Raw genomic sequence first — 576,716 nt, 5'->3', positions numbered from 1 at the left:
TGGCATCCGCCAGTACGGCGATGTTGAGACGCAGTACACCGAGCACCGTTGTTCCGTGTCGTGCCGTACACAACAACGAAATATAGGGTGTTCCAAGTAACCAGGCTCGATATAAAATGGACTGCAAAAATTGACGCCTGCACGTAGCAATCAAAACTTTCCGTCAAAGGTGTATTTCACAGGTCGTTTTTCTCTTGTAAAATTACAAATTGTAGCTCCCTTTCTTAAAAAAAATGGGGCCAAGAAGCTTGCCAGGGCCAACCGCGGCCGGCGACGCAGACGACCAAGTCGAATGGCGGGGCGCGTTTTGCGCTCGTATTGATAGATGGCGCTACCTCCTTAACGAGATGGCTCGCGACCATCGTGGTTTATTAAAATGAACATAATATTACTGTAATGTACCTTTGGGTAAAAAATAAATGCGGACATTAAAAGCAAAACTTAAAGAAAAAAAACGCGTCGGCATAAAGATGGCGCTTCTACTGTCAACGGATTTCGTCTGCTTGTCGTCTGCTTCCTTTCACTAGTCGGCTGCACATTTCGACGTAAAGACCCTAGATAAGAGCTTCCTGCATGCGGCGACATTCTTTGAAGCGCCGACTGCTTTACGGCGCAGGTTTTAGGAAGCGAATGGCGGCGCACAGCAGAGGTCTGAACTGAATGATGCCATTTTGTTACAACAGAATTTTCTTTGTCATTTGTATTGGTTGTGGTTACCTGTAGAAAAATTATAACGGGACTTTATTCCGACGCTGCTCCCAACGCCATCTATCAATTCGCGCGCCAAACACTCCCGACAACTCGACTCGGTCATCTGCGTCGCCGACCGCCCTTGACCCTGAAAAGTTTTGGTCCTATTTTTTTTCTTTTTTTTTACAAAAACAAAGCTACGCTTTATTTTTCACGAGAAAACAAACCGACCTGTGAAATACACATTTGACAAAACGTTTTGATTGCTACGTGCAGGCGTCGATCTTTAAGGTCCATTTTAGATTGAGCCTGGGCACTTGGGACACCTTATATAATGTGAAGAAGGACGGTCTGAATTAGAGCATTGCAGGGAATGATCGACGGCAGCTCCATCGGGCTTGCAGATGTTTATAAAAATTTTAATTGATGATCCCGTGTCGACGAATGTTGTCCTTTGTCTAAAACTAAAAAAACGAAGTCGAGATCGGCCCATTGCCAGAGCGAGTCGATCAACGTTTCAAAAATTTGAAATAGATGCGTGATTACAGCAATAAAGATTTGAGTTTTCTTTCCAACTACGTAGTGTACTAATTTGCAAAAGAAGGAGAACCCAATCGCATTGGGACGGTCACGTAAGTTCACGGCTCTCTGACATCGCGCAGGAAATCTAGATTAAGAAAAACTGATAGAACTAACGCTTCGATAAATATCAGTCCTATTCGGTGGCGGAAATGAGCCTTGTGCTAAGTGTTGCAGATGATAATATCAAATCAATGTCCCCACTGCAATATATCAGCATTACCATAAATTAAGCTACGAAAAGTTACAAGCTGAAACAGTGATTTTCGCAAGAAAATTTGCAACCACCATACGAACGTAGCATGTGTCCATCGATGATAAAGCGGTAGGTTCAGTGTGCGCTTCAAGGGCCGTTCACACACTTGCAACCGAGTACGACCGAGAGAGACGAGACCTGTTGAAACCTCTTAAAATTTCTTAGGACGAGAGAACACACTGGCACGCTGGCGCCATCTATGCGGTGGCCCTGGAACTGCATTTCACAAGAGCGAACATTTTGCGGGCTTTCCGAGGTCAAATGTGCGCAATACCTACGAGAAAAGCTCTTTTATAACGTTGACAAAAGTTCTTCGAGCCAAAAAAAGAAAGGATGATGCGCGAGAGAAATAGAAAATATGAAGGACCGCCAAGTTTACACTGCTACCCAATAGATGGCGCCAGTGTGTCCCCTCGTCGTAAGAGATATTAAGAGGTTCCAAGGCACTCTGTTCTAAGAGGTCGCAAGTGTGTGAACGGGCCTTTATTCGCGGAATGTTCCGAGCACACACGAGAGGATGGCGTCGGAGAAAAGTCTTTTCCGTTCACGGACGCAACCCACTGCTGCCGGAGGTTTCGTTCATTCGGAAAGCGACGCAGTTTGAAGAAATCGTAGCCGCTGTTGCCTTATCGGATTCCATGCGCAATACAGACGTTCTCCGGTAATAGACTGCGCTTTCTTTTATTCTGCAGCCTATTACCGAACAAGTGTGTTCCGATGCCCAGGAGATTGTCGCCATTGAAGGCGCTAGCTCTAATTAAATCTGGAAGTAATGGAATAGAAAACAAAACACGAAGAAAACAAGCGAACTTGCAGCAACACACGCGTCCACGGCGTTCATCCGGGTCTTCCCCACGTTCCTAACACACCAGCAAGAAGGAAAGCGCCGATAGCTCTTTCTCCTTTTTTCTCTTGCCATCTGTCAGTACTACGGTCTATACAGGCAATACAAGCCAAGCCGGAGAGCGATCATGAAGCAACAAATAAATACAAAGCTCACGAGTGACACCTCAATATTAGTGTCTATACGCAAAACGCACACAACGCTCTAACTGGTTTGCTTTAGAGCTATTCGATACCGGTGTGTTGTGGTTTTATCAACCACTTGAATAGCGGAAAATAGAAGGAAGTATCCTTAAAGTAATTTGTCGATGTCTCCCTTTGTATGAACTGTTCGAATTTTATACGGGCCGAAAGCCGAATGGAGTAGAAAAACAGCTAGAGGTTAAAAGGACGCGTCTAGAGCTGATGTAAACATTTTTGCCGCTGTGCTAGAAGGCGATAAAACTCGGTGTCTGTAATTCCCCAATTGCGTTACTTTCGCAAAAGCGGTATTGTATACTCTTGAAGGCGGAATACAAAGCTACATTTTAATTGTAATACAAATTGAACTTTATCAATTTAAGGGTTTGAGCCGCCACCGTAAGTGCTACAATTCAATTTCAGTATTGCTTAGGCGACCTGCGGCTAGATTATCTCAAGCTATACCTTATAACGAGGAAATAAAGAACTTCGAGGAATTCGTTTACTGCACCATTTATACAGACTTACACGCGCTATGTTGTTGTATTAGAGTGGCACACTTTTCGTTGAGAAAATGGGCTGCACAACTGCAGTTAACGACATTTAAGCTCTACTTAGGCTAAAAAAAAAGAACACAAAAAGGTGGATTACAGAAAGGGAGTCATACATTCTTCGCTTACTGCATCAACCCAGCTTAGCTGGGTAAACTAAGAAAACATGTTCCCTTCAGAGACTTCGCCCTGCACCGTACGACACCTTGTTACATAACTCGGCATCAAAAAAGCCACAACAAGAGCGCGTGGAACCGAGCACCAACAATCAAAAGCCATGCTTGTTCCACCCCCCTCCCCACTCTCAGACGTGTTCCTCTAAGGAGGAGAGCGGCAAACGGGTGAAAGGGGGAACCGTGTTCCAGGGGTTCGTTTCTCTTCTGGGTTAGCACGCCGGGTCCGAAGTTCCGCTTCGCCGCAGTGCCAACTCCTGTCGCGCGAAAGAGTTAATGGCCGGCGCTAAGTTAGGGTTATGGTATCTAGCTCTCGCACCTGGATGGCTCTGCGAGAGAGCGCGGGGCTCTCGCGTCCTGGATTTATTCGGAGCGCGTTGGGCGAACCTCCTATGTCGTCCTAACGGCAATGAGTCTTGGCACAGGGAGTGCCTCGCCCGATCCCTGCGCGGTGACCCCAGCCGCGACACATAACAGGCGTGGGAGGAAAATGCTCTCGTAAATAAAAGCGGAACCGTGGAAGTTTTGGGTCGGTACGAACGAGTCAACATTTCGACGAGAAAGAACGAAGAACGTGTTTTTGTTTTGATTGCAGGTTTCGAAAGCCTTTCTTGGGAGTTAACGATGTGGCTTATTATTTATCGAATCTTACAATGGTTAGCGTTATTCGTGGAACTTGAGCTGTTCGCGCGGTTTAAGGAATGTGGCATTTGATGTTTGTTACCTTAAACCTCCTTCTTCGGCCGTGGATATACGCCACCGCGATGGGCAGTATAAAATATGTTATATACAGAGAGCGGATACCTCTTTCTTCTGAGCTTCTGACAGCGTACGGGAAGCGACAACTATAATACGAATACTAAAACAGGAACAAGAATAGAAACAAGGACTATACGAATATAAAATTTTAAACTCTCGTTGAATTTGAATCGGATAGGATCAAATAGTGGCCAAAGAGTGGAATGCCGAATCAAATACGAATACTAAAATGTATTCGCAATGTTCACAAGACTAAACCGGGCCTATGTGTTTGCGGTGTTTCGGTGACGACTACGTTGAAAAGCGAGAGTACTGCTTTTCATCTAGGAAGGCTAATTTCTTCTGATTAATTTCAGACACCGATCAGATTGGCGTTTGATTGGTGGAGGCAATGGCCTACATCAATCAGACGTCGACACGTCCCTTCCGTGACCCTTAATACAGTAGATGTAAACGTACAACTTACGTGCCCCGTGGTGTACTCATGGTAAACGATCAAAATTTCTCCATATTGGGGGGTTACGGCACCGATAGTTTCGCCCGACAAACAGCGTGTCAGGTAATGTGGGACTCGTAGATCTCAAATATGACCACGTGCTGCAAGTCCAGTATGAATCATTCACACAACGTCTTCAATAAATACCGTTCACTAACCTGGATGGCCCAGTTCACTGCTTGAATGACGAGCCTTGCGACCTCATTGCTCGACAATAAACGTTTTCGCGAATAGAAGCGCTCTTGGGGGCATGGTGGCACGAAATGAATTCTGGTTTCCAGATGGCCAATTAGTTTTGGTTTCGGTTCACCATACTCAGGGAGTGACAGTGTTCGGGCGTGTTGTGCAACGCTGCCGACGTCACCGTGGCATCGGTAGCGCCACAAACTCACACCACAAGAAAAAAAATTGATTAGCAAGCTTAATTAATTTTTCTTCCGGTTCATATGTTGAGACCCTATTTAGAGAGTAAACTAGCGGGGAGTGTTAATTACTCTTGCCTGCGCTGTCGCGCCGCCATATAGCCCGCTCTTTCTCTTAGAACGCTACGAAACGGCGAATGTAGTGTTTTTCGCGTTATTCTTGATTCAACGCACGAGCAGAGTATAAGCAGAAGATTTGAAAAGAAAACGGTTAAACGTAGAAAACTATGGAGATGAAGATCAAAGAATAAATAACGGAGAAATAGGAAAGAAAATGTTATAAAATTTTAATAAGCCTTAGTCAACATTCCTTATATTTAATCATCTTATTTTCCTCTTTCAACACAATTTCTTAGCGAGATGAGACCTCCGGGCTCATCTTGTAATAGGTTGAGCTCGTCGGGCACGGCGATATAACGCTTAAGTGAAGAAATCTCGCCTGGATGTGCCGGCGTGGCAACAAGCAGCCATTAAAACAAGCATGATTTATTAACGCAAACGGAATATATATACTACAATACTTGAGCGAACCAAGAAAAAAAAAAGAAATAATTGCTCGTAAAAATTTATTTTCTTCCGGAATCTCGATTACATCGTCACTTTCCGCAATAACCTGGACGTTTACTTAGTTTGATGAAATGAGTCTCGAAAACAGCGCGGACGTGACAAAGAATTTGTTGCCGGAACGCGTTGGACAGTACTATTGACGCAGAGAGGCATTCAACCAATGTCACATTCGGTGACGCTCCTGCGTCTTAAAGTAGAATACTCCGAGTTCAAATAATAATTATAATATTGCCAAAAGCGTGTACTTTTGGAGATATTGGTAGTTTTTTATCAATACTTCTGCCAATAATAATTACTAAAGGGGAAATCTTAGCACATTGTATTTGCATAACTTTGTTTGAATCGGACCTCTCGCTGCCACTTAGAAGTATGCTTTAGAAAGAGCACCCGGAGCTTCATCACTCAATGAAAAACAATTTGCTGAAACTCTCTACTAATAATTTATAAATAACCATAGCAAAACGTAAGGCAATTCTTCTTTACTCAAGCAGTTCTTGTCACAACTTGGAACAGTATTACGTTGCCGTGTTTTTTGTACCACGACAAACAAAAATTTTAGATATGGCATTTTTTCCACATTTGAGTGCAACGAAATAAGTCTTCCGGAGTTATAGTTTGCATTTACAGCTTAAATAAGTCCTCGTCACGAGGAAAGTTCAACACCTGCACCCTACAGTTCGTTCTGTTGCAACCATGTTTCCGGGCAGGCGCACACATTCGCGAGCAGACGTTGTTTTCCAGGCATATTGTTTGTAATTCTCAGTCAATTTCACTCACATATCCAATGTCCAAACTACAAGAACTGGCCTAAATAAGCACACACACGCGGCAAAACCTCCCATCCAACATTAAGTGCGTTCGCAAATTCCGTGGCGCGAGATGTACCAGCTTGAAAAACTACTCGCGTGCCTTATTTTCGCGTCACTTTTAGTGAAATCTCTCCTCGAAAACCCATAAAGACAAGCAAATACAAAAAAAAACAAAAAAAAAAAAACATTGGAATGTTTACGGTACGCAATTTAACGTCTGTTAACAAATCACGGCGCAGTAAAGCACAACTTCCCGGGTGATCCAGGTCTTCGTTTTTACTTTGCAATCACGTTATTTCAAAGGGGGGACTTTATGTAATCGAGGTGGTCTTGCCTTCACCTGGTCACCAGATGCGACACGCTACGCGAAAAAGTAGTTCCTTATGAACGCGCACAAAGACAAAATCAGTTGGCGCCACTGCTCGCGAAAGTCGGTGAGCGGGCGAATGGATGAAACGGCGTTCCGGAAAGGGGGTGGCGCTATACTTTACCGCTGAAAGCACGCACCTTTAAAGCCGCCGGCACGCCTCCAAAATATTGTGCGAAACGCGGTCTACAGATACTGCTTAAAGCGTGTTTCTTTTTTTGCACCATGGTACTTTCACATTGCTCATACTAAAACTTTCTGTAGACATCTGAAAAGCGTACATTTCTATCAAGCAAACACGCTGCGAATGTTGTCATTACGTTGGCAGCGATGATTCTCTCACCCTGTAGGCAGCAAAGGCATCCTAGTCTTTTGTATGGTCTACGGACAGTGTGTCTGCAGCTTTCATTCCCACAGAAAGAAAAACGCCTTTCTCGGGAGAACCAAAGTGTGGGACTTTAGTAACTCTTCAAGATCAGAAGCCGCCTCCGTATCGAAGTTAAGAGAATCCTCACTACGTGAGCCGTTAATTAAGTAATTCCGTCTGCGCGGAACGCTTTCAACAGAAGACCACGAATCCAGCCTGCTCTTTAAGAACAATAGCTTCTACGTCTATACGGGCACGTATACTACCTGCAGCGATCAAGAAACCCCGCGTCCATAGTCTAGAAGGCGCGCGTCGGTCGATTGTAGCGCGTGTTAGAGCCTTTATCTGTCCAATTACCAGCGTTTGCGTTCGTGTCTATGCTTTCCCTGGATTGGAAGCAGAGCTCGCTATTGCGGCTTCGGGCACGTTTCCGCGCGGATAATTGTTTGGGACGGACGAGGTATTGACGGCATCCGCCATGCCCATTACAGCGCAGGGAACCTTCCTACTCGGCGATGTTTGCCGCGGGCTGTCCGCTTTCATTGGGGGAGCCCGCAACGGCTTCCCGATATTTATGGCTTCCACGCGCTTCCACGACTGCGTTGTAGGAGTACCTGGTACGCTCGGTAATGGTCCCGTTACGCTAGGACGGTTTGCGAGTATCTCTGCAGGCGTGTGTTCGACGGGGAGGATGAGCCGAAGGGAAGAAAAAGTGCAAATGTGTATTTCGGTCGAATACTCCTTGCATGCGTGCGACTTGTAGAGTTATGATGTTGCAACTGCAGGAATAAAAAAAACGCTAAAAAACGCTGATTCTAGGTCAAGGTAAAGGAGATGGGAACAGAAATACAGACGTCTCGCCACCCATGCAGGTGGCATGTGGACTATAAACGAACGCAAATGAGACAAGCACCCGTAAGACACTGCTTATCCCGAATGTCTTCGTAAAGGTCCGCGGCGGTTGGCGTTGCACACCGATGAGTTACGCCGGACAGACCACGACTCCATTAGGGGTGTCCTGTCCTCCAACATTGTACAAGTGACGCCTTCATGCGCGTAGCGCGAATGGGTAGATGGATAGCTAAATGCTAACGGCTGTACCCTTTATAACGGGCGGTACCTTGCGCCACCTAGTGTATAGACCAGAAATATTATTTGTCCTATCCGCCAATTTTGTTTCGCTTTCTCATTTTGTAGCTATTACCAGGAGGTGCGCAATATCGCGCGGGTAACCTAAGGACTTCGCCACGTTTTTTTTTTGTTCCTAAGTCTGGCAACCCTGTTTTTACTTCTGTTACCAATGCATGTCGCGTCGCAATCCCTGCACTGCATTTTATAGACTACACCACACTGGAAGTCCTCAGGGGTCTAGGCTTTCGGCTTCGCGATAGTCTTTCCAAAGACTGATGCTGTTTAAAGATTGTCTTTAGTGTTGAGAATAAGAAATAATAACGTTGGATCTTTCTGATGGGCATCCAAAGTCCCGGTCAAAACTTTCTAGAGGCAGTTTATGGGTGGTGTCGGAATGCCCCACTTGGCTTCGTTTCCCTTCTCCTCCCCCTATCGCTCCCAAGCGCGGATTATGTGTCACTTCACGAGTGCTTCATCGCACAGAGGGCAGCGTAATAAGCAGTTGTCCCAGGGGATAAGTGCGTGTAGCAGTTGGCCCCACCCTACAATAACAGTGAGGCGCTTTCTGTAACTGCTCAAAACATCTTCACAAAGCCTAGCAAGAAAAAAAATACAAAAAAACTAAAGGGAACATTGCTGAACAAATATGGCGGCGCATTGGGGCTCGGCCTGTTTTGTCGTGCCAATAAGAATTAGGAAAGAAGAGAGCAGCGTTTGGCCTTTGAATGATGCCTGGCATAAAGCGCCGCCATGACGTCTCTACATCTTCGGAAAATAAAGAAGTAAGATAAAAAATAAGTAAGATAACAAATAATATCCAGCAAAAGCCAAGCTTCTTGCTGGATAAAAATGTGCGGAAATTTAATGCGTAATCACCCCAAAATAGGGTTCGTCTAAATTTAGTGAGCAAACTTGCCATTCACTGAAGACAAGGAATGCTATGGTCTTTCGACGTAGCCCGCAACGACGTACTGCCTAATTCTTTTTTTTTATGCCCTTCAGCTCTAACGTGATTTCGCTCAAGCATGAATGGTTACGCGCCATGATAACAGTAAAAATAAGTGTCTAGTCTAAGAGCTATGGAACATTCATTTACCATACCAAAAAGAACGTCATCCGAACTAGACGAAAACTTTGCTGCTAGCCAGCCTGGTGCCAGCTTCATTAAAATGGGATGCTATGAAGCCCTTACAAAAACAGCTGAAGATGACTTAAAGAGACGCCAAAAATGTTTTAAGGACTAGATAAGCAGCACATACAATGGTAAGACGTGATTTACGAAAATTCACGCATTTCTCAAGAAACCGCCTGGTAAAATCAAGATCAGCCGTGCCTTCTGAAGTGAACGAATACTATGTAGTCTCAAATGCTAAAGGTAGACGGCATCGCCGACAAAGCAGCCGGTGTCTATCGGTTATACCGTGTTTCTAAGTTGTTAAGAAATACCATCTAATAAATCATTTTTATCCAGATAAAATCCAAGTACATTGAAGCTTTCTTTAAGAGTCGATTTGGACAGAATATTTATCGGATTTTTTTGAAGTGAGTCTGTTCGAATTAAAGGCAAATACCCTGTAGATTATGGATATACTAAACTGTAATGTGACTAAGTATTTTGTTTTTTGTTTTTATTTGTTTGGCTTTTATATCGCTAGTTGCATTGTTTTCGGGAATGATTCGAAGATCAGACAAGAATTTTAATGTATGTATTTAGTGTATCATATTTGTATGCGTCAATTGATAATAAATTTCATGTAGTGTTACTAGACTTTTTTCCTGCATGTTTTAACGTTCACGTGTAAAACATGATTTATGTATTAAGTGCTATTTTCTGCTTTATTTTTTTCTAAAATTGACAGTGCTTTTAAATAAATAAATGAATAGAACTAAGCTTATATTAATGCAGTTGTATTATTAGTACGAACCACTTCCATTGTAATGTCCTTGAATCTAAAACTTGGAAATTTGTAAATTACAGTGCTTAGGTCGCGTGCTTTGTTCGGTTTCTAAACCAAAAAAATCTCGTCTTTCTAGAGCTAAACATGTGCGGCGTAAAATTTGAAGTTTCTTAGGCATACCCAATAAGCTTGAACAATCAATAATAAAAAGTGAAGAGCTTGATGCACCGCGGTACAATATGTGAGGCGCTCACCCTTCGTCATTGAGTGTCCTCGAAAAACAAAGCAGGTTGCTAAGCAACACTCTGGACGTTTGTCTTCGACAACACTGTGCACATCTCGTAAGATTAATGAAAACAGCTGTCGTAATCATGGCAGCAAAGTTCAAACGCACGAACTGAAAATGTTACAGCTAAGCGAAAATATATAAAGAGACGTACTCACCTGTTCAACGAAACAATGAGGCAAACGGCGACCAAAGCGCGAAGTTAGAAAATCTAGCAGAAAGCGATTATTTTTGTTTTCTTTAAAAGCGTGAACTTTAAATGCTGGAGATAGGTTATCATTAGCCGAGTAAACAAAAAAAAACAAAGAAAAAAACATTCATCCTTCAATTCTTATAGATTTAGTTTGCTCCCGAAACAGCTAGAAACATCGGCCACGTGTGTACCCGAGTATTCGCAAAATGAACTAGACGTAATTAAATCACCGTAGACGACACTATAAGAAAGATCATAAAAGACAAAACAAGCTTACAATGATGTAGTGCAAAGGCTTAAACAATAAATAGGTTATTTTAGGTCTTTTTTTTATCGACCTTTGTGGTCGGCGAATGCACTAATACGAAGGCATTGCTTCACGGTTGCTAAATCTGGACAATTTATTAACCGCATATTTGTTTTCCTGATTTGGCGTTTCGGTTTGAGCGAGCGTTTTTATTGCAGTCTATTTAAAGCATTAGACACGCGTTCCTATTCGGAGTTGGATAAGACATAGGTCTACATATTTTACTGATAACTACTAATAATGTCGAATATCTAGCATACAAAGATTTCAAGAGTGCCTTTATAGCATTTTTATATGAAATATATCTTCCTCTCTTATCCACGATGTACTGTAGGTGTTCTCCGGTGACGCACAAAAAGACTCGCTGACGGGATATTTTAGTTTTTTGTCAATATTTTATTTCTGTTTTTCTACGTCGTCGTTTAACGTGACTAACTGTCCGTTCATTTATACAGTCGTAAAACATGCAATCGAAAGGTCGTACTAAAACGTTGCCCAACTCCGCACTAAATCATTCATAACCAAGCGCAAGGTTGTCGAAACCAAATCTGAGTGACCATTAGTTTTGTCTGTTTCCCGCGTAGCGACGAATGGCTTTACTAAAATGTTAATCACATTCATGGCAAGTCATTTATCACGAAGGGCAAGGTAGTAGAAAGCAAATCTGAGTTCAGCTTAGTTTTGTTTTCTTCCCGTGCAGTGGCAAACGGCAATAATCGCAACAGAAGTTTAATGGCAGGGTAATCTCAACGTAATTGGCGCAAGTTGATCGAGCGACATGGGATTATCTTGAGCACTGTTGCCACATGTTCTCAGGTTACAGAAAAATTAACGATTATCGAAATATAACCGCGTATTTTTTATAGAACGCCAGTCGTCTGCGGCTGGTGTTATAGCATCTAAACAGAGTTTTTATTGGCTATTGAAGCACGAAGGTAAGGTGAGCGCATTAAAATTAAAGTCGCAAATTTCTAAGGTTTTTTTCTTACGACTCATATAACTTTACTTGTGTGCGCGACTAGTCAATTTAAATACTAATATGATGGGTAATAGGTTTCGTTATTTACACGTGTTTTACCGGATAGCAAGCGAACTGCTTTCTATCGTTAGTGTAAACGAGGTTAAACAATTGTTCAGTTTTTTCGATTTCTAAGTTTCAATATCTAAATAAAACAAAAGAAAGTAGTTCATTGCTTTTCAATTGTTACAATTATTTTTTCTCTCTCAAATACTGGCAGTTTTAGGCTAAATTGTGGCAGCGTCTTGACCCTGGGTCTACTTCGGAAAAAGAGACACGTCCTTTGTGTCCACCTAAACTGGGATTTCACTCCTTAATTTAGTAACGCTTTTTGTTTTTCTTATATGGTTGGTAGGCTGGAGGTATAAACGCGTTAATGAACAATTTTGAAAGTGTCAAGCTCATGGTTTTTTGTTTTTTTTACATGATACATATACACTTAGAAAGGCCGGTGTTCAAACACAATATAGAATATACCATAAGGCAGAAAGTCCATTGACCAACATGGGAAGTTCCTAATTATTTAATTTCACCGTTACTTTAGGTAGCTGCTTGCTACGATTTTAAGCGCAAACTGCCGAAGCTGATTATTTAGTAGGGCTGCAAGCGATATATTTTGTTCCCGTAAAATTTACTGTGCCCAAGTCTTTCAAGCGTTAAGAAACGGAAGTCATGGCGGGTACCAAGCATCCAATTACATTGCTCCAGAGCCTATGAGGTAGCTGCATACATCTATAAGAATGTCAAAGATTGAATCACGGCGTGAGAATAATAAACCCGGTCCTGCATTTTGTAAGCTGGCGGTACCTATACACATCCCTAGAATCCGTAGACCTGTTTTCCACCCTCGCAGCTACCGTGAATGTCCTATAGCTGCAGGAAAACCCAAACTAAAAAAGAAATTTGAACAAAAAGTTTTTGCGTGCTTTTTAGAAACATGTATTAAGAGGAGCAAACCAATAACCTAAACAAAATAAAGCTCTAAATTTTGATACTTCACCAAAATGCGTGAGGTAAGAAAAAAAAAAAACAGAAGAGCAAACCAATAACCTAAACAAAATAAAACTCTAAATTTTGATACCTCACCAAAATGCGTGAGGTGAGAAAAAAAAGAAGAAAACCCACCGAGCAGGAGCGCAAACCCAACAGCCTAGTCGTTGCCTTATACACTTCACCGACAATTTAAAACGCAAGCACGAAACTGAGGGGGTCAAGAACCTCCCGGCGATGCGTAATTCGGGGTATGGACTTTCCCCGAGAAATCTTGCAGTCACGCAACAAAAGCGTCAAAAAGAGAGAGAGAGGGGGAGAAAAAAAGACACGGTTAAGGAAGAAAAACACAACATTCAAATGGCTAGCCTAGCGCATTTTCGAGACCATTTCCCTGTGACTGATAGGGATGATGCATGCAATGGGACGATTTGCCACTCCCACAACGTGCTTTCATTTTTGCCCGATTTCTATTCTTTTTCTGTGAGTTTATATTTCTACGCTTCTGTCTTAAGGCAGTTCCGGGCTGTGAAAATACAGGTGTGTATTGAGCGTCTTTTTCTCATCGAGTGAAGCTATTCCTGTAAATATTCATGGCGGCGGCATTTTCTTTCTTTTCAGTAGACATGTGTGATAGTCACGTTGGTGACAAGTCGAAGAATATTCTAATAAAGGCAAACGTCTCTTTTAACGTAAATTGCTTTTTATACGGGCGACCTCTCGATCACCAAAGCTTCGAGTTATTCAATTTGTGCCAAGATGTGAAAGTTATTTTACATTTCGGTGGCTAAGAGTAAACGAAAAAAAAACGTAACTTAAAAAAAAACACAAAAAACGCATGTTTTTTTATTTAATATATATTGAAACATATGGTAAAGAAAAAAAAAACACTTCCGAGGACAGTTAATTGTTGTATTTATATTTAAGAGCAAAGTTACCCGGCATCCAGTTTGCCGTGAGCTTATCACCCCAAGGACAGTATTCACTGTATTTTAAGAGCGGTCCCTATAAAAACGATAACAAAAAACATATATCGTAAAAAAAAACAAAAAAAAAACGCATACGCTGAGAAACCGAGGGAGAGGATCTGAGACGAGAGCAGGCGGGGGCGTTGGAGTGTCAAGGCCTGGTTGAAATGATTGTTGGGTAGAAGTAAAATTACCTGCCATTATCTCCACTGCTGCAGGTGTCAGATGAACTAAACGTGCCGTTACTCCACAAGTTAACGTGAATTATTTCTACAGGGTTGTTCACCAAAACTTCTTTCCGTGCTAGACGTTCAAATGCTGATTGAAGGGTTGACGGAATTGGAAAGTCCAGCGTGTACAATTCTTCACTCACATCTGGTGTTTATTTTTCTTATTTTAAAGTTAATAAAGTTTTGATGTAACACGGGGATGTAGACAAGCTACACGATAAAGGATCACCCACAACTGAAGTTTATGGAAAAACTCATATCAGATTACATAATGCATCAAGAAATACCTTTCTATCGTTCTGTCGCAGCAATTCTTGCCTCAAAGAGATATTTTGCTACGTACACACTTAACTTTTTTACACCCTTTAAGGGTGCTACAGCACCCTTTAGGGGTGCTGCAGGGGTGCTGCAGGGGGTTTGCACCCTTCACTTAGCCGTCTAGCACCCTTTTTCTTGCAGGGTTAGCACCCCTCACGACGAGCGCGAGGGTGCTTTTGCGCGAGCACCCTTCCGATTCATTGCGAGGGGTGCTGAGACCTGGAAGGGTGTTGGAACGGTGCTCAGTTATTGGGTCAAGGGTGTTCTTTATTTTTAACAGCATAATTTAGAAAAAAAAAAGGAAGCGATAGATATCTGTATGTCGTCTTCAGTTTATATAACTAGGCTCAGCGTACATTAAATGAATTGATGAACCACAGTATATTTTTTTATTCATTTTATTTTTATTTATGGCTAATCAACCAAAATCTGTATACTCCGAATATCCGATCGGCATCTATTTCAATTTACGACCAGCAAAAATAAAGCTCAATCAATCAATCAACTAGTATTTACTGCAGACTTAAGGAAGAATCACTGGATTTCACGCTGGCATAGTTCAATAATAACAATAAAAATAAAATCATTTATTGTTTTTTGCAGTGCCCAGGGACATTCAATAGACCGATCCCACAGCTAGTTTGAGTACGCCACCGCTGCCGACATGCATCGTGGGAGCTGTAGTCTTTCTGCACACGCGACAACCCTGCTAGAGGTCTGCGCGAGCAGAGCACGAGGCGGCATGAGCTATCTCGTGAATTGGCATCTGCCTCCTACAAACTACAGCTATGGCGGCGTCACGCATGCGTGGAACGCTTGGTGAGATCGGTCTATTGGCCTTCTTGCTAGCGTAGTTCAATAGAATGCATAAACAGATATGCTTGCGCGCGCGCACACACACATACACGCGCGCACGCGCGTACGCAAGCATGTACACGCGCAAACGCACGCAGACGCAGACGCACGCACAAACAACCACGCGGACGTATCCACACGCGCACACGAGCACGGGAGCATGCACGCACACACGCACGCACGCACGGAAATGAATACGACACACGAAACGTGCTTGAGCTATAGTTTCGGTTTCGTGTTTAAAAAGAAAACCTAAAACTTAGATAAAACCTAAGATAGGCTAAATTTTTGTTAACTTTCTACAACATTATAGTGACACTATTAATAGTAATATAATACTAATTTGCTTAGTTTCGTTTTCAAAAAAAAAAAAAAAAAGAGCCTTTTGAAGACTGCGCAAGGCCCATCGCTATTGCACTCAGCTACCGTTGGCAGCCGTTGGAAGTTAGGCAGGCTTCGAGGATCGCTTCCTTTTTACGTTTTAGCCCATATTTTAGATATCTTCCTTACGAATAACGTGTTCAAGCGTAGCAAGGGATGACTGAGAGCTGGGAGACGCTGCGTCTTACCGATGCAAGTTGCGGACACTCCATCAACACTGCTGCAAACGCCGGTGAGCACTTCTTTTTTTGCGAACTGCGTCGCTGTTTTGAAACTTTGTCGTGTACCATGTGCTTGCTAAGCTATGCTTGATTCTAACGATGCTTCTGGCCGGTGTTATTTCGTTAATTAAAAAGAGCGTACGTTGTTCAAAACCTATGGCTTGCTCCGCAGGGTGAGAAAGATTCGTGTGCGCCGGAGCCGAGAGGCTGTTCTGGGCGCCGTTCTACGACGTTCGTCCGATGACGCATTTTGCGGAGCGTTCAAGTGCAGTCTGACGGCAGTTCAAGCAATCACAGGTCATGCTTGTTCTGCCGTGTGGTCTCAACAGCCGCTCGCCACCGATTCGTTTCGTAAAACGGGAGCGAGAAAAAACGTTACAAGAGCGAGCAGCATGATTTCTGCTTATAATGCCTGTGCCGCAGAAACGCGCGGTCATTTCGCGTATGCCGAAGCGGCACGCTTTTGAAGTATACGATTGTGCGATGTAAATAAAGAGAGTGTGAATGTCGCGTTTTTCCGGGGCAGCGAAAGCCGCTTCAAAAGCGGAGCAGCTAGAAAAAGCAAAAGTATGAAAAAATGCGAAAAGATCCTGAATATTCGATGGTGTTGAAAGACTACCAACGTACCGACTCGCCCAGTTATTCTTTCTGTCAAAAAATAATAACCAATAGTAATAAATGAAAAAATACCCACTTTTAATTGGTTATAAATCTTTTGTAATTCATGCAATACAGCCTTCCCTGCTCTGTTGCTTTCGTGAGATCAGGTAATGTGTAAATATGTAGGATAGTTCACAGGAACAATTTATGTCCGACCCATGATATTGTATGCTTTCGCCAAATGCTTCAAGTTATATAAAAAAATGCTCATCATAAATTAAGCCACACCATTGAATGTACACTAGTGTGTGGTGTTATGTATGTTCCCAGCAAAAGAAAAAGATGCATTGAAAAAGGGCTAAATATTGCGTTTCCTCTCTGTTGAAGCTTTTTCAGGTATACTCAAAACGTGGGTGTCTACGTCTAAAAGAGTGGAATTGACATTTCCCGCAGGGCTGGCTGGCCTGACTCAGTTTGGCTGGCAGCTTGCAACCTATGGGAACCTGGAGAACTGCTCCACAAGAGTGAGAGTGACGCCCACCCTGCACTTCCTCTACGATGGCACCATAAGGAAGAGGGAGCTGCCCCCAAAGTGAATGCAATGGCAGGTGGGTCGTTACAGTGAACCCCCATACAGATGACACCAAACAGAAAATCATTAAAAATGAATTATTATCAGAAACAAAGAATGGGAGTCGCACAGACAAGGAGGAGGAGATGAACACAGTGCTGTGTCATGTCCGTATGCTCTGTTCCCATATTCTTCACAATTTATTTTTAATAATTGTCTACCAACTGGTCCAATCATCAGCACTAGCCAACAAGAGTATGCTGCTATCTTTTACTCTGCATTAACACTGTGCTTACAGTTAAATCCTACAGTAATGAACAAACAAAAAAATGGGTGCAAGCCAGGCACGTAGCCAAAATCTTGATTCCGCGGCGCCCGTGACAAAATGCTGTATGAGGGGATGGGGGACAAGAGGCCTCAGCAAAATGGAAGACTTTGGGGAGGGGGGGGAGCGGAGAGGGGGATGGGCTTTCGTTATCTTTTGAGTAGGACAGGCGCTGGCAATGCCTCTGTGGCACTGGGAAAGCTGAGGTTGATATCCTTCAATTTAATTGGATCTAAAAAGCTATAATATGTATTAGCGGCTGAGAAACTGCCCTGGGGAATGCAGGCAGGGGATAACAAAATTGAATGCACACACGACAGAACAATAATACAGAAAAACAAGACAGACAGAATAATCCACTACCGATGGAGTTGCCATGCAGTTGCTTTCATTTTGTGCGTTGTAATGTCGTTGGGCTCCCTGAAGCAATTAGCTAGACATGTCAGTTTGTACTGGGCGAAAGACGATGAAGGAGCATTTTTTTTTTGTTGCATTTTATGACCTTCCATTTCAGCTTCTTCAAATAAAAGGAATCCTTACAATCCCTGTATTGGTGGTTTGGGCAACCTAGGCAATAAGGAGAGAATTGTGTTACTAGCGCATTATGTTTTAATTGAACAAGGCAGAACCAGCTTGTGCTGCAGTGGCGTCACATAATGTCGAATGCACGTGACTTGCGACGCATTGGCGATGCCTCATGAAGCAACTATGATGGGTCAGACCCGCCGCTTTGTCTTTTTTAAAGCAAAATGAATATTATAATCAGGGAGCTGCACCAGTTATTTATTAAGGTACTTTTTATTTAATATTGCAGATAAACAAGTTATAATTATAAAGTATGGAATCATTAAGCAACGAAAACATCAAATCATCAACACACCCGCCATGAAGCGGTGGAACAGGGGGCGCACCGCAGTAGCTCTCAGCAGTAAAGGCACACTTAGCAGTTGTCACAGCTGTGCAGTGGCTGCAATTACACCTGTGTGATTGCAGTAAACTTTGCTTAGAACCAAGCTCCTTAATTTTGTGCAACAGGTGGTTGTGGGACTAATGCAACAAATGCTCGCCAATTTGTGCTTTCGTCTCGCCGGGCGCTGTAAGCAGGCATGCTCGGAACATTAGCATGGTCTTGGTCGTCTTCTGCTGCCCCTGATACCGGCAGGAGCCAAGAGTCTTCGCCAGTGCGCTTTAGACGCTTACAAGAAGTATGCTTGTACAGCACTACATCCAGCTCCACACTCCTTTTAGTACCCGAAGCTCCAACTTCGATGGACCTTGCAAATCATGTAGGCAAGCGCCGTGGAAGGCGAGCCCTTCACGGCGCCAAGGGCATGAAAACTGTAAAGAATTTCTACTAACCTTATACTGGAACTGTGCTACTATTTTTCAGACATCTTGGCAGTAGCGGCTACGATGATCGTGGTTTACAATGTCAAGGAAACCATGGCACTGTCACATCTGTTTGTTGGAGAGGAGGTAAGCTCTCAACTATCTTTTCTAGCATAGGTTGCAAATTGTAACCTAGCGCTTTTATGAACTCTCTTGCGCACAATCTTTCTAAGCAAATGTTTAGGCAACATTGGGGCACATATGCAATTGTGAATGTATTCATCTTATTAAAGTATTCCATTTTTTTTTTAATGGCAGCCAAGCATGCGGTACATTACAAACTAGCACCTTTCTTGCACAACAGATAGAGCCATGTTCCATGCTTGTATATAGTTTAGCCTTCATCTAGATCAGAGTTTAGCAAAGTTATGCAGTTGGAGGTGATGTTTAGGAGTCGCATGGTCTCAGGGGAGCCAATACGATGCTGATGGCACTGCTTCACATGTTTGACTACAACTTCGTCAAACAAGCTTTCTAATCACTGCACGGCACACTCTTCTAGAAAGGTACAAAGGATCCAGTGGCTGTCTTTCCTGACACACTGATGGTTGGAAATATCATGGCCAAAGGCAGTTTCCACAAAATTTCTAACCATCTAAAGCAAAATATTTTGGCCCAAATGTACATGGGAGGTGAAGTAATTGCAGATCAGGAGATCACACAAGGAGAATGTGGACTCCTGTTGACTGATTCTGGCTTTTTTGCAATGAGCAAGCCAAAGCAACGTTTACGTCTCTATGTGGAACCAGACTTCTGGCTAGCATTGCCGAAATTTTACTAATCGCAGAGATAATGCAGGTGGGTGATTCCACGTCAATTCATGCAATGATGGTCCGGGTCATATTTTAGATATTTTTGTTAAAAATATATATGAAAGCCATGTTTCTGGGAGGAACATTCAGCTAGATATGAACGCCGTAACAATTTTTTTCGCTGAGATATAAAATAGAGAAGCTTGAGGCGTGGAAATTGAGAAGATTTCACAATGCTACTTTGCACAGTCGTCATTTCCTTATCGAACCTTTCATGGCACCATAACTTTTTAATAGGTTTTACAAAGGTTATACAACACATACATAAAAAATTAAAAATATACATAACATATTTCAATGCAAACAAAAATATCAAACATGGCACAAAAACGCGTTTTAGAGACATATTCACAATTCTTTTGCAAATAAACCATATTTCATAATACTTCACAAAACATATCAAAATGCGCGTATTTAAATATTCTTCACGAATATATAAAGATAATATGCCCACCCTTAAACATATTTTTGTTATCAACGCGGAAATTCGGCTGATTTCTCAAAATGTGGCAAGATTGGGCGTCGATATTTAAAACACTCCATCTTTTATTTTCTTTAAACTCCCCTTGGCACTTTGCAGTGACTTGAGCTAACCTGTGATGGCAAAAGATTGAGTAACATATGACCTCGAAGCGGGAAAAGCTACGACAAACCTTCACTCGGAGCGAGCAGACGTCTTCGTCATAGCGGCTTTGCCGCACAGCACCAGACGTTTTGAGCGTTATTTATGGCATGTATTTTATATTATTAAAATTCTTTTTTTCATAAGGGATGAGTATTTGTGACGCGAAAATGAACTTTGAGCTGGAATACCATTAATTAGCTTACAATTCACAGGAACAAAACGGCTCCACTGTGCGAATTCGCTAACTATGCATAGATAAGCTTAAAACTCTCAGTTATGCGAGTGGCCATGTATACATCCGGCCTCTCGGCATATGATGACTTCCACAGATGAGAAGCCTGGATTTTTCTCACAGGTTTTATGGTGGTCCACTCTGCTTGCTTTACCGCACGAAACTCTCGAACCCGTTCCATAGACAGGTGGAACATGCAGACATTTGTTACTTTCTAACGTAGCACTTCCACAAAGTCTTTAGCGGTGGCAATCGTTGAGTTGAGCGAAGATCTCAACTTGGTGAGCGTTGGTTCTTCCACCTACTTCATCACAAGCGCTTTCTCCGTGTCCAGTGGCTGAAAAGATCCATCTTGCCGAAGAGTGCGGCTTCCGAGACAATTCGTGGAATTGGAAGCGATTCTTGAAATGCGCCGCCGCTCCGTCTGATACAAAAATTATTTAAAAAAAGACTGGGAAATAAACATTAACATACTCTTCTATGGCCTTTGTGGCTAGAAGAGCGTGAGCTGTGTGATGTGTCGTGTACCACCGGTGACAACGGCAAAGCTTTGCGTGCCTTGCGTGGACGTAACCACACTTGTGAAGAGAGACACTTGAGTTTTTTTTTCAATGAAAACTCTGCACTTCGGTTGGAAAGAGTACTGTCCATTTTTCAGCAACATCGAAGTGGAACATCACTGCTTGGGTGGTAAGGCGGTTCTTGTGTCATGTATCAGGCTTCGTTCAAGGTCAAGGATGTAAGAATGCCTCATATACTTTTCGCTCTCCTATTGCCGCAGGAAGGCAGAAGTGTCCATAACCTTTTTGACGAGTTCGCCAGCGTCCCATAACGCGAAACAGATCTCTTCGTCTTCGTCGAGATGAAGCGACTGCAGCGAGATGCTCTGCGTGTTTGGGCACTTTTCGCAACGGCGCAGAAAGCAATCGTTCTGTGGAGCGCAGAAGAGGTAGATGCGCTTGAGGTCGTCTTCAGTAAATGTCTTCTTTGGGGCATTTGTTATTGCCGTTGAAAGCAACTGAAACTTGACGCAATATATGCATGCGCACACCTCGTGCTCGGGACTTTTTTTTTTACCCTTTTTGGTCGTAGAAAATAAAATTTGGAGATGCCTAGTTCGGGTTGGGGATGGTCCTTCCTAAACAGCTAGTAAGCTTCCTTAATAGAGCGGGTCATAAACCTTTTTACGACTTTGAACATGTCGTTGATCATGGCTTTGACGACGTCCTTTTTGTCGGGGCTTTGAACAGAGCATGCGAGGTCGTCGCGTGTGTAGTACTCAATTGCAACCCCCACGTCTTCGGCATTCGCCTTTTTCCCCATGTAGGGATCAGGGGTTGTTCAAACACCACCTTTGCGCTTCAGTTTTCATGTTTGATCAATCATGTAGGCAGTCGCACCCGACACCAGACGCAATATTGTTTTCTTCAGGATGATTGGTGGCAGAAGCACGTACAATCGCTTGCGTTCCTGGTGGGAACTACATGCCTTCAGCACTTCGCAAAACGTGTCAAACCACTCTGCGCAGTGCTCACAACTGTCTTCGAGTTCGAGAGTTTTGTGCGGTGAAGCAAGCAAAGTGGACCACCGTAAAACCTGTCAAAGGAATCCAGGAAACTCATCTGTGAAAGTCATCATATGCCGAGAGGCCAGATGTATACATGGCCATTCGCGCAACTGAGAGTTTTAAGCTTATGTATGATGCATAGGTAGCGAATTTGCAGAGTGGGGCCGTTTTATTCCTGTGAATTGTAAGCTAATTAATGGTATTCCAGTTCAAAGTTCCTTTTCACGTCACTAATACTCGCCGCGTATAAAAAAAGAATTTTAATAATATAAAATACATGCCGTAACTAACACCCAAACGTTTGGTGCTGTGCGGCAAAGCCGCTATGACGAAGACGTCGGCTCGCTCTAAGTGAAGGTTTGTCGTAGCTTTTCCCTCTTGGAGGTCATATGTTACTCAGTATTTTGCCATCACAGGTTAGTTCAAGTCACTGCAAAGTGCCAAGGGGAGTTTAAAGAAAATAAAAGATGGAGGTTTTTAAATATCGACGCCCAATCTTGCCACATTTTGAGAAATCAGCCGAATTTCCGCGTTGATAACAAAAATATGTTTAAGGGTGGGCATATTATCTTTATATATTCGTAAAGAATATTTAAATACGCGCATTTTGATATGTTTTGTGAAGTATTATAAAAAATGGTTTATTTGCAAAAAAATTGTGAATATGTCTCTAAAACGCGTTTTTGTGCCATCTTTGATATTTTTGTTTGCATTGAAATATTTTATGTATATTTTTAATTTTTTATGTATGTGTTGTATAACCTTTGTAAAACCTATTAAAAAAGTTATGGTGCCGTGAAAGGTTCTATAAGAAAATGACGACTGTGCAAAGTAGCATTGTGAAATCTTCTCAATTTCCACGCCTCAAGCTTCTCTATTTTATATCTCAGCGAAAAAAATTGTTACGGCGTTCATATCTAGCTGAATGTTCCTCCCAAGAACATGGCTTTCATATATATTTTTAACAAAAATATCTAAATTATGACCCGGACCATCATTGCATGAACTGACGTGGAATCACCCAGGTGTCCCTGTCACACTGATGATCTTGCATATTTTTCAGTGCTGGGAAAGCATGATTTACTGCCACTTGTCTAAGTTGCATTCTGTTCAAGTGTAATCAGGCCTGCAGAGGGTGGGGGTATTACTTATTTAACATAGATCAAGTGACTATAGCAAATAACACTGGACCAGCTCGCTGGAAGATAGTGATATACTAACTGTGATGATTTAGAGAAGACTATCATGCATGGTTTTTGCCTTACATTGCATTGATTTTGTTTGCTAACACAGGAGCAAGACATCCCGGCAATGCCGTGCATCGTGTACTCTGGCAATGACGCCGAGGGGGCTGACTTTTTGTACCTCGCTGTCGATAGGCAGCGGTTTTTGTCCATGAAGAATGCAGAGGACGACATCGCTGCCATCATGGTGGCTTACTGGCTTTTTAATATACATACTCGAAAAAGGCAGCAAACACAGTTGCTGTACTAGAATGGTTGTTTGTCGGCCTCAGCAGCACTACTCCGAGGCCAGTTCTGATGAAATTCCTGAACAAGGTCGCAAGAGCGTGGAATCAATGAGGCCGACAAACAACCGTTCTAGTACCAAAGGGATGCTGAACCGAGATTTGGATGCACGAAACCAGGGCGAAGCACTAGGTGGGATGCTGCAAACCTTAGAACATAACTCATATGACGGTATCTTGTACGGATGGCAGTACTTTTTGGAAAATATGAGCATGATTAACAAAGCTTGCGACATTTGTATTCTCTTCTTCCCTTTTTCGAAAATATGCCCATCCAGTTGAGATACTGCAGCATGAGTGATGTTTTGGGGTCTGTAGCATCTCTCTGTGTGCTTCTGGTGCCTTGTTTTGTGAAGTCAAAATTCAGTACAGCACCCATTTAACCTTCTAACTCGAAACTAAAATAAATGTACTATACTTTCCAGACTATAGTGCACAAACGATACATGTCTAAAAGTTGATATTTTACACCGTACAGTCTATCTACAGGTGTGGACTCTACTATTTTTGTTTCAAGATTGTTCATTATTACAAAACTGGTTAGGCCAGATTGCCGTGTTTGGGATATTTTACGCTGGGATAAAGTAATCAAGACAACCTCTTACCGTCAGTCTGTTTCCCAGGCTTTCGATACCTCGCATCTGACATGTTGTTTGCTTGGGAGCCCGCAAGCAACCAACTTAGGTCAAGCTTAATCTTGAGGAACTCTGCGATTGGCTGACGAGCAGATTACACAAAGCCCCCTGACATTCATCCGCAGATATCTCTTTTGTGGAGTTCTCCAGCCTGAAGTTTTCCCCGAGGACTATACACCGAGTGCGGACTATCTAAGAAAATACTTTTTCTTTTTAGCCGAAACTTACCCTTGCGCATTATACAGCTGATTGTGAAGTATAGTCTGGAAAATATGGTAGCTTGTTTTAATGTTTTAAGCCCTAAACTAAAAAAAGTGTAGCTTGATTTTTATGCAACTTTAGGGTCCTAAATGAAAGTCTCATGTGCAAGGGAACAAAAAGTATACACTCGAAACGGAAGGTGTCTAAATTGATCTTCTGTTGTAGTCATTTTATCAAGAACCATTGTGATATACTGAGGTAATCTGTATTGATTTTTGTTCTTTTTTTATTATTTTTGCTAGCATCTTAGGCCTGCACTGTGATATTTAAAGAAAATATATTTGGTTATTTGTATGGAGGACATAGCTGGTTATTTTGTTGTGCTCACATAATAGTTCAATAAAAGATTATTCATTTAGTTTGGCTTTTATTGACTCAAACCCCTTAATTTTGTCTCGATTTTTACTAGCATCTAGGCCTATATATGCTGTGATATTTGATAGAATGCCTCAAGTATTGTATTTGGATATGTGTGTGGAGGACATACCTCATTATTTTTTTTGTGGTCACATAATAGCTCAATAAATAGTTATTAATTTAGTTTTCTTTTAGTTTTTTTACTCATTTTATAACAAATTGTATTTACTTGTAGCTCAATCACATGCTGTTTGTATGCAGTTGATGCCACTCGCCATGCCTTGGGCGAAAGTGTAAAGGTACTACGGCATGCCAAGTATGACAACTCGTAACCACCTCATATGCCAGGGAAATGACCGACGAGCCAGAGCAGGATGCAAGGACCAAGTATCGGAATTGAACAAGCTAAGCTCCTTGTTTATGTTTTTACCATACACTTTCTCACATTGCTTAGCTTGCATGAGCAAGTGCTGATTATGCATGTGATGCATATCACACTTCACTGTTGACAGTTTGACAATTGGACACTTGATGACACATTGAGATTGGTGGCAGACTCCTTCTTTAAAATGATGTTTGAGAATGTCTCCCACTGATCTATTCTAATATACGAGTATTAAGACCATCGAGCAATTAATAAATTCAGAAGCTTTAGGCATGGAACAAATTCTGTGATATTTTCTTATTTTCCTTTCAAATTTTGTCGGAAGTAAAACTTAAATTACTCAAGATTTTCCTTTAACTTCCGTTTGCACATAAGCTTCACATTGAAATATTACCTTTTCTGCCATGCACATCTTGCCTTCATTATCTGACAGTGCATCTATGCACGGCTGCTTCAAGTAGCATATGTGCCGATGCATTGCACAGATCAAATCAGGAATCCAGTTTCTCTAACAAGGTCCTGTGCTGGCACTGCACTTTTGCATCTCCTTATTTCTTCACTTATCTGGTCTGCATACTTCGTGGTTTTCTGGTTGCCATGCTTGGCATACTGAACCCTGTTTGACAGGTGCTGAGATACAGGGTGATTCATTCTCATCGGAACAGATTCTTGTAAAATAAAACTTTTGTTTTATGCAAATTATCTTTTTACAGTTGAGTTATAGTTGTCCTGGCAGACACTTTATACACTCAAGATGACAGTTAAAAGTGGACTTATTGCATAAAATTCATGAATTAGCTTTTTAGTTACTGGTTCGATAGCACCAGCACATATTGTGAAAATGGGGGCAGTCACCTTCTCAGACCAGCTTATTTTTCGTGAAATGAGCACAGACCTCAGAAAAAAACGATTGTGAAAGATTGTTGCACACAAAACGGGTTGTGGGATACAATACTTTCTGGACCGCTACAATACCGCTGCCGTTGGTGAAATTATATTTTCTCTTTTTTGGTCTATGTGCTCATTTCAGAATTTATAAAAAAATTACTGATTTAAGGAAGTGATTGTCTTCAATTTCGTAACAGCTGTCGAACCAGTAATTGGAAAAGTTAATCAACTAATTTTAGATAATAGTCCACTTTTAGTGCCAGCCTGCCTGTACAAAGTGTCGGCTTGGCTAAGTGCTCATCTGTAACGAGATCATCTGTGTAAATGAGAAAAGTTTTGTTTTACAAAAGTTTATTTCGATTAGAATGAATCATCCTCGAGCACCCATTAAAATCAGCATCAGCACCCTTGGATTGGGGTGCATTGCACCTTGCACCCTATACTACTCACACCCCTATAGGGTGCTTTGGCAGAGGGGTGCTCGTTTGCACCCTCAAAGGGTGCTCGTCCTGGGACAAGTGCTTTACACCCCTAAGGGGTGTAAAAAAGTTTAGTGTGTAGTTGGAGTCAAAACGATCGCAACATGTATTCGACTAGGAAGGAAAAAAAAGATCTTTGTTTTTATTTCACGCATCCTCAAATGTTTATTTGTGTGGATTTTGCGATGTTCAAGATACGTGTATCGATAAATGTGTGACTCCCGACTCGTCTAACATGTGTGAATTCGTGAGTCAAAACGCCGGACGCTGGCGTTTTTTTTTGTTTCAACGAGTTCAATAAGTGTATACTCTGTTTCATTCTTAGCGTGCAACGCTGTCAAAGCTACTGGTGCGAGCAGTGGGCTTGATCTCGTTCATCATTTGGACGCGTTCTCGCGCAAAGAAAACCCTACATGAAGCCACGCGCTCGCCCCAGTAGCTTTGACAGCGTGGCACGCTAAGTGTGAAACAGAGTATAGTGGAGACAAAGGTAGCTAGCACTAGGTCTACCCTCTAATCATTCAAACCACAGCTCGGCGTTCGGACCTCTCCGCGCTCCTTCGTCTCCTGCTCTGTCTTGGCTTTTCGGCGCATCCCTTTATTACATGTAACTGCCATACTCTCATGAATTCATTTCACCATATAGTCACTCAAAAGGAGAGAACGGTAGGGCGTATCTTGCGAATGCCCGGCCACCAGAACGCGCTCCTTGCTTACGCAGTGAATTCCTTCTGTTCGCGGTTCAACAGGAAGTACAAGAAAAAGTTAAAAGACGTTTACAATCCCCTGTAACGCCGAATTGGAGCGCAGCTCTTGAGGAGGAGGGGGAAGGTACGGAGAGAAGGGTATACCCCTCTTCCTCGTCCGCACCCTCCTCTCCTGCTCGCCACCCATTTAGGGGAACACGTTCCCGCTACATATAGCGGGGGAAAATGTTAAGCTAAATTTAGCGGGGAAATTTACCGATAATGCAACCCGCGGTGACGTCATCTATGACGTCACTGGTGAACGTTGTGACGTCACACGTGATTTCACGTGTGACGTAAGCATAAGAAACGTCCCCATAATGCACTGCGCGATTACGCCGACGTTGACGGCGACGCCGACGCCACTCAAGCTGGAAACGGGCGCCAAAGAGCTGCACTCTAAAAAAAAGAGCAGTTATTCGCGCCTACTAATCATTCCAATCAGACCTCGGTGTTCGGGGAAAAAACAATTGGGTGGGGGTATGTTTATATGGTCTCGAAGTTAGTCTTCCCTCAACGAGCGACTTTTATCTCTCAGCTGCAGATGAGTGATTTAGCCTGTGCAGTACAACCGCTAGCGCGGGACCTTTAAAGGGGCGATGCAACGAGTTTTGTATTTTGCAGAAATACCGTTTAGAGCGGATTCCTGACGTTAATGACCTCTGAAATACCCATTCGTTTTTCACCACACGCAATCGAAGTCGCAGGAAAAAATAAAGAAAAACAAGCAGAGTTCACCCCCTCAACTTGCAGCCAGAACAAGTGACCACGTGATCTGGAGCCGAATATATGCCGCCAATGTTGATCATAGCCATGCGCTGGGGTTGGCAAGGCACAGGACACGCACTGCGTTCCAGACATTGTTGTGGTTCGGCTGTTGTCGTCATTGCAGCGATTGGACACAGGACACTTCCCGAAGGCTTCTCGAGCTATAGATTATCACGAGCCCAAATCGAGTGCCGACGCAATGCTCGGTTCCAATCTATGAGCCGCATTCAAATATCGTCACTGGGCGGTACTGCTACCGCCCAGCTACGTCATCAGGTTTTGCGAAGGAGAGATTGAATGAAAACGCTCGGTTTTGTCCTCGAAATTACAGTGCAACAAAGGAGTTTCTTGGTCAGTGGCATTGCGTGCGAGTATCCTTGAGTCCCACTAGTGCCAGTAAGCTCGTGTAAAGTGAAAAACGTTCCAATTGAATATTGTTGCACCGCCCCTTTAAGATGCACCACCCACGCATTAGTGATACACGAAAGCACGCCGGTATACGATGCTCATCCAGATCGAAACGGGAAGGGGGTTGGGATTGAACCCATCGGCGCTCGAACTTCCCCGCACGCTCTCATTTCATCCGCTCCCTCAATGTTTTATTCGTATAGACGTTATTCGTTTAATTTCGTTCTCAGTCACGTGGGTTCCGCTTCGGTATGCGGGACGAAAAAATGATAAAACATTGCGGCCTGGGGCACAACAAGATTGTGTGACAATCAGCCCTTTTTCGTCAACACCTTCCAGCAGCGTAGAGACGTCAAAATGATGTTTTAACGCATACCACAAGTGACGACAGTCAAGATGGCTGCGCCCTTGTGGAAAAGGTGTATAGGCGATTGCACGCAGCGCACCTGGCCGCCGATACGTCTCTGCACGTGCGGCCAAGCACACGGAGTCACAAGCCTGTCAAGGCCTATGGGGGTGCCCCGAGGCAACCAGTCGGGCCGCTAGGCTTGCAATTGTCTACAGGTGGTGTCCATGATTGCATTAGCTCACACTAGTGACGGTCACGTGCCGTGTGCACAATCATCGTAATTACTTTCCGTGGGTCCATCCGCGCCGCTAAAATGTTCTTCTTTTTTTTCTGTTCTTCAAGTAAAAGGCTAAACCGATGAGTTTTATTTTATTGATAGTTTTTTTAGGTTATTTCGGGTGAATAAATGGCTGTGACTATTCCCGCTGCTGTGGACGACGCAGCTGGAGCGAGAGCCGTGTTTATACACGATGCAAAAGCTTGGGATTTACGAAGTCCTATTGAGCAGATCGACCGAGACGCGAAGTCAACTTCGTAGCTGGCTAAATTAGATGCTAAATATAAGCTAAGTGCTAAGTTTGTGGCGAATGAAAATTAAATCTTGTTTGGTACTAATCCATAATTTTATTTGCTAGACCGTAGCTTCCTCTATATTCGCAAGACCTAGCAGCTCGACGAGGGTGACATTGAGTGCCCGGTCGCAAATTTGGAGCGCGAGGGTCTGGTAGCACAGAGCATCAAAGAGCCATTCACGGGGAACCTGGACGTCAGCGCGCAGCTTTTGCAGCGGCGAGGACCCGAAACACACGTGTTCGCTCGTGAGAAGTGAGTTTCGGCGTCTCGCCGCACCGGGGCGCCAGTCACGTGGCTCCCCTCTCATGTGTTGACTGCCCCTCCACCTTTTTCATTTCGGCGGCCGCTTTTCGTAACGATCTGCCAGGCTTTGTCAGTATATATGAGACTATGGTTAAACGTACGCTATTAGTATACTTTCGTTGTACATAGATTCTCTCGTTGATATATGGAGTATTCACTGGCGGCCATAGCTGTGTGCGCGGCTTCTGAGCGCGTGCTAACGCCGAACTTCCACAGTCCTTTTGCGACGTGCATTCCGCACCATCAAGATTGCCGGCCTTAGCAGCCTATTAATGAAAGCCTGCTCTGAGCATGCGTTCTTAACAGCACCCACAAATATGGCGTCCAGTGAATACTCCCTATACACTCTAAAAAAAGCCTGTGCGTCTACTTTCCCGCATAACACTCCGAGAGTCAATCACCGCAACTTACTGAGGCAGCTCAGCGAATGACGATGTCGAAACATATGTTTAGACCGAAAAACCCAGCCTGAGTTGTGGCATTAAGCAATGCAAGCGTGATGTTTGGAATTGCTTAAATGTCACAACTCAGACTGCGTTTTTTGGTCTAAACAAATGTTTCCGCATTGTCATTCGCTGAGCTACCTCCGTAAGTTGCGGTGATTGGCTCTCGGAGTGTTGTGCGGGAAAGTAGACGCACGGGCTTTTTTTTTAAATGTAGTCGCCTCCGTTACCGCCCCCCCCCCCCCTCCCCCAGAAATATGGTTCATAATGCTGGTTGGCCATAATAAGAATACAGAACAATATTCTGCCTCAGACATTGTATTGAGCGAAATGAGGGTGCAATAACATTTAATGGGAGTTTTAACGAATATCACTTCTTTTCAAAACGTAGGGGAGGTATTTTCTCTCTAAATTTATCGGAGAAATTCTGACGTCCGGTTCGCATGACAATGCGACGTAAATCAACATCATGAAACCGCAAGACACAATGGCCTGCCTGCGATACCACGAAGTCACGTGACATTTTTTTACGTCATGCTGTTAGACCAATAAAAACAAAGACAAAACTCTCTGAACGTTATCGCATAATTTAATCACTTAAAAATGCACGTATTTGCGCAGCTCGTCCCCGAAAATTCAAAATGGTTCACGATATATTGGTATTTAAATTATGCGAAGTCCGTATTAACGAAATATTATTATGATCATCATCATTGTCAATCTAATTTATGTTCCCATGCACAGCGAAATCGCCACGATTCTGAAGCTTAAAAATAACTATGCATTCCGAGATGTTGATGCGAAAGTAGCTATGAGGGTGCAATTCCCATGGACAGTTTCAATAAAACTCAAAAGCAGATAACAATGTAAAATCAAACAACTAACATAAAGCTCCCGGCAAATATCTTGTTTAGGATACACAATAAATAGTTTTATATTGGTCAGAGAAGAACCAATACATTTTTATGCCTGAGTCGAAGATGTCAATACTTGTTTTTCCGATGGTGTTATAAAATGGAATATCAATACATAGGTGTATCAATATATAAAAAAATTATACTTTTACAAACCTTTGTAAAGCGAAATTAAAGCGCAACTCATGAGGAGGAGGTGAGGAGGGTACGAAGGGGAGGGCATGCCCCTTCTCCTCCCTTCCTCTTTCCCTCATCCTTTCCCCTCCTCCTCCTTCCCTTCTCCCTCTTTCCTCCTCCGTAGCTTTCCCTCCTCCTCTTCCATACCCTCCCCTCCTTCCACTGCTTCCCCTTAACATTTAGCTGGAAAATTGACGCCACGTGACCTCAAGAGCAATTCACTTCCCCGCTAAGTTTAGAGTGTAATTGAATTGCTGTTGAGGTCACGCGACGTCAATTTTCCCGCTAAATTTAGCGGCGATTTGAATTGCTGTTGAGGACGCGTGACGTCAGTTTCCCCGCTAAATTTAACGGAAAAACTGAATTTATTTATAGGTGACGACACCAAGACATATGACGTCATTTTCCCCCTAAATTTGGCGAGGTATTCAATTGGTGTTGCGGTCACGCGACGTCAATTTCACCGCTATATTTAGCGCTGTTACGCCGACGCGACGGCGACCGCGACGCCGCGAAGCTCGCAAACGGGCGCCTAAGACTTGCGCTCTGAAAAAGAGCTCGTGGCAAGCGACGGAGTCGCTCCATACATTAGCCAACCATATAATAACGCCCACTTTTTTTTATTATTATTATCAGTTCCTAATTGCAACGGCGGCTTCCGGCAATCCACAAAGCACCGCGGAGAATCGCGGTGGGGAAAGGCGGTCGTCACTGCAGCGAGGAGCGTTTTTCCGTCATGCAGGCAGCCCGCCTGGCAAACGACGTAATGCAGGCGCGAGCGCCTAAGCAGCGTGAAGCGGGCCGCAAGTTGATCAAAGCGATACTGCCGCCACATACCGAGGCACTCCATGCGGGACCAATCAAGTCGTGGCTGCGCAGTTCACCGGAACTTTCCAATCAAGGAGGCGGCCGTAGCCCGGCCGTCATCGCCGACCTAGTCTCCGCTCTCGAGTTCCTTCTTACTTTCTCTTTTTTTTTTTCTGTCGACATCCCATTAAGCTGAGGGATTAGCGAATTTGCGGCGCGCAATTTGGCTGCGTCTGTCGGCTCTAGCGCGCGCGCACAAACACACGCACGCACGCCGCGAGGAGCGTCTTAATATGTCGCCGCTATTCAAAAAGCAACCCGCCTTTTAACCCGCGCCGAAAAAATCATGGCCACAAGTCATCGGAGAGATTCGAATCGCGGGCGTCTACGTCATACGTACGCATTCCATCAAAACTTGTATACGATTCGCGTAACGACTGTTTTATATTGTCGCTCTTATAAACCCCTTTCGAAATACTGCCCTCTGCTTGCAGCTGCGGATTCCCTGCACAATGGCGGAACAACACCGCACCGCCAAGGCACGCTTTCTGAGTTCGGTTGGATTAAACGTAGAAAAAAAACACACACACACACAGAAACAGGTGATGAGCGCAATGACGTTGCACTTTCGAAGCTGTTTTGATTGACTCCTCGACTCAGAGTCAGCCTTGGGTAATAACGCGTTACTAGTAACGCGTTACTGTAACTTCGCTACTCTTTTGGTAACTTGTACCTGTAACGAGTTACTTTTTAAAATGTAACTTGTAACTGTAGTTCTATTACGTTTTTCTAAGGTAACGATGAAGTAACGATGTTACATTTGTCGTTACTTTCCAGTGTTTTATGAATAATATATCACTGAACCAGGGTGCAATTCAGCCATTCCCCTTGCACTTTCCAAATCGTCTATTCCAACATTTCGAGTGTCAAGTTGGCCGTGCACAAAGTTGTGAATACGTTTTTTCTCGCGAGTCACTACCCGAATATAGCCACGTGTAGATTTTATGAAAACATTTCTAGTTATCTTTACGCACGCGCTTGTACTTTGTGACTGAACACTTACATCTTAGTGTCCTGAAGCACAATCTATGTTGTGGTTTTTCTTTTTTCTGTGCAAACACTTTTTAATCGGGTGAATCAACCGTGAAACAACAATACACGTAGGGCACTGCGCATGTCTCGTATTTTGATTAGCGCCACTACTCCGCACTGCGCATGTTTCGTATTTTGATTTGCACCACAACTCTGGCGTGAAAACTTTCAAACACTAACTTCGAGAAGCAACTGCTGCTAAGTTACAATATAAAATAAAAATCGTACTTTTAAATTTTTTTGTGTTATATAAAAGTAACTGAAAAGTAACGTCGTTACTTTTTAAAAGTAACTGTAACTGTAACGAGTTACTCTTTTGTTGCGGTAACTGTAACGGTAACTTCGCTACTTTTTTCTGAAAGTAGCTGTCACTGTAACGAATTACTTTTTAAAAGTAACTTACCCAAGACTGCTCAGAGTTGCTCGCGCTCCGACGTTCGCTATCTGATGAAATGACTGGGACGTTCGATGTCAGTTGTTCCGCGGTGGTTCCAACCTTCTAATAATCGACGCGTGACTTTCAAAAAGGGGTTGTCTATTCGCGACTCCAGCAAAACGGACGCCGCCAAGCGGGAAAACCGGGAACCAGCCGGTCCAGGTCGCTCCGCGCTCCTCCGCGTCTCTGGTGGCTTTGGCGGAGACGGCGCGGTGGCGAACAATGTAATTTGACGGAGGTCCGAATATTTCTTAAGATTGCCTGAGTGATCGTTAGTGTGGTGAAGTCTCAGTAGTTTGTTTTCTTCTATTACGTGTTTGAAAGCCCGTTTACTCCACAGCACACGGTCGCGTGCATTCGATTTCTTGGATGGGGAGGAATCACGGAAAAACTTTTTGATTTCTTGTCTGTCTCGAATCACATTCAAAGTGACGACTGCTTGGTAACTGATACTGGAGGGAGCATCAATGTTTCAGTCAAGTGAATGGGAATGTTCGATAGCTGCTTTTCTTGAGTTTGGTTGTGTTCGGTTAGCTTCAAGTTTGAGCCACCCACGCCGGTCGGTGCGTTGGCTATTCATCTTGGCTGCTTTTCGCCGAAAAAGCCTCTGGACCACACTGAAGGAGTTAGGCTGATTTAGCAATTACTTGATTCAGGAAAACTTGCTCGCTGCATCTGATGAATGAGGGAAATTATCTGTTTTCAAAAGGTGGGAGACAAGACATGCTGTCACGGCATTTTGACCTATCGCACCTCCAATATTTATATTACGAGGACGTCGAAGCCAGCAGCAATAAATGTCTACATTGCCCAGGTTGACCGGTCACAAAAAATACTAATTTTCTCCGTTCAGGATTCGAAACAAAGTTCAATGCAGAGAGGTTCTGCGTGGATCTTCAATGAAGACTCTCTTCAGTTTCTCTCCGTGCTGCCGGCTATAGAACCATTTGGCTAAGTTTAAGTAGTATGTCTCCGTCTGTCAAATATACTTTTATTCAGCAGCTCACCTAATAGCTAGTCAACTAAGCTTATATTTCAACCCGAAGGATATACTAATATCACTTTAGTGGGACCATAGTACGTAATATAATACATAACCCGCTCGTCAAAATGACTTCTCGATTGCTACTAAAACATGAATTGAGATACGAGTATCAGCTGCTTAGTGGGGCGCCGGCGGGTTAACATGGTCCTTGACTCAAGAAGCGGTTGCTTAATTTTCGTAATTTTCCTGAGGCCTGTGTTGTTGGCCGAGCAGACGACTGGAGCTGTTTCGTAAACGCGGATACGCACAAAAGCTCGATTTCGCGGACAGAAAAGTCGCATGGTCGAGGCATGCGAGCTAGCTGAAAAGTTACTCTCTGTGGAACAATTCTATAGTCATCGCCGCTTTCCTTAGATGATCAAAACCGTCTTTCCGGAGCCCATAGTTTCGGTTTTGAACGAAATCTCCGAAACGAAAGTTTGACACGAAAAGAACAAAAAAAAACACCGGCAAAACAAAACTATGCTTTGCAAGTTTATCTGCACCGGCTACACTCAACCGTCTCAGTTCAAATACCTATAAAATGGGGCATTAAACAAAAGAAAATCTGTTAAATTGAACGCGCCACCTGTTCAGGCGGCCCGGCTAGCCCGGCCGAGCCGCCGCGCCCTGGACTCAGCCGCCATGTTTGTTTGGCGGTGGCGCCCCCTATAGGTCGCTGGAGTCGCGAATAGACCAACGCTCGGTGTTAACGTCACGCGTGCGCGGTGGCGCCGTTGTCAGTACGCCGCCTACGCAGTGCTCGGTTCCCACTTAACAATACTCGATGAATTCCTTTCGAGAGGCTTCCGAACGGAGAAGTGAAGCTATAGACGTACCGTTACCGAACAGACAAAAGCTCGGTCACGGTCGCTCTGCGAGAAGACGTCGTCTCAGAATTTGAATAACGAACGCACCCCTTCAAAGTTCGTTGGCGATTCGGTAACGAGTGGACCAAGGTTTGATGTAAAGGTGGAACCATTTGTATTATACGGATCCATTTGGGTCAATCGTCTCTACATTATTCTGAGTTTCAAAAGAAAACAAAAAAAAAAAAAAACATATCAAGCGGTTCTTTCTCTTCGAGTAACTCTGAACGGAGGATTGCAAATCGGCCCGTGGAGCCGCGCGCAGTCGAAGAGCGGATCCGAATGGAAATTTTTCTTTGAGCGCATGTACAGTTCGCCGAAATAAAGTCTGTCGCAAGGACCTCGTTCAAAGAGGCTCTTCAAAAGTTCGTCTATGGAGTTCGGTCCGTGGAAGCTTAAGTTTGTTTTGTGTGTATTTTTTATTTGAAAGCGAACAACCTCGCGTTCGTTTGCCCCGTCTCTGCTGAGAGCGATTAATGAGTTGTAAGCGCGGTGTTTAATGAGAGGGCAAATGGCCTTTCCATCTATCGAATTTTTTTGAGTGCCTGGGCAAGTGCTGGCTTACGCAAATACTTTAGTAATCTTTAACTTGAAATATGCGAAAGGAGCTGCTGAATAACTATCGTCTTCTGCGTTTCCGCTTCTGTTACCACAACAATTTTGACGTCTAATTTATACATATCCAATAATTCATTGTTCTTTTTTATTGTTTCTCTATTGTCATTTGTTAAGTTTTTTTTCCACGTGGTTGTAGAACGTGAGACATTTTCTAATTGCCTCATAATCTTACAAAAAAGTACGCAAGAGGCAAGTGTAAAAGTAAAAATCATAAAAAAGCATATTTACGGAATCACAGAAAAATAAGTGAGTGAAATGTTAAATTAACGTTATTTCTATTTTTTTTTTCTTTTGGTAGCACGAGTGTGTATTTTTTACATTGTAAATATTCTGCTGAATACACTCGGCCTTCTACTATTTTAGATTTTAGTGAAAAATAGTGATATTTATTATCTTTTTGAAACTCGATATTCTACAGTTACTTGACACAAGGACAATTCCTAAAGCTGGAAGCTTTCGCTAAGACAACGCAAAGCGAAGATATTACCATAGCTGCCAGCTCGCATAAAATACTGTTCGCCGAAAAGCTACCAAAAAGGAAGAGTTGAATGAATTGTAAATTATTCACGAAGAAACAAAAACATATTTTCGAGTCTACTTTACAATCCAAGGCAGTAGACCAGCAAGTAAATGTGGGAAAACATGAACCCCCAAAATGTTTTATGCACCTTAAATACGCGGAAGTACTTCTATTCCTTCAATATTCCCGCACCTTCAAGATTCACAGGGTCAATTTAAAACCATAAAGGGCCTTCAAATGCGGTGCCCTTATTACAAAGTACGCGTCTTATATCCGCACTGTGATTAATCTTATCCGCCTTTTCTTTCAAGTCCAAATTAATGGCAGCTCAACGCTTACAATAAAACTGCGTTTGACCATGTAAAATCCCAAGACGATGAGATGGCTTTTTTACTCTAAACTATATAGTAGTCAATAATAAAAAAGCAAACGTCATCTTTACATGCTACCATAACAAAGCCAGCTTTGTAACGAATGAAAGTTTCATTAGCTGCACCATCACAAAAGCCTCTCTTTGATCACACTTTACATCTACGGAGCAAAATACCTTTAAGAAAAACTAGAAATGATCTTGAAGAAACAATTATAAAGTTAGAGGTGAATTCTAAAGTATTTAATACCGTGAATCTAAATATCACGTTCACTTTTCCCGAAGATGTAAGCGAATTCTAGAAAACCCAAAAAACTCCCGACCGGTTGTTTCGTCATGCCCCAGATCATCCGGTTGCCAAGCACGTGTCGCTCGTGTGGACAGCGCGTGTAATTGGAAGCTTGCCGATGTATGTTCCCCCGCACTGACTTGACGTCAGTAGTGACGTCTTTATATGGCTTTTTTAGAAAATTGCAAGAGTGCGCGTGCATTGCTTTGATATATTCCGTTTCACCTTATGTTGCACCGCAGCGAAGGCTAGAAGCGCAAGCTCATAGCGTTGGCAGCTGCCCTTGGTGCACGAGAGCTTGTGCCGCCGAGGTGTGCCATAGAGCAAGGAGCTCACGCTTGTAGCCTTTCCTGCGGCACAACACAAGGTGAAACAGAGTATAGTCGCTGAACATAAGCGAGAGCGGAGATTCCGAAAAATCTTTAGATGATGTCACGCTCCGAAAACGAGGGGCTTCAAAACTGCTTAAAATATTTTCTTCAGCCTCCATGCACAAAATTTAAAAACAAAGACATTATTGATTTTTGCAATCCTGGAGACCAAATATACGTGGTTTCCTCAAACACTCAACCGCTTCAGTTTCCCTTTAAAGGAGCCAAGACCCAAGTTCTTTACTCTCGCTAAATGCTACTTAGATTCACTCCATAACATTAAAAGCTGAATAAATTTGACTTTTTTTTCTTTCTAGGCAATAGCAGCAGAGGCCAAAAATTGGCTCCCGACACCACTATTGTTAGTGGTGTACGAATTGCGATGGCATTTGTCATGTTTACCTCCTTCAGTTGTTACGAAGCCATGGTCGACGTCAAGGATGGCGCCTAAGATGACGTCTAGGACAACGTCCTAGTCGACGGACGAGTTCAAAGACCACAACTGGAATGACCTCTAAGACGACCTCTTGGGCGACGTGAAGGACGACCTCTAGGACGACATCTAGTAAGGCATCAAGGACGACGTTGACGATGATGTCCTAGACGATGACGTCAAAGATGACCTCTAGCACAAACTCTAGGATAACACCCGGGAAGTCCTCGACGTCGTCCTAGGAGACGACGTCTTGGAGGACCTCTAGGACGACGTCGAAGACCACGTCAAGGTCGTCAAATCCTTCGAAGAGGGTCCGAGGGTGAAGGAACACGTACTCCTGTTCCGCATACGCGGGGCTCAATGGGATACAAGAACAGTGAGCTGAAATAGTCTGCTGTGCATAACTACGCATTAGGAGGCCGAAAAGTTCCGAGAAATCGGGGGGGGGGGGGGGGGGGGAGTAGCTAAAGAATGATATCGCTCGAAAAATTAGAAAAATATTAATCATCGTTCATCCCCCAAACTCGGATCCAGAACAAGCGGCCACGTGGCGTGGTGCCTATCCCATGCCGCCAAAGTTAATCATAGCCACGCGCTGGGGTTGGCAAAGTAGAAAACACGTGCCGGAGCTCCGGGCATTGTTAGAGTTCGGCTATATCTCAATACCGCAGTGGCTGGACACGGGCCACTACCGGAGTGTCCGCCGAGGCATCGATCGTTACGAGCCCCAGTCAAGTGCTCTCGCAGCTCTCGTGTTCACTCCACGAGCCGCGCTCGACTATCGTCAGGCGGGTGGTTTCGATCACACAAATACGTCCTCAAGCTTTGCAAAAGGCAAGACTTAAAAAAATAGTTCCACTTTATGCACGTAATTTTACCGTGACAAAGAAAGCGTCTGAATCAGTGACGGTCTGAGCGAGCATACTTGGGCAAGACTGGGACCAGTACGCCTCTGCAAAGTCGTAGACATTTCATCCAGATATTGCTTAATGACTCCTTTAATTGAATGCGCCGGCGGATGAGAACGCAAAGAAACATGACGAACGTCGTGACTTTGCGGGCTTTCAATGCTGCTTGATTGGCATCATCGGGTCCTCACGTCGACTACGCTATACATACCCGAAATAAAACAAAATACAGCGTGTCTAAAAGAAAGAAAATGCCGTGTTTTTGCTACGAAAGTAAACCACGCATCGCCGAATGCACATTCTCCCTCCAAGTGCAGATCTAGCGGCCCGAACTAGATGCCGAAATTTCAGAATTAAGCAAAAGTTCTGATTTTTTTAAATTACTTTTTGAATCGGTATGCTTGCGCTACATTTGGATGGACAACGAGCGTTCAGCGTTTAGTTCTTTTTTGTGCGGTAAAGAAAACAAAAAAAGACGTGAAGTTTGTTTTTTTCTTTTTTTTTGGGGGGGGGGGGGAATTAAGTATAACTAATTTTGCCGTTGAGTAAACACCATCTTTACTAGAAGCATGAAGGAGTAGGGTTGATCAGTCTTGTAATTTGACTAGTCACTTCGGCCAGATCTGACATATTTTTTTTTGTTTTTTATCTGCTTCACCAGGATATGTTAATGTTCAGTCGGTGCTTATCGATAAAAGATTGAGAAATGCTTCGGTAAGAGTTATCTCATCAGACGACGAAGACACTGACCGCGACAGGGACGCTTAACGGGACGCTTCCTCGCATCCATCATGAAGCTTGCAGATAAGGCACTACAACGACGCGGTTATTTGTGGCTCCTGTCTCTTGTACTCCGTGTGCCTTTGTTTGCTAGTTTCGCAATAATCAATCGGAATTATTTCTTAACGCTAGTCCCGGATGGACAGAATGCTTTGTGACGAAGACGTGAACTTATGCAACAACATCCCACATGACAAGTCGATGCTATGAACGCCTGAGAGTACGTTGCCCTTTCGTTCAGGATCGAACAAATAATGCTGTCGCATGAATTTTTTTTTTTTTTTACAAAACCGCGAAAAGAGAAAGTAGCTAGATTAGATAAAATACGTATGCAGTAGGCGGGTATTTGAGGGAAAGCCACGCTGTGGATAGTTGTTTGCAGCACCTGGTCAGAACTGAATTCCCTTTTTGTCTGCCTTGATCAACGATCCTGACTGAACGATATGAACGTTAAAATGATATTACCGTGCACTACTTCAAATATTAGGTAAATATAGTTTTGTTAAATATATGTGGAATCTAGTATTGATACTGCGTTGGCAAAAATGACAAACAATGTTGCGTTGAGTTAAAGGGGCGATGTAACGATTTTCGTACTTCGCGCAAATACCGCTTACAGCGAATACTTGACGTTAATGACCTGTGAAGCACCCATTCGTTTTTCTCCACACGCGATCGAAGTCGCAGAAAAAATTAAAGAAAAACGAGCAGCGTTCCGAGTCTATGCCGCCAATGTTGATCATAGCCACTAGCTGGGGTTGGGAGGGCACAGGCCACGGGCTAAGTTCCAGACAATGTTATGGTTCGGCTATTTTCGTCATTGCAGCGACTGGACACGGGTGACGCGGGCCACTACCCGAATGCTTCTCGAGCTATCGATAATCACGAGCACAAATCGAGTGCCCACGCAATGCTCGGGTATAATCTATGAGCCGCGTTCAGATATCGTCACTGGTCGGTACTTCGACCGTCAAGCTACGTCATGAGGTTTGTGGAGGAGAGATTGAAAGAAACCGCTCGCTTTTGTCCTTGAATTTACACCGCAGCAAAGGAGTTTCTTGCCCAGTGGCGTTGCGTGCAAGTATCCTTGAGTCCCACTAGTGCCAGTAAGCTCGTGTAAAGTGGGAAACACTCCAACTGAATATAATTCCACTACCCCTTTAATAACCTATATACTATGTAGATCATCTGAGAGGCCCGGAGCAATGCTTAATGACATCACAAACTAAGTAGTTTTTTTTTTTATGCAAAGTCAACTGGCTGCTGTAAATAGGTGCACTCTTCTCACTAATTAACTGTTTGAATGTGACATATGTATATGTTTTCTTTAAACAGATCGTACAACGGTGTTACGACTAGGGCAGAGCAGTATTCCAATAGAAATGTGTCACGATAGGATAAAAATATATATATATCTCTGTGTCGAGATACATTTGGAAAACATATTTGTATATTAGTAGTGAGATACACCTATAATGTATCAGATGTATCCCAATAGTCTCCCGGGTTTCATTTGTTGTCTGATAGTAGCAGCAACAAAAATATCAGAATAAGCTGCGTCCACAAAACCCTTCACTCTTTCCAATTGAGAGGAGGGACCACTGGAAAAGAGGCGAGTAGAATGGAGGAAATCAGCAAACATGAATCTTTCAAGGGGATTCAACCGCTATTTATTTGTAGCCTCCTCCTCAAAAACAGAGCAGAATTTTTCCGGAACAAACGAGTTCCATGCTCGCAGCTGCGCATGCAGTTCGGGCGCTGGGGGTGGGCTCGGGCCACGGGCTGTTCGCCGCCGATCTCGAGCTAGATCTTCGTCGCCCTGAGTTCGCCGCTGCCGGAAGCGGCCGACGGGTGGAGCGAGATGCGAGCCAATCAAGACGTACGTTATGGTGACTTACATAACGTAAAACAAGCTTTGATTTCCAACCGGAATTGAAGTTTCTACCAAGTTCGAAATTATCGAAAATATAGTGTGCGGCGGTGTGTTCCTAAAGAGCAGCACATTTGGCACGCTTCACGATATTCGAGCTCAAAACGTATGCGTACCTTAAACTGGGCACGGGAACGTCGGTTTGTAAAAAGAAAATATGTATATTTCTTAAAGCTCAAATTAAAGGTAGCGAAAAAAAAAAGAACTAAAATGGAAGTTTGACTTTTCCGATGTCTTATGGACTACTTTTCGTCTGCATACAGGCTTGCAACTTACTCCCTGGAGGTGTGGAGAACGCAAGAACCCAAAAAACGCCCAGAACGCCATAGGAGAAACTGGCAACGAGCAAGGTAACTGCGATAAATAATGATATTAGCGAAATAAATGAACGGCGATACGGTTTCAGTCCGCATTTAGAAACAAACTAACTTATCTATTAGATAAAAAAACAAGTCTGTATATATATATATAACAGACGATTTTTTTTCATATTTTTGTCTTTTATACGTTCGAGTGTTTCTGTTGTTCACAAAGGACGCATAGGATGTACCTAAAAGTGTTAAACAAATACAAAGTGTCCCCCCCCCCCCCAAACAAAAAAGTTACGAAGTTTTTTTTTTTTACCGCAAAAATGAACTATGCATCGCCGAACGCTGATTCTACACCCAAATGTGGAGCTAAAGGTCCAAACCAAGCGCAAAAGTTTCAGCACTAACCCTTATCTTATTAAAAAGGTTATAAGCAATTTTCTGAAATTTTATTTGGAAAACTGACGGCAGACCGAGCTCTCGACTACATAGAGATCGATCCCAGGCGGCACACAATATTGGGCCAACATTGGAATTGGTGGGACAAAGAATGGCCCAACAATGGCCCATCTGAGCCATGTGTTTACCAATATTGGAATTACCTGGGCCAATAATGGACTATCATAGCCAATGCTTTTCCAATATTGGTGATGCACTGGAATAAGCTGTCCAATATTGGACTGTGAAAGCCAATGGCTTGCCAATATTGGATAAATGCTGGCATAACCTGTCCAATATTGGACTGTCAAAGCCAATGGTTTTCTAATACTGGATATATGCTGGCATAAGTTATCCAATATTGGACTGCCAAAGCCAATGGCTTTCCAATATTGGATATATACTGGCATAACCTGTCCAATATTGGACTGTCAAAGTCAATGGTTTTCCAATATTGGATATATGCCGGCATAAGTTATCCAATATTGGACTGTCAAAGCCGATAGGTTTCCGATATTGGATATATGCTGGCATAAACTGTACAATATTGGACTGTCAGAGTCAATGGCTTTCCAATATTGGATACATGCCAGCATTAGCTGTCCAATATTGGACTGTTAGAGCCAATGGCTTTCCAATATCGGATGCATGCTGGCGTAAGCTGGTCAATATTCAACTGTCAAAGCCAACAGCTTTCCAAGATCAACTCATGCTGGCATAAGCTGGTCCAATAGTGGACTGTAAAAGCCAATTTGGATTTCCAATTTTGGAAGTATGCTGACTTGTGCTGGTCATATTGCACTGCCAAGGCCAAGGGCTTTCTAATATTGAATGTATGCTGTCATATGCTGTTCAATATTGGAGTGTTAAAGCCACAATTTCCAGTATTGGAAATACAGGGATGAAACTGGGCAAAGCAGCTTTGGAGAAATTTTGGGAGCAGAAAAAAACTATTTTCATGCAGGCTAGCAGCAAAAACGAGGTCTTGGAGCAAGTTGGGACCAGCATTCGTCAGTTTTAAGAATTAAAATAGAGGCTAAATGTCACCTGGTTTTCAAAACTCAATGAAATATGGCATATAGATAACTTAATCAATGGGAACTCAACAGTGGTTTAATTCACCTTTTATTTGAAACATTTTTCACAAACTTACATGAAAATTAGACAAATCATATAAAGCAAAACTGCACGACAGTGCGACACGTGATGGAATCAACTTGCAAAGTGGTAAAAGTAAGCAAACAGATACATATATACTGCGCCTCGATCTGGCCGGCCGCGCTCGCTCTGCGGAAATGTGAGCGTAAGACTCTCGAGCCCCGTTAGCTTACTGATGCTGCAAGACGCTACTTTCTTGTCGCGAATCATTTGCCCTTCGAACGGTCGCGAAGCCGTTGCGCCCGGGGTACCCTACGCAGCATATTTCAGAAACCGTTCGCGCAGCACCGCAACCTTCTTACAGCGAGCGTCGGTGATTCATCGTGTGTTGAAAGTCGGACGATGTGCTGTTCGATGTGTCTATTATGTGCAACTCTTTCGTAAAAAAATTTGAAGTTCAAAAACGCGAACCTAACAGTGTACAAACAGTTTTAAATTTATTGATAAAAATATATTTATATATTTATAGATATATTTGTGTACATCGTGCGCAAAAAGTAGTCGCGCTTAGTTCTTCATTCTAAATTATAATGTAAGTTATACGACGCAAAACATACTGTCGTCACACTTGCCCCGTTTAGAACCACTTTTGGACTGGACAGTTTCTTTAGAAGTTCGAAAGCTGACCTTCAAAGAGCTGTCCTGTTAAATCGGTATTGACAGCAGGGTAGACGCTATGCGTGTTTAAGGCCAATCGTGTCTCCGGTTAGGGTCACGTGACTACTGTCTCAAAGCTGGCGATAAGGCAGAGCACGGAACCTGCCTAAAGCATAAGGTCACGCATAACTTCTACTGCACTATCAACCTTGGGTAGAAGTGACAAATTCTCTCGCTCCGTTCATTGTTGAGATGCCCCTGAAGATAAGCCTTTGTAAGCGCACCCCACCCCCGTTCTGGCCTGCTTGCTTTGTACTCCTTCTCTCTTTTTTCTCTCTCTCCCTAAGCTGAAGGCGCGGTTGCTGTGCGTACTCGCCGGACTTGAATCCGCTCTCTGTGCGCGAGTAACGGCAGAAGTGTGATCATGTGGTTTGACGGATGACACATTGCCCGTTGACAAACTCGGAATGCCTGCGTCGCAAGGACCGGACCTAGTTTCACGCGTGATGCGGCCTGCGGGGTGCAGGCCCGCTGTGGATTTCGCTTCTGTGGTAAATGGTATCTCGTTCGAAAAGTCCTACCCGTGTCGATTTCTTCAGAGAGGCCCGAGACATTCTTGTGAACAGTTTAGTGTCCGGTTCGGCAAATGGCAGCGTGTGCTACATTGTGTTGAATCTTCACGGATCACTTCCTTGTAGTTTTTGTGTTTGAGTGGTCGTTCTGCAGTGCCCGTGTTGACATATAAGTCGGATTAAATCTTTCAAGTCCAGTATTTTCAACGTAAGTGTGCTGCAACCTACTTGATGATCATTGTCCGTTCTTGTATGGGCAATCTTCCATATAACCTATAGAATTGGGCATTGCCTATCTCCTGGCAGCTGGGAGAATAATTTTCCCGCAATCTTACCGACAGTCGCCTGCCATTATCTGTCTGAAATAATGTCACAGCCGCAGGTAGAATACTGACTTTTTTTATTCTACCTGCGTTTCGCAAAAACACGTTTCGTTGCCACCTTTCTGGTCGACATTTACGTTTCATCGACATTCGTTACGCGAATTGCGCGCTGTAGGGGCATTTCGTCGCGCGTGTATTCCTGAGGCGCGTGCTCACCGAACCAGCCCACCCTTTCACGCCGCTTCATGCTAATCTGAAGCGGTTCATTGCAACAAAAAAAGAAGAAAAGAAAACATATTTTGAGTTTTTTTATGAAACATCGCGTGTTGATGAAACGATCTGTCTATGAAATGTAGTTCGATGAACTGATTGCACCGCCAATGAGGGGCGACTAGTGGTAGAATTTTGGCGAAACAATTCTGTCAGCTGCCGGAAGACTGGACACTACCCAAGAATTACCCCGGTTGTTGCTTGCTTTGCAGTCTTTTTAATTGTATCACAGCTGAGTAGTACCTCTTCACAGATTACGAATTGCTGAGATTGTGCTTGTCTACAGAATAAGCTGTGTGTAATAAACTGTTAGGAGATTTCAAAACAATCCCTTGTGTCTGTTTACCTTCCTTTTTGCAAACAACTTGGCGAGGGCACTTGCAAAGAGCTGGGCGAGTGCAACGATGGCCAAAAATCAGCATGACGGCCAACATTGGATCGGGTCGCGCTGCCAGTGTTCTCCAATATTACGCCGGTCTTCGCCAATGTGGGAGCACCTTGGCTGGAACCAAGGTTTAGCGATGGCCCAACATTGGCACCAATGATGGGGCCGACATCGGCTGGATCGATGGCTGAACATTGGCCCAACATTGGCACCGATCACTGGGCCAACATTGGAAAGGGTAGCGCTTCCAATATTGTCCAATATTTTGGCCGGTCTTTGCCAATGTTAGGCCAATGTCGGACCGACATTGGTGTGCTGCCTGGGATCACGCCAGTTACCAAACAGGCGAAAATGGGCTCTATGCTCTCATTGAAAGTTTCGAAAATAATATAACTTTTGCATAAGGTAACGGTTAGTGCTGAATGTTTGGCATTTTGTTTGGGCCTCTAGCGCTACATTTGGGCGAAGAATGAGCGTTCGGCGATGAATAGTTTAGTTTTGCGGTTAAAAACAAAAAGCAATGTATTTGTTTTTTCTCTCGGACACGCTTTAGCTCATGGGAGACGAGGGTGGAAGAAGACGGGGCGGAGGGCCGTGACAGGCGGTCGGCTGAGAAAACACGAGCTGGCGCCAGACAGAGCGTGCTCCGCGAGGCTGGGGCCGGGCAGGAACGATGGAGCCGTTCTGGCCGGTCTGGTCTATGGCGATCCACGGAGCGGTCCACCAGCGAGGTTCTGACTAGGACCAGAGCGAACGGCGAGCCCTGGCCATACCGGCCTGTGCCATCGGGATCCCAGAGGGGTTCCGCAGCGAGATTTGGGCTGAGATAGCCCGGGACAGCTAGCCTACGCAGCGCTGGTGTGCGCAGGACGATCCGCAGGCCTGGAGACGGACTTCGACTGCGTGCTCCGAACGACGGGCGACAACCAGGGTCGGCGGGCCCGGTCTGCCGGCTCTCGACGACGGGCAACTGCGAAGTACAGTAAACCCATTCGCTGTCTTCTCGTTGCAATGTGTGACTCCTTGGGAGACGAGCGAAGCACATACCGATTGGTCGGCGATTAATATTAGAGCGAGAATACCACAAAGAATACCACAAATGGCTCATCCAACGTGAACCCGGCCGGTATGCCTCTGCTTCTCTTCGTCTCCAGGGAGTCCCGGATTCGGTGAACGGGTTGCTCACTAACGCTAGCGATGCCGGTGGACACAAAATCTGTTGAAATTTTGGTGACTTGTCTCACAGCAGAGCTCAGCAGGTGTCCTTTTGAATTGAGTACCGAAAGGACTCGAAAGACGAGGTTGCAGACGCGCTCTCTCGTGTAACCCAGTGTAGTACTTAGGAGGAGGTGATGCAACTGGGAGAATGACGAGGAGCTCGGGTAAGATGTAAGAAAGTCGACTTCTGAGGTGAACGAGAGGCACCGCATGTTCGTTGGAAGGCAGGATAACGACTTCCAGGAGGGGAAACAGCAGGACGTTGCAGCTTCAGGATCTGTCTTTATTAGGATTTAGGATTTAAGAATTAAGGCGAGACGAAAGATTTAGGATTTAGGCTTGGGGTGATGCGGTGAGCCAGTAAGCGCTAGTGGAGGCATAGGATGCAGATTGGTTTCTGTAAGCGGGTGTCCAAAAATTACATGAACAGCAGTTGACACCGGGAACGCTGGCGGACGAATTTGTTAGGGGGTGTCGGAAAAATTTCTGGGATAGCAGTTGACACCCGGAACATTAACAGGCGAGTTAGTGAGCACTACGATTCGTATCTGCCGCGCCAAGAAGTTGCGTGTTGCTTCCCGCCATCTCAACAATCGTCGAAGGGCAAAGGAACGATTCTTTTTTCAGGGGCATCGTTCCTAGAAAGCTACGGAGACTATTTATAGGATGCTTTATTGACTTCGCTTTGGCCGGTCGTGGCAGTGACAGCAAGGCATTTAATAAGTTATGTTGCGTCACGACCTGGTCGGGGATAAGGCGGTAGACATATAGGTGGGCTTGTAGCTGTCCAGCTTTCTTAGAGGCGCGAACGGTTCAAGTAGGCTTGCTCGCTGAGCTACCGCCTTCTCCGAAAACCGATGAGTCCCTGGAGCCCCTATGCACGTGGACGAAACTGTACGCTGACTCCTACTTCAATTCGCAGACGGTATAGGCTGCCGTTGCGGAACGCGGGTATGGTATATGGCCATCCCGCCGCGGGTTTCAGATTCCTTCGCTTGCTCAACAGATGGACTAGGTTTACATCATCGTTACCTGTCCTGAAGGAAACTCACGCTTGGAGCAACGCAGCTAGTGGCTTTGCCGCATCGCTTGCTTCGATGTGAGAGGGGCACCCGAGGTAAAGACGCGAGTCTTGTGTCTTATTTGTAGGTTTACTCGGCGAGATACAAACGATGAGTCTGGCCCGGTTCACATCGCTGACTTGAAGGGATGCTACCGTCGCGATGGGAAATATGACTGACATGAGGTTGCGATAGGACACAGGAAATCTCGTTTCTAGCGACCTAGTAGCGAGCTTCGGAATGCGGACTTGCCGAGTTAGCCGCACGGTACACGATCCCGTCAACAAGAAGTTTGGCGGTGGAGGCTATGGCCACTGCCATAATCTGCGGCAGAGTATTTGTTCGTTGCGGGTTGTTTTAACACTTTGTTCTCCGCAGAATGTCTTCTTTTAAAGACTGCCATAGACGGCGTCAACCAGGAAGTCCATCGGGAGGAAACACGAACACATCCGTTTTCTCATGTGGCTGACACTTATTCGGCCTGAAGAACGGTTCAAGAGGGCAGTTCTACGCCCGCGGCGACCTCCAAGCGGAACAGGTGAGGTTCGTCCGCGTTGGGGGGACCAGCTTTGAGCAGGCCCCCAGCTGCATCGTCGTGAGTGGGAGAGCGAGCGACGGGCAGATCGACATTGTCTGCCGACTTCGCTCAAAGAGGCAGCTGAGGCTGGCAACAAGAAAGACCTACGCCGAGGGTCCCACCACCACCTACGCCGCTTTCGAACGCTGCAACGTGGCCAATCCGGCAACGAAAACAGCAGCCGCCTCTCCGACACCTCACACGGCCCATAACAGGGCATCCACCTGTCTCTCCAGTCCATCGACGTGGAAGAGCTTTTCCCTGAGCCCCATGAAATCCCGAGTACTGGAAGTCCTTCGAAGTCCGGGCCTTGAGGGGCGGCGGGGACGGGCGGGGGGGGGGGGGGGGGGGGGGGGGGAGACGAGGGTGCAAGCAGACGGGGCAGAGGGCACGTAACAGGCGGTCGGCCGAGAAGACGCGAGCTGACGCCAGACAGAGCGTGCTGCGCGAGGCTGGGGCAAGGCAGGAATGATGGAGCCGTTCTGGCTGGTCTGGCCCATGGCGATCCACAGAGCGGTCCACAAGCGAGGTTCTGAACAGGACCGGAGGGAACGGCGAGACATGGCCATACCGGCCTGGGTCATGGCGATTCCGGACTGGTCCCGCAGCGAGAATTGGGCTGTGATAGCCCGGGACAGCTAGCCTACGCAGCGCTGGCGTGAGACGGGCGATCCGCAGGCCTGAACACGAACTCCGACTGCAAGCTCTGAACGACGGACGGCAACCAGTGTCGGCGGGCCCAGAGCCGTGTATGTAGAGAGTTTGGTCAATGGGAGGCGCGGGCAGAGCCAGGGCGTGCGGCAGACTCGGAAAGAGGGCTTGGCATGCTCTCTTGACCAACCAGAAGCCGAAAAGAATCCCCTAGCGGTGGTAGCGAGAAACAGTTCTGAGCCGATCGATCATCGAAGGTATCTGTTCGTATATGATCTTAATAAGTGCGTAAGAGTGAAGAGTAGTAACTCTTTGTGGTTGAAAATAGGGTGCACGTCTTGTTTCATCATGATCATGCAGAAAGATGTAAGAAACGAATGCGCCGCTCAATTCTGTTTTGCGCGGACAGAGTGTGACCGCTCTGACGGCAGATTCCCGGCGCTCGGCGTTTGGCGTAAGGATTATGTCGATCTTTCCGCTAGTCGCACTCTTCCACCATCATTTTAGATGAGTGTGATTGAAACATCACGTGTACCATATTTTCAGCCATCGAGAGTTACTCCAATGCAGTTATCAGGTTTGTTTCTCGCGACCACCGCCAGGGTATTATTTCCGGCTTCTGGTTGGTCACATTCGAATTTCTGAAGACGCCCTGGAACACGCCCAGCCCGCTTTCGGCCAATGGCGCCGCTTCATTTGTCTCCTATACTTCCCAACGAATGGCCAAACTCTCTACATATACGGCTCTGGGCGGGCCCGGACTGCCGGCTCTCGACGACGGGCAGCCGCGAAGTACAGTAAACCCATTTGCTGTCTTCTTGTTGCAGTGTATGACTCCTTGGGAGACGAGAAAAGCACATACCGATCGGGTGGCGATTATTAATAGAGCGAGAATACCACAAAGAATGCCACAAGCTTTTGAAAAAAGAGAACAGTGTTTTTTTAGGCCGGGTAAGTAAACTATGCTTCGCAGAAAGCTCAAACACCGTGAGAACGTGATAGCAATTGGGAAAGAACGCAGAAGTTTGAGAACATGTTGTTACCTGGATCAAAAGATAATTGAGAAAGGTAAAAATTTATCTGAGCCGACGTCCACCTAAGCCTAACATTGCCAAACCATGAACTAATCCTGTGTGCTCCTGTAGCACATATATCAGTAAACAAAAAGAGCTTGTCAGCAAGAAAGGCAACAATATTATATTTCTTGCTGACAGGTGTTTTTTTTTTTTTACTTATTTAAGTCTCACAAGCGTTCACAATGCCAATTCTTGTTTTGCCGATATTAAATTTAGGTAAACGTACACTAAAAAAAAGTCTGTCTCAATTGTTTTTTTTTTCTTATAATACAGGTAACGCTACATTTTTAATATTTCGCGTGTATCTATTTCAGTCGCTAGTGTAACATTCTCATGGAGTTTGAGCTTTTTTCGATGCATAATTTATTTGCCCTGCCCGAAAATCACGGTTCTCTTTTTCTTGGAAACTCCCCTATTCTTCCCTCTAGTGTCACTGTTCTAAACTTGGGTGCTACATGCCTATACTCCGGTTTTATAAGTTGCACATTCACTATATCCTGAAGAAATTGCGCCAAGATCGTGAGCAGTTTTTCCTTGGCTTCTCCATTCTTGGTAAGGTGATTCATAATCGGGGTGACCGGTTCTTTAAAAAGATATCTCTTTTATACCGAGATTTCGTTATTCACACACCAGCTTAACAACGATGCATCTTGGCAGCTCTACCACATAGAACGTCATTGGTTGGCGGCTCTGAAAATAGTTTTCCTGCCTTAAAAAGCAATATTATCATAAGATATCTGTGCAGATAAGAATGATTGATAAATTGCTTGCATACGCAGTGCCAAATGGTCTTATATTGGCGAGGAACGCTTCCACTACGATGACGCTCCATAGCGAGCTTGACGCGTCTGCTTCAGATCAAACCTTTCGAAACTTCGAGAAGAATGAAGAAAAATAGAAATGGCGATTGCTATGGCAACAGGAACCAATCAGTCCTGTCTTTTGTATGTCAGTATGTATTTGTGTCCTGCAATTAGCAATCTGCAATTAGCAATATATGTCCTGCAAATAGGCAAGGGCGCTATTCTACCAGGATCCAACGCCGAGACGTTTCTGTGGCGCCCTGTTAAGGCGTTGGTCCCACAGCCCCAACCATAATACTGGTGGCAGCTGTGCTAACGCTCCTGTTTGCTGTGCAAATGTCGCGTCAGTGCGTATGCCACGTATTTCATTTTTGTTTTCAAATAAATTGCTACTTTATTACCACTCTCGTCGTGCAGAATGTGATATGCATTTTTTTTTTTCGAAACATAACGCACAAGACGAAAACAAGTAGTGCAAGATTTTATCATTTCGAAGACATACATCTGTGCATTCTAAGTTTCTAGACTTGTAATGCATCCAAGACGCGCCCTTATTTTTTTTATTTAATAGCTGAAGGACTTGCCTGGTTACGTGTATGCGTGTTTTGTTTAATTATCACATTCAAATGATTTAATATTTATTTAGAAAGAGCCTTTTGTGTGCGATTTTGAAGTGTCGTAACTAGGTTTCATATAATAACGCAGCAACGACACTTAAGAACATGCTCCTGGTAAGCACAAGAACTCACAATAAAAATATAAGAAGTGCGACGCCAGCAGTTCTCTTGTAAACACCACTTGATTTTGATAAAATTTCCCAAAATCTCTTCACGCGTTCTTGGTTTTTCAGATAGCGTTCCGGCATCTTGTCTCATTTTTTTAATTGTATGCTAGAGTAACTGGGCTGGTTTACTTTAAGTCTGATTTTGTTGTATTCATAATCAGATTTGCATAATATATTATGAAACGATGGGACTATTTTGAAGCTCGACTCTGTACGCAAGAAATAGGTTTCAGAAAAGAGGACAGCTCTTTAGACAAAGATTCTTTAATGCGAGCTTTTCTCGTTCTAATTAAAATCACTTTCTACGATTATAATTGTTTTAAAACATATAAATAGTCCTAAATATTAAAAAAAAGACTTATGTTGTAGCAAATTACGCGCTTTTGCGCCATCTTCTGAAAGGTGGCTAAAATTCGAGGTTGAGAAGTTCAAGAAAAGTTGCGCTGATTTTGTCCCTGACGCAGAGGATTCTTGTTTAAAATATTTCCTCGCGCGTCTTCCTCGTTCTTGGGGTAAATCAAAATTAATCTTGTAAAAAAAAAAACAAAAAAAAAAAAACACAAGAAGCGTTTTACAAGGGCCTCGAGCAAGTTCTCGAAAACCCCTAGTGCCTATTAGGCAGGAGGTCGAACTATAGGGGACGCTTTATTGAGCTTGCTAAAGCCCCTTCGTGTTTCAAAAGTATATACGCAAGGTTCGCCGATGCAAGAGGCACGTGCAACGTGCAGCCCTTGGGAAGATCATGGCGGCACAGCGCAGCACTGAGCTAGATTTCAGACGTGTTCTTCCCAGAAGTGGCACGGGACACGTGTCTCGAGCATTTCCACAACAATGAATGGAGCCACCTTTCCCAGACTATAGACGATTGCAAGCTGGGCGACTGGCCGCCGCCATGTCTCTGCTCGAGCAGGCACGCCCCTGCGATTACGAGCTTGCCAAAGCTACGTTCACCCGCGCGTTGCACGCGCTTCCACGCATGGGGCACCACTTGTGGCGCCATGCTTGCAATTGTCTATACTCCGTTTCACCTTATGTTGTACCGCAGCGAAGGCTAGAAGTGCGAGCTCATAGCGTTGGCAGCTGCCCTTGGTGCACGACAGCTTGTGCCGCCGAGATTTGTTCTAGAGCAAGGAGCTCGCGCTTGTAGCCTTTCCTGCGGTACAACACAAGGTGAAACAGAGCATAGAGGGGCTTTACGTGTTGTCTCCACAGCCCGGACGCAGAGTAACAAAGAAATTGTGCTACGCCTAGCACGGTGTGAGCACGAGCACTTCGCTCTGACCAGTGCTTTGGTCGCACGAAGAGCGGCCTTTAAATCGTAATCTTCGATTTTCTCATCAATAACAAACAAAAAAATACGGTTCTTTGTCCCCATTATAGAGTTAATACAGTATCGTAGTGACTCTATGGTCCCCACAGCTGAAGCCCACAGCTAGAGGCGTGACGGTTCGATCTCTTCCCCACTAAATAAGCTAGCTACTCGATGCTGCCCAACATTTTCCGACACCACAAAAGGTGCAAATAATGAACTACATATGATAGCTACGACGAAGGGGAATTTATATATCTTTGCTCCAAGATAAACAGACATATATTTTTTTAGGATTACAGCTTTCGAACGGCGCTAGTTTTTTTATAATTCGTCATCGTACAGGGATTTAAGATTTTCATTTTAACGTTACTCTACACGTAGACAACTAACGGAAAGTGTTATGTCCAAACCGCAGTGATTCGGCCTAATGGTAAGGCAACAAACAGTCAGTCATCGTGGCTCAAATCTGAGGCTCAGGAAAAGAATTTTCAGGAAATCACTTATAACTTTTGATTAAAGTATCGGATCGGGCTGAAACTTTGGCATCTGGTTGTGACCTCTAGCGCTACCTTTGGGCGGAGATTGAGAGTTCGTCGATGCCTAGTTTATTTTTGCGGTACAAAAGACCGTGCAAATTTTCGTTTGTAACACCCTGTACTTCCCGTGCAAAGGCCGTAAGATATCGCACCTGTTCACTCTAGCCCGGTCATTGTTCTCCCAATGGCTGAAGGAGGCAAGCGCATGTTCATTAGCACGTTTGGCTTCAAACCTAGACACGTCAGGAGAATAACACGGAGGAAAAACTTGCGCTGCAGAACATAGAAATCATCGACTCGAACCACGCCGCTCGTTTCTATCCGGATGAGCATCGTACCGGCGTGCTAAATTTCTCACCCACGTTGCAGACGCTAGGCGCCTCTTAGATAGCTTAACTTTCCACTGCCTAAAAATCTAACAACAAATTACTTACGGTGTATTTGTGCAAATGTTTTCTGTACAGAAATAATCAGACATTATCGGGTCTGCTTTTTTTGGGCATAATCAAGTACGGGAATAAGCAGACATTCCTCACGAATGCTTGCTAGTTCCCGTACTACGTCAATTCGCCAAGAGCTGGGAATTGTTCGACGGCGAGAAAAAAATATGCCGTCGAAAGAAATTCGATGTTGTGTGTAAAAAAAAATGGTGTCAGTTCAACGTTTTCGCCTTTTTGCACCAACAGTGACAAGGTTGACAGTCTGCTTATCGGTTGATTTTTCTTTTTGCCAACTTTGACGTTGTTTGTTGAGAATGCAGTGACTTCAAGCATGCACCATGCTTTTCACAAACATCAACTCACTAATCGAACGCATCCTTCGAGACCATCTTCATTTACATGCCGCGGCCATGTTTCGGAACGTGCTGCCGCCATGTTCCCAAACCACGAAAGGTGCAAACCATGAACTACATATGATAGCGACGATGAAGTGAAATTTACTTCCTTTCACTCCAAAATTAATAAACAGGCTTTTTTTAAGGTTAGCTTTTTAATTCCACAGGTTCTGTTCTGTCCGTCATCGCGAAGGTATTCTTCAGCTTTCAACTTTACTCTACTCGTAGACAACTCGAGGAGAGTGTTATGTGTAAAACGCAGTGACCGGGAGTCGCGATGAGGCGAAAAAAGCCAGTCATCGTGGCTCATATCTGGCACTCTGTAAAAAAACATAATAAACCGCTTTCCTGGGACGTGCGCTAAAGATATATAGCCGAGCTCATTATGCCGTTTTCCTTCTTATTAACTTTTGTTTCTTTGATTTAAATAACAACAGTATCGAACAGTAAACGTTTACAGTATTAGCTTGAGAAAGAGTATTTTTGTGATAAGGTTTTTTTCCTTTCCTTTTTTAACCAATTATAGTGTCATCAAAAGACTAAAGCCTGAAACATCTGAGGAAAAATCACGTCGCACCGCGCCGCCAAGCAGCGTAAAGCCTAGTTCACATGCAGCGGTTTTGGCCCTAGAGCGGCGCGATTTCTGCCGCGGCGCTCTGGCCAGCACCAGCAATTCAGTGGCACGAGCGCCGCGACGGCAGAAATCGCGCCGCTTTAGGGCCAAAATCGCTGCATGTGAAACAGGCTTGACCCTAGCGAAATTCGCGCGAGACGGCATGTCATTGAGTCACGTCATAGCGTCGGTGCGATGCGATGCGATTCTTGCTCACATGTGCTTCACGCTTTAATAATTGAAACCATGATTTAACTCACTTCTACGAGGACCTCGCGTTTGTTACAGGTGGTGTGTAAAAGAGCACATGATCCTAAAGGTCCATTCACACAGGGGCGTTTGCTTACGTTTTCCTAAGTTACGTTATAACTAGGCGTGGAAGCTTGATCTTCTAGCCTGCGGATGAATGAATTAATGCTTTAATCTCAATCTGCACTTTTAACCAGTTAATCTGTTAAATATTGACAAAAAAAGTAAAAATTTAACGCTTTCACCACGCAGATGTGTACGAGTAAGCCTGAATAAAGGGAAGCTTTAGGTGAAAGTTTAACCTAAAGTAAACCCTAGGGGCGAAATATGTAACTCGAAACAAGTGGAGAAGGTTATATGTGATCTAAAGCCACTGGATCCTGGGAAACTAGCGCCATCGCCTTCCCTGCCTGCTAGCCGAACACAAACAAATACTAACATACAGACGACCAAATCCTCGCATGGCGGTTGGCTCTCCATTGCCACTGATATCGCCATTTCGGCCCCTTCCAATCTTCCAAGCTTCAAGAGGGTCGTTTTAATCCAGTCGCACCAAGGTAACCACGGAGCATCATCGTACTAAAGGCGTTTTGTGCCAGTATAAGCGTCCTTAGCACTGCGTAGGCAATCAACTTATCAATCATGCCCATCTCCCCGGATCTCTTTCAATTATATTGTTCTTCTTGCGGATTACAAAACAGTTAACTTCTTTTTCAGTGCCTCCAGGCACCGATACAGCATGTAGTTAGTGGTGGTACGAAGATGTATAGGGGGTATTCAGTGGCCGCCATATTTGAGATCACTGTTTAGAGCGCATGCTCAGAACGAGCTCGCATTAATAGGCTGCCAAGACCGGCAATCTTGATGGTGCGGGGTGCACGTTGCAAAATAACTGTGGAAGCTCGTCATCAGCACGTGCTCAGCATTAGCGCACACAGATATGGCCGCCAGAGAATACACCCTATACGCTGGTTTCGTCGGTGTGTGGTTAGCAAAATGTCGGTATGCAAGAAACGTGTCTATCAAACTACCCGTCACCAGATAATTTAGATCGGCTCCTCAAAAATGTAGAGGTCAAGAAGAAATTTTTCATTTTGAGGGTCGAATTGGCTACCACACGAGGAGCTTGGCGCTACTTTCCCACGATCCAGTTACTTTAATGTGCCCCAGCCACGTCAATACCATGCGATGGCCCGTTTAGCGCAGCTGGGAGTATTGTGAAAAATCAAAGGAGTTCCCTATTGCTGCAAAATATTAACGAACCTGTTTCGTTCTGGGGCTGAAGTAATAATCTCTGATTGAGGGTGTCCTTCGACTGTTCTGAAATACATACACATCACAGTTGACATAAAATCTGAAATTGTATACATTTTGCCATTTATCACAAATTCAACGACAGCAAAAAATGTAAGTTTGACTTTTTTTTAATTTAAACTATAATACGTGTGAATGTACGAAACCTGATAATTGATTATTAATTGGATAAAATTGGACGCCCAGCCCTATTTAAACCTTAGTTCCAGCGTACATGATGTTGTAAAAATACAAATAGATACTACTACAAATGTGATTTGTTTTTAAAAATTTAAACTATAATACGTGTGAATGTACGAAACTTGATAATTGATTATTAATTGGATAAAATTGGACGCCCAGCCCTAGTTAAACCTTGGTTCCAGCGTACATGTTGTAAAAATACAAATAAATACTACAACAAATGTGATTTGTTTTTAAAAATTTAAACTATAATACGTGTGAATGTACGAAACCTGATAATTGATTATTAATTGGATAAAATTGGACGCCCAGCCCTAGTTAAACCTTAGTTCCAGCGTACATGATGTTGTAAAAATACAAATAGATACTACAACAAATGTGATTTGTTTTTAAAAATTTTAACTATAATACGTGTGAATGTACGCAACTTGATAATTGATTATTAATTGGATAAAGTTGGACGCCCAGCCCTAGTTAAACCTTGGTTCCAGCGTACATGTTGTAAAAATACAAATAAATACTACAACAGATGTGATTTGTTTTTAAAAATTTAAACTATAATACGTGTGAATGTACGAAACCTGATAATTGATTATTAATTGGATAAAATTGGACGCCCAGCCCTAGTTAAACCTTAGTTCCAGCGTACATGATGTTGTAAAAATACAAATAGATACTACAACAAATGTGATTTGTTTTTAAAAAATTTAACTATAATACGTGTGAATGTACGAAACTTGATAATTGATTATTAATTGGATAAAATTGGACGCCCAGCCCTAGTTAAACCTTGGTTCCAGCGTACATGTTGTAAAAATACAAACAAATACTACAACAAATGTGATTTGTTTTTAAAAATTTAAACTATAATACGTGTGAATCTACGAAACCTGATAATTGATTATTAATTGGATAAAATTGGACGCCCAGCCCTAGTTAAACCTTAGTTCCAGCGTACATGATGTTGTAAAAATACAAATAAATACTACAACAAATGTGATTTGTTTTTAAAAATTTAAACTATAATACGTGTGAATGTACGAAACTTGATAATTGATTATTAATTGGATAAAATTGGACGCCCAGCCCTAGTTAAACCTTGGTTCCAGCGTACATGTTGTAAAAATACAAATAAATACTACAACAAATGTGATTTGTTTTTAAAAATTTAAACTATAATACGTGTGAATGTACGAAACTTGATAATTGATTATTAATTGGATAAAATTGGACGCCCAGCCCTAGTTAAACCTTGGTTCCAGCGTACATGTTGTAAAAATACAAATAAATACTACAACAAATGTGATTTGTTTTTAAAAATTTAAACTATAATACGTGTGAATGTACGAAACCTGATAATTGATTATTAATTGGATAAAATTGGACGCCCAGCCCTAGTTAAACCTTGGTTCCAGCGTACATGTTGTAAAAATACAAATGAATACTACAACAAATGTGATTTGTTTTTAAAAATTTAAACTATAATACGTGTGAATGTACGAAACCTGATAATTGATTATTAATTGGATAAAATTGTACGCCCAGCCCTAGTTAAACCTTAGTTCCAGCGTACATGATGTTGTAAAAATGCAAATAGATACTTCAACAAATGTGATTTGTTTTTAAAAATTTAAACTATAATACGTGTGAATGTACGAAACTTGATAATTGATTATTAATTGGATAAAATTGGACGCCCAGCCCTAGTTAAACCTTGGTTCCAGCGTACATGTTGTAAAAATACAAATAAATACTACAACAAATGTGCGTGAGGTAAAAATAATATTAGTCTATATTTCCAGTCAGATATGTGTCTGAGGGGCTGCGGCAAAAGAAGACACGAAACAAAAATGCGGCACAGACACGTAAGATTGCTTACGTGTAGCAAACCGAAAGCATTGAAACCCCTATGGTGAAATGTTTTCGGTATGCACTAAGTTCTTTCCACTGATTCGGTGTGTGACGCAAGGCGGGATGCAGCGCGATCATTTTATACACTTATGACGTGGCGCCACCTCCTCCCCATCGGCTGCGCTGTCACGTGCCCAATGACGCACGTGCTAGGCCACACGTTTAGTCAGCCAGAACCGAGGAGTCGCCTTGGCGTTGGGGAAGAGTGCTCGTCTCGCACCCCGGAGGCCGAGTTTCGATTCCAACCCAGACCGAAATAGACCAAATTTACTTTTCAAAGCCATTAATTTACTTTGTTTATAGGGACCCCCACGAGATATGTGACGTCAATCCGAGCATTTTTCACGAGTTTTTAGTTTTTGCACCGTCGGCTATTTTTGGTGCCGTCCCTCGATCAGGCCGCCGAAGACGCCGGATTTTCACGTAATATGGCAAATCATTTTTTCGTATAAAAAATCTAACGAGGCAGTGATCTCCTTTTTTACGGCAGTCAACGGTGTGCAGGACCAGTTAGAGTATAAAAAGATGTAATACAAAAAAACTAATAAAATTCATATTAGCTGAGCATCGTAATCACAATCATTAATATCAACATCCTCAAAAGTTTCAAATAGAAATAATTAAAATCGGCATCATTGAGATCACATTCATTAACACACAATGTCAGCGTTAATAAAAATTAACGATTTCGGTTGCACTGAAACAGAAAATATGCATAAAGATACACGAAAGACATTGGTATATATTTTTCCACATCAAATTATCAATTACTTAATTATAATTTAAAAAAAAAATATTAAGATCACTACAAAAAGAAAAAAAAACACCTTTGAAATCTGTTACCCCTTCGCGAAACAATTTTTAAGTTTAGGTTACTGGGGCTAAAAAATACGCTCTTACTCTTTTCTTGAACATGCGGATTCTTTGACTTTGGCGTACTATTTGAACAATATTGGGATGGTTATTTATAACTTATAAAGTCAGACAATTGGTAACCAAGTCTAATCAAACTATCAACAAAACTATGAGTTTCATAGAGCACCCCTCTGAACACCCGTCTTGAAAAAAAGAGTCTGCTATTGCTTGTTTTGTCATAAATCAAAATGCAGTCAAGGACTGCAAGATACACAAGCACAAACACGCATACTAAACGCGCAAGGCCATGGTGCATGGTTTGAGCTTGATTGCTTTAACCCGTGACAACAAACACACTAAAAAACGTCGAGCTCCGTGACCTAGTGTTTTATGGCTCTGCGTGATTGGCCTCATCGACCTGTTAGGTCGGCAGCGCTCTGACTTACAGCAAAAATGAATTTAAATGTTTTTGTCGTGCAAATGTTCTTTCATTCACGAAATGCTGACAAGGCATATCTTACAGGCATATTTTACAGGAGAAGGCATATCTTACAGCGTTCTGCCAATCGTGGAACGCCGATCACAGCGACGCTTTAGATCTCGCACATCGCCAATAACACGCAAAATGGCATCGGGTAAAATCCCTTTTATGAAATGGTCAAGAGAAAGAAAAAAAGTTTCAAAATGTCTATGTTTGCTATCAACGTCCACAGTGGCTACCAAATGAAAAAGTGACATAACCGATTTCAGATCTACTCCTACAAAAAGGACGTTGTCTTCCAACCATTCCTCGCAGTGAGAGAGAGATGGACGTATCAACCAACACCAGCTAGGTATATCATAACAAGCTTCCGCTGGGCTTTCCCCGCCGGAGGCCGGCACTGGGCACAGATTGGACACCAGAGCAGCGTGCCGCTGGGACCCCTCACCAATTGAAATCATCCGAACGCTGAAGCAGCCATCGTGTCGTTGCCCTGACCTCATGCGCTGGACTGCGCTAGGTAACAAGAATGCGACCTTGATATCCCTTAGGTCTTGTAAAATCCTTGTTCTTTGTAATGCATGATTTATTGTTGTTACTGCTTGTCAAGTTCGGTTTGTGAGTACGGTGCCATGAAGCATCAATATTTTGTTCCAGTAAAAATGCCTTAATGATTTTTTTTGTGATACAATTTTACACTGCATTCTTAGCTCTATCAGTTGGCAAGTTCTACAGAAGAGCATCGTTCGAAAACGGCTCTTCCCTGTCGCCTGTTCGCGAGCAAGTACAGTCTCCGGCGATATGAAAGACCCACTGGGAGCGCGTGGCCGAGGCGGTGGCTGGCGGGGGCGCTGCGAGCGCTCCCGGCAGTTCCATTCTGCTTCGAGGGGAGGAAGCTCACTCAGGACTCAGCACAAACTGATAAGCGCGTTTCGCTTTATCTGAGCCCGAGTGAGCGTCCTCCCTGTCCTCCCCTCGAAGCAGAAAGGAATTGCCTGGAGCGCTCGCAGCGCCCCCGCCAGCCACCGCCTCGGCCACGCGCTCCCAGTGGGTCTTTCATATTGCCGGAGAGTGTACAAGCACGTAACGATCCCAGCGAAACCGCTCGTAGGGCGACGGAAAAGCATCGTTTTCGAACGACGCTATTTTTGTGCATCTTATGCGCCAATGCACGAGGCCCGTGCTCTGTGCAGCCCTCGGAAGCCAAGCTCGGCAGCGCTGAATTATGCGACATTCGGCTGTAAACCACAGTGGAGCGCTCGCTCGTGGCAACTGTCTTGGACGACTGAGCACCAATGGCTTGCAGTAGTTCTAAGGAACGCCAAACGGGATGTTTGTCAAGGGGCGTGAGTAGGGTGACCACCTTCCTGCCGGTGGAATGCGGGACACCCTGACCGGGGGGGGGGGGGGGGGGGGCGTAGTAAGGGAGGGCGGTATTTTCACGTCTCAAGAAATAAGTATTAAGGGAAATTCACCAACGCGCACACCCCGAAATCCTGTGCTGTCCGAAAGCGTATTATACACCTGAAAATCGTACGCGGCAATTAAACTAAGATAAGTTTCGCTCACAGTGATCTACTTTTGTTTATTTGTAATAGTAAATATTTTATTAAATGTTTCTAAGTTCAAAACATAAAGATCGACAGCACCAGATTCCAATGCATCAAAAGGAAATTTAAAAAAATGGTAAATATTTTCGGCTTATTATTTCCTGTCGATACTTACTCTTATATCAACATGCTCCTACACAAAATGAAAACCTTATTTTATTGTTTTTTACCGTTGTGAGTTGCAGGTTTTTTGCCCTCTGAGGCCGTCTTCACTAAAAAAAAAAAAAAAGAGCTTTTCACAACAACCCTTTCGCATGATACAGTATGATTTGTAACTAATCACAATAGTTTATTTTTCAGCTTTTGGCGAGCAATTTTCGCTCGCAATATTTTGCCATTAAGAAGAGAGGGACAACGGCGCATGTGCGTCAGTCTCCTGCAAGAACGACGGATGCTTCCCGCAGTGCTTGGCAAGAAAATGACATACCATCGAGATTCACACATTTATCAGTGACCTCCGCGGTTCCCCGTTGCCCGTTGTTAGGAAGCGCCATGATTTGCGCAGTGAATGTTACGACAATGTGAAATGCGGGACATTTGGAAGATTTTGGAATTTCTTGCGGGACGCGGGACACGAGTCCTCAATGCGGGACAGTCCCGCGAGTCGCGGGACGGGTGGTCACCCTAGGCGTGAGGCTCATAGCCTCGTGAACACCACCGAGCGGACGTGTCATGAAATGCGCCAGGCGTTCCTAGTAGTATTCTTGTCAAATGAATATATATATATATATATATATATATATATATATATGTATATATATATATATATATATATATATAATGTGTGTGTGTGTGTTTGTGTGTGTGTGTGTGTGTGTGTGTGTGCATATGTATATGTGTATGTGTGTGTGTATATATATCTGACCGTGAGTTTATACAAAACGTCACTTTAAAACCTCTGACATCCTTTTTTTCTTTCTGTGTTGTTCCAAAATCGTCACTCGCGACACGTTTTAGACTATATTAATACCAGGTTTTGTTTTCCGCCAGCACTGAGTGATAATCATTTTACCTCATTCCTTCATACTGGCTACTGCAGGTCAGGAGTATCGGTGGTTTTGATAGAAGTGAGTTAGATTTACATCTCAAAATTCTAGCCTATCGGTCATCTGATGGTATAGATATCAGTAACTGAAAGTGTGGGTGTATTAAATTATGTTTGTAGAATGTCCCTTCCAATCTCTAATGTTAACCATGTACCGTTATTGTCGTTTTCAGCCTTTTTGCCTATAGACCCTGTGGAAGCTGTTGCTGGCATTATTAATAATATTGCCTCTTTGCAATTTGCCTCTTTGCTGACAATTGTGTAATATACAGGGAAATAACCGACATATCTGACACTATTCTGCTACAATCTGACCTTAATCGTATATCATTGTGGTGTAACCAGTGGCTAATATAAATAAACAATGAGAAATGTAAATCGATAAGAGTGTCACGTGCTCAATTGGTGTGTCATACTTAACGTTTTAAGGGCAATCCTCTCGCTTTAGTGTCTGTTTACAACTATATTGGTGTTCACATAACGTGTAACTTTCTTGGAAGATTCATTTTCAATACCTAACTAACCATGCTAACCGTATGTTAGGATATTTAAAACAAAGTTTCTCGTTTCGTCTTTTTAGAACCATGTGCAAACCCCGGTTCTGTCCAAAATTATAGTATGCTGCTGCTGTGTGGGGGGCCTGCTTACAGGTAGCTAATTGTTCTTATTGAATCCATTAAAAGCCACTCAGCTTGCATCAAACTGACGAACTATCATAGCACTGCCAGCGTTTGTACAATGAAAAATACTTTAGGTCTGCCGATACTGATTCACCACCGAAAAAAGTTATCGTTTGTGTTTTTTCATAAAATATTTCAGCGAAATACTACCCTTCGTAATAAACTAATTACTCCACCGTTGTACAAACCTGCTCGCATTGATCATATTTAAGGTTGGTATTCCGAACTTTAGAATTTTATTATTTCAATTTTTTTATGCCACAAACATCTGCCGACTGGAACCACCTTTCCGCGTCGATTGCTAAGATCACTTATATTGTTTGTTTAAACATGGTATTATTAATCTGTTGACTTTATAGTTAATCTTTTACAGATCTCTCCCCTTTTTGATGCACTTACCTTGAGGATACTTAAAATAAATAAATAAATTTGCTCTGAAGGTGACACGTACTGAATACACGTAGATATTGTAGAAGTGTGACAGATTTAGAAATATGTTTTTTATTATCAGCTCGACCACTGATTCCAACTAAGTATTCTTAATCCCAAAGTTAGATTGAACTGAAATGTAATATAAAATGAACCACTCGCTGACGGTAACTCGGTCAAAGAGCCAAAATATTTCAAGATCTGTCCTTGAGAAAAACTAATATTGTTATTTTTCTATTAATATCGGTTATTATCGGTTAATATCGGTTATCATAAAATATTTTACGGCTATGGTTACGGTTTTCGTAAATTTCAAATAACGGCGCCGTTCCGGTTACGCTTACTGAAAAAAATTCGTTCCTAAATAATTTTCAGTTTCGGTTACGGTTACGGTTTGAGTCCCTGATGCTAAGAGCTCATGCCAGGAGAGGCTTTATCACGCGCTTCTGAGTAAAAAATAGTTAAAACAAAACAGGTTTTATTCATTTGGCCGGCCACGAACTCGAGAAAATAGCCCGTACAGTACTTATTAGTACCGCACTTATATGTGAATCAACTTGGGGCAGTTCTCTTTACGACACCAACCTGCAAAAAAAAACAAAAAAAACACTATCATTCAAATGAAATGTCCTGCCAGAAACTGAAAATGTAATATTACTATTATGATGATTATATTTATTAGTATAATAATCATCATCATCATTATTATCATAATCATCGTCAACATCATTATCATTATTATTATTATTATTTGCATATTTGTGAGTAAATTGAAAATACATTGAACTCTTTTTTTGTTTTGTCTTAATAACAATACAAATAAAAAATCCGATACACCTTAATAATAAGAAACACTTGGAAAAACGATGATTATACAAATATACACTGGCCATCGAGAATCGGTAGAGAGGGGGTTGTAATATAGCCATTACTCAAATTTCATGTGTTATATTTCACCCTACATCCTTAACTAAAAGGGTTAGGTACATGCAAGTACACATAATAATTGCCACTCTCTTTGTGTGTGTGCCGAGTTTTGCAGTTTAGAGATGGGTAGATATGTCAATCTTTTTTATATACTCCCCTTGGAGCCGAATGCGCTTGCACTACAGGTTTGGCAGATTTCTAATGTCCTGCTGGTGCCCCTTTTAAGTTGTGCTTCACATTCACGCCAGGACAGCTTCTTCCAGCTCATCAATGCCAGCCAAATGGCGTGCCTGCAGGGTTTTCTTATAGTACCGAAAAGGTGGTAATCACTGGGGGCCAAGTCGGATCGTACCCAAACAGGACCAGACGCTCGGTGGGTCGCGGGACGCGTCGGACAAATGGCATAACCCCGTCGGCCCCTGGCGAATCACGACTTTTATTCATTTACTTGGTAATACTGCCAGCCACTTACAAGGTGGCCAATGCAAGGGCGAGCACTGCTTGAGCAAAATACGAGAAAAACAAGACAGAAAAAAATCACGGTGTCGAGTGCGCTCACATGAACGCACTCGACACCGTGATCAGCCGATGCCGGATTCAATTCGACAATCTTTCCAACACTCCATTTTGAAGTCATTGATAAGTTTAAAGCAGCTGCCCAGGCATGGGTATATGCACTAATAAAAAGTGGTACCGGTAGGCCACTAAGAACTACCGATGGTGCAAGTGCATTCAGCTACCTACCTCTGTGTAGGTAGGTAGCCGAATGCACTAGGATAAGTCCTAAGCAGATGCAAAACCTGAGCCCGCCAGTTCGTTTGGTGGCCAGGCACCGGCCAGCACATTCAAAATTATGAATCAAGATGTGCAACGTGCATAGAGCGGCAAAAAAAAGGCGCAGTGCCCCGGCTACACACGTTACTCCCGAACCCTCCATGGGAAGTTGTTTGAATGGACCTCTTGTATGAAAACGAAGAGAGGCACCTCGTAGTAGTAGACTATTTTTCAAGGTTCTTCTCACTTCCGAAACTCAAGATGGACAATCCAAAACATCGCTAAACACCCAGTTCAATGTTTGCTAACTTCAGAGCACATGCTCCCTCCTATCCGGTCAGACAATGGGACTATTCTCTTCTGCCGGATTCACGTCGTTTGAGATTGAGTGGGGATCGCACCATGTAACAAGTATCCCATACCATCCAAAGATTAATGGTACTGCGGAAGAAACCGTATAGACTGCGAAGCTTTGTTTAGTCTTTGTTGTTGGAAACATATAGCTGACCCCGGATCGGATAATAGTACCGATGAGACTTGGGTAAACACAAAACATCCCTTCTTACAAATCGTCACGGCGATTTGATGATTCTTTTACATCTCGGTAATTTTCTAGTAGCGCAAGCATGTATACGGACACTTTGCTTCAAAAGCCCGTCATTATTTAGAAGTTCGTCTGAGCTTGCGCACAGGAACGGGTTCCTGTTGACAGCAATGAGGCCACAAGATCTGAGCTCCACACCGGGGTTGAAACTCGGATACTTTCTTATAGCGTTAGGTTTGTGAATGACTCTCTATTCTATGGCTGGTGTGTGCAGTTTTTTCGGATACTGTTTCTCCTTAACGAGGTTGGAGAACTTGAAGCCTGCCTTATGCTTTCTGCAGACATCGCAGAAAACGTTTGAGGAAAGCCTCTTCCTCCGTTCTTGATGCCACTCCTCATAGTCTTTTTGGGCTCTCGTGATTACCTCAAGATTCTCTTTTTCCTTTTTTAATAATATGAAAGAATTCGCGAACTCTTGACGTTCGGCAGTGTATATCGCCAGATCGATGTCTGGTCTTGGCGCGTGTGATCCCTAGTCCTTGTCTGTGCTGCACGGGAGCCTTGACCCAACTGCTGGCGCTTTGAACAAGGCGTCAATCGTCTTGCGAATATGCTTCACCGTCTTCTGTTTTCTTTTTTATTCGAAAGCTTCATTATGGGTGATTTTGAATTCCGTGACAACTTATTGTAATATTCAGCTGATCCTAGTAGGGCTCCTCTGTTGTTGTACGCAAAGGCTGGGACATGGCATCCATGTTCGTATCCGCGTCCTTTTGCAAACCTCTCCTAGTTTTTGCCACAAAACTCATATATGCTCCAGCAGCATTACTAGTCACGTCGAGGATTAAGGTGTACGCTTTATCAGCAACGATGTCAACTGCCTTTTGGAGTCCGATCTAAAGTCCCGAGCTGATGAGCAACCTGCCCTTCTTGTTTTCTCCGTGTTGTCTGTTTTATATCCTGTTTGAATCGGACATAGATCGGCTGGACAGCTGTTGTGAACTCCAAACACGTTATACGGACCGTTCTTCAGTTGACTAAAAACGACGCTTATGGCGCCCGTAGTGGCAGCTGTCTGGCTTCTGCATGGCGTCAAATGGTTCATTTGGCAAGATTTTTTGAGGCCTTGATGTTAGACGTCGTAAGCAGGCACGAGTTGGGGCAGGCAGTATCCTAGTCCAAGGAAAATATAAATAGATTGTGATGCATGTAAATTACGTTCGGAGCATGACTATTTTCTTCGAAGTTACTATAGACAGGACCCAGAATTCGGTCAACTCCATTTCTATCTTTATCAACACTACGATGCCAAGGTTTCATTATTAAAAAAAAACCTAAGACTGGGACAAAAAAAAAAAAAAAAAGCGGACGGCACGTTTTAGGTTTTCTTTCAATGATGTTTCCTAAACAGGTCGCCTGCGTACTTTCCCTCTTTGCCGTGGGTTTCATTATATGTCTTCTTATGCTAATGTATACGTGTATCAGTTAACGTTCATTCTTAAGTAATCCGTTTAGTCGATCAGTTCTTATGTGTTATATATGTAGAATATTTTCTTTTTTCTTACCAACAGTGAAGCCCCTCAAAATGCTCATGCTCCTTAGTTTTCACACCTTCTCTGCCGTTAGGCTGCCCACTACTTAAGCGCATTTGTCTGAAATGCACTGAGGAAATTCACTAAAATGTGTGTGTGCGCTGCCTACTTGTTTCATCCTTTCTCTGTTTTTTTTTTTTCCTTTTTTTAAAGATCTTAGAAGGTGCATTAGCTTTCCTGCGTACTCTCTGTTAATTCTAGAGAACCGTGCTTCGTTTTATTATTTGCATGCCGTAGCGTAAATTATCGATAGGCAGAAGTAGAGCCACCGCATGAGCTCCGCTCCGGAGTAGCGACACTTAAGTCATATTAGTGATTATAGAACCTTCCAGCGCTTATCATCCAGGCGTATAATACTAAATTCCCGGGCTGGGGACGTATGCGCAACGTCTCATCTTTCGTTGAATAGAGCTATCGCGCATGCTTATAACGCCTTCCACATCCCTGGAGACAAATATGGCAGCACCCAGAGTGCAACTATTGAAACGTCTATAATCATAATTGTCGGTCATCGAAAGTTTTCTTTGAAATCAAAGAAAATGCTGTTCTGTCCTCCCGTAACCTAAAAAAGAGAGCGCAACTAAGCAAGAGAAGTATAGCTGGGGCTTTGTGACATTGTGTGTGGTGCTCAGAAAGTCGCATTTTCAAATCATGACTCTACATTAGGACACGGTATGGCGAAGACCACAAGACAGTCGAAGGATGGAGTCTGGTTGCTCGAAGCGTAGCTCATGCTCTATACAGAAATATGGCTTGTCATTAATAGGCACGTTTGCCGTCGAGTGCGCCCGTAATGTACAAGAAAAAAGACGAAGTAGACGTTGTTGAGTCCATACCTCCCGACGAGTACGTCAAATTCCTAATACAATTGAAAAAAAAATTTCAAGTGTAATGCTCGATCATATGGCGAGAAGCCAAAATCACCAACTGTGGCGATATATAAAAAATAACAACAAAGTTTTAGAACATCCAGTTGCTCTGAAGGTTTCCAAAAGATGCCTTGCCCACAAAAGAAGAAATTTCTTTAAACGTAACGCGCTGCTTCTAGAGCTGGTATGCGAGTTTATCTTAAGTAAACCTATATTTGTGTGATAAGCACAAATATACGTCTACTCATCGTACCGTCTACGACATACGATGAATAACTAGTCGTATATAAAATACAATAGACTACTCCAGTTTCGGAAGGTCCCAATTGTGTTGTATTCTAAAGTTAAAACAACAACAGAAAAGATACCGCGAAACCACTATAGTACGTGAATGCACCACTCGTGGTATCAAGTACATATAAAATGCCAGTCTCAGTCACGAACTTTTGTACCTTTCATATAGTCCCGAAGCCCACATCTCGCAAGTCCTGCGAAATATCTACACCGCAAAAATAAAGTCGTCCACCATACAGCATTCAAAATATGGTGGACGCAAAAGTATCAATTTCAGATTCTATTTTATTATCCTTGCCAATATTGAGTGAAAAGTTTGAATTCGAAATGGAGCCTAAAGCGAGAATGTATTCGAGTTGGTTTCAGGTAGGCCTAGAAATCCAGGAGCCGGGAGCGGAAAGGGGGGGACAAACAGCGACACAAAACTCCATAATTTTCCGTCGTCCGTTCCTTTCCCCTGCTCCTTGTTGAATTGGACTATTTGAAAATGCGCTAGATTACGATTTTTTATGTGCTCCTTGTTCGTCTTAAACTAGAGCAAATGACGCCGCCGGGTAGTTTTGCTGTCGCCGTAACTACTGATACAGAAGTTTCCTGCATTTGGGTAATGGTACCACAAACTTTTTTTTAGTTTAGAAGAGGGAGGCTCAGACGTCGTAGGAGTTTCCGATTCCACCACCATCATCTTCTTTACTGTCTGCCCTTCCAACTTTCAGTACATCCGCCAACGTCCTCAAAATGATCTCGAAATGCAAAACTGCCGCAATAATCTAGAATGTTAGCGCTTGCGAGAAAATAAGACCGATATTACGAAAGGAGTGATGAAAGGGGAGAAAAAAAAACACTTCTAGCGGATAAGTTTTTGATCTACCCCTACATTTGCTTAAGATACTTTTCATTCCCTTGGACCGCAAGAGTTTCGCAAGAACTTAGCCGTGAATTAACTGGGAGCAAACATCAACTCATACAACGAAAAGGTTGGCAAAACAGGCTGACCTCGGGTCCGACTCTTAGCCAATCAGAGCACGGGCTCTTCTATGAGGGCAAAAGGAGACGTTAGGACTCAAACGATGGGCGGAGCTATGCCTTTGCCTTCTTCATCTGAAGTCGCGCGTTACATTAGTTTCTGTAAAAGGGCTCATCGGTTTATTGCCACAAACATCTTAAGAAAATGAATGTGTCGCTTATTATGTCCAGTGTTCTTACTTCAAAATTCGTGCTCATTTATTTATTTCTTTATTTCTTTATTTAATTATTTATTTGTTCAGCTTATCTCGCAGTGCGTAAAAGGCATTATTGCGAGAAAGGGATACGTTAAGAAAATTACAATTATTAGTTGATTGAGTATGCGAAGGTTTCAGTTAACGCTAATAAAAAGGGTTGGAAAAAAGAGCGCAGATTCAAACATTAGTAATAACCTGATGACTAAAAAACAGTGCTATAGAGGTGATGGACAGGATCTCAATTCGGGTTTGCTATTTGTGAATTATACAACCTTATCATGAGATTATCAACACGCCCTACGTTTCTTAAAGTGTCGGCATGGTCACCGGCAGCCATCTTACTTTATGATTTGTTTTTTGGCGCTCTTATAAACTAATGTCGCAATCTTATTCGCAATGAAGCGATAATACAACCAGAGATGGCATAATTAGTTTCAAGAAGTAATTAAATTACATTACTAATTGCTTCTTGCGAAACTGCAAAACCGTAATAACTTGCGTTATAAATTACCACAGGCTGAAAGTAATGACCTCACATTAGAATTACTCTCCAAAAGTAATGAAATTACTTTGAAATTACATATCGATACTTTCAGGGAGGAATTCGTGATTATTTTATTGGCAGAATATCTACTAAAACTAGCATCTTCCTGCTGTCACCGAAAAAAGCCTCATGCGCCTCAAAGTCCACTACACTGAACAGCTGTTCCGCTGGCTCACAGGATTCAAGTGTTAAACACGATGAGTAGCTTCTTTAGATGTGACTCAAAGACTCCAATCGACTCAACTCACCGATTTCGCCCTTCCTTGAACAGTGAAGGTCCCTATTCAAAGGGTGATATGATTCCGTCTTCCTGATCTTGAAGAAGTTATAGCCCGTGTCAGAAACTTTAGTCGGGCCATGGGAGCTCGTTCTTATGAGAAGTCGTCATGTGAAACGTTTCCATTCCGGCTCGAAAGCAGCCTAATCATTTTCTCCCACGAGCACTAGTTGACGCAGATTTGCGCATCCTCTCGAGGAGTATCGTTCCAAGACGCCCTAAGAATTACAGTCCTTGCGTGTTGTCACACAAGAGGACTGGATGTTTCCTGGGCAGAAACGTCGCCAGTTGTGGGAAGGGGTGGCGCGAGCTTCCTACAATGCGTACTTTTCGAACAAAAAAAAAGGTGGATATATTTCCTCGTCTGCTTATTCCCGACTGAACTCCTCAAGGAAAGGCAGAGGGGCATTTCAAGAGCGGCACCAACTTTGCTCCCTTCCCATGTTTTTCGACCAAAAGGATCCTTACTTACCAAGGACAAGGCTACACACAAAACGTTTTGGGGCCGTGACACGGCATTCGGGATAAACGATTTATTCCGGTCGTTTTTTGTTCACGACAGTTGAAGCTTACGGTTTGACTTTCCTTGACAAAAGAGAAGTGGCAGGGGATCTGCGTGCTGTCCTCTCAGATCTTAAAATGTGTTGGCTTCACTTGTGATGTGCCCTTCGGAATGTAGCCTATAAGCCATTCATCCCTGAGCTGACAGTACGGTGGAAGGTGCTCGCTCGTTGCACCAGTCACACGTCTAGAATTCGCCGTGTAAAAACGCTCTCGTTTATAACCACGCGCAGAGAACGGGTCAGGGGATGAGATGAAGGTGGTCGATTGGTTCCGGTGAGCTCGTAGATCTCCCCGCACTTTCAGCTTAGGGGTGAATGAAGTATAGTAACGCCGTGATGACGTGGCCGCGGATCTGTCTGTCTCAAGTTTGTAAGTGGCCTTCCAGCGATGTCTTAGCACGTAAGCTTTTCTCCATCTCCGTCGCGTCTCGAGCCCGTCTTTGTGCGTCTGAGAGGAGAGCCTCGTAAGAGGCTCTCCTTTCAGACGACCCTCGTTTATTTGCTCTGCTGTCTGTTTCACGGCATTTTGACATGCGAAATAATTTTTCTATTTTTGTAAAGTTTGCAAACGAACTGTTTCATTTAGAGCAAAAGTATCTTTGATAAGCAATGAGTACTTTTTTTTTAATTTCTGCCAGAAAATAATTACTTACAGTACTAAAATACCAACCTAAAAAGTAATTCAGTACATTACCCATTATCACAAAAAGTAACTTAATTACTGTAATTTCATTACAGTAATATCATTTCTGCCATCTCTGAATAAAACGAATGGGACTTAGCCAACCTGGCGCTTGATAAGCTGACTGCAGTCCAAGTTCGTCGCCTGCACAGGTATGTTTCGTAATACGTAATGAACTACAGCAGTGGTCTCAAACTCATGCTGTGAAGCGGGCCGTATAGACAAAATTTAATACCCAGAGGGCCGGGACTGGCAGGACGCGGGGGGGGGGGGGGGGGGGGAACGTTCCGCGAAGGTCACTCGCGTGAAACGTGTTAGAACTAGCAATGCGCCATAACATAGAAACAAGAAATAGGTTTTTTCATGCCAAACACAAGAAATGAAAGCATAAAGTTCTAAATACGCTGACTTGACAAATGACACCGCTTTGCTGCAACAAGAAAAGAAACGTCCGCCTTAGACTCTTGCGCGTAGACGATCCTCATGGTCGATCGGAAATGTTCGTTTGTGATTCTAGACCTCAGTGTTTACTTGATCAGCTTCAACAAGGAGAAAAAGTGCTCGCACAGGTAGGTGCCCCCAAACATGGCCATGATACTCGCTGGTCGTTCACGTAGAGTCGAAAGCATGCTTGGTCTAGAAACTTGTAAAACTGTGGCACACACACGTCCTGAAACTTTTGTCTCAGTGTGGTGGTAGCCTGCAACTCTACAAGTTTTATCTGGAGCTCCGGATCCAAATCGTCTGCCTGCACCGAGAAGGGCAAAGAGAAATCTTGGATAGGCTGCTTACGTCTTGAATTCACTCTGCAAATTATTTTAGGAGACTACGGAGAAGTTAAGAAAAGACACAAAAAGAGTCTTGTTCCATGCGCCCCATCGACTTCAGCGTAGGAAAGTGACCAAGCTTTTTTTGTCCCATCTGCCGCTTTCAGAGCTGCAGCTTGCCTTGAATTGCCTGAATGTCGTTTTATATCGTGGTGATACTTTTCTGCTTCCCCTGAAATTTAACGACGAGGCAGATGAGGTGGTAAGTTATGTCAGTGAGGAATGCAAGGGAGAGAAGCCATTTCGCGCCAGACAGTTCAGTGATGACCTTGTTCTTGCTCTTAAAAAAAACGTCAATCTCTTCTCGCATATAAAAAAAAAATAACGTTGAAGTACAGTTTGCGGCCTAACAATCGTACCTCAGTGTGATACATAAGCTCACCATGCACGCTACCAGCCGCCTTCAAGGGAAAGACGAACTGGCGTTGGCTTAATGCTCTTAAACGAAAAAAGTTGAGTGCTCCGAATACAATATCCATGACGCTCTTCATTTGCATCGACTTGCTGCACAGTTCCTTTTGATGAATAATGCAGTGAACCGCTCCAAACTGCTTAGCGATACTAAGTTCCCCGAGTTTCTTCCTCAGTCGTCCGACAAGCCCGGTCGTGCTTCCCACCATTGATGGCGCACCGTCGGTTGCAAGACACACCAACGTCTCCCACGGCAATCCGTCACGCTCAGCAACTTTTCGATGACGAAAAGGTGTTGGCTCCTGAGGTCGTTTCCGTCATCGGCACAAGATTCAAGACTTCCTCCGTAACGATTAAATTTGTGTCTACACCCCTGACGACAATGGCGCACTGAGCGTTGTCCGTGACATCAGTGCTCTCGCTGAGCGCGTTTGAAAATATGTCAAATGCATGTTAGAGGGTTATCAAGGATTTTTTAATTTTGCCACTGATTTCCTTAATCCTTTCAGCCACAGTGCATGGCGAAAGGCTTATTTCTCGAAGGTGCTCATGGTTGGACATAAAGCGTCAGAAACTTCTAGCAGGCACTCTTAAGTAAAGAAGCCATCGCTCAACGGTATTTAGGGTTTGGTAATAAACTCAGAGACAATAAACATCGCTCTTACCCTTTCGTCGTTTGTCTGGCCGGCTTTTTGAAAAGGGTTTTACTGCTTTCCCACCGATGTCTTAAGTTGAAAGACCGTGTCCTCAGGGATTTTTTTTCAGCGGGCGCATTATACTTCACGCCATGGCATGACTTGAAGTTTCGTCGGACGTTATACTCCTTGGGCACTGAAATTGTCTGTTGGCCAATCAAATACAACACTCCATCCCGCGATTTCCCGAAGAAGTAGGCGAGTTTCCACCGCTCTTGAAACAGTCGCTCCTCGTCTTCAATTCTGCACCTCGTAGATGGCTCTGCCAACGACATTGCAACATCTACCACAGAACTTCGTTGTTTCCGTGAGAGCTGCCGTAGCAAAACTATAGCAACACTGAAACACGTTGTAAGAGAGCGCGGACCGAAAAAGACCCAGAAACTTTTCTGAACTAGTGTTTTGAGAGTATCTGAACCAATTCTTTGGTTGCAGCGACGCCACTATGTCTTGTTCGCACATTATGTGACTGGGACCCAGATAGAGTTCCTCCCTGACCAGAAAAGGAGGACAAAACCACAGACGCAGCTTGTGTCTCCCTGTGGCTTTCTTTTTTTTTAAATTTGATACAAATATTAAAGAAATTGATACGGTTGAGGAAAGAGAGAGAGGAAAGGGAGAGTAAAGGAGGCCGCGTGTTTGAAAACCCAGAACTAGAGAAATATTGAAACCTCGTCAATATCCTCAGGACTGCCTTTCTCTTCCAATAATTTAAAGCATTGGCCATGTTTTTCTCACATAATAAAATAGCGTTATTAATTTTTGAGTGGGACAGGGGAGATGAACTGAAGGTTGTAAAATCTGAGATCAAAATGTATTCGCGAAAGAGGCGTGCATCATCTGCCATTGTTCGTCGTTCAATATGTTCCTATAAAATACCGGGACGGTCATGATTGCGTCGTCCTATGTTTACCTCAAGTATTTGGTTTGCACAGAAGAGACGGAAGTTTGTGCGAAGTTGGCAGGAAGTAGATGTTCCGAATCCTTCATTTTCAACTTCACGTCGTCTTTCGATGTAGAGTTTGACGATTCTGACGGCGAATGAAAAAATCTGGACGGTAACAGATCTGAAAGACAAAAAAAAAACAAAAAAAAACAGCAGTCAATTATTTTTTTAAGAAAAAACCGTTTGTATCCGTAACTTTAAATCTCAAAAACAGCACGCTCTTCCGCAATAATGTATTCTAGAACTTGTGTTGTGGCCGTGTCAATTGTCTCGTCTCCATATAAAATTCAAAAGTAAAATAAATACAAACATGTGGAAAGACTTGTTTCTTTTATTTATTTTTTTGGCACTGTTATACTGCGCGGGCGGCGTTTTAATACGCACGTTCGTGTCTCGAGTCCGCTGTTCCGTCTGGCCGGCGGCGACGGCGCGTAGTGACAGGGCAAACACGCAAAAACACCCCTACCGACACTCCCAAGTAGTCGCAGCTCACGCTAGCCCGTGCATCGGCACTCTCCCAAACGCCTGCTGCTACTGTTTATGCAATCGATTTGGGGGCATTTTTTTGCTCCAGCTGGCAAATTTCCAGCGGCTCTCCCCAACCCCTACGCTTCCCTCACCTCGTTTCCTGCTCTCCCGCGCGTGCACCCCGTTTCAGCTTGAGGTGGACCGGAAAGAATGGTGCGAGACATCGAAGCCGTTCCACTGCCTATAGAATGTGTCATGTGACCTTCGAGAAGAGGAGCAGCTTCCTCTCGAAGGATGTGCGCAGAGCTGGATTGGCTGAGATGGCTCGCAGCGTCTGCTGCGGTCCATCCTAGGATGACACGTGGTAGAGGGCGCGCAGGGAGCAGCCCTCTCCCATTATAATTGGTGGGACGAACGCCTTGCAGGCAGGCGTAAACATCTACCTTATCATGTTAATATTGTGTGTTCATTAATGTTTAATACACCTTTAAAGAGAAAACGTTAGGGATCTAGACTCCGAGAGTGGTTTATTATAAACTTGTTCGAGCGTGACAATAGGGCAGGTAATTTTCTGCTGGTCTGGTTTGATCGGCCGCAGTTCAAGCCCTGTCAAGGTGTGCGCGCCCCTGGTTGCCAGACTATAATGCGGAATGTCTTCATACTTACCACTAACACACCAGCTTTAGATCGCGTGACTTGCGAACGCAAATATCCACGCGTGTCGCCTAGCAAGCGCATGTGTGACCGAGTGGTTAGAGTGCTTGGCATATTATACACACAGGGTGAAAATCCCCGTATATATATGTCCAGGCTCTTTCACGAGAGGTGGACAAATTAGATATTAAGAAAACTACGGATCGAATAAAAAAAAGGCTTCTGTCATTTTGGTCCTAGGTCAGGGAACTATTTAGGAAAATGATCAAAGTTCGGGATAATTATGTTGCTAATCATTTTCGCGTAATTTTTTTTTTAATATTGAAGTTGAGGGCATGGTTTCGAATAGAATTTTGCTGAGCATCATCGAAAAACACAAAATAAAACTGGTGGAATGCAAAAAAAAGGCACGCGCTGTATTTTACAGCTTTCTGAAAAAACCGCACCCCTTCGATGGGTTTTTGAGTTTTGGTTTGGAATCGAAGCTCTTCTCGGCACCGACGGCACCGCGCCCCGTGGAGTAATAGTGCAACCTGCCTCTGCTGCGTTGCGCGAGGACAGCGAGGCAGATGTAGGGTTCCATTATATTTTTTCTTTCATTTTTGCTGATTTATCGCAAAGATTAGCAACCTACATAATGTCCCCCTGGCCGTATAACTCACCTGCACAAACCGCATAAGTGTAACTTTTATTGGTTTTTTAATCAAATCGGTAAAGTTTCAAAAAACACCATATATATATATATATATATATATATACATATATATATATATACAGGATGGTTTTCTAAGCTTTAGAGGTTTGTTTTAAAAAAAGTTATGAAAGCTACGGTTTTAAAGTTTGTGGAGGTGAGTTATGCGGGCTGGAGAACAGAAAAGGGGGCTAATCGTAAAAGTCAGTTGCCTAATTAATTGAAGTTTGTTAATGAACTTCTTAATTAATGAAAATACAATATTGTTCAAATTAGAAACTTGCTGACAGTCATCGAAAACCACTAAATATGTAACTTTCAGAAAGACTTTGAGTGCGTGAGAAGCGGCGTAAAGCACTGAAGTTACCACTCATTTAGCAGCTACAAGGCTAGCAGTTTCGGTAAGTCACCCGCGCGATTTTTCCTTCTCTTAAGAGAGCCCCAGCCTTGTACCTGTTCCACGAGTGTGAACTGTAGCGCACTACTGAGTTTCGCATGAGCTAAGTCTTTCTAGAAAGTACTGATTTATGGGTTTTTGACGACGCGCAGCAAGTTTCTAATCAAAGCCATATGACTATTTGCACTCATTAAAAAGGTAATTACCAAGTATTATTTATTTGTCGACTGATCGTTACGATTAGTCACCTATCCTAAATCCCCCTGACGGTATAACTCCCCTGCACCAAACAGATAATTGGAGCTTTCACAGCTTTCTTTAACAACTCTGAGTATATATAAATACTCAGGCCGAAACGTCGAACAGTATGTAAAACTCTACTACACGCTTCGAAGTATGTTTACTTTGTTATATATATATATATATATATATATATATATATATATATATATATATATATATATATACGTTGACTTGGCAACAGAAAGAAAAAAACACTCTCTGGACAAGGGGCAACGTACATTTCTTTCAAGTGGCAACAACATGAATGAGGCCACAAACACTCCCCGCAATTAAGAACCGCCAAGAAAAAAAAAGAGAGAAAGGGTGTGAAGGAAGTATGTGCGTGTTCGCGGAACGATTTACCGTGATCCCATACACGCAAAATTCATCGCACCGTTTGAGGGCTCTTGCATCCAGCTTCAACACAAATGCAGTTTTTTTCTTGTAGAATGCGGCTTAAGCAGCTCTGTCAACGAGTCAACAATCAGGAAAAACCGCGGGGGTGCAATGTTAAGGACGTTGACAAGTTCGTCCCGTGCGAGGAAGGAAAAGTTTATTACATTCCTTTGCTTTGCAGGAGACGGTATATGGGGCAGACAGCATGATGCATTAACCACAGACTCAGAGAGCATAATTTAGAGGTTTCCCGTTCGTCAGCTGATTCCTTTCACTCCATAGTCGCTCATGCCCGCACATGCACTGACTGCGTTCCCTGTTTCAGGTTTTCAGGTGACCCCAGCCCCCATTCTGGTGCGCCCCTCGCTGCTCTTCGCACCGACAATTATTTATTCCAACCACGTCAGACGGCTCTTGCTGCTGCACTGGTCATGGCAAACCCAGTTGCTGTTTTTTGGGCCTGAAAGAGCTTACCCATACCTGTTCAGAAAAAAAAAAGAAACGAATCGTCATTCCTTATATACTCGCCACGTTCATAGAGGACAGATTTCACATTTGAATAACGAATATATCGACGCAGCTCCAGATGTTTCCCCAAGGTAACCGCGTCGCCACTCTTCAGGTGCATCGGAAGACGACTTTGCTGCACTTGGCCCCGCCACTTTCAATACCAAAGCATTGATTGGAAAAAATTCTAGCGATGCAGTACAGAAGATGAGTGGTTCAGAACTCATCAAAACAGAGCATCACCAGATACTCTTTCTTCTGGCTTCCTACAGAGATGTTTTTGATTTTGGAGGCCAAGTGTTAACCCATACCGCGATGGTCGGGCATCGCATCGATACTGGCGACTCACCTCCACTCCGAAGCAGATCACACCGAATATATGCTCTAGAACGTAGAGTGATTCAAGATCACATCACCGACATACTAGAAAAAAGAGTGACCGAACCTTCATCTAGTCCGTGGTCTTCCCCGGTGATGCTTGTCAAAAAGAAAGACGGCACGTGGCGCTTCTGTGTGGACTATCGCCACCTCAGCAGAGTGACACAAAAAGACGTCTACCCACCGCCTTGAATAGATGATACCCTCAACACGCTACGGGGGTCGCCTTGCTTTTAATCCGTGGATCTTAAAAGCAGGTATTGGCAAGTTCCTCTTGCGTCTTCTGACAGGCCTAGAACAGCGTCTATGACGCCTGATGGCCTTTACAACTTCACCGTCATGCCGCTTGGCCTTTGAAACGCGCCTGCGACATTTCAGCGCATGATGGACGCCCTCCTCCGTGGCCTTACCTGGAGCATTTGCCTTGGTTACCTCGAAGATATTAGGGAGTTTTAGAATAGCGCACGCTAAAGCTTTGCGTGCGCAAAGAATAGCGTCGTCGCTACTGCGCATGCTCCGAACGCAAACCAGATTTTGCGCTTTGCGTGCGCAATTTTAGCGCGCGCTATTTCTCGGAAATAGCGTGCGTACGCAAAGAGTCTTTGCGCTTGTCCAAGGAGGATTCGTGATGAGAAGTTGGCTAAAGCCAAGACGAGCAGAGTTGAAAAACGATGGCGGTTTCCTGGATTATGTCAGCGGCTGCTTTGGCGGCGTCGTGAGTGCGACGTCGGCGGCAACCTCGCGACTGCGATTTTCAATACAAGGCGACATTGAACTCGGTTTGGCAACGATCACCGACAGCTTTATACTTGTGACGCGCGAACATTTCTCGGCGAAGGTACGATGTGCGAAGGTCAGTACACGAGACCTCTCTTGCCGAGGCGACGCAAGCGGACACAACCGATCAACCGCTCGCGTCGCATTCTTCTGTTTAAACAAATCTAAAATTATACTCTGGACCAAAAAACTTCTTTTTCTTAAGTTACAGCATTTCGTGTGTGAAATAAAAAATGTGACTGTATCTTGGTGGCGTCGCAAGCGCGAGATGCTTGGGCTTTTGCGTCGCGACGGAGAAACGCTATTCTAAAACTCTCTCGCGTCGCGTGCGCTAATACAAGCACTAAATTTAGCGTTAGCGTGCGCTAAAATTGTGTACGTTATTCTAAAACTCCCTATTGTTGTCTTCTCTTCTATTTTTGACGAATAGTTATCTCGGCTTCGTAGAACCCTTGAGTGCATGCGTACCGCTGCAGCATGCTATTAAACTCTAAATATGTATTTATATGTATTTTTGGTGCCCAGAAAATCAAAGTCCTCGGCCACTTGGTCACCGCAGACATATACCACCGGACTCACACAAGCTGCGGGTGGTGGCGCCAATTCCCTGCCCCACAACACATCAAGAACTTACAGACATTGTTAGGATTATGAGCCTACTTCCCAAAATTTATTTCTGGATTTTCCGATATCGCTGAGCCCATCAATTACCTGCTACGGAATGGCATCTCTTTTGCATGAGGCCCAAACCAACAAACCGCCTTTGAACGCCTCAGGACGGCTTTGAACTTGGCACCCGTTTTTGGCCACTTCGACGGAGGTCACGACCCTCGCATTCGAACTGACGCCACTGGCCATGGGATATGCGCTGTTTTCGGCCAAACTCATAACGGTCAGCAGCGTGTCATTGCATACGCCAGCCGAACCCTAACCAAATCTGAACGCAACTTTTCCACCACAAAGAAAGAATGCTCAGCCGTCAACTGGGCTGTATACAAGTTTCGCTCTTACTTATATGGGTCCCCATTATTCCGTATTGCAGCTGCCCACAACACCCTTTGTTGGTTGCTTAGTTTGAAATACCCCTCGGGACACATCGGCCGCTGGTCATTAAAGCTTCAGGACTACACCTTCACGGTCGTCTACAAATCAGAGAAGCAGCATATTGACGCCAACAGCTTATCTCGATGTCTGATTCCAAACGACGCACCTCGTCTTCCACATGTACAACGGCCAGGTAACACAGCAACTCTGGATAACATCTATACTGCTTCAGCGCCACTTTCTGACGATTCTTTTCAACCACTGGTTTATTATTTGCAAAGCCAGCCAGCGTATTTCACTAAACGCACTAAGCTACGCGCCTATTTATTCCCTAACTGTAATGACTTCCTTTATAGACGGAACTCCAAGTCCCAAGGATGACCATGGCTCATTGGGGTTCTTCAACACCTAGAAAAAGAAGTAGTAGCAAGTCACGATTACCCCACAGCCAACACCTTGAACTCTCTCAAATCTATTTCAGAATCTGTGCAAATTATTCTGGACCGGCATGAACCGTACTAATAATAAATATGTGCGCTCATGTCATTTCTGCCAAGCAAAGAAACGACCCAGAACTACGCCTCCTGGACCCCTCCGTCCACTTTCTCCACCGAGCCGCCAATTTCAACGCATTGGACTCGACTTCCTCGGTCCATTCCCCCAGTCACAAGAAAAGAGTCAATGTATAATTGTAGCTATCCAGTACCTAACCCGATTCACCGAAACACAAGCGCTCCCCACCACCACATCTCTTTATGCAGCCCTTTTTTATTATTCATTCTGTCCTCCCCCGACCGGGCGCCACCCAATCCATCATCACAGACCGGAAAACACCGTTTGTATCAAGCCTTATTCGAGAAGTCCGCCGCCTTGCACGCGCAATTCATCCCGTAACCACTGCGTATCACCCGCAAACAAATAGCTTGGCAGAGCGGTTCAACAAAACTCTGGCGGACATGATCTCCATGTATATCATTGATGACCCGGACGACTGGGATTTAATTTTACCATACGTTACATACGCCCATAATACCAGCCGTCGAGCCACCGCAGGTTATTCTCAGCATCACCTATTGTATGCACGGAAGCCGTTATCTACCATCGACATTCTTCTGCTATGCATAAACGTCTTTTCTCTGAATGCTTACGCCCGAGCCGTCCTCTAGCGCTCGAAAGAAGTTCAAACTCTTTTCCGCATTCGAACATTAGAATCAGAGCAGCAACGAATTATTCGGCAACGCTGAGCACCACACTACGGTTTCCTGCAACACTGGTGACGAGGTACTTCAATGGACACCCTCTCACAAGACCGGAAGATGCGACGGAGTGACTTCCGTCGTTCTGCCACGAGACAACCGCTTTAAAGCTACTGATGTCGTCCACATCGTCCGACTGTAACCCTACCACCTTCAAGTTCCTTAGCTGAATGGTCGGTGGGCAGGCCCTTTTTCAACAGGGAAATAGCTCTTAAAAGAAAAAGAAGTAAGGTTCAGGCTCAGCCAAAAGGTTCGTGCATCTTGTGCAGCGGCGGGAATGCTCGAGTTATGCTCGGATGTTTGCCCCAACTATCGGGCTGGCTACACCATCATAGTCAATCTCTCTTCATTGCATTAAACCCATCTGTTCACCATAAGCGTGACAATATATATATATATATATATATTAATACAAGTGTCAACAATAACACTATAGCGGAAAGAGAAACTTTCTTGAGCAGCAAATACGTCTTCAGAATACATTATTAATAAGAAGTAATCGCAAATATAAAGGTGAATGAACCGTACTGGTCGAACGAAATAAAAGTAGTTGCGTGTCAGTGATGGATACGACGAATGGGTGCATTGCGCCAGCCACAGTTGCGAAAGTCAGAGTACAGGGGCCTTAAGCTGGACGCTTGGCGAAAACGACGGCGAGAAATCTGGCGGCCGCGATTGGCCAACGACACTCTTGACCTTGGCGCCGGCCAATCATCGCCGCCGAATTTCTCGCCGACTTTTCCGCCAAGTGTCCAGATTAGGGCCCCAGGTTGTGGTTAGCTGTGACCGCAAGGTGGTGCTGGCTGCGGCTAGGCAGAATACTGGTTAAGTAGCGCAAGTCAACGCCCGATTCAAGAGTTACAGTCGTATTCATCTATCATTTTATCGGGGGGTAAGTCAGAGCAACCGAAAGAACTGGAAGGTTCCAGGATTGGTTATTTACGGCGTCAAAACAAAAAGGTTAGTAACCGAATTCCACACGCCAGGAGTGAAGCTGGTTTGGATCCATGTCATTCGAAGAGAGCGGCAACGATATCCTCGTGATTAACTTAGACTGCCATCATCTTCAGGCCCCCATGTGTGACTAATACGGACGCACTTTTTAATTCGTGTCTTTCAGTGTTTCGGAAAGCTCTGCACTCCATAGTGTCGCAAGTTCGTAAAGCGTACAATATAACACGCGCTGAGGAGGGCACGGAACCCGCTATACTAGAAGCTACAATGAAAAAGGATAAAAAGAGCATGTCGATGTTTTTTTCCACCTGTCCTCGGCCCCTTGAGAGCTTTTTAATTTTCTACCCTTAGGAACTAACTAGCTCGAAACAAATTTGTTGTTTTGTATTGAAAAAAATTACATATACTATACCGATTTACGTTGACCCAGCACACTATATATATATTGTGAACCCGCACACATCATTCCGAATATATATCTTGGCCGTACGACAAAACGCTGTGCGATAATACGTTTTTGACGCACCTCCCTTCGGATCGAAACAGAGTATAACGCTCCTCAAACCTGCTTTCTTCCAAGCGCGCCTGCAAGCTCTCTCCGCACGGTCACGCAAGGACTTCTCGCTTGTTTCCCGCACAGGAGACGGGGGCACAAGTGTGGTTGTTCGTCCAGAGAGAAATATGTAAGCTGGTGATGACACGCTCGTGTTCTCCCGGCACTCTTGTCTGACCGGGAGAACCGCGCCGGTGGACTGTGCTGGGTCCCCCCCCCCCCCTCCCCCCCCCCCCCCCCTTGGAAATTGCTCAAACTGTCAGCCGCAGGACTTTGGGTCGCCGATTTTTTATATCATGTATATGTATATATATATATAGAAAAACACCAACATACTCCGAGAGGAAAAGAATAGTGTAACAAAAAAATGTTGCAACAATCGCCGAGTTTTTTTTTTTTTTTTCTTTCTTTCTTGAGGAATTGTGTAGGTCCTACTGATGTGGTGCCTGGACACTTATTTATTTATTTACTTATTTATTTATTACTGTTTTGCTCGCAAACACTCACACGCAAATTTTATAGTTCTTTTTGTTTTCTTTTTTGTGAATTTGTTTTCGTGTGCGCAGCTCGTCGCGTCATTCTGTAATAGAGAGATTTAGGGAACTGTTTTCGCACGTCCGAAACGGTATGACGGGATCTCCGGTACGAATTTCGCATGTGCACGTTTTCTGTGGTAGAGCGCATGCGCAGTTCGTACCGGAGGGCCCATCATACAGTATCGGATGCGCAAAAGCGGTTCCCTAGAACTGTCTTGTGTGCCTAGGCGTGAACTCGTGTTGGAGTATGTTATAGCACTGACTTGGTTATAATATAGCCTAGCCTCCTCTATACTCACAAACCCTGGCAGTTTGACGACGGAGCCATAGAGTGCCCGGTCGCAGATTTGGAGCGCGAGGATGCATTGGGCATTTCTCGCGGAACCTGGACGCCAGCGCACAGCTTTTGCAACGGCGAGGACCCGCAACATGGTTTTCAAGCCCAACGAGAAAAGAAGCGGTAGCGCGAAAAACGCGAGAAGCGCGAGCGGACATTCCATCCATCAGGAGAAGTGTGTTTCGGCGTCTCGACGCAGCGGGGCGCCCGTCACCTGACACTCCTCAAGAAATAGCGCAAAAATGACAAGAAATAGCGCAAAAAGAAAACAGACAGCTCTGGCTGGCATTTCTGGATATCAAGGGTGCCTATGACAAAGTGAACCAAAGAAACCTGTGGGACATAATGGAGAACTTAAACCTAGATGAAGGACTAACAGCACTATTAAGGAACATTTACAAAGATAACAAGGTGATTATAACATGGGAAGGAAAGGCGACAGGGAAAATAGAGATAAGACGAGGCCTAAGGCAGGGGTGCCCGTTATCGCCTTTGCTGTTTATGTTGTATCTGCGAGGATTGGAGGATAGACTAGAGAAGAGTGGGCTTGGGTTCAACCTTTCTTACAGTAAGCTAGGCCAAAAAATTCAGCAATCCTTACCGGGATTGATGTATGCGGATGATATTGTACTAATGGCTAACAACAGGACAGAGTTGCAGGAATTAATGAGCATCTGTGGTAGGGAAGGAGAGGAATTAGGTTTAGAATTCAGTAGCGAAAAATCGGCAGTCATGATTTTTAACGAGGATGAAGTTGAGAGGCTGAAGATACAGAATATTACAGTTGAGAGAGCTAGTAAATACAAGTATCTAGGAGTATGGATATGTGATGGTGCAGAATATCTCAGAGACCATGAAAAGTATATAATAGGTAAGGGAAACAGAAATGCAGCTGTAATGAAAAATAGAGCACTTTGAAATTACAACAGGTATGAGGTGGTGAGAGAGATTTGGAAAGGGGTCATGGTGCCTGGCTTGACTTTTGGAAACGCAGTGCTATGCATGAAATCCGAAGTGCATGCGAGACTAGAAATAAAACAGCGCGGAGTAGGTAGACTGGATTTGGGGGCACATTGCAAAACGCCAAACCAGGGAGTACAAGGAGACATGGGATGGGCATCATTTGAGAGAAGGGAAGCGGTGAGCAAGGTAGAATTTGAGGATAGGTTGAGGCAAATGGACGGGGAGCAATGGGCACGAAAGGTTTTCAGCTATTTATACATGAGGAGTGTAGACACAAAGTGGAGACAGCGCACTAGGAAATTAAGAGGAAAGTTTTTGGGCTATAGCGAAGATACGGAAGAGCAAGTCTCAGTTAAGAAGAAAGTTAAGGCCACAGAAAGAGATTGGTGGCTAGAGGGAATGCAGACAAAGACGGCTCTGGAAAGCTATAGATTAAACAAAAGAGTTATTGCCAAAGAAAGCATTTATGACAATTCTGGGGGGAAGCTCATTGCTGTTTGAGGCAAGAACGGGTGTTCTGCGAACCAGAACATACAGAGTGAAGTACCAGGAAATTGATACAGTGTGCACTGCTTGTGGAGAGGAGGACGAGACGGCTGAGCACTTGATACTCTACTGTAAAGGGTTTCACCCTATGCCTACCGAAGACAACATAGATTTAATAAAGTCATTGGGTTTTAGAGACAGCGAAGGGAGAGTGGATTTCAAGACTGTAGAAATTACCAAGCAAAGATTAAGTGAATGGTGGCAGAAATCGAGAGAAAACTAGGTATTTTCTTATCCACTGATGGCAAGGGGGTTTCATAGCCTCACTTTCTTTGCACTGCGGAGTGAATATAGATTTCACATTTAAATATTCTAAGCTTAAATGGTAAAACAAAATGGCTAGGTGGCGTAAGCTACCGCCCGATCCAAAGGGCTCAGCCGTATTCATCCATCCATCCATCCATCCTCACATCCGTTGTCCGCCGCTCTAACTTTTCCATTTCGGCGGCCGCTTCTCGAGGCGATCTGCCAGGCTTTGTAGGTATAGAGGAGGCTATGGTTATAGTCATTGCCAAGATGAGAATGGCGTCTCTTTCCAACACCTACATCACGAGTTCCTTGTTTTTCGCCGGGATTTGGTTGCGCGTGCATGCTCCATACTCACGAGACCCTGACACTTTATCGAAGGTGGGAGGCAGGCGCTGGGGTAGGCATAAATAAAGCTTCTTCCACTGATCTTTAATGTGGTATGCTCGATCGGGCATCGAGGCTTGTCTTCCTGGTATCGAGCGGCACCACGGGCAGACATCTCCTGACGCCCACTAATGCATGGGACTCTACGGCACAAACGGAGAAAATTGCAATTTTTTTATCTTAGTAGGTTGCCCTCAACAATGGAATAGTATTGTGTTTTAGAGCGCAGCTCTTAGGGGCCCGTTTCCAGCCTGAGCGGCGTCGGCGTCGGCGTCGGCGTAACCGGGGGGAGGCCACGTGACCCCCCGAAATCACGTGACCCCCCCCCCCCCCGAGGTCACGTGACCCCCCCCCCGAGATTACGTGACCCCCCCCCCCGAGGTGACGTCACCCCCCCCCCCTGAGGTTACGTGACCCCCCCCAGAGGTCAGGTGACCCCCCCCCGAGATCACGTGACCCCCCCGAAGTGACGTGCCCCCCCCCCCCCCCGAGGTCACGTGACTACCCGCAGGTGACGTGACCCCCCTCAGTACCCTTCCCTACTCCTCCTCAAGAGCTGCGATCCAATTCGGCGTTACAGGGATTTGTAAACGGCTTTCATTTTTTGGGGGGACTGACATATAATATTCTGGGCACAAACACAAAAAGGGTTATAATCCAATCTTTTTTTTTTATTGCGTTAGCATTAGACTGCTCGTTTCAATAAAAACCCGGCTGTGCCTTTCGTTTGTCAGCTACAGGTAGTGAAGGAGAAGGAAGGGGAGAGGATGACGCGTACGACGCTTCCATTGGTTTGAAGCGCCGGCATCCAACCACGCTCCAACCTCTCCTACTCCTGCTTACTCACTCTCTCTCTCTCTGTATGTGACAAACGAAAGACACCGCCGGGTTTTCGTCAAAACGAGCACTGGATTTTGTCGAAGTCACGCGCACAACTGGCGCGAAGCCAGAGAGGAGGAGGCGCCGTGCAACACCCCCTTGATAACAAAGCCTTAGTGATGAATCATATCGCGTCGTCAGAGGAGGTCACCACTGGACACAGATGGGAAACGAGTGCCGCGTCAACGCTCGGTTTCAAGTCAATTTTGAAGTTTGAGCCGAATGTTGACGTGATCGTCGTGTCCAATCTGGGCCCAGCGTTGGCCTTCTCTGATGACGCCACCTCATTCAGCCCTACGGCTACGGCTTTGTTATCTAGAAGGTGTTGCTTCGCGGCGCGGTGGAATGCGGGGGTAGTGGCGTCACCAGGGTAAGCGGTACCCTGGGCGGTAGCCCGCTGCGGCCCCCCCCCCCCGCCCCCCCCAGCTCTCGTGGCCTCCGCGACACTCCCCCCATCCCCTACCCCTTTTCGCTGCCCAGCTGTACCCCTATGAGCGCTGCATCCGGGGTGGTTCACCCCCCTCTCCCCCCCCCCCCCCCCCCCCCGTCCCCGCCCCGTCCCTGTGACGCCACCATGCGCGCGTTCGCAGTTGTCGTTCTACCATCGCCGGTTGTTCTTCGCTCTGTGTTCCCTTAGTCGCGGTGCGAGGGCTGTAATGTGCGTGTGTAGTTACAACGATGGATGTGGTTCCCTCCACGTGTAATATTTATTTATTTATTTATTTATTTACAATACCTTCAAGGCCGTGAGGCGTTAGAGAGGGGAGTGGGTATTACAATATTGTTGAATCACTTCGCGAAATGCGGCGGAATCCTTGATGGCTGCGATGTCACCGGGAAGGCCATTCCAGTCCACAATTGCGTCGGGGAGAAGGGCGTTTTAAATCTGCTGTGAATAAACATCGTGGCCGGGCTATTTTTTTAGGATGATCTAGTCTAGAGGACGAATAGGTTGGCGGAGTGAGAAGAGTCCGATGTAGTAGAGGGGAATAATAGACTTTATGCAATAGGCACAGACGAAACATTTTCCGTCGGGTAGCAAGTAAGGGAAGAGAAAAGTCAGATTTCATTCGAGTAACACTAGAAAAACGTGAGTAGTCAGATGCAATGAACCGGGCAGCACGGTTTTGGACAGCTTCAATACTGTGTGTTAGTGAAGAAAGGTGAGAGTGCCAAACGGAGGATGCATACTCTAATTTTGATCGTACTAAGGAAAAGTAAAGGAGTCGCTTTAGGTTACTCGGGACAGATCTGAAGTTGCGACGGAGGTAACCTAGGCTTCGGTTAGCAGCAGACACCACTGAATTGATATGGCTGTCCCAAGAGAGGTTTTTTGTTAGAACACCAATATACTTGTACGTGCCAGTTTGTTGTAGAGGAACATCATTAAGAGTAAGAGTAGAGGAAGTTTGGAAGGTGGAACGAGAGAAGCGCATGTGTTTACATTTGTTAACGTTGATGGTCATTTGAGAATTACTACACCATTTATTAATAGAGTTAAGGTCATCTTGTAGCGCTGCAGAATAAGAGGGAGATGCTATTTTACGATAAACGACACAGTCATCTGCAAACAAACACATTGATGCGGACACCTGGAGTGGAAGGTCGTTGATGTAAATAAGGAAAAATAAGGGGACCAGGGACTGTTCCTTGGGGCACATCGGATGTTACAGGGGCCAAGGCAGATGAAGAGTCGTTAGCATAAACAAACTGGTTGCGTTGCGAGAGGAAAGATTTAATCCATGATAGTACGTTGGTGTCAAGGTTTAACGATGAAAGTTTTAGTAGCAGTTGGTTATGTGGTACTTTGTCAAAAGCTTTAGCAAAATCAAGAAATACAGCATCGGTTGGTAAACCGGAGGCGAGGTTAGAAAAAAGGTTATGGGTTAAGCAAAGAAGCTGTGTTTCACAAGAGAAATTTCTACGGAAGCCGTGCTGTGCCTTGTTAAAAAAGGAAATGGCATCGAGGTGAATGGATAGATTCTTATAGATTATGTGCTCCAGTATTTTTGAAGATACAGAAGTAAGAGAGATAGGCCTATAGTTTAAGGGAGATGATTTATTACCGCTCTTGTGGACCGGAATGACCTTTCCGATCCTCCAATTGTCAGGAACTGCCGCTGTATTCAAGGACTGCTGGAAAATTTTTGTTAAAAAAAGACTCGACGAACACACTGTGCCCTGCAGTATTTTAGAGTTAATGTTGTCGACGCCACAGGATGAAGACACTTTCATAGATTTAATAATTTTTACAATACCGTCAAAATCAACATGTATTGGATCCATATAAGGGAGGTTGTTAGCAATGGTTGGTAACAATGCTAAAGGACGTGGGATGGTGAACTGAGCAGAGAACATGTTTTTTAAAACTGAGGCACATTGACTCGCCTCTATTTTGTTTATTAAATTCATCTTCCAGGTTAAGTGGATGCGGTTCCTTCCATGATTGGTATAGATGTGGTCCTTTTCACGAGTGATATGGATGACCGTTTTCAAGAGCGTCGACGTGCACTGGCTGGCAGAGATTAAAAAAAAGGGGTGAAAAAAAATGAAAGCCGTTTACAACTCCCCGTAACGCCGAATTAGAGCGCAGCTCTTGAGGAGGAGGAGGGAAGGGTACTGGGGGAGTCAGTTGACCTCGGAAGGGGGGGGGGGGGTCACGTGACCTGGGGGTCGCGTGACGATGACGTCATCAGTCATGATGACGATAACGATGCGGATGCCGGTGACGTCATCGGAATCCGCATCGGCATCGTCATCATCACTGATGACGTCATCAGTGGCGTCACTGATGACGTCATCGGCATCCGCATCGTCATCGGCATCATCACTGATGACGTCACTGATGATGTCATCGTTACGTGACCCCCCAGGTCACGTGACCCCCCCCCAGGTCCTCCCGAAAAAACCCGAGGTCCTCCCGAGGTCCTCCCGAAGGAGCCCGAGGTCCTCCCGAGGGCCTCCCGAAGGAACCCGAGGTCCTCCCGAGGTCCTCCCGGAGGAACCCGAGGTCCTTCCGAGGTCCTGCCGAAAAAACCCGAGGTCCTCCCGAGGTCCTACCGAAGAAACCCGAGGTCCTCCCGAGGTCCTCCCGAAGGAACCCGAGGTCCTCCCGAGGTCCTCCCGAAGGAACCCGAGGTCCTTCGGGAAGACCTCGGGTTTCTTCGGGAAAATTTACCCATAATGCACTGCGCGGTTACGCCGACGGCGACGGCGACGGCGACGCCGACGCCGCTCAAGCCCGAAACGGGCGCCTAAGAGCTGCGCTCTAAGAATTACAGGAAGATTATTTGGTGGATTCTTAGGAAATCCGTTTGCATGACCCTTAGGAAACGCCACACACGTCCTCCTTTGGGAAGCGCTAACGTTGACCCAGTAACGAGGCCAAAAAGAGACAGCGGAAATAGACGAAATAAAAGAGAAAGCTAAAACAAAAAACTTTTAGCCTTTCCACTCAGGTGAAGAAGGAAGACCGGCGAAGCTGGATTATGGTGGGAATAAAGTATTTAGCAATGCAAGATTAAGGTCTGATTGGGTAATTGGTTATTTGAACGATTAAAGAGTCATACATATATATATAATGATCCGGGGTTGTTATTTATGCGCTCGCCTCGTGTGCTTCTTTTTCGTCCTCGTCTGTTTTTCGCGCTGTTTCCTACGATGAATTCCCACAAACTCGCCCAACTATTCATTCTTCTATGATAGCTGCAGAGTCGTATATCGGGAGAGTTTGGACAGTCTATGATCTCGCCGCCGGAACGCCCCCCTCCCGAGTGACCTAATCAGCCCGCGGCGCAGAGCGAGAGGCGTGAGCGCATGCTCGTGAACTCTCGACTGTTCCAGCTGAGCGGGCAGAGCCGCCATTTTCATTCATTCGCCCGGCGAAATGCACAGAATTGACTCCCAAATTTCGGTTCTTTCTCATTTATTTGGCAGATTCTGGCATGAAAATGATTGAGTGTTATTCCTCGGTGGCTTAAAAAGCCAACGAATTAAGTTTCTCCACGTTTGAACGGAAACTTTGATTCAGTCGAAAAAGAAATAAGCCCGTAGCAGACGACGCGTAGCCTCAACAGTGTTATGTGCCCACAGCGTTGCGTTATAATGGCGATCGTCTCCTCCTTGCTCCATTCTGTTTCTGTCACTCCTTCGGCGCTCTTCTCCCTTTCCTTCACTTTTTCCTCTCCGGCGCCTTCGTCGCCACACTTACTGGCCAAACTTTCCGAATATACGGTCCTGAATAGCTGGACAGGTTGCCGCCATCTATGAGTGACGGCGACAACCAGACTGGTTGTCTGGTTGCCGCCATCGCTGATCGATGGCGGTAGCTGTCCAGAGTTTCGTGTAGTTTTGTGTCGACATCTGTTTAGTACCGGACACGGCCCTTAACAGCTCCGCTGTAAAAATTCAACTGGTCAGCGTAAGTGTTTCCCGAATGGAAAAGTGCTCTACGTTTCCAACGGTCATGCTAATGCATTCCATAAGAATTCACCAACAGATCTTTCTGTACATTCTTTTTTAATCAATGTTTTGTGATTGAAAGTCGATGATTACGCCCTTGTTCGGTGCAAATTATGATGCAATTTTTTGAGATACGGGTTGTCGAGAGTTAATCTGGAGTCGTTAGTGATCCCGTAGTCATCCGCGCTTTTGCAGACGATAATTGAATGGACCTTTCCTGGGGAAATTACAATCGCTTCAAGCGCTTTTATAATGCAGTTCTGGTGCAAGCTTTTGCTTTTAACTACAGTGACGGCTTCTGTGACAAACCGAAACTTGGAGCGTGTCGTTCAGTTGTTGAACGTGTCATTTAATTAGCAACTGAAGCGAGCAACGTTCGAACTTTTGAGCAATGCGGAGCGCAAGCTCGTCTGCTTCTTTTGCAGGGGTTGTGGTGACGTCAGAACGCCGAGTACTGATTAAAGGATAGTGAATAGACCGTAAAGCAAGCTTCCTTGAGTTGCAACCAATATCCTTCCATTAGAGCCAATTAGAGTTTATGAAGTGCTGCGATATAATGATCGCAGCACGTCATAAAACTCTCGCCTTCGAGCACCACGCACAAGCTTCAATATTCCCATTTTTCCGTGTTTCTCCCAAAGACTGGCGTGTATCGCCTGGTGTGGAAGAAGCAACGGCCGCCGGTGGTGCCATCGACGGGCTCCCTATCAACGACCCAGCCTACTACAATAGAGATCAGTGACTCTCTCCGGCCTGCCCTGTCAGTTAGTATGCAGATGAGTACTGAGGGAGATGGAGGAAATGAAAGAGCGTGGGCACGTCGGAGAGCGCTCGGAATGATTAGTGGGTGGAGGCTATGGCCGAGCTAATCTCTTCCCACTAATTATTCCGACCAAAGCTCGGCGTTGCAACGTCCCTACGCGCTATCATCTCCTCTTCTTCCTCAGCTTCTATTCGTATATAGCGCGCTGCAGCTCGGATCACGTGGAGTGAGAGAGCTCGCGCTGCGCAACCCGGGCATAATTCCTGGCAACGGCATGTACGCACCTCACTCTTCCATGACCCGCGCATGCGCATGCAGCAAGAGAGGACGACGGCACGTGTATGTACTTAGCTCACCCACGCAGCCGCGTGTTTTGTTTCGTTGGGATGACCGCATTGTTGCGATATGTGGTAGGGGAAGTAAAGAAAGGCGCAGGTATAATGACGAGCACCAATGTTGCTCGACGAGTTTTAGAAATAGAGTCTATTACGGCGTTAAGTCGGAGCACTCGACGGCGTTACACCGGAGTGCACGCCTGGGAGGCGCTCCCATCTCCCTTACAAAAATATGTATCGATTTTTTAAAGAAATGCTATAGAAAATTGTGTATATTCTATAGAAAATATACCTCCTTTTTTGTCCACTGTTTATAGCTTTTTGGTCGCTTTTTAGTTTAGGCTTTTTTATAGAACATACTGTATAGAAATTTTATAGAAAATGTATAGAAAACAAATATGCATCGTATCCATTTTTTTACCTATTTTTGTTAGCAATAGGTCATTTACTTAGCGATAAAGAATTCCATGGAAACGTGTACTCGTCGCGTGCCGTGTGCACATACGCAAGCATCACAAATACAGGCGCCACGCATCACTCATAACATTAAAAATTCTGTGGTCGCCACTGCTCTACCACCTCGTACGCCCTACACTTGAAGGGACCTCCCCCCCCCCCCCCCCCCCCCCGCCTTCCCCCATAAGTGTAAACGATTACAAGTATGTAGCTTTTTTCTAGACAATAATTTATAGTAAATCTAGTTTCTAAGTGTCAGTGACCTGTACCTTCAACTACAAAACATTTCAAGAAGTGGTAATCACTTGACAAAGTCGGAAAAGCAGCATCAGCAAGGAAGTTCCAACTGTGTATGATGCCGGTTTTTCACACTGCATTGTATGATACTATTACATCTTGTCTATAGGTATTCTATAAAGCTATGGCGACAAAAGTATGTTGAGACGTGATGATAAAAATGTAGAGCATTTCTATTGTCTGGACCCAATAAAGTTCAGTTGAACGAAAGTCGGGAGAAAATTTGATAAAAACTGTGAATACGAAATGATTGGATCAAAAGTTGGAAGAGGCGTTAAAATGTGGATAGGATTTTTATAAACCCTCGGAAATATTTTGTAGGGGTTGGTTTGTTCCAACGCTCCTATTGGCTCAGTATGTCAGTACCTTTCGCCGCTTGTTAGTCTATACTGAGTCATAAAACATATCCGGTGCAAACTGGTCACACATTTGGGGTTTTGATTTGGCGAAGAAAATATTGCATGTTAAAGGGATGTCAAAAAGACGTTATCTGCTTGGGGTTTACCAGTCATTTTCTAATACGTTTCTGTTCTGAAACACGCCACATATTTTAAATGAACAGGTTCATGTGTGTGAGACTAAATAGAAGATTGACGTTAAGGCATTTAGGTACCAGATTAATCTCTTGCGTTGCATGCGAGCGAATAGTGACAATAAATATAATAAATATAACAAATTTTTTATAGGCATAACAATAACGCTAAAGGAATGGTCAAAAAAAGTGTGAACGCTATTTGAACGCTACCCGTGTCTTGGGGACAAAAACAACCCCAAAAAAAGAGCATATTAAGCCTTTTTCTTTCACTGCGTATATGCGTGTCCGAAGCACCAATTTACACGCTTTACATTTTTCTCATATAACTTCGACCGAGTAATTTCTCGTAAGATTGGCTCAAAATATTCAGTCATTCCCATAATGAGGCGGGAAACATTCGCATTTCATCCGGATTCACTGCATATCATAAAACTGATGCTCGCAATTCCACTCGCGAACTGCTTATGAGTAAAAAATAGAAAGTAACTGCCCTTAAAAAGCTCCGCGTAGTAATTCCAATACACGTCTTTGAGTTTTTTTTTCCTCTTGTGTGTATGAGTTCCTATGGATACTGTATGGGAGGGTGGTAAATTGAATTGCCGCCCAGAAGGATCATTTCGGCCAATTGCGAACTGTTATTCCCTTCTTACGACCGAACTGCCCTCTCTTCCCAGTCGTGCCATAACTCTAGCAAATCGAATCACCGACAGAGAGCAAATGTTTGCGGAATGTCGCCCGTTCATCGCGGTCGAGTGCGACCTTCTTCGACTAACGCTCGAGTTACTTCCTTTTTGGGGTAACTGAGGCACAAAGTAGAACGCAGAGGCATCGGGACAGGAATAGTCCTTCTTTTCAAATGTGTGCACCATCTACTAGCTGCTGCGCCCATTATCCGTGTCGGCCATTGTTTGGGCAATTACTCTGAGCGTTTATTGGACAACAGCGCTGCGTTAGTGTTCGGCGAGGACTCGGATCCAACCTCAAAGTTGATGAATGGATGATCTTGGCCATGCCCTTTGTAACGGGAGTGTAGAGGTGGTCGCCTTTATTTATTACTTTTTTTCGACCGACACGACGGCATACCCCGCTCTGTTTTGTTTAGCCGCCTGACGGCGCTTCGGTCGGAAATGGGGAGGCGCTTTGGGAGTCGGGTGTCGCGTTTCAGGGGGTCCCGTGCCGTTACAAGTTGGAACTCTGCTTGTTTATGAGATTTTCCCGGTATCGGGGAAATGGCCGTGGGCATGTCACCCTCTTCGTTGCATTTCATGCGGAACCCCGGTTTTCGAACCCACGTGAAAACACTTAACTTGCCGACAAGAGGCTGCTGTCTCGGAGCCGCGTGCGTCTACCCATTGACCCTCAGACGCGAAGCCAGACGTAAAGGTTTGCCGGGGAACCCACGGCCGAGACATTAACACGTCACCGGTCGCCAGGTCGTTTGCTGGGAGACAAAGTGCTTCGGAGCTCTCGGAGTCGTGTATCGGAACTCTTCCGTGACGTCCGGGGACCAGGCGCTTCCTATATATTCTGCATATGCCTGGCGTGTCTTTCTTTTTACTTTGTTGCCAACGGCCTTTAGCGGTGGCATTGACGCGCCCCAGCCGACATGTCTCGATGGTTCTTGCCGTTCGCGAATGTGTATCTTCTGTGGCCAGATAGGAAAGCCATAAGTCTTATTTTATCCTCGGCTTCTGAGAACCAAGGCTCGGCTTATGGTTCACTCCAGGAGCAATGACCTCTCACCCGATTGGTCGAAAGTGCGCTGTGTGTAGGCGTTGTAGTTTGGTTCCTCTAGCCAATGGGACCAGGGTCGAACCCTGATTGGCCTACGCAGGTTCGAGCACGCTGTTTTAGACCCTGGTCGGACAGGGGAATCTTTGAGTTTTGGAACGGGCTCGTGAGCGACCCAACTGACGTTCAGCTCCCGCGGTGCGCCGCGTTACCTGTCGTGCGCGACAGCGTCTTCGTCTTCGCGGCTACAAGGTAGTCGCCGTCCTTACCGTGCGCGGTAGGGCCATCCGACGCCGAGGCGTCTGTGCAGTCTGTAAGCCGTGCGCGGCAGTTTATTACAGTTCGCACTTGTATTTTATGTAACTGTTTGATTCCTTTTTTTTAAACGAAGTAAAGTTTCGTTCATCTCGTTAACCCTCCGAGTTGTCGGTCGCCTCTGCATCACCACCAACGCATCCAGCCCTCCAGCAACTAGCTTCATCCACGATCCCCCGGTCCTCGACGGCAACTTCAAGGTGGTCCATCGAGGTCGGGGAAAACAACCTACCTCAACATCTACTGGCGCAGTCGACAGGATCGTGGACGTCGTCGGCACCTTCAAGCATCATCAGGTGCCAGCAAGAAGACGACGCCGGCAGTTGCTGCGGGGGAACCCATGGTGACGTCCCCATCGACGGGCGGCGACGACACTCCGAGAGCGGCTACTAAGTTCAGGTAGGTGGTCTCTCCTCTCTGTCAGTGTTTTGGGGGACACCGTCTGAGGAAGGCATAATGCCCGAGACGAGAAGCGGAACCTCCACTGTTCCGCCTAGTGCTGCGGACAGCAGTGACATGGAGGCGAATAGGGGAGCGGGTTCGTCGTCGAACTCCCAAGTAGAGGGGACGGATGTGAACCTAGAACTTGAGAGGGAAAGAATTATCCTTCGGCAGATGGAAATTCAGTTGAAGTTGGCCGAGCTGAACGCTCGCAGTGGGGCGAGAGCAGTGCGTAGCGAGCGGGATCCTGAGATCGAAAGGGGGGAGGCGCTTAAACACTATTCGAAAATGCTCCACGGAGCAATTCCAAAATTTCCCCATGACGCCGAAGTGCCGGTATGGTTTGAAACCGTAGAGTGCCTTTTTCAGAGGTATGCCGTACCGGTCGAGGTTCAGGCGCATCTCATCTACCCTTTGATCGCCACTCGCCTAGCTTACCTCTGCGCGAGCATGAAAGACGGCGAGTTTACGTTCGGACACCTGAGGTCCGTGGTGCTCGCCGAACTGCGACTTTCGGCGGAGGAGTATCGAAAAAGGTTTACAGCTGCGTCAAAAAGACGTGACGAGACGTGGAAGCAGTTTGCTACCAGGGTCTCTAGCTACCTGCAGTATTACCTGGAGGCTAAAGGGGTGACCGAATTCCCTCAGCTATTGTCATTGTTGGTTGCAGACCACATGAAGGACACAATGGGGGAGGGTGCGCGGGAGTACGTTACCCTCCGAGAGGGCAAGGATTGGCTTGAGCCCGCGGGCATTGCCGACCTTTTGGCGGTGTACGACATTGCGAGGGGCCTTTCCCGGGGCCAGGGAGCGGGAGAAAAGAAAAGGTCGTGGGGCGAAAACCATTCCCAGGAGACAGGGAGGGGCGACAGAACACGGCTGACAGGAGACGGGAAATCGGCAAAGCCACACCACGCGCCGCCGCGAGGCTGTCATGTGTGCGGTAGCCCCACACACAGGGTGGCCGAATGTCCGCGCGCCCGGGAAACAAGGCAATCAGCATCAGACGCCGGAGTGCACAACGTTGCTCTATGTCAGCCGGGGCCAGACCCGCTTACAGTGAAGGTGACCAACGTATGCGAGCAGCACCCGGCGCCGTCCGCATTGACGTATGTCGAGCTAATGTGTGGTGAGCGGGCGATTAGAGCACTCGTGGACTCCGGAACTGAAATTACAGTTGTTAGAGAGAGCGTCGTGCCGATCGAGATGAGGGAGCCCAGCGGCTCCGCGACGCTCGTGTCCGCGTTCGGGCAGAAAGTGAACGCGAAGCTCGTCACTCTTCCCCTGCGTCTGCTAACCGAACTGGACGCTCCGGCGTTCGCTGAGGTGCGCGAAGTGGTGTCCGTCATGTGTGCCCTGACGGATGACCTCGCCCCGCACACCGACTGCTTACTTGCGTTGGACGCGTGGCACGCGCTGTCCACCGGCTCGCGTTGCGAAGTGTCTCGGCAGTGCACCGTTGCTTCCGAGAAAGCCCGACCGGAAAGAGGCGAGCCTGCGGCTCCGGTGTCAGCGGGCGTGAACGTCGCGGCAGACGCTGCCGAGCCTCCCACGGTTCAGAGCGATACGAGCCAGGCACACACCTCTCGTGACGAGCCTCAAGTTTTAGGAGGCGAAACGACCGTCAGTAGAACGGGACGGCGGTTAGAGTTAGCAAAAGCTCAAAGGGACGATCCTACATTGGCGAAGGCCTTCCGCGACGCCGGAATCGCTAGGGGCGGCATGTTCGTCGAAGACGACCTGTTGTACCACCGAGACCGCATCTCGGGGAACGGGGTGACGCAGCTCGTGCTGCCGCAAAAGCGTAGGGGGGACGTTCTACTCCTCGCGCACGAGTCCCCGTGGGGTGGCCACCTTGGCACCCGAAAGACCATGGCTCGCATAAAACATAGCTTTTATTGGCCCGCCATGGAGGCCGACGTAAAGCAACACTGCGGGTCCTGCTCTGCTTGCCAGTGTAGAGCGGATAGACGGACGAGGGATCGAGTTCCAATCTCGCCTCTCACGCGGCCAGAGTGGCCCTTCCAGTGCGTAAATATGGACGTCGTCGGTCCGATCAATCCCCCGTCCGCACGGGGTCATAAATACGCTCTGTGCATCGTGGACCTCCATACCCGTTGGCCTGAGGTTGTCTGCCTCAGGTCGCTAACTGCCAAGGCCACCTGCGAGGCACTGCTAGAGGTGTTTAGTCGCACCGGTGTACCCGAACGAATCTGCTGCGACCAGGGCACGAACTTTACCGCAGGTCTTACACGCGAATTCCTCGCGCGCCTCGGGTGCTCCCCGAGGTTCTCGACGCCGGAGCACCCGGAGAGCAACGGTTCGGTGGAAAGATGGAACCGAGTATTTAAGAACATGCTCCATCATGTCATCCGAGAGCAGGCGGGCCAGTGGGACAAGTTCGTCCCTTACGTCCTTTGGGCATATCGCGAGGTGCCCCACGAGACGACAGGCGCGTCTCCCTTCGAGTTGCTTTATGGCCGAACGCCGACCGGGCCCCTCTCTATCCTCCGAGACTCCTGGACGGGGCAGGTTGAGGTACCCGACACACTGCGTGAGGCTCCCGCGGCCTACCTGCACCGTCTCAGAGAAAAGATGGAGAGGGCGGCCGTCGAGGCGAGACTAACTGCGGACCGTCAGCAGCAGAGCTACACTTCCTACTACAACAGGAGGGCAAAGGCAAAACAGTTCGAAGTGGGTGATCAGGTGATCGTTTTTGTTTCAGACCCCGCAACCAAGCTGCATGCAAAATGGAGCGGTCCACACACGGTGGTAGCTAAAACTCGCGACAACTCTTACGTTGTCGAGACAGCCGAGGGTAACCGCACCACAGTGCATGCTAACAAAATGAGGACGTACCAAGCCAGGGTCGCTCAGGTCGGGGTCATTTTCCACGAGGATGACGATTTCGGGGAGGTAGGTTACACTCCACGCATGCCGATCGGGGAAGAGTGGTGTGACGGTGGGGTCTCAGAGGTGTCACTGAAACATCTGAATCCGGTAGAGGCGGAAGGCGCGGTGACTCTCCTCAATGAGTTCGCCGACTTATTCCGAGAGCAGCCGCGAGTCGCGAACGTGGGGGCGCATTCGATTGTCTTGAATGACGGCTCCAGCCGGAAGGCCCCGCACCGTTATCGAATCCCGGAGGCGCTCAAGGGTGAAGTCACCAAGCAGGTGGGCGAGCTACTCGATATGGGCCTCATCTACCCGATCGAAAGTGAGTTCGCTCACCCCGTGGTTTGTGTTTCAAAAAAGGATGGCAGCATCCGCATGTGCGTGGATTTTCGCAATCTAAACGACGTCACCAGGAGTGACGCTTTCCCGATGTCGCTACCCCAGGAGCTTGTCCTTCGGGTAGGTCGCGCAAATTACATAACGCTGATTGACCTCAAACGAGGTTACTGGCAGGTCCCCATGGCTCCGGAGAGTGAGCAGTACACGGCATTCGTGACTCACGAGGGTCAGTACGCGTGGCGTGTTATGCCGTTCGGTTTAAAAAATGCGGCTGCTACGTTCCAGCGCATCATGAACACACTCCTGTCGTGCCACCGGGAATACGCGTGCGCGTACTTGGATGACGTGGCCATCTTCTCGGAGTCATGGGAAGAACACCTCCGTCACTTACGCGCCATTTTCCTCGCCTTAAGGAAGGCCGGCCTTACCATTGCGTCCAATAAGTGCCAGGTAGCTCTGCCATCGATCTCGTATTTGGGACACGTGATAGGGTCTGGCAAACACGCACCAGACCCTGCCAAAATCGAGGCAATTCGGGGGCTGAAACGCCCCGTGACGAAGCGAGAGGTGCGGAGCGCCCTGGGACTTTGTGGCTACTACCGCGACTACGTCCCGAATTACGCAGAAATCGCGCGCCCCTTGACCGAATTGACCGGCAAGCGCGTCTCTAACACGGTCCCATGGGACCAAAAGGCGGAGCATGCCTTCGAGACGCTCAAACAGGCATTGGGTGGGGTCGCGGCACTATCTACCCCCGACATGGGAAAACCATACTGGCTGGTCACGGACGCGTCCGACTTCGCTGTTGGGGCCTGCTTAGCGCAGGAATCTGACGACGGGACAGAAATACCGATCTCGTTCGCCAGCTGCAAGTTCTCACCTACACAGGTGCGCTGGGCCACCATAGAGAAAGAGGCTTTCGCCGTGGTTTGGGCCCTCAAGCGATTCGACAACTGGCTCTTTGGGGCTGAGGTGAAGGTAGTTTCGGACCACAACCCGCTCTCCTACCTAACTAGCGGCACTCCCAACAGTGCGAAGCTCATTCGCTGGGCCCTCGCGCTGCAGAGATATAATCTTACTATAACACACCGCAAGGGTAAGGCCCATGGAAACGCCGACGCGCTTTCCAGGCTTCCAAACGAATGTTGGGGGGGCGGCGAGATAGAGGGGGAATGCCCCACAGCGTAGACATACGGTGTCCCCTGCGGTGACAGACAGGCGAGGTCACCTCTAGTGACCTTGACCGGGACAGTCTGGTGTGTGTGTGTGTGTGTGTGTCGAAACTCTGGTGATCTTCCGCGTGATCACTGCATTGCGACTTTATTGTGTTTATCACCGCGCGCAATGACTGTTGTAGTATTGCCTATTTTTTTTTGTATGTGTTTTGTCGTGCACTTTGAGTATTTTTATTGTTTTAGTGAGTGTTTTGTGAACAAATCTAGCGTCTATATTTGCGCGTAGGTGGCACAGTTAACCTCGTTCTCCGATGGCCACACGTATTTTCTTTTCATTACTCATGTGGTTATATTTTCTTGGTAGCTTTTATACCATATTATCTTTTGGATTTTGCCGGAAAGCCCCTGTAATTTGTTTTTCCAAGTGTGTTTGCATAAGTTGTATTTGTGTCTTGGGTTTTGCCGACCACTCTTATTTGTTTTAACTGCTGACCAGTCCAAGAAGTCCTGGCGCAGTCTTAGGAGGGACGTGTAGAGGTGGTCGCCTTTATTTATTACTTTTTTTCGACCGACACGACGGCATACCCCGCTCTGTTTTGTTTAGCCGCCTGACGGCGCTTCGGTCGGAAATGGGGAGGCGCTTTGGGAGTCGGGTGTCGCGTTTCAGGGGGTCCCGTGCCGTTACAAGTTGGAACTCTGCTTGTTTATGAGATTTTCCCGGTATCGGGGAAATGGCCGCGGGCATGTCACCCTCTTCGTTGCATTTCATGCGGAACCCCGGTTTTCGAACCCACGTGAAAACACTTAACTTGCCGACAAGAGGCTGCTGTCTCGGAGCCGCGTGCGTCTACCCATTGACCCTCAGACGCGAAGCCAGACGTAAAGGTTTGCCGGGGAACCCACGGCCGAGACATTAACACGTCACCGGTCGCCAGGTCGTTTGCTGGGAGACAAAGTGCTTCGGAGCTCTCGGAGTCGTGTATCGGAACTCTTCCGTGACGTCCGGGGACCAGGCGCTTCCTATATATTCTGCATATGCCTGGCGTGTCTTTCTTTTTACTTTGTTGCCAACGGCCTTTAGCGGTGGCATTGACGCGCCCCAGCCGACATGTCTCGATGGTTCTTGCCGTTCGCGAATGTGTATCTTCTGTGGCCAGATAGGAAAGCCATAAGTCTTATTTTATCCTCGGCTTCTGAGAACCAAGGCTCGGCTTATGGTTCACTCCAGGAGCAATGACCTCTCACCCGATTGGTCGAAAGTGCGCTGTGTGTAGGCGTTGTAGTTTGGTTCCTCTAGCCAATGGGACCAGGGTCGAACCCTGATTGGCCTACGCAGGTTCGAGCACGCTGTTTTAGACCCTGGTCGGACAGGGGAATCTTTGAGTTTTGGAACGGGCTCGTGAGCGACCCAACTGACGTTCAGCTCCCGCGGTGCGCCGCGTTACCTGTCGTGCGCGACAGCGTCTTCGTCTTCGCGGCTACGAGGTAGTCGCCGTCCTTACCGTGCGCGGTAGGGCCATCCGACGCCGAGGCGTCTGTGCAGTCTGTAAGCCGTGCGCGGCAGTTTATTACAGTTCGCACTTGTATTTTATGTAACTGTTTGATTCCTTTTTTTTAAACGAAGTAAAGTTTCGTTCATCTCGTTAACCCTCCGAGTTGTCGGTCGCCTCTGCATCACCACCAACGCATCCAGCCCTCCAGCAACTAGCTTCATCCACGATCCCCCGGTCCTCGACGGCAACTTCAAGGTGGTCCATCGAGGTCGGGGAAAACAACCTACCTCAACATCTACTGGGAGGTAGCTTGCGCCACCTAGTCACATTCTCGGTCTCCAACAAATGGAGACGGGCAGTGTTGCCAGATGTGCTTTCGAAAAGGGTATTTATTTGTTACTTTCGTTTAAAGCGGCACGTAGTAGTACGTGAGATTATGTTTATTCACGAAAAGACACGAGCATGATTGCAGAATTTGCGAGGCATTCGTGTTTTTAACCAGCTTGCATATGTATTCATATATACCGTATTTTATAAGCTGGGACGTGTGTTTGTATGCACGTGGTTTTCGCATGCACGAACACGGGCACATATAAATTACGGCGCGGAGAAAGCAAAGCCTGACATCGGATACGCGTTTGTTACCTTCTTTCTTAAGAGCAAAGATTTCGAAGACTCTATTTTCAGTTTCACGTAACAATGAACCGCTGCAGACGGTACACAACCCTATCTGTGCGCTGTAAAAATATCACGCTCCTAGCGCGCCGCTCCATTTCTCCCGAAGGTGTTGCGGTTCCGATGGCCCCAAGCGTCGACTTGTCCTCCATTTTAAGGTGAAACGAAGTATAGGCACGTGTCCAAAATCCTAGCCCCCAGAGATAAAAATGGAAAATAATATTCTCAAACGCAGGCACTCGCGAAGAGAAGGGCTGCGCATAAACCGAGAGTTTGTTTTGCTTTTCATAGCGCTTTTGATATCGGTGTTGTTCTTGGAGCTTCGTGAGTACGCATTTCTGGCGTTCTTGCACTACGACATGCGCAAAGGCTTCTTAAAAAGGAAACAAGTTTTGCAAAGGGCGCCGCGCCCGTGCTTCGTCGCGGCGTCAGCATAGACAAACACGGCGACTTCCATGGAACAGAGCAGGCACTGGTCTATAGAGAAGGATACGGTTGCCTGCAGAGGAACTAATACAAACCGGCACCGCTTCCGCGCGAGATTTTTGCATCGGTGCACAGGCAGAAAAACACAGTCCGGACAAATATGCAAATTGTTGTAGACGCCAGAACATCTTGGAAAAAAAAAAGGTGGATTAAGTAGGTGTTGGAACGCGCCATGCGTTAAGAGCAAATAGAGTTCTTCCCAAAAAATTTTTTTGTGTGTTTTTCAATAAACATACATACACATGCAGAGGGTTCTCTCGGAATATATTTTTGTTGGTGGTAATTTTGTCGGTAATGTTTTCTTCTTTTTTTTTTTTTCTCGACTTGCCGCGCATCTAGCCAAAACCTCCTTTTCTTGAAAGCAGTAAACCTCTAAAGCTGATAAAAAACACGCTTAGAAAAAAAAAAAGAAAAGCAAGGTAAGAATCCAGTTTAAAACATATGACACCAACAACAGTCCGAAATATTGAAAAGTTCATATTCTTTTTTTTGTTTGTGGTGGTACAAAGTTGTCGCTTACGGCCAAGCACGCTTAGCGCAAACACGACATTGACACCTTATTTTCTCAACATTTTCTCGATAACTCTTTGATTTCGGTGGCAAAGTGAATACGGCCAGAATAGATACCTCATATGGGAAATTTTTGAAACACAAGTAGATATTCTTACAACATTCTTTCAACTCTTTTAAGGTACTGTGTGTTATTTCTACAAAAACAACTAAACATGACACACAGCACGACCCACTTTGAGCAAATACGCTATTACTCATAAATTATTAATTTCTCAGATAGAGCAATAAAGGATAGTGTCGGGATAGAAAATGATTGCGGTCTGTAGATAAATATTAACTACAATTGTCACCGTTCTTTCAACGAAATAATTCTTAGATTGTGCACTTTTTGTTGTGGGCTAAGGATTGATCGTGCTCATTGTGCTGCGTTTTACTCGCGTAAAATGAAGCGTGCTCCAACACGTGGGTTCAAAGCCGCGTGTTGGTGCATATAGCCCGGAAGAAGAAAACCTGGCGTGATTTGAGGTTAGCTAGTTGAAGTTCGCAATTTGTTCCCCAGCTCGCCACTTTCTAAACGCGTATTTATTGTGAATACTTTTTTTTTCTGAAACGAACTACAGTATTCATTAAATTGTTGGACTACTGCTTTTACGAATTAAAAGCCCACGCCTTAATAATCGTGCGCAAAGGCCCGATCACGAATAAACCGAGATTAGCGTAAATGCTGAAAATACTTCACTTAACAATGCCTATATTTAGTGCTGTGTGAGTGCTTCATGCCGGTTGTGGGGCTTTGTTTGGAGCGCAATTTCGTCTTCTTCTTCCTCAGAAGTTACGGTGACGTCAGAACAAAGTCGAGCTCCAATTGGCTACGAATGGAAGGAGAGTGGGCAGACCTCAAAGCAGCTGGCCTTCTAGCTAGAATTGAGGTCTACCCACTATCTTCCCAATAGGAGCCAATCAAAGATCGGCGTTATGACGTCACCGCAACCCCTGTGCATGAAGCAGACGAACTTGCGCTTCGCATAGAAGCTAACAAACTAAGAAACGCAAGTCACGTCCCTGGCATCTAATTACTGGTTGGCAGCCAATGAGACTGCAGCATTAACCGATTAAGTCAATATCAGCTGTACCGTGGCTGTTATTCGAGCGTTGAATGCAGGTGATAAACCTAGTCGGGATGATTGAGTAACAGAGAATAATAAGAAGTAAACTCTGCAAAAATCTTCTCTGAACGCGATTATAAATACCGCAATCAGACCAAGGAGTCAACTACTCCAGGCAGCACGTATAAGAAATCAGCTATTGGATCTTCAACTGATAATAGAGTAACTGCATCGCAACAAGAGTCTCGAATATTCGCGACAAACAGCTAGACCGAAAGCACGGTCTAAGAACATTTGAAGGAAACACTCTTGAAGACTTTCTGATCGTCGCTTTGCTCGTACGCCAAATTTGTTTTCGCAATCACATCGGCAACATTTAGCTTCAAATTCCCCTCTGTCGTCTAATTATAGAAAATTAGCTTTCGCACAAATACTCGTGCCAGACGTTTGGTACTAATATATATATATATCTTTTTTTTTTTGTTTAGTGCACTTTGTTTACATAGGAGGAGGAATATATGAAGCCGAAAATAACCGTCCCCGCAAATAAAAAATAAAATGAGTGTTGTTTGGAAGTCATTCCGAATATTTTTTTGCGATTATTGACTGTTATTTTAATGGACCTTGGCGGCCAAGCGACGTTTTCTTGGCTAATTGTACGCGACGCCACGTTTAGCAATTACACGACTTCTTCAGCCTTGAACAGGCTTCAAAGGATAACGATTGAGTCGGTGTTTTCAGACTTTTGCTTCTTCTCCAAGTGGGTTAATATAGGATGCTATTTTAAACATCCCAAGTTGAAACTGCATCTAGAACGTTTTGTGCGCGTTAACTGATAGGTAAACTGTAACTAACAAAAAGGAGGAGTGAGTACAAGTCATCGTGGCTCAAAATAGACGCTTCACGTAAATATGCGCGGGTGGGTGACGGTTGACAACAAGATCTTGACGTTCTGATTCAAGATCTTAACTGTTTGATTTAAGATATTCACGTTTTCATTCAAGATATTGTTTTGTTGAATGAGAATATTGACGTTTTGATTCAAGATATTGATGTTAATACTCATTATCTTGACTTTTTGATTGAGGAACTTGACGTTTTTATGCTGATCTTGTGTTTTGATAATGGTACCATTTTATTTTTGGAAAAGATACATTTTGGGGTTTGCTTGTTTTCCTACCGCCTACTCTCTCTTCGTTAGTAAAAAAACGGCTTCAAATGTTTTATTACTTTGCACGACCATGACGGGCACATTTCACAAAACACTTACACGTGAAAGAAGCTGCTACACAGATTATCATTTTTAGAACTTAATATTTTGGCAGTAGGCCTGATCATTACGCAGCAGGAATCTATGTTTAAGAATTGCATAAGAAGAAAAATTCAATGATTCATCTCAGCAGTACGCCATGATTCCAGAAGCTTCACCCAGGAATACAATAAAACTTGCACGACCAACGATGCTATCTATGCATCTTCACAATCGTTCAGAGTATCATTTTTTTTCGGCGCTTATTTGGTATTGGGGTGCTTCTTGAGTAAGTACTGTGTCTAAGCAGAACTCTACCTTCGTTTTGTTGATGCTAATATGCTAGTTATTCTCTACCTTGGTATGTTCTTTTCGGTACATGTTTCGTATGTGTAAGGACATAATCTCTAGTATATATCTGGTTCCCTTTTTTCATTTTGATATTGTTTTTTAATGTTTTATTGATTTGCCCTTCTGTGTCTAAATCTTTTTGCTTTCTCATGTTTGTTTTTTCTTTCTGATTTGAAAGCCGGGCCTTAAGATGCATTTTATAAGGAGACAGTAGCATCTGAAAATACTTAATTAAATTAAATGTCACGTGACGTGACGTCTTAGTGTCACGTGACACCGTCATGCTACCTGAGGTTGCATGACCTGGTCACGTAATGTTACGTCACGGTGTGACCAACATGAGCAAACAATGACATTACAGGGTTTCAGTAGAATGCTATCGCATCAAAGTTGGAAGCACGAAGTTAAAGATGTCTTTGTATTTCAAGAACAGCGTACCAAAGGCCGGAAGATCGATACACGCGCTCAACCTAAACACGTTTTATGAAGGTCATTGCAGCTGCTAAATAAGGAAAACACTACTTCGCTTCCCCCCCCCCCCCCCTTTCCCGCCGCTGGACCTCTATCCACGTGCCTCAGAAACATCGATGAGGACGTTCAAACATGCCCTCGAGTCCTTCCAATATCTCATTAGTCTCCTTGCTGCGCCTTTACACCTGGTGTTTTCGTAACAATTTACAGACTTTTTTTTTAAGTGGGAGAATTACATTCATGTGGCATGTGCAGGTGAGTTAAACGACCAGGGGGACATATTAGAGAGAAATAATCGTCATAGTTTGTCCTTTAATTAACTAAAAGTAGTTAATTAACCTTTTTAAATAATGAAGATAAAGATAAGATGACATTCCGAAACTTGCTCAGCGTCATTAAAAACCACTTAGTAAGTAACTTTTTTTATTAATATTTGGGACGCGTTAAAGAGCGGTATTGCGCTAAAGTGGCGCAAAGAGCCTGCGGGTTTTCCGTCTCTATCTCAGACCAGTATTGCGCCTGGTGAATTAGCAGCATTTTTAACATAAAACCGCGCTTTACATGGCCCCCAATTATTCCTTCTATCAAATTATGTAGTTAAATTTAAAGGGGCTCCAAAAGTTTCTAGTTGAAGCCATACGTCTTTAATTTTCCTAATTAAAAAGTTAACAAAGACCCTTTACTTGATTTTTCCACTTAACGTGACGACTAGCCACACGCTATATTATGACCCTCTGGCCGTATAACTCACCTGGACAAACCCCATCAGTATAGATTTCACGTATCTTTAAAAAACAAACTTTAAAATATAACACTCTGCACAACCCGGCTCAGTCAAAAATATCTTACCGCGATGGGGAACACAACCATTAGGAATGCCGGCCCCTACATCGACATAAACCAGCATCTAGGCTCAATATCAGTTTTGGTGATCGACCATAGGTTGTTTGGATGTCATTTACCATAGTGCAATCTCATCAGAGGCTAAACAGAGATAACGTACAAGCCGTTTTTTCGATGGCGAGCCAAATCATTCCTACGAAAAGTACCCGTCGCACAAAAAAAGAAGGCTGATGTTGCATTGGTGTTTACCAAATGGCCTACTGGGGAAAATTAATAACGTTCGGAATAATTAGTGTCTGATACATTTGACTAATTAGCGTTTGCTAACATTTAGTATATACCTTAAACGGGAAACCTTCTGGGCATGATCGAAAACCATTCAATCAACTAATTTTAGAAGTATATAAGATTCGTGCAGGGCATTCTGCGGCGTTTCAAAATGTCAATCAAATTCAACGCGTTTCAAGGTTTCGGTTTTCCACAGGAGCCATCTTTGCGCCTGCAGTTCTACGCCCCCACGGTTACAAATCCGAGTTCAACCTTGTCAGGAATACGTGTTTACTTACAGCAACAATACCAAAAAAAAAAAAAAAGATTTATTGGCACTTTCTCTTCCGACTAATCGACCGGTACTTTCGAAGGACGGTAGGAAAGGTTATAAATGACATTCCGTGTTTTCGGTGCTCATTTCTGGGGGAATTCGCAGGGTGTTTTTCGGAGTCCATTTTTCGCTCCGAATTTGGAATTCATCGAAAATTACTTTTGTTCGATTCCCATTTTTTTTTTTAAATTCGAAATTTAATTTTACTTTGTTTTCATTTTTCTTTTAATTCAGTAGTTTGAGATTTTAAAGGAAACTAAAGTGGCCTATTTTGAAGATAACTGGCCTTATGTTCTTATCAGATCTATATGTAGAACACCGCATCTTTTGCTTTTGCGTTTCCATCGTGAACTCGTAATTTTTAGCCTGTCTAATAAATCCGATTTGAAAAAATAAAAATATTGGCTAGTATTTTCCGGATTTTATTCGGATTTAACTGAAAACAGCAACATTAGTTGTAAACACTCAACAGAATGCCAAAGGTGCCGACGGGCATTAACATAATTTTTTCTTTTTGTGGGGGAGGGGGGGATAATGTTCTTGAAAGTGGATGCTTAATAATTTTAATCCCTCTTTCTGGTGTAATTAAAAATTTATCCTTGTGAACAAAATGCCGCAGTGAGGCTTTTTTTTTAATTTTAGTGCGGGTCCCTTGTAGAGTTGTTATGTTGTAAAAGATTAAAGCCAAAAATATCATGGCTTCATCTAGATTCAGCGTCTCCAAACTTTTTGACTAAGAGCTGATTTAGGCAACTGTCGTAGTCTAGATGGCCCGCAAGAAAAAGAGTACTTATAAACGAGGAAAAACTAAATGAATAGGCATAGGCAAGGATTTAAACACAAATATAAATGTTAGAGTAGTAAAAAAAAGAACGATGCTGGATGAATACATGTATTTCAATTAAAAGATTTAAATTTAGCTAATTACGACGTTACACAGCAATTGTGGCCACGAAAACTCACCAAGCATAAATCAAAGCGCGCGGACACTTCGGCACATTCGCGCTGTGCAAATGACAAATAAGAATGGTTAATAAAAGCAATGCTCGCACAATGTACATGAGAACGCCCAAATAATTTTAACATAATTACACACATCAAACGAGTGCACTTATCGTGAGGCTGGTGATGAGAATGTCCAGTCAAGGTGAAAGAAGCCTGTTACAATGCAGTTTCTCTCGTTCGTTCTGGTATCTTCTTATGCACATCTGGAGCGCGTCGCGTCGCCGTTTTCTTAAGGCGCACATCTTTTTTTTTTTTTTTTTTTTTTTTTTTGCGCCGGTTGCAATGGGTCTGCTACAAGCGGGCCGGTCTTCTATCGAAGAACCGTAGCCAGCCGCGATCCGATCCGAGAGTTTTCGCTGGCGGGATCTAGCCCGCGGGCCGAATTTTGGAGACCCCAGGTCTAGTGAAAAGGCAAGCACGCTAACACTCTTGCGTATAGGTTTTCCTACCGAACCAACACTTCTGCTCTGAACTATTTTTTCATCAATTTGCCTTTATTTTATTTACAAGTGCCGTTCCCCCCCCCCCCCCCCCCCCCCCCCCCAAACCAAAAAAGAATTTTTTTTCCGCAAAGATAAGTTACGATTTGCCCAACGCTCAATTTTCGGTCACATGTACTGTGAGTGATACAATCCAGATCTGAAAGTGTGAACACTAAGCGCTATCTCATTCAAAAGCAGGAAATGATTTCTAAAACTTTCAGTGGGAAAAAGGGGCACGTTTCCGCCCGTTTTTTTATGACTGGCGCCATTCAGCTCCATGCATTCGAGATCGAGAGCTCCATCGGGCACCATTTTCCGATTGAAAATTTTAGGAAATCGCTAATAACATTTGAATAAGATAACTGTTAGTACTGAAACATTAACACCTGGTACGGACCGCTAGAGTCTCTAGGGAATTACGAAAAGCACGCAAAACTCTTTCCCGTAATCTAGTAAATATCATTGTTTATATATATATATATATATATATACCCTTTAATGCCCAACAAAAACGTAAACACGCTTTCTCGATAAAGATTCCGGGGTGACCTAAAGTAAACTCTGTCCTTAACTGGGCCATGCCAGTCGACTTCTACTGGTTTCGTCCGTCAACTCCCAGATTACAATTTCCCCGCTGCATTTTCGTTCTTCCGTTTTCAAAGCACCTTGAGGGAAAAAACCTTTCCCGCGGCCCAAGCGTCGCTTTAAAACTACACGGCCGACAGAACGGATCCAGCCCCAAGTAGTGGCCGCCACAGCCCTCACCCCCCAAACTCCCGCTCTCCCCCGACCAGCCTCATTGGATCGGACTCTGTCACGTGGGCGAACCCTACGTCACAGCGAGTTGTCAGAGGACGCCGCGACGCGGCGCGAGTGTCGGACATTTGTCGATCGCTCGTAGGTCGGCTCTGCCGCACGGCTCCGACTCCGGGGGTTTTCTGGAAGCGACGGGTCAGAGGGCCCCGCTTTATTTTTCTTGCTGGTGCGTCTCCTTGCTGCGGGAAAAAATCTTGGCTCAAGATTGATATCGACGGTTGCCGCTGGTGTGGGTGCCAAGAGTGTGAAAGAATCTGGTCTCCCCGTTCTCAGCGGCTCCACTTCGTCGCCGAGAAACGCGGAGGGAAACTAGGTTTGGTTGGGGTTTGTGACGGTGCGAGTGCTTTTCTGATCGCCTTGGATTTCAGCGAATGCCGGTAGGCTTGATCGAGACGGCGGTGCTAGTGCGGCGGAAGTTATGCGCTTTAGTCCGGGCTAGTCGTGAGGGCTGTGAGTGGTGAGAACAACGCCGACCAGCCGACGCCGAGGGTTTTCGCGACCAGACTCATGGATTCTCGTCGCTCGGCGCACCCCGTGGGGTCGACAGACTGCGCTCGCAGGACCCCGGCCCGGATTTCGATGCTCTTCTTCCTCCTCGGGACGTTCGCCGGAATTTTCCTTCTAGCGTCACAAGGTGAGGAAGACAGCGTTTGAGACAACTCTATTTAGAGCGCCGACCAACACTTCGCGTATCGTTGCATTCCCCTCAAAGAGAAAAACAAAACAAAGGTGTTTGCTTTCAACGTTGACGACGACAGTTGCTGTTTCCGCTCGTAAAACACAAAATAATCGCCGATTTTGATTTTATACTTTCTAAGACAAAGATGTCAGATCACAAAAATCGAAACTAGACTTCTTATGAACATTCGCTAGCTTTGCGGTACGCGCGTATGTCATTAACCTTAGTAGGTTCATTGTTACACGCTAACTAGAATAGGTTAAGCGCAATTCCGAGCTGAGTTTAGCTTTCATTATGGAGTTCGCTGTTGCCGGTGTCCTATGCGCAAAGTAGGAAGGCCAAAAAACGGCGCGTAAAAATAAAGTTTCCTAAGTTGATCTCGAACTAATGATGCGCCAGCACAACCAGTTCGCTTCTCACTTCAAACACACCTGAGCAAAGGTGGATAGAAAGTTCATAACTTTTTCGGGATACATTACATTTTATAATTCTATTAGAACACTCAAAAAGAACCTATATAATGAAAGCAACTTAGCAACGCGTTTTTTGTTGTTGTTTTAAGAAATAATCCGAGAATGACGCAAGTGGGAGATGAAATGTGAATTTTTCAGTAATGTCTGACTCAAACAAAGTTAATCTTTCAACCTCATGCCTAACAAGATGCGGTATACACTTTGTTACGCTTCTTCCGCAATAGTACCTTCGAGAAGAAAAGAGTGCAGTCGAGCTGGTTAGAAAACGACATACTTGTAAACCCTAAAAAAGGAAGCTTAAAACAAAAAAAAAGGTCAGAAGCTCTGTTGTTTTGTTCGCGTTTTTTTTTTCTTCCACCGTTTCAGGGTTTACAAGTATAACATGGCGTCCTATATCTAATCTTCTTTAGAACGTTTATTATATCTCAACGTTTCACAAAGAACATTAAAACGCAAATTGCTTAGAACAGACTGCTCATTTTTGAGATAAGCGAAAGAAAAAATTCGAGTGAAGAGCGGCCGAGCGGCCAAGCAAAGCCTACACATAACAGTGAAGAGCTCCGCTCCTCGTGAAGGCGAAATTACTATTTAATAAAACGTAAAGCTACAATACATATCAGTACAAGAAAAGTAAATACAGACCTTAGAAGCGCTCACAATTCCAGTGGTTTCCAAATTTTGCTCTTGCCCTTGTACCGTAATTCTATGCGGGACGAGACAATTCGTTTTTCTGTGCTCTTTCGCGGGACGTGGCATGACTGGATAACGTGGTTAGAACTATAGTGAATTAAATGTAACCATAAATAAAAATCACAAAACTCGTACGTTTTTTGTGTTCATTATCACAGCACTGTTGCCGGATCAGTAAGGAATGTTATATAAGTGTGTCCCGCACGCCTTTATTATTATTCAAAGTGGTTAAGCATAGGAGGGGAGGATTAAAGCATCAAGCAATTACAGTAATGTTAAAAAAGCCAACAGACGTAGTGCTAAAAATTATTACTCGAAAATCTCTTCTGTTTTACTTGTTTTCTTTAATATATAGCTCAATAACAATGTTCATGTGATACAGTGTAGGCGTTGTGACAATTCATTTTTCTGATGCTAAATAATTATAATATTTCGCTTTAAAAGATGTAGATATGTTGGAATGTTAAAAGACGCTAATCCGTCTTGTAAAAAAGTCACCCTGCGTATAGGTAATTCTCTTTTCAGAGAATTCGAAATTTACTCTATTCGTTGCTGATAGTTTGAAAGGGTGAATATCTGGTAAAAAAACGTATGTTATGCGAAACAAGTTGTTTTGCTATCAAACGGAATTTCAGTAGGGCTCTTAGTTGTGTCTGGCTTCACCACTGCTGCGAAAATAATCTAGTAAACCTGCAAACAATATTTTTTTTCCGCTTGTCTTTGGGTGTTTTTATTATATTTAATTGTTCAATGTCTTACTAGAGTTTCTACTAGTATATGAATGAGTGAGGATGTTGTATGTAGCATCGCATTATTATAGATTGTTTGTTTACAAAGCGCCAGCATATTGGTTACCAATTGACGGGTTCGAATCTGGACCAATGAGCACACAATTCGACGTAGCCTTATTTGCCGAAAAAAGGCCACGTGACCCATATTTTAGTTTCATATCGAAGGAGCGTGGAAATTTAATTTAATACCCATTAATTTGCTAGGGCGTGCTGGATATTCTTTATTGACTTGGAACGTAAACTCTCCAATGTGCCCTTGGATTTCATATCCAGTTGTTTTACATTCGACAACACTGCGTTACCACATAAGTACCCTAAGCACTTTAAATCTTTTAGCTGAATCGTTTCTGAGATCAACAAATTGAAATTTAGTAACGTATAACAAAAACCTGGAAGCCTTTTCTTACAGCAGAGTACTACGTTAAATCTCACCTGAGCCAAGGGAAATGACCGTGACATTGCAGGCGCGCTGGCGTACACCCTAAAACAATGAGGTCGTAGAAGAACTCTTATGGGTTCTTCGACTCTTTCATATTTTGCACCCTGAATGATCCTTTAAAGCACCAAGAGGGTTATTTGTAATAAAATCTATAAGTGGTTCGTTTAATTCTTTTTTTTTTATAAACCGAGTTCTTCATTGCTTAGTTGCCTTTCTATTGCGCCGGAGGCAATGGTGCTTTAGGCGGACCATTCTTCACGACCTGAAAGAGTTCTTGGGGCGTCAAAAAACCTTCAAGGACGGATTTTATTTAGACTGTATATTTACCATTTTGTTGAAAAACCCGAGACTGGGGCGAGAAATCTAGAAAACATCAAGCCGCGGAAGACAAAGGAAAAGGTGAGAGGTTGTCGAAGTCTCAACTCAAGTGTCATCTTTTTCTTCCTTTTCCGCAGTTGTAGTCTTTCCTGGGTTTCTCGCCCCAGTTTCGGATAATCATCAATGAGCCTAAAAAATCCGCCTTTTTAAAAAAAAAAAATACACGTTCACTAGGTTTGCAAGTTGAGTTAGTGGCTACATGTCACACAATATACACAGCTCAAAGTTTTGTAAAATGACTTGTACGTTTAGGCACCGCGTTCAAAGCGAACACAGAAATCACTCGCGGTAAAGCGCAAAGGTTAGTCGCGAAAGGAACTTTAGAGAAATTGGTGCGACGAGAGGCATCTTACTCTATTTATTTAAATGAACTGTTAAGAGTTCCGTGTCAGATATTATTGATACGAGGCAACGTCTATGCATGCATGAAGCAGCGGTGTGTCAATATTTCGAGTTCGAAAATGTACCCTCGAGCGCTGTGTTTTCCGCGGCGTAGGGACGCTCAGTCGTTGGCTGCACCAATCCTGGATGTGCTTGGATAATAAAAAAAAAAAAAAAAAAAAAAAAAAACGAATATCACCTATCACAAACGTGATGAAAATTGGCAGAAGATAGTTAGTTTCGTATTAATCGACGCGAATTGCAGGGCAAGACCTTTACCTCTCCCTTGATTGAGCCACAAGAAAAACAAAGCATATTGATTTTTGCATCCCATCGATTGCCCATGAAAAGACATTGGCTGTACGTGGGGTGTTTCTTCTAAATGTAAGCTTGTTTTGTTTGGTGTATATCGTTTTTATTACACTACTAAACTCTATTGTTCATATTTTCTTGTGTGACACATATTTGAATTTGCCTGTTTTTGTTCTTCCACTCATGTGCTCGAGTTCAAACCAAGAAACAAAACAAAAAATGTAAATGCTTTTTCAATTTCTTTTTTACAACAGGGGAGTTTTAAAGTAACAGAAACCTCTGGTCATAGGAAGTGTCTTTATCTCACGTCAAAAAACTTTAAAATGGCTAAGAGATACAAGCATTGCTCGCTTTGACTATTCATATTTGTAGCAGTAAATTCTGGTGTCAATTTTTTCTTCACGAATATTTATCGCACCCTTGATCATAGAGTTCTGAGGTCATCTAGTGTGCCAGTATTCTTCAAAATTGCATTAAATAGCTTACCTTTATTACTACGTATTTCTGTTGTCTAAGATAGACAATTCATTCTGCGATGATGTTTCTGCATCACCTGTGTCTTCCCACGCTCAGCGCTCGCCTCCATGATAACATTAATCTAAGCAGGTCTACTCGTGGCGCTTTTGTTTTATAGATGTATGGATATCTTTTTTTTTTTCTTTTTTTCTTTTAAGTAAGGACAAGTTTCTGAGAAGAGAATTAGTTCAGTTACAGTTAGGATTCCGCGACTATTCAGGGTTTATCTTGTCCCACATATTCAGTGTTTCTCGGAGTCCATTTTTAGAATGGAACAAAAAATATCAGTGTTTATTGAAGCTTATGTCTAGGCCCTGGACGTTTTTGGTGCTTATAATTTTAAGTTGTGAAGAATATCGGTGGCAGTTTTTCAGCATATTGTTGTATTTCAGTGATTTATTTTCGGACGGTCGATAAAAACATTGTTTGTGGGGAAAAACACTCTAATGAGAAACTAAAAAAAGAAAGTCTAATTGGGAATGGTTTTGTGAAAACAAAAACAGTCTTAGCTGTAGCAAAAACTTCCAGAAATCTTTGTTTTTATGTTTCTTTTTACCGATTTGCCATTTTTTGACACCAACGATTACTTATACGTCTTCTTTGGTTTTAACTGATCTTTCTTTTGACGCCCTCGGACGTTGACTCGTGCTCTTTGGTCAATACCGTAGAGTCTACGACCTACTTATCTTGAAGCAAGCAAAACACGGGCTTGTGATTCCCTCCCAAAAAAGGGTACCAGCTTGATTTTTCTTATTAAAATTTTATTTGCAGTGTGCAGAGAGTATTAGAACACCCCCTCGGCCGCCGATACTTGACAAACGTTCTCGTACCGAGAGGGAATGAGACAGGCGTGCTTCTCAAGAAACAAAAGTTCAGTGTGGGCTGTGTTCCGAAGCGAAACAAAATAAAACTAGAAATAAAAAATAAACCTTGTACATTTTTGTTTTTAAAAGAAAAACTTCAATATAAATTATTTTTTTCTTTCTCCAATTAAAAAAAAAACGGTTCGGGTGTTGATTCTCGGGGGTTATCTCTATTTGCCAAAACATAAAACCTAATTCCAATTTTGATGGCGAGAAAAGGGTACGGAAAGAGAAGGTTCTAGAATGCGGCGTCATGAATAGCTACGGAGGACATATAACCCGCCGATAAATTGCAGCCGCGGCGCCCCGACCTCTGTTCACTTATTAACGACCTCGTGTCGCTGGAGCCCTAAGCTACGGTCTTGGCTAATGGAAGCTTTCGGTCGCTGTCGCGAGAGGGCACTTGTGTCAAGTTCGTCTATTATGTATGCAAGTACTCGGCTATTTTTCGCGAGCTTGCACTGCACCACGTTGGTAACTCAGCAGCCGCGTTCTGCGGATAAGCGGCAAAACGTGGAGAAAGAATCTGGAAGAACTCAGGGTAGGCGACCATGCTTCATTTTAGCGGCGCGATCGAGAAGCCACTCGCCACAAGCGCCTATCTATTATTCAAATTAAAATCAAAGTCAGGTCTTTTCGAAGCGCCCCTATTGTTTCTCTTAGATTGCTTTACAGAGAATTTGATGTGTCGGCATACGGGTGCGACCAAAGGGAGAGGAAAAAAACGTTCAACACAAAGCATCTCGTATTTGTTTTGGGGTCAATGATTTTGAACTTCAAAGTTTCTAAATGATTACTGGGTGTTCTTTTGTAGCGCATTGATGCCCTTCTCATTACTGTGTGCAACCATGGTTAAATAGGTTGTCAACTGCTCTGTCCGCAGTACGAGTTGTGGTGAAAATGTCACAACTGCATAGCGGGAGCAGGTTTATCACCGTTCTTACCGTTCGTTCTGAGATTGAAGGATTGTCATAAAGCTGATGGTGTAGTGCAAAGTGATTATTTGGGGTTCTGATGTAAGTGATAAAACATGACGCGAGCCTATATTCCTTCGAAGTAAAATGCCCCAAAATTGCCGATGTCGTCTTTGCTCTACTGTTTTGCATAAAGTACACAGTGTAATCGACTTTATTTTCGCAGGCTTATTATTTTGTGAATTATGCTAAGTGTTGTTTTGAGAAAAATGTTGGCGTTAAAAGATTTTGCATTGTGTAGTGATATGGTGTGCATTATTTTTTCAAGTGGTGATATATACGCGTGATACATTTTCCCAGTTCTTTTTTAAGTTGTGAACCGATGAAAATTATGTTCTAGTAAGAATTAAATTGCTTACATCATATGCCTTCTTCGCCCTATTTTTTTCTGGTCGCACATCAATAGTCCCCTTGATTTAATTGATTTACCACTACAAGAAAAAGTGTAGGCCACAATACAATAAAACAAACAACCAGAATTGCGAGATATATTTATAATTGAAAGATATCGCCTCACTACTCAGTGCTTACAAATGTTAAACATGGGTAGTCTGTATATTAATTTAGAGAACGCGGAATAATTATTCAAGCCCAATTATTCGGGTGATGAAAAATCGCTTTGTTTATGTTGGCATTGTGGTTAAACTTCGTGGCCTTGCTTGCAGTGGTGTCTTCGCACGATCGTGCACCAATGATGTGAGTGCTACTTCGTGTGGAACGTTAAGTGTGTTTTGTCAGCCGTACTTCAGTGAACCCGAGTCCTCAGAGAATGCGAAAGTATGAGCATTTTGTTAGTTTTAAGAGCAAAACCTTAAGATATTTCCCGAATGACTCTGTTAGGCTGAAGTACTCCTGCTGCCTGGTTTAAGATGTACTTAAACTTCCTCAAAACGTTGTAGTATATTTTTACTTTTTATTGCCTTTAAAAGTATGATTCTTTCTGCGATTCATTGCTGGGCAGTGTTTGCCAAACAATGAATCGCTAAAATTATCATATTTTGTTTTGCAGTCCCGAATACGCAGGTTCTTTATGAGAAGCATATAAAGGTGTATGCACGTATCAACGCTTCAAAGGCTAGTCTTGAGAGCTTGGATGAAATGCGTTTTGTTTGGGCGCCAGTCTGACAACAGTGGGCACACCTTACGAAGGCTTGACTATCAGACGGTCTTGCCCTGCCAGCAGCAAGATAATGGCGCCCAGAGTTTGTACTTGCAAACATGAATTAGTCCCAAGATATTTCAGTGGCTCACCCATATGATTACCTTTGTGACGTCACTACAAGTATTTTCCTCACCGTGACGACCCGGGTTGTGATCTAGGCTACTGACTGTCACTTTCGAACGACAATATCAATGGTGTGTGCAATAAGCACAATGTAGGCCTGTGATCAACGCATTCTTATACTAAAAAAGTGAGCTACAGTCTGACATTAATCTTATCTCCGGTGGTGAAATCAAAATTAATTACTCTTAACATGTTAAAGTGAGTGTTGGGCCAATCTTGGAAAGCTAAACACCGCGACGCTTTTCGTCGCGCAGGTTGCTAATAACATCGTGGGTATGCTTTTTTAGCACTTCAAGTTAATAGGTGTCTTTTCTCGGCGATTCTGGCTCAGTGACAGTGAGAAGAAGAATACTAAAGGCGGGGTCACATTGCTCATAAATTGTAAAAACAAATACAGTCTGCAAACACCAGTCACTGCAATATCCGTGGTTCGAGTTCCGCGTGCTAATTTTCTTCTTCAACTTATTGCCATGCGGTATTCGAAACACAGATCTCGTGATGACTTGCGTTCGAATCTGTACACAGACTGTGTTTTGTATGATGTATAAGCATCTGACCCCGGCTTATGACATCAAATGAGACGGTGATAATGTATATGTTTGCTGATAAACAGCAGGTTAGATTCTAGATTGCAGCTAGAAATTGACTTCAGAAACATCGTGTATTTTTTTGAAAAAAAAAGGAAAAGACGTGGGTGCCATGAACGTAGTTTGAGGGTCATCAGCGTTATGCTAATGACCTTGCTGGAGGACGGTACAAACTTGATACTACAATGCAATTTTTGTTTTCTGATTATGGTTTGTGACTCCTTTTTCGTTTGAGTTATAGGTCTGACATCTTGTCTCTGTCAAGTTTCAAAATGCCACAGTGCTTTTGGGTCTGTCTTAGTGCTGTATAAAGGTCCAAAATTGTGATAACGCAACACCACATAATTACGTAAGTGATTCCAAATAATGCGAATTATCGATTTTTATAACTTTTTATCATTATACAAGTTTCATTGTATCAACAAAACTACTATTGTTCAACGAGCGCTCAGCGCACAAGCACACCTTATTTGCGTTTATGCGCACCTAAACCGCACATACCCAAGCGCTCTTTACAAGCCTAGAAGGCACCTACTGATAAAGAACTACCAAGAGCGCCTCACACTCTTACGCTGGCCACCGATGCTTAAAGGGACACTGACAGGGCATTTATGCTCGCTGAGGTTTTTAGTTGTACGTGACATATGAGAGCTCAACTACCCAGAACAGAATTTGCGGCTCGAAATTCGGTTTCTTTCCGCCCGAAAACCGCCGATCAAGAACAGGCCGGTTCGGGTCTCGCTCACTCTCTTTTTCGCGGTCACGGGCCGTTTTCTAAGGTATCGATGCGACCACCAAATTTAATCAAAGTCGCGGGTCACTGAAGGCACACACTCAATATTAAAAATAGAAAAAAATATGAAACCCATTTTTTGTGGCTTCTAAAAAGCTGTAAATACGTTGATTGAAAAAAAAAAAGTTCCACAGACAACCGGAAGCATTCTGTGCGTTCGTCGTTTCGCGTATCGTGGGACTCGCGGGGACGGCGATGGCAGCGGACGACGGGCGTGGGACCTCTATTTCAGAACTGTCGTTCGCGGTACCGGCGAATTCTGTCTACCGTTAAAAGAGAAATTTGGGACTGATCAAAAGAATTGGTATTCATCCCGTACGACACGCCCGGCCACCAAGCCGATTTGCACGAAGACGTCGCCGAGCCGTCGCTCCCTTCTCGTGGCTGAAGACATCGCTCGCGCAAACGTCAAGCACGACGTGTCTACTTCGAGTTCAATATGCACGCGTACGATTTCTTTACTAGGTGCAAATGTCCCCAAAGCGTGGTGCTTCTCGACTTCGATCCAGGAGTGCTTTTGCTGGAGAAAAATCGACAGCAAACTTTCCAACTTACAGTTTACCGGCTGAATTGTTACTACGGAAAGAGATCCAACAGAGAAGCTATGCCCCAGTAGCTCAGTGGGGAAGACGTCCGGTTCCCACTCGGTAGGACCGGGTTCGATCCCCCGTGAAACTTTATTTTTTTTCTTCAAACATTTTCCGATGTTTACATATAATTTTTTTTTACAATCATCACTGAAGAAACAAACAAAAAACTAACAAACTAATGTTGTGGACGATACTTCGCTGATTTAAATGGTATGGGATTTTCGTTTTGACACCTGCGAGCTCAATGTAATCACTTTCCACAAAATGCAAGGAGCATATAAATCAGGTAACGTCCGCTTTCCGAGGTGCCCGTATATGCTCTACAGGAATTGCAGCCAGCCGTTGGTCCCGATCCCGTTGATCTTTCGGAAACTCTGTCGCACAATGCCACTTTTTTTCGGATTCAGGAAATGTGAGCCAGCTCTTCACGCAACATCTTGGGTGTATTCTTTTCGGAGCCGATCATGGAAATTCACCACGGGCACTCACTACTCATCTCCAACTCCTCAATGTACAAAACAACTCATCTTGGAGTACAGAACAACGAGCGGAACAAACATAACTGCAAAAAAAACGCACGGCGAGCAGTTCCCGCACGCCCCATCGCACGCCGCATGTCCTGTCGTCTGCTACCAAAGAGGAGAAAAAAAAAAAAAAAAAACGCACGGTAGGGTGTAGCCACGTGACTTCCGCCACTCACTCTCTTCTCTCCACTTCTCCGACCTCCGTCGGGTTTCGGTTTCGGTTTCGAGGAGTTGCGTCTTTTGGCTTTATTAAAAAAATACGCTACTCTGTTGCAAAATATTTATTGGGTAGTCCTCCGACACCATAATAAAGCGCCTGGCAAAAAGTAAAAAAAATTTTTTGGGGGGTGTCAGTGTCCCTTTAAGCCCAATACTTTCGATATTTTGTTTCCCCTCAAGTCAGGACCCAGAAGACGCTACGAGATAATGGGACCAATAAAACATCTTCAAAAACCACGCCACTTACCGTCTCTTGTACATCCCTGGTTCGGCAATGTAAGAACACGCACATCAACATGATGAACACTATGTCGTTGCACTTTGACGCTGTTTGATTTGTCTCATAGGCTGGTACACAGCGCCGTGAGAAAAAAACAAAGTAGTTATAGCATTACGACGCGTTGATGAGTTATGAACTTATGGTCGAGTACAATAAAGCTGAGAAATTCGTGGTATGCTTGAAAGAAACCTATGAAAGGGGCGAATCTAACAATTAATTAACTTAGCTTGGTGAGGGGCTCTGAAGAGATATAACTCAGCATTTTTACGCCACATTTTTTTTCTTTTTTTGGTGAGGGGCTGTGATTGGATATGACTCAGTATATTTTTGCAACATTTAACACATACAAATACGCACAAAATACAAGTGAGTAACCAAACCGAAGGAAGTGATATTTTTACTTATAAAGTGCCGCAATGTCATCTCAGGGGATCTGCGAGTAACATATAACCCGCGAGCAAAGAAAAAAAAAAAACTGAAAATGAGACATTGCATAAAAAGCAAAAAAAAAGCAATCAGTTTGTTTACCCAGACGGAACAGATCCAGACGTCTGCCATGGCCGCCTCCGCCGCCACCATTTTTAACAGTTCATCTCCGAACTGCGTCCCTAGCAAAATGCTTCGAGAATATTATCCGGTTACAAAAACCAACAACCTACAGGTCACAAAGATTTAAAAAAAAAATGGAGCACAGTAACTTGCTCGGGATCCGCGAAAAACAGTTCTTCAGTAAGTAAATATTAAACTTTTAAGTCCGCTTTATATTTTATTTTGCTATTCTTTTCCATGTAGTTGCCGTTGCTTGCTTATGTTTACGTTTTCTGCGGCGGGGCCGAACCCCCAGACGCTGCCCAATAACGTATACTGCGGAATGCACGCGCTTTTGACTGCTTTCTGCTGGACCGTACGTCGTCTGCGTTCGATTGGAATGTCCGGGAGTAGAGTGCCTAGATTGAAAAGAGAGTCCATCTCGAACCGCATGGAGGGCGTTTGAAATTTAATGGCCGACGCATCCTTCGAATATGAGTCGCAATTGCGCGTGCGCCGCGGTCTCTCGCGTGGCGAAGAGGAAAGCAGGTGTAAAGACAGTGACGATTGCAGCCAGACGATGTACGCTTTTCACACCTCCTTGCAGCTTGTATTGCAAACGCGTCCCATTTAAACCACGTGACCCCAATCGGGCGGTTCGCAATACTCTGTAATCTGGGCTCCGCAGTCCGGGGCCAGCGTTGTTGGCCCTCCGAGTGGCGCTGTTTATTCTCGGTCGTATTTTAACGCGTAAACGCTTCGGGGAGAAAACCCGTTCGAAGGAACGTAGATTATTATTCCCTAGGCCGGGAGGTGTATTTCGAGGTGCAGTTTATGCGAGGTGATCGCCCATCCTGGGCCGGTGGCCTGGGGTGCGTGTGGCCATTTAATAGCCTTCTTTTGTGAATACACCCCGCCCAAAAAGACTTGGACGGGATCTGGGAGGTTAACAAACAACAGCAACAGCAATCCAATTTAAACGGTTCAACTAAATAAATGCTGACGTGAGTTTCAAACCATATTCCTCGCGACGGTGGCTTACAAGTATCATGAAGGCCTCTTTTGGGGACCCATATTTGAGATCGCCTTTATAGAAAACGCAAGTGATTTAGGCTTTTAAAATAGAACACCCACGAACAATCTTAACTTTTATTGTTATTTTCATAACAACTAGTAGCCAATTCCGTCTTCATACGGAGCTCAGGTACATTGTGAATGCGATCCTTACGTTGTGAAATGTAATTCGGATATTTGAAATCAGCACAGAGGTATCACATTTATGCCAAAATTAGCCTAAGAAGGTTAAGAGTTGCATTCATTTATATACACATTGTGCATTTTGCATTGTCCAAATCTTCTTGGTAAGATAACCGCAGAGATCAAATGAGCACAATAATATGGTGAACCAGAAATAAAATTTGCTGAACTTAATGTATTAGTGTTATTGACCCACGCAGCTGAGTCACCTACTGATTTGGAGCACGTGTAATAATATGTTAATCGATGAATTTGTATCCTAATATTATTTGACGCAGCCGAGAGCATAGTTTTATAGGTAACATTTAAAGACATAAGTTGTACGAGAAAGATTTTTTTTCGGGATTTACTCCTAAACCTTTGTCGTTTGGCCGCCGTATTCACCCCAATTATCGGCTGCGTTCACCGCTGCTGATATTACAGGAAAAAAAGATTCATACTTAAGTTTTGAATTGACCAACGTAAAGAAGGTTAGAGCGCAAGATTTGCGTAGTGTAGTCAGTAATGACCGAGACAATGTTGACGGCCAGAAGTGAGTGGCCAGATGACTTCCGACTTAATTATTACAATATAACCGATCTTATATTTAGAGATATAAGTATGTGTATAACGGTAAGAATACAATAATTAACGTTTATCGAAAGTTGGTCATTCACAACCAGGACGATAAATGAAAACTGCGAAATTGTTCTGCAGTAATTTTCTTTTTTCTACAAGAGTATGTATCAACTAACGTTTCATGTGTCCTCAAAGTTTCTAGACAGCCTGAATCAGGAGTTCACTCGGACTATCGTTTTATATAGTAGAGCCGACTCACTTCCATGTAACTTGCTCTTCCTCCCTTTGGTGGCACAGACTTATGTGCTCTGGCCATGTCTTTGCTGTTCTTTCCAAAACACACAGACGCGACTGTGGTTATCTTTTGACCTCTCCATTTCATTTTCTTCGTTGTGCTTACTGCCCTATATGTTCTACCGCTACGCCCACCAGTCGTCGCAGAAAAACAAAATACACCACAGGACGACCATCTGTCGCTTGTCAGCAGCCTTTCTTCGCCATCACTTCACCGCTTGGATTTAGAAGTAACGGAAGTTCTCTCAGCCTCGATGTCGTGGAGCGCACAACACATTTGACCTCAAAACCTGGTCAAACGACTCCTTTTATTTTATTTTTTACTTCTGCTATATTGTTACAAAGTTTCGCTTTAGAAGCATTCTCGTTTGTCCTGTGACGTTTTCAAGGCGTGATGACACGTCGTAGGTCGTTTGGTACGACGTTTCCCGTTTATAGTTTATTCCTTTGGTTGGGTCGAAAATGCGCGGGCTTAGACAACCGTGCTATGGGCCAATTTAGTTTTTTTTTTTTTTTTTTTTTTTTTTTTTTACACGAGTGACCAGTGTTGAGAAGTATATGAACGGTCGGCCAGCGTGTCCTTTCAATCATCTCGACCCCTGCTGCTATCGGAGGCCGTACATTTTGAAGGCTCCCCTTATCTCAGTGATAGACGCCCGTCGCTCGAGGCGGATCATGAACATCCCCGCCTACACTGAAACTAGAAACGCGCTTTTTTGTTGTTGTTTTTCGCACCAGCAAGACGTATTCTCTTGCTTAAATTTGTTCTTGCGGAGAGCGAAGAGCACTTGCTTCTGATCCCCGGATAAATGGCTCGTATACATACTCAACCTTTATACGTGTTCTATTTTAACGTTTTACAAGAAGAAAACAAAGCGACATGTTTGGTTTCTTTTTCTTTTTTTAGCTAAACATAAAAAAGCGCGTCTTGCTTTTTGTTAATCTTAACAAGACATACATCCAAGTCTTGGAAGAAATACTTAAAAAAGTATTCGGGAATACAAATACCGAGATACATGTATTCTAAGACCCGAAATACGAATACTGAGTTACATTTGTCTATTAAGCAAGATACCTGAGATACTCCAGCAAACACAGCAAAAAATTATTTCAGAATACAGATACAGAGCCTTACAAAAATACATTTGTTCCCGGAAGATGCTACGTTGGGAGGGTGTAATCCGTGTCGAACAGAAAGGGCAATTCATGCTTGTGCTCCTCATTTTGTGTCATCTTATGGGCTTTTCCTTACCTCGAACCATTTATTTATCATTAATGCCGCTAAAAATAAACGTCCCCCCTGCCAAACCAAATAGTTACTGAACCGTAAAGACTGCGTGCCGCGTTCGACAAAAGACGTCTGCGCGAACTGAGCCGTGTTTCGCCGAAAGGGCGGATTTCCAAGTGTCGTCTTCTAAGTTTCTATGTCGCCCTCAGTGCGGGGGATTGGACAACAGAGCCGTACCTGTTTTCCACTCAGCACCTTTACAGCATTCGCTCTGCTAAATTGGAAAGAGTGGAGGGCTTTGTGAAAAGTGGTTATTATGTTTTTCTTGCAAGCAACCTTCTTTAAACCCATTCTTGCTTTCATTTTCTTGTTGGTGACAGTGATGGATCTTGTTATAGGGCGGGTTCCCCCCCCCCCCCCCCCCCATATCAATTCTGAAGCACCTTGTTCCGAACAGATGTTTTTATCTTTTAGGTTTATCGTAAGAACGACAAACAAGTGTAACGATATACCTAAGTCTGACAAAGTATCGCGATACATTAGAGATGTATTTCATTACACGAACACAAATACAGTTTTTCAAATAGATCACTATACAGAGATAGAGAATCGAAAGCATCTCTAAAATGCAATCGCGACACATTCGTATCGCAATTCTGCCCAGCCCTGTCTATACCTAAGTGAAAAGTTGTGTTACTGGTACCCATAGTATGTTGGAAGCCAGGAAAGGCAAGATGGGCCCCTTCCGCAAAACTCTCTACTCGCCATGAGTAGTGGTTTTGTCACCTCCACGCCCCTTCTGTCCAGCGTTCGTTCTGCAAAAGCAATATAAAGCAATATTAGTGGTGACTTTTATGGGAGGAGATTGTCCTGCTATTCTAACTTTCCAATACGCAATTGCAAGAAAGGCTCCCATGTGCTGCCATTTTGAGCGATGCTGGCGCCGCGTGACGCTTCTTCCATCCTGGGCTGCACTAGGGGCACGTCCTTGGGGTGCGCGAAGACAAGATGGCGGCGTCTGCTGGCAGCGCCGACGGCCAGCGTTAGCGACGCATTTACTGTTTCAGAACGCCAGTGGGAGGTATCCACATATAATGATAGCATCAAATGTTGTAGAAGGAGGCATTTTTAAAGATCGGAGCTGACTTTCTAACGATAACAGCCTCTGTTCCAGCACGTCGTGGAACCCAGAGCTGCCGCGAGCGCAGCGATCGTTGATGCAACGGCCATGCGGCTTCGGGCGCATTCTGATAAGCGCTTGGGGATTTTAGATAGTTTCTAATTTTGCGATTGTCTACTGGTTTAGGTACTTCATCTAATTGTGTGTGCTCTTTCCCAGTCGACGACAGCACTTGTAGCTCTTAGATAGAGTATTGTTGTCTCGTTGTGCGGTCAGTGATGTATGCGTCAGCAAGAGACGCTTGGAAACATTGTAAGACAAGCAGCACACGTCCTGGCTGTAGAGCAGGTCCGCCTCACGAGGTCAAGCCGGGATTCGACTTCCAAAAGTGGAAGATTAAGCCGGGATTCGACTTGCAAAGGTGTACCGACTATAATTATTCCTACTTTGTTGTTTCTTTGATCAAGAAAACAAAATCTTGGAAACCTTTGAAGTTTTCCTAAACGCTCGTGTGTTTTGTGCTGAATCTGTACATTTTTACTTAAAAATGCCTAAAATTCAGGAGGCAAGGCTACTGTATTACTTTTCGCTTGTCGTTTGTATATACGAGCACTGAACGTTGCAGTCGAAGATGAGGGGAATTGTTGCAAGTGATGCCTGAATGTTCAGTTTTACCAAGTTAACTACACCGGAATTGCTAGCGTTTTGGTATTTATTGATGAAGAACAATACTCGCATATCAAAAAGTCAATTTGAATGCCGTAACACAACCTTTTCAAGAAACGCCGAAGAAAAGACGCCCAGAACAAAAAGCGATTGTCACTATCTCTCTATAATCCCGTTGCTAATTGAGATTACGGATGCACTGCATTATTCATATGCTGCAACGATCATATTTAGCACAATAAATAATCTCATCTTCCAGTCTTTGTAGATTGATTTCCTACGTTGTAAGCCGTTCATATTCAATGCTACCTAAACATCTGTCTAGAATTTTATTACTGGATCGACATTGCAAGAACAGGTTTCGAAAATATTCAGCAGAAAATATAGCTCGATAAAGTTACTACCTACGTTGGGGGGAAAAAGAAGAGTGACCGCATTTTCGCTGAGCGAGCATTGACGTTGTAATTATTATTATTATTTTATCTCTCAACTCAATGTTGATAAAGCAGTCTTTTTTGTAGGGTTTGGTTAACATCAATTACGTCCATTCTTTTTCAGGCCGCCGACATCGATAATGATTGGCATAATGTTAGCCGCTGTCGACAGAACCATCCCCGAACGATCACGTCGTTAGATGAACTCAAAGATTGCCTTTAGCATCAAAAAAAGACGTTGAACTGACACCCCAATTACAGGGTGTTTCTATACTGCACCGAAGGTTGGTCTACCTTTTTTTACATCACCCATCGCCCAGTGCGCTGTTCCTTTATTCTAAACAAGTAAACACCGCATTTAATTCACAAAAAAAAAAAAAAAACATCTTTAAGGTTTTTTTTTTCACTTTCAGGACTAACGTGCTTGTAAAATTATTCGCGGCGCTTCAAATTACAAAAAAAAAAAGAAAACAGACAAAAATTAAGCGTCTATGTCGAGTTCTAGAGGTGCAAATCATGTTGCGTTAAGCCTGTTGTACGCGCAATGAGAGTCAATTTTCTAGACTGTGTTAGAGAGAAGAAACATTACTTGGGATAAAACTATTCGTAAGGCACCGTAACAGAAGGTTCCTTTGTACAATACCGTAAGGTGACTGTGAAGGCTCATCCAGTTATCCCAGAGACCTCTTGCACCAGCTCAAGATTAGTTTTGAGGCAACACAATTCAGTGGTAATGATAATCGTGAGCGGAGAAGATCCAGTCGCTGTAAACATTTGAACAAAGCATTTATTAAAAAAAAAATACGTTATTGAACATAAATTTAATCGCTTTCTGAACATTCTAAGAAAAACAGATTACAAGTGCCTAGTCCTTGCAAGTGTTTGCTCCGTTCTCAATTCCTATCTCGAAAGAAAGAATACAGTAAAAAGATAGTTTAATTACATTTGTAGTGAAATGTGTCGTTTATTGAAGCCCCGACCCTCCCTGCTCCTCAAACTTGGGGAAACCGACTGCGGGCGTCGTTTGTTTACATTCGTAAATTGAAAATTGCCACAGCCCGTAGGGTCACCAGAACCAGACGGCATTTTTCAGGGCTTCCTGAGTGAGCTCTCCAAAGCGCCTAAGCGGCAATCCCACCGCCGTAGCAACCTACAAGCCCTCTCGAAGTACACGAACACAAAAACAATCCAACGACAAAAAAGAAACACCTTGTATGACAAGGGTGCACAAGTACATAAATGCACATTCAGCAACAACAAGAAAAAAAAAAAAAGAAAACCTCGAAGCGAAGTGAAAATCGAATATGGTTTTCGACGCCGAACGGACAGCAAAGTGCGCTTGCTCATCCCCAACCCCTGTCTCGTCCTTCGAGTTCCACTTTTTCCCTAACACCGTCCTCCTCGCCCAAAACGAGAGAGTAGCGGTTCCACTTTAGGGAAAGGGCAATGTGCCTTTCATTCCACTCTAACATCTCAACATTTTTTTCTATATGTTTCAATTCATGCGGCGCCATCTTCTTTCTGTCGATGTCACAGCCCAAACCCCAACACCGGGATGGATATTCCTCCTTTCCCGAACCATCGCTCCCTAAATAACCTCCTTTCCCAGTGCCGGCGTGGTGTCGCGTCGGAGCACTTACCCCGTCTTGTGCCGAGTTGTCGCTCTTTTCTTGATGCTTATCGCATCGGGACACCGGGGAATTACGGACACCGACGTGGCGGTGTTTCTTTTTGGTCCTGGGGTTGACGCCTGCCAGCGTCAAAAATCCTTAATTCAGTGATCACGCACAACGAACCGATATGTGTAGATTGCTGTCGTTGGGAAAGATTATTGTGTGTGTGTTTGCAGCAACACGCTGTGAGAGGACAAATTGGCTGCTTAGTTTTAGTTGACGGAAAAAAGGTATGAGACGGATAAACATTAAGCTCTTCATCTGTAATAAGAAGAGATTCGTCCAGAGGGCAAATACGTAAACAGGAGAAGGTTACATGCATACAGCAACAGCCAACTTAAATTCCGGTTGTCGCGTATGACCCCTGGCGGGCACTCAATTCTAATTATATTTCTTCACATCCACTCAGTAACGATTCTTAAAAAAAAAAATCGTTAAACACCGGCCTACCTTTGTTACTCGATGTTTTCCATTCAAGCCCTGTCGTGCGAACTCCGCCCTTTTAAAGATGGCGTTGCACTTGTCTGCGAAAGAGAATAATCAGTACACGAATATTTGGTCAAAGTTATTTTCAAGGGTATATATTCTTATATTTTAAACTCCTTGTAATCTGTTCGCACAAATACTTCGGTCGGAAACGGCTAACAAAATTTTCACATGTCAATAAATATATAACCAGTATTTTTGAACGAGCCAGAAGACTCGAAGGACTTTGCATTTTTACGAACTTTTACAACAGTACAATATAATTTCACAAACTGAAGTATAATTTTAACACACGTTTAATATATTTCTTGTTTTAGTAATTCTACTTGCGCCCTACAAGTCCGTCTACAAAGGAGCACACATTCAAACAATATTTTAACACGCCACTATATATTCAACAAAATTATAATTTACTAATACTTTCCGAAGTATCAAGTTGTGTTCAGCAAACCTGCAAGATAAGTATACTTAAGACATCGGATTTTAACGGTAGTTTAAACGAGAAAATTGCATTCCGTGCATTAAGTGTTTTTTTTTTTTTGTCTCTAAAACATAATTTATTGTACATACCTTTCTGAAAAAATGTACGGTGAGATTTCACTAGAAATCGGGGGCCTTTTTTTCTCAACTTTCCGCAGAGTCGCTTCGGCGAAAGCTCCCATGACGTATAAGTGAAACTTTTTCTGCTTTTTTTTATTTCTATCCCCTGAAAGAACACGGCTGGCAGCAAAAAAAAAAAAAAAAAAGATGGGGGGGGGGGGGGGGGAGGGGGGAGCGGGAAATATGTCGTTCCTGTGACGCAACTTTGAGCGCGGAAAGACGCCTAAGAGGCTCCGGTGTTTTTGGAAGGCGAACGCTAGGATCCAGAAACATTTCGGAGGAGGGTAGCCTTCAAAATGACTTTGCGGTGCAGGCCGCCGGGATGGATACCATTACGCTAAATTGGGAGGCCGAGGAGGTTGCATGGCCTTACAATGGCGAATGGCTGGTCGTACGTAAAAACGGTAATGGTTCCCCCTCCTTGTTTTTTTCTCTGTATCATATTGCTTTTTTTTGTTTTTATGTTTTTGTATTTGTACGTTGATAAAACGTGGCCTGTAACTTTGATTTTATATCGCGTTTATATGTTTCTTTGTTGCTGTTGTTGTTTTATACGAGGAAAGTAGAGTAAGTATTCGCTTTCGCTGAAGGCAAATTTGTTTCGTGCTTTTTTTTTCTTTTATATATATATATATATATATATATATATATATATTGCGCTTTGCATTATGCGAGCTTTTTGCACCTGCAGGTTGCGAGTGTCCCACAACGCACTTTTCTGGGCGTTAACCTCTGGCCTCACTTTGCCCGCTTTGTTTATGTCCGGCGTTAGTGTCGGCGTTGGAGGAGACTGTGGCCATGCATTTTACTTTACACGCTCGCTGAACTTTATTTTGCTGGCATGATTTGTTTACATCTTTCGATTGAAGCGTTCAACGTCGCACAAAAGGCGCGTGTTTTGAACAGGAGTCAGCGCCGACGTAGACTGGAACAGCAGGGAAATATTTATTGGACACCTCTTTCTTGGTCTCGTGCCACGCGAGTAGCGGGCCACTGCCAATAGATATGTCTTTCTCTAAAATAGCAAGACATTTATCTAAACAATTTTTTTAAATACACAGAGGAATCCACATCCACATGAACACACAATCACATAGGAGCTATCGCATCTGTCAAAAGTCTTCATCACAAGGAAGTCGCATTCCTCTTTTCTCGTTCTTTCAGACCTACAAAGTGTGACTCCAGGAGGTTCATTTGGGTTGTGTCCAAACTCTAAGTGAGGCTGAATGTACTGGTTCGTCCTCCATTGCCGGATCATGAACTTTCAGCTCTGTGTCCTCAAGTTTGTGACTTCGCTGAAATTCTTCAAGAATCATCCTCGTCTGCTGCCGGTTACGACGTAACACTGGCTTGTTTCGTAAGTGTCCTCTAGGACCGGGGTGCTACGGTTTCCTGAACCTGTGCTGGGTTGCTCGACACGTTGTTGGTTTGTATTCGCACCACATCTCCCCGCTGCAAAGGTTGCAGCTCGTGGCAGAGCTTCCTGGTCTGGACATGCTTTCGCACCTCTAAGAAAACGGGACACACTCAAGTCTGGAATTAGGATCCTCGACCTCCCTTCCATTAGGCGCACCGATTGACAGCTCCCATCTTTTAAAGGGCGGTTTGGTAGTATTGAAGTCTGATCCGAAAGTCCTGGCTTGCGTTCTTGGCTTTCTTCAACGATCTTTTGAAAACCTGCACGCCCTTTTCTGACGAGAAATGACATGTCTTAATTCATATCCTCTGAGAAACACGCTGAGCACATGGAACGTAAATTGCAGGTCGGCGTTTGTGCATATTACAAGTGCTATAACATGACTAGCAAACATACTAGACATATTTTCTATAAATGTTCTGCTGGGAGTAGTTGGCAGCTGCTCAACCTATGGATAATTCTGGTTTGCATCGTGCCCCACGGTGTAACCTTTGCCTGCCTGTTCAGAGAGATCTACACCCACGCCGGGGGCAGGTTTTCCGAGGTGTGTTTCTATTTAATAAAGGCTCAGAGGGTTGTATGTAAGCCAATTGACGGCATTATCCACACTTCTCAACCATCGTCTTAATATGTGCTCGCACCAGGCCAATATTTTAGCAGTTTAGGTCGTACTTTGCCCTTATTTAATTCTAAATGTTCTTCGTAAAAGCGCTGCAGCATATATTCTTTTTTATAATACTTTCGGGATCAAAACTGCCTCATTTGTTCCAAGTTCTCTTTGAAGGGCAAGCGGCACCTCGACCTGCGAAGTTACAGAAGCTAGCCTTGACATCATGGTATCGCTTATGTGCGACGTACTTTTTTATTATAACGTTCTCAGCTTAGCGCCAGCTAGCAGTTGCAACGACAGTAATGAGACTTGCATATTAAAAATTATGCTCTTTTTTCTGATGGTTAGCTTGTAGATAGCTTCATCGGTACAGCCCTACGCTAATGTGGCAAGGGCCCCACGACATTTCCTGGGTTAGACCTTTTTTTCTTTTTTCAGTGGCCACCAGTCAACTAGGAAGCGTGAGTTGCGCCATATTCAGGTCGAAGTCAATTTATTACCGAGTAAGGTTCCTCTCCCTTGGCAACTTCCTCTAATTCATTATACTCGTGTTCAAACAAACCAAAATATTAATGAAATCTAATAATAAACAAACCAAAATATCTCCTCCTTACATTTTGTATTAAAAAGTGGAAAAGAACTGCTATGCATTACAGCTCCATACTCAAGAAAGTTTTCTGCATTAAAAGCAATTTGCAAGGGCAGAATGTTAGTACCATATAGAGACGCTGAAATGTGTAATCACCAAAAAGCGTGAACGGGTACGTCCGGGATTAAGTGTTTCTCAGCGCAGTCAGCAGGGCTCGGTAACGTAATCCTCCAAGATGGACATCGAATTGACGCGGTTCTAAAGCCCCGATAGGAAAGAATAAAGAAAAATTAAGCGAGAATCGGCGAACATCCCACGACTCCTCAAATCGGCCTTCATCCCCAGAGAAACGAATTTCCTGCGTCGCAAAGCTGGCCCCAATTGCGGCGTAATGTTTCGGCGAGCGTAAGCCGACGACAAAATCGGAGAAAAAAAGAAAAGCAAAACTGTCACGTCCCCCTCCCCACACCGACAAAAAAGCACAAACGCAGACGCACAAATAACTTTCGGGTCGGAAACAGATGACCGCCATTCGTCAGCAATCGGTGAGGAATGGCTCCCGGTCACCTTTTCCTCCCCACTCTTTCGCCAACCCTCTACCGTGCCTCCTTCATTCCCAGTCCTTTTTTTTTCTATCTAGCGAATGGGAAAGGAAGGGAGGAGTGACCTCGGGAAGGGAAAAGGCCTATCGAGAGATGGCCGTCCGCACGGGGGGGCCCGATATCCGACACGTGGCTGCAGGGGGTAAATTGGGATCGCTGCCTCGCTCCACCGCGTCAATTTGAAACCCCTCTCCCTATGTCCCCATCTCGTCCCTCTATTTTCCCCTTCACGTAGTTGAAACCTCCTTCCCTCAACTACCTTCAGCGTCTGCCCCGTATAGTAGTAACTTTCCCTAAAATCCCGATTTTACCGTACCCTACGTTTCTTCCCTACGTTTACTCCTAGTCCCTCTCCTCCTTCGTAATTCCCCCAGATGACCCTCTCCCTTTTCTTTCTGCTCTAACGAAGGTTCCTTGCGATGGACCGCAGAGTACGCTACGAGCCCCGGATGTAATGTCGTGTTTGTGACACGTGACCTTCTGGGGGGAAGCAGTGACGCGCGGTTTCGCGTAGTCACGTGTTATGGTCACAGCGCTGCGTTGGCTGGATGGGTCGTAACGCTCGATGTGGGCCATCGTATGGTAAAACGGAGTTTAGAATATGTCTTCTCGCTACGAAGGCTGCCAGCTTGCCTCTAATATCTTGTTGGATGGGTTTTTCCTTTACTTTCTCCCCCATATGGCGAATTGGGGAAGGGAGGGGAGAATGGGGGGGGGGGGGGGGTGCGCTAACGAAACCGAGAATCTGAGTTCGACGCAGTGTTCCTGCACTTGACCGGTGTTTCCCCGCGGAAAGAAATATCGGTAATTGGTTTAGCGTCAGGACGACCGACCGACGGTGATGAATGGATCTGTACCGCCTGCCGACAAGGACAGCGGCGCTGATCGAGGCCTTATTTATTTTGTTTTTTTGCACATACGTGACTCCCGTCGAATTAGGATTCCGATTATTTGGTGAAGTTCTTTTTTTTTCTCTCGTCTCATTACTATCAAAACGTGTTTTTCCACTTTTTTTTTATGAGTCACGGACAAATTTAGAACATTATAAAGTTTTAGAAACGTAGGAACCAACGGTCTCTAGCCGTTCGGTGAAACGCTCACGTGTCGGCCGCAAAAAACATTCGTCTCGTCAAAAAAAAACAAACAAAAAAAAAAAAAAAAAAACTTGCGGTATGAATTTGAAAAAGAAAAAAAAAAAGGAAACGCATCAATCAATTTCTAGGAATCAGGCGCGCATTTAGACTGAGGAAATAACGCAAGCGGGAACGCCTGCGAGATGAGCGATTGCGGCGAGAACTAGTGGAGGACATGCGCGGAGTGATGCACAGAGACACGTTCGCAAAATGAACGGGGGAAAAAATAAAGAAGATAGAAACCAACCCCCCGGAAAATAGGAGCTCTTTTTTATATTCAAAGTTCTATATAACGCAGGGTATACAATATTTAAAGGGAGGTCGCTTAGATTTGTTCAGACGCCTTTAAACAGTCGTTTCGCGCGGGGGAGAGGAACCTACTGTTTATTCATTCCACCGATAAGGTCACCAAAACATCTCCGCTTGGTATTAAAATTTAAAATGAATTGAAAAATGAAAAATGAAATGGCGGCAACCATTTCAAGGAGACTAATCGGCCCGCGACATTGTACACACGAATGTTTCGGTGACTTATTCAAAATGTAGAAATCGTGAGAAAAACTTTGTTGTGTGAACCATTTGCGGTGTTCCGTTAAAAATCTTTCCGTGCCTTAAAAGCACTAGTTTTAAGGCCGGTGAATGAATGCCCTCTAAGATGAAAACTGTGATCACCCATAAATAACCAAGTTCGGCTACCTCTCGGATAATATAAGGAATGGACGCGGCTGGGTCGATTGGAAAGGTCAGTTTTCTGGGTAGTTGCGAAACATCGCAGGCGCCCCGTGACGTACACTCGGGGGATAGGCAACAGTTATTGATTTGCTCTATCTCTTCGCGTCTCGCATGATTGCCTTGCGCTCTTCGTCTCTCATCACGGAGGCTGTAAGACCGGCCAGGGCTGTCGACCTTCCTGGTGCACGTGGTGGTGGTCTCTGCTAGCCCGCACTTATTCTGATTACGAACACGTCGAAAGCATCTGAGCGTTCATTGGTTCAGTTGGGACACGGAGTTTTCCCCGCTGCTTGTTATGCGTTTGTCCAATGCGGATTTTTGTTGTTTTTCTTCCAACTTGCGACACTTTTATGTTGAATTGCCAGGTTCTTTAGGCTGTTCAAATTGTTTTATTGTCATAGCACGCGTAAGTTCCAATGCAAACATTCTAACATTCAGACATATAATGACGTAATATTTTTTTTTAATTCAAAACATCACTATCTTTCTGTGGTAGTTATATATCGCGCTTATCGGGCTAACATTAGAAAGTTGGAGTTAAATGTTTTTATTGATATCCGCGCTAGCGTTTATGCACCGAGTTCGAAGAATCCTGGTAACTTGACCGACACGGATGTTTGCACATTTTCTACGATCCTACAGTGAGTTTTAGAATAGCGTACGCAGAAGTTTTGCGTACAAAAATGAAATAGCGTCGTCGCCATTGCGCTAGGGTGGTGCTGAAACTGCCTCTCGGATTGGCTCATGGCGACGCATCGCATACGCAGTATGTAGCACGCAACGTCAACGCAAACATACAGCGCTTTCGTACGCTCCTATACGCAATACTAAAACTCTAATAATAACAAAAACGTGACTGGGGAAAACGAATGTAAAACCTGTCATAATATCTCTAAGATATGACATCGAAATATCCGCTAGTTCACAAAGCAGGAATACCGTACACAATTCTACAGCTTGCAATTGTATACCGCGCTTGAGTTCATTGATTTCAGCGAAAGCTGAGCCATTTTCCAATTTAGTATAAGCTCGTAATGTCTGTGCGAAGAACCCGCATTCTCTTCGGGTTCTTTACAATCTGCACTATTACGATTTAAAAAAAAATAAGAACGGCCTAGAAATTCACAAAAGTGAGCCATATTGTATAACCCTTTTTCATAACGAAATTGGAAGATAGAAACCCTAAATACGAAGAGCTGCCGATTCTTGAGCACCCATAGTACGAAACACTCTTGTGGATTAAATTGAAAGCCAGCAGCTGGCTTCATCCAAATAAAAATTATTTTATTAATCTTCGAGAACTCACCTGCGTACAATTCATCATTCAATGAGGTTGGAACCGCGACGTTTTTGTGTTGTTTTTTTTCTTGAAGCATTGTATACTATCCTATTCTTTATAACCAGGGCAAAAGCAGCAACTTCACTGATCTGTAGACGCACGCGCTGCGTCACATATTCCGAAGAAGAGTGTTACTGGGCAGTCTGAGAACGCGTGTTTCGACAAAACAAACAAAGATGGCAGAGTGCAGAAAGCTACAATTGGAATGGCCTACGGAACTCGTCTCTCAACCAAACATAAAAAAAAGAAAAAAAAAATTCAGATGTTTTTGCAGTTAGGGACTCTATTCCAGCATCGAGCCTCGTCCTCACCACACCTTCTCGATACTTCGGCAAAGATTCGGAGCTTCCCGAAAGCGACCTGCGCTTAAGCACCGCACGGTTTTTCATTTGCTTCTTTTCGCTAAACGACGAGCCTTTCCCCACTGGCGTTTTGGGGGGCGCAAGCATATGCCTTGGAGCGCAAAAGCGAGCGCGCTCGCCAAGATAATCCATTCCACCTCCAGATGGACCGCAACGAACGCCACGAGCCATCCGAGCCAATCCTACGCCGCGAGAGTATCACGTGACCATCTGAAAAAGCGTAAACAGACACGCGAAGGTGTTTAGACCACGTGGCACGTTCGCATCGCCGCATTGGCCCCGGCACGGCCCGTGGTCCATCACAAAGTGGGAGGGAATATCCGAGTCGCCAGCCACTTTGTTTACCCTCGGCGGTAAGGGCGCGGCGCATCTGGCAGGCTCGTGTGTTGCCACCGTAATAACTGCTAGAATCGCCACAGACACACACACACGCACACACTAATACGAAGAAAAAAAAAGATAGAAATGTTTTAAAAGAGAAAAGTGTTGGAGAAGAATAGTTTCGGTTAATCAGTTTCCCACCTTCTTATCTCCTTCTCCTCCCTTTTCGGAGTTACGATCCCGAGTTAATAATTAACGCTGACTGGAGTCCCCGCCGCAGGTCCAAAACAAAATGGCGCACGAGGTAGCGTCGTCTGCTTTTTCTTGTCTTGTGACGCTACGAGTTGCAAGCGCGGCCTAAGAGCAGTGCTCCTTTTTAGGTATCGTCTTCTCTCGGCGTGTGCTTGGGTTTAATATTATATACTCATCGTTTTATGTTACTGCGGTTCTTTCCTCCGATAGTTCCTGTTGTTGATTCTTTTTGTTTGTTTTTTACTTTTCCTTTAAAGCGCGACGAAGATTGCTAGTGCAGCGCCGAGTATACGTTCCCCAATTTCCATAATAAAGCGATCTGCGCGTTCCAATCGTTACCGCTAATGGTTCTGTTCGAAGGCTACGTCGCCACTGTCGCCAAAAGTAACAATCCAAAATGAAAGGAAAGAAAAAAAAATGGATATTCTCAAGCCCACACCGGAAGTCGGGTTGTGGTTCGAGTGGTGGAAGAAGATAGAAAGGCACCGGGCGGAAGTGACGTAGAGGAATCGCGATTGGCGACGACAAATCGACGTTGCCCACTTGCCGTAGTTCCTAGGATTATTTTTGTTTTTTGTGACCCAAATTCTGAGGTAGACTAACGATGTTACCTGCAGTCTGTATTCAAGAAGGGGAATAAAATATTAATGTAGAAAAACGCACTTCAAAACACAGTATTTTTGTTGTTTCTTGGGGGAGGGGGTTGGGGTAGGGGAAGGGTAATACATTATGAAGCACCTTGAAGGTGCCCTGCGGATGTTTCTGGGATGGCCTAAATATGGCAAGAACTAACTGTGCGGGCTCTAAGCACCCTAAAATTCCATAAATCATAACGATGCGCGATTATGATTTCCCTATTAGGGAAATCATAACGATGTCCTTATTAAAAAAGCAATCAAAGATCGAAGTCATCTCTGGCGATGGGTGGAGCATTCTGCAGGCAGCCAGGACGGCATTTGACCAGGAAAACGCGACATTTCGTTGAGATCGCAAACACTGTTATTACAATAAGTGTGTGCTTTTGTAGATGATAGAAGGAAGTAAGAGTAGTACAACAATGTTAATTCATTGCGGAGAGGGAACATAATACGGCTATGATCGTCTCAAAAACAGCAAATAATGTTGTTTTCTTGTTGTTGTTGTTTTTTGTCTCCCACGAGAGTGATGTATCCGGTCGTGAGCTCCCAAGCAATCGAGCGCGCGCTCGCTGGGTTGAATCGTAGTCCAGGCTGTATGAGCAACGCGACGCGCGCATTCGAGATATCACTTCGCGATTCTACCAATCGGAGTCGGGGGCAGTGATATCCCTACACACCTCCTAAGGCGGGTGTACACGCCTCCCCCCCCCCCCCCCCCCCCCCCTTGTTTATCTGAAGGCATCCTCTTAATTCGCAACGACTTCTCTGTTCTCAATGCCCCCCCTCAACCCCTCCCCCCCGCCCCCCTCCCGTCCCTAAAAAATGTAGACGCACTCTTTAATTTGAATTCCTGGGGAAACCCCTCGGTGGGAGGAAACTTTGCTTGCTACTGACTGACAGTGTTCATGTTATCCAAACATGCTCCTTCCATCGCCGCCGCGTATAACCTCGATGTGTTGCGATATTTGATCGCTTTTTGAATGGGGAAATCGGCAACATCATCATGATTTCGGGATATTTAATAGGTTAGAGCCATAAGAGTGAGTTATCGACGTATTTAGGCGATCTCAGAAACCTCCTGAGGGAACCTTTAAAGGAGACAGCTTCTTCCATGTACGATTTAGAGCAGTGTCCTTTTGGTTTTGAATAACCCAAATTAGAATTAGTTTGGTTGGGCGATTTCACCTTTAATGTCAGACAATGGAATTTCAAAATTTAACCAAACTCTCCTTCTAATACTGTCCTCGGGGCTCTTTAAAAACACGAACCGCCTCGTTGGCTTTTTTGTATCTTAACCTCACGTGGTTCACATCGAAGTAGACGTAATTTTCATGCTCAATTATTTTGATGCGTGCACGACACTGTTCGTGCAATCAAGCATACGTGGGATTTTACTATTTTTTTCGCTCTAAAAACAAAAAGCTGTCACCAAAGTAACAAGTACAATGGAAAGTGTTCAACTGTGGCCATAGCCTAAATGGTACTCTTCAATTCCCGGAAATAACGTTTTCATGAAAAGAATGCGAAAAAAGTATCGATGAAGCGTTCGCGCTAAGAGTGTGGCGCAGTGTTCAACGCCCTTTTTGAAACCTGACCACTTGGGCGTCGTATCTCGCCATCGGCTGCTTCGTCTATCGATCTTCAGCCACGAAAGGGCACTTTCACTCTAACCGCACATTTAATGATTTCCTTCTGCCTTCGAACAAATCTGAATAAAACCGTCTGGATAGTCTACGAGCAAGAGTACATCATTTTCTGCTCTAACAGAAACCAGGCTAAACAAATATTCGTCCACAACGGTTTAATCTCCCGCCAAACCACTTTATGCACCCCGCAAAAAGAAAAAAAAACGCGTACGACAAGGGACATTATCGACAAGATAAGATACGACATGTCGGCCCGGCATTACAGAAATCTACCAAGTCTACTCAGAAATGCATGGAAACAACTAGATGCATCTCCGAGAATCTTTGCGCAGAGCTAACCCGCAGGTAAGCAGGGTACTTGAAATACGACCCGTGCGTCAATTATGCAGCACTGATGCGATCCGATGCCCGATGGCGCGCGCGGAAGGGAAGGTACATACATTTGTCATTACCCACGTTTTGCGTTCTTCCGCGTTGCCTAATGCGCCTGCTGCGTAGGGTTGATGGTCAAGCCGATCGACATACTGCACGTTTTATTTTTTTTTCAAACGACTCGTGGCGTGGTGCACTGAAAAGAGTGTGATGTGATTGATGCACTGGTTGCAAAGAAGACCCATTTTGATCATTTATTTTTCTTCTTCTTGCGATTGCACATACGCGGGAAGAAAATTTGAATAAAAAAAGATGCATGCGGGAGATTGCGAAAACCGAGACGACCCAAACCATTTGAACGCACGTATAGATGTGCTGTGCATCCCAAAATCACGCAAAAAAAATAAAGCCTCGGTGCGAATATATTACAACATCTCTTTACGTGAATATTAAAAAAGAGAGCTAAAAGTGTTCTTACAAAACAAAAACGAGTTAAAAGTAAGTTTTGGCGTATCTTTGTTTTGTGTATTTGAATATCCCAAGCATTTCAGCCGACCGTTTCAATGGACGCGGGGAAAACCGATAACCCAATCGCTGGGTGTGCGGTGTCACACCCAGAGGTTTCAGCTGCCTGGCCTGTGGTGCTTGTGAAAGAATGCCTGCGGCACTTTTCACTGCTCGAATAAGGCTTGCAGAAAGCTTTAAAAATCGGAGATCTCTGTGTATTACGTCATATGATTCTCTCACCGAACCTAACGCGAGGGAAAGGAGGGCTTCAGTTCTGTTTTAAAAGCGATGTTGTGGCTACTTGGCTCATCATTCTGAAATATAATTTTAATATTCGTAATTCTTGAGGCAAAAAAATATATAAATATGTTTTTTTTTAAATTACAGAACCACTTCAGTTCACCTTGAAAAAAAAAAGTAGTTTCCTCTTTACCTTAGAACAAGAGTAATTCCGTTGTAAGGACACCGTCGGAAGATCGTCGTGGAGTTCTCTTCGGAAAATGCGACGGATAGCATCGTACGTGCGTCTACACAAGACCATTTCTCGAAGAGCTGAATCATAAATATATTCGAAAACTATCGTTTTATTCCACCTCAAAAACCTTGACTGCGTTGCCAAGGAATATTCAATCAACAGTTGTTGATAAGGATCACATAGGAAAATATTATCTAGCCATGTTGGTTCCTACATTTGAACTGACCCTATTGATTGCCGTGCCGATTTCTCAAGGCAAGGCACATTCAGGTTGCAACTCAATGTTAAAATGAAGAAGCATTTCGTGTATAATATAAAAATAAATTGTATATTGATACCAGATAAAGCGTAACCAATCGCTGCGCAAGGTTCTCAACCTTCTATCAGACATGTATATGTTACCCAACAAAGTAACTACCTATCATTACTCGTTACTCGCTTAAAAAGTATCTAATTACGTTACTCGTTACAGATTCTAAAGAAAAAACGCGTTACTTTACCAAAAATATAACGAGTTACTTTTCTCGTTACATTGACGACGAAATACGCAACTGCTTTTGTTTCATGCTTTATTGTCTTCTTTTCAGCAGTCATTGCACTTAAGCAGTAGCTGCTTCACCAGGATTTTTTTCGGTTTTGTTTCCCTGCTTCCTTGAGAATAAATCTCCGGCGATGCTGAAGAGTATACTGACACGCTCGAAGGAACGGCAGTGATGCGCTTTAGAAAGAGCTGGGGAATCAGGGATTCCCCTTTCTCTTTTGTACTCTCTGTTTGTAAAGTTCGAAGTTGACAATGTGTAACGTGCCTTCCCGTGTTGGCAAGCTCCGGGTTTACATTCGGTTCTTTGTAATGAGTTTATTTGGACATCAAGGGAGTGTACGATAATGTGAGCCAGGGAAAACTCTTGTGTCAGCTGAAGGAGTATAACTTAGATGCAACCTTGGTTATGTTCCTTCCGCAGGTGTACACAGATAATAAGGTAGATATAACGCGGGAAGCGGAAACTAAACAACCCGCGGCAATAAAAAGAGGGCTCAGGTAGGGCTGTCCCACTGTCACCTCTACTCTTCATGTTATATCTCAAAGAAAGAAAAAAATTAATTAGAGGGGAGCAACTTAGGTTTTGATGTAGGTTATATGGAAGGAGGGAGAAATGTAGTAAACATAATACCAGGACTGATATAGGTGGACGGCATAGTACTCATGGCGGATAACCAAGATACGTTACAGGAATCAGCTGTAGTATGTGGAAAGAAAGGGGACACCATGGGCATGAGTTTTATTAGTGACAAGTCTGGAGTCATGGTATTTAACGACGGAAAGAGGGAACCCCTGAGGATACAAGACATTGTAATATACCATTTAGAAAAATACAAATATCTGGGGGTCTGGCTCAATCAGTGAATGAAATATCTAGAGGAACATGAGGAGAATATAGTTATGAAATGGAAAATAAATTCATTTATTATGAAGATCAGGGCACAGCAGAGCTATAATAGATATGAAGTGGTGAGAGGTATATGAAAATGAATAATGGTCCCAGGATTGTTTTTGGGGATGGGGCGATGGCGCATGAAATCAAAGGTTCAATCAGGTTTAGAAATTCGACAAAGAAGCGTAGGCAGATTGGCACTGGGAGCACATGGAAATAAACCAAATGCGGGAGTACAGAGGGACATGGGTTTGTTGTCTTTTGATAGTAGGGAGGCAATTAGTAAATTGAAATTTGAACAAAGTTTCACCGAAATGAATGCTACGCGGTGGGCACAGAAGGCACTCAAGTATTCATACACAAAAAGTTCAAACACAAAATGGGCAAACCGAACTCGAAAGCTTACATTTACATTTACCTACGCAGTAGTAATGAGGCTGACCAGACTGCTTGAGTGGTAAATGAAGTAAAGAGGCAGAAAGAAAAATGTAGGTGGTTAGAATGCAGGAAAAATCCGCTCTAACAACGTAGAGTGCGCAAATAGAGGACATAAGAAAAGAAAATGTGTGTTGACAATTCACTGGGAAGTTCTTTACTGTTTGAGGTGAGAACGGCAGTTTTGAGGATGAGGACGTATAGGGTTAAATTTCAGTAGACAGACACATTATGTGCTGCCTGCCATAATGACAGTACTTGGTTTTGAAGTGCACGGGGCTTCGCCCCCCCCCCCCTTCCCCTCCTTTCCCGAAGGGGTAGCGGATTTGGCCGGGGCCCTGGGTTTTGCTGGCGACGATGAAAGGACGGAAGAGAAAAGGATTACAGTCACAATGGGGTGATTAGAAGATTGGTGGAAATTACCTAGGGAAAATTGAATGATGCACAACTACCTAGCACAGTTGGGAACAGGCGGGACAGAGAATAATTGGGACTCCCTCCCGTGTGGCTTCGGCCCAAGGTCTCAACCCTGTGCCCCAGTGAGCCCCGGGCTGGGGTAACACCAACAAGGTTTGACCAGAAGGAAAATCGGCGACTCCATTGCCGAATGGAAGAAGAAGGGGTGATGTTTTTAGTTTTTTTTTTGCCTGATCCCCCAAAGGTTATCCTGGTGATATCCCACGCTGCCTGGTGGTACTTAAGGGAAGAAAATTGACTTAAAAGGGCGGGAGGAATCATATGTTTTTTTGTTTTTTTTAGAGAGGATAGGTGGCGCAAGCTACCGCCCACCTCAGAGGGTATGGCAATTAACACCCATCCATTCATTCATTGATTCATCCTGTACACGATACTAGATGGTTAGATGAACGAATCTTATTGAGTTCACTTGGTGAAGAACATTCGCAGCTGCAGGGTTCGACTGACGAGTTGAACAATAAACGTTGCTATTTGTCATATTGTTTAGTTGTTATTCGGGTTGCCCATCTGCCTTTGTCGCAATAGACGCATACTCAGCTTAAAATGAAAACCAGACGGTTTAAACGATGTTGTTTGCGCTAGTTCTAAGAATCAACAGATACTTTTATTGCATGGCATTAAAAGTAACAAAGTACGTAACTCGTCACGGAAAAGGTAACTGGGTAGAAGTAACTCCATACTAGTAACGCGTTGCGTGCATGTCTGCCCAGTATGCATTACATGCCGGTTACACAATTTGTTTTAATATCACACTAAACGATAATCGAACCCAAATGTCAAAAAGACGCAAGAGCGCAGGAGCTTCAAAAATATTCGGACCTAAATAAATGACACCTGCACTGAGACGTCGAATCTGCGGCGCGGTCCAGCACGTATTGCGTACTTTGATCGTGAGTGGATTTTCGTTTATTTTATTGGATTGACACCCTCGTGAAATCCAAGACGCACCAGCATCTTGTTAATTAAGGCCAACTTGCTGGGACATTCCGTGGAGAAAACGATTTCAATAAAATATCAAACTTCTAATTGATTTGCGTTCTATGACGCCTACGCAATTACTGTCCTCGGGAACCTTCCGATCTTGTGTCAAGAAAAGCAGAAAATGATCATTTTGTGAATCTAACCTACGCGGAGCGGAAGTTCGTCTGCTTCCTGCACACTTGAGGCGATGATGTCAACACGCCGAGCTTTTATTGGATGATTAAAAGAATATAGTGGGGTAGACCCCAAGGCATCTAACATCGAGGTCTACACACTATCCTTCCAACCAAAGCCAAACAGAACTTGGCGTCGTTCTAACGTCACCGCAACTCCTGCGCAAAAAGCAGACGACTTGCCCTCCCCATAGGATTCAATAGGAAAAAAAAAAAAATAAGTGGCGTGGAACAAAAACTATACGCGTCCAAAAGTCTAATTACTTCTTATTGGTATTTTATGACCGTCATCTAAGATATTATTACCGGGGAACATTGCAATGATTGCTGGTGTTGAGTTTAAATGCAGATTTTAGTGTACGCAACGAAGCCTTAATGTGAAAGGAAGTTTTTTTTTATATTCTTGTGTTTCGTTTTCTGTTTTTTTTTTTTTTTTGTGAACACAGACGCGCCTCAAGCGTTACCGGAATCTTCGGGTTATAATATGTGCGATACTTACTTTTAACTCATGACCATATGATATCCCTCTTTGGCTAGTCTTGAGAGCACTGAGCGATTTCTATAGTTGTAGCCAGTGAACGACTGACGGGGCTTAGGGCAGGGGTTTACCGCCAAGCGGAGATACACGACTTCAAGGGTGACAATCTGCGACAATCCGAACACTAAACGATTAGCCTAAAATGTATGAAAAAATGGCTCGCTAGCTGTGTTTTGCTGCCTATAGTCCTTTGCAGCTCAAGAAAGCAGGGAGAGGGAAAGGAAGGCCCGGCAAAAGGAAGCAGACGGAACGCTGGAGAGGGGAGGGGGAAGCCTCTTCCACTCTCCAGCATTCCGCCTTCTTCCTCCTCCTCGTCCTTTCCCTCGCACTACGTTCTTGAGTTGCGACAGAATATAAAAATACTGATGTGTTTTTCTTTTGTTATTTAAAGACCGAAGATCACTTGGCGCTTTCCACTTTTCCTCGTTTCCTCCTCTCCGCCCTTCTACACTCTCCACCGTTGCCTGCTTCCTCCTCCCCCAAGGTGAGGAGGATCTTCTGCCTTGCAGAATCTCGAGTCTGGTCGTCGGCCTTTAAGTCAAAATTTTAAGAGTAAATTTAACGTACGCTCGTCGTTTACTTGCGCTTTAAATAACAAAACAACGGTACCTCACGTATGATGAATCAATACAATTTTGCTTTGTATTCTCTTCGCACCCATGATACACACGTCATTCAAACAAAGTGCGCCAGTTTGGAGATGGAGCTATTTTCTTGTGTGCGCTTTATACCTGGTTCAATCTCAGACGGGTTGTGAAATTGTGTTTGCCATAGTAGAAATGTGTTTGAATGTGAGGGTTGGAGTGGAATGAATCTTTGTGAAACGTTTGAACCTCCGAGACCGGTTCATGAACCGAAACCGAGATTTGTGTGAGGGAATCTCTTGTGAGGAGGCTAGAAATATTGATTTGATCAGAGGTCTGATCAAATCGATATTCCAAGAGCAAACAATATCGGCGTTGAGAAACGCGGACTCCAATGAGCTTTCCGATGGCGGACCAGATAGGGATTAATAAGAAAAAAATAAAGCGATCGAAGCGATCAATGCGTGGGTAAAGTTCACGGGTTATTCGCCGCATTATGTGACGGGGTCATTTTTTCATAGCCGGTGATGCAAATGAAAGTTGCTATAGTATTGTTATAGAAAAGTTGGGAACAAAAGTCCGGAATGCATTTTTGTGGTACCGCCAATCATAGTGAAAAAAACGAACTAAAATCAGTTGGCACGACAACGAACAACGTTTTTTTTTTCTTTTTTCTTTTACGATTTAAGATATTAAGAAATTTTATCGCATTAAGAAAATATAAAAAAAGCTGTCGCATATAAATTTATTTTGTAAAACTGTATCAAAGAACAATACTTTCCCCATCCGCGGCAGAAAGGTGGATAAAAAACGCTATCTTCTAATTAAAATTAAAATTATGTATTTTTATTGAGATGGCAATTTGGGCCAGTTGGTTCATGATCGAAGATAGGCGCCGAAAAAACAAGGACAGAGACGTAAACACTGGCGCACTCGCAACTAACATTTATTGAAAACAACAAATCCCCTATATAGCTGTGAAAAAAAAAAAATCTTTGTCACGACTAGGCACTGTATAGACCCGTTTCTAAAAAAACAAATTCCTTTGTCGATAAGGTCATTGACGTGTCACTTGTGCACATCTTGCCCTTTGGTTTGATTGCAAAAGCTTCGTAGAGCTCCCTGGATATCTTATCTGCGTATCTGGCCAGAAGCCTTATCTATTTGTAGAAAAATTAAAAGAATGGCAAATTTTAGCGGTGACACCAAAGGCATGTGCCGCTTGAAGGTGCAACAAGAATATAACGCTTCCCAAATCGTACTTCTTTCGTCATGAGCCTGACAATATTAGTTGCCAATTAGTGGACGCGACAGTTGACCCCAACTTGCATAATAAACTATTATTGATGACGATGCACAGTCAATCGTACCACTCTTCCGGCGTTGCGCCGGCGTCAAAATATACTCGTAAAAAATTTAAAAATGCCTTTAATACGAGATAACGAATGAAAAAGACTTATTATTGTCACCCCCGATTAACCAAAGGTTTGTGTAAAAGTAACTGCACTAGGTATCAGCATATTTAAATGATTCGATGTGTGCAGTTCAACAGTTGAGTTGTTCAAGTTAACAAAACGTCTTTATTTATTAAAGAGCAACTCTGCAGATTCTCAATTGCCTCTCATACCTCTGTAAATTTTATACAGCGATTCGATATTTCTTCATAGCTTGCGTGCGTTCCGGAGTATTGTTTGAAAAGTGCACACTTACTTCTCGCAGAATTATTGATAATTATTAATTAAGCTTCGCCGTTAACGTAGTTCCAGCAGGCGAGTAACTTTTGGAAACGCAGGTAAATATTTTCTGTCCCACGCCTTCGAAGCCACGGCCGGGCGGCAGTGACGTCAAAGCTGTGGGCACTCACGCACAGGCTTGTCCTTGAACGCAATTGAAAGACATGCGCGAAGCCCCCACTCCAATAACCTGCTCCAAACTGTCTCCCAAAATTCTGAAACACGTAAAAAAAAAGTGTTTTATTTGTTAACAAGATGTTAGTTAATTACACTTCTTCAGACAAAGGTTCCAAAGTTTTCAAAGAAAACAGTTGAAGGGACCCCTAGAGGTCTGTTGGAGGGGTCCTTGTCGACAAATAACATATTATATTTCATCGCCAGAGAAACCTGGAGTAAAAATATAAAACCACCGATGAACTTTAGTTTCCCGTTTCGACATCGCACTAATAATCCATTTTTTAATTGGCTCGGGCGAGTTTGAGGACAGCACGTCGCGTTCTAAAATTAAGAAACCAGAATCTTTTATTATTATTATTATACATAATAAATGCATCTGAGCAGGTAACTCAACAAATTATGCACAAACTCAACGGTGCCACGTTCAGTGTCTTGCGGTCTGCTTTATACGAAGAAACGTTGAGCACACGGTGAAGGCTAAAATAAAACAAGCGAGGTGAGGCGAATGACGTCAGTTCATATTCTTCTTTTGTGCCTGGTTAGTGCTCGCTTTGATTAGGCGGTGCTACGATCTCGCTGGCTTGCCAGAAAGGAGCGAATAATCAAAGTTTTCTACACCCTGATGTCATCGAGCTACCATTAATAATATTGCTTTAGAAGTGCTCATACATACTCATACAATCATTTGACTAAAATCCGGCGACACCTTATTGTCTGATATCTGACCAAAATAATGCATTGCCTTCAATTATTCACCTACGAAAATTGATGTGGTCTTAACGCAGATTTCGCTCACTGCTTTTTACACATTATCCGGTTCACGTTCACGGAATAAATCCAAATGCGCCGCATCTCCACAAGGGTACGGCTCCCGAAATTCTTGATTCAAGATAGTGCAATCACTGTATGCTACTTTCAATATAAGTTTTCTCTTTTTTTTTATCGGACTGTTGGGAGTTTTTTTACAAATAAAATTGTTCGTCGTCGTCTCTTTATTATGCATTCTTTCTCAACTTGTGAAATCCCCGTGTAAATGATTTGTTTCTTTTTTTTTTTCTTTTTGTTCCAAATAGAATTCTTTTGGGATCGGGCGTGAGCTGGATACAAAGTCTGCGGCTCGGCATCGCAATTAAGATAATAGAAGATTACGAAATTCGATACGCCACGTGTAAACGCGGCTTTGGTCCGCTTCGAACAAAAACAAGAATAATAAAAGATAGAAAGAAACGGGATCAACTCAGTGAGCTCGCAGAGATACAAGTAAAGACGCGAACAAAAGAACAAAAAGAAACAAATCAAAGAAAGGGAGAAGTATTGATTGGTGTGGCAAACATTTCTTGAATTTCCCGGGTAAGAGGGCGAAAGCCAACCAAAGACAAAAGTCGTAAGCGAGCGAGGACAAAACCGGGGTTCGTGGAAACTAAAGTCGTACAAATTCGTGCGCCGAGGAAACTGGGGCGGCATCGGATTTCGAGTCCAGGGAAGGAATTCGCGTGTCTCAAATCTTTGCTGGTCGGCTTCCGCCTCTGAGCTACTCTTTATGTTCGTTTGGAGACTCTGTTTATTATATTTCTCTAATATGGTAAATTCAAAGTTGGCTTCTGCGTTCTTCCTCAAAGGCGCGACTGATTAGTGAGCATGACTCTGTACATCATATTCCAGCTAAGGTCCATGCTCATGAGCACGTAACGTAAACAGATAATTATGATGATGATGATAATATAGTGAGCGGTAAAAAGTTTATATATGTCGAATGGAGCATCACAAACATGACAAAAAGAAAATGTGGAAATACGGAGCTCGCTTTATAGAAAGAGGAAAAAAAAATAGCATTCCCAAATCCCACGTTACAAGACGAACAAAAAAAAATGCATTGACCTTAATCGCTTCCTTCGTTCTGGTATACTTCCAGCGGAATTGCTCGTAACCAAGCGCGTCAACTTTATTCCGTTCCGAGTTCTGATTAGCATTTGCGATGCAGGTCCAAATTGCGTGTTGCGCTTATCGGTGCGTTTACAAAAGCAGTTTTGCAATTCACGCGCACGCTCTTCTCTCGACATGCGTAAACAACACATCGCGTCCGATTTTGTCCGCAATCTGCGAAATTTACCCAGAACAAAGCTTTGCACCGTCAGCCCAAGACAGAGCTGTCCGAATGCGGACCCGTCTTGCGATGAGCCTCCCCATCTTTTCGGAACAACGCGGGGCGGGGTCCCCAGAGAATTGTCCTTTTCGTTGGCAACAATCTCGACGCTGACTTCTTCGTCGAAAGACGTCGCAGAGCTCGTGAGGTCGGCTGTCAGAAACCTGTCTCCCTTCTGTCGGCGGCATTTTGTGTCTTCTTATTTTTCGCGCACGTTTTTCCCGAATCTATATGTATACATGTATTTCTTTTTTTTTGGCGCGAACCTTCTATTTGCGCCATTTATCACGCGCGCTAACCGGGAAGCACCAGCGGCAGCAGCAGCAGCCGCGTCATAAGCGTTTCCCGCGAAAACTTGGTGTAGCACCGCGAGCGTCGCTGTTGTCTCCTTCGCCCAAATGTTTCCCTAATTCTGTTTGGCGACGACAGACAACCTTGGCATCGCGCCAAGAGTGACGTCAGCAGTTCCTCCCCACCTCCCCTTCTCGAAATGTTGTTGGGCCGTGGTTCCTTTTGTTGAATAGCTTTTATTCGTTGATGGTCGCGTCGTCGCCTCTTTCTGATATGCAAACAACGAACGCCATAAATCATATTCGCGCGCGCTTGACGACGGCGACGACCCTGCAAAAGATTCTGCGCGAAAGAATGGTCCCGATTTAAACTGTGTATAAACTAACAAAAGATAGGGTAAAAAAAATGTTATTATCAGAAAGTAGATTTTCCGACAGGCGAACAAGAGCACAAAGGAAAACAACGTCGGTATTCAAGTAATCGGGCGAGCCGTTGTGTAAAAATTGTTTAGTTTTATCGCATGCGAGTGATCTTTAGTCTCCAAACATTCTCTGATTGTTTGCACAAAAAAAACGTAAGAGAAAACTTGATTTACTTACAAAGCGAATTGAACCACAGATTTGTTTTATTATTTGAATCAGCACACTCTTCTTCTGTGGGTGATAAGAATTGGTCAACTGAATTTGGTGTAGCTTCATTCGGAATCGGTAATTGACGTTAGTAGCTTTCAGAATCTTTCTGGTCTACTGCGGCTAAAATTAAAATGAGGCGTATATTTCTAGAACAGTAGGTTTTGCATATGCCCTCGAATAGCTTTTGTTTTGTCAGAAATCTACATTGGAGTTATCAATATTCTTGTATCTAAGTAAATTTAAGCAGTTTAAAAGGGAACAGTACTTGTTCGCAGGAATGTGGACAATATTCTGGGGTGTTTTTTTAAATTAATCTTTTGGGTGAAATTATAAACAAAAGTTGTGTTTACAATCGGCCCTTTTTTTTACTCTTTCAACAGAAGAAGCATTTGTTCACACTGACTTGTTCTCAGTTGTTCTTGTCAGTATCACCGAACAATCTACCATCATTTTGTTGCGGAGTCTGGTGTGGTGGTTGATGTGTACTATCTTTGGATACGTGTATCCTGGTTGGGTATGCGTGAAGACATCGTTGTCATCCTTGTCTGGTTTTGATCTGCTCGGTAGTTTTGTCTTGGTTGTCTATTTAAGGTTGTCTTTCGCGAAATAGACCTCAGCTGTCTCTGGAGATTCGTGATCTCCTGTCTCTCTGTTTCCCTCAACCTCCGATTTAGAAACGTGATTTCTTAACCGGCCCTCCTGCACCCTTGCATGAACTTATTTTGTTATTTTTTCGGTAATATTCGACAACTAATGCGACGACATACATAAGTCTGAATGAGTATCGCGATACATTGGATACATCGCAATTGTATTTATTTACTGACATGCAAATATAATTTCCAAATGCATATCGATACAACAAAGATAAATATACTTAAATGTATCTCTATATATCGCCGCAATACATTTGCGTCGCAATACTGCCTAGGGTTTGCCGCAGTCCAAATTGTCTTTTATATATATAAAAAAAAAAACTGCATATGCTTTTAGTTTTTAGGAGCTTACCACTTTTTTACAATAAAGTACATAAAACAAACCTCCTTCGGAGATGCGTTGTACAAACTTTCTACTCCGACAGCCAAATAAAAGTAACATCAAATAGCCGAAAAAACGGAGAAAAAAATTATCTTTGCTAACTGTATCTCAGCTGATGATTACCTATGTGTGGCTCGACTTTTAATGTGGAACAACAATAATGCCAATCAGTCGGTGTCTGCTATAAGGTTCTTGCACAGGACCATGATGCACCACTACTTCCAGTTCAGAAGCCTCGCCCGAACCCGCCAGAATCCATGTTGGAGGCATTCGTCGCTTTTATCCAATGTTTTCTTGCTTTGGGGCCGTGTTCGCGCTGTAGTTTGTCCGCTCACTCGAAGTTTAAAATGGTAATTTTTTCAGTAATAATTGTTCTAGCTGTAAAAGTCGGCCACAAAATAAAGCTACGGCCACCTGTTTTTTTTTTTTTTTTTTGGCAATTATTAGAAACCAGGACAAGGCGACGCTCGAGTAATCGATTCGCTAGCGTCCTGAATGGCTCCGACGGATACGCCGGCACAATCTCGACAGAAAGGCTTCGTGCTAACTCAGTGTTTGTGGACTGTACTTCGTGCAAAGTGGCGAACCTCCTCGCTATTGTCTGGAACAAGTAAAGCGGGCGAAATTACTAATGTGAGAGCTTCAGTCTTCATCTGTGTAGCCAGCCAAAAAATTGGAAGACCGGCTACAGTGCTGGCAAGTTCCACACAATGTCCCCCAATAATTCACCGCACAGGTAGCGGCACTAATTTTGTTGCCAGTCACCGCAAATTATTAACAGACAAAGCTTTTTTTTATTTTATTTTAACGACATTTTTTTGACGCGTTCAGGTGTCGAGCGACGGCACTCCACGCACACATTCAAGTGCCGTCGGAGGATGTTCTAAACAGAAATGGCGCTTATTCTGATCCGTGTTCCAGCGGCTGCTCGCCACCAATTTATTTCTTTATTAAACGCGAGTGAGGCAAACGCAAGGTATACCTATGCCACTATAGTGCTGCCGCAATAAGATGCAGAATGCCTCAAACTTGGCGCTCAAAGGCACTGATGGCAGACGACAATGTTGGTTGCGATCGACGTCGGTTTCGATTTCGAGACTAACCGAGAGTGAAGTCACGCGCAAGAAGCCAATAGTCATTTACATTTTAGGAAACTTGGGGCGTGTCAATACCCAAGCACCTCATTATCTCTCCTCAGCCAATGAGGTGGCGGTATTAGAGGGTAAGAATGCAAAACAGCCAATCGGCACGCAGAAAAGCACGGACATGACAAACCACGTCCTACACTAAACTATCATTGGCCACACACGACTTCGAGATTGCCGAGAATGACGAAAACAAAATAGACGATTCACTTTAAAGGAAAATGCCGCAGGACATTAAGTAAACACTATGGCCGAAATGGCTGTGAAGCACGATGTTAGCTGGAGTATAAAAAACCTCTAAGAACAGAATTCCCGGTTACAAACGTCGTCCATCGTGTTCGCGAGCACGTATGCATGAAGACAGCGTGATTGGGGGAGGGGGGGGGGGGGGGCAGATAGGTTCCTCCTGCCGGGTGCTCCGATCACAGATGGCCTGATGGTAGCACCCGACCTTAATCTCTGTTAGCGACATGACGACGAGTTGTATAGTGGGTTGATTTAATCAGAAGTCTTTGGTAACATCAGTGCAAAAACGAGTCCGGTTCTCCAGTCCGTCCGTCCTCGTCTCCTCCGGTTCCAAAAACAACCCCTCGGGAATTCTCGCTGTCCTCCTTTCCCTCGGTGCTGTCGCCTTCCCATTCGTCCCTCGCGCTGCAGGTCCAACCACCACACTCTCCCCTGGTCGTCCCGTTCGCAGCTGCACGTTGCATACAGCACCGAGGGCGCACCAGCCCCGAGGCGCCGCAGCATCCCCAGGCGTCATGTTGCCGCAGAGGTCGCATTCCTCGTTCTCGAACACTCGGCTTGCCGGAGTCAAACACGCACACAGAACACAAACCCACATCGGCAAAAGGAGGGTTCTCGCTTCGGTGTAATTGCCCACGCCTTCCGGTCCCTGGTGTCCTGCCTGGAGAGGACACGGCCGCGTCTGTTTTCTTTGCCGATGACAGGCACGGCACTTGAAAAAGCCACAAATCACGTTCCGCGGAGTCCTCCCCGGCAGAGTGTTCGGGGGTACCCAGGCCATGGGGAGAACAATCGCCTTCCCCACCCCACGGCGGCGTCGCGAGACGGTCCGTTTGAACTTTCGCCCTGCCGGTGTCCAAGAACGCCCGACACCTCCATTCCCACTGTGTTGCATATACGTTTCGTGATGCACCACATATAACAGTATATCAGTTCAAACGACGTATTCGCGCACCACACACCGCACCTCTGCAGTCGGCGTCATCCCACCGCGAACCCAGACGCACCATGACGTATACCCATGCCTCAACCGGCAACAAGCTACCCTTCCCCATTAACCGAAGGGGAGGTTGGTGCAACCAATCGAGACAACGCGTCGGCGTTAGAGTGCAAACTTCCTTTCCTGTGTACCACTGTTACACTAAATTTCTGCAGCGCCAGTGCCCACCGAGTCAGACGGGCGCTCTGTGGCGAGGTCGAGGTCAGGAATTTCAGTGGGTTATGATCAGTCACGACCCTAATGTCTGCCCCAAACAACCACGTCTCCAAGCGCTGCAGTGCCCAAATGATCGCGTAGGCCTCTCTCTCAATTGTCGCCCATCGGGTCTGCGCGGGGCTTAACTTTTTGCTCAGGAAAGCGATCGGGTGCTCTCGGCCATCCGCGCCCAACTGTGAGAGGCATGCTCCGACCGCCACCTCCGACGCATCCGTGGCAAGCAAGTACTCCCTACTCGGGTCCGGCGCGTACAGCGAGGGTGCCTGCAATAGGCACCGCTTGATTTCCCGAAAGGCGTCCTCTGCCTCTTGACTCCAAGGCAACCGTTGCGGTGTGCGTCGGCTAGTCAACTCGGTCAGCGGAAGGATCACGGATGAGTACCCAGGGACATAGTCTCGGTAATAGTTAACTAGGCCTAGAAAGCTACGAAGATCCCTCTTGCCCTCCGGTCTCGGAATCTCTCTCAGTGCCGCGACCCGCTCCGGGTCCGGCGCGTGCCTCCCGGACCCAATAACATGTCCCAGATAGTGGACCTCCCGCTGTGCGAACTTGCATTTAGACACATTTACGGTCAACCCTGCCTCCGCGATTGCCCGCAAAACTTGCGCCACGTGAGCAACGTGTTCCCCCCAACTACAGGAAAACACCGCCACATCGTCGATGTATGCGCATGAGTACGCCTGATGCGGCGCGAGAATTTGATTCATGACTCGCTGAAACGTCGCCGCCGAGTTACGAAGCCCATACGGCATGACCCTCCATGAATACTGCCCCTGATGTGTGACAAAGGCCGTGCAGTTCTGGGCTCCTTCGTCAAGAGGTATCTGCCAATATCCACGCAACATGTCGATCACCGTAATGTAGTTGGCGGCTGCTACCTGATAAAGTAACTCGCTGGCCCTTCCCATCGGGAAGGCGTCGGGCTCAGTGATGGCGTTCAACCGCCGATAATCCACACACAGACGCATCCCCCCATCCTTTTTTGCCACGCATACAACCGGGTGCGCATGCTCACTTTCTGTGGGATAGATCAAGCCCCAGCGTTCTAACTCTAGAACCTGCCGTTCCACCTCGGCACGAAACGTTATCGGAATCCGATAAGCGTACGTGCGCTTCACCTCGCACCCTTCCTTTAACTTTATTTTGTGTGCGCCCACATTGCACAATCCCGGTGTGTCCGAGAACACCTCGCGTCTTTGATCTAGTAGCGACGAAATCTCCTGTTTCTGAGTGGGCGTCAAGTGATCCGGGTTTACTGCCGGCATCTTCTCGTGTTCCCGCCGCAACACGGGGATCGTTTGAATATCCCCGAACTCCTCGTCCTGTTCAAAGATCACACCGACTGCATTCACCTGTACGCGATATGGTCGCAGCTTATCGGCATGCACACTCCGCTGGCCTCCGTTGCTAGTTTCCACTAGGTAGCTGTAAGGACGCTCACGTCTAACTATCGTTACCGGACCTGTCCATTTCGGAGCCAACTTTCCTACCCCACTGGGCTCCTGCAGGAGCACCTTCTCACCTTGATCGAACTGCTTTTCCCTTGCCCTGAGGTTATAACGATTCGCATATTGCTCTTGGTTGGTGTCGGCGGCCCTTTCTGCTCTCTGGTTCGCTACCGCCAGCTTCTCTCTCAAGTCATGCAAGTATTTCTCTGCAGACGTGGCCAGTCCATCCGGCACCGCCCAATCTCCTGACCATGTTTTCTGAAGAATACTGAGTGGGCCTATCGGCACCCTTCCATACATAAGCTCAAAGGGACTCTCCCCTGTGGTCGCGTTTGGAACTTCTCGATATGCCCAGAGAAAGAAGGGTACATGCCGATCCCAGTTTCGTCCTTCTGTTTGTATGACATGATAAAGCATACTCTTGAACGTTCCGTTCCAGCGTTCCACTAGACCATTACTTTGGGGATGATCCGGCGTGGAAAATCGAGGGGTGGCTCCCATTTTTGCCAGGAACTCCTGTGTAAGCTGCGCTGTGAAATTTGACCCGTTGTCCGAACAAATCATTTCGGGCACCCCTACCCGAGCAAAGATCTCCAAAAGGGCATCACAAGCGGCCTTTGCGGTTAGTGTCCGTAGGCATACAACCTCCGGCCATCTCGTGCACAGATCGACCACACAAAGGGCATATCGATGCCCTCTAGCTGAAGGGGGATCAATTGGACCTATACAGTCCATGTTCACTACCTGAAACGGCACCCTTGGCCTTGTGATCGGGGTGATTGGGACTCGATCGAGCATCTTAGCTGGAGACCTCACTTGGCATCCATGACAACCCTGACAGTACCGCTTCACCTCAGCCGATACCCCCGGCCAAAAGAATGCACTCTTGATTCGCTGCAATGTTTTTTTTTCGCCTCGGTGCCCAGCCCAGGCCGCATCGTGTGCTAGGCGCATTACGTCGGCGCGACGTGATTCTGGTAGCATAAGTTGGGTGCAGGACCTTCCCCTAACAGGTTCTCGGTGATACAGGAGACCATCCACCACAATCATTCCATGGGTGTTTGCCCGCGCCTGTTCCCATCCTTCCTTCAATGTTGGGTCCTTCATCTGGCTGTCTCGGAAGCGCGCACGTTCGCCAACATCAGGAGCATCTCCCGTCCACTCACACTGTACTGCGCTTGCAGTCGCCTCTGCTATCACCTCATCCATCTTAAAACGAGCTTGCCCATCCTCGCCTTCCTGAGGTTTAAGCACTTCTACACTGGTATCAAGTTCAGGCACCTGGGAAGTCCGCTCCAATAACTGCTCATACGCGTCAGGTGTCAGCAGAACGTCAATCCCACTAGCCAGCTTATCTGTTACTGCGCAAAGGATTCCAACCTCGTCTGGACCATACGTAACGTAGGGCGGCTCATCTCGCAGTCTCAGTGGTACATAGGCCAGGTCAGCAGTGACCTGTTGTCCAAAGGCGCCTGTCATCCTGATCCTAGAGCCTGACGGCTGGTAATCGGGCAAGAGAGATCTTCTGACTACACTGATTTCCGCTCCTGAATCAACGTTCCCTGTAAACATTCGGTGGCCACTCGCCAGGCCCACGATCTGTGGTTTCTGAAGCTCGTGTGTCTTAATCGCGATGGCCGGCCGCATGGAGCTTTCAATATCCAGTCCCGCGCCTTCAACGCGAGCAACCAGGATATCGTCTACCCCTTCCACCTGCACTTGATTTGCCTGCCCAGCACCCGCACTCGGACAGTTTCGAGCCATGTGGGCCGGAGACCGACAGAGAAAGCACCTTTTTACGCTATCAGGAACCCTTTGATTTGCCTCTGCACCCCGCTGTCTCAGTGTCTCCCCTGAACTTCCGTACGCCCTTGCTGGTGTTCCTGTCCCTCTACTTGATTTTTCTCGAATGCTCTCCTCAAAACTCTCTGCGAGATCCGCCATCTCATGAGGGGTTAGCGCCTCCCCAGCCTTTTCGTTCTGGATGATAAACGTACGGGCGTCGTGACCCAAGCTTTCCCGTAGTCTGTCCGCGACCACCAATTCTCTGAACCTTTCGATTGTTGTTACTTTACAACTTTGCATGTAATAAATCAGGTAGTTTTCCAATCGCGTGGTAAATTGCGCCCATGTCTCATCGCTCCTTCTTTTTGATTGTGCGAAGAGACGGCGGTACTCTGCCGCCGAGAGTCTAAGCCCTTTCAGGACGGCACCCTTTAGTTCCCCATAGCTCTTACGTTGTTCTGCAGATAGCCGAGTTAACAGACCCCGTGCCTTTTCACTCAAGCGTGGTAAAACCAGCCCCGCCCTCCACTCATGGGGAACTTCATACGAATCCAGAGTGGCCTCCACATCTTCAAACCACCCAGGCACAAGCGGCTCCTGAGACGGCATAGGAATTAACACGCCTTTCAACATGGCGGTGTATCTTAGCCTCCGATCCTCGTCCCCACCTGCCAGATCACCGTCAACCCGCATGGTAGATCTCGCACCACTTTGACTTCTCAATCTCTCTCTTTCCAATTCGACTTCTGCTATCTTTAGTTGCATCTGCAACATCGCCAACTGGTCAGGGCCCGACATTGATGACCTCCTACTGTCGCTCGTCTCATTGACCGCAACCAAGCCCACCTCCACTGTGTTGTCAGTTGGTTCTCCCCGACTGCCCCCGCCGCTACGCAACTCATACCGTTCAGTCATGGTGCGCCGCGAGTCCGCAATCAAGAGACACCAACCTGCACGTCCTTGTGCTCACAGCTTGGAGTTGTGGTTCCGCTTGTCCTGTTGCTTGAAACTTCACAGTTCCAGGTCCTTGTCCACCCTTCCACCAGGTTGGCCACGTCCTCAGCGCCCAACAGTAGATTGCTGTCGACTGCGCCAGATAGGTTCCTCCTGCCCGGTGCTCCGATCACAGATGGCCTGATGGTAGCACCCGACCTTAATCTCTGTTAGCGACATGACGACGAGTTGTATAGTGGGTTGATTTAATCAGAAGTCTTGGGTAACATCAGTGCAAAAACGAGTCCGGTTCTCCAGTCCGTCCGTCCTCGTCTCCTCCGGTTCCAAAAACAACCCCTCGGGAATTCTCGCTGTCCTCCTTTCCCTCGGTGCTGTCGCCTTCCCATTCGTCCCTCGCGCTGCAGGTCCAACCACCACACTCTCCCCTGGTCGTCCCGTTCGCAGCTGCACGTTGCATACAGCACCGAGGGCGCACCAGCCCCGAGGCGCCGCAGCATCCCCAGGCGTCATGTTGCCGCAGAGGTCGCATTCCTCGTTCTCGAACACTCGGCTTGCCGGAGTCAAACACGCACACAGAACACAAACCCACATCGGCAAAAGGAGGGTTCTCGCTTCGGTGTAATTGCCCACGCCTTCCGGTCCCTGGTGTCCTGCCTGGAGAGGACACGGCCGCGTCTGTTTTCTTTGCCGATGACAGGCACGGCACTTCAAAAAGCCACAAATCACGTTCCGCGGGGTCCTCCCCGGCAGAGTGTTCGGGGGTACCCAGGCCATGGGGAGAACAATCGCCTTCCCCACCCCACGGCGGCGTCGCGAGACGGTCCGTTTGAACTTTCGCCCTGCCGGTGTCCAAGAACGCCCGACAGGGGCAACTAATTCCGTGCGAAAACAATGGGTCACTTGCTCGTGTTCTCGTGTTTACCAAACAATCCACGGAATTCCGCGCAGCACTCGACGCTGCGGACACATGCCGCAGAAAGCCTGCAGCACATCAGCGCAACAAACACGTGCGCCAACGCAACGCGTCTTTGTAGTGTCCGACCTTACATAAATGTTGCGTTTTGCAGATAGTATAGTGCGCACTTTAATAATTAAAGGGAAACGTAAGTCTTGTAAGAAAGAGCGCTGCGAACGAATAGGAATGTTGCATAACACAAAAATCAAATTGTTCTATAATTCCAAGCCCACCAATTCGTAGTATTTGTAAGTTTCCATGAGATTCCTATAACATTTTTTTTATATATTGCGCTAGAATTTATATTTTAATTAAGCATCACACAAGAGGCATCTTCACCTGGGCCCGTTCGCTCGAAGCGCTAACCGCGGCTAAAGATAGCCGCAGTACCTAGGAGAGGAATTTTTTTAAATCACGTGACTGGCTCGGTAGGGATGCGGGGAAACATGGCGGTGCCCCAGTGAGTGAGCGCTGCTCGCTTTATAAATAATATGTCGTTGTAGCTGCAATATCGGGCGCGTTAGTCAGCAACGAATGGTGCAGGAGGCTTTCGCTTTGCTTTACCTCACTTAAACCGCAAAGCATGGGCAATGACATCGCCGCATTTTTTAGATAGTCTTTCGATTCTGGGCATTCCTAAGCCTAAATGAATGCGATAATTGTCGGCATGACAACGTCTTCGGAAAGCGGATTGTTGATAGCACCCAAAAGCAGACAGCGTCCCAACATACCTTTTTTCTAAATTATCCAAGCACCGAGGTGCATGCTACGACTGTAGTTGCACGCGTCGCACGTGCTGGCGTCTGCAGTAGTAACCGTTCTAAAGCAAAAAGTATAAAACAAATTTTGCCTTGCACGCGCGTTCGTTAAAGCCTTATTATGATTTTTTGCTTCGAATCTTTTATAAGAGGAAGGCCAGCGCGCGTGGACCGTAGAATTACACTTCCAGCGTTCTCCTCGCGATGCTTCGATAATTTAGAAGAAAATCTGTCGGGACGCTGTCTGCTTTTGTGTGCTATCAATACCCGGCCGATTGAGTCAAGGCAATCCGCTTTCCAAAGACGTTGCCATGCCGACAATTATCGCGTTTATTTAGGCTTAGGAATGCCCAGAATCGAAACACTACCTAAAAAATGCGCCGATGTCATTGCCCATGGTTTGCGGTTTAATTGAGGTTAGGCAAAGCGAAAGCCCCCTGCACCATTCGTTGCTGACTAACGCGCTCGATATTGCAGCTACAACGACATATTATTTCCAAAGCGAGCGGCTCTCACTCGCTGGGACGCCGCCATGTTTCCCCGCATCCCTACCGAGCCAGTCACGTGATTTCAAAATCCCTCTCCTAGGTACTGCGGCTAACTTTAGCCGCGGTTAGTGCTTCGAGCAAACGGGCCCTGTTGCCCACTCTATTGACGCTTGTTTGTAAAAATCTGGAGGGTGCAATGAAAGGGGGGGGGGGGGGGGCAGCAGTTGGCCGCCCCCTGCCTCCCCCTTCCCTCCCATGGAGGTCCTTGGGATATAGGGCCCAGCCCTATGCCCTACACTTCCTGGGTTGTACCAATTTTAAAAGAAAAAGGGGTGGCTCCATCCACCGAAGAATAGAAATAAAATACGTTTTATGGACGCCCATAAGGTTTCTTCCACCTTTCAGCTTCCACATCACACATGTGGTTTTCTCAATGCTTGCAATCAACATCATCATCATCACGTGTTTATTTTTTGTCTGTTTTCTAGATAGCAATTGCAAAACTTCGTGCATGGTGCCACGCGGGTTTATTTATACCCGTCCTTCATTTTTTTCTGAGTCATCCAATGCAGCTGCTTGCCTGCAAGCCCTCGACATTATTGAATTCGCGTGTGTCTTCAGACGGGCAGTGCACCCGTGTCTCCGTATGGTCAACACAGGCCGGCTTTTCCACTCACATAAACAACACCAGGGACCATAACTCTCGGAGGAAAGCAAATGTGCACAGGAAAAAGGCACATCGACAAACTGAGTGCGGTCACGCTGAAGCCATTGCTCAGGTCGGTGTTATGCAAGCCGCAGCGATTGCCACCAGACAGCCAACCTAAACCAAATACAAAAATAAAAAAAAAAAAACTCAGGGAGAGAGAGAGAGAGAGAGAACGTGAGTTTGTGAGAGAGGGAGGGAACTCTGTTACGTAACCCAAAACGGAATAGTTGTACGTATGTCACGTTAACTCCCACCCAATACACGATTCGCCGTTCTGTGGGCGAAGAGCGAACGGAACCACAAAATCCAAGCTCTCCAGCGCGTTCTGAGCAAACAAACAAAAACAAAAATAATATAAGCCCTGGAGAAAGCTCGAACGAAACCGAGCCTGGATTTATCTGTCCTTGCCAGGGAAAACAGAACGATGGTCTCCCCCGCTTTCTTTTTTTTTTTTTTTCTACTTTATTTTGTTTTTGTCTTCCTCGGCTAGCGTCCTCTTGTGGCTATTTTCTTAGGTTGCAAAGAGATCACGTTTAGTGTCCCGTTGAGAGTTGGGGGTTCTAACCCGCAGAGGTCGCTTGCTGTCGGTTTACTTGCCGTGTCATTGAACAGCTTCGTTTCGTCCTCAGCCCTCCTCACTTTTTTTTAAAATTTTATTTATGTCTTTTTATTATTATTTTAGGTATCACAGTCTCCCTTAAAAAAGAAAAAATACAGGTCGTCCTTAAGGACTTGTCTTTGAAACGAAGCGGTGTACGTTCACGATAGGGGGAAATACGAAAACTATAATTTGTTGTCGATATTTCTTTTTAGTTTTTAGGTGTTTCTTTATAGGCGCCAGACGTTGTTGTCGGTTGTAGTTGCCCGTTTCGTTCGGTGCTCCAATTTTGATCGGCTGGTTCGGAGAACGCTTCCGTTTATACCTCTTAGAAAATGGCGACCGAACGGCTATGTCATACTGTACGTCATATTGATGGTCGCCGTTGAAGTGCGGCGGTTGGAAATGGGTATTCTTTTAAAGGGCACCAGCTACCGAGAAACAGGACGTAATATTGATTGGATTCTTAACGGCCTTTTTCTTTGTTTTTGTTGAAAAAAAAAAAAAAACGGAGTTTACCTCAAAACAAATTGGTGACTTTGAACTGTCCGGACATGTGAATTGGGGCGCAGTTATACTAATACAATATATACTCTTCGCCCTCGCGAATTAAATCTTCGCCGGAGTACATTCTAGTCCGCTAAATAGGGCTTTGGAAATATATCTGCGTCGGCTTCCCCTCGTCAGAAAGTGTCCGAATAAATAAAGGAATTTATAAAGGAGTAAGACTGTTGACATTTTGATTCTAAGCTGCTCTGTGTTTACAACAAAGTACATTCAGTTGTGCCTCATTTCTTATTTTCTTTTCTACATGCATATATCGAAATGCACAATTTCAAATATTTAACGACATAGATAAGCATGTAATGATTTTCTATAATGCTAGAACTAAAATCGCTCGACTATTTACATTAAAAAAACATCGATTGTTTACTTGGTGGCGAAGTTTATCTTACAGCACGGTAAATATTTAAGTCTCGTGGAAGTTGTTTTCAGCAAAGTTCTTTCCTAAATTCTTGTTTGCTCGCAGTGTATTTACAACAGAAACAGGAGCGCTTATATTCACGAGGAGTGTTCAAATCCCACAATTATTTCGCAATACAATGCCAAATCACCGTAGAAAGCTGTAACCCTGTAGACTTAATTGTATTTTATGTTTGTTTAGACAGCAGGAAGGCAGCCACCTCTAAAAGACGTCAAGTGCGTCTACGCCGTAGATGCGAAATTTAGCCAGGGCAGTACAGCTGCTAGCATGGGGTCTCTAACGTGCATCACGCAGTAGTGGTACACGACAGCACGTCGGTGTGATGCTAGTCCCGATTGAAACAAACATGGGTTAAAGAATGGAACCCATGATTTCTGAGTCCTACGGCACGTGCTTTCGCCGTATATCTTCAGAGCTGCAGTGCGTTGACAGATTTGGTTACCGAATCCCTCCCCAGCCCCCCTCCTTTTAACGGTGTCGAACAAGTTAAAAATAACACGAGAAATGTAGCATCGTGTTTTTATAAATATATATCTACAATTTACTCAGTGTATAAGGATACGTATGTGCGTACGACAGAGAGAGTAATATAATAAGAAGCTTAAACAACTATAACATGCATTTGTTTTCAAGAAATATTTAGAGATACGAGAAACCAGACGTTAAAGTAGCGGACAGCAAACTTGGAACTATAATGCTGTTTGGTGCAACGGCTACAAAACTATCGCGAGCCCGGCGACCACAAAAGGCCACAAAAAGAAGCAGCAGGTGAACACAGCTCTGTAGTGGTTTGGCTTTACTTTCGACGCCTGGTTCAGCTTGAGTTCAATGTAATGTATAAATATATTTTTTTCTTTTTCTAAGATCGCTGACCGTCCACGCGAAAGACAAACAATCAGGGACAACGGGGAAAACGGCGCTTCACAAGAATGGCCGTTTTTGAAGTAGTGGTCCGTACCAAAAACAAACAAATAAAAAAAAAACATACGCAACTTTCGTCAGAGAGCTTTTGCTTTCTTTTTTTTTCTTTTTCCGCGGCGTACAGACGAAGGAAACTCAATCGCGCAGAGCAAGCGAGGCCTCGCGATAGACGAGGACGTCGGTCGGAAACCGGGGGCCGTCTGCACTCCCCCAAGCGAAACTCTAGTGTCGAATTTCTGGGGAGAAGGGCCTTCGGTCGCGTATCGATTGGCCCGAGAAAGACGGGTCACGTGACACTGTCCCGGCAATCACGTGCGTCTTCTCTGCTGCATCCCCCTCCCAAGAAGGTCGTGCAACGCTCGTTAGGCAGCGATGCCCGCGCTGCTGCTGCCTTCTTGCCCCCGCTGGGCGGCACGGCTGCACACGCGACGATGGACCGCGGCAAAGGCTATAAAAGCTATCTCAACCAATCCGGTACCCCCGCGTTTCGCCCCCGCTCTTGTACACACTACTCCAAAAACGAAAATAAAAAAAAAAAAAGAAAACTGGTCGAGAACAATTACTGTTTGTTAAAAATCTGTTTTATGAGATTGTTTGATCACATGATAGGAAAATAATTGACAACTATTTGAGGAAACGTAATTCTTACTTTTTAGATTACTTCAACTGTTTACAGACGGCAATACCTTTCCGGCGATTTGGAGAGTGGCGTTTCGTACTTTCGGTTTGTTAAATTGTAATTATCGGATCAAATATTAGTCATTTTCTAAAACCACCGCTTCTGGAAGACGGAAGCCCCTTTCGATATCTTGTTTCGAGGACTTTTTGGTAGAAATTTTGTTCAAATAAAGGGCGGCGTTAGGAAGACGAGGGGAAAATACTAGCGGTTACAAATAATTAAATTACTTTTCAAAGTAATCAGAAGAAACGTTGTGATTACTACCTTAATAAAAAAAGTTATGATTTCAATAGTACTTCAAAAAGCATTCGGTAGCGAATAATTTATTCACTTGAAATGAGTACCTTACAGGCATAGCCGCTCTGCCCAAACCCGAAGGTCAAACGACCATCTCCGAGATCTGGATTGGCTTTGGATGGATCGTAGCATCCGCTTCGGTCCAACTGTAGGAGGAACGAAGTCTAGGTTCGTGGCGCTCTGCCAACGAGCAATCGGCCGCATCTGTTCGCGAAATGGCGCTCTATTAGTTTATGGTTTGGAGCCGCGGGTGTAAAAGCAGACGCGTTTGTGAAAGTTACAGACACTCCAACGCAAAACTGGGGCGCGAGCGATCGCACACAAACACGGGCTGCACACGCACAAACGCACGCACGCAGAAATGGTTACTCGCAAACTCTTCTCACAGACGCTTATTCCCGGTTCCCACGAGAGCGACAAACAGAGACGACCGACGCCCACAGGCGTCGGAGCGCGAGCACCGTACAAGCGAAGGTAAAGTCGGCAGCAATAAAAGTTCGAAATGACTCGCTGCGCCTTCTGACTGCACGTCATAGCTTTCGGGACTCACGCTTGGCACGTTCGCTTCATTGCGCGTTAATACTCACGTTTGTTTTTTGATTGCTTTCGTTTGATGCGCACGAGATAACACGGACTGGCGCAAAGTGCCGCGAAATGTTATCTGGAACACACGAGCTCCGTCACCCATCGCGGTGTCTGAGGGAGACGCGCGGCATGACGGCTGACAAGGCGGCACTCTGCGCCGGTCCGTATTATGTCGGGCGTGTCGGACGTAAGCGAGTAAAAGACGGAATGACTGCGAGCACGAAAGGAAGCGAATTCTGAAAGCGTGAGTCTTGAGAGAGGCCACGCGCCGTCAGAACGCGCAGCAAGCTATTTCGGCTTGGTGCTCCTGTGTCCCGCAAACTTATGCTGCCGACTGTACCTTTGGTGCGCTTGCAATCACTCGGGCTTACTTCACGCGCACCGAGAAATCGCACGCCCGCCAAAAAGGTATGCCGTCGCGTGCATGATGTACGTGCTCAAGGCTCGTCGATGTCTTGTTTCGGTTTCTCGCTCTAGAGAGATTCAATCGGACTCAAGCATTACAAGCAAGAAATCACACACGTAAAGACACTGACCGACAAGCTTTAACATACACAGGTCCATACCGACCCATTAACGCGTGTGTGCCTGCACGAACAATGACTTAAACGCTGATTTTTGCCTTTGAAATGAAAACAGTAGGATAAAAAAATAACGTTAAAGAAAAAAATGATGTTAGCTGGTGTCGACTGACCTTTGGTGGGTGACATGAAAGCTCCATCACTAGGCTCTTTTTATCTAGGGGCACTTCTTCGACATCTCTCGATGACCGCAGCAAAAGGGTGGCAACCTCATCCGTCTTTCCATGTGCCACTATTACTGCGTCCTCCTGTTTATTTCTTAGTTAGGACCAGGACGGCAGTGGACGGCATAAATTCGCCGCTTTACGCTTCTCACAAAGCCAAATTTAATTTCCTGAAATAGGTTAATTTATACCTCACATTTCGAAGACTGCATTTATACTTTCGTCTGGAACTTGCCAGCAAAGACGATTTTTTTTAAACGGTTTCGCAAATGTTTGGATCCACCGACGAGGAAACTGCTCCCGAGAAATCGATTCGGATATGAAGTTGCACTTTCTTCTAAAAGTTCGCACCAATGAAAAACAAACACCCCGTAGCCCAAATATATTTACACGAGTGATTTCACGCAACAAGATTTGACCCAAGGGAACACGTATACCCAAGCATGCTAACGCAACGCACTAAGCACCGTAAAGTGAACGCGACAAGCCGAAAGATACAGTGAGACATTCGCGTGCAGGCCAACATTCACATGGGACCACACGTGTAAAGACATGTGCACGAGCAGACACACACAAAGCAACAAAAAAAAAGCCGCAGTTTCGCAAAACCAGCTCAACGCAAGACTGTGTTGTAAGTAGAGAGCGCTCGTAAAACCAGTCCCGGCATAAAGTCCGGCTTGCCGGCGCTGGGCTTCTGTACGTGTTATGATAAAGCCGATTGTTACAACTTGTATACTTTATTGTACTCGGACGAGTCTTTTCGGGAAATAATAGAACGTAGCCGGTGCCGCAATAGCTACACTAATGCAGCTAGGGCGTTTTATTTATTTTATCTGGAGAGTCGACAGGGAAATAAAAGGAAATTGGCGTGGTGTGCCGATTCATTGTGCGTGAATACTGTTGCCAGGACTTTTTCATTATCCGTGGGTATTGTTGCCAGCACTCCATGCGCACGCGTGGTCTGGTGTTTATTTATGGAGCCGGGATCAATAGCAGTAAAATTGTGAAGCAAGCAGCTTTTTCTGTTGCGTGTCGCTACACGCACGAATGCAGATTCGATGTCGAAAGCTCGCTTTGAATGAGTAATGTGATGTTCGTGGAATAAAACCAGGTAGAAAATATTTAAGAACAGTAATCATAATTACTTGAATTTTAAATCATAAATATTAAACATCCGGGAACCTTTGTACAATGCGTATAATTATACTGGGTCCGAGCAGTAGAAAAGAACAACAACAACAAAAAAAAACAAAAAAACACGGCGTTGAAGGCTAAATTTAAGGAAGGAAAAAAGTAGCAGAAATCAATGTTGAACATACTGTATCTAGAACAACATTTCAGTGACCATGAACTATGGCAGCAAAATATTGTTCTTCGGGGTATGTGGTGAAAATAAACATTTAGTGATTAAAATGCTGCCCTGACGTCAAGTTGGCGCGCGCAGTTAGAGCTACTGAGAAATGTAATTGCATTCATAAAAGTATCTTTAAAAAAAAGAACAACAGTATTGCAACAGCAATTACCTCCATTTTATTCAATAAAAACTTTAGAGATAGTTAACTTCGAGACATAAACTTTATAAAAAAAAAATATTTCAAACATTTTTACTTCTTTGTTTTTCTTTTTCTATACAACGCCCTAAAAGGCACCTTCGATGCGTCAACTAAAATGAATAAATATATTACTAATGATCTTTCGACGGACTCTTTAATGTACCGAAACCACCAAGCGGGAACGGAGAATTGTAAAAGGACAGTTTTTTAAAGAAACCTTAACATCGTGACAGGCATTATTATCAGATCATTTATTAATGACTGCACCAATACTGCAATCATCAGATTTCTTCTTGGGAACGCTGCGCTAATTTAACTTAAGCACGAACATCATTAAATGGTCAACGAACTTAGCCGAGCTCTAGTCAGACGTCGCAATAAATTATCCTTTTCATAAGTTTGTCACGTTGCGTAACAATATAAAAAAATATACACGATACAAAACCTTAAACGGGCAAATCAAAACGCAACAAAGGCTAAGTGCAGCGAGTTTAAAAAGCGCAAAAATAAAGAATGTACCAGTATATAGCTAGTATAACGAAACAAAAATCGATTCCTTTAAACGCCACCACGGCGGCCTTACTTCTCTTTTTTTATGTTTGATTACATTTTTCTACAAACCACGAGGTTTGGATAAACAATGTTAGGGAGGATAGAAGCGAGAGTATGGGAGGCGTCTTGGTCCTGAATATTTAACTCGCCTGCACGCATAATGCCTCGATCAAAATTAGGCGCAAGTCGAAGCAAAAAAAAAAAAAAAGTATTGGAACATTACTGAAATAGAAATAAGAGCAGCCGCGAGTAAAGCTTGACGTCGATGCGTACCTCTAATCACGTTTGCCGTTGCGTAAGTGCTTAGCTTCTTCTTTCAGCAGCACCGACTGAAACCGGCCTTCGCCGAGAGCGGCGTAATCATAAAAAAAAGGGAATTTGTTCAACCGAGGGTTCCGTGTTTCCCTTCACGTAGACAACCAATCACAGCGGTCTGTATAAAGAGTATATAAAATATCAAATTGCTGCAAATAAAAGGAAAAAAAAAAGTTTGATATTCGATCGCTCTTTTTGCGAGAAAACTGAACGCACGGGAAGTCATGTTAAGAGCCCGAGAGCGCAGATACAAACCTGCTCTATTTAAGCGCTAGAAGTACGACAGTTGAGCTTCTTGTTACGAAAGAGACAGGGGGGGGCCTTTAGCAAACCGCTGCCGCGTTCCGAATACCGCACTACTGGAGCCTTTGAAGCATGCTTTTAGGCGCGTGCCCCGCGGTCACGGTATCATCCGGGCGCGCGCTTATAAGCATGATTCAATGGCTCCGGTACTGCGGTACTCTAAACGCGGCATCGGTTTGATAAAAGTCCCTAGTAAAACGGGCAGAAAACGTTGGCAAAGGAACGCATTGCAAGCGTAGTAAAGCGACTGTGCAACGATATTCAAATGATATGTTTTTCACTTCACACGAGCTTACTGGCACTAATGGGACTCAAGGATACTCGCACAGAACGCCACCGGCCAACAAACTCCTTTGTTGCGGAGTAATTTCAAGGACAAAAGCGAGCGTTTTCCCTTCAATCTCTCCTATGCAAAACTTGATGACGTAGCTGGGTGGTCGCAGTACTGCCCAGTGACGATATCTGAACACGGTTCATGGATTGGATCTGATCATTGCGTGGGTCTTCGATTTGGGATCGGGTTAATCGATAGCTCGAGAAGCATTCGGGTGGTGGCCCGTGTCCAATCGCTACAATTACGACAATAGCCGCACCATAACAATGTCTGGAACTCGGGGCGTGTCCTTTGCCTTGCCAACCCCAGCGCGTGGCTATGATCAACACTGCAGCGCCCTATAATCGGCTCCAGATCACGTGGCCGCTCGTTCTTGCCGTGAGTTGAAACGGTGATCGCTGCTCGTTTTTCTTTAATTTTTTCTGCAACTTCGATTGCGTGGGGTGAAAAACGGACGGGTGCTTCACAGGTCATTAACGTCAGAGATTCGTTCTAAGCGGTATTTGCGCAAAGTGCAAAAATCGTTGCATCGCCCCTTTAAGATATAATCTGTGTTAGCAATTGGACTGTTGAGGGGGGAATGACCACGAGCGCGTGGCATTAGACAGTCCGTTGCTTTAGCAGTTTGAATTCTAAAAACAACTATGGCATAGTTTGAACACGGCCAAGAAATTTTACATTGAAGTGTACACGCTAAGGTAGATATTGAAATAAACAAATAGGTAGAGTTTAGATAATTAATCTGATGAGAGCCGGCTTACACACTTTCCACCTAAAGCCATACAAGACCAGTTACGTTATTAAGAAAGATATCATTGTTGTAACGAAAAGAAAATTTTTTTTTAAGTCTTTTTAGTTGTTGACGAAACATCCTGTACATTGTTCTCTCGTCCGTAATGCTTTTGTGTATTCGTCTCTGGTCTCATTTTTGCATTTTACGGTTTTCACCGGTTACCCTCCCCGAAGCCGTTTTCTACGTTTAAATGACTCACTCATTGCCGACCCGAAGACTTTCTCTAAGCATGTTCACGTTTGACAGCCGATTTCTAAGCGCTTCGTAGGTTTGTCTTCTTTTTGCGCACCTGGTACGTTTGTCTATCCCCCAAACGCTCCACCTGCCCACCGGCAATTTCTTTCTGGTCCCCGACTTGATTAAAGACTTCCTAAACACACCAACGAACATCGCTGAAACAGATTTCCAAATATTAGATTAATATGTTTTTGGCGAAGTCATTTAATATACAGTTTTTTTTTTTCTTCAAACTGAAAGTTTCTACTGGCAGCAACGAAAAAGTGACGCCAGTGGAAGGCATGGGTTTAATCTATGGACTGTAGATTTCGTTTACCATTTATTGAAACAGTTTCATGGGGTCAACTGAATGGCACGAAAGGTCTCTCCGATGCCCGCGCACCAGCACGGAACAAATGCTTAGCACGGTCTATATTATTTATTTTTTAGACTGCTCGCTCGACTGGCAACCCTGCCTTCCACCAGCGTCACGGCACTGAAAAGTGCGGTTATATTTGATTGTCGCTTTTTGCAACATTTTTCATTTTCCAATTTTCTGGTGAGTGTTAAACATTTGACGACATTTAATAGCATAGATGAAAGGGTAAACGCTAGGGATTCAGATAGTTAAGTTAGTTGGTGTAGCTAAAAAAATCGACAAAGTACTCTTTCAACAAATGGCGGTGCACGCTTGGCTGCCTCAAAATTGCGCGTTCACCGCGCGTTTTTTTTAACGCGAATACATTAAACGTCTCATGGAGTGAAGCCTGCGAAAAACGGCACCTAAATACCCATTGGCTGAGCGAAACGGTACCCAAATTCCCATTCCCAATAAAACACAAAGAAAAGCAGAGCAACACAGATGGTTCGTCGTGGAAGCTATCGTGAAGCCTGCGGGGTTCACCGCGCATGCGCAGAGGGGGATCATGATGTCACCGCCGGAGCGCCGTGTGCGTAAGAAAGACGTGGCGCGCTACTTGTAGGAATGCGCTACGTGTAGGAATGTTTTTGTATGCCTAAGCGTAAGCAGTCTTACGTGTCTTCTTGAATTTGTTTCTCTTTTTTTATGTTGCTCTTTGATTGGCTTGTGTCTTCTTCCGTACCAATGCACCGAAAACGCATTTTGAAACACTAGCTTTCCATTGTTCGCAATCGGAGTGTTCGGCGCCTTCAGTGAGAGATCGAAGCGAGCTAGAGCCCGGGTTAAACACGTCGCAAAAGCAAACTGGAGCCCGGCGTTCGAACCCCGCCACGTCTCACCAACCGCCAGTCCAGTGGCATGCACGAACCTCGCCACGGACGTGTCCTGGCCTCTTGCCGCTGCTTCCGTCGCTGGATGGAAAACGGCGCGCTCCACACACGGCTGTCGGTCGGCGGCCCCTGGCAGAATTTTCATTAGGGCGACTTTAGAAGCGGGCCACGTCGACGGACGTGATGGCAGGACAGCTTTGCTGGAAAGTAACAGGCGCGGCCGAAGATGGACAGAATAAAAAAAAAGGAACACAGGCGGAGGTGCTTTCGTATATCGATCTGGGAGCTGGACGAAAAGAAGCAGCCGCTCGCGACAAATTTAGTCGTTTTGCCGTGGTAACGAACACGGTAGCTACTCCTCTGAATTGAACTCAAAGTTCAGCATAAGCAAAAATGATGAAAGTGGAGGCGAGCTGGTGCGTATATTAATCCTTACGTTTGAGCCTTGAGACTGGGAAGGAAACTTGCAAACATATTACGAGGAACATAAAAAAATGGGACAGTCAAGCTTGTCGGTTCAGAGGCTTGTCTGCAACTTTTATTCTGTTTCTTGTAATATATTATTAAGTGTCCTTCAAGGGCTGAGGGTTCGATCATCACGATTAAACGTCAGCACCCGTTCATATATCTTTTTTTCTTACATTTTTTTAACGATAGCAGCCAAAAAAGATGTTTTGCAGTGAAGTATGTATGTGTACGTATCCGACATGGCTCGAAAATATTTTGAGTCAAACCTTTTTCAGACGTATATATCGGAGAATTTCGAAGCTAAATTTAGCCGAAATCCCGTGTCCCCTGACGTCATAAAGCCCCGTGACGTCAAAGCGTCGTGTGAAAACCGTCCGCCATAGTTCGCAGAACTTAGTGTCACGTGGCCGTCAACGTGCCAAGAGACGTTACTGTGTCGGTCACGGGAAGTCAAAGTGACGCCATGAACACCGCTTTCTACATTTAGCAGAAACACTGCGTCACGTGACATCATTGTGCCACGTGACGTCACGCTTTAACTTGATGTTGTGTGGTCACGGGACGTCATGGTTTTTCTGCACGAACATTGCGGGACGTACGTACGCTGTCTTTAAACACGCCAAAGTTTGCAGCATTGTGCAGCAGTGTGCAGCGCCTCTGCTGTCGCTGCAGTTCACTTCCGAGTCATGCGAAAGAAACGGGGAATTTTCGTTTCTTTTTAATAAATCAACGAGAGTACCCTCGAATATGACGGAGGAACTGTTGTAAATCTGACTAATCCCACGAGCGAAGGATATGTACAGTCAAAGACAGCATGAAATGGATGGGCTTGTGTTTTGGTCTAGAAGTTTTGGTGCCATAATTACAAGTTTGGGAGGACGGAGGGATACACGATGAAAGTAAATTCTCAAGACGTACTGTGATGGGACACATTGAAAGGCAGTAGAGATTAAGAGCCAGAACGGTGCATGTACTTGACAGATTGCGGCATGTATAGTGGTTCAAATGCTACCGATTAAAAATGATTGAGTGGAATACTTTCTTTTACACCAAAAGAGGTTAAGCGAATAATTTAAAAATGAGGTTTCAGTTTGTTTGTTTGTCTTTTTTGCATAATTTTGCCATTTTGTTGGGTCATCGTATATTTTTTTGTGATTTCTACGCACTCTCGAGAGGTGTGACGTCACATTGCGTGTAGCATCGCCAAAGCATTCCTACGCGCAGCGCATTTCTACAAGCAGCGCGCCACTTCTTCCTTTTTCACATGGTGCTCCAGTGGTGACCTCACGCTCACCCAGTGCGCAGGCGCGGCGAACCTCACCGGCTTCACGACGGCGTCCGTGACGAAGCATCTGCGTTGCTGTGCTTTTCTTTGTGCTTTATTTTTTTAGGCACGTCCGCTTTGACCTTGAGCGCCTCCGCCGGCTTTTTGGGGCGAGGCATCTACGTTGCTGTGTTTTTCTCTTCCTTTTATTTCTGAAGCGCGTCTGCTTTGCAGCCACTGGGAATTTATATGCCGGTTCGCTCAGTCAATGGGAATTCACGTGCCGTTTCGCTTAGTCAACGGGCATTTAGGTGCCGTTTCGCTCTGCCAATGGGTATTTAGGCGCCGTTTTACGCTGCTACAGACATCCTATAACGTTGGCTTCGCTCCATGGGACCCCCCCCCCCCCCCCCCCAGTTAATGCTTTCTCATTAAAACAAACGTGGTGCATGACACCAGTGCGATTATCATTTTCCGATCACCAGACCAATATTTAAAGATGGCCATTAGCTTCGTCGTTCAGGTATAATGCCTAGTTCCACCTCCAGACACTATCCCCTACACCGCTGCTGATGGCGTAATAAAGAACAGCATAAACAATGCGCAATAAAGACGTTTCTCGCCTCAATTTTCTCATTTCTACAGGCCAACTCGTAGTTCACAAAACAAGCCCCCACGAACTGTGAGAAAACGCGCAGTTCCTGTACGAGGTATGGACGCTCCGCTCGCGCAGGAACCAGATCCGCATGAAGTGGAACCTCTGGGCACGCGCCCTGCCTATAGCAGCGCCAGTGCGGCGACTTTAGGTCAGGGCCGCGTCTTGGTGTATGCGGAGAGCGAGTCGTCTGCTTCTTGTGCAGGAGTGGCGGTGACGTCAGAAAAATGACGAGCTCTGATTGGTTCAAATCGAAGGATGGCGGGTAAACCTCGAAACAAGTTGCCTTGCGGTCTAATTGCTGACCTTCATTCAGAACCAATCAGAGATCGGCGTTCTGACGTCACCACAACCCTTGCAAAAGAAGCAGACGAACTTGCGCTCTGCATAGATTGTTTCTGTTTCCTGTCATTTCCTGTCACGGGGGTTTTGTATCTTGTATGTGGGACTAAAAAATAATAAAACATTCCAAGCTGGAATACGCGAGAAAATATAAGTGAGGCAAAAACAAGAATGTGTCACATACACGCGATCTTTTCTAAACACCTTCCAGCGGCCCGCAGAGAGATCAAAACAATGTTTCACCGAATACCAGAAGTGACGACATTCAAGACGGCTGCGGCCTTGTGGAAAAGCATTCCCTTAACGACGCCTTCTAAACCTAAAACAACGCCTGAAAGAAATCACGCAAAAAGAAACTAAAAGCCTGTTGCCATTGCAGCTCATAGACCGTAACGATTTATAAACTGTTGTGAGGAATTAACCCGGCACAGCGTTCTAATTTAGGCCCACGCGAAATGTACGGAAAGCACTAAGCCTCCTGACAGGGTTGAGCGGTCCCAACCCTCGCACTTTTTTTTTTTCTCGCAACGACTGACGACCTGAGCCAAACTAGACCTACGCGACGCGTGTCAGGATGGAAGCTTCTGCGGCGGCTGTTTTAATCGAAGCGAGTGCCCATCGCGACGGGTGGTTATGAAGCACGACACACTCTAGGCCGAACTGTTAAACGCCCAAGTTTACTACTCACCACCCCGCCTCAACTTACGACGAAACTCCATATAAACCCTACGAGCCAGCGGAGCCAGTTCGAATCCGCGCAATCGCCACGTGACCATCGGGAGGGGTGCCTCAAAGGCGCACGGCATGGAGTCACGTGACACGTCATCAGCGCACGATTTGGCTGGGGTGGTAAGCAGCGCCTGCTGCGGTCCATCGCATACCGAAACGCTGTGTATGGCGTCCTTCTGAAGCGTCGCTAAGCAAGCTTTTTGGAGCCTCTTCTCTTTTGACCGGTCTAATTAATGGAGACACCTTGGGGTGTCTTGTGTCGCGCGCGGGAGCTTGGCAGGCGCCAACAAATGTCCGCTAATAGATCTTGCGCGTCGCAGCGCGAGCGGGTCTTTGTTTATGGCGGCAGTTTGTAAAAGAACGCGTTCTTGCGGTGACGGGATAGGGGCGTGACAGTGAGCTGTCTTCTTCGTTGCGACGCTGTAGTTAACACTTCTCTCGTGGTCGCCAGCGCGAGGGCATTGGTGATGTTTCCTGCCTTCCGTCGGAGAGGCACGTGTTCGCTTCTTGTATGTGTCTGCGTGTGTTCTCTCTCTGTATGCCCGTGTGCATTTGTGCGTGTGCCTGTGTGTGGGTTTGTGCGTGCATGCTTGGGTGTACTCGTGCGCATGTGTGCGCATGTGTGTGCGTAATTCTGCGTGTACGTGGGCGTGTACAATTGTAAGTATTTTTTTTGTGCACGCCTGTTCGCAGGTGCGGATGCGATTCTCTGTTCTTGTACACACAAGAACAATGCCGCTTTCTTGGGCCAGCAATATCGGTGGCATTGCGGTTATTCGAAATAATGCAGGGTGTCGTATGTGTTGTATTGAAGACGGTCTTTTATAGAGGGAAAGTATGTTATATGTAGAAGCAGAGGGGCACGGAGGAGGGGCAAGCCTCATTAATTTATGAGTGCTTCTTGATGTCCTATAATTAAATACGAAACAAATAAAGATCGTATTGTAGTGAATCGCATCGCACTTTATTGCAACTATTTCGTGATAGTAATAGGGCGCCAATATAACCAAGACTTGACAAGAACAACTCTTGCAGCCCTTCAGGAAAGGGGGGGGGGGGGAGGGGGAGGGGCTCGGAACGGAAGTTTATACGGACATTTTTGTATAAGCTCCCTGCCATTATTTTCTTGACAACTCCAATTCTTTTTGTATCGTTGGAAATCCAGCGTCACTCAAATCCGCTGAGAAAAAAATTAGTGTAGGTGTCGGCTTATATAGACTGCAGTGTTTATGATGTTACGTAGAGGATTGTTGTGCGGTTCGGCGGCTGAGGCTGAATTTGGTCTGCGAGGCCTGAATGCGATCTGCAAGGTTGTACCTTGCAGAAAAACGAGAAGTGCTCGAGACACATGGCAACCTTTCTGCGTTCCACGTTTAAAGACAGTAGATTCATGGGCTGTGGACACTTGATCTGCCATCGTCCAGATGGAAATGGTAAGCTCGCTTCGAGTGGTATTCTTCTGGGGATAGCTTCATGATACGTGATCTGGGTCTTCAACTCCGTCTCGTCATGCCTGCAGACGAAACAGTTGGCTTGTCCATGTCACCGAGACGATAAAAAGTACAATAAGTCTCTTTTGGGTACCCGAACACCAGCCAGCACCACTTAGACCGATCAAAGCTCGAGCGCATAACATTTCGACGTCATCGTAATGAGATGGATCGCAGACAGAGATTGGAATCGAGTGCTTCGTCGGATTTCGACCGGGCCTCGCGTCCTGAAAATGTGTCGAAGGACGGTGGGCGTCGAAGCTCGGGTCCAATCGCTGAGTTTGCACCATCAGAGTGTGATAAAGCGCTACGTTGAGGTACATTCTTAAAAAAAATAGTAGTATTTACTGGGTAAAAGTTAGTAACTGGTTGTCGCATATGTTACTAGGTATCTAGTAACCGTAGCTAGTAACTGTCAATCTAGTAACAGTTACTAGGTCAAGAAGCTAGTAACGGTTAGTAAACAACCTAGTATATTTCACAGCATTTTGATAGGATCTGGCACTAACTCTCATAAGACCGAGCTGGCGCTAGTCAACGCCAAATTCAAAATTACCAGAACAATTATAATCGCTATGATAGATTTTTTTTTCACGCTGCATGCATGCAGATTTGCACACGTTTTATACATTCGACACAGACAAGAAATGATATCACAGATGACAAACACGTACAACAAACGCGACGACACGTTAACCCAATCGCTGCCGCAATGGACACCCAAGCGTCTTTTATTCAGATAATTTGAAAGAAGTCGATTGCTCGGTGACCACCTCGCCCTTTGCCAATATGTTACAATAGGGTGCTGCTTTCGCACCATTATTGTCCTCCAGTATTGTTGCCAAACGTTCCAGGGAATATATCGCTTACTAAAAAGTAACGGTACAGGGAGTAATTATTTGCGACAGTCTATAAAACAGTGGTTCTATAGGTTTAAAGCAGACATGTTCTGTCTTCCACGCTTCCACGAATCCAAATTTGGATTTCGGAAAAAAAGGCCGCAGAAGCTTTGAAAGGGACGCAGTGAACTCCAAAACATCACTCACACATAGATCTCTTCAACTGATGGCCGTATTTTGGAAAAAAAAAAGGGCGCGATCAAGCGAGTGCTATGACGTCACGATCCTCCTGGAACAGTTGAGAATGAGGGGAAGCGGCCTCGCTTCTCTCCTCCTCGCTTCGGTTAACAAGCCCGACGTGGGACGTAGTGAGGGAGGGACCGAATGAAAATCGTGACGTCACTTGTCGCGTCGGCCTCGTTGACCGTGTTCAATCGCGCACTTCTTTTCCGAAAATACGGCGATCCGTTAGAGACAACGCTGCACGAATGATGTTTTCTGGGGTTTTGCAGCGTCCTGCCTATCCGTCCAGCCTTGTTTTGTGAGCTTGAAATTTCGGTTCAGCATCCCTTTAACAGCTGCAGCTACGACCTGTCATGCTTTTGAGGTAGCAAATCGCTAGCAAAAAGCTAGTAACGGTCAGAAAAAGGTAGTAACTGCTGCATTTACTAGCGTGTTACAAACTTTTTTTTTTTTTTTTAAGAGTGTAAAGAATGTTGTTTAGGGGCTTCGGTTGTTCTAGGTTGTGTTGCCCCAGCACGTGGCCATTGCCACCCGTCATAATTTGGCTCAGGGTGCATGCTCGAAGTTCTCGAGACGCCGTTATCAAAGGAAGAGAGCTGGCACTCAAAACGACTAAAAGAAACCACATGCCTTTTTCATCGTGTCAGGAGGCTGTCACCACAGAGCGTTTTGCGGGCTACCGTGGCCACAGAATAGCGCCCAGCGGACGCTGAAGAGCATGCTTCAAAGTCACAGCGGGAGCTCACGGTACCAACGATATCCTCAAACTGCCTAGTGACTACAGTTTCGCTAAAACGTTGCGAGTCTTTTTGCAATGGCGTGGCAAACACGCAGTCGTCGCGGGTGGAGGGTTCCATCTTGTCCAGTGAATTCGACGCGAGGAACTGGAATGAAACCGCATAAACGGCCGTCGAGAAGTCTGAATGGCGTCGCTTAATGTTCCAGGAACGCGTCGTGAAAGCGACGCAGCCGGTACGGGTCTCTTGAGGGGTCTTGGTGGCTGCGGTCAGGGTATCTGTCCGCGCCTCTCCAACGAAACCAAATGGACTGGCATCCGCCAAAATACGTTTTTACGTTCACGACTAGCGAGGTTATGGTTGCCTGTTGGGGCCTTTTCCGGTCTAAATAATGGAGCTCCGTCGGCGTCCGCGATGCTATGCAGCTCGCAACGCGAGACAGCCAGAATTACACATACCAGAATCCGGAATGTTGGGGTTGTATTTGAGCGCCAGGAGAATAGCTAAACTTTCCGCTGCCCTACACGAGGCCTCAAGCTACTGAGAAATTGTCTGTTGACAACGAGTGCTGCCGTAGTGCACGCTGCCAATTTTCTAGTTTTATGATTTACCCATAAAATGTTTTAAGTGTATAACGCTCACGAATGAATTGTCAACAACTGGGTGTAAATGTCCTTTTTTCAGAATAGATAACAAACTGAACCTGTTGTGTGGGGAGAGAAAAGAATCACTAGTGTTAAGGCCCCTCGACGTGTTTGTGTGTATTTCATCAAGGGACTTTAAACAGTGTCTGATTTTTTCTTTCTTCTATACTCCGTTTCACCTGAAGTGCAGACGCAGACGATGCTACAAGCACGAACTCCGGGTCTTCAGCGTTCCTGCAGTGCAAGCGCCGTTCAGGGCCACATGCTCGCGCTTGTAGCACCGGCTGCGTCTGGATTTAAACTAAAAACTAAGTATATAGGAATCCATTGCACGCCGACCGTTCCTATTAACTGTTAATTAGAGTTTTTCGGAGTTGCTGTTAGGGTTAAGCTAGCATAGGCTGCAACAGTACAAAACAATACATTTTAACACGAATTATGTGCCCGAAAGAGGCATCATGGCGCAAAAGCAAAAAATAGTAAAAGGCTGTTATGATAATGCATTCGAATTATGGAGGCGAAGGAAAGCCTAACTCGCGGGCAATTTCTCTGAACGCACGGGCACAATTCAACAACTTCGAAAAACGCTCACGCTGACTCGCGCTAGAATAGCTGCCTTTATAAGAATGACTAAACTGTGTTGCAACAGCGGAGATCATGCTGGTGTTCACATAAAAAAAAAAAAAAAAAAATTTTAGACATTATGTGCTTCTCAATTTTTGGAGTATGCATATTTGTGAAGAAAAGTTCGACAAATCTCGTGAAGGATTTAACAAAAAAATAACTTATCGCGATCGAAGAACACGCCTATTTCAATAGATGTGTACCTTTTTGTGGCTTTGAGGATTAGTTTCATCTTTTTATTATCCTATAAGACATAAACAATGGTTATTACTAAAGGAAACAAAATAAGTATGTAAAAGATTTCGGATGAAGTTGGAGAAAAGTGTAAGTCAGTACGTACCAAAAGCTTAATCGTGGGTTACGATTCTATTTCTTTTTTTTTAGTTCATTTTATTTTATCAAAACAGATTCTGACATTATATTTATTATTTTTAAATACCTTGTTTTTCTCCGGAGGAGTTCGATTAATGCGAGGCTTTTCATTTCATTTTGATTTTAATTGCACTCAAGTCAAAAACCCCTTAATAATAGTCGCAATTCCCATTAGTAGTCTCCAGCAGAAGAAACGATCGCTTTAACACACATACCCACATAGAAACAAATCTTCTTCCATTTGTTCCTTACTGACTGCTTCGTCTAAATGTGTCGTTTCGTTTCGAATAAAAGATCAAAAGCGACTCTCCGCCCGAGGGTGAACGAAGCTCAAGTCTCTTAAGACCAAACGCCATCTGTCGGATTTTTTTCGAAGTTCCCCCGAGGCGCCATTGTGCGCGACGCAGTTAATGCTAGCAACTCATTAGCACGGCTCATTAGCTTCGCCGTTGGCGTTCTTTCATTGGACGAATCGCAATACAATTGAAGCAGACGCTACTGATCTTTTTATTAGCATTCGTAGCTTTCATTTCTGTAGTAAAAACAAGCCCACATTCGTGTTCTGCATAAGCAGAACACACACACACACACACACACACACAAAAAAAAATGAATGCACGTTGAATATTTGTAGCGAACATCAGAAGAGTCAACACTCCATCCCTTTCAACTGTCGTGTTCCCAAGAATTATTCTCATTTGCTGCGTTTGCAGTCTTCTATCACTACCAAAAGACTGACGAGAGTGGTAATGAATACACACAAAAAAACTTGTAAACTCAATCAGCGAGTCCACTGCATGCACCCGCCGTGTCTCTGCTCGAGCGAACAATCGCATGCGGTTTTAATTCCGTCAAAACTTCCTTCACGCGAATACTGCGCGTGATTCATAAGAATTCACAACAAAAATGCACATTTGAGAAACTATCGCTTAAAGGTCTCAGCGTTCTTTTTTCTTTATATTTTCATTACTACTATACTGATTTTACCACCTTACCAAGAATATGTCACGTTGATTGATTTAATTAGCGAGCCTTGATTTAACGCTCGTATAGCACTTTCTTCAACAAATGCTACAATGTCGCACCCTACTTTCTTCATTGACTGACCTAAAAATGAATATTCGAATATACTACAATACTGAAGTGAGTTCGCTTACGCGAATGTTGCGATGGCACAGCTACGTGAACATTAAAGATTCAAGACGCCAGCTTGGGTACTTTCTCGGACAGCATATATTGTCGTAACAGCCCGAATATTATATGTGGTAAAAATTTGCGTGTACAACTTACATTTCATGTAACGTACACCACCTCCTTAAACTAAAGGGGTTTGCGTGGACTCTATATATACGGCAAGATAAACACACACACATTTTATAATGTAGGTTTCGTGCCCTGCTATGCTGTCGAGTACACTCATAAGCGTTTGGACAGAATTGAGTCGATAGCAATAAAAGAAAAAAATAAAACTAACCTGATTAAATTTATATTCACCAAACATTAAAAGACAAAAAAATTTGTAAAGCCTTCTTTGTATATTTTTATTTTTATTGTTTTGATTTGCACAATCTCGAGCGCAATATAAAAGTTGATCACAAGCCCGCCTGTATTTTCTTGTTTGGTTTTAAAGCAACGGGATGATTGGAAGCTTTTTCATCACGCTCTGCACGTCTACCTGGAAGATATTCGAGTTTGTCTGGGCTACTGATTAGTTTCCCTAGCACACAAATAATAGAATATCATATTAACCTAAGTGAGGCAGAGTGCGTGGGCGTGGGTTATCTTTAGTCATTGTTATAGTAATCATTTCTTTCTGCCAACGGGCCTACCTCATTTTCGTTCATCATGAAACGCAAACATTAAAAGAACCTCGCATCAATAACGGTTCACATTTTACTCACGGTATACTGTGCAGTAGCACACAAGGGAACTAGCATAATTAAACGGAAAGCCGAAAACGTTATAAATTTTTTTGTTTAAGTCAAAAATATTTTTTTCGGCTTTTTGTTTATTAGACAGGAGGATACGTCCGGGGTCGACATGCTGTGGGTAATACTTCTTCTGAAGAAGAATATTCGGTTTTGGGGTCCTGGCCACCTTACCCTTAATTTACGAGAGAAAGTACTCTACTCAATAAAAACGCTCTTTTATCCCTTCCCTTTCGATAAATGCTTAAGTGCCAGTAGCGGTCGCACTAAGTATTCCCCACTTGAAACATACTTTCAACTAATTAAATCCTACATTTTCCCGTCGTCAGAGTATACTGCACACTAAGAAACGAGCAGCTGAATAACCGCATTTGTTTAGTTGAAACTTAACGCTGTTTTTTTCAAGATTGTTTCAGATCTATGGTTATTAGAAAGTGCCTTGGAGGACGAGTTTACCAGATGAGGGCCACTGACGTACCAGCCCTCTTTTGTGTAAGAAACTACTTTATTTCTGGAGGGGTAGGGCTGTGGGCGGAGAAAGGGAGGGGGGTCGCAAATTTTATGTTGCAACATGAATGGAACATTGTAGTAACAAACGCGCAGAACCTTAGACAACCAATGTTTCGACACAATCGCCGCGTTTTCTATAGTCTAAGGTAAGGTAGAGCAAAACGCAGCTTTGCTTTTGAATTCAGTTCACCTGCATCAAACCCCCAATTCAACAATAGCCGTCCCGCATTTGGTAAATTCGGTCTAATCAAATGACTGCGGCCCCTTTCCTTCAAAACGCTCGGGAGTGTAAATGCCGCAAACTACAGACGGAGCTCGGCAAAAAGAGAGGCGGGAATTATGTTTAGACCTAAATGAAACCGGTGAGTTGTTACCCTGAGCGCGATAAAACTTCATGTCCAGTGCCACAACGCAAACGTTTTTGTTGTTGTTTCTTTTTTTGTTTGTTTGTAGTTTAAGACTTATCTACATTTAACCTTGTCATTCGCCATGCTCCATCCGTAGGTCTCGGTGCCTTGGCTTCCCAAGTGCTTGGCGGGAAAATGGACCCACCGAATTTCTTAAAAGTGAATTTACATATCGTTTGATATTCCAGGTAATACAATTCTTCAAGCCGAAATGTTTTTTTTTCTTCCTTTTCTATTCATCGTTCGGAAATTTAGAGTTTCAAAATACCCAAAAAACCAAGGGAAAGCCAGACTCTGACCTTCTTTCGTAAGAGTTTGGGTATCTTGTCCCTAATTCGCCAAAAGGGCACCAAAGTAGGGCTTAACTGCTGTTAAATTACGCTGTAATCTAGCATCTTTCGGCCTATAACTTGCCAAACAGAGTGCCAGAGTTAGGCTTAACTTCTGACTGTATTGTTTTCACGTGGCAACATTGGGCCTAAATTGCTAAACAGGTGCCGGATTTAGGCTCTGCTGCTAGTCTTTTGGTTCACACGCGGCAGCTTTGGCTCCTGGCACTTCGGCAACTGTGTAGCAAGCAAAAAACAAAAAAAAACAACAATAGAATCGCAAAAAAAAAAAAAAAAAACTACTCTGACATTAACTTAACGACTTGGAGCAGATCAATAGTAAACTCATGTTAGGCCCCTAGGACTGCCAAACTAGCACCAAGTTCGGTGTTTCTTTTGCGTACTAACTGGAATAATATATCAATACCTGCGTTCAGTAAAATGGTACCATTCCCCAGTTTTACTGGTACCTAAAATACTTTCAGGGCGAACTTCTACAAGGAATTGGCAAATCAGGTCGCGATCTGCGCTCTGCTTGCGCCCATTAATGTGCGCTGGTTCGCACAACTTTTGCAGGTGCTCTCCCTGAAGACATTTCTCCCTGAAACAGGGCTGTTAATTAAAAAGTTCGCCATGGGAAGGTAATGCCGAACCGCTGTTTCTGGATGGTCCTGTTGGATCCTGATCGCTTTCTCCAGTTCCGGTCTTGATATCTCGAGCAACGACCGACTTCCTGCCTAAGCCAGAGTTGGTCTTATCTCAGAACGTGCGGCTGTTTCGAGGACTTCGCGCGTCGGAAACGATGGAAGTAAAACCTGGCAATAACAATAAGGATCCCGTTACCGGCGCCATACTTGCGGATCAGATTGAAAGGAACTCATTTTTATGAGTTTTGTTTTCGGCCAGACGCAAACAACGGACGACTAAACCGATAACCAATGTTGTGTTCTTTTGCACATACAAGACGTTTTTAGTTGTGCGCTATCCACGAAAAGTTACAGCTTATTGTGCAGATAAAACAGATGGGCGAAGTAATTTCGCTATGACTCTTATCTAATTTACTTCTTTTTGTTTTCAGAGACCATTTGTGATTCATCGAACAGTGCTGCCGAAACGACTACATAAATACTTTCAGCCCATCCCATCAGTGATACATTATTATATAACCTAAGGCCAACCAACTCTCGGTCCGAAAGGCAAAAGGGCCCACGCAGTAGGCCAACCTCAGAAAAGCCAGTAGAAAAAAAATAAAATAAAAAAAGGAAAAAAAAATAGAGTGCAGAGTGATGATTAGGATAGGATACCTGGAGGCTTGGGTAACTTCTTCGGCCGATATCGATCCCATCAGCCGCCTCCCGAGTCTAGTCTTTTTGTTGCAGAAAAAAGAAAAAAAAGCCGCGGCGTGGATTTTTTCTTTTATGTTTTTTTCGTTCTGTTTTTCTTTTCTGTGGGTGGAGGGGTGCTTTGCTTTATTTATTTTGTATTGTATTCCTTTTTTTTTTTTTTTTTGTAGCGAGAATTTTCAGAAATTGACGAACGGGCCCTTTTTCAGCTTGGACTGGCCGTGGCTGCTAGATTGCTCGTTAGGGAACGCGGCAAGCTCCCGCGAGAGTTATTGTGCAGCCCCCTACGCCATATTCGCTCACCCAAGAAAAACGGCATCTTCGAATCCGAGTAGTTTCCTTCTCATACGTCTATTGCGAAGTGTGCAACCCTTATAGCTCTCTGAAGACACGCGATATTTTTAACGCTACGGGAGTCTGTATGAGGCAGGTTTCGTTTAAAATAAGCGCGGTGTTTGCCCTTATCGATTTCCCTCGAAATATGCGTCATTTATATCATCTTCAGATATGGAAAAGCAACGATGCCTTTGTGGTTTCTGAGGGACTATATATCTCTTATAGGGTTTATTTGTGTGATTACTTTAATAGAGATGAAACTAGTTCGCTGGGAGTATTAGTTCTTATCATGAGAACGCACTCTAAATAAAAAATGCATTTATAAGTTTATTAGATCGTCTTAGTATTGCAATAAAGCCGAGTTTCGTAAGAGCGAGCAGTTATTTTAATAAAAACTATTTTTAGCTCGAACTTGATTCGCCATAAAACGTATACTTTTCTAAAAAAACTGTTCAAAAAAAAAAAAAATCGGTATCTGCATTAAATTCTTGTTCTTTTCCTTTAGCCATGTTGAATTAACCTGAGACTGAGTAGAGAAGAAATATCAAAACGTAGAAGGGAAAGAAAATAGAGAGAACGACGTCTCAAACTCAGCTCTCTTAGACAAATATACGTTATCTGTCTATTTTCTTTCCCTTCTACGTTTTGATGTTTCTTCTCTACCTCAGTCTCATGTTAATTCAACATGGTTAATATTCACCAGCTCGCCTGCACCCTTACGATTTTTTCCCTTTCCTTTAGCCTTTTCCTTTTGTTTTCTTTGACTTCGGGAAGGGTGGAAATACAAAATACGAGCTAAATGTGGCAGCGGTAGCCCTGTAAGTTCCTCTTATAATCCGTTGCAACTCAAGAAGGTAGGGCGATGGTAAAACGGGCCGGGGAGGTGGTAGCAGACGGAACGCTGAAGAGAGAAGGAGGTTTCCCCTTCTCTTCTCCAGCGTTCCGTCTGCTTCCTCCTCCCCGGCCCGTCTTACCCTCGCCCTACCTTCTTGGGTTGCAACGGACTATACACCAACTCATGTTTACAAACAAACCGGAGCGCCCCTAGCGGACGCCACTGGCGCCGCGCATGCGCGATGGGGGTGTGGGCAAGAAGCTCGCCGTCGCCCATAAACAAACTATTGAAATGCGATGTTGTCGGCGTCGGTGTGAGTCCCCCTGCTTTTTTTCGCGTTCGAATTGTTGATTCTACGTCTTCCTGTCGATGTCTGACTACTTGAGCGGCGTCAGCGAAATTACCGAGGCTCGTTACACCGCGAAACTTCGCGTGAATAATGTGACATGTGGCGATTCATTCCGAGTGGACGCCGCAGTATGTACGCTAAAACCTGATTCGCGTGATGAGATTTCACTCGCAATTTTCAGTCGCGACGCCACTCGGGCTGCAAAAGCGTGAACCGTAGCTGAGATAGTCGACGTCGGTACTGAAAATCGCTAGTAAAATCGGACCAAGTCAATTAGGCATAGCAAGTCAGTGATGGTCACTCGTAACAATGATCAACATCTGCTTGTATTTACTGTTTACATCGAGCCTAGTTACCAACCTTCAAACTTAGTCTTTTGAGACCTGCGCTTACTTCGTATAGCAAGTACCGGGCCAACGTTTAATCTACGGGCCGGCGTCGTCTAAGAGAGCAGACGACAGGCAGAAACGTTTGAAAGAGCAGACGACAGTTCGAACGATCAGGCGGCCGTTTGAATTTGAAGACGCACTGAACGTAGTCCGCAGGTGGTCCGCACAACTTGATGGTTTTCTGGCGTTCATGTTGGAATAAAACAAATAAATCTAATGACCACAAGTATCCGTGAATTTAACTCAAAGCGCTTCCCGCCCAAGCAATCATTGTCCGACGGCGTCTGCTTTTCCCTTTTCACGGCACATATCCAGATTTTCGGACGAACCGAGCACGTGAAAACTGACCTTCAAACCTTTCTCGTTTCTTTTGGTACGGCCCCAGTCCCGGCATTTTGACGAGAAGGCAGGTTTTTGTCTGGTTCCCTTCAAAACAACGCAGGAATACACGTCTGGCATGGTGACTTCTGCCCACAGCCCCAGACCGGAAGTGCGACCGACGCGCCACCACCGCGCCGTGACGCCACAGAGATGAGTTGGTGTATAGACCTTTTCTGTGTACTCTCGTCCTCAGCCACCTAATAGGCGTATCCGGTATGGGCGACGAAAAAATAATCCGACGTTTCAACGTGCAAATAGTAAAAAAAATAAAGGGGAGGCAAAACGAGAAAGTGTGACGGTTACGCTTATATCCTTAATGCCTTCCATTGGCGTGGCAAAGGCAAAACAATGTTTGCGCCCATACTGGAAGTGAAGTAAATTCAAGATGGCGGCACTTGCAGAAAAGGTCTATAGAGTCGCTAATCTAGCTACGGCTAGAGCACCGGCACTCTATTCCCAGGCATTCTTCTGAGCGCCACCATTTCGGCTCTTAGCGCAGAGCGGGCGCACTTGGAGACCATTAGCATTTGAAAATCCGACTTCCTGAGCCTAGCACACGGTGTCATGTTCCTGGGGCGATATTGTTTTTATCTGTGACGAACTGTTTTTCACAATTGTGGAGAACGAAAGATCATTACCTTGCGATTTCAGATGAAGTTTGAGATATTCGACAACAATGAATTTCAGCACCAAGAAGGCCGAAGTGCCGCTACTTTGAAGCGTAGCCTACATAGTGGCTCTAGTTATTCCAGTGAACGCGCTGGCGGTCTCCACTTTCAAAAGTACCAATCCAAACTCGAATTTGTTTCTGCCTCGCGTTTCTAACAAGATAAACAGAATTCATTATCTTCTATGTCAAGCAAAAGCTACGCAAACTAAACGAATGTTTAGAACAGTGAGCGCACGGCATGTCTCAAAGTATGCCGACACTAGTTGATTCTTTAGATAACCGATTTATCGAGTGTGGTCTGAACTGCGAACCTCATGTCTTTAACGTGAATCACATGGTCGGGATTAAAATACCGCACGCCGGTGACTCGCTCAATCGGTCCCAAGCGGGGAATAAAAGTGATAGAACCCAGCAATTATCTTCGTCATTCGTAGCTGCATCCTGCCGATCCTCCTTTATGCAGTTGCGTTGCACACTAAGCTAGATGCGTGCGAAAAAGGTGTGCAGGCCTCCAGTCTCCAATTAGGAAGGGCCATATGGAAAATTTGTGGTTTCGTCTGAACGCACTTGCGTGCGGGAACGACAAACCTGCAATTAAAACAGCAAAGAGGTGGACACGGATGTAACAGATTGCCGCTGTAATTGAAACCGTAGGTGCTTGAATTCGAATAACGCTAAATGTTAAACACACACACAAAGAAAACACGCCCTCGGCAATTAGGTGGCATCCCCACACTTTCCCATATTTGGACTGACTTGTTGAACCTCACAGTTCGACTGAGCGTTCAAGGAGCTTTCTTGTGCAATACATGCGTCGGGTTTGCGCAACCCGTACGAATTCGTGAACTGCACGATGGGAAAGTTTGGACATCAGGATAGGTCGGTCATCTCACAAGAAATATGGCGACCCTGGTTCTTCAGTGCGAAGGATATATTTATTCACTTCACTACAACTGCTAAATCAAAGCCCTTAACCATACGTCACGCAGTAGTGACTACAACGCCAATTGCTGGTACGATACTAATTCCCACGAAACGGAATCTTTAGGGGCCTGGACCAAGGAACTCTGGGTTTCGCCGTTGTACAGAGCTGAGGCGCATTAACACACTGGACTCGTTAGAAACACAATTGCAATGGAGGCATTGCGTATGGCAGCGGCGGTACTCGAATTAAAACTATTTTATGTTTTTTGTCACTCTACGCGTCTCGTACATGAAAAGAAAACAATGAGACACGTTGCATACGTGTGTTCTACAGGAATGCATAAATATTTAAAATATCTTCAGACATGCCGCTGCAAGAGCAAGTACTAGCTGTGTGACAGTTTACACGCCTATTTTAAACAGCTGACTCGGAACGCCTAACTTTATTTAGAAGGCCATGGAATAGCCTATGACTCCAAATTCGTTGTAATAAAAGACAATACTATGAAGGTATCAAAATGTTTTGCGCCTGCAAGGCTAAAAACAACGTTACCTTATATTTAATGCATATTTCAAACTTTGATAGTACTACCATTAAAAATATTTTTCTCCGCAGATTACAAATGAGACGAGTTTTGCCAAAACCAAAAGTTAACGTAGAAATTATCGAAATATTCTTGCAAATACTGCAGCTGAATTGCGGTATAGTCCACATATACAATAATATACGGTAATGTTCTACAAAATGACCAGTTAGTGCACACTGAATTGAATTAATTTTGCCAAGGTATGTTATAAAAGCAAGCCATTCTTTTACTGTCACCCTTTATCTAAAAAAATGTAAATAAACAAAAAAACGTTTCTTTGTTTGGCAACAAAACAGCACCATAAATGGCAACTCTGCAAGGTATTTTTTTCCATAATGCTAAACAAATTATTATTTTTTTGTTTGTTACATTTTTTTCAACTTGTATGTAGTATGAAAGTTAAGTCGCCTAGGATTTTTGTTCACAACCTCATCAATTCTTTGTGAGTAGTCAGCATCAAAACGTTCACCTCACCCGTAAATAAAGACCCGCCCAAATGAGCAGCCTTGTATAAAAAAAAATTTAAAAATCCGTTCTTACATCTCAGGCTTGATTATTGCAAACAAAATAATAGAAATGTCCTTTCTAAGATCTCAACTCCGTCTTGTGTCGGAAGATCCCCTGACCTCCGACTCCAGGAGATTACTGTCTTTGTTCAAAAAGAGGGCACGTGCCACTACTTTCCCTTCCTTCCAGCACTTGAACAGCTACAAAAAATCAAATTTAGATAACGTCCCTATTATACTTTCACTTCGTTCTTGTTTCTTAAAAAAAAAAAATAATAATAATAAAATGAAGCTCTGCGCGGGACAAAAATATTCAAAATCCCGGAGAACGGGACTTCCAAGATTAACAAAGTACAACTGCTAAAAAACATATAGAGAAATAAAATTTTCCATTGGGTTTTCGTTTTTTTTCCTGGCATATTTGAATTAATCTTTTCTCGGAGTCCGGCGAGCGTTCTTTTTATTTTTAATCACCCTCGCGCCGTGTGGGCATGGCACTTTTGCTTCCTTGAAGGTATTATATTAAAAGAGGGCAAAATAAACCGTACAATCTAGAAATATTCGGTACACAAGTCATGGAAACATTAATTTTGCGCAGTTGTCAGGTGATTTAGTTTGTTTCAGTTTTCCCTTTTCTGTGCTAATAGGTACAAAAAGGCATTGGGAAAATAGATACAAAAAGGCAAATCAATGCGTTCGCATTTCGGTACGACGTAGCTACAGCCTTGTAGGTTGAAATGCAATTACAGTATTCTTCTCTTCTGTTAAAGCCACTATTGCCATCCTAATAAATTTCAGAGCCTATATAGCATTGTTAAAGCTGCCTCAGTGCGAAGGGCATGGAATTTGTTTTAGGTCAAATACTGAAGGGGTCAAGCGTTTACAAAATTTACCTAGCTTTTTGCGGTATACCATAATAGAAATAATATCTGTTCATAAACGCAAATTTTTAAAAAAAGATCGGTGAATAATCGAATGTTTGTTTGAAACAAAATACCTCAGGGTCTCATATAATACCTGTGTACCTTAAAGTTCACTGTAATTAAAACGGAACTATAATGTACTACATTTCTCCCCCCCCCCCCCCCCCCCGCTTTAAATAATAGAACTCGAAGTTTATGTGTGTCATGTATGTCATACAAGCGCTAATATTATATATATTCCACACTTGAGAGAAGCGTGTGTTTAAAACACACAAAAAAGTAGGCCAGTTACAACTCTCTTCGGAGTTTCTTGAAATTTCAAAAGAACGTAGCATTTGAGTTGGAAACACGAAACAAATAGGGCAAAAACCCAAGGCCCTGAATTCAAACCATCTGCGTGAGTGGTCCCAACCCTGCATTAAACTAAATACAAGAAATATCTCAATTTTTCTACCTTCAACAAAAATGTCCTCGATAAATAAGAAGTTTCCTTCAAACTTGGTCACGAGAAAAACTCGTCGAATTCAAGCCGCAATCGCCCAGTTGCTCCCAAATATATTATGCACGTCTCATATATTTTTTTTTATAAGTGCATGCAGCAGACAACTGGATAACACTTATTGTCAAATAATGAAGGCATAGCCACGCAGCCAGGCGGAGGGTTCCCCTCCCGATCAATACCACTCTAAGCCCCCGAAAATGAAGACAAAGTGAATGATAGCGAACCCCGCTGTCTCGTTTAACTTTGGCTCTTCGTTGCAGGCGTCTCATCGAAGCCTCTTCGAAGATGGAGAGAAAAAACTTTAATACATTCGCCCGCCAAAAAAACCTAGACTAATTTCTCTTTTATGTCAACACGTATTGTTTTTATGGGCGTATCTTTATTCGAAAAGCGTCACGCTCGAATGAAAAGAAAAGCTTTCGAGAAACTGGGTCAAGGAAACATGAAGCATTCGTAGCTCATAAAAGACAATGCAATCATACAAAACCTATCAAAGCGTGGGCCTATTCCTAATTAATTATAGTCAGCGAAATTTACCAAGCAGCGCATCGCCAACCAAACCCCGGACCGTTATTCGCAACCCGGCGCCTTCCCTCGCCGCCGCTAGGAGGAAGTTTGCGGAAAAGCACCCGGACGGACTAATAGGGAGTTCGTTTCACACGGACTGGCACCGTTCGAGTTCTGTCCCAGAATGCATCGCACTTGCAGAGTGTTGCACGGAGAACTGGACTCAAACGAACTCGCCAAATGCACCGAGTGCAGAACACTGATGCTGCCGCCATCTATGTTGTAGAAAAGGTACCGACCTCAAACGAAACTAGCGCCTTTCTGTTCCGAGTGATGCGTGGGGACGCGAGAATGCAGTCGCTACCAACGTTTATCTACAAGCGTTGGTCGCTGCAACCCGTAGTTTATATTTGCGATGAGTTCAAGCAACGCGGCCGTCGTAGATATCTAGTTGCAGACGGCGTAAATTTCTGCAACCAGCTGTCTACAAAGCAGATGGTTGCGATCTTTCAATTCTTATACCTGTTTACACTGAATCTGAAGCGGATCGAGCTGAAGCTTGATCTGTTTGAGCACGGTATGATGCGTGAACCACTGAAAGGGTACGGCTTAAAACTAGTCTGTTGGAATATCCAGCAAAACTTTTCGTGGGTCGACTTTCAATTTCGATCGTAATTACAGCTGGATCAGACATTAGCCTTGGTGAGGGCGTCGAGAAAGAGAACTTTCTCAAACAAAATACGATGGGCCATGTTAGCTGACGTAGGTAAATGTTAAACATCATTATGTTGCCCAAGTCTCGGGTAAAGTCACTATGTTAAACTTTCTCTGATGCTTATAGGGCAGTCATACGTTTCTGCTGGGGGAGTTTTGTCAACAAATGTTCAATTTTTCACACGCACACGGATGGGGATAAACATCTCGGGGGCTGCTGAAACGTTTGTTCTGAGCATTTCTTTGCACACTGGTATATTTCAGCGTCTGTACGGCAACAGAGAAACTTAAAAACTGCAAATAAAGCGCGGTTTGTCTATTGCTTCCTAATGAAATAGAAGACGCTAACAATTCAAGCTCACCTTTGATTCTGTTGCCCGCAGGACTACTTTTTCTAATTTTTTTTACTTTTTTTCCTTTCGGTTCCGCGACACATCGTAGCAGACGAACCCTCGTCGTCTGCTCTCGCTTCTCGAAGGAGCGAGGCATGACGGGATTGCATTTTGGTGTCCTCTCGATTTTCTCGGTGCAGCGAGTGCATGCACGTGTGGGGTGCCAGCGATGAAACAACTCGAAGAGCGCAACCACTCGTGGAGTGCCGGCCGAAACAAACCCGCTCCACGAAGCAAGTGGTCACGCGTGGGCATGAGTGCCATGAAACGAACTCGCTATAAGTATGAACATAGCAAAACCTGGCAGATCACCACGAAGAGCGGCCGTCGAAATGGAAAAGGTGCAGCGGCAGACAACGGATGAAAGGAGAGCCACGTGACTGACGCCCCGCTGCGGCGAGACGTGGAAACACAGTTCTCCCAAGAAGAACAAGTGTGGTTTGGGTCCTCTACGCTGCAAAAGCTCTGCGCTGACATCCACGTTCCCCAATAAATGGCTCTTTCATGCTGTCTGCTACCAAACCCTCGCGTTCCAGATCTGCGACCGGGCACTCTATGGCTCTGTCTTCGAGCTGTCAGGCTTTGTGAGTATAGAGGAGGTTATGATATGTCTCGAGATATTCTGCGGTAATAGGTGACTATCCGCGCACTTTGCTGGCATCCGAATTACAAAGCGTATATATATCTCCTTACGTGATCTCAAGACCTAGTTAAGTTCAAAATTGGCCGAGTTGCTTCAGCATTTTGAAATTGAAAACTGTGCCTAAACGGACAAAAGACGTGTAGGTGCAGTGCTCTGGCTGTATGCATCTACTCGTCCTTTGTCCATCTTTGAGCTCACGCCGGCACAGGTTCTGAATAAATTTTAACGTATCTCAATCATTCTAATATACTCTAACAAACCACCCACATCATTCCGTAATCATAAATAATCAAAATGTGTCGTGCACGCGTAATGTGTGCACAACCCATTCTGCACTATCCACGTTTATCATCATAAAAAAAACGAAGTAAACAATGACATTCATTGATGCGTCTTTTCCCAGAAAACACAATCCCACACGCGTACACAAAGTATAGATTTGCGCGCACAAATTTATCCCTAATAAAACAGAAACCATGTGACCCGCAAGGATGATAAAAATGATGTTATAAGGTGCTGAGACGCGCATTCAGTATAAAACTCAAATGAGAGCTGGAAAGCCGTCATTACGTTCCTGTAAGCAGTTTCAAGTAAATACAAGTTCCCCTTTAAGGCAACATTTGTGAGAATACGCTTAACAGAGCTAAAATTCCGACATTACTCAGCCTTTCATTGTGTGGATGTCTTGTAACATTGGGAAGAGGTTTCGTTGACAAGTTATGTGAGACCAGAAAACAAAGAGCGTTTTCCACAGAGTTTCGAGCAAGTAAAGTTTCGGTATTCGCGTGAAAATCGCGTCTGCGCATGCGCAGAACCGACAGTAGCGCCACCGCAGCTACATGACGTCAGATATGCGAGTTGGTGTATACGGAGCGCAAGTTCGTCTGCCTCTTATGCGGGGGTTGTAGTGACGTCACAAAGAGGCCAAGCACTGATTGGCTCTGACTGAGCCAATCAGAGCTCGGCGTTCTGACGTCACCGCAACCCCCCCCCCCCCCCCCCCCCCCCCCCCAAAAAGAAGCAGACGAACTTGCTCTCCCCATACTGTCAGTGGCGGCTGACTTCTGCTCACCTCTGCCGAGGAATTTATGAAGACGATCCAGCCTCCCATAAACCCTAGGCGTTCTCATCCATGCATATGACTTCCGTTTCGAATTTAATACTTCGCCGTGAGCTGCGCATTACGTACGAGCCGACGATGCTGCCCGAACCAAACCTGAACGGGCACGCGCAGTTTGGGCCCTAATCTGGGGATTCGAAAATGAAGCCGTCCGTGGTAATGAACGCAAACCGTTATTAGGACTCTTATTAAAGGTCGCCGTGGGAGCCGCGAAACATTGGGCTGGCGTCGGCGAAATCGAAATGTCTCATTAACGGTGAGGGTCATTTGGCGGAGTTCATTTGCCGGGCGACCCCCGCAGTGCCTCGCGTTGCCACAACGCGCCGACGATGATTCTGTCAGCTCTGGGGAACTGAAACAGATCAAAGCGCCTACGCTGCTTCGCCATCTACAAAAAAAAAAAAAAAAAAAAAAAAGGCAAGGCAAGAATTGTCGTTTGCGGTGCATCGTTCGCCAGTCGTGTATAGCTACGTTTCCTATTATTTAGATTGCCCTCGAAGTGCGATGAGCGTTCTGAATTCCAGCTTGTGCGTTTTTGCCCAGTTCGCGGTTTTAGGATAACACACTATAAGTTATTTTTCGTATTATTGTGCTGAGTCGTAAGACACCGTATATCGGAATTAACATATTTGCCAAATCACTATCGAAGCTGCATATGAAAAGATTAGGGAAGTTGTTTTGACGTGACAATGGTTTACCGGACGGAGTGCGTCTGTAGAAACTCGTGCAACGGAAATAGCCCTCGCTAAGGGGCGGTTTCACTTGATGCAGTTCCGGCTCGGAATTTCGAACCCTCTCTGAAGGAGCAACCAGTGGATCGCGGTGAATTGCCATCGCACTGACAGTATTTCTCGTTAATGTAAGCCTGTTCGGCTACGAGTCCCACAAATGTCTTTTTCTGCAACGATCGTTAAAACAATATAATTTTCAATCATTTTTTATTTTGTCGTAATATGTCAACGTCGCAGTTGTCAACTGTAAATAGCCGATCCCGGAGGCAGTGCAATACCCGTCGGTCCACGTCAGGTGAAGACGGAAGCAGAACGTGGCAAATCCTGGGTACTGACATCGATGGTTCCGAGAAAAAGTACGACAAAGAGAGCGAGAGAAGAGCAGAAAAAGAAAGCAGAAGAAAGGTTAGGCGTGTTCGTTTTGTCGTGACAAGTTGAAGTTGCTCGACCGCTTGTCAACTTTATTTTTGTTTATATATATCAGTGGTTCTCAAAAGGGGGTCCGCGGACCATTTGGGCTCCGCGAAGGCGTTCTAGGGGTCCGCGAAGCCAAGCCTCATTAGTCAAGCCCGGAAATAAGAGTTGTCTTTTCTCAGGTTGAGAAGAAACGTTCCGATTTTCGGGTGCGTTTTCTCGTGTATCTGTCAATACCAGAAGTTTACTTCACACTATAGCCCTTAGTTATATCCACTTATTAAATCACAATAATAATTAACCTCTACTTCTTCTTCCCCTCACCACGAGCGGGATCCTCCATCATCTCTCCCGATCCACAAGGTGTCCACGAAACATCAATGGCGTAGAACCACTGATATATATAATGCGCGATTCCGGTGTTTTTTCTGCGGAGTAAGCTAGACAAGAGCTAGGTGCAAACCTAACAGGTCACGTTTTCCTGTTTTTTTTTCATATTAGGGTATTGCCAGCGATGTGAGCCTATCGGGACCACCAAATGGAACCAACGATGCTTGCGTTTATGTCCCGCCATTCCGAAGCGGCCCCGAATGCATGGTACCTTTCTGTCTAGATTACTATATTAACTCTATGGTTGGCGCTCGGCGAGGCGTCTTCCCTCGCAGGGTGGTGAACTGTATAGCCGATCCTGGAGGTTGTGCAATAACTGTCGGTCGGCGCTCAGGAAGGCGGTCGATCCCGGAGGCAGTGCAGTACTCCGCTATCGGCGCTCGGAGAGGCGCGAAGCGACATTGCCTCTGAAAGGCTACGATGCATTTCGTATTTCTCCTACCATCGTCCTATAATCAATCGAATGCGTCCATCGATGAGCTTCGTCTCCGACTATCAAAAGTGACCCGAGTTTTGATCTGCATTCGTTTCGATTGCCTGTGTGACTTTTGATTGAATAGGCTTGTGTTGTGTCTTAACATTTGTTTCGCCCGGTTTCTTTTGTATCGTTCAGCAGTATAAGTTTATCCCATGGTTAAATATAGAGTTTTTTTTTTTTATTCTTACAGATTTGTTTAAAACATCCGTGAAAGCTACACTTATTTGGTTTGTGCAGGTGGATTATACGGTCAGGCGGACATTATGGGGGTGGCAATTCCTTGTGATGAGCCAGCTAATTAATTAAAATTCGTTAATTAACTTTTTAATTTGTGAAAATAGACACATTTTTTCAATTAGAAACTTGTAGAGCATCGTCGAAAACCACTAAATCAACTATTTTTAGAAGGATATAACGCCGGGGCAGCAGTTTACGGCGTTCTGTAATAACGCTCCATTTGGACGCGCTTCTAGATTTCGATTTCTCATCAGAGCGCATCTCCGCGCCCGCGGTCCTGCTCCCCAGTGGCTGAGACGCGCAACACAGGTGCGCCCTACTTCCCTCCATGCTACGAGAGAAACGAGGGGGTGGCTTCGCGCCGCGACCACCGGGGAGCAGGACCGCGGGCGCAAAGATGCGCTCCGATAAGAAACCGAAATCTAGAAACGCGTCCGAATGGAGAGTTTTTACAGAACGCCGGAAAATGCTGCCCCGGCGTTATATCCTTCTAAAAATAGTTGATTTAGTGGTTTGTGATAATGCTCTACAAGTTTCTGATTGTAAGAACATGTCTATTTTCACTAATTAAAAAGTAAATTAACAAATTTTAATTAATTAGCCGACTTATCGCAAAGATTATCTACCCACATAATGTCTGCCTGGCCGCATAATCCATCTGCACAAACCGCATAAGTGTAGCTTTCACGGCTTTTTTTAAACAAATCTATAAGAATTTAAAAAAAAGAAGAAACACCCTGTATATTTATTTCAATTCATTATGTGAATAACAAGTAAGTGTGTGTTATATTTCATACTTCTGTTTTATCCATTAATAGCGTTAGATCAAATTAAATCTGCTACATTCGATACATGCGTTTCATTTCACTAGACTCGGCACGTAGACGTCGTCACGCTTCAAAATGGGTACGCCTTGCGGTATACACAGCCTACCCTTTTTTTTTAATATTTATTCATCGGGTTTACTTTCGAAGACTGCTCTGTCAGTTGAGGTCAAGACAGAAGTGATAATAAAAAAAATGACACTCTTTTCACAAACACAAAGAAAACCAATAACATTTTGGTCGCATCTTCTTATCTTACAAAACATTTTATTGCACAGGACCACAGCATGTTAATGAGAAATGAGTTACTAGGATTATTTTAGCCCATTGGTCATCATTATTATAATGAAAAAAAAAAAACGCCAAAAGTTTCTCCCTATGTATGGTGGAAAACTATCATCTATGGCTCAATCCATATAAAGGTTTTGTCGATATACGAGCAATCTAGGACGGAATACGTGCATATATCCGCACTGAGCAAGCGCGTGTTGAGCCTAGTCATGAGTGAACACAAAGACTTAATTTTTTGCTTTTCCTTTAGCCGCATGAAGTCTTGTTCGTGCAATGTTTACATGCATCTAAAGTCAGCAGACATTAGCAGACGGCATCTGAAAAATGGTGCCGGCTGTTGCCAGCTTCAAACGCTGCGTTCCCGTGTGTGTTTATTCAGATCATGTTTCGTGGCTGTGGTTATGGTGACCATAGCAAAGAAAGTTTATCGTGTGGGAAAAACGGCGTTTTCACGAGACCAGATGCGTGCCTCGGCTCTTTCGCGGTGTTTTTCAATGAGCGGAACATGAACAAAAATAATTTGAACTAAGGACCCCGCCCAGGTGGCTGATTTTCTCAGCGCCTAAGGTTTCAATGAGCCCTGCACGAAACGCTTGTTTATTAATCAAGTATTACCTTCTTTTTTCTTTTTTTTTACGGCGACGTGAGGTTTTATATTAATATGCCGGGGACATATTGGTTTATTCTATATTTTATGCGAACTGTAATGAATGAATAAAAATGCAGAAGGGGAGGCAGATTGGTTCGGTTATCTCTTGCTGTTCTCGTCGAAATTCAGCGTCCCTCTTAGAATGAGAAAAAAAAAAAGTACTGCTTGTTCAAATGGTGAAGCAGCCTGATTTCATCAGGCAATTTGGACAATGGTATACTCAAGACGTCAGGGACGCCGTATCGAAGCACCCAAGACGCGTCCATTCTACCGAAAAGCAATCCTAAAGATAACCACGCAATTGACTCAAAACTGCGTATATTTCGGCGCACACCGAAAACGCCAGGCAATCCTACCCTTTCAATACAGCTCCAGTTCGCTAAAAACACACACACAAACAAACACACACACACACACACACGCGCGCGCACACACAAAATTGCGGCGGTTTACTTGTGCATACAACTTCGCGGAGAAGAGAAATCGATTTTACGAGGCACGTTAAGGAAGAAAATAAAAGAAAAAAAAACAAAACAAGGACACACAAAGATAAAATTGAACGCAAATTTAATAACTCGGACCGCTGGCGAAATTAATCTCGCTTTGCTTTGTCTGCTTGGAACGGTGTTTTAGCCTCATATATACATATATATATATATTTTTTTTTTTTTTTTGTGAGTTGCCGAAATTATTTTGCTAAGGTCTAGCGTTGTGTTCCGAGTCTCTGGCGGCTTTTCTACTAGTGCGAGAGCTATGTTGTTCGTTAGATGATGGCATTGTAAGCGCCAATTCAATCAAAGGGTGCATGTTCCAAAGACTCGTCGAGGGGACCAGAAACAAACACGTCGATGTCGGAAGATGTTGCGTCGATAACGGCGCAAGGTGGATTGTGGAACGCACGCAGTCGTACCCGTGTAGTTATGGCGTAACGTTTATTGATCGGCAATTGTCTGGAACAACTCAGTTGAAATGCAGATTACGGATGTACGGCTGTTTCTCGATGTGTGGAAATCGGAATTGGGAACAGTACGCCACTGAGAGTTCCGCGAATTCTGACTGAGGTAAAGGTATGGGAAAAACAGAGGCGACTTTTTTTCCGCACGCGTTTTCCAAATGTAGATGTACTAAACTGTAAGACTAATGTGTATGACCGTGTTAATCGCTTTAAATATATCAATATTACAAAAGTCAATGCTCAAATTGATTTTCTCTCGCGGGTGCGGTCGGCGAAACAACAACCATTCGACAACAACTCTTGTGGTAGACATCTGCTGGTTCAAAAATGTAGTCACCGAAGGTTCGTTCTTGCCGTTAGGATGTGATTAAGTGAAGAAGTAAATGGCGTCCCCCAAAAAACATATATAGTGTTGTTGTTTTTTACCGCATAAAATCAACTACGAAGCGTTGAACGAACTGTCTCTACCCAAGTGTTAAGCTCCTGGTCCGGACCAGACATCAATGTTTCAGAGTTTGCCTCCATCTGAGTCAAAATAGATAAACCGACATCAAGAATTTTTTATCGCAAAATGGCGGCGGACAAAACCTACAAGTACGTGTAGATGATGGCGTTACTAACCGGTAACGGGACCCATTTTTCCTTTCAACTTAAAATTATGCCGAGCAAACAACGTCAATAGTTCACTTGTGTGCCGGTGTGCGCTGATTAGTGCAAGGTTATAATGCAGAAAATGCCATGTGTAGTGGCGAGCGGCATCCCTCCTTTTCTATTGTCTACTCCAGGGTAGGTGAGGTCACCCAACAGAAAAGGCGTAAAGTAGAGAAATGGGGAAGTAACACTTATTTATGGGTGCCGAAAAAACTGGCGCCGCGTGGTGGTCAAAATGGGAAACAAATGAAAAAGTATTAGAGGCACGAAGTTGGCGTTGCGCATGTGATCCCGAACGCGGTATTGGCGACATATCTCTTATCTAAATGCAATCTAGTTGAACACTCTAGCTACACTCGCACCAAGAACCTAGTGCTCTGAAAACTAAAGTAAAGGCAGTGCGAGGACCTATATCGTTCAATTTTTGCTTTTTTAAAAAAAGTAAAGCAGTCATTTCTTTTTTTGGTGATACCAGTCGCGCCAGAGCATTTACGTTTCAGCAACGAAGCAAATGTACAATCGCTTTGGATTTTGAGAGAACTTTGCCCACTTATTTTGATGTCTTCTGATAACGGGTATTTGCCGTCCTCTACATCCTAGACGCCAGCGGCGTCCCGAGACGAAGTTATCTTTCGACTGCATGATCGAATGGAGCGCCCTAGGTCATTCGCTTGCAATTGACCGTTTATTCGTTGTGTTAGAAGTGTCGAGACGACGGGTTTCCTTTTTTTTTATGATGTTGCTAGGTCGGCAGTGATGTACGGAAGGCTTTCATGACACGGCCGGTTGCTAAAGAACTGCAAGCCTATAATGGGTGTTTGAAACGGGATGCAATAGTGACACTAAAGTGCGTCTGTCTTTAAGCCTCCTTAAACTACAAAAAAAGGAATATCTTTCTAGAGGTCTCACATTTCCTGTTGTTTTTCACTGAAAAACTTAAAATGGTTAGCGGAATGTGGATTGTGAGTATAAAGCTTCTATGACATTTTATTTTCTTATCTAATTTTGAGTACATAGGGCGGACCTGAAAGTCAGTACATATAGCTCGCTTCGTAAAATTTAAGTTTCTAAACAGGCATACATCAAATTGGGCATGCAAACGTCGGTTTGCACAGGATTTTATGTGTATGTATTGAGCTCCACTAAGAGGTGGTAAAATATTAAAACAGAGCAAAAACGGCAGCCGTTCTTTAATTATGTTCCATTCCGCCTTGTTCGCCGTCTGCTAGTTCTCAAGCTGACTCCCAGGTTGCGCGCTGTACGGAAAACATTAAAAACTCCATTGGAGAGTCTGATGATGACCAGGGTAATCTCTCTAAACAGTGACTTAACGAACTTTAACAGTGGCGGCACGCGAACGGATATGACACGACAAAGTAAAACAGTAATTCCTGTACATGAACACCAGTTCCTTTGCAAACACTTAATTTTATGAATAATTCCTTTACACTGAGCCGCCCAGCAGCCAAAGAGAAAGCCAGGCCGCAAACGAGCTTGTCGAGATTGGTAGAGACTTCGTGTGTGTGTGTCGTTTTTGCTTCCTGGAGTCTCAGGCTTGAGTTACGTACAGCCACAAACATTTATAGACGTAACGGTCACAGGCTACAGGTGACCTTCTTTTTTATATTGAAAAGTTTATTAACAGGTTGTGACTTTAGCAAGTACGACGCTGAGTATTTTTAATGCAACCAGATAAATATTCTAGTACTATCAGTAAACAGATGTGACAGATAAATCTAGTCTCGAATACTGACGCTATAATTTACCCAACACTGTACATATTACACAAAATACTGCTGCAAAATACAGGGACAATAATAACTAGCCCTCCAGTTCATTTTGATTCAGTGTGCATTTTTTTCTCTTATGCTCCCTGTATCCTAAAGAAAAAAAAATTACTTTGATGCAAACATAGATGCGAAAGTTAAAGCGCAGACAAGAATATATACTTCGTTACTAAAGATAACTAAACTGTCATAACATACGTAATCATATCTGCACTTCTTCAAGCAGGACGTCAGATAAATGCAATGCATGCACCACACGCCCACAGCCGCGAAAGCAACCAAGGAACGAGGGATTTTCTAAATAAAGTTAGCAAAACATGTACTGCTCGCTGATGCTCAGCTTTATAGGTATTTTGTGTGATATTTTTTCTCATTCAATAAGATTAACGTATTCATTAATGTCTGGACGTAACGACGCACTCAATATATGGCAACCCCCAATTTCCATCCGCCGTTTACTCATAAGGTGAATAAACTGACGTAATCCGAAACCTTTCGAAGGCTTTTTCTAGACCCATATTTCCGCTCCTTTAGGGGCGATGCGCATAAATATCCAATGGCCTCTCAATTCGCCTATCACTCGGGGGGCGAATCTAGCCTTTAAAAGACGTTCCCGGGAAACGAAACTTTGCTTCGGTAAAGGCCATAAGTTTATCGAGATGAAGTAGGGAAGAAGGAGCAAAAGGCTCAAATTTACTCCACTGCCAGCTGTCAAGCGAGTTATCGAGGAACCTTGCGGTGCAGTACTTGAAAAAGAGGACCCCGGAGACCCTCTGCGGGCGTCGTAAAATGGCCTCCCTCTCCTTTCTCTTCTCTAGCAATCTAGCAGTCTAGTATAGAGGCTGCTGCGGCGGCGGTGGCGCTGCAGGCGGTCGTCTTAACCACGCTTTTCATTCGTGGCCGGCTAGCTCGCCGAAAACCGCCCACTCGATGTTGTGGCTCGGCCCCCAAAAGTTAATATCGCAATAGAGGAGTCCCAGCAGACCTCATTAAATCGATTGGCAAGTCTAATAACAAAATAAGAGAAAAGAAAACAAGAGGCAGAGTTGGAAGAACGAAAGCGCGAATGGAATACTTTTCTGCTCGAGCTCGAAAGAATGCGTCGACTTTTCGAAACTTGCGGAGGCAAGTTCACGAACGTACGCGTGCTCGGCACAAAGAATGAGTCGTTCGTTTTTTTATGTTATCGCTCGTCGATTTGCGTGTGAAACGTTTTAGGACACTTTGGGGAATTCTGATGCTTTATTTCGACGCCGTTGTTGCATCAGAAAGTGTGACGCAACGCGACAGAGGCGGTGGCGGAGGATATGAGATATGAATGTAGACAATTATGCGGACATTAGGAATAGGGCTATCCGCTTTACATCGCTGTAGGAAAGATTGTAATCTAATGCGCTAATTAGCGGTGCGCCTATTGGGAAACGCAGCCTTCGGGTGTTAAAATTCGTCTATGAACTGCCTTAAGCGAAATGGTGCTTTTTGTGCCTCTATCGCCTCGACCGTTGCGTCATTTGTGCACTTAACAAATGTGAGCAAAGGAAAGAGACCCTTCGATCGATGAGGTTAGAGACCTTTAAGAGCCACCCCAGAAAGGTTTATTAGCGCCTTGAGGGCAAAAATGTATGGATTGTTCACTGAACTGACTGAAATAACTGGCACATTTGCTTTACTTACTTCCTCGCGCACAACATTTTCGGTGTATTTTGTAATGTTTGACATGTCGTTTAAATACTATAAATTATCGATTAAATTGTAACTTTAACGCCTACAATCAAGGTATCACATAATAAAAAATGTTAGAAAAAAATTTACATTTTTTTTTCTGGTGAAGTGAAAACCTATTTCACTTGCACTTTTTTAAAGATGAGTGTAAATTTGGAGTTCTGCATTTTAAGACTGGCTTTTCGGCCATATCAAGCGAGCGTTTGTTTTATCAGGTCATAGGAAAAGATGTCTATAAAATAGTAATTTTATTTCAGTACATTTGCTTAACCGTTTTGTGAAAAATATAATGCAGTGACATTATATTTTTGGTTAGAATTATTTGAAAGGGTTCAACATATATTTGCGCTAATGAACTTGACGCACGGGGGGCGTTCATAAAGCTCGTCTTATTACAACGAAGCGAAAAAGGTGCGATCATAAGCTTCGGTGCTAATGTCAAGTTCATCTTCCCATTCGCATTGCATAGGGCGACAAACTTCGACCACTGACTGATGAACTGGCAGATACCCTGATTGCAAAACTCATTACTTTGTCTCATGAGGAGGTGTTTAACCTCTATAATGCCATCGTCATGGTAACGCTTCTCACGCAGTGGCAATGGAAGAGAGCACTAAGTTCACCTATGTATCGAGGGAGATCCAGAATTTCACTGCCCAAAGCACTCCTATGAGTCACCTTCTGCTGCTACAAATGAGCGTTGTGGTTGAGCTAACGCACTCCCTCAGTCAGCTTCCCGTGATGCCTGATGACCTTCCTTAAAAGGATAGTACAGAAACCAACTTCTGTAGCTCATTTCTTTGCTTCAACTTGATCTAGGTAGAAGGATCTCACAAACATCAGTATGCCTTTAGAAAATGCGAGAAAACAGATTTTAAAATTAATTAAGCGATAAGCATAAACTATCTGGTGTTGGTAGTGAAGTTTCAATGGAATGTCGAGAAGGAAAGGGCTTTCGACCGCTGCTTCACCCTACGGGAAGTATGTACACATCGCGACACTGTTAGCGCGAACACGACATCGGCGCATTTTCGCATTTTACTTCTATATAGTATTAGCGAGCACGAAATTTCATCGCTTAAATTATAGAACTAAATGAGCTCTTTCCGTAGCAATAATAACTTCGATGACATATCTTGGTTTCAAAGAGAAGAACTGGAAAAACCGGCTGTCCCTTGCTCGCGCTAACAGTGTCGCGCTCTGTACGTTCACTAGTACAGATTACTTAGGCCAGAACGCAATACCGAAGGTTCGGCGAAGAAAGCCACAGCACAGTGGACCACCTCGGATTCATTCCGCCAGCCAATTGCTTCCACTCATTATTTGACGTCACTGTCGTCCGGGGCTGACGAACTATATTTTTCAACGTGAAGAGCTCTGCATTGAATATCGTTTTCGCCGAGGGTCGCCGACCTCTCTAAGTGACGCGGGTTTACGTCACGGAGGTGTGCGGTATACGCTCGTTTGTGCGCGGTATAGTTTCTGTGCGACGATGTGAGAATTCAGTGATCATCTCGACGCCTAGCTTAGTCGCCGTCGGCGTGTTAAGTGTTCTCTCCTGGACGATAGCGTAAGCCTCACCGGCGAAAGCGCTGCCGATTGCATCTTTTTTTTTTTCGTTTAGTGTTTGCCATTGAGACAAGTCGCGTTACGAAATCGTGGTGATGCGCGCGCTTTTTTGTGGTGGCTTTTTGTGTGACGATGTGAGAATTGTACACTCGTGTTCTCTGTGCTCTGAGCCTTCGCTTGGAAAATCGCGTCCCATCGAGACCAATGCGAACTTCCTTGACGCTGATGCCTTCCTTTCGTCCGTTTAGTTTTCGCCGTTGCGACGAGGAATGTCACGAAATCGTCGTGGTGTACGCTTTTCTTTCCGGTGGCGGGACAATGCTGCGGTCACACCACTATCGATGTGATACGCTGCGTGAAATTCTCGGCCTGCTTCCCTGCTTGCGTTAATGAATGAAGGATGCCAACTGTTATTGCGCCTTCAAAGCGATATTTATTTATCGCTGAAGCTGGCGCCGTCGCCGAGTTGGGTCGTTGAGATCGGACGGTGGTACATCAGATAAGCAGCAAGTCTTGTCCTACCCCTGTTACACATGATCCTGCCGTCACACTAGACAACATGAGGTAGGAAATCTACCAGCATCTCGCCTCCTGCGAGAGAACAGAGGTACAGTTGGCAGCTAAAGTTCCTGAGGCACGAAGGTGCCAGCCGAAATGACTGGCTGCGCCTCCTGATGGTGCGTTGCCGCTTTCAATAGTCACGATTTGCTCAATCGCTTCCAATCGTGTTCGCAGACATTTTTTTAGAGCGCAGCTCTTAGGCGTCCGTTTCCAGCTTGAGCGGCGTCGGCGTCGCCGTCACCGTCGGCGTAACCGTGAGGTCACGTGACCCCCCCGCCCGAGGTCACGTGACCCACTGAGGTCACGTGACACCCCGAGATCACGTGACCACCCAAGGTCACGTGACCCCTCCCCCAGGTCACGTGACCCCCCCCCTCCCCCCGCGAGAACACGTGACCCTCTGTACCCTTCCCTCCTCCTCCTCAAGAGCTGCGCTCTAATTCGGCGTTACAGGGAGTTGTAAACGGCTTTCTTTTTTTTTTCTAGCTCGCTTCCGTTGCTTTCCTCTAACGCGCACGAGATAACAGGGATTGGAGCAAGGTGCCGTAAAATCTTATCTGAAACATCCGAGCACCGTCGCCCATCACGGCGGCTGAGGCGGACGCGCTGCAGTATAACTAACAAAGCAGCACTTTGCGCTGGTGTCGGTTATTTTGTGCACGTAGTACGAAAGCGAATGAAATGGACAAGACTTCGAACACAAAAGTAAGCACATTCTCGAAGTGCCAGGTTTGAGAGCGCCCGCACGCCGTCAGAAGTCACAGCCATTCATTTCGGCTGGCGCTCCCGTGCCCCGCAAACTTTTGTTGCCCACTGTACCTCAGTCGCCTCGCGACGATGTCGTCCCGTTCAAGGAGCAGGATGCTCGCGTCCGAAACCGACTTTGCCGACGTCGCTATATCGGTCAAGTCGCGCAGCAGACGATACACTACGTGTGGAAAATGCGCGCACGACTCCATCGGCTCCGCAATCTACCGGTGACACGTTACAGCCCGGGGGCACTCCGACTAAGCGAAGTAGTAAAGCGTTGACGCCACCAAGTGTGAAGGCTCACAACTACGGTACGCTTGGCCCTAGGGAGGCCGATGACGTCGTGGGCAAGTCGCGGGCGTGACGGATATCCGAGAGGCACCGCGCACTTTGATCTCTGATTTTGAATCGCTTGTCAGAATAGAACTTTTAAAACCAAAAATACAGACACCCGTTTGAAATGCAAGTGTGCGGTTTTATTAGCAGATAAAGTTTATCATGTGTAAAATGATTTATAACATGAGAGGTATGTTTCAATTTTCGGTTAAGTACCCCTTTACCTTAGTCAGGAGGTACCGGTAATCTCTGTGGCTGTATCAACACCCTCCCCGATGAACGCTTCGCTTTTTCCGTGTTTTGGCGGTGCTGAATTCGCATGCTCCCACTGTTCGCTTTGTTTCTTATCCTTAGGTTGTAATAGCGCTCCAAACACTCGTCCATGGTGGTAGGCGATCAAAGAAATCTTGAGGATCGGCTTGAGAAAGCTTTAACTTTTAAGTCGCAGATTCTTAGAGTGCTGTTTTTGCACGGGACTGAGCAGTCCCGGAACTTAGCGGGCGGAGACCAGAGGTCGGTATTTTAGGTCACCCTCATTCGTCCTCACCCTCACAGCTACACTCACCCTCATTCCCTCACTAAACCTCCTTGAATCTCACGCTCCTCACGCCCCCTACGCACTCACGGCCTTGACGCCCCTCACGCCCCTCACGTCCCTCACGCACTCATACCTTTCACGGCCCTCAAAGCCCTCAAAGCCTTCACAGCCCTTACAGCTCTCAAAGCCCTCACAGCCCTCACGGCCCTCGTGGACCTCCTAGACCTCATGCCCTCACATTTCTCACGACCTCACGGTCCTCCCTTACCCTCACACTCATGAATTTTAGGGAATAAGAAACTCAATCACCCTTCCTTCAACTGTAAAGATGAGGGTGAGTGAGGGTCCTCATGTTTACCGAGGTAGGGGGGGGGGGGGGCCGTCTTTATGTGGAAATCTCTAAGCATCCACAAATAATTGGGCATGTACAAATCATTGGGCATTTAGAGCTAAACATTGTAAACGCGGCGAGCCTACAAGGACGTTGACTGGCCCCGCAGCGCAAATTTTTGTCATATTATATTTTTCTGCTGCCAATAATATGAACGTTTTGAACGCCCCTCGTATAGTGTGCCAAATGTTTTCAGATATATCCCGCGCGGTGTTGGAATCGACAACAGTTTTTCTAAGACTGACTGCCAAATACGCATTTTTTTAAGGCCACTGAAGGCAAATACAAAGAAAACTTTCTAGGTAACTTGTTTTGAGCTTTTCTGTTTGCAAAGATAACTTTTTAAATATTATCATGAAAAAGCACCTGGACTTATTTCACAGTATTTCTTTCGAAATCTCGCTTACTTTACAACTCTAGCGATAGAGTAAATCGCCTTAGTTTAATGTACAATTGCAGTATCGGTAATAAACTTTATTTATTAAAGATTACATTTCTATTCAGTGCGCCACTTTTGCACTAGTTTGCGGAATACTCATAGAAAATTCTTATCAGTCACCCAGCGTAACCAGGTTAAATTTTCGAGTGCTTCCCTATTGTCATTATCTGAGGCGCATTGGCATATGTGAATATTCTTCAACTAATATTTGTTTTTGTTTTTATCTTTCCAGGTGAGTCTGGTCAACCCAGATTTTTTTTTTGGCGCCTTGTGACCAGAAGTGGGTGAGGCAACATCCTTTTATAGTTCGAGGGTATAGTTGCCGTTTTACCACGTTTCTAATGACCATGCTCTAACATTAAATTAGAGCATTATATTTACCTTCCGTTAAAGGGATACTTCAACGAAATTTGAAATATACCCGTCGGTTTCAAAAATAGGTTGATTATGATCCACAATATCCCTAAATGACAATCCCACATTTATATTTTGAGCCTGGTGGCTGTATTTTTGTTATAAACGGCCCACTCTGGGCAAGCGCTCGGAGAACAGCCAGCAGAGAGCACGTGACATCCAACGCAATCATGACGTAGTTCGTCTCGGGACGAGCAAAGCTTCGGCGAGGCTGACGTCGAGAGAATGGCCTAGTCGCTCAAGCCACCGAAGCGGCTGCTTTTGTACGAATTTTGAGTGACGGGTTAATCTTCTATAATCTTGTAGAGAGACAATAGCGACTTCTGGGACGCACAAAAGGGATTCTTAAAAAGAGGGGAGTTCCTCCTTCCCCTCTTTTATCGTCATGGCCGGAGGCGAGACAGTTACTGTCACTACCTCTGAAGGTTCCTAGACGGGCATTACAAACGAGGCGTTAGCGGCATCAACCAGGTGCTCTTTGCTAATCGTTTAATTCGTTTTAATATTCCTTTTCGTGACTTTTTTAAGAAGATATTGGTGTGTTCGATCATATACTGTTCCTTTGAACTTTAAACACATTTAGACCAAAAAATAAGCGCCCAAATTTCGTTGTAGTATCCCTTTAAGATAAACGAAACAATTAATTCCCGTGCAAATATGTAACAATAAATTCATACAAGACAACGTATTGTTTAATGGGACGCAGTGACAGTTGTGTCAAGTTCTGCGGCTACTATTAAACTCTGCGTAGGTTCACCTATTTCACAAAATTTCATGATCGATTTAAAATATTTTCAAACTATGGCCAGATATGGCATTTAAGTGTCATTAACTTAGACGACATAAATTATCTGTCTGAAAGTAGCTAACAAAGAAATTAAATTTGTTCGTTGAAGTCTACTCCACACTAGACTCAAGCTAGTAAATTGTAGTCCTGGCAAAGTACTATATAAATAACGGTCACTAGTATCTTAATTACACAACATCAAATGAACCCTTTGTAGATCAGAAACAACATGTTTGCAGATCTGCAAATATTGGGGCCCAGACGACAAGGTGCACCAATTCCACGGAATTGCATATTCAACCATCAACATTTCTAAACAATTGTCGGCACGGTTGGTAAATACCATTCACCTCGAAAAAAACTCTTATCTGCGTAAAACTACTTAACGCAAAATTTTGAATACTTAATATCAATTTACAGAGCAGTTCAGAGTAGAAATTAATTACTTAATAGTTGTTCGCTTAACCTGCAAAGTCACTAGTACCTTAGTCGCAATGCATTAGACAAATCGAATGCACGATTGCGGAAAAACGATTGTCGAATATAAAAATTCATGGAGCACTGGAAAAAAAAAGCGAAAATGCGATATTTCTTACTTACTAATCTATAATATTAACTTGCACATATAAGTTAAATTCATAATTCAACAGCTGTTAACCCACAAATTCACTAGTATCTTAGTAACACTACATGATACGGAACTACCGCACGTCTGTGTAAACACGTTTGTTAACTATGTAAATTCCTGGGGCTCTACAAAACATGGGGGCGATAATTCGATTTCCGGCACAATTATGAAGCTAACGTTCTGTCAACGGTACACGGATGTTTTTCTGCAACACTGTATGTAACTAACATCGTATTAATTAAGCGTGCTCCCATACATTGCAAACCCAATACGAAACACGGAAAGAAATTAGAACACATGGCAGCATTAGGTTACAAGCACAATTTCATCCGCCGTTCGGCTTCCTTTCCACGCCAGTTTTCGATCAATGTCGGAAATAGGACTTCTCTAACGGGTTCGATACTTACTTCGTGTGTTGTATTAGACAAACAATAACATGCCTGGCACCATGGTACTAATGAGAAAGTTGCATGTTGCTCTATCGTACTCGCATATTTATTCCGATTACTTACTTTAGCAGAACTACTCAATGTTTTTAAAGATAAACCCGAGCTTAAAAAGGACTCAGCATCTATTTAACGGGCGTTGAAATAAAATATTCTTCGAACAAAACCCTATTTTGTATTTAAAATTCGCGACGAAACGTACGCAATAAGCCAAGTCCCAGAGAAGGGTCTGAGAGTTGGTTTACCTAAAACACGATAGAGCCAAATCACGAAGAACGATTGAAGGGTCCCAGGTAATTGCGAAGCTCAGAATGCAATTAGCACGAAAATGAAATGATATGCGTATGATATGCGTAGTTGCATTGTAAGCGCACAAACAATGTTAACCTGCTGCTTTTGCCATGCCCACATGTTCTTCTTGGTACTATTTGTGATTGCCTTTATGTTGTGAAACTGTTGCTTTTGGGGGGTGATATCGAACAGAATCCAGGCCCACCTAAGGAGGACCCCAGCAAAAGCTCTAACGATTTAGTGTCGATGCTGAGGGCACTACATTGCAAAATGGACAAAAACCACGCTGAGGTCTTGTCTCAAATAAATGAAGTGAAAGAAATTCAGCAGAATCTTGAGAGACAAATGACCAGCATAAACGATCGGCTTACTGTCGTAGAAGTGAAAAAATTGCTGCCTCGGACAACTCCGCGGACCTTTATGTGGCTAGTGCGGTGTCTGACGCCGTTCGGAACGAAACTGTCGCTCTAAGTCGTCGTTTAGATGACTATGAAGACAGATCTCGGCGTGAAAACTTTATTTTCCACGGCTTTCCTGACAAACAATCAGAATCGTGGGCTGAGTCAGAAAAACAAATAATTGAAGTGGTTTCGTCTGCTTTGAACTTGCAACTATCTGATCAAGCGATCTCTCGCGCTCATAGGTTGGGCAAGTTCTTTCCCAATAAACGCCGTCCGGTAATTGCAAAGTTTTCAAATTCAAAGGAAAGGGATTCTATTTTGGCAGCCAGGGCAAAGTTGAAGTCGTTTGGTTTTAGTGTTGGTGAGGACTTCTGCATTTCCACTCGAACCTCGCGCAAGAAACTGCTCGAATATGGGAAAGCTAGTAATCAGCAGTTTTCGATTCGCTACAATCAGTTGTACATTAACAGAAAATGCTTCATCTATTGTCCCTCACCAGACAGTGTCTGTGAGTTATACGCCAACAAAGAATCACCTGCTCACGCAAGTCAAAATTCGAGCAATGTCGTAGACAATGAAGTACCATTATCGTAACTATCACGTAACACCGTAATTCCCGTTAGTAAAATTCCTTTTCTTTTTTCAAATATCCGCAGTGTCGTTAACAAACGAGAGGAACTGTCAGCATTAATCGACACGTGTAGCGCCGATGTAATAATACTAACTGAAACGTGGTTGTCTGCCAAAATTGATAACAAAGAAGTTTTTGAGTGTGAGAAGACCTTTAATATTTATCGGTCTGATCGCGTCAATAGATTGGGAGGAGGTGTATTAATAGCCGTCGCAGAAAATCTGCACTCTTATCATATCTCTCATGCATCATGCTTGGAAATGGTATGCGTGTGTGTACGCATTAATCACCGTGACATGATCTTTTGTGCCTGTTATCGGCCACCAAACGCTTCCTTGACTTTCTGTGCACAACTTCATGACGTTTTAGACAGCCTTGTTGTCAGATTTCCGCACTCGCCAGTTTTTTTATTAGGTGATTTTAACTTTCCGAAAATATTATGGTCTGGTATGTGCCCAGTTCCGTCTGACCTTTCCGGTGAAACATCTGAGTTCATAAATTTGTGCACAGATTTTAATTTCTCTCAGTTAATAACTCAACCTACCAGGGTCACCGCGTCAAGTTCGAACATATTGGATCTCGTTCTCACAACTACTCCTGACCTCGTTCATTCTCTAAGTTTTTTACCAGGCCTGAGTGACCACTGCTTTGTTCACTTCACGCTTGAAGGCAATTCTCATCGCCTTAAGAGTATGCCTAAACGTATACGCGATTACAGCAAAGCTAACTACCCTGCCATCAATGATGAATTGGCGCAATTTCTGGACAAATATATGCAGAATTTTTCTAATCGCACTATAGAATCCAATTGGTCTATTTTTAAAGTCAAAGTTAATTATCTTGTAAACAAATACGTACCCCTACAAATTATACCGTACAAGAACAGGTCCCCTTGGTTTACTGTTTCTTTAAATCACCTGCGAAATAAAAAGAAATGACTGTTCCGCAAAGCAAAGCAGTTCAATAAACCGGACTTGTTGTGTGCATATCAGAATGTTGCAACCCTCTTTCAGAATGAAGTGGTAAAAGCCAAAAACATATTTTTTAATGATACCCTACCATCCTTATTGACAAATGACACTAAGAAATTTTGGAATATAATTGGTGGACAAAAAGAGAGTGTGATATCGCTAATCAACGATAATGGAGTCTCAGTTCCAAGGTCGGAATGTTCATATTTACTAAATGATGTGTTTTCTCAGTCTTTCATGCCACAGTCTTTTGTTTCTTGCCCTGAATATAATCTTGCAGCCTTTCCACTTATGAATCCTGTTATAATTGATTGCATTGGTGTGCTTAGCATAATAAAAAATTTAAAAGTTTCTCCTTCATCTGGAACTGACGGGATTAATTCTAAATTTCTGAAGAACACTGAAATGCTCTCTTCTGTAATACTGTCTAAACTTTTCTCGCAGTCCCTAGATCTTTGTTTGTTGCCCAGCGATTGGAAGGTGGGTAAGGTTGTACCTTTGTTTAAATCAGGTGATGCTCACTCTCCTCTTAATTACAGGCCTATATCTTTAACTAGTGTCCCATGTAAAATGTTGGAGCATATCATCTATTCTAACCTAGTTAACTTTCTTGAATCCAACTTATTTTTCACATATCGTCAGCATGGTTTTCGTAAATCATTCTCATGTGAAACGCAACTGGTTTGTTTCACGAACGATGTTCTCTCTGCGCTAGACAATAACCTTTCAATCGACTGCATATTTCTTGATTTTTCGAAAGCCTTTGATTTAGTCCCTCACCAACTGCTCTGCTTAAAATTAAAAAAACTAAACATTGACTCTAACATTCTTGCTTGGATCGAAAATTTTCTCTCTAACAGAACACAGTTTGTAACTGCAAACGACTCAGACTCTCTTCCCTGTCCTGTTACTTCGGGTGTGCCGCAAGGTTCCGTCCTCGGCCCCCTTCTTTTCCTCATATACATAAATGACCTCGTTAACAATGTCCAGTCATCCATAAGGTTGTTTGCAGATGATTGTGTCATTTATCGTGTAATCTATTCTGATACTGATACGTCTTTTCTTCAGACTGACCTAAATTCCATTACTAACTGGTGTGACGTCTGGAAAATGCGCCTTAATGCCAGTAAATGTAATGAGAATTTCACGGAAAGCTGCCTGTACTAACTTTCCTCAATACAACATTGGTTCTGTTCTTGAGCAGGTGACATCGTACAAGTACCTAGGTGTCCATATAACATCTGACCTCTCCTGGCAAACTCACATTCATTTTATTGCTAACAACGCTAATCGCATGCTAGGTTACTTACGCCGCAACTTCTCAAGGGCTCCTTCATCATTAAAACTACTACTGTACAAGACCCTCGTTAGATCCAAGCTTGAGTATGCGAGTTCGGTGTGGGACCCAGGCCATGAATTTCTAATTAATCAAATTGAATCCGTACAAAATCGTGGCGCACGTTTTATATTGTCTAAATTCTCGCGTTTTTCCAGTGTATCATCCATGAAACTAACTTTACATCTTCCGAATCTTTCATTGCGTAGAAAATTATCTCGTTTGTCCTTATTTCACAAAATTTATCATCACAACCAGCATCTAAGTGAAGAGCTTTTTTTCTGAACCATCGTATGTATCCCATCGAAATGATCATCACCATAAAGTCAACGTTCCTTTCAGTCGCACGAAGCTCTTTTTTGATTCTTTTATCCCAACAACTACTAATGACTGGAACCACCTGCCCACCTCCATCGCCACAATCACAGACGCTCCTGCATTCAAGTCTGCCATTGAAAACTATTATGTTAACTAATATGTGTTGAATTCTATGTTTTGTACTTTTGTTTTTCCCCCACTCCCTTCTGTAACGCCGTGTGGCCTTGAAGGTATTCAAATAAATAAATAAATAAATAAATAAAGAATTATCGTGACCTTCCAATTCCTCAATTTTCCTGCGCACATTATATATTTTTTACATCTGAATGAATTCCGAGATTCGTCACACGCTGGAATCACACTATCTTTCGTCGTGATTGGTTTTTCTTGAGTTCTTCAAGAAATCGACCTCAAAGATTTCTCTTGGAGGTTACCACACGTCAGGTGTATTCATTCGAAATCGTTTAGGTTGACCACTACTGCGTGGTGAACGTTAAAGTCTCCAGGCTGGCGTTTGTACTGCACCGCCTAAATTGCTCATGTACAGCTGGGACACAAGTCCCCTGTTGAAGCAGATTAAGGTCTAGGCTGTATCACACATCACATTTTTTTCGTCTCCCCCTGCCGCTTTCCGGAACCGTACGCGCACTTGATTTTTAGAGTGTAGTGACGAGCTCGCACGCAATATCTAATTATATTAGAGTCACTGACACCTCTCAGAGAAAATGTCTCGGTAATCGTATGTCGGCGTTCATATCGGCTAATTTCTCAGTCTCGAGGAACAAAAAAACGGGTTGGTGAAAATACAAGAATCAAAGAAAGAATAGAAACGCTTGAAGGGACCATGATATGATTTAAGACTTAATATTACTGGTTTTTATATCGTTCATGCGGTTAATAAAAAAATAGCACACAAGATTAGGAAGGCGAACTCAAAATTTTTGGCATGAACTATTTGGGAAATAATATCGGAATATATCTCACACTGTCTCTCTCGAGCGCTCGCGACGAATCAGAGTGTATGCATGGGCGGATTAATAAATGGGAAGTGGCGAAACTTTCTGTAATGGGCGGTAGATCGCGCCACCTTATCAAAGTTATTGCAACATCTACAGTGTCTTAGTCCCCCCCCCCCCCCCTTTTTTTAAGGCACGTCAGTTAAATTTAGCTTCCGTATTTGATAGGAGTAGTGTGTCACTCGAACTGTACTCCAAAACGATGAAATTGTCGATGAATAGCCTCGACGGAAATGACCAAGTTTAATATCCGGCTGCATAAGTCCAAGCGTCAACGAGGGAACGAGATTTCTTCTTTTTTTTTTTTTCTGCGAAGAAATTTTATTAGAATTTCTATTACTTTGTATCTAGCGTTTTGAGTTTGCAGCCGAAATGTGAACCTACCATTCTGTACCGATTAATCGCCACTCCTCCGCGGCTGGTTCCGCCGCCGAACTGCTACAGCTTTTGTTGGGCGAGTTCTCGTCTTGCCACGTGGTCGTCACGGCGTGCGATACAAAGTCCATAATTCTACCGTGCCGAAACATTTTAAGCTCCAATTCACTCGAGTGTGTCGTATGCATGGACACGGCGTTGTTCGCACAAACGTCGCGAACAAACGAATCTTACGAAGCAATGGGCGTTCATGGAAACATCAGTAGGTGACGCCGTTTCGAAATCCTTGCGTTAAAACGTCGACGCGAAAATGTCGTTTCGACGCAACGCGATGCTTGACTGATAGCGAGTTCGTTTCACACGCACTGGCACCGTTCAAGTTCTCTCCCAGAATGCATCGCACTCACAGAGTGTTGCACGGAAAACTGGACTGAAACGAACTCGCCAAACGCACCGAGTGCAGAAGACTGATGCTGCCGCCATCCATGTTCTAGAAGAGGTACCGACTTCAAACCGAAACTAGCGCCTCTCTGTTCCGAGTGATGCGTGGGGACGCGAGAATGCAGTCGCTACCAACGTTTATCTACAAACGTTGGCAACTGCAGCCTGTAGTTTATAGTTGCGATGTCTTCAAGCAGCTCGGCTGCCGTAGAGATAGTTACAGACGGCGTAAATTTCCGCAACCAGCTGTCTACAAAGCAGCTGGTTGCGATCTTTCAATCCTTATAACCGTTTACACTGAAGAAAAGTGATGATGGTGTCCGAGCAGAAGCTTGATCCCTTTGAGCATGGTATTATGCGTGAACCACTGAAAGGGTACGGCTTAAAACTAGCGTGTTGGAATATCCAGCAAAACTGGGACTTTCGATTTGGATCGTCATTATAGGTGCATTAGATATTAGCCTTGGTGAGGGCGTCGAGAATGAGAGCTTTCTCAAACAAAATACGACAAGGCAAGTTAGCTGTGTAGGTAAACGTTAAACATGATGATGTTGCCGAATCCTCGGGTAAAGTCACCATCTTTAGCTTTCTCTGATGCTTATTGGGCACTCAGAGGCTTCTGCTGGGGGAGTTTTATCGACAAATGTTAAATTTTTCACCCGCACACGGATGGTGATCGACATCTCGGGGGCCACTGTTGCGTTTGTTCTGAGCATTTCTTTACACACTGGTATATTTCAGCGTTGTGCAGCAACAGAGCGATTTAAAACCTGCAAATAAATCAGGGGTTGCCAATTGCTTCCTCCGTGAAATAGCAGACGCTCACAATTCAAGCTCGCGTTTGATTTTGTTTCCCGCAGGACGGAATTTCTATAAAAAAATCTACTTTTTTTTTCCGCTCGGTTCCGCGACACATCGTAGCAGACGAACCCTCGTCGTCTGCTCCCGCTCCTCGCCGGCCCCACCGGAGCGAGGCATGACGGGATTGCATTTTGGCGCACTCCCGATTTTCTCGGTGCAGCGAGTGCATGCACGCGTGGGGTGTCAGCGCTGAAACGATCACGGAAAGTGCAACCACTCGTGGAGTGCCGGCCGAAATGAACCCGTTCCACGCTGCGAGTGGGCAAGCGCGAGCACGAGTGCCGTGAAACGAACTCGCTATGACACAGTTCCGTCGCTCGGCTGGGAGAACTTCCGTTTCCGGTGGAAAGGCATGCCTTACGTCACGGCCACGTGATTTCTCATGTTGGAGGCTGAGTCCGGTCTAGTCGTGTCGACGAGGAAAGCAGGCGTGAGTTTTCATCTTTTTTTTTTTGTGTGTGAAAAACTGGAAGTTATGAAACAAAAACAAATTCCTGCTCCGGGTTTCATGAACATTGAAAATTAATTGGGAACTTCACTTGGAAACAAATGTTGGAAAATCATTTTATGGTCCCTTTAAGGGACAAAGAGAGGCAGCACAGTTCTTTCAACTAGCAACGAACATTTACCGATGTCTCCCTCAATGCCTACATTCTCCCTACCAATTTTTTGAGCTGAACAACAAGACAGATGAAAAGGAAACTCGCGGAAAAAAAAAAGAAATCTGTGAAAGACAAAAATGAGAAAATAAATAAGAAAATAAAAAAGGAAAGAAGAAAGGAGAGAAAGAAAAACAAACATTAACAAATTTATCTCTGGCTTTAGATAGTTTCGCCCATTGAATCATTCAGCTCTGACTTCAGGTAGTTGATCTCAGCCTTGGACAACAACTCAATCTCGCTGGCTGTGCAGCGCAAAAGCGTTGCTCAAAACTTGACAAACCCGGCGTTTTTTTTTTTTTAAACTATATTTGTGATTATAATTTATTGAATGTCCCTGGCAGCTTAAAGGAATACTGCAGCAAAATTCTAGCGCCTATTTTATTATTTAAGTGTCAACCATGGAAAAACCAATTTTCAGCCTGAAGAGACACTAAACCACAATTTAGATAGGAGTACACCGAATTTCGTTACTTTGCTCCGCACTTGCAAGCAGCACCGCTCCGCGGAGGTACAGCGGCAAGCTGCGTGCGCGCGCTTACTGTCGAACTGGATTTCCCTTCCCTCCCGGCCTATTCAAATCCTGCGGGGAGCGGCGAGGAGCAACTGAAAAACAATTTGGCTGACACTTAAGATTGCTTACGTGCAGGAATGCGAAAAAATTCCTACACGCAGTGCATTCCTATAAGCAACGCGCCACGACTTCCCTTTTCACACGGCACACCGGTGGTTACATCACGCTCGCCCGCTGCGCAGGCGCTGCGCACCCGCCGGCTCCACGGCTTTTGTGACGATGCATCTGCTTTGCTGTTGTTTTCTTTGTGTTTTATCTCTAAGGGGCGTCCACTTCTGTGACGAAGCATCTGACACGAGGCGTTGCAGCCAATGGGAATTTAGGTGCCGTTTTCGCTGGACAGACAACGCCGGCTTCGCTCCAGGGAACAGTCAATGCTTTCGCATTAAAACGGACAGGCTGCAATGCGTTGACGATGCCAAGTGGCGGAGCAGATAACCACACCAGCCCCCACTCAGCTTTGCCCGTGCTGGTCCAATTGACGTCACGTCCCCCGGAGGGTATCGGGCTTCCGATGGCTGACCTTCGAGCGCTCGCTGGAAAAGGTCTTTTGGAACGAAAAATATAGCCATTCGTTCGAAATACAAGCGTGCAAATGTCATAAGCAATTAGGGTTGATCATATTTAACTTATTTCTGAGCGGGAGAGGTATACTTTGTTTAAATCCAGAATCCCTTTAAAAAGACGCTGACACCGCCATTAATGTTTCTTCTTTTTTTTTCGCCAGGTGATTTAATATGGTGTCAGAACACTACCGAATCAATATTTCTCAGCACAGCCCTTATAATTTCAATAAAGCGAAAAAACACTCAACTGCTTGTTGCAGTTGAGTTTTTTTTTATAGTTTTCAGTTTCAGAGAGAAAAAAAAACCGAAACGAATCAAGAGCACGGAAACTCATGGCCGGAAGTCCCGTGGCTTCACCCGACCGCATTTTTTACTCAGCTTCTTTGCCGTCTTAAGCAGACGATCACAACGACGAAGTTGCGTGCAACGTTTGTCGTGCCCGATTGTTTCGCACTTAATTCCTTTCGCACGATGTTCTGCGCTTGAAGATCGATTGGCCGGTACCACGAAAGACAGTTCCCAAGTAGCCGCCTTACGTCCGTCATAACGTTGGTTCGTCGTCCGCAGCCATCGCGTCGTCCAGACCACGGTACGTCGCCATATTGAGAACAACATGTACATGCATTTCCTGTAATTTGTGGAACTTTTTTTTTTTTCGAACAACGCATTTGCAGCTTTTTAGAGGCCAGAAGAATAGGTTTAATAATCTTTTATATCTTTAAAATGGAATGTGTACGTTAGATGATCCACACCTTCGAATGTAATTGGTACGCATAGTTTGAACGCCATCGGACCATGGGAACGACAGCGAGCGCGACTGAAACCGGTCAAATTTTGATCGGCTGCTCTTTGGCGGAAAGAAAACGAATTTCGAGCTGCAAATTGTGTTCTGGCCAGTTGGGCTCTTTTAGGTCATGTTCAAACAAAAACCTCGGCGAGCATAAATACCCTGACACTGTCCCCTTAAGATACGCAAGGCGGCGCCCTCCAGCTCTCGTTTCTTACGCTGTGCTATTCTTCGGCGTTCTTGTTGGCTGAAGTCCCTTTCAAACATGATAGTTAAACAATCATGAGGCGATACGACTCCGACGCTAATCGTGCGGCGGTCTCCTTTCGTCCATCTATTTTGTCTGGGGAAAAGTTATCTCCTTCAAATTTCGCCCATGTCTTCCATGTGGGCCTCAAGCATGCCCATCACGTGGGTCCTGACAGCCACTCACAAGCTCCATTAGCTGTCGGTCAATCGCTGAAGGCTTTCGCTGCCTTTCAGGTCCCGACAGCGTGAAAGGGAAGGACTGTGTTCAAAATCTCACAGAAATGGATCTGAGCTATTCCGGCGGGTCGTGTCACGTGAAAACACAGATAGAGTGACACTGCACACGGGTAGGTTTTCGAACGCAAAGGTACAAAACCCTTACCCTGAAGTAAGATCGATTCGATTTTGGAACACGGCCAAGGTTACAAGGGCCCGGCAGAACAGATGGACAGCATTGGCAGGTGGCGTGTGACGTCAAGTGTCACCGAAAAGCGGCAGAAGCGAGGAGGAAAATCGTGACGTTTGCGTGGGAGGTGTCCAAACAGCATCTGACTGCCAAACGCTTCAACTTTCACGATTTTTGAAAGAGTCGTGTCGCCTTGCGATTTTTGAAGTGTCCTGTTTTGACAGTCCTTGAAGCCGCAATCTTATTGGGAGCAAGGCAATATAAAGATGCTCCAGACTTATGAGGCCCTCAGTTTCTTAAAGCTGGCAGCAACGATAGCGCATCTAACGTCTATTACACGAAATAAGCATCGACCATAGCAATTAACCGCGAATGTTACGCGTAGCCCCAGCCTGAGAGGCCTTTTAGGGCCAAACTTAGGGATCCCGTGATGGTTACAGGACGCCCAGCCGAGTTTAATAAACGTTACACAACACAACGCCCTTCCGAACCTTAGGGCGGTGGAGCTGGCGCCTACCTTGCGTAAGCTCTGCGCCTGCCTCTGGCCGGTCTGCGAGCGCCGCAACCTTTTGCAACGTGATGCCTCAGTCATTGATCCATTAGCATCCTTCCGCGTGTTTTTCCGGGGCTGTGATTGGAGGACGCATGAGCTCCGTCCTGGAGATGCAGACGACTGCACTCTAGCGTAATTGCGACTCTGCGCAACATCAGTTCCGGCAAGTTTTCGGGAGCATGTGGAGTGATATTGTATGTGCTACGAGAGAGATGACGTATGCGAAAGTCGAACCACGGACGCTACCTTCTACCCTTTAGTTTGCTCACTTGGGTAGATGATGAAAGGTGTTTTTCTAATTCGTTATCAGTATGTTAGATTTTAAAGTTATTGGTGATCATGCGATCAATATATAATTTGCTCGGTGATACTTCGCTTTTTGAAGCGCGTGATTTGGGTAGCAGGACATAGCAAGCGCAAAAAAACCGATGAGCGCCGTGACGATGCATCTTTTGTAGCCGATTTATTGACTCCGTCGGGTCGTAGCATCGGATGCACTCGGACTTCCCATAAAACGTAGTACAGACGTGTTTTTTGTCTTTATAAACAAAACAGAAATTGAGTATTTAAAATTATTCTGACAATGATCCTTGTTCCCTCTCCACTTCTGCCACATATGGTGGTACACAGGTTAGGGGACACTGTGTTTAGCCATTATTAAATTAGGATGCCTTCTTGATTTTTAGAGTGTTACCCAATACTAGCTTGTATGTCTTTTACACTTGACCGTAAATTATACAATATTGTTATAACCTCAGAAAAAAAGGTTACTTGTACCGATTTCCTTTTGAAAATGGTATTTCTAACAGTCAAGATAAACCTAATTAATTAAAAAAAAAATATTTAAATCGATCATGGCTGTAATAATAATGCGCATTTAGCATTTAAAGGGAAGATGGGGCACTTCTACATTTGAGAAAAAACGTTTGAATTGCGTTCATCTGGCCTTTAGAATAACAGATATCACAATTATATTTCAATGCGATGCGCCGGAGAGCCATAAGAGCAATTTGAAAATAGGGCTGAAGCCGCGCCTCCCTAGCCTTGGCAAGCCAAAAGATCCGTCGATGACGTCACAGATGCCGACTGTCTTTCGCGTTTTTCTCGCGTTTAACAATACTTGCGCGGAAAATGGTTTTGGTATTCGGGTTTACGAGGTAAAAATACACTAGAATTCACTTCTAACTCATTTTTTTCAAGAAGGTAGCTTCCCTTTAATTTGACTCTTGGAAGCTTGGATGGGGGATGCAAAAGGGGATAAAATGTTAGCCTGCGAGGAACCACCATTTCTTTTATATATTCGGCAGTTAAAGCAAACAAGAACACAAATAACAAAGGCATACAAACCTACTCAATCGATATGGCACTGGGACAATACCGCGCAGCCCAATAAACACTTCATATACATAAATGGTCCATCCGTGAAAATAAGAAAACCAAAATACAAGGGTACCTGCGGTCACAATGGATTGCACAAAACTAAACAAACAAAAAAAGAAAACACGACCAGATAGGCAGACTGACTACACTATTGATATTCTTAATAGAAGGTGGCACAGTAACAAACGCATAAACTGACGGAGGGGAAAAATCTACAACGCAAATGTTTGGACACATATCCCGGTGCATTCTAATTTTGGGACCAGCCCCGAGACTACGTCGAAAAGCCGCCGCTTTCGGGAGAGGAGAGCTCGAATATTTTATAGGTGTGGGTAACCCAGGCTTGATTACGAGCCCTCGGCCGCAATAATCGATCGCGTCGCTTATTAAGTGCAGGGACAAGCGTGACCCAGCGTACGCGAACCGGCGCACGGACGTGGACATCCGAATCGAAGCGAACACCGAGGGGTGGGGCGGAGGACCGAATCGCACAATGCCCCATACCACAATGCCGGCTGGCGTTACACTCTAACACACACGCACACACATACATGGGCACACAGATGTGCGCACGTATCAGTTCTTCGCGTGTCTTGTTGTGTTGATGCTGCTGCTTCCGCCGCGGTGCGCTTTGTTTCCACGTCCAATGGCAGCTAAAGAAATATAAGTGCGTGTCAGTGGCACATGACATGCGGGTTATGGATGAAAGGGATGTTTGTGCAAGCGCGCCCCGAGAACGCGGCACAGTTTCGGTGGCGGAAAACTAATCGAACTTTGCGTGAGTTCCCTCTTTTTTTCCGGAACGTGTTTTGGGCCGTGCCAGATTTCATACGGGAGGCTCGTTTTTTCGGAGGGTTGTACGCAAGAATTGTTCCGACTTTTCAGTTTTGTTTGCATTTCTTGTCGGTTTGAAAACGTGTACGAGTGAATGCTGTGTTTCTCATATAGCACACGATAAAAATTGAACTGCAGTATAGGTCGGAACACGTTGTTGAGCGTGAAAAATAACTAGGATCGAGAGTGCGTGGAAGGGTAGGCGTTTCATTCTTGATTCTGTTGTGGAGCGTGCTTATGAAAAACATTCTTGCGGCAATCAAATATTAGGTGACATTAGGTTTCTGTATGTTGACAGAATTTTTATACCTGACAGCAGTATAAATTTCGTAGTCATATTTGCAAACAGTAAATAGAGTGATATAGTCGTTTTTCCGATTATAGTATAGCTGTATAAAGACTCCGAAGAGCGGATCTGTGTTTAAAATATATCTAAAGTAAAATAAAAGAATATATTGCATTTCGTTAACGTAAGAGAAGGAAATTAAAAAAAAAAACTTCAATGCAGTGATCTTTATTTCTGGAAGAAATTAGTTTCTTGTATAAAAAAGGTAGCGAAGCGTCATAATAAAAATTTCTCAACTCATTTGGGCGTGAGAATTCAAGTTCAACATGGTGTGCACTTTTTGTTTTTACTGCCACGAGACACTTTTCTGTGTTCCAAAAACATCTCAAACATTGCGGCACAAGTTCGTGTCAAAACATTGTACCCTTCAAACATAACCTGTCCGCTTAGATTCGTTTTTTTTATCAAAATTATTTCGTGCTTGGTTATTGTTTCAAGGTATGGACAATTAAATATTGTGTTTTCTTATCCCTTCCTGTTGCTTAGTTCGGCCTCAAGAGGCATACAATTGTAGGCGAAACCCGAATGTATTTCGCGTTAACCTATTGAAAGAACCTATTTGTGTATTCCCAGGAAATCTTAATCCTAAAGACAAAAAACCCCAAGTCACCTGTCAAACCATTCATATGATAGCAGACACATCAAAAGCAGATTAATATTTTCATACGAGACTAGTTATAACATAAATGACAAGTAACACACTAATAAAACAATTATTATTAAAAAAAAACAGCGCTGATTGCTTGACGAGTTGATGCTAAATTTGAAAATACACGGTCGCTCGAACACAAGGACAAAAAAAAAAAAGAAATACCCTACAGTGATTCCCAATTTTTTTCTCTTTTCTTCGAGCGCTTGTTTGCATCCTGAAATTAGAGAAAGGGTTTGCAAGTTTGATAACCAATTCTAGTTTGTATCTGAAATTAGAGAAAGGGTTCGCAAGCTTGATAACCAGTCTTGAAGGACATGTATCTGAGATCATGTATACAAAAATATAAAATCTACCATTTTGGTAGAATAAACTGAGCTTTAGTCTGTTCGCTTTTGAGGAGATTTGTTGTATCTAACTATTCCCCACAATAAAAAGGTGCAGTACTCAGTTGTTTTGTAACTTTTTTGATGAGCAAAAGAAAAATGAAAACATACTTATCAAATTGTACCCTTACGATTCGCTATTGGTTTGCTCTTTTTGCTGAAAACAAAATAGATGCCGTTGAACCCGCGACAAGTGCAACTTTTTGCTCCCATTGAACGAAAAGTGTTAGGCGGGTCATAACGCGCTCCGTCGATAAATGTGTCGCAAATTCTTTTAAAGTGTCGAACAGAGGGAATCCATCCTTCAAACTCCTCACACCGGTCCCGCGAGACCACTCGCTCTATTAGCGAACGCGTCACATTTCGCTTCCCAAACAAAAACTGACGCACAAACCCCCCCCCCCCCCTCCACTACCAAAAAACAAAAACAAAACAAAAAGCACTTTTGTTAGTTTTTTAAGCCGCGCCCCTTAAACTATTCTCCAACTTCAACAAACTTTGCCTCGGTCAAAGTTTCGTCGCATCACTCTGATGACACCATATTTCGGGCCCATCAACCCGGTGTCGCCGAGAAGACAAGGCCCGCTCATGACGTCATCCTTTGTGGATCTCCAAACCACCCCTCAAGCGGCAGACAAGTCCCTCTTGGCGTCGCTGCGTGCAACCGTCGCGATCGGCGTCACACGCAGCGGGGGGCCTTGTCTTTTACGTGGTCTTGGCCAACACGGCCGTCTCGAGTCTCGGAACGTGTCGAAGACGAGGATTGACACGTGGGGACTACCGGGGGAACGTACCCTAGGTCGGCGGGCCCCCCCCGGGGGTGGCACGGGGCCCGGAGCCGGCAGAAAAGAGCCGCTAAGCTCGGCCCTGTCACGTCTCGACACCGGCATCGTTTATCAATCCGTTCTCTCGATGCCGCGTTTTGTGTGTGACGTTTTCCCGATCGGCCTGCCACAAGGGCCGGCGCCCGTGGACGATGAGGGATCGATGCAGCCTCGCCTATTGCCGCACCCGATGGAAGGGACTTGGACGTGTTCGGTGACAAACACGAAACGGTGCTTTTCACTCGTGAGAGATCCACGAGGTCATCGACAAGGACGTTCGCACTGTTCTAATGGGAAGTTTTATACGCCGTTTCGCTAAAGTCCCTCCGAAGTCGACGCTGCGGCGCAAAACTGTTGGTGCTTAGAGTATGTTTTCTTTACACACTGGCAGAAAGGTGTCATTAAAAGTTTTTGTAGAAGAAATTGACTGAATTCGCATAACTTTTTTTTTGTGAGTAAAGCGATTGCGTACACTTACATTGGGAACAGACTAAAGCCAACTAGTTTTAAGTAGAAAAGCGGTTAAGTCAATGATTACTCAATTAAAGGATTGAAGCTGTGTCGCTCTAGATCGCAGAGCACTTCTTATTGAACCTCAAAAGCACATCGTTACCTCATCACCCGCCGTTCTATTTTTTTTTTTTGTAAATGGTATTGATTGGTTTATTTTGTGCTCTGTCAGAAAATCTACGAACGGTCTTTGTTCATAAAATGCTACCATCTTTTTGAATGAAGTACCCCACTTCATTGAGGTATTAAGACGTGAAATGAGTGGGTCTATTCAAATAAAAATATACCATTTAAAATTTTCACATACCATGAAAAGGTTTAGATGGCCTAATTTTCTCGTATATTGTTCGGGCTTCATATAACCTAATTATGAATACGATTTAAACCACTGTTTTCACGCCAATTTTTACAGCCTGCCACTACAGTGCAAGCGATTATTAAAAATGATCTTCGCAGCCCGAAAAAAATTAATGTCCTCTAAATTATCCCGGCATTAACCATATTCTGCGACTTGCGCGTCTGTGGAGAGCAGACGCGCAATCGCTTCTCTTTTCTTTCTTTTTCATTTGTTATTTTCAAGCAATGAGCTCCTAGACGGAGATTTAAATATTCAATTAGCTAAAGCCACACATAAAAACAACTACATTAGAATTCATAATGTTTTTTTGTAGCCGAACTACCACTACTGATTTCTTTGATGCTCAGTTTTGTTTAGCCCCTTAACACCATGGTGTTACGGGTCTTACGGGTTACAGGTCTATTCAAAGCGTAGTGCACTACGCTTCCAATATGCACTTCGTACAAGAAAAGAATAAATAAATTAACATCATGTAATAAAAAACAACTATACTTTGGATACAAAAAACAAAGCAAGTAAACTAAGAAGGCCAAAACACGTAACCTGCTATATTCAATAACTTAATTTGGCGCCACGAAACTTTGCAATATATGTCAGAAAAGGGGAAAGCACTCAGAATAAAAGTAATAAAAAAGACACGAAATTCCACATACGCAGGGCACACACAACCCACGCTCCGTTTTATTATATACGCAGGGTCGGTATTTCAATTCTACTTTAATGTTTTTTTGTTTTTTCTTTGTTTTTTATCTTCCGCGCTCACCCATCTCTCGCGCATTCATGATCTGGAGCGACAAATCACGCGTAAAATTTGTCAGCCGGATTCTGGCCAGTTCCCCCGCTTGATAATGTCAGGACCGTTTGGTTGACAAATCGCGTCTCGCCATTTCTCTCTCCTTCACCCTGCTTCTTTCTTCTTTTTTTTCTTATTTTTTTTTTTGCTTGAGTCGAGCTGGTGTATCCCGTATTTTAAAATATCCGCCTGTCGCTCTAGTGGTCACCGGACAAACTCTCTCTCCACTACGAATCTCAGTGTGGACCAAAACTATCATTCTGCTTCCCGTTTGTATCTTATTTTAACGATATTTTGTAATATGTTTTTATACATAATGCAACGATTCCATTGAAGTGTCACGCTTGAATAAGCACCGCTCCTTTCTCCTTCTCTCTCCTCTCCACCCCCCCCCCCCCTCTTCCATTTTTGTAGAGTCAGCAACAGAACCCTCCGACGAATGTTTGGGTTGGCTAGAGCAAAAACAAAAAAATGAGTGTGGATACTTATTTCTTGTTGTTGCTGTGCTTGTACCACTTATGCCTCTTAAACGTGTCTGTGAGCACGTGATGCTTCAGTGAGCCAGCTCCGCCCCCCGCCCTCCTCTCCCCCCTTCCCCCTCCATTTTAAGCCGGCATTGAAGCGAACTTAAATCGCTTCGAGTCACGGTCGAGATACGCGTCCTCCATTCGTTCTTTTATATGGGGCAAATGTTTGCTTACTACATCTCTCGTTTCAGTTTTATTTGGCGCATGTGTTAAGGTATGCGTTTCACAGACTTTTCTTTTTTTCCATGTAAGTTTAGCTGCATCGCACTGACGTCAACTTTCGAAGTCCGGGCCTACAAGCTGTTCTCCCCTTCACGTTGCGAGGTGGAGCAACAGAATAACTTTATGAGTTTCTCGTATTATGCGACCCATTTATCGCGGCCAGAATTTGAGTGCCATCAAAACGCGATCGGTGAATATGGAATGTTGTTGGCCTATTTTATGAATGCTCCAATATTTATGCACCGGTCCCGAAACGTACACGGTGTTGCCGCACCCATATGTAAGCGGACACGAATCGCGTCGTCAGATTACCAAAACACTGAAACGGAATATAAATGTATACTTAAAACACTAGAATGCAGTACGAGAGTAGGAAGTACATATTGCTGATACATTTGCATTCAAACAAATAGGCGAAAATTATAGATAGAAGCGATTCATAATGTGCGTAATACCACCGTTCTCGCTCTTTTCTCTCTTTCTCATTGACCTATTTGTGATTGTAAACGAAGAATTTCCTTGCCCCTGAACGCTGGCTCGAGCGCTCTTTTAATAAACCGGCACGCTTATTCTTTTTTTTTTTTTAATTATCACACACTATATGTCAGCAGCTTCCTATTATTGTTCACATATCAGATTCATTCTTCGTGAACTTCTCATTTCATGGAAACGAAGATCCTCTCTGCGTTCGTATAGCTGGTTTCCCAACACTCACCTTGCCAGAAAGCCAGCTTCCCAGGGTTACCGAACCACTCGAGAAACGGAAACATTATCAATCTGGCTCCGCTTCAAAAGCTCTGCTTAGTCGGGATGAATATATGACGACCGTAAGAGCGTCTTCCTTTCAGAATCTATCGTAAAACGACTTCACGTACCCGAACCGGCCATAACGGTGCATTGCACCCAGCTATAGCCGGAGTCAATTTAAGAGTTTAAGGAAAGCTCCTTCCACCTTTGTCCACTTCAGCGAAGCGAACACCAGAGAAGAGGCGACTTCATCTACAGCGTTACTTCTGATAAAGGGGAAAGTTGTGGGAGGCGCTTCCCCTGAACTCTTATCTTGCCATCGACTCTATCAAGGCAGATAATCGGGGAGTCACAGATCTCTCAATATATGCTTTTTCGACACTATAAGATAAAAACAAGTGTGTGTAGGTCCCTTAAAACGGACCAAAACCAATTGTTTTATTTTTTTTTTAATTGAACGCGTGTTGCGCGCTCTTTGATTCCAACCCTCTTGCAAAATATGTTTGTAAGGTAAGACCTGCTGCGACACAACTTTGGCTATGTAAATCGAGATGACTTATATAATGTTAACGTGTTTCTCAATCAATTTCAGCATCTGGTGTACTTTTTATCGCCTAGCTTGTGTCTATCTCCCCGCGTTACATCGCCACTTTTTCAAGCCTAAAAAAAAAAAATAAAAAAAAACTGTTGTGCCTCAACAATGGCTGTTTTATTAAACTAAGAGCAGCCTTTCTTGCGCTCGCATCTGCACAGTAGCATCGCATCTCCAGTTCCACCCCCCGGGACGACTGACCACACTACAACCCAGCTCCAACTGACACTGAAAAAGTAAGGGCTCCTACACCCACCACTTTCCTCGTCCTTTACGCTCACTGGAGGCTGACGTCACCGTTCTCGCTCCCGTCCACAATCCTGCCCCGAGCCTCCACTCCCCGATCCCTAAACAACGACTCATTCACGCGGTGTGGCGCAGTCGTCCTGCGAGGAACCCTAATCCCCTGCAGTCATGTTCCCCGCACCCCCGGTTTCCTCCTTTCCCGCGGGGGGTGGGCCGCAGTCGGTCCGTCCTCGCGTTAGGTTACGCCGTCGCGGTCCCCTCAATTTACCCCCTAATCGGATTGGTCCCCCAGCCATGGCAATATTGCTCGCTCCGTTCCCCACTAAAGCGCGACCCTCAACCCTGTGCAGCGAAAAGATTCGTCCGAAGGGGAGCGTCTGCTCCGGGCGTCAACTGCTGAAGCGCAACGTTGCCAGACGGCCTGGTTGGTCGCGTTTGTTGTACGCCAAGTCTGGACGCCCCTATGACTCTATTCCTCGTTGTTGATCTTGTTGTTTTGGTGTTTGATGCTGCGAAATATTATTGTTACATCGTTAGTACAGTATCGAGCATACACACACACACACACACACACACACACACACACACACACACACATATATATATATATATATATATATATATATATATATATATATAAAGAGAAAGTGAAAAGAGAAAGGCATTTTTGGGGCTCGTTACTGCTTCACCGCTCATTTGAGCGGTGCTTTGAACTTTGTTTAATTTTGAGTTCCAATGACAGACTTTAATGGTGTCATGTGATTTTGAAGCATAAGAAGCGTGTAGTAGTGACGCGAGATGTCAGCGTAGTAAACACCCACCAATCAGGCTCGCCGTTCATTTGCGCATGCTACTGCCAACCTCGTGCGGCGCCAGTGTGAGGCTAATGCACGATCTGTGTCGCGTGCACAAACATTGCTTGTTCCTATGAGTGTGCTGCAAACGCAGTGCGTGCCACCATGAAAAGCACAGATGAAGGAAAACAAACTTTATAACGAGTTTGCACGAGAACTTGGGCCGAGAAAGAAGTTATATGAAGCGCCCCCGAGGGACTGTGTTCTTCGCCACCTAACGAGCGCTACACATAGCCCACGATGACGCACATGCATCATCAAAATGTCGATAAACAAGTCTGTAGTTTCGCCATAAATGCGCCCGTTACGTGCGAAAAAATTAGAGTAAAAACAAAATGCTCGCCGAATGCTCATTTTTTCTGCGCTAAGAAACACACAACCGCCGACTTTATTGAGTGACGTAAAGCTCATTCGTTCATGCACAAGCAATCCTGTATTTTTGGTACTCTAGGTTTCGAAACCGACACTTATTGGCCGTCTAAGTAAACGCCGATTTTTGACGACAAAATTAATATTTTTAATTTACATTACACAACATTATAATTTTATCCTGTATATTCTAACAATTTAAAATACAGTGTTGGTGGAGACGTTGGGGGGAAAAAAGCCGTTAAAAGCAACTTCACGAGTCCCAAGCCCCAAAAGATACTGCAGCGGAAAAAAGAAGACATAAATAAAACATAAATATCACCGTTTACAACCAAAAAATAAATTTACGCACTATGATACACTATCCAAAGGCGAGACGCTGGTCCTCAAGCCTACAAATTAGTTTTTAGCAAGATGCCGGGGGCGTTTATGAAAACAATGCTTAATGTTAATTTGCGAGTTGTGATCGTGTAAAGTGCCAAGTTCACAACGAGACAAGGTTTCATCGCTCCCTCAAGCGAGAAAGCGAACTACTCCTATCTGCCAGTGTGACCTCAAACTTTCTATGGCCAGGATATTCCAAAACTCCTACAGAAAGCTATTAGGGATGACAGATTTCGTTCAATGGATCTGAGTCGATTGTTGAAAGGTTTCAGAGCACTACTCTGCCATTACTTGCAGAGGGGCTTACCGATACAAAGGTCTGTCAAACATTCCACAGACTATCCAAGATGTCGAACACGACTGAATCTAACGAGAGGCTGCCTTATACGTATTGTCGAATTAAGTGACGGAGGCTGGAAGCGAACGCACATGATATTTTCGAGATTGGGCTAAAACTAAGAGGTTTGATGTCGTGCTAAATTTTTTTCACTTATAAAACTTACTTTTGTCAAGTTGAAAGTCGTAGAAATAATAAAAAAAAGTCGACAATTTGTTTATACTACAAATACAAACTGTCACCCTTTGTTTGTTGGTCCCACTCACTCCAAAGACACTGAAAACCTCTTACGAGTTCCAGACTGAGACAGCTCTTCGTGCTCCAAAACTGCTTCGTACTATTTTGTTTATTTCTTGTTTTCTGCATCAGATGCTTTTGTGAAACGTGCCAAGTTCGACAGAACACGTACCCCTAACGCGCCACGACTTTAAACGGACAGCTCGAAACTGCCCAAAACTTCTTTTGGTAGTTTGCTGCTTGTCAATCATTCTACGTGCACCAACAGAAAATAACTAGCAACTTTAGCCATACACTTCAAAGCTCGAAGCTTCTTACCCAGATTTCTTTTTTTCTCATTTTTTCTTTTTTACCCTTGTCATTTTGATGCCGATCACAGGGCCGGAACATCTTTGTTGTTAAGGAGCGTTCGAGAGGATTCGAAGGGTCTGAAGAGAAGGCTTAGGAGAAACACTATACGTTGCAGAAGTAAGCGTTACATAGGTAGACCTTAAAGAAATATGTAAAATTATTCTAGACAAAACCTAGAGACTAAGGTTTCGTGTTTCCGAAGAAAAATGTTTGCTTGTTGAGACGTGAAAGATTTTGATTTTTTTCTCGGTGGAGCGCATCGGAGAATTGTATGCAATATGCGATTTCACGCTTTGCTATTCAAATGTTTCTGTAACTATATATTTCATAAACTTATAGACAGTTGATTAAGCTACAAGTACAGTATATAGATTATTAAAAAAGTGAATTATTTGTTTTCCAAGATTTACCGGGAAGGTTAGTATGAAGCGTGAGATATATATCGAAGCAGCCGATTTTCGGTGATCGTACTTGTTGCAATTAGTCTATATTATGTGATATATCCCCATTTCCACAATACAGGTAAAGGCGAAAACAACAAACTAGGACAGTGAAGCCTGCAGGAAGGAGTGTCGAGCGTATTTCGCCCTTGAATGCCTTTCAATAGATGTACACCGTGACACGGAAAAGAGGTACACTGAATGCAGTCATGGCGTGTGGGCGGCACGTGAACGCCAGAGTTGTACTGTCTCGGCTTATGTGACGCTTCACATACCCCAGACACACGGGCACACTTAACTGCAGTTGCGATTAACCACAGTTACCACATGCACTACATACACTCTTGAACAACTTTTTCTGGCAATGCAGTCGGTGCTATATACAGGCCCACGGACGCTTGCGCACCTTTAGTGTCAATCAAAGCTATGCACAGGTACTCTTCGCTCCTTCTAACATAGTCGTCAGAGAGTAAAGTGTGGGTAACTGTGTTTAAGCGTAACTACACTTAAGGGTGGCTTAACTCCGGTTAAGTGAGCCTGTCTAACTAGGGCATTATGCGGCGGAGTATGAAGGAAACAATACGATAATGCGTTTCGTCTCCCAACACCCAACGACGAGACAAGGAAGAGACAAAAGAAAGAGGTTGGGAAAATAAGAGCACTCCATCGATTTTCCAGGAAGGAGAAATACCGACAACACACACAACAGAGAACAGGCGTCAAAAACAAAAAGAAAAGGAACACACTAACGCCACTACGACAAAATACCGGCGAGAAACAATACACGGCATGAAACGCCAACAGCGAGCCATTTTGTCCTCTTTCGAGGTCTTGGTTGGTGGGCACGTGTATGTGAGTGTATCTTTTGTGATCTCCACTTATGTGTGTTTGTGTGTGCGCGTGTGCATGTGCGTGCGTGTGTGTGCGTGTGTTAGTGCGTGTGTGTGTGTGTGTAAGGGCAGTATTCGTAATAGAAACCCCAAGTCCAGCATAATCCGTGCCACCTTTTCCACAAAAACACAATAAAAAAAAAAAAAGAAATGAAGCTTTTTTTTTTTCTGTTGCTACCGCGGGAAGATTTGTGGCGTGCACGTTGCTGAGGACTTTGTCGCGTGAGATTGTGTTTCTACGCGATCAGGCGTTCTGTTCGTCGCCCCCTTCTCTTATTTGTTTGCCTGGCGGGCGTGCCCGTCCTCCAAGAAATGGGGTTTAGATAGACTGTTTTCGAGTAACGCTTACAAAAATAGGCATCCCGTTTTTACTGAATTTTTATAATAAATAGTGTATGTTGGCTATGAATAATTTAAAGAAATATATTCATTTTGCTATTCTCAAGCTATAACTTCTCTTCTTTATTTTTTTGTAATTTTTCTAAGGATTATTGTGCATAAAAATTGTTTAAAACACACATTAAGTTTCTAGTTTACGTTTCTATCGCCTTCCTATTGACAAGGGGGCAGTTTTTCGCAAAACATGAAATAAATCCTGAAAAAAAATTTTAGGTGTGTCGCAATGTCTCATTGTTAAAAGATGCATGATGATACAATCTTTTTTGCTTTTTCGATAAAGGTTTTGATGAGTTCACCTCAGAATCACGAACGATTTGTTCTTAGTAGCTTGGTGCTTCCAAAGTCTGGTCCGCACCTAAAGCCCTCCTTTGCATGAACAGTGATGGGATGTGTACGATGATCGGCTTTTGGTGTTGCCTCGTTTTCGTACTCTCGTTGACGATCGTTTATACAACGGCTTGTTTTGCCCGACCTATTTCAGCTTGTTAAATTTGCACTTAGTACATCGGTCTCATCCGAGGTACCCAGCGCCTCTCAAGTGAAAACAAGCTGAACAGGTTATGTGACCACCGGGTGAGGCGAGGAGGAGCTGGGTTACCTGAGCGCACTGAGGAAGACGAGCTTGAGAGTATGGAAGGCCCTGGAAGATCGCCTGGTTCATCATCCCTGCATTTGGGAAACTTGAAGTACCGCTAAACGTTTCTGATGATAGAAAATTTGACGGATGCAACACAATTGCCTAACAATTGGCCATGAACTGTAATCTTTCTAAGTATAAAGGGGATTATATCGCATATGAACACTGTTCCTAAATAAACTCGCATTTCCGTCGGCATTACTATGACTTGATGTATCCAATTATTCGAAAACTCGACTACTCGAAATCAAAAAAGTCGAATCGAATTACTTTGGCAGTCCCTATTCGATTCGAAATGGAAACTCAAATATACGCATGCCCCTAATTTTAACATGCCTCACAAAACTCAGAGAGAAAAAAACACAAAAACGTTTTGCGGGATTTTTTGTTTTTCATATAAATGTATTTTTAATTGTCGATAGCACAGAGGACATTCGCTGATCAAAATAAAATATACTTATGGTAGACGAAAATGACAAGTCTATATTTGAATGCTTTTGAATATATCTCTACGACAGTGTGTATTGACGACTAAACAGGTCTTCAAATAAATCTTTTTTCGATATGGCGATAATTTTTAATATGATTTAAAATATGTTGATTTTCCTAAATATGTGTGAGTTTCTGATGCAAATAATCAATAACGAACTGCTTCTAATCGCTTCATGAAACATATTTTCCTCGATCATCATAAAACATATAGAAGTATCGGTTAAACATTTATCAGTCTTGCTTCCTTTCTTGCATATTTCTCTTGCGATCGAAGATCGGCGCACGATATTTTATCATGCTTATTTGACCGGTTTGATTATTTTATGGCATGCCTTTTGAATAATCTTTATTATTTTATGCAGAGATTTTAGTAGAGGATGGTTCTTTGTAAGTTGTAAGCTTTCCATAAAGAATGAAGCTATTCTAAAAAATAAATTTCTTTATTTTTGAAATATCATTGTTTTAACATGGACCTTGTTCGTATTTTAGCCTCTTCATTTTATTGTGCAGGTTCGCGCGTGAAGTTTCGAGGAATGTAAGCTGCAGTCAAGAACAACGTGCCCATGCAGTTTGAAGAGCCGCGAGTGTGTGCGTGCTCGTTCACATTGAGAGAAATCGTGCACATTCCAAACAAAAGGTGTTTACAAGAATTTTTGTAGTTTCATTACCGGATTTTATTAAGAAAAATTGTTTTTCCCTTTCTTTTTACCCACTTTGCTCTGCAGCACATATTTTATTAGCTATCACTACTAACGAAAATCATTTCCGTTTTTCTCTGCTATTATTTTTTATGTTCGTGCACAACTTGTATTTGCTCCTGCTAATTATAATTTTATAAAAGAAGTGGATTTCCATGTTACCATAAAAAAATACGTTTCTTTCAACTTGGGTTCGCATCTGCAACAAAATACAAATGACGCGCTCCCACAAAACTGTAATTTAATCAAAACCTATACTCCCTCCTCTCCTCAAAAAAAGAAAAAATACTTGAAGTTGTTTGAATAGCAGACAACGTTTACAGAGAACAAGTTCTTCCTGAGAGGCTGAATAAGTTTGCTAGCTTCTAGAATTGGCGGTAATATTATTTTTAGCTTTACGTTTTCCATTTTTAATATAAAGAAATATTCGGTGTAAGAAGAATACCCAGCAAAACAATTAAGCTCTTTTAAAACTTTTAAATTGTCGTATTTGTTAATTGTTAAGTAAAAAAAAGCAAAACAAAACTGACGCGGTGTTAGAATACATCTTCTGTAAAATATTCGCAACCCTCTAGAGGCTTCTGCTTTTTTGTAGTGACCCCTATATTTAAAAAAAGTGCGGGCATGAGAGGAAACAATACACGCAAGCTTGATCATCCTGACAATGACCGGACACACTCTCGCACAGCGCGTTCGTCCAATGAGGTACAATTCCACAAAATGTGACGGGAAGCCTCCTGATAGATGTAGATCTTATCTCCCGATATGGCGTAAAACTTGCCCTCTCACACAGCCGCGCGCCTTGCAGTTGCTCCTCATGCCCCCGTTCTTTCCGCGGTTGGTCTCTGAACCCCTGCGACTCCCAACTATGTCATGCGGCTAACAATCACTTGACAGTGGGTTTGATCCGAGTCGGGGTGCCCTTCTTACGTGCCCCTTAGATGAGCGTTATGGGCATATGTGGAACGCAAGTTTACCTGCTTCCTTCACAGCGGTGGCGATAACATGAGAGCGCCGAGATCTTATTGGCTGATTTAAAAAATGTGATAATAGACCTTATCGCATTGAGCATTCCGATCAGAGCCTATCAAAACTCGGCGTCGTTTTAACGTCGCCGCAAGCCGCAGGCGACTTGCTCTCCGAATAATCTTTTATATATGACTTTAAACTTCGTGTAGCGCTAGATTGTAATAAATAAACATGTTTATGTTTTTGTTTTTTTAGTTTTTGTTTTACGAAGTTCGTCTGATACATCAGATTCGGTGTTAAAAGAGCTCAACACCGAGATTGACGGAACTATTCATGACGCTGTGGTAAACGCTACAAACACGTAACCGAAGTCCCAACGACGCACGCGTTTTTTTTTTTTTTGTTTTGTTTTGTTTCTTTCGAACACAAACGCAAAGCGTTGCTGTGGTTAGCGCGTCCGCAGCGCCCGGTTTGACGGAAACCTTTTACGCATCCCAGCGTCGCTCGCGGCGTGACGTCGCGCTGTGTTTTCACGTCGCACGTATCCCCAAAACGCCACCACGCCCGAGTAATTTCTTCGATATCCGCTCTCCCGCGCGGTCCGACCTTATAATTATCCTTCTGTCCTCTTTTGTCTCCCTTTATTTTTTTTTTCCGCCGAGCTGCGAAATTCGAAGCCGGCGCACTAGCGCAGGTAATTAATGCTCCCCGTCCAGTCCTGATCCTTTTCTGTCGGAGCCAGCCAACGCCTGTACTCCGAGTGTTCGACGTCGCCCAGGCCAGTACGCCGCGGTGTCCGTGCCTTCTCGTTGACACTTCATTTATCAACGTCGGAGACACCGTAATGTCCAACAAAAAATAAATTAAAAAAGGAGGATTGCCTTTTAATTAATTTTACGATGTTTTTTTATTTTTTTCTTACGAGACGGTAACCTATTTCTGAGTTAGGTATGCAAATGGGTTACGTCGTTTTGGGGAAGAATAATGGGCACGGTCGGGATAACGATCTTGTGTGCGCTCGGCGAAATGAGCAAAAAGGTGCAGGCGTTAACGATGTTTGTTGTCTTCCTCCACTACATCTCAAAGCTGGAAGTTTGCTTGCTCTGGCGTTTGAGATACGTTTATCTTTTTATAAAAAAAAATAGAAAAAAACAAAAAACCTTTTAATTTTGTGGTTCAAGAACATAGTACAGATGTTAGGAGCTCGAATTCTCTATATATTTCTACAAAGTGACAGCGAACACAGCTTTAAAAAACGATCTAAGACCAAACACTTGGCATTTCGTCGCCGCAGATATGTGAAATACCGCCGCGGCTGTCAGAAATATAAAATGTCGCTTCGAGGTTCTAAGAAAAGATTCTAGAAGTCACTATAAATTAAATAGTTCACGACGTAAGAAATTTGTTTTTGTCATTTTGTGCGCTGGGACTGTTCGCTTAAACGTAGACAAATCGAGAAACAAATTACAAAATGGTGGATGCGACAAAAAAACTTCCAATTTTCCGTTCTTTACTATTTTATATTATATAAAAAATAATACAAATTATTTAGACAACGCGGCTCAGAATCACCAGCAATTATGGCTATTAAATGCAACGTCGTCAAATAAGTTTTCTTTTTTTTTTTTAAGAAATGCTTTAACTAAAAATGCTGCCTATAATAAGATTCAGCGCGACGTCAAGGACTCCTCACATTCGTGAGAATAAACTTTTTTCCTAATGTTTTCGGGCAACGCTTTACATTCTGTTTTCCCTTTCAGTGTTCCAATAAGAGGACTTCGATGGCTGTTTTTGGACACTACCAAAATTTAATTTAGTTTTATTATTATCATTATTAATATTATCATCATTATAATTATCATCAGCATCATCGAAGTCGTCATCATAAGCATCATCATCATCCTCATCATCACCACCATCATCATCATCATCATCATCAATATCATTATTGTGGTTGTTGCAGTTGTTATTAATATTAATATTATTGTTATTGTTATTATTATTGCTATTATTATTATTATTATGAAACACCGACACCTAAATTTCGTCTTGCTCGTGCTGTGTGCATCACGTGTCATGCTGTGAAACGGGTGGAGTATTGCCAATCCCTATTTAGGTAGCAAAGCGTTGTCGATTTCGTCTACAAGATAGCGCCACGGGAGTATTGGCGTCATTACTGGCGTTACAGGTACGAGCCCCTATTTTGCGCTTTAATGAAGCGCTTCAAACTGAACGTATTCTGCTCGACACAGTTCGCGCTAAAACAACATATGCGTCTTTTTGTTTTGTTTTATTCAGACACGATGCTGAGAAGCAACTAATTTTAGCTCTTAGGGCGGTACCCCCCAATGTATACTTTTTACCAAGCTAATACACCGTTTTCTTTCTTTTTCTTAACATAAAAACCGCTTTCTGTTTGGGAGATAAATAATACAATTGCTTATTTTCCCCACTTGTGTCGTGGTAGTTTGAACGATTTCAAGATATGCTTAAGAGAGCCGCTCGAGATTTAGACCATAATCTCGCAATACCATTCAATGCAAAATATTAATAACATAGTCATATCGACAGTAATATTGATTCGAGAAAAATGACCTTCTTGGTTTTACATTCCATAATATATTTCGTAATACACGAATCTATGACCGCAATGCACTAGTTCTTCACACAACTCGGACGGAATCTGTGCAATTAAGAGCGATTCAAAAGGCAATATACTTCGCGCCGACTTATCTCTACCGAAACGCTTTCGAAATCGATTATCCTTGATATCAAGAGAAAAGAACGCGCCTTTTCAAACACTATGATACAATCAAGCGGAAGACTACTTTATTATCTCATTTTTACTATTCATCATCCCATTCAAGTATGCATCGTAATCATCATTCGTTTTCGTTATCTCGACTTGCGTGGATGAAAAATCTTCCAGAATAATCGAATACTACGGAACTCTTGCTTCAAACTATATATATATATATATATATATATATATATATATATATATATATATATATATATATATATATATATATATATATATATATATATATATATATATATATATATTTAAATTAGGTTTATATTTTATATTTTGTATCATTTCAATAAAGTGAACCACTTCTCGACGAGAGTTGTAACGGGATTGTTCTCCGCCTGTCAAGCCGGCTAATCTATTTTTAAGTGGAGTGAATGAACTCATTTTAATCTTCGCGACTTTGTTATTCCTGAAATATACGTATATACGAATGTATGCAGTGCATGGTGCCTTTTTGAAATGCACTCGACAGCAATCAGCGGGGTTAGATAATGTCGCCTATTTTAACCGATATTTCTATGACTTGAAATGCATTTGCACGCAAGTGCATCTTTAAAAGTAGTAGCAACATAACTGAATAACACTGTAAAAGCAGGATAAAGTGGCGGGTGACAGCTATATCTAACACCCTCTACCCATTTAGAAAAAAGTGATTGACAAGAGATACTTTTAGATGGTTTTGAACTTCCTTTCATATCCGCGCAGATATGCTCTCGACTTTTTGTATGGCCAGCAGATGACTAGCACTGCTCCGTTGATTAAGACTAGTGACAACATTATGGGGCACCTTTCAATCCGATTACTTCTCAGAAACGTGGCCTATTGTCTCAAAAAGAAAATACTTATAAGTGTACTTGCTGTATTAAAGCCGTCCTCTTCGACTCACATTAAACCGTATTTCTACAATGCCTCCTACACGCATAAAATATTTTTATACAACAAATATGTGACCAGTTCTCTTAACGTCAACGAACAACACATTGTCGCGAACTTATGTGACCAACATTTCCTCACATTGAAGCACGAAATAATAAAAATTAAAAATAAACACACCAAAATTGTATAATTAAACCTCCCGATGCACGAAATCAAGTAACGAACAAGCAATATTTTATTCCTCCGCGTTTCAAATATATATTCCTAACCAGCTCGCGTGCCTGCGTATTTTCACTCCGTGCAACGCCCAGACAGCTGTTTATCACATCAACATTTATTTTATCGAGCAGCAGAAAGCGTATGTTCAATGCAGCTACAAAAGTGAAGTCGCCGTGAACAAACGCCGAGTCACCATTCAGCAGCATCACAAACGGGAACGATGAAGCCCCATTCCAAGTTGGCTTAGCAAGGATAACGACGCCAGAGAGGGCAAACTGAAAAGCGTTATCGCGTTCCTCGCAGGCCGCTCGGGGTCGACACTTTAGTTACACGACTCAACTCATCAGGCAGAAATGGATCATCACTTCACCTCAGTGACCCCCCCCCCCCCCCCCCCCCCCGGCATATACAATCAAAATACCGCCAAGATCCTGCCACGTTTGCCATCCCTCCGTTTGCATTTACGATTTGTTAGCGTGTAAACGCTCTGAACATGTTTTCTTCTCTTTGTACTTGACATAGACTTAAAGGCGATGGTAGAAATAAACGCAACGTTAGAAAAAGAACGGAGCTAGTAGAATTCATCTTTTATCCCTTAGCGCTGTCCATGTGCGACTCGACTTAGATGAGAGGTATCCCTTACCCAACTCTGCCTATCGCCAAATTTCATTTACAGCCCTGACTAAACAGCCAATGTTTGCTTGTGTTGTTTTCTTTCTGAAGACACCAGGGTAGTCGGAATGACTCATATGCTGCGTTCACCCACGCGGTTTTAAACACGCCGCGGTGACGTCATTAAAAATGAAGAAAATGTATTCCTAAAAAAAAAAAAAAATTTACAGTACTCTTTAAGCAAACATAATGTTCAACCGGTACTAGCAGCTTGTGTCGTTTTACACCAAACGCAAGCAAAGATTGGTGTATCTTTTTTTTTTTTTTTTTTCAGAAACAAAAGGGTAATGCTAATATTGATTATTCTAATCCCACATTTGTTTAGTTAGTTTTACATCTTGTTTTGTGTCTCTAAAATAAATTTAAGTAAATCTGCCACAAAAAGCACCACGGTCCTTCAGATGACTAAGCATATTCTACAAGAAAATGCGCACCGACTGAGTTAAAAGTAAAAAAAAAAAGTAAATTTTCGGATTAAAATCTGCGTCTCTCAACGTCAAAGCGTAATACTCTGAGACCCAACTGAATGCACCTTCTGTTTTTCTTTTTTCTTCTAGGCGTTGCCTCCCCCAACAAAACCATAACTGAAAGTATAAAAACACACAAGAAAACCCAGAACGTGAAGATACAAAAAATAAAAAGAATCACGAAATTTAGGATTCAGCAATGCTTTGTCATCAATCATTCAAAGGCGCGAGATGAAGACTGGAGTGGAGGCAGCCTTCGCGACTGGGTGGGACCAGGAAATGATATTAGATTGGTCACGCAGGGTGACTCGCACCCGCTCCGCTTTTCCGTTCGGATGGGCGCTCTCGGAGTGCCCCTCCCTGCCCACACGGCTGAAGTCAAGGTGACACAGATGACTGAACCAAGGGTGTTTTCTCAAGTTGGAAACGCCAAAATTTGCTTTTAAACTTTTTAAGGTTTTGTTTTTAAAACGTTGCATTCGAATAAATAAATTAAATTTTAAAACGTAAATATAACGCCAATATATTATTACCTAAAGAGTTGGCAGAGGAAATATCGCGAGAAAGGGGTATTTTTATATTTTTGTTTTAGGTTACAGAGAGAACATTTCAAATTTGAATCACATTGTGCCGTTAGTTTTATTTATCTCGCAATAAAATTACGAGCCTAAAATGGACACACTTTCAAGCTTGCATGAGTGGTCTCGAATGCATTTAAAACTAACAAAGAAAAAGAATTTGCAATTTACATGTTTTTGTTTAACATTTAAATTATGCTGATTGCACGCTATACGAACATGTTGCGAAACACTTATGATACAGGGTGTAGCATATGTTAGCTCTCACAAACAAACGCAATTTTTTTTTCTTATAAGTCTCCCGGGAGACATAAAACGGACAATTAATTCCAACTGGAAAATCCTTTTTGTAATAAAGGAACAGCATCAATGAGAATCTTGCGATGCGTAAGCCACTGGATCCCGCACTTTACTTTCGCATTTTCATAGTAGCAGACGGAAACTGTGCTTTGCAAATTTGCATTTTATTCAGAGCAAGAAGAACCAGGCGCTTCCGAAGAAAGTCTGAAAAACATAATGAAGCAATAGTCGTCACTTCGGGGGCAGTGAAGCGGCGGTAAAAATGTCACTTTTCGAAAGTAAAGCGTAATATTCCCGTCTTCAAAAGGGAAATATGCCATCAGCTTGCCACCATGTACCGAAGCTTAGGAAAAGCCTCCCCCTCCTCCCCCCCCCCCCTCTCCTTCTCTCCGACCATCCACATTTCACTCTCACCTGCCTATTTTCGAGCACGCCCGGACATTATTAAATTCATTCGCGCCTGAGCTCGAAAGAACAAAATAAAATGCAAACAAAAGATTAATATGGCAGGAGGAACGAACTTTAGAACCCCGAAGGTGACTGCGGGTAGTGAAAAAGCTCGTGCGCATCGCGGAAGGGCCCATTCGCATTCCGGTGAATAAAGTTGAATAAGTTTTTTTCTAAAAATAAAAACAAGAGAGGAAAAAAAAAAGAGTTACATTTCGGTGCGTCTAGTACACCCGGAACAAATATAATCAAGATAAAATACTGCTACACTGAGTACACCCGGTAACCAGGTGCGTACAATAAAGTGCGGCTTGACACCGACTTATATAGTACATCTTAAAACTGATATATATATATATATATATATATATAAAGGGAATCTGGCAGCTAGTTTTAATTAAGCGCAATGTAATGTCAGTGCGTCTGCTCCAAAGCCATACGGACGTAGAAATGGAAGGGGCACGAAGGTAGGTCGCTGTGAACATTTAATTACTTATGCCCTTCAAACTGCCTTAATATATGGATAATCAAATATTATGTACAGTCCGTAGGCCGGCGAGTTGAGTTTATTATCACAGTGCGAGTATGAGGACATAGGTTTAGAAAATAAAAACTGTTGGAAGTACTATGTGGCACCACACTCTAACTTCAATATTTCGAGTGTGTAATTCCGCATTTTATGAGACCGATGGCCTTAAACTAAAACTAAACAATCAACTTCTGTTAAACTTATTCGTCAAAACAAATATTTTCCCACTAGTTTATATTTATAAAAATGTAATTTGGGAGCAGATTATATGCATATATATATATATATATATATATATATATATATCTGCGTATATCGACCTGCTAACATTTCATTGTACATTTCGTGACACTGCTAGAGCGAATACGGAGTGGTCGCATTTTTGAATTTTACAGTTCAAGGGTATTAGAAAGCACAATATACTATCACGTAAGTTGATGCTCTAGATTATCACTTTCCACCATACTAATCGTTAGATGACAGCACTTTGGCTCTGAGAAAGAAACCGCAAGAAAAAAAAGAAAAAGAAAAACATCGATTGCTCGTTGGCGCTAAATCTCGTGTTCTGTATAGCAATGCATAAGTATTCATATAAAATTAATAAATCACATTGCGGGACATTTAATTGAATATCAATAAAACGTAATGCCACGTTTCTGGATAATAAACAATGTATCTTTCAAAGTTATGATAATATATTATTTCGTTAAATATGCAGAAACATTTTTTTTTTGTAATCGCATCGTATGATGAGGCAATAGGATCACGAAACTTCCGACAGGCACCTAAATCAGAATAATTCTAAACGCAAAATGGTAGAATCTTTACCGAAAAAAAATCGATAGAACTGTACTTTTCTTTTTCCGACATTAGTTTTTCGACACCCCTTCCAAATTTCGCCGCACATTACCCTCATTTCTTTCTCCGCGAATCTCAAGATCCTCGCGTCAGACGTGACCAACCTTGACATCTTGTTCCTTCGCCTTCCATTCAAACTCTCAGCGGAGAACTTTGGCTGCGCGAACCCCGCGTAAATTGCTTCTCCGCTCGGGTGTTTCGAAATCTGTCTGAATCGGAGGAAAAGCACTCGGGCAGGAAAAAGAGAGGAAGAGGGGAACACTCGAGGAGTTGTGCGAGGAGTAATTCATCTGAGGACATCGGGTCCCGACTCAAGTGTAAGGGGTCCACCCATCGAGACGCGAAGACAGCGCCAGACGGCGGCCGCGGAAACTAAGAATAGGGGGACGGCTACGAGAACGTAATGACCCGGCCGAAATAACGTGCCAGAACCCTTCTCCTGTTTCGGACGAGTCCGAGCCCCTTCACTCAGCGGAAGTGAACCGTCCGACTCTCGCTATTCATTAATTCCAGGGCAGCGGAGCCGGGGCAGCGGCCGTCCTTGCAACCCCGTCCCTTCTGTTCTCCCTCTCCTCTATATCCTTGCTTTATCTGGCTTCTCTTTATTCACTCACTCTTTGTCTCCCGGTTACACAAGCCTTGTCCTCTTCGTTCACGTAACCCCACTCCGTCTTGTAGCCCGTTAACATTTCCCGCCTCCTCTTTCTTTTTAATCTTTCCCTCGTCCCCTTCCCCACCCCGCAATTTTTCCCTCTTTCCCTATTCATTTTCCATGGGCCAATCAGAAGTTGGCATTCCTTCATGACTAGATTTGAACCTCCGACTTTCCTTTGGTAACTGACTTTCTCCATTAGGTTTATCGTTCAGGGTATATAATGTGCCGCCTCTTGAGACTGTCCCTATTCCCCAGAGCGCGGTGGCGAGGTATTGGGAGAGTTTAGTCGTGTGTTAAACTCGAGCCCCATTTTACAACAATCTCTTTCTTTTCTGATCTTTCGACTTGCGAAGTCGGATTAAAGTTTGGTAAAGGCTGAGAGAGGGGTCAACAAAAATTTAGATTTCGAACCAGTGAAAACATTGTTGGGCTCAATTTTATTACTTATTTAAATGTTTCATTTGGCGAGGTATGTATTTCGTTTTAGTTTGTTTAAATTTTAAGGTGCAGAAATTATTTTGGTGCGTGTGTGTGTGTGCGTGTGAGTTGTGTGTGTGTGTGGGGGGGGGGGGGCGACTGTTAAACTGGGCAGTATAAAGGAACATTTTACATAAATGTTTTTTTTTTTTTTAAAGTAGCAGGTAGCAGGCGTAATTAAATTATATTGTTTCTTTTGCTTCATGAAGTAATCGTTTTGAAAATCAAAGCCTATATTACACGTTCGGACACATCTTTGTTTAATAGTAAATGTAATGAACCTATGACAAAACTGCGCTCGCTCGTGTAAAAGTGTGTAGCCATGATTTGCTAAAGACTTAGAAGTTGTTAATACATTAAGTGTTTTGTCAAAAATTGCCTGTGCAATTATTTTACCCCCATAAAACGCAATGCGGGTTAGAAGAAAAAAACAACAACAGGCAGAGCTACATATTTAGAAAATCTTTAAAGAACTGCTGATTGTTTGTTTGTTTATTGATATTGTTAGCCAAGAAGGGCCGATAAAGCGCGAAGTAATTGCAGTCAATAAGATAAAAACAACTGTATACATATTGAGTCAATGTTTTCGTCACATGCACCAGATTTTAAACACAACCCAGAATATTGTTTAAAAATGGCTTATTATACAATTAAGCAAGCATGACCACACTGCTCACAAGTCGAAATTTAATTATGAAAAAGTTCAATACGCTCAAACATGTAAAAGAGAAAAAAATATAAATACAGTATCGAGTCTACCTTGCACTATAAGTAGTGTTCCGTGTTTTCGGAGTTACTTTTTCGTCAAATTCAGAGGGTGTTTTTGGAGTTTATTTTTTTTTCAAAGATTCGGAGTTTATCGGAGTTTATATTTCTTATCCCCGATTCTCCGAAGTTCGCAGATTAATTTCGCTGTGTTTACTATTAAAAATAAATAAATAAATCATAACCCGATCTAAACGTATGCCAGATAAAAAAAAAAAACGTGATTGTATGAACTGAAATATCTTCAGTTGAATTTAGAATTGGTGCCATTGCCGTTGGCAATACTAATTTATCCACGACAAAAGTCCACACAAGTGGCGCTCCGATAAACACCGATACCTTTAAATCAATAAACTCCCGGAGGTCGTCGCTAGGAAGCTCGCAGTCATCCCATCCTATTCCATCAATAAAGTCCGCGGCCGCGCGAGGTAGAGTGGTTAAGGTGGTGATAGAGAGTTTGAACTGCCCTTCTTACCAATTTTATACAATCCCTATGGTCCATAGCTTTCACTGTTACTAAAAAATACCCTTTCCTTTCTCTAAACCACAACTCGCATGGAAACTAAAAGAGTGGCTTTTTCGTGACCCGAATGTACAGCGAACGACCTGTTGCCCTGAACCAAGCTTGAATGGACAAGCGGCAAGACTTTTTTTTGACAACGGTCTGAGATTTTAAAGATAATTATGGTGAAATTCTCTCAGGACCATTCGCTCTTTGCTGATCAAACTGTGAAAAAGAAAGATGTGTTTTACTTTTCTTTCTTTTGCAGGGGGGGGGGGGGGGGGGGGCGACCAAAATGTTTTCGGCGGATGTTTTTGCGGAGGTTTTTGAGTTTATAAGACACTATACAGGCGAGCACATTATTTTCAAATTGATTTAGAGAGTCCATTCGAACTGTATCACAGGGAAGTGAGTTCACTTACGCTATGGTTAGTTAAAAATTGAATATTTAAATGTGTATATGCGTGTCATTAAGAGTGTGATTTGATCTGGATGGCTACTTCCAACTGGACGAGATATTCGTAGTTTTATGTAACGTTGAGGCGTCATATTTGAAAAGATTTCGATGCATTGAATAAATAAATTTTAACCTATCTATTTTTCATTATGTTCAACATGTGGCAAGTTGAAGTATTTTAGCATTTAACTAACAGACCCTGTTCTTCTGTACTTTGACAAAACAAACCTTGCTGCTCTTCTTCGAGCCCGCTTGATACCGTCAGTTTGGTACCATGTAAATCGGTCCCACATACTACACTTGCGTACTCCAATATGGGACTTACTAGGGTTAAATATGCAGTTAATTTAACTTCCGAGAGAGCAAGCTTTAGTTTCCGTCTTAGTGGCCATAATCTTCTTTCAGCTGAATAGCAGAGATTATTTAAATGCATTTGTCATTTGAGTGACTTACGCGCGTCAACAGTGCACTGTCAAATTTATAACATGTTTTTCTTGAAGTTGATTTTTTATTTCACATCGCGCGCACCAGTTGCTAATAACGTTTAATGCTCCATTGAATCTGCCCTTCTCCCCTTGATTTGATATTCTTGAATAAATTAAACAATCGTCGGCTAACAGGCAAACTGCAAGGTTAGTGTCGAGCTTATCTGCGATATCATTCATATAGCTTAGGAATAAACCGGGATCCAAGACTGACCCTTGAGGGACACCTTATGACACGTCTAGAATTCCAGCCTTCGCGCCATTTACGTTTACAAACTGTGTTATGTTGCTAAGGTAAAACTGGATTAATCTTACAATATTCAAATTAACGACAATATTAGGTAATTTCGTAAGACGTTTTGCGTGCGGGACATGGTTGAACGCTTTCGATAGATCCAGGCATATTGCATCTACATGTCCTTTTTAATTTCGGATTTGTACAAAGTCATTGTCTGATTCCAGAAGCTGAGTAAGCGTCCACAGCTAACAACTGAAACCATGCTGATTTGTATTTAAAATATTTGAATTCTTGAAAAAGTAAACGAGCTTTTTTTATATATATTACGTGCTCTAGTATCTTACAGCAAGTGCAGGTAGCCGAAATGGGTTTCTAAATTTACATAGCTGGCTATCCGCAGACTTTTGGATAGGCACTACATTTGCCATGAGCCAATTTAAGGCAAAACTGTGCAGATCCAGCGACACATTCAAAATTATCAGCAAATAGTTTGATCATGTCGTATTACACCTGAGACTGCGGTGGAAGAAATCGGAAGAACTTTCAGTAGAAGGAACAGACACAGAGAACGTCTCTTATATTATATATTGAATATTGAGACGTTCTCTGTGTCTGTTCCTTCTACTGAAAGTTCTTCCGATTTCTTCCACCGCAGTCTCAGGTGTAATACGACATGATTAGCTACCACCAGCTCGCCTGCACTCTCACCGTCTTTTCACAAATAGTTTGATATCCATTCTGCGTATCGCTTAAGAAATTCATAATAAATAGCATTGGGGTCGGTTGTCTTTCTTTGTTTAAATGTTTCGTCGGAGTAAAAAAAGGCCTTGTTTTGATAAAATAATATTTTCTATGGCTGATGGCTACGGACTACTAACCTGAGTTGGGAGAGAGAGAGAAGACTCCGAGGGAACAAACGCAGAGTGGAAGATCTTGTTATACCACCCAGCAACGTGTGCATGGTCGGTACTATTTTTGTTTATCAACAACATATTTAATACTTTCGCGTGATAGAGCAATATCGCTCCAAAACCGCTTGATTGTGTCCGTCATAAATTGAGTTAGTGTCATAATTTTCCCGAGCGGCGTCCAATTTATTCTTAGGGGTCAGGGAAAGGCGTGATGTCTCAGTTTTGTTTCTTTCTTCGTTCTTTTTTCTAGATTTTTTTTTAGTGTGATTATTTGTCTATTTATCCACGGATTTGTCATTTTTACTGCTTTGACTCACTTCGCAAAAACAAGTTTGGAGGCAAAATTTAACTATGTTTTTTAATTGGCTGCACTATATATCGAGGCTCATTGCTCCATCGAACGAATACAGACATTTCTAGATGATCTAGAGCATTCACATCATTTTACCTGCAAATATATTTGAGTTTAAGAGTCGGTCTTTTCGCCATTTTGTTGGCAAAGATTTTGATATACAAAGTAAAGCGAATTTGTGGTCTGATATGCGATCATGAATAGTAGCATCATACTCAGTTATTTTGCTATCAATAAACACCAGGTCTAGCCATGACTGCGTAGATATTCTATTTATAGTTAGTTCAGTAAGAATTTGTGTTAGGTCATTACTATCGGCACTATCTAACAGAGTTTTACGGTGCCTTTTGCATAGATGACCCATCTTTTAATTTTTTTAGAGGATAGAATGATAGAGGAAGTGACCACGAAGCTTAAAGCTTTAAATTCGTAAAGTTTACTGAAGAAGAAAACCCTAATGTAAAATGGGTAAGCAAGCAGAAGAATACCAATAGTCTGGACTTCCGCACTTCAGGAAAGTATACCGAAAGATCTGTTCTCGTCCTCGGAATGGGAAGAGTGCCTCTTAGGCACGACAGCACCCCTGAGAGACAACTAAACGGCAGATCTATCCCCAGTTCCGCTGATTGGGATCACCCCATCGGGGCACGTCCGCAAATAACGTTCTCCGTTTAGTGTACGCATCTCAGGGGCTATTCGCGGGAGTGAAAGAAGCTGCTCAGTACCTCAGCTAAAAAAAGACAAAAGAACAAAGACCACTTTCATTTGAACTGGTACACTTTTTACCTATGGTTATAAACCCGGTGTTATTCACGGTCTCCCTTAATTTGTTTAAGTAAACTCATTCTTAAACAATCAGGAACAACAAAAGGAATATTAAGCTAATATTTATTCAAAAGTTCCCTTTTATGAATTGTAATCTTTAGTACTACCTCAAGATCTGAAGTTCGAATGGTATGCTTAGAGAAGCTATTTGGAAGGTTTAATAATTATTAAAAGATGTGCAGAACGATACTGCTCAGGGTAAACTAGGAGAGGGGGAACACGGGACGAGCAAACAGAAAGCTCCAAACACAGCTTTCCCTCCTCTTCCTGATTACCACGGCAGTAATAAACCAGCTGGCATGCTCACTTACTTAGTTTCAACGATGCTGCGTTGGAATATTTCTCACTTTACACAATCATGCAAGCACTACACTCTCACCTAGAGAACTCGCAAACAACGTCACTGAACCGTACTTGTTCTGTTGAGGACAAAAATTGGCTACTTCTTTCAGTACATCCTTCACAAGTCTTGAGGACGTAGTTGCGGGGATTATACCTTGGTGACGACAGTCGAATGCAACTCACGGCTTGGAAACAAGCACTGCGTGATGAGTCGATCGGCTTGGACTTCGCGAACGTCAATGTCTTGACGAACATTCGAATAGTGGCTTGTATCTGATCACTCGAATGACTAGAAGAGTCAAAATTTAACAACATCTGGAGCTCAACACGTGACCTGAGTTTCGTCAAGCTTGCGCGCGGCTATTGCTTTTTTTTTATCCAGATCTTATTACGTGCCAAATTGTTTTCTAAACTTTTCTTTTTTTTCTGCAGCTAGTTTTGCGTCCAGGAAAGAAACAAAAAAAAAAAAAAAACTAATGAGTGTTTTGTCACCTATGAGCGTGAAGGGTTGATCCTGCGCGGTATTCATGAACGTACAAAAAAGTTTTTCAAGGTTCCTTTGATTGCTTTAATTAGCTTAGAAAATTCGAGTTTGTTTTTGGTTTTAAATTAAAGGTTTGAAGGTTTTGGCAACTAATATGCGGCACGCTAATTGTAAATGATAAGATACGAACTAGGGCAGTGCCTTTAATAGACCGATTTAATAGCCAGTTCTATTACGCCACCTTTGCGACCATGCATCTTGGGAACTGTATTCCTTCAGCATGAGCGGTAACCTCGCTGAAGGTCTGTGCGAGCGGAACACGAAGCCGCATGGCATGTCTCGAAAACTGGCACGTGCCTCCTATAAGCTACATGCATGACGGCGTCACGCATGCGTGAAACGCCAAGCGAGATCGGTCTATAGACCATTTGCTATATCCCCAAAACGCCCCGGCCTGCACGAAAAGAATCATGGCAACGGTGTTCCGTCAGCTCCTTAGTGATCAGTAATTTCGACCCTTTCCTTGGTTACACAGCTTTTGAGCGAAATTCGGAGTCACTCTGAACAAGCGCCTAATATACCCCAATGACCTGTCATATCGCTTTTTAAATTTCTCCTCAATGTCAGCGTTTTTGATACTGTGTTTTTGATATCCTCCAGCTTGGATGTGCTGCAGAAATCTCAGATTGTTATTATTCTCGTACAGCTTCAAAGACACTGATATTAAGTTAGAAACGCTAAAAATGCTATAAACAGCCCCGCGGGCTCCGAGCTAAATCCTGGTTTTTGTTGTGAATTCTCGGCTTTTTAAGCAATTCCTGGTAAAACAACAATCACGAGAATGATAAAAGTGTCAGAGATTTCTGCAGCTCAGCCAGGTTGAAAGGTGGATAGCATGTATAGTATCAAAAATGCTGACATTGAGAATAAATTTTAAAAGAGATATGACAGGTCCTTGGGGTATATCAGACGCTTGTTCAAGGTGACTCCGAATTACGCTCAAAATCCGTGTAACCATGGAATCGGGCAACATTAGCGAGTACTAAGGAACACCGTTCCCATGATTTCTCGAGGGTGGGCAGGGGCGCTTGGGAAAATTTCAAATGGTCTATTGAGTTAGGGGGTTAAGTGTAAGGACGAAACAAGATGGCGCGCAAGCATAAACCATACTACACACAATCAGTTGAACCTAATTTAGCATTTTTTTCTCATCACTTTTTTTTTCAAATGTTTTTATTAATTTAACGCCGCAGGGAACTCGACTATCGATTTGTTCGTTGCGTCGAGGTTGGGCTAGCTCGTCGACCCAACACGGCAGTCATTGTTTTCCGCCCGCGGCACGTTTTGGACGGATCCCCCATTTGTTGGTTTGATCGCGACCGCCAAAGCCCTCGAGCACGCACCGCTCGACCTCGGTCACGGAGCGCACGTGTTGGCGACGTCTGCGGCCCACTGTGACGGCACGCTCGGAAAAGCACCCGCTTCCGGGGCTTGCCTCTTGGCGCTGCGCCCGTGGGTCGAGTATGTCATGCGGGGGGGTGGCGAGAGTTGGGATTTCCTGCTCTGTGCCGTCAACACCGCCTATACTCAATTTCGCACTACGTCCGAGGGCAGCCGATATTACGATCGAACAGAACCAATCAGGCAGCCGCAGAATGGCATTGTTTCAGAGCCCGCCGTTTTGTCGCTTTTGTCGTCGCCGACGAAACTAATCAAGCACAGTGACACCGCGACCCTGCGCTCTTCTAATGCGTTACCATTAGAACGCTCGTTTTTGCGAAAACCCCGCCAGTGTCAGTCCCCACGTTCGTTTGTCTGCGCCGTGTTGAGAGTTCGTCGTCAGACATCGTCAGAGTTCGGCCGAGACTCGTGTCCAATCAGGGAGGACCCGAGAATCGGCCGAACGATGACGCAGGAGTCGTATCGAATCTCTTCCCAGCGTCTGCCTCTTTCGGAGACGTTGGAAATCAGCCCTCCTAGGCCTTGTTAGGTTGGGAGGCGTTGCAGTTGTGTTTCTCTGTAAAGCGAGAAAGAGAAAGAAAGAAAGAAAGAGGAAAAAAAAGAAAACAAAAAGTGAATGCCGGGTGTTGGATAAGGCCCTTGCCCTTCATTACGACCACTCACGTGTCCGTCGTCCTTCTGAAAAGGGCGAGCGCTGTGTTTGATGTAGAGTACCGCATTCCGGAGTTGCCAAGTGCTCTCGTGAAGAGAGTTGTCCTAACTCTGCTTGCTGCTTGTTGTTGTTTGGTGTTGCGAACGTGAGGTTGAGATTGTTTGGTTTAGTGGGAAAGCGTGTGCGCTCAAGTGTTGTGGCCCGTGTTTGAGTGTTGCGATGATGAAAGCCGCGCGAGTTCGTACAATAACAATATTTGAAGGCATTTGTGCCTTGCACCTCTTGCCTAGATTATGCTTACGAAAAATAACTTTTTTTACCTGATTTAGGAATGAAAATTAAAAGCGCTCTTTATCATTATCTGTTTTTAAAATTATTACGGTCCGTTGTTATGTAATACAAGGAAGTATTGATTTAGTCTAATCCCACGCTTGTAATTCAACTCGATTGCTACCACGAAGCGGAAATATCAAATTGCAACTACAAATAGGGAAAAAAAAAAACGATTCCTCTCACATATTCTAGAACATTAAAAGCCCGATACTTAACAATATCATCACGTCTTTTATTATTATTGTTGAAATTCAAAACCGTTTTTGTTTTTACTTTTTCAATGAAAAGAAAACTTAGGATTACGCATATTAAGAAAATTGTAGACTTGATCTGGAAGCCCTCGAAAGGCAATTGCTTCTAGCTCTTTAGAAACAGTTTGTCACTTCTTATTTTGTCGAGTTTTCTTTATAATGATAAAAAAAATACTTCCTCAGCCGTTACGTAGCAACCCTTTCGGTATTATACAAGGAAGGGTACCTTGCGCTTTATTGGTTGTGGCGTTCCTGAGCTCGCTCCAAGTTCAAAAAGCGATATTTTATACTTTTGTTGTTGTATTACGAAAAATAATTTCTGCGACGTCAGGTGAAGTTTGCCTCTCGCACGAACCCGGAAGGATTATAACACCTTCGGAACGCAGTCGGCAGAAAGCGATTTATGGAATCCAGTTATCAGATTATGCGATTATGTACGATCTCCGGTAATAATTAAGCGGATATTGATCCAATGGCGGACACAGTTCGAGACAATAAAAATGAAGTTCTTGAATGCGTACTCGACTATCAACTTCCGTTCTCTCAGTTAGCAAAAGGCTACCGCAACGCAAAAGATACAGCGATTAAGGGTGGCTTAAAGCGGTGCCTGCTGACTCAAACTGGAGGCAACCTTCCTCCTAGGACGTGGTATTCTGCGGGTTAATTTACGTGACACCAGTTGTTTTATTACTTCTCGCGTGGACGTTCACTAGAAGTACTTCCCATACTAACCATTCGTTTCGTTTATTTTTGTTTTGTTTTATCGAGGTACGCGTATTAGATCGGCTAAGCCGTCTAGACTGCGAGGATATGGTAGGCTTTAGCAAAGTTTCATATTCTAGCAACAACGGCTCCAAAGTCCAGCAACGATGCGATTTAGGTTAAGTATTCATAAGCATACTACCCACGTGTATGTGCCTTTGACACTAAACTGGGCTCTGATGAGCCTTTAAAGATAACATCAAACTTTGAACGCCAGTTAGCGCATTCACAAAAACGTGATGGTTTAATGACAGACGTCCAATGCATCTGGCAGACCAGTACAGTCGAGGACGATATGGAAAACATCAAGCGAGCACTTGGCGCCGGGAGCCTTTATACTTAGTTTCAGCTAAAGCCCGGATACAACCGGCGCTACGAGCAGGGTGTCGAACCGGTCATTATTTCGGTTTTTGTTCGGGTTCGGGTTCAGTAGCACTGTATTTTGTTCCGGTTCGGTTCTGGTTTAGGGTAGCGCACATATCACTCCGGTTACTGGCTTTAATAAGCGTGAACCGGTTCGAACGACTTCCTAACTCGACCTTTGAATATTGACCGAGCGCTTCCCGCAGCCTCTTGTGAGCACGAGATTCTTGCAATAGACCCATCCCAAAACTACTCCCTTTCAGGCAGATCTGAAAACTCTGTGTAGTGAAGTGCGCAAAATACACAATTAGTGTGGCAAGGCTATTACTTGTATAATACTGTTCTTAAGTGAACTATATAAAAGCGACCGGCTTTTTATTTTTATAATGTCTTTTACACACGCCGCTGTGCAGTATTGCAAACTCTGCCAGAAAAGGACACCATTTTCGGGTGGGTTTATTGACCTTTCCAAAAAAAGAGCTTGTGGCCGGTGTCATTTTGAGTGTTCGTGCGCATGGCGCGCGCTTTGCTGGGTTTCCGAAGCGACGAACACACAAGTACTGGAATGCGAAGATCGCTGGCTGAGCTGTGATTTTGTAAACCGCATTAAGGTCTCTAGCTGGATTGCTTGCCCTCTATATGTTTTTATTTGTTTCGCTCTGCACAAACTTGTATTTTAGACATGCTACCTGTTTTCGGCGCCCAGTAAAATGTCGCAGCTATGCCCCAGAGTGGCTGACAGAGGAACGAGAGGAAACAAATGTGCCATAAAACACAGAGACAGGTACGTCGAGTGCACAGTTGGCGTAATTTATCGAATCCCGCGTTAAGCTGTGGTTGTGTATACATCGGCCTGACTGGCCGATGTGTCAATGACCGGGAACGTGAGCATGCGCGTATAATGAAATGTGACTACATCTTGACTGCGCTTCAGGTCCCGGCGGAAAAACGCTGTTTTGAAGATCTCGTGGCGATGTTTTGTCCTGTCACTTTGACTTTTTATCGCAAACAACGCTCTATGCAAATGACCAGTTCTGAGGGACTGAGAACCGTTTACATAGCATGAATTGTTAACGTTTAGTCCGTGATCATCTTTAACAGTACTGACATTTGAAACTGTTAGCCACCGAACAAAGTTTCGGTAATGCCGCCACAGCGAACAAAGTTTCTCGAATGTTCAGTTGAAGACAATGAAAGAGGACTTCAAAACAAAACTTACCATGTACAATTGAACAGGCCACATGCTGGCCCCTGGCTAGTCTGACAAACCTACAAAAAAAGAATATACAAAAAAAAATTTTCTTCTCCCCGTTTTTCTCCCGGCCTCGAATAATCGCCGAGCAACGTTGCCTCCCGCAACCCATGTTTTTTTTTTTTTTTTTTTTTTTTTTGTATTGAGCGTTTTGAACACGCTGAAGAAAAGCTTGCTTTCCATTGAAATGAACCACAGGTGTCCGCACTATTTATACTGCCAATGCAGCGCGGTCTCACCTTCCTTCAGCGTGTTGCTGTACTCAAGCGGAAGGTCACGTGGTGCCCTCTCGGTGCTAGATTGGCTAAATGGCTCATCGACCACAAATGCGGTCCATATTGAGGTCAAACATTCGCGGACGCGTAGGCCATCCTGCCTAGAGTGGCGCAATCCGCTCCGACACTTAGACATTTTGTAGCCAAGCGGCCTAGAGGTGCTTTGAAATCGCCGCCGCCGCTACCGCGCCCCCAGGATCAATCCAAGAAACAAAGTAAAGTTGAAGCTCTCGATATGCCTAAGAAGAGGCGGGAATTGAGCAAGCTCGCTGACCACGTGGTCTCTTTGTGTCTGCTTTTGACGATGATGTATTTTTTATTACGTATGCAATAAAAACGAAATGTAAAAATATCTGACATCGTGTAGAATTAGTCTTCGCAATATAAGACAAAAATACGCACACAACCTTTCCCATTAAAAACACTTAATGACACAATTGGCCCTGAACCGCTTTCGTGAAACCGGCAACCGCCACATCAGTTTATGGTTTCGTTCCGGTTCGGGTTCAATATAAAACGTTCGATTTCGGTTTCGGGTTTGTACCGGTTCGGTCAAAAATAACGGTTTTGATCCGGTTTTCGGTTCGGGTTCGGGTTCGGTTCGACACCCTGGCTACGAGGTAATGTGACCAATGAAGCAGCGTCAGAAACTCGATCAAGTCACTGTGCCTTTTTTTGTTTATGATTGGTCCAGCGATGATAGAACACGTACAAAAACGGGACGAACACCATCATGGTGCCCTTTTGACGCTGTCTGATTGGTCCCATGAGCTCGTAGTGTCGGCTCCTTCTGGACTTGAGATAAAACGAAGTAAAGCGCTATTTGCACGAATGGTCACAACCGCGTATCACACTTCACCGAGCCGTGGTGCCATATTTAGATCGACAAACGTAGCTGGTTGTAAGGTACGTTTTGGAAAGATCATTAGCATAAAATTTCCGACAAGCTGAATCAATTTGTCCTCCCTAATGGACACGTTTCAAAACATCATCAAACAACATTGGCGATCGCTAATTTTGCACGTAGACTAGGTGGCGCAAGCTAGCGCCCGTTACAAAGGGTAACGCGATTAACATCCATCCCTCCATCCATTCGTCCTTTAATCGCAGGATGCATGCGACTGAATACGAGTCCTCGCCGAGCGCTCCCGCCGCTCTCGTTTTCAATGCGAGTCGAGCGGAGATCACACCGAAAAACTTACACAACATCGTGTCTAATATATGCTCAGATTATACGTGCAAAAAACAATGAAATATTAGGGAAATTGACGCAGCAGCTATTAGGTTGCAGACTCTTTTGAAATAGGTTTATTTCTTATATAAATTAATCATTCTTAAACTTCTTATGTCTGCACGTTTTAAACATTGTCGAGAATGTTTGGAAGATTAGATACCTCCCTCACAGATCACCCATGAGCACTTCACCCATTTACACCTTGAAAAGGCTGAATCCTTTGAATCGGGCGGTGACCAGCGCCACCTAACTAGTGCTTAGTTTGAATCCTTGCTTGAGAAACGCCTGTAAATAAAAAAAAAAGATTTTTCAGGGACCCGGTTTGGTTAATTGGAGCGATACTGGGATTCCATCACTACAGCTGTTAATTTGAATTACACAATCTTTCTTACCAGTAACCCTTTTGTTGCACAACCGCGCAAAAAAAAAACGGTGTTTGGTCAAACGTATACAACGTAGCAAATGCTGTTAAAGGAAGAAGTATTTTCCGTTTGGGGATAAAGCAGGAGTAGAAAAAACAAACAAGTATAACCCGGAAGAGCCGAATGTCTGGGCAGAATCTCTAGCACGCTAGAAAGAGAAGAATGTCTATAAGGAAGAATGTTTACAAGAAATGAGAAAGAGGAGAATGTCTGAGCACTCTAATCCGACTATTGGGACAGTGCTGCTGTTGTTATCGCTGGGTTGTTTGACTTCCGTCTGGCGGCCAGGTTAGCTAATCAGCAGCCACTATGTACTCTCAAAGTAGCATGTACTATTGAATTTCAATCTCCGGGACCCCTTAGAAAGTAAAAAACTCAACTTCCAACTCCCGTTTTCCTTTTTTTTTTTTTATTCGATAAGCAAAGAACTGTCATAACACTAAGGCCAGAGTGAATAAGGGTCGCTCAACATAACTTTTTTTACTCAAACTGAAGACAACTTACCATATATGACGTTGTATTCTGCAGTTTTGTGAAGGACAGATCAGATTTTATTTGTTCTTAGTAGAAGTAAACTGAAAGTACCTCCCATGCTAATCATTCGTTACGTATTTTGTTTTGTTTTTCGTCAAGGTAGACGCGTTAGACAGGCTAAGCCGTTAAAGTCTGTAGTCATTGGAGCGAGCTTTCACGGCGAAATTCACACGGTAAAAATCTACGACGAAGTGCTGTCGCGTCCTCGTTCACCACCGAACTCCATGAAACGAACAAGCTGCAAACACCGCCGACGCGAACAGCGCGGCTCTCAGTGTTGCCAAGAGGGAAAGTGAATATCCACTAAAACCAGCCACCTATATATCTTTGTTTAAACAGGTTATATTCGTAAAAAGCGCCAAACGAATTCAAAGAAACGATCACGGAATCTATAATAATGCTAGCCTTGTTGAATTGTTCTGTGACTAGGGTAGAGAAGAAGCATCAAAACGTAGAAGAGACAGAAAATAGACAGGACGATGCCTCAAACTAAGACGTCGTCCTCGCTATTTTTTTGTCCCTTCTAGGTTTTGGTGTTGTTTCTCTACCCCAGTCTCAGGTTAATTCAACATGGTTAATATTCACCAACTCGCCTGCACCCTCACGATTATTTCTATCAATAATGTACTCTTGAGTCTTAATAAGCCTTCAAATGATTGTTGGAAGAGTGATTCTCCAAATGCGGTGGGCAGTGTGCTTGTTCTGTAACACTGTGCATCGGAGCCAGCCGGAAGCCCAAACAGCGTACTACGTCCTGATGGGACCAGGTCCTTCGCCTCCCGTCGGCCGCTTCTGGTAGCGGCGTTCGCTGAGCGAACAATATCTGGCGCCGCTAGATATGCAACGAACAGGCAGTTTTTTTGTGTATTTTTTTTTTGTCACCGAAGCAAGAGCGAACGCCGCCTGGCGACGTTCGCCCTTTATTCGCGTCATATTCGTTTCATGCAGTTGAGCTTCTAGGCCGGGATGATATGGTAGGCTTTAACAAAGTTTGACGTTCCAGCAACGGCGCCCCAAGAGCTCGGCAATGATGCAATTTAAGTTCCGCCTCCATAAGTAAACTGTCTGCACGCATGTGCCTTTCATACTAAACAAAGCTGTCAGGATACTGTTAAGGTAACAACAAACATTGAACGCCAGTTAGCTCAATTAAAAAAAAAAAAAAAAAAAACGATGGTTCAGGAAAGACGTCTAATTCACCTGGAAGACTCGTACAACGACCGACGATCCAAGTAACCCCAAGCGAGCGCGTGGCCCCGAAGACCTTTCGTGCTGTTTTTCTGAAGATGGTCGAGTTATCATCGAGGCTATTGTGTGAGCGAGTGGTCTTTCCGACATGCCTCTCGTTCACACAATATCCCCGATGATAACTCAGCTGTCTTCTGTTAGATTGCTTTAAATGTCTCCGGAGTCGAGCACTCACTTGGGCTTCGTTGTAACGTCCGCAACTGCACGTTCTAGAAAAAAGAAAAAGTAAAGAAGCGAAAGGGTGAGGCCGGGGGATCCGGGGCCTGTGGCAAAGTTTCTTAACGAATATTAGCTCGACACAACACTTGGGTAAGGATTGGGCTTTCACATCAGGACATCATCGTGAGCTGTAGTAAAAGAAATGCATGCTGTGTCGAAAGTCATTCATCTTGAGTCTGGAAGGTGAGGGATTGTTAACTCCCCGTTAGCAATCGTAATGTCAGTCCCGCAGTGCTCCCATTCAGTGAAAGAGGAAGTTTCTTGTCGAGTAAGACAGACTTCGGGCTTCACAAATCACGAATGCAACTCTTTTTTTACTTAAATGTCGGTTTTCACCCTGCTTCCTGGAATCTCCACAACACGATAAAAGCGCATCTCCAGAACAGTCGCGATCTCAACGCGAAGCCAGCATCGCTGCCCACAATACCCAGAGTGCATCCTACGCGAGTTTCAGCTCTCGGAGGAGCGCCGATAAAGCGACCCGACAAAAGAAGAAGAGGGGGAGACAGGCACGATATAGGAGGAAACGAGGAGTCTCGGGCGAAAGAGTAGTGGTTCGCATCGCGCCGATGATTCTCCCAGAAGAGGGCAGGCGGGCTGGCTGGCCCCCAAAGCACACAGTCAGCGGAAGCAGCTTCTATCTCGCCGCCCGAAGCTACCGTTGCATTGCGTCCCCCCCCCCCCCCCCCCCCCCGCCCCCTTTCCTCATCATCCTTCTCCTCTTCCTCCTCAACCGGCCGGTTCATCCGAGCATGAAAACGATACCGCCTCTAATAACCTCGGCTCCCGCTGGTAGAGTGGCTCTGTTCTTGCTGCCGCCTTGGCGTGCCTAGATTTTAGAGTCTCTCTAACTGTTCGATCAGGGTCACGTGGTTTAAGGGCTCGGTTGGTAATGCGAGCTGCTAAGGATATGAGGGGACCAAATCAGAAATTTGTGTCCCAAAACGAGCCGGTGAGTCTTGACCATAATTGGCTAAAACCGCGAAACTAGGGTGAGAGACGGACGACACTAAGCAGGAGTTTAAAACACAAACTCTAACATTGCTTAAGCCGTGTTTGAAGCTTCTACGTTGCGTAACTCTTGGTTCTTGTAAGTCTCGGGGCGTTGGTCTGTTAGGGACAAAAGCGTTGGCCACACGCAAGCGTCTCTGCCTTTCTGCCCACTTTCCTTCACTCCACGCGACAATGCGGCGCATGCGTACAAGCGACTGATTCGCCCAGGAGACCTCCGCCATAAAATTGCAAAAGCCACAGATGTTCTTGGTTGCTCCTTCTCTTACATCTGGGCTCTCTATGCCGCTTCGTCGATGGCCGCGTCGCCGTTCGTCCGATCCCAGACTTGCCCGGGGGGTGCTTCAGCCAAACGCACGCTATTCTATCCTTTGGCGCGCTTGAGCCGAACCGCTTTTCAGCGCCGCCTGTTTTTTCTTGGCTCATATTTAGAAGTGACGACGCCCCTAAGGAAGGATGTCGTGCTTGACTGACGAAGACGGGATGCGACGTAATTTAGGTGAAGTTAAGCATACCAGCCGATAAATCTGTTGCAAAACCGAAAGGAAAGGTTGGCCAATTCGATGCTCCTGTATGCGGGGAAAAGTGACGCTAACATCCTTTCCACAGGCAGCTTTCCGCCGACAAACGTGGCCGTGCATCATAACAAGGCCAACACGAGGCCGCGGTGCTGAATCATCGACGTCACATAAAGAGGCGATCGCGGATCACGCACCGAACAGGAGTAGTGAGTTAGCGTTTGGCGGTGTTTCGCCTTCAATCATTGACGTCATCACGGGCCTTGGTTGGACGCTGACGCAGAACTCATCGATCTCGTGCGGGCGTGATCGAAAATGGCGACGTCTGCCGGGAAAGTAAAGAGAAGTACATGAGGGTAAGGGTGTTGGCAAGAAGGAAAGACGAGAAAAAGGCTCGTGTTACTTTCAGTACAAAGAGGCTTCAGGTAGTTTGCGTGCCCAGGAAGTAAAATGTAATACAAACTACCTCCAACCTATATTAAAACATAGGTTCGGATTCCTACACAGCACTAGAGGTAAGTGTTTAGAACGCCAGTCGTGTCGTCGATGATGCGAAAAATAAAGTGTTTTGTGTGAGCCGATGTGTCGCACACATTTATGTATAGCATACTATTTTCGCTTTCAGTAGAGTCACTTGGAAAGGAACGCACCTAATCGCAATCGCCGTTGTTAATTTTATCGCATTAGTTGGACAATTTCGTTTTCGCGGCTTTCTTGTTTTGGTGTCGCACAATCCACTGATACGTCTACTGAATGCCACTTCGCTGAAGAACGAATCATGCGGGGCAGCAAATTTTGTCATGTCTGCTCCGCATTTCACTAGTCTGGTTGGAATCTGTAAGAAGTGCGATGATATGCAAGTTCTGCCCCACTTTCAAAAGTCAAAATCCGACTAAGAGGAGTTACACAATGAGAAAAATACAAATGTATGCTTTCGATTTCGATGCACATCTGAACATCGTGAGAACTGTACTTCGGTAATATGATATGAATTATATAATTAACATTTTACAGTTGGGTAATAAGGACGAGTTTACAGTTGGTTTGGTAATTATATCCACCACTTACTTCCTAAACTTCCTAATTTAAGAGAGCAAGAAAAAAAAAAAGACGTCAGTGTGTGTACCGTCGTTTCCAAGGCAACGTCAGTATTATAGGGCTAAGTAAGTAAAGAAAATATATTCTCGGGGTATTATTACTTATACGGAGGAAGAGTTTAGTATCGTTCATTTATTTGAATACGAAATATGTCACTACAATACGAACCATTCGTTTTATCAGATGTTGGGTCAGATTCAATGCACCTTCCTTTTTTTCGACATTAAATTACCGAAAGCCGAAAGAAATTTAATTACCTGTAGGAACCAGCTAGAGAAAATATTACTCAAAAATTATTTTGCATGAATGAATTCTTTCAAGTTCTCTTACCGTAAAGACACAAATACTGAGGGATGTTTATTTTTTCTCCCGGGCTGAATTTGAGCTTTAAAAGAACGAAAGTTTCTTTCACGATATGCAAAGTCCAGGGAGTGTGCATCGTGCAATTTTAATCATAGGGTAGAAAGCAGTCATCAGAGGAGCTGGCTGATAACTTGTTTGTTCATTTTGGTTTGAAGAGGTTGATATAGCTGAATCCGTCTACATTAGGGTCGAGTCTCGTAAAAACGTGCAGGATAAATAGGAACCTTTGATGTCGCAGAAAATGCAACTTGTACTTCGTTTGGCAAAAAATGAAAAAACGAGCGTCTTGCGGTAGTGAAAGCCCATTTGATGTTTGAAGAATACTGAGAACAAAAATTCGATACAAAAAGTTGTAAACCGCACGACGAAGTCGTAAATTGTGCAACAAGAACTGTTTGCGGTTAAAGAAAAAATCCGCAAATTGATGCAAAATTTTTAGATGCCACATGAGTGTATCTGAACCGTAAACTGAAAGGTCTAAACCAAATACGACTGCCTCTCTTATAAATCTTACAGCGTATAAAGCCTTGTCTACTCTTAGTTTTAAATGAAACCAAGCCTAAACAAATATCTTCCAAAGCTCTGTGCAATAACGTATTTTGTAGAGAGGAATGAATATCAATCTCAGTTTTGTTTTCGTCGGGAAATTATGCATTTGCAATGTGATAACACTTTTATTTTTATACGTCATTCAGAGATTTTGTGTTTTTACGAATAGAATGAAGATTCGTATTCACTAAATAAGTTGCAGTATCGTTTTCATAACAGATTTTTATGACAAAATATGAACGGTTCGGTTAATCAATTTATTCGAATTTTTTATATTTAATTAGAAGTTATGGAACCCGTACATTTCGCTAACTTAGTGCTCTCGCGCTCTTCCTCTAATTACCAAATATTAAATACACAAACTGTTTCCCCAAGTAGTGTATACGAAAATATGAAAAACACAATTTGAATACATAATAATCGCGAGAAATATTCCTGCGTCGCTATCACACGCCGCAAAATGCAAATCACGAGCAATAATAATGGTCGAACAATTAACAGCCCAATTCACACAAACGTTCACTACAACTCCTCGAAACAAAACAATAAAAAAAACAATACACCAGAGTAAATTCAAACCCAAATGGTTCCAAAAACCGCACAAGAAAGAAGTGCTTATTTCGCTCACGGAGAAGTCCCACTAAAAAAAAAAAAAAAGTAAAAAGAGAAATAAGCAGCCCTTCCCTTCCCAGAGGGACAAATTATTGAGGCTTGTAGTGCCGTGTTCATATTTGGCAGCTCTTGCTTCGCGAACGAGCATCTATGTGTCTGAGTCGCGCGCCCCGCACAGCAGCTCGAAGCAGCAGCAGCAGCAACGCTCTCGCGAGGATGCAAATTACAATTGCCAGCCCTTCCCATGTCTGCCGCTCGCCCGGGCGCTGCCCGGAACACTAATGTTCCACGCGTAATTGCAACGAGCAGACGTTACATTTGGAATTCATAACCGGCTGCACGTCTGGCTGTAAAAAGCGGCGAGGCGACACACACCAGTGGCAAGATACCGGGCCAGGGGGGGGGAGGGGGGGGTTGGGGGGGGGGGGGGAGAGAGAGAGTTAGACGGCGCAGCCCAATCAAGCTCAAACAGAGAGAGCCATTATAGAGAGGTCCAAACGGTGCACCATTCCAGGGAAGCGCAAACAATTAAGGCTCCTTTCCAAACGGGCCGTGCGGAGGTGATAAAGTAAATTCTAGCTACAGACAGCCCCCCCGTCGGAGGAAAAGATGCGCGCGCGGTGGAGTTGTGGCGACGACCCAAGTACAACGAAGATTGATGTTTGATTTCATGTTATTGCCGGAAATGTGCGTGTGCTATACGGAGGCAACTTGCAATTACGGGGCATTTTTGAATCGAAAAAAAAACAAAAACACGGAGGGTTAACCGCAAGCTTGCTATGTCCACCTTGTCACGTTAAGAGATAGTTTTACCCGAGGAATATCTTTAACAAGCACAACAAAATGAAGCGTATTTACTTCGGTTTACATTATCGTTATTCTTATATAAGAAAGGTCTAACCTTTTTTTTAACGAGAGAAGGTCTAGTGCTTAAAAAAACTGTTTCTTTTCGTGTGTGTGTGTTTTTTTTGTTTTTCAGATTTGTCTAGGATGGAAGCAGAAACCGAGCTGATTCCAAGTTGTCTTACAATCTCCCATTTAGAAACCTCGCATCTTTGTAAGAAATTTATTATGAGCTATAAATATGTGAAACGATTTTTTTTTTTTGCGTGATTTGTCTGTTGAAGGTTTCTTCTACAAAACGTGTCTGCCTTGTCCGTTCTTCATGTACCTTGCGCCTACACAACGAGTTTCTCATACGTCATTTGTTTTTCAAGATATCTCTTAAGTGTCACGTGTCTGTCAAGGGGAAACTGTCACGTGCCGTGCGCCTCTCAAACTTATGTTTATGTGCCATTTTTGTGACGAAAATGTCTTAATATATTTTATATCTGTTTTCAGAATCTTGTGTTCTATATATCTGTCTAAGGACTGCACCTATATCTTGTGCATGCCCTTTAAATATAACGGATTAAGTAAAATGTACAGACTTCTGTACAGATAGTCCACATATGCCTACCAAGTTTTGCCGATTTGAGCAGATTATTGAAAATCCTATCAAATGCGTTTTCAAGTCGTCGAATTTCGTTAATAGACGATAACCGGGAAATGGGTTTTTATATTGCCAGTTAGCGAACACAGCATGTGAGATGAGATTAATCCGTAACAAAAAAGTGGTAATCGGTGCAGCTGGATATGAAGTTTATGTACAAGGGTATTCCGAATAAAAATAATTCACGACGAAAGCTCTGTTCACACACTGTTGAGAACAAAATAATTTGTGAGGAATAGTTATGAATATGAGTGTAAGTTATTAAAAATATATGACGTCTAATTACCCAATTACAATCTAGCGGCTATAGATAAACTATTTATATTATACTAATATTTTCCAAATTAATAATTATGCCTCTATATGATCAGTTCAAAATATCCCTTTTAAGGACACACCGGCCGAGCTTTAAACGAGGCAGAGATATGTCTTCGGAAGAGAAAAGCTCTTACCACCGCGACTCAAGTCATGAGTCATGTCCCCCTGACGTTGCGTCGTGAATTTCGGCGCCACAAGGCGAAGCCAAGACGGTTGTTTGCAGCCTACGCCATAACGACTTCCACCCCAGATGAGACCGCACCGTGCTCGGGAAGTCGGGAGAACGCCACCACGGCCAACGCCAGAGCTCCCTAATTGGCCTCCTTTGTGCGGAGGAGACGCACGCGCGCAAAACTTGAAGTTCCCCCTGCTCTCCACCCCCCCCCCCCCCTCCTCCTTTGACGCCGTCTGGGACAAGTGTCGCCCCTTCGCTCTCCCCCAGGAGTGTGAAGCCCGTCAGAAGTTCGTCACGGGGAAAATCCTCACTAGAGAAAAGCACACACCCACTGGGACTCCAATTTGCCAGCCTCTCCCCGGACCAAAAACAACAACAACGTCCTTCCACGCTTCCCGGCTGTCTCTCTTTCCTGAATCACATCTCCCTTGCTCTTAACGTACCCAGGAGTCCCTTTTCATCCTTCTCGCCCCTTTTTCCCGCCGCATCCCGCTCAATTCATCCCCCTCTCCTCAAATGTCGTGGTTGCTCTGGCGCCTCCCTCCTTTCCCTAGAGCCTTCACTTCCCAGAACGTGTCCGGCCTCTTTTCGTCCCCTTTTTCCCCGTATGAACCTCCCCCCCCCCCCCCCCCCTTTTCCTTGGCAGTCAGTTTGATTCTGCAGTCCAGCTTAATTGATGCACTCTTCCCTATTCCTCCGTACCCTCGTCGGCTTTCGCTTCTCAAGTTCGAGACGTCCCGGCATTCATCAACCTGAAGCTTTCTGTATATTCAGATATTAAATATGTATAAAAAAGCAGTTAAAGAAACAAAAACAAGAGTGTAATATTTTAAAAGCGATAGCATTTCTATCTTGATATAGAATACTTCAAACTTCAGGGAACATCTGCGTTACCCGAATAATTCGAAAACGTCCAGGCACCGATAAGAGAAGGAAATAAGATAAAAGGTGTAATTCCCGCAAAACAAAGAACAAAAAAAAAATATCCTAGTGTACAGTTCGGTACGGGTTCCCATCCGAGTCAACACGGCATAAAGTTGTAGCGCAAAACCTTTTCCCCCAAAAAAAACTAGTTTTTTTTTTAATTTATAGGCAGCCCTATTTCGGGATTTTCGGCTTTTCCCCGATTGTAATAAAACAGACATGGGTGGATACGTTTCGGTATTTATCGGTATATACCGAAAACATGTAACCCTACACGTTATTCGCAATGCTTTCTCTCGCGCTGACACACGTTCTGATGGCAGAAAACAACTTAAGAGAAATCTTTTACAGAAAAGCTTGCGCGGCTCTTTGAGGGAAAGGAAGTCCTCGGATACAATCAGACTTTCACATCATTTTATCGAAATAAAGACGATAGTGCATGTTTTGCGAAGCCGTGTCTTAAAGAAGCATTTTTTTTTTTGACGCCGGAGTTGTGTCTGTAGATTTGTTTTCCTCAAAAAAATCTAGAAGAAAAAAAAACTTAGTTAAAGAAGTAGAATCTTTTCTGCACTGTGCCGTAATCACCAGGACAAAGAACGGAACCGTCATTGTCTCCGGAATGTTATTACTTCCGTTTTCAGCCTCTTTCCTGCAAGAGCCACACAAGCGAGAAACAATGAAATACTAGGTCATTTTGTGAAGACGTTTATCGCCGTTCTGTTCGTCTTTTTATTATTCTTTTGTTCCCGAGATTACTAGGATGTCATTCACCCGCTCGCCTGCGTTTTTCCTCCATCTTCATAAGGCCGTTTAATTATATTTTCTTTTCCAGAAACGCAAGCGGGATGTATAAATAAAAAGACATGACTTAAAGTTACTGCTGCGTTTTATTTATTGTTATGATAATCAAAAACAATGCACCGCTGATTTATGGAAAAAAAACAACAACAAAAAAAAAGAAATGAGAGAATATAACAAAAGTAAATAGAATCACTCAATGCACGTGCTGAGTTAATGAGCGTCGTGATGTTAAAAGAGAAATATGTGGAACGTTCATTATTTCACTTAAACGTAGGCCTGGGATTTAGATTATTGAAATAGATTATCTAGAAATCGGTCATTCTCTTCTACAAAACAAAACTAATGGTGTGATTGTTTAAGTAGGCCCGGCAAAACTGGCATACAGCCGTCATAATACGGAAAAAGAAAATGGTGTAACACGGCGTGGCGTCTACAATTGTCAAAATATTGGGACGTTGGTTTCTGTCGTGATTTTACTTAGGTTCCTATAGGTTTATTTATCCACTCTCAGATGTTTTAAGCGAATGGTAAACGTAACACTAGTTCGCGTAAGCCATCACTGTTACATAAAAAAAACAAAAAAAAAAACAAAAAAAATACAGCCGGTTTCAAAATAGCACAAATACTCCCGACGCGAGCACACTACATCGTACTCAAGGCGTGTCGACTCCGAAACGCAAGCGTCCTATTTCGTCACTCGTACGAAAAAAAAAAAAAGCACAAAAAACAAGAAAGAAAAACAAGATTACCGTTAGGACGAAGGCCCAAGCCACGACTCGACGCAGGAAGACACGAACTCCGCAGAACAAGACGCGATGCCTTTTCCCGAAATGGGGGACAAAACACCTTCCGGACCGAGCCCCGACGAAGACGTTTCGGATCGTTGGCATCGATTTTCGATCAGGGCCTCTTCCCACACGGGCAAGGGAGACGAGCGCTGGAAGACTTGCCTTGGCTGGGTAGCTCATGCGAAATGTCTCCGACGCGCGATGCTGGGTTTCGGATGTGTGTGCCCAGGGCTCTGCATGACGGAGTCCCCCCCGGTGGTGCAACTCGCCGCTCCCCATCAGCGATTCAATGTTCTCGGCAACGATGCAATGTCGATCTTCGAAGCTCTCTTCGATCTTCTCTTACTTTCGTGTCGTCCAGTTTACATTCGTGATTTGCGCCCGAGAGGAAGTAGAAGGAGAATATTATCGTCAGTCGATTTCTCTTTTGTTTTTTTTCTCTGTCTGTTTGTTTTGCATGCTTTTCGAAAACAATGAACGGACCAATCAACTTGTTATGGGACTCATTTGTTCTTCACTAATTTGTTTGGTGTATCAACAATATACCTCGGGTTTTGTTTGTTGTAACTGTATGAGTAAGTTGGAAGACGGTAAATTAGACGATAACAATACAGCCCCTTAAATCCTTTCACACATACCCATTTTTTTAATGGCACATAATTATTCCGTCTTAAGTTTTATTTATTATGAGGTTAGGAATTAGAATAGATATTGGTTTGGACCTAAAAGGGAAAAAGAAATTACGCAAATGTAACATCTATCGGAGATTGATTATGCTTGTGCATGTTCCATTCTTAATGAACAACCATAATGATCACTCTTTCTTTCATGCAGTGTTTTTAATAAGTAAATATGAAATGAGTACACATAGAAACAAGCACTATACTGCATGTTTTAAGATAAACATTGTAGCAGGACACAAAAAAATTGTGTGTGTCCTATTGTTACTCAATTAGTCGTTCAAGTGACTATATATTTCTTAAGGAATAAAGTACAACTATCCCAAACAACAGTAGTTTGTTTTATTTTGTGCGGAGGTTACATTGATTAGAGTGAACTGGTAAAGCACACAGTGGACTGTTTCAAGACTTGTTAATTTATTAGGATCCGAGAAAATCTCCAATCAGTAATTTTTCTTTATTGTTATAATGACAGTTTTCAATAATGGAGGATCTCCAATCAGTAGTTTTTCTTTATTGTTATAATGATAGTTTTCAATAATGGAAGTTTATACCTTAATGGAAGTTTATAAATGAGATTATAGGTAATTATTTGGCATCAAGTATACTTTTATCAAATAAATCTCAAATCGTTATGGCGTCTGCAAAGGCTTATATATCAGCCGTCTATTTCCTTTATTTATTTATTTTTTGCAATTGTAAAGATCCGATTGCAGTGAGGTTCATGCGGGCTTATTGGTTATTGGATACGTTTGAGTTTGAAGCGATGGGAGCGTCGATATGTAACCAAAAAAGTGCAGTAGGAGATACATGTATTAGCAGTTTTAAGAAGTTTCAGACACGCAAAAAAGCCTACGAAAACAAACATGAGAGACAGAGAGAAAGCGAGAGAGAGAGAGAGAGAGGGAGAATAAAAACTTGATTGAACGAATCAATTGCGAGCCAAGAGGAAGTTTGAAAGGCGGAAATGGCGCTCTGTAAAGGATGCACCTCCTTTGGCTCCTGTGCAAACGGAGAAGCCAACATCAGGACGCATCCTGCTTTACGGGCTTTAATTTGCAGACTTCGTTCAGGAAAATTTATACAACAAATGGATAACGTAATTAACGACATTCTATTCATAATCACTTTCACCATCATCCCGTAATCCTCTAGCTTTGTTTACTAAAAAGGTATTTGTAGATTTTTCTATCGTTCCCAATCCCGGTATGTAGTAGTATCGCACGATGAAAAAACACGGTAAAAAAAGCAAACACATTCGAGTAATAGATGTTAAACAATATCACCCTTGATGATTTCGGTCTTCTGTGGAGACTACGAACACTGATATGCTGTTCAGTTTTAATATCTATTTCACGTGACTGTTCACGTAAAAAAAAAGAAAGATATTATAGCACTAATCAAAATACTTTCTCTACCACGAATAAATACTATTTCTATTATAATGACATTATATCTTAAAACATACATAAACTGTGTATGTTCTATTTTTAAATACACGACAAACATCTCCGACAGTTTCCTTGACAATTAAAGATAATAAGCATGTTCATCTGAATATTCGCAATAATTAACTGTGAGTGAAAAAAATTATTTTTTCATGCAAGTTAAAGTATATTTATTGAGACTGGGAGTTACAACACATCACCTTCTTAGAATAAATAGTTTCAGCTCTATGTCTAAGAAACACATCTCAGATCGCCATTTATTGGTAGGTTATACAGGGGCTAGTGGAAGATAGAGGATATAAGGTCTCCACTTCAAACTATGCACGAAATGATTGAATTCGACAAAGGTTATGAATCAAATGTACCGGAAGTTAGTAGCATTTTGCAAAGATTTCATTCAAATTGTTTTTTTTTTAATATATTGTGTTGTCCGTCACAGCCTGCAGTTTCTGTAAAACATCTTTATGTAAAAATTATAGTATCAGATAAAATGCATTTTATCTAGGGCTATACAGTAAATAACTTAAGCGTAACTTGACACGTAAACTCAATAAATCACTAAATATTCTGAAAAAAATAACGAATCTCAGAACAGAGAAAAATAAAATAACTACCCCTCTTGAGTGGTTTTCTGGACGCTTGCTTTTGTTTTCATAAGTTTGGGAAAATGTTGAAATTGCAGGTTTTTATGATATAACTTCCAAGGGCCGAACCACACGTACTAGGTTTTGATATAAAGCGAACTGCAGCAATTCTTCCGGCAATCTCACCAAACACTTCACAAACAAACCGCAAAAGATCACCTCTAGGCTCTATCCTGAAAATGAACAATATCCACAGACCACGGCAGGACGACTAAAAAAGTAAGGCCCCAGGAATGTAGAACAGACAAGGCCAGCAAATTCAAGAAAGCGACTTTGAGAGAAATAAAAGTTCTCCCCCAACCCCTAATAATAAAATAATAATAAAAAAATAACTTAAAAGAACAAAAGAAGTAGGCGAAAAGCCACTCGGGTGAGTGTCTGGTGCAATCTCTTCCTTCGAAAATTTGGGAAGCAGGAAGCATAGAAACGCGGAAGACACTTCGAGCTTTCAAGCTGCTCGAAGCTCTACCACTCTGCCGTGGGTATACTCAAGTCGGGTTTGCCTTTTCTTCTTCGCTTCTTTTGTTTTCTTTGCCTCCTATTTGTATGCGTATTCCACGCAAAGACCGCCTCGCCACCGCATCTAGTTGGCTTCCCCGGGGACCCAGATTCAATCTTTGAAGTCCTCATTTTATTCTTCTCGTTTCATTGAAACCGATGTCTATGTTTGATATTGCCTTGCCATCCTCTGAAACTCCATTTTGGGCTGCGGCAAGTTCCACACTAAAGCTACACTTTTTTATCTTTACATACGGCATGTAAATGTGTATGAGCATGTGCAGGCTCTGTGAGCAAGTCTTAAAAGCTCAGATTCAAGTGTTGTCTTTTTCTTTTTTAACCTTACTATAACTCTTTTTTGCCGACATGAATAGAAGCATATATTCAAGTCGGAGGCAAATCATGGCGAAAGAGAGTTCTTGCGAGACAATTCTTTATTCACAATTCTACAATCGTCTTTTGGGCGCTATTCACATACCTGCGAAACTAGCTCGCCTTCGAGTGGTACTAAATGCTAGCTATGAAATGCGGTGTGAAGATAATACTAGTATGACGTCTATATAAATCAATCGATATTTGCACATGTCGTCTGTGCACATGACGGCTGTGCATAATGCATAAAAATACTTCTTTCCTTCCTTCTGTCAATTTTTATTGTCACCGCGGTCTCGTGTAATTCTACAATTATAAACTTTGACCAGCTCACTTGCACCCTCATGACTTTTAATCTAATTAGATTTTTTTTTAAATTTTGTATGAAAGCATACATATTATCACTCTTGCAAATAAAACATAAAAAACTGTAAATTTGACTAAAAAGATCAGACATGCATTTGTTCGATTTTATATAAGTGAATTAAATCGTAAAATAACTCTGGTTTAAACAAAGTAATTATTATGATTACGGTTGAGACAGCGTTTCCTTCAAGCGTAAATATAAGTACACACAAAACGAGAGCACGGCTCATACAAGAAAAATCAAATTAAAAAAAAACGTATTTAAAAAACTTTACAATCCTGATTTATTCATAAGAGGTGTCAAAAATAGTCATCCTTCAAAAACTGTCGTTATTTTGGTTCTTTCAGTACCATTCGGAAATGTTAGATGAAAATGAAAAGAAACAATACAACGGACAGAAAAATTCGGAGTCACAAAGGGCCGTAATTTATTTCCTGGGGCGCTATTCTCTTTGAACATTTTAATGAGGACATTCCTATCTCTGCGAAGGAGACGGCAAACAAAAGCAGCTTCCGAAAAAGGACGGACAGTTCCACGGGCGCTTGGCATTGAAAGGCGCGAGATCGGAGGTGTCAGCCGGCAAAAAGAACGGAAGACGGGCACCTCATTGTTCTCCGAACAAAGAACACACTGCTGACACTTTTTTTTTTATTTCTTTAATTTGTATCTTTCGTTCCGTTGTGATTTTTTTTTTTTCATTTTCTTTTATTTGCGTTTTTGGACCTCTATTGTTCGTGTCCGGCATCGCACCATGGACGAGCGCCTGCACGACTTCAAACGGCGGCTTCGTTTGTCCGTCCTCCCTCCGTGTTTGCGAAAGCGGAGAAAATGATTCCACTTAGACAACCTATATTTTCCCTCGCGCTTTTCTAGAACGAGAATAGTGATATGCGGGAAGCGGCATAACCATATCTCGAAATGGCGCACAGAGCAACGACGGCGACGTACCTTTGAAAGTAGCCTTCGCCAGCACTTGCAGGTCGCAGAGAAAGTTGCAGCGAAGCATGAAAAGAACGTGCAGCGTTTACTGTCCCTCGGTGTACTTGAGAGAGCCGACAACTGTCATCTACATAAAGGAGTCGGCGAGCGACGACGCCGAAGACATGACTGATCCTATACTTTGTATAGGATAAGGCTTGTTTTTATGATAAGGAGCAGACGAACTAAGTTCGTCTGCTCCTAATTCAACCTATGGTGATTTTGTTTTCCGCCGTCCTGAACCAATGTGGAACTCCACTTTGTCTGCTTGTTAGCAAGGATTGCGATGATGCCGGAACGCCCAGCTCTTATTGGCTGATTAAAAAAGAAAAATAGTGGGTAGACCTCAAGGCGTCGAGCATTGAGGTCTACACACTATCCTCTCAATCTAAGCCAATGGGTGCTCGGTGTCCTTCTGATGTTACCGCAACTTCTGTGCTAGATGCAAACGAGTTTCTTTCCGCATAACGGCGCTCTCTCGGCTGCCTCGTCGTCGTGCGTTTCTTGCACGACCTCTATGTTGCATTTTTGATTGGCACGCTTTTTGTTTTGCGTTCGAATACTCCAAAAACGAATTTTTGAAACACTTTCTCGCCACTTAGTCGGAAACAATTTAAGCGTATAGTGGAAGTTCCTCCCACCTCTTTCCAGTTTAGCAGATCGAATGCTGGGGTGTGGATAGCCTCCTTTCCAGCGTTCGCTTTTCTAAAGAGCCAAGAGGTGGGAGGAGCTTCCAACTCTTAACGTGTCACCGACTGTCGTCAAATATGTTGCCTCGAAGTGATTGAAGCTGTTCGGTGCCCCGAGGAATCGTGCTTGTGCACCCAATTCGGGAGAATTAAAACAGGCACGGCAAAAACGACTAACAAACTAGTAGCTTTCGGGCTTTTGGAAAACGAATAATTCGCCCACACAATGCGCAGAAGATAAGGCGGTAACCCTTAGCCGCTTTTTTTGGGGAATGCTAGAGGTCCCGAAGAACACCACGAATACGTCATAGGAGTAACTACAAGCCAAAGATAAACCCACGACACTAAAAGCTTGGCTTCACACAAAAGGTGATTCTGGATAAGCTGGTTGAGTTCACAGGGAAGTCCATGACTCCTTCATTCATCTAACAGCGTCATGATCACCTACTCTACCTTATTAACACTACATACAGCCCTCCCCTCGCTACAAAGCACAACCACCCAGAGACGAGGATCCACGTTGTCAGGCAAAAAACATGTATTTTCAATCAATCAATCACAACCTCGCATACAGAGTCTACTAAACGTTAAATGTCCTACAATCTGTGGTGTGGCAATAAAGTTTTTCTAATACCGATGGGCTGGATGTTTCATCGTCATAGGCACTGCTTAAGATACACAGGGGATGACTTATTACAAGCATCTCACTATCGCTTTTCAGCCGGTCAGCTTTCAGTATCGGCTAAAAAGAACGAAAAGGAACGAACCGCAAAGCAAGAAGCATGAACATAATAGGCCATGCCTTCCTTTTAAAAACTATCACGACTATTCTTTTTATGGGGTTTCGTCAATGACAGCTTTGCAAAAACGCTGTTCAAACTTCTAGCTTTGTGATGGGCTCTTCAGCGTTCGTATCAGCTAAAGGCGGACTCTTATTTGGCGCACGAGCGATAATAAAACGCAAACGAGGCTGCGATTCTTCGCTGTCGGTGACAATTAGCGACGTGGGTGAGAAATGACGTCACTGTGGTCAAAATACGCGATTGGCCAAACCATATACTTCTTATATACTCACTATTCCGACCGAATCGCCGGTTTACGGCGAGCCGAATCCTGCCAATTACGGCGAGGCAGGGGCAAATACTCCCTATCACGATAGGGAAAATCCTTGCAGTGACGTCCCGAAGGAAAAATCGTGAGTGAGCTTCACCGAAACATCCCGGCACTAATGGCACAGAACCCTTCTGAAACCATCAGTCACGTCCCTGTAACCTGGTTCGAAGGAAGCGCGAACACGACACAAAGCCAACTGAGCTACGCCAATGTGGCTGACGCGAGAGAATATAAAAAAAAGGGATGTTAATACGAATGTCTAACAGTAGGAAGATAAGTCATTCGGTTTAAGCGTGTACTTCTTTTTTCCTTTGATACTGTCGCACAAATTTTTGTCACACAGTCACGTAAAATGAGCACTGTCCCAGTTTCGGGAAAGAGAAAGACAAATTATCAACAACAACGAAAAAAAACTACCGAAATTAGCGCGGAATTAAAAAAAAGCCCGTGTTATATTTGAAAGTAGATAATTGAGATAACAGACCTTTAAGATTTAAAAACACAAATGAAGTCTTACGTTGTTGTCGTTATCTGGATTCCGGAAGAGGGGTTTCGAAATTAGAGAAAAGTTGTTATTTCTTCTTCCGATTCTTCCAGAGCGTGTTTTGTGCATTGCACTTAAGCAGATTTTTATGTTGTTTTTTTTTCTTAACGCAGACGCCCACGCTTTGGCGGATCCGTGTGTTCTAATTAGAAAGGCGGAGCGGAAATCCGGTCTCATTCCCGTTGTTTAGCGTTTTCTTTTATATCTCTGTTGGTACGCCCATGCGGAGTTTTCCCTCCTATTCCCCCTCATTTGCTGTGTCACTGTTTGGACTGCCGGTGAATCCAATCAGGCCCCACTCACTCGTCTTTTTTGCCCTTCCATAGTCACGACCCCATTTTGTTTTTAGCTCTCAGTTGTTTATTTGTGTCAAAAGCACGCACCGATGGGCATCCCCGTGCGGATTCTGCGGTACTGTGTTATGCGGCAACCACAGTCCGCAGTGTAGTAAAGACAACAGCATACTTGGGACGTACTTTCTAGGTTACAGGCAGCGCTAGCGATATTGATGACTTTTGGTTTGTCCAAGATGTACGTACCGTAAGAAAACACATTGCCTGATAAGGATTAAACACAAATTATTGGTGCTTTCGATAGTATTGATATAAGTATGGCATGTATTTGTATCCGAGACCACGAAATATTTCCCTATTGCTCATGAAATACCTTTACAAAGCCATCAAGTATTCCTACTTAGCTAACCAAACGAATTCTTAGAGTAATATTTAGTATGTAACTTGCATTAAAGTTGGAGAACCGATTTTCTTCCTATTTTTTCCTTCCTTCTAATCATTTCGATCGTCGATAATATCTCATTTTGCTCGCGTGTGCCCAACTAATTTTCATTAGGTTTCTTGGGGATCATGTTCAAAACTGCAAGTGCCTCATAATCCTAATATTGTCAAAAAAAAAAAAGAAAGATCTGCAGCGTAAGAAGAAAAACGTCGCGCCGTAGGGTTGCTTTTATTTCTTTCACTGAGTCATTCCATCTTTTTTTTTTTTTGCGAGATTAATATTTACAGGGAAGCGTCTGCACGCTATGTCTAGCGGGAAAATGAAAAGAAGTGTTCATGCTTTATTCGTTTTTATTAAATTTAGCTGTTAATTTAAGTGTTACACTTTTGTCATACACCTTTGGGATATATAACTCGTGCGCTGAACACATTGTGTGTAAAAGGTTTAATTGATTTTGTTAGATTGGTTAGGTCAGACTTGAGTTATTTTATGATAGGCGTAGAGTAGCTTGATCCGCAAGCCCCCGTTTTAAGCCGGTTTCCCGTCAAAGGTAGTTGGCAATTCTTGAAAGTAGTTAGCAGCAATAATGCACATGTCAGACATTTAAATGCAACACGTTTCTAGACTAAACTTAGACAAAATAATGAAATTATGGTACTAGAATTATCTAGTCATTGCATTAGAAGGCCACAAAATTGCCCTCTAATTCCATAACTAGATTATTTGAATGTTGTGGTTCGAGTATTGAAGGTTTTTTAACGGAACCCCCAATCCCAGAACTTAGTCAGTCCCTCCCTCCGTCCGTCCGTCTTTGGATTTGCCGCTAAATTTAGCGGGGAATCTAAATGGGTGTATATTTCACGTGAATTCACTTTTCCTGCTAGCCTCACTGGGCGAATTACATCGATGTGTCACATGTCGTCACGTCACCTCACGTAAAGTATCCCCCTAGGTTTAGCGGGGAAGCGGAAGGTGTTTTTCGCGTGACATTGATTTTCCCACTAAATTTATCGGGGTAACTGAATTTCTGTAGAGGTAACGGGACGTCAAGTCACGTGACGTCAATTGTCCCGCTAACTTTAGCAGAGAAACTGGATCGGTGTACATGTCGAGTGATGCCAGGTCACGTGGCGTCAATTTCCCTGCCGACTTTGGCGGGGAAACTTAATTTGCGTATAGATCATGTGACGTGAAGTCTGGTGCCATCAATTGACGTCTCGGGGCCTAAACACCAGTTTAGTTTCCCCGCTAAATTTTCCGCCAAATAAGACGGACCGACAGACACAATTTTAGGTTATCGATTAAATTTAACAATCGAGTGATGACATTCTGATAATCTAGTTACGTTAATAAACAAAATTTTCGTGGCCATCGACCTCCGGCTGAAGACTCCCCTTATTCTAAATTAAACGCCTGTTTGCCGTGTTTCGTCAAGATAACAACATAGTTCCCGTAAGTTTCCGCCGTAGAAAGTACTTCATGTGTGCCAATTACGCCCCATCCTTTTTTACACTACCCCTGCCGAGGAAGCGGACATCTTAAAAGAATACCAGTCCCCGGGTTTACTTTCGTCAGAAAATTCGCCGTTTTGAACCAAGCGCTGATAGGCAGAATATTGAGACCGACGGTAATTCAAGCTCGACAAACTACAGTGTGCGGCTAGTAGACCAGAAAAAGAACAAGGAAACGATCTGGCGAGAAGAAGAAAAGAACGAGGTGATCGGTTTTGGGGCGACGGGACAGGAGGCCGACATGTTGCAATATTCATCTCGATTTAGATGTTAGGGCGGTTGGAGCCCGTTCGCTAACAAGTGTACGAACATGGAGAAGGTCTAACCGAAATTCGACCTTTTCAACCGAAAAGGTCGAATATAAACCCGGTAATTTATATCAATCTACGATGTAAAAATAGCGAACAATTGCACTTCCTTTGCCCAGCCAAGCTGACAATTGCCTTGACCGAGAGTTCGCATGTGTTACTAGACTAAACAAAAAATTAAAAAAAGAAGAAAGAAAACGCGAAGAATTCTATACTAGCAATTTTGGCCCCGAAATTTATGCCATTAACGAGTGCAGTGTAGACAAGTGTAGTCATTTACGTGCATCATCATTCCAATTGCCGGTTCTCCCGTAGTAGTTAACGGCACATGAAACAGAAGGTCTGCTAAGATACGAGCATTTCACAAACGCCCCAATGAGGCAGATGCCGACGAGCAAAACGAAGAACAAATTACAAAGCAAGGGACCTATAAGCTCCTTTCTGCCTTTCGGAAGCTGTCAGTGATGCCGGTCATTTCAGCGAAGGCTTCCAAAAATTCCTAAAGTTAGGGTGGTTGAAAAGGAATGAACTCTTTCCGGAGACAAACAGTCAAACCAGCCAAATTGGGCAACAATGATTGTAAAAAACAACAAAAAAAAGTACAAATAAATATTAAATAATTAACAAAAAATGACTACTTAAGTTTTGAATGAGTGGAAATAAACATATTGTTAAAATGAGAAACATGCTAAACATTTTACGGCATTCTAAAAAACAAACAAAAAAAAACGCTCAAGTTGATTGTGTTTCTAGGTTTCGATTTCTTATCGGATCGCATGTTTGCGTCAGCGGTCCTACTGCCCGGTGAAGGCGTCAAGTCACGTCCTCGCCTCCCTCGTAGGATGCGGGGGGGGGGGGGGGGGGGGGGAAGGGGGAGGTGGAGTATGGCGCACGTGCGTTGCGCGTTTCATTCGCTAGGGAGGAGGACCGCTGTGGCAAAGATCCCCTCCGAGAGAAAACGGGAAAGTAAAAAACCTTCCTTTAGCGTTTTTTTTTTCTTTTCTTTTTGTGGTAGTGCTGATATATACCACAAGGAAATATACCTTGTGGTATAGTTCTAAAACAAGTTTTCGAAAGTACTTCGCAATATTCTCATTGGAACCATATGTTTATTTTTACTACTTAAAAAGTTATTTAGTAAATTTTGGGTAAATATTTATCTAACTTATATGTTTTTGCACACCCTGACTTCTGCCGCGGCTGGCAGTTTATGCCCGGGAAAGGTTTTCAGTTTTTTCAGACGAACCTATTTCTAGCTGTACTTGAGAACCATCGTTTAAATTTTTTGTTTATAGTAATTTACCAAGCTCTCGAAAGTCATCTAAACCGCAAATAACATACGCCCAAGAAGTATGCAGCTCAATCTAGTCCTATACACAGATTGCAAGTGTACAAAGCCACCCAGGGGGCGGGGGGTTCACCTCGCTCGAACCGAAACCGCCACACAAACAATCAAATCAAGCCACCGCAAACCCTAGTCTCCGTGACCACTCGCAGTCTCCAGCAACCTTATTAAGCTTCACCCCCGCTCACCCTGCCCAAACAGAACCGAACCGGGAAACAAAACTACCGAGTTGGACGGGTAGGGAGGGACTAGGGAAGGTCTCTGCCGCCAACTTGGGGTCCGGAGCACAATGAAGTTGCTTCCAGAATCGACAAACCTCCCCAAAACCGAGTTTCATTCTGCATTCGGAGCACGCTCGACTCGACGGTTTTCAGCGAAAGCAGAAGGGAGCGATGGACGATAAGGAAAAAGGAGGCCTAGCCATCCACCCGCCGAGGATAAGGGAGACCTCGGCCGGGGAGCACAACAAAAAACGGAACCAAAAAAAAATCACGCGATCCAAAAACTAGCAGCCATCGGTAACAAACAGCTAACAGACTGTAAATCAGGCGAGAACGGACCTGGACGACCCGTCCGTTGGCATACCATTGAAATGCCCTCCGCGAAACCCAACGCACACGAATGTGTGGTTTCTCAAACAGAGCAGGAGTCCGTCTCCAAATCCTACTCGTCTTTTTTTTTTTTATTATTAATGATTTTGTTTTGGTACGCGTTGTGCTACGTTACCCATCTTCTCTCAAGTTGCTTTCTTTTTTTTATACGTGTTCGGCCGCGGCTCGTGCTTTGTCTTCGACTTTATCTTGGGGGGAGGTTGCCCGCTCCCGCTCCGGATTCGACATTGTCTTCCCCACTGCTAAGGTTTGCGGTGGTTCGTTTCGTTTTTTCCGAGTTCTCTCTTGTACACCCCTTGTTTTTCGCTTATATCCCGATAGGCCCTGATCAATACGACCGGTGTTTTTTTTTTTTTCTTGTTCCCTCGTATTCTCCTTACTTCGCTTGTTTTTTTTTTTTTTTTTTCCTTGTTTTTATGCAGGGTGTTTCGAACGAGCAGAATAAACCCCCGCGGCATTCAGTACACCTGCGATGCAACGCACGTTTTGAATAGGGCCGCCTATTTATTCCCGCCGGCCGATTGGGGGCCCGTTTGTTTTCGGAGGTCCTTTGCCCGTTCGAAAGGGGGAGTCCTGGCTCCCAGGGGTCGTTTGGGCCGATGGCCTTTGACCGACCGCCGGCTTTGACGGCGAGCCGTTGGCCGACCGACCGAGGCTCCCTCTATCGGCAATTTGCTCCGGAACCCCGCTATTGCTCACACCGCGAGCAATTCGCGTTCGGCGAGTTTCGTCAATCCGAATGCCGTTTTCTCGGCCGTTGAATGGCTTTGCATCGAGGGCTTCGGGGTCGGCCAACGTAATGGATTCGGTTGGCTTTAAGACTGGCTTCGGTGATGCGTTGCCGTTTCCGGCGACGTTTTTGTTTGCCTGCATTCCAAAATTGAGTTTCGTTGTTGTTGTTTTGTGTGCTATTTGATGGACATGGGTTGGAGGTAGTACGATGTTGTCTCAGACGTGTTTTGAATTTGAAAATCTGATAGGAACAGTTTCCGGTTTGTTTTCGGTCGCGAAAATTGTTCGCAGCGGAATCGAATCATGCCAATGCGTTCAAGCTGTGTTTATGTTCAATTTTACGCTGCGGCAACTGGGTGTTCGTGATACACGCGGAGACAAAAAGACCATTTTATTATAAATGTATCCCGAATTTGTGTTATAATTTGATCTAAATAATTTAAATATGATGTACGTTACATTACAATCTTTCATTTTGAACTTGGTTATCGAGGTTTTTAAGGAAATACAAATATAAGGGTAGGTGATTGCCATATGTTACTTCATTCTATCTCCTTGGCAGTTCGTCGAGCATCGAAAGTTTCAAACCAAAGCGGCAGTAAAAACGGCTGTTACAGATGTGAGTTACTTTTAAAGTTATTTTGGATATTTGCTGCCAAGCGCTCGCATCATTAAGTTGCATTTTTCGTCTTTAAAGTGTTCCATCAATTCGCCTTCCTTCTGCCTATCCTGGAGTGCAAGGTCATCGTTCCGGACCCCTGCACGTGGCGCACAACTCCCTGTCAGTCGACGTGCTCGGCATCAACTGAGGGATGCCTACCGACGAAATCAAGCTTCCTGCATCGCTTAAAAGGACTCTCGTCGTGGCCGAACGTGGGATTTGCGGCCAAGCGCTTACAACATCAAGTTGTATTTTTGGTCTTTACAGCGTTTCTTCACTTCGACTTCATTTTGCCTCGCTTGGATTGCAAGATCATCGTTGCGGATCCCAGCATCGTGCGCACAACTCCATGTCTATCGACGTGTTCGGCATCAGCTGTGGGACGCCTACCAACGAAGTCAAGCTTCCTGCATCGCTTAATAAGATTCTTGTCGACGTTGGACGTGGGATTTGCGGCCAAGTGCTCACACCACTAGGATGTATGTTTCGTTTTTAAAGGTGAATTTTATATAAAAATGTGTTAAATCCTTGTTAATGTGCCGTTTCTTCAGCTGCAAATTTCTGAAGAGTTTTGTCCAACCATGGGTGTCGACTCGTGAACCTCTCGAAGTCGTGATGGCCGGATGTGTTTTCGTGGAAAGCGGCGAGTGCATAAATTATGTTGCGCATCATTATTATTGTTAATGTCTAGAAGCCCCAGCGCAAAAATTATGTTGTTGTCAATACGTATCGCGCAACTTTTACTTTGTCCTGGAGATGTTGATTTAAACTCGTGTCTTGATAAACGTCTGGACAAGATACTATCGACTCTTGAAGGTGTGATAACGTTCACCACAATATACCAAACGCAAACTTTGGCCGAGATTGAACAAATTAACTCCGGAATTATTGATATCTCAACGGATGGAAATTTTTTAAAGCGAGTTCTTCGTCTGTGAGAGGAAGTGAAGTATTTAGGACGGAGGGTAAACAACCTGAAGATTGATACGAATTAATTTTCAGAGAAGCAGAGCGTAACTAAAAGTTTGGTTGATGGGATTGGACGGCTTGAACAATCGCCTCCGCGTGGCTAAAGAGATGCCTGAGCAAGAGCCTGAGACTTGAGATGACACGGAGAGAATAGTTCAAGCGTTTTTTTGCTTTTGTTTCCCTCACCTAAGCGTAACCCTTGGTGAAATTGAATGGACTCATTCACTCCGATCGCGTGAACCAGGTTTTAACAAGCCTATAATTATTAAATTTATTAACTACCAAATAAAAAGTGAAAAAATAGTAAAACCCACAAATAAAACGAAATTCTAGCCTTACCAAAAGATTGGGTTGAGGACGTGGTCTCCCCCAAAATGCCTTTCGTCTTTAAACAGTTGACGGACTGCGCGCGAGCAAATAGGTGCCAAAGTCGATATTTTAGCTTTTGTACGATAAACGGTTTCTAAACGAACACGTCTACAAGTATGACGCTACAGGCGGCCAAGTCTTAACTTCCTGCCAAAAGAATTCATCTTCAAACAGAGCTAATCTTCAGCCATTTCAGAGTGAGACCCTCTTTGAACGAATTGGTCAGCTATCTCTTCTTGTCGCCAACTTCCGTGGATTAATATCAAAACAAGATTTGTTATTTTTTCCATTCACACTTGTTCTCCTAACATCGTTCTGGGAACCAGGACATGGCTTGGCTCACACATAAAAATTCTAAATTGATGCTTTTAGATTGTTTTTTAATGTATATGAAATGTCGGTCTTGCTTTAGGTTGGTGTTATGATAGCTGTCAGGAACTGTATCCTGTCATCTTCCATTCCAGTCAATTCAGTGCTTAATTCTGTGGGTCACAATTGGAATAGGTTTTCAAAAATGTTTAGTTCACGTATGTTATGGGCCACCGGACTTATAGGCAGAGCTTATTGAACATCTTAGGGAAACTAAAGATAATTTACAATTAAAGTTTCCTAATATGGCTAAATCATTAGCGTGAGATTTCAATTGCTTAGCTATAAAATGAGCAGCAAATGAAGTGTTTAGCAGCTGCACAAATAAAAGTGAATGTTTAAAGTTTCTTGAAATGACTAGTTATTTTCAATTTTGTCAAATTGTCATAACTCCAACACGTCATGACGCACTTTTAGATTCACTTTTGGCAAGTCTCCCTAAGTACACTTCGGCAAATGTTATTGACAAAATAATTTATCACTGGTTCTGCACTGTACCCTTTGGTTTCTTGTTAAAAAGCGTAAATTTTAGGAAAACAAATCTTTGATTATATGAGGGCAGATGTGGAGTCTCTGAAGTCCACGTTGTCCGTCTTTTTTATATCATGTTTGAGTCATTTCGATGAGTTTTCTGTGAATGATAATTGTGTACTGCTTCTGGACACACTATACGAATCCCAAACAGCATACATCACCGTGGTAAATATTGCACCTTGTCTACGTTCACCATGGTTTACAACTAAATTAAAACTAAGCGTCCGGAAAAAGACGCGTTTTACTAGATGTGCAAACAACAGATATAATGAAGATCACTATGACTCCTAACATTCGGATGCTTTAGTTTGCAAAAAATACAAAATTAAGAAACCAATCAGATTTTTTTTTTAACGTTGATGTTTTAACTCTGTTGCCGACAGATACGAAAAAGTTTTGGAGGGTAGTAAACCCTCAAGCTGCTAATGTACTTCCGTACTTAGGTAACGATGGTATTTTGAACAAATGATTCCAATCTGGCTACTCAGTTTGGAAAGTTTTTTGCAGTGTATATACCAAGGAGAATGATCTTTGAGATGCAACTGTACTACAAATGTCAGTGGAGACCAAAATGATTTATAGAGTCCTTTCTACGCATGAAGTTATATGTGCCACTGACCACCTGCTTACTAACTCGAACCCCGGTCCAGATGGAATTTTTACCAAGTTAATAAATCGCTTTCCAACAATCGCTTTGCAGAGATGAATTACGGATGTTTTCGAAAATGCAAGAGTTGTTCTCATTTTCAAAGCAGAGAATAAAAACATATTGAACAATAACAGACCAATTTCATTCACCTGTGTTACATGTAAGGTTTTAGAACACATTCTATTGTCTCAAATCATGGCCTTATTATTATCCCATCACCTTCTTTTTACTAACCGGCACGGTTTTTAACCTGGCCGTTCGTGCGAGACCCAGTTCTTCGAGGTAGTCAATGATATCTAAATTTGTGTTCACTTGTCCAAGCCCGCTCACTTCTCCGCGAAAGCCTTTGATCGCGTCCCTCATCAGAGGCTCATACATAAACTGAATGAATAGAACTTATCCAACTTTGTCGTTAAATGAATAACGAACTTCTTAAGCAACAGACGCCAGTCTGTCATAATTGGTCAAGATGCATTCCTCCTCCCTTTCTGTGACGACCGGTACCCCGCAGGAATTGGTACTTGGTCGCGTGTTCTTTCGGATATATGTCAATGATCTCCATTAAAACACTCAATATTGCACTCGTCTGTTCACAGACAATTAAGTTATTTATCGTCCAATTACGGGTAGTCTGTATCTTCAAATTTTAAAGGATGACTTGTATATAATCTCCAACTGGTGCGCCACGTGATTGATGAAAATAAACACAAACAGAACGAAAGATATAGCATTCACCACAAAACGTCGTTCCACCCCACACGTATAGATAATCAAAAAAGATCATATCAAAAATGTATCTTCATTTAAATACCTTGGTGATCATAATTCATCTAATCTTACCTGAAACACTCACATAAAACATATTACTAACAAAGCGTCAAAAACTTTTGGCTTCCTCAGAAGAACTCTCTTCTAGTCAAACACAGAAAGAAAACTCGTTGTCCCAACTGGAGTATGTATTCCATCATTTGGCAACGTCACGAATCATATCTGGGAGAGAATATAGAATCATTACAAAACACAGCCGCTTGTTTCATCGTTCGTGACTGGTCCTGCCTAACTAGTGTAACCGTTCTAAAATATCGACTTAAGTTATCACCGTTTTAAACCAGATGGCGCCTTGCGCGCCTGTCATTTATTCACAAACTCTATCATAGCTCTTCAGCTTTTAAAGATGTTCCCTTACGGTCAGCTTACCATATATTGCCCCGTTTAGATCACCTTTTTAAAATGCAACCCACATATGCTCTAACTAACATGTTCAAAAATTCGCCTCATCTCCTTGCCAGTTTGGATTGAAATAGTCTTCCAAGGAAAATTGTCTCGACCAGTGATCATGAGTCTTTTGTTGCAATCGTAATCATTATCGTAGTGAACTGTACATAATACACTAGCGAAACCAAGTAAACAACACTGTGAAAAGAAAAAATAGAACAGGGAGTAGGGGCAGCAAGACAAGAAGGAGGAAGGAAGAAGTGGTGTGGAAGATCAAGGTGGAGACAAGAGCAAATTTAAACCTTCTTGGAGCCGTCATCCAATCTGGGGAGACTCGGCGAAATCCCGAGACGCGAGGGCGGTCCGTAATCGGCGAACCCTTGGCACCTCAGAGCAGAAGGCGGCTGCCACGGGCAAGGAGGGACCTGTGTGCTCTGCGATCAGCGACTGCGCATTCCGGCCATCGCTGACCACGCCAAACACTAACTGGTGAAGTGCCTTTCGCTGCCCTACTCCGCTTGTACGCGAACTATGAGTGTGATTTAATTGATCCGCGGGTCTTGTAATACCGTCAGAAGTATCTATTCTTTCTACATATTTTCATTTGTTTAAGTTCTTTTTTTCTTTCTTGTTGTTCTAATTTGGTTTAAACCGCATAACTAAAAGGTATATCAGAAATCTTCTGTCTTGTCCTTCTTGCGAGGGCAAACAGTTCTTACACAAGAACTTTCCCAGAGTTATGCTGCTTGAGCCGGCAAACTTGTATTGACATTTTCGTCATCTGTTTTTTGCTCACCTATTCTTATTGTACCTTTTTTATGTATATATTTCAAAGACTGCAGGTAGTGCAGGAATGGGTCGAAGTGTTTTTTTTTTTTTGGTTTGCATGTATTTTTTTTTTTTTTCATTTTTGTTTGTTTCACTGCTTGGGTTTTGTTCTTCAAATTACTGTACTGTTGCTCCCCCCTATGTACTGTTGCTCCCCTCCGCCCGTGAGGAGGTTTAGAGTACATAACTAAATAAATAAATGCATTTAATGTATTTTTATGGTTTTGTGTGTTCCAATATAAACAGCTACGCCAAAGTTGTTATAACACATTTGTTCATCGAATGTTCGATGTTCATCACCTTACCGAGAACACACGCATTATCGCCCGATGTTTGTAAAGACTTTTCTTTGGTCTTTCTGTATAATATTTCAATGGGTTCTAGTAGCAACGTTCGTCAATATTTGTTTTGTTATATAAAACGCGGAACTATGCGCACAACAAATAAATGAATAAATAAACAAAAAAAGAAGCACTCATCCACATCCTTTAAGTTTAACCGACAGTAATTGTTTTGCTTTGCCTTCCCGAATTGTTACAAAACAAATAAGAACATCCGAGGTTGCAAGAGAGGCAAAAAAAAAAAAAAAATCCCAAGCCTTAACTGGTAAATATAATTAAACTCAAAGAAGCCCGTCGCCCACCCTCTCTGCCAAGATTATGTACAGCGTTCGGCATGCACGCTTCCAAAAGTCAAGACTGCTAACGAACTAGCCCGTCAAGCAGACACCAATTCAAGAACGAAAACTAAAACTTCCAAACACGAATAGGAGGTTGATAGAGCTCGGTATACGGCAAAATACACTCCACACCGCAAAAGACACAACGCGAAAGACATTCATCACTCTCGCATTAGTCGTCAATACTCGTCCTGTTTCACATGCCTCCCCCCTCCTCCCTCAACTGCACAAGTGCGTAAACAAGAATTTCGAAACATGCGCAAACAAAGACGCGCACAAGTACGCGCACACGCAAGAACACACAGAAAGAGAAAGAACTTACCAAAACTATAAAGACTTATAAAAGACAACAATGAGATCAACTATAACGCCGGTAGAGGCAAGAAAAAGAAAAAAAAAGGAGATTCTTGGAGAAGGAATCGTCGGAACTCAGTTTCGACGCAGCGGCAGCCATTTTGTCTTCCATTCTTCTTTTCTTTTGGGGGGGGAACGAAGGCAGCTCGGCTCTCGGAGGCGCTTCATTCGTCCCGATGTGCGCCGTTCCTCATTACGCGCAGTAGCGCGTCGCTAATCCGAGGTAAACACTTTGCCGTCTCCAGTCGGCGAGGCTCTCGCTCCGCTGTTTCAAACGAACCTGTCAATACGGGGAAGGAAGTCCGCACCGCCAGGGGGAGCCCCGAGCGACGAAAATGGTCAGAGAGCCTAGATTAGAGAGAGGGGGCAACTCTAACAACGCGGAGCGTTTGCAATTTAATGGCGGACGCCTTATGTGGGAGACTGGTCGCACGGTCGCAAGTATGCGCGCGTTGCGTTCTCGCGTGGCACCGAGGAAAGCAGTTCGGAAGGTGCAGACGTTTACGAATGATCGACGTTTGTTCCTCCTCCTCCTCGGTAAACGTAATGCAAACGCGGTTCACAAACCATGAAACCCCGATTGAGCAGTTGGAAACCCTCTGGAGTGTAGGCACTCTAGAATGGCGTGCTCGGTCCGAATTTTCTTCGCCGTCGACGATGCGTGCGACTGCTTCTCCGAGACACCCGTCCCCCCAAGTCGGCAAGAAAACGATCGCAACGTTGCCTTCTAGACAGCGCTCCCGCATCAAACTTTTGTATTGTGCGACGTCTTGTTCTTTCTCTTGGCTTACGTAAATGCTGATTAAAAAAAAAAAAGCAGATAAATATTTTGTTTAAATGCTGTGTCAGCTAGATTTTTGGCTCTCGTTCATTCTTTTGTTAATAACATCGTAAAGTGTATGAGGTTTCGAGAAAAAAAAAACTGGTTTAATTTCGTTGCGCGCAGATGGTTGGCTATGTTCAGTTTTTTGAGTGAGGGAGACGGTACTTTGTGTATTTGTTGGAGCGGATGATTCTATTTTATTATCTTTTTTATTTACTATTGCAGCGTTAAATATTTTGTATTCATATTTCGCTAGTTTAGCCTTCTCGTAAATAGATTGGAAATCCATTGGGGCGAATCAACGGCACGATTCAAAAGGACGAGATAACTTTATTAAACGTCCGACGAACATCCGACTTTGCGATTTCACAGCGTTCCCATAAAAATATATACATAGCTGGAACCGTAAATACTTTTAAAATAAAGCAAACGTGTGCAATATTAATTGCAATGCTTTTTATGGTTCCATTTTCTAAGAGATATACAAAACATCGCACAGTTCTTCCTAGAACTTGTGCTTTTCTAATTGTTTGACTTACAACTTAAGGCTCGTAATCAATTACAAAAAAAAATCAGTTCATGGCGTTATCACGAAATGGGGATAATTCTTTTAATTGCAGCCAAACTGTGAGAGAGCGTAGCCGTGTCCCAGGTAATGTTGCGCCTAGTCCATAAAATAATAATAATAGTAAATAATTTTTCTGGGCCCACAAACAAATTTACACTCTATAATGTGGTACACACAAACCACACTACAACACAGCATTATATCAAACATTAGGAAACAGGTTACATGAAAAATATAAACGATATATAACATAAACTGAAAAAAAAACTACACAAAATCCGCCTTACGGTAGGTAGTTCTAAGACGTTCACCTTCGCACATGAAACAAAAACTCGAAAGAACAAATAAAAATGTCAACATGTGCCTTAATGGAGGGTAATTGAAGTCTCAATAAAGGAGACACAGGAGACAACAAGATTGTTACAAATTTAGCATAATTGTGCTGACATCAGACGGAACACAAAAGTCCAAACAACGCAACAAATTAATTGAATTCACTTCCCCGTGTACAACTTTGTGGAGAAATATAAAATATCTGTATTGCCTCCGGACTGCAAGCTTGTGCGACGCAAATCGAACAAGTAACGTTTCATAATCGTAAAAATATTTTCTTCCAATAACGGTCGTAAATAATTCAAATCATTCGTTTTTGTATATTTTTGATTGCAACAGGCCTGTGATAAAGTTAATGAATTCCAAATGATTGATCCAAATTCCTATCTTGACCTCACTAATAAGCAGTAAGCAACGGGCGTAGGAACTGGCGGCATAATCGTGAAATCGTTTCCAATACTCTAAGTGCTGCATTATTGATTAAAAATACGTGATTAATAAATGACAGCGAAGTATCGATGGAAACACCGAAATCCTTGATAAAAAAAGGAACTCGAGGAATCGGGGCCCCTCCCAGATTATATAAAAAATAAAGTACATCGCACTTTTTGGAAAGCACAATGGATTTAGTTTTTTCGGGGTTAAATGACAAACGGGTTTTTGCGCACTATTCAGAAACACGTTTTATGTCACTCTAGAGAAGGGAGCAATCGGACAATCAGTGCACACGTATTAACACTTTAAGATCATCTGCAAACAACATATTTTTACATCGGTAATACAGAAAGGAGGATCGTTTATAAACAAAAGGAACAAGAGTGGCCCAGGATAGATTTCTGTGGCACACCAGAACACCAGTTAAACTCGTTGGAAGAGCTGCTAGAACTGCGAACAGAGTTAGGACGACCGATTAGATAAGTGGAAAAAAAGGAGCCAGGATGCGGGCTGAAGCCATGCAATGGAAGCTTATCTAGCAGAAAATTATGACATACACGATCGAACGCTTTCCAAATGTCGAAATAGATCGCATTTACTTGTCCCCTCCTCGATACCCCTGGTGCAGAATAACTTAAAAACGAGCATAAATTTGACTCAACTTACCTCCCCTTTAAGGAAACGGTGTTGAGATTCGAAAACCATTGGGCAAAGGTCAAAGTAAACACGCCTATATATTCGTTTTTTTTTTTTTAACATTTACCAAACTACATAATAATAACACAGGATTTTAGTAATGAAGCAATATCGAATCACCGTTCTACAAAGAATTTCCAAAGCTACAGAGACTTTCCAAATCTTGGGTAAACGTCCTTGAGCAAGGGAGAAGTTAAAAATGTGCATCAAAACCGGTACAAGTAAAGAACAGCAGCCTTTTATAATAAACAAAGGTATGTCTTCAACACCGCTCAATATTTTGGGTTTCAGTTCCTTTTATGGCCTCTACAATTTCTTCTTCACCATCAGTAAACCAAGTCAAAAAAAGCGGTGCACTCAACATTAGTAGCACCAAAAGAAGTACGCGTCTCTAGGACTGGTAAAACACGAAATAAAAATATTCGGCAAAGCTAATTACTATTCTGGCCGGCAAACAATGGTGGCCATTATTATGTCGAAGAAAAATACGTTCCTTATTTCAACGCAAGTGCTGCTTAGCAAAGCGCCAAACTTCTTTTGGATGTTTTCCCAGACTTTGCTCAGCGCTATATAAGTGCAAACGATTTTTTTATACAGTTTCTTAACGAGACAGCGATTACTACTAAACTTTTGATAACATAAACTTTGCGCTGTCTTTTTGTATAAGCGATGATACTGCAGTTTCTTACGTAATGCGTCTTTTTTTTAATTACTTGAGAACCAACTAGGATAACGGGAGTTGAGCGTCAACCGTTTAGGAACGAAAGCTTCCACGGCTTTCTAAACTATCGTTGTCAAGTTTTCCGTAGCTGAGCCTGTTATACCATCGCTAAAGACAACTGACCAATCATAGTCCTCTAGAAATTTATGCAAACCGAGATGATCTTCTTGAGAACAAGGATACCCAACAGAACTTCTTTTCACGCGTGGCCTGTGTACTGAGCAGAATTTTGTATTGAATGGGGGACGATAAACATCAGCGGTTACGAGTGGGTTTCAAGTTGATACAGCCGGCTCAAGCGGTGCCTTAGATATTCACATATTTATAATGTGTCCACAAGACCTTTGAATTGCATTGTATTGATAGACCAAATTATAAACTGATGTAGTTAGTTGGCTTTTCTGGAGGTCACGCCAGTTTCGCAAGAATTAAGGCCAGTGCCCCAGTCATTTCCAGGAGAGTTAAAATCACCTAGGATCTGGAAACGAAACTTAGAAAAGTCGACCTTGCCTGTAGTGCTTCAAAATGTTGGATGAATTGTAGATCGCTAAAAAGAGTTCGGAAACAGTAATTTTTGATTAAATAGTTAAAACCATTACTGGCAGGTAGTTCAACTCAGACGCATTCAACATAGGATTTGAGATCGTTCTTTTGGTGGCACGGAACTAGGTTACAGCGATCAGCACTCCACCCCCGGATTTCAAACCCGTGTTAACAATTAGTCTCTGCCTTGGCGAAATAGCGCAACAGTTGGAGAAAAATAGCTACTTACAGAAATAACGGAACAAATTCATGTCTCAGTCAAACATATTGTCTCCAATGGCCTTTACAAAATATTAGACATAAACTCAATGGCCTTACAATGGAGGTCTCGAGTGTTTCGAAAAACATTTTATGTGCTGTAGGAATTAACAGATGGTGACAATTCGGCCCCATACAATTTTGAGTTGTCTAATTTGCCGCAAAACTGGTGAAAGTTGAAACTTTGAGACCACACTTCTGCTTTGTTTAAAATGTCGAAAATTGAATAGTCCCCTGCGAGATGAATCGAAGAATATGAATCGAACTTCGGCTACAACTTGGTGACACTAGCAATCTTGCTCTCTAGGAAATGGGATACGAGGTTCTCAGTGTCAGCATCTGATTTCCACGGATGCTTGTAATTAAACAAGGATCGTCTTATTGGGTATATATTAAAAGAATACGTAAAATATAGCCTAATATTTTGTCTCCGATGTATAGGCACGCTTCCAATACTTTTTTATCTTTCTATAAAGTAGAACATTTTTCGCCTTATTAGGGAAGCCACCATCAATAATGCTGGATATCGTTTTGCGCATATCATTGTTTCCATCTAAACTCGAGAAATGAGTATCTGCGTCATTATCATTCTTCTTAAGTTTTTATTTCTATATCTAGTACAAGCAACAGGCATGAAGTATAATTTGAGAAATATTACGAGTACTAGGAACAATACATTTTTTTTTTAGTCAGCAAAGAAGTGATGTTCTTTCTACTATCGGACTTTCAAGACAAGCCCAAGTTTATGCAAATTTAGAAGTGGATGTAAACAATATATTAGCGCTCCGCAAGGAGGCAGAGTTTTACACAAAAAGTCAATGGCTTCTAACGGACTTAGAGCACAGCTCTAGGCTTCTAGGCAATTGGTGCGCGGCTCAATACTTTTACGTACAAAGTATTTTATTAAAAATAAAACTTAACCGAGGCAGTATAAGGCAATATTTTGTTTATTTCTTTTGTTATAATTTTTTTTTATATTGATAACCAACGAACCGGCCGCGTGTCTGAATATTACTGTGCAATTAATACGTCCGGCGGTCTAGTAATTGTTGCAAACGTCCAGAACACTAGTGCCAAAATTAATATAAAAAATGCTCAAACAATGTGACACTCATTTAAATGCTATTGCGTTAAACTTCAGCGTGGCACTATATCGGAATTTCGATATAGGGGCACATGCTCATGATGTCGACAAAACACTTTTATGGTCTACTCCGTTTCACCTTATGATAGACCACAGCGGAGGCTGTCTGCCATCGGAGCCAGTCCAATAAGGATTCATCCTTATTAATATTCTTAATAATATTATTATTAATGCAGCGTGAGTGTCATGCAAATTTGGGAGGCGTGGAGCGAGTGGTGCGAGGCGCAAAGTCGCGTGGTATATTCAAAGCGCTACGTAGGCTACAGCTCCGTAGACTCTCGATTCAATATCTGCCCTTCTCCGCCATCCTTCTCCTCCCTTTTTTTTTTTTTGTTCATCCAAAAAAGCTTTTTTTTTTTTTTTCTTTCCAGGGATGACGGCTTGTTGAGGCTTCCAAGACTATGAGTGCGCGCATTGAACATTCGAAATGAATCAGTGTTTATGTCTGTGGCACCGATGAACGAAACACTAGTTCGTCTCACCCTACGATGGACTAAAGGAAAAAGCTACGAACCGCCAGATCCTATCACAAGCCAATTAGACATTGCGTGGTATTTCGCTTCGATGCACGTATTAGTGCCCGCGTCTGGGATCACTGATAGGAGTGGGCGGAGAGTGGTTCGGATCGAGCAATGAGGGATTCAACAATTTTACATTGCGAAAACAACCACGACGTACAGGCTGTTTGCAGTGTCGAAGCTGTAAAAATGACGCAGCGTTTTTGGATTCGGAGCATTATTTGTCCAAGCCTAATCAATGCTAAGTGTGTCATAGTTTAGCGTGGAACGTAATTGCACTTAGCGGCCCGTGGCTTTGGCTTTTAGTCAATCGTAGGATGAGACGACATTTCCGTTTATACCTCTCTTGTCTAATGTCTACCGTCTAATGGCGGAGAGACAATCGGTCTTTTTTATCGCTCAGCTTTTGAAAGAGCGTACCTCCCAATCGTTCTCACGTCTTCCGCGGGTCGAAGGTTGATGATCGGTTTTCGATTGAATCTTTCAACGGAAAACGAAGCCAAAATTATTTCAATGATTATGTACTCAGCACAAGGTCAATCTGTCTTCCAGATGTTACGATACGTCTTCAATGCTGTAGGCGTAATTACAGGACTATGAGTACACGACAGCATAAAAAGGTATCGTGTCTGTCTTGATAAAAACCTCCAGTCGCTGGAACTCACCCTTTCCCCGAAATCAAACAATCTCTCCCGGAAAGAGCATATTTCAATGTAGTGACTGGGATAATATGAGCTAAAATAGCCCTCGCAAATTTCTGGCGTACTTGTCCTTTTTTTTTTAAAGCTGTGACCAGACTTGATTGAGGAATGCGAAGTAGATGCCAAATACTTTCTGACTATATAACAAATTGAAGAAGAAAAAACTAGTAGGCCGTAGGGAGACTGCAAAAATAGAAAAAGGCCGGATCGGGTTTTTCATCTCATATTTCCCGTGGGGTCACGCTCAGGCTGACTTGAACACTCTGCACATCCTGGAGGCGGCGCGATCCTTCCTCTCTTACCACTGTAAAATCAGTGCCCCAAAAAAGAAGAAAATCAATATCTAACTGATAACAAAACCGACACTTATACCATGTATTTTTTTTTTCCTTTCACCTTCTTTGCGCTCAAATATCTGCAAATGCTAAATCAACAGCGACCGCTTGTTCTATTTTTAGGTACTCCTTACCCCGCCGCCGTACATCGTATTCAAGTAATGAGTCGAGTTGACTGTAAGGGGGGGGGGGGGTGCATTTTTTAATGGTTTATGTATTGAACTTGAAACGCGTAGATTCTGCGGCTTGAGCCTGTTCTCCATCATATCCGTGCTGCAGTGCGAAACTTCGCTCCGCGGTCACTATTAGTTTTGTAGTTTTATCGCTATGGCCATTTTGTATCTACTAATTCCCCGGCCATGTAAGTTTTTTTGTTTAGTTAGGAAGGACTACAACAATGTTAGCATACGATGTCTATATAAGATTGATGTAAACATTTCTATATAGAGAAGGAATGCTTCCAACGGTTATGCGGTTCAGTAACCGCAAAAGAACTCTTCTGGATGTTGAATGCTGTACGCGTTCATATCTAATAAACACAAACGCCTTTCAGAAGGCTGGGTTACCAGCTTGAAACAACCTTTTTGATCTAAAAATGTGAAATTTGATAAACATTAAAGAGCCTCAAAACTAAAACGTCACAGTCATTCACTCCAACATACTTAATTATTACATTTCGATGTATATTGTTTTTGCTATTACTTCACAATATTTTGCAGAGCCTAGAATTTCCACAAACTCAATTTTTGTTGAAGAAAGAGTTAAAAACACATATCACTTCTAACAATGAAAGAGGAAATTGCTAAAAACAATATATTTCTTTCAAATTTAAAAAAAAATTTCTATGAAAGAAGAAACCTTTCCGAAAGTCGATTTCAGGCTTTTCCGACTAAACAAAGAAATATCCAAATGCCGACGCTGAAAGCATGTCAGTCTAAGTGTGTCGCAACGCTTCACTTCCGCGCACGTTTGTCGAGAAAAAAAATAAAAAAAACGACAGCTTGTTTACATTCGCAGAACTCATTACCGGAACGTCCGTATCAAAACTGACGCTGTGCGTTAGCTGTCACTTCCATTCTCCTGCCCTTCGATTCAACGTTGTCGGTGTTGTTGATACTTGCGAGGGAGAACAATCTCATCAGTTCCGTCCTCGCAAGCTCTCTTGCGTGTCGCCTCGTTTCGGTATTGATTCAGACCAGAAAAAAAGGCGAGAAAGGCACTTACAAGCTTGAAACTCTTCCGTGGGTTCAATCGCCGGTTCTGATTGGTGCACGCCGGTCGACACGACATTAAAGGAACTGATACCTACAGCTGATTGGTCCTTCGAGCATGACGTAGCACAGTCGAGGCACTTATGAGTGGCTACGCTGACAGAGGGACGCAGACGTGCGCCATGGGAGAGGCAGGTCCACGCGTGAAACGGGGCCCTGCTGCGGGATGCTTCTCTAAAGCTTCGGGAAAACGTACGACCTTTCCTAACGCTTTTCGAGCAGAGCTATATTCACTGAAAAGAGTTAGAACGGCAGAGAAGAGGTACAGGTTGTCCCGCCTCCACCGCGAGTTCCCTGCCTTCGATGGCTCCACGATGCCTTGGAAGGCTGCAGCGCGCATGCGCAGCCAGAGCACGACGAAAAAAAAAACACCTTGCTGTTTACTTTTTTTTTTAATGTGATAGCGTTTAGGAGCTCGTGTCTCAAAAAATCCGGCGTCGGCGTCGGCGTCGGCGTCGGTGGGACAGAAAAAATCCCGGGGTGCACCTGGTGACGTCACACGCAACGTCGCGTTTGACGTCACGGGGGTTAATTATTTCCGCTAAATTTGGCGAGAAATCTTTTCGTTTAGTTTGGCGAGAACATTTTTTGATAAATTGGGCGAGAAAATTGTCCGCTAAATTGGGCGGGAACGTTTTCTACTAAATTTAGAGGGTCTATAATCTCTATATGGTCACGACGTCACAGCAACGTCTGGCATCGCGCCACATGACCTCGCGCGAATTCAGACGTGAATAAGCAACGCCCTTGCTTTGAACGAAAGGCATGATGCTTTGCTAGTATAAAGCAAACAGGAAACGATTCGTAAGTTAGCACACACTTTCATGAGATGCGAATTCCATAAAAGGTCGGGATCAGAATATATTCCGAGATATTTGACAGTGTCGGAATATGGTAGTTCATTACAATAACATATGGGGATCAGTGGTACGCTTGAAGGTAAAGAGGAATATTTAAAGACGTGGCTTTTAGAGGATTGTAAAAGTGAACGAGCTTTGTTTGAGTCATATTTATAGCATTCAGATTCTGGTTAAACCAGTCCATCAGTTTGTTATGACAGCGCGGTAGTATCTCCAGTGCTTTTGGGTAGAAAAACTGGCGTGTCAGCAAAAGAGTGTCGTCAGCGTATTGGTAGAGATTACAATCGGAAAGATCAGTAGACCGATGATTAACGTAGTTGTTGAAAAGAAGTGGCGAGGAAATATAACCTTGAGGAACGCCAGCTTGTAAAGACACTTTGGTACGATGTACGTCATTGGTTGCCGTTAGCTGAGTACGGTCAAGTAAGCAATTATTTAACAGTGACAGAAATGGGCCGCGGAAGCCAATAGCGGAAAGCTTTTGTAGTGGAATGAAATGACTAACTGTATCAAATGTTATCGAAACCTCTTGGAAACGGACACAAATAAACAAGTTATTAGAAAAATCAAAGTTCATGTCGTTGGACAGTGCGTCAAGACATGGCTGCTTGCTTCGACCAGCAGTAAATTCATATTGATTCGGGGACATAATGTATTTTTTGGCAATAAGCGAACACATTGCATTACATAACAAGTTCTTTAATATCTGGACAAGGCATGGCGAAATGGATAATGGGGGACAGTTTTCGACAATACTTCGGTGGTTTGCTTTGAACAGAAGTTTTACAACAGCGAGTTTTAACTTGTTAGATATAATACTAGATTCTATTATAGTATTTCACAGAAGCAGAAGTGTGTTTTGAATATAACTGAAGTTTCTACGAGTGTCATTCAGTCGTATGCCGTCATATCCTGCGTAATTGTCGGGTTTGAAGCTCATTACTATAAATTCTAGATCATCTATAGTAATCGAACGAAGCAAAACTGAAGCCGAGTTGGTGTAAGGAAAAGGGAATGAATTGGGGCTGTTTCTTGCTTTACCTGAGATGTACGCAAAATATTGATTGAAGAGGTTGGCAGTTGCGAGCGAATTGTGTCTGAAGACAGTTATATAAGCGGCCATGTGAACGCGGAGAAACGCCTCTCTTGTCATTAATCAATGCCCAAGTTTTGGCTCAGTTCCTCCGATATTCGAAGAACTGTTTTTGAAAATAAATTCGCTTCGCCGATCAAATAAGCGCATTTACTTTGTTGGGGATGGCCATAAAATTTCTCTGTAAGATTTGGTTTCGTTTTGAGCGGCGGCAACGCTTCCAAGCTGACTTTATAAATTTATTGGCAGACAATATATCGTTATTCAACCAACGTAGGTTTGTTTTCCTCCGCTTTAGGGATATATATTTTTTTTGAGCCGTTAGAAAACTGGTTTTGGAGTTGAACAAGAAAATGATAGAGTTGGAAAAGAAATTTGGACACTTCAAAATTGGCACAGTCGTAATTGGCTCTGTAATTGCCGAAACTACGTTGGCCAACTATCTTAATACGGCGGATGTTAATACTAGTGTCAGCAGATTTTGAGCAGTAAATTCTAACTGTCATTTCACAAAGTAATATTCTGATATTATTTAGGTTATAATTGCCGAGCTATTTGTTGCTTTAAGTTTATGTGGTCAATTGATGAACTTACAAGTTTGTTGTTTAGGAATTCTTCCCTTGTAGTAGTGAGAATGGTGACTTCGACTCTGTAATCTGATAGCAAAGTAAGGTACTCACAGACAAGTGATTTTAAGGGCTTCATTCAGTCAATGTTTGTGTCATCTGTCAAACAATGGGTTGCATTTAACGGAAGAGACTGCAAACAATTTCGTAACTCGCTGGGAAAATCCTGAAGGCTTTCTGCAGGTGAGCGATGAATAGACAGTAAGTAGATGTCATATACTGAGTTAACCATACGCAGTGCTAATGACTCATTATTAGTGAATGAAACCGTTATCTTGGAGTGAAATAATTAAGTTTTAAAGAATACCGCAGTACCACCTCCACGTTTATTATCACGACTGTAGATTGAGTTGCTAGACCCGGGTAATCAAAAAACACCAACCTCGTTGTTGTAAATACTAAATACATCTGCTATTGGAAGCACACAATCTACCACTAATCTCAGTTTGTACTTGTTTCCGGAGGTTTCTTATATTGATATGAAATAAACTAAATGCCGTATCCTAGTTTGGAAGCTTTGGGAGTTTGAGTGATAGTCGTTAAACTGAGAACAACTGACCATCTAAGCCAATACAATTTGTTCCAATGCAGCAGCGTTGGTAATGCAGTATGAAGTATATTGTGGTAATGTAATTACAACGATATACTTCATATCGTGGTAAAAAAAGAAACAAACTGCACAAGCACCATTTTTATGTGGTGGTGTTTATTTTTCGTCAAAGGGTAAGTAGGAAGGACACCAAGAAAAGAAGCTGCGACATAGAGCTTGACGCGTCCTCGGCGCCCCTTCTTACATTGGTAGATCGAACTTGATCTGTCAATGCCAAGACCACTCAAACATGGAACCGAAGAATTACATCTGAAATTACTGCATATAAATTGTGCAGGAAGTTTTTTTCAAAATTATTTAGTTTATTTACTCATACGGTTGCACGCGGATAGCATACAGTATTCGCGTACTCTCAAATGACCACCAGAATGAACGGATGAAACGTCATGCCCATTGACCCTGCGCACATGATATGTTGCCAGTATAATGGTATTATGAGCTCAGTTAAGCGCTGGGATCTTTCTGTTGCTACTCGTAATTGGGTGTCTCCATGTTCTGTAGGAAAGTGAACTCATAGACTAATTTGAGAGGGAGTAGTCAACAAGCATTTTGCAACGCAAATTTTCTTTAAGCAACACCCTTCAGGGGACGGCTTTCCTTTTTGTAGACACGGGTGATTGAGATGCATGTACAGATATTCATTGACCTGTAATCAAGTTATAATAATTTTTTTTTTCTTTCTAGGGTTGAACGCAATGACATAAACCTTAGTGCAACGCAAGTCATCATGGAATGCGCGTGTTATGAGATGATTATAATCACCATTGTGTCGCAGGAAGGGCGCGCTAGTGACAAGAATAGGCATGGCATTAAAATATATGTATAAATTACAAACAATTCAGTTAATGGAGACAAGTAATACCATACGTGTATTGAAGGTAAACAATACAGGTATAGCCGGGCGTAGAAAAATGCGAGTCAAAATGAAATGCCTTTGTGATCCTGCAACCTTCAGGGCCTATCTAACACGGCCAACGAATTAATCCTACTTTGCGGATGATGCTATTGCAGTTAAAGGCCCGGACGTAAATATACTCCTGCAAATATTTAAACAAAAATTGTAGTTTTTTTGTTTTAACGCGTAATCATGAAAAAATAAAGAAGCGTCTACCAAAACGCTTTGTTTTTTTTATGTATCTCAGAATCAACGCAAAGGCAGATCTTGTACGAGATACTTTCTGTCGCGGCACCTCATTTTGTGTTTTTAACTAGATTTGATGTCTTCCTCAAATTTCTTTTCTAGTAATATTTTGTTTCCTTAAAAGTAACTGGGAATCAATCTTGGTAGGTTATCTAAAATAAATGTTAGTGTCTAAATATTGCAGTACACGCAACCCGGCTTGATTCGTCCAATCTATAGAGGATTTTATCAAGATGGCTTAATTTTAAAGGACAACATACGACTCTTGTCGGGAAATAATTCCAGTAGTCACATTTTTTCTGCAGGACATGAAAAAATCAGGAGCAATTTCTTCCGTGACAAGCTTCATCTTTGTTAGCCTCTAAGACCGTAAATCAAGATGCAGTTAAATAAGAGGGTTGCAACCTAGTTTTTTTATATATTTTTAACTTTATAAAATAATAATTCATAATTCGTTTATATTTTTTTACGTTAGAAACAGAAATCGACTGTAATATTTAGTGACAAAGATCAAGGAGTGAAACATTCAATGACAAATCCTATCTTGGTGAGCTCCTGTAACCATGAATCAAAATGAAGCAAATAGAAAAATACTGCGATATATAGTTATTTTTACGTGATTTATTATTTTTCATGTTGGCCATGTACAAAAAAGCGCTTGGTTTGTACAAACAAACAAAGTATTTTTGTTTTTGCAATAGTATGATGGCTACAAGAAGACGGAAAATAAATCGCTGTTGAAAAATTAAACGATTCTTATAATTGTGTCTGCTTCGCTTGTAAGAAGTACATTATTGAACATTTTCCATGGAGTGATTTGTAACGTAAACGTGGCGCGTCAAAATTCAAACGACTTTTTTTAACTAGCATGGATCCTGAGTCGTGAATAGTGACCTCAGCTCAAATTTTCTGGTCGTCGGCATTCTTATCACAGAAAAACATGAAACGTACATCTAGGTGTGTTACGCATAAGCCTAAAAAACTGAATGCGATAAAACAACAGGGTAGTGCAGAATTCTTGCTACAGCCGCAGATAACCCGGTCAATTATTTCATGTCTTCGTGTTTTTCACAAAAAAAAAAGAACAAGAAAAAATCTAATTAGGAAATAACGCGACCGCCGTCGAAATCAAATATTACAACACATCCGCCTCCAACCGACGAAACGGGTTAAATGCATAAACAAAAAAAAAAAATCATCTCGGCACAATCGCCATCTTTGTTGAAAATAGGTCGCCGGGTCGAAGCGGGGCGGCAACGATGGGATGTTCCTCGATTTCGCTACCGGCCGTCCGTTAGTCCTTCGCCGCTCGTGTCCGATTGTCCAGATTGTCCGGAGACCAAGTCCTGGCGGCACTAATGGTGTGCCCGCACGGATTTCGGCACGCCAACGACGGGACCGTTCTTCCGTCGACAGCTCGTTCTCTTCACGCCCTTCACGTCGGCATTGCTTCGGTGCGCGGTCCTCTGGAATTGCATGGTTCACGTTTGTCGGTTCCTTTCAATGAGTGTACTGGTCACCAGGGATAAATAAAATGTCCTTTTTTGGATTAAGTTTCTTTCATAAACTCTACTGTTTTTGTTTTTATTAACACAAACTGCGCTTTATCAGCCGTGCAGGTTCGATTGTAATGTCTGACTCTAACCAAACTTAAACACTGAAAAAACGTCACTTCCAGAGAGCATAACCCCTATAGAAAACCAAAAAAAAAAAAAAAAACTTGGAAGGACAAAGTATTCGGTAAAATTTAAATTTGAAACACGCCATCTCAAGGTTGTGAGCAAAGTGCTTTTCCGACTAAACTATAGGAGGCAAGCTGTTTGCTCTCTATCTGACAACAAACTGTGGTTCGGCGTGTATAATCTCCCGGTGGGGCGCAGTCTATAGTTGGGACCCGGCGCACAGGCGCGGTGGAGCGCCGCGCTCGCTCGGAATATTGACGGTTGCCGATTTTCATAAAATCTTTCACAATACACGTTATATCCACCCCGATTATGTCCACCAGATATTTAATCAAAACAGTCGGGTTTTTGAGAAAACAAAATTTTGAGTTTACGGGGACACTAGCCGCTCTACTGGCAACAACGAGCAGGAGCGCTTGTGACGTCAAAGTACGTGTCGGAACGCAAACAACGCTCCGTCCCTTGCAGCGTTGTGCGTTGTAGCGAAAGTGAGCGTCTGCGGTTCTCGCGGATTATGTGCTGTCTTGACTATTCACGGCATGGGACCGAAGACGGGGAGAATCGGTGTTGTACTGCGGGTTGCAATTACACGGGGAAGAAATGCAGCAGAGTGACCTCTTATCGGTTTCCGACCGAGATGTCTCTGTGACGGAAGTGTGTCCGAGCACTCCGAGGCGAACGCTTGCTCCTATAGCGTTCACGTCGTGCTGGAAAACAGTTCTCATTCTTTAGCAGACAAAACTCTCCGGACCATTCTGCATCTAAAACGTAGCATGGTTTCATGCATCGGCGGATCGCGAATGCAGCCGCCACAGGTGGCATACTGGAGGCGATGCGGGCCGATGAAATGCGAACGGGAAATCGTCTGAACTCTCGTGATGTAAATCCTAAAACATTTGTTGGTCATTGCTCGACTCACACAAGCGTAATAAATTGTTGTTAATTTTGTTTTTCTTTTTTTACCACGTACGATCGCGTTTTTTGACTGCGTTTGACACTCGGGCGAAACAGGCTGAATCTGCCCATGTGCGGATGTTTGTGCAACATCTGACGACACAACTGCAGGGAAAACCATTAAAGTTGCAGGTTAGTTTCGGTTTCGGTTTTATTATATTTAGCGATAAAACATCGAACATTTCTTGGGAAACTTTAATTGCTGCTCTAGGCTAAGTTTCTTGCGCTCTTATAAAAAATATGTTTAGTTGGAAACGTAGAAATTAGCTCCGGAGCTCCCTTTTTACAAACGTGAGCGCGAATAAAAACAGGTCTTCGAGCTCCTGTCATGCTGCGCCATCTGGCGGCGTTTGTCGAAAATGGGAGAGAATCCTCGGACACACTCGTTCTGTGGCGAAGCGGCACCGTTCAGACAGCTTACTCTTCTTCCACCTTGGCGATGGCTGATATAAAGCAGACGGCTGCAGAGCCTATACGAGGTTATTAGGAACGTAAAAGAAACGCCAGAAGCAGCAAGAAAAGCCTTTACCAGGCGCCCCGCAGACAAATGCCGATCGGTGTAAGGCCTATCACACACTCTGTGCTCATCAGTTTTTATAAGCACGATCAGCTTGCATGAAGATTTTTTTTTAAATTTTCTTCCCACCCAAGATTCAGTGTATTTAGGTGACGATTTTTTTATGCCGGACAAAAAAGATCGGCGTTTAGCGGGTATGGTGTTCGATATGAATTTTCAACGCGGATTCGGGGTTTTTAGGTGACCCTTTTTGTTCGACGAAATCGGCGTTCATCGGGGTTCAGGTTAACAAAAAACAGGACATGGGTAGAAGATTCCCAAAACCTCCAGAGAACATTCACGTGATAAGAATACCTAAGAAATATAAAATAACAAGATAAAGAAAGGAAGTAAGTGTTTTCCCCATGAAAGAAGCAGCTACACGGACAGCTTGATGCGTTCACTGTTCTGGCTTATGACGAATAAAAGTCCTCTACAAAAATCTTCTCTTGAGAGGAGCGTGCTTGCTCTGGTGCGGAACGAGATCATCAGTAAAATACAAAGAAATATTTAAAAAAAAAATTGAACGCCGTCGTAATGCAGGTTAAAAATTAAAATCCAAGAGCGTGAGCTTAGAAACGACAATTAACGCGTTTCAAAGTCTAAAAAAAATAAGAAAAAGCGTCACGACGCCAGATATTCTGACGTCGTCCCCCTAAAGACGTGTACCTTATACTCCGTTCACCCTGAAGCTGAGAATGGAAGCTCCGCCTTTAGCGCGAGATCGAGAGCTTCCGCAGTGCTTTAGTTAAGCTTGCCTGCGCGTTCACACTTGCGTAAGCAAGGTCAGAATGAAGAGCTTCTAGTCTCAGCTTAATGATGAGAGGAGTGCAAGGGTTATGGCACGACTATCGCACTTTCGATCGTTTTACGGCGTTGAACCTAGCTGGATTTCGGATGTTGAATGCTGTTGGTTTGTTCTTCAGCACTACAAAGAAGAATAAAAAAATACTCAGCGAGGGCGTTACAAGTGCAAGGAGTATAAGGCCCAATGAGGTTAGCTTGTACTACCCAAAGAGCGAGGGCGCCCCAGTGAGTTCAAAGCTTCACTGCGTGGTGCACGTTCAGGACCCCAGGCTATCGTTTTGTACTGCACCGGCCAAATTGTTCATCTACAGCTGAGAGAAAAGTGGCCCGTTTAAGCAGACTATCTTCAGGCTGCATAAACGTACACACAACAAAAATTTGCTTTCCTAAAGCTCGAGCGTAGTAGGCGTAATACAGGAACTCGCCCCGAAGCAAGTCAGTGAACTAAAACTGCTGCATTCAATTGCATCGGATGCCACAACAAAAGCAACGCTCGTGTTTTTAATGCAATTATCTGCACCGCGGCGATTCGCAGAACAGCGCGGTGGTCCCTGTGAGGTATTCCTTTTTCAACATTTCTGCTACATTCCGACGAACGTATCAAATAGGACGCAACACATACTAGTCAAACATATACTTCAAGAGCCGTAGCCCAAAGGAACAAAGATTTTAAACGCTTAATTCACAATAAAATATTGCTCAAAAGTTTATATCTCGCAACTGAATGTTTGCTTGAAGAATAAGTTTCTTCAAACTTAAGTTTCTCAGTATTGAAGAAACAATAACTGCTATGCACACAAAATAAATTCCCAATGCTTGTGGGTCAAGTGCCGAATAGTGAACATGATACAAAAATTTATTTAAAAAAAAACTTCTGTAAAATTCGACTTTTAAATACAGTGCGATCTATTTAGTTATGGTAACAAACAAATCCGAAAATTCATTTGTCATAACCGATTAATGTTGTATCTGAACTAGAAACAGCGTTTCTGGTTTAGAAACTTTAGAAACCGATTGTTATAAACACCGTTATACGCGGCATCGTGATAAGTGGACTGCATTGTAGCCAAAAGTATGTTCGTTATAGAACAGACTTGTAATTTTTTTTACCAATTCAACATTTCTAAAGGCATTTCGAAAACGTGAATTCACGCTGAAACATCAATATAACTCAGTTGTCCGTTTAGCCCTTGTGCACAGTGAGTCACGACGTTTCAAAAATTAAGTCTGCTAATTGGCGGCTAAGGAAAACGCGCTTGCGGCTCCATGAAGCAAACAAATACCAATCCAATCTGTACGGCTTCAGTGGGAGCAAACAAATACTTTCTTCAAATACCCTGGGAACGTCGCCCCCTTCCACACTGTCCTGCATGCATGTCGAGGCACGTCTTACGGTTCATGATTAGCAAGGTCTGATTAGCAAGTCTAATGAGTCCTTTCAGTTGAGCGTTAATGATTGTTTGCAAGCATTCGCGGCTCCCTCTTTGAGGAGGGCTCCGATTAAATGCCTGATAAGTTCTCATCTTCTTGTTTGAAAGCCCCGTGTGCTTAGTTCCGGGAATTTTCACCTGAAAAAGCGAGTTTTTAGCGAACATTGCAAACCGGCTTTCCTGCATTGCTTTAGGCTGTAACATAATGTTTGTGCTTTTATTTGTGCCTGAAGCAAACGCTCCCCAATTGCAATTCAGTGCTCACAGAAATGTTGACTTTCTGTAATGCGTCTGATGTTTTGATTTGTTGCTTTATTGCATGAAAGGCGAGTAACCATCTGTGCTTTTGTTTGTTAACTGTCTGATAAATTCCTTCGTAAAAAAAAAAGATTGAATTCTGAGTTTGTCCACCACTGGCGAATGTGTTTCCCCCTATTCCAAAGTTCAAGATAAACTGTCGAAACATCTAATTTGTGTTATTAAATGACACTTAACAAGCTGAAATATGCCCTGAGGAGGTTTTTGAGATCGCCTAAGTATGGCCATGACTCACTCTGCTGGTTCTAAGCATCCTAGAAATTTTGAAATCATGACGACACGCGGCTGTTTTTTTCTATTAATAAAGCAATCAAAGATCGCAAAACACCCAGTTCATCTCCGGGGATGGGAGTAAGCATGTTCTGAAACCGGGACGACTGTCAGCCAATAGCAAGCGTACGATCCTGGCGCTCCTGACCGGTGGAACCACGGAGTGATATCTGGAATACACACGGCTTGTTGTCCATTCAACCCGAACAATGATTCAACCCAGCGGGCACGCGCTCGAGATCTGACGACCGGACAACATCACTCCAATAAAAAAAAACAAAAAAAAAAACAGTGAGTTGGTTATGAGACGAATTTTACAGTATTATGTTAGCTCTCCGAAGAAAATTTTTTGACTACTCTTTTTTGCTCTTATCATCTACAGAAGGACACACGTTATGTAATAATAGCGTTTGCGATTTCAACAAAATTTAGCGTTTTCATTGGGTATATGTCGTCCTTGCTGCCTGAGATGACCTCGATATGTTCGATTTCTTATTGTTTTTTTTAATAGGGAAATCCGTTGGGAATCGTTATGATTTATGCATTTCTAAGATACCTAAAACCCGCAGAGTGAGTTATCAACATATTTGGGCGATCTTAGAAACCTCCTCCGTGCACCTTTAGGAGAAAATTAAACCAGTGACCCTCTAAAGTCCAATGTTTTGTTATTGCCTCTTCAGAAGCTTCTTGAGAGTAAAACAATGTTGCAGAAGAAAACAAAAAAAAAAGTTTGGTTTGTTGGCAGTGGAACAGTGAAATTGTTTTTGCGAACCCGGCACATATATTTAGAGGAAACAATATAAAATAGATGATTTAATAAAACTGTATATCTATTAGTCAGACTTCAAGTAATTCTACTCTTATGATTCATGTAGGTTAAAATTTTTTTTTTCTGTAAACCACGTAGTGTGAACTTTACGGCCGCCATTTTTTTGTCAACGGTTTCATCGCTTTGTATGCAAGTGCACCCCATCTCTGACCAAAGCACCGGCCCATGCATAAAGTTTTGTAAAATTTACGACAGACGCTGGCGTTTCACTCATGTTCAATACATGACTTCATGACATGAGTTCAATACATAAGTTCTGCTTGCCATGAGTTTATGACTAACAGAACGCAACCTCAAATAATTGCTGCAGAAGCTACCGACTGCCTTTGTTGCATAAAACCGCTTTGAACAGATTTTTGTTCTAACTGAACCCTTTTGTGATATGCGTTAGAAAACAATTAGTGCTTGTTTCAATAACCATACAGAAAACTATTTATAGAATTAATGTATTCTTTAGTGATAAATCTGTTTGATTCACCAGTCTGGCACGGTTTTATAATGTTATTCAATGGCAGCCAAGAAATAAGTTCGTCACGATAAAGCGTATGTACGCGAAATCATAGACGAGGGCATGCTCTATACCTTTTGACATTTATTTCAGAATGTTGAAAGATTGTTTGAACTTAAATTACATTTGAAAATATTTAGTGAGAGTTTTATAGGCAACTTTTCTTTAACATAGCTAGGCAACAAAAGGGTCAAAGAGACAATTTGAAGCAAGATATTTTGCCGATCAGTGAAATGAAAATAGTAAAACTCCGATCAACCGTTTAGTGCCTGCTTTTTTTCATTCCGAATATATGCTATGGAAGCACGTAATTTCCTAAATTAAGCAAAACACAAGTTCAGCTGACGTTTCATTCCTCGGTAGATGTTTACCCAGAAATGCTTAAAGTGTAACAAAAAAACCACGAATCTATGTATTACGTGCGACTTTAGATAGGATATGCTTCAATTGCTTGTATTGTTAGAGGCGCCGGGCCTGCCAATAACCAGATCGCAGATCCAAAGACGAAAAGAAAGAGGACCCGGCCAGTGTATCCAAAGCGTCATCTATGCGGGGCATGGGATAGACGTCTTTTTTCGTAATTTTGTTTAAACGTCGATAATCTACACAAAAGCGTAAGCTTCCGTCTTTCTTTTTGACTAGGACGACAGGTGATGACCAATCACTGGAAGATGGTCGAATAACACCTTGTGACAGCATTTCTGCAACATGTGTTTCAATGGTCTTCCGTTCCGATAAGGAAACTCGATATGGTCTATGGCGAATAATATTTTCTGTGTCTGTGGAAATGCGATGTTCGGTTTGGGAGCACTGTCCAAATGTTGTAGGGGAGATATCGAAAACATTGCGGAAACTGCACAGCATAACGAAAAGCCGTTCCTGTTGGTTTGGCTCCAGCGTGGAGGACATGGTCTCTACTAGCAACGAGTCTGATGAAGTAGTGGGTCTTTCCGCAGGTTGCGGAGGTGAAGGTTGTGCGTTATGAGGTATGGCTGGTAAACACACTTTCTCTGCTAATCCGAGTGTGTGTCCTTTTGGAAGAATTACGACGTGTGGGTTGGTATTATCAACAGCTACCCAACCGGCTCCATTTTCGATAGTGGCTACGGCGTGAGGAAGAAGTAACCCCTTTTGCAGTAGGGGTAAACGTTTGGCCTCAAAAAGGACATCTCCAGCTATATGTGTTGACGGAAATACTTCAACGAGGGATGTCGCATTTGGGAGTAGTTCGACATCAGAAGTTAGACATAATTTAGCTGTATGATTAGTGTTTGGAGCCTCAAAAAATTCGCTCGAAAGGTGTAGTTCAGAAAGACCACAATCAATTAAGGCTTCGCTAGGCTGAAGAAAATCGCACCCAAGTATTATCTGAGCTATGCACTTCGATAAAACGACAAACTGAACGTGATAGAGGACGTCTGCGATAGAAACCCGAGCAGTACACACCGAAGAACTGTGGATGATGTCGGTGTCCGCTCCACGAAGTAGGCCCTGGGCTGGTGTGCGCACTTTACGGAGTTGTTTGCAGACGTCTTCTCTCATAACGGAGACAGATGCACCTGTGTCAATGAGGGCGAAAAATGGATGATCGTCGATGAGAACGTTAATGTAGTTCCGTGCAACTGGAGGATTGTTTCGATGATCGACTACGGCAGTGTCACCTCCGGGAACTGCGTAATTTAGTTTTCCGTTTGTAGCCGCATTGGAAGGGAGGATGCAGGAAGCATCGGTGATGATGAACGGCGACGATACGGCGACAGAGATTGTCGTCGGTTGTAGCGGGGTTCCGCAGCTCTGTCGTATCCGGGAGGCTGATCCGTGCGGCGATTCGGGGTATTGGAATAACGGCGTGGGGGCTCGTCATAGTTGTATCTTGATGCTCGGAACCACTGTCGTTCCTCGTCGTTGCGACGTCGTCGGCAGTAACGTGCGATGTGTCCTAGCACACCACAGTAATAGCAGGTCGGTGGTGCGTTGCGCCACGAGTTGTTTTGCGGTTGACCGAAACGTGAGTCAACGATGGGTGCAACAGGCGCGGGTGTAGTCGTGGGCGGCAGTACAGTTGCAGGTGTGCAAACAACTGGTGCTGGGGCTCTGGAAAGGACCTCCGCGTATGAGGGTCTGGGTGTTGACTGCTCAGAGAATGCTGGTGAGGGAATGCCCATGAGTTGTAAGAGTTCATTCCGAATTACGTGCTGAATCGGCGCTTGGGACGTTGGGGAAGCCGATGGTTGTGCTAGAAGTTGGTTCAATTCCTCTCGCACTATCTCGCGAATTAGAGATCGCAGTCCGTCTTGAGTTGTTGGTTGAATGGCAGGGGAGGGTAGGTGCTGTGGGACAGGAGGGAGGTGTCCCGGCACACTTACTGCCGCTCCAAGAGACAGGACGCGGTGTTGGCGGGCCTCCGCGAGACGAGTGCAGCCGCTGACGACGGCGTTGACATCGGGAGGCGGCTGATTGAGGAACATCGCGAAAGCTTCCTCGGATATTCCCTTCAAGAGGTGGCGGACGCGCTCACCTTCTTGCATTTGTTCATTCGCTCGGCGACATAGACGGAGTACGTCCTCGATGTAGGCTGTGTAGCTCTCGCCTTGCTGCTGCACACGAAAGTTAAGGCGACGTTCTGCTGTGGCGCGGCGATTTTCAGGCCTACCGAATATTTCCTTTGCACGGGTTGTGAAGGCTTCCCATGTGTGCCACTCTGTCTCGTGATTTAGATACCAGGTTTTGGCCACATCGGTGAAGTAGAATATGATGTTGGCCAATTTATTGGCGTTATCCCAGCGGTTGTAGGTGGAAATCCGCTCATAGATGTCTAGCCACTCCTCGATTTCTTCGTCTCCTAGACCGGAGAATACCTTGGGATCCCGCTGGCGCGAGGATGGATGCCAGACGGGCCAGGGCTGTGGAGGCTGAATTGAATTGGAACCTACAGCTGTGGGTGTGGTGAGGACGGGTGAGGGAGGTCGAGAGGTGCCGGCGGGTGGTGGCTGCGCGGCCGAGGTGCTGGGCTGAGATAGGGTGCCACTGCGAAGCTCCATAATCGTACCTGAGGACGAGGAAGGGTGTTGTACCCCGCACCTCCACCAAGATGTCAGCACGTTTATTGCGGTCCTCACGGGGCGAGCTGACGGGGCGAGCTGACGGGGCGACCGTTGGGGTGCTTGCTCTGGCGGAGTATCCCAGGCTAGCTCTGCCTGGCGCGAGTCTCCTGCGCTCGTGCCGCGTGCTGCATCGACCAGCTCGCGCAGCCCGGCGCCTCTAACAGTATTAATTGTTCCCTATATTTTCCTGAGTAATTAGCTTAAATCTTCAAGTAAATTAAATTTTATTTTGTGCGCTTCAGAGGGATTATTTAGAAAAGCATGAAAATATCTGCTCATAGGCAATTAAAACAAAAAAAAATTATGTTTAAAAAAATTCCTCATAATGATGATATACTTGACTTGTTTTAAAAATAGTAAAAAAAGAGTCAAAAAGAAAATCCCTCATTGGGGCTCATTAATTCCGTGACGAAAATCGGATACCTAGCATTTTGGCATTGCATTGTAAATTCTCAATGGCACGCCAACATATAGGCACATAACCGATGGGTCATGGTTGCTTTTATTCTTTCTTATTTTTATTTCTGTCTGTTATTCACTGCACGTATTGAAGGTTGCGGTTTATCAAGTAAAAAAAAATCTAAAAGCAAGCGAAGGAGAGTCTGGAAATATAACTGTCCCTAAAGTATGCAAGAAAAGGAACCTGATACATAAGATATAAAGCACGCACAGCTTCGCATGAATATTTCCGCGACAATGAATGTATATTAAATGCAACCCTATACTTATTGCACTTGCTTTGGAGAAGCGATCAAAAATCTTTTAAGACCACGGTGGTTGACTTCGTTAACGAAATGTTCTCTACGTAGAGTTTGATGCGTTCGTCCTGAATAATAATAATCAAACCAGGGTAATGAATGCATAACTTGTTTATAGTTTATGTTCTACTTACCGAAGAGTCGACATCTCCTTATACTTGATGAACGCATGTAAACGCGTGTAAAAATATTCTAAAAAAACGAAAACATTGTAAGCGTCTGTTTCGCATGTAGCGGATTGTACCAAAACGTAACACCTATAATAAATCACTCTATGGTTCCTCTGCTGCAACTATCAGGTTATGGGAGCACTATATTCTAGATCCATTGCATTTAAAGATAAAATATATTGAAAGTGTTGGTACCTTAAATTATATATTTTGCAGGCATGTTAAAACTTGTTTCCTTGTCTCACAAAGATCACAAAAAACAACAGCAGGAATACTAAGACTACAAATACGAATGAAGGTATCTTTGCGAAATCACGATAAGCTCATTAGTACAAAAGATGGTCGTAATTAATTACATCACAACAAAGTGCTTTTACGAACCGCTTTCTTGATAGGACGTTTTAGACTTGTGCAAACAAGGAACGTCGTCTTCGCCACAAGGTACGCGTCGAATCCTAACTCCAGCTGGCGCTTCCCGTGCTCTATTTGAGCGTACGCTATTTTTTTTTTTTTAATTGCGAGTGTACGCAAAGAGCTTTTCGCTCTGCCAAGGAGGATTCGTGATGCGCGAGAAGTTGGCTAAAGCCAAGACGAGCACGGTTAGAAAATGGTGGTTCCCAAAAACGCGGCTACGGCCTCCTTGTCGGTCGTGCGAAGCGCGATGGCGGTGCCATCCTCGCCACTACGAATTTCAATACAGGACGTCATTGCACTAATATGGGAGGTGAACGTCACAAACGGTTTGGAAGACCCGGCTAGGTGAGCTGCGATCGCCGGTAACTTTCTGCTGGCGTCGCGCGAATATTTCTCGGCGAAGGTACGCAGGGTACGGTGTGCGAAGGTCAGTGCGCGAGACCCTCCTTAAAGAGGCGACGCAAGCGGACACGACCGACCGACCGCTCCTTCGAATTTTCATATTTGAACGAATCTAAAATGTTAGCCCGCACCAAGAAAGGAGTATTTTTTGAAAAATTAAAGTGTTGTCATGTCGCTTTTCTTTACCCCCGTAACTTATATTTTCTCAAGTTACATCATCGCCTACGTAAAACTTATTACTGTATCTCGGTGGCATTGCAAGTGCGAGACGCTTGGGTTTTTGCGTCGCGGCGGAGAAACGCTATTCAAAAACACTCTTTTATACGCGTGCGCCGACGGAATCACCAAATTTAGTTCTAGTGCGCGCTAAAATTGCTTGCGTTATTCTAAACCTCTCTATTGAACTCATATATATGCTCATAATAATAGATTGTTTATGTCATAAAAGCATGCGATAACAGTATATTTACAAACAGAAAATGCCGGCCTCTATATATGGCGTTTTAACACCGCGTCAGCTAGAGGGAGCCATGTTGCAATTGTAATTTAGTGCGAATAAAATTGGGTTTTTTAGTTCATAGACAATTATAGATTTCACCCATTCGTGTTAAAGTATTTCCATGTCTATGATACTTGTATAGCCATACTATCAAGCATTCGCGGATTACTGTTACACTAATATGTTCGCAGTAAAAAATATGAAGGCGGGCTAGTTGGATATGCATTTTAGAAATAAATAGCGCGATAGCGCGAAGCTTGAGTACACACTGATGGAACAAGCGCTAACTTACAACTGTCGTTTTATTATTAACACAGAAGACGAGAAAGAAGTGTCGTTTCTCTATCGTCTTTTTTTTTCGGCATGAACAAATTACCAAAATGAAATTGTCTTGATGGGAAGAGGGAGTTACGTTAAAGAAACTGAAAAACAACATAAAAAAGAAACAAGATAACCGTTATCTTAAAAACAAAACAAAAAAAATCGAAAAATACCAGAAAGAAAGAAAGAAGAAATTGCTGACAGTAAACAAATGAAATAACCTCAAGTAGGATAGTGAAAGTATTCTTCGTCACTTAATGCCACTGATGGTGCACTGAAACACGAGTACTCCTTTTGTTTGATGGTCATTGCCTCGTATAGTTCCCTTGATTTCTTCTCACACAACCTTCGAATGACCCTTGTCGCTGTAAATATCGGCGTGCAGTGACAGTCTCTTACGTGCACTGCAAGATGCTCCGATGTAGTTGATTTGAGTGGCGAAACATGTTCACGTAACCTGGTGTTCACACAGCGGCCAGACTGACCAACATACACTTTGCCACAAATTAAAGGTATTTTATATATAACCTGGCTTTGGCAAGGACTATACGTTTGTTTGTTTCTGGTCGCATTCATTGCTCCGTTTCTGTGGGGAGTTTATCATAGGTCAAAGCTCTTGTGCTGAAAATATAACATCGATCTCATCATACCTGGAAGCCACTTTTTTCATGTTGTGTGATACCCCGTTAAATGTAGGGCATTACAGCCGGGCGTCGTCCTTTGTACGTGGCTTTTCTTTCTGACTATATCACTTCTTCTACAGCATCGCACAAGGTAGTGCTTGAATATCCAGAGGTCTTCAGTTTGTGTATTTGTGTCTCAAAGCTCTGTCCCGCCTTGTGGTCACATGACTTCTTGAGGGCTGTGCTAACAGAATTTGTGATAATTACCATTTTAATCAGTTTTAATGCGAAGAATCATATTGGAGTAAATGTTTTCTTGATCGCGGCATGTATACTCACGGCTATTTCTCCGGTATTTTTAGCGTAACATTTTCCTTTTTCATTTTTATGTAATTTCTCAGTTTCTTTAACGTAACTTCCTCTTCCCATCAAGGCCATTTCATTTGGGAAATTTTTGGAAAAGAAAGACAAGAGTGAGACTACATTTTTCTCGTCTTCTGTGTGATTATTTAAACGAGATTTATCAGTTAGAGCTTGTTCAGTCAGTGCGTACTTGACCTTTGAGCTATTAATTTCCAAAAAACGTTTACAGTGACTATTAGATTTGTGAAAATTTGGTAAACCCGCTATTCCGGTTTGCAAGCTACGAATTATACTAAAAGAGAGTTTTATGCATGAATCATTTAGGATATCTTGATAGGAGCTTTTTGTATATATGCAATTGTTTTTAATCAATACAAATATTCTGCCCAAAGGAAGGTGAATATTGCGAAGACACTTGCCGAGTGTCTATCGGGCTCATCCGACATTAAATGGAGGTTACCCTGCGCGATTAAACAAAACTAGCAGCGCGCAGAAGGATAATGTTGGAGCAGTCTTGTGTATTCGGATTGTTTCTCGTCGCAAAGTGTGTAAACAAAAACAGCTATCCAAACAAACGTGAGCAAAAACAAAGGAGACCCAAATGTTCCTTTCAAGTCTTTCTTGAACAATTTCCTCAGCCGTGTGTTTTTGCAAAAGACGTGAGCGGACTACGGCCCTCGTTCTTTTGATTCCGTTTAATATTTACGACGTTTCCGTGCCTCCGCTGTTATGTTCTCTCGTTTTTTTGTGTTTTTTTTTACCCCGCGCTTTATTGTTTTTATTCGACACACGCAATTGGCTTAGATTCGGGGCGCACAATGTCCGACTGCAGAAGTCACTATTTGTTTTTCTTCTCCTATTTTTTTACACTTCCGCAGCTCCTGCTGCAATCGAGTTAATTGTGTTTCCGTGCATCTCTTCCATACATTTCCCTTCTGTGCTCGCTAAAATGATTGCGTGTACCTCTGGGAAGCCCTATCCGCCTTTTTTGCTAATACAGAGATACATTTTTTTGTTATGTCACATATCTAATTATGATATAAAGAGTGGGTATTGTTGGTATGTCTTACATATTTATGAGGATTTTGTATTGACTGGGGGAGCAATCGTTTGGCGGTTGACTTCTTTGTTATGCTGCATTCCAGATTTCGGCGTTTTGAGCCACCATTGAAACATGTATCGTGCGTCGTGAATTGAATTTCTAATGTTCGGAGTATTACCTATATCTACAATACGCTTCTGTGGGATCGTTTGGCATTCAAACATGAAAACAGATTTATTTGATTGCGTGTGCTTTAGAAATGTTTTTTTTTAAATATTTCTCGAGGGAAAATGGAAACTGATATGTTTGCCAAATATTAACTTCGCCGATGTACTGCGTCCCCGGCATTTTTTGTCAAGACTAGTTTGAAAGGAAATTCCATGCGCCGGTTTTATAATAGTCTTGTTTATTGCTTCAAAATCATATTAAATTTAAGCTAACATTAAACTATCCCAGAAATTTCAGAAGAATCACGACCGAAGGCGGTTTAGGTTATCATTTTATATGTTCTGACAGTCTTACAGCCATAACTCTTAGCTTCGTGGAGATGTGGTTTGTCAAGTTTAATATAAAACTGTTTACTAACACAATGCTTCTTTGTTGTTTCAGGTGAGTTTCTTCGAAACAAGGTGATGGCTGCCAATGTCGTAAGCGAATGTCTCATTTTGTTCAACTAGATTGATATAGTGCCCAACAACTACAAAACGAACAGGAAACTTTGTATTACATCTGCAGCTGAAATTCGAGTGTGTTCCGAAGCTCTCAGCGAAACGCCACTACGTTGCTCAGAGCCAAAAAACAAGGTGACGAGTAGTGACGTCAGGTAATTTGAACTACACAAATTTTGTACCACAGACGGAAAGTTCAACTTCAAGCTGTGCTATACACAGCGTCGTTCTTAAAATACCCAGAAAAAGGTTTTATAGCTTGATAAAGTATAAATCTGGATATTAAAGATCAGAGTTACAAACACACTGATAAGTAAGGTAAGGCAAGAAATTAAGCTGGTAAAGTGTGCTTTATTATCACTCTAAAGTAAACACGAAAATCTTTAGGCATCATCGCTGGCCGGCTCAAGCTGAAGCCTTGACTGCGGTATTAATTTTATTTATGGTAAATAAGTTGCCATGATAACAACAAACAAAAATAAGTTTTTAACTTACAAAATTTTGACATTTTCATTAAATAAAACAGACGTAGTTAAATATCTGGTGGTTGTAATATCACGGGCCTAAAATTTGACACACATGTCAATTATATCTGCACACGGCTCGCCGAAAAAAAAATTTCCGAGGAAAAATTTCATACACACGGCGATAAAATGTAAATCAGCTGCTCACAAGACCCCTATTCGACCTTCATTAGAATATGCAAGCCTCGTGTGGGACCTTCACCAAGTATACTTTCCAAAAACAATCGGATAAATCTAAAATTTGGGCTCGGTATTATTTTTTTTTCAAAAATAGAGACGGATTAACCCCAAAATATAAACGCATTTTCTCAAAATAAAAAATCGGAATGGCAAACATTGGAAATAAAACGATAAACAGCCCGATTGAAGTTTTTGCATCTGTTATGCCACGGTTAGCTGAAAATAAATTCGTATCAATATTTATAAAAATACCATACAGCCACAGATATCAAACTAATCACAGTAAAATTAAAAGACCGTGTCACAGCAACATCGACGCGTTTAAAACTTAATATATCTGTCAAACCATAGAAAATTAGAATTCGCTGCCGGAAGAATTGTTCCAAATCACCAAATCGCAGTTATTCCATCATAGACTGACTAAGAATTTTCACGATCTAAACTCATTTTCCAGTGCAGTGCCAACATAAGCAATATTTTTTGGAGCGAGTGGCGTGACATCGCATTGCTGGGGTGTTTCATGACCTTTTATTGAATATTTTTCGCCAATTATCTTTTATTGCATACGGTGCCGTTATATATTTTATATGTTGAATTTGTGCTGTGTGTGCAGTGCAGTATTGTTTTCTTATATTGCTTGTACACTGCCTGAGCCTACAAAGAGGCTTGTAGTGAGTGTAACCCTAAAAAAGGCCCCAAAAGCTGTTTGGGAAACACAATAAAGCTCTTTGATTGATTGATCTCGAATAAATGAATAAATAAATAAAATATAGCAACATCTCCAAATTTTGTACCTCTACACAAATGCTATCATTGTCTCATTGTAGCGGTCGATCTTTTGTTGTCTGAGAAAAAATGGAGACCCTAATTGATTTTGAATCCACCGACATCATAGCATTAGCGCACCTCTTCAAAACATTCACGTTGTTGCTTACGCACAAAGTAAATAGCCTACTTGACGCGGTTATACACGTTGTCTATTGCGATATAGAAATAATATAAGAATAATAATGCTTTACTTTATTCGTGCCACAGAAAAACCGACAGGTTAGGTTCCGCGAAACGTATATAAAATCTCTATATATAAAGTTCAATATATTAACGCAAACTTGACAAACCAAATTGGTCGTGTTTTTATATAGTTTTTGTAGGTCTAATAGACGGTAATCTTTCGGTTATTTTGTTGCTTCTTGCTTTATATGGTATACTTTAAGTGCATTTGTATATTTCATAAGAACTTATTTCCCATACCGGTCCGAACCCCTGTTAGGGGGTGAAAAGTATCAATAAAACAAAATAAAATACATTCAAGTTAAGTAGCTTCGGTGAACAAAACACTTGAAGTCTAGTGTCTTGATATTTTTTTTCCGGAGAGCAGGATGGCGTCTTAGTAAATGACAGCGTCCAAAATCTGACCCAACCCTTTTTCTACACATAAAAAAAAAAAAAAACTAACTCTTCACTAGGTCAAGTTTTAAGGTCACGGCTTGCTTATATAAGAAAGAGGTTTTTTTTTAATAATAAACATTCATAAAATGACAGGACAAAAAAAACATAAATGCCAAAAGAGAAGTATAAGACACAGTGCAGTAGAGCGAGGCGCTGTATCATAATCCTGTCATTTTAGACATCTCAGATTGTAGGTTCTTTCAGGAACCAACATTGGCTCTCATAGTCAAATTCCACAGTATTATATTTAATCCATATTTTGCCGGCTAGGTCATTCAGCGCAACCGAGACTGCTCGTTGCGAAAGTCTTATAAGCCGTCCGAAGCAGATGCCTCATTGCTCTTTGGGCCTGCAGACACACAACGCTGAAATTTTGTTGATTTTGGCGTGAAAGAGAATGACGTTTACTTCATCAAGCTCTCCTCTTGAACCCGCATGCCCCTTTTTACTTCGTTTATGAGTGGATTAACGACGCAATTTACTCATTCTTGCACAAACTTTACTTTATTTGCTGTTTTTTTTTTTGCTTTGGGAAGAATTTAAGCTGAAATCTGCTTGTCCTCGCACAGGGTCAGCCAACATTGCCATTGACAAGAAACTGACAAATATACATTAAATACTACGTTAAAACTGCAGATATACTATATTCAATGTACTGTATATTGTACTATGCATTAATAAAACAGAAATTATAATAAAATATAATATTGAAACTAGTTTCTAGTTAAGGAGGGACACTATCCTCTCCGTTAAAACAAATAGACTAAAAATCCATAGCGCTTATGGGTTGCGTTTTCTAGCCGGCGTATTAAGTTTCTCCACCCTTACACGGAAAATGTTTCAGAAGTGACTTACTTTGTAACTCAACATATATGCATATGGAAGAGACTTCTCCCGACCGACTCTGTTGCAACAAAATCCGACACTCGAATTTCTTTTCCTGAATTTTTACGGCGGCAGTCGCGTGTAACGACGAATGTGGGCGACGCGAACACGAGCTCGCTTTTTTCCCCATCTTCGGCGAACTTAATTAGGCTGCAGCTCCGTGTGCTTGTACACAGTCGAAGCTTTTCGCCACCGAACTTCCGTACGGATTCAACGCGCCAAACCGCGCGTAGCTCCGTCGCAAAAGTATGCATCATCCAAAGTACCAAATGACTCGGCCTAAGCAAAAGCTGTGTCGGAACGCCGAACAGACCGACTACAAACCAAAGCAAAGTCATGCACTAACCAAACTCCGCCTAAAGCATGAACACGGAAGAAGAAAGAAGGAACAAGAAAACAAAACGCGCGAAAAAAGACGTTCTTTTCGGAAAAATCCGGGTTCCAACTTCTGATTATAGGTGGCGCGAAATAAATGGTGCGTCTGCTCATTTTGCATTCATGTATGCACTTCGGAAGCGAAACGCCGTCTAGCGCCGTGGATGCTTGTACCGAGGTGCAGGAGAGTTCGGCCCGACACTTCGAACCACGCTAGGACCTGCCAGTTTTTGGGCACGGATACGTAAAGCAGGGAAGGTGAGGCAAAAAATAAAACGAAATACTGAAACGTTTGATATTATGCCCGGCATTTTACTACATCTGTCTGATTTGCTGCGTTTCAGTTGGGTCTGTTTTCCTGCGTGTGTTTGTTTTTCTTGAGGTTGTCTTGCTTGTTGGAAGCTTGACGGAAGAAGAAGCCAGCTCTACGTGCAAGAAAAAAAAACAAAAAAAAAACAAGGCGGCGCGCCATCTTTTGACGTCTCTTTCAGAATTGTGCCTTGACGTGCTTTGTTCGCGCGCTCTCGGAGAAGGGGGCGGAGTTTTCCATATCCCCTTGTATCCTTCTTTTTTTATCTGTTTTTTTTTGTTTTTTTTTACGTTCGCAAATATTAGTTCTTGCTGTTTTTCCCGTCAGAGTTGAAAACGTGTGACTTTTTTCATTCTTTTCTTTTTCTTTTTTTATACTGTGCGTGTAGACACTACGCGCTTGCTGGCGCAGTTTAACCCGGAAGCGAAACAAATAGAAAAAGCCCTTCGTGCGTGTTTTGAGGCGGTTACCTTGATGATCGACGAGGAGCTCGCGGGTGAGTTTTTTAGTTATTAAAGTAGCCGCCTCGGTAGTGAAAGTTGTCTTCCCGTAAATGCGTGCAAATAACGTCATACTTCGAAAGCATATCTGGTGTTTGTGCAACCTTTCGTCTCATACTACAAGACCGAAACCAAGCCTACGGGCCGGCATATTAAATGACGGGGCAGTATATAGAAACCAACTGGTATACACCCTTTCGACGCGGGCGCAGCCATCTTGAATGTCGTCACTTCTGGCATGCGTTTAAATACTGTTTCATTTCTCTACGCCACTAGAATGTGTTCACAGAAATGCTTGTCGAAAATTCTTGTTTTGCCTCACATATATTTTTCGGATATTCCAGATTGAAATGTTTTATCATTTTTTTTTCGTCCCGCATACCAGATGCATAACCCACTTGACTGAGAAAGAAAGGAAACGAAAAACGTCTATAGTTCTCCGACATTCCCGTCAGAGAAGCATTGTTCACGGGTTTCCTAACGCGCCTCTCAGTGAACCTGGTCATCATAGCCTTAGATTCTATAGTTCATTGAACAGCGAAATAGATTACAGTCGGGTATATTACTTGACCACTGAACCTGTTGTTCTATATTAAGCTAAGACCGCACAGCGTACGAGATATCCGCCTATGCAGCGAGAAATAAGTAACATAAATTTAAACCATTTGTCGGTGACGAAAATGTTCTCCTTGCGGTAGGTGGAACATACTGCAAGACCTCAAATTGCGTGAAGCCTGTTGCAAATGCCTTTTTTTTTTTTTTGAATCAGAGTTTACCAGGCAATTGTCTGCCCCCATACTCTCAAGCTTCAACGCCGAATTATAATCCACTCTTTTCGTTCTGACGAATTTCAACAGATTTAACTTTTTCGCCTATTTATTTTGCACCAAAACTAAAAGCGCTGCAATGAGAGTAAGCATGAGCGAAATGCCAATAAAAATTACTCACAAATATGCCGTATGAACGCTGCTCCACTAAAATAGCAATAGGTAAAAAAAAAAAAAAACTACACTTTTCTCACTTTGCGTACTTGCTCGTCTGGATCCAAGGTAAGGTGCGCTTCAAAATATCTGACGCAATTAAAGCAACTTGACCCTATCACAATGAAGGCGCAATGTAACTAAAATTAGGCTTGTCCACTAGCGATCTCCTGGCAGCTTAATTTCTTCATCGGGCATTTTCTTCTGTGTCCTTGTGTCAGTTGTGGAAGACCGCGATGGCCGAGTATGTTGACACGCCCCAACTCAGAGCACGTGCAGCTAAACCTAGCGCTCAAGAACCCAGAGATTTTGGGTTAACTTTTCCGACCCCGCTTCTTTTGATCTGCCTGAGCGTCGCACCGGCGATCGGTTGTGTATAACTACTGTATGGTGCACGTTAAAGACAGCAGAGTAGTTGTAGTACTGGAGCGGAAATTTGGACACATGGCAAAAACATCGGCGAGTAATACGGCCGCTGCGATTGGCCAGCTCCAAGGGAGAAGCGCGGCGCCGGCCAATGATGGCCACCGGATTCCTTGCCGACTTTCTCGCCAAGTGTCCAGATTAGAGTCCCTGTACTGACTATGTTTATTCTACTCCTGTCAGACGGGCTAATTTAGCGCAATTTAACCCAGTGTACTTCGCCTTTAGTGTAATTTTCGTAGTGTGCCACACGACTTCTGCCTGAGAAACACACTTGGGTTCGAGTGAGTTTGACGAACTCATTCCATTCGATCGAGTGCGTGGCATCAATAGGAGTGTTTCAATAGTAAAACATAACAACACAGAAAGCAGAAACGTGGCGTAAATCTTATTTTATAAAAAAAATAAGAAATTATTCAAAGAAAAGGCATGTAAGAGTGGCATTGCAAAAAAAAAAAAATATTGTGGGGTGGACGTTGAGTTTGGGCTGATCTGAAACAAGATTAGTGCCGCGGTGAATTGACAAAAAACGACGACAAAGTCAGTCATTCCAGGGATATATTATTTGGTTAGCAGATAAAACCAGCCTACTTTTGTTTCAGCATGTAACTATTCGAGACAACACGATAATTATTATCTAATTAGGCAGTGTCAGGGCCTCCTCGTAGATTTCCATAGGACGAAGCAGAACGCCAAAGTTGGATAGGCTTTTTTTTTTTTATCTTGGCTTGCGTTGATCGATCAGAATCATCCACTTTGCGTTAAAATCGTTCATTAATGCAACGTCGTTTTGGAGAGCAGAACCTAGACAGCCGTTTCTGGGTTGAGCGGCGTCGGCGTCGGCGTAACCGGGCGTTGCATTATGGGATGTTTCCCAAAATAATGTTACCCGTGATGTCATGTCTGACGTCACGACGGTAAAATTTTCCCGCTAAATTTGGCAGTAAAAATGTTTCGCTAAGTTTGGCGGAAAACGTTTACGCTAAAATTAGTGGGAAACTTTTATCCGTGTGACGTCACGTGACGTTACACTTAAATTTTACGTGACGTGTCATGTGACGTCACATCTCAATTCAGCGGGAAATTTCTCCGCTAAATTTAGCGGGAAATTCAGCAAAAATTTTTTCCGTTAAGTGGGATGGGAGCAGGAGAGGAGGATGGGAGGGTACGGAAGGGGAGCAGCCGCATACCCTCCCCGCCGAACCCCCCCCCCTCCTCCTCCTCAAGAGCTGCGCTCCAATTTGGCATAACAGAGAGTTGTAAACGTCTAATTTTTTTAACGTGTCTTTATTAAGGGGTATCGGTGGCAGAGTAGGCTAGTGCACACCAGATCGGAGTACGTGGAGAGAAAGCTCGCGCTGCGGAACCTGGTGATCCTGAGCTCAATTCTTAGCCCTTCCCGAAGAACACACTTCCGATGAAGTGGGTTCAGAAAGCACACTACGCTCGCTCTGGTAGACCGAGTGTGTAATATCGATAGCAGTGTTCAAGGAGTAAAAAACATTAGAAGAAACTAAGTCTGCGTAAAATTAGTCTTATTTCGATAGGAGTAATTTTAGTTGCGCTCTTGTTTTTTGTCGGCAAGAAAGTAGTGCATTGTAGAAAAACAAGCGGCTAATCTAGTTCCCTGCCTTGGCCCCTTCGCGACGGCCAGCGACGACCCGGAGGCACCTGCAGGACTCCACCAGGAATCTGAAGGTGGCAGGAGAGACGCGAAAGGTTTGCTTGAAAGGGAACTCCCCCAAACGGGGCGAGGTGCCTTCGAATTACCGCTCGTTGCTCTGGAAACTCCACCGTTCTCGACTGATCGCGGGTAGGCTGTCGATCTTGAGAGCGGCTATGGTGAAGGCATTGGCCTGCAGCTGCTGATCAAAGTCACTCGAAATTCCTCTCTGTGCGTCGGCATATCGACTTGTTGCTCTGGGGCAAGAGGCGCAAGCGCATCCGCAAGACGCGAACATGTTATGATGGCTGAACCATCCAGGTGGCTCTGTAACGTTCGATTTTGCACGTGCCACGTTCGAATGCAAGCATCTGAAGATGCACGATAACAAAACTTCTAAAAAAAATAAACATTAAAAAAAATTATGCAGCTCGCGGCAGCAGCGTCCCATTAAACATTCCTTTCATCTTTGCTTTCTTTCATAGTTTCCGCGAGCACGTATGTTCCCTTTACGTGATAGCGAAGGCGAAGCTATTCGCAATAGCACGTCCTCCTGAAAGATGCTCGCACTGCACTAGAGCGCGTGCTCTACAGGAACGCTGAAAGCTCGCAGCTCGCTCTTATAACCTCTGCTACGCTGGCACTTAGAATGGAATGGAGTAGAAAAAAACTCTAGTGGGGAAGCGTATTGACGCATGTTCTAAACCCGAGCCAAATATTCTATTTTGCTCGCCTGGAGCGCTGCTCAAAACTTGAGAGCTACGGGCCTATCAAGTGCCCCCAACACGCGCTTCCAGTGTCCAAGATTGCAGATATCGCTCTCCAGCTCGCCCTCCACACACTCCATGATGTTTCGTTGTGGCGAGTGGCAAGTGGCCGAGTGGGCTCGCGGCGCCTCGCGCACACCAGCTCGGAGCACGCGGAGCGAAAGCTGGCACTGCAGAAACCAGGGATCCTTGGTTCAATCCCCACCCTGCCCGTTTCGATCTGGATGAGCATCCTACCGGCTTGCGGACGTGTATCACTGGCTTGTAATGGCTGATAATAATTATAAAACTGGATTTAAATTTAAATTAAAGCTCGTGACTTGGCGCGACAATGTGTGGTAACGTGTTTTTAATAAGACGGCGAAGTTATTTATGGAAATATGCGTATGCACTTTAATATTTTGCGTGTCCATTACTTTACCCATCCTCATTGCCATCATTTTGGAGTGACACTGAGTTTTTCCGTGTAGCACCAACACATTTAGAGTGTGTTTCGACCGGTTGAAGTGCACTCGCTTGTAGTGGCACTAAACTAGCCCGTCTGACAGGGGTATTATTTACAGCGAAGACACCACGAAACGCCCGCTTGAGGGCTGACTGACTCCATGCTGACTCTAAACAAAACAAACAAAAACATTAACTTGGCGCCATTTGCCGCGTCCACGTCAAAACTTCACTTACGCGTGTCTGTGCTGGAAAAGCTTTCCAATTATCTGATCACAAAAATTAAATATGTGGTTCTATGTGTCGATAAAACACTATATGCATATTTTTTTACCTTCTTCAGTAGGGATAAAAACACCTATTAAACTTGTTTGTCTTGCTGTAAATTTGACAAGAACTAGCGCTTCTTTTCAGCCGGCCGGCCACAAACCGAGACATTTTCCAGAAAAAAAAAACACAAATAAAGACGAGAATAGTTTCGAACGAATAAAGCCACTTCTTCCACGACGTCGCGTGCTAAACTGGGCGTGACCTGTTCGTGCCTGTGTGACTCAATATGGCCGACCTCCATTCTCGCTTCTCTTCTGTCGAGATTCCTAAAACAAAAAAAGCCTCTACTTGCCCAAAGAACAGCGCATTAAGTTTGAAGCGTCTCCAGCCCCCCCCCCCCCCCCCCCCCCCCCGCCTTCCGTCACGTTTCGAGTGGAGACCGTGCTATGTGCGTGTGCTTGGAGGGGCGCGTACGTGAGGTGAAGGAACCGAGCTCCTTGTTTTTGGCTGGTAGATTTATGAGTCTCGTAGCGGCGTCAACAACCTGCGACGTTTTGCACGGAGTCGCCTTAAAAGAAGATTCATGGCATTCCGTAAGAGTCGAGCTGTCCGCGTTTTGGTCGTTCCAGCTACGCGTTTTCCTGTAAATTGGTCGGCTGAGACAGCTTCGTTCTTTGAAGGATGAAGGCAAGCACGGATTTGCTTTGAGCTATCTCAAAGACAGAGCTTAAGGTGGAGAATGGATGAAAAATGAACAAAGCAGAAATTACAAAAAAAAAAGAGTTCGGGAAAGAAAAGAAAAACAACCATGCTAAAGGCGTGAAGTAGTTGTGCTTCACATATGTTTAAACAGCGGAATGCTTGTCACGAATCCTCGTGTGACTCTGCTTGTAGATCATAAATTTAGCCAATACAGTTTGATATCCTGGGATTCCTTTACACGTGTATCACGCAGTAGGAAGATATTGCACGATCGCACTCCGCTACCATGCGTCTTCAGATTGGACCGGGAAAACGCGGGGATTGAACACGGGATCTTTGGGTTTGTCAACACGGTTCCTGGAAGAGGAAGGGCGAGTAGCTTCGCCTCGGCGGCTTGTTGGCAGCGCCACGTACGGCGGCCCGAGTGTTGCGATGCGTGCGGACGCGCCATCTGCTTCTTCACTTTCCAACGTGATCTACGCGTCTGTGTTCCTAGATCTCAGGCCGGAATAAAAGTATAGTACTTTTATATTGCGAAGCCTACGTGCGTCCGGTGCAGCTGTTTTTGAGTTCTCCGGTGATTTGACCGGCACGACTGGTTCGAAGTACGGATTCAATTGTTCCATCACAGTACAACCGGCTACAATGGTTACTTAGCATATTTGATTGATGTTACGCCTCTTGTTTCCATCCCCGGCTTTCTTGTCCATTATCACCGGGCCCCCTCTCTCACGTGCTATCAGTAAAATGTTGCAAAGGATTACTTCCAGTTGAAAAACTGCAAATATCGTAATAATCCCCAGGATACTAATAGACAGCAATAATACAAAAATAATTCCGGAACTAACTCGCCCCAATCAAAGGAGGTGCCAACATGTTCCGGCCTTTCTGCTACCCTCAGCACTTAGCACTACTACAGAAATAATCAATATTAATTTAAATCATAAGGACGTGTACTTTTTGATCCTTCGCCAGATAATTTCTCTATTTTTTTTATTGAGTTTTATGAACTTATTTTGCAAAAGCTTGACTGTCTTCCCACCACAATGAGAATAAGCAATGCTCCCAGGAAATACAAATAAAAAAGACTTACAGCATGCATCAAAATGAATATTTTACTCTTATCATTGATACGTTTTGCTCCTCATGACCTTTTTCTGCGTTAGCTCCTGTAAGGTTAGTTTTTCGGCGCATACACGGCAGTCGCGTTCCTGATAGCCAAGTAGAGATTTTCACAATATAACGATATTTATGTCCACAAATGTCCACAGAGTCGACATGTCCACAGATTCGACATGAGCACTGCGTGAGCACTCGATTTAGGCTTGTGAAAATCGATGCCTCGGTGGACATTCAAGTAGTGGGATGCGTTCAATCGCTGCAACGACGGAAATTGCCGAATCCTAACAATATGTAGATCTCAGCACGTGCGCTGTGCTTTACCAACCACAGAGTTGGGCACCGTGGCGGGGCTCTGATGTACATTGGCAGCATATAATCGGCACCAGATTGTTTTCCCGCTTGTTTTGGATCCGAGTTGATTGTGTGAAGCCTGTTCGTGTTTCAAGCATTTTAATGCGAAAGCATGAACTGTACAATGGGCGAAGCCGGCGTTTTCTGTAACCGTCTGTAGCAGAAAAACGGCACCTAAATTCTCATTCCTAACAAAAACACAAAGAAAGACACAGCAAGGATGATGCTTCGTCACGGAGGCCGGCGGGTACGCTCAAGGTCAAAGCGGGCGCGCTTCAGAAATAAAACACAAAGAAAAGCGCAGCGAAGCAATGCTTCGTCACGGAAGCAGTCGTGAAACCGGCAGGGTCTGCTCCGCGTGCGCAGTGGGAGAACGTGATGTCCCCGCCGGTGCGCAGTGGGCGAAAGGAAGACGGGGCACGCTGCTCGTAGGAATGCGGTGCGTATAAGAATGCTTTCGCATTCCTACACGCAAGCAGTCTTAAATGTCTCTGCTGAATCTTTTCTTTCTTTTTTTTTTGGCGACATTGGTTTTGTGGAGACAGAAAGATATCTAATGCGTGCTTTGCACGTTATGAACCTTAGAGATTAATTAAAGGAGTGATAGCAAAGCACAGGCGCGGAGGCATTAGAGATAATGTGAGAGTGTTTGATTGTTTGATGCGCACCAGCATTTCGAAGTTCGCGCTGCTCGAAGAACGAAAGTGGCAGACAACACTGGTATGCCGACAGCGCTCCGAGATGTCCGAACGCAACTTCGGCGATCGTCGGCAATGTTCGGTTTGGTTGGTTGCTATGGGAACCGAGTCAGGTCGGCTCGTTGCTATGGTGATGAGGTGACCGATCGAGGCGAGAGGCTGCACGGGGAATAGCGTGGTGGTACTCTGGCAGCTAAAGCTGCGATAAACACTAGCGCTGTAGTCGGGATCGATGGTGATGCTGACGCTGGAAATCTACGCTTTTCACATCTAGCTTTCCTTCCCTGTTTTTGTTTTGGTTGGTACACCACGTGTGGAGAAAATCTGGAAGTGAACCGGAGTGGGCACCAAAGCTGCTGTTAACCTTAAGGAGCACTTATTTCTTCCCCCTCATCACATCTTTCTCACACATGATCATCCTCACAAAATTCGCTTATCAAATTGTCCCTCTAACCAATTTCGCAACTCGGCACCATTACAGCTTGCCATCACAGAATGGACCTCATTGCCGCACCACGTTGTAGATATAACAGATAAAAATGAATTCAAATCTACATGTAAACGTGTGTTCCTCTTTTCTCGGGAATAAGTCATAGGATGGTGCCCTTTTTGTTTTTCATGCACCAATATAGTTTAATTTTTTTCCTGTAGCCTGGTTGGCACGGTGCTTCCTGGTTGTGTAGGAGTGTACATGTTTTGAGGTGGTATATTGCATTATTTTTGTTTGTGTACATGTGTAATTTTTTTGAGGGGGTATATTTGCATTGTTTCTTGTCTTTAAGCAAATTTGTACGAATTTTTTTGCGTCAATAATTTTGTCAAAAACGTGTACTCCTCCCTCATACAATGCCCGAGAGGGCGCTTTATGGTATATTAAACAAATTAATAAAGACTTGTCGTAATTTTATATGATGTCCTAAAAACAAAAAGTCCCCGTGAATGGAGTAACAAATTTATATCCTATCTTTTGTTTTATACACTTGTCCTCATTGTTCCAAAACACGCTAATACTACAACGCAAGCTGACAGAAATTAGTCACACACAACACTTTGCATTTTACTCGCGGCATGATAGATTTGGCCATGCTTTTAGAAAAACGGGGAGAAAACGTAGACGCGCCAAATAGAGAAAGAAAGAGTTGCCCGTTCCCATGCACTCCAGGCAACTTTCATTCTCGCACACACAGTTGGCGCCTTGCGTCGAGATCCCGTCAAACCTACGTGTTCCGCTTTCAGCCCTTCTGAGTGAACGCAGAGGCAGAGCAGCAAATCATTCACGCACAGGGGTTAGGAGATTGAGGCTTCACACGCAACATGACGTGACGAAAATGTTCCGTTCTGGCTCGGGTCAGCAGGGCCATTCACCAGAGAGCTGACAGTGCGGTGGGATCCACGCACTCGCTGTGCCAATGAAAAGCGTCCCTCTTATCCCCTCCGTGCGCGTGGGTATGGACCGAAGCATGATGACGTCGAGAAAACAGCGTGCGTCTGATTCAACGACCATGTATCTCCCACCGAGCTGTTAGATAAGCATTAAAAGGGGTATCGTACAAACCGTTTGCACACTTCCGTCAGAAGGGCCTTTTCAAAAGCACTGGCAGCTTTGGTTTTTTCGCTCTTAATAGCCTGTTTCAATCATCATCTGCAAGCCGGTTTTTCGCATCGTCGCCTGATTTGAGTTTGTTTATGGAGTAAGTGAAGTGGGTTATTGGTGTATGTAAGTTAGTTATCGGATCAGAGTGGCTCGATAAAACGACTGACCGAGCGGAATTTGACGTTGAAAAGTGTAAAAACTACATGGCATTAAAATGGCAGTGTGCCCATTAATCACGACTTGTTCTAATTCTAAGATGTTGTCACACCAAACGATTTACAGGGAAATTTGCATTACGCGGATATCCCGTTTTTGTTAAAGTGTCACTGAAAGCGAAAATGTTTTTCGAAGAAAATCGTTTATGGCACATGAAAACTTGAGACAAAACTCAATTACCTTTCCCCACATTAAGAAGATGGCTCGGAGAGATCGTTTCTGAGAATCGTTATTCTGCAAGAGGATAGTTTTTGTGCCTTCAATTAACTGCTCGAATTATTAACTTGACTCGTGCATATATCGCAGCCCTCAAGGGATCACGAAGGGTGCCTCGGTGTATGCTTCTTTGGAGGGAATGATTCTCCAGTGTTGAAATGTTAAAATGGCGGAACTTCTCATGTATGCCGACTTAATATTCGGCACAACGCAGCTGGATGTTCCCCTCACCACGAACAAAAGATACGGGCATACTTGAAAAAAGATTTATAGTTTGGTGGATTAGTGCTGCGCATAAACATGTCTTGAATCTTTGCTTGTTTTTATGAATTGAACGTCGGAACGCGATACAACAACAGAGGGAGAAGTAAAGACAAGAATAAAAGTACATTGTGATGATTGCAAGCATTAATGAATATAAGTAAAGAACGACTTGCTACTAACTCTTCTTTAAACTGAAGCCGCAAGAAACTTGACAAATCTAATAGCTTTCTTGGCGATCCGACGCATTTATGCGTCGGATCGCCGCCGAAATCCTCAGCTGCCGCGTTGTCGGATGCAGACTTGCGCAGGAAGACATAAGTTACCTTAACCCACAATTATACTCGCTGTTGTGGCTATAGATTAGACGGTGGAACAAGGCAGCGTCGTTGCAGGTTTATTTCTCCAAATGTGAGGCCGCACCAACTGTGCATTTTCCTGGCTCCTGAATTATAGGCAACCACAAAAGGCGAACGTTCGTGTGCTACTACTGCGCAGGCGTCTTAGAAACAGCCATTCTTGCCGAAGTGGCATGCTGTGGCATGTTTAGTGCTATAAGTACGCTGTCACACAGACTTCTCATCGTTGTGGGCTGCAGATCGGTAATCCCGAAAGGCGACCACCCGTTCGTGCTACTACGCGTGCGCGTTGGAAACCCCACATGTTGCCAGAGCACATGTCGCGGCATTTTTATTGATCAGTATCTCCGAGCACACTGATTTCGCATTGTTTTTTGGCTGCTGATCTAGAAAAAAAAAACAAAAAAAAACGAAAGGCGGCCAGCCGTCTGATGCTACAGCATAATGCAAACGTCATTGTTGACAATGTAAAAGCGACTCTTACAACAACAAAACAATATGGACGTTGTCTTCTGATGTGCCATTTACAAAACAAGAATATGCTCATATTGATCTGAACTGTATAGTACGAACCATAAAAAACAAAAAATACCAGAACAACAATCGCTAATATCCTTACCTCAAATGGTCATTACTTTAATTATGATATTTTGGAAGCAAAAAAAAAAAAAAAAAAAAAAACGTTCCTACATTCTTAATACGCCGTGTCTCATTTCACGTGGGACATATAATTCAAAGTAGCTCGCGTCTCATTTGCAAAAACGCCTTGAAGGATCTAGACTCCTGGGAAAATTCTAGTACGTCTTTGTCGATCCCGAGTAGCGCATGAATTGTTAGGCCGATCACGTGTATAGCATTTTGTAAATTTACTTCACCCGACGGGCGTAAGTCCCCAGAGCGGCATTTGTAACCTAGGTCCAGAAATTGCGATCCCGTGCTAATGACCACCCTCCGTAAATTCATCGTTTGTCTCTAAGAACACCACTTGTGTTTTGTGTATTTCCGACACGAGAATAATTGTGTGTGTGTGTGTGTGTGTGTGTGCGGTGCAGAAATCGACACAAGGAAACAATTCCAAGCCTGTAGAAGTTGTATTTTGTCCATGGGTATGTATTAGGTATTTGTTATACAAAATTGTATTTCTTATAAAAAAAAAAAAAAAAAAACTATCGTTGCTCGAAAGAAGGAAGAAATCATTACTTTTTTTTCTTTCAGGTTACCGATGAAAGTAGAATTTGCATAAGCCTACAGCAACACATAAGGTCTTGTAATGAGCAAGCGACAGTCCTAGATAAGCAAGAAATGCTAAAACACACTTTGTTTTAACGTCCACCAGGTCGAGCAATTTCAATTTTTTTGCGATGTTCCAAATTGATTACTTTATTTGAGAATTATTAGGCAACTTAAATATTAATTTGTGCGCAACGCCTCTAAATTCCAAATTTAGAGAGCGTGTTGAGAAGCATCAAATCATCTAGCTTACATTAAGGTAGCGTCCTTGTGTCTAACTTGTCAAGCTTTATAAAAAAGCGTGTGAGATTTCTTTCTTTCTTTTAAACCCCACCTGTCTAAGGGCATGAACAGCGCAGTTCCCTAGCGAGGAGTGACGTGGGATTATTTCTTACTGCCTCGAATTAAGATAACAACCAGCGGAGTTATTATGTCCGTACAAACTCCCTTGTCAGATAATCAGCGCCGCGAGCTGTAGAGTTTGCGGATATCGAAAAAGAGCGAACAGTTATCGCGAGAGTGGTGTACACAGGTTTTCTTCTTAAGATAGGCTGCACTCAAGACAATGGGCACACTCCAGATGCGTGCGAAACACTATCAATGCAAATGCAGCGTGCCTATCGCGTGGGCCTGTCCTGTGCACGCGTCCTGTTTGCTTTGTCTACCAGAACGCTTTTACCGAAATTGGCCCGCGTTGTTTGCTTGCCTGCGGCAGCGATGGCCCCCCAGAGATCTCCGCCTAAAAGCGCTATCAACTCAAAGATCGTACCGTCGCCATTAAGGTTCGCCGGCGACTTGGAAATCGCCGGCAAACATCTTTGAAGCCCAGAAGCTTTCTTCGAAATGATTTTCACCGAGGCTCACCCGGAGTTACACACCGTCGTCGCTGTTAGGCAAATGGTACAATATCGATTAGGTAAGCCATGCCGAGTTGCTAAAATAAAAACGGTGATAGCGACTAAATATATAGTCTATATATTTAAAGATTTTAAATAATATTGTTTAAAAAAAGTGATACGGCTGGGGGGACATAATATAGGGCGCTAATCGTCGTGAAAAGTCTAATAAATAATCAGGATTTTTTTTTTAAATTCACATTTATAATTAGGGAAACTAGATATAATGTTTCAGTTAGAGACTTGCCTATAGTCGGTGACAACTCAAGAAGGTTGGGCGAGGGAAAGAAAGGTGGAAGAGGAGGAAATTGACGCAACCTGCCGAGGGGAAAAGGAAAATCCCCCCCCCCCCTCCTCGCCAACGTTGCGTCCGCTTCCTCCTGTCCCCCCTTCCTTTCCCCCGCTCTACCTTCTTAACCTGCAACGTACCATAGTGTCGTGGAAAATAACAAAATAGGTAATTTTTAGAAAGAGTTTGAGAGCGTAGGAAGCGCAGTAGTGCGCTTGCATTACCACCCGTGCAGCAGGCACAAGGCTGGGGAGAGAAAACCCGGTTGATAAGAGACGGAAGAACATCGCAGGCGGGTTATCGTATCGGTAGCCTTGCTCCGGCTGCACGAGGGATGCAGTTAGCTCTTCGCGGTGCATTCCACCTGCTCCAAGTCTTTATAATATTGACTCAAGTAATTGTCTCCGATAACGCTCAGCAAGTTTCTAATTAGAACTCTATGTTTATTTTCAATACTTAAAAAGTTAATATTTATATTTCGGTTAATTAACCATAATATGTTTACAACTCGCCCGTTATATTACGTCCTCCTGGTCGTATAACTCAGCTGCACAAACCGCCTTAGAGTAGTTTCCGCGGCTTTATGCGAACACGTTTGTTATGCTCATCCTTCAAGAAACACAAACCCACGTGGTTGAAATGAACTTTTTCCCCAAAATTGTATATAGATTACAAAGGAAGGATACATTTTAAAGAAATATTCAATAATGTGCGAAAATAGCAAGCAAATATAATTTTATACATCGAGAAATCTCTAATAAAACCTTTTAAATGCCTCATATAAACAAGATACCTTTTTTTTCAAATTGACTTAGCATCTTTATGTACCTAATTATGCCCCACTCTCGCGCGAAACTGAGGTCATTGCCGTCTGATTTGTTCTTTGGCGCTCTTAAGAGCCGCAATATCATTTGCGCTGGGTTATAACAACATAGTCGGAACTCAGCACGCCCTGGGATGCTCGAGTTGTCCGCGACTTAAAAAGTACCTTTAGTCCCTCGCATGCGCAGCGCAGACACCCGCAACGCTAATCTAAACGCACAGCGCTTGCTCCTATTTTCAACGCAAAAAGCATCTCTAACTGACAGCTTAAAAAACACAGAGCACGTGTTCGTGATGTTCGCACTTCCTCTCACTTAGCGATTTCTTCTTCTGCTTTATTCCGCAATATCGCCACCTCCGAAGCGATAGTAGAGGGTTAGCATTGCGTATATAGGGGCATGCGCTGTGCGCATTTGGGGCTGGGAATGCGTGCTCCACGCTGGACATGTGCGCCGTCGCCATGTACCGATTCAACACAACGGAGTTTGGACTCTGCGCAGCACGCGCGCTGTGAAACGCGCAACGCTAGCGCAAACGCACAGCGTTCCTGCTCGCTCGTATATATGCGATACCATAGCCTATATACTCACAAAGCCTGGCAGTTCGACGACTGAGCCATCGAGTGCCCGGTCGCACATTTGGAGCGCGAGGATCTGGTAGCACAGAGCGTTAAGAAGCCATTTCTCGGGGAACCTGGACATCAGCGCGCAGCTTTTGCAGCGGCGAGGACCCGAAACACACTTGCTTGCTCGTTTTTTACTTGCTTCGTTTTTTACGCTCGAAGTGACTCTCTTATCTCGTTACATGCTTTCAACTGCTTCCAAGCTCGTGCTCAAACATTTGCCGCCTGCCCTAAAGCTACATGCGTTCCACATCGAGATGCTTCCGATAATTCGAAGCGCGCTGGAGAGAGAGGGAGAGAGTATTAATGATTACAGATAAGCGTGGTTTGTTTTGAGGAGGGGGAACGACACGAGGAGCGTAACTCGAAAATGCGTGACCCGCCGAACCAATTAAGTCCGAGGACCGCTTCGAAAACGCGAGCTTCGAGCGAGACGCTCTCGCGTCTTTCTCGGACCGTATCGATGATCGAATCGATAGCTCGCTCCACGCATGCGTAAACAGTAGCCGCACACACAGGAGGCGACATTGGATCCCGCGTACGGCAGTGGCATTATCGGTCGTAAGAGTGTCGCTTTTTTCGACAAAGAGTTCGCTCCAAGACGGTTTTTATTTCATTCCGCGCCACTAAATTGTAATGGGAAGTGCCCCCCCCCCCCCCCCCCCCGTCCCCCGCCGTCTTGGAGACCGGATTTTTCCGACAGTCAATTCCGTCGTACACCGTTTTGTGTGCGAAACATGTTAGGCTTCGCGAGGAAGATGATCGAGTATACCTACTTTCCCAAGACCTCCCTGCTTCGGACTTCAGAAGCAGCTATTGGGCAATGGATTGAGCGAGGCAAAGCAGGACTAGGAGGGGTTGTTACCCGTGCAGATTTGGGCCAGCGCTCGCCTACAGTCGAGATCCATTCGAAGAGGAACGCGCATTCGCGTTTGTCGTGGTGGTTGCGTCACGGAGCGACGGCTAGCTGTGGCTGCGTTCGCACTTCGCAAACCAAGCGAGGCAAGGCGGCCGATAATTGAGGTCATTAAAGTCGGGCTGGTTGAAGCCACACATAATTGCAAACCGGAGACGACGCGCTAAAACAATGGGCGAAACGCGCCACACGTCGTAATACTAAATCACGTTATGCGTTGCATTTATTTTATTTATTTTTGTTTGTGTCCGTCGTCTCCGGCTTTAATTATGCGAGTGATAAGGAGAACAGTCCCCTTAGACTGCCGTTTTATAAAGCTGTTGTCACGGACTGGGTGAAAATCGTGTGTTCAGTCTTACGAGAATCCCGAGTGTGAGTCAGACACCAAATGTCGGGTGGTTAGGATTAGAATCTCATCACTACGAGGCCTCTCAAAACAATGTTATGTACATTTAGCAGTGTTATATTCTAAACGGTGGCCCAGATAACCAATCAATACAAAAACATACGTTTCCGATGAGAATATATGTTTCCGATATCATTATGTTTGTGGTATCCGGATATCTCGTTTCTGACATCGATCCTATCTATTCGGATATCTAATTGGCTAACTGATCGCGCGCAGCTATGTCTGCCGTTCGAGCGCGCGACCAATTAGCCAATCCTATCCTATTCTAACCTATTCAGATATCAGAAATAGATGTTTCTGATATCTGACAGTCTCCATAATCATGAATTTGACACCATGCATTGTATTAGGTTTCTGTTGCTTCCGCTCTTCGCTTTGAAGCAATCTGTTTACGAGGTGACAAACTCTAGCGCGTGTTAAGCGGGAATTTGACACCAGGGGGTCAGTTGCTTCCGAGTTTATGGCTATAATAAGCCGGTGCGAGGAAACTGGCGGGTCGTCTTATCGGGTATTTTAGTAAGGAAAGTGGTAAATCTATCCGGCGTATATATAAACGGGTAGATACAATGCCTTTCATATTTTCAACCGAGACGTCATGACGCTCGTTCTCGATAAATTTCAAATTTGAGGCTCTCGCGTCTGCCACAACGATTGGTTCTTTGAAATCAGGCAAAAGCACGTCTATTCATAAATTGCTGCACTATAGAAAGGAAATGTTTGATAAGAAGTTGGACGTCATTTTCTACGTGTACATTCACGAGCAACCAGTTTTTTTTTAAAGATCACCCGGACGTGGTGTTCACTAAGGATATTACACAAAATTTGGATGCCGAAACCAACTTGCTGATTATTTTCCACAATTTTTTCTCGAATAGGAAAAGAACTGAAGAAGATATGCGAGTATTTTATATGTGCTGCTCACCACTATAACGCCTCCGTCATTTTCATTACCCAAAGCAGTTTCACCAAGATTCATACTTTCAAACAATCAGCTTCAATTCTACGGCTCTAATGATATTCCGGTCGGTGAGGATTGTTGATCGACTTCAAGTACTATCTAGACAGCTTTTTCGAGGAAATAAAGGGCGTGTCCTTCAGCGTATATATTCGAACGCATGTGACACACCCTTCAGCTACATCCTGATCGACCTGTCGCAAACTTGTCCCAATAATTTCCGCGTGAGAACAAGGATCTTGCCGGACTTGAGTTGAAAACGTGTCTACGACACGTCCTCATGAATGTTTTGAAGGGGCCTGCACGGTTTTCGCACCTCTTGTCCAAAACTAAATCGTCAAGACAAAGAGAAGTCCTTCTTCGTGACGTCAAATAGGGACATCAAAACATCATTCGCAATATTCGCTTAAACCTTTGCACAGGAAATGTTCCTCTCACACCAATTATTAAAAAGAAGGTAAAGAGGCTTGTACCCCTCATGAGATGACTGGGAAACCGAAAGAAAACTAACGAGAATATAAAAAAGGGTATTTATACAGAAAAGAAGATTTTTACCTTTGATCCTTCCGGCTCTCTTGGGTCTGTTATCGATGCCCGGAGGAGGAGCTGTCGCCAAGGCCATCGGAGTGTCAAAATTAGAAATATCATCTCGTACCTTACAAAGAAGAGCATATTTCTGATATTTTAAGACAAGATAGGGAAACGCATGACGTCAAATTGAAAAAAAAAATCATTCAGACGCTTCATGAAAGTTTACGTCCGTACAATCCGGATATTAACAACGTCACGCATTACGAATCAATTCCCTTTAAAAGAAAACAAATGTCGCAGACTAACAATGTCTCTGAAGACAGCGACATCCATGCAGACATCAATATTTGGAGCAAAACTTCTAAAGAAGAAGGTCGATAGCTTCTAATTTTTTTTTAAAAACCGGCGATTACATAGGACCCTGACACGTTAGAGATTATAACTGACGAGAAGCCTCTCCAAGAGTCAAATTTCATTGATATGGTATCCTTATCTAATTTCGCGAGCGAAAGAGATGCCAGTTCCCATTTATTTCGAACGTGCCGCGACGTTATTGGTCAGACAAAATCCGCCAAAGAGCACCGTAAACTACGATCGCTTTAAAGGAAGAGCCGTCAAAGCAGGATCGACCAGTCAACAAAGATCGTCCTCTCCGACCATTTCACCGAAGCGTTCCTCGGTGCAGCAAGAATCACCGCCATCGACGCACTGACCGTCGAACTTCGCTGTTGCTGCTGCAGGGGCTTATACTCTCATAAAAAAGGGTATATTCCTACACCCCTTGTCAAAAATATACGACACCCCAAAACTTCAGTTCGATGTACAGCGCGCTCACGTCGAACAGGCGGCCTCAACTTTTACGAGGTGCTTGAGAACGGTGAGATATACCTCGTTACACAGCTAAAGTAGGTATAAAAAAACTACATAAAAAAATCACTGAGGTTTTGTAGTAATGCCAAGAAAACCCCGATCACTTTCTTTGTAATCAATAACGCGTACATTAGCTAGTTTAATAAGTTTTACTACGCGGCTGTCAAGCCGCCTTTAAAAGTTGGAGCGCGTTGTACGTCGAACTGAAGTTTTGGGGTGTCGTATATGGGACAAGGCGTGTAAGAATATACCCTTTTTTTCTAAGAGTGTATGCTGATGCTGATCGGTAGAGGTCTGAACGAACGATTGGTCGAGGAGGCGTGAACTATACTTTAGACGAAGATTACTTCAATGACGAGATAATTTTTTCCACGTTTTCTCCACGTCAAAGAAAAAAGTTTCAGGGGCTCTCGAAGAGCATTTCGTCGGTAATTGCCTACACCCTCGATGGAAAGTTGGTTGTTCATGGAAAGAGGATTGAGGAATCCAACATAATTGATCTACTACGCCACGAGCTCAACAATTGACAACTTTCCTGGGTGAAAGGTGCAGTTTTCGCCGTAACTAGCAACTTCCAAGACCTGTCAGCCTTTCGCGGTCATTTTTACCGACGGAAGACGACATGCCGTCATCAGAGAAGAAAAACAAAGCGGTCTATTACAGAGCTGCCCATCCCGCATCCCTAGGTGGAGTCAACAGACTTGACAGCCATACGGGTAGAAGAACGGAGGAAATATTTTTAGGGGGATCCGACGCTTACACCTTGTTTAGGGAAACCAAACGCCCTCGTCTATACCGGAAAACGTTGTCCCTGGGACTTCGAGACGCCTACCAGGCGGACCTAGTGGAAATTCAAAAAATTCCCAAATTTAATGACGGAAAAAAATACACTTTGTTTGTGATCGATACTTTCTTTCAATTTCTCTCCACCGTTCCGATCGCTCTAAAGACGGGAGAAGAGGTCGTGAGATCGCTTAAAATCGTCTTTCGTAGGATGACGATTTTACAGTTAGATATGTATGGAATATTGAATTGGTGCAGAATTGGGGAGTTAGGCTTGAATGTGGATAAAGTGTGTGCAAGTCATTTTGGGGAGGAAACGTAACCCTGTCCCATCATGTTATTTTATTGATCATCATAAATTAAGTAATAACACTGATGTTAAATATTTCGGGAATACCTTGTCAAGCCTACATTTTTTAATGTTCACGTCACTGAAACTGCTAGAAAGGCTACCCAAACTTTGAATTTTCGTATTAGAATTTTTCACTGTGCTGATCAGAAACAAAGGGAGACAGCCTGCTGCTGTGTGGTTAGACGAACACTGGAGTACCTATGTGTTTTGTCGGATCCGCACCAAAAGTACCTTGCAGAGAAATTAGAGAAATTTCAAAACCGTGCGGTGAGATTTGTAAAAGGATATTATAGTACAAAAAATAGCGTTACAGAAATTAAAAATGTACTTGGTTCGTAAACTTTATTAAGACGCAAAGATTTTCGATTAAGAATCCTGCTCGCAATTTTTACAATGTAACAGGTATTGATAAAAGCAAATACATAAGATTACCTATCTATATTTCAAATTGTGAGAATGATTCCAGAAAAATTAAGAAATTGCGCTGTAGAACAAATTATAAATTATTTTTTTTTCACACACCATCGCTCAGTCGAACTTGTTACCCGAGTCTTTTTTATTAATGACGACGTGGAGCCATTTACCCAAGAAATGGTCTTGATTTTTAATGTTGTTATTTATTTTTATCTTTTATGATTCTCCTTGACAGCCAAGACAGTATATTCAAGTGTTTTGTTCCTTAGTTTTTTATTGGACTTATTTATTCATGGGCTGTACCTGCTATAATGCAGAAGTTTCGGCGTTGCAGGTTTTCTTTTGTAAATAAACAAATAAAAGGAAAGTTGACTTTTATGCACGAACCATGGCCGTGAAGTTTACGGGAAATTACTTGGTTCATATCTGAATAAAAATGGAGTTAAATTGTATTCTGTGTTTTCAAAGCAAAAGGCTTCCATAGTAGAACGCGCGCAAAGAACCCTCTCGTATGAGTCGGATCTACAAATATTTTGAGCATGGAAGAACGAGTCGGTTAATAGAGGACCTTCCCAAAATTGTAAACTCCTACAACTCCAGCTACCACAGGATGTTGGGTGCTCAAACCATCGACGTCACCGAGGAGAATCAGACCGATTTATTTCTTTGTCTTTTCCTTCTTCCGTCGGGAGCACACAAGAAACCGTAACTTCGTTTCGGGGATCATGTGCGCATGTCTAAAGAACGACATATTCTGTAAAAGAACTTGTTGTTGGGCTAGTTGGTGTTGACTGTATTGAACCATGGTTAAAAGCGCTAAAAACGACCTACACGAGATAGAAGACATCCGCACATGCGTGGGTGTTTGTCTTCTATCGTGTGTACGTCTTTTTATAGCGCTTTTAATAATGGTTCAATACAACGACATATTCATATAAAAAAAACTACAAACAGTCCTTCACAGATAAGGTATTTATCGTTTACAGAATCCGACTAGGTATTCCCACAAAATCTTACCTCGTCGACATTGTGAGAAAACAGCTCGTTCTCGGTTCCTTCGAAGCTGAGTTGTAACGTGTTTTCAATCCCGAAAACAAGGCCTGGACCATCGACAAGAATTTGAGAAAACGATGTGTGCCTGATCTCCACTACCTTGTGAAATGGAAAGGCTACAATTCCTTTCAGAATAGTTGGGTTAGGGCAAGTGATTTTGAAAACTAAACAAATATTAAAAAATGTATGCGATGATGTTTTTTAGACTGCATTTAGGTTTTTCCAATTGACTTTGAAGATGTCTATGAGACACAGACAAAAAACACGTAACGTCTTTCATAGCTCTTTAGTAAAAATGTCCAAGGGGCGCAAAGTTGCCTCTTGATCTAAATGTATTTCATAAGTCAAGGGTTTAACTCCGACACATAGTCTACTTTGATACACATTAAATGGACACCGACAGAGATACATCGACTTACTTATATTTAGGGTGTGCATTTTCCGGTTTTAACCGAAAAACACCGATAAACATCCGTCGGTGACGAAAATATAAAATCGGTTAAAACCGAAAAACACCGGTGGTTGGATATTTTCGCCCTGGTTCAAACCGAAAAACACCGGTCGTTGCTAGTTTCCGACCTAGCGAAACCCTTTCCCCGTAGAGGTTCGTCAAACGTGTTATTTCGTGGTTCCTGCATTCTTCCAGTGTTTATACATGGCTTGCAGGTGGCGTCAGTCCGCCCTCCTTTCTGGGGGTCAAAAGCGTCTAGTGAACGCAGTGGACGCGAAGCTCTTATACGCCTTTCCCCTATTGTGTCTCCCATGGCCCCCTTTTGTGGAAAAATTAACACAGTGGAGGGTAGGCTCTCACGTGCCTTTTCCTCATTGCGTCTGGCCAAGTGATGTCGGTGCAAGCCATGTATACAGAGGTTGCTGTGGTTCCTGGAGGACACTGCCAACGTCCGTGTCGTACAGGAGCGTGCGTTTTCATAACTGCGGGTTGCGAACCACAAGGAACGTGGTGCCATGAAGGCAGCACGTTCCTTGCGTGTAGATGCAAGCATAAAAGTATGCTTGCATCTACTATAATAACCAAGTGTTAGAAATAGTTGCTTTCTAGAGAAGAAGTGTATGAACTATGAGAATAAAATTGGAACTCTCTTTCTGTGATCAATCGCTTTTTTTCACCGATATTCACCGATTTTAGCCTCGTCGTGAGACGTTCCACCGAAATACACCGGTGTTTTGAAAATAAATAAACACCGAAAAACAACCGCCGATTTTTCTCACAAATAAACACCGGAAAGTACACATCCTACTTATATTGCAAGTGTCTTTGCACTATAGGTCTTCTTTCCGCAAGACATGAACGTCTGCCTCGTTAAGACATTATTTTAGGTTGCGAGTCTACATTTTGTCCAAGTTTAAGCCGATTTTCTCAATAAAGTACACTTTCATCCATGCACGTGTTGCCAAAACAATGTCTGAACATCGATGAACTTTGATGTCTTCTGTCAAGCTTGCCTCGAGTGTGCAGTGTCCGTACGGGTTTGGTTGAGACGAGGCCAGTCCGAAGACAATTATGGAGATGATTGGAAGGGAAAGCACGATGGCAGCTATTTGATGCCTGACAATCGGTCGTGTCACTTCCACAGCTAATGTGCAGGGTCTTTACAGAGTAGATATATATAGAGAGAGAAATGACAGGCTGATTGGTGTGGCGGCGCCCTCAGGCGCCACCTTGTAGAAGTTTCATCAACTATATTCTGAACTTGACATAGCGTAACAGAGCGGCGAGTCTTCGCATTTCCCAGATTGCACACGACATCTAAGCACGAAAGAGGCACTTGCATCCGTGGCGGAGAGGTACGGCGTCGGGCTACTTAACGAAAGGTGTTCGAAACCGGCCGATGGACGAGAGCTAATAGTCTTTTTGAAAGAACTAAAATTTGGAGATGTCACTAGACTTGATGTCACGTAACATGACATCACAGACATTGTCGACTAACAATGGATCTATCCATTGAGCGATGATCGACTGTCGGCTGATGATTCACTATCGTCCGACGATCGATCATCAGGCGATGATAAATTTATTGATCGTTTATCGATCCAGATATTAGACACATTTTTTTCTGGCATCTGAATAGGTTAAGATAGGATTGGATAACTGGTCACGCGCTCCTACGTCAGACCTAGCTGCGCGCGATCACTTAGCCAATGAGATATCCGAGATAGGAACGATGTCAGAAAGTAAATACCAGGGTATCGGAAATCTGTAGATAACAGAAACACATGTTCTCATCGGAGACACATGTTTTAGTACTGATTGGTTATCCGTTCCATCGTGTAGCATAAATCACAACTACATCAACTTAAAAAAAATTCTTAAAAAATTGCGCGGCCTAGCCCACTAAGTCACCTCCTCCCCTGATGTCCTAGCGAGCGGTGTTATTTCGGGCTTATCACAGAGTGAGCACAATCGGCGATAGTTACGATTAAGAAAACCAGCGTCTTACGTTTTTGATAGGCTGTCATAAACCTCAAGCAATATCAATTCGCTGTCTTGCGGATGGTTTCACCGTTTCTAGACGACAGAAAATCGTTTTTTTTTTAGATTCAGATAAAACTACATATGACTGGCAATAATAATTCCAGGCGCCAAGATGGATCAAGCGTCGTTACTTTGAAACATAGCTTATTCAGTGGATCTGGACCTACCGACAAGGAAGCACTCCGCCAATCCTTTCGTCAAACCTGCGCCCCATAGCAAAATTAAAAAAAAAAAAAATTAAAACTCGTCCTTGTCAGCGCATACTAAGCGACACAGGAGGAGAGGAAAAAATGAGAACAAGCGGGGACGTCGGAGAACAGAGCTTTAATAGGAAGGGTTAGCGGGTAGATGGCAAGGCTAGCTGTTTCTTTCTCTACTCGCTATTTAAACGCGTTCGAACGAAGACTTTCGAACGCAAGACGCTGCGCAAGGAGCGCACGTCGCTCCGTGTTTATTCTGATTGGAGGAAAAAAGTGGAGAGAGACAAAACCAGCTAGCCTTCCCGCCTACCCACTAATCTTTACAACCCGAGATCGACGCAAGAGTCCCCGCGCGCTGTCCTATTCTCCTCTTTGTAAGTTTTCCTCCATACACGAGCAGTGATCGGATAACGAACACTTGCAGGGACACGTAGCGACGCGGCCAGTTACTGACGAGACCTGGAAATCCCTCCATAAATGATGCATTTTTCGTTGACGAAAGGAAGAGGTATTGCGCAAAGGATTACGCAATCGAGATTCGCTGACGCGCCGCCGAACTTAATGTACATAATCTATTCTGAGATATGGGACAGCTGAGGGTTCTCTAAATGTAGATTGTTACGTCTAATGCATCTTGCATAAGTTCTCTTGCGCAATTCGATCTAAACGAGGCTTCTACTCCGCGCCTCCTTACGGGAGTGGCTTAATTAAGCTGCTAGTTTGACTTGTTCAACTGCACTGGCTATTTCAACTTCGTAAAAAGTAATCTAGTGGTCAACCAAGTTGCGCTACACAATAGAAATCTGGTGGAAATGGTTTTCACCAAAACGCCGAAGATTCCGCGAATGCAACAACTAAGTCTGATGCAGTGACTCGGAAGTATTGATCGTGAAATATGGCTGCGCAAGGACGAGCAAGAAACGCTCCGTCGCAGACCTCTGGAAGATTCGTGTTTGTTCTCACTCGGAACGTAACTTTCATCATTTCGACCTCCTCTCTTATTCTCAAAATTGCCTGCTCATTCCCACCCCGAACGCTCAACGCTCAAACCTAAATTCGCTAGATAAGAGCTTTCTACATGTAGCAACATTTTTCGTAGCGCCGACTGCGCGACGGAGCAGGTTTTAGGAACGGAAGCGAGTGGCGGCACACAGCAGAGGTTTGAACGGAATGCCGCCATTTTGTTCCACCGGAAATGCGCTTTGTCATTTCTATTGGTTGTCGTTACTCGTAAGAGAAGTTTGAGGGACTTTACTCGAACCTTCTGGGCCGAATGTTCGAGATGCTGACCCACACTAGATAAGGAGCTACGCGTGACCTTGTCGAGTCAGTCTTCAGTCTCGCTCTCGCTTGCTGTAACGCCGCCATATTGCCACCCGCTTTTTTGCTGCCTCGAAGCTCGTTCTGCATTTCGTTTTGCACAATTTCGCCATCAAACTACTACGGTTTGAAAGGGGATTTTCGCCGATTTCCCTCCTCTCATTCGGGACAATGTAGGAAAGTATAGCTGATGGTCAGTCATCATACTAATGTTTAATGTAACTGCAATGTTTTGGGAACGAATAGGGTGGTAAACCAATACCATGTGACGCTAGACATTTAGAAGAGTAACCATGTTAAAAACAAGAAAACAAAACGCTGAGAGAGTAACAATGAACCGCTTGTATAAACATATCGCCAAAAAAAATAAAGAAAACAGTTTAACGCACAAAAGATGTGTCAGTATTGAAACCTCCGAGGAACGTGTGACGCTACAAAAAAGTATATAAAAAATCATTCACAAAAAACCGCACTACGACCGCCAAATTTATTGTACGGTATATAAATGATGTACTTATCTCCATGGTCACGTGACAGAAATGCCGTGTCTTGCGTAGTGTGTCCCGGGTTTTCAGAGGTGTCTTTATATTTTATTCTTAGGATTAGAACACATACATTTTTCAAGCTAGGGTTGTATGACCAATAAACCTTTCCCGTGATCTTGGTTTTAGGAAGAGTTTTAAAACCTGGCTCCACTTGAAGTATATATATCGGGTCACTATTACTTTGTTCTAATGTTAAGTCTTGACTTTCTCGCATGACTTGTAACTTAACAGCAACACCACGGAAATACATAAAAAAAGATGCGTGCAATCGGCCTAGAAGCTTGTAATGAAACCAATCAGCGCAGATCATTTATCGATTTTTGACGTTGAAAGCGGAAGACGTCTTTATTAATAATAATTTTGTTCAGAGAAATCAAGTTTCCTTGATGTCCATTAGAGTGTTTACAAATATTGCCAATGAAAGACTCACAAATGTGGAGATTGCTGGAGGTCTTTGATAACAGTGGCTAGCAAGGTATTGAATCTTTAAAAATCCTCAACCAATTTAATTCCTCTTACCGCTTAAATGCAAATCGCATCTGTTTGTGACCTTGACTGTGCCTTACAGCTCTAAACATAAATATATAACATCCCGACAAAAACACCAACCAAACATGCCGTGTATACAAAAAATCGCTAAATAAATAAATTATATACGTCAAGAACCTCCAAATACAATCCAAAATCCTGAAAAAACACTGGCACCGAAATACCTTCATAATTTCGTAATCTTATTTCATTCCTTACCTTCGCATTTTACACCACGCTTATAAGTGTACGAACTATCTTAAAAACACCAATATCTTACATAGTTTTGTGAGGCCTTCCTTATATCAACTAACACAGACTAATATTGTTTTCTAAACATTCCGTGATTTTTCGTATTGACGATATTTTATCTCCTAGAGACCAAGGCAAAAAGTATTCCATACATTGAATTAATATGCTGTGAATGTACGAATACCTCATTTTCTCAAATACAGTTGTAAATTTTATTTCTGAAAAAGACAACAAACAATAAAATGATTGCCTTACGTAGGTCGTAAACTCTTTTAGACGAAGCGAGGAACAGACGAAACCGTGCCAATAAAACTAGTCTTTCTTCTCTACATTCTGTCTCTCTCTCTCTCTCTCTTCCTTTTTTACGGACACTTTATTGGATTTAACGGCAGGGGTAATGGAATACCGATGTCGTTAACGCGAGGGGCTACCTATGCAATCCCCGAGAATAAAACGACCTGGTAGGCAGACCAAATGCGAATCTACAGGAGTTCAATTTCCGTTCGGACTTTCTAACTGTTTCCCTCAATTTCTTTTCCCGTTCAGTTCCCGTTTCATAGGTACGTACCACGAAGCTCGTACAGAAAATTGTAAATGTGTAAACTACAGATGTCCCTTCGCATTAAAAGAAGTTTCGACAGTATATTATTTTTATTTTGTATAGAGCGAACCCAGGATATGTGGTGTGAACTTTTACATTTCTTCTGCGTACCGAAACGTTTTTGTTTTTTTTTATTGTTATGTGTTTTTTTTTGTCTTCTTACAGATCCAAGCTAAAGCGCGTTCTAAAGAATTTTGAACGGCTTCGAAAATTTTACAAATTCGGAAAGATGTGAAAGTTGGAGAAAGTCGCATACCAAAAAAGGGCCAAAATATTGTAAACAGAGTGTTTTACAAACGACTAACTATAAGTTAGAAAATAAAAAGTAATATGAAATTAAAGCAACCGTTCTTTCGGCACAGTGATATTCACCGTCGCGAACGTCAAGTTAGTTGTGAAAACTAATAATTAGACAAACCATAAAATAAAATCCATAGATTAACGTTTAAATTAAATGAATTAGCAAGCATACTCCGTTTCAACGGTTTGCTACCCGCTGTGAGAACATGTCTTAAGGTTTGTTAGAATCGAGATAACAACAATTTGGCTCCGCGCTATTTTTCCGGTGAACTTTAGCCTTGAAAAGACTAGCGTTTGGTTTTCGGTAACTGAAAACCAAAAAGCAAAAACCGAGCGGCGGAAACCCCACCCCCCGGAAACAGACGTCAACGATCCGCTGCGGGGCGCGGGTATAGCGAGTCATCGCTGCGAACCAATCTCACAGCGTGGCGCCATCCATAAGTACCAGGTGTTCGTAGGAGAATATAGGCAGGCCACACACTCTGATGTCTCCTCGGTTGTAGCCTCGGCAAGGAGGAACTCCACAGTCGCTGAGAGCTTCAAAAACTCCAGGGTGTTTCGAATCAAGAGCTCTAATTACTATCCTTTTCTACTCACTGCATCGGCCTGATAATAACGCCAAAAGACCATGCGTGAACGTAATAACCCTGCGTTTCTTAAATTCTCACTCATTATAAACACGTTAGAGTATAGAGTTTCTTTTTTTATAGTATCAGTTGGTAAGGCGTACGTAGTTTAACACTGTTAGCGGAAACAAGCGAACTCTTAAATTATTATAAAATAGCTGTCATAAAAAACACAGTACTCAATGAGAGCTGAAAAAATACAGGGCCAATTATTATCACGCTTTTTCGCTTTTCGAATCGTTTTTTCGGTATGTTTTTTTATAAAATAGTGTCGCAATATTATCGCTTGCAGAGCTGTAATAGAATGATCAGAACTGGCTATACCGTGCCTTCCTTATCGCCTTCTTTGCTGGGGATCTCCATGACAAAAACATTTTTTTTTGGCAAAATGGGGAATGTTTGTTTTCTATTTTGTTCATATTTACTGGTATACCACACGTATATTTTTAAACTTTTTTTGTGTGTGTGCTGCCATTTATGCATTGTTTTTTAAAGCGGAAAATATTCCCGTCGTTTTGGGGATAGGTGTCACTTCCTCCCATGCGATAAAAAGAGCGAGTTTAAATGCAGACCCCCCAAGACAAACAGAAATATAGACGACTCCCCCCCCCCCCCCCTCCAAACACAAGCTGCGATCAAAATTGCCTCTAAAGACGCGCTCCCTACTTAAAGGGTTCAGCAGTCACTGTCTATAATCTCGCGAAAAGTCCTTGTTAAGGGCAGTATATTAGGCTCTAAAGGTTGTTGGCCAGAAAAACTAATTTGATGTGAAATGCGGAAAAACCGTCCACGTCTTGTTCGTGAAAATAGTGTCTAAAAGTGCACATAACTTTAATGCTGCGCCTAAGTCTAGATATTAAGAAAGTTCTCCAATGGCCTTTTCTAAAAATTAACAAAATCAGGGGTCACGCGCACGTCGTAACCTTGAGGGTAGGAGTTCTTGCACGTCACCAGGAGTTCGCGAGCCCTTTTGGGGAGAAAAAAAACTGTACTCCCCTGGCTTGACCCAAAGGCGACCTTGAGCGGTGGGCAAACGTTTACGATGCACTCTGGATATTAGAGTCCCTATATTGTCTCTCCCGTCGTAGCTTAACGGACCGCGCTAAGACGATGTTGACCCTGCCTAGGTTCGAGACAAACTCCCGTAAAGATGCGGGCCATGGGTTTACGATGTCGTTCGGGTGTCACGTGATATAGACCCCCGTGGCAACGTACCCGGCAGGTCCTAGCGAGTCGTGAATTCTTGTGGCTGGCGATTTTCGCTAAGCCGTATTTGTTCCTGCAATTTGTTTTTCTCTTGTACGTATATAATTTGTTTACGCATTTTGTTTCACATCACCAAATGCCTTCCACCAAGTGTAACAAACATGCTAGTCACAAAAGAATGCTGACGCCTTAAAGAAAATATGATCAGGTATATGCGGTTATTCTTGGAGCGATCTTGTTCAGATTGTTATCGATTGCAGCATGACTTCGCACGTCACAAAAACTGTATGTAGTCAATTAAAGGGAAACAAACAACAACAAGAAAGCAAATACAATGATGTATTGAATTCTTTTTTTTTTATTGGTAAAAATTCGTGTTTATTATACGTCCGGTAGCCGCGGCAATCTCTGAAAATGTGCATTATTTTCTTAGTCATTTTGCAAACCATTTTATTTAGGAAGCTAAAAAAAAAAGAACATTTCGGGTCATTTTCTAAGACAAACTTTGTTGACGGGTCGGGTTCTAATATGGTACGAAGTGCACCAAAATCGCCAGGACGTTAAAGTTTACCCGCAGTGCTATGAAAAAAAAGGTCCCATTCGATTGAAAAGTGGATTCTCTAGCTACATCACTTAAGCGTCATATTACCGCGAACAAAGATAGATGAATGTCAAGCTAAAAACATACCTTTAATGAGGCGAACTTGTGCTTGCATACTTAACCGACAAGAAACCGTACATTGTGCGACCGCGACGTAAGAGCGAAGGCTTTGAAGCAGCCAGTAACCACTGCTTTTATGCACGCAGTCAGTTTAGGAATGTTCCGAAAGAGAACACACGACGACAGCCGAGAACGGGCTAGAACTTGCCACAAGGAACATAGAATGACAAAAGAAAAGAACCACACCAAGCGTAGCTCAAAACCCGTCCTTCCGGCCGCGTGTGTTGTAAACTTCCCCACGCATGCGGCACTATAAACTCACACCTATGCAAAATACTTGGTAGCCCACGGCTTAAACATACTCCCCAGGTCCCACTTCATACAAGGGTTTATTCGTTTTCGTGAATTGTGCAAAGTTGTTTTACCATCCAAAGTACAGCTCACGCACCAGGAACCCAAACATCGACAGAATATTAGTCCTACTCGCACCATCAGTTGGCCGTTCTTCAAAGGTATCGATTCTGGGAAGTCCCTTCTACCAAGGAGTGGATGTGCTTTTGTGGACACTGACACAGTGGACCGGTATATCGCGTCCCCGTTGCTCCAACAAAAAGAAGCGGAGACGCGGCGTAGCGCCTTTCTCGCACTCGGAGACTATTAGAGCTAAAAGCATTACTCGGTAATGCTCTCTGAGCGCTGCAGCTCGAGGAAAAGCCGCAAGATAGATGGTCTATATAGACTCAACGGCGGGGTTTCGGTCTTTCACGCTGCCCGGCCAAAAGAACGTCGACTTCCTCTTTACTCATTGCGCTCGAGATTCGTCATAAATAAACAAAATCAAAACAAAAATTTCGCCGACGTTTTTAAGTTAGCGGAAAGGGAAGTGAAAGGAAGCGTTAAATAGTTTTTCCTAGCCCCCGTCAAACTTTTTCGGCGAAATGGACTTGCGAGATTTCTCAAGACGAAGCCGTGCCGATACTTTAACGTTTGGAGTGGAAAGAAGAAAGGACATTGAGGATTAATGGCTTCCTCTGGTCGCGGGAAGGTATATGTCCCGGTCCCAAGAATCAGCAATGTGCGCCGACTGCAACCTCGGAGTCAAAACACTCTGCTTCCTGAACTCGGGGGGTACTTTCGGCGGAGCTCTAGAAACAAAACACAGTTTTCGTCGAGTTCCTCTTCTTTAATGCGTATAATATTTACGGTACATGATTTCAAAGATGCTTGACTGTAACCGAATGCATTAAACCCGTTCACGACTAGATAACACGCTGGCTCCCTCTATCAAGTAGCCCCGGAACTTCTTCCATCTCCGTATAAATAAAATTTAGGTTTCGATTTGATTTCGCAAGTATACTTGCGGGATCGAATCTACGTGCTCTTTATGAAACATTGTTTCTTATATCATTCTCAGATTTGTCTCAAGCCCATGGTGAACAAATGATGCGTGGAATCCTGCGAATTCTGCGCAGTATAATTCCTAACCTAATATAAACACAATTTAACCAACTCCTGTACAAGGTATCTGACGCAAAAACAAATATGGTGAAGGAAACAATGGCGACATTATAACGCTACGACGACCGCACCGAGAGCTCAAACTTACCCCACAGAACACGGAAGTCGATACTACAGTTTTGGGCGGAAAACTAGTTAGTCTGAAAGTAGATAGGGTATCGTTCTATAACGTCTTCCACCTTAGTTCCGTTTCAGTTTTTCTATTTGTTCCCATCCAGATGTTACCGAGTTCGTTTCTATCTACTTTGCTTCGTCTCAAATCGAAAGTAATCTTACCGGAGCAAGCCGCCTTGATTACCTTCGCAACCGATTGGCGAAGGTCCTTGCGGGAGACTTTGGGCAACTGCTAGGCCTAACGTGGTCGCCCGAAATCTTCGTCGCCAACGGAAATGGGGAAGACACCTCCGCCCTTTTATACGTGACCCGACATGGTTGTATTGATCTGCTTTGTTGCTTATTTTTGTTTCGTTTTGTTCCGGGCTGCTTCTTAGTGACTGGAGCTTTGTAGCGATTTTTTGGAGCCCGTCTTCATCTTGGGTAGGTTAGGGCTTTGGGTTTAGGTGGGCGGCTCGCAAGAGTCCCATTATAACTGTTGGAAGGTGTGGGAGAGCTGCTGCCGTAAAGAGGAACAGGAAGTAAAAGAGCGTCTCACCCGTAAACTGTTTTTTGTTTACTCTTTTTAAGCAGAAAGATAGAAAGCACGGTGTTTGCTAAAGAAAACTAATGAAGAACGCAGAAGTGCGGTAAAAGTAATTTCAGAACGCAACTAAGTAAGATAACCGCAAACCTCAATTGATACTCGAAATAATGAATACACGATGTGAAAGAGAATCTTATTTTCTATGTGTTCGATTGTTTTGTACACGAGGCTGGTGGTCGAATAAATGAAACATGGTCAGTTCATTGCCTGCTGGCCGCTACTACTAGTAGGCAGGGTGGTGAATAAAAATAAATATAATTGAAATCGCGATTTAACTCAGACCAGTAATAATAAAATAACTTAAATCAAACCATTACTGCAAAGTAATTTCGAACATTTTTTTTCTATTTAACGTTTGTCTATTATCTAATGCAGGCTACGTGCACTTGTTCTCTGTTTAAATAAAATAATATCTAAGAAAGAAGGACTCATACAAGTCTGAACATGAACAAAAATATGTCCTCCGCAAGTTGGAGGGCTATGCTTGATTTCTACTTTTACTTCATTCTTCAGCTATATAATAAGAAATCACAAATTTCTAGCTAGAATAATGTAAATTAAATTGTTTACATTTAAATTGAATTACTTTGACTTAAATTAAATACCCGATTTAAATAAATTGAGTTCAATTTCTTTCGTTCTTTCATAAAATTATGCATTTCTCCCACCCTGCTAGTGGGACACTGCAACACTCTCTTGCTCCAATTCATGTCGCCGGGAGCGCGTTCTTAACTCACTGGTGACATCTCACAACAAGCAGCAAAAAGGGGTAAATAAAGATTAGGGTAGAGCGTCGCGCGCGTCCGAGTCGGCGGAAACGCAGAGTCGAGCGCTGGTGAAAAAGCGCGTCGTCGTCGGGAAAGTCTGAGCGACTCGGCAACGCCCCGCTCGAATTCCTGCCCACTACACTCGCTCTCTCAAATATTTGGCCTAGAATGTTCGAGAGTGAGCTAAGGCGAGACTGACTATACTTCTTTCAACCTTAAGCTTCGACTAGAGGCTCCACCTTCAGTGCGATTTTTCTGCCCTGGAGAACACAAGTATGAACGCGCAGGCACGGGCAACCAAAGCACTGCGAAAGTCAGCCTGCTCGCGCTGAAGAGGAGCTTTCTAGTTTCAGGTATAATGTGTAAACGGAGCATAGGAAAGGTCATTCTGGCCTTCTTGACTTTTACAGTTGGGGTAAGAGCAAACACGATTCTTCTAGCGTTTCTTCTCGGTCATGCCCGTGGCATTATTGTCACGTTTATGGCGAAGGGTGCACGCGTCTCGACGCTCCTAGGCATTGCCTCCTCTATACTCACAAAGCCTTGCAGCTCGACGACTTAGCCATGGAATGCCCGGTCGCAGATTTGGAGCGCGAGGATCTGGTAGCACGAAGCATCAAAGAGACATTTCTTGGAGAACCTGGACGCCAGCGCACAGCTTTTGCTGCGGCGAGGACCCGAAACACAATTGTTCGCTCGGGAAAAGTGTGTTTCGGCGTCTCGCCGCAGCGGGGCGCCAGTCAGTGGCTCTCCTCACATCCGTTGTTTAACGCTCCACCTTTTCTATTTCGGCGGCCGCTTCTCGTGCCGATCTGCCGGGCTTTGTCAGTATATAGGAGGTTATGGCTACGTTATACTTCTAGGTCATTCGCGTTTGCTTTTACGCCAAATGTTCGAAAATCGATTGTTCTCGATAACGAGTGCCATAAATAAGGAGTCGAACACGGCCTTGACGAGTCAGTCTCGCCCTAACGCGACGCTCCAACATTCTAGACCGAGTGTTCGAGGTACCGATATAAGGAGGCCAACATGACTTTACCGACGACAACGTGCTATCGCACTCTCACGCGAGCTGTCACGCCGACGCCTCGACGCTTGCTGCTGCCGCCTTCGAAGCTCTCTGCTGCTTTCTCGGCGCTCCTTCTTTGTTTCTTTTTCTTGTTTCTGACACAAGTTTGTAGATTAAACTTTTATTTTTAATTTCATGCTTGTCGATCCTATTTCCAACCGTGACAATATTGTTATGCTTTCTCGCAGAAAGTTCTAACATTTCTGAAGGACGAAAAAGCGTTTCCTCCAAATTAAAACAAACGAGGTAACTGACAACAATGAGTTGAAGCAACATAATGGCTAGGAGGCGCAAGCTACCGCCCGTTACAAAGGGTATAGCCATTAGCATCCATCCATCCATCCATCCGATGGCTGAAGTGTAGTTAACCTGAAGCTTAGCTTCTTTTAGTGTCTCCAGTCTACAACGGAATCTAAACCGCAAGCTCGAAAGCGTGACTTCATATAGCGCATGTTTTACACAAGATTCGGGCAAATGAGACATTAGACAAAGCCCAGAGGCCCGTGCCTGTGGCTTTTACAGCGTTGCACGATATGTATAAACCGGGGTACATAAGAAGACCAGCGTTCGCCCCTTCGCACCGTACACTCTAGTCGAGTTCCAGCTTGCCCTTCTACGTGGGGCGCCTCGGGGATCCACCAAGAATGACGTAATGCGAGAGAGTTATCTTCGAGGCTGTGTTGTCCAGACACGCCACGTGCGAGCATAGGCTCCGCCCGAGTCGCAGTCAAGCGCGGCACATTTCCAATCCAAAGCCCTATTAAGAGTTTTTACAGCGGAGCTGTTAAGAGCTTGTTTCCCCAGGACCGTGTCCGCCAGCAACGAAATGTCGACACAACACTCCGGAGAGCTACCGCCATCTATGAGTGACGGCGGCAACTTTTCCAGCCTTTCCACTTTGGCTTGCCGACTTGCGGCCGGCCATTACTTCATTCCCAGCATAATATAGCTTCGATGGTCTTCCTTTTTCACCAGATTGGAAAGGCTCAAAGTTTTTTTTTGTTGTTGTTGTTTTAGAGGCAAATTCATTATACTTGCATCCATTGAATTCAAATAACGGCGCAGCACTCAACACTGTTGTCAAGATGCCATGTTGTTTGTTTCATCTAAACTCAAAGCACTACCAAAGTTACGAGCCGGTGGGGAAAGGGCAACGTGGTCTTCTCTTTTTTTTTTTTTATGTGTGTGTTTTGATCAAAAAGCGTAATCAAGCGCACAAGGTGTACCCTGATTTTAACAATTTCCTCTATATGTGCGTGCGTCTGCTAGGCTTAACTGCGCGTTATCTTAAGACAAAACAAAGTATAGTACAGGACGTCCCTCAAAAAAATATTACAGGGTTGTTTTCAAGGCTAAAATTAACTACGCACCGCCGAACGCTTATTCTCCGCCCAAATTTAGCGCTAGTGGTCGGAACCAGATGCTAAAGTTTTAGCCCAAGCCATTTTTTTTTTTGTTCACATGTTATGAGTGAATTTTTTTTAAATCTTCAAGGGGAAAATGACGGCCAACAAAGCTGTCTAACACATTTATTTATTTATTTATTTGAACATAGTGCCAGCCGCCTGTTGGCAGCCAAGGCAGGGGTGGGCATAGACAGACACATACAAAAATAGCACGATAACCTAGCACACAGCAAGCTTACATGACAAATCATTTGTGCGGAGCTCTATGGCGCGAGTTACCAAAAACGGTCCAAATAAAACCCATTTTCGCATTGAAATAAAAAGAACCGCTTAGTATCACCGAAATCACGCAGTATTTTTTCGCTGCTTCGATCCCTATTTGTCGGAAATGCGAAACGAAAGTGGCATCGACGTATTGTAGAACACTCGACCTCCAGTTTCTCTCCATGAATGCGACTTCGGCGCTAGGAAGTGCCATCCCATATGGTTAATTAATGGTCCAACCGCTGATTGCATAATGTTGTGAGATATAAGGAAATAAAATATTATCATTGGGAGAAGAGAGTGTTGGTCCAAGTGATGGATGAAGAACGAATAAATAATTAACACTGGGACAACACAACCCCATCTTTTGTGAAAGATGTGGTTGTGCTGTTCAAGTGTCACTTGTTTATTCCTTCTTCATCCATAAAATAGAACTATGGAATGAATGAATTATTTTAATTAATTAATTATTAACACAATTAAGGAAGGAAGGAATTAACGTAGAGTTTTTGAATCGATATGGATTGTCTTCGCTCGTTTCTGGAGATACTTGGACTAGTAAACAGTGTGGGCTACTAACAACTAAACATTAATTAGTTTGTAAATAGTTGCACTACTTAATACAAAGCAGTACTAAATACTAAAAGCTTTGAGAAAGTTAAGTCTATGGCTCAAGTCCATCACAATTACATACCAGCTCAGATGAAAAAAAAAAAAAGTGTTATCGTCAGTTTTATTAGAACCAACTCAAGCGTCCCACTTTTGTGTTTTTTCTTATTTTATTGTCTACCACTGTCGGAACCGTCCTTGAGAACTTGGAGAACTGAGTAAACGGTACTCAGACTGGGTCGAAACGACCGGCCGTATTGGCGAGGCCTTTCAAACCTAATCAGAGAAATTGAAGTACCTTTTTTCCAGAGCACTTCCTCCGCTTATGAAGTGCCCTGTATTTATATTTTTGTCGTTTTCTCCAAGTCAACATAATCATTTTTTTACGTCGCAATTTGCCGACAAATAATGAGAGCTGGGAATGAATCGTACATTTGTTTTTTTTTTTTTTTTAAACTACGTGAAGAGCTTGCGCAAGTGGGGAAGGCTTTAAACTTTACGAACCTGAGGCGCGCTCGCCATCGGTTTAATTTCGAGCATTCCGCGGGGCCTCAATCTCCCAGTTTCTTTTTTTTTTTTTGTCATATGTTTGATAATTGAAATTGTTTAATTTTGATGTTTACTTCTTTTTTACTCATTTGTGCCGTATTTAACGACACAATGAGCTTTTTTTTTTGCTTGTATTTACAGTTTGCCTTTGGCATCTTTAATTATTTTTTTTTACATAGACTTATTTTATACGTCCAAATATTGCCGTAGGGTCTAATGTGCTAATTTGGGAAACGAAAAAAAGAATACAAAACACTCTTTCAAGCAAATCTCCTCAGCGAGAAAAATCTTTTTTTAGAACTACAAGTAAAGTACCAATATATTTGTCTTAGAACATAATTCAGGCGCGCTGAATTATACTTAAATAGCACAACACTTCAAGAACAAGGCATAATAACTTGAAAAAGGGCTGACTATATGAATACTTACTGGGGAGTCAGGACTTGTCCCGTTCACTTCATAAGTATTTTCGATGTATGTTTGGTACTCTTTCAGTTTTCAACGTAGGGAAACTTATGTGAAGACTAGGCACTTTCTGCCGTTAGAACAAAGCAAAAAAAAAGTTTGAAAGGGGTTGCAGAAACAACGTCTACACACGCACCCACCAATTCTCATGTAACATTACGCACAAGATAAATCGTGATGTGCGAATCTAGCGTCCGTCACGGAACAGCGGATGTTTTCTTGCCACGCCGTCATACTTACGATGGTGACCACCAGAGGGCACCACCGTTCGAACTCTTACTAAATATTAGACCTGTCTCACGTCTGGTCTTTCCCACAGAAGCAATTTTCAAAAAGTCTAATGTAAAAAAAAAAAAAAACGAGTAAAGGGATGGATGCGTTAGATCTAACAGATTACTTTCGCCATCTGAACGGTATTTTTTGTTTTTGTTTTTAATAAAAACAGGTAACTTTTGCCTAACGAAGAACGTATGTTTTGTTGTTTCTTTCTACCCAATTTTCTTCCCATCTACGAATGCAGTTAGAAAGAAAAGAACAAAAGCCACTTCTGCATGGCACAAGATTGGGAAGGGAAGCCGGTATTTGTATATTTCTTTCTGCTGTCAGGCAACAAAATAGTCCCGAGAAAGTTTTTTTTTTTTCGTACTTTGCAATTTATCAAAAAGAAGAACAGAGGTCACGCCTGAACCCGTGCTCAAATCGTGTGGTGTTCTGCTTTCTCGCTTATTACCATCTTTTATCTTCATTTCGAGCAAAGCAGAAATACTTCAGTTGAATATGTTAACACAGCTCCATGAAAAAAAAAAAAAACTATCTGAGAACTGCTTTTTCCTTTGACAGCTTCAAATAATAACTGTAAGAAAGGTCATTCCTATGCAAACCACTACCCATAGTCCACAACAATATACCTCATAGGCCTTTCGCGAGCACCATCGCGGCCCGAGTTAATATTTTCTTTTACAAATCTTGCCAAGATTCCGGTGTTTCTTCAGTTATATTTCCAACATTATTCCCCTAGGCGACAAAAAAAAAAAAAGGAATATGGGTGATGTCATTCTAAGCCTGAAAAAGCCCTAAAAAAAAGAATACGGGTACCATGAAAAGAACGTCCATTTTTGCAGAACCCCCTATCCATGCACTATACGTTTTCTTTCATGCGCCTCTTTTTCCCCCCACGCCGGAACATTTTTTTTATATAAAATAGATATAAGGACAAGAAAACGTAGATGTTATTCCGCAGTGCCGTTATCCACGCCTCCCGTTCACCAACCCACTTCATCGCGGCAAAGCTGCCCAAGAGCATCGCTTCTAATTTGCATTTTATACGGAGACTCCAAGAAAGACGCCCAGGCGGTTTCCAGGAGGCCACGCCGGTGCTGCGAAGTTGGCCCGGTCCCATGTGAATGTTTTATTTCAGGTGCCATATGCAGCCCAGACGCCTCCTCAGCCTCCATGTCCTCCTCCAGCTTCCCGCCAAAACGTTTCTTCTCATTCGCGCGCCTTTTTTTCCTCATCCTCACTTTTCTTGTCCTCTTCCGGCACTCTGACCTCTTCTGCCGTCCATATCTCCGCCAACGTTCCCCAGCCAACTCCCTTCACACGTTAGCTTTCTTTCTTTTTCTTAACGCGGACGCTTCCCTACTCTCGAGGTTTTCCTCGCTCACGTCGAAACTATGCGAGTGTTCGCAGCGAACAGCCGCGCAGTTTTCTCGCTGTCGAAAGTTCAAACGGCACCAGGCACGCACTCTTCGTTTTTCGCCTTCTTGATTTTTCACCCCTTTCGCGTTTGTTTGTATTGTAGCCTTGAGAAGCGAAACGCTTTTCCTTTGGCCCCCCCCAACTGGTGCCGTCGTGGGGTTGGGGCGAAGTGTTGGAAGACGCCGTTGGGAGTCGGCGTTTGGATTTATGCAAAAATATCTTTTTTTCTTCTTTTGAACTGCGTGAGTGCGAGCCGATGCTTATGTCTGTGTGTAGGTGCGCGGAGATTGATGCAGATTTGTCGTGATGTTGGAAAGACAAACATGGCCCGTTGTTTTCGCTGTCTCGTTTCGTCGTTTCCTTCCTACTGCATTGTTTACGCCAAAAGCACCGGCGAATATGTCGAGATACTAAAGAAAGTGTTCTCGGTGTATGGGCTGAGAAGAGTGCCGAGTCTTCAGTCGCCCTACTGCGGCGCCTGAAACGCGTCTACGGCAAATGTGTTTTTCGCGTCCAAAAAAAAAAATACTCTCGATTTCCGCTTTTTGACGTCACAGGCCTGTCACGTTGTCGCCTACCGCGATCCTGGCGGTGTCCCAGCAGCGGTGGTGGGTGTGACGGACGCCTGACCTGCTGCAGGTCACTCTTCAGCTTGACAGTCAATGGAAGCTTCAGCTGACAGGAGTTGGCACGTTGCGACGACAGCGACACTCACGGTCGCTCGCACTTTTGCGGGGTCTTCTACCACCACCCGCGCGGGGATCTGCAAACCGTCAGGATCGTTGGTAGGTACAATAAATAAAGCGATAAATAAATCAAAATTTCCACGTCGGACAACATGACACGCCGGATTTTGGGACGTTATTTGTTGCAGGACCTCTTTTGATGCATGCCCAGGGTAAGATTTTAATTACACGAGTCCAATGCACATTCCTGCACCGCAGTCATAACCAAAGATGAGAGTTTTATATTTACGATGCTCCAGCTGTGTGAGGCTGAACGAATTTTACATATCAGCTTAAGGAGTGCAAGCAAAAATCAATGCAAGTTAAATCAGGAATTTATTTATTGCAGTAATTCTGCACCCCCCCCGCCCCCAAAGCATGATTTCACACCAAAATAGCGCGTGCACCCTGAAGGGTATAAAAACACTATTACAGATTTCCACATAAGATTTCACCCTTCCCGCACCCCAATTTCAGTATAACTGACCCTTCTAAACTTTGAAAACGTGGTGCCATTCTATAGAACACCTGTAAGAAGGGAATGAAAGAGTGTGCTGCGGTGATGTAAGGCAAAAGGTTTGATGAACGTGCTCCGAATCGGGATGTGTCAGCGCACTTGGTATCTCTATATTTCAAAATTTGATGATTGTGATTAGATGATGCAACATAAACCCGTGGCTTCTTTATTCTCTCGTACCTTAAAAAAAGAAGAAAAAAATACATATTGCGCCAACAGAAGGAATAATATTATGTGCATTTTCGAAATACGCTCCCCTATCAGGTAGAGTCATCCGTCTTCCAAACAACGCCTTCTACATTGCCATAGCTCGATTCAAAGACCGTGTCGAACTTTGATGACGGGAACACAACCCCGCTGTAGCGGAGCATTGATAGATATTCCTGCTTCGCATGCAATGTATTACTCAACTCTCGGCTGGTATTCATTCGACGCCAGAGTCTACATAAAAACCTGAAAAACCTGTAGTTTTTTTTGTTTTTTTCTACCCTTTGTCATACTCACAAATCTAAAAGCAGTGAGTACTTTTCATCATTCCAAGTGCACTCTCATCGAACCAAAGGAACATTTCAAAACGCAATGTATATGGCAATGTTTTGTTTTTATTCTTTGATGTTGACAGAGGTTTGCGTAACGAGAAACATGCAAAAAACATCGTTCTTTTTTTTTGTAGCGTTTTCAGTATCAGCAGACGCAAAAAGTATTACCAATGTCAGCACACGGGCCCTAATGTTTCAGAGGGCGGGGTAAAATGACTTGGGGCACCTATAGGACATGCCTGTCAGTTGTTATGAAAAGCAAACGTACGCTTTACGTTTGTATCGTTTCAGACACACGGTTTACTTCTTTCTGAGGATACGTAGAGGAGGGCATTCATCGAAGCAATGTTGGTCCGTTAATTGCGAATAACGTTTTTCGGCCTAAATACTTAGTTGAAGCATGAAGGACAGCTCCAATAAGAGTGATTACATTTTTATTTTATGTTTCTAAATTGTTTCATTAAAAGCCCGCTTGGGCAAAATAGGTCAAAAGAAACATCACATGTGGAGATGAGAACGACCAACAAAAATCCTGTTTTGCTCAGCCGTCCGCAATGCAACGTAACTGGAGCATTAAATCGCTCGCCAGAGTGATTCATTTGTGTCTACCGCGCGAAGGGCCCGCACTTGTCCAGCACTACACGCAGACAAATGTAAAAAAAAAAAAGTTTCGAAAAGAGTCCTTTCAAGAAGCGCCCGCATCTCGCGACATGAGATCTCTCACGCATAGTTCACGGGGATGACGATCTTACAGAATAGATTGGACGCTCCCAAACAACGAAACGCGTAGAAAAACACCCGCAGATGTAAAGCCCGGCTTGAAATTGCTCACATAACCACGGCCAGAATACCACCCCCCCTCCCCTCTCCCCCCCCCCCCCCCCCCCCCCCAAAAAAAAAAAAAAAATACTGACTATAAATACAGAGATTAGATTTTCACGTGTAGACAGGGAGCGGCTTAACCTCTGAAGGACCTTCACGGTGATGTTATTTCGCAGGGTGCAGCGTCTACCTCGAGAATTCCCAGTTTTATCAAAGACGCGGATTCGTGCGCGCAGCTTTCGTTTACCCCCTCCTGACTCTACTCTGCCGCTCCGGGAGCCGGGTTCTATAGAGCACCATCTCATTAAAATCGCACAGCGAAAGTCTACTGCGTCCATTATACCCTCCGCGAGCCCCAAAACGCCTCAGCATTCAAAATTCCTCGAAGTCTCGCTACTGGATCCTCATCTAACCAACAACAAAATACCTGCCTTTTTTTTTTCGCCCTTTCTTTCTTTCTCTCGTTCTCCCTCTATCCCTCTCTCTCTCTTTCTTTCTCTCCCTCTCTTTCTCGTTGCGGCACTGCAGTCGTCGGCCCCGCGCCAGACAATTTCCGCCGGCGTCGGAGATGCGCGCCTGTCTCCCTTTGTTCGTCTCCTTTGCCTCGTTTCCGAGGATGATTACGCTCAGCCATTTGCGGAGGAAGTCGTTTATTCGCGAGCCTTCTTTCATTTTACCCTCCTTCCCTACTTCACAAAGAACGCAGCTATCAAAACTCTTCCTCCCCTCACCACATTTTTTTTTAAACTGTTCTCTCATATTCCACCCTCCAATTTTCTCCTGTATATGCAACACGCGTCGCCCTTCCACCCTTGTTTCAGCTTTTCCCTTTTTCCCCACCTACTTGTAACTTACTCTCTTTGGGCGTTTTCCCGAACCGTCTTACCTCGTCGCCCTCCTGGCCATATTCCGTTTCACCTCATGGTGGACCGCAGGACACGCTACGAGCCAACCCAGTGTTGCCAACTAATCACGTGACCACGCACCCCCCGCGACGACTCGCTCCGCCCTCCCGCCCCCCCTACTAAAATGTCACGTGAAACTTACACGCATTGAATTGGCTCCGCTAGCTCGTAGAGGGCGCAGCGGTCCATCGTGAAGAGAAAAAAAAATGCACCTAGAAACTCGCTCCTTTTTTTTTTTTTTTTGTTCTTGGATTTTCTGTTGTGACGTATTCCTCCCCTCCCAAACAGAAAGAAAAACACACACAAAAGAAACAGCACGCTTTTTAGTTTTCTTCCCTCCCGCCCTCCTGCCATCTCTTCCTTTCAGACCGCTCCACTAGACAAAATATGATGTTCTCCGCGCTTCGGCGTCATTCATAATTTCGGTTGGAAACCCTGAGCAATGTCTTCTGTGCAGACGACGAGAACGAGTGCCGCGCGACGTCTGAAGTGCGAGTGGCATGCCGAGTGAGAGACTCGAGTACACATTATATATGCACCGTTTTATCTTAGGATGGACCGCTGTCGAAGCTACAAGCCAACGAAATTGATCCAATGCCCTGCGGATGTCACGTTACCGTCGGGATGTTGCGCGTAGGCACGTGACAGGTTTGCAGTGCCGAATTGGCGAGGTTGGGTTGTTACGTTATGAGCGGTTCATCAGAGCATAACTGTTTTTACTTCTACCGAACAGACGGTCGGCTTTGCCCGCCTCAACTCTAAGAAAGGATTGTTGATTTTTTTTTCATAATATTTATTTATTTGTTTATTTCGGGTTACCCCGCAGCGCCCGAAGGAATTATTGAGGGGGGGGGGGGGTACATAGTTGTGAAGGTTTAAATACACTCATGCATATGTACCAAAAAACAAGAAAACCCAACCACGCAGGAAAACACGCTCAAACAAAAGAAAGCCCGGAATATGATGACAGCCGCACTGGGTGCTCGCATTCCAGGTATCTGCCAGACAAAAACATCAGCTGAGGAAAATATGCGCTAACAGCAAAAACAAGTAACTCTCGCTTGCCGCGTGACACGGAATTAAAAAAAAAAAAACACACAGATGTAGTTTTATCCACTAAGTTCAAAGAGTAATAAAATATTCAAAGTAGGAACAACTAAACATACAGCAGTATCACGCCCAGTGAAGATGATACGAACTTGTCTCGGTGGTCCTTCGGAGCGTGCATTTCCCTGGGAAGAGATTTCATGCAAAACCGACATCGGACTGTACGAAAGAAGGCGGAATACACCCACCGGCAATATGAAGGTGAACACCTTACCTGGTTTCTTGCCTTTTTTACGGCTCCCTAAAGCTATATTAACTCTCAACGTCTCAAATGGTACGTGGCTGGGGGTCTAAACTTTGCGTTCTAGCCCTCTTCTGGAACAGAGCTTGTTCCGAAACTTGTAGGAGCGTCAAAAACAAGAAGAAAGCTGTTCACCTTCACATCGCTCGCGGGTGTGCATGTTCAGCTTACGTTATGGAGAGCTGAGCCTTTCCGAGTTTGAAGAAATCCGATGCTACTGGTTCTTACGTATGTAAACAAGGGGCCCAAAATTCTTTCAGAAAAGAAAAGAAAAGAAAAACAAAAACACGCACACTTGCGACTCAGAAGAGATGCGTTTTCTGGAAACGGTCTCGTTCCTTAGTTCAATTTTGTGACGTCTTGTTTATTGTGAACGTCATATTAAGTCAACAACAACTACCATTAGTATTCGCGTAATTATATTGCTGCAAAGCAATTCCCTTTATTAATTCAAGACAAAACAGTACAATGATAGAAGATAATCACGAAGGATATTGACGTAAAACAATCTTTTCGTCCGCAATCAAAATCAATCTTCAAAGATGGCTAAATTATTTCAAAAACAACCTTTAACAAAAACTTGAGGTCGTTTGACCTTAAAAATATATCCAAAATGTGGACAACTTCGCAGAGCGAGCTACAATAACGATGAAAAATTGAAAATGTTTTTATAGTTTTACGACAACGTGTAAAATGTGTGGTGTTAAATTTAAACAGGCTGGTGATTAGGATGCTCTAACAGGAAATTTAATGTCTTGTGTTTAAGGAATAGAGCTTGCCACCGCAGCACGACAGCGATCCTATATTTTTTGTAGCATGCATCTAATTGCTTGTGGTTTATAAATTGATAACGTGGCTCTTATCTTTAACATTTGTTTGGACACAAACTGTGTTCATGGGCTAATTTCGACCGAAAAGCGCTACACAAAAACGTAACAAAACAAAACGAACGACGTACGCAGAGATGGTAATATAACCATTTTGACAATGCGTGCCTCAATATACGGCAGAAAGCAGGAAATACAGCACTAGGGCGTTACTTTCAACTGACTGTTAATTGAAGCATCTCAAAATATTTATACACCCAATCGGGCTTCTCAAGCAGAAATTCAAATTTTGTATTCGTTAAATAAATTGCCAAGGCACTTATGCATCTGCCTTCCCCTTACATTCTTAGGTTCAAAAACTCGTACAATCCTCTCGAGATATTAACTCTCTGGACTGAAAAAAAAGTCCTGGGAAGTATCTCAAGACTTTTTTTTTTTCAGTCCAAGGGCACAAAGGGATCTTTCACAATGAATTCCGAGATCTCGACGAAATATTATTAAAAGAACTGTGTACCAACTAGTCTACCTGCCACTACTGATGCAATGTATTATAACGATACATTGGCCATAGAAGGCAATGAATAATCATATAAGGCATGTGGGAGCGTGCATATTTGTAATTAATTATAATTAACAAGATTTACCGAGGACAGCAGTGGGATGCGAATACTGGATCATGCGATTCGCATCCTCGCGTCTTTGCTAGGCGCCACCAGAGGGAGGCCAAAAGGAGAGCAAGCAACTGGCTCAAGTATAATTGAAGAGAGCCGGTAGCAGCCGGCGACTCTCGGCGTTCGCAGCTGGCTTAAAAATGATCTCACAATCTCACAGATCATGAATACGTCTAAACTTCTTTTTTTTTTTATTAATATGCCCGGGGTGTAAGTTTACATGAGTGTGTCGTGCGTGCAAACGCATCAGCAACTCCCGAAGGCATTCCGTAGCCAAGCCTAACAAATCTTAGCGCAAGCATAATACGGGCAACACACATTTCGTACTTCCGGGGTTTATGAAAATATTGACGTCAAGTTTTGTTGCTTTTGTTGCTTTTAAGGAGGCGGATGCGTCAAACTGGGAAGACAGATACCGCAACCTTGGCTGACAAACCATCTTCATACATAAAAGCGATCTGGCAAACGGGGAAAATGTTCACTGGGAAAACCGGGCCCGTTTGTACCCGTTTAGAGTAACTTGCGTCCATTCAGTTCCATGTATTCAAGAGACCTGTCGGCCGCCATTTTCTGATTAAAAAATATAATATCTGACTTAATATTTGAGGGCTCAGCTCTTAGGCGCCCGTTTTCTGGCTGAGCGGCGTCGCCGTCGCCGTAACCGCCAGTTGCATTATGGGACATCTCCCATGATGACGTCATACGCGACCTCACGAGGGTCAGGAGGTAGCGTTATTAGATTAGCTCAGTTACGGAACTGCTCATAGACGCTGCATGCACGACCAGTACCCCCCCCCCCCCCCCCCCCCTTTCACTGACCACGACTCGCCTCTTGTTGTTCGACGGCACGGACGGCTGCTTTGGTAACTGCGTGTATTCTATAGGATACGTACGTTTCGGAGGACAGCAGCCCCCCCCCCCCCTCGGTGTAAATGGCATTCCACCGTAATCTATAAAATGCACAGTTCGTAAACAAAAATTGAGATGGCGCTTCGAACGACTGGAGGCGGAGTGAAGTGAGTGACGGGGGGTACCCCCTTCCGCGGGAGTTCCACAAGTCAGGTAATCTAGCAACTTTGTCACGAGGGTCACGTAAGTGATGTCACGTTTGACGTCACCCTTGTGACGTCACACGGGCATACCCTCCCCTCCGTGCCATCCCCTTCCCCTCCTCAAGAGCTGCGCTCTAATGTGGCCTTACAGAAAATTGTAAACGTCCTGCTTTTATTTAAAAAATAAGATGACAGTTACTTCTAACAAATTCGCATCCGGTTCGGACCAATAACGCCGCATTTGAGCAGAGTAGGAGCGTTCAGCGATTGGTAGTTTATTTTTGCGGTAAAACAAAAAAAGCCATGTAATTGTTTTGAGGACACCCTGCTCACCCTGTATGCATGCACTATGCACCTAAACCAGAATGGCCGTTGCTACACGCGTAAGCACACGAACGGACAAAATGAAATTGAGAAGGGCATTTTGAGCGACACGACTTCCGTAGCCCATACATCAATAAACAACGAAATTATAAAATGATGACGGTGCGATACAGCGAGGAAAACCGTATTACAGTAGCGTCCAGGGTAGCCTAGTGAACCGATTCTAGCAGGTGACCACCGAGTTTTTGCCGAGATTTTATTTCGCGGCAGCTCAACCCCCGCCGTGGCATTCCGCGACGAATCCCCCCGGCTCTCTCCAGTACAGTTGACTCGTTCTGTCAAGATGGTGACTGCGGCAATTACGCCTAATGGCCACGTCGATCGCTGATGAAGCTGGAAAAGGGGCGAGCGACGCATTGCGGCGTCCTCGGCAGTAATTAACCTTCGCGGTTTTCCGGGATTTCCTCGCGTCCCCCTCCCGTTCTTTCCCTGTCATTAGGAAAATGCTGCGAGGTGCGTGCCTGAACCGAGATCAACTTGGGGGCCAATGGTTCGCAAATCGTTTGCTCAGATCCACCCCCCCCCCCCTCCCCCCTCCCTCCCTCAGCGCATCCGACACTTCAGCGTAAGTTCCGCATTTGCAGTTCCCTCTGGGGTTCCTAGATTAGGCATTCTGCTTCGCGCCAGCTTGCACGTATGTGGGTAAGACGTGTAGACAGATGGGCGAAGTCGTACCTCTTGCTATTCAGCGCTAGAACTCGCAGCACGTGGAGCGGAAGCTCGTGCTCAGAAACCAGAGATTCTGAGTTAAGTCCACGAAGCCTGTCCGTTTCGATTCTGGATGAGCGTCGTATCGGCGTGCGGTCGTGTATCACTGCTGCGTTGGTGCACGTTACAGGCCCCAGGCGATCAGTGCTACTGCACTGGTTATATTTCCCATCTACATTTGCTATTTACAGGGTATACATGCCTCAATTGTCTGCCTCCATGGACGCTGCTATGAAGAGTGTAACTATGGTTTGTTTTACAGTAGAATGAGTCCCAACGAAAGCTACAGTCTCGATTGTAGAGGGCGAGGCATTTAAATTTATGTAGCATTGGGCTTTATGAAACAACAAAGTACGTGTGTTTAACAAGAAATAAAATATAATTTCATGGCTTCATTTTAACTTTTTTTTCTCACGAAAAATGCAACTTTCTTGCATGCAGCTCAGAACTTTTTTTTATTATCTTATTCGCCAACAGTGCAATGGCCAAGAAAAACTCGGTATATTTTCAAAGCTATCACCCGTCTGACATAGACGGTAAATAAAAAAAATTATAATGATCCAGGAAACGTAATGCTTCTGAAAGCCATAGCAACTATTAAACGCTGAACTTGAAAAAAGATGATCCTATAATGGCGGCGATGGAAACATCCTATGCCACTTCCGCAGTCTATGACGCCAGGTTCTTCCGATTCGGCTTTTGTTTCAGTTTGACTCCTAAAATGACTATAATGCGGATGGAATATTTGCCGCATATATCTTGTAGAATACATATCGTAACATGTATTGCATCTGACTCATTTACTTGGCAATTCACTTTAATTGTGAAAATGAAAGGTTTTAAACCTCATGTAACCTTCTATAGCTCCGTGCAATGTACTGGTCGAGAAATATACAGGGTATTTCAGCGAATGACAATATTATGTAGACTTTTTTTTTTAAATAAAACAAGAGAACGTGAACGATAAGTTTATTATCTGGTCTAAAAGGGAAAATCATCCCCCTTATCGCATTTTTTCTGGACACGATCATCCTCATAAAATTCGCTTAAAATATGTCGTACAAACCATTTTCCCAACTGCGGCATTGCTGCTTAAAATTTCTGAGGGGAACATTTTGTCCCATAAAACTGTAGAAATTAACGTAGAGAAAAATTCAAAACATCATGAGAATTATTACTTCGCAGTATTCACGAATGAAGCATGTGCACTTGCGAATTTCTTTGAATTCTATTTATCGATAGTGCGATTGTTTTTCAAATTCTTTTTCCTAGATTGATATGTTTTTTTTTTTTTTTTTATGGGTGTAACAAGTGCGTTATTGTATGTTGTGTTTTGGTTCATCAAATTTTGTATCCACCTTCATATATTGCTTTAACCAGGAGACTTGAGGTGTGTTAAATAAAGATATCAAAATCTCAGTGTTTTTGCATAGCCCGCCTTGTGCCTGCTGCCCGAGTGGTAACTTTAGCAGACCCTCGCGCTTCTCACGTGGTATACATGTAGTCCTAAAAATGACATTTGAGTAAGTCAGGGGCTTTCCCTGGCGCTCAGCAAGTTTCTAATTGAAACCGTATTTCCTAGGCGATTAGTTTGCTAAGGATTATGTAGGTTGGAATTCCTGACGCCTTCGGGGGCTGTCAGTAGGAAGTTGGTTTCTTAAAAGCGCTCTTTGTTTGTTTTGTCTCAAACGGCCTGAATTTATCTTCGTTTTTTTTTTTTCGCAGAAACACCCGGTATGTGATTGTACTCACAGAACTGCTTTCCGCAAGAGTTGCATCACCAACGCAAACGAAACCCTAAGCTACGCTCCAGCGCCGGTTGACTAATTAGCTTTTTATTATTACATTTTTATTATTTTTTTATAATCTTGTATTAGTGTATCTTGAGTGTGGACTTGCATATCCTTGTATCCTTAGTTATCCGCCAAGAAACTGAGCAAGAAGATGCGGCGATAGTGCGCGGGAACGTGAGAACGTCGAGCTCTGCTTGGAATGATAAACGTGTAGACCTGAAGCTTGCAGCCTTTTTGTCTCCATTGTACTCGTCCACCGAGTTCAAATGCGAAGGCCGAACCTCGGCCAAACGCCGAACCCCGGTTTTCACGTTCTCATTCGTTCGACGAGTGCAGTGAAGACAAAGGCTGAAAGCTATGGGCAAACCATAGCCGCCTATATACTGACAAAGCCTGGCAGATCGCCACGACAAGCGGCCGCCGAAATGAAAACGGTGGAGCGGCAGACAACGGATGATAGGAGAGCCATCTGACTGGCGCCCCGCTGCGGCGAGACGCCGAAACACACTTCTCCCGAGCGAACAAGTGTGTTTCGGGTCTACGCCGCTGAAAAATAAAAAAAAACTGTGCGCTCACGTCTAGGTTCCTCGAGAAATATGGCTCTTCGATGCGCTGTGCTACCAGATCCTCGCGCTCCGAATCTCCGACCGGGCACTCTATGACTCCGGAGTCGAACTGCCAGGGTTTGTGGGTAGAGAGGAGGCTACGGCTCAACCGGCTAATCATTCCAATCAAAGCTCGGCTTTCTAACATCCCCGACCACTCCGCATCTTCTCTTCCTCATTATCTCGGCGCAAAGGATTATTGTTAAGGTACACACACCTATGCAAGGATCATTAAGGTTATTTTGGGAGCACTTCAAAACAATATTATTCTTATTAATATTACTATTATTACCATAATTATAACAACGCCATATAAATTTATAGCTTTTCATTGTAGCATTGTTTTTGTGTGGAAAAGAGATTGTACGCTTGCAGTTCATAATTGTTTTACGGTCTTCCTGGACACAGAAGACAGCCTTTTTCTAGCCGCTCTCGCTCTAAACCGTTTTACGACTGGTCAGGACGACACGCAGCCCTGCGTGATCTAATCTTGCGGCGGTCGCTTCGCTGAGCAGGTAGCCGTCTTAATCTTACCAGAAGCCCGACAGACCCCAGCATAAAATATGCAAGCGCTCCTTGTCTTCGGTGGAAGAGTCTTACCCCTGGCCGCGGCTGCCAGAAACCGTGTCGCGGTTCGCTGTACCGTGAACCCTTTTTTTTTTTATATATATTTGTCGTCTTTTTATCCAGATTTATTTTATTCTCGCCATAAATTAATCAAGGCGCGATGGGAAAAAACAAAAAAAGCAAATTCAAAAGCAAAAGCTGTAGAACCGTGATGCGTTTGATGGAGTTTATATTTCGTTGAATCGGCGATTGCGGTTGGTTCAAGGTACGCGAAATCTTGGTTCGAATCATTTCAAATAACCCGGATTATTTTGTAGCGTAATAAGCATGAGCGAAACGCAATATTTTGATATATTGATTTTTAATATTTTCAGGTAATTATTTAAGTCGTACAGCTGATTGTTTGCGGTAAGAGGTAGTATTAAATTAACACAAACACAAGCTTGAACAGAAGACTCCTGGCAGCCCTAGTTTGTAGTCAGTGTCATTGTGAGAAACGCTAGAGCGTAGCGTAATATGTTTAAGCGTCTTGCTTCGCAATTTGTTTTTTTTTCGGCTCACCTATAGACTTTTGCCGCAATTTGATTGGGTGCGAAACGATAATGAGATATTCGCGAGTCACCACGCTCCGGGTTTCTTAATCTGTCTACGGCTATACTAGCCCACGTTTCGAGGCAGTTCCCTCAGGGTCCTAGGCATTTTTATATATATTTTTAGAGAAACGTCAGGTGCGTTTTTTAACGTGATAGACAGGGTGTTTCTCCAGGCCCTGCGCACCGGAATCGACGTGCCTGTACCGTTATGTTTGAACACACCTTAACACCTAACAAATTGAAGAGACAGTGAACGGTCAAAGGGCCGCACCCCACCATTCATAAACCCATCGAGAAAAATATGTCCCATTCCTTTCCTCTTCCTTGTTCTCTAACGGCTTCCATGTTATCGCTGTTGTTTCTTTTATTCGTTTTTATCGATGATATTCCCACCCCAGTGTACCGCTTTTGCCCTTCTCGTGGCAGATATTACCCTTTAATATTGGAACACTCGCACGCCTCGTCACACCGAAAATGTAAAAAACTTTAATCGAAGATTTTGTTTTCTTTTATGAGCCTCACTTATTGCATTTTGCGTTTCGCTCGTATCTATGTCACGCCATGTATGACCCAGACGCATTTTTTGTTTCTCTTCAAAGCGTTGCGCCCCTTTTTCCTTTCTTTTCTTTGCAGCTATTTGACGATCGCTCGACTATTTGAAATCCCATTGGCCCCTAGAGTTGACAATGCGTATCTCTGTACGTTTATCGCAATTGTATAAATTTAGTTTATGCTTTTTCGTTTTTTTTTTTTCCACATAGCTTTTTTTTATTTTTATTTTTTCTCGTCATCGTTTCCGTTTCCGGTTCAATTGCTGGTATACGCATTGGTGGCTCGAATCTTTCCGCCTGGCTCAGCCTTTCCGAAAACACGCGCAGCTCTTGACGTTGTGACGTGCCAGTGTTCCCAATCTCTCCGGTTTGATTTTGAATCCTTGTATTTCTTTTTTTGTCTGATAATCTTTGTTTTATTTTCTTCTTCCTTCGACCCGCAGTACTAAAAATACTCTTTCCTTTCTCAAGATTTCTTTTTTTCTTTTAATACGAATCGTCAATTTCAATTGTGCTGTGATTTGGCTTTCTTCTGACAGCTACCTAAGCAGTAACCCAATGTACAATCTACGAAATGTTTCTGGAAAAATTGTTAACGCCGACACAGTAACTGTTCTTAAAACGCAAGCTTTGATTTCTTCTTAAAATAGCACCTAACCCTTTAAAGCAAGAGTCTTAAGCACGCTGGTCACAACTTTCAGGGATGCGGCCCACAATCATACCGCGGCTGGAAGCCCACGTTGCCATGCCTCCAGCGCCATAAATAAGTTCTATATTTTCACTAAGTTTACATCCGAAAACGAGCTCTGCTCTGTTTTCGCATTTTGTACTATTGTGTGTTTCTTTGAGACCAATTGTGCTTCGTCTAAATATTTGGTTCTCAACCCTTTCTCATGTAAATCAACCGGAATGGCAATACCACAACAAGTTTACACATGTGCGAGCTTTTTGCTCATGGAGGCATTTCGGCTGCGCGAACTCATGCTGAGTAGGAGAAATTGCCAAAGATAAAGCTATGAGTTCGGGCTTCCTCATGTCAGACAATACCTATAAGAAAGAAAGTGTTTTCTTATAATGCTGCGATAAAGATCTTCGGGAAAGGAAAGAGTGCATCATGAAGATATATTTTTTTCTATGCCTGTTGAGCCTATTGTATTTTGCGACAGAGCAAGTATGGTGTGGTTTCTCTCAACTTGTTCTATTATAAACTGCCAGTACTGTAAAACGGCCATGTTTTAATTTTTTATTATGCCAGGTGTGGGCCCAAAGCAGTCACATATGCAAATAAAAGCTCGAAAGGGCAATACAATGCGCTTACAAAAAAAAGCATAAGGTTTCTTGCCTAAAAAGCCTTGGGTATCACAGGGGCACTCGGATGGTTTTTAAAGTAAAACTGCAGTGCTGGTGTTTTTTTTTTTTTGTTTTTTGTTTTTGTCTCAAAATAACAAAAGTATGCACCCCCCCTCCTCTCCTTCCGATTCTGAATAAAAAGGTCCAACGAATCAAAAGATAGAAGGCGCCGAAAGGTCCATTATTGGACCTCCTGGCTCGTTGAACCTCTTGACGAGTTGGACCTCTTGACTCGTCACGAATCTTTTAAAAACCTTGAAAGTCTATTGACGCGTTGGACTACTGAACCCACATTGGATCTCTTCACTCGTGTTTGACGAGTCTGGAGATCCAACGCGTTAAGAGATCAATTATAGGACCTTGTGACTTGATGGACCTTTTGACTGCATGTCCCATCATCGTAAAAGAGGGGGAATGGCTTCGAAGAAAGTCGAAACAAGATGAGGAGGAAAAGGAAGAAAGCAAAGCAAAACCATAATGAATGACGACTTTCAGGTGGCAAGGACGCGCGTGACGGTCACTGCTGTGGAACGGGGTGTGATCTCTTTGATAAAAACCTAGCAACAACAAAAAAAGGAGGTCGAAGAAGAGGAGACAGTGGCCTCGGAGGCGACACGTTTTGGAATTCTAATGGCCCATGCCGAGACAAAAGCACAGAACTTCATTTGAAACACAAAACAAAACCCAAACTGCATTGCAGTTTGTGGCATATTGTGTTTTTTTTTTAATTTATACAGCTCACCAAGCGTCCTAGTTGCTGAATATATCTAAGAAAATAGAAAACTAATTATTTATTTATTGAAAAAAAGATCCTTCACACGTTATCTTTTTTTTACTTTTAGAAGACAAGGTTGGGCCTTTGCTTTATTAAGGAATGATATAGTTAAAGCAGAATCACATGGACATGTTATAATAAAAATATCAAGAAACTGAAGTTCACATTGACGTTATTGTTCGGTATACACTCGAGAAAGGCAGACCTGCTCCTGCTATACTCACTTTTATTTTGAGTTAAAATAATATATATATATATATATATCAATAGCGTGTCACACAGCGTGAGGTCACTTTAAGTAAACCAGGCCACTTGCGCCACTACTAGTCATTCAGAGCCCAGGAAACTCAGGACGTGTCGACTCCAAGGTATAATATATAATCGAGCCGTGGCCAATGAGATTAAATTATTAGCCGATAAAAACGCAGAAGGCACATTGGCGAAGAAAAAAGCGTCAGCATAAAAGTCACACACGCGTGACTATTTCAAAGTCGGTGACTACAAACACGGAAAATTTGCTAAATACATTAAGTGAGCTTAATACTGTATAAATGTTTAAATACTTTATAAGAAACATCTGTTTAATTATTCATATTAAGACGCTAAAGTGAGCCCATCAAAAATGTAGTTCTTGATTTTATATTTTAGATACCCTTTTCCTTTCGTTTTGTTGTTTCTGAATCCAAGCGGCTCTTTTGAAACTAAATCTAGTCGCTTGTGTCGTCCAATCCTTAGAAAACTATAATATAAGTAAAAAATGTCACTTTGTTTATACAAAATTAGCTTTCTGTGTTATTTAATAAAAAAAGGGATCTGGAATATATAAAATGCACAGTCCTTTTAAAACGTGGCAGGTTTCTTTGGCGTTCACGAAAACCTCGTTAACGCATTCAGCTTCATTCTAATTTTTTTCAAACCCCAGCAATGCTTGAGCCAATTAATTCGACTAAAGTCTAAAGAGAAGTTTTAAGAGATAAAATGAAAGAAACATTTTTAATTCAGCACTCTCGATCATTACTTCTAGTTTTACGAACTTTTCTAATAACAAAGAGACTCAAAAATATGTTTCGTTGAACAACTTTATATACCAACTTATTCACAGTATGCTAATAACTTCATAGCAGAATGGACTAAATTACCCAACTGAAAAATGACTATAACAATAAAGTGATAATTTTGTGAGAGAAATTACACACATTTATTCAAATTCCTGCGTTAGACTGAGCTCAATATTGGCTCTCTATTCAAAAGAAGAAAAGAAGTAGTCAAATCTAAGAAGACATCTGAGACGATGGAAAATGAAAAATGAACCGAAAACGGTACGTGAGTGAATAAAACACACGCTAGGTAAACGCACAACCAATTATTTGTAGTGAATCTGGATTATAGTACAAAGAATTGTTAAGACAACCTGTTCAATATTTTACATTTCAAGTCAAAAGCTTGCCCCGAAAATCTAGATCATACCTAGTGTATTTTACTCCTACAGAGCTCTATCCTTCTACAGTAATTTATAACATTAATTAATTTTATTTTATATGTGCTTTTTATTTACACTGATCTTACTATAAACCTAAGTCAAATGCAACGAAGAAACAAAACTTTTTGTGGGTTAGGCAGTTTACGCCAAGTCATAACAAACATGGTAAACCGAAAATTTTCGAACAAATGAATCGCAATAAACACACCTTAATTTATTTAAGTTTTCAAAAGCTGAGAACTATTACCCGTAAAGTGCAACAAAAAGATACAGTTCTTGAGAACAACGGCAGAGCAGGGTATTGGTTGAGTGACGCTGTGGCGCGGTGATTTTATACCTGCGTTTCTATGCAACTTAAACAGCTAAAGTTAGCCCACTGTGGTGTCCTGTTCTCCCCTCTTGTCCGTGTCCAAAAAGCGCTACCATGTACTCAAAGTTTCAGCACCAACTCGCCAAACAAACAGTATCGTCCAACAAATACTTCCCAATTTCGATCAGCAAATGGCAACGAGCAGATTGTTTACCCTTCTTTGACGACCTAGCCTTCTAGAATTCCGGAAAATTGTAGTATTTCATAAAACAAGATTATTTATAAACCACGATTAGCAGGTATTAAGTAACAACTACCTTATGACAAAGATCACAATAGAAGTTCTCAAAACACAACCAACAAATTTCGTGCAATTACCTTCTTAAAATGAACCTGCAAAATCCAATCAAAACGTTATTCTACAAAACAACTTAACTTGAGTCAAATGCTACAAATGACTATTTTGAGTTTCTTTTGCTCTTTATTCAAGTGTCATTTCTGTGCTAGGCAGAAAATAAAATTTTATTTTTAGACCTTTCCCCAGAGGCCTAATATGACAGTCGCGTGGCTGAATTGTTTTATTACGTTGCCTGACTTTTGACGAGTTTCTGATCTTATTTTCTCGGCAAATCATGTTATGAGGACTGTTTTGTTTTTTAATACACGAGTCACGAGTTTCGGACTGTGTCTTTGTCCTACGTCTTCATCTTACAGTTAGGTTCTTGGGTTTCTTTTTTTAACCTATATTTTAATTGCTTTTTATTTTGCATGTTTTTGTACTGAGAAACTCCGAGTGGCCTATCTTTTATCAAGTTAAAGGGAGGTAGCTTTATTATATTACGGGGGGCATTATCTAATCAAATATTTGAACTCTAAGCCACGTGCGTGCATCCGATGAATAAAGAGCCTAAATCAAATTTAAAAAAGGAAACTCGGACCTTATAGCAACCTTTATTTCTTTTAATGATATTTTTATTAAAATTTGTCTAAAAAATGCTTGTTCTTTTTTCGTTTTTCTAAATAAGGCTTAATATAATATTTCGCTAAACGCTGCCTGCGTCATACTAGAAACAAATTCATTTTTTAGAGACTCAATATTACGCGAATATCGCGATTATCACGAATATCGCGAAGCGTGAGAATCGGGAATATTTCGCGGATTTAAAAATTCGCGATTTGGGGTGACCCGTAATGCATTTTACCATGGGGTAACATATTCGCGTGATAATTTTTGTCACGGCATATCTCAAGTCCCGATATTCGATAAAATTGGGTCCTCGCGAAAATCGAGTTGTTTATAGTATTTTTGCTTTCGTGACTCTCGGAGACCGTAACGTTCATAATAGTTTCAAATTTCCCAGCGCGTAGAAATTGCTACCCGGCTTCTCACGGATTATTTTATAGAGTAACATCACTATTTTAGGTGAAGCGGAAATGTAGACTTTTTTATTGTAACCTGCGCATCAAGATCACATTAAAACACATCCAGTGGGGAACTTGCAATATGTAATACGATTGTTGCTTATCAAAAAAGTTTACCTTATTATATAAAAATTTTAACTATCACTAAGCTCCCCACTTTGTTTTTTTACAAGGATTTATAACCGTAGAGTACAACCAAATAATTTAACAAGATTAGGTTTTAGATGTGTACACTGGCATAATTTCTTCATTTAAATTTATGTTTCTGCGGCGATAAAAAGGACGTTCCTACAAACAACAAAAGCGCACCCCTATTTCGCAATCTACTTAGGCCCGCGCAACGCTTCTAAGCTCTCGTTCTTACGCAGCCCAACACTAGGCAAATTACTCAAATTATTCGAGTCGAGACAAAAAACAAAACACGTTTACTTTGAATAATACTTTGAATACTCAAAATCCCGGGCAAAAATGACTGTTGCGCAAAATGAACTCATTATTTGCGCCATAAACCGCATGTTTAAAACCACACCTGTTCGCCTTACGCACTGGAGCCAGGATTTCGGAGGTAGCATTAAACAATATTTTCAGTGGGAAAAAAAAATAGAAAATTTATTATACACCGATAAGCGTGTTAAAGCAAGGATGCAGCTTTACGCATTTTGCAAACTTTGGTATGCTTGTAATTGCTCCCAGCTTAGAAATCTACTCGATTTCAGCATCTCTCGCTGTATGCTTTGGTTTTGTTTGCCTCTGCTCTAGAGCTTGGAACAAACACAGTTACGCTGCTGCCTCTCTGTATACGTGCAATGATAAGAGAAATAAAAAAACACGTCACAGTGATATTTTGAAACCCCATCCCAGAAGCCCTATTCAATTGTCCACGTCAGGCTTGAAACTTGTAAACGTATTTTTCTGCGCCTAGCAGCAAGGGTGTGCGATAGCACGCCATGCTTGCACAATAGCGGTATCTCTACTTTGTGCGGAAAAACACGCGAACTTTTTTTTTTCTTTTGAAAGCGTGACGGCTCGTAATAAAAGCGGAGACAGTTTTGAGGCTTTCAAAATATTGCACTACTTCTCTTGCAAAAATCCTACGGGCTCGCGGCGTTTGGGGTCCGTGCTTACAATTTGCGCTTTGTGTGGTCCGAGCCTGCGTATTTGTATGACTTTGCCACAAACCGCGGCTAGCGTTAGGTGTTTTCAGAATACTAAGCATCTTTCATTGCGGTCTGAAATCAACAAAATGAATAGAGGGGAACAAAAAGAAACGTTTGCGAAACTGTAATGTTTTTTCTTGTTGTTGTTGTTTTTTCTTTTTCTAACCACTCTTGGAACTACGGGCGGGGCAGGTAATATTAAATTCAGCATGCCATTTCTTCCCTTGGTGGGCTCGTATAAAATTATGACGTTTCAGGGTACCAAGAATTACGGTTACAATGCGTCCCCTCTTTTAAAGTTTTTTTAGCCTTGTTTTAGCATTTAAAAGTAGACTTTCTTTGTTACCCGTAACAATATCTCGGTTTCGCACGACTTACCTTGAGGTCGTAAACGTGGTGTAAAACTAAGAGATATTTTTTTTTGTACGGATGACCTGGCGCACGTTAAAATGTTTTACTTTAATAAGTAAAAAGTGACCAGCTGTTCGTCATAGACGTTTAGTTGCCATGATGGAGATCAAGCATAAAATTATCATGAAGGCATTTCGATCCATATATTATTATTCAAGGACCTTGAAAGACAAGCCCTACCTACCATGATAGTATAAGTATATGTTTCAATTCATTATTCCCTTTATCTAAAACTGTCGTGCAGCTTATATGTCCGCAAAACTGTAGTACGTGAGAATTGTTGCATAATATTTAACATATCCTGTACATTTTGCGGTTATAATGTTTGTCATAGCACAACATCAAGTATACTTTACTCTTGCTCATTTCGTCAATAACCACCGTAGCTACATTTAAAGCGTAATCAAAGGAGATAAAAACCAATGACCTCAGTGTTACACGTCGTGACCTCACGATCGTCCGAATGGGAGGCAAGATTCATTCCGTACGAGAATGTCGCTACGGCACTTTGTACTTTTTAATCAATGTATGTCAGCCTTAGCATTTTTTCAGCACAAAATGATTCAAACAAAAATGCACGCGTTTTCCAATTACCGAGTTGCAATATGATCAAATCTCAGTTAGGATACGTCTTTATTTTTTACTAAAGACTGGCTAAACTCGCAGTTCAAAGAAATGCTTCAACTCCCGCCACCCTAGAACATACAGAGTTAAACCCAGCCGCCCATTCATGTCCCTTTAATCCGACTGAACATTTCGTATTTCGTCGCGATCGCAGCTTAACGTCAGGAATAAGATATAAGAACACAGTTGATTATGTTCTTAGAGCCCACGGCGCGGTTATCCGAGCATAAATGTGAAAAGACAGCCGAATACAAGAAAGACGGGGTGGAGGTCTCAAGGCTTATACTTTCGAATCAGTCCCATTGCCAGAAAGAACGAAACGACCTCATGTATTTTTTATGACGGCGCTCCCATTTCTTCCGAAAACCCCAGCTCTGTCCGGCAGCAAGACGGACGCGTTAGAAATAAAGACACGACTGTGTACAAGCATGCTGTCTCTTCATTTCCCGGCCTAGCTTCTTAGAACGTGCTGAAAAAGGTCACGGATGGATCCAGAGTTGGCAGTAGTGACTTAATCACATAATTGCGTCATGTCCACCTTTTTTAAGGTGTCAGTACATCTCACGTACATTAAAACAGTGGATAGTTCAAGACTGTGAGGCAAGCTGAGGTTGATAGCGTTGCAGCCCACGCAGTAATTTTGTCAGACGATAGTCCGAAACAAGTTAAAGTGAACATAACTATGTTTTCTTTGCAAATTCGCGTTTATAATCAAGAAAAGGTTATGCGGATCAGTGTTTGAAATCGGTTGGCTTATTCTAAAATGAAAAGCATTCCCCGTGCATGCCCCATATCCACCCAATATTTTAGCTGCCATAAAGGTTTTCAGAAGCACGTTCAAATCACACCTATTTAAATGTTCCTCGATTGTGAACGTAACTTGCTCAATAAATATTCTACGCACCTCGAGACCTGTAAATATTTGTTGCGGACACACATTGTAAGAGTTACCTAATCATAACGAAAATAAAACAAAGACATTAATAATATATTACCTCAAACAAAACAATAATTACTTAGTCATGCGAGCACAGCTGTAATTTAATAGTACACTCATGGATGCGAACAGGGGAGTCGATCAGAATGCGTGGTGACCAGATAAGGTCACCACGCATTCTGTGTCAATGCGATTGAACACGAGCCCTTCGTCACAATTCGGCAGAATGCACTGACCGTGGATCTCAACATATCATCGATTAGTACAATCATGGAAGGGCCTAGTGGTATCAATATTTCAGCGTTATTTGTCAAGACTTTGTTTTGTGGTCCTTCGGCTGAGTTCTACTCAGGACGTTACTACACCGAGCATGCTCTCCAGCAATTCAGTGGCCTGTCAAGCGTGCTTCACTGCATATAGAGTGTATAAGGGAGAAACAAACTAAGGGAGGAGTGTTCCACGGGGATCTGTCTTAGGAGCATTATTATTCTTGATTTATGTTAATTATGTTCCACTTAACATTTCCTATCAATTTGTTTATTTGATGAGGATTGTGCGACTTTTTTGGAAATAAATGCCCATAGTGACAGCTTTGTGCTCCAGCCTGATAATGAAAATATTGTCCAGTGGTGGGACTTATGATCCATAAGCCTTAATTCTAACAAAAATAAATCTATGCTTGTGTCCCGTCAGTCCGACAAAATCCCAATTAGCTTTTTAATCAAGCTAACTTAGAGACTGTTATATCCTACAGTTATTTAGGCGTGCACTTAACTTACAACTTTTTGTGGACAACTCATGTTCAGTACATCGCGTCCAATGCTAGTGGCATGTTTGGTTACCTTAGGCGTAATTTTTCACTTGCACCGGTTTCTTTTATCGTAATTTTGAATAAAATCCTAATTCTACACAAATTATAATATGCAGTATCATTCTAGGATCCCGGTCTCGCCTGCCTCATGAATGCATTGGAAGCTATTCAAAACTGATCTGCGCGCTTATATCTCACTAATTTCCACTACTCAGCCAGTGCCGCTAATATAAAATCAACCTTATCGCACCAACCCTTACTTCTACGTTTGAAAATTTATCGCCTCTCTATATTTCGCAAAATTTATTTCCACATTTATATCGAAAAAACAAATTGAGTGTACGCCCAACTTACGTTTCCTCTCGTCTTAATCCCCAACAAATGGTTGGCATCCCAAGCACTAACATAACTACACATCAATCAACTTTTTTCCCTAGAGATGCGAAGGATAGTACCATCTTCGCGATTCAATTCTTTCCCTCACGGACTTGTAGCATTTTAAATCTGCGTTAATTATCCATGTTCTCGACGAGTGTGCCTTAACTGTATTTTCTTGTTTATCCTAAAGCGTTTCTTTTTTTATTGTATTACTATATTGTTGCTGTCCAACTCTGTAATGCCTTCGATCCCTGAAAGAACAATATATATATATATATATATATATATATATATATATATATATATATATATATATATATATATATATATATATATATATATAATTTAAATTCTTAGAGAGCACTGAAGCACAACTGTTCGAGGTGACAACACATAATAATTCCCGTGTGGTTGGGCAATTTAGCTTCCCCATATTTTTTAACCTCATATTGAATATGACATTGCCCTTAAATGACCGATCAATGCACTACATTCACGCTAAAAGTAAGTAATCTGATGTAAACATTTATTGTATGTTAAGTGTATTGGGGGGGGGGGGGGGGAGTTGTCAATTTTTTTTAATGGCAGACAGAGCTCTTTATTATAAGTTACAGCCTTCAATAAAGGGCTCGTTCAAACGAGCCTTGTTTAACCGGAATGGATGCACAATAACACTTAATGGAAATTTGGACGTCAAATTAACTTACGTGTTCGTTAGAAGTTGTATATCATGATAACCTTTTTTTGCACTTGAGTGCACGCGTGATGAACCCCCATGACAAGAACCATTACCTCACCTATAACTTTTTTATCTCAATGTTTAAGCCCAAACCGACTCAACAGACCCCTATAAAACTGTAAAAAGGTGGGTTGCTGGGTGTCTGTTAAACAAATTAATTAAAAACAGCAAAAAAAAGCCGGGACAAGTATAAAAAACACACTGTGCAAACATGTCTCCTCTGTGCTCTTTCTAGTTTTGTCCGCCCTTTAGCGCTGTTTTTAAACATGCCACTCAAATAACCATTGACACTAAACACAAATTCAACACCGATCAAACGAATAAGTTTACTGCCCTGCCAGGCTTTGTTCAGAGCATTCCTAAAGCAGTTATAAAACAGACAAAGCATGAAGCAAAGACTTTCTTTGCCCCGACCCACGCATCCTTTAAAGCCCTTCCCGATTCGGGACGTCTTGTCGCCAGTATAATGAGCGAACAAACATCGCCGCAAACGAGAATAGCCCCAGACTTGTCTCCTTCAAACGCACATGTCGCAGCCGCTACTCTCTCCGAATATCCAAAACAAAAGGGCCGTCTGAACAAAGGACAACCCGCCGTAAATGCTTGTGAGGGCCGCGCTTATCTGAAGCTTTTTCTCCTTATCTTTATTCCCCGTTTTCCGGCCCTTTAATATGTTTCGCGGCTTCAACTCAAAGACCCCCTCCCCCTACCAAACTCCCCCATCTCTCTAGTCATCCCCCTTTATTTTATTTTCGGCATTGAACAAGAAGTTATATGCCATATCCTTCTATCCCTGAGTTCATTCTTTCTTTGGTTCGCGTGTCTTGTATCTTTTGACATATTTGTATTCTACTTTGCGCCATTCTTTACATTCGCAATGTGCCCCCCTCGCCATTTTAATGTTTGCCCCCCTTCCGAACGACTTCTAGCGAAGATGCGTTTCCCTTGGTTTGCTCGTTCAATAAAACGGAAAACCGCGGCGACGTGATGAAGAAAAAAAAAAAAGGAAACGAACGGCAAAAATTGGTCGTTCATGTGGCCGCTTAAGCTTGTGTTGTTCTTTCCTTGTTAGCCGTTCAAGACCTCATTTTTATTCGCGGAATGCAAATGGCTTAATCGGAAGGGGAGCTTTTTTTATTATTATTTCCTTTCTGTAAAGCAATGTACTGGACACATTGCACTGCGCGAGTTAGCCATCATATTCCTTCAGCGGAAACCGACTTTTATTTGCCTTCTTAACATATAGTGCACTTTTCAAAAGCTGACAAGAAGGGAACAAAATGTTAACATATACATAATGGAGTTAAAAAATGGCAACGACCAAACGGTTTTGATGGTATTTTAGAAGGAAAAAAAAAGCATCAACAGGGGCACACGCCCATAACTTCACTGCGGGTGACAATACTTATAGTACGTCGTAGCTTAAGAAGCGTCGAGCGTAGCCTTTTGTGCTTACTCTTGCTTTCCGATTCGTTCTTCAGCCTTCTCATTGGCTAGAGCAGTAATCCCGGTTGCCTTCGAAGCGATTAGAAGCAAACGTGGCAATTTTTATTTTCGCTATTTTTTCCTTATAAGCGATAAAAAAATTATTATTTGTTTATTTACAATAGTTTGGTTAGGAGAGGTCACGCGATCAATTTTGACGTTTTGTTTTATGTGGTGACGCGCGTACATTATATTGCAAGCCAATCAGGTACACACGCGAAAACCCTTCTAGAAATGCATGTAAATCACTTTCTTTTTTTGAGAAGAGTAGTCACTCTGACGTCTTACAAAGTTACCTCTAGAGGCCCTAATAAAAATAAGCTTAGAGTATCGGCATTCTGTTCCCCGATATCGTTGTGGGCGCCGCCATCTTGGTACTTGTGCAGAGCAGACGTAGCTGCAGATCGTCATGATTCAAAAGTGCGACTTTCTCAGCATTTGATACGGCGTTAGGAAGCTCATGTAATATTGCTTTGCTCTGTTGCGAACTGTTTAAAGAGTTGTGGAGGACGGAAAAACGTTTCTCGTGATTTCAGATAAAGCTTCAGATAACTGGCACCCATTATTTTAAGGTACAAAATGGCTAAACGTCGTTACTGTGATGCCTAGCTTATTTAGGGGCACTATTTCCAGCGTGGTGGCGTGAAAAGACATTAAGACGAAAAACACTCAAACCGTCAAGTTTAAATTTAACAAACAACGAAAAGCAGAAGCAAGGAGCGAAAACACGGCCAGAATGATCGGCACTACCATCATCTGCATTAATTAAACACGGAACACTTCCCTTCGAGTGGCTTGCTCATTATTTTTGCTTTTTTGTTTGTTTTGTAGATGTTCCAAATTAGCGAAATTGCCTTGAAACGTCTGCGAAGCTGCTAGGCTGAAACGAAACTAATTTCCAGTATACGTAAATTAAAGTTCAGTTATTTAAAATGCAGTCTGCTGGATTCGAAAAAAAAAAAAAGCAATTTAAAGAAGCGTCTTTCTTTTTTTTTTACAAGTGCCGCTGTCCCGAAACTTCAGAATTCACCCAGTCGTAGTACATTTTATTCAAGATTTAGACTAGATGAGTTTTATATTGAAGCTTATGATATTGGGCTTCCGTGTACGTTTGTGGTAATTTAACTTTACCATATTTTTTTCTACTATCCTGTGTCCCAAGATTTTAACCCTATTTGTAAAAAAAAAGTCTACCTTTGACACATTAATTAATCTTCTGTGGTCACAATTTGTTGTTTTATATCAGTTGTTCGATAAGCAACCTTGTGTGCTCTGATTCATTAGGACCCCATTTTATGCCGTTTGTATCACAGTAATATCGAGTGATTTCTAAGTACAAAAGTTACGTTCACTCGACGCGTCGAATTTCGTACGGCTCTGGCGGTATGCTGAATGTATGGTCAAGCTAAAAAATTACAGGAGGACACTCAAGACTGCTTCCTTCCGTGTAGGAAGGCGAAAGCATTATTGTCCCGCGGAAGAAATGCTTTCGAGTTATGTTTGTGCACGCATCCAAGTTTAGGACGACGTATAGGGTGACGTCGAGGACGATGTCCTTACGATCGACGCCAACGCGGCGTCTAAGATGACCTCTAGAACGTCATCGAGGGTGACGTCAAGAGGGCGTCTAGGAGGACTCCGAGGACGGCCTCTCGGATGTCCTCAAGGACAACATCTAGGACAACTTCAAGGGCGATGTCAAGAACGGCGTCTAGGACGACGTCAAAGATGATGTCCTAGAAGACGACGTCAACAACGGCGTCTACGACGACTTCTGGGACAACCACTAGGAAGACCTTGAGGGCGACGTCTATAACGATGTCAAGAACGACGCCTAGAGGAGGTCACTTAAGAAGGCCGTGGCGTATTTGCGTGGGCGGCCACGTTTGCCTGCGGAAGCCGCAGTAGATGTAGACGCTGCTGCCGATGTCGAGGCCGTAGATGTGTACGTGGTCACCTCACAGTCCATCACACGAAGCACACAACGAGCACAGATTCGAAGCGCACCTTTAGCACACAACCCTCCGGCGACGAAATCACGCTCCCGCACTTGAGCGTGAGCGGCGCGTGCTTGATGATGTATTTTTATGACCATCTGTCGGGCACAACGACGCCGCTTTTTCGCGTAATGGGACAAGCAAGGTCGTCCTAGAGGTCTAGGACCACCTCTAGGACGACCTCAAAAACGACGCCAAGGACTGCGTCGTCCTTGAGCATGCGGTTGAACGACACGTTCCGCTCAATCGTATTTGTATGGCCATATACTCCGCTTTTATCGCTCAATGGGACAAGTAATACCCGTGCCACACGGGCAATTCGAATGCCATTTACAACGAATGACATTTGAGCGGACAGCCAATCAACGCGCGACACTCCAGGCGTAGCGCATTCCATGCCTGACAGATTGCGAGCTGATTCGCCGATCACACAAATGTCATTCGATGTGAATGGCATTCGAGTTGCCCGTGTGGCACGGGTGTAAGGCTTTCGCCTTAATAATCATAATGAATGTATCCCGATACTGTCTCAGAAGGGGCGGCTGGGGGGGGGGGGGGGGCGGTTACAAAATTACAGTGGTAAAAAAAGTAAACAGGAACAAACGGGTGTATGTCTGTCCATGTTCCTTTTTCTGCCAATGGAAACATTTGTTTCTCCTTCTGCTCCGGTCTCGGGTTAAAGTCGTCACGATAAGTTTCCACCAGCTCGCTTTGTGCACCAGCTGTATTTTTCTAAAGCTAAATAATAAAACGTACACTCCTAGATATGTGCCATGAACAATATTACGTAGAGCACCTTCTTGAAAATATAGTGCGTGAATGCAGCGGCCATAATAAGGTGTGACATTTTTATTCCAAGCAGAGATTTTTTTTTAAATAAAGGCGTCTTTACTGCTGCGTGAATGCGTCTTCACTATATGTTTGTTGAGCTCGACGGATATTCAAAGGGCGAGCGGCCGTCACAATCCGGTGAGTAATGAACTAAAATTCGTTAATTCAGTTTTACATAATCAAAAGTAAAAATATGAAAATAACTAGAAATTGATTAGCGTCATTTACAACCATTAATTCAGTAATTTTTCGAAATACTTCGAGCGGGTGAGAAGCGCAGTAGTGCGCTAAAGCTATCGCTGGAGCAGCAGGAGCAAAGGCTACGGGAGCGATAAGGCGCCCGCGCGATGTTTCCGTCTCTTATCATAGCCGAAGCCTTGTGGCTCTTGCACGAGTGGTACCTTTAGCGCACTACTACGCTTCCCACGCCAGAAAAGTGTTTCTAAACTTCTTGATCTAGTGGGGTTCGATGACGCCCAACAAGATTCGACTTGGAACCTAACGTCTATGTCCACTAAATAAAAAGTTGCTTAACATATTTTATTTATTTACTCGCCAGACTGTGGCGGTGGCTTGCCCCTCGAATGTCCGCTGAGCTCAAGAAACATAGCGAAGACAGCACTCACGTAATAGCGAAAACGCCTTAAAAAAAAACTAGTTTTGAATACAACAATTGTACCTGGTGTAATAATAACAAAGAACAAGATTAATATTTAAGGCTCGGCGCGTATCTCCTCACTAACAGAGTAACATCCCTTCACAAAAGCGTTTCATTGTCGAGTTGGGAGACCCAGTCGAGGGCATAAAAAAAAAACGAGCGGTTTCGCAAAAAAGAAAACAAATGTTTGTTGGTTTGTTTTCTCTTCGTGCTACTTTATCCCGACAGTAAAAAAGGAGCCATTCAAACAGAGCCTTCGGTGCCAGAGCCTACGTTGCTCCTCTCAAGAAAGCCGAGCGTGATCAAAGCCACACCCGTCCGGACACTGCGTGCGCTTCTACAGAGAAACCCTCCAACCCTCTTACACTAGGCGCCGTAGCAGCCAACTTGGATGAAAAGGCTCCGCTCAACCTTTCTAGATTTTGAAGGATAGTGCCGCGCTGTTTTTCATCCTTCCCCTTGGGATAAACAAACGCACAAAAAAAAAACAAAAAAAGAAAAAACTAACCCGTCAGCGATAGCCGCTCTCTCCGGCGGCCTTAACACCGCGAAGGAGAGCGTTCATTTCGGCGCCTCGAAAAAACGCTCCCTTCTCTAAAGTAGGAAGCGTTCTCTCAGACGTTGTGCGTGGATCGGGTCTGCGCCTGGCAGGTTGCTTCATTTGTCAAGGAACAACCTCAGTTAAAAAGCACACCCGCCGCCTTCCGAGTGGGCAACTTCGGCGATGCTACCCCGGCGTGAACGACTGGTTTAGAAATGCTAAAAAACTGCGCGCACTATTTTTTGGTTCTTTTTCTATGGCACGCTCACTTCCTGTCCAAGTGTTGTGAGCCTATGGATATTCAGCGTGGCGTGTTTATTCAACGACGCCTTTTTTTTTCTTTTTCAAGAGCAAGAGTTCGCGTTTTTTCGCTGCGTTTGAAAATCGGAAATAGTTCCACGATGAAAGCAGGCGTCTTCCTTCCTTTCCTTTGAGAATCGGCGATTGCCCGTGCATGACGTTGGTTGGTATTTCTGTAGAGTTTGTCGAAGGAATGCGAGGTTTCGTGGTCACCGGGGCTTCTGAATGTTATTTATATTTCGTTTATCGGTCTATCTTCAGTACCCACATCCGTTACACTTCAGAGTTGCACACAGTTATAGCTGAAATTCAGGGTTTTTTTTTTTTTCGTTTGTTTTGTTTTTTCAACGATTTTGGGGGGTGCTTGTACGGAGTTTATCTCCCCCCAAGACGCCTTCCAGAATTTTGTTTCGGGCTAAAAGGAACAGGCGTTTTGGTGGACTGACTTGGGATTTGGTGGAAGGAAATAGGACTCGGGATTGGAATTTGTCAACTTTCATCGAACATGCCCGTTATCTCAATACACGCGAAAAAACTTTCTGGTAGCTTTAAGAAAAGAAAACGACATAACTGGTGTGGCTTCCAGAAAATAAGCAGTCTCTCGCAGATTTCGAGTCACAATTTTAACGTATCAAGACATTCATCGAGTCAAAACCTCTATTCGCGGACGTTCTGTTTCGGTGGATCTACTGACGCGTTGGATGCTTTTTCTCGAATGAATGTACTAATTCGATGGATGTGCTGACTCGAGGGATGTTTAGACTCAGTTGGAGGTTTTTACTCGATGGACGCTTTGACGCGATGGATGTTTTGACTCGGATTGTCATTTTGAGACGATGGATGCTTCGACTCTGCTAACACAAAACCTATAAAATGTTTTGATTTGTTGAATGTGTTTTCTTTTTGCGTAAAAAGCCGGCCCTTTCGTTTAATCGATTTTTGAAAGCATTGTAAGCAAAGACTCACTACATGAGTTCCCTGATGGACCTAAATCAATTATGAAGAAAGAAACAAGAAATATTACGTGAAAGTTTGTAGGATGTGAAACAATATGGTGATATTGCCTATCATGGCATAAGTGTTCAGTAAACCTGTTAGTGACGCTGCCCACTTTGTCCCTGCTGTATCCAATCGGCGCCTATAAAAACTTCTTACTACACTGGGGTCTTGGCGCCCTTCTTTGTATTGAATTCAGGTGCGACAGACACGCGGAGTGGGGATGACTTCGTAATGTGGTCAGCAGAGCGCACGCGCGAAATCGACTGACTTATCTTCCTACTGCACGTTTTGTGCATTTATTTATTTATTTATTTATTTATTTACTTTAGGGTATGCATAAGATCTATTGTGAGGAGGCTTAGAAAGCAGAAATATTTTCGTATGTGTTTCGGGACACGGAATATTACAAGTTTAATCAAAAGCAACGTGATAAATATTATAGAACGTAAAGTTTGAATATTTTTCTTTGCCGCATTTATTCGAAGAAAGCAGTTCAGGTGGAGCAGCAAAGCGTGCAAAGAGCTTTGAGCCTGCGCGACATCTCTAGGCAGAATTAGGTCTCAATTCTGCGACGTAAGCCCCTCGAACGATTTCAATGAGTCATGAAACAATTTCCTATACAATATTATTGCGACAGCATTATTTTATTAATGCAATAGCGTTATTATGCTACTAATAACAGATTTTTCTTTGCCTAGTACCTGGCCTCCTAATGCGCAGTAAAACATTTCAGCTCACTCTGCTTGCACACCATTGCGCCGAGCGTACGCGGAGCGGCAGTACGGACTCCTTCAGATTGGAACCCTCTTCGATTGACCTGACGACATTGACGTCGTCCTCGACGTCGTCATAGAGGTCGCCCTATAAGCCGTCTTTGACGTTGTCCTCTCATACCCTAGTTACACGGGCGCTCTCAACCGCCTTTGAGTCAACGACAATTGACTAAATCGCGATCTGCCGGAGTTACACGGCGGCGCCAACTGTCGTCGAGCCGCTAATGAGAGTTGAGTTCAACCGAGCTCCCCTACTTCAGTTCGACTGAACGGACTTCCCCAACGGAAGTAAAATGGCGCTTGTTCGAGGGAACGCTGCCGCCGAAATCATCGTTTGTGAGGCACTTACCGTTTCGGAATGCAGGGGAAGGCGTCTAGAAAGAATCGTAGCAGCAAAATATCCGGGAAGGAATATGTTTAGGCGCCCGAGCTGCCGCTAAAACGATCCCGGCTTGCCGGCAAGCCACCAAACAAGCGAAGATGGCGGCGGGACCGGCTGTATAAATGGACAAATAGTAATGAGTGCACCCATCGTAGCGGGCGATAGTTTGCGCCACCTATCCTAAGATATGCGCAACCTAGACCAGATTCTGCTTTGGTAGCCATGTAAACGCCGCTAAACATCAACAAATGTATTGAACATACCCTACGATATGCTTATAATAAATAAAAGGTGTCTCCGCGTAAATTACTTTAACAATTGGACTGATCACGTGGCACAAGAACTAGTTTCGTTTTAGCTTCAACTGGGCTCTAGTTCAATCACAGTTGGCACCGATAACTGTGATTGAACTCAACGGTAGTTCAAAGCGCCCGTGTAACTAGGGTATAAGAGGTCGTCCTCGACACCGCCCTAGACGTCGTCTAGAGGTCGTCCTTGAAAGTCGTATTAGAGGTCGTCCTTGAGGTCGCCCTAGAGGTCGCCCTTGGGGTCGTCCTTGAGGTTGTCCTTGAGGTTGTCCTTGAGATCGCGCTAGAGGTCATTTTAAATGCCGTCTTTGACGGCGTCCTCTAGGACTTCGTCCTCGATGTCGTCGTGGACGTCGTCAAGGACGGCGTTTAGGGCGACGTTGAGGACGACGTCCTAGAGGACGACGTTAAGAATGAGTTCTAGGACGACCTTAAGGACGACCTCAAGGGTGGTCTCAAAGACGATAAGGATTTACCGTCAACTCAGGGGACGACGCTAAATTTAGCGGTAAGTTTCCCCTTTAAATTTAGCAGAAAATCTGACGTCACGACCCTTAATTCGAATTACATGTAATGTTTTAATCCCTTTCATTCCACGCTGGACGTCACGTTTCACGTGAACGTTGAGGGTTGTTTGAAAGTCTCGCGCGAAATGAGGTGGTTGTGACGTCATGACCTTATCGACCAATCAGAGTTTTCCCGTCACGCCACCGACGCCGGCTTTTCTGTGGCACGAGCGCCTTAAGGCTATCGCGTTAATAGTCCCCTTTTATCCTCGGAATTTCACCGCGACAAAGAGGTTTCTCAATCAGTGGCAATCTGTGCGGGTGTAGTTAGGCCAGACTAGAACCAGTACGCCTCTGTAAAGTTATAAACGTTCCAACTCAACATCGTCTCATGCCCCCTTAATGATCACCCCGCCAGCCACTCTCTACTTTTTGCATGACGTAACGTAACAAACTTCTATTAACATGGCAGCGTGGGCCTCGCAACAAGACTTTGCAACACCGACATTTTGCAGCGAGTTTGCATCTACTACCGTCTTCCTTTTCCCGAGCCCAGTGTTTTATGAATTTAATGGAGAACATTTTACCGAATACTAAATTTCTCGAGTTGTAGAGGACTGAATGTACGGCTCTTGATGGTTCTCTCACATCCATCGGGGAAATAGTTTATTTTCGGGCCATTTCGAAATGACCATTCCAAAGCGTTCCTCGTGACTTCATGGCCAATGGGAAACTACATTCATTATTACTCTAGGATAATATCTTCGAACGATAGATGTGTCAACTCGATGGACGCGCTGACTCAGCGGATGCTGTGACTCGGATGGATGTTCTGACTCGGATGGATGTTCTGACTCTGTGTATGTTTTAACTCTTTGGACGTTTTGACTAGGAGGATGTTTTAACTCGAGTGAATGTTCTGACTGGTTGCCACGTGACCTAATGCATGATTTGACGCGATGGATGCTCTGACCCAACGGATGTTTTGACCAGAAGCGCCTCTCACAGAGTTCCGGATCAACAAAAAATAAAGTTATAGTGAAATATTTCCTTCCATCAAACCCGGTTTTGTTTTGTTTTTCTTTAGAGGCCTTTTCAGTTTTTGATTCTCTTTGTTTTTGTTTTTTTTGTTTTTTGTTTTTTTTGCGATTTAGTACGAGCGGGTCCCGGGGTTGATTTTTGAGATCAAACGGCATATATACAAAATGCGTAATCATTTCATTAAGCCAATTTATAGTTTAAAAAAAACACTGAAAAAATTACAAAATGTAGAATGACAAGTCAAAATCATGGTAGAAGATTGGGTATCTCCCCGAGGGCCCAATAACGTACGCGAGACCATTATTTAAGCTTTTTTATGTGATGCATTTTTTAAAAACATTTTCTAACATTGAAGAGGTATAATTAGCATAAACAATATGGAACAAAATAAAAAAAAATTATATGGTTATACGTACTTCATTTCCCCATAGGTTCAGAGCGCCACAAATCGTACGAGTCAATGGCGCCATTGAAGCAGTGCAGAGAGCGCAACGCCACAGCGTGTGGCGTCTTCGGTGCGTTAACTATTATAACGACTCAACCGATCGATAACAGCGTACGCGCTGTGACTTGAATTTATAAGTCTCCGATTGTGTGTTTTCGCACGCCTTCTAACCTTCGGCGGCTGCGCTCTGACTTATGGTGAAACAAATTATGGTCTATTGATACATTTAAACAAATTGACAAATCGATTAACTCTACGCGGCTCTCTAAACCGGTTATCGATATCTATGTGGGGGCGCAAACGGGATATGAATATTAGTTGTTTTTTTTCTCCATTTTCTTAACTCCAGCAAGTTTACCCAAACGTATGAATGAAGCTTCGTAACGCAATTTTTTTACAACGAATAAAATATATTTCAATAGCATTTGCTAATCACCTTAACCACCCATTTCAAGTTTTCACTTTTATTTTTATTTTAGAAACGAAATGCTGAGATTTTAAAGGGCCATAATATTTCAAATTAAATTCAACTTTTAATTCCTTACGAAGAGAAATAACTAAACAGACGTTTTAAGGACAGGCAAAAATAACAAACACCTTAACGCGCAAAAAAACAAATACATGTCAGGCGTCGAGATCTTTTTTCACTGTGAGGTCAGTCGACGTTAGCGCAGCGTGAGCGAGTACTCAGTAGAGAAAGTTAATGAACGCAGATATAACCGCTCAGCCGAATTTTCATCCTCAAATCAAGAGGGATCTTGTTCACTGACGCCGAGGCCTCCGTCCGTTCACACACGGCATTGCTAATGAGGCCGCCAAGACGAAAATTGAATTTTCCTCCCTCTTTTATGAGCTCGCTTGCTCGCCCGAGTCCAGCGATTCGGAATTCTCCCCGAGTTCAATCAGAGCCAACTCCGCCGACCCTTCTGCAGTGCGCGTTAACCGGGGACGACCTCCGAGGCTGCTTCCAAAGCGTCCTTGGACAGAGATCTAAGCCAACTGAGCTGCGAACAGAGAGCTGCGCTGCCTCCGCCCAATCGCGCTCATTAATTTTAATTAAAAGTTCATTAGTCGTTCCTTCTCGTTCACGAATCATGTCTCTCTCTTTTCCTCTTTTTCCCTCTCTCTCTAAACCTTTTTTGGCATTTTTTTATGTCCCCTCGATTGGAATTCGGCGAAGCTGACATCACAGCGCAATATATATATATGTAAAAGGAAACGTTTCCGGTATTTTTTTGGTTTTGTTTTACTTTGTGCTCGTACTTCCTATTCTCGCCCTAATAAATAGGGCCTGGAAAAACGATAAACACTCCCAAGGAGTTTTTTTTTGATCGCCTTATTTTTACGGAGGCGACTACAACGGCTCCTAATTATGTATTTTTACATTATTCCCTGGTTAAACAACGACCCCAAGCGCACCAAAAAAAGTTTGCCACGATGATTTAGACCAAAACCTCAGCAGGAGGGGAAGAAATTTTCAGTCGAAGAGAAAGTAACACGCAGAGACAGCGTCTCTAATGTCTCGTTTACACGATCATAAAAGCATTTTTAGCAAAGGGACCCTTATGATTGGTGGCCAACCAGCTCGCGATCATCCGGGCGTGGCATGTACACGCGACCCAAATGTGCGTGCGGATTCGCCGATTCCGGAGACAACGCGCACACTTGGAAGCTCTGTTGAAGGTACCTTTACACTAGTCATGTGAAAGGGGATTTACTCGGCTGATAATTTTATTCACCAACCCTCCTTATATACAGAACCAGAACCTCCACAGAACCCACAAAGGTTGTGTTTTTCAAAGTCGCGCGCCCACCCCTCATTCACACTACAAAAAAAAATCTAAGTTCTAATCTAAAATCACAATCTAAAAACCTACAAATTACAACCGCATTTTTGTTTAGACAAGAGAAAGAACACCTGGACTGCTTGAAGTCGCACAAAAACAAACACGAATACAAAATTATACAATATTTTTGAACCACGACACATACACACTTTGGTTTGGATGAAAACTTCTATCTCAAAAAGTAAGAGTTCAAACAGGAGAACTTAGTTTAACTAATTGAGTTTTGTGACTGCTTAATGATGTTGTATTGTGGGCTTTGTAAATTTTTTCAACAAAAAAGTGTATTTTCATTGTAAAGATGCGACTACCATATGTTTGTCGGATAACATCTTCAGTATTTTTTTTTTAACCACACGGTGTTTTAAATAGCACCCAGCTCTTTAAACTGACCGAAAAAATCGTTTTTATAGCCTTTTGTGCTACGGTTTTGTGCTGCGTTGCTCACAGGTGGTAAAATGTTCTTACAAAATTTGCAAAGCGCAAATTTACATCATAATAAAGTAAAAATAGAAAAATGCTTTACTCATAAAGAAACGCAGCGAAGCCACCGGTCTTCAAACAACAGGGCACCCTATTGTCTAAAGAATGATGGCTTCGCTGCGTTTCCCTAGGAGTTAAGCCTTTTCCTATTAATACTTTTTCCTCAGGTAAGTTCGCTCTTTGAAAATTTTATAGAAACATTACACCGCCTTCGGGCAACGCTGCAGAAAAAGCGTAGAATAGGTTAAGGAAACGATTTTTGAGGTCGATTTAAAGAGCATGGCTGCTATTGGAAACACACTGTATGTACAAATCCTTTCGTATACTCTGTTCCACAGAAACCGATATGGAGCCAATCAAAAAGCGGAAAATGCGCATCGTCACGGCGCACGTCATTTTTTCTACGTTTGCTGTAAGCGGCTATAGCCAATCTAGCAGAGGAGAAAAACAACATGCGCGGCATCATGGCGCATTTACCCCTCGTGATTGGCTAAGCTGGCAATAGTAAACGCGCGAAAACAACTAGCGCCACGAACGCCGCGCTTTTGGGGCTGCATGAATTTTGCCCCACCCAATCACGGTGCCGGCGGCAAGGCTGACATTTTTTTTTTTTTTTTAAAGTACATGCCGCGCCTAACTTCGTTCGCGCTCTTTGTCTTCGCGATTGGTTCGCTGGCGCTTTGATCGGCTAGCACCATAATCTGATCGACCGCGGAGCGACGGTAAGGGGGATGGGTCTAAAGTCACTGGATCTAGAAAAGTAGTGCCATTGCCGGGCAGAAACAATTATTAACACACAGACAACAAAACCTCTCCAGGTGATTGGCTCATCGCTGTCGGTTGTCATGGTGATCGCCCTTTTGGACCCCTTCGAAGTTTCGAATGGGTCGTTAAAACCAGGCGCACCAAGATCGCTACGGAGCGCCATCGTACTGAAAGCGTTCCTCGGCCAGTATGAGCGTCTTTGGCACTGTGAATTCAATAAACTTAGCACTCATGCTCATTTACCCAGATCTCTTACAAATATGTTCCTCTTCTTGCGTGTTTCAAGCAGTAAAATTTTTTTTCAATGCCTCCAAGCACTGACGTTGCGTCTGATGGCGGTACGAAGATGTATGGCATCACACGCGGCGTCGATGCTCGGGGGCATTGAAAAATAATTTTACTGCCGCGTCGTTATCGAGGTCGTCCTTGAGTGCACCCGAGACGTCGTCCTTGAGGTGGTCCTTGAGGTTGTGCCACAGGTTGTCTTCGAGGTCACCCTAGAAGTCATCCTCGAGGTTCTCCTAGACAGTCGTCCCTGAGGTCGTCCTATTTATTTTTATTTATTTATTCGGTTACCTACAGCGACCCTGCTAGGGCAAAGAAATAGTCCGAGTGCAGGCGAGCTGGTGTAAGTTGAACATGATTGTAAACCTGAGACTGGGGCAGAAAAGAGAACACAACAGAAGGTAGTAAAAGAGGAGGCAACGTCTCAATTTGAGACGTTGCCTCCTCTTTTACTACCTTCTGTTGTGTTCTATTTTCTGCACCAGTCTCAGGTTTACAATCATGTCCTGCTAGGGCATTATCATAGGGGGGGGGGGGGGGAGACTTTACAAAATTTACGTAAATGCAAAGTACATATAAAGAAACAGAGGGCTGTGTGATGCGGAAGGATTCACAATGGCAGCAACAGCGAAATATGTAGATGAAAACACCACAGCGACTTTACAACAGAAACACCAAGAAAAGTCGATAACAAAATACTAACAGCAAACAAAAATGACCAATTTAACAGGAAATTTCACAGGGTTGTAACAAATGAGAAATGTGGAGCAGAGACCTTTGCAGCTGGTAATTTCTTCCGATTGGGTACTGTACTGGGGAAGAAACTATACTAAATATGTTTATTCGGCACCTGTATTCGCGAACTTTCATAGGGTGATCTGTGAGGGGAGACACATAGTTTTTCTTTTGTGTATTGTTCTTCATCAATTACATTTCTGCGATTAAACATGTAATAAATTAAGGACAGTCAAAGACATTTTCGGCGGTCTACCAAGTAAAGGCAACCCTAATTTAATACATATAGCAGACGAGTTTTTCGAGAAATAATAGTCGCCTGACATTAACCGCGCTGCATGTTTCTGCATACGTCCGAGCTCATTTATACTTGTCTTTATGTAAAGATCCCACGCGGTGCAAGCACATTCTAAAAGCAGACGCACGTTCGCCATATATAAAGTTTCTTTGAGTTTTGTGGGTGCTTGCCTCAAGTTACGTTTAAGAAAGCTTAGCGTGCGGCTGGCCTTAGGGGACAGATAATTAACATGAGCGTTCTAGGACAGTTCGCTGGAAAGCAGAACCCCTAAATACTTATATTCTGGAACACCAGATAAGCTTGTGTTACCAAGGAAATATTCTGTGAGCAGAGGTCGTCGTTCGGTAGTAAACCTTACTAGATTGCATTTGTTTAAGTTCAGAGTCATCTTCCATGTTTGGTACCACGATAAAATAGAGCTCAGGTCATTCCGCGAAAGCTCATAGTCCACATAGCATGTGATGTCACGGTAATTAAACACGGCAATCATCGGCATCTAGCCCGACGCAACTAGAAATATTCACAGCTAAATCATTTCTGTATGTAAAAAAAAAAGGGGGACCGTGGACAAATCCTTGAAGGACACCCGATAAGACGCTTAAGTTTGACGAAGTCCTAGACGACGTCCTAGACGTCGTTTCAGACATCGTCCTCTAGGCGTCGTCCTTGAGGTTGTCCCACCATAGTACAGCTTCGCTAGTCTTCCTTGTTCACCAGAGTGGAAAGGCTGAATGTTTTTTTTTTTTGTTTTTGTTTTTTTCCTAATATAATTGTTTTTGTTTATTTCTCTCCTCGCCGCCACGCGTGTACTTCTCAACCTCACTGTTTTTGATGCCAGGGTCTTAGCTCTCGTTCTCCAATACGCTCTTACCGAGCGCTCTTCGCAAACACGCAGAACTGCCGACGTGTCTCGTGTGTCTTCGCGTGTCAACCTCGGGTCTTTGTTTCCTAGAGCGAGGTTCCTCTTCTGAGCGGGGTAAATTGTGTTCATGTACCGGCGTTGGCCGAAATCCAACTAGCAACGCAGCCATTTCTTTTTTCGTCATTTTTTTTCTTTACCACAGACGCCAGTGTCGCCAGCCAACGCAGTCTTTATCCAAACATCGCCATTGTGCGTCGAGAACTGCAAAGGGTCGCGAACAAAGAGACGTAGAATAAACGTCGTGATCGAAAATACAATCAGCGTTCTCCAAGGAGCGGAGCACTCCTAACTTGTTCCCGAACGCCTGGTACGTACAATAAACTACTTCAGCGCTGTTTTTGATGCCTTCTTTTATTAAAGGGCACGCCATTCGGTACAGGCCAGATTAGAACGCCCCGCAGAACAAGCAAGCCAGGCGTTCTCAAAAAGAAAGTTTGATAGTCTCCAGCTTTGCTGAACGATGATTCCAACTACACTCTTCTGGGAATCTGAAGGTCTTTCACTAGATAATATTCACATATACGTATTTTCTGGACAAGGACCTGATAAGTGGGCAGTGCAAAAGTGGTAAGTGGTACTGGTCGCATACAGTTCGCATAAGTACCGCCACATATTGACAAAAATATGCATTCAGTTTGAAATTACTAACTAAGACAGTGGCCAAAATCTTAATCTAACATAAGAATATATAAAAATAAATAAAAATTAAAATTCACAAGGTACAAACCTAATTGAATTTATAAACAAAACAGATAACGTAGAAATCTTAAATGAATAAAAAGAAAACACGAAGTTGATACTTTTCCTATTACGGTTCTTTTTATTTATATTTTTTTTTTTGTTGCAATAAACGGATTTGACATGTGTGAGATGGACACTGCTACGAATAAATTTGTTTTCCGTTGGCACAAAAACTGGAGTGATCATACGCGTTTTCAAAAAACAGCGTTATGTAACTTTCCAGTCGCATTAACACCATAGACAAAATAAAGCCATGAATTCCAGTGTAAAGACGTTTTAATCAATTACGCGCACATAGACAGTTGAACAGCACTGCCGGAAGATTTTATTGGAGGTTCACAACTACAATGAAGAATTTTATAAAACAGAAACTGAATTCGTGAAGGAGCAATTAAAAAATAGAATTATCATCTTTGTCAGGGGTTTGTCAGGAGATGGCAAAAGGTTGTAAGGTATTTGATCAAAAACAAATGTATCCAATGACATCTTAGTTTATTCTAGGCGCTGTTATACGTCAAATAAACATCTCGCTAAACCACAATATGTGTTAAGATATTTTAAATCACGCCACTTATAATGAGACTGTCAAATCAACTTTTAAAATAGTGTCTAATCATAATCCCAACATTTACTTCTAGGTTATGTCGTTACCTAATACCTATAATTGTTTGCCAATTGCTGAAGTTTAATTACTTACAAAACCCTGGGGATTTAAAGTTCATGTATAGGCAACATAAAAAAACATGCCAACTTGCTATGAAACATATGAGCCAAAAAAGATATATAACAGCCCGAGCAAGCGGATTTTGCTAAACCTTGAATTTGATCTCGTCATACGAAAAATTGCCTTCTTTAATCTAGTTGAAAGCCTTAGCAACCACATTCCCTCCACATTCAAACTTTGTGGGGTGCTATCAAGACCCACGGACCAAACACACAACAAGAGTGCTCGAGTCTAAGGTGGTTTTGAGCTGGGCCCAAATCAACCAATACAACCGTGACGCAAGGTTTGACTCGTGTTTGCAGGCACCCAGAGAAACAAGAGGTCCTTCAAAAGCGCACGAACGAACAAAAACACCACTGAGCGATTGCATTTACGCAAGCGCGCCGACATCAGAGCCACGTCAAGAAGCGATGCTTCCAAAATAAGCTTTCTGGCCCGGGGACGCAAACTTTTCTTAATAAGGCGAGGCGCCTTTCTCTTTCTTGCGCCGGGGCTTCGCTTCGCCTCGCGAGTGTCACCTTCAATGAAGAATAATCGCGACGTCAAATCGTGTTTGAAAGAGTCCCTGTAACCTCCCTCCTCCCCGAAAACAGAAGAGGTTACCGATTTAGACATTCTTTAGTTCATCGCAAAAAAATAAAAAATAAAAAAAAAGGAACGAAAACTAGATTTTGAAGCCAAGTTTCCTGCCTTAATATTACATTGTCCATTTTGCAAAAGACGCACTCCGAGAATAAGATAAACGTAAGCAAATATGATTGGCAGGCAGGAAATATCTCGTACCCACGGGACCGTAGCAAACTCCACAGGAAAGCTGCGGACAAAAATAAAATATACATATACATATAAAAAACTATTTTTTTTTTTATTTTTTTTTGGGCGGGGGGGGGGGGGGGGGTAAACGTAACGGCATGAATGAATTTAAAAATCAAAAGGTAGTAACAAGAAAAGGTTGGGGGACGTTGTAATCTTTTGAGCCGTTGGTTGGTTGAGGACCGTGGGTTTGCACATAGCTGTGAGTAAAACCTATCGACGGTATAGTTTCTGTCAAGAACTCGAGCTCTTCGATGGCATCCCCTTCCGCTTTCAATGCTGACGTCACTCGACAGTTGCGCTCCCGTAGTTCCCGTGTTCGGCTGACTTATGTTTCCCTCGCCACGCCAGGGTGAAGCTATACCTTAGTCTTGCTTAGGTACTCTTTTTTTTTCTCTCTCTCTCTATTTCTCAATTTTCTCTTCTTACATTTGCTCTTCTGAAGACCATCCGCGCCTGCGGCTGCACGCAAGGGCCCTATTTGTGTTGGCAATGTTTGCAGACGACGTAATATTTTCTTCTTGACCTCGTCTCTTCTTACATTCCTCTCTTCTATCTTTTTTTCTGCATTTCCGACGTGTGCCAACAAAGCCAGCTCTGCACCGTCAACATGGCAGACACCAGCCAATACCCTGGCCCCCGGGCTGTTTACGCGTGGAGGCACGACCAGAGCTCCCCCTAGCTTCAACCAAACGTATTACATAGGCGCCAATATATATATATAGATATATATATATAGATAGATAGATAGATAGATAGATAGACAGATAGATAGATATATTCGCCAAAACTGCGATGATTAAACGCGAACAGAAAGGAAAACGAATTCACTGCGTGAGAAATTACAAAACCTGTTTGGACAAATGTTTGGATCGTTTTGGTTCCAAGGAAGCCGCGGGTATATGTATGTGGGTGTGTGTGTGTGTGTGTGTGTGTGTGTGTGTGTGTGTGTGTGTGTGTGTGTGTGCGTGTGTGTGTGTGTGTGCGTGCATCTGCGCGTGTGTAGATGTGTATGTGTGTGTGTGTGTGTACGCGCGCGTTACCGCAGGAATTCGTAGCACGGAAGCTTCAAATTGAGCTTTTTTTTTTAAAGTGTTATTACAACCAACGCCCACAAAACTTATTTTGTTTTGTGTGTTTACTCCCAAACGGGTCACTCTAAATCTCGTCGGTTTCGTCCGACGCATTTGATTTGGTTTCTTTTCATTTGTAGTTTTTTTTTATTCCTGTATTTTTGATGTTTTATGAACTACAGTCGCCGCAGAGGATACAAAAGAAAAAGGTAAAAAAACAAAAAAAGAAAAAAAAACGTCAAGTCAAGCGCATTATCAAAATATGACTCGACGGTATTGATTTTGTTTTGGTCGGGTATTTCTCGGACGGTCCGTTCTTATCCGTTCACCAAATATCGAGTCCGTGTTGTGTCCCCGGGGTAGCTGGGACCTCCACGTGGGCTCTATGGAGAGATCGGTTCGTGTACGCCCTCAGGTGCAAGACCCATCAGATGGGTTGCTTCCTCCAACACTCTTTACGACCATGTCTCGGGAGTCCTTCAAAAGGCTGCAGGGGACAATACAGGCTTATAAACAACGTAGAGATTGATTATTCTGAAAAGTCGCGTAATCTGTGAATTGAATTTAAATCAAACTAACCCACGACAAAAATGCATGAAGGACAATCTACTGGCAAATAAACGAGCATTTAACTCGTTTAGTGAGTCGACGTTTCGGCCTGAGACAGGCCTTCTTCAAGACTGGTTGCCAAAATTGGTTACAGAGTTGTTTTCGGTTTCCACACCCGGGTCGAGGGCGTCCCGTGTAAGAATGCCCAAGTAAAACTCTACGCCCGGCCGCAGCAAACGACGCCAGCCATCGAAGGCTAGCCAAAAGCTGCGTCAGTTTTTGGGACCCCAGGAACGGAGTGTCTTCACGCGCGGGAGGTGCAGTCACGTTTACAGAGTTGGCGTTTTGTTTTTACGGCGCTGCGATCTATGAATTCTAAGCACACAACGAAGGGTCAGACCGAAGAATAGTGTCCCTTCGCCCTATAACGTACATCTAAAAGAATTTTGAAAACAAATATAATTTTTTTATTGGTGCACGATGGCGCTTTTATGGATTTTATTACTCGGTCACGCAAATAGGAATTTGCATATTTTTGAGTCCTTGAAGTGTCGCTTTTATTGATTTTATTACTCGTTGAACTAATAAAAATCTATTTATTTTTCAATCCTTGAAACGTTTGCAGAAACTGATGCTTTCGCAAATATAAAGAAAAACATGAAAGGAACACGGGTTTTACCTTATTTAGTAATAAAAAAATAAATAAAAAAACACGCGTTTTATGGCTTGTTTCACTGCGCTTTTCTTTAAAATCCTTTCAAGCGCACTTAAAATGTGGCCATTGCGAATAAGAACAAGACGGTGAAAATGCCAACTTATCGGCAGATTTAATGGCGCCTCACAGGGTGTGCAACGTGTCAACAGTACCTACAGCAACCGTCATCTTAAGAAACCCACGGTGTGGCATATTATGTTAGCCAACAACAATGTAGTTTGATTTTGCGTTTTTTTTTTTTTTTATTGGCAAAAGTCGTAATTTCCTAGGCTGAATGTGATAATAAATTTTCCCGATGACCGACCAATCGTGAATCGCCGCTGCGTGCAGATCTCAGCAGTGTTGCCAGATTTGGCTATATATAGCCAAATTGGGCTACAGTTTTTTCTAGTTGGCGCCAAAATTTCGTGGTTGGCCTTGTGGCTATTTTGGGCTATTTATAAAATGCAGCGAAGTTTTGTTGAACCTCAGGTTCGACGCCGAACTTTGAGAACCTCAAAGTTCGGAATTTTGAGAACCTCAAATTAAGCTAGTTAATTTTCAATCTTTTAATCAGTTTCGAAAAAAAAAATTTTCTCTTTTGGCCAGTTGAAAGGAGGGAGAAGAAGGAGAAAGGCTTCAAACTTCTACAAACTTCGGGGTTTTCACAATGCGTAGTGAAGCAATGCTTGCAGAGTTCAAGCAGTCTCCCTACAGCGGAGTCGAGCAAACCAAACAGATTGCACTAATACCACAGGGCCGGTAGCGCGCCTTGAACCCGGACGCATATGGCTCTGCCCGGACGCAGACTGAACTCTCCAAATGCTGCTTTGGTGCCCATTGTGAGAATCCTTAGGCACCCAAGTTTGTAAAAATAAGAAGTCGACAGTTTCACAGCTAAACACATGACTACCTTCCAGTCGCTGCCCACCCCAAGAAAGAGAACACAGTCAGAAATAACGTGAACATGAATGAGTGACACTAATATTCTTCACAAAGAAAAAGAGCCGGGTGGGATATTGGTAAGGACCTAAGATATTGGTGCTCTGCTTTGAAACACCCAGTGTTCTGACTGCTCTGCGTCTCTATTTTGTTCTTATACCGTATGATCACATCTCCCGGGCTTCACAATCAAACTGTCTTTGTGTGTGTTGTACTTCTGAAAACCTAAGGAAGGGCCAGTTTTGTACGGATTTTCATTCGAAGCATTTTTGAAAAACTTACAACTAACATAACGTACACAAAAGGCGGTGCATCTGAGGGTTGAGACGGAGTTTATAGCGTGTATTGTATGAGTGAGAAATTGTGAATATATAAGGCTTAAAAATAATTGTTTTTAGTCTCGGCTATGTCGGGCTATAATTTTTATGGCTTTGGCTATATTTGGGCTATACCTCCCAGCCTTTGGCGGTTTTTGGTGGGACCATCTGGCAACACTAGATCTCAGCACTTACCACCAAGGATGGTGGTAAGTGCCCTGTTAGGTTGCTAACCTAAGCGGTGTTTCTGGTATCCGCCAGTTCCCTTCTACAATAAAATAGAAAAACAAAACGCAAAATACATTTTTGCGTTATTAGTTTCGCGCAGTGTGCAGCAGTGCCACGTTGTGTCGATTTAGCAAACCTCCCCAATAGTGCGAAATAATGTCGCGAGGTGGCATACCGAGAAGAAGAAAAAGAAAAAAACTGCGATGACTTGTTCGAGATAAAGTCCCGGAGTGTACCGGGAAACGCTACCCCTGGAGGACATTCGCCTCTTTGTCTCCGTGCCAAACGAGACAATAAAAAAAGCAAAACTTGACCAATCACTTCAATAGCTTCCCAAAATCAACAAAAACAAAACAAACAACAACAGTGCAATCCCAGAAATGTCAACTAACTTTTCGTTCTTTTTCTTTTTTTCTGCGCGTCTTTTTACTGCAGGGTTTGCCGAGGCGCACAGCAGCCGGTCCAAGCACTACTCTCACCGGTCGAGGTTTTCGGGCCCGAGGGCACCGAGGGCACCAGACCCGCCCGAGCCGTCGCCGTTTTTCGACAACGGCACGTCGCGCAACGTGACCACAAGCGCCGGAAAAGCCGTGTTCCTGCCCTGCAAGGTCCGACATCTCGGCGACCGAACGGTAAGCGAGCGGCCTCTGGACTTTGGCGCTGTTTTGTACACAATATGGGTTTTTGTCGGCCCAACTTAATGAAAATCTGTAGCGTTATACTGTAACGAAAAGCCGGCACCAAAAAGCGTTATGTCCACCAGAGTAATATAAGGTGTACGTAAATGCCCGCGAGGAACAATATGAAGGACAAAAAAGTAAATTGCGCTAATAAATCAACCGCCCCTGCCCTCAAAAAAAAAAAAAAAAAAAAAAAGATTTTTATTCATTTTTATCAAAATAAGAAGCAAAAGTTAAAACCTAAGAGCAAGCTTTTTTTTTTACAATTTGGTTTGCGATATGCAATATTAATGCCCTATAGAACTTTAACCGATGCTATGTGTAGAGGCCAACAACTTCTCAGATATCCAAGTCATCAACGTTTGTGTGATATCTCAGTTATACCAGTCTCAATGGCTGTTTTTGTTTTTTCTTTTATGTAAATATCTAGCGGCACTAGCGTCTACCTCTAATGAAAGTAGTGTGAGTTGGCGCCGATGGAAATAAATACGAATACTTGATAATGCGTTGCTTCGGAAGTACTATGGGGATATCGAGTAGAGAGTAAAACTGGCGACAGAAACGCTTTTTTGTGTGTGTGTGTGTGTGTGCGCGCGTCCATGCGTGCGTGCGTGCCTGCCTGCCTGCGAGCGTGCGTGCGTGCGTGTGTGTGTCTGTGTGTGTCACTTTTTAGACAAGGTAAACAGAGAGCGCAGTATTCGGTTCAACTAGCTCGCATGCTAAATAAAATCAACAGAATGTTTCAAAACACTTGGAAATTAAGCCCTTATGCATCCTGCAAATATCAAACACGCATTTTTTAGAGTGCGGCGAATAGCGAAGTGCTTCAGCACTACACTGTTTTTGTGGGCTACAGTGCCAATATAAAAGTTCAAAGACATAAGAAAGCTGCAAAACCGCTTAACATACCTTCAAAGAGCTTGTAAATTGCGAGCGTTTCTGCGGGTTTTGGTTCCGTCCTTGGTCGCTTCTTTGCCGGTCCCTTGAAAAATGGAAAATGTGAACCTTTGGTTCCTTGGTACAATGTCCCCAATACCCCGGCACACAACGCTTATGATACACTGTCCCTCACAATCGCACACTCGAAAACACACCGTAAAGACTGGTCGCAGAAAGGAGAGGAGAAAACTGAAGGTTGCGTTTCCTTTCAGAACTCCCAACAGCTTCAGGTGATCTAAACTCGTCAAACACAAAGTCGAGTCTGAAGTTGATCGAGTAGAGTATCACGACGATGACTTGGTGCTTTTGTCACAGGCGTCTCATTTGCGCGCTCCGCGAAGTCTGGGCTCCAATTTTGTGTTTGACGAGTTCTTTAGGGCCCCTGGACGGCGCACTCCCAGTGTCCGGCTTTTCGTCGCTTGCGAGCCGGCCGTCTGGCGTCTCATGAGGCGTGGCCGAACAGCTTACGTCATAATATTAATCGCGCAGACCTTTATTTTTTTAGAAGGCGTTAGTTCGACGCAGAGCGTTCACTGACGCGCACGTCTAAGCCGAACAATGACGCAGCAGTTGTCCCTCCTTTGTCCCGTGCTCATTCGTCCTGCTCTGTAGTGAAAGAAGAGCTCCAAATGGTTTTATATTCACCATATATCGCTCTAGAACGCAGCTGGTGTTATAAAAAGGGAAAATCAAGCAAGGCCGAAAGTGCAGCATCACGGCGTTCGCCATTTTTGTGCGTGCTCGTCCGCCGGCTCATTCAGCTAACCACACAAAGTGTGCCGTGAGTTTCCCGCTTTTAGTCTGTGCCTAACCGTGCTACAAGTTTTAGAAGAAGTGGCAGCTTAAAAAACGCAGACTGTGGCCTCTTATGATAAAACCTCGTGATTATATTTTCGTTTTCTTTTATATCGGCAAATACAGCAATTTGTTTGGATGCGATAATAACATGCTCGCGGAACTTTACTCCTCCCCCCCCCCCCCCCCCCCCCCGGGCGGTTTTTTAAGCTGTCGTGTTGCCTGACTATGATTTTGGCCTCGACATTTGCCAAGGTCCGTCTGCAGGTTGTGATGAGTGGCTTTCAGAGCGTCCTAACAAAAACGTCGATGCACAATTTTTGTTTTTGTTTTTCGAGCAGCGACCAAACCTTTTGTTCCATCTCAAACAGCCTCATGCGCACAAGATGGACATCCGTATTATACCAGACGTCGTGGCATTCATTGCACGTTACGCTAGCATTCAAGACGATTCTTAAAAAATGGTCGGTTGGTCGTATCAGGAGTCCGAATATAGCACAAGAGAGAAACCAGCAAACACGCTGGGGGTTGCCTCGTCAAAACAAACCTTTATTACGAGGTCGTGCGGAAGTTTGGCTTAAATTCGCATTTGTTATGCGGCGATCGTTCCTAATATTAAATTAGTTTCGGGAGCGCATTTTTAAACGACCTTCTTGAAACCTTAAAAAAACGATCACGATTTTTCTCTAATGTCATTACCTCGTCCAGTTACCCTTGTGCAGCAACTAAAAAAAACAAAAAGTTTCCCTATTTACCCTGTTCGGTTTGTATTGAGTGACCGCCATCCGCGCAATACGGCTTGTTGTCGCACAGTATCCGAACCCATCACTGTGGAGAGTAAGATATTCCTCCGCAACAAGACATTACCTTTTTTCTTTTTTTATCTAGGCAAATTCTTTATTCTTTATTCATCATTGTCCTGCAGCGCCATCAGGCATTATCGCAGGGGGCGAATAAACTCTGAAAAAACATTTCTGAATTCGCGGCACACACAATCGCACTGGGCAAGGCATTCCACTCCTTAATTGTTTTAACAAAAAAAGAATTTTTGCCCAATTCCGTCCTGGTGCGGTATTCTCTAATTTTATGAATGTGGTCTTTTCTTTTTGAGATATAATTTGGTGGTAATAAGTAAAATGAGCTATTAATGCCAGTTTTATTGTTATAAATGTTGTATAAAAACTTCAAGCGCAAATTTCTTCGTCTTAATGCCAATGTAGACCATCCCAGTTCTTTTATCATGTCGGTTACACTCTCAAAGCGGCCGTACCGCACCAAAACGAACCGAGCGGCACAACTCTGAATTCTTTCTAAAGCAACAATGTGGTTTTGCTGAGAAGGATCCCAAACGGTGCAGGCGTACTCTAGCACTGGGCGCACATAAGATAGATAGGCGAGCTTTTCTGTTTTTTTGTTTTCTTTTTTTTCGTATATCTAAACGGCTTTCTAGGGTGCTTTAACATCTTGTTGGATATTGGTTTTTGTCTCGCTAAGACGCACGTTCCAATAACTATTTCCGCGACTGATAGCCACAATATTTCTTGTATATACCACCGTCGCTGGCACAGCTCTCTGGGTTCCTTCCTTTGGTGTAGTTTTGTTAAAATTGTATAAATTCTTTTTCACTCTAAACCTAAAAAATGTACATCTCTAAAAGGTCGTTCTGTGACTCATTCACACGTTTCCAAACGTCCAATCGGTGCATTTTGAACGAGTGTATGCCCAGGAGAGGATTTGCTGGTGTCCATCTGAGGTATATAATGAGCGAGCGAAAATAAACGATTGAGCCTTGATAATGTAGTGAGTGCGCAGGCGAGCTGGTGGATGTTAGCCATTTTGTTCTTAGCCCGTGATCCTCTTTTCCTGCCTCAGTTTCGGGCTAAGAACAAAATGATTTAGCCTTGTTTGAGACGTCTCCTTTCTTCGACTTCGAAGTTTCCTATTTTTTCCCCCAAACCGCAGTTTCAGGTTTTTAACATCATGATTAACTATTACAAGCTCGACCGCACAATCCCCGTCTTTTCATATACAAAGACGGTCGATGAAAATCCCGCTGATTACCTACCACTTGCGAGTACCTTCTTCCAGAATGGCCAAACTAATGCATATGGTCTTACTTTATTCGCCATGGACAGTTCTCACCTCGATCATTTAGAATTCTTAACAATGACAGGAAGCATTTCATACCCTTCCTGAATACGCTATCCAACCATTCTTGTTTCGTAAAACCAACGAAACCGCGTAGCACTCTTGAGGCACTGTTCCCCAAGCCCATAGGTCATGTGTCACATTATATCGAAAATCCCAGATTACACGGTGTTCGCCTATATTAACCGGAGCGGTGAACATACTAAACGAATCCTTCGCCAACAGTCGGCGAATCGCGTCTCCAACAAAGAAGAAAAAATCTGCGCTTCCCAGTTCGGGTGTTCGTTCCGCAGAATCGGGGCATCAGTAATTGGACCCAGGACAGCGGCACGTGCTCGGCATTCGCAAAGCCACAAAGCCGTCTATGCCTTCCACTGCGTTTATGTTTTGGGGGTGTTTTTTTGTATTTTTTCGGAGCTATTCCTTTCATAGCGTGCTACGGAATTGGGCAGATCGATTTCTGTGCTTTTTTTTTTTTTTCGTTTCGCCTTCTTTCCTAGCTTGGCCTGCTACCCCGGGGTAAGGAGGAGGACTGGTAAAGCTGCAATTATCTAAGGCATAACGGCGTTTGGAAGTGATGAGAGATATATATTCGCCGTGTATTCTCCTTCTTCTCTTCTATGGGATGAATCTTGCGCTGAATGGATCCTACCGCTGAAAGAGTGGACGGCGCTACCAAGGCAATTACCAATCGCGTTCGTCGTCTCGGCGGAAGGTGCTATCCTTCTGGTCAGAGGAGCCTGTCTTCGTGGTGCTTGTTCTGGCAATCAAGTTTGACGTCTCGATGTCGAGGTCATCGAAGAGGTTCGCAATCACAAGACACACAAACATGCTCATATTACGTTGTTCTTATTTTTTTGTTATATTGAATTCACGTTGAGTAGGTGTACCAGTTTAGCTTTGGCTAGCATTCAGCTAACATGTATAGCTTCTCTGCGATGCATCGACTGCCCATAGGAGGCTTTCACGAGGTACTATTTGAAAAAATATACAAGAAGAAACCAAACCTAAAACAAAACAAAAATAATTCAAGGAGCCTTCTTGCCGAGAAGGGTATCATCAATCATATTTAGGGTTTTGTGCATTCGGGTTTAATTTTTCTTCAAATTTCGGGCGTTCCGGTTGGCTTTCCTTTTTTGTCTTCAAATTCAATGTTTTCGGTGTCCATTCTTGACGTCCGGCAAATAGATAAGCGTTGATCGGGGATTATATTGAAGAAGACAGAACACGGCCGTTGAATTACTTGACATCCCGGGCACATATGCTCGTGACAGGAATGCTTGGATTACGTCTCGATACCGATGAGGGAAAACAATACAAGTGGTACGGTTCCCGAAAAAGAAACACGCGAAGTAGTTGCGTAGGTAGTTCAGTGCACGTTGGGTTCTGGGTGAAGAAAAATAGAGCTGCACCAGCAGTTTCAGTTCCGTGAAGCTTGGGTTTCATTCTTCTAATGAGGCTTCCATTCGAGGTTTTCGCTTTTCTTTATTTCGGTCGTTACTTTTCGAAGTTTTTTTTTCGGTATGCGACGAGTGCAGAGTTGACAAAGGCAGCCATCTTTAGGTTTACCCACGAACCATTTCAACCAGAGCTCCCCCCGACGTCCTGACTTTCTCGTCTCCTACTCTCCTTTAATTTTCCCGCACACACCGAAAACAACGAAAGCTCCATACAAATTGTTTGGACAGAAAAAAAAATTGTCGGCGAATTGTTCATGCAAAGTTCTAGGACGCATAGAATGAAGCATTTAACGAGCGATCGTCTGCTTTCAACGAGAAGCGAGTGAACCGAAGTGCAAGCATAAAACGTTGTTCAGAGGTCGAGCGTTTAAGTGCATATTGAGATCTTCAGGCGTTGATTCTTGTTGCGAATAAGTATATAATCTCAATTGTGAGTAAGTGTTCCCTGTATCTAGTTTCGCTCATATTGTCATGGTAACGAAACCGGTTGTGCGCGGACATGCCCAGACTACTACGCATCTTGGTGGAGTTTTCGCGGACACAAAGACAGGCGAATAAATTTCTGGAAGTACGGGGCTCCTTTGTAGTGCATTCCCCGCGTTGATAAACAAGTAAACTATTAAACAAAAAAATGAAAGCCGTTTACAACTCCCTGTAACGCAGAACTAGAGCGCAGCTCTTGAGGAGGAGGAGGGAAGGGCACTGGGGGGTGGGTCAAGTGACCTCGGGTGGCGGGGGGTTCACGTGACCTTGGGGGGTCACGTGACAATGCTGATGACGTCATCAGTGACGTCACTGATGACGTCACAAGTGACGTCACTGATGACGTCATCAGTGATGATGCGGATGCCGGTGACGTCATCCGTGGCGTCACTGATGACGTCATCTGTGACGTCACTGATGACGTCATCAGTGGCGATGACGTCAACGGGGATCACGTGACCTCGGGGCGGTTACGTGACCTTGGGAGGGGGGTCACGTGACCTGGGTAACCATCGTGACTCTCGTGAGGGTAACCCTAGTAACCCTCGTGAAGGTAACTCTCGTGACCCTCGTGAGGGTAACTCTCGTGACCCTCGTGAGGGTAACTCTCATAACCCTTGTGAGGGTAACTCTCGTGACCCTCGTGAGGGTAACCCTTTTGAGGGTAACCAACCCTCGTAACCCTCGTGAGGGTTACGAGGGTTACGAGGGTAACCCTAGTGAAAGTAACCATTGTAACCCTCGTAACCCTCACGAGGGTTACGAGGGTTACTCGCGGTTACGCCGACGGCGACGGCGACGGCGACGCCGCTCAAGCTGGGAACGGGCGCCTAAGAGCTGCGCTTTGAAAGAGTAGTCCTCGAAACTTTGGGTCCCTATCTAGAGTCTGGATGGACGTCCCTTTTAAAGAATCCTTCATTAATTAATAGTATATGAGTTTAGGCCAGCCAAGTTTGAAGTCCCTTCCGCTTAAATACTTTAACTAGACAACTCAAAAGCAGGCTTTTCTGAGTACACCACTCAAAGAACTACGCGCTTCGGGTCCGTGTTCCGCCGGAGATAAAGAACTCCGGGTGTCGCGTTCATTTTCAGAGGTCGTTCCTAAGACCGCTCCCTTAGGCAAGCACATACTTTAACGAGGAAGCGAAAGTGGGAGCTCCATTAAGCCGCAGGCATCTACTAAACCCTGTTCCCTCTTAAACTGACAATATGGTGAAGGCTACGCAGTTCGGCAAACCAATCGTACGCCTCCCTTTTATCACCTGATTCCGGTCTCTGCGCTTGGATATGCGCGGGAGCGTGCCCGTGTGGCAAAAATAGAAACGCATGATTGGTCCAATTATCGCGTAGCTTCCAGCGTGCTGTCAGCTGATGGTTAAACGGAATATAGGTCAGAAGCTCTCAAGTTTGGCCAGCCGCCCCTGGCTTTGCAAAATCGAATAATTTTGTGTCGCGTTTCGATTGTACGTCATTACGTGTTCTCACGTTGATCGCGGACGCTAAGCTGGCAGGATTTTATTGGTGCATACACATTAGAGAAATAAATTAACGTAAACCAAACAATAAATGCGGTGTTATAGTTTTGACAAAACACTAAGAACGCCAGCTGTTTTTTTTATTTTTTTTATTTTTTTTATGTGGCTCTTTTTTTTTTTGATCATTCAGGCGCTTGGTTACCGCGCGTAGAAAGAGGCTTGCATCTCTGGGTTACAAAAACAAAAACAAAACGCGGCACATTGTGAACTCTAACATTGGCAGTCTCGGGGAGATAAACGGGAAAGCGATGGGGTAAAAGGTGGCGGACAATAGGTCAGGCGTGTTCATTTTGCCGCGACTAGTTATAGTTGATGGAGTGCTTGTCAACTCTTTTTTTTTTTTTTTATTAATGCACGACGCCGGTGTTTTTGTGCAAATTAAAACTAAACGAACATGAGACCAACCTGACCTCGGAAGTGATTTTTTTCTTATTTTTTCGTCTATATCAAAGCGTCGCCAGCAACATATGGCCCAGTCAGTGCCACCTCTGTCCACGTCTTGTCCCGGCTGTTCCGAAGAGGCCAAAAGGCATGGTACCTTTTCCGTCTATATCATTATATTAATTCTATGGATGACACATGGTTGTAAACCATCGTAGATTGCGCATAATCGAAAGCTGCTGTGCCGCTTCATGCTCGATGCAAACGTTACATGGTTGCGTCCCACCCACGCGCTCGCGTCCCACGGTCGAGAGAAACCGGCAAATAGCGTAATGCTCCACTACTGCGGGATTCTCCGCAGTGGATGTCGGCTCCGCCGCATGCAGCCACCGCTTAAACGGGTTAACCTCCGTCCAACTTAATTGAGTCAGTCCCCCTCCCGTTCGTGTTTCCGGGAGCCAACTCGTGATCTGACAGTGAATGTCGCGGTCACCCCCTGCCTCCCTGATTCGTCGTTCCGACTCGTTTATTCGGTGGCCTTGGCAAATACGCCGGCTCTGTTTGACGACCTCTTTGAAGGGCGGTACACGAGGCGGCTTTGGCGGTTTGGATAGCGGTTTCGCGGTGAACCGATGAAGACGTGACGTTCGATGTAACGCGAGAAAGAAAAAAAAAAAAAAAATGACGCGCGAGACGACGAAGATGAAGCGGAGTAACTCACACGGCACACAAACGTTGACTCGCAAATGAGTGATTACGCGAATAGGAGAAAAGTAGACCTCAATCGCGAGGCAGCCCTTGTGTGCTTGTGTGATTCTCTGTGGTTTTTTTTTTTCTGTTTTCGTGAGCGCCCTTTTTGGTACCATGTTTAAGTGTTTATCAACTCGCCCAAGGTTCCAGCTGACTGCAGTGTGGATGTGACTAGGGTCTCTAAATACGTTGCGCTTCAGAATAGTGAGACTTCACTCATTTTAGTGTCTAAAAAAACTGTTACCAGTTATCCGAACCTTAATTTCAAATAGCAGAAACGTATCTTTGGTCTTGAGGAGGTCTTAAAACCGTGGCGGACTGTGAAAAGCAATATCACCCGAGCACCCCGATATCGTGTCTAAAACACAAGAAGAGACATTTTGAAACTGTAACTACTGTCAATTACGCCCGCTCTGCGCTAAGTACCAAAATGGTGCAACCCACAATGTAATCCGGCAATGGAGTGCCGATACTTTAATCGTGGCTTATATGTATTGGCTGTAGACGTAACAATTAAGATATGAGTTTATCTCCAACAGGTGTCGCTGATGAACGCGACTCCGAGGTTGGCGAAGTTATTTTAGGCTGAAACAAAATTAAAAACCCAAATTGTGAACATGCGCACAAAGAAGAAAAAAAGTCAGTTTATACACCAGCAGGCGCCTATTACGTCACGGCGTTGCGGCGGCTCCAAGGCAAAGTGCTGGCCTACGTAGCTCTAGGTGGCGGGTTCGAATCCCGGCCGAGGTGGCCGCAATCCGACGAAGGCCCGGAGAAGGCGCCCTGTAACCGAGATTTCGATTGCACGTCAAGAGATCCTCAGGTAGTCGAAATTAAACTTCATCCCTCCGCTGGGGCGTGCCAGATGCCCTTCGTTGGTTTGGCACAACGAAACTCCTAAATTTGAAAATCTCTGCGGTGGTGCTGCTGTTGGCACAGCGCATACACCCCATGCAAATCGGGTTGCTGCGAACACGCCGAGCACACATCGCAAAACACGGGCATGTTTGCAAACAGTGTGTTGGCGTTATGCTGCGACGTGCCGGCGGCGAATGTATTTAAGCTCTTTCTTGTTTTAAGGCAAAAGCCTTGCTCGTCCCACTACGCGAACATTCGGCGTCGTTGTGCCCGAAAGCTAGCCATAAAAAATACGCTCAATCGTGTGCACAATTTAGACGTCGTCCTTTAGGCGTGGTTTTTGACGTCGTCCTAGATATCGTCCTCTAAGCGTCGTTCTCGACGTTTGCAGCGGAATATTTTTTTTATTTCTGTCCATGGAAAACGCTCGCTCACATTATATCAATAACCTCTGTTCCAAGACGTGCCCGACGCTGGTATGGTGACGCGCTGGTGACGATTTGGACACGAGCAGGCGTAAACGGTCGGATTTAGTTTCTTAACCACCGCTCTGTCTTAGAAGCGTCGGATTGGCTCTTGAGGACAAGATGCTAGGTAACGAATATTGCCGAACGCTAACCCTGCCTAGAGAACAGCGCGTGCTCGGAGCAGTGAGCCAATCAAAGAGCACATAAAAACATGTTCTAAAAACGCAAAAAAAAAAAAAAACTAACATTGATCCGTGTTTTTTGAAGTTTCTTGTAACAGTATTTTACGTAGTAACCAACGACCGTGTTCCTTATATATTATGAATAACGTTGATTACACTTTAACTTTAGCAAACCTCAAATAGGCCACTGTCTTTCTCGAATTCATACTTAAAAGTAAAGCCGCATTTTCACTAACAAAATGTTCCAAGTTCAGCGTTCGATTGTTTGTTTCGAACCCAGAAACACGCAAGGAGTCGAGCTGAAAGTGCATACACCAAACATTCGTCGCAGTTTACCAATAAATTTTCATCGCGCGACGCAAGGGCTACCTAACCTACTCTTCGTTAATGACAAAATACGTGAACGTATGCGTTGTATGTAGCAGATGAATGCAACCAAATACTTTTTTTTTAAATGTTGTAGTTTTCTATTTATTTTTATCTTAAGTTGTGTACTGCCGCGCAGATTACAAGAGTGATTCTTCCTGGAAACCACGGCAGCTACAGGCCAAAGATATATAGGTATAAGCTGCACACTCAAAACCGAAAAATTTTATTTACACATTTAAGTGTAAGGTGAAATCGGTCGTTTGGTTAATCGTTTATTGAAAAAGAGCTCTCAATTATCAAATATTTACTAGCGTTTACTATATTCAGTACTGAACTTTAACTTTGTCTTGTTTTTTTTTTCTTCTATATTTTTTAATAATCGTATTTTGCGAGCACCAGCGTTTGAACAAAAGCGTCAGTAATACCTTTTAGCGTCCTCTACTACTCTTCAAGCAGAGTCGCTCCTAAAACTGTCTCCCATGTAGAAATTATTAGACTCAAATTGCCAACGTTTGTAACCCGAAAATGGTTCTAGGTCAATAGATCATTATTATATTGCATATTATATTTATAAAGCCTACTTCAACGGCAACGTAATGGCTAGTTTAAAAAAAATCTATTTTTGAGCGCAATCTTTTCGCAAAAATAACCTGAAAGCCTGAATCACCTCTAAAGTGTCCATTACAATTTATTTTGTTGGTACAATATAAGATCCAATTTTTCCCCTGTTCGCTCAACGACTGTCTCTGAAAACGTTTTCGCTTAATAAATCGCATCTTAACGTTTCAAAACTTACTAGCGTTTATTCCATGACACCATAAGTTGTGTTTAAGAAGCTCCGAAGGCAAGTGATAAACTTCGTAGTAACCACTAGGGTTACCCTGCTGCTGTGGTGGGTAAGATCGTGCAAGACCGAGTAAATGAAGTCAATGAAGTCAATGTGCTTTGTTCGCCCTCCTGCTTTTCTGCTTAGAACATTCAAAGGTCGCCAGAATTAGTTTGGTGGTAGTTTTTTTAGAGATAACAGCGAACTCTTGATTAGGTACTTCAACAGCTTACCTTAATCTCCGGAAACAATATTTCGGGTGAATTTCAAAACTTGGTGTTAACACCGTTCTTGACTCGAATATTTCGGGGCTTTGTTGGACTTCTACGCTGATTTTTTTCAAATCTCTCACTTACGTAAGAGCGTAACCGTAAATAGGTTTGCAGAGACAGTAAAGACGGGGTCACACTGCTTATACATCATGCAAAAGACAGCGTGCATACAGATTCGGACGCGAGTTATCGCGAGATTCGTCTTCGAATGCTGCGTGGCACTGCGTCCAAAGAGAAACTTGTACACGCGGCATTCAAACCACAAATATTGCGGCGACAAGTATAGGGTGGTTCAAGTTACCAGGCTCGATCTAAAATGGACCGTAAAAATTGATGCCTGCACGTAGCAATCTAAACTTCTCGACAAAGGCATTTCACAGGTCGTTTTTTTCTAGTAAAATCACAAAGCGTAGCTCTCTGTCAAAAATAAGGCCAAGAAACTTTCCAGGGTCTACGGTGGGCAGCAAAGCAGACGACAGAGGTCCAGTAGCGGGGTGTGTTTGGCGTTCGTGTTGATAGATGGCGCTATACGTCCTTATCGCGACGGCTCACGATCACCGTGGTTTATGAAAATATATATAGTATTTTAAAAATGTACCTTCGGTTAAAAAATAAATGCAAACAAAAAAAGCAAAACTTAAAGTTAAAAAAAACTCGCGTCTGCATAACGGCGGCGCTTTTGGTGCCAGCGGATTTCGTCTGCGTATCGTCTGCTATCTTTCGCTGGTCGGCTGCACCTTCAGACGCTGCTCCCAACGTCATCTATCAATACGAACGCCAAACACACCCCGCTACTGAACTTGGTCGTCTGGGTCGCCGCCCGCCATAGACCCTGACAAGTTTCTTGGCCCTACCTTTTTACAGAAAGAGAGCTACGCTTTGTAATTTTACAAGAAAAAACCGACCCGTGAAATACATCATTGACGAAAAGATTAGAAGGCTACATGCGGGCGTCGATTTTTACGGTCCATTTTATATCGAGCCTGGTGACTTGAACCACCCTATATATATGCAGACTATCGTTTTGTACGACGTATATGTTCAGTGTGACCCCGGCTTTAAAGTGCGTTTTTTTAGGAAACATTGCTCGGAAAGACCAGTCGTACTTATCGTTTCTAGCCGTGCTCAGTCAAGTAGTAATCGCTATTGACAGGAGCGTAAACGTGCCACCTACGGTTCTGTTCTTGTTCGGAGGAAGAAAAAAAAAACAGCCATGATGAATGCGGGCGGCCAACTGATTGCGTTTCACTAATACACCAGCGACCGAGGCTGTTTTAATTCTCTCCGCGTGTACACAAGACTTTGAACTACAAAAAAAGGTAAAACAAGCTTTAATAGAAGTTCAGTATTTATTAATTGAAGTCCAGTCATTCTTTTTTGTCTGACTCGTGTTTTTTTTTTTTTTTTTTTATAAGAGGCCTGCCTCATGGGCCATACAAACACTTGCTGCGGAGACATTTTTCCGTGCATGAATATGTACAAAGTAAGCATGCATGGAATATGCTTAAAGCGAGTCCGCAGGTAAATTTACCATACGTGTCTGCACCGACACCGCGTCTTTTGTATAATACATCAGAAGTGCGGCTCTAGCTTCAAGCTACCACCGTTAGTGTCAGTAAACGCCCGCATCAAGTATTCTCTCGCATACGCCCGCACCGTCAAGGGTAAACAGTCGGCAGCGTTCGGTTTTACCTCGGACGCACTTTGCTGAAACTTCGGGCTAATTAATATGGGCTCGAGCGCACGCGCTGGCGCTCAATACCAATACCAGCATGTCGGAAGATCCTTTCCTTTCGATCGTGATTACCGCGCATGAATACCGTTCGCTAGACAGAACCCCTTCGAAAACAAAAGCTGTTCACTGTGTATACTTTTCGAGACTTTGGTGGAGGGCGGTGCGTCGTTTATGAATACGGGACGAAGGTAGCACTAAGAAAAAGAGGTCATTTTCTACCCTTAATGGACGGGACAACGTTACCGGGCGACACAGAGTGTTTTATCTTCGTGATTGTGTAAGAAAACCGTCGCGAAGAACCGTCACGAAGGACAGAACATCACTGTGACGCGACGTGACATCGTGTGAGGTCACTGTCTTGCGACGTCATAAAGTCACGTGACGTCGCACGAACACAGACACACGCACAGAGATAATGTGCCCAGCTCAGTCACGACACATTCTACAAGGAACACACAGCTTTCAACCTACCTCGTCGTAAAAACGTTTATACGTCAAAAGAAAAAAAAGAGTAAAGAAAGAAAACCACGACGGGCTTATCACGTCATCGAGTCGAAACTTCTTCGTTTTTTCAGGCTTCTTCCGCGGTGCATCACGGTTAGAGCAAGAATCCGAACTATCCGTCGTGTTAGGCCTAACGGGAAAGCAACGAGCCCGCAACCTCAGAGGTCTCGGTGGAAGGCCTAAAAAAAACAAAAACAAAAAGCAACTTTCCGAACGTTGAATTCGTCTTTTGTTACTTTATTTATTTGTTTAAATTAAAAAAAAATGTATTCAATAAGTTTCGAATTCAAATATGAGACGGGAAAAAAAAAGGGTCCGCCATGAAACCAAATTGGCAACCGACGCAGGAGAAGAATCGAAGTGAAAGCAGACGACTCGACGATGACGCGAAAGCGGCAGAACGCCCCCCCCCCCCCCTTAAAAAAAACAAACAAAGAAAAACAGAAATGAAAAGCAGATGGCAGTATGACAAGTAAGCACACGCCTCAGACATCTAAGGTAATGATGACGACAGCTTTCAAGTCCGATGCGTGGTACCCAGATTTGCCTTTCTGTTTACAGGCAACCCTTACGTGCCATTCAACGGTACTAAAAAAAAAACACATAAGTGATAACTAGGTAATGACGCGAAACAACACAAACAATACAAGATGAAAATGCTTCTCCTTGTCGGCGGAGTCACGGAACGGCTGATGGTCTCTCGCTAAACTTTCAAAAAAACGCTTCTGCCAAAAAAACAAAAACAAAACCCAAAGAAGTTAAGCAAACTCGAAACAACTCATCTGACTCCTCAAATTCGTCCGTGCGCGCTTGCCGCGTCGACTCGTCGCAGCGTGGTTTCGGGTCCCAAATGCTGCGAACCGTCGCTGAGTATCTTTGATTTTAATGCCGTCATGTTAGATATCCGCGTCGTTGTTTTTTTTTTTTTTTTTTAGTTTCGAGGTACAACTTTATTTGCGCATCGGTAGGAAGCAACGACGACGCGTGGACGATGAACGACCAGGAAACAGCTCCACCGTTGGTCGCGTCAATTTATAACCTTCGTCGCCGTTATCTTTTTCACGAAAGACAGGAAAACTTGCGAAGCTTCAACAAAAAAAAATAATAAAGAAAAACACGACGTGTGCGCTCCTCTAATGATATAGCGGAGAAAATAAAACTAAGATTTAGCGTTCTTTTGTTTTCCACAAAGCGTTTCGACATCAAAGGAAAAGAGTGACATTTGCCATTTTGTGTTTTGTCCACTTCTGCCTTTATCGGGTCATCCGGTTATTGTTATTTATGACCCACGCTTCGACTGAATAGCATGAAATAAAAAAAAACAAAAAAAAAACCACCAAAACTCGATATTCAAAGCGAAGGAACTCTGTATCGAGTGCTTCGGATCCATACTAAGTATTTTCTTTTTTTCGTAGATTTTGTTTTTAGAAGACACCTTGTTTGCATCGCGTCTGTTCGAGCAACGCGGTTCATTTCGCGCTGTTTGTATTTTGTGTTTCGCGGAGAGATATATCGTAACGCTGCGTTGAAGCAGGTCGATTTCTCCGCCTTTCGTCCCTCTTAAGAGAATGCGAGTGCCCGGCTCGATAGAGCTTGAGCGTAACTTCGATGCCGAAGCGACCCGTCTACACTTTTTAATCTGAGACCGGGGCGGAGCAGTCAATATTCGGGCTCATTTACCGGTTGTTACTATGGCTATTGTTTTTAAGAACACGTTCGTACTATCGCGAACAAAATGAGCTCAAAACGTTTCTTCGCGCTTCGTTGTGGTCCGACCTAAGAATGGAATGCCAAGTCGACGTCCCATACTTTGGAGTTTTGGACAACTTGAGGGATAATACAGCTTGTGACGCACCACCTGACGGTTCACCTGAAAAAGAAAGGGCTCGATTGGGTGTTTCAGGTAAAAATGTCCATGGAGTGGACATGCCACACTCAAAGAACGAATATTAAAAGGAATACTCCGAGAAAAAGCCGATCGTGTCTCAAAATCACGCTATGGTCAGAAAACAGAAACGAAAAAAATTCGGCAGGTACAGTTAGGACTGTTTACGTGAACGAATGCAAAAGCATTCCTACACGCAGCGCATTCCTTCAAAGCAGCGCGTCACGTCTTTCTTTTGCACGCGCCACTCCGGCGGTGACGTCACACTCCCCCACTGCGCATGCGCGAAGAACCCCGCCGGCTTCACGACGAGTTCCGTGGCGAAGCATCTGCATTGCCGAGCTTTTCTTTGCGTTTTATTTTTTTCTGAGGCGCGTCCGCTTTGACCTTGAGCGGCGCGAAATTGATGACGCATTTTTATGGCCATCTTTTGGGCACAACGCCGACACCTTTTCGCGTAATGGGACATATAAGGCTTTTTTTCTTCTGAGCTAGAATTATTCAAACCAACTAAAAATTACATTGTTTTATCAATTGTTTTCTTAGTATATAAATCTTAGCTTTCTTAGTGTAGTAAAAATGTGAAAGACAAAAAAACTGTTAGCTGCATATTTTTAATTCTAGTTCGGTGCGTTTCAACATCTATGTAGAGGGCACAAATAAAAATATAATCAACCCTGTCTACGGAGTGGTTACGGAAATAATATTTCCTAAGCACTGAAAAATACTCTTTTGTGATAACTGAGTTTAAGGCAAAAAAAAAAAAAACAGGTTAATAACAGATTTCTATTTGCATCAACTCCCTCAGAGTCATTTCTTCAGTAGCCTCCAGCTTGGTAGTCATTGTTAGAAACATGTCTTCGTTTTTCGGCTTATCTTTTTGCTTGTCGGGCCTATTTTGTGACCTGTCGTATCGTTCGGTCCGCAAAGCATATTCGAGTACGGTCAACATCCCTCAGCCACTTGATGGTGTTGCACCCAAAGTTCAATCCACAGGACTCCAAGGCATTATCTCGTGCGATGCATCCATCATTGAATGAAAGAACAGCATCCAGTGTCGCCGTTTTGTCCTTCAAAAACACAGGCGCTTGAAAGTACACACGTGGAAGAAACGCGCACAACGTCTCGGGATCGTCTTGATTAAAAGAGTGCTATGCAATAGTTGCCAGATAATCTTTAAGATGTTTCTCATTCCAGACAGGTTTTTAGACCTCTTTTTGAATGTGCAAGAAAAAAAAACTTGTCAAATTTAAATAAATTTAAACATTATTTTTAAAATGTTTTCTTACCCTTATTTTAAAATTAAAACAAAGTACAGCCGTCACAAGATATATAGAGCCAGAAGCGTTGAGTTTCCTTCAACCCCCCTACAAGCAGTCGTGCGATCTGGTGCCGATTTTACACCGTCAGCGTTCATCATATACTCCCACAATGCGCGAGACACGCGATGTTTGTTCTCTGGACGTTCTAACAGTGGCTGACCGCTTAAGAACACCCTCAGAAATCGTGAAGGTGTAGCACTTGCACCCCTTGTCTCATCATAACAAACACCCCAAAAACTAAAATTCGGCGTTCAGTCCAGTGACGTACTTTCACGAGCGGTTTCATAGTCGAGTGATACGATTTATAAAAATGGCTAATGAATGCATTAAAGACTGCAGAAAAAACTCTCGAGTTTTTGTTGGTCCTGCCGCTAAAACGCCAGACTTTTTGTTTCTACTCTTTCATACGCACATTAGCTATTTAGCAACCTATATCGCACAGATATCAAACCGCTCGTAAAAGTTGGTATTGTAAGTGATAAACATCGGTGTACTGAACGCCGAAGTGTCTAGTTTTGGGGTGTTATATACGGGACAAAGGGGTGTCAGTACTACACCTTATTTGTGGGAGTAAAGCACACGGCATGGCGAGTCCCCGACATCTTATCATCGCCCCACGACCAATCAAATTGCACCATCGACCGATAAGCAGGCCTAAGCTAAGCAATGAGCGCGAACACAGCAAGCTGCTCCCGGCGTTTATTTAAGCTATTAGTGACAATATTCATTACGTAACCCGTCGGTCAAACACACGTAACAAACGAGTCTGCAACTGATAAAAAAACAAAAAAGGTGCTTCCTTTTCTTTTTTTTACGAGCTGGTCAAGCACAATTGTTGAAAAGCCACCATCCTTCTATAAAGACCTTTGCAAAAAAATCGTATTCTGCGCGCTGCCATCTCTGTCTGCTGGGTAGTGGAACGCTCTCTGAGCATGCGCTGTTGATCTGCTGTGCTCAGTGACTCAACAATTTTCACCCGGGTGATAAGCGATACAAAAATCTATACTCCGTTTCGCTTTTAAGTCCGACGGCTGCCAACGCTATGCGTTTAGGTGGTGCCTATCAAGCAATGACAAAAGTGCATGATCAATGCTTTCGTCTTGGTTTTTGTGCGCGTTTGCAATGAAAGACGAACTCAACAAAGCTAAGCGAACGCGCCGTAATCCTGCGCCCTTGTCTGTGCGGCATTGGTTTAGCAGAGGCGATAGCAAACCCTCAAAAGACGACGAGTACCAATGGCGACGCGATCTTGTGCTTGTACTTGGAGTGAAACCGAGGATGGAAATCCAGCAGAGCTCTCGACTCGCTTACGCGAGAAATCTTCGTAGCTTCTCTCACGGGATCACAAGATATCTGGTCGAGGAGCAAACCCCTCACGCTGCTTCGCCATTTCACCGAACGAAATCTGTCGACCTAAGTTTCCAATCTGTTGTTCCATTTATTTTGAATTTCCCGCTTTCTTTCTAACTAGACGGAGCAGCAAAAGGTAAAAACAAACCCAAAAGACAAAGTGTACTAGGATAAATTATAAGGTTTTCGGTAAACCGGTGGTGTGAACGGGAAGTGTCTTAAGAGTTTAGCTGTCTCAATCGAAAAACTTCCATTTGCTAACGTTTTTTTTCTGTATGCCCGTTGTTTTCTTTTTTATGCATGTCGCTTTTATGGCCACATTACAATCGGGAGTATAGAGTAAAAAAAGAAACACATAAAAACAAAAAACAAGGGTGCACGAAGAGCACAAACTAGGAGCGTACACCGAAAGCGGTGACGTGTGCGGGTTTTGATGGAGACACCGGGTCGTTGAAGCTGCTCAGAGAACAAGCCGATTTTGGCGTGGGAGCTCGAGGGGAAAGGCAAGTTAAAGAAACACATTCTCTTCGAGGCCGGGCAGGTCCGCCATAAGACCGAGCTAGCAAAGGGAGAGTACGGGGTGGGGGCGGCTGAACCCTTTGCGTGATTTTATTGAGGGGAGATTTCGGGCCAGGCCGCGAAGGACAAAGCGATCCTGGGAGCGGTCTTTTTTAATGCATTTTTTGTTTCTGCCTTGTATAGTCCCGGAGACCAAACAGAAAAGCGCTGAGAGGATAGGAAAAGAGTTCACTTCCTTGAAAGGGAACTCTAGCAGTAGCGTATCCCTTACAAAATGAGATTTTGTTTGTTTGTTTTTTGCTATCTGTTTTTTGTTTTTATTTTTTTCGAAGTGCAGTGAATTTTTTTTTTCGTTCTATCCGAACTCTTGTTCTTAGTTCCGAATTCCACGACTGCGAAATTCGAGCAAGGACACGTGTTATGGGAAACCCATTTCCTGAATTTTAATTCAACGGCGATGTTGCGCCGAATATTTTACACCAAATCGCCTCGCGGGATTGTATAGATCTTTTTCGCGTAACATCATTCCAGTGCGCTCTTGACGCACTTTTGACCCGGTGCAATCTTGAATTTCCCGATGACACAGAGTATGCAAACGCCAAGGGCATGGGCTAAAAGGCTTAAAGAGAAACGTCGTGCGTGAGTAATTTCCGGGTATTTATTTAAACCGCCTAACAATTTTCGAAAACATACGGTTGTCTGTCACTGCCTTCTCGTTGGATGAAGAAATAATTTTTATAGGCGTAAGAATAATCGCGGAAATTGTGCGATGAACAAAGGAAGCTGCAGGACGAGTGTGTGTGTGTGTGCAATGTTTTTGAGCTTCACATGTTCCCAAGGAACGAAATTTGTTAAGTCAGTTTATTTCAAGCGTCAATGCCGACACGTTTTCAGCACCACTTCGTCTTAGGTCAACGGACCGATTACGACCCGGTACCAAAGCTCCGATTACCAAGGTACGCTATTACATCGTTGCATGAAAGAGTTATAAAAACGACTCCGTGTCCCCCACTCAAGATGTAGCTATCACATGCCAATATCAAGAGCTTATCTTCATGGCCTACCTTAAGCCGCTCATACATTCCTTCGCTGTGGAAACTCAATCGAAACACCCCGTCGTCTTCGTCCTCGTTCTTTCGAGGTGGCAAGGTGATGGCCTGTCGTTTGACCTGCTGCTCCTAGTGCCAGCGAAGTTACAGTAGCCCACCATACAACAAGTCTAACCTAGTCCCCCCCCCCCCCCCCCCCCCCCCCCCTCCATACCCACACCGTTTCCTACCCTGATAGCTGTGCTGCAGCATCCAGTCGGTACTTCAAGCTTTAATGCACTAGATAGCGCCGTCGGGGCCGCCATTATCAAGGTGGCGGTGCCCTTCAACAAAAGCTCTATATGAAAAGACAGTGTTATAGAATTCGTCTTTGAAGCATCGAGACGCAGGGAGAGAGCGCGCGATCACGAGGCAGTCAAGCGCCCGCCATGACGGTGTGAGGGAACAGAACCTCGTGGGCGGCGTTCGGGGGTAAACAAACGCAGCCTGGAGCGGAGAACTTTCACGCCGTGTCATTTTATTTCTTCATTTATTTATTTAAAAAAAACTGCCACCTTAACGAAGGTTATCACAGGCGTAAAAAAGCACATGTACATCGCATGCCAGTACAACACACAATACAAGAACATAATACAAGTGTTTCTCTAAGGGTATTTTCTTCGACGTGAATTCAGCATTTTGTGAGGCTTTCAACTGTAGCAGCCAGGCTACTTAATTGATAAATATTCCATTTAGTTGGGTTGTCGATAATGAACTCCTAGTAAAGCGCAAGGTACTTTCATTGTAATTAAGAGACAGGACGATCGCAATACTCAAGTTTAAGAACATACGTTTTTTAGAAGATGATAATTTTTCATTGCAGCTTGTTTGAATCTTGCGTGATTGCTTCAGAGGAACATCAATATATATATTCAGGGATAGTTTCGAACGTTTCGTGGTTTTTAACACTTCAGTTACTTTAATATTTATTTCTTACTATCTATTTGATTAGCAGCATATGTTAAGTGTCCTATCATGTCTGTACCGTGACCTATTTTTTAGCTTAATCAAATAGCATCCCTTTATGAGAAACTTAAACTTCCCTCTCACAACAAAAGAATAGCACCTATAAAAAACTAACAACGCGATGAAAAAAAAAGAATAGAAGAGGAGTTTACGAGGATACTCATAAATATTTAATTTAAGGTACACACCAATATCATAAATAAAATAAGAATAAATACAAAGATATGTCGATGAATATAACCAAGTGAATATAACAATAAGCACTTCTCAATTTATAGGCAGCAAAGTTACACAGAAGAGCGGCACGTCTTGAGCCCGACCCAATTCCGATTTAAGCGATGGTAAGAAAAATATCCTCGCACAAATGCGGTGGACAGATTTCCTTAATTTCTACTTCCCTGTTTGCCTTAATAAAACACAATACAATACAATTGTATTCAATATTTGTTTTGGCAGAATATTACGAATAATGCCCAATTAGCGAAGAAGGCATTTACGTGAAACGTGGCAGTTGCGGTGTGAGAAACAAAGCAACGAAAACACATTTCTGCAAGCTTTCAAATCAATATCTGTCGAATCGATATACTAACACAAATGGGGCGTCAGCTGTTATTGCACGAAAAGTCAAGAAGTCTGACTTTAATGGATGTAAATATGTGTTCTAAGACATATTTGTACGAGTCAATAAAAAGAGGAAGCACTTTTTCTTTTCTTTTTTTTTTTAATCAGTGCCAGAGCAAGTCCAATCGCGGGATGGACGTGTTTGCGATTGAGCACGTGGGACAGAAAGGAGCGCCAGGTCGACGTGTAAGGTCGACACGCCCCTCCTTAGGAGTCTCTTTGACGTTTCCTCCTTTGCATTATTAAAGCAACGTCTGCTCCGCCGTCTTCTCGCTCTCTTTTTTTTCTCTCTTTTTTTCTCTCTTTTTTTTCCGCTGTTCACTACTACATAATCCATTCCAATGGATGTATTCCAAGGAGCGGTCAAACGGCGATGTCTGCTCTCTTTTTTTTCTTGTGTTTTTGGAGTGCTGACACACAGGACAGTCCTGCATTAAACATTGAACCAAAATATATTTATTTTCAATTTGAAAAAAAATGTACATATTATAGTTTGTACAGATTATGCGATTATACAAATCATGGTTATACCAATAAGTATAAGACAATTAGTAAAATAAATTTTTAATCGTTTGATATTCTGATGTGGCGTAGCCTTATTTAAGATTCGAGCCTAAATTAGTGCAGAAGAAAGTTTGTTAATATTTAAAAAAATTCCGAGTTAAGAACGAAGTCAAATGTTACTCGAAGAGCTTCGTTAAGACACGTCGCTATACATTCTTATTTAGCTATATGGTCTACTCGGCACACGCGTCATTGTGCGAGTCGTCATTTCTGTGATTCTGCTGAAATTGTGCAATAGCTGGATAGAAATATCTGAGTAGTAGGGTCACAGAAGTCTTCTAAGAAAAAGAGGCGTGCATTTTTTTTTTTTTGACATTCCAGCCACACCAGTTAGGGTCGTCCAATAAATTGTACCGCTTATTCGAAACTCCAGCTCGCCGCTCGCCCTCTCGTGGGCGATCGGAGAACTAGAGAAGTGGGGACGGACGGCGGTGGCTCGGAGACGGTGGCAGGGACTGTCGGCCTTGGTGCCTCGGCGCTCCTAATCTGGTCGGCGTATTCGTGCGTGAAGTGGGTTTAACATAAAAAGTAAGCGGGTAAATATAGAAATTATTGTATTTTCGCTCGCAGCAGCGTTTCAGGAAGGGACTGGGATGTCTGATTTCATTAGGAGCTTTTCGCATATCGACATACGACGCGGATCTCCGCTCTTGTGGTCGAAAGCTCAATCTGAGCTCTGCGTGACGGCAAACGCTCCCGCTAGTAGTGCAGAGCTCTAGCGTACGGTCGGAAAAACATTTTTTTTTTTCCCTAAGTAGGAGAAAACTGGTCGGGCAATAGACATCGTGAATGGTTTAGCGTCTCAAGACCTTTAAAGGAACTTGACCATTTGCTCCATGCATTTTCAAGGAACAGAATACACGTACTTTTTCCAGGTGATTACAAAAGCCAATAAAAAAATTTCTCGAAGCCTTTTTTGCGTGTCTGCGTTAGCTAGCCGTTCGTGACTTGATTAGAATGGGCAGTTTTGTCGAGGCGGGTCGCAGCGTTTAAAAAAAAAAAAAACGCGGTACACAAATGTACGGCATATTAAAATCCTTTTTTTTTTATAGATCAATGAACAAAACACCTCAACACGCTGATGACGTAAGTAGGCAGTTTTAGCGTAGCGTAACCGTGGGCTACCGTGAGCACGGCAACGCTTCTGACGCGCGCTGAAAATTATACATACATATATAAATACATACATACATACATACATACATACATACATACATACATACATACATACATACATACATAATCTATTATTATATTGCTTTATTATATGATATCATTATGCGTCCAAGGCGTAGCGCGAGCTTTCGGTTGCAATACCGCACCGTAGAAGGTAGACTGCTGTCACGCTATCCTAAAACTTCCTGTCAATAATCATAGCGATGTTTCATCACGTTTTGCAATAGACTAAAACCACAACGGTGAGCAGCGAATTGTGAGCCTGTGACATGAAGACATCATTACTGTGAACGCTGCTCCTCCGGAGATTGACGTTCTACCTGCGTGGTTCACTCTTTTTTCGCACTAATAGCCAGGAAAATTGCAAACACCGCGGTATCTTCATCACCCTTAAAAATATTTTGCCACAAGGAGTGACATGGCCGGTTCCCAAAGAGCTCGCTCGCCCCCAACAAAGCTTCGCAAGTTGAGGTTTTTTAAACTTTTAAAATTCAACATGCTCGTTTTCCTAACGCACATGAACATCTCCATCACCTTATGCTCCTTCCCTGACCGGCTCGCATTTGTAGACAAACAAATTATTCCTAGAGCACTGACCAGCCTCAGTGCGCAGGCGCACGGGAAATCTTGGGTAGTCTATCACCATATCTTCCGCCATTTTGGAACTACCGCTGCTTCCTCTATAAAGCCGTTGGAGTTGCGACTAGTTATACCCTTCGTGCGCAGATTCAGTTCACTCTATTTACATCGTTCTAATCAATAGAAAAAAATCCTTCACAAGGCACTGGACCTGCCTGTCATACACAAATAAAATGTCGCAACTCTCCATAACATTCTGTAAGGTCTGTGCGCGATCGAGTAAAGACGATGTTCGAAACTGGCTGGAAACGTAAGCTTAGCTGGTCCTTCACCTAAAAAAAGCAACACAAACACAACGATATTTTACCGAAGAAAGCCATCATGTAAACCATTAAAAAAAATGGATGTACAAAAAAAATTGAACTGGAGGAACAATTAGGTCACAATATCGATTAAGAAGATAACAGTCATATCTCATGTTGCGAAGACGCTGGTAGTAGCGCCAAAATCTCGCGAGGTTAGTCAGTGGAAGAACAAGAGGTGTTTTTGTGCTGTCCAGAACGTACCGCGAGAAAACACATCTAAACCAAATAAAAAAAATGGTGTCCCATTTACCATTTATTAACCCGCCACCACACGTTTTTCAAATGTTTAAACGATGAATAATTAATTATAATAACAAAGATGACATGCAGTGTACGATGGTTGTGAAGTGGGGTGACTTCTGTGAATACTTTAGCACGATGACAATGCTGCTTAGGTGCCAATATTAAGGGTCTGTGGACTCGTCAAGCTGCAATACTGTAGCCTTTTTCCACAGCTCCTTCATCTTCTCTGTACAAGGTGAAAATAAACGGATTTGATTTGATTTGAAAGTACGATACAGGAAGTCGACGGTGACAAGGTCTAGTGCTACAATGCCGGACCAGAAATGTGTGGAACCTTATGGCCAGTTTCCCTTCAGATATCAATCGCTGTCACTATGGAGGTAATGTTTGTGCTCATTTCTCTTTAGTGCCCGTCACCTGATTAATGTTAATAATCGGTCCTCGTTATTCTTTTTATGTTAGGGCCACGGAGAGGCGAATAAGGGTTTAAGTCTGCACATTCCAGTTCTGACAGAGTCAACTATGCAGAAGTTGTCTGCGTTCATCATCTTCGCTAGACACTCTTTATGACAAGTGTAGCTTGTGACTGTATTTAAAAGGGTGTACCCCGATACACACACACACACACACAAATATTATTCTGACCTTGACTGGAGTCCGCTTTTCTCGAGTCGATCTCGTTAAAGCTCCGGTGTTCTTTCTTTTTTTAACAATACATTTGCGAAACAGGAGATATTGGTATTGAGCATTCCGGATTCACCTGCAACTTAACAATCGTTGAAGTACCCTTTTCGTAGAAAATTTCTTTCTTTTTTTTCGGCCCCTCCACTCCTAGCGCCCAGACAGACTTCGTCTTTTCCTATGCGGAGGGAGGGATCCCTGCCTTTCTGAAAGCGCGGCAGATGGCGCTGCGTAGGAAAGAAGCATAGCAACTAACAGCACCGCCCACAACCCCAGTAGCCTCTAGAGACAAGTCTGTCAGACGACCAATAGGCAAGAACAAAATAAAAAAGAATATCTATTCAATTTACGATGTCCATCTCCTCTGATCAAAGCAACGACGACACTACTTCGCTTGGTTCTTTTTTTTAGAGATGACTTGCGTTTTTGTGCTTTCTCATTCTTTGCGTGTGTGTGTGTTTTTCTTCTTCTCGTATTGTCTTCTGCCCCACTTTCGCTACTTTGTGGACACACGTTCTTTTTCCGCGTCGTAGCTCTTTTCCCCCGTTTCCGGGAAGGACTACGAAGTGTGCCTGCAAATTGGGAATTATATTTCGGCGCGCAGGAAGCCGAATTGCGCCCCTCGTCATCGCGGTGAGGCTTAACACAATAAAGTTGGTGGCTGCTCCGCTGTTACATCCATTTCGCTTTCCGCCGCCGCATGGATAAAACAGACAAAAGTAGGGTAGACGGCGAAGAAAATAACCTCGTCTCCAGGCGATACTCGGGCAGAAACAACGCCTACAAAATATATTAAAATGCATTAGTTTTTTTTTTGTTTTTTTTATCTGACGTTGCGATTGAGATAGAGTTTCATGCGCTGTTAGACAACCAAAAAAATAACATCAAGTTTGCAAATACGAAGATCGCGTGATTGTGGCATTTTTAAAGAATGTGTTGATCCGAAAAACGGCCATTGTCTTTAGAACCGAGTTTACAACTCGACAAATAAATTAAAAAAAAAAAATTAAAAACACGGCAAGTATTTTTGTTTTGTTTTTAATATCCGGTACGGTGCGTACAAGCTCTTACACTCCTTTATAGTGACTACCTAATCATGAAGTGTTGTTTTTAATATATCGGTTACAGTAATTTAATCTCTCTGTGATCTGAAGATAGCGCAGTTTGATTAAACTTCCAATACCGCAAGACTGATGATTGAAAGCTGCACCTCTGTAGAATTAGATTCAGAAATATCCGCTTAGTTGCACGTTTCCGACTAGAAAACAAAACGGTAGATGGCAGCTCATCCGTGACGTCAAATTTATGCTTCCAAAATGCTCACGAGAGCTATTTGACGGTATGTCATGAACTCGACGACAAATGACATCAAACATTTCACACTGCGAAGCTTTGGCCAGGGATGGGCAGTTCCACGGGCACCTTATTTCTTCTCTACAGCTGACGAGATAGCGGAATTAGCTGATAAGAAAGCCGAAAGAACGAATCACACTGCAACCAATGCCAAACATAAGAAGCCAAACACTGCGGGTGTCTTCGACTGTCGCTAATTACAGCATAAAAGCGTTCACCACAGATTCGCAGCGAGCACCTCGCGGATCCGGGAAAAACGCTTGCTACAGAATTGTCGACCTCTTCCGTTCCGAGTACTTTTCACAAACTTCAGTTATTCTCTGCTCAACTTACGTGCGCCTTCGAAAAAGATTTGAGCTCCATTTCACAGCCGGAAGTGAGCGTAGACCGGAAGTCAGCGAATTCTCCCGATAGCGGCAAGTGCCACACGATACCCAATCTTCCCTGGCGCGAAAAGCCAAGACTCAACCGCGGGCCCCCCACGCGTGAAGACTGGGCACTTCGAGAACACGAGCTTGACAAACGAAACGAGAGGGCAATGAGGTTTAAATCACATATATTTATATTTCTTCTCGGGAGTCATTTCTTTTCCATATAATGAGGTTTTTTTTTTTTTCTTTTCTCATTGCTACGCTAGCAGTCACTGCTGCTGTTCCGGCGAGCAAGAGTGATGATATAAGGTAGAAGGTATCAGGTATTAGGTATGAGATATGAAGTGTAAGGTATAAGGTATCAGATAATGGGTATATGGTATACGGTATAAAGTATAAGTAAGCTAGCGTGTTTAGATGTTAAACTGCTCTCCGTGCTTTATTCTAACAGATACTAAGTACTATAGTTTCCGAGCTTTCTTTTCTCGAAACATAAACTCGTGTTTCCGATGTCACGTTGAATATGTGGGGCTGGCTTGAGATCGGGCATTCGTAAGAGCCTTTCTTTCCAGAAAACAGATATCTTTGCATCCGGAAAAGCCTGATTAAGGAAAACAGAATTAGGGTTCGCATGCGCAGTGACAGCAGACACTTCAGGCAAATATGTTCCTTTAGAGATAGGAATGGGTCGTCTATAACCGACGTAGAGACGTTCACCGCGTTGACGCGTAATCTCTTCGAGCTCCAGCCTACTTGCAGCTTGGGCCGTGTCCGTGGATCCCCCCCCCCCCCCCCCCCCCCCGAACAATTTAATGCGCGGGCGTTGTCTTCCGGGTGCTTTTGATTAGACTCCACGCATTTCAGAACCTCCAAAAAACGCAAGAGCATTAATACTTCGACATCTTGTAAACCCTGAGAGAAGGAACGATAAAAAAACGTTCCCCATTTCAGGGTTTACAAGATGTCGATTGATTACCAGCTCGCCTGCACTCTCTCACTGGTTACAATTGATACTTGTCAATAATGTAGCAGCACTGTGCGGGTTATTCTAATATATATATATATATATACTTTCGACAAAACAGCGATATATGCCTCAACGATGCTTTGTGTAGTTTAGCTCTTCAAAATATATTGCCTCCTGCGCAGAACCCAACTCACATGGTTGTAAGTCGTTCGTTCCTGCACAGATAATCCGGTGAGTGCACACTGCTGATACACCCTCCCGTGCCCATATTCCCATACCTTAACTGTGTTGTTTTCTTTCTCCCGATATGGCTTCAAACGCAAAAGGTCCCACCCCACGTGACCAACACCCCTCAACACTTTCCGGCCATTCCGCGTACCGCCGATTGCGGAAGCCCGCCTTTTGTCGTTTCTCAAACGCGCTCGATTATGTCAAGAAACAAAAAAAAACAAAAAACACGAAGATAGTAGAAAGAAAAAATTGGTGGTCTTCCTCGTTGAAACGAAGCGGGCGTGAAAGAATGGCCCGTCTCTCACGCTGACTGATGACGCCGTGAGGAGCCGACATAGCGCCGGCAGCGCCATCTGTCGGGGCCCCGCTCTACTTTTGGCTCGTATAGCCGGCCGCGCCGTATGTCTTTTGTTCCTCGCTGGTGCGGCTGCCTTCCATCTCGTCTCGAGGCATCACAGAGCCGACGATGCCCTTCTTCTTCCGCCCTGCCGAGATTGTCTGGCTACTTTCTCCGAGCCTAGTTAGGATGGTCTGCTTCGCGGCGGTGGCGTCTTCTTTCGCTTAGAACAACAACAACAGCTCCGGGCAGAACACGCCGAATGAAGTAGGAGGTGTAACGGGCGTAGACGCACTTGTACTTCTACCGCGCGACGCACACTGCGTGGGTGTGGCCGGGTACGGCGAATGGACTTCGCCGATGTCGTTTCTTTCAGTCTAAATGTTACGGAGCTGGAGTGGGGCATTTGCGAATGCCCGCTTCTCATTTCGCTGGCAAAGGAAGTCTCAATTTATCTGCTTCGGGTGTTGACAACGGGTCTGTGGTTTTCTTGTTCTCAAACTTGTGACGGTGCGCCATTTCTCGTACGCGGTGGGGACATAGAGTCACTATAAAGAGTGAGAGTTGTAACTGACGTTGTGCTGTAGTCACTGGCTTTAGAGACGCAGGACGTAGCGAGTTCGGCAACTCTTATTGATGGCTCCGCGGGCAATAAGACGACGCCATCAGTCTGTAATAAAGTCGAAGAGACAATCTCGAGGCAAGCAAGAGAAGAATATGAAGCCACGCTGTCAGACGCTTAAAATACTGCATCCACGCGATCATAAATAGGCATTGAATAGGGCACTTTCAGGGTCGGTGGCTGGGGCATCAGTCCGCGCTCCTTGGTTAGTGGCATGTTCTCGGAACTCAAGAGCGCTGGTTCACTTGGCGGTTGCAAGGACTCTTCGTTAAAGGTACCTATATGCTGGCCGTGGTAATAAAGTACTCGACTGCTTTACAGGCGAAGCAATTTGTTTAGCGTTTATGTCGCTTTGTGGTTGAGTGCAGCGCTCTCATAAGAGACCTGCCTCTCTGTTGCTGGTCGCTTTGGGTAAGTCATAAAAAATGTCTTCAATATCATTAAAATGAAGCACCCCTCTCTCTTCCCCCTAAATAAAAGAGAGAGCAAGTGCTTAACTCGGCGACGGCTCCCCTAGCAACAATCAAACGGCATCTGGATTGCACCGACGAAGGATTAAAGGATAATTAATACAATCCCGGGACGTCCAATGTTCGATCGAAATCTCAGATTTCGGCAGCCGAGCCGCACGAAGCTTACACGTACGCCTCAGTTGCAACCTGACCCTGTCAACTGGAGATTTCGTCTCAGTAGCTCGTAGTTTTTCATAGTGATGAGGGATCAGCAGTCAGCAGGAACACGTGATGTCTGGTTTTCCGAATTTTTATTTCAGAAGCGCAGGCTGTAACATCATCCCGCCTAAATAACTATTTTCCAATAAAACGAATTTCCGGTAAATTGTTGCGTTTAACGTATCATTATTTTCTCATGACATCGTTGAATTGAACCAGTTACCATCCTTCATGCTTAGCGACATTGGTGCAGCAGAGTCCTATAATATTTTACTAGACCATTTAAAATTAGTACGAATATAACTTTTGCCATTTTATTTTTATTTTTGTATGTACAGTGTGTATTTTGTGTCACTATTTCATTTCTCTATGTATTGCTCCCTCACCGTTTAAAGGCCCCTAACCGGGCCTTTAAAGGTTAAATGAATCAAATAAATTAAAATTCCTTGTCTGATAAAAATTACCATACAAGTCGTATTTGTTAATGTGGGGTTTTAACTTAGCAAAATTGTGAATTTGCCCACCCAAAAGTATTAGAGGCGAGAAGAAAATCGCGATATGCGACGCGTACCGCACACTCGCCCTAAATTGAATCCCAAGCATGAGAAAATTTATATTTAGATTGCACACGATTCAAGATTGTGTTTCAGTATTAAGCTTTTCACAGGATAGCAAAAACGCGCGTGTTTCAGCCAAGAGCATTCAAAATGATCCTGATTGGTGAATACATGGGCTCTTTAATAACAACCTTGTTGGTCAAGTGGTGTACGATGGTAGGCTAATAATTTTATATGAAAACAAAATTTCTCTCGAACCATAAAGTAAACAGCGAATTAGCAATATATATATACAGATGTACAAGTACCTGAAACCTTGCAATTATGAATATAAATTACACGCTCTCTTTGAAGCCACAACGGATCCGTCAAACAAATATACAAAATCATAATAAGAATAAAAAGTTGAATGTTGTTTCTTCATTTTAACTTCGTCTACTTATATCACCTAAAAATACATTTTTTCTGGTTCATTCAAAGAAACATTTAACAACACTAGTCGTAAAAAAATCGAATGCGCCATAAAATGTTAACAACGGTAAACCGTTGTATTTTTGTTTTGTGCAATTGGAGTTTAAGAGATGTGCCGAAAATGCTGGTGAACGATCAGCAATAGTAACAAACAAGCCACTCAGAAAATATAACTGCAATCCCTCGAAGCAAATACAAATTTTAAACCAGGTCAAGAGAAAGGGCAGAGGCTAGCTTGGGCATTTTTTCAGTTTGACCGCACCTATATTGTGCAGCAGGCTTTGCTATTGATTTTGCAATTACCCCATTACAGGCGAGTCCCAATTTATATTTATGTTTAGTCAGTCATATATATATATATAAATATATATATATATAATTTTTCTTATTAATTAGTGGTTTGTCGCGGTTTTAAAAAGACAAGCCGAACTCTCTTTTGTTAATTAGGAGGAGACCAAACTAAAGTTGACTAGGACTCGTTTCATTTATGTGTGAAGCTGAAACATGTTAGTTTTTAAAGCTAACTCTAGCCACTTACGGTTTAAGGAACGCAGGGAGTGACTGAATATGTTCACGCTCCCTTTGCTTCGAGATCCTTTCTTCGGTGGGCTTATCAGCAGATACACCAATCTCTGTCGCTGCAGACGAAAAAAAAAATGCACGGGTTTTTTTTTTCCGTTCTGCACTTCTAAAGACACACTGACCGAGTAATTTTCCCGCCAAGGTTTTTATTTCCACATAACATATGGAAGCCCAACAGCCCCCAAACACATTTTGTGGCTCGAAATTCGTTTTCTTTCCGCCCGAAAACTGCCGATCGAGAACAGGCCCGTTTGAGTTGCGCTCACTCTCTTCTTCGTGGTCACGTGCCGTTTTCAGTGGTCTCTTAGGCACAACAACCAAAGATATTCAAAGTCGTGGTCGTCGAAGGCACACACTAAATAATAAAAAAAATATAAATGAAGTATGATACCCCTTTCAGGTGTCTTCTAAGAAACCGCAAACACGCTGATTGTAGAAAAAAAAAAAGTTGCACAGCCACGTGACTTCCTCCAACTCTATCCTCCTCTGTATTCCTTCTTCCTACCGAGTCCAGGCTCGGTTTCGGTTTCGAGCAGTTTTTTTTTTTTACTTTATTAAAATATATATGAATTGATTGGGTAGTCTTCTGACGCCATAATGAATCACCTGGCAAAAAATTGAACACAACTTTTGGCTGGTGTCCGTGTCATTTTGTAGGTGCAATGAGGAGGTTTCTGAGATCGTCTAAATAGGGCAATGACTCACTCTGCGAGGTCTAGGCATCCTCGAAATTCCTATATCCTGATAATACGGAGCCGTTTTCTTTCTTAGTAGACTAATCAAAGATCGCAACACGCCGAGGTCATCTACGGTGATGGGAGGAGCATGTTCTAAACGAGTACCACTGTCAGCCAATAGCAAGCGAAAGATCCTAACGCCTCCTACCGGTGCAACTGCGGAGTGATATTTTGTTCCCCATGCAGCTGGGACTACGATTCAACCGAATGAGCGCGCGCTCAAGAGCTGACGGTCGGACGCATCACTCCGGCAGAAGAAAAAAGAAGAGTGCGTTGTTTTGAGATGATTATTGCAGTAATAAATTCCCTTTATGCGAACTCTCGACTACAGTTATTTGCTTTTATCATCTGCAAAATCAAACACACTTTGTAATAACAGCGTTTTCAATCTCAATGGGATGTCGCATTTTCGTTGGTTACATGTCGTACTGGCTGCCGGAACAACGCCCCTCCCATTGCCGGAGATTATCTCGGTGTGTTGCCATCTTAGATTGTTTTTTTTTTTAACAGGGCAATCGACCATGCATCGTTATGATTTATGGATTCCTAGGATGCTTAGAGCCAGCGGAGTGAGTTATCGCCATATTTAGGCAATCTCACAAACCTGCTCAGGGCATCTTTCAGCTGCCAGGTATAAGGAGTTGTTTCTATATTAGCTAAAAAAAAGTACGACTAAAGCTGAAATATCACCGAACGATATTATGAGACCGAGGCCAAAGTAAACCTCGAACCCATCGAAATAACCTTGGAGTATAAACAGTCTCGGGGGACAAAGTCAAGGTCGAACGTCACCCGAATTCGTCCCGATCAAGGTGTGGCGCGCTGCGCCGTGCTGTGTTTTGCGAGCGCGGAAGGGAAGGCTGCCATAAACGGTATCCCCGGAAACGAAATTTTTTTGTCACGGATATTTTTGTCACGTCTGCACCTATCCGTAGACTCTACACCGCCAATTTATCCGCGGCTCAGTCCATCTGAACGCCCTCGTTCATCATCGGGGATCCTTTCGCGCTCGACGACAAACTATCCAATCCGAAGCCAGCAAAAACGCACAAAAAAAAAAAAGAAACCTGAAGAGTCTGTCGGGGCATTTTCTTGATGGTCGGCCTGGCGGCGAGCGAAGACCCAACAAAAACAAGCCGAGAAACTAAAAAAAAAAGGGGGCTAGGCGAATTTTTTTTAAATTTTTCATTCGAAACGGTTGACGACATTTCGATTTTGTGTTGTTTGTGCCTGTGGCGCAGCGAAGGAGTCGTTTTGATGCAGTCGCCAAACAGTGTCCGCGTCGGTAGGCTCGAGACCGATCGCAATACATCATCGGAAACCGGAGGCGAAAATGCCGGACGCTTTTCGTCGCCAATTTATCGCCTTCTCCTTCGTTATTGTCTTGTTTTCTTTACCTCTTTATTTTTTTTTTTCTTTCGGGTTGATGAAAGCTAAGTTAGTGTTTTTAGTTCGCGCAGGAATGAACCGTCACCATCAATCTATCGAAATCTGAGCTGCTTATTTTTTTCTCGCTAGAACGCACTCAATGAGTAATGATGAAAGAAAAAAGTGGCAGTTTAAATTGTCATCAATTTAAAACGAATAGGGTGAAGACCCTCACTCAACCAATAATAATAACATCGTAGCTGAATGAGAGGGTCTCTTAGAGCCGGCGAGGACACAGTAATACTACCTATGATAGATTGCGATCACGAGGAGTCATGGTTACAAGAACTAAGTGTCAAAGTTTATTCGCAGTACCCGTAACTTAAAGGGGCAGCATACCTCAACCGTGTACCCTGGTTATTTCCCTATGTGAGATACATTAGCAGTTACGCCTAAGCAATGAATGCCGCTGTATATACTTTTCGAGGCTGTGGAATCCCTGCACAATGGCGGACTAAGACCGATACGTCGCATCACACTTCGTGCGTTTGGTTGCTTTAGAAGGCAAAAACAAACCCGCAAAAAAAGGGGGGATGAGCGCGGTGACGTTGCACTTTCGACGCTCTTTGATCAACTCCTCGACCCTCAGAGTGGGCGACGCTCAGACGCTCGCTATCATATGCAATGGCCTGTAAGTACGTTCCATGATGTCAGTTTCTTCCGCCATTGTGCAGTGGTTCCGACCTCCTAATAATCGGCACGTGAATGTTGAAAGGGGTATATAATGGTCGCAAACATTCACCTTATCTACTATGACATGTGACTCTTCTACGATTACACGTAACCACCAGCCTGAGTGCACGGTGAGCCAAGAAACCAAATAAAGGTCCGGCAATAAGAAATGTCTATCGTAAAATTATGTACCCACGTATAAGGTTTGTAGTCTGGAAAGGAAGGTACTAGGTATTTACTATCTCGAGTATTGTCAGCGCCATTTGAAATTTATAGGTAATAACGCGACATACAAAAGACGTTCTTTGCAAATTCCGTTCACTAAGAAAGTACCTCAAGATACACCGAGTATCACAAAAACAGCAAGAAAGCCAAAGAGCAGGCAGAAGACTGGACGAAACGAGTGCTACGTTGGACTGACGTTATGATAAGAAAAAGATAAAAAAAAGGAAAGAATAAAAATTTAAGCTAAGAAAGAAAATGCCAATTGAAAGTAGCGTTTGTCCACTCCAGTCTTCTACTTATCCAATTCTTTTCGCGCTAACTATTTTCGTGTCGTTTAACCAACTGAGCTACCAACTCATATTGTTACACGGAGGAATACAGTACCGTATTTTGCGGGCTATAGTCCGCGGACTATGCATGTTTAAAAGTTGAAATTTTGGCTGTGCGGACTATCTACGCGTGCGGACTATACAGGAATTATGTTTTTCAATATCGTTGATTATGACGAGACGGGACGGATTTTGTGAATAAAAGAGTATGTTATTGATAATTTATGTATATTATAGGCTTCTTTTGTGAGCTAAGAAAACATACATATGTCAAGGTGTGCCGCGTATGAGAAGAATTTCGTGTCGACTAAGCTCCAGGTGCGGACTATGCACTGGGTGCGGACTATGCAGCGGGTGCGGACTATCTAAGCAAAAACCTTCATTTTTGACCCCAAATTTGCCTCTGCGGACTATACACCGGGTGCGGACTATAGTCCGGAAAATACGGTAATAGTGGGTCCCCCAAAATGGACGTGTGCATGATTGAGTGTGCATTTATCTTAGCATAGACACTTTATAAAGAAAGATTGATTCAGTTTTCTTCTTTTTTTGTCTTTAATCTATATGGGCGCAGGTCGAACTTAACGACGGCGCACACACGTGGAAAGTATATACCTTTCCATGTTTCATCCGTAAACGTGGTTCCTTAACAAACTCGCGCAAGATTATAAACACTAACAAGCAACATTATATTGAAACCAGCATTTCATCGTTTGCAGCGTGTTCTTCTCGTGTTTTCGTGCTAGCCTGTTGGTGCGAGCGTTCGGTGAAAGGAAGCCAAAAGGCTTAGGAAAACGTACGCCCCCCGTTTGCGTAACGGTGTCCCTTGCCGGCTACGGTGCCGTGCAACCCCCTCGCGCTAATTAATTACCCTTAATTAATTAGCAAGTGCCAACCTGAAGCGTCGCACACCCCCTTTCTTTAATGTTGTTAGGAGGCCACCATGTGCTCTAGTGGGTCGAATCTCATTAAGGAATTTTTCTTTCTGTTTTTCTTCTTCTCGTTGATCTCGCGTGCCCGTCAGTTGCTGCCGCGAAACATTTTTTTTTTTAACCACCCTTGTGGGTTATACCTCATACAGGCTCCTAAAATAGGAGTCACACGAAACTTTATTTCCAGAAGACGGAGGGTTTTCATTTTTTTTTTTTTTTATTTTCGCGTGAACGTGTTAGAGTGGAGAGACCTGTCAACATTAATTGAATATTTCGCCTTGATAAGGAAACCGGGATCGTTTTACCAGAGCCTTTTCCTTTTTTTGATACAATATATTTTTTTTTTCTTTCGAGTAACTTTTATAGTCTTTGCGGTTTCCTTGTGATGCTCATATTTAATTTTCATTCTTATAAGTCAACAATGAACAAAAATAATGAGTTAACGTGATTCCCGCTAGCGACGCGAACATTTTATGGGTAAATATTGAGCAACGTCAAAAAATAGGCTACCGTCCACTTGAAAAAGCTCGTTAGACCTGTTAAGAAATTAACTTTACGAGATACCCTTTTTCACGTGTACTGTGTTTTTTTTACTTTTATTGAATTTTGTAGTTGCTGAAAGGTGAAAATCTGTCAACGTGATCTGCCGCGTCTTTAGCCGATTCGATAACGCCCTGTCCTTCCATGTGTTTATTCTTTGAATCGGGAGTATTACTCGAAACGCATGTAAAACTAATAACATGTCTACAAGCTTGCTAACCAGAGATGTGAACAATACACACCAGGCCTCTAAACCACGCTCTCGTCATCTCTTTCCTAACTGGGTTTTGGTTGTCTATGTGCCAAGGAGAAAAAAACTCGATATTTGTAACACGTGCAAACGCTCGGCTTCCTTTCTTGCTAACGCTGTGCTAAGCAAGCGAGGGCGTGATTTGTGAGCAAAAACATGAATACGCAAAAAAAAAAAAAAAAACTTGACAGCTGACGCGTCCACAAAATTCAGCGATACGATTATGCTTCAGGCTGCCATATTTTAATGTTTACAATTTTATGAAATAACTATCGTACGCGTGGAAATATCGTGTCATTTCTATGCGCAAATACGTAAATGCCATAAACAGTCGGTCTACGCATATTAATAAAAAAAAAAAAACGATAAATAAAACAGAAACTGAACACGCGTACAAATGGCGTGAGAAATCATATGTTAATACGAAATTTGATCTAGCCAATTGTGGAACTTAACGTCACCAAAAATTCGGAAACTCTCACAATGAATAGACACGCGTTCGCAACAACATTGCTCGAAAGAGTATCGTCGAGGTCATCGCTGCTCGCACCAATATAATAACAAAAACCAACCCCAAAACTGCAAACAAACGCTCCGGCATTAATCAAATCCTTTTCAAAAACCTCCATCCAAAATCTGCCGACTTAACTTCTTCCACTCGATTTCTCTAAACACTCGAAGCGCACATCCTCGACGAGTCTCGAATCATTTATAACAGACAGCGGCCCCTTTCCTAAAAGTTGCGTGCCCGTAAATTTCCCCGCCCACCGACCGATTCGCCAATGCAAAGAAATCGTCGGAAGGAACGCGATTGAAAAGGAAGCTAGCGCAGCGTCTTCATTTCTAAATAACACTTTTTTTTTGCCCCCTTTTGATGATAGCCTAGCCTCAACGCTAGGCTCCCTTCCGTGAACCAATGACGCGCATTAACGGGTGAGTGAACGGGGTAATTTATTAACGGCGCACCTTAGCTCTTCCTTTCGAAGACGTCTTAATTCTCGGGAATTTCAAGGAAGAGACGCCGCCTTTCGGCAATCCTTGAAAGCTTCGTTAGCTGGAGTCTCTCCTTCCGGGTTTCGAGAGTTTGTTCGTTCGAGTGCACGGCCATCGATCGGATAGGGGGGACAGGTTGGAATGTTACCTGCCCCTATCTATCCGAGTGGCGGCTTGCTCCAGGTGGAGTTTCTGCATGCTTTAATGGAAGAGGGGACCCTGCGGGGCTGCTTTTCAAATGTCTCGGTCTTGTTCGATTTCTGGTGCGCGTTTCGCTCGGTTCGTTCAGATGCACTTTCAGTTTGTTGCGGCAGTTGTGGTTTGTTTTTTAATCATTTTGTGTTTTGTTTTGTGGAACTCGGGCTTTCATAGATTGTTAGAACACCAACAGAAGCTGCTCTTTTCAAATAAACGTCATTGAAGGTCGGTGTGAGAAAATCGGAAATATATTTTTTATCTAACAAATTGCGATACGTTAGCATGAAAATGAGCCGTTTTAATACGTTCTCTGTTTACCCAAGAAAACAAGTAGTCAACCAATTACTCAAGGTTTGTATCGATTGACAACATAATCATCTATTATTTGATGAGATAGGTTTGGTCATATTTGATATGTTCTAAAACAAACAATGCCGCGAGTGTGTTACAGATTTCGGCAGAGCCCTTTGAAATTCGCCTTTTGCAAGATCCGACTGCGCGTGCGCCGAACCCTAACGGAAGTTTTCGGAACCATCGTGGTTGGCCTCTGCCGCAGACCGAACGTTGCAGACGAACAAGCGCCGAACGAAGCTTCTCTCTCAAGCCTAATGCCGACGTCGCGTGCCGCATAGAATTGTTTTTCCCGTGCCGGCACAAGGCAGGTTTTTTTTTAGTTTCCCGTCGGTAAAACGTGATAGGCAGCGCCGAGAAGCTTGGATAAGGGCTGTGAAGTGTCAGTGCGAAGACGGGACTTCATGGCTGCCGTCACCGTCGGATCTGTATAAATCGCTAGCTCGTTTCATTCGACCGTTTCATCACCGCTATAAGGAGTATTCACTAAGCGCCATATTTGTGGGTCATGTCTAGAGCGCATGCTCTGTGCGAGCCCACATTAATAGGCTGTTAAGACCACAATCTTGAGGGTACGGAATGCACGTTGCAGAAGGACTGCGGAAGCTCGCCGTCAGCACGCGCTCAGCAGCAGCGCACACGGATATGGCCGCCAGTGAATACTCCCTATACTTCAGCAATGATGCGCGAAGGGCGCGTGGAGTTTGTCGCATGTCATACGCCGGCATGGGCACGTGCATGATCGAGTGCTGCGTATCCTCCTACATTCACCCATGCCAGCAACCACGACCGCTCCCAACCGCGTACGCCAAGGAACGGCGTCGAAGCAGAAGCTTCGACACAGGTGCTGTGTGACGGTTTGTTCAGAGATTATAAAAACCCGCAACTACTTGCTCGAAGTGTTATGATACGCACGTCCACCAAAGAAAAGCAAAAACACTATATTCGCTTCACGTACTTTACGCTTACGTTTCATAAGCAGAGAACAGCGTGCATCGAAATGTCGTGCCGCGGTATCCAGGAAACCACGTTGTTTAGAACGCCTGGGGCCGTGTTCTGCGCGTAAAGTTGAGGGAGTTTACTCACCCAGCAGGGCAAAGGCAGTTGCCGGCAAACACCGCACCCGTGCTTTTCTCGATCACGGCGTGGACCACGTAACGCCCTTCTTTCATTGAAGGAAGGCAAATACTGCGCAGGAGCCCAAACGTCGGCTCCGAGGACAGTTCATTGTAACGCACATTACCTACGTATCCCTCATTTCGGAACTTCTGCTCCTCGGTAGTTTGGCGTTGGAAGCGTGCTCCGCTTTTTTGCACAAAACTTGCCAGCTGCGAGTCGGTGAGCAGCTTAGTCGAACGCGACACTTCCGTCCAGCCGTTCGCCACGGCAAAAAAGCTCTCTGGAGTAAAATCTTGCCCTGAAGGCTACATTCTGCCCTACGACTATAAAAAAAAAACAAAAAAAAAAAAACAACAACTAAGCATTACGGAGGATAAAATGCACCTAACAACAGGCAGTGTGGTTTGTCGTGGCGTTCAGTCGAGAGCCGTCTGCACTCGGAGGCCAACCATATTGTTTCTCGTCGCTCCCGTGAGATGGCGCCACAGCGCAACGCAAAAGGCGAATTGGTTTTGAAAATGCTAAAGGACTAAGAATTCTATAAAAGTTTTCACCGTGTCTTTTTTTTTCCGCATACGTTGGAGCATTTTATATATTTTACTGCCACATAATGTAACACCCTATTTCTAAGCGCTTTTAACGTTATTTACTTTAAACGTATACACCATGAAACTAAACTAATAGTTTTACGTGCCAGGCATGATATTTCGCGTTCTTGGATGGACGGGCTAAGGTCAGTACTAACATTGAGAAGCAACGAGAGAAGTACTGAAGTAACAGGCCACAAACGAGATTAACTCTAAATTTTTTAATCTTTAAAAAATATAGTTTTTATTAATTTAAAAATTTTAAAGAACTAATATTTTGTATTCTCAAATGCCTCGTGCTATAAGCGTAAATGTTCGAGTAATTTTCGGTCACTTTCGCTGTAAGAAGGTGATAAAGTACTTGTTAATAGTCCGGGCCTCTTGGTTTAAAGAACAAAATGTCTTTAAAAATTTACAGGAAGTATCGAAGTGGTAAATGACACTTTTTTTAATGTACTTATCTTCTTAAGTGGCTTAGTTCTACCTCTATTACCTCTTTAAGCTATTTAGGAAACTTTCTTTTTATAGTAATTCATACCAATCTTTATCTTATTTCAACGTAAAACATACCAATCTTCTCAAACAGCCGCAGTGCACAACCCAACACGAGGCAAAAAATTCAACACAGCCGAGATCATAAAACAAGACGCCAATACGCCCGCTGAGCGCAACACAGGCGAGACGTAATGATTTTCAATAACCTTAATATTCCCGTGTTTCACAATGTTCTACATAATAACTTCGCCTGAGAAATTAAAATATTACCAAACTCTCGACTAGATAGCTCAAGATCTAGGCCTCACCTGGTTGTAGTTATTATGTCACCAGGAAATCACATTTTTTTTTATCTACCATCGAAAACCCACCCAAGAAGTCTGCACCACAGCATTTGCGGGGCCTGTCAATAGGAGGCGCTAATGTTAGCGCAAACTCCATCACGTCTTGCTTCTGAACTCTATCTGAAAGCATCTGAACGCTAATGCAACAGTGAAAAAATAAATAAATAAACCTAGTATGTTAGAAGAAGGATCCGGGTCTTCTCTCACATCAAAGGAGAGGCCGGCTGTGCTAAAAGCCCGCTTGCTATTTTGTTGTCGTTTATTTGTTCTCTAAGGGAAGGGTTCCTTATAGGCGAAAAAGTACGTTGCCAGGACGATGCTTTGTGGGAGAAGCTTTTTCTACTCCTGTCCCGTCTTCCGGGACAACAGTATGGCGAGCAGTAGACTACAGCATTGTACCCTAACGCCTCGATCCCACTTTCGACGATCCGCAAAATTCGGTAGCTCAAGGTGTCGCGCTGGGACTTACTACGGAGGTACGACTAGGTGGTGCACGCATGAAGTTCAAGTATCAACAAATAAACGTTCCTCGTTCAAGAGAAAAAAATGAGAAAATAAAACCTGTTTCGGGGAACCTACGGCGCCATCTCCCGGGAGACGCAGACTCTGTTCGCTGAGCTGGCGACGCTGCGAACAGATGGCGTGCGTATCGAAAGACTTTCGCTAGATTGTCTGCTATCGAAACCTGAATCAGCGTTCACCGCGTGCTTAGATGCACACGTCATCTAGCGGCAGCGTATCCAAGTCAGCGAGCACCGTCTGCGACGCACGGGAAACGTCGCTGGCGCTAAAAAATGCCCCCAAAGTTTTTTTTTTTTTTTTTGAATGCGTAAGTTAATTTTTTGATATCTTAACTCTGTGCGATACCACCTAGCCGCACCACTGTAGTAAATCTGAACGTGATATGTTCAGAAACCAAGTTCTGCGGACCGCCGAAAGTTAGTGTACATCGTGTACGAAATAGGAGGGCGAGCCGGGGAAAGCCAAAAAGAAAAAAAAAAAAAAAAAGAAAATCAACCGAGCTTTTTTTTTTTCTCTTGCGGATGTTTTCTTATAAGGTTTGTCGAAATCGGCTAGATCTTACTCTAACTTGATTTATATATTTTTTTTTTTTATTTTTCTTTTGCGAACCTGGAAGGCAGACTTGGGGGCTATAATTCCCTATAAAAACAGTTGAGAATTTTTAGAAATTATATGAGGCACATTTAAGGCGTATATCACTTCTTATAATATCTCATATGTTGTGACACGTTGTATGATCACCTTCACACAGCTTCATTTTACTGGGGAACCTGCAACGACTGTCAGAAAAGGGAAACATCTAAAGGTCCAATCTCGGACAGATGCTACGAAAAAGGAACCAAAAATAACACGACAATCTCGTGAAAGGTCTGTTAAACCATCACTCTAGTGAAATATTTGTCGTGCGTATGAATAGCGCCTTAACATTTAGAAATCGTGTATCTTTTATTGTGGTTAGCCCGATGAAAATATGGGCAGTTATTTCGCGTTTGTCTTTAAAATTTAGGAACCCTTATATCTTTCATTTAATTTCTTTTTTTCATATAATCAGTAAACCAACGATTTGAATATGAGTCCACAATTTGAAATTCGCTATCAAAAGCGATAACCATGTATGTTAAACACGTTCAGAACAAAAAAAAAAAAATCGTATAGCTACTGTATATAAAACGGCGTATTTAGCATGGTTATGAATATCTGCCAGAAATATATTTTAATTCTCTTTGGTCTAAAAAAAGGTTCATAATTTTTTTTTTTTTTTTTACATGAGTAGCGCATTTGATTCGGGTCATTTCTGTAAAGTTAATTTTCATGTCACTTTTCCGTCTACCATGCATTCTTTTTTTTTTCATTATATTCCGTTCACGTTGCAAAATGTTCCCCGCTTTCTCGGATGCAGACGCTTTTACACCGTGTCGCCGCTCCGGATCTCGACATCTGTGCATCGAGCTCTCAGTTCCGTCGCCTGTTGACACATTCTAGCTTTACTAACTACTTTATATTTACGTGTTTTGTACTGTACTTGTTGTAGCGTGTCTTCAGTGTGGTCCTCAGCAGATTTGTTTTTTGAGGTGTTTTTGTGGAACTGGCGCCAATATATGTTTTGGTTTTTCTTCAGCACTTTAAATAAAGGTTATTAATTTTAATATTATTATTATTATCTTTCAGAAACACACTATAACCACCCAATGTTTAGAAGCGCTAAGAGCACGTGGGTATTTCTGGTGCGAAGGTATCGAATTCGTTTTTAATAAAAACTTCTTTGCTATTGGCGTGCAAAATAAATACTCTCTATTTTACGAAAATCGAGTTAAGCGAGTTTCGTGTGTTCACATTTTCGTCCAATTTGTGCTTGGCGTTTCGCGAATCTGCCCCAGCCATAGGTTTTAAAATAATCAAGACCGCAGGTAATGTTCCGTTAACGTTCAAATGAACTGAACAATATTATTTTTGTATTGAACTAAAAATATCAAAACTCTTAATTCAGCTTAGCCTGGCACATAGGCAGGCGGCTACCACCAATTTAAAAATTAAATTTTAATTTTAAAATTAAGTTTAAAATAAAATGGCCGTGCCCAACTTGAACTTTGACGACACCCTGACATTTTTCTGATAATTTAAAGAAGTCCGGCGTTGACGTCGGAGCGAATAGGAGTGCGTATAACGTCACGACTGTGGCTACCAAAAAGAGAATCATTTTCGACCGGGTTTCCCTGGTTACACGTTAAAGTCTCAACGGACCCAAACACTCCCTCCCGAAAATAGGGAAAAAAAGAGGCATTCTGAAATCGAACGGATTGCAACACATCTCAAATGTTGTCCTAGTACTTCCTTGTGCACATTTTATCGAACGACCCCGTCCCCAAACTCTGGACGCAAACACACGCCGTCAGAACTGCAAGCCCAGAGTGTCCTCAAAGCTAATCGACGTTATGGACAAATAAAAAATAACTGACTCTCGGCATCACTTTGAAACAAGTTATGTGCAACCATCTTTTATTCATTCGGTTTTTTTCATTATAAAAACCAGCTCCAATCGTAACATTTTATTCGAGCACTCCGAAATAAAACGCTCTTTGATAAAATTCTAACGAAGCAGATTCACATTATGTAAGGGTTGCGTGCTGAAGCCTATTATAAGAGAAATTTAAACACTTGTTAATAAAAAAGCTGTTAACTTTTTTGTTTTGCAAACTAATATTTAATATACGTTTCACTCTAGAAAAAACACCGTGCAATTTTATTTGCAAAACATTGCGTTGAAGCCTGTCCACACAAAAAAATTCCCCCATCTGTATCAGTTGGATGATGGTTCAAAAAAAAAACTTCGGTAATTTTCTACCGCATAACGAATTTCGTAACGTCCCAGAAGGTGATATATTTTAAGGAACTGATATTCATTTGTGTGCTTAAATACAATCGCGCGGAAGTTTAATCTTGACCGATTTCAATGGCAATTCAGCACACCAATTTATCAAGGCAGAAGGTTCTTGTTTGTTTTTATAGCACAATTTGCGCAGCTTTTTATCCAGGTGAAAGCTCGAATTTCAGCTCTATGACTTGTTGAAAAAATTAGACCTTTTCTTTCTGAGAATGATTTCCCCCCGCTTCCGCTTCCTTTTATACATTTGTCCTAATTATGCAATGTTTCAATACACTAATTACCGGAACCTTTCTGTGATACATCCAGCCTCATTCACAAGACAGGCCATATTCGTACCGTGCAACAATTAGTTTTTTTTCTTATTTTTATTAACACCAACAGAATATATTCGTCTTGCAAGGTCTGCGCTCGAAACGTTCTTCGTTTCCAGAGTTGAAACGCCTGTTTCATCACCACTATAATGAAAAGGCCACATGCAATAAATTCGGGCGACAATTTTGTTCGAGCAATAACCCATTTAATGCATTCTCTCGCACTCTAGTGTAATAAATGATACGCCATTTACGACTAGGTCAGCAATTTGCCAGATTGGTCACTGATTGCTGATGCCTGACAGATTGCCACTCGATATCTCTGGGAGGTCGCAATGGGAACAACAATACACGCGCAAAGATAGCGGTCATTTTTACGGCTGTATAACACGAGAGGGCGTGACACGAGAGCGTACGACATGAGAGCGCGTGTCATTAGAGCGTGCGTCACGAGAGCGCGTGTGCCCGCCTTGGGTATGATCGATATTGGGGTTCAAACACATCTTTTTTTTCTCGGAGCTGAATGTGACGCCCAATGGAGCCGCATTTGGAACGCTGGATGTGATTTAATTCGCTGAGAACGCGAATTAAGCTGGAGGAAGTGGTACAAGCGTGTTGAAAGCAGCGTGTTGAAAGCAGCGAGTGTTCCAGCTGTAGATGAGAAATGCAGCCAGTGCAGTACAACCTCTAGCCTGGGGCCTTTAACGTGCATCACGCAGTATAGTGATACACGACCGCACGCCGGTACGATGCTCACCCTGATCAAAACGGGCAAGGGATGGGATAATGTCGAAAAAAAAAAACCTTGTGATGCGTGTACAGTTTGGTCATTTCCCACTTTCTCACGTCCACGCACGATGAAAAATGCGCACTTTGCGTATTATCACCTCTTGGTTGGTACGGGCGTCGTTTGTATTCCTGCTTTTCTGTCACGCTTTTAGTATAGGAGGCTACGCATCATCACTTAGCGTTCACCAACGACTTTTCCACGCCCGCTATATGAACTATATAGCGGACTATATATATATATATAACTATATAACTATGCGCTATATGAACAAGCTATCGATGCTTAAAAATACCGTCACTCTTAAGGTGCAAATATACCCTTGCCTACATCTCCTACGTGACTCATGATCGAAAAATATAACATCAGCACGCGAGTAATAATTAAAAAAAAAAATCGGGAAGTAGACTAAGCATTTGTAGGTATACAAATAACTCGATTCTAAAACCAACTATAATATTACTTTTGCAAATGAATTGAAATTATCGTTAAAAACCAAAAAAGTGTCTGGTGCAGCAATATGAATGAAGACCCATAGCATGAAAAGAAGGGCTGTGCGCGAACTAGTTGGTAATATTTGAACATAAGAAAAACACCCCGATACTGGAAACAAGAAAAACAAACACAGACCTGTGCTTTTCCGTCCTTAGTTTTTTCCAGTCTCGGTGTGTTTTTACTATGTTCAACCCATGGCATCATTGCATTATTCATGTAAAATACTCTAATAGATTGGGTTGCACATGCAAGTGTAATAAAAGATATCTTAATATTATTTCGCAATCTTGTAGATAGTTCAAGCAAAACAAAATAGCCATCGTCCCGACTTTAAGGCAGACAAGCTGTAACATACACAAAAGGTATCGTACGTGGAGCTCTCTAAATTCAAGGCCGCCATAAAAATAGGAACCTGAATCGAGAGTCATCGCTTAAGTAGTTCTCTGCCCTTCAAAAACAGGGAAGCCCAATTTCTCTAATACATCCTGCGAATACTGATAGGGAGCTTCGAAACTTGATTACTCGAGCCGGTGGCGTGAATCCCACGCGAAGGTTAAACAAAGGATCTACGGGTTCTCGTCGTTTTACGGGAACTAGATACTTGGGCAGCCTTTTCTTTTTTTTTTTTTTTTTTTCAAGGAAGATATGGCAGTACTCGATTACATTTTCGCTACCACTTAACATTATGAACCTAGCTGAGACGAGACGTGCATGTTTGGATGATATTTCCGGAAACCGCTTGAAAGACATGTAGCGTGGCTGTTAGGTGTACGCGCCCTTTTTACGTTTATAACACTGAATATTGGAATGTCAGGGGTGATGAGATTTTTTAGGGGCGCAAAGAAGGGCAATATTTTTTTATGCGCGTTCGGAATGCAGCTTCGGTAAGATTACAATATCGCAAATGTAGGCTAATTTCGAACATCGATAAAACTATAATGTATGGCTCAAAATATATGTTGAGTTTACGGATAGGGTATTAAATGATACTTCCAATGAATACATCTTAGCGGCAGGACCGCACCGGTGACTGCTGAGTTTGTATAGTTTTCAAGCGCACCATTAGGACGAAGCGTACTGTGCGCTGCGATATGAAAGACCCATTTGGAGCGCGTGGCTGAGCGCTCTGGGTGGGTGATTCGTATTGCAGCGCGCTGTACACTAAGAGTACATTACAAGTATAGTTGGCATGTAAAATGTATAACACAGTATGCTAGGCATGCACACACGGTACTTCCCTCTTTTTTGGAAGCACAAATTTTACATATTAAAATATTGCTTTTGACAACGATCTGTCGTTGCAGTGTATTAAAAAAAAAACAATACTGAAAAAACACGGGATGTTATGTAAAGTATCGGTGGCATGTTGCGTAATACATTGCCGCAGTGTTGGCCACGTCCTTCAACAACGAAGATTTATTTACGTACTGTGATTGGCCAGATTATCTTACCTGGCTATTGGCGGTACCCTCCTCTCATGAAACGATTTTTACCATATCACAATCTCTCCGTCTTATGTAAATAAACCTAAAAAAAAAATGCGGGTGAAAAAAAGTACAAGCTTGGACACCTGCCCAGAACTAGATACGCAAAAATATACAGATGTTCACAACCCCTCATTCGGGCACAGAAACAGGCACGGTAATTAGCGGCGAGATGCTTTGGTGGCGCCCTCCTATGGTTCCCCCTTATGACGTCATTACCTTGCGAACAACAAGTTCGATGGTGTTTGTAAATAGCATGGTGAAAGCCTGAAATCATTGCGCTTTCAAAGCAACACTGCCAACACCGTTGAAATTAAGGTTCTTTCATTCCTCTTATTTCCGTCGATGGTATACCCTTTCCGACGTCATAGTCAGCTTTTGGGCCAATCGTGGAAGGCCGACCACAGCGACGCTTTCGGTCGCGCACGTCGCCAATAGCTTCGCACACGAACAAACTCCGTCTCAAACCATATGCACATAAACGCAAACGTTGGCGCACACGTGCAAAAAACGATGTAGAACACGCGCGCGACGTTCTACATCGCAGCCAAGTCCTCACGCACGCGCCAACGTCGGAAATTCGAAGTCATCGAATCCCTTAATCGCCGTCAGGACGGCGCCCCAAACGTGACAAAACCCAAATTCTTCGCGGTCCATTGGCCGTCAGGCCTGTAACCGAACGGTCTCCCGGAAGCTCTCTCGGTAACCTTTCACCGTTGGTGCATAGAAACAAAAAAGAAAAGAAAAATGGCGCCACGGCGTAGAGGAGCCACAGCGCCGCTATGGCCTTGCCCGCGCCCTTCCCATGGGAGTGGCTATACGCGAAGCAGCGCAGCGCCGCAAGGTAGCGGCTTCGCCCATCGTTCACGTTGGGCACGTAACCGGGACATGTGCCCAAACTTCAAAATGATCCACCTTCCTTGCGCCCCCCCCCCCCCCCCCGGATTAAAAAAGAAAAAGAAAAAAAAAGACTAAAGAAAATAGAAACACACAATTACTCGCGACAGTGCGGAATAAGATACCGCACCGCTTATTAATGGCGTCGTCGGCGGCGGTGGTGGCGGCAAGCGTCCCTGCTCTCAAAGTGGGCAACCCCGGGCCGCTAGAGAGTGCACGTGTCGTTTTGCGATGTTGTGGTTTTAGGGTTGGGATGAAGCCGTGCTTGCCGGCGGCAGCGCGGCCCCTGTTTGTGTACTCGCTTCGGTGTTGCACGAACGCTTACGTGGTTCGTTTGAAAGCTGGTTAAAGACAGGGGTCGAACGGGAATGCCAAAACGAGGCAATTCAAGAAAGGCGGGTATCTGTTCTAGCTAATACTAGAAGCGGGTAAAACTCCTCATTCTAAGTCTATAGTATTAACGCATTGTGTTTTTTTTTTCAACGTTAATATTTATATTTGTTTGATCTAATGACTTTCTATCCTTCAAGTCACTTTAGGCCCATTCATGCTCGAGCTTCTCCTTACAATCTTTGGTTGAGGTAAAACTAGCGAGGAAAAAAAGTAGAGGACGCAAAACAACAGCCCTGACGAACAAAAGACATCGAAAATAAAACTCAGAAGCAGAACTGTATAATTCAATACAGAAAAAAACCTTTATTTGCTTGAGGGACGTTACAAATGCCTCTACATTTTTTTTAAAAATAATTATGAAACATTACTTACATCCCCTTGTTAACTAGAATTTGCAACGCATGTATGTGGACTAATTTTGAGGGGGTATTTTTTTCTCTGTTCAAGTACCCACATTTTATATAGTTTTTCTTTTTTAATTGGGGGGATTTTATCTTGTGTAACTCTTCAGGTGATTCACTAAAAATCTTGGGTACATAACAATTCCTTGTGGCCCCTACATATTTCTTCTCCATAAGCAACCTGAATCACCTGCGTTCCAAAAATAGAAAAAAGGGCATCACGAAAGTCTTACAAAATACTTTATCAAACAAACTAAGTCTAGGTGTGCCTTGCGTTGAAACCTCAAATATGCTTTTAACGGAAGCATGTTCGCGATGTATGGGCACTTTGAGACTTTCGCAAATTACAACTTCCGTTCGCTTTTCGGTTTTTTTTTCACCCATGTTTCATACTCCTAAAACTAGTGTCACACGAAGACGTTGCTTGACATGAAAACCAACATAGGCGTTTTTTTTTTATAAATTCATTTTGGGAAAGCAAGTACTATTTCGATAAATCTATTACCCGTAAACACGGAAATGAACGCATTTTAACATGCCTTTAAAAATTTGTGTCTTATAGAAATGCAAACAAACCACGAGAACACCGAACTTTGTCCAGATGGGAAACGTAGCTGGACAAAGCGTGCCTTATAGAAGATTTGTTCGCCGACACCACTCTTCAGGTAGCTTAATATTGAGCCGACGTACCCTCTTATAACCACTCTGTCAGACAATCGAACCTTTCATTGAATGAATCCCACCAAACCCTGCCTTAAATCTCGTTCGGGGACGATAAGCCAAGTAGCACTCTAAGCACGCATTTCTAGAATAGAACAAAGTATAGAGATATCACTTAACACAAATCTCAAAGCGATCTTACCCTTCGTTAGACGTTTCAACGTCTCACCATGAACCTCTCATTTTTATATAACAATCTGCTTGCGTCATGTGAAACTGTGAAAGGGGGCAAAAAAAGAAAGAGGTCGTTGACCTTTCATCAACGCTCCCGTGCACTTTTCGGGGTCGTTGACTTCTCGGCGACTACCGACACCTGCATCAGCTGCGCATGACTTCGCCCACACCTCATCTGCATTCCTGCGGCGTTCCTAACAGTCGCCGGGATCACTCGTGATTTCTCAATCGCCTTTCTGCTCCCAAACGACGCTCGATTTCTCTATGCGGTGGACCGCGAAGAGCGCTACGAGCTACCCCAGCCGATCCAGCGCTGTGAACATATCTGCATACACACACGTCGCTACGCACCGCCCCCCCCCCCCCTCTCCTCCCAAAGATCACGTGACATTTATATGGCATTTCATTGGCTCTGATTGCTCGCTGCGCCCACACCGGATCATTGCGAGGTGAAGCCGAGTCTACAGCGCGCGCGGAATGAGAACCTTTCGGGAGCTGTCGGCGGCGCTTTACAGCCTACCCGAACGACGCGCGCTCAAACGCGTGTTCATTCTGCATACCGACCTAACGACAGCACCTTAAAGGCCTCCAACACTACCGGGCACCCAAAACTAGGAATTCGCGTCGCATGCTTGGCGCGAGAAATCGCGGATAAGATTGGGTTGGTTCCTTATTTCTGATGACGTTATATTGCTCGTTTTTTTGTTTAATGCAGAAACTAAAATTATAGGCTACAGCGCTGCCTGAAAAGCTGGGGGTAATTTGCAGAGGTTTTTAGATCCTGTTGCTTCAAACCGAGTAGCTCAGAGTGATTTCTCAATAGTGCGAGGAGAGCCGGTGTGTCGCGGGTCTCTCTAGCACAGCGAAGGCTATTAATGACGTAATTCACATTCCATTCTTCGTAGATGATGCAATTTCGACATACTACTACCGAGCGCAGGAGCACGAATTAACTGGGACATGAAAGCCACGTAACAACTTGGTCCGAAGCGCACGAGCTCCAGCGGAAAGCCGACCCGGCCCTCGTGTCTAATCTGCGCTTGGCCTCTGATTGATGACGTTGAAAGTCAAGAACCAAGGGCCTCGTTAACCGCGGAGGCCTTGTTTGCTGCCGTCGTAGCGCGATGGTGTTCTACGAAGAAAAGGGGAGAAACTGGAAAGGGTTGACGTAGTCTATTATCAGCGACAGCTTAAGGAAAGCCGGGAGTGGTATGGGCACCTCCTTAACGCTCCGCAGTGAATTGAACTCCTCCTTTAGCATGTTAAGAATAGCGAGAAAACAATTACAAAGCAAAAAGCGTCAAAATATAAAAAAAAACACGGCGTATTTTTGTGTTTTTGTTTGTTTAGGTTTTCAGTGATTGTGTTTATTGAGCACTCGAGGAAGTCGGGTATAACTAAAAACGCTTACTGATAGGTGACACTTCTGCTAGCTTTAAAAATGCTCGCCGGTTCTTTGCCGCGTGCCGCAAACAGACTGCAGAGACAGCGGAGACGCCTCACACCGGTACACACAGTTACACCGCCACGCTTACATTTACCGAACTTAGGCGCAGCTAAATTCGGCGGAAGAATCTCACGCGACACCTTGGCGTCACGTTCCAACGTGACGTAACGTGACACTGTGACCTCACGTGGCGCCTTGAAGTCACGCGAAACGTATCTGAGTTCCAGCTCCATCTAGCGGAGAGATTTCTTCGCTAATGTTAGCGGAACCATTTATTCGGCGAATGGAACCGAAAACATTCTCCGCTATCTTTAGCGGGAAAGTTGTAACATCAACTCACGTGACGTCACGTGACACGGTGGCGTGACATTGTCATATCCTTGTGATCCCCCCCCCCCCCCCCCCCCCTAAATTTAGCAGGCTACGAAGAGTGTTGAACGAAACAAAGGCGGTATTCGCTGCTAAACATTGCCAGTAAAACATATTGCCTTAAGATATATATTAAAAAAAGGAGCAAACACATGTTGACTTTTTGTTTTCAAGGAAATCACTCAATCAGGTCCCACTCGAGACCTGCAGCCTCAAGCTGCCATGTGACGGCAAGCAAATAAAGCCCGCATCACATCGCGCGCGACTAATGCTCCCGAATGCCGCAGAACGCGCTTGCCGCCGTTCTTTCCCTGAAACCTGTCACGCTTCAGCCTAATCAAGTTAACCAAAAGCGTGTCGCGCACCCGCCCTAACGAGACGCCAATGTCACATCCCACAACGCGTACGCCAGGCACTGCGTTCAATAGCAGATTGATAAACGAACAACAAATAATAATATTAATAATAATAATAAAAATATAACACAGCAGAAACAAGAACTCGGGGCGAAGCGGCTTTACAAAATTCCGTTCCCATCATTAGCTGCCACGGCACCCCTCGGCTCGAGCGCCTAACAGCCTAACAACCAGCGCGCACGCGAAGTTGCAGCGGCTGTTGTTTGGATTTGCAGTCGAAGGCGGGGGGGGGGGGGGGGGGGGGGGTAGGGCCAATGCAACGGCGAGAGGTTTTGCGCGATGCATCTTCTCATGAATTATTCAGGAAGACGCACGACTGGTTAGCTGCATGAACCTTAGAAGAAGGTATAAAAATAGAGAGACTGACGATCGAAGGATCTTCAGAAACCACGGTACCAAAAGTCAGAAAAAAAGAACCCATCAAACAATCGAAACTAAAGTAATGGTTGATGGCTGTGGGGTGGCTTAGATATAAACATATTTTAGTTGGGCAAGAGTTGATGGCCGAGAAACGGGGGGGGGGGGGGGGGGGGGGGGGGATGGAGATGCAGTAGAGTTTTTGCGCTGCTTTGGATTTACTAATGTATCATGGGTCCGATCTCGTGTCGTCTGCTTATGCTGGAAAGTACTGGCATTGCTTGGCGTCTTCTTGTGACTGTTGTACGTACACACAACAATATGTTCTTTACAAATTGAGCGAGAGTTTATCTTTCAAATGCGAAACGAGGTCCGTTGCTCGAGTAATGCTTATGGTTTCATTGTCAAAACTAATTTTGTAGTTTCCTCAGTAAATAAACTTTTTACAAGAATGGTACAACAATCGTGATGGTGTCGGGGTTGAAGTGTCCGAGCGTAAAGGGTCTAAAAAGCGACTAAACACTCGGCTTACATAACCGGTCCTGATTAATCTCGTGCTCGCTCACACATTCGCATGATCCCCCTGTTGTATGTCTCTTTGTACACCCACAAAACTACAATTAAATCAAATCTTTTACTTTTTTAATGCGTGCGTACTTACTTTTGATCAACGTGCCTATTTCGACACTTTAATATCATTCGAGATGTTTTTGTAAAGACTGAAAATGACGAAAGTCAATTTTGGTTTCAATTGTGGATGAAATGAAGTTACTTAAGCGATATTTCCTGAGTTTTCGAAGTGGTTTGAAAAAACATTAGTCACAACCGGAACTCAGCTTTCTTGGATAGTTAGTTTCTAACGATTTCATAACAATATTCATGCGGTAAATTTGTTAGTTTTCAGAATTATCAAGATATAGCTCAAATAGTGGTGATGAAAATTTTGTTCGCCAACCAAAAAAACTGATAATTTCGCCTGTTTTGAATGAGTCGCACTGCTCGATTTCTTTCGGCCACGCAATGCGTGGTTACAAATTTCCAGTGTGTAATAGCTGCCCCTGAATACTCGTTGAACACTACAGGTAAAAAAAAATATTCGACGATAGCCTTGTTGTCTTGCAAGAAGTGTGAAACAAACTGTCTTATTTTCCCCCCTGATAACTATATATGATGACTGAGATTCATATGAAGATCTAAGCATTCGGCATTCACAAACATGATTTCTGATTTATTTCACTTGGGTTTGCTTATAACAGTGCGCTGCCACGAATTATGTGGGGCAGTGTTAAAAAAAAGTTGAGCAAGAAATGTGCCGTTAATGAGCGTGGAAGAGGTGTCAGTTTGGAAGGTTCCGGTCCAGCTGCGTTTAGGTACGACAGGTGTATACTTACACCAAAATGTTATGATGATTATGTAGTAATTTAATTACACAAAAGAAAAACAAATATAACGAAAATGGTAGTTCTTAAAAAGATGCCAAACGTTTTCTGCTTCCCTAACGTAGTTCGGTTTTGCATCGCATTCGTTTCCTTTTTACCTTTCTTGTATCATTGTTTAAAAACAAATTTTAGATTTTATGCTACATTTCTCTCTGGAAAACTTCGGAAGCACACAAGCAAGAATAAAAGAATAGACAGTATAAAATATCGTACATTCCCCAGCTAAAGCATAACAACGACGTACTGCGCAATCCTGTTTCGCAAATGTCTCCAAATTACAGTGCAGGGGCAGATTTTAGCCCGTGCGAATGGACATTGATGGCTATCTCGACGTACGAAACGAGTATCAATCTATAACGTAGGAGTTCCCTTAAAGTAACATCGGGTAAAGTAACATCGATGAAAGTAACAGCGGTTGTAATCACAGTGGTTACAATCCGAGGCAGACAGCGATCTACATAAAGCCAAAGACCGATATTACTTCGTTGTCTAGAAGGTAATATGACTGCTGTCCTACGTGGGTACCTAATGTGACAGTTTGAGTGGTAGGTCTTGCGTATATTATCTGAGCACCCTTATGATAATAATTATGACGATGATGGTAACGGTTTTCAGCCTTCCTGGTTTTGTAACAAGGCGTAAAGTTGGGTTAGTTGGTTGCAGCGATTGATGTTAAATATGAATGTTCTTCGCTATTTGATAACATCAAGATTTTAGCACGGTATGGAAGTAAAACCGCCAGAAAAATTGGCGAGGTTTTTTTTTATTTTATTTTATTGACGGTTATGACGCTGGCTTGTGTGTGAGTGCTCCGCCGGTAGTCCTGGCGGATGATGAGGTTGAATTTAATAGGAAGTCCGGCAGGTTTGTGTATTCGTGTGTCGGCATGATGGGGGAAATATGTTATTAGTTTTTCTTTGTTTTTGTGTCTAGCCTGTATCGTATCATGTTTACTTGCTGTATTGAGCAGAAGTACAATTTCCGTTGTAAGTGAGCACTGTGTATGTACTCCTAATTGTCTTCTGCCTTTTGCGCTGTTTGTTCCCGATTCAATCCTCTCGTTTGTACATTGTACTGCTAAAACTACTTAATATTTTTTTAAATTTTTTGAGGCGATTTTTTTAATAGTGTATGTATGCTAATACCGATACACTCGCAATTCCATCTTCATTTTAAAGTGTTACACTAAGAGCTCACAATTGGCATTCCTTAACTGAATTGGTCGTGAACACCTTTAAAACAATTGTTTAGCAACACGAACTACCAATTAGTTAGCTGTCCTCTAGAAAAAACTTGAAACAAATAGGAAGGAGTTGCTTACAAAATTAATAAGACCTTACACCTTGAAATACAATAAGCATACGTAAGGAGCTTCATGACATTGATGGTAATAATGCAATTAATATTCCATTTAATAGATGATTGTTTTTCAAACAATAAAAGTAGTAATGTGAAAAATGTTTTCACTTTCTGCCACTTTAATTCCATACAATGTTTGCCTTGCAGAATTGAAATAGTAATGTAATTTACTAAATCTTTAAGCTTCTAAAATACGCTTAATTACCCTACATGTTGCCTACGCTTTATGGTTTATCCTCAAAGTTCACAAGCAAGAATTATTTCATTATTTCAACATGGTATCTCCAAATAGTCTTGCACCCATCCCAAAGTGGGCGCCACGAGTCACCATAAAAATATAAAATAAAGTAAAAACTTCGTTGTACTGTCCGTTTTTTTTTTTTTAATTTTTCCTACGTCTCAGGGTTACTATGGATATCAATCACCAGCTCGCCCGACGTTTTTACCTTTTTTCATTAAAATATTGGCATATTAGCATTTCGGTTTACTACGAGTTACCTGCCTTCAATTTTCCCTAAGTTACTAAAAAAATTTTTTTCTTCTTTAATTTCTCGACCACCTGTATGACAAATGTGCCACGCGAAATACTGACGTGCCGCTGATTACGCATCTATAAAATGAACACGAAGGTTTCCAAAGCGTCTGACACTGCAGCGAGCACAAATCGATTTCTCCCTCGCCATGACTTCCCTTCTTTCCTCTCAAGTGTTTTTTTAGGAAAACCTCCGCGGTTAGGTTTGTACCCCCGCTTCCTCGGGCATCACAACGATATTCGAACCGAATGCTTCTATTATTATTATTATTATTATTATTTATTTATTTCTGAACGAAAACATACAGATCCGTACGGGCCCGCAAAAGCACGAGGGTGCTTGTGATATAATCAACGAAGCGGCGCTTGCCAAAGGGTATGGACGCCCGGCCTCCGCGAACCCCAGCCTAATTCACCTTGGAAATGCCCGCTCAACGTTGGAATCTATCTCCCACTTTGTAAGGGCAAAATCTTGGAGGTAGTTGTTGCCGTTCTTATTTTTATTTTTTTTGCTTTTTATTAAAATGTAACTTACTATACTTCGTTTTACACCGAGCTCAAGTGAAACCGACGGTACCATTCGGTGGAACCAGTCCAGCAGCGGCTAAAAAGTGCCCCGTCACGGTGTACGTCGTTTTTGCGCGTTTTCTTGCCCCAGTTACACCAATCACGCAAAGGGAAGACGACCGCCATGACGATGCACTTTCGGCGCTGATTTAAAGCCTCGATACGATAGTAGCGTTTGGCTAGGCCCGTACTTAGCACGACACGGATTATAGTTTGGCTCCTTGACCCGGGATCAGACGACTTGAATACATCGTACCAAAAGGCGGTCTCCATACAGATTCGAACGCGACTGACTGCGAGAATCCGCGTGCTTCGAACACCGCACATGACAATAACTGGAGGGGAGAACTTGAGCGTGCGACGTTCGAAGCATGGATATTATACAGTGAATCGCGTTTGGGGACTGTCCCTTTTGTATGATGCATGAGCTGTGTTACCCCCAGATTTAAGTTTTGTAAGCTATTCGGCAACATAAAAAAGAAAAACGGCGCTTGGTTTTTATTTTTTTATCACCCTGTTCTTACTTCTAGAATCGCGACGTACTTCTTCTACCATTGTGCTGGCAAACTTTGTAAGAAAAAAAAAATATATTTTCAGTTTTCAAAAATATTTTACTAAAAATGATTTGGGTCGCAGGCACTATACCAACGATTGCAGTGATCGCGTGTACAGACCCAACGCAACATAAAAAAAAAAAAAACATATATATACATATTAAAATCGAGAAAGTTACGTCAAGTTACGCAATCCCAATTTGATATGTGTACATATCTCGTCGACCAGCAAGAACCAATATCGCTGACGTTGCGTCAACTTTTACGGTCTACAAGTCCTGAAAGATCACGTTGGCCTTCATTTCGTCTCGAAACGGAACTTCGAAAATTGCGAAAGAAATCAATTTTTTGACGTATAGCGGATCTTCACCACCTCGTTTCCTTTTTTTTTTTTTTTTCCTTAAATACATTTTGTTTTTACTTTTTAGTATTGGGGTTCTGGTGGGCACTTTGTCTTTTTTAGAGCCCCCGTCCGTAGTGCACGACCTTCGGTATCCCATAAAATCAAATGGCTGGGTTCTAAATTTCGTCAAACCATTAAGTTAAAAAAAATACGTTGAACGTATCAAACTAATATCATTTAAAGAAGCTCAGTAATGAGCTCTGGACGCGACACCGGGTATTCAGATAGCGTTAGTTACGTAATAATTGCACAATAATTCTGACCTTAATATTGTTCGGCGCACCCTTGATATGAAAACGTCTTGCGACTTCGTCATTACATTCTTTGCAGTACTGACTGGTATGGTGAAGCAAGTGGATAATAGAGAAATAACCGAGAACCATCTGGTTTAAAACAAGCTGACAAATAACATACGACAATAACGAAGCATCATCAAAGGCTAGCGCTGGAGGCGGGCCAACTAAAATTCCTGTTTCCCCTTCTCATCCTGCCAGCGACTACGGTACACCGCCGAGGGACTTCACCTCGAACATATGCTGTAGTCACTGTTTCAGCACGAGTCGGCAAACGGGAAGGACCACGTTCTCAGCGAGTGAATCAAAGCATCCGAGGTTTTACACGGGAAAACTTAGGGTTGGCGCGAATACATTTCGTGGAGAGCAGTCATGTTATTCCCTCTGTTGCTCTGAATGGTTAAGCAGATCTGTAACGTTCGTCCTTTCCCAAGTTATGTTGATATAAGGTATATACAACGTTGATAAAAAAGACTTCCCATAATAAACCAATTTACGAGAAACATGTAATTGCATGAGAGGTCAATACGCGCGAGCGAACGTCCATGAAGACCGTGTTCAAGGCCGCACGAAGTGCAGTTTGCGGGTAGCGTTTTTCGGCGGGTTGTGGGCTGCTTCGATATACAGATTGGAAGCCATTCTGATGGTACTTCCCCCCCCCTCCCCCTTTCCTCTCCAGCTCGAAGCCCCATAAATTGAATTTGAATTGATCGGACAGAGCGCCGAACAAAGAAGCGCTTCAAATCGACCTTTCCATGTCGTTCCGGGGACGATTTTTCCTGGTCCGCGCGTCGGATTCGAAACAGCGGCCGCGCACGCGGCGTCTCAAAAAAAAGAAAAACACACAGAAAAAACACAACAACAACAACAAAATACAAGAAAGCAAAATAACAATACCAGGTCCCTTTGTCTCGGCATTACATGGATATCAATATAACCCTAAAAAAAAAAAAAAGACTACGCGCCAAATCAAAAGTGACGTCGCGTTTTGCTTTTTCTCTTCTCTTTTTTTTTGCCTTTTCATCGTGGTCTTTTGGTTGTAAGGGGAGATAACCCTACAATATATTTGTGTATCCATAATAGCAATTAAAGAGCTTAAAAACGCGGGGTTTATTATATTCACGCCTATTGCTTCGCGGATCGTTCTTGGGACCAAGGAGAAGTCCTTCTCTTCCTCCGAGGGCGCCCTCTGGTGTTGCGATAGTTCCGAGCCAACAAAATCTTTGACGCCGATTTTAATAAATCAGAAGGCCACAAAAAATGTGATCTTCGGTTTTCTTTTCTTTTACGATGCTTAGAGCCCATATAGTGAGTTATGACCATAAATAGACTCTCGCAGAAAGCGGTTTAATACATCTATAAGCCATCATTGACTTCAGGCTACTTTCTATACGGACGGCAGAGTGAATAGAGAAGTGTAAGCGAGTACATTTTAAGAAAGAGGCGAAAAGGAAGGGCGAGAGAAAAAAAAGCCTACGAGTGGTGCCATCTGGAGGGAAAGACGTGAGTTGGAAGCGGGGCTTCCTGATGGACGGGAGAACACGCAAAGGGCGGGTTCCAATGTTCCACTCCCGAAGTAAAGACTCCGAACTTGGAAGGAATATCCTACAATCTTCGCGGGTGCCTCCTAGAGAGAGCCTATATGTCGGAGTTTCTAACTGCTCCATCGCGGTCGTGTAGTTTACAGGCCGCGTTTTGCGGGTAGGTGACTCAAGCATTGATCGGCTGCAGCAAGCGTCTCAGCCTTTCCGCCCTTCTTTTCTTCTCACCATCCCGAAAATGGAGCGCATGCGCAGTTGCGACTAGTCGGCACCGGAGGTGTCCACCATCCATCAAATTACAAACGCTCCCCAGGGTTGAAGTCGCTCCGTCTCTTACATCTGGGCTCCCTAGATGCCTGCCTTAGAGCAAGCGCCACGCTTTCTTCGAGAGTTGGAGCCGAAGCTCGTCCCATGAACTGGCCCCGAGCTTCCGTCGAGACCTCATCCCGTTTCGGGTTGTGAGGAGAACGGGCGGGGCTGGAAAAACTGATTGCTTCCTCCGCTGAACTTCGGCTTCCTTTGCGATAGTTTATCCGTTCTAGTAATATTTTTTTAGCGGTTTACCGGGCAATGTCCTTCTGAATGATACGTTCGAGGAATCACAAATCAAAATTAAATTTTGAAACGGGGGATTGAGAGAGTGATCGAGTGGTTAGTGGCATCAATTTCTACCCGTTTGTGGCTTAGAAAACGCAAATCTTTCGTTTCGTGGTTACATAAATCGAAGTGATTTGAAATCGCGCCGAACTTTGCAACTCCCAATCTTTTCATATTAATCCCAGATCTCATGTTCTCCACGAAAGTCTCGTCAGTTTTGGTGGGGATTTTTTAATTCGAGAAGAAAGTAGGAGCGGCCGGTCTGATTAAAAAAAAATCAATGTGCGGTAACACAAAATTACTCTTTAAATTAAGCCTGGCTCACACCTCGAATTGTCCTCAATAAATTACCGTTATGTTTTAAAAAAAATAAGCGTTGTGATGTGGTTTTTTTTTGTTTTGTTTTTCAAGTTCCTAAATTGAACATTACAGTTTGATAATTCTCTTAATCCAAGACACAAGCGGTAGCAGTTCACTACTGTGTTTTTTTTTTTTCTGAATGACGAAATCTTAGACATTTTTACGAGGATTAATCTACATAAAATAACTAGAGGACTTCACATAACTCCGTTATATTTTTGTTCGATATTCCTCGTCCCAATGTGCAAATATCACTATAGAACGCACTTCGTTTACTCAAAGTTGTTTGAAACACTGTCCAGGGCACACGAGAAAGACCACCGCCTTGCGAGCAAATTAAAAGTGAGAAAAACTAATAGTCTGTTCTAGAATCTTCTCTAATCAAAATGTAGTGAACACAACTAACAAATAGACTCTATTAAGTGTCGCGGCGGCTAAACACAGCTCTCAGGCGACGTCCATCTGAAATACATGCAAAAAAAAAGAAAAGCACGAGTCAGTCAAATTTTTTTTTATACCTTTGCAAACACATCAAATATTTTGCCCCCAAAAAAAACTGCTTCACAAAAAAAAAAAAAAAAGCAAAGGAAGTGGCAGCCACACGATCAATATACAACGTCCCCCTCACAAAACTTTCGGCTCAGGTTCTCGACAGTTGCCGTTAATAAGTGCGCATTCCATATTCGCCCCAAGGCGTTCCAAATCCCGGTACAGCACTCCGGATGACTCAGGCCCTGGGAATACCGAACAAATTGAGTCGACGCGTGCGATGTAGTAATCTGGTTCCCCAGCCCCACTGGGAGAATAACCCCGCGAAAAACAAGCCCGCGAAGACTGCAAAAGAGCCTGTCCGCATATGCAGTTTCGAATTTCGCGGGGGCCTGTTTTTTTGCGGAGTGCTTTCAAGCTGTGCCGCCCGAAACGAATGCAGGGATCTCCTATTGCGTATTCCGCCGGTCTGCCCTCCTGCCGTTGTTATAGTGGGCCTATATCTCCTACCTCTGGGAGTGAGGCGGTCCCGTAACATAGCAACTATTTTTTTTAACATACGACAGATGCGGTTTTTAAGAGCAGACTGACTACATTAGGATTGTTAACTAGGAACTTACTGAATATATACGCTTCCCGGGACTTTGGTGTCGAAGTACTACGAAAACTTGAGTGGTACCCGCAAATACTCTATGCTCTCTTAGTATGGTAGTGCCGAACATTTTTAGGGTGCAGCGCTGAATATTCTGATTTCCCCAAGTACCGCGATCTTTCGATCGTGCTGCAGGCGCCGGCGACACTTCGCCGTGTTTTTTTTTTTTTTTTTTAGGGGCGGGGTGGGGGGGGGGGGGGGGAAGGGCAAATGCCGTGTCTTACATGCGACCGCGCGCGCGCGCCCCTATTGGTCTCCGTTGACTGCCGGCGACGCGGCACCGTTTGCGAGCGCGCTCATTGGCTTGCTGTAACTGCCGGCGACGCATCCCTCTTGCGGCGACGCGCCGCCGGCAAAGCGCCGATTTTGCGGCGACACTTCGCCATTTTAGGATCGAGTTCATTTCATCCTGCACCATTTGACCGGTACTTGTACTCGTATACTCTACCGAATTCATGCCGCATTTTATTTTGAGGAGGGCTAGTTTGGTCTTTCCAAACGTATTTATTTATTTTCACGTCTTAAAAAAAAATGAGCCGCCGTAGAAATCTGGAAAGCGAATCTAGTACGTGGCAACCGCTTTTCCGCGGAACGTTCAGTTGGAAATGTGAGCCTCATCACTCAGATCACTCCAATGTCACTGATGAGGTTGGAACCTCAGCAGCACATCAAAGCATACACAGTGAAGTGTCTCTGATGTAACGCTCTAGCTTTCCGCTCGTGAATGAATAGTGGCGATGAAAAGCAAGAACCTTATTTGCAACCCGCATTCAAGTTGTGCCTCCTACCGTGGTGTCACAAACTCCAGGAAATGCTTTGCCTGCGTGCGAAGTTCGTGAGTTGAAAGCGCTCGCGCCCAGAGGCCGCGGAAATCGCACAACCTTCTTATTTTTTGCCGAACCTTAAATTCGTTCAGGTTTTGCACTAAACATGACACAAAAGTCCAACTGTTTATAGTAAACATTTAGAACTCTAATTTCAGATTGGAATCGTCGAACGATAACATGGTTGACAAACTCAACCGATCCGGACCTTTGACAAACCTCCTGGTTGATGAAACAAAACAAAAAGAAAAGTACTTAGAAACGCAAACTCGAATTTTCTTCTTTTTTTTTTGTAACAAAATAAAGAATATTGATTTCTTTTTTTTTTTTTTTTCAGCGGGAACTGTTTTCGCGCCCATGGAGTTGCCAAAAGTACTGGGAAAAGATTATTCCGAAGCTGCACGACTTCAATTTTTTTCCTGGGTATGAAATATATTAAATTGAATTCACAAGTATCACACGAGCCTTTTTAAACGATTAAAGCGTTATATTTATCCAAAAGTCTTTTCTCAAATTCTACGAAGGCTAACTGCTGATCCCAATTACTTTTTTTTTTCGTCTAACTTTGCTTCTAACGTTCTCAATCCTCAAAGATTCGATTCACACTATTTTACTCCCACGAGCTTGAAAGCGAGTCCGCGTAATTCTTAGGTAACCGCTGCGCGTTACACCAAAGAAAAAAAAAGATTCGAGGTTTTGCCGCACCAAGGACAATCGTCTCTTAGACACATATGCACTATTCATTTCCTGTGGTGATGAACGATGTCGAGTCATATGCACCGAGTACATATACGTACTGGAAAAAAATAAAGGAAAGTTTTTTTTTTTTGCGTGTTTGCTTAAAAACTTTCAGGTTCGTTTTATTTTGATTTATTTTATTTGTTTTTTTAGGACGGAACCAAAAAAAAAAAAAGTAAAAAACGACGTAGACGCAAATGATGTCTTTTTCAGAAGCTCGTGCGTGACTTGGAATCGACTCGGAAGAGTTTCTGGTAGTTTCTGATTTTGCGGTTCTGAAACTGTTTTATGTACACTTGTATATATGTTGTTGTCTTCTTCATTTTTATTTTTTTGTATATCAGTCTTGTAGCACCTTTAAGCACGAACGCTGGATGGCAGTTTGTGAAAGGTCTGCATGAAGCGAAGCAATCGTGTCTGAGAAAAAGACCGCCATTTCTCATGTTGCCTCCCCCCCCCCCCCCCCTTTTCTGGCGTAGTGCGTATTTCACAGCGTCTCGCAAGTCGTACGTAACATAAAGTGCAAAGAAAAAGAAAAAAAAAAACACGCAATGGTTGACAAAAACTTAAAAACATCAGCACAAAAAAAAAAGGGGGTTCCGCGAAGATGAAAATAAATTTCATAAAGAAACCGTGAAGAAAATAGACGTGGCTACGAGACTACGGGGGAGACGCGCCGACATCTTGATTGAACTTCCCCCGCGTTTATTGAGTTGTTCTTTGTGTGTGTTCTAGAATGTCGAGCGGGTGGGTGAATATAAAATTTTCAATGCGGATGATGACGTCGTGAGATGGCGGTTTAACATTGTATATGACCAAGGGGGCGGCCTAGCTGATGCGAAACAAGACGGAACAAAAAGAAAAACAAAACAAAAAAACAATATGTGCAAATGATCTTTCCGTGAACTTGTTTTTGTCTATTTATTTAAAAGGGCTGAAAGAACGGTTGCAGGCGATCAATAAAATTGCAATGGGCTCATGCTATCGACTTGCGTTTGTTTTGTCCTGGGCAGTATGGCAGTCACAAACGTATAATTTTATACTACTATAACTTCAAAAACTGATCTGTACGCTGTAGTATTTGTACATTAAGTGTGTGTTACTGGTTTTGCGTACAGTTTAAACGACACTAGTATGAGCAGTCACGAAGAAAAAAACATATTTATTAAAAAAAGTGTTTTCCGTTTTATGTAATTTTTGTTTACACGTATTTATTTTATTTAGCAAGTTGCTAGTTTAAAATATTTTATCAATTATAAAAGAAGACAAAGCTTTTGTTTTTTAAACTTAAAGTGTAAGTTGCCGATCTTAGGTCAAACAAAGGTTATCAATATCTCTACAAAAAAAAAACAGCTTTGAGAATTTACTGAGTATTTTGAAAGCTGTGCAAACAAAAAAATCTCTCAAGTATCGTTAAAATATTGCGGGATACGCGCTAGTAGCCATCGTTAATTTTTCGCGTTATATGCAACGATAAATAAACAGCTGCTTCTCTGCGCTTGCACTAAAAAAAAAAAGAAGAAATATAGTGTTGTGAAAAAAAAATAAAAAAAATAGCAGCTGCAGAATATAAGAAAGGACGGATAATATAAAGGGGCTTCTGTTAAAAGCCACTCAAGCAAAGTCTCACACTATTACAAAGTCAAAGACAGTCTAGTACTAACTAAGAACCCTGCTAAGGCCTTGGGAAGATTTATGCGTTAAACCGATCTGTGCCAAGCTACGGAAAAATTCGAGGCACTGAATGAACATGAATCCATCCCAAGTAAAGTTAACAGCCACACAAGTGCGCTACGCGGTTCTCGTACTGAAGAGATCGCAGTCACCTACTTCCCTTTCCAAAGTCCCTGCCCTTTTTCGAGGCCTTTATTCGGTTATCTCCACGTGCATATGAAATCGCACATTACAGAGTGCCGTTAGCCGTGGGCTTAGAACAAAGACATATTTCTGCGTTGATGGCTTTAGCCTGCGACGGTTACACTCATGTAACGCCTACAAACCGCTGCGCTAACAAATCACGGCGAACTGAACAGTTCTACCCCAACCGACGAAGCTGACTCCTCGACGCAAATTAACGGTTTCTTCACGGGGAAGACCCAAGACGCCACCATTGAGACACAGACGCTTGGACGCGCCGTACAAACAGAACCAAGCGAGCGACGACGACGACAACGATTGTGGCGCTGACGTGAGAAACTTTGGCGTGCCGCCGGTGGTTCAGATCTGGCGTCCCCAAGTCCGGTAATGAGCCGCCATGCCTTCCATTCAGGGCCGCGAGCCTCCAGCGCTGATGCGGCATCGTTTCCTGGCTTCTTTGTCTCAGCGGACAACAATGGGAGCGGCTCGGTCGTGAATTATGGCCGACACCTTCATTAGACCGTCCGTGGTTTTTCTGGAAACGCCTCCGTTTAATCAAAGCGAGAAAAAAAGAAAAAGAACAAAAAGAAACCGCGCACGCGGTATTGTCGGATGTTTCAACAGGAAGCGTGCTTCACCCAACGCGTCGGAGTAATGCGGGCGAGCACGCTTGTCGGCTCTGCGTGCGCGGGGAAGGGCTCGAACCGCGTGTTTGGGCGGTAGAGATATGCTAAACTGGAAACTGTCTCGAACGCGAACACATCTTCGCTGTTCTTGTGAAGGATGGCCGCTTCTTGGGCGTCTGGGCCGTTGTGAAAGCAAATTCGTACCCTTCCGTCGTTCTGTTCTTTCTTTTTTTTTTTTTTTGAGGAGTGGGGCTTTGAAGGAGGTTCTTGAGAGCTGAGTCTCTTCTTGCGATATGTTATGCTCAACTCGGATACTACAGACAACGCAGGTTCAGGAAAACATTGACTAAGCACTCGACGCTGTTCCGGTTTCCTTAAAATGAAACTTTGAAACGACGAAGTGCGTTCTTCGATGCCTCCATACTAGGCATTGCTAGCAACTCTCAGGTGCGATGCCCGCTTCACCTGTCAAGGAAAGAAAAATGATGATGATAAACACGGCGATACGATACTTTGTCTTACATTAACGCAACTAACAAAACAGCCATTGCCGACTTCATAGATGAAAGTGTTCCCATCGCACAGCGTTTGCGCCTCGTAGAAACATTCCGCAACTGTTAATTGGTGAATGCAGCCTTGGCTGCTTTCCAAGTGAAGGTGAGGCGAAGTTACGTTGCTATTCACGACTCTATAACTTCGAAGCTATCCGTGTTATAGGTCAGTGTAAAGCGGGTGCTGTAATCCTGATGAAAGTGAATCGCTGTTTGTTTCTTCTTCCTCTTGCAAGTGCAGAGTTTATTGTTAAAGGCCGATGAACAGCCAGAAAGAAGAAAACTCTGTCTCAATTCCTCGTTTCCCTTCGAGAAAAAGGGAGGCACTCTTCTTTTTTATGCGAAATAGCTCAGAGATGCGCTGATGTGATCAGAGAATGAGAGAAGAGTGCAAGAAAAAGTGGAAAGATAGAAACTGTGAACCGGCTGTCTTCCAGGCAGAAAACTATTCTTTAGGTCGGCCTTAAGGTAAAGGTGACTAAAATTTTAAGTTTAGTTTTTATTAACGTGATTTGAATTTAAGTTACGCTTCATTTATTTAAAATATATAGACTTTTAAAAAGACGGACTGATCATTTATGATATATTTAAACGCAATACTTAGTTTCATCTCTCTTTCTTCTTTTTTATATTTAATTTACGATTATTTCGTCTGTTAAAGTGGGCCAAAGCTCCCTGGTTCCACATGCAGCCAACTGTCTTCCGTACAGCCTTCCCGCCCCTCACCCACTCGATCCCTAGACCCCGGAAATCTGAAACGTCCGCCCCAGAGCTTCCGAAACCCTCAAGCACCATTCAGTCCCCACCTCAATAAATTCGGTTCGTTCTTCACCGCCTCACTTCCCTATTTTTTTATATGCCACCCCACATTTCCTTTCTTCCCTCTCTCCCAACCCCTTCCTCTTTACACCGCCTATCCCTTTCTCTCATCGCTCTACGTGTGAAGAAGCCAACTTGCCGGTCCAACGAATCCCCGCCCACCCGCCCGCAAACTTCAGAAAGGCAACTACCCTAATTAATGAATCTCGGAGAACGCCTTGCAGCTATGGCGCATCGCGGGTAGGCTGACGCACGCACGCACGAGCACGGGCGCGCGCTTCGTAGCCGCTTTGCTTCCAATGGGGAATACGATCGTCGAGAATGCGGCCCGAGCTACTCTAACGCGGACGAACCGCCGAAGCGATGAGCGGCACTGATTAGCCCTCCTAGTTTCTAAACCCCGGTTGCAGCTCGGCTTTGCAGGGAAAAAAAAAAAAGCAGCAGTAAACCACGCAGCTTGTGGCAACACGTAACGCACGCCTACACGCACGCACGTGCACTAAAGTAACTTCCCCAATCCCAAAACAAAAGACTCACAAAAACACGAGAGGACCGGATGAGAAAGCGACGAAGAAGGAAAGGAAGGGAAACGCTAGGGGGGTGAGGGCTTTTCCGTATTAATATCGCGCTAACGAGCCGGAGCTTTCTTTCCGCGTACGTAGAGAGGGGTAAGCGTCTTGCGCGTGCAAAAATGGCCGATGCGTTGTCTCGCCTATTAATTAGGCGGGAAAGCCGTTTTAATGCGTCTACGCTCACTTGGCCGCCAATTTGGTTTCGGTTTTGTCTTCTTTCGGTATTTTATTCAAGCGAAAATTCTTGAGTTGTGCGCCTTATCGAGTTGTTCTCTGAAAAGCAAGAGGGTTTCGGTGATATTCTTCTTTGGGATAATGCGGAGACAACGAGGAGTTTTCTTTTCTATCATGAGCATTTAATTTTGTTTTACGAAAGTGTGGCTCTAGTTAGTCATCCGCCGTTTCTAGACAATAGGTACTCCAGCTTTGATCGGTCTAGAGTTAATATAAAAGGGCTTTTACTTTACATATTTTTTTCAATTATTACGGGTTTATTTTCCTTGCTGCTCTAGAAGCTCATTTATTCATAATTATTTCGTTCAATTGTGAATTTTATGTTTTTTTTTACGCCCTCGGGTTTACAGTCTGGCTTGCAAACCTAAACCGCGCAAAGAGTATTTGAGGGAAGTACGAAAGGCGTATACTGGTTTCTGGAGTCGTCTTCTTTTTACATTTAAGCCTCATATATTATTTACATCATATAAGTTCTTTTTTCATGTGCGTATGGTACTTGAAAACCTGAGACTGGTTTCAATATCGACAGATAAACATCGGCTCCTGCATGAATGGGGATTCGAATTTTCCCACCAAGGGTGTATTTTATTAGCGTCTTTTTTTTTTTCTTTTCCCTCGTGGACTTTCAAGGCCTAACTCCCTTTTTTTGCGAAAGGTTGAACTACGAAACTTGCCAGGGCCAAATGGCGGACGCGTTCGCAGACGACAGAGTATAGTTGTGGTTGTATCTTGTGACACATCACTCTGACGCCGCGTTCGCTACACGTTCGGGCATCGGGCCTCAAGCAAACGTTCACGCTTTTTGAAACTGGAATCTCTCTGAAATTTAATTTTAATTCCAGTGTTATTATAGCTCAGAATGTCTGGCATCTTATCCTAATGTGCCAAGAAACTGAGGATCAGAACGCCGAGGTCTGGTTGGAATGATTAGAGGGTAGACCTAAAGCCTACTCTCTTTATTTCCACCCTTTCTAAGTTTCTCGGTACGCAACTCTGCCTAAAATTCAGCAAAGTCTGAAACATTGCTGATACGTAATGTATTCGTACAACAGAAAAAAAAAAAAAAAAAAACAGCAACTCTTTAGTTTCCTCGCAATCGACACCTCGAAGGTTTAACACCGAACGATATTTCATTACATACGCGTTTATAAACTCAGTTAAAAGAAATAAAACAAACTATTTCAAACTTTTAAGAAATACCCAAATGACACAAAACCCGCCTAATTGTTCACGTTTTATTCAATAAAGTAAAACTGGTGGGGACGCAAGGCTCGTTTTCAAGAGAAAGTATCGCTGTTTAAGCGACCTCAAAATGAATACACCTTGCAATTTTTTTTTTTACTTTTCCCGTAAGTTTTTTCAAGTATTTTTAATAACCAGCAATTGCGTAGTTATTTTCTTACGCCCGATTCGCAATATACGAACGGCCATTCCGCCTTCAGGAACTATTGGTTTCAAGAAAAATAACACGTATATGTTTTTTTTTTTTCGCCCGTTTGTTGTTGTTTGAGTATGAACGGACTGGGTTCGTATTTTTAATTAGGCAGTAATTAAAGGCGTCTCCGCTTTCCCGAGAAACTCTGGGTTAAATGCCTGCCGGTGAGAAGCGCACTTCATTTCGCTTTTCTTTTTTTTTTTCTCGAGGAGTTATTTGAAGCTTTTAAAATTATTATTTCTTCGTGTGCGGCATTAATCAGAGTAGAAACCCAAGTGTCATACAAAAAGTTGGGCGTTACCGCATTCTGTAATTAAAAGCAGTTCATTAGGAGCCGAAAGATTAAAATAAATATAAAAAATATACACGCTTTCAAAACTTTCAGAGACAACCCAATAAATTCACATGTTCTGAACAGAGCGTGCGTGTAAGAAACGCAGACGCCCTGTCTCCTCTATGAAAGCGATAATCTCTGGACAGAGTTCTAGTTGCGTTTTTCGTTTATCTTTCTTGTTTTACGCTCGAGGTACAAGAAATGGGCGTACCGCAGAGATGTTTCTAGACGCAGCGACGCCTCTGCTATCGTGATGAAATATTTCGGTTTCAGAGTTTTTATTGACGGACAAAAACTGATATAGCGTTTCATCGACATTTCTTCAAAATAGCACAGCTGCACAGTAACACAGTTGTAGAGATATTTGTTTTTTTACCACACTTACTACCCAGGTAACAGAATTTTTCAATTACGTATTTTAAATTTTATTTGGTTTAAATGAAACACATTTCGTTTAAAACACTTTAGTTAGAAAAAGTCATTGTTTTTACTATTACCTGTATTTCTTAACATAATAGATTGATTGATCAATCCATCCGATCACTGATAACCAGTCGGAAGAAATTATTACTGTACCTTTCAACTTTTGAATTTCAGTTTAACTAACAACGTTTTACTGATGTAAACTCCGCCATACTTGAAAAAAAATTAGCTTGACTTGTTCGCAAAATTTTCATTTTTTTTTTTAATATTTCGCGTTGTGAGTCTCTTGCAATTAGACCAACGTAAAAAAAAAAAAAAAAACGATGTCGAAGGCTCCAATTTTCTCAGAAGAGCACAATTGTTTCGTGTTCTACCTGCTATATATATTTTTCTTCTTTCTTGATGGTTATGTTATTTATATACGAAACAAATCAATATAGAAAGCATTAAATAATATCTAAACGGTAAAAAAACGGGTGTTTTAGGGAATAGTTTTACCGAAGAGGTTTCATACAAATCACCGCATAAGAACCAGTGTGGTTAAATAACTATTTGGATCGTAATTTAAATCGAGACTTAAATAATTTTGATTTGTATTCTCCACCTCGTTTTTTCGGAGGAGCAAGAATTTGGTATATGTCTGCAAACTCGGGGCCTTAGAAAGCTCGTACAAGCCAAAAAAGGGCCAAACTTACCTGCTTTAGTCAAGAGCTTTAGTCAAGAGCTTGTCACATCGCGGCTCCTGCTCGAAAGGAAAGCAGAAACTTTCATAACTTCTTAAATTGCCGGCCATATCCCGGAAAATTTAGGCGATTGATCAATTTGTTCTATATAATTTTTACTAAGAGTTGTTTACAAATGTAATATCGGTCACTGAGAAGTGCATCACGCAGCATGCTCAGTTCCTTGTGTCAGCAAAAATTAAACATACAGGCGGTTGTCATTGGCAGCAGGTGTATACCTATTCTTTTTTTTTTTTTTGGTGTGTGTGTGTGTGGGGGGGGGGGGGGGGACGCAGAAGTGTTATTGACTTACTAGATTTAACAAACCTTGATCGCGACGGGTCCTCGCTCATTTCGCATCGACGGAGTAAATAAGCAGGGATCTAGTTGAAACGACTCCGGAACCCATGGCTACCGCTTTTTCCTGCCAGTTATTTTGAGGAAATGAATGTTTACTGGTTTATAAAATTCAGAAACGAATCAACTTGAAACTCATAATAAACCAGTACTCACAGGCCACATTGGAACCAACAGGATACACGAAGTCGCTTTCACCGAAGTGTTTACTACACACGCGAGAGTTTCTCGAATTTCGCTTTCTTATTTACAGTTTGACGAGACATTTCTTTTTCAACTTCACTTTGTCCTAATTATGGTAAAAAATACAGTGGGGTAAGTTTACGGATATCCTATTTTCATTATTCAACTTTTTGTACCGGCGTAGAGAACACCACACCACCATCCGAGCGCTTTGGCACCTCAGCGCGAAAAGCGCTTGTTAGCGTGACTACACCCGCCACGCTTTCGAGCTTTGGTAATAAGACCGGCTACAAATATTCCCTCAGCAAATGAACACAACGAGTGAAACAGGCTTTGCCGCGCGTTAACCAAACAACATATGAAGCGAGCTGACTAGCCGAGGGATCCAAGATCTGCTCGGTCTGCCCTACCGGCGACATCACAAACGATGATGATGATAGCTAGAGAAGCTCTCCCTATAGCTCGGGCACGCCGGTAATATACTGACAAAGAAGCCTGGCATATCGCCACGAGAAGCGACCGCCGAAATGGAAAAGGTGGAGCGGCAAACAATGGATGAGAGGAGAACCACGTGACTGGCACCCCGCTGCGGCGAGACGCCGAAACACGCTTCTCCCGAGCGAACAAGTGTGTTTGGGGTCCTCGCCGCAGCAAAAGTTCCGCGCTGACGTTCAGGTTCCCCAAAAAATGGCTCTTTGAAGCTCTATGCTACCAGATTCTCGCGCTCCAAATCTGCGACCGGGCACCCTGTGGTACTGTCGTCGAACTCCCAGGCTTTATGAGCATAGAGGAGGCTATGCTGAGACGCTAAGAGTATTAGCCAAAAATGCAGTTTCACGTATTTCAAAGTAGAAATGAAAAACGAGAAGAAAAGAAAACTCCGATTCGCCAAATCTTTTGACGTCACAACCCAGAGATAAGAGATGCGTACACTACCGGTAGTGGCATTAATCAGACACTTTCTAACGTTTTACGGCGTTGAATCCATCCGATTTTGGAAGTCAGATATTTTTCCGTTTTTCAGCTCTACATAGAAAAACAAACAAAAAAACAAAAAAACAACAAGGAAAGCTCAGTGAAAGCACCACAAGCAATGCGAGGCCCAATAATGTAAACTTGTACTTGGAATGAGGGTGCCACAGCTTGTTTGAAGCTTCAGCGCAGGAGGCCTATGGCATTTCGGCCGTAGTCGATGCGAAATCCTTCTGCGAACAACCGCACGTGGCACCACTGTCTTGTCGCGCGCTTCCACCTAGAATGGTGTCAAGCTCTCGTCGCGCAACTGTGTTGCGCCGCACAGTCCGGTACATTTTGGTCTCGTCTCCGGAACGCGCACTTATTGTGAACTTGTACCACATCTAAATGAAATATGAAACGAACCAAACAATATGCAGGTAAATGAAGCGTCCTCATTGAATAAAACAATTATTGCCAAAGATGAATCCTTGGGCTGCGCCGCGATTCAAACTCAAAAACTCCTAACTGCCACTCTACAAAAAAAAAAAAAAAAAAATTCTGTCGCCGCTAAATAAGTTTACTCTAAACGGCATCGTAACAATTAATTAACTCGACAAGTATGGTTCAGTCATCCGTATGCTTTCAATAATTTTCTCTTTCGAGACCGCGTAAGGTGATTAAATGAACTGTTACACAATGAACCTGGCTGTTCTCGCATCTAAACTTGCCCTCACAAATGCCCGTAACATTTTCACGGTGCAAAGAGGGAAAATATTAAACGACACCAAACTATATCAGCGTCTCCAGATTTGGTCTTTGTTTAGTCTGAAACCATCCTAGCCACAAAAACCTCCACCGCGGGCGCGAAGAGAAAGCCAACGGTGGGCGCGTTCACGGCCAGTCTCGCGTCCTCGCCAGAGGTATCAACGCCGCGGACCCGGTTTCCATTAGCCCCACACAAAGAGCGTTCCCGTGTCCTCGCGAGCCATTGTCCGCCTCGTTCTTTTGTTCGTCGGCAGGCAACCCGATCTTGCGTCGCGGCAGCGACATCGCGGCGACGGGCCAATCAGCGCCGACGATCTGAGAAACGGTCTACGGGCGTCGCGAAACCATCAGCCCCCACAATCAAAGCCGAAGCATCTCGGGAGTAACCGACCACATTGGACGACGTTGTCGGTTGTGAAATATGTAGCCTATTCCTTTCTTTTTCCGGTGTGGTCGTTGGCCAAGTTGTGTGTTCTCAGGAAAGCGTTCGGATTCCTTCGTTCTACGCGTTGTGTGTTTTTGGTTAGCTCTGTATTTGCTTTTTCGTGTGTGTGTGCTTTTGGTTCGCGGTTTGTGGGTGTGCGTGACGGAGGACTACATTAGTGGTGTGGACGTCTCTCGATGTCTCTGAGGTTTCTTTTGGCAAGGCGGATGGAGAATAGAAAACCCGCTTGCGTTCCATTAGATGCCGCTGTTGCCCAACTATTTTCATTGTTTTCTCGTTTTATGTGGCAACTGTTGCTCGGGAAGTGTAAGTAATGTACATCATTTCATTGTTTACTAAGAAAGATCCGAGTGCAAAATCTGCACAGTCCTGCACGCCCTTCCACGTTACTTTGCAAAGCGAGCACATCATGCTGTTTACGCTCGAACGCCGAACACGATACAGGCAGAAAATTTGTTGGTGTAAGCATCATAAGATTCATCGTCAAGGTATCAAAAATTATGACTTTGAATGACATTGCCATACATTTGTTTCAAAGTTTTATGAACTACGGTTGTGTATTTGTTTTTGTGCGATAGTGGCCTACTTAGCTTTTTGCTGTGAATATAGTTTTACTGTTACTTGGTAATTGTATACTACGATGTTCCAGCGGATATATATTATTTTTTCAATAATCGCGGAAGGTTAAAAACGAATCCCCAAGTGCCATGTTTAAATATATACAGAAATTGTGGCCTTCATTCGAAAAGTTTAAACTATGTCCAAACATTTCCCGCGTGCAAGTTCCATTCTTTTAAGTCTATATGACAAATCGATATATGAAACAAAGTTGAGAAACTGCAAACGCGAAAAAAAAATTGAATTCGGTGTTGCAGTTTATATCATTCGAAGGTGTGTAACCACAGGTGGAAGCGATCCCATATTTAAAAAAAAAAAAAAAAATAGAGAATTTTATCACGTCACAACACGTATTTCGATCGACAAAAAACGTACTCGCACAGTTTCCAACTTCACAGTAGTCCGGTAAACACCTCCACACAGTCTAGAACACTCCGCCTTTTCCACACACACATAGGCACACGCAAGCGCTTAAGCCCGCCTTTCCAAACTGGCAGGGACTTAACGCCACGGCAAAAACTAGCAACACACTCCGCGACTCCCTGGCACGTGCACACGCTCCCTAACCACTCTCCCCACTAAACCGAGGAACAGCGTCTTTTTTCTCTTTCGCCCAAGACTCATCCGCTTAGATCCAGATTAACGCACAAGAAAGGACCTAAAAGCCATCTTAGTGTTTTTTGTTTTTTTTTCCATTTGACCGTCCCTCTTCGCGAAGCTTGGACCCTGAGCTCGAGCAGCTGACTCGAATCTTCTTGTCCTAACAAGGACCCAAGTCTCCTAAACTCCTTCTCGACGTAGCTCGGCAAACATCTAAGCCTACGGTCTCAGTAAGGCCAATCAGAGCGTCGAAAGGAGACACGTGGCTTTACGTTATGACGCTAGTTTCGAGCGGAGCTGAGAAGAGATTCGGGTTTGTAGTAGTAATTTTGAGTGACTGTGCTAACATTCTGCGGAGAAACAAGCGACATCCGCGACTCGCAAAAAAGAGGGTTTGGAAGAAAGTGGTGTTCCTCTTTCCCCTCTTCTCCAACTGCCGGGGTTACGCTGTCGCCTCTGAGTGTTTCGTCGTCACGTGTTCCTCCTTCCTTGTTCTGATTGGCTCCAAGGGGACATAACGTTCCCTCTTTGCCAAGTTACGGTGGCACGAAGTATACTCGCTGCAATGCTGCTCTGAATCAGGCAGCCACGGACTGCAGCCCGGACCTCACGTCCCCAGCCTTGTTGGTTTTTCCCTGAGTGTTGTCGGGGGGATGGGGGGGGGGGGGGGGGGGGGAGGGGAGGGGGGAAGGGCGGAGGTGGAACCGACTTTGTCCACCCCCCATTCTTCGCCGAGCTTCGCACCGGTAGGAGACCCAGCGTTTGTTAGTGGACGTCGTTCAGCAAATAAACGAGACATTCCGGAACCTTCTTTTACTTTTTTTGGCCCAGGTTCAGGAGTCCAGGCTTGTTCCGGACAATCTTTTTTGTCACAGTTGTTGTTGTGTTTGTGTGTGTCTGCGTGTTTTTTTTTTTTTTTTTTCGGGGAGTGGGGGAGAAGCGGAACTTCGTTTTCTCGGTTGATTTATTTTAGTATGATTTAAAGAGTATTTTTGGCTCCGCCTATTTGGCCGGATATGGGGCATTGGGAAGAGTATGTTGTAGTGCATTCGCGTGTTTCTGTGAGCGTTTTTGGCTAGGAAGCAAAGCCGACTTTAGTGTTTCTTTTTGTTTTTTTATATATACATGACGTTATTTTTTGTTTTCTGTTGCCTAGCTCGGAAATCCGAGAATGCTGTCCAACATATTGTGCACGCTACGAAAGCCCGAACTTCTGCAGGAGCATAGAACAGGCAGAAGTAACGTCGAGTTTCCCCAAATTGGCGTATAAATTAATCCTTACAAAACACCCAGTTAACTGGAACAATAGAAGATAAAGCGTAGACAAGTCAGGGAAGTGCGGTGGCTTGTCCCCATTTTTTGCTCGTCTCTTTTTTATTAATATAATTCTTGTAACATGCAGCCCAGCTATTAATTCTTTCTGCTTCCCGGGGTTAAAGAAAGACGGTTTATTTAGTTTATAAGTATGATAGTGAGACGTTATTACGACTGTCACTAATTGTCTGTCGTTTGAGAGGAATTAATTTTCATGGGTCAATTGTAATATGGACTTCACTCTCCACAAAATTTGTATTCTGGTACTTAGCAAACGGTTTTTTGAATGTGGGGCACATCGCCATCAGCTAAATGGCGTAATAAGCTTATAATCTAACAATAAAATTAAAGACACTTTTTTGCTACCAGCTCAAGTGCGCCGGAAGTGTCTGCCTCACCTTTGCATTTTCCATTTAAAATATTTGTTTTTCTCTCAACTCTAAGCATACCTTGAGAGTTATCGGGCACATAATGAACTAGTTTTGTTTCTACAATGTGTCAATAAAGTGTAGGGTTTAAGTAGCGAGAGCTGTCACCACTGTATGAGTACGCATAAAAAAAAAGGATCTTAAGAAACATATATCTCGTGCCTTCAAAGACCCTACTTTGGCTCGATTAAAATAAAAACTAAAAGTGCACAATAATTATTGAAAAATTTATCACCGCACTCAATCCTGCAATAATACTTAAAAAACAAGTGAGCTGGTGATGATGATGATGGTGATGAAAACACAACGTCTCAATCCTGATCAGTATAAATGTCGACGGCGTAGTAAGCCGTGTGAATTATCCAGACGCACAATTTGGCACTTCGTAATAAAACTGCTGTACACTAAACAGTAAACTAAGTTGACATTGTGTTGTGATGTGCGATTTGGGGACATGGATATACCAAAGAAAGCAAGTATATAAATCAACAGTCGGTTGCATGTTCGGTGAATTGATTTTTTTTCTCTTACCAATTACTCAGACTAAAACTTGTCATCGATTCGTCTGCGTTTCGTAGAGCGTTGCGCAATTTTACCCCTACATATAATTGAGGTTAGAGGGTCCCACGCCCATTTAGCAATATTCGATGGCCTATATACCGCCTTTTTTTTTTAATGACTATCTCCTCGTCAGGACGGTCTGGCGTCGCCCCTGGAGTCCATTGATTTTGAAATCAAAAGCAGAGGAGGCTCTTCGGAACATTCATTTTTGCTCGTTTTGAAATGTGGTCTCGGAAAGACGTTTGATCTTGCGCAAAAGAAAAACGTCTTTTGTTTTTGCTTTGGCATTGAAAGGCTTAATTAACGCTTATGTTCAATTGACATCCTCCTTGCACTGACGAGGTAAAATAAGGTTTGACTCATTTGTTTATTTGTGCTTTATACCTTTTCATTCAACCCACCAAATAAATTTACTTGTGCGGCCACGAGTTTATTATTTTTTTTTTTTGTAAGCATATGATGCGTTTTCGGTGTTCTCGGTGTAAACGTCTTTTTCTTTTTAATTCGGGGATCTTTTATTGACTGGGGGGGGGGGGGGGGGGGGGGAGTTGTTTGTTTCACAGATTTAGTGTTTTTTGTTTTTTTTTGTAATATGGTCAGAAATTAAACGGTTTACGCAAAGACACAGAATCTGCGCGCAATTGTTAACCCCCAAAGAAAACAACCTCCGAATTCGAAAGGAAAAATGCCGAAAGCATGAAACCTTACCTATAAATCAAAACAGGGGATTTGCGTTTTCTTAGTTCGAACACTGGTTAAAACACACTTCCGCTTTTGACTGCATAAACTGTATTAATTTCATTTTAAACAAAAAAAATTAGATCTTTTAGAAATTACACAAACAGAAAGCTTAAAAAATGCGCGGCTGTAAACCACCGTGTCTTTTCGCTGAGGCGGTTTTAACTATAGAACTGGTTATTGTGAGCAATGAGGGGGGGAAGGCAATTATTTGAATATGGAACATCGGCGACCACGGGTAGTCAAACTAACCTGTCTCGAGGACCATTTTCGGTCATATATTCGTGTAATTCACGCTATATTCCCTGATGAGAGCGATGGAGTGGAAACATAATTCTTATGGTGTCAATCTCTATAGTTTTTTTTTGTTTGTTTGTTTTTCAGTAAGCCTCTTGCTTTGAATGAAAGTGCCAAAGAAGATCATAGGATATAATAATTTACCTTTGACACGCTGTAATCTCATTGGCTGAGAAATAGTCAATCACATTTCAGCAGAACAGCCTCGGGTCTTATCACGACTTGGCTTTCTCAAGTTTCTCAAGCTGTCGACCACCATGAGACACTTCAAAAGTTCGCCATTGTAGCAAACGGCGCACTTGCACCTCTTGCGTAACAAATACCGACGCACTGCTACGCTAACTTCGGTCGTGGAGTCCCAACCTACGAGGCGTGGTCTGCCAACGAACGAGACCGAAGGCAAACATGGCGTTCCATTATTACAACCTTACAACTGAAATGTTGTTTCCTTCGACATATACACCCCTCCACTCTGCAAACCGTTGTGTGCAACCGGTGCACTCGTCAAAAACATTATGCGAGTCGTTATTGTTACACGTCATTTTCGAGTTATCATAATAGGCTATACAGAGTATGTTGTCAGGGATCATATGGTATGCGTTCGCGTGAGCGCCCCATTGCTTGACCGAGTTTGTAACGTGGCGAAGCGCAGCAGGGTGGTGGGTGTACGTCGCAGTTATCCTAAAGTTGTCTGTGCCCTTCGCTATCCAGGTGTCCTGGATCCGGCGCCGGGACCTCCACGTGCTGACGGTGGGGCGCTTCACGTACACGTCGGACCAGCGTTTCCAGACCATCCACATGGAGAACTCGGACTCGTGGATGCTGCAGATCCAGTACCCACAGAAGAAAGACGCCGGCGTCTACGAGTGCCAAGTCAGCACGCTGCCCAAGATCTCGCGCTTCGTCACCCTCAACGTTATCGGTACGCGGGATCCGCACTATCATTCACATGATGCCTGAAAGGCGTCTTCGACCGCTGTGTTTACCGCGTCCCAAAAAAAAGCTGTTCCTCGTATTTCCGCCTCATGACGTCACAAACGTGTTATGTTGTTAGTAATCACGTTGTTAGTAAACGTGCGAGTATTGGCCCAATATGAACGTCTTGTTAACCGAGAACAGCCTTCCAAAAAACGAACGGCGATTGAGCACACAGCGTCGAGTGTGGCACTCCATGTGTTCAGATTGAAGAAAAAAGACTTAAAGGAAAAAAAAAAAATCTCCGAAAAGCGGCGCAGTGGCTCAGCCCTCCTTTACCGCAAACCTCTTGGGACTCGTTGAAAATCTAGAAAGAGCTCAATGAATAAGTGGGCAAGAAATACGTTCAGGCACAAAACCACAGTTGGCGCTGTGACAATGAGCATAACCTCTCACCCGCTCACCTAATGCTTATTGCCGCAGCATAGGCTGTGTGTTCTTAAAGCATTTCGAGCACTAGGGCATATCCCAAACTGCAAAAAGTAAAAAAACTAACCCGATCGAAAGTTCTACCCAACTTTAATTTCAAACATACTGTAAACGATCTAATGTTTAGGAGGACCTATGTTTTGCCAATCTTGAGACTCGAATAATTTTGCAAAAAATAAATTCTGCGAATATATAACCTTTCTAACGAAAACATAGCAAGCCATTTCTAGTGGCGAAAGATTGTGCCGACGAAGTATTTCCGATCCAATCACTTCGCGAAGTTCGCGAAATATTGAACCCGAAAAAATCAACTCGTTCACAGTATTCAACTAAGAACGTGCCGTAGAAACATGCGTCCTTGTAAGCGAAGCGGTTTCTGAGGTTTATTATGATTTATTTCAACGTTATATTATTTTCTTTTTGCACGAAATGCTGAGAATACGAATCTGAGCTTCTCTCTCAAACTGGCAAAACACGACTATAGTCAAAAGCGTCATAAAGTGTAGGTGGCGCAAATGCACTTTTGGCCTTGTACAGTCCGACAAAAACGACTTTCGAGAGGTGAAACAGGCTCGAACCTGTTCGCAAACAGCACCGGTACATGCCTTGTTACGCGTCAGCCTTTATTCCCTCGTTCGAACTTTCGTACGCTGTCGTTCAAACTGTATAGGAAACATGTATTTTCCTCTGTTCTCTCTAGCCAGGTTGTCACTGTATGTCATTATAGGATGGAAAGTGTTTCTCCACGCGTCCTAATAGAATTGCAAATGCGTTTGCACAGAGCTTCCAGGGACCAAACGGGAAGCAGAACTTTTAGCGTAGCAGAACTCGCGAGCCGCGACAGTAAAACGTCAAACGCTTTAGATTCGCAAAAAAAGAAAAAAGAAAAGCACTTTGAGGTTTTTGTTTGATTTGGCGCTGGTTATCAAATAAACTGAAACTAACTGCTATTTTCATTGAGGGCTAATATATCAGCTGTGATGATTTTAACCCGAGACTGGGTCAGAAGGAAGAAAACTAGTTTTTACGTTAAAACATATTTTATTGAATCTAATCGGTGAGAAAAAGAAGCAGGGACAGACAACGACTCTTCAGAGACGTTGTCTGTCCATCCCGCTCTCTTGTGCACTGTAAATACGTTTTCCTCTATCTGCCCCAGTCTCGGGTTAAAATCATCACGAGAAACTTCCACCAGCTCGACTGCGCATTGACTGTAACTTAGAAAATTCGCTGTAATCTAGCAAACCGCTACCGTGCTTCATGTACCGCACAACCGGACGCTTTCTAACGTTCTTTTAAGCGCGCGCACGGGTAATGCCTTGACCGCGGGGCGCGCGATTAAAAGTATGTCTGAAAAGATTCGGTAGTGCGCTACGCGAAACACGTTAAAGGTTTCTGAAAGTTTTCAATATATCAGATACCTCTTATATCGGAGGGGTGCCTAACGCTTACCGATTACGTTTCTGTTTTGTTTTGTTTTTTGTCCAGGAAGTAACAGCAGTAACACTTTCAACATAAAACAAAAGTGGTGGCTACGTTTGTATTCATTAAATCCTAGTTGCGTTTAGAATATAAAGCCAAAACAAACATTGCCAGCAGCGTCGGAATTCTTTTTTTTTATTTATTTTTGCACAAAAGATAATGCTCCTAGTTGAGCAAAGACTTCACATGGTAAAATAAGTCCGCTTGTGTAAAAACAAAATAAAATATAAAGCGTTTCATTAAATATTTATTTAATTAATTAATTTGTTTATTTATTATTCGAGTATTTGTTTATTAATGAATTCATTCGTTCAATCATTATTTATTTATTAGCTGTACCCTTCCAAGCCTCTAACATCAATAAACCAGCCAAAAGCTCAACTCGCATAACTACCACTACCTGTCTGAATGGGATTTCTCATGCCTCGCTACCTCTTGTGTGCAGTGAGCAAGGCGAGCATTCCTGGTGGACCGACGCTCTACCTGAACAGCGGCAGCACGCTCAACCTGACCTGCGAGATCATGGAGAGCCCCATGGCGCCGGACTTTGTCTTCTGGTACCACAACGGACGGGTCATCAACTACGAGATCAACAACAGGGGCATCTCCATACACACCGAGAAGCTGCCCAAGACCCTGAGCAGGCTTCTCATCAGCAACGCTCAACCGCAAGACTCGGGAAACTATTCGTGCGTGCCGTCCAACGCCGAACCCGCCGACATCACTGTGCACGTGCTCAATGGTGAGCAGCCGGCAGCATTCTGGTCGCACGGGCCTGTTACCCCGAGCCACGATGATGATGGCGATCAGTACGACGTCGCGGAGCCTCACGGTTTGAATAGTTCAAACCTCGGCGTTAAGAGCGTTAGAAATGCGACTGGTCGACACGCTGATTCTGTACCAGGAGGCGAAGTCGTTGCGAAACATGAGAATGGGTTCGTCGGAGACAGAAACAGTTCTGGTACGTCTAGTTCTCAAGTCGCAACTAGCAACCCGAGAAATGTCACTGTTAATGTGCTCAATACACCGCCACTTAGTGATAGTTTTCCGTTAGCTGAGGACAAGTATCATGATTTGATTGAGGCGTCCGGCGGAAATAGCTCAGAGAAAGGAGTTTCCGGGGAAAGGTTAGGCGGTAATGATACCGGGTTGGTTCATATCGGTGCGCACGGTACGGGAACAGATGGCTTTATCGAGCTGTCAAATGATACAATCGGTGTTCAAAGGAATACCACAGCAGAAAGTGCTGAGGACATGCACGAGGAGGAAAACGCCACCCCAGTCATTTCCAATATCAACCAAACCGTCGACTCGGAATTCGGCGGCATTGCCGTCCCTAATAATACATTTAGAGCTTGGATGGTGAACACGCTCAAAGAGAATGGCATCAACCTGAGCACGATAGAAAGTCACACAAAGGGTCCTTCCTCAAATTTGGGGAATGATTGGGATCTGGGTGATGGCGGCAAGGAGAGCATCTCTGGACGACAGCGTTTCAGCCAGTTGTGCTCGAACGTTACGGACGCCAGGGTAGACGCCCTTTGCTCCCATGTCGCCATTCTAACTGATTTTGTTTCGACTTTGACCGGAGCGCTGCGTGATGTTCTGCTTGTTTTGAAGGCTTGCATGTCAGATTAGCGAGGATTTCCAACTTGCTCAAAGAAAGGAAATGATTTTCTTGTTTCCGGCGGTGACGTTGGAGGCTGCATTCTAAATTTGCGTATTTTGTTATGCGCTTAGCAATCTTACTCCAAGTTTTGGTTTCAAGTCTCCAATGACTACAAAACTTTAATTTCGAAGGGTTTAATGCTAACGTTTAGTAGAAATAATATAAGCTAAGAAAGAGCTCAATCAGCAAGTAGAGTTACATCTAGTATCTCAACTCGATAATTCTAACTGATCATTTAAAGCTACAAAAATGCTGAGGCTAAATATGCGTTGTCAGGATGAGGAAACTTTCGACGCATGTTGCCAAGCCTGGTGAAGCGTGCGTATTGGTCATGTTAACGTTTCGTTTATTTTACTTTTCTTTTATACTTTTGATGCTTGCTTTAGGTGCTCGTGCGTCTGTTGTGATGTAAGTTCTTTTTTTTTCTGCACTGTCTTTACGTTATGTTTCACGAAGTTCAAGTCTCTGTATTTCTGTTTCTGTCCAAATAGTTGCTTGCACCCAAAATGTTTTGCCTGCATTTTGTATACATGGTTTTTATTTGTCCACATGACTAACAGGTACGAACGTGTTTTGTTTATTTGTATACCAGTGACATTTGTTTCGCCATTGGCCTTTGCTGTCATTGTTTGTTTAGAAGTGCTTGAAACATCTATTTCTTTCATTACATGCATGCATGGCTTGCTATAGTTCGCTAATAAAAGAATAAAAAATACGTGTGTGTATGCATGTGAATTTTGGATGCATTCGGACGAATACTCAACAATAATTACAAACCTCGCAAACCAGTGTATGCCTTTTAAGAAAACTACAAATAACAAATCGAATAAATACATCAAATAGTTCCAAACGTCTACGTACTAACACAACAGTGAACCTTGTGCCCCATTGTGATTTTTGGACGTTGTTCTCATCGTAATCACTCTCCATGTAACTCAAAGTTACCACACCCACACCCACACCCAAACACACACACACACACACACACACACACACACACACACACACGCACGCACGCACGCACGCACGCACGTACGCGCACACTCACACACACAATGCTACTATAAAGTCGTCGACTTTCAACCAAGTTGGTGAACTCGGAAAGAAATGTTCACCAACATGGCCGTACACGACTTACTGGGAGTCGAATGTCGTTTTGTAACAACGCATTATACTTAGTTTGCTTCCAAGTGAGGAAGCGGGCAAAGGCTAGAAGACACGTAGAAAAAGATGCACAGACTGAGAACAGAAGCTCACTTCGCATCCACTGCGCTTTACTGGCTTAACGGGGGATAGCTCACCCACTGTAGGGCTCCAAACTCCGCGAGGTTTATGCATTTGGTGCTGCTTCACCGGCGCCATCGGTCCGTAGTTTCAACCTCGCTTTCAGTTTTGGTAAAATCACGGTCATGAACCTCGAGCTTGCAAGCGCAGTTAAAATACGACGGAAGGTGTCGGATGCGTGCGCCGGCAAGAAGCGCCCTGCCGTTTTCATCCACTCAGTGACGCTAAATGACTCGCCCTATGCTAATCGTACATTTTTGTTTACAAGACAAGTCTGCATGGGGAGCTGCGAAAGGTGCATGTTGCTGCATGATTTAAGGTAAATGTTTTCCGTCACCTCATTTTTCTGTTTTTGTTGCCATCGGTATATTTTAATGGGAAGCCATTCTCGCACTATAGAAAACGTTAGCAAATACCTTCGTTTTTTTTCGTTTTTTTCGGGGGAGGGCGGGGGGGGGGGGGGGGGGGAGAGAGATTAGGTTTAGTCAAAATATTTTTAATCGCAACTCAGTTTAATTAGGAACAAACTAAATAGAGAGAATCCTTAATTTTTTGCGTTCGTGTTAAAAGGAAGGTGAATAGGCTCGTCAGAAAAACGAGTTAGAGCTGGATTCTAGAGTATTTTTATACCATGAATCTGGATATCACTTCCGTTTTCCCCGAAAATGTAACTAAATGCGAAAAAACGGGGAAAAACTTCCGACCAGTTGTTGCGTCATACCAAGATCTTTCGGACTCCAACCGCGTGTCGCTCGTGTGGGCAGCCGAAGCAATTGAGAACTTGCCAGGTATATTCTCCCTCACCGACACCAGCCAAAACGTCTTTTTCTAAACTTTTTTCTTTTTTTTTTTTTGAAAATAGCAAGATAGCACGTGTTTTGATAGGCGCTGAAGATGAGCGAAAGCGGAGATTCCGAAAACTCTGGATATGGCGTCACGCTCCGGGAAGGAGGGGCTTCAGCGGTACCTTGAAGCTTACTTTCTGCAGCCTCTGTGAACCACATTGTAAAAATAATCCCGATATTCGCGATTCCGGAGGCCAAATGGAGACGATTTAAGCGTGTTTCCTCAAATACAGAACCGCTTTATTCTCCCTTGAACAACGCGCAATCTCCATTCAATTTCTTAAATATCATCCTGTAGTGAACTGCCGGCGGACGCTCCGAAACTACACAACCGATCCAACGCTGGTGGCGTGCCTCGTGAGATTTCTTTTTTTTTTTTTTTGGCGCAACAACGTGTAGAGCGCCAAGTCACGTGCCACATTCACCATGTCCGATTGGCTGGGGTTTGTTTGTAGCATCGGGTGCGGTTCCTCTTACGGTGACACAATATAGGCGTAATTTATCTTGAGAAATTTTTCCCAATTATGTTTATAAAGGGACAGAATATCGTCGCGAGGAATAGTGAGAGCTTAAAAGAGACAGGGCGTGGCTTAATTGGTCCACCGTTTTCGCTTTCAAATTCGTTATTGAACGTTCTTATCTGCAAACGTCGCGGTCTCAAAGGTTGTGGGGTGATAAGACGAGGCTGGGAGTGCTCGCCACTTTCCCTTGTTTCTTAAACTATCGATGTCTGTATAGAAATAAGCCATATAAGTTTAATCTGTATTTAAAACCACGAATTCGCTGGGTGTCATGAAGCAAAGAATGTTAACATTACGTTGTTTTTGTTGTTTTTTAGGGGAAAACCCGGCAGCCATGCAACACGGCAAGCACACATCGTCTGCCAGCTGCCGTAGCCCCGCATGCCTGACCACGCTTGCGGCCGCTGTGCTTCTCTTGGACGTGGCTCTGAGATGGCGGTGACATGCACACCCACTTCGAGCGTTCCGCCGCTGAATCACAAATCACCTTCGTCAAGACGCGCTCCTAAAAAAAAATGTTTTTTGTTGGGGTTGCATAGAAGTCCCCAACTGGTGCCGACATTCCGTGCACCGGTGTGATCGACTTGCAGTGAGTGGACCGCACACCTGCGCTCATGACGTCCTGAACCGGAACCACGTGACACGGGTGACCGGAAGCACCTGCCCGAAGACACGTGACCGCGACGCACGCGCGGGCCCGGAAACACGTCACGTGGCATTTGACGCTTCTGTCGCGGAATTCCTAGTTAGAAAGGATGAGTCGGTCCTTTACGGTCCTTCAAAAAAAAACTCTAGTCAGATCGTTTGCGTCGAAACGACCTTGGGTGACTTCAATGTGGATCGATGATCTTTGCGGTCTCCCCAGCCCGTGTAGTGGACTGAGGGAGAGCTCGTGCGTTTAGTGACTCGCCAGACTCTTTTGGGTGCACGGACTTCAAAGGTGGTGATCACAAAAGACAGTGACGGAGTTTGTGACGCCGTTGCGGTGTTGTAAGTTTGTTCTCGGGCGGTTTTTCTTTTTTTCTTTTTCGTCTTCTGTATATAGGAGGGAGGGATTGTTGAAGCGATGCTAGGATGCGACGTACTTGAGTGACTGTTGGAGCGAGACATACAAGAGCGTGAACAAAGTAACGCCTCCCGTTGGTTTTAGAAGGCGCGGAATAGTAGAACACCTCAACGGGATTTCCCAGGATCTTCAGATCACTGCTGTCAAACTTCACGGGTTCGTTTTTATCCCTAAACTAGTCTTGACGGCGCGAGCGCAGTTATATACCATTTATGTTACATTGTTAGTATATTCGATGACATGAAAAACGATACCAAATTATAATTTTTTAATGTATTTTATAGGGTACTGCTCTGACCGGAGTTTAGGCACGTCTATTGGGGTTGACCGTTTTATGATTGTAATACACTTACCTCTTGACCGTGAGGGAATTTTATGATTTGATTTCTTTTATATAATATTTGTACTTTATCTATAAAGTCCTTGCAGCGGTGTGGGGGGCACAGATGAGCGCGTGTCTTTATAACATGCTTTACACGCATTCATGTTTCAAGGAACAAACACATTTTGCAGGGAGACGCCTTGACCTTGGGCCTTTGACAGCGCTGCCTGTGACCTCTAAGATAAAGTATACAAGTGTACAGTGTATCGCAGCGTCAAATATATTTTAAATTTTGGTTTTAATATACAAGCCCCTTGGAGTTTCACTTTAATGACTGCTGGAGTTTCACTTAATGCTCGCTTAATTTTGCTCCCATTTTTTTCTTTGTGTACCTGGGCGTTATACTGGTTTTGTTATTACTGCCATAGTTACGTAAGTTTCGCAAATATTTATTGCCCTTTAACTTCGTAAATTAAAACTTTGAATTAAACTAATGGGTTTATAATTTTAATAAGATTGAAAACCGCAAAAAAGGCGCGAACCAAGAAGGGGCACCAACGATACAAGCGCCCGCTCGTGTCCTTTGTGCCTTTTGTGTCCCTGCCGTTTTTGAGCTTTTCAACATAATTTAGTTTGGTATGTATACTTTACGTGAACTTTTAAACATAAACCGGAGATTACGTGACATAAATTGTGTTGTAAGCACCTACGGGACACACACACAAACTAATTTCGAGAAAAAGAAAAAAAACAAAAACGTAGTGAACATTTCCCGTTTTACAACGTTGTTACTATCAACCCGACCACTTGACCGTTGTAAATAAAAGAAGTTTCTTTCATCGTTGTTTAACGTGGTTTTTTTTTTGTTTTTAAGGGGAGAAAACGGGACGTGCCCAGCTGCCACTTGCACCAAAAGTGGCTCACGTAAGTACCACGTATGTCGCCTGAACACTTCAAGAACAATCACTCTTTTATTCTGGTTTTACAGCACGACGAATGTTGAAGCAATCACATTTCACTCTTGGACGAAAATTGAACGAGAGTATATTGCTTACTAATTTATCGCTTTTCGTTTCTAAAAATGGTGAACAGTAAAAAAAAGTCTGATCACTGTGGCTACATAACGAACATGAGGTAATTATATGCTACAGTTGAAACAACTGATTTACCAAAAATCCAGTCCATCTTCACATCTGGGACGATAGCTGTTGTTTTATAGCAAAAACCATAACCCCCCTTTATTTATTTCTAAAACAATTTATATTGTTCCTTAATAAATAATAAATAAATATTAGTAAAACAAACGCCTGTTAATATTATATAAAAAATAAATAAAACCTTTGACTCCAGCGCGTAGATACTAGGAACTACAAAATGAAATGAAGCTGCGTGTTTTTAGCTCTGAGCTTCCTATGAGATAGAAAAACAATGTACTTTTTTTTCTTCAATTTTTAACTTCTTTTGCGTACTAACAAGCGCCTCCAACTGATTTGGATGTAGATAGCTACCCACATTTAGTATTTAAAAATCTGCTCACCAGAATATTTTTTTTTAATTTATGTCGTTATCAAGCGTGAAAATGTTGACTTACTTTACATTTTTGGTGTCTGAATTGTTCCACTAAAAGAATGTATTCCGAACTTCATTAAAAAAAAAAGGCGATATGCCCCGTAAAAATAAAAAAATGAAGAGAAATTGCTTAAGAAAGAAACGACCCCAAAGCAAGCCGGGAAAAAAAAACAAAAAACACCCTTTTCATTTCAACCAGTGAAATTTATCCCGCTTTGTAATTCTCTCTTTTCTTCTTAAGATTCTCCTTTCCACCAACCCTCCTGTGGCCTCCTTCTTCGACTCACAATTCCACAGATTCAACAATTTTTATGGAGCGAACGAAAACTCTCTCCTCTATCCATCTGAAACCCACGTGACCTGGTTACGTCGATCCAGGCTTGACACACATCGATCGCGCACCCTTCCGTCGGGTTACTGCCGCTACTGAATCCACGAGCGACGACAGCTCTCACTCCCTCAGACGTGCATTCGCTCGAGAGCGCTTGGTCGGGACGGTTGCCAGACCTTTCGGTGTTTCCGCCGCGAGGCAAACAGAAGGCGCTTCCAATAGCAAATTTGGACTCAAAATGTAAATTCCTTATTGTTCTTCAAAATGGAGGGGGGAAGAAGGAGAACCACGCGCGATGAAGTCATGTACACAGGCCTTGTATTCTATGTCGCATGGGCGCTCCGCGCCATCTCGGCAGCGAGCATGGCTTATCAACGCTCTCGGCGCAGCCCCTCCCTGGGGGGATTCCTCGTGGGACAGTGGGCTTTTCGTGGCGGGCTTATCGCGGAAGCCCTTCGAGGTGTCCTCAATCCGCAGTTATGAATATGCGCCTGTCCGCGTAGCTTCGTACAAGATGAAAAAACGAGCTCGTGTTCGTGGCTTCTGTTTTCTTCGAACACTCGCTCCCTACAACGAGAAAAAGATGCTGCCATGAATCTTTACAAAGACACGTAATTATGTCTTCTTGAAATATGCGCCACATTTGAAAAAGAAAAAAAAAACAAATACTAAAGAAAACACGAAGCTATGATTTTTTTTTTCTGAGGTATTGAAGGTATTTCTTTAATGTGATTTTAAGCATTAAGTACTAAAAGTACCAAAATAATTGCTTTTGTTTCCGTTCCAACTCTCAACATGCTAATTTACAAGAGATATTCAACAGTTGAAATAAAGTCAACTGATGTTTACGGGACGAAAAAGTGAGGGAGAGGAGGAAACGAGAGCGTGGGGACATCAGGACATCGAGCTCTGGTTGGAATGACTAGGCGTCGGAACTAGGAAACTATCTGCCTTCATCTTTCCTGCCCTCGTCAAGCGCGCTGGAACGCTGAACTCTGGCGAACCGACATTTTGCTCTCGCGTTCGAACGCCTTCGACGAGTGCAGTGGAGGCAATGGCGGCTAACTTTAGGTCTACCCACAAATCATTCGAACCAGAGATCGGTGTTTTGACGTCTCAGCATCTCGACGCGTGGGACGGATCTCTTGCAGCAGAGAGTGCAAGCCGGCAAATGCTTCGACCTCTGCTGTTCGGGCAATCCAGGCGACCCTCGAGACATGAGGCTCGTGCCAGTATATTAAACAGGACGACGCATAGATATCTTTTTGTTCGACGTCACGTTTCAACCTTTTCGCAACGGTAGTTGGCATTCACTTTTTATCGTTAGTGGATTGCGACTATGTAGAGCACGTAGTTGATGAAGAACTATCAGAATCTCTGCAGAAGAACCTTCTGCGATCAGCTCAAGCAATCGGTCGCGCGTTTAATCATCGTGCGCGCCACTGGAAAGTTAGAACTGTGCGTGATATGTATTAGAGTAGAATGATTTTAGGGTCTGGTTTCCAAGTCTAGAACGTTGTCAACAATTGTAACGAGCTCATAATGACACGAGCCTATGACGATCACGTGGTTAGTGCGACTACGAGACATGTTGTTACGTGGTCAGTCCCATCATGTGACGCCTCGCGAAGGCGACATCAAACTGTTACGTGACCGCGCAACTTGACGTTTCTGTCACGTAACATCGCGATGTAAGTGACGTTCGTGACGTGATCACGTGGTTGATGTCATGTAACAGCCATCTTCGACGCTTCGACACGTGACAGCCATCTTCGGCTGGTTTCTATTCTGAGTAATTTTGAATTTATACAAAAAGGTCTACGCGATTCAATGTTTACTATTACAACGCACCCATCATAATCAGTACCCAATCAGAGCATTACAAAACTCACACTGTGATTCTTTTTTTTCCCGTGCCCTGGCTTAAGCTTTAATTACAAGAGCTTGAAAATATATTTCTTCTTTTGGCATCGATGTGTTTCAGCGTTGATCAAATCAGAGACTAGCTCACTGAAGGTCCACGATAAGCGTTTTGTTTTTGGCTATACAAATTGGAAAAAAATAACTTAGTAAACCAGAAAAAGTAAAACAGCAGAAACGGCACTCATTATATGTGGCAGAAGCAGCACACATATTCAAAGCCTCGCGCGCTCCCAGCATTATATATACCCTCTTGCGCGTTACCGAAACACAAAACACTAAATAGCCTTCCTAAGGCCAAGAGCCACTAGTTCGACAAACCAAGTTTGACCCCGCAATTATAGCTGTAAGGGTTAAAAACAGCGCGCAAATATATTGGCACTATCAAAAGCAGAACACGGGGCGAAAAGTTCAGCTTCTTTGGTTTGTATGTGCATTTTTGCAGAGTGTTTCTTTGAGGTTAGTCATAAACCAGTAGCCCCCCTCGCCACTTTAATATAACTATACTCAGCGTCAACTTTCTTCTTCGCCGTTGTGAAGGGTATCGTCATTACCAATGTGCTGTATGCACTTTGTTAGCAAAGTTACTGTTACCAAGTTCCATGCTCCACTTCTTACCAAGTGGCATGGATGTTACCAAAGGGCACTGCAAGCGCAACCACGTGGCTTTACCTTGGGTCTCATTGGCAGATACTATCGTACGAAGAAGGCACCAAACCAAGCCACGCTTCCATTCCAGGAGTTTAATTTGCATTGCACATAAGCGCCGAAAAATCTCCGCTAACCCGAAAAACTTCACAAAAAAAAAAATTAACACCAAGTACGCTTTTTAGCGACATTAAATATCGTTCGTTGCACTGCCTATTTACAGAGGCGTTTTTGTTTTTCTGGCCAGCATTTTTACTTATCGGTTTCGATAGCACGATGGTGCCTTTTAAACACCTTTTAAGTCAAGCGGTTCCGGCATAAAATACGTACGGCGAGAAAAGAATACAACCTTTTAACCTGCAAAAGCAAAGAAAAAAGCATAGGTGACACAATAACAAGAACGCGCGACATGCACGCTTGAATAGTGAACATTGTTCAATTGCAAGATGAAAGTAAAACGATGTTTTCGCCCATTCTGGAAGTTTCGCGATTCAAGGTGGCGTCAGTCACGTCGGAAAGGTGTATAGATCGGGGCCCTCGGATTCATACACGAAACGAATAAAAAACAAAAAGTCTCCTCGTCACGGTGCAATCCAACAGAGCACCATTTCCTGCCGCCGAGCAGACCATTGACGGACGCCGAGCCGTTCGCTTCACGGCTGGGGCGAGCAGATAGACTCGATGCACGCACCGTGGAAGGCAACTCGCTCTTCGCACTGTAAAGCGCATTGTTCGACGCGGAGCCTCCCGAGTCGGGCCAGGTAAACAAACGCGCCGCCAGCACTCGAGCGAAGCACACCAGCGCCCACATGCGAACAGGGGTCCCGTGGGGAGCGAAGGGGGGGGGGGGGGGGGGGGGGGGCAGCCATTGTAGGGAAGCACTTTTGTCGGTCGCTCTGCTACGCTGCTGAGCCTCCCTTTGGCGCTAAGCTCTTCGAGTTGAGTTAGAGAGCCTAGATTTAAGAGAGGGAGAAACTCGGAATGACGAAGAGCGTTTGCAATTTAATGGCGGTCGCCTCTTCCGCAGATTGAGTGGAAGAGTGTTTCTGTTGCAACGTTGCGTGATACAGAAAATAAAAAAACAAAACAGAGGAGCGGAGAGGAGGATACGCTTAAGGAAGATCGCTGCGTTCATCATTTCTCTCAGCTCGTGCTGCAAAGCGCTGCCCGTAAATCACGTGATTCCGATCGGGCAGTTGGAAGGGACTCTTAAAACTAGGCACACTACGATGAGTGTGGCACTCGTAGAACCCGGGTTAGTGCCAGCGAGCCCCAGCTTCTACTTTAAAAAGAACAATGCATTTTGTTGTTGTTGTTGTAGCTGCGCTTGAGTTTGTTGTTGGGGAGGGATTTTAGAGCCGCGGTTCTACCTCCGCGTCGAGGCTGTGGCGGCGCTACTTATCGGTCCTTGAAAGCGCTTGCTCGCTGATAAGCTCTTAATGCCACGAACAAAACGTATTTGCTTATTTTGCTAACTTATCTTCGTTTATTTTGTTTACATAGTTATTTCTTACTTATAAATTATAACGCGTCAGAGTGACTGTCTTAAAATAGGTTTGGTTGTTCAGGCAACCGAGACGCTGCACACTGATGAAAAATGAAAGAGAGAATAGGGAGAAATGTAGCCATCATTTTAAAAGACACTTGGATCGTGTCATTGTTATGTGTTACCGCGTTTGAATGAGCGGACTTTCGCTTTCTTAATTTAGCTGATAGTTTTCATGCGACGTTGTGACGTAACGTGACGACATTAGATCACATGACAGTATGACACCCCGTGGCATCATGACGTCACACACGGGCTCCACTGTGAAACTTCGCCGATAACGGATATTGACGCAAATTAACTGCCCGCGTATCTTCTACGGTGAGCAGAATGTTCGCTTTGTTGCCTCAAAATAGAAAGGTAACTTCGCGTTTTTATTTTGATTTTCTCAAATATCAGTCAGTCCCTAAATATAACAACTTGCCTATACAATGTAATGGGAAGTTACAGTGTGACTGCTGGCCGGTGGTATCGGGGGCCAGAAAGGAAGTTGTGATTATTGTACGAGGAAGAACAATCGCGCGATTAAGTCCACATAAAAGAGGAGTAGAGAGTCGACATCAGCGCCACCCTGCACTGCAGTCGAGAGGATAAGAGTGTGTGGTCGAAAGTGGAAGGGAGAAGAGGAGCTCAATATATTGTAGATTGCAGTTTTGACGCTGCTGTGGACGTTCGAAAGGACACCTTTTAACAGGCCCGATCGCCAGGCCACTCTTGAATGCTGGGCACAGCGAGTGATTGTCACATCTTTCTTTCTAGTTCATTTTACCGGGAGCCCCTAAAGCGTATAAGACTTTATTAGTTATATAGTTGAACTGATCATTCTCGGTGAGGACGTCCCATATCTGCTAACGCATCATGGGCGTCTAAAAACGGCAGGGCATGGACACCTCCACGTCCGGGTCCACACTTAGGGCAGTACTTCAATAAACACACAAAAGAGTCGAAATATTCCTTAAAAAACAAAAGGATGCAATTAAAGATAACATATAGGTGCTTGAATGAACGAACGCTAAACTGAAAAGCAATTAAAGAAATTTAATGGCTCACCGCAACACCGAACAAAATTTAAATCTTACGTCCGCTTGTTTGTTTGCTCTTTTTTTTTCACTGGCATTTTTAGTTTTTTTTTTCTCACTTAGGGCTACTAACATCACAACTCGCGATTTTTCTGGCCTCGATTTCGTCAATACCTTCCTGACACAAACTGACTTCGCTGCATTGTTACTGCACGTGACGGTCTACTCCAGCGAACAAGTTCAATGGCCTATTTTTTAAGACAGCGAGTTGTACTCCGCCTGAAAGAGATTATGGTGCGGAATTTGTACCAACATCTTGGTTCCTTTCTTGACGAAAGCAGTGGGAGTCCACAGAAGGGAACACACGAGCGACAAAAGGGACACCGCGCGGTGACTCCCATGGCTACAGCCCAGGACGCTGTGACGTGGACCTATGCCAAGCTGCTACGTCACAGCGTCCGCGCAAATTGCTATGAAAATTGCCGCGCTGCGCCCGCTCTTGTCGCTCATCTGTTTCTCGTTTGAGAGTACGGGAGAAGAGATCCGGGGGGATATGGGAGAAGTCCCGAATTGGGAGAGCGTGTCAACAAGAATCCTTCAGCCGGGGTCACACTGCTTATACATCATATGAAAGACAGTCTGCGCACAGATTCGAACTTGATTCACCACGACATCCGTGCTTCGAATGCCGCGTGGCAATGAGTTCAAGAAGATGGCACGCGGCATTCGAACTACAAATATTGCGGTGACTCGAGTTTCCAGACTGTCGTTTGTATGATGTCTGAGCAGTGAGACCCTGTCTTTAAGGCAGAATCCCACTGCTCATACTTTACAAAAAAGACAGTCTGCAAACACGAGTCACCGCAATATCCTTGGTTTGAATGCCGCGTGATGTATGAACAGTGTGACCCCGGCTTTGAGCCAAGGTCACACATCTCATACTTTACACAAAAGGCAGTCTGCAAACACGAGTCACCGCGATATCTGTGGTTCGAATGCCGCGTGATGTATGAACAGTGTGACCCCGGCTTTGAGCCAAGGTCACACAGCTCATAATTTACACAAAAGGCAGTCTGCAAACACGAGTCACCGCGATATGTATGGTTCGAATGCCGCGTGATGTATGAACAGTGTGACCCCGTCTTTGAGCCAAGGTCACACAGCTCATACTTTGCACAAAAGGCAGTTTGCAAACACGAGTCACCGCAATATCCGTGGTTCGAATGCCGCGTGATGTATGAACAGTGTGACCCCGGCTTTGAGCCACGGTCACACAGCTCATAATTTACACAAAAGGCAGTCTGCAAACACGAGTCACCGCGATATCTGTGGTTCGAATGCCGCGTGATGTATGAACAGTGTGACCCCGGCTTTGAGCTAAGGTCACACAGCTCATTCTTTACACAAAAGGCAGTCTGCAAACACGAGTCACCGCAATAGTCGTGGTTCGAATGCCGCGTGATTTATGAACAGTGTGACCCCGGCTTTGAGCCAAGGTCACACAGCTCATACTTTACACAAAGGCAGTCTGCTAACACGAGTCACCGCGATATCTGCGGTTCGAATGCCGCGTGATGTATGAACAGTGTGACCCCGGCTTTGAGCTAAGGTCACACAGCTCATACTTTACACAAAAGGCAGTCTGCAAACACGAGTCACCGCGATATCTGTGGTTCGAATGCCGCGTGGTGTATGAACAGTGTGACCCCGGCTTTGAGCCAAGATCACACAGCTCATACTTTACACAACAGAAAGTCTTCAAACACGAGTCACCACAATATCCGTGGTTCGAATGCCGCGTGATGAATGAACAGTGTGACCCCGGCTTTCAGCCAAGATCACACAGCTCATACTTTACACAACAGAAAGTCTTCAAACACGAGTCACCACAATATCCGTGGTTCGAATGCCGCGCGATGTATGAACAGTGTGACCCCGGCTTTGAGCTAAGGTCACACAGCTCATTCTTTACACAAAAGGCAGTCTGCAAACACGAGTCACCGCAATAGCCGTGGTTCGAATGCCGCGTGATTTATGAACAGTGTGACCCCGGCTTTGAGCCAAGTTCACACAGCTCATACTTTACACAAAAGGCAGTCTGAAAACACGAGTCACCGCGATTTCTGTTGTTCGAATGCCACGTGATGTGTGAACAGTGTGACCCCGGCTTTGAGCCAAGGTCACATCATACTTTACACAAAAGGCAGTGTGCAAACACGAGTCACCGCAATATCCGTGGTTCGAATGCCGCGTGATGTATGAACAGTGTGACCCCGGCTTTGAGCCAAGGTCACATCATACTTTACACAAAAGGCAGTGTGCAAACACGAGTCACCGCAATATCCGTGGTTCGAATGCCGCGTGATGTATGAACAGTGTGACCCCGGCTTTGAGCCAAGGTCACACAGCTGATACTTTACACAAAAGGCAGTCTGCAAACACGAGTCACCGCGATATCTGTGGTTCAAATGCCGCGTGATGTATGAACAGTGGACCCCGGCTTTGAGCCAAGGTCACACAGCTCATACTTTACACAAAAGGCAGTCTGCAAACACGAGTCACCGCAATATCCGTGGTTCGAATGCCGCGTGATGTATGAACAGTGTGACCCCGGCTTTGAGCCAAGGTCACACAGCTCATACTTCACACAAAAGGCAGTCTGCAAACACGAGTCACCACAATATCCGTGGTTCGAATGCCGCGTGATGTATGAATAGTGTGACCCCGGCTTTGAGCCAAGGCCACACAGCTCATACTTTACACAAACGGCAGTCTGCAAACAGGAGTCACCGAAATATCCGTGGTTAGAATGCCGGGCGCTAAGTTTCTCCCTGAACCCATTGCCATGCGGCATTCGAAGCACGGATATCGCGGTGAATCGCGTTCGAGTCTGTATGCAGACTGTCGTTTGTATGATGTGCAAGCAGTGTGACCCCAGCTTTTGGGTTCATGGTCTGAGGAACCATTTTTTCTTACACATGTGCAACTTTCTGTCGCACCCGATTTAAATACAGTTAGTGACAAACCTTTGAAAATAATCCTATTTGTATATATATAAATATACAGTGATCGTTAGTTTTGCAGCATGGGTTCCATAAACCATTACTAAAGTGCTCCAGTAATATCTTTAGATCTTTTCATGTTACAATTGAGATGCTTATAGTTTTAGCGAAATTAGACCGACAGGCGCATGAATCAATATTGTAATATTTATAATGCGCCGAAGCAGAAGCAGAAGTTTAGGTAAAAAATAAAATGACGCGAGAAAGAAGGAAAAGAGAGTAGAGAGGACAAGCGCTGTGCTGTGTCTTCAACACCGAGCTGTGTTGTCGATTTGTGGATATCTTTTGTCCTTCCTAGTCTTTTTTTTTCTTCTTTTTTATACCTAAATATGCACCTAACCGCAACATCACGACATATCGAAGCAGCTTCTTGTCTCTCAAAAACGTGGTCCGTGTGTCCTTTACTAGTACAAAAAACAACAACACGAAATTAGCAAATTTCTTCGACGCTTTCGTGAATGCATATACTTATAGAGCAGAAACGGTTTTGTTAAAGTGAAACCTAAAACAATCTGCACAAAAACAAAATAAACAAAAATAGTGGCACTAGCCTCTCGGGGACTCCCTTTCTAGTAGCGACCCCTTGGTCGTGCCTATGACCTTAATCGCGCCCGCCGCCGTTTGTTCATAAAAGCTTCGTCCCTTCAGTCATCTTTCTCTTCGTTGTTTCGAATTGTTCGTTACCGAACGCTTTGCACCGCATGTTTGTATCCACTCACACGCTGTTTAGTCAAAAAAAATAAACAGCGCGTATAAGCGCGTTTGGAAGGCAGTCGGTACGTGCGTGCTTTCTACAATACACATGACCCACTAACCCAATTGTAGAAGCCAGTCTGGATGGTGGACGTTTACTTTTATTTCTTTTTCTGGGTCTTTATTATTTTGGAAGACGACGCCTCTCGTTTTAGTATCTAATCCCTGCTTAGCTGGACTCCGGCGCTACGTAGTTTGTCAGGTTGTCTTCCCGCGGGCCTAATTGTGCCACGAACGCACGACTCCAAAATATGTACCTCTAGAATAAAAATAGAATACAAAAAACAACACCCGTTTCGACATCCCATCGTTCATCCGTTTTTTTTTTTTTTTTTGTTATCTTATTTGCGTCACTATATTTAATTACTACATGGTGGAAGCAAAGATATCCGAAATTATGCTGTTTTACGAAGAGATAGCTCGTCTCCTTCAACTGGAGATGTAGTATTGTAAAATTATAGTCGTATAAGAAACAAATTCCGCGCATTTGCACGGTGAGCAATCCATACAAGTTTGTGCGAAAGTGCTCTGTTTTAGTTCTAATTTTTTTAAAGGAGTCTACACTAACACTTAACTTACTATCATGGGCCACTTAGAGGGCTTCCATTGCAAAGGTTCGCCTTCTTTTTGCAGCTCTTCCTTTTCCATTTGTGCTTGACGTATAAATGGAGCTGCGTTCTAAGCGTGCTCGTGCGTTCAACTTCGTGCAAACGGTTGTGCGGTTCGGCTAACCGTTTTCGCCGTTGAACAAAGCCCGGTTCACACACCTGCGTCGGTGCGTTCGCGTGCCGCTGAAACGACTGCGATGATAAATTCGCCGGGACAAATGTTTGCCTTCACAGCATGGCAAGCGATGGAAGGGTAGCTTCGCGAAGGAATCCATGAGTCACGGTTGTTGAGGTGTTTCGGTCGCTACGGTCCTTTCGGTTTCCTGCAAACGCAATCGTTGAAATGTGAGAACCAGCCTTGAAGAAGACTCAGCTTGCGTTGCCGTGGTTGTTTGCCCCTACCTAACACCACCATCGTGTTTATACTTTGATTACGCCGTAATTCGCAGGAGGCGGGAACACCTGCAAACAATGCAAAGAACCGGAGGTGTTTGATATGATACCCGTAGTGAAAAAGCCATTTGTATGAGAAATTTCTTGTGTCCAATAAACACACATGAATCAAACAAGATACATAAGAACATGTAGGAAGCGCATAATAACTATATCACAACTATATAAGATATACGAACATATAGGAACCGTACCGAATAAGAAACTTATAAAAAAACTTCTCAAAATTTTCTTTTGTGATTCTTGAGTGTTCTTATTTATGTTATATATTACTTATGGGGTTCTTATACGGTTTTCATATGTTCTTATATATCTTGTATGATTCATATCTGTTCATCGGAGACAGAAATTTCTCCTGCAAATTAAATTTTTCAATAGTGACATACTTATTAAGAAACTCAGACTGCCGTAAAAGTGGTCGTACTCACGTACCTTAGAAGGAGCAGTCTTGCCGTAAAACGAGTCTTTAAAACTACGAAATAAAAGTCTGATACACTAATTAAAAAACAATTTTTTATTACGGTGTCTGCAATAGAACTCTATTTTGGCTAAAACCGGCGACTGGTGAACTACATTTCAAGCTAGCTATAAACAACTTTAGATTACTTAAGGTGGCAGAATAAACCTGTTAAAATTACCAGTACTATAAATAAACTCAGTCCGTCAAAACACTGGACGATCTCATGCTAATAAAAGAAAACATGCGTGTGGAATCGTGTGGGCGGGGGTGGTATCACGCGCCGTTCTGGGCACATATGCTCTCACTGCTTACTGCGGGTTAGCTTAGGTTACAAAAGCACCTGATCCAAGCAAACCAATTACAAAAGTGTTGTAGGAAAGCCATGACTTGAAAAATTATTAAGAAGATGAATCGTGTCGCCTCTAGAAAAATGATGTCAAAATATGTATTATACGAGAGAGAAAAGAAGTCTAAAGTGTATCAAATTATACTTCAAGCATTTGGTACGCCGGGAAAAAGGTGCAGAACATTAGTTGAATGACACTTTTGTTTATGAAAGAAAATGTTGACCTTTGTCACACATTTTGTGTTCATTAGACATCTTGGGTGCATTTTCTCGGGTGCTTGAAATGGCATCGCAATTATGCCTCTTGTAGGCCGGACAATAAGTTTTGTGCAAACTGCTTAGCCGCCTGTCATCAACAGAATCCGGGCGCGCCTGCTTTGCACTTTGGCAAGTATAGGATTCTTGGGCCCAAAGCATTCTCGTTGTGGGTTCTTTTTAATGCTGACACGTTCAAAACGTAGTATTCACACTCGAGAGGTCATCCCGTGGTAGCTTGATTGTCACTTTCAATAGCAAGCAGACCTTGGGGCCGCCCCCACGAACGGCACAAGCAACTGCACCCAGAGTCTCCTTTGTAAAACGACACGTAGTGGCAAGTTCTGAGAGAGACCTCTGCTTGTCACCATCTGGAAGACTTCTTCACGTCTCAAGTAACTTCTTTCGAGTTAGGAAACAGCGCTCCTAGTACTACCAGGGTGAGTCAAAGGAATCGATGGCGGTTTGAAAGGACCGCATATATCGGCTTCTTAACTTATCGCGCTGGAATTTACCAGAGAAGTGCTCGAAAGAGTTGCGTTCATAAATTGAGAAAAAACAATTAATATAACCTTCGGAGTCAAATAAAAATAAAAATAAAAATATTTGCTTGTAGATATTTATCGCTAAACTTTTTTTTTCAAAATTATAAAAACAAATGTTCTGGGCTATTCTGGAGTTTCTGTGAACTGAAAACTTAATGAAAGTAACAAAAACAAAATCAGGTTACCATTTCTTCAGTTCATGTGACCCAAATAAGCGCCACAGTGACGTGAAATTTTTTTTAGGTGTACACGCTAAGTACAGAAATAAATATAGTTTTGGATTTTTCGCGATTTACTCAGGTGAGCCAAACTTTCCACAGTATTAGCAAAAGCTTCTACCACCTATGGGTGCCTCTGTATTAAATCCTAGCGCAATACGTTCAAAAAAACTATTCATGCAGTCCCTTTAATTAGACATCGATTCCTTTGAGTCCCGAGGTATTTAGCAGCTGTGATAAAGTAGTATTTTGACGCTCAATATTTTGTAAGCAGCGTCACTCTTCATTTAGGTAGGCTGCGCGACACTGTTAACACGAACACGATATCGGCGCATTTTCGCATTTATCTTCGAAGGGGGTAACGGCTCGTGCCAATTTTTAGTCTTATAGGTTAGTGTTCAAAATGAGAACTTTCCACCCCACTAGTAGCTTTCTTCTTTTGTATTTTTGCGACAGCCTTTGGATATCACGAGAACGACAGCAAAAACCGGTGATCTCTCGTTCTCGCTAACAGTGTCGCACCAAGTACGCACCTCTAACTCCTCGAAAGAAATTTCGATACTCCTTACTCCCGAGCGTCTTTTGCTTCGACACCATAAACGAAGATAACTCTAACTTGATTGCCCTATTATTAACGCATAACGTGCGCCGGGGGGGTTCACTGCACGAGCGAACGCTAAACGGGTTCGCTTCGAGACGCCAGCTGCGTTCCTTGTCGAGCTGTGACACACGCACCATTTGTCACCGTTTGCATCCGCCCTCCGCGCTGGCCCCACGTTGGGTCACCGAGCCCCGCCGTCGGGACGCTGTCCACCGTGACCGCCGATCGGGAAGGGTTATCGATTCTTTCTGAGGCTTTTGGGGATCGATGAGCAATTTAGGGAATGCCGCACCTTTTAACGGATTTTTGCAGTGCAAAGTTGCGGCCGCAGAAAACTTGAACTCGATGCGTTTTTTTTCGTGTGTTTTTTTTTTGTTTTTTCTCAGTGAGTTCATAATAGGAGATGGGAAAAGAAGAGGACAGGAAGAAAGCAAGGGTCGACGCTACATTTTCTCCTTTCTTGCAAAAAGTAACGCGCCCGTGTTTTCGAATTCTACCGCTGCGCCAGAATTGGCTAGGTGGCGCAAGCCGGCGCCTGGCTCAAAGAGATCAGCCTCGTTCATTCATCCATTGATGCATCCAACCATGCCTAGGTGGTGTTACCCATGCAGGCTCCTCTTTCCTGTTTCTCCTTTACAGCGGTCAGAATCTATCGCGATTTGACAGGCTTTGTAGAATAAGGAGGCTATATGGCTTTGGCAAACTTCAAGCCATACTGCTGAAGTACGCGAGCTGACATTCACCGGTGAATGAAGGAGCACTTTGGACAAGCACCTCAAAGGCCATGAGACCTCTCTCCCCATTCATGTGTTTGTGAGGCCATTCGCCAAAATACTCCCAGATCGCGAAATGGCGAGCGATTTTAAAAGGTCATCATTGGGCGATTACATGCACCCAGCAGAAATTTGTGACGCCAAGTCCAATCAGCAGCCGGGAACGCTGTCACACTCACCTTGACCAGAATCCATGCCGGTGTTTGTTGCAGTCAGGTTCTATAGGCTGTGCGGCGAGAGAGGCGAGAAAAGTAATGTTTCAAAATAAGAAAGTAGCTATAAGAGGAAAAGAAATAACAGTGTCCCCTAAAACAGGGATTCACCTTTCATAACATACTGGTAAACCTGAGACTAAGGTAGTTAATGGAAGACTGAAAATAAACAGGCAGCGTCTCAATGGCTTGTCTTCTGTCTTCCTTTGCGTTTTTTTTTCTACCCCAGTCTCAGGTTTACCATCATGTCCAACATACACCAGCTCGCGTATACTCTGACTATTTTTTCGTCCTGACGTCTCTTGATCCGAAATCAAAGAGACTTTAGATCTGAGTGAGTAGGGAACCTGTCTTGCTGACGTGTAATTACTTCAGCGTGATGTACAAGACGTTCCCGTAAAGAAAAGATAACAACGTTCTTTGGCCGGGGTAAATAAACTATTCATCGCAGGAACCTCAAACTCCACCAAAATGTGACGCCAGCCGTTTGGATAGAAGGCGGAAGTTTGAGAAGGTGAGATTACCTGGGTCAAAATTTAATGGAGAAAGTCGAAAGTATTTTTTTTATTAGCCGATGCCCACTTAAGCCTCATATCGCAAAAATACAAAACTGACATTGTGGACGTATGTGGGATTTATATCAGTGAAAAATATGCGTCAGTGAGAAATAAAATATGATCTTTGTCGGTGACACGTTTTTTTTTTTTTTCACGAAAAAAAAATAATTGTTACTGACGTTTGCAATGTCACTTTTACTTTAATGTTAGTAGGCTTAAGTATATGTCGGCTAATAGAAAACTTTTATCTTTTTTCAGTTATCTTTTGATCCAGGTAACGCCATGTCAAACTTTTGCGTTCTATTCAAACCGCTGACGTCGCATCCTCACGGAGTTTGAGCTTTTTGAGATTCACAGTCTATTTACCCGGGTCGAAAAACATGACTTTGTTTTTCTCGGAAACGCCGTGGAAAATAAAACCCCAGGGTGAGAAATAATACTGGGCTGGCGAAACGTCACACCAACAGCGAACGCACTAGGCGTAATTTTAAGGCATTCATTCTTCTCGTTTTATCTAAACCCCTATAAGACAACTTTGGCTTTTTGGGGGGTACCTGTTTTTTTTTTGCTTATACTGAGAGATTAGCCTCCACAAAACCCTATTCATTATATGCACTAACGAGTTAGCCGGCAAAAATATCTCAAGATATATTATCTGATTGGCAAGACGTATATATATAAAAAATAACGAAATGCACGAGTCTGAAAAAAATATTAGGTATAAATCTTTTTGGTATTTTTAAGTCGATTTTTCTGTTCTATTTTTTTTTTTTTTGTGGAACAATATGAAGAATATTTGGAAGCACTCTGGCGTGAATTAGAAGCTTTGCATTTGATGCATCGCACCATGAGGTACTCAATCAGGTCTTTTATGTGGAAGTATTTTTCTTTTTTTTGTGTTTTTTTTTTCTGTATGAGGTCGGGTGGTCGTCGGAATAAAGGGGCTATGCCTTGATTGAGCCGCGTTGCGGAGGAATACATTAGAATACATATTAGGTTTCTGAACACAGAGTATTATGGCGCAAAGAGCTTATTTCACGTTGAATACGTACCTGTTTTTTTTTTGTTTTGTTTTGTTTTCCTAGTGCTATTTTTTTTATTTGGCATGCTTGAAAGTCTGAAAAGTTTTGTGCACCGACGTAATTGGTGCGCTTTAAGTGTCGAATCAATCACGTCATAATCTTTCCGGTCTGAATATGCAAACTTTGCATAAGCTCGTTTTTAACGACACTTCGCCATTGGTCGATAATTTACAGCTTGGAAGTAAATATATGTATCCATGCTGAAACTTTTACGGTGTTCTAAATTCAACAATGGGCAGCTCATATTTCACAAGAAATAAAAAAAAAAAAAACTTTACGGCGAGCTGCGAACTTTTACATAGTGAAGTGCTTCTCAGTGATCTTCACTGTTTGAAATGCTGGTATTAGCAATCTGAGATTTTTTAATTTTATGGATTTAAATTTAATAGTGGTTATTTATAAAATGTCAATACTCTATTAATTCTATATAACATACCTCACAAGCAAGTTGAATGAATATGTTCATCGGGCATAATAACAATTCTTCAATAATACGCAACACGACGAGATGATCTGGATCACTCGTGAAAAGGACGTTAAAACAATTCAGTGTTTTACTACGTTAACCGAGATGAGTGCCTTAATAGTAAAAGCTCCACTGGCACATATTTCATAATCTCAACATAAACTTTACACTCGAACCAAACATCAAGCGGACCTTTCAAAATCCGTTTTTTTTATATATATTTCTTTCCACCTGCCTTCCCACAGCAGCAAAGAGGACAGCATAGAAATATACTCAATATTTTAGTAGCAATAACTACGACGCAAAAAAAAAAAATAAGTAACAGGTGGTAGGGTGGAAAACGGAAATCAATTGACCCAGATTTACATGACTCCCGAATTCCACAAACACTCCCTCACAAATACTAAACGAGCACTTTGCCGGGGTCCACTCAACACTTAAATATTCAGCTTAGTCTAACAATTAAAAAAACAAATAAAAACGTGGCACTGTGCATTTGAAATTTGATTGCCTTAGTTCGTCCTAGAGTGCGTCACTATCTACGTGTTTACACAGCGAGTATTTTAGGCAACAACCCTCAGCATAAGGTTGGAAATTTTTTTTTTCAATTTTCATTTTACATTTTATTGCAAGAAAATGTTTATATAATACTGATTTGGAATTTGTGCAATATTCGATCTATTAAAAAATTGGACTGGTATGAGTGTCGTACGCAGTATTATATATATATATATATATAGCGAACAGTTCTTTCTTGAGTTTGCATTAGTTTAATGTTTGTGGCAGTTGTATTCCTTTATACTAAAAAGCAATATTTATATTTTGAGTAAAAAAAAAGGAATGTTATATAAGAAGCATGGTCGGAATTAGGATGACATTGCGATATTTTTACATAATACCTACAACTCCCGATAGCGTTTGGCATGTCTGTTGTACACTTTCGTCCTATGACATGTATTGATTAAATGTGATTTCCAGAACTTTGACGTTTTCCAATTTTCCTATGCAGTTTATTCCAAGAGAAAGAATGGAGGAGTAAAAATAGTTTGTATTTTGTTATCTGAATAATACGGCTCTGGTATCATAACAATTTATTCGTAAAGAGTTTGAATCTGTCCAAACATTTAACATTTCCAAGAATGTATTTTCACTCATCAGCACCAGCCCCTAAAAAAAAACAATAAAAAAAAAACACTGCTGTCAGCAGCATAAATGATCAGACTTACGTTGTCATCAATATTTGCAATGTAATTGATGTAAAGCTTAAACTTCAAACTTGACATCCACCTCCGCACATATAGTCTACACTTAAACTTACAAGTTACGACCAACTCAAACCTTCAGACCGAAACGCGTTTTCAGCTACAATCTATCCAGATCGATCACGTATTTCTTTTTGCGAGTCTTTTTCGTAATATTAATAAATCTAACCAAATAAATCACCTTTCTTTTTTTTTTACTGTTAGATATTTTTCTTATCTTTCTGATGCTTGTACCTGCTGAGATACTTGTACTGGCAGGCATTCCATCTTTCCGTTTGATACAGCGAATTTCCGCATTACTGTATTACCTCCTCCCATGCTGCTATTTTATCACATAGCTCTAATTTCTTTTTTTTTTTTGCTTGGCTAACGAAACAAGATATTAGTAATATACACGACTATTCTGTTAAAAAACTACACAAACTAGCGTGAGCCTAACGCAACCTTAGTGAGCACTTTTAGAGGCAACGAAGAAACTATTTTCGGTTAGTTATCATACGCCCGCCGCTTGCTATTTAAGGGTGCTCTCGTCTTGTGAGAACAAAGAACCCCGGGAGCAGGGGCAGAAATCGCCTTGACGGAAATAACAAACCCACCAAGATCAAACGCCCGGTCTTTTCGCCAAATCAGACGGAACACGAAACGCGATGCAGTCTCTAATAACCTCGGTTCCCTCGCTGCGTCGTTTGTTTCTCAGCGAGAGCCGAGAAATCGGTTTGATTGGGCTCCAACCGTGCGTTGCTTATGGACGGGAGATTTGCTCGACTAGAAAAAGGCAGTGACTTCCTCTTCCGCGTTCATGTTCCGGGGGAAACAAAGCTCCTTTTTTTCCTTTTTTTTTCTTCCGTGCTTCGCGATGAGTAGTGCCACTGGTATCGACGTACCGGCAACTTCACGAGTGCACATCGAGGTAACTAATCACCTTCTCTACTTTCATATGTTTATATTTTGTCAACTGTAGCAGCATTTCATAGAGACAAAAAGGCAGCAAATACATAACGCGAAATTCGCTTATGATGCAATGCGGCTGTTTGCAGCGTATCTTGGCAATAAAATGCAGGAACCTGCTCGAAAAAAAGTGATTAAGTAGCGTGTTTTGAAAAAAAAAATAGTCAGAAAATATCAACTGATAACACTTTTCTTTTGTTCACCAACTCGTTATGCCACCAAACTCTAGTAGACCTTTTTTTTTTTCGGCAGTTTGCAATATATTTTGCAATTTGTGGCGCCATCTATCGGAAATATCGGAAACATGATTCAAACTGCATCAAAGATGGCAGCGCGTCATCCTTGTTTGGGGCGCAAGAGGGAGCCACTCGAAATGTTATGTATCTAGATCGCAGTGACGCATCAACTTACTCCAAGCGTTCTTCGTCATTCTGTGCGCCTTTGATGTAACACTCGCATTCAGATTCTCAAATTCGCTTATCTGCACAAATCTCTTAAGATAATTTTATCCCTTTGGACATTCTTTTGAAACGAAATGTTTCCAGATGTTGCTAGGCCTATGAAAGTTCTGACCCCTGCACCCCTGTTGAACGCTAGCGCCTTGTACGGCGAAATCGTGAAGCTGCGCGTGTGTATATTATAAACTCCAAAATTTGCGGAACGTGTCTTATTAGCTCCAATTTCTAACTATATTTCGCTAGTTTAAAAATAGGAGATTCAACGAACGCTGAGTGATTGTATACTGTGATAAATAACAGTCGTTGTCAAACGACAACGTGCGAGAAATTGATTTTTTTACCAATGGTCGCCACGATTTTGAAACTCCTGGCCCAGTATACTGGGTCGGAACGCAGGCGAAGAGGCCGCCATCTTTGTGGCTAGCAGCATAACATTGTCGACAACGTGCTTATAGGTGGCGCGCAAGATGCATAAGGTGTATTACTACTATTACAGAGGTCATGAAACGAAATCAAGTTCAAATGTTCATGACTTTGCAGAGGCGTAGTAGTTCTAGTCTGGCCCATGTATACTCGCACAGACCACCACTGATTCAGAAGCTTCTTTGTCGCGGTAAAATTGCGAAAATACAAGGGGAATTTTTCTTTCACTCTTGCCTTTGCAAAACTCAAGTGTGGGATAAAAAACACCCGTTTGACGACAGTCGAGCGCGACTCATAGATTGGATAACTAAACTGCGTGAGCACTCGACTTCGGCTTGTAACAATCAATGCCTCGGCTGACGCTCGGTTAGTGACTCGCGTCCAACCACTGCGGTGACGACAATGGCCCAACTTTTACCATGCCAAGAGCTCAGCACACGTTTTCTACTTTGCCGACCCCAGCGGGTGGTTATGTTTAACGTTGGCGGCATAACATAGGCACCAGGCCATGTGGCCGCTTGTTCTCGATCCGAGTTAAAGGGATCAACGATGCTCATATTTCTCGAATTGTCTTATCGCAACGGCCTTTCAATAGAAAAGAAAGGACTCAGACAAGTTTATTCAGGTATTAACATTGGGAAGTGATTTTGATTAGTATTTAGTGAAAGTAGAAAACTTGTTTCATGAACATTGACTAATGTACTTGGTAATGCCCCTGCTTCATTTTATGAAACGTAAACAGCCGGGCGGGGTATCGGTGATGGCGTGTGTTAGCGATGCACAGATCGGAGCAGGCGGAGTGAAAGCTCACGCTGCAGAACCTTGGAATCCTGGATTCGATCGCGACTTCTGCCCATTTCGATCTGGATGAGCATCGTCCCGGCATGCGACTGTGTATCGCTACTGCGCGATGCGTGTGAAAGACCCCAGACTGGTGGTGGCACTGCACTGGCTAACTTTTTCATCTACAGCGTAAATCAGTAACGCCGCACCTCAAAGGAAGACCGACCTTACGCTGTATAAATACGAATGTCAAATTTGTTTTATTTAATAAACAACCGTAAATGTTCGAATATATGTGTTCGTTAAATATATAAAAAGTAGTGTTCGTTGCGTTTCAGGCACGTCTCTGTAGTTATTTTTTAAGGAAGTAGGACTAAAACGAAAATAAATATTTAAACAAATTGCTAAAGAAGTCAATCTGTGAAAAACAATTAATAATAAAGGAAGATCTAATTAACCTGCACGACGTTCATTAAGACACGCGGACAAAAATTAAGCGGGTAACCACAAACACACGTCACCTAGTGCACTCATCGAAAAACGTCACTCTTACTCTTAACGTGAAGTTTAATTAATGATTCGGTCCCAAAATAAATAAGTAAAATCACAAAGCATTTTTCGACGCTAGCAATTCAATTTGCGACTAATTGCTTTCTTTAGTGACGCGTACACGACTGAAACTCGCTCGAGTGTGTCAGCCCACGGCATCTTGGAAGCACATGGAGCTAAATCTTTCAAAGTAGAGCTGGGGAGTCTCGGGTTATTCCCAGCCTTTTAAGTAACTACGAGTCACGCTGCTCATACATATTGCAAAAAGACAGTCTGCAAGCTCGAGTCACCGATATATCTAAGGTTTGAATGCCGCGCGCGCAAGTTTTCTCCTTGAACTCATTTCTATGCGGCATTCGAAGCACAGATCTTGCGGTAACTCCCCTTCGAATCTGTATACAGACTGTCTTTCGTATAAGGTGTAAGCAGTGTGATCAAGACTTTAGGGTTTCGACACTAGAGCCGGAGTCACACCACTCATACACCACACAAAAAGAGAGTCTGAAACACAAGTCAGAGCAATATACGAGGTTTGAATGCCGCGCGCCCAAGCTTTGCCCTTAACTTCATGGCCACGCGGCATTCGAAGCACAGATCTCGCGGTTACTGGCGTTCGAATCTGTGTGCAGAGTGTCTCTTGTATGATGAGTAAGCAGTGTGACTCCGGCTTAACGGTCAGCGAGTGTTGCAGCCTAAGTTCGTGAATCACGAGGGCTTGAAGGTCGTTAATTATTATAATCACCGACGGCATACGGAAACGCATGGGGCGTGACCTATTTTCTCTTCGCGCTCCTTGCTTCGTGATTGGTCCTTCGGCGTCTTTATTGGCGAATGCCGCAATCTGATTTGCTGCGGGCGGTAACGAGATGCAAGGGACTCGCCACACCCCGCCTTCCTTGAGCTGTCAGTCACTATGCATATTAACACTTTTCTGCACAGTCAAAATGTCGCTTTTAGAGCGCAGTTCTTAGGTGCCCGCTTCCAGCTTGAGCGGCGTCGGCGTTGCCGTCGCCGTCGGCGTAACGCGACGCGTCACCGTCGCCGTCAGCGTAACCGTAACGCGTCGGCGTCGCCGTAGCCTTCGGCGTAACCGCGTGGTGTATTCTGGAAAACGTCTCATTATGCACTGTGGAGACGGGCGCATTGCTTAATGGGACGTTTCCCATACTGCACCGCGCGGGGGAAGGAGGAAGGAGGGAAGGAGGGGTAGGAGGAGGGAGGAGGAGAAGGAGGGAGGAGGAAGAGGGAGAAGGAGGAGAAGAAGGGAAGAGGCGAGGAGCACGGGAGGAGTAGATGAGGAGGGAGGAGGAGAAGGTACTGATGAGGAAGACGGGCATACCGTCGCCTCCGTACCCTTCCCTCCTCCTCCTCCTCAGGAGCTGCGCTCTAATGCAGCATTGCAGAGAGTTTTAAACGTCTTTCATATTTTACCGGAAGATTTAAGATGCCATCTTAGGCGGGCGATACTTCCGTTTCTTAGACGTTCGTTGAATAAAAAGGAAAGCGGCTTTTTGCGCAGCGCGGGATAACATGTCTGCGTAAAAAATGGTTTGGGGATTAATATTGGAAATCTAGTTACAGAAGGGGCCCGTCCTAGAACCGAAATGCTATGGAAACACACCCGCGTTACGCCTCTTAGCTTTATTATTTCTAGATGAAAATATTTCCTTCTCTCGATAACTTTCGTAGGTTGATGCATATTCGTACCATCTTTGAACATGTACATGGAATTGTTACTCTTGTCTTCAACGTGAAATGTATTTAAACGAGCGAAACTCACAGTGAATTATTAAAAAAACAAGAGGAAAAAAATGTATCACTATGGCAAAGAACGCAAATTTGGTTGGAGTAATAGATCTTCTCGTTTGGTACAGCAGGAAGAATAAATGACCGAATTAAATTATATTTATCGCTCAGAAAAAAAAAAAACTATTGAGGAAATCGCATGTGGCAATACAAGAAACAAAAAAAACTTAGCCATGCGCTTTATTAAAAAAATATAGAGCGCTTCATTATTTTTTTTCGCCGGTACTAAAGCGTGCGCTTAGCCAGAAATTTAAAAGTGCGCAAACGTATCTGTTTTCCACGCAACCCGGTTTCAAGGCAACAAGATATTTCTTTTTGTTATGCCAATACGTACCCGTATAGACACCTTTCTTATCAGAGTACGTAAAACTATCATATGTTCAAAAGAAAAGAATATGAACAAATAAATTCTCGGCGAGGTATAAAATACTTTTCTTTTCAGCATCTCGGGACCCCGACACCATTAATATGCAAAAAAACCGTAGGTTGGTAACCTGGCGGTGTTTTTCTAATTAAATTACCACCTTGGAAACTCCAATAGGCACCGAGAGCATAATTCTTTTAAATTGTTGTTTATTATGTTGAAGCTTCTTGTTTTATAATTCAGTCTTCGTTAACTTTATTTGCTAAGGACGCGATTTCATTGGTTCCGGAATGATAAAAAGGAATGCTTGGTGCTCATCTTGACACGCGTATTTGATTGCATGGTCGTTAGTACCTTTTTAAACAATATCTAAAACAAATCTGTCAATATCGTGTTAGCGCTAACTTTGTTAACAGCCTAGTTAAACGTAAGGCAAGCGCGCAAATAAAAATATAACATAATTTACCCTGACAGGCTCCGCAAAACGCTCCTTAAAATTTGATTTCATTTTTCGTGCATCACAAGAATGAATCTGACGCACGGTCTAAGCGCGGCACCCGTCCCGCCTTAGTTTTTGAATATTGCTAACCGTTTATATAGTTTGTTTTTTTTTTTTGTTTTTTTTTTTTTTTATGGGGCGCGAAACGCGCTGAAGGTTTCAGTTATTCTCAAGAACATGTGCGGTTTTGATTTTTCCGACGGGAGTTGGCATTTGTTCAGGAGATACTTTCTGCGGCTGACCAATCTAGAATTATTTCAGAAACGCAAGAGGACATTGGATGGAGCGTTGCATTCAGGAACGCTAAGGAAGATATTCAAGCGTGTCTCATATGCAACGATTTTTCCTGATAGCGTTTTACAGAGGATAAAGATGTTTCTTGATATATATCAAGGTCTTTATTAGAGTAGGAGTAAGACGTCCCATTCGGTGAACCTAAGGCTATCTTTAACAATATATTATGCTATTACGGTAACAAAACTGTCGCTAAACTAAGGTCGACTTTTGTTTTCGAACTAATTTAGTTTAATAGCAAAACAAACACGGTCTTTTTACACCTTCCACGCTAGGGAGAATCTCCACATTACAAAATTTCCGTCTCAGCTGCCTTCTTAAACAAAAAATGTGAATGCTAAATTTAATTTTTTTTTTTTGAAGCTAAGTGTGATTTAACTTTGAAAAGCGAAGCATGTGACAACTGAAGAGAGTTTGCCCTCTGCCAAACATTCACATGCGCCGCTAGCTCCATCGTTCAAGCAACGAAACCGTTAAAAAAACAAAAAAGGACAGAAGAAGCTGAAAAAAGGACTCCGAAGCGCTTCAAAAAAACTCGGGAGCTGCAAAAAAATAAAATAAAATACGAAACGGTACAAAAGTGGGACGTGGTGACACTAGGCATGGCGTATCATGCCTGAAGAGCTGAAACTAGAGCTATCGTCCACTGACATTCTCATAAAACGCAGAACAGTTTTTTTGTTATTTTTTTATGTTCGACTGATATATCAGTATATAACTGCAAACGTTTAACAACTGGCTCTGAAATGACTGATGCCTATCTGGACACGCTTTAATATGTACGTTCATGTGCCTTCTCACAACGATACTACTACTGTCATTCTGCTGAAGGTTCTACTTCTACACGTAAAAATGCACCACGCAAAAAAAAAGAAAAGAAACAAGAAATAAGTTAGTGCTGAAAGCTCTGCCTCAACGAAGATGCACTCTTCGCGTACCATAGCCAGAACAATGTATCGTCTCCCACGCAATTTCAGAGAGTTTAAAACTTCTTTTTCGCAACCTGTGAGCAGTTTCTTACTTCATCCGGGTTGAGAAAACGCACATTCCTTTCTTTACCGAGCTTCTCGTATATATATATATATATATATATATATATATATATATATATATATATATATATATATATATATATATATATATATATATATATATATATATATATATAAATAAAAGACAGCGATGAAATATCGAGAACGCTGAGTTCCTTTTTCTGTTAAGCTTTTTTGTAGAAGCTGTTGTTTGGTGTAGATTTTTTTTTTTCTTTTTTACTTTTAAGCCATATGTTACTGGGTTCATCGCACTGGTTGCGCCACATCCAAACTGCCGATGCCTCAGGCAACTTACTTCTCCGTTAAAGTAAGATGCTTGTATTTTTGTTTCTTTCTGTAAACAAGTCACCAAACTTTACTATATATAAATATAGTTTAATCTTACGGTAAAACCAGTTTCTTTGAGCCGGTTGCGTCATTTCTTAATATTTTTACCCCGTCCCAGTAATCTCCTCTTTGTTTCACCCTTTAAGCAGAGGTCACACGTAAATCATCTAAAAAAAATAATACTCACGAAAGAGCCCTCCGATATTAAATTCTTCGTGCGACTCGTCCAAACAATTTGAAAGTCTCGCAGTTCAAGACATCATTTTTATTTTTTCCTCGTTATAGCAGTCGCCGTTATCCTATGTTGTCATCTCTCAAGCAAGAATCTTTCATCATAAATCCTGAGTGTCCCATAAAATTTCCTTTGGATGCTTTAGGCTTTATACTGGCTATAGGCGTGCCAACCGGTGTTCCCTAAGGCATTCTTTTTCCTGCTTACCTCATATAATTTTTTATACATGGGTAACTTCTGAAGAGGTACAACCTAAAATGCAGTCAAATAAAGTAGCTTTTGGAATTTTTCTATTTAAACTTTCTTTTTATTAAAAACGAACATTTGCTACGAAACATTCTTTTCACCGCGTGCACCATCTTAGCATTCACGAAGTAGTACGCAGCATAAGGAAAGCGGGACATTCTTGGTATCTTCCATAGTTACCTTAATAGTAAGTTCAACATGATCTCAAACTTAAACGTTATTTGCAGGTATGCACACCAGACAGGGATTTAGCGTTTTATTATATTTGTTTCCTCGGGGTTCTATGGTACCAGATGCGGTCAGCTGCATACGTTTTGTCTAGTTGCCCCTCTAAAGGGTGCACTGCCGCAGAATAACCTCTCATGAGGAGAAGCACGTCTCAGTAGTGACGGGAGCTCGAAGTGGTACGAGTCCAACACAGCTCGATTTGTTTCTCACACGAACTCCCTGAAATGGGAAAAATATCTACAAGTTGGGTATAATACATATGGGTTTGAGAGTATCACACATTTTCGAAGTTGTTATATGTAAAATACTTCGTTATTTACATAAATATAGGTTTACATAAACGCCGGCCTTTTTCCTACTTCTACATTTACTACAGAAATTACCCAAGTCGCAGAAAAAGATAAGATTCCGTATTAGCCAATACCATTTTAACATCGAAGTGATTTAAAGCATTGGAACATTTGAGTCGAACCCCCGTACAAAAAATGTCTCCGTCCTTCCGTCCGTTCGTCCGCCAGTCCGTGTAGTTCACGGCTACATTTAGGCACGAAAATTGACTCGGCGTGAACTGACCACATCACGTGACCATGGGGTTACGAGACCAAAATTTTCCCGCAAGGTTTAAGAGGCGAAAATAAATAACCAATCCGTTTTTGGCTCCCTGAAACCACTGTTCAACTCGCTCTAAATGCATCAAGGCGATTGCTCCTTAAATACCGCATTTTATGCATTATTTGAGCTTCAATGTAATGGTTTAATAAATCTTTAAACTCAAGGGTTCAATTAGTTTATGGCCAACTACTTTACACTTTATAAAAACGAAAGGCATAGGTTCAATTAAAAACTTCCTCTGCAACATCGAAAACAACTAAATGCGTCCCCAGAAGCAAGGTGTACGTCGCGTGCAGCGTTTTATCACGTCTCAAAAAAACTATTTTATTTGTTTTACAGAAGTTTCAGTTTCCTGTTGACTGCGCTGCATCGCTAACGGTTAATTGCAAAGCCAAACTTTGGAGGCGCATTTTAATGGCTTCACATTTTCGCAACACCCGACACCAAAATCACAAAAGTGAAAATACGCAGACGAGCTGGTGAGTTAACTACACATTAAAAATCCGAGAGTAGAAATAATAACAATAAAAAAAAACCCAGACAAGTGCACACACCGTCTCAAGACACAGCTGTGCTTTGAGTATGTATGTGTATTTGTTATTTTTCTTTTTTATTTATTATTCCCAGTTTCGGATTTTTTATTAAGGACCAAAACCACGACGGTGCGGTCAAATTGGCAATTTAGTTGAGACGCGGTAAATTGCATCTCATATTGTATTAACTAATTAAATGATCAATGTAAAAAATAATTAAAATATGTGTTATCCCAAAAGCCATCCATCTTCTATATTGACCCAATAGCAACAAACTTGCAGTATTTTATGCGCGATACATAGTTTATAAAACTTTTGGTTGTGTTCTTTGAAACCGCCTGTATGCATAACTAGTTTGAATAAATATAGAGTTCTCGAAAGTTGTATGTAAATTATACAGTTGTCATTGTAAGTAACTTTTCTCACTTTTTTTCTTCCCTTTTAGCTTCTCGCAGCTGTATCGTCGTTCTAGACTCCCATTGTTGGAACGCTCGAGCCGGAAACTTCGTGAAACATTGAAAGCAATGTAAGCAGGGCACACAATTTAATCACCTTGCAAGGTGGTCTAGGGATATCTTTGAACAAACTAAACTGTTCATGCTTCTGAAAAACCTTCAAAAACAAGCAGGCATTCCATCTGCTGTTGCAAGTCATGTGGCAATACTTTGAAAGTGCGCACTCAATTTATTGTTTAGATAAAAACAAGCAGGGGCACGAAGTATTGCTTCGCTTCTTTGAATACATATTTCTTTTTTATTAAATATTCCGGACACCAGAAAGTGTAATTATTTCATGGCAGTAGAAGGAAAAGACCTATTTTCAACCAAAACTGCCTCATCTTTATGTCAAGAGAAATACGTTCACCTCTCTTTAGATGACTTCATGCTGAAGAGTGTGTCCTTACAAAAGCTAGTGAATTAGTTCCTACTTACCCCGAAGTGCATAAACGCAACGAGAACATTGATTTATTGCAGTGTCCTAACTGTTCTAGACTAGTTGTCAAATTTCCCACAGTATTTATCTTGTTATTGTCTTGTTTTTGGAGTATATTTGATGGGAACTATATGTGCCAAAAGACTAAGAGAATGGAGAAGATGAGAGAGCACAAACGGAAGATAGAACGCCGATCTCTGATTGGGGATATTAGAGGCTAGACCTAAAGTTAGCAGCCTTTGTCTCTTCTGCCGTTATCATACGATCTAGAACGCGGAATGCCAGCGTCCGGCGTTTTGCTTTCGCATTCGAACGCCTTCGACTAGTACAGTGGAGACTAAGGCTGCTTCAGAAAGTGTTGTTTTACTCGCGTCCTCAGCTAATGGGCGACGAATAACTAATGAAGCATTTGAACCTGCTAATATTTAAAAAGAATAAAAGGAAATCCGAATGAGGATGGGATATGGTTACGTTTATATCGTAAATGTTTTTTTTTTTTTGTTGTTTTGTTTTTTGCGTGGCGACGGCAAAACAATATGTTTTCGCTTATGTTGCAAGTGACGAAATTTAAGACGGCACCGCCCTTGTGAAAAAAAATATCTATGCTCCATCTCACGAATGGCTGTAGTAAAGACAAAGGTAAGGGCGCGTGAGCCTAGCTCAGCAGAATGCTTTTGTTTGTAGGAGAATCCGTGCACAGGAGGCTAGCTGTTTCCAAAGCCAAGCGATCGCGCTTATGCTTTTGTCTGCACTGCAGATGCCTGTGGGATGTAGTGTAGCTTTAGGTCTACCTTCTATTCACTCCAATCAGACCTCGGTGTTCCGATATCACTGCGCGCTCTAGCATCCTCCTCTTCCTCGGTGTTTCGGCGCAAATACAAAGCGAAGACCTTCAAAATTTTGCCGTTTATCGCTCTGAGTCATGCCTTTGTTACTTACATATCGCTAGGGTTTTGTGTTCTACGGTAAATTATTCGTCAATTCAGATTTATAAAAAAAAAATCAAAAGTTCAAAATCATCACCAAAAAAAAAAAAAAACGCGTGTTTAGAAACAAACTTATAAAGTTCACAAGATCAGTCGTCCTGAGAAGATGCAATTTCATTTTCCCTGTCAAATTTTGGACTAATGAGAAAAGGGGTTTGCCTTTTAACTCGTCAAGTTACCTTCAGAACAACGGCCATGGTACGCAGACAATATTAAATAATTTTTGATTTCTTCTTTTAAAAATTGACAACAGAGTAAAATAAACTCCGAGTTTCAGAGAATGAAAAATCTACAAAAATAAAGTTGGATAAACCCCGAATGATCAGCAAAGAACAAACTACAAAGAGCGCCTTCCTAATCTCACGAGAAATTCGGAAATTCTCAAAAAATAGCAAATTATTATAAAATTATGTTCAAATTGAACCGTACCTGGGTGTAAAACCTAAAATGACTAATTCTCGCCGATTATCAATTTCCTAAGTGTGGGTTCTGAAAATAAAACAATAACAAATAATTATCCGCACCGAGAACACGCCTTTATGATCTAATAAAGCCTCATTTTATACATCATTACAATTCGACGTCTTTTGAGACGTCACGAAACATAATTTTATTAGGGCGAGGTGATTATAGGGGTTTCAGCCGACACGAAGTATTTCAAGGTCAATTGAAGGGCAACGAAGATTCCTCTTAAAGGCAAAAACAAAATCAAAACATTCGTGAACGGAAAGTGGAAAGGAGGTCTTTAGGGGAACCGCAACTTTACGAACTGCAGCACGAAATATTCCTATCTGGCCTCCTGAGCCCAGGGAGATGTAACCTTGAGAATATACTTTCTTCTCTGTGCAACGACAAACGAAACCGTAGAATACGCTTAAAACTGCAGGACAAAATATACAAAGTAAAACAAACAGAGAGTAAAAACACCAGTCGTGAATAGCATGACTGGGATATTTATGAGGCACCCTCGAATTCCCAAGTCGGAGGTGGTCTCCCTGAGTTAGATCTTGCGCTGCTATTCTTACGCCCGTTATATTTTTTATTTTTTTTTTTATTTGCAGTTTGCGGAAAACGCGCTTCGAATTCAGCATCTCAAGGCCGCTCCAGTCGATGTTCCATTCTGTGCGGGGAAATCGTTCTCGGAAAAGGCGGAGTGGTCCCCCGCCGTAAGAGAACAACTCGCGACCCATGCCGCTGGTGCTGCACTCCCTGTTTGTACAAGCGTTTGCTGGCGGTATTTCTTCCTGGAACAAAGCGACATTTCTTAGTAGAAGGCGTATGAGTGTTTGTCTTGACGATTCGATGAGGGTAGCTATGGAGCGGGACATATTCAAGTTGGTATCCTAGTCGCCTATAGCTTGAAATTCGTGTATAGATATGTTTCCAAGGTCGCACGACAAAAAAAAAGTAAAGCTTGGAACAAGCAAGAAAATCCTAGTTGCCTAACTTGGGCCTAATATTGTTTTGATGCAAGGGGTGAGTTAGTGCCAAACTACTTTTTTAACATTTGTACGACTTATTTTTTCTGATTCTTCGCGAAGTTGCCAACGTGCCAAACTTGAGACAAAGATGTAATGTGTAAATAAAAATGTATGAATCCAACAAGCCCCCACGTGCTTTTGCGGACCTGCTTGTAATAATTTATATTTATTCGTCCAATAAAGATATTATTATTAGTAGTAGTAATATAAAAGAAGTAGCAGTGAAACCTAAATCTGGCACTTGTTTCTGTCTTTTTTTTTAATTTAAACTCAAAGTTGACGCATAAAAACTCAACGACCAGCAGTGAAACACAACTTGGGTACTTGTTTGGCAAACTAGGACCATTATACGCCGATCCCTGACCGAAAAAGGTCGAGTTTGGTTTTTGCTTGGCTTCTTCGGGCTAATCAAAGCCCTACATACTCAGAGAAAAGCAACGTTTGATTGAAGAACTGCGCTACACGAGTGTGGTGTCTGGAACGCATCTCCGACTGGTTTGTCTGCAGCATTCCAAACGGTGGCCACTAAACTTCTGCCTGATGACGTTATCAAATTGTCATGTGGTTGCAGTCCGCGATCTTGGAGGTGAGACAGAAGCGATTGTAGATGTAGCGAACTCCGTTTCTGCTTCATGTCGACCTCCAGTTTCAGAGTCCGCCGAAGTTTGACCAAGCAAGAGTTGGGACATTGCGATGACAACAACATTCGCGCTCACTCATGCCTTTCACCGATACTTCTAGTCCCCATCCGCCAGGATTGCAACATCCGCCAACATGACACACCGGCAGTTTTGACGACGTCAGTTCTCGCCACTTCGGGACAATTTTTAATGTATGGGCGGAATGGTACGGTAAAGACACCAGTCCTAACCACGTTCCAGGCACCATAGGTATGACTTGAGCGTAGGTGTGCGCAACGCGACACGGTAAGCTCGATCACGAAATCGCGCAATATTTGAACAAAATGTGTTACACGAGAAAAGCGACACGCTAGACTGACACACAGTTCACGTGACGTTGCGGCGTCACGACACCTGGCGTCGAGTTCGGGTATCATTTAACGTCATGATTCCACGTGGTGTCACACAAAGACACAAACACACAGTATGTGACCAGCTTATTTGTAACACATCCGGCGCGTGTATGAGCTTATCAGATATCATTATAAGACCAGCTTATCTTTCTTGCAGTTTCGAGCAAGAGTTGGATCTGGTATTTCTTTGAATAAATCCTTCATCGTTAAGATAAACACTAGAAAATCCTGCGCTTGCAACTTCTGTAAAAAGAGTTATGCTTTTTAGCTTAGTTTTATTTCTTTTTCTCAATAGATTAAGCTGTCGAGCGCCATGCAGTTTATGTTTTTTTTTTTTTTATTTTCAAGCATAAAATATTTTAAAATGCTAATTATGAAGCCCAGTTTCAATTTACCAGCTAAGACTGTTTAATGTTTTATGCATCTGCCTGCAAACTACCGGATATTCTTCTGCTGCTGAGCAAACTGAAACGCTCGCTCATTGGAAAATAATTGTCAAGAGTTGGGATTAATGGGGCAGCTTCTGGAGTGTATCTGCAACTGAATCCCGCAATTTATATTTAAACAATAAACTTTTGTTCCACGGAAATACACTTTTACTTTCAGTATCAAAACGACAAAGCGTATTGCGAGAAATAAATTAGAATCTACATTACATCCTTTAAAAAAAAGCAAAACGAACAGGCCACCGGTGTTCTTTTTAAAATAGCGATTCGTTTCTCTTTACAAAAAATGGCATTAATGATTTAAGCTGTCAAATATTACCAAGACAGGAAACCAAACAAACAAAAAAGCTATTTCTAGCTATTCTTACTTCGTGTTCTCTTCTGTCGCATTGACAACGCAACTGAACTTAAATTGCTTATATTTTATTTACACGTATTTCTGGAGTAGATAGCTTGAAAGAAAATACGCACGCAGTTGTAATTTTGTTTTTTCACTTTAAAACACATAAATATTAAACCAGAAACACCCAAGCCCGTGCGAAAGGCCGGAGAAAGGTAAGAATGCAAAAAATGGCAGTTAGTTCAAATTTTCTGTTGACAGGATGTCAAAACCACTTTAAGACAAGGCGATTTGGGCGAAGCCATACGTTTCACTTTTTGACATTGAAAGAATTGCTGCGAGATTAGACTCGAGAGAAAAAATATATAGTTTGCGGTAGCACAATATGAATGCTAACTGATTCAGAAAAAAACGCGCAGAAAAAAAATTTTTTAAGCCTAACGAATAATCACTGAGAAGAAAGTAATCGAAAACATTATATTACATTGATATTTCGAGTACAAAATGTATTCGAAATCTATTAATGCATGTGAAGACAAAGTAGCTCAGAAATTTTGTGCAACAATACCTGAACATGAAAAAGATAACAAATAAATGTATGTTGCGAACTTTTATAAAATAATTACGGTAATAATACTAACGTAAAACAAAAAACAAAGTAGCGATATTACAAAAAAAAAACATTAATGAAACCTGGTCCAACAACAAAACACTGCGCGAAACATTTAGAACAAAAAGTAAATGGTCGTCTTTTTTCTTGTATTTTACTCAGACAGAAAAAAAATATATCAATTCTCGACACCCAGGTTAACGCTCTAAATATTCGCATTCCACCAAGAAACTAGTATTCTCAACATTAGTTTAGCTGCAAGATAGAAAGAGATCAAAAACATCTTATTACCCATTCGTGCTAACTCTGCCGAACTTCGTTCACTCTTCCACAAAGACTTCTCGGTATCAACTTACCGAAGAAAAATTGTACAAGGTTCCGTTGGAACAAAACACACTGTGAGCAAACGACTGCAAAATCAGCTCTTCTCGAGAAAGACGATACCTTATAAGTTCACGGTAATTGGTACCAAAGTCAACAAGAAAAAAAAAAAAAAAAAAAAAAAAAATGGGTGCCTAAAATTGGTCACGCCGTGTCTCCAGCAGCAAGCAGCATCATGGACGCGAGTAGGGAGTTCTAAAGTCGAGGAGAAAACAAAAAAAGTAAGCGTCCGCCACGTTAGGCCTAAAGAAGAGCCGTCGATGCGAAACTCTGCCGAAAATCGGAGGACGGAACTGGGCGGAATAAAAAAAAAAAGGAGTAATGGGATCCTACGGTGGCATCCAAATTCACCGGAATTCGAGGGACTGCAACGAGCTTTCCTTTCTACCGGCACGTCACACGGGAAACTAAATCATGGTGAAATTAAAAAAAAAAAAAAAGAAAGAAAGTAAAGGGAACAAAAGACGTGTTCCCGCGGGCGCGGGTAAAACGGAACAAATAAAAGCGGGCCAAGGCGGTGTGCGGAACGGAACCGGAAGACGGAACGCGTGAATCCACAAAAAAAAAAAAAAAAAAAAAAAAAAAACGAAATGTGGCAGGCGGCGCGAAAGGAATAAAATAATAATATTAATAATAATAAAACGATTTCTTTAGAGCAGTAGGAATGTTAACACCAAAAGTTGTCGAAATTGTAATAGTGGCCACGTACGGTTAAATACAAAAAAAAACGTGAAATAAAATGGTGTGGATTGAGGTACTGTATCGAGGGAGGCAAAATAGAAGGAAAGGCGCATGCCCACGGGAGGACACATTCGGAAAGAGAAATTCAAAAGTCGGGTTCGTGAAAAGAGGGGCTACTGGTGAACTACTGATGGTGGATAAGCGAAAGTTCAATGATTGCCGTGCACACTGGAGAAAACAGCCGACACAAAGAAGGAACGCATAAATATTATCGACGCTAAGTTAAGTAAACTTGAAAAGAAAGATACAAAAATAAATAAGCAATTAAAAATATAAAATAAAGAAAAGACAACGAGAACACCACGAAGGCACTGATCACCTCCGGTGAAACAAAGGATGTCGCTGAAGCGACAATACTGGAGTATTGGAGGATGATGACAAAGCTTACTTGCACGAAGCAGACTGCGAAAAAACTTACCCAAATAGTGATAACTGAAGGGCGTGTCAAAAAAAATCACACCCGCGCGTATTGCACGTAATTTTTCTTGATTATTTCTCTGAGTATTTCTCTGCCTTACGTAAAAGTGGTTCTTTCGTAACCGAAATATTAACCGAGGTTCGCAATTTCTGGTAGATGTTACCAACACGCTCTTTAATTATCATGAGCACATTTTCGATCGTTTCATTTATTACTCGTCGAGTGAACCTACAACATTCATTACAATGTGCAGAAAGTGAAAAGAACTTGGCGGCCCCGGCTTGCAGTGCATTATGCATTGTCACGTGTACGGTACGTCATGAGTTTTTTTTTTGTTTTCTTTTTATTTGTTGGAGACGTTGTGAATATGCTTAAACAAAAAATACAAAAAAATAACGTGTTAGCACCTCTAGGAGAATGCCATAAAGATAGCCATCGCCAACTGCAAGCACATAACTCAATTCTATAGTTTTTGTGTGCGTGCGTTTTGTATTTTTATAAAAAAAATCACATTGTTTTTTGCAATATTTTAGTGAATCGTTTCGAGTAGGCTCGCCGTCAGATCTATGACATATTATGCTGCAAATTGCACACGCCTGTTAAAAGCAAATGTTGGAGGAATACTACTTGTCGGGGAAAGAAAAAAGTAAATCATAGATGAAAAAAAACAACAAAAAAAACAGGCGATGAAAAAGGAGGAAATAAAAAACAGTCAAAGAAAAAAGAGACATACGAGAGTGGAATGTAGAGTGCCGCTGAAGTATTTGAGTATTCGAAGGACCCCGCAGTCTCGTAATGATGACGCCTTCGGTGCTTGAAGACACGACACGACGGCTTTCGGGTCTTCCCAAATTCGTTTCTTTTTTTTTTTTTTATTTAATTTTTACTTACAAATTTGCGAGTCTTTTTATTTGCAGCCAAATAACGAGGAAATAAGAACTAAGGGAATAAAAACAGCGAAAAAAAAAATGAAGGTGCCGTTGGCGGGAGATTTTCGCCGACATTCAAGAAGGATATCGGAATTGCCTCCGGCGTGTCGTTGCGAGCCGATGCCTTCATCGGACGGATCGGACTATTGGCTTGTACCGGGTAACGCTCATCTGTATCGCGCGGGTAATCCAAGAAAAATCACTCGAATATCGAACGAAGAGGTAGTGCCATGCAAACCATAGCAGAGCGGTGACTGCGACCCTTAGCTACAATTTTAAGTAAGGTATGCGTCAAAAATTCAGTGAGAGGAGGTCATGAGAACAAGAGAGGACGTTAGAACGGCAGGCTTAGGTTGGAATGATTAAAGAGTAGACTAGGGCCACTACATAAGCTACGCTTTAAAGTAACGATCTTTACCCATCTAGGCTCTTAAACTCATGGTTGCATGTTTTCTAAAGCTGTACATGAATCCCACACACAAAAAAAAAACGCTTTTCTGACCACTTTTAAATGTTTCAACAGTTCGCGACAGAGCAAAGCAGTATTACACGAGCTTCTTAACAACAAATTTAATTTTGAGGAAGTCGCAATTTCGAATCATCATGATTGGCATTTGCGTCTGCTCTCCACGAAGCGTCGAGCAATGCGGCCACTACTGTAACACCGGGAAAACAGGGCCGATACTCTAAGCGTAGCTGATTTAGTGGTCCTAGTGTAGACATAGAGCTAGCCCTTCATCTCCACTGTACTCGTCGAATGCACTAAAACGCGGAACACCAGCGCCCGGCATTTGGCTCTCGCATTCAAACGCCTTCAACGAGGGCAGTGGAGAAAAAGGCAGCTAGCTTTAGCTCTACCCTCTAATCCTTCCAATCAGAGGTCGGCGTTCCAAAGTCCCCGCGTGACGTCGCCTGCTTCTCTCCCCCAGTTTCTCGGTGTATTAGTTCTCCCTTAGTCACCGAAAGAGATCGGATCTCAAAAAAATTCAAATAAGTGTGGTAAGTTATTTGCATTCACGTATCTTTGTAGGTTTCTTTCATATCTTGTTCTAGCGTTCTGCCGAATATTATTCCTTAGATCCAAGAAAAACTTCTATGGCATCGACATTGTGCTTGCATTTAATAATCATAATAAGAAGAAGAAGAAAAAGAAAAAGCAGAAGAAGAAGAAAAAGAAGAACTTGTAGGTAGGGGAAAGGAAATCACAGATTAAAAAAAAATAATAATAATGACCGAGGAGGAAATGAAAAAAAAAAATGAAGTAAAAAGAGGCATACGAGACAGGAATGTAGAGTGCCGCTGGAGTATTTGAGCATTTCTACGACCCCGCAGTTTCCTAAAGATAACGCCTTCGGTGCACGAAGGCACGATGGCTTTAGCGTCTTCATAATAATAATAATAATAATAACAATATTAAGAATATATACCTTAAATTTTTATCAAAAACAACCACGACGGCCTTCTCAACAATCTCAAAGGTTTGAAAGTTTTATGTAGTAAGTTCTTATAGTCGTGGATTTGGTTTATATTAACTTCATATAATCAGTCGGATAAAGAAAGTGCGCAAAACAAATATCGTTTGATGCAACTCTGCTTTTTATGACTGCACTTGAAGGGGTCATGGAATACATTTTTACGGTTGTAAGCTTGATTTCAAAGGAACGCGTATTACTAAGTTGGTTACAAGTAAATTGGCAGACGATAACATAGTCAGAAATGCTTTTGTATGTACCGTATGTGTGTGAATTTGTATGCGTAAAATATAACTATTCCTCTCCTTTCGCCTTCCTAAATCAATCTACATCTTCACCAGGATATAGTGCAACCTCTATACATTTGCGCGTCTTCTTGCTTTACAAACATTTCCCTGGGGCGCCTTAATGTTTAATTGAGTTATCTGTAACGCTGCGCTTCGCGTTAGCCAGAAACAAAATCAGACATATAAACACCTCTTTTGCGCACTCTCCATCTTCTGTTTAGCTTTTTTTTCTTCATATTATCATTCAAAAGTTCGTAGAAAACTTAAAAAAAAAAAAAACGAACAAAAGGCAGCGTAAAAGTAAAATCCAATTTGACTAACTTTCTGTTTCTTACTTTACGTTTCTGGTACAAGTTAGTCTATCGCTATTTTGTCAAGCGTTACGAGACAACCATTCTGCTAACGACACAGGCTCCTCGGGGATTCATTCTGCCGCTGGCAACTTCTCTCAATTTTATTCTCCGTGGATTACTTTTTTTTTTTTTAACGTCCATGCCACACTTGGTAGTTCAATTTGTCCCGGAAGTGCAACTGACATGCGATGGGAACATTTCGAACACAGAGTAGCCTCTGACTCTAACACTCCGTACATTCTGCGGACAGTGACAAGAATGCGTTTGTAGTGGACTTTAGTAAGAGACGACGACGAGAGGAGAATGAGAACCAGAGCACAAGACTGACGAGAGCTCGTGTGGTCAGTCCGCTGCAGATATCATTCGAAACCACTTCGTCATTTTAAGAGCATTAAACGAGTTATACGTTTTATACTTTTTGCCGCATCGACGCTAAAAAAAGAAAATTCAACCTATTATTATTGTTCCCGTAACTATATTCGGCGTCAGCTATTCTGTGCTAAGTTGTCAAAGCTATAGCTTAATTTCGCCAGTGGTGCAGCCCCGCACTGCATGTTTCGCGAACACCTGGCTTTGCCTCGCGTTTCATTCGCGTGCGTTCGGGCAAGTCGCCTTGACAGCGCTGCGGCAACTGCGCCTAGCCTTGACAACGCAGCACAAAATCTTTTACCACTAGTACAAATCTCCTCAACACTGAAAGTGGCTTAACGGCAAGTAGAACCGCATATTCTCCGGTAAATTTATTTACGACGAGCTGTGAACGTAATTTGCATAACTTCAAAGGGTAACAAAGGCTGTACTCTGACCCACTTTTTTCTTTGCAAAGTAATTCTAACATTTGCGAATATCACAAGTCCGCAGGTGTAAACTCACTTTGGTGAGATTTCATTGGTCACCTCAGCGACTGAAGGAAAAAAAAAACATCTGCAAAACAAAGAAACAATGATATGGATGCGTCGGAGTGCTCTCTTTCTAATTTATAATTGACGCGCCCACACATACCACCGAGTAGGATTCTATAAATTTATAAAATTTGAAGTCGCGTATAAAAGCGAAAAATTATGCAGCATTTTGTTTTTTGCGTAAATCCAGAAAATGGTGCAGCATGGTCGTAAAGGTAGACAATGTTTTTTTTTTTGTTCTTTTTCTGAAAATCCGGAAGCCATCAATCAGTTTTCTATACAAAAAAAAAGCATAGAGTGGAAGGGTCTACCCTGCACAGGGGCAGGAAGCACTTGGGAGCATGTTCACTTTTACTCCTTTTCATATATATACTTTTATAGTGTCATCCAACCAGTAGCTCGTATCACGAGAGCTGTAGCAGGGGCGTCTCCTCCAAAGCCCCAGAGACAGAGAGAAAAAGAAAGAAAGAAACAAAAAGAGAGAAAGAGATGACGTCACTACGCCGCAACAACAAATGTGCTCCTTGACCTCGTCGGAGGAAAGTAGCATCTGCCAGCGTCCTGTCCTCGTGACTGTCGGCACCCCCATAAAAGAAGCTCCGACTAATGCCCGACACGTCTCGGGGCGCGTTAAGCACTGCACCATCCAGCATTGTTTACGGGCCGGCACTTGTGTCCCGCTCCGACACACTATAGGGTCCTTTCCTTTCAGTAATAGCTATTGCGTGACGGACGTGTGAAAGGAATACCACATAGGAGACAAGGCCTGTTCCCCCTACCTCCAAACCGTTATCACTAGTGGATTCATGCAGCGCCGGCTACCTTGAGTCAGCATCGTCACCAGCACGTGAATTAGTTCGATCACTGCCTAACCATACATATTATATATATAGCATCCTTTACTTCTGTCTTATTTGTTAATATTCATGAATGCGGTATCTAGGATTACCGACAATGCATTCACCGGCGTCCCTCCATGTCGCATGTTTGTCGAGGAAACGAAGCTAACAAAGGGAAATTAATAATAATAATATTAATAATAATAAACATATATGTGTCCACTTCCTCGAATACGGGCGAGAATTGCGGAAGTTCTGGGACGACCCAGAGGCGATCTGTCTCATCACACGTCCAGCCCAGTGTCGGCTTTCCCCAGGAAACCGGCCTCAATCTTTCATCGTCACAACGGCTATCCGACCGGGCCCCATATGTTTGCGGTGGACCCGAGATTCCGGAACCAATCGCTCTTCGGTCGGTCTTCAAAGGCCACTCGATTCCGGCACGAGTCTGTCCATCGAGTCATTCCGCTCTCTTCGGGCTGTTATGGGAAACCGGCGACGCCAATGTGCCACACGGGATTGGGTGGAAATTCAAGCCTAAGTGATGGCGTGTCCCGTGCATTTCAGACTAGCGCAATCTGTAGGATGACGCTGAACGGGCGGGAAGAAGTCAGACGATTGTACGCACGTTTTGACGGCGTCAGTCGTGCAATGGCCACGAGACGCAGTGGCGCCCTCCGGTTTTAGGAGATAGCCGTCATTGTCTAGGTTTGGTAGTGAAACCAGGATGGCGTTCTGTGTAAGGTCAGGACGCATCGCTAAAGTTTCCGCGAAAAATAATCCGCTAAATTTAACAAAAAAAAATTGTTCTAGCCAATTTATAAGCACATTTTCGTTCCGCTAGAAAAGAAAATGTAGTTGTTAATTTTAGTACAAATTTACTGTGGTAAATATAACTGGCAAATTTAGGGGGAAATTTATGCATGCTGGCAGCGGTGTGCGCAGCGTCTCGGCCGTCGCCGCCGTACACTTTCGGGACTCGGCAAGAATGTGGGAACGTTTTTTAGTGGGTGGAAACGTTTGCTGTTAATGTACAAAAACTGCCGTACTTCACGTCAGAACCGTAAAAGTTATACGAACATGGGCCGGCGCTTTGCCCGTTCACATCGAAATCAGAAGACAAAGTAATTCTTTTCTTAAACATAGATTTGCAATTTTTCAATGTACGATTCTTTCCCATGCTGAGCGTAGATACTTTGGAAACAATGAAGAACAAAAATTACTCCTACGGGTTGTGTTACTTGTAGTTGAAGTGCAGTCACAAACTGAATGGTGCGCGATCACCGTTAAACATCCTGATGATTTCGGTGACGTAAACACACGAATCCGTGCAAGACTCGACGCTCCAACACCTACAGCATGAAAGCGTGCCTAGATATAGATCACAGGGTCAGCTTTAAGCTGCCTTGTGCAAGATAGGATTTTAAACTATTTCGAAAAGACAAAACGAAGGAATATTTCTGCTTGCACTTTGGTGATCACGGCATCGTTGTAAAGCTGGGATACAAGCCCAAGCAATACACAAAACCCAGATATGCATATACAAAAACACTTCTTTCTTACAAAAGTACGAGAAACAAATAAGTAAGTAGCAAAGTTACTGACTCAGAAATCAAAATCAAAAGCAATATTGAGCCGACAAACCAACAACAAAAAAACACGCGAGGCGTTATTAAACAAAATTGAGCAGCCTGCGTAAAATTCAGGGTCCAGTCACAGCGATAGCTGCGACTTGTAGCGGCGAAGTCGTTGGGCATAGCCGTCGCGTTTACGCAGCGTCAGCGGCGTCAACAAAAGCGTTTTGGACATAATAAACATCTAAACATTTTGTACCGAACAATCTTTTTTTCCGGGAGCGCGTGAAAGCTTGTTTCCCAGCACGGGTTCTTGGCATTGACAGTGCTACGACAGAAATTTGTTATAGTTGTTTGTCTTTTTGTGAGCGTTTTTTTAGATAGCGCGTGTAGCGGGCGTCGTGCACAACAAAACCCCCTAAGTTTAAAACGGGTCGTGAACGCCGTCGCGAAGCTCTGTGGTAACGCCTCCGCTTCGTACGCTGCGGACCCGGGTTCAATTTCCGCGGACAGCGGGCAATCCCTTTCAAGGATTCGGCAACATCGACGACAGACATCCTACAACATCCACAAGAACTACAACATCCCACAAAATTCACATAAACTACAACATCTGCAGCACCATTTACAACAGCATCTACAACAACATTTGCAACAGCATCTACAACAACATTTACAATAGCACCTACGACAACACCTACAATAGCATTTACAACAACATCTACGACAACATCTACACCAACATCGACAACATCAACAACGGACGACGTTTTCAATGGTTGGAAGAGGCCAAAACCGTTATCGCTGTAGAACGCGTATCTCCCGGTTTGCGTTCTCCTACCACGGCAGCATCGACATTTTTTTCACCGTCGTGATTCGTCTTTAGCGAACCTAGATTTCTGTGTTTCCAGTTGCTCGATGGGGGTCACGTGGTATGGGCCGAGTTTGCATTAATGGCTGTGATGAGAAGGAGTGGAATAACGCCATTCGTCTGCGAGCGTCTCTAACTCTGCTCAGCCTCTCCTCCCTTCTCCTACTCCCGAAACGACAACTCAAGCATGCGCATGACCTTACCCAATTTTCGCAGGAAATGATCGCCATTAAACTGCAAAATCTCACCATGAATAAAGTTTCTCCCCTCGTAAGTCTAGGCTCTCTATTCGTGTGTCTACCTATACAGAGCGCAAGGTCGTCTGCTTCTTGCACGGGGGTTGCGATGATGTCAGAACGCAGAGCTCTCATTAACTTATTAAAAATATAGTGTGTAGACCTCGACACATCTAGCATTGAGGTCAACCCACTATCCTTTAAATCAAAGCCAATCGGAGCTCAGCGTCGTTCTGACGTCATCGCAGCTCCTGCCCAAAAAGCAGACGACTTGCTCTCCCAGTACGAAGCTCCGGATCGTCTGCTTCTTTTGCACGGGTCGTGTTGACATCAAAACGCCGATCTTTGATTGGCTCTGATTGAAAGCATATTGGGTAAACCTTGAGGGAGCTTGCTTTGACGTCTACCCACTATCTTCAATCAGAGCCAATCAGAGCTCGTCAGCGTTCTGACGTCACCACAACCCCTACGAAAGAAGCAGACGAACTAGCGCTCCACATAGGTTCCCTTTGGAAGCCAGCCTCATCAATCAAACGCGTTCTGGAGGCATATTAGGCCAACATTTGACGACACAAAGAATAAAAATAGAAGGTTACACCACTCCGGAACAACCAAAAACAACATCCAATGTAGATGAGCTATATGATTGCAAAAAGTGAGGGGCTTTGGGAAGGAGCATTCATAGCACCGCTAGCACGACTTCTTTTGCATTGTTTTGCCCGCGAGTTTGTCATTTTGTTGCTGCTTTCTGTGGCAGAACACTCCACATACGGTCACCGCATCAGTGGTTGCCGATCGATAGTAATTGATCACCTCATTCTTCCGACTCTCAAGCGGAAGTTGTTGGGCTATCGGGCTATCGGTAGTGGAAAGACAGTTGCGTATATTTTTTTTATTGTATGTTTTTTTGTCCTTTTTTCTTAGAGTAATATGCAGATTTATATCACGCACTTCCAGGAGTGAATCCGAGGCCATCATCCTAATTCCTGGTTGTGAATAGCAGTTTGCGCCATAAGTAGATGAGATACCTGTTCCCGAGTGACACAGTTCTTTACGTCCATTTATGTTTTGCCTCATGTTTCGGGATTTGAAAGCTTAAACAAGCCAAGATATTGTCACGAATGACACTTGATGAGGCGATAATAACTGAAGAAACTAAAGGTTTAATGGGGCGAACTTGGGCCCAAAACAAAAAGGAAACAGAAGATAACAGTAGAGCATCGTGGGCGTCGATGCCGGCGTAACAGCAGGATCGTACGCTGAGGGGCGAGACTGACTCTGTTCGCCCCCATATCCCTTATGTACCCTAGTGGGTTTCTGGAACATTCGGCTTAGAACTTTCGGCGCGTAGAACATTCGAAACTTAACCAGACGAGAATGTTCTCGAACTTATCAGAACGCCAAGTTGAATAAATAAATAAAAAAGACATGCCATGCGCTGGCTTGAATCGAACATAGACCTTCCATGCGACACTCACGCGCGCTAACCATTCGGCCACGCACGAGCTCGCTCGGCAGCGCGAGTGGCAATATAACCAAACTTTATAGTATTTTGCCAGAGTATGGGTATTTTTTTGCCCTAAATTACCAAAACAAATGTCAATATTGGACTTTAGTTCCTGGTTGTTGACTTGTTTTGGCCTCAGTTGCCGAGAAAGTGCCATAATTAGGTCTCACTTCTGGTTTCTCGGTTGTCACGTACAACAATTGGCTCGTGTCTGGCACAACGTCAATTATGAGGCAAACCAAGCATAAGGAAGGCTTTTTTTTTTTTCTGTACAGCCAGGGCTAAAAGAAAGGGCTTTGTCCGAACCAATACCTTGGAGTTAAAACCTTATTAGTCCCATGTTAGACCCCAAGAGTGCCAGACTTGGGCAAAGTAAGGGGCTCCTCCGGCGAGCTGCCTGGGATCTCATTAACAACACTGCATGAGCTAATTGGAAGAATTGTAGCGTCAGCGCATGCGTTCAATATTCACTAGCAACTAAAAACAAAAAGAGCGTCATAACAATCAATCCTAATATCACGGAGCAAACTTTGAGAATGCGATGAATCATCAATTTATTATGGCCAAAATTTGCGGAACCCGCCACGCCTTAAGTAATTATAAATGACACTCTGGCTCAATCTGAGCCATCTTTAGACGCCATGTTCTACCGTTAAAAGCATCAATCTCCCGTCATTGAACGCGAGAGCCACTTCAGTTGTCTTGACTCCTGCGCGAACTTTCAACCTTGGATGAAGTTTCGGCTTTTTTTGAGCCTTGAATGTTTACACGCAGCCACAGCGCTACGCAAGTCAGTCAGTATTGCCAGAAACAAAGCGACCAAAAGAGACCCCTTGCTTTTCTTTTTTTCAAGAACCACAAGAACAACGACGGGATAATAAGGAGTACAAAGGTAAAAACAACGTGTCACTGGCGGTGACTGAGTTCAGGCAGCGACTTCTTGCGTGCCGCCTCTGATCACCCTTATCAAACCTGATCAGAGGCGGCGATGTGCCCGTTGCCGACTCGAGTCCGCCGCCACGCAGAGAAGTCCGCTGCTTGTGCCCTGTAGTCAGGCAGCCGAGCTGGGGAGCCCTCAGGGTGCCCACAAAGCTCAGCAGTTCAGTAGGGTCAAGAATAATATATATGTGCATTTGCAGGCCGACGCCATGTTTAATGGAGCATACAGACTATTTACCTCATGGGTCTCAAAGGCATCGCTACTATATCTCCCGACTCCTATGCAATCTTTTATGCTTAAAAATGTATTAAATACCTTGTGTGCGTGGTACCCAGGTGCCGTCACCAAATTCCGTAGCCGTGAATTTTCAACTAGAAAGGAATTCTCGGGCATCGCGAGCGTTTTAACATGCTTGAGTAATCCAATGGTGAAGACGTGTCTCTTACAATGTGTTTTGCAGTCAAACACAAGCCTTCTTAAAATCTGTGAATCATAGTGCAGAAAATGTGTGAATCCTTGTGCAGACAGCCACAAATTTCTTTGGCAATAATGTCCCGTAATGTCATTGTTGCGGTAATGACTCCACCTTAGTTTTTAAATGTGTCAAACGTACGTTGATGAATGTTTCTAATAGTCAAAGTCGAACTTATTCGAGAATAAAAGTGTTAAAAATAGCCATGCACTGTTAGTATGAACTCCTCCGTTTCCCCGACAAATCGTTCATAATTCGTGCATTCCACGATGACGAGATCAAATACAATTGTCTCAATCACTCGATAGACCCGCGGTTTATTGTCGTGCCGAGATTGTGCGCGCGTTATGATTTGCGATGCTCGGTTGCGGGGGAACTTTGGATGGCTTCGGATAGACAGCACACGACACATCCTTGTGCTCCCCGGATTAATGACAATGATTGAGGTAAGTATAGATTTATTCGGAAGAGGAATGTGGTGTCACAAGCATGTTGTAATGAGACGTTTTCGATGGGTTCTGCTTCTTTCGCAGGCGCGTCTAAGTCCTTGAAGTCTTAGTAATTTTGGATTTCAAGAAATCTGTCACAATCCTCGCTACCGCGATCACCATCACGAGCCATTAAATTACTTCTTCAGATCCAGAAACGAAAGGTACGTTGCCATGTTTCAGTTCAGCCGGCCGCGTTCTGCTGGCCTTGCGGTCTGTGTAGATTTGTAGAAATTGGCGACGAGGAAAAAAGAAGTCATTTAGGTTCCTTTGGCGTCGCAAGTTCTCGACGTATTCTACAGCTACCAGGCTTTCTTCAAGCTCCTGTGTATGACATGCCCACGTTTGGCAGAATTGAGGGAGATGGTGAGGGCTGGCCGTCATACGCCGAACGTCTTGAAGCTTTTTTTTTTCAGCGTACGACGTTGCCGATGACAAGAAAAAGGGCATTTTTCTTCACTTCTTCCGGCGCGAAGACCTAATCCCTACCACGAGATCTGATGAAGCCCGCCAAACCACAAGATAAGGCCTTAGACGAAGTTCTTACCGTTCTCTGGAGTCACTACTGCCCCAAGCCTTCTGCCGTTGTTCATTTTTATCGTTTCAATTCGTCTGTTCGCGCGGAAGGGGAAGCCATAAGCAATTTTGTTGCAGCATTGAAGAGCCTGTCAAACCACTGTAGTCTTGAAACACGGCTAGGAAACATGCTCAGAGACCGCATGGTCTGCGGAATAAACAAAGTTACAATCCAGACCAGGCTCCTAGAGCAGCCGGACCTCACGTTCGGGGATGCTGTGCAGAGAGCTTTGGCCCTGGAGGCCACGAGAAGGACGCCGGAGAGATTTTCCAAGCAAGCTCTAGCAGCAATACGTTCATGACTCACCGCGTCACGACATTGGTGGGAGACGTCACCTGCTACCCCTGCGGAGGTGGACACCTTGCGTCCAGCTGCAATCATGTGAATACCACGTGCAACTACGGTAGGAAGCGGAAACACCGGTCCAATGTGTGTAATTCAAAACAGAAGAAAGCCCAGTCGTCGAAGAGCAAACCTGCTAAACGGCACTTTTCAGGGCCAGGACGTAAGTCCCGTCCACCCCAGACACAGTCCAGAGAACGCTCTAGATGACAACGCTGAGGACGCCGGAGTGGTAGCCTCCGAAGTTTTTGACATGTGGCAGGTTGAAAGTGCTGCATAGTCACCGCCTTTCACTGTCACTGTCAACGTGTGCGGCAAGCCACTTTTCAAGGAGATGGATAAGGGAGCGACTGTGTCCGTCATGTTAATAAAACGTTTTCAGGAGTTACATCCAGCTGTACCGGTCGAGCCATCCAGGGTGCTGTTGCTAAGTTACTACGGGAAACTGGCTACGGTCCAAGGCAAAATAGACGCAAGAGTACAGTTCCAAGACAAAACGGCTTTGTACCTTACAGAAGATGGTTGACCAAAACTGCTTGGACGCAATTAAATTTGAGAGCTGGGAATCAACTTTTTAGAGGTAGACACGACTGTTCATTTCCTCTAGGATGTGAAATCTCTAGTTCACTAGTTTTCGGAAGTCTACGAGGAAAGCCTTGGCACCTTCAAGGGCACCGGAACCAGTATTCATTTTCCACAAGATGCCCCTCCGAAGTTCTTCAAGCCACACCCGCTACCTTTCGCCTTGAAGGGTGAAGTTACGCAAGATCTTCAGCGGCTAGAAAGAGAGGGTGTTATAGTACCGGTCAGGAACTTTAACCTTGGCTGCGCCCATTGTTCCGGTGGCAGAGCAGGATGGCCGTGTGAGGATTTGTGGAGACTTCAAAGTTACCGTAAATCCAGTGGCAACATTAGAAAAGTACCCCATTCCAAGAATCGAAGACCTGTGGGCCACGCTTTCCGTGGACGAGAAATTTACAAAGTTGGATTTGAGGGATGCCTACCAGCAAGTCGTTCTCAAACAAGACTCCAGGAAGTACGTGACCATTTCAACACACAAAGGCTTGTTCCAGTACACCCGTCTTCCTTTCGGAGTGTCCTCTGTCTCGGCTATCTTCCAGCAGGAGATAGGGAACTTGTTTTAAAAACTGCCACACGTTGCTGTGTACTTTGACGAAATTCTTGTCACTGGCAAAACCGACTCAGATCACCTTCTCAACCTTTGTTCGGTTCTCGCTCGTCTTCGGTACGTTGCCCATAGGCTGAGATCCGACAAGTGCCTTTTTTTCTTGCCTCGGGTAGAATACCTTGGGCCCGTTATCAGCAAGGAAGGACGTTCACCAGGTCTTGGCAAGGTGGCAGCTGTCCTGCAAGCCCCGACGCCACGAAATGTCAAGGAACTTCAACGTTTCCTTGGTTTGATCAACATTTTTGCGACGATTCCTTCCAAACCTCTCTGGACGCCTTCGTCCACTGAATTTGCTTCTCACTGACGGGAAGAAGTGGGAGTGGGGAAGAAGTCAAGAGTACATCTTCCCCACTTCCACTTCAAGCAAGCATCTCTTCACCTCAGCTCCAGTTTTCGCTCATTTTAACCCAGAGAAGCCTGTGTGCCTTAGTTCCGATGCCTCACCATACGGGATCGGCGTAGCCTTGGCACACCGGAAAGTCGATGGTCAAGAACGACCCATCGCCTTCGCATCCAGAAGCTTGTCACTAGCCGAACAGAACTACAGCCAGCTCGACAAAGAGGCATTAGCCTTGGTGCACAGTGTTGAGCAGTTCCACCAGTACCTGTAGGGAAACCCATTCCAAGCCTTCACAGACCACAAGCCTCCACTTGGTTTGCTGAGTCCTGACAAGCCAATCCCAGTACACGTTTCGCTTCGACTCATTAGGTGGGCTCTCAAGCTTTCTGCCTTACAGGTACCAGCTTCTCTACAAACCGGGAAAAAAATTGGGTCACGCAGATGCCTTCAGTAGGCTGCCAGTGCTGACAAACAGTGTTTCAGCAACTGTGCCGGCTGACATCTTTATGCTCGAAGATGCTTATCACAGTCTTCTTTCACCCGCTGCCGTGTCTCAAGCGACCAAAAATGATCCGATTTTGTGGAACGTGGTGTTTGCTGTCCTTAGAGGAGAGAGCATTACATTGTGACCAGAAGGGAACTTTTTCCGTGCTAGGAGTACTGAACTAAGCCTTCACGACGGGTGTTTGCTCTGGAGAGAACGAGGGGTTTTCCGACAGGTGTTGCAAGATCGAGTCCCGAAGCTTCTTCATGCAGGCCATCCTAGCATTGATAAAACCTAAACGGTTGCCAAAATCCACGTCTGGTGGCCGGGTATTGACAATGATATTGCCAAAAACGCAAAGAGCTGCGCAGTTTGCCAAGCTCATCAATGGGCTCCACAGCCAGTTCAACAGACACCCTTGCCTTTTCCACAAAAGGCTTGGTCCAGACTCCACGCTGACTTCGGAGGCCCATTCATGGGGCGAACCCTCTTAGTCAATGTGGATGCACTCTCAAAATGAATGGAAGTCTTACGCATGCCATCCACCTCGACTGAAGCCACTATCACAGCTTTGCGAACGGCATTTGCCCAGCATGGACTACAAGATTTGATAGTATCAGATAATTCTCCAGCCTTTGCAATAGTGCACAACACTTGGAATTCCTAACACGCAACGGTATACGCCGCATGCTTGTACAACCCTATTATCCAGGTTCGAATGGTGCAGCGGAGCGTGTTGTTCAGACTGTCAAGAACAAGCCGAAAAAAGTGCATCTGGCTGTTTTCAGACTCAGATATCTAGGATTCTTTCTCACTACAAGACCACTCCGCATGAGGTCACTGGTAGAGCGCCGTGCGAGCTACTGACCGGGAGACGTTTTAAAACGCCGCTAGATGTCCTCCGGCCAAGCCTCCAGCCCCTTGTGGTAAATTATGCAGTCGCAAAGGGGGAGGCCTATCACGCCTCTACGCTATCTATTGACTGTCATTCGAGGTCGTGGCGTCATACGCCCGCTGCGATATGCCTTGATACGTCACGATCCACCCGTGATGTCGTGAGTTCACGTCGGGAGGCACAGCTCCTTACGCGGACTCACAGCGGCGGACTCGCGCTGTTGGCTCCCGAATAACAGAGCGTACATACACTCTTTGTCATTCGGGAGCCAGCTGCGCACGCCGACGATCACCTGCGGACTAAGTATGCTGGACTTAGAACGCTTTCTATGTGCTTTGAGTGCTTACGAATTACCTATCAAAGGCTACACATGTATGTTGTCTTGGCGCGTTCAATGATACTTGTTCGTCACACTCATGCCGGGCACTACTCGCCTTAAATCTAGTACATATACACATTCTGCAGAAAAAAAAAGTATTGCCCAGTCATTCCCGGAAACATTTTTTTTATTTATATATATGTAGCAGACTATCTATATTAACGGGATCTATATTAACGACACATTAACGTTTTTACAGCTTTTAATGAAAGACAGCCCGCATGAACTGCTTTGCTCTTACCTGTAATCACCGCTGCCTGGATCCTGAGTACCGGAAGCTTAAAACAAACAGGCCGGATAAAACCCCGGCAGTATCCTTTATTTAAGCTCCATCGCCAACATCACCGTTATAAAAGAACAAAGCATGCGTTTCGTCGAGAGCCTGTTGCTTTGTTTACGGTCTGACATTTTCCCCCGGTATCGTTCACTTTGATCGGCCGCTCAGGCGACGGTCCACGCACCAAACTGTTTAATCCAATTATTCAGCGTGTTATCACATCTCCAGTTTCATTTTCTTTTTTTTAATGTGTGTTCGTGCCTTTCATTTTTCGCAAGGATGGGGATAAGAAAAAACGCGCCCGTGCTGTTTATCCATCTCTTATCATCCGCGTTTCCGCGACGCCGGTTTTGCGCCCGTTGCACGAGTACAACTATGCGCACGACCGCACTCTCCAAGAGCCCCAAAATGTTTCTCAAACTTACTACTTTTTTGTGTGTGGCTTTTGATGATTGGATGGATGCTAACGGCTGTACCCTTAATAATGGGCGGTAGCTTGCGCCACCTAGTGCGTATGTGTGTGCTTCATCTCTACCGTATTCTTCTACTTTCTTATTTTCTTTCCTAGTCTCAACCAACACCGCCCGCCGGTTGGTGTCAGGGGCACAAAACGTACACGGGCGCCATGCCTTTCCTTGAACACCTCCACACCGAGTGGCGCTGTGCAAGAAAAGTGCAATGAAATACAATACAAAGTAAACACCGGAAGAATTATTTATTTCCTTTGCCAATGGTGCTCTGTAAGTTTCTCATTCAAACGATGTGATTATATGCACTAATTAAAAAGGCGATTAATTAACAACATTGAATAAATTACTTGAATTATTGGGAGAATTTGATTCTTGCATTATGTCCTATTAAGCTTATAACTCACCTATAACTCACCTTCACAGGCCGCATTAGAATAAGTTTAACCCTATTTTTAAAACAAGTTGTGTAGCATGACAAAAAACTATGCGGAGCGCAACTTCGTCTGATCCTTTTGTAGGGGTTGAGGTTGGGTTGAAGGATAGTAGGTACACCTTGAGGTAAGCTTTAAGTTGAGTCAATTAAAGCTCGGCGTTTTGACGTCACCAGAACACCCGCAAACGAAGCAGACGAACTTTTACTCAATATCTAAATGCCACTGAACCTTCACGCGGCTTCGTAACAAAGATATATGAAGTACACGTACACTGAGTGACACTGCTAGTGCGAACACGACATCGGCGCTTTTTCGCATTTTACTTGGAAATGGTACTGGCGTGCTCCGCATTGTGTCGCCTAATTTAGTGCCTGTATTCGCCGACAGCATAAGGAACACAAGGTGTGGCTTGCTGAGTTTACGATCCTTGCTCAGCGGTTCGCTCTTCGGAATGCGCGCTGGCCAGCCGCAGTAGCAGAACGACGCGCTTAAAGAAGGTTGGGAAATTTTCGCCGCTGCAAAGCCACGGAGCGACAGTATCCTCGTTGGCCATTCACAACGCGGCGGGCGATCACGTGAAAGGAGAAGGAGCACAGCGCGAAAGTCGTGCGCATAAGGTGGCGTTTCCGCGTTTCGAGCAGAGGACATTCAGAGAAAATACGGAGCCGATCTGGGTTTCTCGTGCTTGGTTCTTTTCGGCGGGCCCTATTTGCTGCTTCGCTGGTTTGTCAAGCCTCGGACGGGTCTGGTCTGTGTGTCTAAGTTTCGTGAAGAATCTTTGTGAGGTCGATTTCTTCTTTCCTATTTTCTTTCCTGTCACAACATGTATGTATTCACATTGATTGAAAATGACTCAAAAACCTGTGAGACAAAGACCTTTAAAAAAAAACGCCAAGCAAATGCACACCAATATTGTTGTGTTTGTATGTATTTTATAAGTCTCTCTTTAGTTTTAATAAAATCAAATAAAAAATAACAAAAAATATTTGAAGCCATTCCACTCTGTGAAACTAATTGGCCATCGAACCTGTAGACCACCACTCCAAATGATTGACCAAGAAACACACAAAAGCACTCCACCTAATGTTTATTTACAGTATATATACATTCTTTTCAAACGGTAGTGATGATTGCTTTGATATCGCAATGATATACACTAATGGGTTCCATTTCAACTTTGCTGATATTTTTTGCTAAATTTAAATCTATATGTAACCGATGGCGCTCGTCATAAACACGTCGTTCCTCGGGAGTCATTACTATACGTGGCTTTCCCATAGCAACTGCAGTACACAATGAAATGCCCTGCTCGGCAGCTGCTGCTTTTATATAAGTAATGCAGTGACGTCACCCGACTCGAGCGGGAGAAGGCCCATTGCTCTCGTATGTATCTTCATTATCACACGTTTCAACGTCTTTTCTTATCAAAAGCATGTCCAGGTGACGTCGCACGTGCATTTCCTTACAATGGAGCGCTTTTACATGCAATTAGTTACTTGTTTTTGCACACGGATACCAAAAATGCATGAGACCTTAGACATATAAAGTTTCGTTGTAAGGCGACTAATAATACAGCGAGGTTGTTACTGCAAGCCAGAAAAAACAACTGGATTTGTCCGCTTGCTGCAAGCAAGAATGGGCACCGCAGCGGCAGAAAATGTTCATGGTTCGTGAAACCTTCCGAACGCTGCCGGCACCCCGCTAACGGCTGTGATTTTAACCGTGAAAGGGGAGAAGGTACATAACGCTAGCTAGTAATAGAAACAAAATGCAGCGTGTATTAACTAGATACAACTAGTACCTAATATTTACAATCACCTATCTCTAAAACAAAGAAACATCCTTTTAATAAAAATAGAGTATTCGTTACCAAATACTTACTTAACTATGCATAGCCACAGAAATTACGCTAGTCTGTGACGAGGCGCCTACATGTAGGGGAAATCCAGTGATCTCAGTGACGGAGCTTGTTCCGAACAGATTCAATTCGCCCGCTACGTAAAAATCCCAAGAACCGAACGAAACAAGCACACCTCCGGAAAAAGGCCAAAGAAGTTTATAGCGAAAGAGTCTCTCTGAAATGTTTACCGATGGTGCACTATAGCGAGTAACCATTTTTCCGGAGTGAAATTGGAGCTTACCGGTGTGTCCGCGTGGGTTTCGAAGAAATATAATTTCACGCGGGAGTAAGCTATATATATATATATATATATATATATATATATATATATATATATAATAAGTTTTCCTGGACGTCTTCAACTGCTGTTGTTTTAATCAAAGTAACAGGGCGGATCACACAGCTTTCCCAAGAGTTAAATATGAGCCGAGGAAAACAAGTTTTGAGACGGAAGCAAGCAATTTCTCGTACCATGATTTTTATTAAAATAAATTTGTAAATACGAACAAAACCGATTTCTATTCAATGAAGAAAACTAGAAAGGTGAAATAAATGTAACTTTCTAGAATATCGAGAGCAGCTCTTTCGTTTATACTTTACAGGAACCTTCACGGAGCCTCTTCTGGCGTTCGATGTCTTGCTAAAACAAACTGTCTTGCAGCTTCGTGCGAGTGTTGTCTACAAGCTCTAATTTATGGTCGTAAAGTACCTCAAGACATGTAACTCGAAATATCTAAGTAGGCACCTTTTATGTACCTAAGCTAAACGCCTAGATAAGTAAATTTTTTTAACTAACGGAGGAGCTGTCGTCTTTACTGGAGGGCTCTCAATGAAGAGAAAATACCACAATACCGCAACCGAGACATTTTATGACGTAACTGTTTTATCTCAATTAAAGTGTGGAATAATATTGAAAATGCCATCGGAATAAAATATCGGCGAAGCAGTGCCGTTGTGGCATGAATTTTTGTTGAAATGTTAGTGTAGCCACCAGAGAGAGAGAGAGAGAGAGACTGGGAATTTCCTGGGAAGAAGAGGTTTTACAAGAGGCACCTCCTAGATATTGTTTTCTGTGACGCAATATGTAAAGGCGGCAAACCTTGTCTACTATGTTTAGTTGCTTAGTGCTTAAATTGAAACATTAGTATGCTGGGTTTTCGAAATTAACAGATTGCTCAACGGCTATATATATAAAATTGCTCTAAACGCTTCTCTATCAGTCTAGTTGGAACATTTATTATTATATACCTGTGGTCCTTTGTATTTTTGTCCAGTTAACACATAGAAGAACAATGACTGCACAACGATCATTCTAAAATCGCTTCTGGGTTGTTATTTCTAGAAAAAATATTGGCATCTGTTGAGTAATACAGGTGCTTTGCGTCTAACTGCATATGTACCTAGGTAACCTTTTTTTTTTAAATAAGTACACGGAGCGGCCGTAAGGACTAACACATTTGGCACGCCTCGCAAAATTCGAATTTCAAACGTACATAAGTGAAATGGGGCATGCGAACGTAGCTTTTTCAAACATTTTATGCGTATTATTAGAGATTAATTCTGAGGCGGCGAAATATTAAAACCAAAGCAAACATCGGAGGCCGTGTATTTTCTATGTCCTAAACCACCTAGGAGCAAGCTCACAAACCAGAGCGCTACGAACAGCCGGTATATGTCAAGGGAAATGCAGAACATCCGTTTCTGCTCTATTTTTAATATCTTCGAACCTCTGACTTGAGCCATAAAAAAAAAAGGTATACATACATCTTCTTGCGAAACTAGGTTCGCATTCCCACTTTAAAGTATGTACGTTTGGAATTCGAATTTTGCTAAGCGTGCCCGATTTGTTAGTCCTTACAACCGCACCCTGAATAAACCCACGTTCCTCACGTGCACTTTGGTACAAGCAACAAACTATCTTCGGTTTGTTATTGAACCAACTTTTGCACACCTTGTTTTGACTAGATCCGCGTTATAATGCACCGGCCGTAGACGTCCAAACACTTAATATAAAAATAAGGTGAAAACAAAAAAAAAACACCTACTTTCAGCATAATTATCCCCCTTCGGGAAGGTAGAAAGGGCGATATGCAGTTCGTGAGGAATTAACTATTAATCAAAGCCCCATAATTACTCCTTGCTATGAAAAATGGCTGGGCCCTCAGTAGCGTACAAATTAATATTTACAGCGTCCTCAATACATCAACGTGATATAAGTCGCCTCTGAATAATGCTAATATTTTGTATTGTTTCGAAGGCTTAACTTCGTTTATGTTTCATTCAGTTTAATCGAATATTTCCCTTGAGTTGCTTAGAGTTTTCGCCGCAGCAATATATAACTTCTGAAAGATAGGTCAATTTTTGAACAAACCTTCTTTCATATTTCATGTAGAGCTTTCTACCGTAATTTTATGTTGTATCGTCAAAATGTACACTTTTAATAATGTGCAAAATTTTTTTTCTTGCCATGTGACGACCCGGTCGGGTTGCTATTCAACAATTTTCTTTTTGTCTCGGCAGCCTTTCAGAGTAAACCTCCAAAACTAATGTATGAATTGGATTTGAATTGAATTGCATACGCTGTTTAACGGATTGGTCAAATTTTAAACTCCGTGCAGGTTTTTTTTTTTTTTTATTATGAACAGAGATATTAGCAAAATTGCACGCGTTACCAAAAAAAACAACAAAAAAAAACAACGGAACACGTTATTTAGTTTTTCCAAATAAAGGGAACATTTTATTGACGTACGGTACTTCCAAATAAAAGGAATGCGTTAGTGTTATCGACAAAAGGTAAAGTACGCGAAATTTCCTTTACTTTTCATCTATGAAATAAAAAATTTTACTGTTTTGACGTTACAGGTACGCACAAGTGCCATATTTCAAGAAACTATATGTCCATGAAAAAAATTAACATAATTACCTTATCTTTTTTTTAGGTCCACCTGAATACTTAGATGAAAAAACGCGCCTAGAAACACACACAAAAAAAACACAAGTGCAGTTTTCTTGCAGTCTTGTGAAGAATGGGTAACGAGTAACGTAACTAAGGTTACACGTTACTCGAAATAAGTAACGTAATTACGTTATTCCTTACTGTTTCGAAGGGCTGTGAGGAAAAGCTCACCGGAGAAAAGCTCACCAGAGAACAACTCACCGGAGAAAGACTCCCCGGAGAAAAGCTCACTGGCCCGCTTAAAGGGATGCGAAAAAAGTTCACCAATTGTTTTTTTTTTTTTTTTTTTTTTGTTCTTAGCGGATTGTGAGTCAAACGTGGCAATTTAACAGAATTAAGATTCGTCACTTTATTAAAATAATTGTCCTCTGTTTCGTAATATTCTTGAAGTTTATTGGACATATTTACTAATTCCTGAGAAATTAATAATCACCCATTATGTCTATTAATGACGCCGCAAGTGTAAAATTAGTATATTGAGCCCCGTAAAAAAGACAATTTATTGACAGTTTGTCCTGTCAAAAAAAGAAAGAGGTTTGTTTTTTTGCAAGTTAATACGTATAGCGGTGTGCGAACCGTTTCAGCTCTATTATTGCGCGGTGATGCAATCAGCGTCGGCTACACTGTTTTCTTTCTTTTTTTTCTTTTTTTTACTAATAAAACTTTACCTGCGTGAACAACTTTGCTCTGTCGTGTTCGTTGTCTCGACTACTTCTTCGTCGTTTGGGTTGTTTTTATCATGCATAACGTTTTCCAACACACCCAATTCGCTGCATTCCAGAGGGCTGGTTCTTACGTAGGTCACGAGTAACAACGGTGAAAATGTGCAGCTCTATAGGCCATGGGGATGACTTGCCGTAGAAGGGCACTATCACACAAAGGCAACGTGGGGAAACACTAGCACGAACGAGTAGAAAATGTGCATGTCCATGGAAGAAAGAGACCTCGATATCCTACTGACGGTTCTATCCTATATTCTAAGGTTGAAAAAAGATTCAAAGAGATTTTCGGGCACCGCGTTGCTGGGCCTGCACTTTCGAATTTTTGGCGTTTACAGTTTTGCATTTTAGGTTTTAGGTTTAGGTTTAACATTGTTGAGTTTTCGAACTTTTTCCTGTTTTTCATGTTCATAAAGTTTTCCGTTAGGCTTTCTTTGCCTAGAGAGTAAACCACAGGAAACACCGGCAACTATTAATTTGGAAGCAATATACACAATAAGCTTGACAAATAATATTTTAAAACGATGATAATAAATTGATGTATGTTACCCATGATCTGACACCCTCCATATAAAAAGAAGAGAAAAAATCAGTGAGCTTTTCTCCGCATGCGCTCAATGGCCGGTAAGCTTTTCTTCGCATCTGCCAGTTTTGTGGTGAGCTTTTCTCCCGTGAACTTTTCTCCTGAATTTTTGCTTCGAAAATGTAACGAGTTCGTTACTACGTTACCGGTAACGCCGTTAGAAATAACTCGTTACCGCCAACGCTGGGTTTAGTTGCCTCTACAAGCTAGCCCCCTTCAAAGCGGCTGAGCGCCGTTTGTGTCGTCTTGGAACATTTTGACATCCGTTCTGTTCCGCTGACCAGGCGATACACAATTTCAGCTTCGTGTTCCTCCCCAGGGGAAGTGACAGATCCGGTTCCGCGGTGTGGCGGAGCGCCTTTTTGCTTCCCATTTCCGGGGAGACAGCACTCGTACTCTATGGAGTGGCAGGAAGGAGAGGGAAGCGGGACTCTGGACGCATGCGGCTCTCTTCCCCGATTCCGGGATCGATATTATGCGAGCTCCGGGAGTCCGATGTCACTGCCGCAGTCTTTGAGTCGTGCTGCCATCTGCCGATTCCGGCCCGTGTTCTTGCACCCCGGAGTCGGCGCGGGCGTCTGCAGTGTCTGCTGGAATGCGTGACGTGTCGCGTCTGCTCGCTCCAAAGTTTCCGGGAACTGCCAAATGACTCTCTTTATATTCCGAAAACAAAATGTACGGTGCAGGGCGTGAAGGTTCCCTCGTTCCAGTGAAGGTTTATATTGGGAAGTTTGACTGCCGCCGAATGCCTTGTTATGTTTTCACCGGGAAAGATACGGGGAAAGATGCGCGAAAGATTGGGGTGCGAAAGTACTATTCGGCAAGTGACCGAATTGTTCAGCCGCTGAAGTAAATTGTGCCCGCTGTGAATATAAAATTTGCTGTCGAAATAAAATTTGGTGGTATGCTGTCGGTGACGGAAGTCGGATTAAAGAATTCCATTAATCTCCCAACTGTGAGAGTAAAATCAGAGTAGAAGAGTAAAGGTTTATATGCGGAAGTAACATTCGTAAAGTCTACCGCTGTTCCGGGTGCGCAAATAAAATGTGGCGGCTGTACTAATGTTTGAGTGTGGATTAAAGTTATGCATTACACTGTTTCAGCTGGGAGCAAAAACATGGTCCAGCAAACTGATTTTTTTTTTCCGTAGGAGCGACACTCGCCCTGTATACTAACAGGCTGCGGAAGGAAAGTTTGGTGGCGCACTCCAACCAATAACGTGGGCAATTTAACTTACCACTTGCAGGCCACACACGTACTCCACTTAGCTTCAGGCAGTGAAACTTTCTCACACATTAAAACTTATAAAAAATATTGAGTACATTTTGAAAACAATATTTGTAAACTTGATTTACATTTACAATCCTTGGACCCCATTTTTCCTTTTCAATTACGTTCAAATAAAAATGGTCTACCTTGGTTAAGGTGGGCTAGGTAGCTTTTTCTTAATTTTTTCCAGCGTCTGAAATTTAAAAAAAATTCTTCATCCTTCGAGGCGCGAATGCCGATCATTCGTGTAGTCAGTGGCCCCATCCGGAAGTCCAAACCATCTTGGCTAGCATAAACCAAAAGGGTAACGCAAACCTCAATTCGCAATCATCCCTAGGCCCAAGTCAAACCGAGGCAATCATTCGTCGCACTCGCCGCTAATCGACCTAACGCAATACCACCACCCAGAGCAAAAGGCCCATGCACGACGTCATCGCTTTTTGATCTTCGACCCACCACAAGAGGCAAACGCGTTCAAGCCTGACCAAAGCAGCGGCAAGGCAGCGGGAGCTTCCGTCGCGCTCGCTGTGGGGCGCTGCAAGACGAGAGAGGGGTAAGTCTAACGCACGTTAGGTGGCACTGCGTAGACCCACTAGTGATGACGTATGCAAGGGAAGGGGTGGGGGTGGCCTAGTCTTTTAGGTAGCACGGCCTAATGCATGCGATAGCAGCGGCTAACGACGTCGGGCTCCTCGGTGGAGACACAGCTCTCACACAAACTGCTCCTTTTAAAGTGTCGTTGTCATCATTCGCTCGTGCGAGGTTTCACTCAAGGAACTGCGCGTCCTCGCAGCTCGACAACGACCAGCGAATGTGGGCGAAAAAGGCAGAACGTGACCGAGTCTGGGACCATCTATCGCGGGCGCGCGCCCGCTGCCAGGAACGCCGAAATGCATGAGTTCGCACTTTGTCGTGGCGTGAGATCGTGAATAATGCACGAGACGGTGATAAACAGAAAATGAACGCCTAAATTTGAGGAAGGGTAAAAAAAAAATGGAGTGAATTGCGGGTAACCGTTTGGTAATCCGAGAGACTTGCAGCGTTGTGTAGAATCGCTGGCTTGATTTGTACGCTTGTTTTAATTAAAACTTTATGGTATTTGAACCTTCTTTTTATTATTATATTAGTCGTGACGTTAAGATATAAGAGTAAAACTGGTTCTAACGTACTAATCATTTGCCTAACAGAGAAATAAGCCACATTTCGTGATTGAAAACTTATAAGAAGTAGAACGTGGCAAGCCCCGAGTCGATAAGATGGCCAAAATTGGAAGCAAGAAGCGTGAATATCTTAAGACCCGCACTGTGTGTTTTAGGTTGTCAGGGAGCAATTGACCGATATAACCTCGATCGTTGACCCTAATAAAAGAATACAGTAAATCAATTTTAAGAAGGCGCTTGAGTAGCTCGAAACCAAGCAATAAGTATAAAAAATGTAATCACTTTAAAATAAAAAAAATACTTAGCTTTCCACGTTTGTAGATAAATAACTCCGAAGAGATGCACTTGAGGAATTCGTCGTTTCCCGCTCAGATACGCCTGTCAAATAAAAAAAATTCCGTCTCCCTTCCGGCAACAAAAATCTGTATTTTTTTTTTTTTTACATTAACGCGCTTGTAAGACACATCGGGAGGTCACCGATGACACGTATTAGGTGTTCGTATACTATAAACCTTCCGCAAACACGGAGGGCACTGATGACAGCCATGAAACTACGACACACCCACTCATTTACCTTGGAACTATAAGTATCTTCGACGTAATCCGTACTTTCTTTTTTCCGAGAAAAAATTTGAGTGCCGACCTTTCGGAGAGCTTGCTCGAGGCGGGTCTTGGGTACGCTAGTAAAATGTGTCGAAATTATACAGGACTGCCGAATTTACGTTGGCGAAAAAACAAATCGATGCAGTACTTGGGGAAATTAGGCAGACATAGATTGTTTCTGAAAGCTGGGCGTGTTGAAGATTGCAATTTGAATCGCTACATTTCATCCAGGTCGTACGATGACCTTCAAATGACCTCCAGATGTGCAAAAAAGAAATTTAGCGAAAATGATTTTTTTTGTTTGTTTTGTTTAAAAAAGGGTTTCAAGAACTTTGAAGCGATTTTTTTTACGAGTTTGTTTCACGATTTTGAGAAGTTTTAGCGCGTTTAAACAAACATCGCTACCCTTTTACAAAAGTGATTTTCAAAAAACATACTTAATAGGGTGTCCCCATTGACACCTTAAAAAACACAAGGTCGCCATGTTCCCGATTTTTACTTTCGTTTTTTCTTTTGTTTGTCTGTTTTTATTGAGACTTTACAGTCTCCAGTAACATGGCAAAAGCAGATATGCTCTGCCTGACTTGCCCCCTTTACCGGTTGACAATGCTCAGCACCACACGAAAAAACAGTAATCACAAACAATAAACAGTGAATAGAAAAAAAAAATAATTTTTTTTACAGTAAATACAGGAGAGTTGAGGTAGTTGAATATATGGCAGAGAAAAGGCACTTATAAAAATATAATTATAGCAGGCATACAAATAAGTGGTTAAATTCATTACACTTATATGTTTAAATATTTATATCGTTGCACCTTACAGAAGGTGATTTTTGATTAAATATTTATATATGTGGTTAGACTCAGATTTTCAAATAATTTCTTGTATTTCGGATGTTTGTTTAGTATATCTGTAATTAAATATGTCATGTGTTATGTACAGTAATTTGTCCTCATCAGAAATCTATATGTCATGTCCGAGAGTGTATTCAATATTCGTAGAAAGGTGTGCCTACGAAAAATTCAGATTCGTCTCTTCTAATATTATTAAAGATATAGATTGAGAGTTTAAGGTAAAAAAGCTGCACTATGTCAAGCAAATTGTGTTTAAAAAAGTAAAGGGATGTATTACCCATGCGCTGAAGGCCTTTAATGCAACGTACTGAGTTTTTTTTTCTTTTTTTTTTGAAAATTGAATAATTTTTTTAAGTTTGTCTTTGCTGTTGTACCCCAAACTAGTAGACAGTAATGTAGATGATAATTCACTAAAGCATAGTTTAACTGAAGCCGTAATCAGTTGGAAACTAGCAATTTGAGTTCATATAAAATCCCGATCGATTCAGAGATACTTTCATGATTTTTATATAAATGGGCTGTCCAGCTTAAATTTTCTCCAAAAAGAACTCCTAAAATTTTTATCGTGATAAACACCCTCAATCGCACAGTTATGAATTTCGAAATGAATACCATAATTTTCGGCCTTGCCTTGCTGCTCAAAAATTACAACTTTTGTTTTAAACGTAAACATTTCGGCGGAACTCCGCCTTGTTAGGTAAGTAATAAGAAAAAGTACTACATAGACTCTAACCAATTTCAATGTGCCCGACGTTTCGAAGCCAGCTCGGCTCTTTGTTCACGGGTCACTGTATATGGGCCCAAAGGTAGCAACCTTTCGTCGTTCTTTTCTCCTTTCTCTTAGCTTTGTTTTCTTCTTCTGTTTCTGTTTGAGGCGCACTTTAGCCCGTGTATATAGCTGCTTGGAAGCGTTCCGGTGGATCGGTTCAGATTGTTGCTTGTATTTTGTATGTGCCAAGATTCTATTAAGAGCCGCTTTCTCCAGTTTCTTTCTGTGTCGAGGATGGAACTGCTGTCAAAGCTAATGACGTGGCCGGTCTTCTGAGCATGTTCCGCCAACGCGCTACCTTGGATGTCTTTCTTCTTTACGTCATACTTATGTCTACGCAGACGTTCGGGAAAGTTTTTCGTTTCCCCCACATAAAAGGCGTCGCATTCGGCACAGGGAATTTGGTAAATCAGGCATTGAGCTTTTTCTTTTGGTGGACGATCCTTTGGAAGAGAAAAAAAAATGGCCTAGAGTTTAATAAAACTTTTGTTTTATTAACATTTATTTGAAGTTGATTTGAATACAGCCAAGATAATAACTCAATTAACCACGTGTTTGTTATTGTTTTAAGATCACTCAAATATTTTTTTTGTAAAACACACACACACACACACACACGCACATTTGTATCGTCAATAAACAGAACTCCGTCGCGTGTATGAGGTGTATTTACAATATCGTTAATTTATTAAATCAAAGAAACAGAGGGCCTAAATTAGAGCCTCGCGGAACGCTATACGCGATTCGCCCCAGGTTGGACCGGGAACCAGTAAAGCAAGTCTACTGCAACCGACCTAATCGATAGCTTCGGACCAAATCTAGTGCTACGCCTCGAATTACATAAAACTGTAAATTATTAAACAAGATATTGTGCTTTATCAAATCGAATGCCTTTGTGAAATCGAGGAATAGTCCTACTGTGACTTGCTTATTTTAAAATTATTTATTGATTTGGTCTTAATATTAAGATGAGTTAATTCTGTACATTTGTTTTCTTGAACGCCGGATTGTTCCTTAGCGAAAACGTGTCTTTCATTAAAAAATTTATCTAGCCGAGTTTTTATGCGATTTTCTAGTACTCGTTAAAATAAGGGGAGAACAGATATAAGTCTATACTTGTTTATATTCTCGGAAGAGCTTCCCTTGTGATAAACAATCACTCTCGCAATTTTCATTTCGCCAGGCAAAATGCCTTTTGTTAATGCATCATTTTATATATGCTGCAGCCGAGAGCACAATACATCGGCAACAGCTAGAATTGGTTTGGCCTTGGTATCATCTACTCTGGCGGAGGTTTTAGTTTTAAATGATTTAAGTACAAAAGCCGGTAATAAGAATTTCGTATGACCGCTATAATGGAATGCCTTTTTATCATTACAGAAACGCTACTTCGCCGTTCTGCATTATATAAACTTGCCTTGAGGAGGCAGTCCAGAGATTTTGTTCTCCATAAAGTTGTTCATGGTCACGTGAGGTCAATTGATTTACTACGATTCATGGACATCCATGTTCCATCAAGGGCCAGCCGGAGTGTATTAACGTTTTATACATTTTGCACGTCCCCTGTATCCCTTTGTCACGGATTCAATTGGCCCTCATTAAGGAACATAACCTGGATATTTTCGTCTGTTTTCAGGAATTTACCTTGCTTGTTCGTGTCTGGGTGTCTTTAGCCTAGATATCTTAATGAGATTTTTTGTGGTATTTGTATTTAGTATATTAGTGTTTGCGGTATTTGTACTTTGGTATTTTAATGCACCACAGTGGAGACTGAAAAGTTGTTTGTGGGCACAAAAAATAAAGAATTCTTCTTCTTCTTCGTCTTCTTCTTATTATTATTATTATTATTATTAACATTATTATTATTATTAAGTAAAGAATGCATTTCTTGCTTAGTGATTGCGGTCAGAAAAATAGAATTTACAACTGTAGAGGAAATATATTTGTCTATGTCTTTTTCCGAGCTATGTAAATTCAGCGATGCAACAGCGCTGAAAAAATTAGGGTGAAATTTATTAGCTAGAGAATCACCACTGTATTGGAGGTCATCAAAAGTAAGCGTACCAGGGATTTTGCAGTAGGAACTTCCAATAAGAATGTTCACTGCTCCCCAAATCTTTCCAGGGTCATCTGATATCGCTGCAAACCTAGTTTTATAGCATTCTACTCGTGCTTTTTTTAGACCTGAGTTCAATTCCTTCCTTCTTTGTATGTATTCAACTATTATAGTCTGATTTTTTAGTCGAATAAATGTGTCGTGTAGTTTATTACGTACGCTAATTCTTTGATACAGCTCGCGAGCAACTTATGGTTTTCTCTATTTTTTGTATGTTTTCTAGCAGATTCGAGAAGAAATGTAATACCGTTAATATGCTTTATTTATCGCAGGAATATGTCATAAGATAAATTTGGGTTTACTTCATTGTGACGTCATTCCAATTCGTACCTTCTATTATGGCAAGGAAACCAGCTAAGGCTTGTACACTGAAATTTTGACGTAACACAAACGCGACGCGAGTGCGTTGTTGTTTTTTCTTAGAAATTGAAGGGAAAATCAATTTTTCGGCAGGTGATCGCTTAGATCAAATGTCAGAATACCTGAAATAGCATTACTTGGATCGCGCCTGGTAACGCATAACTCAATTAGAGTTTCACTTTCCGACGCTAATGTTGTCGGTGCAGTAATGACCAATACCTGGGCGTTATAATTGACTACTGTCGTAACCTGATCGGCCGCAAACACTTCATAAATACGTCACGACGTGCGTCGCTTAAGTTGTCGGTGAGAATAATATACCGTAAAAACAAGGCGCCTTTTTTTTTGTCATGTTGTAGAATCATCGTTTATTTTAGAATCATTCGAACTTTTGCAATTCGTGAAATTACTAACATTAATTGAGTTGTGAGGACGAATATCAAACCAATATCCTTAAAATCGCAGATTTTAAGCAAGATTATGAAGCGAGAACAAACGAGAAGTGAAAACTTACGTGCATTTCTGCTCGAAGACTTTTTTCTGTATCTAAAATTTTCGGTTCGGGAATATTCCTGCACTTTGCGTGCTGCCTTTTGTTTTATTGAGGAATAGTAAAAAGATATTTTCATATTTTGAGTTGGACCGACGATTCAATATGCCACTGGCCTAAATTATCGTTTTGCAGACACGTTATGAGATATTGCTGCCATATAAACTTTTCGCAACCCTCAACTAAAAAAAAAAAACGGCAAAAACTGTGCTTTGAAACAAAAACGCAAGCTATGAAATAAATTTGTTTACACTTTTTTAAAGGTTTCGCCATTTTTGGGTATCCTTCTGAGTGTCTCAATATTGATCAAAGCGCTCCGAGTTTGAGCGGCGCGTTCAAAACTAGAATGAAACGAGAATATTAAAACAATTGAAGGGGGCAACGGCACTGCGGTTGCGTTAGGGTTCAGTCGTTCCCTTCGTTCGTTTTATTGATTCCTTTCATCTTAGATCACAATCTGTTTGCAGAACTATTTTGGGTTTGTATTACATCACGACTACTTCAAATATTTTCGAAGATGCAATATCCGGTGGTATCACCCCCTTCCCCCCCCCCCCCTCCCCAGGTTTACGTCTCGGTAACGCACAAACCGTATTTACAAAGAAAGTGGTTTCAAAACTCGTACTTTTTTTTACAGAACTCGTCACGCCTCGGGAACGCGAGTGCAAACATATTTCGTAAACCTTCGTACTTGAGGTCGATAGACTTTTATTTGTTCTTTATTTTTATTTTTATGCCACTATCGCACGTAAATAAAGAAACAAACTGCAAGTTCAGACAGCTCTGGGTTGCCAAAGGTCCTCTCAGACTGTCATAAGAATAACGCCCCAAGTAAGGTTGAAAATGTTTGTTTAAAAGAATATGGTCATGGAATGTTGACTTTTTTGTTTTTCGTTAGACACACACAAAAAAAAAGCTCCTATGATAACAATATATGCTAATTATTACTGATATATTTTTTTCTGTTTAGGGGGGGGGGGGGGTGTTTACAAAACAAAATTGTTCTCTCTATCATATATAGGGAAGTTGGCCACTACAGTACGAGTGCTAACCGGACGACTTCAAAGTGAATCACGCAAGAGTGATTAAACACTCCGTGCGACGCGACCGGCGCGTCGCCCGCGGCCGTTATCGAAGGTAGGCCGTGAAAACACCAGCGAAACGAAAACAACGCCGCGTACATTGGTACAAATTGAAAGTTACTGACTCTGGGTTGGGAGTATGAACTGCAGCGTCAATAAGTACTCCAATAGCTATGCGTCGTGACTTCTGGGGACACAGTTTCATAGTTTTTATTTAGCTCGTCGATGTTTTTTGAGGCAGCGGCAATGATGGACCCGCGCCGTGCGACACAACAAACTTGGTCTCCCGATCATGTCGGAAGACCAAGATCATGCCACTGTAGCGGCACGGCTTACCTAAAGCAAAAAGTCATTTGTTTTTTACTAGTTTTTTTCAAACACGAAAAATTACTTTCTTCAATTTGCACAATCACTAAAAACAGTGTAAAATATTAATTCAATGTCAAGTTAATTACATCGTAAAGTGCATTGACTTCAAAACTTTTTTCTTCGTATAAACCACATCATACTAGAACAAAACGTGCTTGATTGTTTTGTCTCTTTTTTTTTTATTTGCTGTAATACTTAAGACCTTCAAGGTTTATATGAAAACCCCGCAAAAATAATACACTCCTTCCCGCCATTTTTTTATTATTTATCTTTGGTGTAAGTGAGATACCTTTACTAATTCGTTTGTAACAGGCCTCAGAATCAATGGCGACAGTGGCACTGTGTGCACAAAACTGATAATAAAATAATCAACGACGTAAAATAATGGTTTTTGAGCTCAAGCACACACTTCGCAAGTTGTTTATGACAGTGTCTTTTCTATTATCATTAAAGTGCGCAAGGCGGGGCATTATCTCATAAAAAAGCGGCAAGCTCGCGTAAGACAAAACATATGTAAACTAACCAATGTAAGATCAACCTTACATGTACAATTAGACCTGTCTGCACCTGTCTCACTCAACTACTCCCTTTGTCTGTCTGTTTGTTTGTGCGCGCAAGCATTCAAGTTGCTTGTTTGTTTCCTTCGCATTTTTGTGTGCTTGCACATAGATGCCCCGTAATTGGCGAAAGAAGTCGGAGATAGAAACAAAGCTTACCTCTCCGATTAGCGCAGTACAACATGACATTTTGCTCGTGATGAACCTGTTATACTTTTTTTTTGCTTGATGTTTCTTCTTTTCATTAAAGGGAGAATAAATTTCCATAGACATCATCAAATTACAGACAAACAATTATAAAAACGTATTTCTTATATTAGTTTTGCGGGAAAGTATGTTTGCGAAAAGGGAAACCATCGTAGTGAAATTTGTGTGCGACGTAAATCATCTTGATATTTCATTCACCCTGAACTCGATGGATTTGTTGTTAATTATTTTAGGACATAAATGCCTCATATATTTTGTGAAAAAATGCAATGAGTGCAATTTAAAGGAGCCGGGAATATTTCTTCTGAAAGAGAGCGTGCAGTGTCATTGCTAGAAGATGTTAAGTGTACTTTCTAGGATGTGTAAAAACTGAAAAACAGCTAGATGACCTTTTATAGGTCTTCCGCAGCCCTCATGCAACGTCACCATTAATGAGTCAGAACTTCGGCTCAGAGAGCCAAAGTTCCGTCTCAGCCCGCATCCGCCGCCACAGCTTCGCACGCGAAAAGGCGCCGCTGGCTGCTGAACGCGTCTCACCGTCGAACGCGAGCTCCTCCGCTAGTGACGCTACGCGCGTTTTTTCAAAGTTCCCGCACACGGAGCGGTTAGAGTTAAGGTACGGCCACACTAGCGGTAAAACGCGGCGAAACGCCGCGCGCGGCGTGCCGCCTTGCCGCAAAACCTGCTCCGCGGCAAGACTTTTCGCCCTCATAACGAACGGACTCTGATGCTATTTCTTGCCGCGTGCCGCGTGCCGCGAGCGAGAGGAGACCAGTCAGAGGCACCGCATTCGGTGACGGAAACGCTTTTCTCGGAAACCGAAGGTTGTTTTTTGAGTCACCAGCCGCCATGATCCTCGCTCAGGAAAGTCGCGCGATGGTGACGTTTCTGGAGACGGTGCGTCTTTTCCCTTTCCTTTACGACAAGACTCATTTCGGGTACGCCAGGCGGGGCGTACCCAAATTTTTCGTCTTCGACCCGTTTGCGCGCGCCGACGACGCAACGCTAGGGAGCGCACGAATTATAATAACTTTCATGATCGTGAGGAGGTCGTCGTCTGGGTCAGCCATCAAAGGGGAGGACGAGCGCGGCCACCGGAGCCGAAGGCCGAAGCGAAAAGCACGGAGACTCTCGCAGGCATTCGTTACCATCGAGAGAGCGCGATATCTTGTGTGCTAGCAGTCACGTGACTGCGGTGGCGGTAAACCGCGGGTTGGTGCTGGACCTTCCACGCGGGAAGGCGGCACGCCACGCGCGGTGTTCTGCCGCGTTTTGCGGCTATAGTGTAATCATACCTTTATTCAACCGAAAAAAAAAGAAAAAAAGAAAAAAGCCGTAAGATTAGGACAACAGAAGAAGTGCAATGAAACGTTTTAGCAAGGTATCTTTATTTTATGCTTCTATCGTACTCAAATGTTATGAGCATATGTTTGTCAAAACAAAAATCCAAGGAAATAAAAACGCCTCATTTATGTGCAAATAAAAAAAAGTGGAAACGATAGGTCTGGCTCACGCAGTTGCTCACAGTTGCTGCCACACACGCTCAGTTCTGGTAAATATGCTTAAAAATGATAATCTAAAAATAACGATAAAACGATTCCCTAATTTGTTTTTCTTTTTAAGTTCAGCCATCCTTAATTAGCAGCGCCAACCAGACTGTTTGGGATCAATTACCTCCTTGTGCATAGGAACAGCCACTTTTTTTTATTTTTTAGAAAACCAAACTTCCAAGGTTTGGTATGATAAATGTACTACCTAATGATTCCTTTTTTTTTTAAAGGTTTCGTGATACCCCTTTTATGGACTTGTTTATACTTTTTTTTTAACTTTTGAGTGGCAGACGAGGGCAACTTGTACAACCACACGTTGATATATTACATATCCAAATAAACATGGACCGGTGAGAGAATCAATCTAAGGATTGATCTCTGCGTTCTGTACGGTATATATTCACTACCAGGGATGGGCAAAATACATGTAAATATGTATCGAAACACAAATACAAAATACTTCGTCAAGAATGTATTTAATTACAAATCTAATTACATTTCCAAAAAGCATTTAAGTACAAGATACAAATACAACCAAATGTATATGCTCTCCTACAAATACTTTTCCAAATACATTCCTCAAAATCTGCGTCAGCGACTTCAGGACTTCTGCAACGGTTTTCTAGGGTATCTCATTTTAATTTTGCATCGCACACTCGGGAGTTAGTGTGCGAGGCTCTAGTAACGTAATAGTAATATAATCACAAAAAATATGTAATCAGCTTGGACGTAATAAGTGAAAAAGTACAAAGCTTCAAGCAGCTTTTTTTGTCGATTGCATTTTGGTATAGACCAACAAAAGAACCGAGACGACCAAGACGCGCAGCACTAGCTAGAGAATTTTTTATTGTTGCAACTCGCACCAGTTACGAGAATCTGGACGACCCGCGCATATAGAATGTTCCAGGCAAAAATATGGGTGGAAGTCAGGGTGGAAAGCGTCATAAGTTGTCACAGGCACTCATTTAGCCAGTCTGCCTGTGAACGTCGATTTCGTCACTATTCTTGCCCTGGACTAGCACCGTAATCACAAAGTCACTAGACGCTTGTGCTTGATTGAGAGACACTGCATTCGGTGCAGAACGTAGTTTTCTTCCTGCTCTGGACAGTGACAATAAATTTGAGGGATGTATTTTCGCCCACAAAATTGTATTTAATAACAATTGTATTTGAAATACCCACGTTTTAGTATTTAAATACACGCGTCAAATACATTACCCAATTTGTAATTAAATACAAATGCAAAATACACAAAGTATTTAAAATACGTATTTCAAATACTTGTACTTGAAATACTGCTTATCCCTGTTCACTACATAATAATATCTGTGGCCCATAAATTTTCTAACTAAGTTCATGCGATTTCTTACAACATCGATGATGAAAACCTTCGTGTCATCCTTTGGCTTCTGTTCTGCTGGGACTTTGCAACGAAGCGTTTTCCTCCGATTGTTTCAACACGCGCCGGTGTTGTAGTCGTGTCAAAAACACCGCATTCACTCGAACATTCCCTTTTTCAAAAAGAAGCTGAAACTCGAGTTATAATAGTAGGCGCTGCGCGTGCCCAGAAATCGTGGCGAAACTAGGCTACGTGACCAACTTTACCGGTTACCACGTAAAGTGTGAAATCTTGAAGCAGCGTTATAGAGCTGTCAAATTACGCCAGAAAGCATCAAATAAAAAATCCCGTGCGCGATTTGGTGTGTTTTTTGTTTTCTATTTTATTTCTTCAACTTAATGTACCGATGTTGTGTTGTTGCTCTTTCATTTCTGGTGGTGCTTGCTCGGCTAACTGGTTAGCGTGTGGCCCGTACCGCTGCAAATCAATGTTTATACTATCTTGAACAACCTGGAGCGTGGAACAAATAAGTAGTTCACACACACACGCACACAGGTTGCCCAGTCTGTGTGTGTGGTTTACCTTCCATTTTCTAAGTCTCTGGCGCTGAGGATGTTCAAAGTTCATCAGCCCGCAAGCAAATTTCTGCTGTATATATGAATCTTAATTCCTATAATTTTCGCAGAGCTTTTCTTATGATTCAAGGACACGAAAATCACATTGGGGTAGAGTTAAGTAATTCACATGAATTGTCCGCGAAATGCGCAGTCACTTAAATAAAAAAAAACATCTCATTTTAATGATAACTATTCGAAGCACAAATGCACTAAGGTAGCGAGATCTAAGCTCTGGAAGTCACTTAGTGTCACAACCTATTGCTAACGGCGTTCCATGTTTACAGCAGAGCCCCTAATACCCTAATTGCAAGTGCATGACTGCAGTAACGCTCAACCTCAGCTAGCACACTACAGACATTTCTTGTTTCCTTTTGTTCTCAGTCACCTTGGTTTCGTATCTGGTATGCGGGACATATATATAATAAACCATTTCAGATTGGAATATGCGAGAAAATATAGGGCGATGCAAAACAAGAATGTGTGACAATCGCAGATTTCCCATGAACACCTCCCGGCGGCGTCGAGAGATCAAAACGATGTTTCAACGCATATACCAGCAGAAGTAACGACCGGGCAACAATATATCGCTTACAAGCTTCAAGACGCCACATGAAAACTTGGAAACGTCACCATTTCGTTTTAAATTGTAACGATCGCCGATTCACTCGTTCTCCACTACGCCGCAAAATGCTGGCACCCACAAAAATCACGGAGATGGGAACGTTGGAACTATCTTACGTAGTGGCTCTAATCCATAGTATGCAAAAGCCCGATTTTCACCACCACTATGGCACAAGGCACGCCCAGCAAAAAAAAAGTATGTTTTCAAATAAAAACACAGTTATATATGGACTTGATTTTCCAGAGTGTTTAGTCACGGATATGCAAAATCCGAATAAGGCGCAGCATTGACACAACGCCTATTTCCTAAAAAAAAAGGAGAGTAAAAATGCAAACGATACATTTTTCAAATTCGCCCTTCGTCTGCTTTCGCTGATTTCATTGCGTGATCTCCCATAATGGCTCGCATTTTCCTCGTTTTGGTTTTTTTTTTCGTCGCTACCGAAGACGTTAGGCTTTCTGAGCATCGGAAGCCCGCAATGCCGAGCTTGGAGAATATCGTATTTGAGGGCGACCTACGCGGAAATCACATTAGCGCAAATGGACAAGCCCGCATCGTTAGCCGACCGCGTTCTTGCGTCTGGCGCTGTCCCACTTTTTTGCCTCTTTCGCTCGTACAACAACGTCCTTTTATACTAACCGCGATGACTTCATAACGTGGAGGGACATTATCCGTTGTGATATTATGCTTCAAAAAACGCTGGAAAAATATATATGCATAACCTTTTACGCGTTCGCTTAAAGACAGTAGACTACTACGCAAAGATAGGTGAGTTTATTCTACATAACGTTCTATTTATTCTATTTATTATTTTACTACGACTCTAGGATTACTTGAAATAGAAGGAATAAAAATATGAAGGACTTTCACAGAGAGCCACACTCTTTCATGGCTGAAAGAGTGTGGTTGTCTTAGAAAGTTCTTTGTGTTTTTATCCTTTTTTTTAAGTATTCATAATCACAACACGCTTGCCTTATCCAGTACTCTAGGATCGCCTTGAACCAGAACCCCCGACAAGCTAGTGTTGTGTATAGCAATGTGCGCACGAATGAATGAAATATTGTTTTAATTAATAAGTTTATGCATTCCTTCATTCGCCTATTTACTGTACTGTATTTTATTTTATTTTATTTTATTTGTTTACGCCCCGTTGTTTTATTTTATATGTATAGCGTAATATTGTGCTACAGATGTACGCACTATCTTGGGTGAGCTGTGAGAAATCGGCTGCCTCTTGTGGCCAGAACACGAAGCTTTCAAGGAAAGGCCGTTAGCCATTACACACGAGCGGACCAAATAGGCGCACCGCCTGCCAGTCAAAACAGGAAGCTGTAGAAGCAGTTCGCGCAGGCCACGCCGCCGCCGCCCCTCCCCCCCCCCAACCTTTTCTTGATACCACAGAATGAACAATCATAATCCAAAATAACCGGTGCGCAAAACTTTTTATTCCGGCCGTTATATTTGTCGTAATTGAACACGATTGTAAAAAAAAAAAACGTTTTAGTTCAAGTAAAGAAAACAAACAAAAAACTCCCAGATATATATATATATATATATATATATATATATATATATTGCAGGTTTGTAACGAAAATAAGTGTTTAAAATTGTAGCGAGGTATTTCGGCCACGGGGTGGCGCTCTTTGCCGAAGCAGGACTCGTGTGGTCAAGGCACATTTTTCAGCATAAAATAAATCAATACAGCAACATCTCATTCATGCTTATACAATTAATTAATGTTAAAAATACAGAAAGAGGTGAAAGCCGTTTACAGTTTTCCCTCTAAGCCGAATTAGAGCGCAGCTCTTGAGGGGGAGGAGGGATGGGTACTGCAGAGGGGGGGGTCACGTGAGCTCGGGGGGGTGACGTGGCCCCTCCTCCCCGAGGTCACCGAAGGTACCCGAGGCCTTCTCGGAGGAACCCGAGGTCCTCCCGAAGTCTTCCCGAAGGAACCCGAGGTCATCCCGAGGTCCCCGGGGGGAGGGGGGGGGGGGTGCTCGCAGTTACACCGAAGCCGACGCCGACGCCAACGACGCTCAAGCCGGAAACGGGCGCCTGAGAGCTGCGCTCTAAAAAATCTAGCGACGGACTGGAAAGAGACGTGAGGGCTGTACCATGGGGACTGACCCACCAGACACTGAATACTTCGCCATTCTGGAGTCATTAAATAGGCCACCTTTAGCAACGTTATTAGATTGGCTCAGTTGACAAGCTCCGCATTAGCCGCGCTTTGGAAAACCGGCCCCCTCCGTTCGCGTGAGCCCGTCGGCGCTGTCGTCGCAGCCCGCCCGGTCAGGCCAGCGAAGCTCTGGGCAAGCTCGGGACGCGGGCTTTTCGTTCTGAATTCGGCGGCACGTCGGCGGCCCTTGCGCACTTCTTTATAAGAAATGGACTCTGCAAGTAGATTCTGCTGCAGTCACGATTGGAATTGTGCATGCTAGCGATTTCTTCGATTTGCACTCTATAATTCATCGGATAGCAGCATCGGTGCCTAGCTTTGGGTCTGGATTCCAAGTGCGATTCAATGTTCGTATAATATCAAAGTATAACGGGATTTATGTCATATTTGATGTCTCTCATATTCGTTTATGACCAGCATCCACAAGCAGGGGCTCGCGTGCGCTGTCAGCTGCGTATGCAGTTCTGGATAAACACCCACAAGAAAACGAACAATATGAGTTTTTCTGTTTTTATTTGTTACCACAACAAATATTCGGCAAGGCTAAAAATGCAGACGAACGCTGTACAACGTTTTTTTTTTTTTTTTTTTTTTTTTTGTATGAAAAAAAAATCGCGAGCAGAGTGCAAAACACCAAAACTGAATATACCGGTAGTTGGTGATCACAGGACCCGAGAATTCTCGTTTACTACTGCCACCTTCTCCGTCATTTCCCGATTCACGTATCTCGCGTAGAAGAGCATTTGCGTTACAACGAAGAGGCATTGCAGTTTTCAAAAGTTGTCTGCACCCCAGCCTTCCTATGGCGCATTCTCAACTGAGCACGCGGCCACATGACAATCCAAGGAGAAAAGTTTCCATTTCCATCTACGAAAAGTTTCTATTTATAGGGTTCTATGCATGTTGCGGTAAATATGGCAAGTGGTGGTCTTGTCCGGCCCAAACTGATCATATATGTGTTTACTGCTAACCCACCTCAGGCATCAGGTCTGAGCAACTAAATCGGGTCGGAGCCACAAACTTACGGATTGCTTCCAGATTAAACGCTGCACCACTTTGCACGGCTACACGACATGTTGATATTTATAGTGGGCAAGTCCCGCTATGTAAACAGTGTTAGATAAGTGTCTTTGATGACGACAAGGGTGGCTGTATACATGCCCTGATGAACCGAAGGGTATCTGCGAATGTAATCCAGAAATCTCACGCTTTCGCAATAAGCTGTGTAGGCCGAGATCTTGTTCAGTCTTGTAATGCACTGGTGTTAGAAGTCAAAGGAACCAGCGTATTGTTAGGCAATTATATTGATTTGATTTTCTTGATAAAGAACTACGATGAAAATGCACTATCGATTCTTTATTAGCCGATTTGAACGGCCTCTAGATGAAGCTATGTTGTTTGGAGGAAAAGTTTCAGGGGGAGGGGGGGGGTGGACACACTCAACAGACTGACCAGTCACGCTCCATTTGTTGTGTGGCCGCGCTTTTGCAAGCGACTGAGAAGAGCTTTCCGCAAAGGACAATCTCAGAGGACGACCATAAAATGACTTGAAAAGTCCTACTGTGAATCTCGTTTTTTTTTTCTGCACCTCATTCGCCATGTCTACAGTGGGTAATGAAGGAGACTATGCCTATTCCACCAGCGAAAAGCAATCATTCGTGTATCGATTGATCGCTCGGCTGGCATAATGTACATAGACGAAATCTACGAAGTCACAGACAGAATGAGGGCGGCAGAGCGTCTCTTTGGAATGCCCAACCTCCAAAGCACGGTCCCTTCCACCGTGCTTTCAAAGTGCGTGCACGCGCTCATGGCTCGCGAGACGTCGATCCGTTGTCGAAGGTAAGAAACCCACGATATAGATGGCAGGCCTAAGAAACCTTCCTGTCGTTTTCATCATGTAATAACTATAAATCCATTTTTTTTTTTTACAAATGATTTAGTCAATTAAGCCATCCGGACGGTGACAAAATAAAAATTACGGTGCCGCAAATCGACTTTCAAAACGCAAAAAAAAAAACACCCTAAAGTTAATTACAACTGTGGAGCTCGTTGGCGTAGAAGGCAGTTATATGACCTCTCAATAAAAATCGAAGACAATGTATCGGTAAGGTTGCGGTTCGCCTCGTTGGAATTTCAACAATGGGGTCACCGACGTTCCACTTCCGGAGTGAATCTCGAAAAATATTGCGAGTTATTCCACTCTGCGAAGGAGGTCGGCCAGCGAAACAGTAGAGCACCAGCACAAATGACTCACCAAGAGACAGACAGAAGCATTTCCCCAAATGTTTATTTACGGTATATATACATCATTTTCAAACGGTAGTGATGATTGCTTTGTGATCACTATAATATACACTAATGGGTTCCATTACAACTTTGATGAGATTCTTTATTAAAGTGAAATCTAAACATATAAGGCCTTATATATACAGGTATAAAAGCTGTTGCTTTTTTATATATGTAAAGGAGTGACGTTACCCGGTTCGAGCGGGAGAATGCCCATTGTTCTCGGATGTATCTCCACACGTTTCGTCGTCTTTCCTTATCAAGATGCATATCGAGGCGACGGAGCGTTTATGCATTTCAATAGAAGGGAGCGATTTTATTTGTAATTTTGTTTTTGCACATGGATACCAAAAAATGCATGGAACCCTAGCCCTATACAGCTTCGCCGTAATATTACTGTAGAAACCTCTGGGCTATAAAATCAAGTGTGGTGTTTCAGGCAGCAACTAACATAGCCGCATTTATAATTAATGTTGCATTCTAAATGGGGCACGAAAGACCGCAGTTCAGTGACGGGCGATATGCATGTAATAACGCTAATTCTTCATAATAAACGATCGGCAACGAATGTAGAGTGTTTCCAAGATTCGTTATATAAAGGAGACTGGGGCTGGAGAATTTTATTTACAGTGTGTTCTGAGGTCAACTCCTATGCAAATTACTGGTGACGGCAAACGGCGTCAATAAGGGGTGCATTGGCGAACCCAAGATCACACTCACGAGTCTGCGAAAGATATTCCGCGTGGTGGTTTGATCTCGGAGTTTAACATCGCTACTTCTTCTCCTCAACTCAGGAATCCGTGGTCTCGAAGCAATGAATAAAAGCAATAAAACCAGAAGTCCCCTAGCTACAGTTTTTTCTCGAAGTGCGGAAATATATTCGAATTGGCCAAAAAAAAAAGGACAACAACTTTTCCCTATTGTACCGCAGCTGACAGTATCCAGCCTTGTTTCGATAAGTACGCGCAATGTAATTGATTCAAAACGGAGGAAACAAAGTGCACTCGATAGTGTGAAGTTAACCAATGTGACAGTAGTCGGCTTTAGTTGTTTATATAAGAGTATAGACGGAGCGAGGGGAGGAAGAGCTAGAATAAATGGAGTAGGAGGAGGATGGTTTCGCAGCAAAGCGCCATCTGCAGACAAAAGCAACCGCTGATGGAAGGAGGTACACGCAAAGGGCGGGTGGTGATGTTCTTCCGACGGGCTCGAGATGTTGTTCAGTCGAATTTTTCGTGAACGGGGCTTTCTGGTAATCTCCGGCAGGGTCCGGGAAAGAAAGACAGAAATCCCAAATCCGCAGTCAGTCTTTTAGACAGGGGGCATTGACTTCCCGACTTGCTCCGAAGAACTGTGCGCCTTGGAGTCTGAGTTTATACGAAGATTTCTACTCTCGCCGTCTATAATCTTGCGCATATCGTTTTTATTTTATTTTTAATGGAACGTTTTAGTGCGTTTTCTGCCACAAACTGAGATTTCCACTCGTATAATTACAAACGTGATGTCTAAACATTAAGCAGGATTTCGCACATTTCCCCAAATGAAACATTTTTTTAGGTTTTCTTTTACTTTGATCTTCTATTGCAAGTTTTCATAGTGTCGCTTTTCTGCTTTCCCAATTAAATTCCGTTATATTATTTGTAAATGCAAAAGTCGTGAAAACTTTAAGACAATAAACCTTATATATCTTGCTTTTTCCCACCAAGTGTTACTCGCATTAGTCAAGAGTTTGATCAGAATCTCTATTTGTTTTCTAAGTTGGGCCGGCAGTGCACGGAATTACTGCTACTTTGTTGTGCGTGTAAAGAACATTATGTTTAACACATTTAGTACACAGTAAAAAAAACTCTGATCATAATAGATGTCTTAGGGTTTTTTCGACTTCTCCACATCTTGCACCGTAAAAAAAAATCTTTTAAGAGATTTGTTCTCTAAAATCCTAAAAGGGTTCTTAGTAAACAAATTATAATGAGTTATTTTAAGCTCTTTTTTATGAAAAAAAGTTCTTTATCACTCATTTCCCTTTATAGTACGCCAGAGGGCAACAGTGGTTTGAAGCGAAACCGTTCTTCACGAGCTGAAAGATTGCTTGGGGAGTTGAAGAACCTCTCAAGATGTAATTTATTAGAGTGAAGCTTTGTACTTTCACGTAGATGAAAGATAAAGCTTCAAATTTGAGCGAGGTCACAGTAATGCTACTTGACTAATGGAAGACAATTTCTTCCTTCATAGTAGATCAGATGGTTTCGTAATTTTGTTCAGGACATACATAATTGCAGATGCATAAAATTTTTCGATAAAAGGCGCGAAGTCTACGAAATGTGACTCTTAATTACCACAAAACGACATAAATTGACGTAATAAGTAACGTATTTTCATGTTATATTGACAAAAATAGCAGAAACGTGGTTTAGTTTGCGTTTGTGAGGTCCAGAGGTACAAGCGTGTAGTTTAGGCAAGGCCAAATATTGTATCGTGCAGGCTCCCTTAACTAGAGCTCCTTTTCAAAACGCTGTGCGACCCAACTAAACCTTATTTTAAAGATCACTTTAGCACCGCTGCGCATACGCGTAAAATATTACTACGGCTGTCCAGTCGCATGATAATAATTTCAAATATTTAGGCAAGGGGAATTTCTACAAGAAGGTTTATCTAATTAAATTCACCTCAGGCGTCATATAACAAATATTAGCCGGAAATTATAGGGGTATCACATTCCTTCTCTAAAAGCGTGAAGCAGCGTCATAATAAACGTCTCGTGATAGAAAACACCAAAGTATGCTTTCCTAACAACACGGGAGACCTTTTCATGACTCCAGCGAAATCGACGGCACCTTTCGCTGCTAGAGCAGAGAGTTGTGGCGGCAGATTCGCTTTCCACCCTTCTCGAGGAAATCACATATGCACAAAGTCTGGCGGTGAAAAGATGAAGCAGTGAAAATAGATTCTAACAGACGCGAAAAAAATTGCCAATAGTCGGTGGCAGGTTTAAAAAGCAATACCTCAAGCACGCGCTTATTGACTTCCTCTTCCGCACGCGCACTCTCAAGCACGCGCTTATTGACTTCCTCTTCCGCACGCGCACTCAAGGCCTCTTGGCCTTGAGTGCGCGTGCGGCGAAGTGTCATCAAAGAAATCAAGCTCGCGTTCAAGCTGCAGCTTCTACTGGAGTTCTAACCCGTCACCGGCTAAAGGTACTTCCGTATTATAGAGGGCCACTTTGTTATCTGCGTTTAATCAGCTCTAGTGGCTCGCCTGTGTTCCCAAAGCGTGGAACAGTTCGGCAAGCACTCTTTACTCAAACACTGTCTTCCTGACAAAACAGCTCGTCAAGACCTTTTCTTTTATCTTCCTTTCCCACTCTCTCCTTTTCTCTCTCTCTCTCTCACTGTCTCGGCGCTTCCATTTGGTGGTTCGCCCAATCAACGCTACCCTTCTCCGTAGCTACATCCCGTTCGGAGTCTAATTGATGAGCCGAAATGCTTACGCCTTCGGGCGTCCCTTCCGAGTCTACAATCCACTTTACGAACTGCTTCAGACCGCGGGCTTCAATTCCGCGCTCTGCGAGTTAACAACTTCACAAGGGGGTTTCGGAAGTTTCGAGCGGAAAATTAGTTGCCAGAGCGCTTCGATTTGGCGACGGAGGAAAAGTCGACCTCGATATAACCCGCGATAGACTCCGGATATAGCTAACTCTTTCGCCTGTAGCTAAGACCGCCCGAGGTCGAGTCCTTAGATTCGTGTATACTTCTAGCCTTTGATGCGCTTGGCTTTCCGTAGCTATATACAAGCAGTGTCATATGACAAACTAGTGTATGTTCCTAGTCGTTTAATTAAGTATTGGTACACAATTACCTTTGTACATATTTTGTATTGGTAGCAATTCTAAAACACATGAAAAAAGAGAGGCATTGACTTTCATGTTAAATCAAATGAGTAACAGGATATACAGAGCTAAAAGTACAACAAATATCGGGCATGCCATGAGTAAATCAATTAAACATTCATTTTCTCACTTAACAATGTAAAAACACCGCTCGATTGTGCGTATGTATTTTATGTGAAACATACGGTATAGTGTAAACACATGGTTCAGCGGACTCGAACCCTGCTGATCGCTAGTCTCATTACAGCACGATGTCGATTGGTGATGTGATTGCTTTCCGGTTACATTCTCACTAGGACAAAAATCTGCCTCACCATAAAAAATGGTTCTGGTTTTGCATTATTAAAAACATAAAACTACAAAGATAATACAAATACAAAAATAATACAAATACAAAACTACAAAAATAATACACCACGACGCCTATACTCAGCAATTATGTCATTTCGGAAAACGCCTTGTGACGCAAATGATACGCTGTATTTTGTATAGACATGACGAATGACACATCACACACCTATACACATATCAGAATGCTGGCCGTCCATGATGAAAAAGAGCGCTCAAAGGGACGGGACAGGGGAACAAACACAGGAAACACACGCCCCGACTCACAACTGAAATATATCAAAGAAAGAGAAAGAAAAGAAACCAGGCAGCGAAATGCATGAACGAAATACATTTGAGCTAGTTACTCTGTATTCAGATATATTACTATGCGTCATCTGAACCTATCCTATACTACAGCCAGGGCTACAGGCTGTCAGATGCAATAAAAAGCCGGTTAATGTTTATGTGGCCTACTTGCAGAACGTGCACATCGATGTACGTGTATTTGCGCACTGATAATCATTCGGAGCAATATATAATGTGTGATCTAACTGGCTCGTGATTGGACTTCCCGGCCCGTAGCTTTGACGGTAGTCTACGGTGGGAAAGGCGAAGTCTAGAAACGGTGTAAAAATGTGTAGCTAGTGACAAAACACGGAATTGTAGAATAATCAATGGGTCCTCCACTCCCCCCCCCCCCCCCCAACCCAAGTAAAGTGATTAGTATAGTGGGGCATGTTCTTTATTACTTTTTAAGCCATGATTGCGACATCTTTGATTGTGCGCAGTGCATTCAGCCAGGAAGTATAAAATACTTGATAAGTCACTGACAGGCAAAACCTTCCCAACGTTCCATACACCACATTAGAAATAAAGATTGGGACCTTGTTTGGCGAAGCCAAAACCTTCACCGACTTTTTTTTTAAATTTTTGCTCAACCAATAAAGTTGTTCTTAGTTCCCAGCTTTATTATTTTCGTATATCCTTTGATATGTATGTATAAGTATCACCACCTACAATCACTAGCACGTCTCAAAGTTACGGTACTAACAAGGAAAAAAAAAAAGCATGCGCTAAGATGACTACGTTAATTGCTCCTAATACTGTAAACAACTTAATTTTCGCGAAAACCTAATTTTCGCAAATTGCGAGAGTCACCTGCCATTCGCGAAAAATAGATCCCGCGAACAATTACGGTGTAGTGTAAACACATTGAAACCCATAATAAGATCTTACCCCGCCGCGAAAATTAGAACCCGCTAATTATTCTAAAACTTCAACTTTAATCTAAATCGCGAAATATTGAGCCCGCGAAAAATAAGTCGTTTACAGTATACAAGAAAACCGTATAAATACATATAACGCCGCTTTACAAAATGCAAGGGTGCTTTTAATTTTTAAATAAGCTAGAATGAACATAAAAAAGTAGAAAAAAAATAATATTGGGATAAGCATGCTCCTTTAGTGGCAAAAGAGACTTCCCTAAGAGGGAAAATGTTTTCCACTCTGGAGAGGTACCTTTGTGCGCGCCGTACGACTGTTACCTTGGATCGAGACTGATCCATCGTTTATTCAACTCAAACATACAATTTCCTTTATTTCTTTAGAGACACCAATTTGCAGCCAACGGTACCTTCGTCCTATTGGTGATCATTGCATCGTGCCGTTAACCCCTGTTATTACCGACATCGCCCACCCGTTTGAGGAATATTGCCATTGCGAAATCGTCCGGGTAAACGAATCCAGCGATACAAGCGACTACGCCATCAATAGGTCCTACAAGAGCGAAAGGTGACCGCCATTCACGGCGTGAGTGAGCGAGCCAATTCCTCCGCGAAAATCACGGTTCTTTCACTGAGCAGTGTTCTGATCCGCTGGCGCAACACGCCGGCGACAGGGAATTCGCTGACGACGAGAATGGGAGGACACCATTAGTGCGACCGATACCTTTCCTCACCAAAGCCACGGTCGCGGCGCCGACTACTGCACAAATTGCGGCGAAAGGTGTCCCGTTTGCGACACGGGAGCTGCGTGTCCCACTGGTTCCTCGCTCAGCAACCTCCCCAACTCCTCTTTCCCGAATCTCGCCAAAAGAAAAAAAAAAAAAAGCGCGGCGTTGCGTCACCCGCAATGCTATACAGGACAAGACTTTTCGATTCAACGCACACGTGACGGTTGCGTTTCTTTTTTTAGTATTTTAGTTCCCATTTTCGGGCCATCGATTTCATTTTTATACCAGTTTTCACTTACTTTTTCGCTGGACAAACATGCGGTTGCCGGCCCAAGTGAAATCGAATTTGGTGCTGATGAGTTTTAGCCGTGTCCGGTTAGGCCCATTGCTGAGAGTGTGCAATCGATTCGATGGATCTCGGCGTGTCTCCGGATTTTTTTCATTTTTTTGCACAGCTCATACGAGAACGTTTTTGACTGGCTTGAAAACTTTGAAATTCCTCAACAAAAACCCCAGTTGAGTGGGGCCCGCTCCCCGTCCCGCGATGTCGCCAATATTTTCATAAAATTTCTTCGAGGAGAAGCGCGTGTCCGTTCTGATCTCGAATGGCCTACGGTTTAATCTCTGAAATCGCGCTCTCTGCATACCTACGCTAAGCCTCTCAGTCTCCCGTCGCACCAGCGTTTGCGTTATAATTGTGCATGCATTCTACGAAGTAAAGAATCACAGGGAAGCCGTGCTTTCTAGTAAATATAAATTAAGCCCAGCGTTTCTCTTCAATAAAATTCTAGACAATAGTCGGGAATCTAGGAATGTTTTGAAAAGTTAGAGGGGCAACGTGTGTGTGTGTGTGTGTGTGTGTGTGTGTGTGTGTGTGTGTGTGTGTGTATGTGTGTGTGTGTGCAATCAATCTCCTTAGGCACTACCCTTTTTAAAATTACTTAATAATTGGGGGTTTTAGGCAGGGTGCGCGTTTCTTAAAATAATTTCAGTACCGTGAGCCTGTTCTTACACATAGTGATAATCTGAATGAATCAGGCACCATGCGCGTGATAGAAAATAAGAAAACAAGGTCTTAAAACTCTCTGCGATGCCAGAAACTGCCGCAATAAAAACCAGACTATTTTTGTTCTTGAGTGCATTTATAGTTGGGAACTTCATTTTATGAAAGTAAGAGGCGCAACGTCATATCGCATACGATAGGCACATGCTCCTACGAGTATATACATGTGACGTGCCGGTTGCAGCTCACATTACTTGAACCAGTGTTCGAAAATACAAACATCAGCGACATTAGGCCTGCAAGTGAACTGCTCTGGACAGTAGATTTTAAGATCAGACCATAACTTGCATTGCAATGTATAGTACATGTAACCCTGCCAGGATTTTGTATGGGCAATAACTGATAAAAGGCTTATAAATACCTTCAATTCTGTTTTTACACTGGAGTCATCTGAGTACTTTTAGCAAAGCATCCCATGTGAACCCCAGTTATACCCAAGGATATCAATTGCTCCTGTATAAAACGAAGTATGACGCGGTCTTTGTAAAATATATCCTCTTCCTTCAGATTTGTTGCCTGTTTTTCGGTGCAGTGTTTTTTAGGATACATTAATGAAGAATTGTGTATATTGCAGTGGAAGCCCCGATCTTCCAGTGTTCCAGTAGAACCGAGAAGTTAATGAGCGTGGCAATGCCTGCTCGTAACAACAAACCTTCTACAAGGCTGTTTTTTTTTTCTTAAAAAGGGGAAGTTTCATTCTGTATATAGTATTGCAAACAATGTAAGCGTAAGTAAGAAAGCAAGACTCTGCAATTAAAGCAAACTCCCAGACACTTACCAACGTAAAAAGGTAGGGACATACAGATTAGCTGCTGCACATATCTTCATTTTAAAAACGTTCGCTATCACAATAAACGTCACGTCTTGCGGTCTCCCATACTGGTAATGTCTCGCCATTACCATCTCTACATTCGTTCTACCTTACCAACTCCTAAATAAACGTACTTGTTAAACCCACAAACCTTGTTATCTTTCTTCCTCTTTCTCTGACTTTACCCTCCCTCCCGCTTTTTCCCAAATTAACCGACTTTGTCTTCGCTTTAGTATGGTCAAATTTTTGTTGCTACCTTGATCTTCCATTTCATTTTTCTCTTTGGCAAACACGTATCCCCTAGCTCGCAAAAATAAAGAAGAGGTTATCACTTTATCTTTTCACTTTACTGCGTCTTATACCACCCAAAGCCCAGTCGCGAAATGTCCATCGCACCGCTTCGGTTTTAACGAGGAAAAGGGGTTTAGGAAGATTGGAATTGCCCCCGAATCGAACTGCCACACTCGCGTTCATCTCTCTCTCTCTCTCTCTCTTTTTATAACTTGCCGATTGTCCTCACTGATGGGTGCGCCGTTCCTCCTTGGACGCAATAACATTTTATGTCTTCTCGTTGTGCGTGTCGTCAACGCCGTTCCCCACGTGTTACCCTCAACCTGGACCAAAGAAAAGGCAGGCAAGCCCTACACACACGAGAATCGATGTCTCGCAGCTTCTTCTCGGTGTTTTATTGGAGCAGGCGAAAGGAATAGGGAGCGAAGTAATGGATGCTTTGCAGCTGATTGGCGGGACGACACAGTGACGCTTTCTATAGGCGATACCCCATTGGTTGGACTCATCATGGCCTTTCGCTTCGCTTCATCTCATTCCAAAATGGAGTGTAGGTAAGGTCGTTCGAGACTGCTGTTGTTACGAGAACTGTGAGTCAACACAAAGACCTGTTCACTTCCGCTTTAATACGTTCTTTGAGGCTCCAGGTGCCTTATTGTTGGTCGCCTTTTCTGTTTTATTTTATTATTTTTGTTATTGGCTTCCGTTTCCTGTTTTTGCGGAAGCGCGACACGCTTTCGAATTCGTCTTCGCTGTCTCGTCGTCCGCTCGTCTGTCCTAATGCGCTTACAAACGACAACGTGCTCGCGTGAGCGTCCCAATCCTATCGATTTTAAAATCCGAATGTCACGGTCTCCGAAACGCTTCGTTCAATTCGGCCTTGTATTCCATTTTTTTCTTCTTCTGCTGCTGAGTTAGCCGGCGTTTTCTCGCTTCGTGGAGCTCGCTCTTTTAATCCAGTGTTCTGCTAATGGTCACGTCTTTCTGGCAAACTAATGGCTGCTTTTGTGAACCTAGTTCAATGGGGCGAGACCCATTTTATGTGACTTGATCAAAGGAACTTCGAAAACAAATATTTTTTTGTTAATATTTTTTTTCTCTTTATATTCTTTATATTTCTTCATATTTCTCGTCATTGGACTAAAAGAAATTGTGTTGTGTGTATGCTTAAAGAGCGGGAACTTTCTCCGTCCTGAATTGGCGTCTACTGTCTCAGCCGTAGATAAGAAATTTAGACACTGCAGTACGACTTCCAGCATGGGGTCATTAACGTGCATCTAGCAGTAGTGATAAACGACCGAACGCCAGTTTGATTCTCATACAAATCGGAACGGGAAGGGTGTGGGTATTAAATACAGGTTACTTGAGTAGTCAGTGTCACAAAGAGTGTCACTGTAGGCAAAAAAGTACCGACGACTCTGGTTACCTAATTGGACATCGCAAACACATACACGTCCTAAATATTTTGATGTCTATGCACCTGTGTTATTTTATTTTATTATGTTTAATCGTTACCAGCTCATTTACACCCGTTCGTTGTGGTAGTCTTGAAAATTTTTAACTAAATCTTGCGTCTTGATGCATCTCATGATTTGAGCTTGCAACAAGGGGGACATAAGTTTCCAACCCAAGATACATATAGAAAACAAAAAAAAAAATGCGGTGCCGTTTAGTGTCGCGCCGGACATCGTTAATATTAAACGAACGCGTGTTTACAAATTATCCTGTGACTTGTTATTCGGAAGCACATGTCTGTGTTTGCGAGTAAAAAAATAAAATTTTTCATAAACTTAGAGGTCTGTGTTTTTACTTTAATACCACTCAACTTTACCTATTTCTTTCCCAGTAACCAAAACGAACTTTCTGAGCGTATCTTCATTCTCTCGCTCTATTTATCCCCCAACGCGACAAAATTCAACTCGAGTTTTCCTTGATACACACTATGGTCACAAAACAGCTTAAGAAAACGTAGAGCGTGGTTCGAACATCTTATGTCGGAGCCAATGAGGCACAAGCCGATAAAGAACGCCGAGGCACGAATAAAGGTAGTAAGAAGCCTGATGATAATATTAAGCCACTACCCGCCTTTCTTAGGCTGAAAATGACTGTAACCCCCCCCCCCCCTCCGCCCCTCAATATATTAAGCGAGGAGACATGCTCGCTACCTGTACCGCTCAAGGAATCCTTACCCATCCCCATCACCAAATGAGCCCCTCAATCTTGGAACATTCTTGGTTTATTTACATTACCTCGGTATCAGACGCACAAACCAAACTCGATCCTCGTACACATAC

The 576,716-nt window shown here is 43.3% G+C and overlaps 1 protein-coding gene across 2 annotated transcripts; it reads left to right on the top strand.

The window, feature by feature from the left end:
• Positions 1–111,223: 111,223 nt before the first annotated feature.
• On the top strand, positions 111,224–490,620 carry LOC8043300 (hemicentin-1). Of its 2 annotated transcripts, XM_029984499.4 has the most exons (5): positions 111,224–111,801; positions 403,672–403,868; positions 481,894–482,104; positions 484,514–484,810; positions 488,705–490,620. In XM_029984499.4, the coding sequence occupies exons 1-5, from the start codon at positions 111,675–111,677 to the stop codon at positions 488,827–488,829; spliced, it is 957 nt and encodes a 318-aa protein (XP_029840359.1). In that variant the 5' UTR covers positions 111,224–111,674; the 3' UTR covers positions 488,830–490,620. The 2 variants fall into 2 exon arrangements, with proteins under 2 accessions (XP_029840359.1, XP_029840358.2); XM_029984498.3 differs by lacking the exon at positions 488,705–490,620 and having other exon boundaries at positions 111,241–111,801; positions 484,514–486,466.
• Positions 490,621–576,716: the final 86,096 nt, after the last annotated feature.

The sequence above is a fragment of the Ixodes scapularis genome, unplaced genomic scaffold (genome assembly GCF_016920785.2).
Source record: "Ixodes scapularis isolate PalLabHiFi unplaced genomic scaffold, ASM1692078v2 PGA_scaffold11__112_contigs__length_91849675, whole genome shotgun sequence".
In the NCBI taxonomy this organism is placed as follows: Eukaryota; Metazoa; Arthropoda; class Arachnida; order Ixodida; family Ixodidae; genus Ixodes; species Ixodes scapularis.
The sequence above is the reverse complement of the archived record's forward strand: the minus strand, read 5'-3'. Positions and strand labels throughout refer to the sequence as shown.

What these genes read in the sequence shown, in the direction of transcription:
- LOC8043300 (XM_029984498.3), top strand. Translation starts at nt 111,675, where the DNA reads ATGGATTCTCGTCGCTCGGCGCACCCCGTGGGGTCGACAGACTGCGCT. An exon ending in GACATCTCGGCGACCGAACG is followed by an intron (nt 403,869 to 481,893) that starts GTAAGCGAGCGG and finishes TTCGCTATCCAG; the next exon opens with GTGTCCTGGATCCGGCGCCG. An exon ending in CGTCACCCTCAACGTTATCG is followed by an intron (nt 482,105 to 484,513) that starts GTACGCGGGATC and finishes TCTTGTGTGCAG; the next exon opens with TGAGCAAGGCGAGCATTCCT.